Source organism: Lepidochelys kempii, chromosome 1 (genome assembly GCF_965140265.1).
Source record: "Lepidochelys kempii isolate rLepKem1 chromosome 1, rLepKem1.hap2, whole genome shotgun sequence".
Classification (NCBI taxonomy): Eukaryota; Metazoa; Chordata; order Testudines; family Cheloniidae; genus Lepidochelys; species Lepidochelys kempii.
In genome coordinates, this window is record NC_133256.1 from 109,590,726 (window position 1) to 110,167,441 (window position 576,716).

The 576,716-nt window shown below is 42.2% G+C and overlaps 9 protein-coding genes, 1 long non-coding RNA gene and 1 pseudogene across 36 annotated transcripts in view; 8 read left to right on the forward strand and 3 right to left on the reverse strand.

The window, feature by feature from the left end:
• The first annotated feature begins 23,448 nt into the window (after positions 1-23,448).
• On the forward strand, positions 23,449-290,087 carry MCF2L (MCF.2 cell line derived transforming sequence like). 15 transcript variants are annotated; one of them, XM_073350166.1, is made up of 33 exons: positions 36,274-36,472; positions 168,718-168,801; positions 181,292-181,406; positions 233,550-233,640; positions 245,517-245,636; positions 245,966-246,082; positions 246,608-246,757; positions 248,195-248,319; positions 253,720-253,834; positions 254,489-254,608; positions 255,387-255,578; positions 255,850-256,041; positions 262,026-262,185; positions 262,331-262,407; positions 262,903-262,979; positions 266,237-266,303; positions 267,137-267,252; positions 269,232-269,301; positions 272,227-272,319; positions 272,434-272,526; positions 274,196-274,321; positions 276,206-276,427; positions 277,181-277,273; positions 278,603-278,681; positions 278,859-278,925; positions 281,054-281,166; positions 281,652-281,744; positions 282,628-282,687; positions 283,042-283,116; positions 286,514-286,641; positions 287,347-287,459; positions 287,606-287,709; positions 287,830-290,087. In XM_073350166.1, the coding sequence occupies exons 1-33, from the start codon at positions 36,295-36,297 to the stop codon at positions 287,907-287,909; spliced, it is 3,705 nt and encodes a 1,234-aa protein (XP_073206267.1). In that variant the 5' UTR covers positions 36,274-36,294; the 3' UTR covers positions 287,910-290,087. The 15 variants fall into 15 exon arrangements, with proteins under 15 accessions (XP_073206380.1, XP_073206391.1, XP_073206267.1 ...); XM_073350176.1 differs by having other exon boundaries at positions 245,517-245,630; XM_073350250.1 differs by lacking the exon at positions 36,274-36,472 and adding an exon at positions 57,225-57,319.
• Positions 290,088-296,180: 6,093 nt separating this feature from the next.
• Positions 296,181-298,093, forward strand: LOC140904946 (uncharacterized). Its single transcript, XM_073327337.1, has 2 exons — positions 296,181-296,979; positions 297,566-298,093. The coding sequence occupies exons 1-2, from the start codon at positions 296,397-296,399 to the stop codon at positions 297,994-297,996; spliced, it is 1,014 nt and encodes a 337-aa protein (XP_073183438.1). The 5' UTR covers positions 296,181-296,396; the 3' UTR covers positions 297,997-298,093.
• Positions 298,094-301,889: 3,796 nt separating this feature from the next.
• On the forward strand, positions 301,890-304,053 carry LOC140896136 (E3 SUMO-protein ligase KIAA1586-like; annotated as a pseudogene).
• Positions 304,054-319,262: 15,209 nt separating this feature from the next.
• F7 (coagulation factor VII) lies at positions 319,263-332,369 on the forward strand. The gene is made up of 8 exons (XM_073327347.1): positions 319,263-319,365; positions 322,034-322,194; positions 322,569-322,593; positions 322,684-322,797; positions 325,394-325,534; positions 329,274-329,380; positions 330,504-330,624; positions 331,828-332,369. The coding sequence occupies exons 1-8, from the start codon at positions 319,263-319,265 to the stop codon at positions 332,367-332,369; spliced, it is 1,314 nt and encodes a 437-aa protein (XP_073183448.1).
• Positions 332,370-335,538: 3,169 nt separating this feature from the next.
• Positions 335,539-356,622, forward strand: F10 (coagulation factor X). 2 transcript variants are annotated; one of them, XM_073350307.1, is made up of 8 exons: positions 335,539-335,730; positions 339,176-339,336; positions 341,663-341,687; positions 345,807-345,920; positions 348,037-348,168; positions 350,065-350,360; positions 351,633-351,750; positions 355,189-356,622. In XM_073350307.1, the coding sequence occupies exons 1-8, from the start codon at positions 335,652-335,654 to the stop codon at positions 355,734-355,736; spliced, it is 1,473 nt and encodes a 490-aa protein (XP_073206408.1). In that variant the 5' UTR covers positions 335,539-335,651; the 3' UTR covers positions 355,737-356,622. The 2 variants fall into 2 exon arrangements, with proteins under 2 accessions (XP_073206408.1, XP_073206413.1); XM_073350312.1 differs by lacking the exon at positions 335,539-335,730 and having other exon boundaries at positions 339,261-339,373.
• Positions 356,623-381,571: 24,949 nt separating this feature from the next.
• Positions 381,572-394,103, forward strand: PROZ (protein Z, vitamin K dependent plasma glycoprotein). The gene is made up of 8 exons (XM_073308981.1): positions 381,572-381,641; positions 383,567-383,730; positions 385,506-385,530; positions 386,412-386,525; positions 389,558-389,689; positions 392,415-392,503; positions 393,235-393,358; positions 393,865-394,103. The coding sequence occupies exons 1-8, from the start codon at positions 381,572-381,574 to the stop codon at positions 394,101-394,103; spliced, it is 957 nt and encodes a 318-aa protein (XP_073165082.1).
• Positions 394,104-396,418: 2,315 nt separating this feature from the next.
• PCID2 (PCI domain containing 2) lies at positions 396,419-429,023 on the reverse strand. Of its 2 annotated transcripts, none has more exons than XM_073350435.1 (16): positions 428,201-429,023; positions 421,735-422,263; positions 421,414-421,500; positions 418,772-418,861; positions 415,827-415,900; positions 414,866-414,933; positions 414,269-414,308; positions 413,613-413,667; positions 410,313-410,416; positions 403,070-403,145; positions 402,813-402,954; positions 400,820-400,920; positions 399,045-399,118; positions 398,768-398,893; positions 398,420-398,543; positions 396,419-397,367 (listed from the first exon to the last, which is right to left on the reverse strand). In XM_073350435.1, the coding sequence occupies exons 3-16, from the start codon at positions 421,447-421,449 to the stop codon at positions 397,278-397,280; spliced, it is 1,200 nt and encodes a 399-aa protein (XP_073206536.1). In that variant the 5' UTR covers positions 421,450-421,500; positions 421,735-422,263; positions 428,201-429,023; the 3' UTR covers positions 396,419-397,277. The 2 variants fall into 2 exon arrangements, with proteins under 2 accessions (XP_073206536.1, XP_073206527.1); XM_073350426.1 differs by having other exon boundaries at positions 428,099-429,023.
• Positions 428,071-512,448, forward strand: CUL4A (cullin 4A). 3 transcript variants are annotated; one of them, XM_073350371.1, is made up of 20 exons: positions 428,071-428,846; positions 431,225-431,340; positions 445,089-445,192; positions 451,918-451,987; positions 453,875-453,948; positions 454,206-454,368; positions 458,927-459,016; positions 459,892-459,974; positions 461,465-461,532; positions 480,459-480,577; positions 482,912-483,104; positions 484,616-484,720; positions 488,747-488,857; positions 489,564-489,649; positions 490,663-490,770; positions 496,565-496,678; positions 498,196-498,301; positions 505,470-505,642; positions 506,489-506,641; positions 511,303-512,448. In XM_073350371.1, exons 1-20 carry the CDS (start codon positions 428,690-428,692, stop codon positions 511,396-511,398), a joined length of 2,289 nt encoding a protein of 762 aa, XP_073206472.1. In that variant the 5' UTR covers positions 428,071-428,689; the 3' UTR covers positions 511,399-512,448. The 3 variants fall into 3 exon arrangements, with proteins under 3 accessions (XP_073206472.1, XP_073206482.1, XP_073206491.1); XM_073350381.1 differs by lacking the exons at positions 445,089-445,192; positions 451,918-451,987; XM_073350390.1 differs by lacking the exons at positions 428,071-428,846; positions 431,225-431,340; positions 445,089-445,192; positions 451,918-451,987 and adding an exon at positions 445,906-446,786.
• On the reverse strand, positions 504,707-521,037 carry LOC140913668 (uncharacterized). Of its 2 annotated transcripts, none has more exons than XR_012159637.1 (3): positions 520,731-521,037; positions 507,648-507,923; positions 504,707-506,952 (listed from the first exon to the last, which is right to left on the reverse strand). It is a non-coding gene; the product is annotated as an uncharacterized lncRNA (long non-coding RNA). The 2 variants fall into 2 exon arrangements; XR_012159638.1 differs by lacking the exon at positions 520,731-521,037 and adding an exon at positions 508,522-509,641.
• Positions 521,038-521,169: 132 nt separating this feature from the next.
• Positions 521,170-554,128, forward strand: LAMP1 (lysosomal associated membrane protein 1). 2 transcript variants are annotated; one of them, XM_073350402.1, is made up of 9 exons: positions 521,171-521,323; positions 539,031-539,149; positions 542,674-542,893; positions 543,019-543,177; positions 546,841-547,133; positions 549,407-549,529; positions 551,907-551,976; positions 552,175-552,345; positions 553,167-554,128. In XM_073350402.1, the coding sequence occupies exons 1-9, from the start codon at positions 521,278-521,280 to the stop codon at positions 553,304-553,306; spliced, it is 1,341 nt and encodes a 446-aa protein (XP_073206503.1). In that variant the 5' UTR covers positions 521,171-521,277; the 3' UTR covers positions 553,307-554,128. The 2 variants fall into 2 exon arrangements, with proteins under 2 accessions (XP_073206513.1, XP_073206503.1); XM_073350412.1 differs by lacking the exon at positions 543,019-543,177 and having other exon boundaries at positions 521,170-521,323.
• GRTP1 (growth hormone regulated TBC protein 1) overlaps positions 524,981-576,716 on the reverse strand; it is a 99,845-nt gene continuing 48,109 nt past the window's right edge. For 4 of the 7 annotated variants that reach the window (XM_073350358.1, XM_073350353.1, XM_073350347.1 and 1 more), the window contains 3 exons: positions 567,376-567,548; positions 566,412-566,597; positions 562,498-562,977 (listed from right to left, as the gene is read on the reverse strand). In XM_073350358.1, the coding sequence (XP_073206459.1) occupies positions 562,873-562,977; positions 566,412-566,597; positions 567,376-567,548 (464 nt within the window). In that variant the 3' untranslated portion in view covers positions 562,498-562,872. Of the gene's footprint in view, positions 527,312-537,563; positions 540,906-562,497; positions 562,978-566,411; positions 566,598-567,375; positions 567,549-576,716 lie in introns of those variants that run through there. The other 3 variants (XR_012159630.1, XR_012159631.1, XM_073350334.1) reach the window with 3 other exon arrangements.

A 576,716-nucleotide genomic window follows, 5' to 3' on the forward strand; every position in this document is an offset into this window, starting at 1 on the left:
TAGTCTAAAAAATTTAATCTAGCAAGATATAGCCTTTATACAAGATGATTTATCTCAGTCAGTCATTTTTCTTCCCAGCCATGACTGACTTTGCATCAGTCTGGACCTTCTACAGAATTACAAAATGCTGGTTTCCCTTTTCATACTAGGTGAAAAATCTTTTCCTAAGCAGAGTTCTGACCTATATTCAGTTTCCAGAGACTTCAATCCCTCCTTGGTTGAAGGGACCATCTTTCTCACCTTGTCTAGTAATGGATGCCAAAGATGGCTTCTGTTTTTGCTCATACCTTCTGAAGTTCAATCACTTTATTTCAAGAGGCAGGATGATCTCATGTTGTTCTTACCTTCCTGTGGACTTCCCATCCCTTTGCTGATTTCTATGTAAATGGGGTTTCCATTGTTTTAAGTTTACATCTTGCTTAATCTCACAGGAGACCGGTAGATAGTTACCTTCTCTCCTGGCTGGTAGGGAACCTGTTTGGCCATAGACTTTAAAACATAATATCATCAAGTATCCATATTTCATCATATAGTGTGCATACAAACATTTCACAATATTAACCACCAGTATGGCATTAACTTTCAGAAAAGACTACACTCTATACACTTTTATAAACACAATAATATTGTATAAAATCAGTTGGTTCAATTGCTTATAACTTGAGGTTCAGCCTCCTTGTCTTTTATAGAGCAATAAACCTTTGCAATATATTCTTTGAAAAGTAAAACCTAGACCAAGCTTCTCTCTTCTGCAGGGGTGTAGACGCCATGCTGTCTTCTCCCTCACTGGTTGGCTTGATAGCTTTGTTTACCTATTATGTAAAAATGGACCTTCATTGTCTTTGCCTGGAGACCAGGGTAGTCAGAGAAAGAAATACACATTCTTCTTGGAGTGCTTGCCCACGTCGAATCCATTCTAGGTGTGCGTGTGCCCATGTGTGTGGTCGTCAGAGTTTTTTGCCTTAGCAGTATCTGTAGGGTCAGCAGTGGTGCCCCCTTGAGTGCCACGCTCATGCGCCAGTGTATCAGGCGCCACTGACCCTACGTCCTCTCAGTTCCTTCTTACCGTCCATGGTAGTTTGTCGGAGTGCCTTCCCTTGCATTGCAAGGACTAGCAGTTTTCGTCTGTTGTCTTTGAGCCTTAGGGCCTTGTAAATAGTTTTGTTCAGAGTAGTTAAGTGTAGTTAGTAGTTAGCAGGGTCCCAGTGGGGACTTTGCCCCGGGCGGGGCATGCCCCGGTTTCCTGGGTTTAAAACCTGCATGGACTGCAACAGGCCGATGCCTGTAAGTGACCCCCATAGCAGCTGTCTCAAGTGCTTGGGGGAATTGCACGTTAGAGATAAGTGCTGAATTTTCAAGAACTTCTGCTCCTGCACACAAAAGGAGTGGGATATTTGGCTTCGGGTTCTCCTCATGGAGTCTGCCCTGAGCCCGGCCTCCAGGCAGCCCCACCAGGACTCACCGAGTGCCTCAGTCTCATTGCACAGTATGCCTCCAGCACCGGGCTCCACATGGCACTGTTCCCAGTTGCTGGTGCCCAAAAAGACTAAAACCCCGGCACCAAGCAAACAGGGCCATGGGCCATTGCACAAAGGACCCGCTTTGGGCCGCCAGGCCACTCTGGAGCCATGCGCTCACACGCCTCCAGCTGGGGCTTTTAGTCCCATGAAAGGTCCACCGCCGACTTCCAGGAGCGGCAGAGGGCCCAAAACCCTGGCGGCGCCGACCCCTTCACAGGCTCCCCCGGAACCAAGAGCACAGGCCTCCACCCATGCTGCCGATCCAGCATGTGCCCCAGGAACTGGCAAAGGCTCTCCATGAGGACAAGCCAGCCCCTAAGACTCCTCAGGGGACAGTGGGGCGCTGCCGATCCCCCGAGACAAAGCAGTGCTCTCCACCTCTGCATTGCAGGTCACTGAAGCCGCAGCCCAGATGCTCTGAGACTCGTCCTCGGTCACTGGCGCCACATTCCCAGTCGCCGCCATCTCAACATGGATCACGTAAAGCAAGACATTAGTCTCCGTACTACCCACACCATTCACCCTCCCGCAGATCGTCTTCTAGGCGCAGGTCACGGTCACCCATATCAGGGAAACACTCCCCGTCGCATCTCTGGTCCCCCCAGCACCAATTCCCTCGATACGAGCACCCGTCACCTCGCTCCAGCAAGTGGACCCAGGCATTGGCGGCCACCGAAAAGAGTCCTCCAGCATGGAAGCCCAGTTCAGCCCCTCACCTAATCTGCACCAGTGCGAATGGGCACCTGAAGCTGCGTCGACATCAGTGCCAACTTGGCAGCATGCCCAGTGGCCAATCTGGTAGCCTTATTGGGATGCGTGGGGAATGCCACTTGTGGCGATGCCCCCTTCTCACCATTCATTGACTGTCACCTCAGAGCAGCAACTGGCAGCACTGATGGCACCGGGCTCTGTGCCCGAGGCATGCCCAGTGGTCAAAGCAGAGGGAACGGTGCCCACCCCTAAGCCTCCCCCTGCTCGCAGGGGAAGATGCCTCAGAACCTCCCCCGGCAGTACAATCATCCTTTTTCCCAGATTAGGAGGTTGCAAGACCCTCAAGGGCAAGCCCGCAGGACTTTTAAAGGAACATCAGGCCCTGCTGAGTTGGGTAGCCAAGAATGTGGCTCTGGAGGCGGAGGAAATGGCTGAGCAGACAGACGCCTTTTTAACATCCCATTAACCTCCACCCCGACCCGTGTCACACTACCGGTGTCCTTAAGATTGCCAAGGGTCTCTGGCAAAACTCAGTCCTCCATCCCTCCCACCTCAAAGAGGGCTGAAAAGAAGTACTTTGTTCCAGCCAAGGGGTTTGAGTACCTCTATATCCCCCTGCCCCGGGTTTGCTGGTGGTCTCTGTGGCCAATGAAAGAGAAAAAGGGGCATACCAGTTTGACTCCAAATGGAGCCAAATGGTTGGATCTGTTTGGGAATAAGATTTATTTGATGTGCAGTTCCAGGTGGCAAACCATCAGGCCCTGGTTGGGCTGGTACAACTTTAATTTATGGGACTTCCTCCATAAGTTCAAGGAGTCCCTTCCACAGGGGTTGGCCCAAGAATTTGGCACCGTGGTGGAGGAGGGCACTGTGGCTGCCAGGTGCTCCCTCCAGATGGCGTGGGACATGGTAGACTCGGCAGCCCAGATGGTCACGGCGGTGATGAGGCACAGCTCCTGGCTTCAGACTGCAGGTCTCTCCCAGGAAATGCAGACCTCTATCCAAGACCTCCCATTCAATGGTAACAGTCTTTTTTCAGAGCAGACTGATGCAATGCTGCATTGGCTGAAAGACACCAGGGCCATCCTTCGCTCACTGGGAATGCATGTGCCACAGCCTGCAAGGAAGCAGTTCTGGCTGCCCCCTCTGCCTAAGCCTTGGCAGTCTCGCTTGGGACCTGCAAGAAGAGACAAAGATGCTAATTTCAGCTGCCATTGCCTTTCTTCCTCCTGCTCACCCAAGCAGCCCAGTCTGGCAAACATTCTGGGGGCCAGAAATGCTTGTTTTGAGAGTGTGGTTGAGAGCGACACCCCAGTCACTGTCCAGGATCCACCCCACTCTTTCCTCAACCATCTGCATCCCTTTCGTTCAGCCTGGTCCAAAGTCACTTTGGACTGTTGGGTGCTGGACATAGTGTCTCACGGTTACACCCTTCAATTTTTGGCTGCCCCTCCCTCCCAGACCCCATCCTTCCCATACCTCTTCAGGGACTCTTCTCATGAGTAACTCCTCGTTCAAGAGATCAAGAACCTCCTGCACATGAGGGCGATGGAACAGGTCCTGCGGAACATGAGGGGAAAGGGGTTCTACTCCCACTACTTCCTAATCCCAAAGGCAAAAGGGGGCCTCAGACCAATTCTGGACCTGCAACACCTCAACAAGTCTCTCAAAAAGTTGAAGTTTTGCATGGTCTCCCTGGCCTCCATTATCCCCTGCCTGGATTTGGGAGACTGGTATGCCGCCCTCGACTTGAAGGATGCCTATTTTCACATCTTAATATTCCAAAGTTACAGGCATTTCCTCCAGTTTATAGTGGGTGAATACCATTTCCAATTCACAGCACACCCCTTTGGCCTCTCATTGGCTCCAAGGGTTTTTACCAAATATACGGTGCAGGTGGCCACTTACTTCAGACTTTGCGGGGTCCAGGTCTTCCCATATCTCGATGACTGGCTCATCTGGGGTAGGTCCTGGAACCAAGTGCAGAGAAGCCTCGATCTGGTGTGCTCCACCTGCCATGACCTGGGGCTGTTGATAAACGAGAAAAAAATCCTCCTTAAGGCCGGTTCAGTGCATAGAGTTCATAGGAGTGGTTCTTGACTCCATGTGAGCCAGAGTCTTCCTCCTGGAGGTGCATTTTCAGACCATGTGAGGAGCTGCCCTCCCATGTGAGGAGCTCCCCGCTCACCACAGTTCACACCTGCCTGCGATTGTTCTGCCACATGGCTGCCTGTACATATGTCGTCAGGGATGCCCAGCTCCACCTCCGGCCTCTGCAAGCATGGCTGGCGTCAGTCTACACCCCCAAACAGATATGTTCTAGACTGGGTGGTCAGGGTGCCAGATCACAACCTGTCATCCCTGGATTGATGGTTGGACGCTGAGTCAGTATTGTCGGGAGTCCCCTTCACAAACTGTCCCCATCATTGACCCTGGTCTCCAATGCTTTATACCTGGGCTGGGAAGCCCACCTGGGCAAGCTGAGCACCCAGGGCCGATGGGTGCGGGATGATCTGGCCCTCCACATCAACATCAGGGAGTTCAGAGTGGTTTGCATGGCTTGCCAGGCCTTCTTGCCCCACCTGAGGGGCAAGGTGGTGCAGGTCCTCACAGACAATACCACCGCAATGTATTACATCAGACAGGGCAGAGCCAGGTTGCCAGCCCTCTCCAAGAAGCTCTCAACCTTTCACATTTCTGTGTGCAGCATGCCATTCAGCTGGTAGCCGTGCACCTGCCCGGCACCAAAAATGCGCTAGCAGATCCCCTCAGTAGAGCTTTCTCGTCTCACCACAAGTGGTCGCTCCATCCAGAGGTGGCCAGTATGATGCCCCAGAAGTGGGGGACTCCCCAGGTTCATGTCCCACCAGAACAGGGAATGCCACGTGTTCTGTTTGTTTCAGAGGATGGACAGAGGTTACTGTCAGATGCTTTCCTACTTCCGCGGTCAGGGGCCCTGATGTATGCCTTCCCACCTGTGCTGTTGATCCACAGAGTCCTAGTGAAAAATCAAGCGGGACAGGGTGAGGGTTATCCTGATAATCCCTGAGTGGCTCGCCAGCACTGGTTTGGCATGCTGCTGGATCTTCCGCCTGCAGAGTTTCTGAGCTCAGGCACTTACATCAGAACCACCCTTTACACAGTGTTCTACAAGGACAAGCTCTTGTTGCGGCTACACTCGGTGTTCCTGCCCATGGTAGTTTCCCAGTTCCATGCCAGCCAGGACATTCTCTTACCGGTCTTCTTTCCGAAGCCACATAATTCCGATGAGGAGTGCAGGTTACACGCTGTGGATGTCTGGAGGGCGCTGCCCTTCTATATCAACAGGGCACAGCTGTTCCATAAGTCATCGCAACTGTTCGTTGCTGTGGCAGACAGGATGAAAGGTCACCCAGTGTCTGTTCAAAGGATTTCATCCTCGATCACAGCCTGCATCCGATCCTGCTAGGAGCTCGTGTGCGTGCCTCCACCAATGATAGTCAAAGCACACTCACCTAGAGCACAAGCATTGTAAGTGGCCTTCTTGGCTCAGGTGCCAAGCCAAAAGCTCTGTAGAGCTTCTACCTGGTCGTCTGTTCACATGTTTACATCACATTACACATTGACTCAGCAGGCCTCTGACAATGCTGGCTTCGGCAGAGCAGTGCTGCAAGCTGCAAACCTGTGAACTCTGAGCCCACCTCCATTGGCATTGCTTGTGAGTCACCTAGAATGGAATGGACGTGAGCAAGCACTCGAAGAAGAAAAAAGAGTTACCTACCTTTCATAACTGCTGTTCTTTGAGATGTGTTGCTCATGTCCATCCCATTACCTGCCTTCCTGCCACTCTGTCGGTGTTGCCAACAAGAAGGAACTGAGAGGGCGTAGGGTCAGCGGCACCTGATAAACCAGCGCATGAACGCAGCACTCTAGGGGGCACCACTGCCGACCATACAGATACTGCTAAGACAAAAATATCTGACAACTGTGCACGTGGGCGCGCGCACACCGAGAATGGAATGGACGTGAACCACACATCTTGAAGAACAACAGTTATGAAAGATAGGTAACCATACATTTTAAGAATATAAGTCTTCCATATATTCATAACTTTTTGTACACACCCTGTGCATACATCTTGCAAGAATATTAATCTGTTAGTTACTAGTTTTCCAATCATATTTTACATGACACCTTTTAGATGCAGTTTATAACCATAGTGAGTTGGGGTACAATGTGTTGGTCAGGCTAGCTGAAACTCATTACTTGATAACGGTGAGCCCCTTACCCTCTAGCACTGGGATGCTCTTAGTCACACACACCCCTGTTGACAACAGGGGGCACTACTATCTCTGAAATATATCTTTACTGGCTCCTTGTGAAGCAGATCACTGTCATACCAGTAAAAAGGGTCCACAGTAATTATTTGCAATATACAGCAGTTTATCGAGAAGGAATTACGCAAGCGGTAAAGGGTTTTGGCTACTCTGTCTAGCAGCGTTGCTTCAAGTGTCCATTAAGGAATCCCAGATCACAGTAATTTACTTTGCTTGATTCTTATACTCTTTTTCCTCAAAGGAGTCATATGACTTAAAAGCATGCCCAGTGGGCGTGTGGTTACTAATTTTTACCTAATTAGTGTTTTAGAAGAGGGGCTGAGGGTGGTGGTACCGAACGAAGATCACCCCACGTTTACTCACTCATCAGTCACTCCCTCTGGCTCTCTGCTCGGTGTCCTTGCTGTAAGGTCGCTACAATCAGGTGGACCCGTGCTCCATGCTGGAACTTTATGCATGTGATATTTATTTTTGCATGGGCCCGTATTTGCCGACCAATAGGTTCAATATCGATCCTACGCGCAAATTGGCCAGTTCTTTAATCAAATTTGCTTCTGCTTAAAGGGAACCTGCTCCCAGGATCCCCTGCTGCCATTCAGCCACGTTTAAGTCATGTCAAGTTATGTTCACACCCTTCATTCAGTATGGCCACACCATACTGGCACCATCCCAACACCCCCTTACAAAACTGCAGGAAGGTTAGCCATTGGCTGACCCAGAGACAGTAGGTCAGAGCCCTCTTTCCTGGATAGGGCATCAACTTTGTCTATTAAATCTCCATGGTACATCTGAGGTAATCCATAATTTGACCTACTGAGGAGGAGTTGTTGTTTCACAGTGATATTAAGGACAAGGGTATTCTTAATTTCAAACAATATATTTCGTCACCTTTTAAATACATATCATGACACCAGTGTGATGTGCAGTGAAGATGTCAGGCCTGACAAGTTGCTGAGACAGAGTTGTGAACCACAAATGGACTTCTGTGTTGCCTGTGCACAAGTGGCTTCCCCAAAGACCTTACAGGATTAGGAAAAAGGCGATAGCATTTTTTTGGCTGCTCCTGGCTGTCCCACCATGCAGGATCGGAACACACATGACAAGGGAATAGTTTTCTGTATAAAACATCAGACTAGATCTAATTCTTTGCATCCCTAAACTGGTGTTGATTTGGGTAGAATACAAATTCACCATGATTTTGGAAGAGTTTGGGTTTCTAACCTGTTTTTACCTCAATATGGATGTCAGTCTTGCTCCTTCTGTACAGTCTCCAATGCCTTGACTGAACCCACTAGTGCTATAATCCCCTCCTTTTTTGTTGCTGCTCTCCCCAGTAGATTCCAATATGTAGTTCCAACCAATGTTTTCCTATCTTTTCTGCTATAGCAGGTTTCCCTCCTTTTTTGGCGACTTCTCTTACAATAGTGGAGAGTCTCTTTACATCACTCCACTGACTTTTTCATAGGATCATAGAAGGGAGCAATGAAAAAGACTGACTTGATCCCTGAGTTTATCCCCATAAATCCAGGATACAGTCCTCCTAATAATGGCATCATGCGTCACTCATGCTGCACTTCATCACAGTCAAAAGGCCAATATAGTGGTAGCAAACTATTGCTCGAGGCCAATATTTTCAAACCTGAGTGCCTAAAGTTAGGTTCCTGAATACAAGACTTCACTTTCAGAAATGCTGAGCACCCCAAGTTCCATTTAACTCAGTAGGAGTTGCAAGTGATCAATATTTTAAAGTCAGGCCATGTGTATACACACACACACACACACACACACACACACAGCTGTATCGATCAACATGCATACACATGTATTAGGGCTGTCGATTAATCAGTTAACTCACGCGATTAACTCAAAAAATTAACTGATTTTTTTAAAATCGCAATTAATTGCACTGTTAAACAATACCAACTGAAGTTTAATATTTTTGGATGTTTTTCTACATTTTCAAATATATTGATTTATATTACAAAATAGAATACAAAGTGTACAGTACTCACTTTGTATTAGTTTATTACAAATATTTGCATTGTAAAATAACAAAAGAAATAGTATTTTTCAATTCATCTCATACAAGTACTGTAGTGCAATCTCTATTGTGAAAGTGTAACTTAAAAAAAAAATCTACATTTGTTTGTGTTACATTTTTGGTTTTGAGTGCAGTTATGTAAAACTTCAGCATCTACAAATCCACTCAGGCCTACTTCTTGTTCAGCCAAATCTCAAAAGACAAACAAGTTTCTTTAGATTTTCGGGAGATAACGTTGCCTGCTTCTTATTTACAATGTCACCTGAAAGTGAGAAGAGGCATTTACATGGCACTTTTGTAGCCATCGTTGCAAGGTATTTAAGTGCCAGATATGCTAAACATTCGTATGTCCCTTCATGTGTCAGCCACCATTCTGGAGGACATGCTTCCATATTGGTGGTGATAGTTTAAAATAAAATAATGAGTTACTTAAATTTGTGACTGAACTACTTGGGGGAGAAATGTATGTTTTCTGCTCTGTTTTACCCACATTCTGCCATATATTTCATGTTATAACAGTCTCAGATGATGACCCAGCACATGTTCATTTTACGAACACTCACTGCAGATTTGACAAAACACAAAGAAGGTACCAATGTGAGATTTCTAAAAATAGCTTCAGCAGTCCACCCGAGATTTAAGAATCTGAAGTGCCTTCCAAAATTTGAGAGGGACGAGGTGTGGAGCATGCTTTCAGAAGTCTTAAAAAAGCAACACTCCGATTCAGAAACTACAGAACCTGAACCACGAAAAGAGAAAATCAACCGTCTGTTGTTGGCATCTGACTCAGATGATGAAAATGAACATGCATCGGTCCACTCTGTTTTGGATCATGATTGAGCAGAACCCGTCATCGGCATGGATGCACGTCCTCTGGAATGGTGGTTGAAGCATGAAGGGACATAGGAATCTTTAGCACATCTGGCACGTAAATATCTTGCAATGCTGGCTACAACAGTGCCATGAGAACACCTGTTCTCACTTTCAGGTGATATTGTAAACAAGAAGTAGGCAGCATTATCTCCTGCAAATGTAAACAAACTTATTTGTCTGAGTGATTGGCTGAACAAGAAGTAGGACTGATTTGACTTGCAGATTCTAAAATTTTAGATTGCATTCAAAAACAAAAGATTTTTTTTTTTTACATAGTTCTACATTTGTAAGTTCAACTTTTATGATAAAGTGATTACACTACAGTACTTGTATTAGGTGAATTGAAATATACTATTTTGTTTTTTTACAGTGCAAATACTTATAATCAAAAATATATATAAAGTGAGCACTGTATACTTTGTATTCTGTGTTGTAACTGACAATATATTTGAAAATGTAGAAAACATCCAAAAAATTTAAATAAATGGTATTCTATTGTTTAATAGTGCAGTTAATCATGATTAATTTTTTTAATCGCTTGACAGCCCCAATTTTTTTTAATTTATATATATATATATACACACACACACACACACATACACACACGTGTGTGTATATAATATATGCAACAGCACATATGCAGTAGTAGTAGCAGGCTGGCTGCAGCTTTCCATCTCCCAGAATAAAGCAAATAACCTCTCCACTTTCAGTTTCTGAAAGTTACAATCCAAACAAAGATTTGGAATGAAGTGAGAGCTATTGGGCCATGCAACTAAACTGCTGTTTTACTGCATATCTGTTTTTAAAATTCATGAATGTATATTGCTTTTTGTTAGTGAAATGGGGTCAGGAAAGGTATTTAATGGCAGTTTTCACCACTAGGTTTTGTTCTTGAAACTCATCAATTTATAGTAACCCACTGATACATTTGAGTGAATTGTTCATTTGATTCCTCCACCCACCAGTGCACTTCAATACAATCCGAGGTAACGTCTCTTGTTTCATTAAGGACTTGCATGGGCACCAAAGCAGTCTGGTGAAACACCAGGGTCGTCCATCTATAACAAGTTAAATCTTCAACAGCACCTTCTTGATGGAAACTAATTTACTGTAGGCTAGAATGTTTATAGGCTATTATAGTTTCTCTGATTCATTCACCCTTGAATTACTCAGCTTTAGAGTAACCCTGAAATCAAGAGCCTCCATTATTAATGGAGAAACTGCAGGTATTTCCAGTGAATTCTCAGGATTCACATTCTGTTTTTTTATAGCACCCAGCACAGAAGCTCAAAGGCTAATATTTTCACCTCCCGGAAGGAAGGGGTTCTAGTGCCTTCTAACCCTGAGTGTCATGTTTGTACAGCACTCTAGTACATTGTTGAATAAAAAGGCAGACTAGTGTCATGATGAAAATAAATGTTGTGCACAGCTTGCTTAAACATAGAACATTATCGCCTGAGATCCCTATGAGCAGGATTGTCTGTGAGGTCACTTGTTTTTCCTCTCATTTTGCTGCCTTGCAGCGATTATAGCTGCTAATGCATCTTTTGTCTAGTGCTGCATTATCCAGGGTTCTTTTGCGTTTATTTTGTTACTTTCAGCTTTTATTGTTTAATCAAAAATAATTTGACACAACTTAATCATTTCTTATCATATCACTACTCCAGATCAATTCACAACTTAATGAAAAAGAAATTGACAGTATTTTAAACTACAAACATAGAATCGTAGTAGTGGAAGAGACCTTGAGAGGTCTTCTAGTCCAGTCTCCTGCACTCAAGGCAGGACTAAGTAGTATCTAGACCATCCCTAACAAGTGGTTGTCTAACCTGCTCTTAAAAATCGCCCATGACAGAGATCACAGCATCCATAGGCAATTTATTCCAGTGCTTAACCCCCTTGATATAAAGTTTTTTTTGAATGTCTAACCTTAACTGCCCCTTGTTTCTTGTCCTATCCTCAGAGGTTAAAGAACAACTTTAATATATTTGAAAACTTATGTCTTCTTCTCCAGACTAAACAAATCCAGTTTTTTCCCCCAATCTTCCCTCATAGATCATGTTTTCTAGACCTTTAATCATTTTTATTGATCTTCTCTGAACTTTCTCCAATCTGTCCACATCTTTCCTGAAATGTGGCACCCAGAACTGGACAGAGTACTCCAGTTGAGGCCTAATCAGTGCAGAGTAGAGCTGAAGAATTACTTCTTGTCTTGCTTACAAACACTCCTGCCAGTACATCACTGTGGACGGTCATTAACATTGACCCTCACATCCCTAAGTGTTTCATCAAAACAAAATCTTTCCCATGAACCTTTTGTCCCTGGACTTTATTGCTACCACCACTCCAAGCGTCTAACAAATATAACTGGGAAAGAGCCCACTTGGCAACGTCTTTCCTCCCAAAATTCCCCCAAGCCCTACACCCCGTTTCCTGGGGAAGGCTTGATAAAAACCCTCACCAATTTGCATAGGTGAATACAGACCCAAACCCTTGGATCTTAAGAACAATCAGGTTCTTAAAAGAAGAATTTTAATTACAGAGAAAGTAAAGAATCAGCTCTGTAGAATCAGGATGGTAAATACCTTACAAGGTAATCAGATTCAAAACAGAGAATCCCTCTAGGCTAAACCTTAAGTTACAAAAAGACACAAAAACAGGAATATACATGCCATTCAGCACAACCTATTTTATCAGCCATTTAAACAAAACAGAATCTAATGCATATCTAACTAATTGCTTATTAACCCTTTACAGGAGTTCTGACCAGCATTCCTGCTCTGGTCCCGGCAAAATAACAACACAGTCAGAGAGAACCCTTGGTTCCCCCCCCCCCTTCCAACTTTTGAAAGTATCTTGTCTCCTCATTGGTCTTTTTGGTCAGGTGCCAGGGAGGTTATCCTAGCTTCTTAACCCTTTACAGGTGAAAGGGTTTTTCCTCTGGCCAGGAGGGATTTAAAGGTGGTTAGCTTTCCCTTTATGACAGACTTACAACAAGACTTAACAGACACAGATCACACTAACAGAACTTTTCTTAGTTGTATAAGCACCTTATTAATATTACTAATTCCAGCATGCCTTTAAAATGTATGCTTTTGGAATTTTACCACCTGGACTGCCAAAAACATAAATATACTTTTAAAATGCATTATAAACATCATAGACTATACTTCTAGAATATTATTTCTTACTCCTTACCTGTGTAACTAAGCCTTATTTTTACATTTTTCTTCAGATGGAGGCATTCTCCAAACTTCTAATACATTTAATTGCTCTTTTCCATTTCCACAACGTCCTTTTTGTGAAAAAAAAGCACAAGATCAAATCCGCACAGACACATCCCTGGAACCCCGACCTGGGATATTCTGTCTACTACCCAAGATCCATAAACCTGGAAATCCTGGGCACCCCATCATCTCAGGCATTGGCACCTTGACAGCAGGATTGTCTGGCTATGTAGACTCCCTCCTCAGGCCCTACGCTACCAGCACTCCCCGCTACCTTTGAGACACCACTGACTTCCTGAGGAAACTACAATCCATCAGTGATCTTCCTGATAACACCATCCTGGCCACTATGGATGTAGAAGCCCTCTACACCAACATTCCACACAAAGATGGACTACAAGCCGTCAGGAACACTATCCCCGATAATGTCACGGCTAACCTGGTGGCTGAACTTTGTGACTTTGTCCTTACCCATAACTATTTTAGATTTGGGGACAATGTATAGCTTCAGATCAGTGGCACTGTTATGGGTACCTGCATGGCCCCAAAGTATGCCAACATTTTTATGGCTGATTTAGAACAATGCTTCCTCAGCTCTCGTCCCCTAACGCCCCTACTCTACTTGCGCTATATTGATGACATCTTTATCATCTGGACCCATGGAAAAGAAGCCCTTGAGGAATTCCACCATGACTTCAACAATTTCCATCCCACCATCAACCTCAGCCTGGTCCAGTCCACACAAGAGATCCACTTCCTGGACACTACAGTGCTAATAAACGATGGTCACATAAACACCACCCTATACCGGAAACCTACTGACCGCTATTCCTACATGCCTCCAGCTTTCACCCTGACCACACCACACGATCCATCGTCTACAGCCAAGCTCTGCGATACAACCGCATTTGCTCCAACCCCTCAGACAGAGACAAACACCTACAAGATCTCTATCAAGCATTCTTACAACTACAATACCCACCTACTGAAGTGAAGAAACAGATTGACAGAGCCAGAAGAGTTCCCAGATGTCACCTACTACAGGACAGGCCTAACAAAGAAAATAACAGAACGCCACTAGCCATCACCTTCAGCCCCCAAATAAAACCCCTCCAATGCATTATTAAGGATCTACAACCTATCCTGAAGGATGACCCAACACTCTCACAAATCTTGGGAGACAGGCCAGTCCTTGCCTACAGACAGCCCTCCAACCTGAAGCAAATACTTACCAGCAACCACATACCACACAACAGAACCACTAACCCAGGAACCTATCCTTGCAACAAAGCCCATTGCCAACTGTGCCCACATATCTATTCAGGGGCCACATCACAGGGCCTAATAACATCAGCCACACTATCAGAGGCTCGTTCACCTGCACATCCACCAATGTGATACATGCCATCATGTGCCAGCAATGTCCCTCTGCCATGTACATTGGTCAAACTGGACAGTCTCTACGTAAAAGTGTAAATGGCCACAAATCAGATGTCAAGAATTATAACATTCATAAACCAGTCGGAGAACACTTCAATCTCTCTGGTCACACGATTACAGACATGAACAACAACATTACAACAAAAAACTTCAAATCCAGACTCCAGCGAGAAACTGCTGAACTGGAATTCATTTGCAAATTGGATACAATTAACTTAGGCTGCCTTGCATAATGACTAAGCTACTCCCAGTCTCTATTCAAGCCTATTTCCCCTTGTTTTTTCCTACCCCCCCCCCCGCCACCGACGTTCTTGTTAAAGCCTGGATTTGTGCTGGAAATGGCCCACCTTGATTATCATACACATTGTAAGGAGAGTGATCACTTTAGATAAGCTATTACCAGCAGGAGAGTGGGGTGGGAGGAGGTATTTTTTCATGCTTTGTGTGTATATAATAAGATCGTCTACACTTCCCACAGCATGTGTCCGATGAAGTGAGCTGTAGCTCACGAAAGCTTATGCTCAAATAAATTGGTTAGTCTCTATGGTGCCACAAGTACTCCTCCACTTAAGGAAAGCTATTCCCAGCGGGGGGGGGGGGGGGACCTTTTGTCGTGATCATCAAGGTAGGCCATTTCCAGCAGTTGACAAGAACGTCTGAGGAACAGTGGGGGGTGGGGGAAAAAACATGGGGAAATAGTTTTACTTTGTGTAATGACCCATCCACTCCCAGTCTCTATTCAAGCCTAAGTTAAATTGTATCCAGTTTGCAAATTAATTCCAATTCAGCAGTCTCTCATTGGAGTCTGGTTTTGAAAGTTTTTTTTGTTGAAGAATTGCCACTTTTAGGTCTGTAATCAAGTGACCAGAGAGACTGAAGTGTTCTCTGACTGGTTTTTGAATGTTATTCTTGCTGTCTGATTTGTGTCCATTTCTTCTTTTACGTAGAGACAGTCCAGTTTGACCAATGTACATGGCAGAGGGGCATTGCTGGCACATGATGGCATATATCACATTGGTAGATGTGCAGGTGAATGAGCCTCTGATAGTGTGACTGATGTGATTAGCCCCTATGATGGTGTCCCCTGAATCGATATGTGGACACAGTTGGCAACGGGCTTCGTTGCAAGGATAGGTTCCTGGGTTAGTGGTTCTGTTGTGTGGTTGCTGGTGAGTATTTGCTTCAGGGTGGGGGGCTGTCTGTAAGCAAGGACTGGCCTGTCTCCCAAGATCTGTGAGAGTAATGGGTCGTCCTTCAGGATAGATTGTAGATCCTTGATAATGCGCTGGATGGGTTTTAGTTGGGGGCTGAAGGTGACGGCTAGTGGCGTTCTGTTATTTTCTTTGTTGGGCCTGTCCTGTAGTAGGTGACTTCTGGGTACTCTTCTGGCTCTGTCAATCTGTTTCTTCACTTCAGCAGGTGGGTATTGTAGTTGTAAGAATGCTTGACAGAGATGTTGAAGGTGTTTGTCTCTGTCTGAGGGGTTGGAGCAAATGCGGTTGTAGCATAGAGCTTGGCTGTAGACAATGGATCATACGGTGTGGCCTGGATGAAAGCTGGAGGCGTGTAGGTGGTCTAAGGTCCCACAAGTGCTCCTTTTCTTTTTGCGAATACAGACTAACACGGCTGCTACTCTGAAACCTGTCATTTTGTGATAATGTAATACATACTTTGTTAGGTGATGAAGATCCTGTCCCTTTTAAAGTCTACAGAATTGTTGCCATTGACTTCAGTGGTGTCTGGTTTACTCCATCCTCTTCTTATTGCAGCTTAACAGAGATTTTGGTGAGATTTTGACTTCTGTTTCACATGCTGCAGACATCTGCATTGAGATATCGGGCATATCTACAGTGACTTTGTCTGTTCACCTGAGAGATCACAGTTAATGCAGAAACCTCCTTGTACAGTTATTTTAAATTGCTTCTTCCTACATGATTTACCTTGCACTCTTCTCTGTCAAATTTCATCTGCTGTCTTGTTGCCTAATTTTTATTATTTATAGAGAGATTTATGATGTAGCATTGGCACATAAGGTCTCTGGATACATTTATAATATAAAACAATACTTTCTCCCAAAGGCAGGTGCAATCATCAGCCACCTGCTGATTAGCCACTCTCCAGGCTTGAAAACATGGCACTCTAATCCAAACTCATGAAAATGCATGGGTAAACAGGCCAGCTTTGCATCAGGCTTTGGTGGATTAACAGAGGAAGTTAGTTCTAGATCTGAGGCCTCCCCACTGGAAAGACTGCTGCCTGTCCCCTATACCTCAAAGCTAAGGCCTGGCAGCAAGAGTACATCAGCTGCTATCAAACAGTTGGATGGCAGATTGCATGCTCATAAACAGCCAAACAGGCTGCAGGTCACACCCCGAGTGTCTGTGTACAGCTGCAGGACTGGTCCAGCAACTCTGCTGTTGTTGACCAGTGAGTTATAAGTTTTCAAATGATACCTCACAAGCCATATTTTGTACATAGATTAATACAATAGTGCATAAGGTATGAATACAGACATGCATTTGGTCAAAATTGGGGAAAAATCATCTCCATAACGATAGAAGACTAAGAAAAAAGGCATTTATCATTAAATAAGCCCCTTTTACAAATATTGCCACTAATGCTAGTTATTCCATCTGTTCTTTCAAGTAAAGTTTTCAGTAGAAGTCCTGCTGAATCAAATAGTTTTCAGTCTTTGTATTGCTTTGTTGTTTATTACTTGTATTAGGGTAGTGCATAGAGGTTCCCGTCAGGGCCTAAAGCCCCATTGTATCAGGCACTTTACTTGCATATAACAACGGACAATGCCTGCTGCAAAGAAGTGAAATAGCAAATATCTTATTAAAGTCCCTCTCACACTGCAAAACCTTTTTTGATATCTGTCTTCTCTGCTATTTCATATCTTCTTTAACTGACCATCATTGGGGTAATAGAAGATCCACTTGCTTACTCATGAGGTTTTTGTGCTATACTGAAATATTTCTAATGATTTGTTGACATCCTCGTTTCTTTTTGTTCGTTGATTCTGTTATTCTTATGCATCATCCATATCCAGTCTATGGATTTTAATTTCTTTTCCACTCAACTGGTTTCAAATTAATTGCTTCATTTTCAAAAATCCCTCATCTTGTACTTGTCATAGTGCTACCCTTTCCTATAGGATAGCATAAGATGATAGCAGGTGTGAATTTATATTATGATTACCAATGCACAGTGACTCAATCACTCACTCCTGTCCCAGCTCCAGTTCAAGAGCTTTTGTCTCCCAGAACAAGCTTTTTCAAGAAGAAATAATTTGATAGTGAGAGATTGTCTGTAAACTATTCCCTGATAGCACATTGAGTCATTTCAGAGTAGGAGAGTGTATGGACAATTATGAAAACATCTGTAAATTCCATATCTGTGCCACTCAAATACTAAAATTGGTCCCTGGTGCCTCCTGCAACTAAGCAGTGGAGGGTGCAAAGAATGCCTGTGTAGCTGCTTACTAGCCAGAGGAGCAGCTTGAGTGAACACATGCTGTCCAGTCATAGGGGTTATATTTTTTAGGCTCTAGAGACCTTAGTACATTCTGGAATGCTGTTAACACGAGGTTGGAAATTTTCAACATGAACATGTGATCCAGTAATCAGACATTTAAAATAACACTACTGGGGAAGGGGGTAGGGAATAAGAAGCCTGAAACACAGGCTGTTGGGCAGGAAGACTGGTTTGAGAAGTATGCACTTTCTGAGCTACCCAGACATGCTCAGGGCCCTTCTCCTGACACATTCAGTATGTAGTTTTCAAATATTTATAAACCAATATGTTCAAGCTTATGAAAGCATGTACTCTTTAATGAAGACTTTCACTTACATTCAGCAGAGTTGGGACCTTTAGAGCTACAGCATCGCCCTCTATCAGTTGAGCTAACAGAGTAACTGGTAGTAGTAGAAGGGTATCCTCTCTGTAGACCTGTCACTAGGGGGAATGCAGTCACACATTTTCCAGCAGGTTTCATAGATATTTGCGAGACAGCAAGTGAATGGCGAGTCTCAATGTCTTAACGCTCCCCTCCAGAATCTGGAATTTATCTAGTGGTTACAGACCCTTCTGCTCCTATCCCTCTAGCCTCTCCTGCTCCTATCCGCAGGTCTTGCCCTGTCCCCTGCCACCTTCAGATACCCCCCTTGGCTCCTGCCTATTCCCTTCTCCTACTCCTGTCCCATCCTCTGCCCTGCCCTGCCCCGCCCCTATTCCCCACTGTTACCTGACTCCTGTCCATATTCCCCTCCTTTGCAGCTATCATCACCAATCCCTAGCTCCTTACCGCAATTTCGTTTCTGCTCCCCTCATCTCCTCAGAATTCCATTTGTCATGGCCGGCATCTCTCCCTCCTCTCCATCTGAGATCTTAAATCTCTGCAGGTCTATCACTCCTCAGTGCCTGGGCACTAGCAGGAGGCACTGAGAGCAAAGCTGAAAATCTCCCTGTTCTCAGTTCTGGTGCCCAGTGCCATAGCAGCCCCAGTTGCCAGGTGAAGCAATTACAAGGAATTTCAGCCATATGTCCAGGATTGGACTATGGTCAGTAGCTGTGAGAGGATGCCTTTTGGTTGCATGAAGGAGCTGTGAGGGGGTAGAGCATGCTCAGTGCAGGTGGGACCTTCAGGGAATTTAGCTGGCAAACTCTAAGAATCCTCTGCTGAACTTGTGCAAACAGATTTTTTGGAGGCTTGTAACTTTCCCAAATGTAGTGAATTTTCATGTGAAGGGCAAAAGGCTGACACTTGGATAAATATCAAATTTCAAGTCCCTGCTCTAAAGCTGGGAGGCACTAGACTTCAATAAAAGTCATGGGCAGTAACATGGACAAAAAGATATTTTTCCCTAATCTCACTCCTGGAAAGGGCTAAACTATTTTAGCTGAAAGATTCTTAAAATATTCAGCCTGAGGCAAACATCTGGTATGGAAAATATCAACCTGCACAGTTTAAGTTTGGCAAAGTTACAAGCAAGTGTAAGAAAGATAGGGTACAATAAACCTCCGTTAAACAGATTACTCATACCACCTTTCTTAGGGTTCTTTGGATACCAATTGCTTAACCAAAGAAAAGACACTACAATTAGATTTGATTTTACAGAGTTTTATCATCTGCCCTTAACAATAATAATCAATAGTATAGGATAAAAGAAAGCAAAATAGCATTGATTATTGGACTAATATATACTAGAAAAATTGGTAAACATGATAACCATCCAACTTTTAAGAATCACATAACACAGCCATAAAAGAATACAACATTACCATTCAACAATTATCCTGAGAAAGTGACTTGTTTGGAATTTTGAGTGAGTGCCTCAGAACAGATCCTCACTTGTGCCAATTAGTTATAAACTCCAGTTATTTAACACAGCACAGGAAAACACCTAAAGCTAACGCACAAGTCAGTGTGGTCAATTACTCACATGCCACTTCACCTAGATTGCCTACCCAATGGATCTATAGTCAACCCTTTTAACCTATACCCACCCGTATCACATTAGCCCCAGGATATGGTTAACACTCTTAAATATCTAACACTAACACCTATATTTTATTCACAGATTCTATAGACAGAGTACAATTCATGAGATTTTCCACACTTAATCTTATTTTGTATCCATATATACTGTGACAAAGCTCTGTCCTTGTCTCCGTGGGTCCTACATTTCCTGGCAGATTTTACTAGCCTCAGAGGCTCACTGTATCTCTCAACATAGCCCTTCTCTCTCTAGGGACAAGGGTCATTCTACTGAGCCATTTGCATCCTAAGCCAGTGAGGGAGATGAGGAGAAGCTATCCTCCCTTGCACAGTCTCGGTTGTCTCCCAGTCTCAGTGATTAATTGCGGGGGGAGACAAAGGGGGGAGCCCAGGCCTGCCCTCTACTCCAGGCTCTAGCCCAGGGACCCTAATAGTATCAGCTATGATAGCTGACCTTTTAGAAACATGACACATACACTTCCCTGGGCTACTTCCCCACAGCAGCCCTCCACTTTCTCAAGCTCTACTTCATCCTTACCTCAGGGCCTCCTTCCTTGTGCCTGATATAGTGTGTACTGCTCAGTCTCTCCAACATATAGAATCATAGAATATCAGGGTTGGAAGGGACCTCAGGAGGTCATCTAGTCCCACCCCCCTGCTCAAAGCAGGACCAATCCCCAATTAAATCATCCCAGCCAGGGCTTTGTCAAGCCTGACCTTAAAAACTTCTAAGGAAGGAGATTCTACCACCTCCCTAGGTAACACATTCCAGTGTTTCACCACCCTCCTAATATCCAACCTAAACCTCCCCCACTGCAACTTGAGACCATTACTCCTTGTCCTGTCCTCTTCTACCACTGAGAATAGTCTAGAACCACCCTCTCTGGAACCACCTCTCAGGTAGTTGAAAGCAGCCATCAAATCCCCCCTCATTCTTCTCTTCTGCAGACTAAACAATCCCAGTTCCCTGAGCCTCTCCTCATAAGTTATGTGTTCCAGACCCCTAATCATTTTTGTTGCCCTTCGCTGGACTCTCTCCAACTTATCCACATCCTTCTTGTAGTGCGGGTCCCAAAACTGGACACAGTACTCCAGATGAGGCCTCACCAATGTCGAATAGAGGGGAACGATCACGTCCCTCGATCTGCTCGCTATGCCCCTACTTATACATCCCAAAATACCATTGGCCTTCTTGGCAACAAGGGCACACTGCTGACTCATATCCAGCTTCTCGTCCACTGTCACCCCTAGGTCCTTTTCCGCAGAACTGCTGCCTAGCCATTCGGTTCCTAGTCTGTAGCTGTGCATTGGGTTCTTCCGTCCTAAGTGCAGGACCCTGCACTTATCCTTATTGAACCTCATCAGATTTCTTTTGGCCTAATCCTCCAATTTGTCTAGGTCCCTCTGTATCCTATCCCTGCCCTCCAGCGTATCTACCACTCCTCCCAGTTTAGTATCATCTGCAAATTTGCTGAGAGTGCAAGCTACTCCATCCTCCAGATCATTTATGAAGATATTGAACAAAACCGGCCCCAGGACCGACCCCTGGGGCACTCCACTCGACACCGGCTGCCAACTAGACATGGAGCCATTGATCACTACCCGTTGAGCCCGACAATCTAGCCAACTTTCTACCCACCTTATAGTGCATTCATCCAGCCCATACTTCTTTAACTTGCTGACAAGAATACTGTGGGAGACCGTGTCAAAAGCTTTGCTAAAGTCAAGAAACAATACATCCACTGCTTTCCCTTCATCCACAGAACCAGTAATCTCATCATACATAGCACAACTTCCTCCCACAACTCCTGATATCCACCCCCACCTGACTAACTGGGAGGCTTTTAACTAGTTTCAGCCAGTCCCTGTTTGGCTTCAGGAGTCCCAATCAATCTAGCATTCTCCCTGCCTTCTGGAAAGTTCTTAATTGGCACCAGGTGTCTTAATTGACCTGGAGCAGCTGCCATTTAACTTATCCTGGTACTAAGGATTTGTTTAGCCTGGAGCTAATATATCTATCTCCCACTACTTTTCTATAACCATCTGGCCTTGCCCTAGAATACCTAGAACTCAAAATGCAGTATCTAACCATTAATTTATAATTGACACATGGACAGTGTGTCGCAATCCTAGTTAACAATAGTAACTGATTCAGTTTTAAACTTCCTCTATAACAATCTTGATTGGAACTTGTTACCAAACAAGAACAACACTGACAATCCTTAAAGCACCTTCACAAACATGTACACTTCTCTACTAATTAGGCACCTGATTTCAGGCAGTGCTCAATTGACTGATCTGGGTTGCCACCCAAGAGAAAGTCTGCATCAACCAAACTTTGATCAGCCATTCAGCTGAGAGAGATACTATTCACCAGGAGTTAATCCTGCAAACACACACTTGCAAACTACCTAAACTGCTGGGAAAAAAAGACAGTTAACGTTACCTATTCAAGATAGGTACTCGGTAACACCAGGAGGACTTCCAGATAGCCCAGGACCTCAGTCTTCTCCCTTTGCTTTCTGAAAGTAGAGGACCCAATGTGCTGAATGAAACAGGTCATTTTATCCTGTTCTGTTGGGCAGCATAACTTCTTCCTAGAGAAGCTGGTGTATCTCAGGGTGACCCATACTCTAATGTAGACTTGAAATGTCCAACCCAAATGAGTGTTGTTTCCCACCATCCAGCCAGAGAATGAGGCATCATTTTTGAGTTCTTACAACTGGTTTTTGAAAATTCCAGTCTTTCTGTGTAAAAGACCTTCTGTCATACCAGTTTGTGGAACAGGCCTGAGAGCAGCTCTGATCGTGGGAAGTATTAGGCAATCGTAGCTACAGGTAGTGCTCCCTATAATTAATAACAGAAAACTTCAGCCCCAAAGCACACTCTTCAGAAAAGTTATGAGTGGCTGAGTGTGGGTTAGAACGGAAAACAAAAACTTATCACCATGTGTCCATTTGTTCAGCTACATAGAGATAAATTTAAAAAATCCAGAAGCCTTTCAACAATTTTAAGTTTTGGCCAGACTTTGAGTCAAAAAACCCCATGATTGTCTTCTCCCACTGAACATACTAGGTGAGTCCTGCTGGTTCAGTGGTTTCTCTGGAGCATTAAAGTGGCTTGTAACACAGCAGGTGCGGTCACAGGCCCAGCAGCAAAGCAAGGGGAAAGGAAGTTTGCACGGAACTAAGATCTTCTGTGTAACGAAGGAGAAACTACAGCGATTGTCAGCTCAGTGCAGCGTGGGTGGATGAAGTGGACAGCCGCCTATTGCAAACAGGGCGGGGGAGCAGGGCTGCGAACAAGAGACTGGGACTTGTTCCCCGCGTGCTCGGTCGGGGCTGGCTGCGTGATCTCCAGCAAGTGGCCGAGCTCTCCCGCGCCCCAGCCGCCGCCGCCGCCGCCTGCCTGCCTGCCTGCGGGTCCCGCCCCCACGGCGGCGCGGGAAGGCAGCTTATGTTCCTGCCCATTGTTCTTATTCGTGTCACCGACGGAGCCCCCCACCCCCGCGACTGGAGGCGGCTGCATTGAAGGGCTGACCCAGGTACGCCAGCTGCCACGCCTCGCCGCAGAAGAAAGCCGCGACCCCCGGCAAGTGCCTGAGCAACCGGCCGGCTGGAGAGCGCCCCGGCAGCGGCTGCTCGGCTGCGGCTGCTCCCGCCCGCCGGCGAGGGGCTGTACGGGGCGGAGTTGCTGCGCTCGGCCGGGCGCCTCCTGGTGCTCCCCCCCCAGCCACCACAGCCCCGCCTGTGCTGGGAGGGGGCGGGAGCGGCGCTCATCTCTCCTCCCCCCGCCGCTTGCAAAGGCCAATCGTTGGCAGCGAGGCGTGGGCCGGCTTTGTGCGCGGCGCTCAGCCCTAGCAGCGCTCCCAGGTGAGTGTGCCCGGGGCGCGCCCCCTGCTCGTGCGCCGGGCTTGTGGCTGCTCCCCTGGGGAGCAAACAGCGGCGCACCCCCCCCCTCCCGCGGTCTGCTTGTGGCTGCATAGGGCAGCCCGGGGGAGTTGAAGCCCCTCTCCTGGCTCTTCTCCGTGGGGCAGGATCAGCCGCTGCAGGGGGTCAGCGGGCCGGTCCCAGCTCCCGGCAGGCGCGCAGTGTGCGAGGCGCGGGCGAGCAGACGCACGCCGAGGTCTCTTGCCTGAGTCCGGCCCATTCATTCCCTTGGCAGCGCGGCAGAAGCCTGCAAGTGCCCCAGCCCGGGCCGCGCTGCCCCTTTCGGGGCTAGGGGCGCTCCGCCTTCAGCTGGGGCTGCCCGGGCTGAGCTGTAGCTTGGGACCAGGGCTGGGGCTGGCGCCACATCTCCGGTTGTGGTGTGGGTTAAAGCAGAGCTGTGGGGATAGTTCCGGGCTGCTGGGAAAAATCCGCTACGCGATTGTCAAACTCCGGGTAAATCTGGTAGCTGTTGCAGGGTGTCGTCTCTTCAGGCTGCATTAGAAATGAGTGAGAGTGCTCGGGAAAAAAACAAACCTTGTATTGCTTTTTCCGTAGTTGAAAAGAACAAAGAATTTTTCACATCAGGAGGCACTTAAATTAACATTTATATTTAAAAACCTCTCATTCGTTGTGTGGCTAATAGTACGTGGTATTATTAAATGTGAAATAGTCTTTTTTTAAATTACTTCTTGTGCTGTTTACATTTTATATTTCACTCAGTTTGTTTGGTTTCAGAGTAACAGCCGTGTTAGTCTGTATCCGCAAAAAGAAAAGGAGGACTTGTGGCACCTTAGAGACTAACCAATTTATTTGAGCATGTATCTCAAAATAGATTAGCTGTCCTTTTATTTGTAGTCCTTTTCCAATGAGTAGTTCATTCTGGTTTCCATTTGGGAAAAGGGTTATTTACAATCCAAAGATTACAAGGAAAGATGTGTTTAAAAACATCTTTTACTGACATTTTTAAAAATAATGGAAACATTTCTTCTGTTAGGTTTTGTAAAAGATTTGCAAGCCCTACACTTTGGGGCCTATATAGGTCTAACAGTGTCTCTTTTTAAGGGCCCAATCCTGCAAGTAATATGTAACTGAACGAAAGTTCTGTAGTGCCAGTGAGTTCAGTGGAATCAGCATTGCTAGCTCTTGCAACGTTTGGCTTGTGTCATAAAGCCCCAGTCCCTGAATTCATTAATTTCATAAGGTTATGTAATAATCTCAGCTTTTATTTATTTTTAAGTAAATTTCTAGCCCATATTATTGCAAAGGAAAGGTTGAAAATGTGAACCATGAAGGCAAATAAATAGAACCCAAAGTTTACTATTTAAACACAATCTCATGGTTTTTAAGATAATCTCATGAGGTTTTTGAATGGTTGGGGCTGACTACTGGAAGTACTTGAATACATAAGATTAATCACATGGCTGTTTGCAGAGTCAGAGTATGTGTTAGTACTGACTAAGCTTTTTTGATTACAAGTACAATGTGACTATTAAACAACAAGGAACAACTGTCATGACAGACTAAATATATTGCTAATGTCAAATACTGTATTAAAAGACAAAACCAACTACTATTGATTTAGTTCACAACACAGGAACACACTTGAGCACCGTCTTAAATATTGTTTATTTCAATGGGATTTAACCTCATGTTTAACTTTAAGAATATGCTTGTGTTCTTCCTGAACTGGCATGCTTTGCTGACTCAAGAATCTACTGTACAAGAACAATTGAGCATTCATAGAAACTCTTTTTTTTATTGACTTCTGTATCTGTGGTGGAAGAAGGGCCCACCTATGCAACACTGAAGAAAGTTGCATGTGTGAGTAGTTGAGGGAGGAAAGGGACGCACATGAGATACTAGGGCGGGCACGGCCAAACTGTGGCTTGTGAGCCGCATGCATCTTTTACAGTTAAAGTGCGGTTTGCGGTGCTCTCTTCTCCTCTCCCCCTGGCCCCAACCTCCTTTCTCCTCCCAGCAGACTGAGAGGGATTGGGCAGCAGGGCTTGTGGCTTCTGCCTTGTGGGGAGTATGGTCTTGAGGCTTTAGCCCTGAAGGGGGGTATCAGGGCAGAAGTCCCATGCCCCTGGCAGGTGCCACCCAGCAGCTCTCAAACTTCTGAAGCTTGTATGCAGCTCGGAGGGCCAGTAAGTTTGGCCACCCTGTACTATGCTGTAATACTGTAAACTTATTAATGTGAAATGTTAATTTTCCTAAACGCTTTTAAGTAATTTCTGTAGTTCTGTTTTAATGCTGAAAAAATTATGTCCATTACCATCTGTTACAAGGTAATAGAACCTGCCTATTAAATCTATACAAATTTCGTAAACAAAGCGTTCAACATCCCATTACTTTATTGAATTGAAAAAACAAACAGATCAGAAGTCCGTTAACTGATTTCTTCCTACAGGGGCAGAGTGCATGTTTTCCTCTGATCCTGCTACAGCAGTCGGATGCTGTCAAATGAACTTTATGCAGGGGAGGGTCCCTGACATTCAAACTTACTTTTTCAAGATGATAAATTCTGATATCTCTGCAATAAGTAAAACACCAGTAATAAATCACGCAATATATATATTAACACTAAGGAAAGCAGAATACATTCTACATCAGGGGTATTGGATAGGCAGACCACAGGCCAAATCCAGATTGCCAGATGGTTTTGAATGGATCGCGAAATCCTTTTATTTACTTATTGTTATCGTTGCTGCTGGTGTTCTGTTGTTCTCTCTGGACTTGACCTTGACCAAGAAATTTGGACTTTGACGAAAAATAATTGATTACCCCTGTTCTACATTCTAAATTGAAAGAAATCTAGTCTGTTTTTTAGGATTCACATACTTAGCCATTGGTGAGCCTGTGTTAAACAAATCTGGTGTAGAATATTGGCAGCATCCTATTTGGGTATTTTTGTCATATCTTTCATATAAGAATAATGCGCTATTGGTCAAGGTGTTCTCATGGCAAATTATCATATCAGGAGACTTATCAGTGTTTCAAACAAGAGTCTCAAACATCCAACCCACTTGATTTACTTAATTGATCTACATAGCATATTCAAATTCTGCAGTATTAACGTTTACTATTTAAAATAAGAAGTAAATTTCTAAGCCTCCTGGTTGTCAAGATAATGTCCAAAATGTGAACTAAGTGTAATCTGATAGTGTTTATCTTCCTGAGTCTACAGACAGTCTTAAAGCAAGACTTGGAGAGGTTTAAACCAGTGGTGGGCCTGTGGGCCGCACGTGGCCTGTCAGGGTAATCCGCTGGCTGGCTGCGAGATGGTTTGTTTACATTGACTGTCCGCTAGCACGGCTGCCCACAGCTTCCATTTGCTGGGAACGGCGAGCCACAGTCACTGGGATCGTGTAGACAAACTGTCTAATGGCCCGCCAGCGGATTACCCTGACAGGACATGTGCGGCCTGCAGGTTGTCCACCACTGATTTAAACTGTGTCTTTCTCTTTAATCTCGTTGGGGTGTAGACTCTGAAATCTAATGATGTTATGTAAATGTCAGTGCAAACTATTTCATTGCTAATAGATTCCGTGGGTGAAAGGAGGTAGGAGTGAAGTCTATGTGAGGTGGGAATTGGGCATAGTTGCAGAGAATAAAATACAGAGGGAAGAAAGGAGACAAAAATGGGAAGGGAGCAAAAAGGTGGATGGGGAATAAAGAGGAAACAGTGGGGTAAAAAAAGCAGCCCTCCTAAAGGGGAAAACCTCATTTTTCCAATGAGTGAGAATGTTGTGATGCTTTGGGGGTTAAACCAGATCAGTAAGGGATTATGTCCCCACCTGCCAGGTAACCCTGGCTTCTTCTGTGCTGTGCAGTTTTGGCTCAGAGCCCTATCACCAATAGCAAGCTCATGGCACAATGGCCTCATCCTGGTTTCCACAGCCTGGTTACTCCTTGCCACGTGGCCCCAACAGCCCTTCCAGACCCAAGTTTCCCCCAAACTGTTTTCCCTGCACTGTTCAGTCCCTCTCACTGGACTCATAGAAGTTATTCAATTTGCTGTCTCCAAAGAGAGACAGAGGCAGGAAGGCTTCAGAGGGAAGGGACTGAACAGAGCATTGAGTGATCATCCACTCCCAGCTTCTGGCAGTCAGAGTTTTGGGGACACCTGACACAGAGCATGCATTTGTGTCCCTGACCATCTTGGCTAATAGTTGTTGACGGACCTATCCTCCATGAACTTATCTAGTTCTTTTTTTTTTTAACCCTGTTATACATTTGACCTTCAGAACATCCCTGGCTAGGAGTTCCATAAGTTGACTGTGTGTTGTATGAAGTACTTCCTTATGTTTGTGTTAAAGCTGCTAATTATTAATTTCATCGGGTGACCCCTGGCTCATGTGTTTATGTGAAAGGGTTAATTGTACTTCCCTATTCGCTTTCTCCACATAATTCATGGGTTTTTTTAGACCTCTATCATATACCCCTTAGTTGTTTCCTCTTTTCTAAACTGAACAGCCCTGGTGTTTTTAATCTCTCCTCATATGGAAGCTGTTCCATACCCTTAACAGGGTCAAATTCATGTAAGGCTGCTTGGGAAGTGGGCAACTCCTTTACATATATTCACTGTCACCTATGCAGGTAGGAGATGCAGAACTGCTTGACAATGCTGATCCCTTTTGTGTTCCCTTTGCTTTGTGCTCCAGGTGGACTGTCCTTAGTCAACACTGTGTGTAGTCAGTTTGTGACTATGTAAAATGGGTGCATGATTTGATGTCGTATTTTCAGTTGTATACAAGCAAATTATTTTCCTAGCATACACACTATACAAATGGGTTCCCCAAGTTCAGAGCATGCACATCCATGCTCTTGTGTTGTGGATGCTGCATTAAAAAAAATTCTTCTCTCGAGTTTTGTAATACTTTGTCAGATGTCTTAAACTATGTCATATTTTGGATTAATTTGCAAAACATGTAATTCACTTGTGGAGCTGTCCTCACTGGGTAGGAGGAGAGACTGAGAGAAACCACTTTAATGTATAAATATTGTCGATCTTCATACTAAGAAGAGGGAAGGCTACCTGAAAGATGAAAAGATTAACATGAGAGAGAGAAGCTTTTTATTACACACAATTGCACTTGGTTATCTTAATCCCCTTTAAAGACTTGTGAGGTCTCAGTTTTACTCACACCGTAGCTGCAACTGCTCTGAGATTAACTTTCCCTTATTTAAATCATAATGGGAGGTTGATAATCCTCTACAGGGGACTTTTTTTATAGAAAAAGTTTATCTTGGAGGAATAGGAATCTCTGGTAGTTTAGATTAAAGTGATGATCACAGTACGCTTCTGAAGTAGAAAAAGAGCTCTTCAATCTTTAAAGTATCCTACACCTTTTAAAATCAATTTAAATATACCTTGGAGATAAAATATGCTTTTTTTCTCTCTCTTTTCCCTGCTTAGAGCAAAAAGTAATAGGGATGTGGGGGGTGGGAGACAGCATATTTATGAATTCAAATGTGAATATCCTTAGGAAGAAGGTTGTCTTGGTAGAACTTAAGAAATAAGGCTTGCCAGTAGTTTAATTGACATTGTTTTGCTAATAGCTTTAAAATGCATTGTATTCCTTATTAGAATTTCATGGAAAACAGTCCGTCATCTGTCTGTAGTATGTCATACTGCATTTAGGCAGATAGTTCCTATATTGTTTTGTGTACAGTGCAACCTTCCTAATTGAGAATCATGATTTGTAGACCATTGCAAGGAAGGAAACAAATATGAATCGTGAAGAATATTGCATCGTGTTCATTCACTTATTTTGACAAGTGTACTTCAGTTTTATTTATAATACTGCATAGTTTTAAATAACAGTGAATGTACTGGAATATATAATTTAAAATAATGAAATGGTAGTACTATGAAACCATGTTCCAGCAATGTGCTATTAAATCTTTGCCGAAAATTGGGTACAAACTCAAAATTATTTGAGAGAATTACTGGGTTTGCAGATTATCACTTCATCAGTGAGGTTCCACTATATTTCCCTTAGTATGGATATACTGAGCATGGTGAATTATTATATAATCTCTAAGTATGGGGTTAGGTCAGGGATCGGCAACCTTTGGCGGTAAGCCCCTGGTGTGCTGGGCTGGTTTGTTTACCTGCTGCATCCGCAGGTTCAGCTAATCGCAGCTCCCACTGGCTGCGGTTCGCCGTTCCATGCTAATTGGGGCTGTGGGAAGTGCCGCGGGCCGAGGTATATGCTGGCCGCCGCTTCCTGCAGCCACCATTGGCCTGGAGCATCGAACCGCAGCCAGTGGGAGCTGCGATTGGCTGAACCTGTGGATGCGGCAGGTAAACAAACTGGCCTGGCCGGCCAGGGGCCTTACCCTGGCGCGCCACGTGCCAAAGGTTGCCGATCCCTGAATTAAGTAATACATTATCCGATTTCTTCTTAAAGCGTTGGAATGAAAGTTGCATGTTTTCTATGTGGAAACTGAGGTACGGAGTGTTGAAGGGCTCTACACTGGGACCAGCACTATTGGTTTTTATGCTTTTTTAATGATTTAGACAAAGTTACTGTATAATATGTAAGATGATACTAAAATAGGTCAAGTGGTTAAAACCCAGAGTGGTGTTATTTACCTAGTAATCAGGATAGATCAGGCAAATGGGCACAGAGGAGAATTAGACACATTAATACTTTTTAGGTATAAAGTGTTGCACTTTCTTAGAAATAATGCACAAAATTAAATGGTGATCAGTGAAATAGCTCATGCAATATAGATCAGTTCAACATGAAACAGAAAAGAAATCCAATAGTACCTTGGCTTGTAATAGGAGGGATGTTATGGAGCATATACTTCCCTCCATAGCTTAGGCCTAATCCTTTGAACTTGTGTTTTCAGGAAGTGCTCCTATAGACAAGATTTTGCAGGATCTAGATCTAAGGTCGCAAGATACGTTCGAATCTAAGCTCCCCTCTCCCCGTTCCCCCATGTTTTTGGACAGATAATCCATCCAGCATGAGCCACCACTTAGCTTTCAAGGAAATAAATCTTCAAACAACTTTGTTTTGGAGTGACATTTCCCTTCCTTAGGCCTGAGGACTGTTTTGGGTAGAGAAGGTTGAAGTAAATCCAATAAATATTTGAGTTATTGACTGTAAAATATGATTTTCACTCTTATAAATTGTTCTTGGGTGGGTTTTTTATCACTTTGAATTTCAGGAAGAGTTTGTTCTGGAAAACTACAAATGGTCTTAAGTCTTAAAGTTAAAATTCCAGCTGTTCAGTGAGTTAAGAGAGCTCATAGCCAACATATTGTGTGTGACACTTTCAATAGACATCAGAATAGCTTGGGTAGGTATTTATGGATAATCTAAGCACTATACCCAGATGTACACACATTCTTTTCTTAACCTGTGTACTATATGTTTTTTTACCATTTACCTTAATAAAGTCACAGCCAAGGAAAGGTTGGTGACAATAGAACAGTGAGCTATGTTAACATGCTGAAAGACCATACAGATTTCATGTATTGTCTGGGTAAAACAGACTGGACCAGCTTTACCTCTTTGAGAATAATGAATTCTCATGTGTCCTGTCCACAGTGTGCAAGTCTTTGAGCACAATCTTCATAACCCAAGGTGTGCACACCCACATTTTCTCTCCTCAAACCATACTGCATATAACTTCCAAATGTCATATACTTCCTGCAATAAACATCTGTTACATATGCCACCAAAATACTTGCATTCATTGCACACCTTGCTGTACATCCATTATAAATGCTGCAGGCTAGCTTTATAGACAGTGAGCTTGATTCACACATTTCCTGACACGGAGATGGAGGTGCAGTTAGCAGCTCTGCCTTCAGGGATGGATTCATCCCCTCAGGTTTGCACTAGGTATGTAAAAGGTTAAACGGTTAACTGGTTAACCGGTAAGCATTAGGCTTACTGTTAATTGGACCTAACTGTTAGCACGGGCAGGCGGCTGCACGGGCCCCAGCTCCAGCACCCGAGCTGGGCGGGACCCTGGCCAGAGCCGCCCCCGTTAAATGATATAATTTTAATCATTTAACCAGTAAACGTTTTTAACCAATATTTATATCCCTAGTTTGCACCGTTCTCCTGGGGGTCTGCCAGGGCAAAGCAGCCTTAACTTATGGTTAGGGCTCTATAGGAGCCCTACGAGCTGTGGTGGTGCACTGAGTCATTGCGTCTTCTGGAAGCCCTGGCTATGTCTCTTTCCCAGCCAACAGAATCCACTTACAATCTCTAGGCAACCTTTTCAGAAGTCATTTATATTCTGATTGTGTTGCTTCGTTGACACATTGACAGATGGTTCCGAATTCCTCCCTGACTTCTCCCCTTTGCAACAACACTGAAGTCAATTGTTGTGTTACATGTTGTAATTTCATGTATATAGTTATGAGTCTGAAAATGTGTCCTCACGGCTTAAAGCAAGCCCAGGCAAAAACTCTCAAGAGCAGAGGGGCAGTTCACACCTCATCAGGGCATGTATGGGACAAGCGCAGCCCAGCCTCACAGGCACAAAGGACACTGGCCTAGGCAGCAACACAGGATCTGTTGGACTCTTGAGTGAGTCACCCCACATTCCTTTGGTCGGTTTGGGACTGCGATGAGGTAATGCTCACCTGATTCTAAAGGGTTGAGGTGAGGGGGCAAAGCCAAGAGGGAAGAAAGAACATAATAAAAGGGAGAGACATTTGCCATGCTCTTCCACCTCCATCTGCAGACATCACCACCAAGTGACTGAAGTGCTGATCAAAGGGGAGAGCCTGGCTAAAGGGCAACCAGCCAGCCTGTGGTGAGAAGAATCTAAGTTTGTAAGGGCACTGAAAGTGTTATGATCATCTTAGAATGCATTTTGCTTTTGTTTCATTTGACCAAATCTGACTTGTGCTTTGACGTAGATTAAGTGATTATATCTCTGTAATTAGTAAGTTTGTTCTGCCTGAAGCAGTGCATTTGGTTTGAAGCATGTCAGAGACTCCCCTTGGGATAACAAGCCTGGTACTTATCAATTTCTTTGTTAAATTGATGAACTTCTATAAGCTTGCAGTGCCCAGTGGGCATAACTGGACAATGCAAGACGGTGGTTCCTATGGTTGTGTCTGGGACTGGAGATATTGGCTGGTGTCATTCGGTTGCACAATCCAAGGAGCAGCTTACATGCCAGAGGCTGTGTGAGAATAGCCCAGGAGTGGGGGGTTCTCACAGCAGAGCGGGGTAAGGCTGGCTCCCAGAGTCCAGGATTGGAGTGACCTAGCAGCTCACTGGTCTAGATAACACCAGAGGGGAGCGTCACGGTAACCCTACTGCATTTCACTTCACTCTTGAGAAGGAAAAATTACTCTGATGGTCTATGATGGTGTCCTCCTCAAGGGATATTTTTCTTTTTTTTTTTCTTTTTTAAATTTCTCTTGATTAGAAAATTCCAAACATTAGCCAAGAAACTAGGGAGAAATATTGCCTTAAATATACCATGTGAGATAATCCAGAGAAACAATGAATAGTGCCGTATCAACAAATAAAATATAAAATGCTGTTACACTTTGTAGTATTTATCTTCTGCTGAAATTCCAGTATCACATAGTTATCTCTGCATGTGTAGTCTCTTGTTTTCATTGTTGCCTGTGATGTGTTTAACCCTCTTCAGGTGTTCAAACCAAATTTAATTTATCATAATAGTTATTCATTTTTGTGAATCTCACTCTTGTAATGCTGCACACACTCCAATAGAGGTCTCCTAGAGAGTAAGTTTGTTTACTTGTATTCTTTTACCACTGGGAATGGCTTATTGCTTTAAAAAAAATATTTATTGCCCTAGGGGTACAAAGCATATGCAGCTTCCATTAAATCAGTGGGTGCTCTGGATGCTCAGCACCTTAGAAAATCAGGTACTCCTGCTTTTTATTTTAAAAGTAGATTTAAAAGTACAGCAAAGCCTACAATATTTGGAAAGTTTGTCATGAGGCAGAGGCAGGAGAAGAGGGAAGTTGTCAGCAACATGTTAGCTGCGAGTAAAACAAGTTATTTTTATACACTGAGAAAATATAGCTTATAACAGTGTTTAGAGCAGAAGGGCTTTGGTAGGAATGATGTGTAGTGTGTGTGGGAAGTATAGTAGTTAACTCTAATTAGATAATACTTAATCCTTCTCAGACCATTCCTGAGGGATTCATGGTTAAAACATTGCTAGTCTCATTCTTTATTTACAAACAGTCATTTTATTTCAAGCTAAATTGGCTGAGTTAGTTTTCTTTTAAATCATAAGATTATCTGCATTATACTTGAAGGTGACAATCCTGAAGTATATCAGTATTACCATCTATACTCTTGGATAATATTTTTATTCTGAGGCAGTCAAAGTCAGCATCTGGAAATATGGAGAAGGTTAAAGGAAAAGAATCAACTAATATTTTCTTGCTATTGTAATAAGTGGAGATACAGTAATCCTAGGTCACATCCTTGTCCAGTGCATGCTAAATGTGAGTTTAGGAGATATCACATGTCCCTTCTTCCCTCTTGTTTACTTACCCAGAGTGACTTAGCAAAGCTATTTTGGTCTCCAGCAGCTTTGTTCTCTGCTTTTCCTTTGCAGAGTTAAGTCAAAAGATGGCCAAAGGTGTTTACTAGACTGCTAGGAAAAGTCAGGGTGCTTCGCTGATGTAATGTGATGGATGTTGACAACAGGGGGCACCACTACCCCTGAAATGGATCTTGACTGGCTCCTGGTGGATTACTGTCTATACCTGTGAAAAAGGCCCACAGTAATTCTCTGCAGCGCACAGCAGTTTATTAAGAAGGAATTACACAAGCAGTAAAGTATTATATTAAGCATCTATCTCCTATGTTAGACATTAAGAGCTATACATTCCTCTTAATGAGTGTCTTTCACAAACAGGCCCTGCACTAGCCTCATGCAGTTCCTGCTTGGCAAACAAAGAAGGTGGTCACCAATTTTATAGATAGCTTCTTTCCTCCTGGTCTGTCTCGGGTTCCTCCTGAATCAAGCCTTGGTTGCCTTGAGACCCCTCTGGTTCACAGTCCTACTCTAGCTCACAGAGCAGAGTTTTGGCTACTGTGTCTAGCAGTGTTGCTTCTTCAAGGGTCAGTTAAGGAATCCCAACCAAGAGTAATTTACTTTGCTTGATTCTTACACTTTTTTTCCCCCTCAAAGGAGTCACATGTCTTACAAGTATGCTCAGTAGCCGTGTGGCTACTAATTTTTACCTAACTAGTGTTTTAGAAGGGGGGTTGGGGGGAGTGCTACCAAACGCAGATCCCACATTTACTCACTCAGTCATTCACTCTGGCTCTCTGCATGGTGTCCTTGCTGTAAGGTAACTACAACCAGGTTGACCTGTGCTCCATGCTCGAACTTTATGCATGTGATATTTACTTTTGCATGGGCCCATATTTGCTGACCAATAGGTTCAGTATCGATCATACATGCAGACTTTGCCAGTTCTCTATCAAATTTGCTTCTGCTTAAAGGAAATCTGCTCCCAGGATCCTCTGCAGCCATTCAGCCATGTTTAAGTCATGTCAAGTTATGCTCGCACCATTCACTCAGTATGGCCACACCAATTTGGCACCATCCCAACAATGGAGGGGAAACTTCCTCTTGCTAGAGCCTTGTTGCTTTCTAGACTTTTTCTCAATGAAGAGCTCTGTGGAGCTTGAGAACTAGTCTTTTTCACTAACGGAATTTGATCCAATAAAAGATATTAACTCACCCACCATGTCTCTCTCATATCCGGGGACCAACACTGCTACAACACTATAAACAAGTATAACTTGGCAATTGTAAGTATCAAGAACGAAGATGTCTCCCACAATGTGAAAAATAATATAGCTTTATTCCCTGGTTAATGATGATTTATCTTTGATTTCAAGAACAGGTGACTTTGAGGTCAAGGTACATTATTTCCACCCATCTATTTCTGTAAATGCACAAACCTGCAGGTGTCTCTCCCATCCATAAACAGTTAAATCTCTTACCTTTTGTCTAGACAACTAACTTTTACATCTCCCCCTTCCCTCCAGTTCTTCCCTTCCAGGAATAGGGCAGCCTCAAGAGGCTCAGACCCCGTGTTAAAAGCCAAAACAAGTTAGTAATATAATGCATTTCTTCTTCCCTGACTGGTCTTCCTCCCACCACCAAAATGCCCTCTGAGTTAATTTGTTTCCTAACATGTACCTTTCAAATCTGTAACAGTCATTTTACCTCTTTTCATGTTTCAGGAAATAATTTAATATTTAAACATTTATATTTTGCTTTTTGCAAATCTTGTATTCCTGGGACATTTTCTCTTTTATCCAAGCAACCTTGTTCGAGAGATTTGTTTTGTATAAGCATTGGTGTCTCACATTGAAAGTATATAGAAGTATCTTTGGCTTCCATGCACTTGTTTTTAAGGTTGTATGTTGTTTTCCATTAGGAAGTTAAAGTTTGTAGTTAAATTGACTGAATCTGTGTCAAGGCCTCTGGTTCAAGACTAGGTGAAGAAAGGGCCTTTTTATACAAGGAAACCTGATGTTTGTTTTGGATGAAAGCTAGTTCTACTCATCTGATATCCTGGATATACACCTGTCATCTTAAATAAGTATAAAGTAGCTTTATTCTATTCCAAAAATCAAAGGTTCTGGTAATGTGTGTAGCGATCACTGTTTTTAAACTTACCTTGAATAATGCTAAATGGTTTTAATTTGTCTCACTTTTGGCAGAAGTCAACATAAGATACTTTAATGTCTGTCTCTTGGCACTGGAGGGTGATCCTATGTAAGGAAACTGGCAGCTGCAGTTGTTTCGTAACAGACAGCCAGTCTAATGAGAGGAAAGAAGAAGATATTGAGCCACAAATTGTGGTATCTGACATCATCCAGCTTGTGCAAGAGAAGCAGCAGGTGCCAGCAATGCAAGCAGGTGAGAAAAATCTACTAAATGTTGTGAACGTTTCTTGCTGGTGCCAAGCTATAGAAAACCTTCATAACATAATATCCAAGTGTTGGCTGGTGGGATGGTTTTAATAAACTACTATTAATTTAAAATGTTTAAACTTCAATTTCTAGTAATTTAAGCAAGATTCTTATGCTAGGCTTACACAGAATACTTTTGCTTTAAATATCTTGTTGTTAATTTCCTAAATTGAAACACTTCAGTGGCTTCAGGAATGGTGGGTTGGTTTTTGGCTTTTAAACAAGACTTCAGCGATTCCTAATAGTTCCTTATCCTTTGGACATTGTGGATATCCACAATTGCGTATACCTATATCTGGATATCTCTGCTTGGGGTGTACTTAAGTCAGTAAGGAAAACTAATGTACTGTGCATTCAAGACTCTGGTAATTTCAATTGTTAACTTTGGTTCCAGTGCTGCTCTTAAGAATTTTGCATTAAACTTCACTACAGACTTCAGTGAAAGCAGGACTGGGCCATTCTTCATCAATATTGTCAGTTCAGTACATAGCAGATTCTTCACCTGAGGACTACATCCATCCCAAGTTTGACACTTGTGTTCCAAACCATTAATCACAGTGCAAAAAAAGCACCTTAAAATTCATAATTGCTACAAAAATTGTTTTCATTCTAAAAAGTCAAAAGATATAGGAATATATTTTCTTGAAACTAGATGGCGGGCACAGCTGCTGAGAGCAAGCATAAGACATTTCAGCCATGAATGTGATTTTTTTGGGGGGTGGAAGTTATAAGACTATAAAACTAAGAGCTCAGCATGAAAGCTCCTTCTCCATCATCGCTAACAGTGTTGCTGGCAACACTAATCAGACTAAAAGAAATTGAATCATGTTTGTGGTCATTCTTAACGAAGTTTTGATTTTAATAAATTAGCCTCATTGACAATACAGAGTTCTATGACTGTCAAAGGTTGCTTAAAAATCAATTCTAGAAATAATTACAATTACAAAATATTTTACATATTTAAAACTAACAGTTTATATAGTGGGTTGCGTAGGAGGTGGATGATGGATTAACAGTTTCAATGCTTGTTCAAATGATTTCTTCAAGACAAATGAACCTCACCCCTTTGAGTTCTGATTTAAGAAAACCCGTGTGAGCATAGCCATTGAAGCTGAACACTCTTTTTGTGGGGGAATACTGCTATTAAAATATTGCTATGGGGAATAAATTACAGAACTTGTAATGGAGTATTCTCTTTTCAGTGGCCATTTTTTGGCTCACAACACGTATTGGGTTTTTAAATCTCTCATGCAGCCTAGTAATCTGTGATAGATCGTATTAGAGAGCATTCTCACTGCCTTTATTTGTTTAACCATCTGCTGTTAGTGTTTTAACCTCTTGCCTCGTTTTCAAAAGTCAACCTCCCTATTGTATTAAGCATTATTTATATTGGAATATCTCCCAGGAGACCCAGGCAGGATTGGGGCCCCATTGTTCTAGACACCGCATAAATGTAGAGCAGGGGACAATTTCTGCCTCAAAGGGTTTGGAGTCTAGATTAAGATGTGACGTGGGGAAACAAACAGTGGAAAGAATAGAGGGCAAGGGTAACAAGGACAGAAGCGTGATGTTGCATAGACAGGTTGTGTGCACAATTACTGTGAAGTTGCATCTATAATACTCTTTCCTCGGTTGCCTGTAGAGCTGGTTTGGGGGAAAAAAAGTTCATGATTGTTTTGTCCCTGTGTGGTGGGGTTGTTTTTTTTGTTTTGTTTTTGTGTTCTTTTTTTTTTTTAAGTGGAAGAATTTCAAAAGCTTTCAACCGATTCTAGTCAACCTGCCTTCTTTCCCTTAGGGCACAATGTCTTTGAGGTGGCACTGCCTCCTCTCAGTGCAGCTCCACCTGAGTCAAGCTCCTTGAGTACTGTGCTTGCAGGCCAATGTCAAATGCTGCCACCTCCTGCAAATTGTGTTTCAGGGTATGCTCATGTAGCAATGGTGTCTTCTGACCAGTGGGCTGACCCAGCTCACTTCCACGCCCACAGGCTTTCTGGAGCCTGATCTTCTTGCAGTTTTTTGTTCCACTCTCCTCCCATGGCTTAGAGTGAAGTCAGGGTGGCTCTAGAATTTGTGGAAAGGTAAATAGTGCTAGTATGGCATACTGGTGAAAACCATTGTAAAAACAGCAAGTAGGATTGCTGTGACAAACCGCTCCCAAACGAGGGTGCTACAGACAAAGCTTTTACCAACGTTAAGACCTAAGCACAGCTCAGTTCGGGGTTTAAAGACTCAAAACAAGTAAAGATCTGGAACAGAAAATAAAGCATGAAAAATCACTCTGGTGCAAAATTATGCAATAACAACATATATTTACCGAATAGAAAATACTTTTTAAAATGTAGAACTGAATAAAATGGGCTCCTTTTCTGTTTAGTTTTTATGTGGAAAAATTACAGGAGAACTGAAAAAGCAGCTGAAGGCACATGTGCATCAGCAATTCATATAGAAGCACAAAAACTTGTTACAAGAATAATTAAAAACCAATTTAACCATTGTAAAGCTGTAATTCACAGACTCTTGAAATGCTTAGCTGTTACGTTCATAAACTCTTTGAAGAATGTTCTTGGCCTCAACTAAAAATGTTAAATTACATAGCTTTCTGCAAAAAGAAAAGGAGTACTTGTGGCACCTTAGAGACTAACCAATTTATTTGAGCATGAGCTTTCGTGAGCTACAGCTCACTTCATTGGCATCTGATGAAGTGAGCTGTAGCTCACGAAAGCTTATGCTCAAATTTTAGTCTCTAGGGTGCCACAAGTACTCCTTTTCTTTTTGCGGATACAGACTAACACCGTTGCTATTCTGAAACATAGCTTTCTGTGTACAGCAACCAATACATTTTCAGCCTTAGATTGCTGAGATTGCTTGTTTTGAGATGTTCTAGCAGGTCTAGTTCAATAAATCGGAAACAGATTTTCAGCTAACATTGTATTACCAAGCCACTGGTATGTACTCCTTTTGATAACAGCCTAATGGAAGTACCAGCCAAAAAAGAAATAACCTATTAAGCCTTTATAAATTCTGCTAAATCCACTGATGCATTGCACTCAAGTGATTCACCCCCAGGAGCAAATCAGGATAAATGCAAGAAGTGGTAATGTTTGTTGTTGCTCACTAAATAGTGATATACAACTGTTTTACCATATATTATCCCAGAATTGACTGCCCTCTCAAAAAGGGATGGGAAATAATGCATTTGGATTAAATCCATTCTACTTTTGAATGTCCTGAATGTAACTAATTTCCCCCACCACTTAAAAAAAAAATTTTGGAATGCTGAGAGTGCAGGAAAGATAAATTAGCCAGTCTAGCTAATCCTTTACTTGCACTTTATTGGAGAAAATCTCCTAAGAAACTTCCGTGGAACAGGTGCTATTCCCCAAGAAGCTTTACCCTACTTGATATTTCATTGGAATTAACCTTGGTTTTATTTGGAAGGCTGCAAGGGACAATCTGGAGAAATTTTTTTTCAAAGGGTTTATCACAAGAAATACAACTGGCATGTGTACAGAGAAAATATTGATTAAAAACAATAACCAGAATGGATGACCAGGTTGCTTGATTATAGAAAGAACTGTAAAATTTGTATATTGTCCTCAACAGTTCTGAGTCCTATCTTGGCTTTGTTTTATATTAGAAATCACTATGTGATATGGCATAGCAGCAAAAGGATTGTTTTAACTCTGATGAGCAGAAAACTGAGCGAGTACCAATATATAGGGCTTTAATTTGGCCTTTCGCACTCATTTAAGAATGTTGGCATATCTTTTATATAACAAAACAGGTTCGTGTGTATGGAGTTGTGCATATGAGAGCTTGTAAACCTAGGTCCAGTAGATGGAAAATATCCCATTCATGTGTTTTTTTTTTCTTTTTTTAAAGACTAGAGATGTGTGCAAATATCTGTGGGTGAAAATCTCTTTCCTCTCCCCCACTCCACCTGTGTGCCAGTGATCTATCCTTAACCTAGAGGTGGCTGAATTTCATTGGTGAAACTATATGTATGTACATTGAAAAGTGTGTTAATTTGCATTAATGACTGGAAGACCTACTGTGGATAGCTGAATCTGGTAAGTGAACAGTTTTTTTTGTAGATTTGGGACAATGGTGATTGACTAATCTGACCACTGGCATAACACAGGGCATAGGATTTCCCTGTGTTTCTTCCTGCAGGTCCAATAGCTGTGTTTGAACAAGAACATACCCCTGTGGTATGGTTTGTGGGGGTTTTTTTTGGTGTGTGTGTGTTTTTCTTTTTTTTTTTTTTTTTTTTTAAGAAAATGCCATCTTGATTTAAAAATGTCCCTGTGATGGAAAATGCACCATATCCCTTAGTCAGCTGTGTTGGGGGGGGGGAGGGAACCCCCCCATTTTTTTGTCCAGTCTGAATTTGTCTAGCTTCAACTTCCAGTCACTTACTCCTGAAGGAATTCTGCACCAAATAATTCTGTGCACAATATTTTAAAATTCTGCAAATTTTATTTGTTAAATAAATGTGGAGGCTCTGGCATGGCAGTGGGGAGCACAGCCCATTAGCTGCATGCAGGTGGGCAATCACCCTGCAGCCTCCACCTTGGGACACAGATTCAAAAGTGAGACTGTGCCTGACACAACGCAAGGGCTGGGCCTGCCCTAGAAACACCCCGGGGCCCTCCCCCTCTGCGCCAGACATACTAGGTTTGGGCAGGCAGATTCAGTCTGACAGAATCCAAGTGTAGAGGGGTTTAGTGTGTGGGGGATCCAGGTAACAAGTGATAGGGTTCTGTGTGTGGAAATCTAGGTCCAGGTGCCTGTGGGGGCAGGAATCTGGATGCACAGGGGCTCGTTTGGGGGGGGGGGGGATTCTGGTTGCAGGAACAATGAGAAGCTGCAGGAGGGTCCAGCTAAAGGTGATTAGGGATTAGTGGGGGGGGGGGTCTGGGTGTGGGAGGGTTAGCAGGATGGGGGGTCCGGGTGCTGGGGGAATGGGGTGGGGGTTTGGGTGCAACTGGCTGCAGCTCAGTGGGGTGGCAGTCTGGGTGCAGAGGGCTGGTTGGGGTGGTGCTCATCGGGATGGGGATTTGAATGTTGGGGTTCTGAATGCAGGGGGTGAAGCTCAGCAGGGGACTCTGGGAAGGGGGTGTCTGAATACACAGGGGTTGGGCAGACGGGAGCAGCTCCCTCACAGTGACCCCCTACAGCTGAGGAGCAATGGGGGGCAGGAAGTGCCCTGCCTGTTCCATGCAAAGGAAGTGCGCTCCCCCCTCAGCCCAGCCAGGAGTAGCAGCTGAGTCTGGCGCAGGGTAGGAGTCACTGGGTAAGACTGGGGAGAGCCAGGTGCATGGGGGTGAGGCTTGGTGGGGGTAGGGGGGCACTCTGGGTATGGATACATGAAAATTGAGTCTGACCCAGCACAGTGGGGAATCCCCAGCCTTCCCCCTCCCCTCCCTGGTAGTGATTTACCTCTCTTCCAGCTGCTCTGGGTGTCTGCAACAATGTGCCTGTGCTGCTGGGGAGAGGTGCATGGCCTCCCTTGTGGCTTCCCTTTGTTTCCCTGTCAGTCTTTTTTTTCTTTTTTCTGCAGGGAAGCAAAGAAATCTGTGGTGGACATTAATTCTGCACATATGCATTGGCTCAGAATTCCCCCACGAGTAAGTCATTGGATCTTGTAACATCTTTCTCTGTTTAGATTATAAAATTTCCGTTTCCTGTGTAGGTGTTTCTAGACTGCAGTCCACTCATTCCTGAACCTTCTCTTTGATAATCTAAATGGATAGACTCAAGGAGCACAGTTGCTATAAGGCATGTTTTCCAATCCTTTAATCATTCTTGAATTGTGGGTATCAAAACTGCACACCGTTTTCCAGTAGAGGTTGCACCATTAGGAGAAAAAAGGCAATGGAACTGCAATGGGGTGCACAAACCCCACACAGACTGGGAAAGGGTAATTGAACTGCTGTGGACTCAGTAAGCCCTGTCCTGCTACACCTGCAGTAAGTGTCAGGCTTGGAGGGAGGAGTTAAAGGGGGGGCTGGCTAGGCGGGAGAGTAGACTTCAACCTCTCTCTCCGTAAGAGGGAGCCTAGCAGGGGCCAGGAACTAACTACAGACTGCTGCCTTCTAGAGCATTCATGAGGAAAGGTAGGCTTGACATGGGACTATTGTTTTGAATTTGCTACCAGCAACTTGTCTTGTGTTTGTGTTGCTGAGTATGAGTGCTGTAGGTGCTGCCCTGCCTGAAGGGGGCGACACCTGAATAAACAGCTTGTCCTTTTGCACCTGACTGGGAATCCAGCCGTGGTTTGTTGCAAACTCAGGACCAACCTTGTAACAATAACCTCTCTATTTCTACTCTCTATTTCCCTGTTTTATGCATCCAAGAATCACATGAGCTCTTTTGGCCACAATGTTGCACTCAGAGCTCGTGTTCAGCTGATTATCCACTATGGACTCCAAATCCTTTTTAGTGTCACTGCTTCTCAGGATAGAGTCCCCTATCCTGTAAGCATGGCCTGTTCCTAAATGTATGACCTTCCGTGTGGCAGGCAGTCCTCAACTTGATGATGTTCAACTTATGATGAACGGCTCTTACAATGCTTCTGAATTGATACCCTGATTTGACTTAGGACAATTGGTTTAGACTTCACAATGCTCGGTCCCGCAACGGAGAGGATTGTGGTTCTGAGTTACGACGTTTCGACTTAGGATGCAATTTTTAGGAATCAAGTGTGTTGTAAGTCCGAGGACTGCCTGTATTGAAATGCATGGTAAGCTGGGCACAAGCAAACAAAGTGATCCAGCTTACTCTGTATCACTGTTCTATCCTCTTCATTATTTACTAGTGCCCCAATCTTTGCGTCATCTGCAAACTTCTAGTAGCAATGATTGTTGCCCCTGTCCCGTTCCCCTTCCCCCCCCGCCCGGAGTAATTGATAAAATTACTAAACAGTGGCAGAGGCAAGAACCGACCCCTGATGGATCCCACTAGAAACACAGCTGCTCAGCAGCGATTCACTGTTAAATTATCTCAGTGTAATTATAATTTTACTTGTTTTAATCCATTTAATGTGAGCCGTTTGATTTTTGTATCATTCTCATTTATTAATCAAGATATATTTCATTTGATACTGTAAGACGTTACAGAAATCTATTCCATCAACACTATTACCTTTACAAACCAAACGTAACTTTTTTTTTAAATACCTTAATTTGACAAGACCTATTTTCCATAAACACACATTGATTGGCGTTAATTATATTATCCTCCTTTAATTCTTTGAGTCCCATATCAGCAGTGCTCTGTGTGGCATGTGCACATGTAAGATCAGATATACAATCTATATATACACACAATGTACAGGTGGAGTTGGTGGCTTTCTAGAATACTATGAAATATCACATACAGTAGTGTGATATATTTATAGTAGAGTGATGAACTCTTAGTAGTATGAAATTCATTCTTGTCCTCTGCTAAATATTAACTGTGAAGTTGTGTGATAATGTTGGGTTTTTCTTGAATTTTAGCAGGTTTGCAGACTAGTAAAATGACGCCTGGCAGGTCACTTCTGAGTACCGTATATACTTGATCATTAGCCGGTTTGTTTATAAGCCAACACCCCCCCTTCCCCCCAAGATGGATAAGTAAAAATGGAAAAAAATTATGACCCATTCATAAGCCGACCCCATAATTCAGGGGTCAGCAAACTTTGGCTCCCGGGCCATAAGGATAAGCTGCTGGCGGGTCGAGATGGTTTGTTTACCTTGAGCGTCCTCAGGCATGGAGGTAAACAAAGTGTCCCAGCTCACCAGCTGCTTACTCTGAGGGGCCAGGACAGCAACTGGTGGGGAAATTTTTTTGTGGAGGAGAAGCTGGGGGCCAGGGGAGTAACCCCTGTGATCACCCCCCACATGACCCCACACTCTCCCCATCCCTTCTCACCTTTAGGATCCTTTGGGCATGAGAGATGCAATTTTTAACTTTGTTACGCTCGTATAGCAAATAGTTATAATTATGTCCTGAATAATTACTAACACATTCAGTTTAAAGTAAGGAATATAATATTTCCTTAATAGGATGCAGGCATTTTCTTTACTAAGGTATTCTCATGAAGATGGTGAAAAGAAGTGCCAGTTGGCTAATTGTTTCTTTCAATATGTCTATAAAAGCTCTTCAAGTTGGATTGGAAGCATTCTTATTTGTCACTATTTATCTTGAGGAAGGTAGCAACACTTTCCTTTGAAAGGAGATCTCATGACACCGTGAAGAATTCTAAACTCTGCCACTAAGAGTGGTTTTGTACTGACATGTTTGCAGAGATGCATAAGCGTGGTAGCCAAGTATTATGTTTTTAAGATTTAAAGTGGCTTAAGAATTGAATTTGGAAACTCGTTACTATTTAAAAAGCTGTTTGTTCAAGTAGGACTACAAATGTCCTTTGTGCATCAGCCAGGGATGTGTCGCTCCCCACAAAACCCTGTCTTCACAAGATTAAAAATACATTATTACTTTATTGAATTGTGTAATTTGACAAATGATAAACTTTTATCTGGTAAAAGCTTTGTTCTACCACATAGATGTATAGTAGAAGCTTATATCTTCAGTTAGAGAGATTGTTACATTATATTAATAATGTATTTTTAAGCCATGAGTTGATTGTGGCTGAGATCTAAGAATTATACATAATTGTTTTTAATGTATTTTTGTCACACTGTTCAACATTATTCATATTTTTTCCTCTCGTATCTTTAGAGCTTGTGTTTTTGTTTTGTTTTTCCCTCCTGCATGGGTATTCTCCATCACAGAGATGGTAAGGTTTAAAAACAAAAATAATACTTGCTATACATGCTTAATTCTTGCTGAATAAAAATAGCCTCTTAACTAGCCTGTTCCTTTTTTGGTATCGATTTAGGGTGAAATTCACCCTGGTGAAGAGGGCCTCTTACAAGATCCTCCACAGTTCATACCACTCAGTCCCTCAAAGTGTGTTTCTGCAGATGGGTCAGCTATGCATATATCTGGCTTAAATGTAGGTAAAGTGAATTTCACCCTTAGGAAGATGCACATATCACCTTTCGTAGTGGAGTACGTGTGATACCAACTCCACTTTCTAATGAACTTCACCTTATCTGTTGGAAGTAAATGGAAGAAATATTGTTTTTTTTAAATTTCCATTCCTAGCTGTCCATTTCAAGGCAACTGCACCTGTATACCTCTTCCATGGTCCACTAAGGATACCCACTTCCAGATTTCTGGCTCCTTTGCTGTCACTCTCTCTTGGGCAGAGACTCGCATCTCTCTCCCTCCTGACGGGGTTGTTAAGGCTGCATAGCTCCTTGATCATGCTGTAATATTCGTAGCAAGCTAGTTTACCTAAACAGGCCAGTATCTGCACTTTGCTTTCTCACCAGAGGTTATGAATAGTATAATTGCGGGCAGTTATGAGTTTCCACACCAGTCTTTCTAAGCAAGCCCATTTGTTCTTAAGGTGAAAACATTACAGAGAACTGTTGAAAACAATAAAAGAATCTACACATGTTAAAAAGCTTACCAAAGGTCGCTCCAGCCTTGGAATCATACAGGTGTCAGTCCTTCAAATCTACAGCTCTGTTTTCCCCATGGTTACAAGTTCATGACTGTCTTCAGAACCAGAACCCAGACTGAGCAGATCAGCCTGTTTCTTTATATAGTTTAGGCCTTTGAACTCTAACCTCTGGGAACAGGTAGTTGGCAGACAGTCCCCCTCATCTCAGGACGTAGCTTCAAAAGGCTTGGTTTTTGCATAACTGGAGAGGGGGAATTTGTATTAACCTCCCCCTAGGTATTCCCCAGGAAAAACACTTTTTATTCTTATTATTCCAAAAGCATATTCTTGTCTGGCACAATGTCAGTGTAGTCTTTTGAACTCCCAGGTTCACATCACATTTTCCCCCTAGAGGTTACATACAATCCCAGCCCACAATAATACATAAACTTTGCATTTAACAGTCACATACCAGGATGCTATCCAGACCAGCGGAGGGCTGTGTCACCCCTGCCTTGCAACCTTGTGTGCCTTACACTGCCTTGCTGAAGTAGCTCACACCTGGCTGCTTACAAACAGCCTTCTGGCATGCAAGCTACACCCTGCGTGTCTGGGTAACTGCAGCCTGCCAGCCACACTTGGATTACACTCTGGCTTTTACCAGCCTGGGTTATACTGCAGGGTGACACCAATGCACTCAGTCCCAGGTTGTCCCCCTTCCCCCCCCCAACCCCCGCCAGAAATGTAAATCTTGCACTGCACAGCCCTCTCCTGGATGGTCCAAATATAAGTCCACTGTTCCTGTAAGGAATAATACACAATGGTTTGTTACCCAGACACTTCAATTTGAACACACCGGATTAAATAAAACAATAAAAAAAGTTTCTTAACTACAAAGAGAAATTTTAAGAGAATACAAGTAATGATCCATAAAAGACACGGTTACAAGAAAAATAAAGAGAAAACACTTTCTAGTGCCTAACTTTTAACAAACTATGTTAGATTAAAGCAGTTTCTCAACACATGCTTGTAGTAGCATTATTAACCCAACTCTTCAGGTCAGGACCCTTCCCCCAGAGTCCAATGGCTGTTTCCTTTGTCTTCTCAGGTACAGAGCATGAGATGGGTAGGGCGAGAGAAATGGTTGTCTTGGGGTGTTTCCCCCTCTTTTTTTTATAGTTTTTATTTTTTAAGTTCCTCTTTGTAAAGCATTTCCAGTTGAGAACCAGGAGACAGGCAGTCTGCCGGAAGGAGGAGATACCATGCTGTTTCTTTGCCAAGATGCAGATCTCTTTGCCCTGTCCCCACTTCTTTGCCAATGAGTGGCCACTTCGTAGGTAATGGCGCATTAGCTTTGTTGACACTTAGCTGTTGTCAGCTTGCCTTTTGTCTTTGGAAAACTGGTTTAACCACTCCCCAGACTTATTTGTGAAACATGCTTTAGTCATGATTTCAGCTTGCGTTCATAACATTACATCTAATGTTGCTATATGCATTTTACCATAATATTACTGATAAGCAAGTTGTGAATTTTCAAATGATACCTCACATGGCATACTTTGTACAAAGATTATTACAAAAGTGTGTAGAGTGTGAACATGGATGTATTCTGTCACAATAATACAATAAGGTTTTTCGAGGATATTGCAGGAAATTGCCATAGCACACTAGGTACTCCTCTGAAGGACCAGGGCTCCATTGTACTTGGCATTGTACAAAGAAGAAAGTCCCTGAATTACAGAGCTTGTAATCAGTGTCTGTGTATGGGGCATGCTCTCTCGTATATTCATCATAGATATGCTGACAGTCCTTAATTCTAGGTACGACTGATACTATTATAAAAAGATTATACAGTCAGTAGTAAAGGGACAGACTTCATAGATTTTTCACAAGTCTGTTCCTTTACTGACTCTAGAACTTTCCTGTAATGGTGTCAGTAGTGCCCAGTTAAGGAGTTAAGGAGACTGTCAACTGTCAGTTAAGGAGTTAAGGAGGACAGTTAAGGAGTCTGTCAACATGTCTATAATGAGCCAATCTTTTCAGAAATTTATCAGCTGACGTTTTTCTGCTGTTTAGTATAAAATAGTTGTAAGTTTTTGGCACGTTTAGAACTCTGTATCCTCAGGGTGAGACATACTTAATGGCTAACTGGAGCTATGCATTTAATCACATGGAAATAGACCCACCGTACGGCTAGTCTGTATTGTCTCATTGCTTCAAATAATAATAATAAAAAGGGTTGAAATCCTGAAGTCTGTGGAACTTTTTTGCCAGGACTTCATCCAGGATGTTCAAGTTGTGCAGGTTAAATCACACCTTAAACCAGTGGTTTTCAAACTTTTTTTTTTTTTCTGGCAACCCAGTTAAAGAAAATTGTTGGTGCCCATGACCCAACGGAGCTGGGGATGAGGGGCTTGGGTGCGGCAGTGAGGGCTGTGGGGCCGGGAATGAGGGATTCGGGGTGTCGGAGGGGGCTCTGGGCTGGGGCAGGAGGTTGGGGTGCGGGGGGGGGCAGTGCAGGTTTTGGGCGGGGCAGGGATGAGGGGTTTGGAGGAAACTCAGGGCCGGGGCAGGGGGTTTAGGTGTGGGAGGGGGTCAGGGCTCTGGGCTGGGGATGAGGGGTTTGGGTGCAGGAAGGGACTCTGGGTTTGGGGGCTCAGGGCTGGGGCAGGGGATTAGGGGTGCAGGTTTGGGGCACAGGCTGACCTCCAGCGGCTCCCAGTCAGTGGCACAGTGGGGGTGCTAAGGCAGGCTTCCTGCCTGACCTGGCTCCACGGACTCACTGTGCACTGGAAGTGGCCGGCAGCAGGTACAGCTGCTAGTTGGAGGCATGCGGCTTTTGCCTGCGGGCACTGCCCGCGCCTCCCATGGGCCGGTTCCTGGCCAATGGGAATGTAGTGTCAGTGCTGGAGGTGGGGCCAGCATGCAGAGCCCTGTGGACCCCCTGCCTAGGAGCTGGACCTGCTGCTGGCCGCGTCCGGGGTGCAGTGCAGTATTGGAACAACTAGCGACTAGCCTGCCTTAGCCGGGCAGCACCGCCGACGGGTTTTTCAATGGTCCAGTCGGCGGTGCTGACCAGAACTGCCGCAACCTATTGCCTTGCATTCTGCGACCCCGTACTGGGTCGTGACCCACAGTTTGAAAAACCACTGCCTTAAACTAATAAAACAGTCCATAGTTAATACTGAAACATCTTTCTTGAATCCCCTGTTTGGCTAGGTATTACAGCATGTATGGTATGTAAAATCAAATCTTATTTGGGTAGGAATATTAAAGTCCAGACTTTAATAAATAAAAAAAAAAAAAAAAGCGTAGCAAAAACTCAAGTCTTATTAGCTGAAAAGGGAAATCAAAATCTACCAGGAAAAAAAAATCACACTTCAGGTAAAATTTCAAGCTATTTTTTTTATTCTAGTAAACATGTAGATTCATAGATTCATAGATTCATAGATATTTAGGTCAGAAGGGACCATTATGATCATCTAGTCTGACCTCCTGCACAATGCAGGCCACAGAACTTCACCCACCACTCCTAAAAAAGACCTCACACCTATATCTGTGCTATTGAAGTCCTCAAATTGTAGTTTGAAGACCTCAAGGAGCAGAGAATCCTCCAGCAAGTGACCCATGCCCCATGCTACAGAGGAAGGCGAAAAACCTCCAGGGCCTTCCAATCTGCCCTGGAGGAAAATTCCTTCCCGACCCCAAATATGGCGATCAGCTAAACCCTGAGCATATGGGCAAGATTCATCAGCCAGATACTACAGAAAATTCTTTCCCGGGTAACTTGGATCTTACCCCATCTAAAAACCCATCACAGGCCATTGGGCCTATTTACCATGAATATTTAATTACCAAAACCAAAAACATGTATGTTGAGTAGAACTGTATCTGAAAAGCCACCTCATTTGTCCTCTTTCAAGTCCCACTACCATGATGCCTACATAAACACAGACAATGATTAAGCAACTTTACTGCTGTGACCACTGTCTTACATGCTGATCATTATGGTCTCATTTTTTCCGTGTGCTCCCTCTGTTTATAGTCATATACACTGACCCAAAGTTCATCAGACTATACTTACTACCATCTGTAGTTGCAAGGGCTGTATTTTTGTTGTTTCTCATCTGGTTCAGTGGACTGGAAGTTAGATTTAAGGCAAAGTTTCAAGTATTGCATGCTGCAGAAAATAGTTCTAATTGCACACTTGACACAACTTAAGTGTGAGATGTATCTGAAGTACTGCTGCAGTACTCTTTCTTGGACTATTCACATATATTGTTAAAAGGCAAAGAAAAATCTTTTTCAAGAAGGGTTTGCCTGCATCTTGTGGGGGAAAAGTTTTTTTTTTATTCTTATAATAAATAACACATCAAAAGCAATGGGTTTTCACATTTGTTCCTTTCCTTCAAAAGTTTCCTGCAGAAACTATTTGCTCACCAAAACTAATATTAATGGGATGGCTTAAAACCTCCAAGATAACTTAGCAGTTATAGTTCAAATCCTGTGTTTTGACTCACCTGGTTTTGCTACTTAAGACCACACATTCCTCTGAGAGAGGAGCTCACAGAGTGGCAGGGGGTTATATAGAGTTATAAGCCTTCGCTCAAAACTTCCTTGCTTTTTGCACGCTTAAAGGGAAGCTGCACCCATTTTGATCAGGATGGACTTCAGAGACTTCTCTTGGTAAAAGAAGCATAGTTACCAAATATAAATATAAATTGAAATTTTTAGAATATTTTTGAGGCCTCTACAGAAGGCAGCTGAATTGCTGAAAATCCTGTATTTTACACAGGACCAATAAAAGCAATAAATAAAAAATGAAGGCCTTTAGGGTTCTATCCAGTGTATCAGATGCTCTTAAATGTCATCTGAGCAATTTCTTGTCACTTTTTTCTTGAGTGGTAGATTAGCATTTGTAGAAGAGGCTAATGAGGGGGAAGGTCCCCCATTATATCTACTTGCTCATTTCAAAGCCAATAGTTTAAAATGCTCTGTCATCACTGATTCAGAGAGGGGGTTAAACATTTCTGGTTTGCTTCAAAGTTGGCCTAGGAGAGAATTGATTGAAGGTTATCTGTCTACTGTTTGAAATGAGTTCCTTGTCTCAAACCACTTCCTCATCACATAAAAACCATCAGCACAATTGGAGTCCTTGTTAGAAGCATCAGTAGAAAGACACATACTGAATTGCCTCACTCCTACGGGGAAATTGGGAAGGTCACTGCCTTGGGTGTGGCCAGAGACCTCTGAGCTGTTAGAGCTATTAATCCAGCCACTGTCGCATGTGCTAAAATATTAAGAAATGCTAGTTTATTTTTAAAAAATCCTGTTATTTTATACCAATGTGTTAGACATAAAATTTTCTTTTTTAATCAAATTAGGTATAGCTTTCTTTAAGTTTCTTCATGTTAGAGAAGTGGGTGATTCTTTTGTTACGTACTGTATAAAAGATCTCTTTTTAAATGTGGAAGGGGGGAAAAAACAAGTAATTTTCTTATGTAAACTGATGTAGCTTTCATGGTAGCAAAAGCTTCTATAATTAAGATTGCAATGCAATTTCTGTTATAAACCTTCACTTTAATTCACTCATCAGTTCCTCAGATATTCACCTTATGTGCAGAAACTTTTGATGCTTGTTCAGAGCTGAAATAGGAATATTTCTGGAAGCTTTACCAAATCCATTTAGTCAGTTGGCCAGATTTTCAAAGGCATTTAGGTGCCTAGTGGAATTGATAAAAGGGCCTAAGCAGGTTAGGTGCCTTACTCCCATTGATTTTCAAATCTGTAAATCTGGCCCACTGTCTACTTTAGAAGGCAGAGGAACCCATTATTTCTTATTTCTAAAATTTTATTTTTGTGAATGGATAACATCTAGAACTTTTTTAAAACTTTATACCTCAGATGTGACTCATCTATAACGACAAGTAAGTACATGGTAAGTTTAGGATTGTTGTAATTTATTAAAATGAAGTGATTAAAAGTGGCTTCTTTGTATAGATAGTAAAAATCTTGTATTAGATTTTGAGTTTTATTATTGCTCATGGCACTTAGGAGTTGACACAGTATGTGTTTTGTAATTTTTTTTTAAAAACTCAGTGAAATAATACATATATAAAATCTGTAATACTAAAGTTATGAACTTGGGCCCCAATCCTGTATCTATTTGCTGGAGTGGACCTGTGCAGCATTCCACTAACTGACATGAGTCAAACTATCACCACCTAAGGAGAGAGAATTCATAACAAAAATTGTGTGTACACACACAAGCTGTACTGTAAAGTTGTAATCTTGCATCTTAGTATGGCTAGAAACAAGTGTCTCCTCCCAATGGAAAGAGTTGTGCGGAAAAACTATATTTTTATAGGTGAAGATTGATGGTTCCTTTTATTTTTCATCCTGTTGGACAAACTCCAGACAAAATGCTTATCATTATTGAGTTTTGTCTCTTTAAAAAACCTATAGTTTGTATTTTTTGAATTGCTTATAGTTTTAAAAATGGTGATATGTCAAATATACTTTTTGCTTGAGGAAAAGGTTTGTGTTTTTTGTTTTAATAGCTAGAGTTTAAAAGCAGGATATTTAATCTGCAGAGTCACTTAATGAATTGTATTTTCTCAGATCAGTTTATCAGATTGGTTTGAACATATTTGATTATAAGGTACATTAGAAAAATTGTGATTCTTTGAAATTAGTTTAAATTGTTCATAATTAAATTACTGTCTAATTTCTTAAAATGCAGGCTAAGCTAACCAGTGAACAAGTTATTCTTCAAAACTGATAAGTTTAGCAATTGCACATGGAAATATATTTCTTGTGTAGGAGATCCTGCTCATGTTACATCTGTTGTTTTGTTAAGTTTAATCCTGTCAAAAGTGTATGACCTGTTTTTGAAGAAGCTCACCTGGTGAGAAGTACTCTCACAAATTACTAAATGTATTGGAAGAAAAAATAACCATTGTAACAACCCTCTTGTGTGTGACTTTCAGTCAGGAAGCACCTCAGGGTAGAGTTGTTCCTAGCTATTACCATGGAGATGGTGATTGATTTCTGCTTCCTCTTGAGACCCTGCACTAACGGAAGGTTTGTCCGTGCTGAACTGCTGCTGGATGATCCCTAACTCCAGTAATCCAGAGGGGATTGCTGGTGGTGAAGGCAGGCTAGGGTGGTGAAGGCACTCCTTCAGTGCTGCCAATGAGGTCTGTGGGAGGTGGAATGTTGATCCCTAAAAGACTGGGAAGTTGTGCTGATAGAGGCTTCCCCAGTCGTGCCTCCACAACTGATATATGATTGGGCTGTGTGTGGAGGTTGTTTGGCTACCTTTGACAGATCCCAGTTTTGACATCTGAAGGATCCAGAGGCAGACTGACCCATCTAACATAAGAACAGCCACTCTGGGTGAGACCAATGGCCCATCTCGCCCACTATCCTGTCTTCTGACAGTGGCCAATGCCAGGTGCTTCGGAGGGAATGAACAGGTGGTAATCAAGTGATCCATCTTGTCGTCCTTCTGGCAGCCAGAGGCTAGGGACACTCAGAACATGGGGTTGCATCCCCGACCTGGCTAATAGCCATTGATGGACTTAACCTCTGTGAACTTATGTCATTTTTCTTTGAACTCCATGATATTTTTGGCCTTCACTCCTGCAAGTGAGTTCCACAGGTTGTGTGAAGAAATACTTCCTTTTGTTTGTTTTAAATCTATTGCCTATTAATTTCATTGGGTGACCCGATTCTTATTATGCAGTGGAATAAATAACACATTCTTTTTCACCTTCTCACCATTCATGATTTTATAGACCTCTGTCATATCCCCTCTTAGTCATCTCTTTCTCCAAGCCAAAAAGTTCCAGTCTTTTTTAATCTCTCTTTATATGGAAGTAGTTCTACACCCCTAACAGTTTTTGTTGCTCTTCTCTGTACCTTTTCCAATTCTAATATATCTTTTGAAATTGAGTGATGAAAACTGCATGCAGATATACCATGGATTTATACAGTGGCAATAAGACAGAAAATATATTTATCCCTTTCCTAATGGTTCGTAAGATTGTTAACTTTTTTTGACTGCTGCTTCACATTGAACAAATGTTTTTTAGAGAACTATTCACAATGACTCCAAGATCTTTCTTAGGTGGTAACCACTAATTTAGATTCCATCATTTAGAAAGTTTTTTGTCTTTAGTCATCCTTATAAAGTGCCAGGGGTGACGGATTCTTCCTAAAAGTGGGGGGCCTTGCCCCCTCTGTTGCCACGCCTTTGCCCTTCCTCTTCACCCCCTCCGACCCCCTCCTCGAGGTCCTGGCCAAACTGGAAGCTGGGGTCAAGCTGGGAAACTTGCCCCCTCCCCCCCACCCTGGGCAGGTGGAGGGTCCGCTGCTCTGCACAGATTCCTGCATGGCTCTACCCTGACCTGGCTCCGGCCTCCGGCCTGGCCTGGGGCGGGGTCTCGGGGGTTGAAGAGCTGCAGCCTGGCCATGGGCCGCCCCACCCTGGGCAGATGGAGGGTCTGTGGCTTCTCACAGGTGGCTGGGCCTGGGACAGGTTCCAGCTTCTGGTCTGACCAGGGGGTGGGGCCTCAGGGAAGAGGAGGGGCAGGGGGCGGGGCCTGTGGCGAAAAGTGAACAGGCTAGGCCTGTCTACTTGCAAAAGAATTATGAAAGTGAGGTTATAGAAAGCAGCATTTACACTAAATGAATGTATCCCACAGCTTTTAAATGTCATCATACATGAATATTTTTCTGTCCCTTATTTGGGGGCTTTTTTCACACAGTATGGCCCATATTTGAGCCTTGGCATATGACATATGTTTGTCAGTTCACTTTCTACCCTCTTTAAGCAGTTAGCCCTTAATGGACCTGCACATAGTCAACTTCCTCTGAGATGTTTAAGAGAACCTTTTCTTGATATGATAGCCTGTAGTTGAGGCTGTGCTTTTTGTATCACCCATTTAATTAGCCTAACTATGGGGAAGTTGAACTAGAAAAGTTAAAGTAAAGCTCTTCATTGCATACACTGGAGGCTGTTCAAATTTTTCTATTTGTGCAAAGTTCACAGGTCCCGCTTAAGGACAATATTAAGGACCAATGGGGATAATCCATTGCACTCTTTGCATCTGGATATGGAGGGTCTGGCGCCTTAACCATAATTCCTTCCCATTTCTCTGAATGCAAATCTCATAGCCCTGCAAATCTATCTTCCTAAAAGGTCTGCACTGACCTTGAATCCTACTTCTGCTCAGCCAGCAGGTGCTGCTGTTGAATCAATAGGACTGAGGCAGTGTAAGGGTGAGAGCTTTTGAAATATTCTGGGGACTTGGATTTAACACAAGGGGAGAGAGAGAGACAAGGCATTACTATAAAACAGCAAAAATAGTGTACATAATGGTTTCCAGTAAGGTATGAAAATATTGCAGATTGGGAATCTGTTATTTAAGAGATCTGCAAGTATATTTATAGAAATTAATTTATTGAGGTTATGAGTTGAATGCCCCAACAGTAAGATATGGGGTGAGGGGGAGAGAAGGAACTTTAAATTTGCCTTTTTACTGTATAATACAGTTTTGCCAAATTTGTAAAATTATTTTTACTTGCATCCTAAGAGATAAAAATGTTTCATCACTGATGATGACTGTAACCTATGAAACAACACAACTTTGCAGAAACAGTCCAGGGAGATCACTGATTAACCTAGGAAGCTGAGTAGCACATACTCCCTCAGCCGCCCCAGAACCTGCATGGCACATAATAATAAGTAAAAACTTTCCCGTGCAAACCCTGAAACTGGCATCTGATGTCAGCAGCTGTGCCAGGGGAGGCTTAGCCTGCCCTGGCCTATTATACCTGCTGTCCATGGAGCTGAAGTTTTCAGAGAGCTATCCACATGGACTTCAAGATCTTTCCTGAGTGGTAATGAATCCATCATTATATATGTGTAGTTGGGATTATTTTTCCAGTGTACATTACTTTGCATTTATCAATGTGGAATTTCATCTGCCATTTTGTCATATAGTTACCCAGTTTTGTGATAGCCCTTCGTAACTCTTTTAAAGTCAGGTTTGGATGTAACTATCCTGAATAATTTTGTATCCTCGGCAATCTTTGCCACTTCATTGCTATATTTCCTTTCCAAATCAGTAATGAATATATTGAACCACACAGGTCCCAATACAGATCCTTGCGGGACTCCATTGTTCACATCTCTCCATTATGCAAACTGACTCTTTATTCCTACCTTTTGCTTCCTATTTCTTGGCCAGTTACTGATCCATGGGAGGACCTTCTCTCTTAACCCACAAGAGCACAGGAGCCACTACTGCTGTAGGTAGCAATGAACAGACACCAGTGTCTGTAAATATTGTTTACAAATTAGTGTAGACCCCGAATGAAGAATTGTGATAGAACATGCATGTTGATTAATTCAGATTAGACATTTATTTTTTAATTCCCCCCCAAAATTCACTTCTATCAACTTTTACCTAAAATAAGAGAATAAGTTTTCTAAAAATACTATCCATCACACTGAAAATCACCAAGTTGCCATTCTGTATCATAGCCTTTCTTTTTCTTGGCACAATTCAGGTCAAAAGAAACAAAGTATACTGCTCCTAATTATAAGGTATAAAAGTGAAGTTATGAATTTGGTGCTCGCAGCAATAAAAGGCATGTCTGTGATGTTTTATGTGCATGATGAGATTTGGTGCTGTGTCTTTAAGGGAGCTTAGCTTGGGGAGAGTGGGAGCTAAGGTGGCTTTATGGCTGGACAGTCCTGGGGGATGTACGGGTTTGTTTATGCTGCAATAATAAACCCGCGGCATGAAGCCCCAGAGCTTGGGCTAATTGATTTGAGCTCAAGAAACTCAGGCTGCCTGGCAAAAAATAGCAGTGTAGATGTTTGGACTCAGGCTGGATCCCAAGATCTGAGACCCCTCCCCTCCTTGTGGGGTCTCAAAGCCTGGGCTCCAGCCTGAGTCCGAATGTCTACATTACAATTTTATAGTCCCATGAGTCTGAGCCCCATGAGCCTGAATGAGCTGACCTGGGTCAGCAGCCACGGCTGTGCTGCAGGTCTTTTATTACAGTGTAGCCGTACTGTAAGGTATATCAGCCTCTTTAGGCTGTTCTATGTCTGCAGCACTGCCTGCAATCTGCAGCTCTGCCCCTTTCAGGACCCATGTTTCAGGGTTTGTGAGGGGATCCTTCCAATGCCAGATGGAGTGGCATAAAGGGGCACCGCATGCCTTTTACCCAGAGTAAAGAAGTCGGAGCGAGGATGAAGATCTTCCCTCAAGGATTTGGGTAAATGGTGTTTGCAAAAAAAAGAAAAAAAAATGTTGCGGAATTCTGTTTTGCAAGTCAGCAAGGCTCTCACTGCAGAAATGTCTTTCCCTATTGAATGGTAAAGCATCTGCAGCCATTGGTTTCCGTGGAAACCAATTTTGCTGGGAACACACTGCACTAAACTGAATATCTCAATTTTTCTGAACTTGAGATTTATGTTATCTCTGGAGTTTAACACTTGTGCGTGGAGTGTTTTATTTCATTTGGCTCTCAAATGCTGTGTACTGTACCCTTTTTTCAAATTTACAAAGTAAATGGTCAAAGGAAGAGATTAGCTACACGCTTGGAATTTGTGACAAAGCAACAAGAAAGGTTGGTATTTATGAAGCTAAAAGTTAGGGGTGTCTTGTTTTTGAGTGACTTGCAGAAAAATATTTTTGACTTAACTGCCAAGTCAAAAGTTGCTTCTGTGTTACAACATAAGTTATTTTTTTCTTTTTAGCAATATTAGTTTAATGTTGCCATTTGTACATAGCTACAGCTGCTTTGCGGAGTCTGGTATTGGAGAGCTGGTGGAAGAGTTACTAATGTGTTTGTTTCCTAATAAGATTTTGGCAGGAAGTTGGTCTTATTTGTAGTTTGTTCAGATTCATTCAGCGTGAACTGCATGACGTGCTCTGACAGAATGGTATTTTGGTGTTGGTTGTAAGGTAAGTTTGATTTCACATTTCAAATAATGCTTGTTGCAAAGACTTATTTTGGCTTGGAAATTTGAGACTGGTAATTTATAAACATTAAAATATGCTAAATGAATTAGTGTGGTGTATTTTGCTTGACACAATATCTCTGGCAGAAGCTAACAAAATGAATAAAAATTGTTTAACTGAGAAGAGCTTGAAGAGTGAGTAATTGTATTTATGTATGTATATTCATGTTTTGACTAGAACATTTAATGTAGCTTCATGTGAATTACTGAGTCACGGATATGTGAGGTAGAAGTCAGTTTTGCTAACAGGAGGACAGACACAAATCTGTTTCCCATATGTAATTGGAAAATAATGCACAGTACTGAGAAAAGTGTCCTCTCTGTAGAAACACTTTTATAGGTATGTTGACAAAACATTGGTTACAGCTTGGCAAATATTATGGAGGCACTGGTCATGATTTAATAGCTGGGGTCGCATTCTAAAGTAGGCTTAAAATGGGGCTTACATTTCTGTTTTTCTCTTAAAGGAGGCAATCAGTCAGTGTGAAATTTCACAGAGGTTTTTGTGGTTTTAGGTTTTTGTGCCCTTTATGAAGGGGAAAAAACAAAAACGTTCAGACTTTTAATAGGAAGCCTTTGAACTTTGGGCTCAGGCTGAAAATTCCCCTGACCATCCCCCCCTTTCATTGTTGATGATTATCTCTCTTGAAGTGTTGTCTGTCTACGAAGGACTTGATAGAGAAGTTGAACTATTGCAATGGGGACGTGGTGTTTTTTGTTCGTTTTTTTTTTTTAATGTTTGGATTTAAGATTTTAGCAGTTAGTCATGTTGCAGCTAAAAGGTTGTGCTTTTGTGGTTGTGTGGGTGACGGTAGTGGGGAGGGTACACCTGAAATCTTTTCCATAAGGAGCTAGACTTCTGTCACTTGTTCTTATGACAGAGAAGGATTCATGGACAGCTGCTGACGCATTTAAAAAACAAAAATTCTCCCACTGCTTTTCTACCCCAGTACTAGTCTGTCCCCAGCTCATCCAATGCCCGCTATCAATTAAACATTTAAAAAAAAACCCTCAAAAATGTCATCGCGAAGCAAATAGTGTTGCTACACACACACCATTACTGACACACATCCACAAAAGTAATGAAAGGCCAGATTAGCAGTATATATCTTCTACCCTTCCATCCACAAGGGCACACCTTACAATTACCATAGCTATCATATACTATAGACCCTAGGCCTCAACCATAGCTGTCCCCCAGCCTTATAACAGCCTTCAGTCACCTCCTTTAACTGCCCTTCTGCATACAACCATTTGCCAGTCTACAGTACTTTGTCCCAGCACAGCTAACTGCTATACCAGACACCCACAACTGCTAGTGTGAGTGAGGGCAAATATTCTGGTGTACAGAGGGTGCAAACTGGGTGGAGTTCCTATGAGGAACAAACTATTGGACAAAGCTTTGGAATGGATATCAAAGCATCTGATCTCAGCTTTTAAAACTTTTAAGATCTTCCTTTCTAGGTTATTTACCTTTCTTTCCTTTCTAAAGTTTCTCTTTATGACAGATTTAGAAGCAGTTAAGTGGTTTCTGAGGCAGATGTTAATGTAGATCTGTACCTAGAGACAAAGCAGGTGACTGTCCTCTTAAATGATTTTATTGCCTCAGTACAAATTCTGTGCATTTGGGATCCTGAGTTGTGCTTCCCAGTGCATTACAGTGCATCATCAAGCCCATCGCTGAATGTTTTGCCTTGACGATCACAACTTTTTGAATAGATTTCACATGTTTGGAATCTCTTGACAATAAAATATTTGTCCATGTTGTATTGTACACATTAACAATATCCAGTTCTGAAAATGCTCTTCCTCTTCCAAACCTGCAGCAGATTCATAGAGGAGCATACCCTGTGTCTTGTGTTCTGGTGCAGTAGGCAGGAAGCACCCCAGGGAGAATGCCTGACCAGATAGAAGCTGACATGTGTCAAGTTTATCATAGCTCTACAATAGTGGCACTTATTATGGATGAGGATGAGCAAAAGGGAGTCTGGGGGCATGCCCTCTGCTGGCCTCCTCCCACTAGTTCTTTTCTCTTTCTGCACACACTGTGGCCCACTCCTTGTACTATCACCTGATCTTCATTTTAAAGGATAGCCTGTATTTCATGACTAATGTAAAGTCAATGTAAGAGACATTTTTGCATGACTGTTGCCATCAATCAAATGCATGGTTTGTACCATGCAACATCATATGTTTCATTTTGTCCTGTATTTTTCATACAGTTCTCCTTCATTTCCTTGGAATGTAGATGTCTTCTGTATATTCTAGTATATCGTACTTGAGAAAAGGAGCAAAATGAGCACTATAAATATGCTATTTGGGCATGACATAGATCCAGTGTCCTGTTGGAAGGAAATCTTGGTGCAGCAGTAAAGTATGACATTTCATTCCTTAATCTGGTGAATTGCACAGAAGAAATATGACAGGACTATGAACTGTACTCAAAACTCTGGGGTAAATAGTTTAAAAATTAACAAAAATAGGTGTCGTTTCAGCCTGTTTAAAACTGGGCACCGTGGGGAAAAAACTGTGGTAGCAAACCTTACAAAAAGAACAGACAGAGTTTAAATATCTATTTAAATAGAAAAAGAAGCTCCAGGATTGTGCTCTGGAAATGAAAACTTCATTGACTTACATTGATGGATAAAGTCTTGGTGGAAACACACTGCCAAACTTTGATCACAGTTGGACAACTAAGTTCAAAGGAGATTCTTCTACAGATATAGATATTATCATGTTTACAACAATATGATCTGAGACTGGAATATAGCCCAGGCAACATGTTGTTCATGGCAGCTAGCCTATCACAGAAATTGCTCTCTAACACAGGATCAAGGCAAAGAAAGGGAAAACAAAACAGTTCAATTAAGTCTAATTGACAGTGTGTGTTATGTGATGAAAGAAAATATGCACCACAAAGATGAATTTGTTGGTGAAAGGAATTGAACCGTAATTCCATCTTTCTTAAGATAGGTTTTGCAGCATGGACAAGGACATAACAGTATAGGGAAAACTGAAAAGCATGTGTATCAACCTAGCTTAAACAAGAAGATACAGTAATACTACAAGAATAATTCAAAATATTGGGGGGGGAGGGAGCAAAATTCACTGCTCTTCCAACAGAGTTGTGGTAGCATGGGGAAATTTGGAGACCTGCATGCTTGTTAATTATGGGGTGGTTTTTGAATTTTCTTGAAGTAGCAACGTTACCAGATACAAGCACAAAAACTCATTTTATAACCCATGTTTGCAAGACATGGTATATCATAGTAATTGCTGATAATGGACCACTATTTGAAGATTCATAAGGAGTAGCTGACAAATGAGAATTCCAGCAGCTCATTTCAAATTAAAGCTGTCAGCAATCAAATGGATTGACAGTGTATGGAATTAAAATAGTAAAACATCTCCTCAGAAAGTCTCTAGGTAGGTGGGGGAAGATCCATACCTATGTTAAAGATTCAAAGCAACACTTTTTGAAAAACAGTAAACCTTCAGAGCTGCTATTCTGAAAGAACTTTATAACAGTGAAGCCTGTTAAAACTCTCTGGGAGCAACAATCTGATGTTTCTATTCAAAATACAAAGCACAAAGTAGTGGCCTTATACCAGGGGTAATCAATTCCCCCCCCACCCCCCCGGTCCAAATTTCTTGGTCAAGGTATAGTCAAGGTCCAGAGTCCTGAGAGAAATTTTTCACACCGCAATAACTATAAAAAGTTTTCGTGGTCCATTCAAAAGCATCTGGTGGTACGGATTTGGCCTGCAATCCGCCTATTGACTACCGCTGCCTTATACTGTAAAAGAGGAACAAAGAAATTTTCCTGACAGATCTACAGTTATAAAAATAGAAACTGTAATGTGATGAGCAATTTCTGTCAGGGGCATTTAGTATACGCTAATTCCTAGGAAAGGTCTAGGTTTTTTTTGAATAGTTGAAAACTGACACTTTTTTTTTTTCCTCACAAAAAGTATCCAGTGAAACAAATTTCATTTCACATGAAAACTTTTACATTCTGATTTTTTTTAAAATCAGTTAAAATGAATTTTAATTCTGAATTGAACACCTTAATTTTGTTTTGACAAAAGATGGAAAAATTGGAATTTTCTTCAAAAACCATCATTCCCTTAAAGTGATTTTTTTAACCAAAAACCAAACAAACAAAACTTCTCCCTTCCTTCCCACTACCACAACCATACCTGTTTGGACCACATGTCATCTAAGTTTTCTCTCATAAATAGCAACCAACTATAACCCACCTGGGAATTAATGTTCCTTTATTTAATGAAAGTGTTGTACAAGAAAATAAATGGATGGAAACTCCATATAACAGATAAATGTCAAACATTTTGTTATCAAAAACACAGAAAATGAAAGAGCAGTTGATGGTATAACCATTATTGTGGTCATGCTGTTGGCCATCTTTGAAGAGAGAACATCGTGAAGTGATTCTTGTAATGCTGAGTGTTAATTTAATTAATATACTGCAGTAGGACTGAGACCTTGATCAGGATCTGAACCCCATTATGCAAGAGGCTGTACAAGCACTAAAACATGGACCAGTTACTGACAAAGGGGTGTGTGTTTTCAGTTTCTTCTGGTCAAACAAATAGGAAGCACTCTAAAGAATGGCCACAACCAGTGAGAGGTTGTGTTTAAACCAGCTGATCCAGTGGTAGCAGTCAGAGACCAACTACATACACCTCCGTGGTGGTGGTCTGGGTGCTGCTTGATTAAAATGTTCTGTTTGTAAACATTAGCAAAGCGCACACTTTCAGAAAGGAAGAAGCTGTCATCTCATTAAACTGTGAAGGACCCTGATTTTTCAGACAATACTCAACAAGCCACCCTCAAAAAATCAGCTCTTGTTTTGAGGCATCCAGAATTGGTAGAAAATTTTGGATATTAAATCAAAATGTTTCCAGACCATCTTGTGTAGACTTCAAGTAAAGCAAATATTTTTGTTGTTAGGCATCCTTTTTATGTTAAAAGGAGTGAGGATCAGTGTCCCCTCTGTGTTGCATGTAATTTATCTAGTTGATTGATTCTCTCTTCAGTTAAGGGTCTTTGCCTATTTGCTGTTTGCTTGTGTAGAATTATTTAATTATAGCAAATTATTTTAGCCAAAAGGTCTGGATTTTGTAACACTCATCACCTAAATAACTTATTTGCCATGCTTGTTCAATTATAATATGTCTTGATTTTATGACTACTTGACCCAGAAGTCCTACTGAAATATATTTTGACTGTTTCTATGAAGCCGTACTTGTAATGACCCCAATGTATAACCATTCAGAACTCTGAAATATAAATAAAATAAAAGCCATGGTTTTGCTAGTTTTCCTCATGTACGTTACATCAATCATAATTAAGAAAATAATAAAATAGATGCTAACTTCAATATTTAAGGCCAAAGAAGCAGGCTGGGGAGCTGAGATCTATTTATCCAATTACTTCCACTTTCCTACACTTCAGCTTACTCTTCTGCTGAAGCACAAGACCTTTCAGGACAAAGATTTAGCATTATACAGGATTACACTTCTGAGAGAGTGATATACAATTTTTCTCTTCTCTTTTTTTCTCTTTTCTGTTTATTAAATTTAGAAAATCTACAAACAATATTTACATTGGTTGTGAATATGTCTCACAAAGAACTCTGATGTGGTAGCCCTTTGGTGTTTCTCATCCAAATTTCCACGCTTGATGCTATTACAAAATATTGAAGAAATATGTACCTTGTACCCACTTATACATATGCTTCCCTCTAACTTTCTCCTGGGGGAGAGTCCTCAGCCCTTCTTGCAAGGTGTGAAATTTAAAATGTGTATACGTCCTTTCAGTTTTTTACAGGTGGAGTGGGTGGTAGTTCCTTGTTGTCTTCTAACTCCACAGCGTCCCTTCAGCAGCAGTCTTAAACTCTCATAACCATTGGTGACTCTGTGTCTCCTCTGGCTCCTAGTAAGATAGGAAGAACACCATCTGGACCCAGATGGATGGGCACAGTTCTTTGAGACCCTGACCTTGCAGGGGACGCTTCAGTCTTATTTCTGCGTGGTTCAGCTGCTGAGTTACACCAGGCTGTCTCCAGCTTCCCCTATTTATAGCCTCTTCCTCACTGAGCTCCAGTTGTCTCAGTTTCAGATGGTAATTAGGAGTGTCCCCTGCCTGTCTGTTTGTTTGCCCACAATGAAAGCTTCCTTGATCGTTTCATTGTTTGGTGGTTGCCATCCTTGTGGATGTTTCTGCCTCCTTTTGACAGTCACTTTGCCCAGTTCTAGCAAGTCTGTACCAGGTATGTCTACGCTATAGCTGGGCCTGTACCTCCAAGCCTGGGTAGACACACACACTAGCTGTGCTTGAGCTAGCATGCTGAAAATAGCAGTGTGGATGTTGCAACTGAGGCAGCAGCAAGGGCTAGCTGCCCAAGTACAAGCCTGCCCCAGCCCCTGGTTCCACACTCAGGTGGCTAGCCTGAGATGCCATCCATACAACAATGTGCACACTGCAATTTTTAGCATGTGTCTGTCGACCCTGGCTGGGAGGCACATTCCCAGCTGCAGTGCAAACATACTCCTAGAGACCCCAAAACAAAAACTCTATAATCTACCCACTGTTTCTTCCCTTATTTACACCACTAATGCAATGCAAGCATGTAGGTTACACAACACTGACTACTGTAATTTTCTTGTTGGCTGACCTATTTTTCTTTTACTTTAAAATACCGATGTATTGACTTACAGACTTTGAAGAAAACCAAACGAACTGAAAGACGTATACTAGAAAAGAAAGTTTAAAATTAAGTGACATTTTGTGTGAGTGGAAGAAGAAGAAAAAAATCTTTTTTTTTTCCTATGGCATATAGTCAAGTTGTCTGCTGTGCAGTCAAATTGATGTGGTACCAGTAGTGTCCTCTTCTTCTCTTAGAAATTCTTTTAAAATGACTGTTGTATGTAAAATCAACTGTAAGTTAATTAAGTCTCTCACATTTCATTAAAGGGTCATTTGTCAAGCTCGTTATAGAATTAGCCTGGCTCTTTAATATGCAGATCACTAGATTAGTGAATGGGCAGTATTAAAGCAAATAGTGTTCTTGAACTAGTATGTTTTACCATGAGATGTGCAGTAAAATAGACACTTTTCTCCTTCCATCCAAATTTAACTCCCCAGAAAAGACCGGTTTTAAAGTCCAGTATTTCTTAGGAATCCTTGAAAGGTTTGGCTTAAAAAAACCCCCAAAACAAACAACTTTCAAGGTTGGTTAATTTAAATGCCTAATAACCTTGACTGTCTTCATTTAAAAATAAAACTATTATCAGTAAGGGCAAATGGCATGTTTTTTGGCTTAATTTAGTTATTTTAACTATAAAATGCTAAGTCAAGGGAGAATGGATGGAAAGCTTGAACAAATAATCACTGTTTTTTGAGGTTATTGCTCAAAAGATCTTTCAGCACATTTTATTAATGGAGACTATTCTTTTACACAAGAAGTTCTGTCTCCTGAAACTCTGTTACTTAAATCGTGGAGGAAGCAAGCATTATTTAGTGATTAGAGCACAATTTCCCTCCAGCACCCATTCCCCCAAGAACATTTCACCTTGTGAAGTTTTCGGGGGGGGGGGGGGGAAATCAGCGTGATGGCAGTTGATCTTCCATATTCTTCTGGGTATAGCTAGTCTCTTCCCCTGCCACACATGTGCTCCCCATCTTTGGGTTTCAAGGGAGGTATTGTTTTCCTAATATATATAAAGGCATTTTCAAGGAAGGAAGCACAGCTCCCACCCTAGTAAGTTCATGGTTTGCTATTAATTGAGCTAAGGGGCAGCATTCAAGCATTTTAAAAGCCTGTTCCTGTGACATTCTGTCCGCAGAAGATGAGGTGGGTGCCCAAAGTTACTTGTGCGTTTATGGTTGGGCTCGCTGGAGAAATCCTTCCCATTGATTGTGGGACTGCAGGCAAAGCTTCCTACCACTCCTCTCTCCACGATGAGAGGGAAGAGAAAGGTACAGTACTCTCATCACAAACCATCTCCAAAGACACAGGGGAATTATTGCAGTATTCTTGGAGAAAAGCATGTGTGTGGAACAGAAACTGAGCCTACTGTGACATGGAGTGGTGTTTGTCTTCACAATCTGTGCCCGAGAGTTGCATACCGTTGTGGGTGTGAGAAAAAGATTGGGGGGGGTTCTCTCTCTGTGACCTAAGAACCTCTTAATGCCAACTATTAAGGAGACGTAAAGAGGTTACAGGAATGTCCTGATTCTGGTGTGTACATTCTGGTTCTCCAAAGAATGTCATGTGGTCTCTCATGAAAGCCAGAGTCACACTGGTCATCAATGTAACTGTGAAATGTATGCACAGCTACGATATAAAAAGGGGTGTGTGTGTGTGTGTGTGTTGAAAACCTATTCCTAAAATCTGTATCAAGTTATTAGTCACCAGCAAAGGTGAAAAACAGGTTTTCTATCAGATAACTGACAGATGAATAATCAAATCTTCACATATAAACTGAGTGTTGTCCCATTCGCAATGGGACACCTCTCACCACTCACTCACCGCAAAAGGAGGTTTGTGAGGACTTCAGAGAAAAAAATTGAACAGGAAGAGAGAAAAGCAGAGGGGGAACCCTATCTGGTGGCTGCGCTTCAAAGATTTGCTCTGCTATATTTGGGAGATTAAGTGAAAGGTGGTAGGGAGTTTTCTTTGAGATAAAAGGACAGAGCTTTTGCTTCATGGACAAAGGTGCCTCAACCAGGCTTGGTTGAAGAGGACTTTGGGTGATAAACTTTAGACAAGTGAACAATTTGTTTAGTCTCTTGTTTCTAGAGTAATTTTAGTCTCTAGAAACTGACTTATGATTTCATTTTATATGTAAACATTTGTTTCCAATATTCTTACTCATTATCACTTGATTCTTTAATCTTTGATAAATTTTATTCTTGTTTTCACTATAAATATAATTAAGAACAGTGGTGTTCAGCAAAGTGCTCGTCCTGAGTTGTATCTGACAAGCTGGTATGTTCTGTTCCTTTGAGAATATCAGGCCTGGTAGTTCTGTGAGCATTCAGTGGATAAGGGACTGGACATTGCAGGGAACACTCCAAGGGGTTGAGGGGTGCCATGTGCCTATTGCCGCCACCTGGGGAGAGAGCGCGAGGCCTGAGAGGGCCTGGAAGGTAGAGCTTCTGCTGTCCAGAGGCTGTTGGTTTCAGGGAACTGATCCATCACAGACGGAGACAAGACTCGTTCATGATAAGGGCTGTTGGCTATCCTAGAATATCAGGGTTGGAAGGGACCTCAGGAGGTCATCTAGTCCAACCCCCTGCTCAAAGCAGGACCAATCCCAAACTAAATCATCCCAGCCAGGGCTTTGTCAAGCCTGAGCTTAAACTTCTAAGGAAGGAGATTCCACCACCTCCCTAGGTAACGCATTCCAGCGTTTCACCACCCTCTTAGTGGAAAAAGGTTTTCCTAATATCCAACCTAAACCTCCCCCCATTACTCCTCGTTCTGTCATCTGCTACCACTGAGAACAGTCTAGATCCATCCTCTTTGGAACCCCCTTTCAGGTAGTTGAAAGCAGCTATCAAATCCCCCCTCACTCTTCTCTTCCACAGACTAAACAATCCCAGTTCCCTCAGCCTCTCCTCATAAGTCATGTGTTCCAGTCCCCTAATCATTTTTGTTGCCCTCCGCTGGACGTTTTCCAATTTTTCCACATCCTCCTTGTAGTGTGGGGCTCAAAACTGGACACAGTACTCCAGATGAGGCCTCACCAATGTCGAATAGAGGGGAACGATCACATCCTCGATCTGCTGGCAATGCCCCTACTTATACATCCCAAAATGCCATTGGCCTTCTTGGCAACAAGAGCACACTGTTGACTCATATCCACCTTCTTGTCCACTGTAACCCCCAGGTCCTTTTCTGCAGGACTGCTGCCTAGCCATTCGGTCCCTAGTCTGTAGCGGTGCATGGGATTCTTCAGTCCTAAGTGCAGGACTCTGCACTTTGTCCTTGTTGAACCTCATCAGATTTCTTTTGGCCCAATCCTCTAATTTGTCTAGATATCCTGGGGGAGCGTCACACTCTTCCACTTGTGGTGTACAGCTCCTCTCCTGGGACATCATATGTGTTGAAGGAGATCTCAGGAGCAATGGTGATAGCATCTGTTTGTACTGAGTCAGATGGGAATTTCATGGGAGTACTCTTAGATTCCTATTTCCCTTTGAAATTGGTAGGGTGATAGTTACACGTTGAGGCCTCATTCCCTTTCCTCCTACCCCCCCAATGACCAAGTTAATGGGTCCCCAGGCAGAGATCTCACTGTCCCAGTCTGGGTGTTGCATGGGATTTTGCTTCTTTTCCCCAGGGCTCTGGTTACCTGCCTGGAGTTCCTGCCTCTTCCTCCCATTGCTCATGGGGAAGAGAGTGAAGTGAGAGACTCCTCTGTGCGTGCTTGCAGGAGAGAGGCCTCAGATGACATCAGAGGGGAAGCAGGCCTGCTGGGACCATCCTTGAAAATGCAGCTAGTAGGTGGATGGGCACATTTTCATAGTGGGCACTAGGAATTAATAAGTGTATGGTTTGTGGGTATTTTCTATTGCACATATAAAATACTGTGATAAAAGTTAAAATACAACAGTGTAGTAAATGTTGGGTTTGTATTATTTGGGCAAATCTGGAGTCTTGTTTACTCTGTGCTCCTGTATTAATTTTGCTAATGCAGTGGTCTGCTGTTTGGTGTTTGAAATGCAGAGCTGGGGGTTTTTTAATATCTTTTAATTTATTTCCTCTTAGTCCTAGAAGCAGGATAGCAACTTGTAAAATGTAAAAATCTCCCTATTCATCTAAGCTGTGGATCCAGGGACATCTTTGTCCTTGTAAAGAGCTGGGGTATTGCCAAAACTAGACTATTACCATCTCTGTTTATGATCCTTGTTTCAAAATAGCACCCCAGATTCTTTGCATAATAAAGACAAACTGGGCTCAATGCCGAGAGAATTTAGTCATTCAGAAAAATCAAGGGGAAAAACCAGTTCCAGAAAGGAAGAGCTGGTGCCTAAAGAAGGATAAAATGGTTAGAAATGTACCAAACCATATTATACCACAAATGTAGTTTTAAAATATCTGGAAGCTTGTATCTTTCACGGTGTGATCTTTTCCCACCCTAGGGTTAGGGACAAATATTGATGTTGACTAAGACGTGCTGGAGCTTGTGTTGTAAAACATGCTATAGGAAGAGCAAGGATAGTCCAGTGGTTTAGGCTCTAACATGGGACTCGCGAGACCCAGGTGCCATGGGACCACAGACTCCCATGTTACCATAGGCAAGTCAGTTGGTCAATTTGTGCCTCAGTTTCCCATCAGTAAAATGGGGGTGGCAGTACTACTTTGTTCTCATGCAGGTGTTTTGAGGATAAATATGTTAAAGATTGTGAAGCATTCAGATACCGTGTTAATGGGAACCATGTAAGTACCTATGACAGGGCTGCTCAAAGTAAATTTCAATCTAGGCTTGAGCCTTTTATTTCTTTGAAAGCAGCTTATGCCTTATGTCTTATGTTTCTTATATAATTTCATAGATTTTTTTTAAGGCCAGATTGAACCACTAAGTTCATCTACTCCTAACCTCCTGCGTAACAAAGAGAAAAGAACCTTGTCCAGTAATTTCTGCATCAAGCCTGTAATTTCTGTTTAATATCATAGAATATATGTTTTTAAATCAAGACAGGATCTCCTTTAAAGACTACAAGTGATGGAGAATCCACTAAGTCCCTAGATAGGTTATTCCATTGGATAGTTAATGTCTCTGTTTACAAAATTGTACCTTATTTTAATTTATATGTTAAGACAAATGTAAATAATATTTTATATTAATCATAGCTTTGTCCATTGCTGCTGCTACTACTGGCAGCTAATATAGGTTTGCCATTACATACTGCACCTTGATAAGTAGATCTGAGGGTCTCTTGTTCATTTTGCAGCAGGATGGATTCCTGACACTTCGCAGTTTATTACATGTGTACAGAGCCTATTGTCACAGTTCAGGGTAACTGCACCTGTATTCCCCCTCTATCTGGTCCACTATGGCCATTCACTCTCAGGTTTCTGGCTCTCCAGCCATCACCTCTCTTGGCGGATGCATGTTTCTCCCCCTCCTGAGCAGGGCATTTCCAGGCTTCATAGTTGTTGTCTGTGTTGCTGATTCCCCAGCAAATCAGACTGTCTCAGCAAGCCTGGTTTGCCTTCCTTTTTCAAAGGCTATAAACAACCTAAGTGCCTAAAGTTATAAGTTGCTACACAGCTTTTTCTAAGCAGGCACAGTTAGTCTTAAGGTAAAAGTATTACAGAGAGAACCTACTAAAAACCATAAAAGAACCTACAGACAAACTAATAAACTTACCAGAGATCACCCCAACTCCAAAAAGGACTCTAGCAGGTGTAGGTTCTTCAAACACCAGCAAGGGTTTTTTTCCCTGTGGTCATAAATGTATAGCTCAGAACAAGCACCCCTATGAGTCTAATATTCTCCTTCATACCGTTTGGGTCCTTGATTCTTAGAGACCGCGGGTTTCTCTTCAAGGTGTAGCTTCAAAATCTTGTGTCCAAGGTGAGGCATCTGCATTCCCTTCTCCAGGTATTTCCTAGGAAATCCACTTTACTTGAAAAGTTGACATTGTTTCAAAGAGTTCTTTGAAGCTCCTAACACTTCCCAAGGTTTAGATTAGTCAGGTCTCCTCCCTGGAGAATTTGCATACAATCCCACAATAATACATCAACATTTGCATTTTAATGCAATGAATTCCTAAAATATTTAATTCAATAAGTTTTGTCCAAGATATTGCAGGAAAATGCCATATCTGTCACACCTATCAGTGGGGCTATCAACTCTGACAGTTGCTTTTAGGTGTTACTGCAATTTATATACTGAATAACAATAATACCTAAACCCTAATTTCTGATTTGAATCCTTTTCATGAAGTCTGATGCAACTTAGTATTTACTGGAGAAAACATTATCACTTCTAAAGATAGGCATAAACTGGAGCACTTGAGTCCAGGCTACCTTGAACTCTGGGGAAATTAGGTTCTGGACTTGGGCTCTAGTTAGAACATCTTTGTTGTGACTTTTTTGAAGCTGAATACTTGGTTTAAGTGTGGGGAATACTTGATATTCTCTCTTGGAAGTAGATAGAAGCCTGTAAAGAGGACCTACGTGCTGCTACTGCTGACAGATAATGGAGGTGGTTCCTCAGTTCAAGTGGTAGCAGTACAACTGTTGCATTTACATTTGAGGGTCAGCAAATGTAGGTCCTGCAAGGATATTGCCCCTACTTGGTCAGTGGCTTTTAAATAACGATTCATTTGTATATATCCGCATTTCTACCTTTGCATATTTGAAGTTCCTGTAATTTAGGTGCTGTACAAAGATCATGTATAAAAACAAAACAAAGGAGATCTGTCCTTTTGATTTTAATTTCTTTTGCGCTGATTCTCTGGGGAATGCTGTGATGAAACAATGAGTCTGACAGCATGATATTAAGATAGTGAAGGGCTCTTTCTGATTTCCTTGGGAAAGTGTTCTAGAACCTTGGGCCTGTTGTTGATGGCTTCCTGGAGTCTACACCTGAGCTCTTTCAAACACAGTGTGCTGGGTAATTGCAGCTGCCATGGTGGCCCTGGAACAAGAGGTTGTCACTGAGATAATGTGGGGATATCAAGGTAAGGGCTTGGCATATCCATATCAGAACTTAGAATTGGATCTGGTAATGCACTGGCTCTCCATACAAGTTGTGACTGCCAATGAAATATACTCTCTTCAGCTCGCTCCGTTTAGAGGATGGACTGCTGTGTTGTGTACCAGCTGCAGTGTCCTTGTCTAGGCTGAGGAAGAGTGAGTTACAGACAGTCCAGCCTGGAGGAGATTAAAGCGTGAATTACTATGGCTAGGCTATGATACAAGTGGAAGTGGTGGAATTGTCTTGCTAACCATAGATGAAATCAGAGCTTTATGATGCAGGATCACTGAGTCCAGCAAAACCTGTGGAGAGCAGATGCCACCCAGTTGAGGATAAGGTGTTGGCTCTTGTTGATTCCTCAAGTCAGTGTGAAGAGAGAAGCAAAACCTTGTATAAAAACACAGAACTTATCCATCCCATTGCTTAGCTGCTAGTGCTGTAGGGCATGCAACTGTTCCTATTCTTTATTCTCTTATCTTTTTGTCAGTGAGAAATCTTGGTGTTCTGAATGCAGAGCAAAAAAAATTGGTATTTCCTACGTTTCCTCAGACAATCCAAATATAAGGATGGGAACATGGGATTGTAGCTAAAAATCTTAATTATGATTTAGGAAATCTGGTTTCTGTTCCCTGCTCTGCCATATTCTTCCTGCGTGACCTGGGGCAAGCCACCTACACTCTGTACCTCTATTCACCATCTGCAAAATGAGGATGATAGTACTTCTCTACCTCACAGAGATTTTGCTGCCTGTTTAAATGAATGCTTGTGAAGAATCAAGATACTGTTGTGATAGGGGTCATATAAGTACCGAGATACGGTCAGATGTGAGAGAGCTTACCTACAGAGCAGATGGAGGGTGAAATCCTGTCCTTATTAGAGTTAGGGCAAAACTCCTATTGACTTCATTGGCACCAGGATTTTACCTAAGTCTTTAGATATATTGTGGTTATGATTTTATTCCTATTCAAAGCTCTTTATTCATGAACAGCTGGGTTCACAGTCATAGTACCTTGTGTGACCCGAGGTGCCTAGGGTAGCCCACGCTAAAAATGCCAAGGTCAGCGAAGGCTGCAAAAAGGAGAGCCGGTTTCCCCCAAATACTGGTGGTTAACACTGTAGTTTAATTCACCAACCAGACACAAACTGTACTCCTGATCCCTCACGTTTGTTATCTAGAAGCTAAATTTAAAAAAGAAGAGAAAAGAAATCTCACAGCCCCCTTATTGCATTCCAATCTCAGGCTCCCAATCAGCAAATAGGTCCAATAAAATTAGAAGTTACTTAAAGCTCTATTCATTGGACAAAATGTTCTTCTGAACCCCAAAAGGCCAGCACCATTACCAGGTCAATACTAGTTTGGATTTTACCCGAAATACCACCCTGCCAGCCAATCCTTTAGTATCTAAAACCAAAGGTTTATAAGAAAAGAATGAGAATTGTTACATGGTCAAAACAATCCTGATATGTAACTTCAGAATACATATATCAGGTTATTAACAGCATTGGTGAGTTTGCTGGCTTGTAAAAATCCCTCTGGAACACATCCATAGCTTTAATGAGTCATTAGGCCCTTTGTTTAAAGCTTCAGTTTGTAGAGAAGTTGCTCCAGAGGTGAGAAGCAGGACTGAAGACAAAATGGAGGTGATGCCGCTGCCTTTCTATATTCAGTCATGTGGCTTGTACATCCTTTGTGCCAAACACAAGCTCACAGCACATGCACATGGAAAATTATTTGGAGTCCCCTGTCCATAGGCATGTCACTACATTGTCCTGCTGACTCGGGGGTAGCCCCTGGCTTCTCTCAAAGGGTTAATTATACAACTGATGGTCTTTGATGGGCCATCAAGCAGGCTGGATAGTGCTAATGCCAATATGCCTGGGGGTGTTATCGAGATGTACAGCACAAGTTTGAGATCAATATAACATATATGTATAACTCATGATACAAAGATAATAGATACATATACACAAGCTTATCATATTTAGCCAATCATAACTTTTCCACTGATACCTTACATGATGTATCTTGTATAAGATTCATTGTAATTTTGTAATATTGGTATTGATAATATAAATGGTCGCTCATACTCTATACAGTGTCACTCCTTTCCTCCCACCAAGGAAGCATGGCTGTACAGTCTTTCTGAAACTGTTGATGCCATGCTGTGAATTATTTGGTAGGGGCCACTAAAAGATCAGTGTGTCTAGCACCATCAACATGGATGCCAAGGACATCTGCTACAGTGTATTCCAGGTTCATCAGCCCAAAGTGCTGGAATAGATTGTTTATTCTTCAGTGGTCTCCCAAAAAAACCAGTATCTGCTAAGTGACCAAGCTGATGTGCTTTTAAAGATAATGATTGAAGTGTAAAACCTTTGAGGGATCCATATAATACAGCTATAGATGTTCTGATGTACATAATGGTGGCCAAACATTTTACAGGTTTTCCATGTTCTACCTGAATTCAGGTGAAGGCTTCTTACTAGTAGAAAACTTCAGGTATTCCTGATTGTGCAAGAGTCTTTGAAACAGATGTCACTCATTGCCTGGAACCATGTGAAAATTAGGAAGAGGTAACTGTCATAAAAATAAAGGGAAGGGTAACCACCTTTCTGTATACAGTGCTATAAAATCCCTCCTGGCCAGAGACAAAACCCTTTCACCTGTGAAGGGTTAAGAAGCTAAGATAACCTCGCTGGCACCTGACCAAAATGACCAATCAGGAGACAAGATACTTTCAAAGCTGGAAGGGGGGAAACAGAGGGTCTGTCTGTCTGTGTGATGCTTTTGCTGGGAACAAATCAGGAATGCAGTCTCAAACTCTGTTAAGTTAGTAAGTAATCTAGCTAGAAAATGCGTTCGATTTCCTTTTGTTTAATGGCTGGTAAAATACGCCGTGCTGAATGGAATGTATATTCATTTTTTTGTCTTTTTGTAACATAAGGTTTTGCCTAGAGGGATTCTCTGTTTTGAATCTGATTACCCTGTAAGGTATTTACCATCCTGATTTTACAGAGGGGATTCTTTTACCTTTTCTTTAATTAAAATTCTTCTTTTAAGAGCCAGATTGACTTTTCATTGTTCTTAAGATCCAAGGGTTTGGGTCTGTGTTCACCTGTACCAATTGGTGAGGATTTTTATCAAGCCTTCCCCAGGAAAGGGGGTGTATAGGGGTTGGGGGGATATTTTGGCGGGAAGACATCTCCAAGTGGGCTCTTTCTCTGTTCTTTGTTTAACACGCTTGGTGGTGGCAGCATAGGGTTCCAGGACAAGGCAAAGTTTGTACGTTGGGGAAGTTTTTAACCTAAGCTGGTAAGAATAAGCTTAGGGGGTCTTTCATGTAGGTCCCCACATCTGTACCCTAGAGTTCAGAGTGGGGAAGGAACCTTGATAGTAACATGCCTGCATTTGCACATGATCTACAGACACGTAAGCAAAGCTATAATTACAAATTGAATTAAATAGTGTATGGGTGTAATAGGAAAGAACAGTAGTAAAGAAAAGTTTATAAGACTAATCTATCGCTGACGGGGCTCTTGAAAATGTACCAATACTACTAAATTTCTATAAATTATGCGAGCTACTGTGCTGCTTCTTGAGTAAGCCAGTGCAAAGCCAGATGGAAAACTAGTTAACCAAACTGAATTGTTTGTTTCCCCTCAGCCCATTTTCAGCTCTAAGGAGTAAAACTGCATTATAATGGATGCCGAATCCTGTTTTTATGAACAAAATGTGAACCAAAATACAAAGTAGGTGGTGTTAGGAAAAACGAATTCTCTTGCTGCTTTGAAGCTCAACATAGCTTTAAGAAAAGTCAGTGCAGACCTGCAGAAATTGGGTCAGGTGTTGCATTCATGTAGCCCTCTAAGATGACTGATCTCATTAAGATCAGCAATATTTTTTTTATTCCTTGCTTATTTTGTTGTTTTCCCTGAGCATGTAGGAAATGGGAATGTAGACTAGATAACAATGTTTTCTATCCACGCTTACCAGCTAACAGCGAATGAAGGGCATATACTGCAGTGCACTTCATGTAACTGGCATTTTCTTGTGTAGCACGGCAGTTTGAGCTCAATCTCCCTGCTGTAATATAGTCTTGCATAGGAATTGTTGAACCTTTCTCACTAGTGATGATGTATAGGCTGGAAAGGATCCCGCTAAGCTCTCATAGCCTGGGCCGAGTTTGCAAAGCTGTCTGTTTTTTAAAACAATAATTTTAAACTTGAAAACAGTACATTTGATCTGAAATCATTGAGAACGTGGAATCCCCCAGTGCCACTTTTCAAAGTAGAACTGCTCATTAAGCTTTCCTACACAGACCCCCAAATTTTGATTTAAAATGAGACCCGCTGAAGAATGCGAGTAAAAAATGCTAATGAATCAATATTCTCTACTACTCATTTTGCACAAGTGGAAACAATTTCACAGGATGCATGGCAGCAGTGGAGCATCAGGCCCATTATATTTACTGACTCCGTAGAGAGTTAAAAAATAACTTGTAAGCTGAGGGCAGACAACATAAGCGAGAGCCACTGCTGAAACAGCACACTCAGCGCCTCTAAATGGTTGTGAAATCGTGTGTGTATCTTGCATTTCTTGCTGCCCAGGAAATGGTGTAATCTCTGGGTGGCCTTCACTGTTCAGTACAAACTATGATTTCCTATTCCTTTTTGTATTTTACTAGCAGGAGTCAACAAGTCCATCTGATCTCCTGAAATCTGGAAATCCTCACAGAGGATTTCTTGGACATGGTGTTCCATGGCACATCCTGTTTCAAAACAAACTTCAGATGTTAACAGACAAGCTGCGGGTGTGTTGTGCTCTAAGTCATTACCCAATAAACTCAGAAATAGAACTGTTATAGAATCATCCTCTTACTATGGATCTTCTTTCCCTTGCCAGGGTACGTTCTTAAATGGATGTCAGATATATGAAATATTTATCATACGACAAGCTTTATACACACAGTATTTATCATATAAAATCTTGCTACAAAAACTCGATAAAGGGAATAAAGTTAATCTGTTTGAATAAATAAACCCAAAGAATACAAAACAAATTGAGATGTTGTAGGCCTATTTAAACTTGGAATTACTATATGCTGTTAAACTTTGCAGAAATTAATATCTAAATAAGGAAAAATCCATATGACTGCAGAGAAAGACCTGATACATTGAGGAGTATCTCTTTTCAATTCATTTTATTACTCCGTGCCCTACTCACCTTTGTACTGATTAGTCACCACAGGGATCCATGTCTTTTTCTAGAAAGGACCATTTTCTTTTAGCCAGCTGCATGGTGGTGTTGAAATTAAGTTTATTTAGCACTTTGCTTGTGCTAAATAAAACAGTCCTTTACAAAAATGAATGTTTGTTCTTTACTTATTATTTTAGAAGCAGAAATTTGAGAGAAAACAAATCATTAAAAAAAGTAGTTAAAATTACATGAAGGTTTTGAGATACAGCAAAAAGCTGGACATTTGCACTCTTGTGAGAATAAGGTCACTGTTTGTTCTACTTCTTACGGTTTATAGAGGATCACATGAATGGCAATATCTAGGCAGTCGGTTGAGTTCAAGGAGGATGCATTAACAGCTTTAATTCTGGATGTCCTTGCTGTATGTATATTTAAGCCAGATCTTTACCACTTTAATTATTGAAAGCCTTATATTTAATATTTCATGTTTTTACATATGCAGATATTAGGATCTAATAATATTGTGCTCTTGCATAGCACTTTTGATCCATACATCTCAGACTTTATAAAAAGAAGGTATTATTGTTTCCTTTTCCTAGGTGGGTAAACTAAGGCACAGGGCGGTGAAGTAACTCCCCCTAAGGTGTCCCGTGTCAAAGTATGCCTAGGAACTAGACTAGTACAATGGGGCTGATCCTGGCCCAATGAAAAGCAAAGCTCCCTTTGACATCAATAAAAGCAGGATTGGTTTCAGTGAAAAAAAATAATATGGAAATGATATTCTATTTTTTTTCTTTATATAAATCCATCCTAAAAAGTGGATATCCAGCTGAGAGTGCATTAAGCATGATGTATTAGTTCAAAAATCTGGTATGACAGTCACCTGCTTTTTCTTCAAGAACCAATACAGTTATACAGACTTTCTTTAAACTGCAGGCATGTGTGAATGTGAAAGAAGCAACATAGCTCTGGTAAAGCACGTCCTATTATTACAAAGCAAACTTCCATTGAAATGTATCAGAAAAATTGGGAGAAGTGCTAGTAGGTAATCTAGCATTTCTCATTGTCAATGCAGAATTGCTCACTTCAGGATATTCTCCAGCACTTTTGCCCCAGTTTTAAAAAGTTCAGGTGATCAGGCATCTCTCGCTTCCCTTGGGAGACCATTTCAGTTTAGTAGATTTCACCATAAGGACACCTAAAATAGGTGTTTGTAGACTGAAAAACTTGCTGTGCAATATAAATTGTAATGTTGACTTGACGCACGCTAAGGGCCTTATTTTGCATTCCTTCTGCAACCCAGACTCCTATTAGCTTAAGAGGAAAGCTGCCAGAAGCTGAGAGCAGACAACTGGGGATGGATCCCTCGCCTGTTCTGTTCATTCCTTCTGAAGCACCTGGCATTGGCCTCTGTCAGAAGACCGAATACTGGGCTGGATGGACCATTGGTCTGACCCAGTATGGCCATTCTTATGTTCTTAGGAGTCGGTGCTCTAAGAATGTGCTGTCTCATCCTTACGTTTTATAAAGTAAAATAGTGGCTGCATATGTTCAATTGGTTTTTTTGTTTTCTCAATAGTAGATTGAATCCCATTATACACAATCTAGTCTTTTTACAGTTAAGGTTGAAATCCTGTTATATTATAAGCATTAGTTTTAGCTATTCCGTACCCAGCCAAATTACCTCGGTTAGCAATATTGTTTTCGACTGAAAAATGCCAGATTTGCTCAACTGCTAAAGAGAAATCTCTGCACAATTTAAAAAAAAAAATCAAATTTTGGGTGTCTTCTGGGTAAGTAGACCTGACCTTCCCATACTATAAAGCTGTCCTCGCACCTTTGAATAGCATCAGGGTATGCTCTGGGCAAAATTTCAGAGGAGAAAGATGCCCCTTGGTGGCATATTGGGGTTTAGAAGAAACAGGCTAATTTCATGATCAGAATTGGGGACGGTTTCTTACAGATCTACCTATCATTTCTAGAATAGATCAAAGATAAGAAAGACCAGGGTAATACAGAAGTTTTATTGTAAAACCAGTACAGTATATTGTAACTTGAAATGAAATGGAATATCTTTTCTCTGTCAGGAAAATATAAGTCTATAAACACAATTTTGAGATATGTCATGATTGTAGTCTTATTGTCTGTAGCTCAAAAGTTGCTTATTACTATTTCTTCAAATTTTCCACACAGCTACATCTCCTTTTATAATTATTGTAGCTGCTTGTAGTTAATCTTTTTAAAAAGCTTATTTTCCAAGTATCTAAAGTTTTAGGTCCACCTACCCTTTAAAGAAATAAGCTTGATTGTAAAACTTCAAACTTTACATATTTTAAATAACATTAAAATCTAGGACATAAGTTTATTGTTTTTAAAATACTTATTTACAAAATTTGGTTATAATTTGGCACACTGACATATCTTAAGTATCCTTAGGGCTTTATATGCAGGGCAAGAAGAAGTGGAGGAGAAATGTTTCTACTGCAACCTTTATGCAAGTCTATCTTTATCCGGCTAGCTGGAAGAAAAGGGGCATTGCCCCTTTAAGTGCTCCCTGACAGCTGGTAGGAGAAAATGCAAAGTTTATGGGGATGGACAGGAAGGGAGGAAGAACTTGGAGCCAGGTCAGGACAGGGTCACTGCATTGCCCTTCCTGTTGACCAGAAGAGTGGAGAGGTATTTATACCCTATGCAGCCACAAAGAGTCTCTCTTGAGCAGGATCAGGATTTGGCACACTGACAGGTATCTTACAACACCCGAGGGCTTTATAATGCTTATGCAGGGCAAGGAGAAATGGGAGCCTTGCAAACAATTCCGATGTGTCACAGAGCAGTGACAAGGCAATAGGAACTGGAGGTCCCAGGACTAGAGAGAAAGATCAAGCCAGGAACTCCCTGGAGATCTTAAGTTCTACATTGGGCCAGTAGTTTTAATAATAATTTATAAAAGGCAATAGACTGAAAAATATGAGTAAAAGTTAAGGTTGCTACAGTGTGTGTGCATATGCTGAGGAATGTACAATTTGGGAGTGGAAACAGCAGTTGGTTGGAAATGAACAGTTAAGAAAAGGCTGATAAATATTCAAATGCACCATTAGATCAGCAATCTCTTTAAGAAATGTACATATGTGAAATACTGTGCTGCACATTCCAAAAGCAACCTTGCTCTAGCCCTTTATAGCTACCCATTATCCGTTTATTAAGTTCAGTTACATCATAACTGAACACATGTTGACTCCTTTCATCTTCCTGTGGTAAATAAGTAACTTGATTAGACAAGCACCAAAGAAAAGCATCAAATACTTGGGATGGCACAAGGCAGTATAACTGCAATTAATAGGATGAAAGTAAGGAGCCAGTTTAGCTGAATATCAGCAAAAGCAAGCATCCTGACAGTGAGATTTATTAGACTGTGGAATAGTCTCCCAAGGGAAGTAGTGGAAGTCATTGCTTATGACTTTAAAAAGAAGATTGGATACAAGCACTGAAAATTAACTTCAGGGAACAACCATATGGAGATAGTGTAATGGACTAGGTGACTTAGATCTTGTCCATATCTAATGTCTATGAATCCAGTGCCATAAAGTCAGACATTTTGGATTCTTGAAAACAGAGATGTAGAGGATAAATGGGCTGTTATTGGACAGGATTTTAACAGCTAAGCTCCTCCAAACTATCTTGAAAATGGTTCTGATATCATTGGGGATTTTTTTTAAAGCAAACACTGAGGATATCGGGCACAAACGCAAAAAGTAATGTGTTAAATATAACTAGAAGAATGTAAATCTATTGTGGAGGATAGTAAAATTGTATTGCCCCTCTGTCTGCAATGAGTGAATTTTCCTATATAGCAGTTGAATTGGCAAGAGGGTAAAATAAAGACTAATGCTCTCCTAAGAAAGAGGATACTGCTTTGTTCAGGTTTGCTGAATTGCTTAAGCTCGTACGGCTTGCTGTTACCAAAATATGCTGTTGCTTCAGTGCAGCTCTCCCCAGTGCTTGCTTCAGTCTGATATAGAGATTTGTGCTACTGTCTCATCAGTGCTTCATATTAATTTTGACATGTAATAGTGATGCTGCAGACAAACCAGTGCACAGAGGAGAGAAGTTTGTGATCCTGAGGTAATTAACATTCATGACTCCGGCTTGGAGCAGCATCCGCCAAGCCTATGCATTGCAGGGGGGGAATGTGCACTCACACCTCCTTTTGTGCTGATAGGGGATCTGTGTGGAGTAATTGAAATGCAGGGCTGTGAAGCACTGCTGTAGTTTTTTTATTTCTGGAGCAGAGGGAAACATGTTTGCTGTGGATCTTTTTTGTTTTACCAGAGAATATGTTTGCTGAGAATTGAAGAAATGGCCCTAGAAGAATTGGTGCAGAGATTAAATGCGGTTTTCCAGTGCACTGGTAGGAGGAGCTGCTGGTCTGAAATAATGTTTTGTTGATGCTGTCAATGAATTTATAGGTGTGGGGTTTTTTTGTGTGTGTGGGTTTTTTTTAGTAAATCCCTGTGACTTGAATAGCTTTCTTTATGTTCAGCTGTGTTAGAGAGAGAAAATCTTTTGTTATTCACATAAGAGTATCTCGCGTTTACGTTGACACTCACTATTTTTAGTAACATTTCATTATGTTTAGAAAGGTTTTAGTTATTGGAAATTAATGAAGCCAGGTTTAGAAAGATCCTTTTGAATTGATTCTTAAATAACTTATTTAAGTTATTCTTAAATAACTGCTAGCACAGTCAATTAGTATAAACCAGTCTGGAGTCTTTTGCGGTTCAGACCCAGCTGCAGCTACAGAGTGGGCAGGGGAGCTGTAAAGCAGGCTTTAAAAAAGCAGATATGTGAATTAATGAAAATCTAAGGCACAGCAACCTCTATTTTAGGTAGTTCTAAGTTGCACTTCCAGGAGGATGAAGTCATGACTCCACTAGTCATAGGAAATTCAGTGGTGCATCTAAATAGGAATAAAACCTGCAGCAAATATCTGTAAATGGTTTTAGGATTATAAAAAGATTAGTATGATTTCTGACAATTGCTTAGTATTTAAAGGTTTCTGAAAATTTAAATATTTTAGAACTGAGTAGCAGCATATAATGTTTTTATCTGTGGTTGGATTGAGGTCCGGGAGAACTTTCATGGGCAATTGCAGAAATGTGAACACATTATAGAATCTACAGCATACACCTTTGCATAATGGATCTAATGCTTATCTTGACAGTGCAGGGAAATATTTTTTACATCCTTTGAAAATATTTTCTTTTGCTAGTTATTCTTAGGCAGATTTTGCAAGTTTTGCATCTCCTTGTCGTCCAAAGCGTACTGGTGGGTTCTTAGTACAGAAATTTCAAAGTATCATTCCTTGCAGATATTGAAATTTGGAGGATTTATTTTCTTGGGATGAACAACACTCTCATTCCCAAAGCATGAATATAGTATTTTTCATTCTTGCATACTGTCCTTTTCATTTTTAATCTGATAGTAGGAGATAATTTTCAAGATGGCTGATGCCATTTTCCAATGAAGAGATTAAATACCAAATTTGAAACATACAGATGAGCTGCATCAATGTTGTTGACTAGAGGGAGTGCTCGTTTAATAAAAGGTATTTTAAGGGAAAAAGAGTTTAAGATGAGCACAAAACATTACATTATAAGAAAAGGTCATTGTACTCGTTGTTTTCTACTTACATTGCTTCTCACATGCCTGTTTCCACCAGATATCTTTATCCTTTCTCTGTTCAGAAACATTGGGGTCTCTCTCAAATTCACAGGTATTTCTTTTTTTAATGCCTCTCTTAATTTAGTGTGGTTTTTTATAAAACACAAAGCCGGTGACCTTATTTTTGTGTACTAGTCATCTAATCGCATAAGATGCTATGCAGTAACCAAACTGTTAGCTTAAATAATTCCTATATTAAAAATGTTTCTTTCCCTCTCAGTTGTGGCTATACTTTTGTCTCGGGTATGACCAGCTATAAAGCACACCTTAGATCAGTGATGCCCAATGTATATCAATATAGGTAATAGACTTGTGACTTGTATGGGAGGTTTTTCTTCCTGAACTTTATTATGAGTCTGCAGGCTGGGTGCTGGGCAGCCTGGGCACATCTCCGAACCATCCAGCTGTGTGCATCCTAACCTACAAGAGTGCAAACAGCTCCCAGCCCTAATTTCTCCCACTGGGGCAGGCACTGACTTGTATTGCTAATAATTTATGCAAATGTATATCTATCTCAAAATGGGGTGATACTTTAAATAGAGTGACATCTGCATGGTTATATGATTTAGCTGTACTTGTGTGCGCTGTCTGTGTCTGTCTGTCTTCTCTCTCTCTCCATTTCTAAAGTGCCAATCACTAGTATCTAGGAACAGTCTTAGCAAAAAATACCCCTGCATCCTCTTTTCTGCCTTCCATGAGATTGCATTTATAGGTAACCTTACTTCAGTTGTAGTACTATTTAAACTGAGCTTTAATTTTTTTTCCCATCCCCTTTTTATTTTTTTCCTTAAGACTGATTTATTGTAGTCTTCTCAAAGGGCTCTGTTGGCCACCTCCTATTTTCACATTGTGCTCCTTGAGTAAAGCCGTCTACTCACATGACTTCCACTACCACCTCTCTTCACTGACCAAAAAAAACTTCATTACTGCAGAGTTAAGGTTGCACAGTAGTGTCTCACACCCTTTCAGGAAGTCAAGTTCAGCAAAACTCAAACTTCTGTAAACCAGGAAATCTAAAGTTATGGTGCATACCCACGTAACTGTAACTCTGCCCCCCTGGAGCTGGAAGTAGTCACTGGGAATTTGTGTGTCCACTCCAGCTGCGTTCACCATGATAAGTGCAAGTGTATTGAACAGTGGAGGGATTAGCTGGAGCAGCTTGGAAGAGCTGTAACTGTGATATGAAGCAATCGGCGGGGGGAATGTAAGGCCCTCTGTCTGACCCCCTATGTGTGTGATCAAAAGAAAGAGATGGAAGTGTATCTTGAGAGATCCAGTATGCCTTATTTCAGCACTGTGTTGTGTAGGTTGTGTCAGTAGCAGGGCACAGGGGTCTTCTTTCCCTGGGGATTGTCAGCAGTGAGGTGGGAGATGAATGTAATCTGTGGGTTTAATGAAGGGCAAGTGAAAGTATCGTGTTAGATGGCATCATGTCCCAAAGGGTGAGGGAGTTGTGAAATTTTGCAGATATGGGGTGGTCTTTTTGTGGTGTAAGGTAAGGGAACATCTACACTTCAAGCTGGAGGTGTAATTTCGAGCATGGGGAGACATACGATGCTAGCTTTGGTTGAGGTAAAATGCTAAAATTACTAGTGTTGCTGCAGTAGTGCAGGTGGTAGGATTGGCTAGCCACCCCGAGTACAGTCCTGCCCAGGACCCTAGGTACTCACTCAGGTGGCTACCCCAGCCAGCTGCCTGCACCCGCAACAGCTACACTTTTAGCAAGTTAGCTCTATCAAACCCAGTGCACATACATTTATCCAAGCTGAAATTTATACCTCCAGCTCACAGTGTTAAACATACCTTAAGAATTGCTTGCACTTGTGGGGGTACCCTGCCAGGCATCCTGACCCTGGAGACTTCCACAGAGGCCAGGTCTGACTTGCTGGGAATGCGGCCTGCATATCCCTGTCAATGAAAGCTAGGCAGGGGAAACCACCGGGTGTGAGAAGTGCCTGGTTGGTGGAAGCAGGCAAGAGAGCTGCAGGAAGAGCTGGCTCATCTATGTGGCATCTGGGAGCCCGAGGACTTCATAAACAGGACACACATGGAGACATGTGGGATGGAGAGTACTAGCTGACTATGGATAACTACAGCAGCACCAGAGGAGGAAGGAGAACTGTCTGCTTTGCGAGGAGGAAATCAGCTGCGGTTCACCTCAAGCAATAGACAGTTCTCCACCCCCACTCAGGTCCCCTCTCCATCAAGGTGAAGAACCGTATGCCATACTGGCAACAGGAGGTGAGGAGCAGACCCAGTAGCTGAGGAGGAGGAGCCATTTGCCCCCATAACTGAGAGGCTGATGGCAGCTGCACCCAAGGGGAGGAGACAGAGTGCTGGTGATTGGTGACTCCTTCTGAGGAGAATGGAGGCATCCATCTGCCAGCCTGATGTGATGTCCCAGGAAGTGCGCTGCATGCCTGGAGCCTGCATCCAAGACATTACAGAAAGGTTGCCATGGCTCATCCATCCTTATGATCACTACCCCATGCTGCTCACTCATGTGGGCACTAATGCCAGGTCTGACCCTGAGCAGATCAGCAGTAACTACTGGCTTCTGAGTGCAAGGGTGAAGGGGTCGGAGTGCAATTTGTGTTCTCATCCAGGCCCCCGGCAGAGAGTCAGGGCCCAGGCAGGGATGTGCTCATCCTGGAGATGAATGCATGGCTGCACGGATGGTGTCTATGGGAGGGTTTCAGCTTCCTCAACCATGGGATGCTATTCCAGGAAGAAGGTCTGCTGAGAAGAAATGGGGTCACAAGACCAAGAGGGAAAAGAGCATCTTCATGCACAGACTTGCCAACCTAGCGAAGAGGGCTTTAAACCCTCTTTTAGCCCTTCAGATTGGGCAGGTGACAAAAGTCCACTGGTAGATATATAAAAAAGGCTACCTTAAGAGCGGAATCTGATGATAAAGAGAATATGCATATCAGATAACAGAGAATATCTGTAGGAAAGCGTAATCTTCAAGCCCTGGGCAAAAAGTGTAAGTTACACTAGCAACATTCTCTTAAAGGCGTCATTAGCTTAAACTGACAAGCCAAAGAGAGCTAAAGGTAGGAATAGTTCAGAATGGGACATGTGACATAGTGCGATGGAATAGACACATACAATTTTGTTGTTGCTGAATCAGACTGAAGACTTTTCTATACAAGATTTTCAGGTATCTGAAACCAGACATTTTAATGGGAGATTTGAGCCTGCTTCATAGAATCTGTCTGGCAAGTGTGTTTTTTATTTGTTTTTAGTTCATGATTTCTTTTGTCTCATCCTATTGTGCCAGTAAAATCTGCTTTTAAGACAACTTGGATGCTGTTAAGTGGATCCGTCATTGGTGGGTCTTGTGGAAAGTGACTGAATTTAGACTTTGGGAAAGACGGAATCAGGAATGAGTTTTGGCCTGAGTACAAAGTCAGGAACAAGGGTTTTGTGATATCCAACATCAACTGTGTTATTGTATATGGAGGCTGGCACTAGCCAGTGTGAGTATGGAGAGATCCGAATAATCCAAATAACCTAGGCCAGACAGTAATATTTCTAAGGTGCAGGGAGAGATTGATAGACCGCTTCCTAGCAGAATGTCTTCCTCAAATAATTACATGATAACATTTAATGTAAGAGTACACACTTTTGAGGATCACAGTCTAACTCTTTTTTCTGTCAGTAGCCTGATTTCTTATTTAAATGTTGTACCTGGAGTAAAATAAGATTTGAAGAGTACGAAAGTAAAACATGCTAAGATGATTGGTGTCACTGAACAGCGTTGTTACCATAGAGCACCTAAACACAATCACCTTTTAGTTTTGGGGCTTTCACTGTGCTCCATTCTTGTTGCAGTCACTGTATTACAGCACTTCTTGTAGTGAGCCTTGCTTCCACACCTATGACTGACAGTGCAAGTTGGTGTCTTTTTATTCCTCACCCACCTCTCATCAGCAATTTTTCTCTCCCTCCACCCAACAACTGTTCATATCCCGATTAATTTAAAGGGAGGATTATTTACAGTAGAAATTAGAGAGAATCAAACTAAACTGAAATGAAGCAGAGTAATAAACTTGTCTGATTCTAGAAATAACACTCACCAAGCTAAATTCTTTACGTTTAAAAACATTAAATTACTGTAAACAGCCCTGTCTGACTTCCGGAGTGGGCGAAGTCCCTTATTTTGATTAGTATCATATCCCAGCCAGTGTCATGTCTTCTCCATGTAGTACAATCCTTTAACCCATGCCACACTCTCTCTCGCTGGCTGCTTTTCAAATCCAATTTCAAACTATATTCTGGGCAGTGTAACACTCTTGCAAAACCTGTTTGGTAGGTAACTCCTCTCTCTCTCTCTTCTTGGTACTTCTACTGTACTCAGCACTATAGTGCCTGAGCGCCCTGCTGCTATGGCGGGAAACGTGTGCCAAACATAAGGCTCTTGTGTCTTGTCAGGAAGACAACAAGTTTTAGTGACCCTTCTTAGCGTTTACATGAGGGAGTTCCATAGCCAAGCAGAGACTGCTTCCATTAATCTTGTTGGTGTCATAGTCCTTTCTCTCCTTAACTCTCAACGCTTGTGCATCAGCAACCTGGCCAACCATTTTCTGTTAATGTCAGTGTTGAGATTAGCAAGATAGAAAGGTATTTATGCTACTTAAAATCCATTGACAATGTTTTTCCATTTTCCTTTGGAAGAATTATGGGTTTCCGTTATTTCAGTCTGCTCAATCACAGGTTTTAAATAAAAAAAAAAAAAAAAAAAAAAAGTAAACCAACACATAATGATTCCTAAGAGCTTAATATCTGGGCCCATTGAATTAAATGTTCAGTGTTAAGCTTCAACTCTAGAATCTCCCTGTCCTTCCCCCCCCCCCAAATTATACAGTGCTTGATTTCCACTTTGATCTAAAAGATAATCCTATCTATTTCTCTGCTTCAGTAACATCGTTTTCTCTTAAATCAGTTTATTTGAAAACACTAGACTTTGAGCTGCTCTGAGAACAGACAAGACAGGAAGCAAGATGGTTATTTTTAAGAATAGTTCCTATCGTGTGCTGCTGGGAGGGTGGGGGGGAGAAAGGAAGAGTTGTCTCAATGTGATGGTTGAAGGTCTTTAAATATAGACTGATTTTTTTTTTAATTTTATTGAGCGATATGACAGGAAAGTAAGAAGGTTGTGTAAGGAATGCAGCTCAAAGGAGAGCACCATTATTTAAACATTAGGGGAGTGGAAACGTTTACCAATTTCTATGTTGTTAATTTTGCACAGTGTGCTTTGCACAGTTCCAATTTATTGTATCAGTGAGAGATCCCTTCCTGTTCTTAAGAACTGACTGGACAGGGAACAAACGTTTCCACATCCTCCACCTCTGATCTAGTATTTGGACACAAGAATGATTACTTTAGGTTTAGATTGACATATTTAACTTCCTCCTTTATTTTTCTTTTAGTTAGCCATTATAAGGTGCTGATCTAGTGCTGAATTAAATACACACTCCAGCTGTCATGTGTGGATTTCTTTTATTTTTTAATTTTTTTTTTTTTAGGCCCTGAAAAATTGTTGCTGGGGGCTTATGTAAGCTCTGTGTTGTAGAACAGAATTCATTTAATCATAACTGCTAAGTTTTATGCAACTTCATGTGTCACGTATTATGCAAGTTACTTAATTAGCTAATTTGCACACTTAGTCAAATTTGACTATGACCACAAACATCAGTGTTGAAAACACAGTGGATTTAGTGGTGGTGAGAGGGTGTTCAAGACTACGGTTCCCTTACAGGGTTTCTCCCAAGTGATAGAAGCCGGTGTGGGGAGGCAGAACCTTTATTCGTTGCCTTCCTATGTTCGGGCAAGGATTTGTGGAGATCCAGAAGCACTTTGCATAATGAATCCAAAGCTCGCTGTGCTACTGATATATATTGGAGTATGCGTTAGTAAGGAAAAAGTTATTAAAAGGATCAAGGTTTGTTCTCTGACACCATTACTGCCAAAACAGAAGGCTGTGAACACTATCATTAAATCTATGGCTTCCTAATTGAAACACCTTAGTTTTAACCCTAGGCATTAGTTTAAAAAAAAAAAAGATAGTGATTAAAGGATGTTCTCAGGATAACATCCTATTTTAAAAAATATGAATGTGTCACAAATAACATTAAGTGAATTTTTAAAAAAATCTTAATTTGCTTTTCACTCTTTGCTTGCTGTTAGTTTGCATTTTGTATTTTGTGCAGACTGTAAACGGGGCAGACCTATTTCTAATTATTTTTGCTTTGATTCTGTCAGTGCTAGAGAATATGGGCATTGCCAGCATCGTTGCAACTGCCTAGCTTGCTGTTAACGTACCGTCTGTCCACATGCTGGTGTGTGCATTTGACTGAAGTGGAAGGAAGTGGTAGGGAGCAAATGATTGAATTCACGGAAGTAGTAATAATAAAAGATAATTGTTCTAAAATTAAATGTGCATATGATACGTAAGAGTGCTGGGACTAGAGCTTCCTGAGGCACAAGCTCTTTTTCTATCCCTCTCCCCTCAAAGAGGGTACATGGGAGGTGTGGGGCCATAGCTCTCCATCTCTCACACCAGCCAGTGGAGTTAATTACCATGGAGAGGACTGCTCACTGCATCCTTCTTTAAAGGTTGCACAGCAGGCATGAATTTCGTGCTGGGGAGATTTGCAAGACATTTTGACTAGAGCTGGTCAAAAAATGGAAAAACTTCACACACAAATGTTTTCCTTTTCATTTTTATTGTCAAAAAAATTCCAAATTAACTTATTTTATTTTGGACCAGCTGTAATTGTGATCTAAATGCAGATCAGAGCATACGTGGCACAATCCAGCTTGTAAATAAATCTTTAGTATAGGAAATGCTTGACTAACTTACTGAACATATGATATACTACCTGTCTTCCGCAATTTGTTAACTTTTCTCTACCATGACTGTCCATTATGACCTGGGCGCCTCAAGATAGATGTCCCTGTTAGGTTAACAATTTAAATAACCAGGATTTTCAGGCAAAGTGAGAGACAAATAAAAAATAATGGTGTTATCATTCCATGTGGGGCAGGACTTCCATAATCACTCACTTGTGACATAACTCTGGTCCCACAGAAGTTACTGGGAGTTTCATCATTGAGCTCATTGAGAACAGAGTTACACAAAACTGGAGCACTTTGAAAATCTCATGCATTGTGTAATAGTATGTTGTACATCATTTGTGTAATATTTACTCAGAAAACTTATCACTGCTGAGTGCAATCATCCACAGCACTATGATTGAGTATGGGGACTGTGTTTTTATATATAATATATAAAATAAACACACACACACACACAGAGCCAGAAATGTGCATGGTACTTTGTAGATGAGCCATACTTGACAGGAAGGAAATTGAAATCTAAATTAGACTCAACAAAAGATGAAAACGTCAGACAAGGATGTACAGTCTGGAAACGTACGATAGTCATCACATAAAATAAGGTCACAGGCATTTGATTTTACATAATGTGCACTGTGATTTTGGTTTTAGTGTTTTATTTTTGTGAGGGTTGGAGATGGAAGGCTTCCTGAGTGAAGTTGGTTTCAAATAGGTATTTGAAAGACAAAAGAGAAACCAAGTGACACATGGGATTAGGGAGGTCTACAAATTGCAGTGGGCCACAGGGGATTAAATATAGCAGTACCTGAGGAAGGAGGACCCAAACGGACCATGAAAGAAAGGAGGCATGGTGAATGTGTGTGTCAAAAGATGGGAGGGGAAGGAGTTAAGGTAGCCCCACTTGACATATTGGAATTTTGTTCCAATATTGCTACACTAGCCACCTTTGTGACACCTTTTTTATTAAACTGAATGGAAAATGGCATAAAATAACACCTTTGAAATTGCTCATTGTGATTTTAGTACAATGTAGAACTGCAGGGTACAACATGCTTCTGAAAATCTGGCCACTTCATTTAGGTTTGTAAATATGAACTGTGCTTTTTTGAAAGTCTGGGCCTTGTAATCTACTTGCGATAGTGTGCTTATGTGATGTACTGAATTTTCTTTATCTAGCAATTAGTAAACCTAGAGAACTTTGAGGGTGGTGGGGAAGAAACTTGTATTGCATTCAGTCTCCATGGTCTATAATGTTGCCTCTATAATCATAGAATCATAAAAATGTAGTCAGCCTCCTGCTGTGAGACCGGGCCAAGTGAACCTAGACTGTCCCTGACAAGTGTTTGTCTGTGTTCTTAATAACCTCCAATCATGGGGATTTCCCAGCCTCCCTTGGAAGCCTGTTCTTGTACTTAACTATCCTTATAGTTAGGAAGTTTTTTCTAATATCTAAGCTAAATCTCTTTTGCTGTAGATTAAGCCTATTACTACTTGTTCTACCTTTAGAGAACATGGAGAACAATTGATCACCATTCTCTTTAGAACAGCATTTAAGATACTTGTATACTATTATCAGGTCCATCCTCAGACATCTTTTCTCAAGACTAATCATGTCCACTTTTTTTTTAACTTTTCCTCATAGGCCAGGTTTCCTAAACATTATCACTTTTGTTGCTCTCTCCAATTTGTCCATGTCTTTCCTAAAGTGTGGAGCCCAAAACTGGACACACAATCCAACAGAGCCTCACTAGTATCAGGTAGAGTGGGACAGTTATCTCCTGTATCTTACCTTCAACACTCCTGTTAATTCACCCTAGAATTATATTACCCTTGTTTAGCAAGTGCATCACATTGTTGACTTATAATCAATTTGTGATGCACTATAATCCCTTCCCACCCCCATCCTTTTCTGGAGTATTACTGGTTGTCCAGTTGTTCCCCATTTTGTAGCTGGGCATTTGATTTTTATTTTCTTCTAAAGTGTAGTACTTTGAACTTGTCTTTATTGAATTTCATCTTGGTCTACCTGGGACTGAGATTGCATGAAAGACTCTTATGTCAAAAGATGTACAATTAAAAGAAAAGACAATGTAGATGGTTCATTTTCTTAAGCACTTGGAGAGAAAGGTGATCAGGAACAGTAAACATGGATTCACCAAGGGAAAGTCATGCCTGACCAACCTGATAGCCTTCTATGATGAGATAACTGGCTCTGTGGACACAGGCACCAACTTCTTCTGGTGCCAGTGGGTGCTTGACCCCTCTCTGCCCCTGGCCCCACCCCGATTCCACCCCTGCCCCGTCCCTTCCCGCCCCCATTCGACTTCTCCAAATCCTTGCCCCATCCCTGCCTCTTCCCTGCCTCCTCCCCTGAGCACGCCACATTCCTGCTCCTCCCCCCTCCCTCCTAGCACTTCCTACAGCTGTTTGGCAGCATCAAGAGCTGAGAGGGAGGGAGGAGCAGAGATGTGGTGTGCTGGGAGGAGGGGGCGGGGCGGGAAGCTTGGCTGCCAGTAGGTGCAGAGCACCCACGAACTTTTCTCCGTGGGTGCTCCAGCCCCGAAGCACCCACGGAGTTGGCACCTATGTCTGTGGACATGGGGAAAGTGGTGGACATGATATATCTTAACTTCAGCAAAGCTTTTGATACAGTCTCCAACAGTGTTCTTGCCAGCAAGTTTAAAGTATGAATTGGATGAATGGACTATAAGGTGGATAGAGAGCTGGCTAGAATGTCAGGCTCAACGGGTAGTGATCAACGGCTCTGTCTAGTTGGCAGCTGGTATCAAACGGAGTACCCCGGGGTCAGTCCTGGGGCTGTTTTTGTTCAACATCTTTATTAATGATCTGGATGATGGGATGAATTGCACCATCAGCAAGTTTGCAGATGACACTAAACTAGGGGGAGAGGTAGATATGCTGGAGGGTAGCGATAGGGTCCAGAGTGACCTAGACAAATTGGAGGATTGGACCAGAAGACATGTGATGAGGTTCAACAAGGACAAGTGCAGAGTTCTGCACTTAAGAAGGAAGAATCCCATGCACTGCTACAGGCTGGGGACCAACTGGCTAAGCAGCAGTTCTGCAGAAAAGGGCCTGGGGATTACAGTGGATGAGAAGCTGGATAAGAGTCAGCAGTGTGCCCTAGTTGCCAAGAAGGTTAATGGCATATTGGGCTGCATTAGTAGGAGCATTGCCAGTGGATGGAGGAAAGTGATTATTCCCTTCTACTTGGCACTGGTGAGGGCACACCTGGAGTACTGCATCTAGTTTTGGGCCCTGCACTGCAGAAAGAATGTGGACAAATTGGAAAAAGTCCAGCGGAGGGCAACGAAAATGATCCGGGGACTGGGGCACGAGACTTACAAGGAGAGGCTGAGGGAACTGGGATTATTTAGTCTGCAGAAGAGAAGAGTGAGGGGGGATTTGATAGCAGCCTTCAGCTACCTGAAGGGGGGTTCCAAAGAGGATGGAGCTCGGTGTCAGATGAGAGAACAAGGAGCAATTGTCACAAGTTGCAGTGGGGGTGGTTTAGGTTGGATATTAGGAAAATTATTTCACTAGGAGGGTGGTGAAGCACTGGAATGGGTTACCTAGGGAGGTGGTGGAATCTCCATTCTTAAGAGATTTTAAGGCCTGGTTTGACAAAGCCCTGGATGGGATGATTTAGTTGGGGTTCGTCCTGACTTGAGCAGGGGGTTGGACTAGATGACCTCCTGAGGTCTCTTCCAACCCTAATCTTCTATGATTCTATGAACCCTTCCCGTATTTAATTGGCAGGCTGAGTTGTTTGTATGGTTAACTGGATTTTTGTATGGCTTGTAATATAGTTTTTATTTTCTTGGAAGCTGTTCAACTCTGGCTGTTTCAGAAGAGGCTTTTTTTTCCTTGGTTTACATTAAAACCTACACATCGTTGTGTGATGGTTTTTTTGTTTTTTTTAGAGCCTATCTCATTTTCTTATTGCATTTAATATAGTGATTTTAGACCCCAGTACTGCAACAGGCTCCGTGCAAATGGACTCCTGTGCCCACATGAAGCCAGTTATGAGATCAGGGCCTTAGGCTTCTTTACAGTGCCAATCACTGGAAGGGTCCAATTCAACTCTCATTGAGTGTCTGATCAACTTTGTGGGGAATTGGATCAGGTCCTAAGTGCTTCCCTGGAAAATAGTTCTGCAATATGTGGAGTTTGTGTTGTCTTGTTCTCTGCCTAACCTTTACAATTGAAGGAGAATTTAATTTTATAAGAAAAAAGATGTCATTTATAAAATATAAAATCACAGTGCAAATCATTTTAAACCAGATTTAATTTTAGTGTTACTGTATAAATTAATAGCTTGTATTTTGTATAGTACCATTTATCCAGCATCTTCCCAAAGTTCTTTACATACCTTATACAAATATACAAGGTCAGTGCACCATTTAACATCTCTGGCAACACTCTAAAGCTGGCAGTGAAGGTGAGTAACTTAATTCAGTGAAATTACAGGGAGAATTTAAATAGAATGTGGTTATCCAATTTGGAATTTGTTTATTTCCAGTTTTGTACTCTGTGTGAGTAAATAGTGTGTGGGTGTAACGAGCAAGCTGCCTAGTCTGGGTATTGTTCTTTAGCATCAGTATTCTGACAATCACAGAGAATCTTAAATGACCTTCGATAAGGCACATATAAAATCTTGTCTGAAGGAATAAGTCTGTGACAAGATGGTGATCCATGAAGACATGGCTGAAAGCTTATGTACAGTAAATGCTTTATTTTAGTAAGCATTTATTTATTTATTTTTGTTCCGAGCCAGTAAGTTTTGCTCTCATTCTCATGCAGGAGTGATATGGTATACGTCAACGATGGTTGTACAGATAGTTACATTAATCCAAAACACAGATATTAAATGGGAGAGAGAAAGCATTAATGCCTAAAGAAACAGAGGTATAATTTAGAGTGGACATTAAAGTGTTTAAATATTAATTAGATATAACTTGGAAATTTGTTTGTGGAGCGGGGCAGTTACCCCACTTCTGGGATAGAAGGAGTGAGAGCAGCTGAGAGAGGCTGGGTGGGGAGCTGGCCCTGATAAGAGGGCTGTGAGTAAGAAGCCGGGAGAGTTTCACTTCAGCCCTGGAATGAGAAGGACCTAGCCACCTGGGAGAGTCAGGGTACCTTCGACAGAGCAGTGCTGGGGAAGGGGCAGGCTGAGCTGGGGAGCTCAGGCCTGGCTACCTCCCAGGCTGAGGCCTGGCAGGAAGGCCTAAAGAGGTAATGGGGCTGCAGGAAGACAGCTGGGGCTAGAAAGGCAGCAGGTCCAACCCCCTTGCCAATGATGAGTGACCATTACAGACTGCAGTTTGCCCCAGAGAAAGGGGGCTAGATGACGACTGGCAGTAGCCACAGAGGCAAGGTGGGCATAACGGGAGGGGGTTCCCCTGGGAGGGGAGACCCAGAGTGTGGGGGTGCTGATGTGGGGCAGCACCCCAAGATAAGGGGCACCAGGATCCAGGAGGGACACAGAGCCTGAAGTACAGTGGTGGAGATGAGGAAGCAGGTACTGGTAAGGAGATACCAGCCAGCAGGAGGTGCTCCGAGGCAGGACTGAGCTAATTCCCAGAGTGACCAGCAGGAGGTGCTGCGGTGGTGAGTGTGCGCGATGCTACAGTTTCAGCAAAAATGAACATTGTGGTTTGAGGTAAAATGAAGAGATATGTTATGGAGCAAGGTGGTGGTAGTTCTTGTTTCTATATGACTCTGGTGCAGTCACACCTGCCATCGCAATTCCAAAATGCACTGCTGTTCTGTCTGTCTCCGACATGGGTGCAGAGAAAAGGCTTTCTGCGCCTTCTCTTGATTCCAACACCCTTGCACATCGGTGTCCAAGCAGCCACAATATAGCTCTAGTTATCTTCTGTTTTACTTTGATAATTTGCTAACTATTTATATAGTTCCTTATAAAGGTAGTTCCAATAACTGTTCTTTACGTGCAATATATGCAGTTTTCTGAGGCGTGCAAAATATTTTATTGCATTTTACTGGTGAGGGACCCTATTTTAGGTTTGAGCCATACATTGGCACCTATAGATATCCTAGTTATAGGTTTACCATCTGTCCTGGTAGGACCAAGACCATCCTGATTATGTCGTGGTTGCATTAGAGTCCATCAGACACATGCTGTGCTTTTTTTTTTATTACCCTGCATAAAAAGCCATGGAGTTGGGGACAATTTTTTGAACTGTGAAATATTCTACACACACGGATTTGATTACTAATTGTCTTTTGGAACTGTAGTACACCTCTACGCTGATATAACGCAGTCCACGGGAGACAAAAAATCTCACTGGGTTATAGGTGATACTGCATTATATCGAACTTGCTTTGGCCCCCGTGTTCCTTGTTCCCTGACCGCCCCCTCCAGAGACCCCTGTCCCTAATCACCCCCAGGACCCCACCCTCTTCCCAATCCCCTTGCTCCCTGTCCTCTGACTGCTCCAACCCTTATCTGCACCCCCTCCCCCTGACAGGCACTCACTGGCAGTGGAGGGAAGAAGAGCAACACGGCCCCAGCCCGCTCCACTCCGCCACCTCCCAGCCATGGTGCTCTGCTTCCTGTTGCTGGTGAGTGCGGGGAGGTTGGGAAAAGGACGCCCCCTGTACTCACCGGCGGCTGGAAGCGTAGCACCGTGGCTGGGAGTAGAGGGTGGAGTAGAGCGGGCTGGGGCTGGGCTGCTCCGCTTCCACTGCTGCTGGTGAGTGCAGGGGGGATCGCTTCCCCCAAGCCCCCTCCCCCAAGCGACACAGCTGGGGCTAGGGAAGTGGAGCGGGTTGGTCCTGGCCCCGCGCTAATCCCCCGGGCCACTCTGGGACTGCGGAGCCCCCAAAAGTGCCCACTCCCCAGCTTCTGCTTCCCAGACCCTGGAGGTGGGGAAGCCCCTGACCGCCCCCAAGACCCTCTGCCCTTATCCAACGCCCCGGCCTGACCCAGCACCCTTAACACGCTGCTCAGAGCAGCGTGTTGGAGCTTTGCTGCGTTGTATGCGAACCCACATTATACTGGGTCGCGTTATATCGGGGTAGAGGTAACATGCACGGTTATTTCAATTTAAAAATTCTAAATCACATTATACTATGATTGGTCTACTGTTGATACCAAAATCCGTATAAGATCCAAGAATATATTGTTTTGTATTTACTTCACAAATAACTTCTTGCTGTACAGTCATTGATATGCAGAATCTGTGTTTGGTCTGAAATACTAAACTCTTAGGATAGACTGTAGCTTCAGCAAGAAGTATTTTAAAGGAAAGCAGTCATGTGTGTTAAACATAACATGTGACTTGTGTTAAGTTTACAGTTTGTTAGAAACCATTTTGGATTATCATCCTGATTCTACCCCCTCTCTGCCCCCTTTGTTTACAAAAATAAATCAATACATCTCCAACAGATTGAGGAGAAAACGCTCAGACCTTGCTCTCGCTGCAAGGTTTTGAATCTGGATTCCAAAAGACATTTTTCAACATTTTGGGATGTTCAGGTCCAGAGTTCTACTTTGGGTCAGCCTTTTTAATTTTTTTTTTTAAATCTTCAAAAAGAACATTAAAAAATTCTTCAATTTTGCAGAGCATCTTCCGTCTGATTACTTTATAGCACTTCTAACCATTAATGAATTAATGCTACAGTAATTCACACCTTATGTATGCTTGGTTGGACATTAGCATGGTTGTGCAATATTTTGGAGTTGTGCTGTTGAGTAATATATAAATTACTTTTATTAAAATATTTAATAATCTGACAAACAGTTTTATGGCATTTCTGACAGTACCGTTGTTTGCATTTCACTCAGATAGAAACTGCACAGATATTTTTATTAAATTGTGTCCTTAAATATTTTTTTTAAAGGTAAGACAGCACTGTTGCAGGTAAAACTCTGTCAAAGCTGTACTAAAATATATGCTTTAGTTCAACCAGAAGTTATGGCCTCAATATAGGAATTACTGGGTGAAATTATTTGACCCGTGTTATGCAGGAGGTCAGACTAGATGATCATAATGGCCCCTTCTGGCCTTAGCATTTATGAAAAGCCTTGATTGTTTATGACGGCCAGGGAATAGCTAAGAGCTAACATCATGTACATCAGACATGTGGATGTTTGACAGCAAGACATGGAAATTAAAGGGGTTTTGTATCTTTACAGGTTTAATAGATTTTGCCACTGAGTTTCTAAGAATGAACGCTACTCTGATGCACTCTGCTACAGAGGGGTTCACTTTAGAAGAGAAAGTGGAGCTTGTTCAGATGACCCTTTAATGGAAATGGGGGTGGAGGTACTAGATAGCCAATGGATTGTTCACAGAAAGGCCTTTGTGTAGAGATTACAACAGTATATATTCTGAAGATGAACAGACACTGAGGAAGAAACCTTTCTTTAAAGAAATTTTTAAGAAAATTTCAAGTTATAAACCAGCAAATTTATGTTAAGGTTTATCTTGTTCTACACCAGAGTTATTTTATGTTTTCGAATAAGAATTCTTTACTGTTTCAGATCTGTTCCTGGTTCTTAACCTTATTTTTGGTTTAATTATATATGAGAAAAAGCTTGTTGAACTGCGTGAATAAAAAAAGATTAGCTTCATAAAGCATTATAAGGGGCTGGATATTGAGGAAGTCTGTTCCCAGCACTTGTTTGCATCATTTGTAGAGGTTCTTTGACTTTGTATAGAAGTTCAACAATTGCCTATTTCCTAAACTTTTGTTTCCAGAAAACTGAAAGAATACATAATCTGATGTTCAAGCAAGCTGAATGGAGTTGGTAAATTTGAGAGTGAGAGCGGACTTCACATCTGTTCAGTATTTTATAGCATTATCCATCCATTACAAATGAACTTAGTATTTACTCCATTTGTCTTTGATGACCTAATCAGCTGCTTGTGTTTGATAGTACTGAGCACCAGTGACTTGTTCAATTATGTTCCATGAAGATACTGGATAGAATCTTAATTGACTATAGTAGAAAATTCTTCCAATAGAATTGCAAAATCCCATTACTTTACTTCCAGCCAGAAGTGTATTTATAGACTAGTACTGTTGAAGTTGGCTGTATAGGTACACTATGCTAAATGTATTTTTCCAGCTCTTGCTAGTACAAATAATAAGCTAATACAAATCTGAAGACCGATTTTGTGTCTTTTGAAGAAGGAGTTTGGCTGCCATGCTTAGAAATTGCTTGTGACCAGCGGGTAAATATTTCATGATATTTCTACAGTGTATGTAAATAATTTAAATATTTTTCTCTATTCTTTCCCATCACATCACTCTCAAGTAAACAAGATATAATTTTATTAAATTGTTCAGGGAGAAACTGAAACAGCCAAATAGCTAAGGGCCAAAAGTTGCTCTCATCCTTCTCTGTGGATGCACAAAGCCCTGAATTCCGCTGGACCATAGTGGTACTTCTACATATGTGAGGCAGACTGCACACATGGACTCTACATCTTCTATCAGCTTAGGGTGTAGCGATCCACAGCAACTTTTTCCAAGGCAGTCTGATGGGGAAGCGGGTGTGACCAGTGGGCTGACCATTACACAGATCCACTGCCTGAAACCCCCATGCTGGGAAATTACAATAGCTTTTCATAGGTGTATGCTCTTCTAAAGTCAGCAGAAAGTGGCAGAGCTAGTGCTCTGAATTCCAGGGTGGATTGATTGAAATCACCAAACCTCAATTTAAATAATCAGTTTTAATCAACTTTTCCATTTTTACTTTATTTTCTAAAGAAAGATGCATTCTCATCGGCTGATCTAACCATTAGAACATGTTGATTTACAAATAAATAGAACTTTGCATTAGATTTAGTACATCTTACTGATACCTTGAAGGGTAAAACACTATATATACATTTATTAAATAAAGAATCTGAAAATATTAAGCAATATAATTGCTTAATGGTACATTTTTGAATATGTTAGAAAATGGTGAATTACATATTGCTTATTTACTAGATAATTTAACTTTTTGCTCATGATTTGTATCAAGCTGCATTAGGATGGTAACTGGAATTTTAAAACAAAACAATATATCAAATCTATTTTTCTTAAACAAAACAAGCCCTTAATACAGTACATAACTATTGTGCCATATTTATAACTAGGGCCCTACCAAATTTATGGTCATGAAAAAAGCTTCATGGACCGTGAAATCTGGTCTTCTGTGTTCTTTTACCCTACTATACAGATTTCTTGGGGGAGCCAGCATTTCTCAAACTGATAGTCTTGACCCAAAAGAGGGTCTCAGTGGGGGAGGTCACAAGGCTATTGTAGGTGGGTTGCAGTATTGCCACCCTTACTTCTGCACTGCCTTCAGAGCTAGGTGCCCAGAGACCAAGGGCTGCTGGCCAGGTGCCCAGCTCTGAAGGCAGCGCCCTGCCAGCAGCAGCACAGACATAAAGGTGGCAATACCATACCATGCCACCCTTACTTCTCTGCTGCTGCTGCTGGCGGCGCAGAAGTAAGGGTGTTAATACTGCAATCCCTCTACCATAACCTTGTGACCCACCCACCCACCCCCTTTTGGGTCAGGACCCCTACAGTTACAACACTGTGAAATTTCAGATTTAAATATCTGAAATCATGAAATATATATATATATATTTTATATCCTAAAACTGTTAAATTGACCAAAATGAACCATGAATTTGGTAGGGCCCTATTTATAAATCATGACCTCAGAAGTTAGATATTCCCCCCCATCCCCCAATTCTTTCTTTATATAGAAAGCAGCCTTTAACTCAGTGTGTGATAGAGGCTCATGGATTCTGTGTGTGTAGGATACATACTTATAATCTCTTAAAACATTTAAATTTTATATATATAATATATAATTGTTTTAAGAGATTATAATCTTAGTATTTGGTATTAAATTCAGATTTCATTTTAAACAAGTTTTATTGTATTTTATTTTTTTAAACTTGTTATTTAAATAAAATCTGATTTAAATAATCAATTTTTATTCACTCTGCTGAATTCTGGAGAAGGATTTTGTTCCTCTCCCTAGTGATGACCTTACCGATCTTCTAATCAAAGCACCTTTACACTGCCTTTATTCAAGGTTCCAGGACTTTGACTGTTTACAAAATAAGTTGATCTTTTCTTTTTGTTGCAGTCAGTTGTTTTCTTTTTTTGTTTTGTTTTATGTGGGTTTTTTAAAGCAGCGATTGTTTCTGCAGTGTCCAAGTATTATGGATTTTAGCAATTTTCATCATCCTAGTTCAAGTGTTTGAAGAAGGGAAAAGACATAATTTGATTGTGGTAGAAGTTGCTACTATAAATCTTTAGAAATGTCCAGTTCAGCAGCAGTGTCTGTGTAAACTGATAGTTAGAGCTAAAATGGGCCTGAACTGAACCCCCATTTCTTTGTACCTGGATTTTGGAAAAGTTTTTATCTAGATCTGCATTCTGCAGGCAAATTATCAATAAATCAGCATTCTGTGATTTTTCTCTGATTGTGTATTAGCCCCAAAACTTTTCCCAGAATTATTTTTGTTTGATTGGGTTCACTATACTGTATGTTCAAAACATACTCTGTGTGTGTGTGTGTATGTGCATGCGTGCATGTGCGCTTATGATGATTGGGTATCTGTCATGGGAATTGCAGTTTCTATGACTTTCCCATTTCATTTCCCTTCCCTGCTTGAATACATCCCTCAGGATGCATCAGGAAATCCAATCTAATTTTGTAATAGGGGCAGGTCAATAGGTGTAGTGCTCTCCACTTCTATTTTCCCTCTCTCTCGGGTATAGAGCAGAGTTATTCAATGCAGTAATGCTCAGAGCTAACGGAGGATCCCCATGGTCACCGTCTCCATTTGTTACAAATAGGAGCAGAGACAGCTGATATGGCCAAGTCTGACTTGGGCTTTCTGATTGCACAATGCAGAGGAGCACTATATTGGCCATCTCTACTTCTCACATGATGTTTACAGCACAGCAGGGATGGCTGACACGGATGTAACTTTGACTTGCAAATGGGAAGCACCAGTTATAATATTGGAAAAACAGTCTGGACACAGCAAATGTGGCAACTCCCTTATAAGGCCTGATTTTTGCGGTCAGGGAGATATTCATTGGGATGGACCCTTAGTTTATGGAGATCTTGGGCATGGAGGTTCCCAATTTCCATACCATTTGTTTGAAGGCATTACTCTAATGTAAGATCTTTCATGTGAGTGTAGAATATCTTAGATGTAGGATAAGTGGTGTGGTTTGTTTTTTTTTGTAGGGATTCATTTGTTGTGCCCTTTCTTTATTGTTGCTCCCATCTTGTCTGCAAGGCTTCTTCCATAGTGAGGTCATGTCATTTCATATCTGTGCGTTGAGTGTGTGTAGTTTATTGGTGTTTTTCAACATCCTTTGACTGGCCTTTGACTGACTGAGTAGTACAGCAAATCACTTAAGTGCTCTGTACATTTGGGTTCTGGAAATGCCCTGGCACAGTCATAGATAGTGCTTAAACCTGATTCAGTAAATCTCTGAAGAAGTCTCTCTCTAAAAAGAGTCAAAAATCCAAAAGCAAGAAGAATTACTGAATACAAGAAAAAATTATATATTCAGCTGTGGGAAATCAATAGGTCTCCTTTTGTATCAAAAAGCTTGGCATGTAACACATTTCAGTCAGCTTCAGTGTCATGTTTGCTTACTGAATTAAAAACAGCACATTCAGGCAAATCCACTAAGGATAGAATGAGCTGCTCACTTTCTCTAAGAATTGTAACCATGGTAACTGCATCATCATATCACATTTGTGCCAGGCTTTGAGAGATAGAAAGATGGCTATTGATTCCCAACTGTCAGAGAGGTTTTCCTTTTTACACCTTGACTCTTCTTAGTGACAATTCCAGATGACCTAAAAAGGCCTAGTCTCTTACTCTGTTCATTACCTGTGGTTTTTAAGAAGTGACTGGGATAGTTCTCTAACTGATAAGCAGGCTGGAAAAAGAATTCTGATCAGGCAGTTTAGAATTAAAGTTTGCGTTTCTGTTTTGGAAACTGGCAGACCTCACACTGACAACTCCCTCCTTTCCAGTTTAATGTTTCTCACAATTTTGTTTAATTATATATATTAATTTGCGTAAAGAACCTGTTGGAGGCTCACTTGGGTGATGTTTAAAATAAGCAGTTCAAAATGAGTTCTGTGTGTTCATTATATTATGAAAATCTCAGCCTTTATTCAATGTTTTACATAGCCCTTTATCTGATTTGTCAATCTTGCATCCCTATGGGCTTTGTTCAATGGAAGGAAAACACACTGCTGCATTATAGCAATGATCTAAGAAAAATTCTTTTGCCTTCTGTCAGTTCAGGGATTTTCTTAGTATTTCTTAAAGATCGCTAAAAGATATTATTTATAACATGCCATCTTTATAAGATATTAGAAGTAATACTATTTCTGTGAAAATGAAATATAGCTAATATTACACATTTACAATTAATGTAATACTACAAAAATATGAAGAATTTCTAAACATATACTTTAATCTAAAACAGTCGTACCTAACAATATGCCAGATAAAACAAGAAAAAAAGAGGATTATTAAAAGCAGGAAAAGGATTAGGACAAATAGTGGAAGAGGTATGAATGGAATTCAGGCTCACTTGACTCCTAGGTCAGTGTATATTGTCCTACCCGTAACCAGGGGGAACATTTTTTTTTCTGAGGAAAGCAGTGGTAGCAGCAGAAGCATCCTTTTTAATACTCCCTGCATTTAGCTGTGAGTCCTGGCCTGATTGGAGTAATACAGCTGACTGAGAGGGAGAAACTAAATAGTCTATGTACGTAGCCACAAAGCAGCCATCCTCCATGGCACGCTTTATTTGTGTAGATTTATATAAACAAAACCTATCCCCAGTAGGGTTGCCAGGCACCTGGTTTTCGACTGGAATGCCTGGTCGAAAAGGGACCCTGGTGGCTCCAGTCAGCACTGCTGACCGGGCGGTTAAACGTCCAATTGGCCGTGTGGTGGGGCTAAGTCAGGCTCCCTGCAATTGCTGTAAGCAGCAGCATGTCCCCACTCTGCCTCCTAGGTCTAGGGGCAGCCAGGTGGCTCTGTGTGCTGCCACTGTCCCAAGCTCCCACTCCGCAGCTTCCATTGGCCAGGAACCGCGGCCAGTGGGAGCTGCAGGGGCAGCGCCTGTGGATGGGGTAGTGTGCAGATCCACTTGGCCGCACCTCCGCCTAAGAGCCAGAGTGGGGGACATGCTGCTGCTTCTGGGAGCCGCCTGAGGTAAGCAGCACCTGGAGCCTGCTCCCCTCCTGCGCCCCAGCCCTGATCCCCCTCCCGCCCTCGAACCCCTCTGTCCCAGCCCAGAGTGCCCTCCTACACCCCAAACCCATCATCCCCAGCTCCACCCCAGAGTCTGCACCCCCAGCTGGACCCCCCCCCCCACTCCCCAGCCTCCTGCCTCAGCCCAGAGTCCTCTCCAGTACTCAAACCCCTCATTTCTGGCCCCACGCCAGAGCCCATACCCCCTCCCACACCCCAGCCCCCTGCCTCAGCCTGGAGTCCCTTCCCATACTCCAAACCCCTCAGCTCTACCCCCCAGCTCAGAGCCCTCGCCTGCACCCCCAGCCAGAGCCCTCACCCACTGCCTCAGCCCCTTCCTGCTCCCTGAACTCCTTATTTCTGGCCCCACCCCAGAGCCTGCACCCCATCCTGGACCCCAACGTGCTGAGTCAGCCCAATAAAAATGAGCGAATGAATGAGGGTGGGGAAGAACAAGCGAGCGGAGGGGGAGTGGGGGGATGGAATAAGTGGGGGCAGGGCAAGGGTGTTCGGTTTTGTGTGAGTAGAAAGTTGGTAACCCTAATCCCAGGCTCTAGGAGCCCCTGCCAACTATTTAAAAGTACTGATCCAACAGCAATCTGCAGCATATACAGCAATAACTTGCTAAACCTTACAGCAAAATAATTCTCTCCCTTCATAGTTTTTACTCTCAAGCAGCATCCCTCTCCTGAAACCCCTCATATAATGATGGGCTTTGCAGTGTCCTTGAAGCCCATGAAGTTTAGGCCTTTTAGAATAACTGGGAAATGAATTCTAAACTTGCCCTCATGGAGAATGCTTCGCCTCTTTTTAAATGAAAGAAGTGCCAGCTTGACTTCCCTCACTAATCTCAGTTGTGACAGAACAGCATGAGGAGAGAGGCTTATCAGGTTTTAGGAGCTTAGCAACAAAACTCGCTAAAGGTGTACTGTGCACCTGTTAAAAGCTTATAACTGGAACCTGTTTACTTCAGAACACTCAAAGCCCCTTCTCTCCTGCTGTTTGTGTCAAAATTTGGCTTTTTGCACCCATCTTGTCCTGCATAGTGCTGTTTTGGGTGGGAATGGGGAGGGTCAGAGAGAGTTGTTAAACAATCTTCTCTAGAGTGGCTTGTGACCAGTGCCCCCATTATAGTTTGTGTAATAAATAATCCCCCTTCAGCCCATCTCATTACCTGTGTGACCAGTACAAACTGCTACCCATATGCCATCTCCAATCATAGCATTAGCACACAGGTCATAACTTTCTTTTTTTAATCCAATACAATGCTAGAACTGGAAGTTCAGACCTACAATATGGGACAACGTCCAAAAAAGGCAAACTTTAGGCTTGACAGCCTTTGCCTTTTAGGTATTATTTCAAGAAATATAAATATTGCCAAGTTTCTCTAGGATACTGGAATCCTTTTATGGATAGAAGGGAAGATACATGATGGAATTTCTTAAGTTGTGAAATGTTTTGCTTCGGTTTTAAACTGAAGTCATTAAACTAATCTTTACTGTTTAGCCATGCCCTAAAAATCACTATTGTGGTTAAAAAATAGTTAGGTTTTTTGAGAGAGGTAACTATTTAAATGCCTGAGAGTGAGGGATTGGCAGCTGTGCTATAGTGACACAATATGCATATGTAAATAGACAAGTGTAGAAGTTGTCAAGTTACCTCAGTCCTGAACAGCTTATATTCACCTGCTATTACGGTCGTAGTCCACCTTTGGAGATAGGCTATCAGGACTAAGATTGGACAACTAACCTAATTTTCACATGCAAGCTAATTCAGGGTTTTTGTCTGGATTTCTAATGAAGTCAGGTAGTGCTTTAATAATATATTTGCTAACCTCCAATATTTACTGGCAGTGTATTGGGGATTTGTGATACATGAAGGGATGGGGGGTAGCTCCCTTTTATGCAGCCAGCCAGCCAGTTAGCTATAAAATCCCTCTTAGTAGTTTTCTCTACTTGCTCTACCTGTAAAGGGTTAAAATGTCTCCCTGCATAGGTAAAAGGAAGGGAGTGGGCACCTGACCAAAAGAGCCAATGGGAAGGCTAGAGCTTCTTAAAATTGGGGAAAAACTTCCCCCTTTGTCTGTGTTGTTCTCCAGGAAAGAAGGGCCAGAGTAGCTATGCTGTAAGTTTGGGCCAGGTATGAAAAATCGTATCTAGAAACTACTCATTTTAAAACCCCACATAGGTAAGTAGATCAGGAAACGTCTAGGAAAACGCGATTAGGTTTATCTCTGTTTATTTCTTTATGGCTTGTGGACTTCTCTGTGCTAACCCCAAATGCTTTCGTTTTGCTTGTAACCTTTAAGCTAGACCTCAAGGTTATTCTTGATACTTAATTCTTGTAAGTGGTTTTTTTTAAATCTAGCAATAGCCTAAGTTTTCAAATGTATTTTCTTTCTTTTTGTTGTTAATAAAATTTACCTTTTTTAAGAACAAGATTGGATTTTGTGTCCGAAGAGGTTTGTGTGTGTGGTGTTTACTTAGCTGGTGGCAACAGCTGATTTCCTTTGTTTTCTTTCTCAGCTCTTCCTTGGGGGGGGTGGGGGAGGTGAAAGGGCTTGAGGGTACCCCACAGGAAGGAATTGCCAAGTGTGCCTTTCTGGGTTCTCAAAGGGGTTTTTGCACTTGAGTGATGGCAGCATCTACGTTCAGAGAAAGTTCAAGTTCAGAGAAAAGCTGCAACCTTGGAAGGCCTCACTCTCTCAGCTAATGCAAAGCCAATCTCTTTTGCCTAGGGTATGTGTTCATCTTGTGAGTTTATTTAAAATATATATATATGTATGTACAATCACATCATCCTTTGAAAGAGCTATCACGCGTGTTTATAAAACAAATACAGTACAGTGCAAGATAATATACAGGTTCTATAGTTAGCATACCTCTGTTCAGATACCTGAAACAAGTAAAAATACAAAATAGGAATCACTTTATGCTAAACTTCTTATCTACATGTAATGGAACCAGTTTATTGGACAATATAATATAATTCCAGTTGAGATGATTTTGTTTGTATGTCAGTTTTTCAGCAAGATCAATCATCATTCGTGTGCTGTGAGCTAATTAACAGCTTGAGCTTTTTTTTAATAAATATCTCTGTTGTGCTTTCTCCTCCGGTTCACTGGATTCTTGATCTCATTGAGCATGTGCTGCTGTTGAAGGACACACACAGCACCTTAACATTTTTTTCCCCCCCAAATATACAAAATGTAAACTGGCGTACACTCTTTGATTTAGAGTGATTGCAAAGCTGTGCTTGCAGCTCTGTCTGCAGAAGCAGCTGTAGGTTTAAGGTATCCCTCCTGCAGGATGAGTGGGCGAGAAGATGGACTCCTCCACAGAGCAGCGGATCCTTCAGCCCACCCCACCACCTGTGTGCTGGGAGCTGGAGGGCATATAGGGTATGTTTGCCTCCTGCGTGCCTTGCATCCTCTTGTGCACCAGAACTGCACTGGTGCTGATACCAGAACCTTTTGCACTCATGGAAGAGGGTCATTTTGTGCTACATCTGAACTTTTCAGAGCTATATGGTTAATACAAGGTTGTAGGAAATAACTTACTCATCAGTGTTGGGAAAATGACATCAGGGATTTCAAGATCTTCAGCAAAGATAAGACACCTGTGTACACACAGGTGAAAGAAATAACAAGAGTGTCAAACAGCAAATTAATTTCATTAGCTCAAAGAAAAACCAAAATCATTTTACTGTGTGTGGCGGGGGGCGGGGGAATGTTTGGACAGTCATAAATTCTCAAAAGAAGAGTCAATGATAACTTATAAAATGCAAGTTAATGGAATGATATTCTTGTGTGCAGCTGAAATTAGAAATTATTCAAATAAGTAAGTGGAAAAATTAAACCTGCTCCATTCCATGATTTTTCTGATTCCACCACTCTGTTCATAGTCATTAACTGTAGTCACAGCGGTGTTCCCCTGTGCGTATTACTGTTTACAAAGCAGAAAGAGGGGATCAGGTGCAGTTTAGTTAGTAGTTCCAATTAATGTTCAAAGAATATAGCTATCTTTTCAAAACTGCTAATTAGCCTGTTGATGCAGTATAGAGCACAGAAGAAATCCTGTCCATGTACTTTTTTGTTAAAGTAACCAAACAGCAAGGAAAATACTCAGATTATTTTTCTGGTGATATGAGAACGGCTGCTGTTTGGGAAATGCTGCATCACACCATCTGTTTCCTTCTGATTGTGCATTGCCCTGGCCATTGTTGTGATTAATTTCTTTGCTGCGAAGAACAAATTTTGAATGCATGAACGAAAATTTAAAAGCTACTTGTAGCAACGTGATTGTGGCTTAATGCCCTGAATTGATTGGGATTTTGTGTCCTTGGTACTTTTGCAGTGTGAGTCATAAACCTTTAATCTTCAACAAGAAGGGGTACAATCCATCCTTTGTGGCACAGGGTACATAGGAGGTAGGTGGAGAGAGCATAGAGAAATTTTGCTCCCGCTTAAGCGTAATGATTCCCCACATGGGTCCTCAGCAGAATTTGAACCAAGAGTCCCACAGCACAATCCAGCACCCTTTGAACTAAGAGTAATTTATTACTTGGTAGCAGTAGACAGCTGTTGGTCTCCAGGGAGTCAGATGCTATGGGGGAACATTGACACACATGATTTGGCAGTATTCCACATAAGCATCCGGCAGCTCAGGAGAATGCTCAGCTAGCACGCACCAGCAAGCACACAGCCCAAAAACGAGCAGTGGACTGCCAGCTATGGGGAATGTCAAGTTGGCTGGCATATACTGTCTGCAGCAAGTGCTAGCTGATCATGCATAGTGCTTCTACTCAGAAGCTGAGTAGCAAGCTGTGAGGTGCACTTGCTCTCCCTAAGCCACCCTGCTGTGTAACTGCATGTGACCAGCAACATCTTACTGCCCCTTCTAAGTCATTTACACAAGAAAAGGTGGAACTTTGATCAAAGTGTTTTGTTTTTTATCTGTCACAAAAGTTAAATTCCATTCTCACGCTTTCTGATATTGCTTAGGCATTGAACAGCTAATACAATGAACATGATCAGTTTAAACATGTACAATTGTTTTGTACATGTTTAAACTGATTTTCCCCTCGCCCCATTTTCTGTTTGTGTGTAATGAGTCTTTGGTTGAGGGTGATCAATCTAGCCCCACCAGTTTTGTACTGGTCCAAGTATTGTAGCAAATTAATAATCAACATGGAAAGGAATGAAATTTGCATAAAGTAAATCAGTGTGTTAGTATTTCTGTGTCTCTTCTTAATTACCGGATTTTGCAATTGTCATATTTGTCATTGGTTTTTTTAGTGAAAGTTTAGCATTCGACAGGCCGCAACTGTAACAATTCATCTTTCTCAACGAGGCAGATTCAGCCTGTCCTTTCTTTTGTGCAGCAAAGATGCAATAAAAAGTTTATGCACAGCACTTCATCTGTGGGGCTCCTGATTTCCCTGTGCAAGTGTGGGTTTGTCAGCACAAGTAATTTGATATGAATCCTTCTTGCTCTATTTCTTGCCACCCAGCCTTCAGCAGCTCTCAGGGCTCAAACTGCGACTACAGGTGAAAAGGATGTAACCATTAAGAATGCCCTTTTCAGCCACCCCTAAGAGTTCCATTGTGTCATAAATTGCATTTAAAGTAAGGATTGCAGAGGGGTTTTTATCACTAGTGAACAAGATTTTACTGTTTGTGACAGGGTTGGGCCAGATGGCTACAGGAGAGTGATGGAAGGCAGATATATTAGCCCCAGGTTAAGTAGGTCCCTTTTCCCTGGGTAAGGTAACAGGGAAGGTTCCAGAACAATCAGGAACTTTCTGGAAACAATTAAGTTAGGCTGATTAGAACACCTGCAGCCAATCAAGAAGCTGCTAAAATCAATTAAGACAGGCAGGCTAATCAGGGCACCTGGGTTTAAAAAGGAGCTCACTTCAGTTTGTGTTGTGTGTGTGTGAGGAGCTGGGAGCAAGAGGAGCAAGAAGCTGAGAGTGAGAAGGCGTACTACTGGAAGACTGAAGTACAAGCATTATCAGACATCAGGAGGAAGGCCCTGTGGTGAGAATAAAGGTGGTGTTGGGAGGAGGCCATGGGGAAGTAGCCCAGGGAGTTCTAGCTGTTACAGGAGCCCCTGTAGACAGTTGTAATCCGCAGGGCCCTGGGCTGGAACCCAGAGTAGAGGGTGGGCCCGGGTTCCCTCCATCCCCCCCAACTCCCTACTTGATATCGGAGGAGTTGACCTGCACTGTGGGTTCCACCAGAGGGGAAGGTCTCTGTCCTGTTCCCTGATCCACTAGGTGGATCAGCAGAGACTGTGGGGATTGTTCTTCTTCCTTTTCCCCATGCTGGCCAGTGATGAGGCTAACTGAGTGAACGGCAGATTTGAGCCACGAAAGTGGCCAAACTGAGGGCTGCCGTGAACCTCGGAGGTGAGCAAATCCGCCAATAAGCGCAGGACCCACCAAGGCAGAGGAGGAACTTTGTCACATGGTCTATTAGTATATATGATAGAATTAAAATAATCCCCACCAAGAGCAGAAACAGGTTTGCTGAGAGGCTGCCGTTGGAGTGGAATACACTTTCCAACAGAAATTGGTTTTAAAATAAAAATGCCTCACCTGCCTTGTATCTCTACAAATATTCTAGGAAGTTAGTGATATTCAGTATAATGGGACTTGAAACAAGGATTCAACCTTCAGTTCACTTACAAAATTTCATAGAGGGATTCCTTTTAAAAAGAGAGAGCTAGCTGATATGCTGTATCTCAGAATATTTTTTCTGATATATATATATATAAAATGGGATTGTGTTAAATCTGTTACCACACAAGGTATAGTTAAACATAAGTCAGTGGAAAGAATTGACTGCCAAGTAAAGCAGTGTTATCAATTTCCTTTCTCCCACACTGAAAGAGACACAGGAGTGGACAGTGCAGAATTTCCTGGTATGTTTTAAGAAAGCAGCGATCCATTTCCCCCTTCCTTCCTTCCCATTGTTAGCTGTTCATTAAAGTCGCAGGAAGATTCAAGTTTCTTTTTTAAGCCTTTCAGCTTGCTTAGTATGAAAACTCACTTTGACTTTGAAAGGCTCAGGTGCGTTCTATGCAGATTTTCTGTGTTTTAGGGGGGATGGAAATCCCAGTCAGACTAAATTGGTGAAAAAATACACCATTTCTAGCGTACAGCATTGTATTGTCATCAATATTTTCTTCTGATTTGCTGATATCAGCACAGTGCTGGCCTCAGGGGCATACAGGCTGGTGCAGACGCAGGCACAGAAAGTGTAGTGAGTGTCAGCGTTAGATTTCTGCCTGGCTGAATGCTGATTTGTGAATGCATAAAAAGGACCTCCAAGTGCCCTTCTTCACTGAAAACCTAAGATGTCACTTTGCAACAGTGGAACATTCCTGCACTTCAGCGAAAAGGATGCGAACATAGAGGCGGTGTTACTTGGAAATGGAAGAACAACTCTTTGATACTGTGGGACAGTGCATGCTGCGGTAAAGAATTATCTAACTGGATGTGTCTCTTGATTTAATCAAAAACAGCATGAAATTGTTTTAAAAAGTTGCAGCTCAGTATCTCATTGAAAAATAGGTATTGTTGAACACTTTTTTTTCTGTTTGTTTTTCTGCTAGTCTCACCTGCATAAGTGAGAAACTTTTTTTTTATCTGCTCCCACTGAAGATGAGAAAGCTGTGAATGTATTATGGATTTATTCTCTATCAAGATATCATATGTTCAGTATTAAGGTGTTAAACACACTTGAAATTGAAAGAATCTTGTAGCTTCATCTAGAAATTATCTTGGCATTTTCTGTTAGTGAGAAACAACTGCAGTAGTTTATTATACTCTATTTGGTAAGGAACATGCTTTGTTTTCTGAGGAACAGCATGAACAGTACAAATTAACCTGCACCTATTTCTAGTTCTTAACCTCTGTCACTTTTTCACACACACCCCTTTCTATAGCATTTGAATGCCTCCCCCTCCCCCCCCCCACATACACTGGGATTACTGGAGGAGAAATTTTTGGTGGTGCCACTGGCATAAACTTCTTTTGGATGTGTCATCAGAACACAGGTCTGAAGAGTTAACTTTTTCCCCTTGTTGAATAACTTTGTAAAAATAGAAGAATACATCCATGTCTCTACACGGGTTTTTAAGGGAAGGACGAGAAGGTCATTACAGATTACTAACAAGAGTCAGCCAAACCCTTCGCAATGTCTCATCCACAGTACTTCGTTCCCTTCCAAAGAGACACTCGCGAAATAACGCACGTCGAGCATGGTCTGGTGAGATGTTTTCATGTTTGGGGGGTTTTTTTAGTTACAATATTGTATCTCTTATGTCATTGAATATTGAATTCTAAACTCCTAGTCCTAAATTATGGTGACAAGTTACTAGGTTTTGCATTTTTCTTTTTCTTAAATATTTTTTAAAAATGCATTAAAAGTTGGAAGTCAGAATGAAGAAAAACATGTTTCTCTTCAGTCTGGAAGGACTGTCAAAATAAAGTTGCATTGAGACATCGCAAGTCATACACTTGTTTAATTGTATTGATAATACAAGAACCACCTTGTGAAAGAAAAGAGGGAAATTATTTTATTTTTATATTATGCCTATGCCAGTTAAGAAGTATGAAGTGACAAATGCAGCTGGATTTCATGTGGGTTATTTTGCTTTTTGTTTTGTTTTTAAGATCAGTAAGTGGTATGATACAGTATTTTGGTTACGGTTTTCATAGCTACCATGATTCCTCCATTACTGATGTTTTTTCTTAAATATCAGAATATTGAGGAACAGGTATTTTCTAAATTCAGAATATATACATCTGTTAGAATCCAACAGCTGTTCAGAAATTTGGGATTTCTTGTGTATTATTATTATACTATTTATTGAACAGTGTTTTGCCTCCTCTCTCCCCACTTCCCTTTTTTTTTTTCTTTCACTTTTTAGTATTTACTGGGATTAGTCCATCTCTTCGGAGACATACAGGAACAAACACACTGGAACATACCTCTGATTTTGTTTTTCCTTATAGTCCTGGGTGTATTATACAATTGATATCCAGATAACACGGCTTCTTAATAGGGCTGCTGATTAATCGCAGTTAACTCACGCGATTAACTCAAAAAAACTAATCACAATTAAAAAAATTAATCATGATTAATTGAATTTTAATTGCATTGTTAAATAATAGAATACCGATTGAAATTTATTAAATATTTTGGTTGTTTTTCTACGTTTTGAAATATATTTATTTCAATTACAACACAGAATACAAAGTGTACGCTACTCACTTTATCATTTTTACAGTGCAAATATTTGTAATAAAAATAATATAAACAAAAGAAACAATGTTTTTCAATTCACCTCCTACAAGTACTGTAGTGCAATCTCTTTATGGTGAAAGTACAACTTACAAATGTAGAGTTTTGTTTTGTTACAGAGCTGCACTCAAAAACAAAACACAAAATTTTAGAGCCTACGAATCCACTCAGTCCTACTTCTCATTCAGCCAATCCTAAAACAAACAAGTTTGTTTACATTTACAGGAGATAATGCTGCCCACTTCTTATTTACAATGTCATCAGAAAGTGAAAACCGGTGTTAGCATGGGACTCTTGTAGCCAGCATTACAAGGTATTTACATGCCAGATATGCTAAACATGCATATGCCCCTTCATGCTTCGGCCACCATTCCAGAGGACATGCTTCTACGCTGATGACACTCATTTAAAAAAAAATGTGTTGATTAAATTTGCGACTGAACTCCTTGGGAGAGAATTATATGTCCCTAGCTCTATTTTATGCACATTCTGCCATATATTTCATGTTATAGTAGTCTCAGATGATGTCTCAGCACGTTGTTCATTTTAAGAACACTTTTTCACAACAGATTTAACAAAATGCAAAGACGTTACAATGTGAGATTTCTAAAGCTAGCTACAGCACTTGATCCAAGGTTTAAGAATCTGAAGTGCCTTCCAAAATCTGAGAGGGATGAGGTGTGGAGCATGCTTTCAGAAGTCTTAAAAGAGCAACACTCCAATGTGGAAACTACAGAACCCGCACCACCAAAAAAGAAAATACCTGCTGCTGGTGGCATGAGACTCAGATGGTGAAAATGAACATGCATCAGTCTGCCCTGCTTTGGATTGTCATCAGCATGGACGCACGTTCTCTGGAATGTTGGCTGCAGCATGAAGGGACATATGAATCTTTAGCGCACCTGGCATATAAATATCTTGCAACACCGGCTACAACAGTACCATGAGAATACCTGTTCTCACTTTCAGGTGACACTGTGTACAAGAAGCAGGCAGCATTATCTCCTGCAAATGTAAACAAATTTGTTTGAGCAATGGGCTGAACAAGAAGTAGGACTGAATGGACTTATAGGCTCTAAAGTTTTACATTGTTTTGTTTTTTAATTAGTTATATTTTTGGTACATAATTCTACATTTGTAAGTTCAACTTCCATGATAAAGAGATTGCACTACAGCATTAGGTGAATTGAAAAATACTATTTCTTTTGTTTTTTACAGTGTTAACATTTGTTATATAAATAAATCTGAAGTGAGCACTTTACATTTTGTATTCTGTTATAATTGTAATCCTGAGCCCTGAGGTAAGTGGGGAAGCGGGATACCGGGAGGAAGCACGAGCAGGAGCATATGAGAGGGGAGGGCTCCTGCCTCATACTGAGAATGAGGGCGATCAGCGGGTCATCTCAAGTACCTATATACAAATGCACAAAGCCTGGGAAACAAGCAGGGAGAACTGGAGGTCCTGGCAAAGTCAGGGAATTATGATGTGATTGGAATAACAGAGACTTGGTGGGATAACTCACATGACTGGAGTACTGTCATGGATGGGTATAAACTGTTCAGGAAGGACAGGGAGGCCAGAAAAGGTGGGGGAGTAGCACTGTATGTAAGGGAGCAGATGACTGCTCAGAGCTCAAGTATGAAACTGCAGAAAAACCTGAGTCTCTGGATTAAGTTTAGAAGCGTGAGCAACAAGGGTGATGTCGTGGTGGGAGTCTGCTATAGACCACTGGACCAGGGGATGAGGTGGACGAGGCTTTCTTCCGGCAAGTTGCAGAAGCTACTAGATCGCACACCCTGGTTCTCATGAGCGACTTGAATCATCCTGATATCCCTAGTGTTGCCTTAGATAGTACTCCTCTCTGTAATTCTGATTATGGGTGGGTGATGGCAGCTGTCAAAGTGAGGGTTCTGGAGGACTCCAGCCATGGAGATGTGTGGCCTAAAGCAACTCTCCACAGGTCTGTGGCTCTCCCATCTCTATGGCAAGCGTCCCCTGCACACTGACCTGCCTCTACCCTGATATGGGTGACTTCCTCAAGTGGTGCCAGGGGTAGATCAGTCTCCATGGCCCATGCAGTGTTCTCTGAGCCTGGCAATAATGGAAAGCATGGTAGCAAGTTTGTGATGGGGGAGCTGAATGGAGAAACTCAAAACCTCTCTCATATAGGGGCCCACAAACATCCATTGGATGGGAACAACTATCAGTTCCTAAGGAATTTTACATATATTCAAGCTGAAAGACCATAGCTAATTAGCAATATTAACACTGCCTCCAAGCCACTTATTTATTAGTTTATTGATGATGATTGATACAGTGGTGGTGCTTAGAGGCACCTATTGTGCAATGCAGTGAAGGCAGTCCATGCCCTGACAAGCTTACAGTGAAAGTAAATGAGTGCTAACTTAAGTTATAAATAAGCACTATTGTAATACAGATATTTATTAACAATAGTAATATACCTATATTAAAATAACACTAAATTTGCAAATACAACCACTTAAAAATTAGGAAAGGCCAGAATTAAGGTTGCCCTTTCTGTCTATGTGCACATGCATTATACTAGTATTTAGTTACATGATTCCTTTTTCTTTCCATCCCTCTGTGGATTGTAAACAGGATTTGAACTCAAGACCTTCAGGCCCACAATACAGACCTCTGCAACTTGAGCTCAAGGAGTATAACTGACAGCAACAGAAAGCTGTTATAGCCTCTATTTAAACTGGCCACTAGATGGCGGTGTGACACATGCTTTGCCAGCAGGTTACACAGCTATTTGCTAGACAGCAGTAGAATGTTGGGAATGGACTGTGGCCTATTGTTTGGAAACGGAATAGCCAAATACTTAGATTTGGCAGCGTGCTTGAGATTGGGGTCTGCCAGATTAGAGATTTGGGTGCTATTACCAGCTCTGCTAGAAGTGCCATAACTGTTAACTTAAATGTAAAATAGTGGGAAAGTATAGAAAACCTTGCTCAGTAACGGTTATGAAGTGTACAAGAAACATTAACAGCTGTCAATGGACAAAAAGAGACCTGAAGAAGAGCTTGGTGTTGCTTGCAATCTTGTCTCTTTCGCAAACAGGTTGGTCTAATAAAAGAGATTACCTCGTCCACCTTGTCACTTGAACTCATGGTCCTCTGACTTCAATGCATCTTCTGCAAGAGTACAAAGTGTTTTGTGGGTCTCACTTGCAGACTACCAGCATCTGCTCAGTCCTGTCAATGCTTAAAATAGTAAACAAAACCCAAACCCAAAATATTTTCCTGAAACAAGTACTAAGACTTCAAGGCTTAAGTCTATTGCCAACATGTCAGATGTTGTGTATATCTACAGTATATCTAAATATCCGGGGTGGAGGCAGAGAATATTGTGATTTAAAGAGATAATTACAAGAAGCAGTGGAATTACTGCAGGAAAACGTATGATAAAGTCGTCTTGTCCCTCCTCTTGCATTTAAGGAACAAAGTTCAGTCGATAAGGAAACTGTATGCACAGCAGGATAGTGTGATAGGAGCCCAAGCAGGGTAAAGTGGAGGTTTATTCCCTTTATGATTTTGCATCATCCTAGAGATGAACGATCTAAGAATTTCTGTCTCTGAAATGAAGAGCTATTATTTTTTCTCCGAGTGGTGTTCTTTGTTGGGTGCTCTGGTTCAGGGTAAGTCATAATAACTTTAAAATAAGTCCCTGATCTTGTAACAGTAAAAGTACAATCTGTTTAGTAGGGCTGTGGGACGTATGTGTCGTGTGTGTGCAGGAAGAATTTTGAGGTAAACAGCCTGGTTTATATAAGCCATAAAAATACATGTTTAAATAATCCTTCCTATAGATTTTTCTAGTTCATTCTTTGAATCTTGAAAACACATCTCTTCATAGAATGCGTTGTTTGAGGAATCTAGACAGCTTATGGTATTGATCAGAGCTTTAAAAATCCACTCCTCTAGGAAGAGTAGCGACTCTTCCTGGGCAAGTACCATCAAATTCTGCAGGATCTAAACTTTCGTTTAAAAAAACCAAACCGAAAAAAAAACAAACCCACAAGTTTCTAACACTTGTATTTGGAAAAGACTGGCTAGGTTTCGCTGTTGCTATTTAGATTCTTGTGGGCAGCAGTAAACCTAACAAGAATCACAACTTGAGAAAGCTATGAACAACTGCAGAGGTAGGAGGAATTGGAACTAATCACTGACGAAGGGGACCAAAAATAAAGGCTGCAGGAGAGGTGGAGTATCAGAGACCCCTGGCCCCACCCACCCATCTCTGTGGTAGGAGTGTGGGGCACACCCAGAGCTCCTTCTCCCGGTGATTGTAAAAGTCTTCACGTTTATCAGACCTGTTAGCCAGAGGCTTCTGCAAAATATGAACCCCCCCGGACCGGACCAGGGGGATGAGGTGGATGAGGCTTTCTTCCGGCAGCTCACGGAAGCTACTAGATCGCATGCCCTGATTCTCATGGGTGACTTTAATTTTCCTGATATCTGCTGGGAGAGCAATACAGCGGTGGATAGACAATCCAGGAAGTTTTTGGAAAGCGTAGGGGACAATTTCCTGGTGCAAGTGCTAGAGGAGCCAACTAGGGGGGGCGCTTTTCTTGACCTGCTGCTCACAAACCGTGTAGAATTAGTGGGGGAAGCAAAAGTAGATGGGAATCTGGGAGGCAGTGACCATGAGTTGGTTGAGTTCAGGATCCTGACGCAGGGAAGAAAGGTAAGCAGCAGGATACGGACCCTGGACTTCAGGAAAGCAGACTTCGACTTCCTCAGGGAACGGATGGCCAGGATCCCCTGGGGGACTAACTTGAAGGGGAAAGGAGTCCAGGAGAGCTGGCTGTATTTCAAGGAATCCCTGTTGAGGTTACAGGGACAAACCATCCCGATGAGTCGAAAGAATAGTAAATATGGCAGGCGACCAGCTTGGCTTAATGGTGAAATCCTAGCGGATCCTAAATATAAAAAAGAAGCTTATAAGAAGTGGAAGGTTGGACATATGACCAGGGAAGAGTATAAAAATATTGCTCGGGCATGTAGGAATGTTATCAGGAGGGCCAAATCGCACCTGGAGCTGCAGCTAGCCAGAGATGTCAAGAGTAACAAGAAGGGTTTCTTCAGGTATGTTGGCAACAAGAAGAAAGCCAAGGAATGTGTGGGCCCCTTACTGAATGAGGGAGGCAACCTAGTGACAGAGGATGTGGAAAAAGCTAATGTACTCAATGCTTTTTTTGCCTCTGTTTTCACTAACAAGGTCAGCTCCCAGACTGCTGCGCTGGGCATCACAAAATGCGGAAGAGATGGCCAGCCCTCTGTGGAGATAGAGGCGGTTAGGAACTATTTAGAAAAGCTGGACGTGCACAAGTCCATGGGGCTGGACGAGTTGCATCCGAGAGTGCTGAAGGAATTGGCGGCTGTGATTGCAGAGCCACTGGCCATTATCTTTGAAAACTCGTGGCGAACCGGGGAAGTCCCGGATGACTGGAAAAAGGCTAATGTAGTGCCAATCTTTAAAAAAGGGAAGAAAGAAGATCCTGGGAACTACAGGCCAGTCAGCCTCACCTCAGTCCCTGGAAAAATCATGGAGCAGGTCCTCAAAGAATCAATCCTGAAGCACTTGCATGAGAGGAAAGTGATCAGGAACAGCCAGCATGGATTCACCAAGGGAAGGTCATGCCTGACTAATCTAATCGCCTTTTATGATGAGATTACTGGTTCTGTGGATGAAGGGAAAGCAGTGGATGTATTGTTTCTTGACTTTAGCAAAGCTTTTGACATGGTCTCCCACAGTATTCTTGTCAGCAAGTTAAGGAAGTATGGGCTGGATGAATGCACTATAAGGTGGGTAGAAAGCTGGCTAGATTGTCGGGCTCAACGGGTAGTGATCAATGGCTCCATGTCTAGTTGGCAGCCGGTATCAAGTGGAGTGCCCCAAGGGTCGGTCCTGGGGCCGGTTTTATTCAATATCTTCATAAATGATCTGGAGGATGGTGTGGATTGCACTCTCAGCAAATTTGCGGATGATACTAAACTGGGAGGAGTGGTAGATACGCTGGAGGGGAGGGATAGGATACAGAAGGACCTAGACCAATTGGAAGATTGGGCCAAAAGGAATCTGATGAGGTTCAATAAGGATAAGTGCAGGGTCCTGCACTTAGGACGGAAGAACCCAATGCACAGCTACAGACTAGGGACCGAATGGCTAGGCAGCAGTTCTGCGGAAAAGGACCTAGGGGTGACAGTGGACGAGAAGCTGGATATGAGTCAGCAGTGTGCCCTTGTTGCCAAGAAGGCCAATGGCATTTTGGGATGTATAAGTAGGGGCATAGCGAGCAGATCGAGGGACGTGATCGTTCCCCTCTATTCGACATTGGTGAGGCCTCATCTGGAGTACTGTGTCCAGTTTTGGGCCCCACACTTCAAGAAGGATGTGGATAAATTGGAGAGAGTCCAGCGAAGGGCAACAAAAATGATTAAGGGACTGGAACACATGAGTTATGAGGAGAGGCTGAGGGAGCTGGGATTGTTTAGCCTGCAGAAGAGAAGAATGAGGGGGGATTTGATAGCTGCTTTCAACTACCTGAAAGGGGGTTCCAAAGAGGATGGCTCTAGACTGTTCTCAATGGTAGCAGATGACAGAACGAGGAGTAATGGTCTCAAGTTGCAGTGGGGGAGGTTTAGATTGGATATTAGGAAAAACTTTTTCACTAAGAGGGTGGTGAAACACTGGAATGCGTTACCTAGGGAGGTGGTAGAATCTCCTTCCTTAGAGGTTTTTAAGGTCAGGCTTGACAAAGCCCTGGCTGGGATGATTTAACTGGGAATTGGTCCTGCTTTGAGCAGGGGGTTGGACTAGATGACCTTCTGGGGTCCCTTCCAACCCTGATATTCTATGATTCTATGATTCTAAGGTCCAGGGACAGCACCCTGATAGAATCCCTCCCTTTCTGAACAGCTGTGAGAGGAGCTCGTGCATTCTTACCTGAGCATTGCTCTTGGACAGTGGAAGATACCTGGACTGGAGGATGTCTTCCCTGTCAATGTGAGTTTATTAGTGTTTGGTAAAATGTCCAGGCTCTGAATGGATGCGTGAATTAGTGTGAGGGTAAGCATGTGATGGGAAGGGAGATACTGATGGGGTCAATTATTAAAGAGAAGCATAGCGAGAGATGTGAGGACACCAAAATGCTGTCATTTCCTGACTTCTGAGTGCTGGACTTTGTAACTCTTAACATTCTTTTAACGTAGATTTGTATATATAACTAAATTGAGAATTGATCAATAATATGCTTCAGTTAAACACAGTGTACAGTTAACTATTTTACTCATTTTTAATAGATGAGGCATGACTTTGGGGAGGCATGGGCTGCTGATGGAGGTACAGAACTTTCCTCATCTCTAGGTCACTAGAAGTGAGAAAAAAGTTGTTAGCGTTTTGGTAACTGAGTGTTTATGTGAAATGATGCATCGGTCTCAGTCAAGTTCTTCGTCAGAAAGCGGATACATAAAACCAGCACCACAACTGGCATCCTTCTGGCAGTCAGCAAAGAGGCTAAGGGCCATGGATACTGATCTGTTCTCTCACCCAAAGTCAGCATTTAAGCATATTGACAGAATATTTTCCGGCAGTTTAGCTTGCTGCAATCTGTTTAGTCCTTGTTATGTGATAAACTGGCACCTTCACTCTCCAGAGCTGCCAATCCAGCAACTAACATGGGCAGCACCAACTCTGCATTAGATCTTTCCTTGTAAGTCTATACTGACTGACTTTGCAGTATTGGAGGGATCAGACTTTAAAAAAAAATTTTTTTTTCCAGGCTTTGTTGTAGATTTCACTTTTTTAAACATAAAAAAGGATATAAAGATTTTGAATGAGAAAAACACGTGATTTGGAGTTTTATGATACTTGAAAGACAATCTTAGGCTCATACTGTGATAGAAAATAGAAATATCTGGAATGGGTGAAGTAAACCATAGGTGGGTTTTGGGGTGGTTTTATTTTTCCCCTGACTGGCCTTGCATATAATGAACAAACCTCTGACATTGCCTTTAATAAAATATAGGGGGCACCTAAAATGCATAAAATAGAAATTGTAATCTATGAAAGCATTTTGCATTGCTTTAGTAAATGTCTACCTTGAAAAGGTGGTGATGTAATTTTATTTGCGCTTGCAGACTAATTCTAGATATGCACATTTTCAGTTGTGGGTCAAAAGATACGTGGTAAAATCCTGGCCCCTTGGAGGTCAGTGGCAGTTTTGCCATTTACTTATTGAGGCCAGAATTTTACCCTAGATCTTTGAAAACTAATTTTTATATGATGAGAAATTGGAAGTATGATGGCTTTAGTGGTTGGCAGCTTGGAGGGCTACCCAGAGTACTGAAAATTTAGGGGCTGGAATCTGAGTGATTGAGTATTTATGTCCAATTGCTCACATTTTGTCTTGCCAAGCCACTTCTTGACAAATAACCAGCCTTGATTGGACATTTTTTCCACTGCTGACAATTCTGTTAAAATTATATGATTCATATAGTCCTGTAATCTCCTTTTCTTAAACAACTAGTAAATTCCAGTTTGAATGGAGAGTTTATAAACTATTTCAGAAAAGTTAAAAGATCTCTAGATAAACTATGCAAAAGAGATGTCATACAATATCTGGTAAGTGACTGGGATTGATTTAACACATTATCAGTAGAAACAAGAACCGAACCCTACTTATTCGGGACTGAAGAACTTTAAGAGGTTTGCTGCGTATATATGAACAGTTATCATGTGAAACTTAATTTCAGTTCACAATTAAAATGTTCTTTTACCATAACAGTTATGATGTTTCATTAATTATTCAGTGTGCTTTAAATATTCCAAGAGTTTGTAAAATGGTTTGATATTGTCTTTTAAATGATAGAAATACAGCTTTTAGTGCTATAGCATTGTGTGTGATGTCTAAGTAATTGTAACTGTGTTTTGCAAAGCATGTATGGTATTTGTTTTGTAATTAAGTGTAACCATTGAGATACTAACCTATGAGGCTACCATTTTTATCCAGTCTGATGATTATCCATCCAAGAAAACTGATGGATTCAGTGGAGTGCTAGATCTGATACTGCTTGTTCACTGAAATTTCTTTATAGTGATGGCTTAATGGGCTATTCTAAGAAGCTGTCATCTAAATGTTTTACTGTAGGAAACTGAAATCAGTTGCCATTTCCTGAAAGTTTTCTCTACAGTGTAATGTTGAAATCTGAGGAAGCGGAAATCCATTGACTGTATCTGCATTCTGTGTATCAGGGCTTTCTTTATAGTTAAAAAAACCCCTAAACAACAACAACAAAACACCACCACAACAAAACACTTTTTAAAACACCTTATTTAAAATTAACATTTAACTTAAAATATTTATTTGCTTTTACTACAAACATTTTGAAAAATGTTTTGTTGTACACTTTTCAAATGCATCGTTGGTAAACAAAATCACACTGTACTTGTATCTGGGTTTGTCCTGAAACTCTTGAAATTGAAAATAGAGACATCCTGTTTGATGAATCTGGATTACTGCACTTTTAAACTCTCATCCTAATGAATGGCAATAATGTACAGTGTCTAGCTAATTTAAGTAATAGGAAATTTGTTCTTGTACATTTAGTTACTGAAAAAATTGAGCTTGTATGAAGAAGGGAAATGGAATTGTAGAAAATGACACTTTTATTCAATTACAAGAGAGATGTTTTATTTCTTTAGAATGTAGAGCAAAAGTGACTTTCCGATAATCTTTGGAAAGATTTTTTTTTTCTGTTCGCCAACAAGCAAAATCACTATTTACAGTGTGGGCAGGGCTATTCCCAGACCTGGAGTATAATTTTACTGGTACTCTTTATCTCTTGTTATTTTTACATGTTTACAATCTTTTATGCTTGTTGCAAGCTGTTTAAGTTACTCTCCCTATCCTAAAGCAATGGTTTGCGTGGTGGCTGTACCTACTTCCTCCTACTATATATATACTTGTTATGTGTAACAAAACCCCATGTGTTCATGAAATACGTTGCACAGATCTCAAAAGGTTCTCAGGTTCAGTACACCCACATCACCTTGTTTAGGGAAAGTGGGCTGGAAACTAATCTTTTTGGTGAGATTCCTAACGTTTTGACTGGCCAAATTACCACAAGAACAGCCTGTCTTCTATTTTAGTATTTCTACCTCGGTTCCAAGCCAAAATCAGGAAGTACAAAGCCACACAACTTTCATCAGTTTGTTTGGTTTTTATTAAGTGGCATTTGTAAAATCCCTAAAAATATTATGCTTCGGATAGTTTTGTGTATATATTATACATGACTTAAATTTCTTGCAGTCTGGTTTTTGAATTGGCTATGGCATGGAGGCTCCATTAGTCTTCTAGGCTGGCTAATATTTTTTCTGAAAGCAATAGACAAAGGTCTATTGTCCATGGGGGATGTGGGGGGGAGGGGTGGTTTTGTGTAGTTCTTTTTTTTAACATCTGTTACCAGTCGGGTTGCCAACTTTCTAATGGCACAAAACTGAACACCCTTGCCCCACCCCTTCTCCGAGGCCCTGCCCCCACTCCATTCTCCCTCCCTCTGTTGCTCGCTCTCCACCAACCTACTCTCATGCTTATTTTCACGCGGCTGGGGCAGGGGTTGGGGGTAGGAGGGGGTGAGGGCTCCAGAGTGGGGCCAGAAATTAGAGGTTCAGGGTACAGGAGGGGCTCCCAGCTGGGGCAGGGTGTTGGAGCATCCCTGGCCAGTCCTACATCAACAAGACGAGGGATGTATCGCCGCTTCTGGGGAGCCACGCAGAGCCAGGTAGCGATCCTGCCAGCCATGCACCAGCCAGACTTTAAACAGCCTGGTCAGCGGTGCTGACCAGAACTGCTAGGGTCCCTTTTCAACTGAGTGTTCCGGCTGAAAACCAGATGTGATGGGTTGGACCCCCTGTCGGGTATTCCATCTGATATTCTGGGGTCACACTGAGACCACCCGTTCCACTAGCCTGTGCCAGACCCTCAAGCCTTCTCTAGCACACACACAGATAAAGCCATACCCAGCTCCAGACACAGACTGAAATCAGTTCTGTGTGGGAGGATTCAGATCAGGGATTTACCCAGCACTCACGTGCACACCTCCTTTGGGGTGTAAACTCAAAATTATATTGTCTTGCGCTGTTTAGAGAGATCTGTACAGCGCAAGCTCATAAAAATTGCCCCTTCCCTCAATATGGAGGGAGATATGCACAGTTTTTTGACCCCCTCCCCCAGATATGAATTGTACAGACTGGTTTATAGAAAACAAATTGAAGTTTATTAAGTACAAAAGACAGATTCTAAGTGATTATAAGGGATAGCAAACCGATCAAAGCAGATTACCAAATAAATAAAACAAAACACGCAAACTAGGTTTAATACATTAAAGAAATTGGTTACAAATAGTAAGTTCTCACCCTAAATGTTGTTTTATGCAGGTTACAGAGTTTCTTGAAAGTAAACACTGCTTGCAGCTTAAATCTTCAGGTATACCCTTCACAGGCTGACCTTTCTCAACCTGGGTCCCAGTCCTTCTCCCCAGATCAGTCTTAGGTATTTCCAGCAGTCATTCTGAGCAGGGGTTCAGTGAAGTACCAGTGACCGTGATTAACACACTGTCCAGCCTTAAATAGAATTTACATATGGCGGGAATCTTTTGTTTCGCAGTCTGACTCCGAACCCCCTCTTAATTGAAAAACACTGAAAGCCCAAGATGGGGGTCTAGTTCCAGGTGACATGATCATCTGAGCCTGTAGTGTTAAAGCAGCAACCCAGGAAGCTTCTCAGGTAGGCGGGAGATTAGTATCTTCGAAGTCTAATTGTTCTTCCTAACCCATTCAGGCTGATTGCCTACTGTCTGGTGGGCATTTCCCAGATGCGAACACTTTTGCACTTGATACAGAGCTTATCTTCCTAACTTCAGATACAGCAATGATACATGCATATAAATAGGATTATCATATTCTGTAAATCATAACCTTTCCAATGATATGTCACGCGACTCATCTTGCATCAAATACAACTTAATTATGACCTATTTATATCATAAAAATATTTCCATGAAGAATATGGGCATGATGTGATACTGGACACCTCGCAACACTCATTATCAACCTTTGATCTCATTGACCACAAGGTTTTATTAACTTGCCTGCAGTCCTTAACTGGGTGAATGCTGTTGCTTTTGTGTGTTTCAGCTCTTCCTTCTAAAGGGTGATTTTAGGCCGGTGATTACCTGCCTCTAGGAATCTATTATATGGAGTTCTACAAAGTTTTTATTCTCCTCCTCCTTCTTTACATGTGAGTGTGAGATTTTGTTTGTTTTGATCTGAGGTGTCGTCAGCATGAAGTGACACTCATCTGTCTAACTTTTAAAATCGGATGCGGATTTGTCTGTGGTTTCCTAGTGTTTGGCTGAGATTAGGATTTGAAGGAAGGTAAAATGACTGAGCCTGAGTCCAGAGAGGATGGAAGTGATGCTAGGAAGGCAATGTCTACATGGGACACCTTACAATGGCGCAGCTGTGCTGCTGCAGCCATACCATTGTAAGTTGTGTTGTGTGGCCTCTTTTTATCACTGGGAGAGAGCTCTCCTGGCGACAAAATAAAACCATCTGCAATGAGGGGCGGTAGCTTTGTCACCGGGAAAGCATCTTCCACTGACAAAGCGCTGTCCGCACCGGTTCTTTTGGGCGCTAAAACTTTTGTCTCTCAGCGGGGTGTTATTTCACACCTCTGAGCAACAAAAGTGACAGTGTCAACAGCCTAAGTTAGGAAAGGAGTCTGGAGGATATAGTGTGAGTAATTATAATTTTCTGTTGAATAATCTTGTACACCCTTTCTCTGAGATGTTCAGAATTTGCCATTGCTTTTTAGATTCCCAAATGTCCTTATGAGGCCAAAATCACATTTAAAAAAAATAAAAACAAAAAACTGTGACTGGTAAGAGGATTGTGAGGATTTCTCTCCGAATTGGCCCTTGTCACAATAAGTGTTCCCTGTGGTACTTGTAGATCACATTGCAATATTTTAAGCTACACTTGAAGGGTATTCAGAAGCTTCAGCTGGTATGTAAAATTGGTGTCATCCAGCTTACTGGTGTTAGTCCCAAAGAATTCTCTAACAATTGCTCTAGCTTCAGATTTAATTCTGGCTATGTATAGTTAGGATTAGGAATTTCCCTACACCATCCCTGAACTCCCCCATCCTTCCATAGTAGTCAATTAGTTACATGAAGTGTTGCCAATTTAGTCATTTTTCAACCATCCCTATAAATTTGACCACCCCCTCTAATTTCAGTTTCCGGGAAAGACTCTGATTATGGCTGCCTGAGAAATCACCCCCTGAAGTCTCCGCAACAGTTGAGACACACACCATGGAAATAAATATTAGAGGACTTGTTGAAGGGCTTGTGCTCTGAAATGTGCATCAGATGTTGGTCCATTACAGTCTGACTGTTGCCCCTTTTTGACCCAAGCAGCTAGCAAACTTTGGGACCCAGGAGATATTCCAGATGGAAGCAGAAATTAATGGATTATGGTATTTAATTTGAGGCAATCTTGTTTGTTTACAAGAAATGTACATAATTTTGCTTCTCCGAACACAGGAGGAACCAAGAACAAAAGAAGCAGTTTCTCAGCTTACAGCCCCTTGTCTCTTTAGCCAAAACCAGACTCAAAAGCGCTCTCTTTCTAGCTTTTTCTGTGGTCACACCATATTCACAAGCTGCTGCTTGGCTGTTTTGCTCCCACCTCCTTTTGTTCTTCTCTGTTCTTGGTTTCTGTGTGTTCCCCCACCCCCCACCCCCTCCCAGACACACACAGTGGAGTAACAAGAACATTACTCTGGTAATAAAAATGTTATATATTAACATTTCCATTATCACAAATTTTATTTATACCACATTTGTTATATCTAATAATTCTTCTTTGCCCTTTTTGGTCCCCTACCTTTTTTTATTCTTTGAAGTACATTGCTTATTTTGGAAACAATGACATTTGTATTTTAGCCTCCCCTCAGAAGAGGATTGACATCCAGTAATACGGGGTTTAAAGAGAAGTTTTAGCTTTTTTGCAATTCCAGCAATTCATAAGCACATTTGGTACAGGGATTGGTACTTTTGAGCAAGCATCTGACATTAAAATAAAATTGTAACAATAGTATGTTTTGGAGACTCTTCTATTAAATATACTTTGAAAATCTCTTTTTCACATGATGAAAAAACACACTGCAAAGCTTTTTAATGCTTTGTGTATGTTTAGAATAGATCGTTATTTCAAGATTGGAAAGTAAAATCCTATAACATTATGTAAGCAAAATCTTAAACTGTGTTTTTCCCTTCAGAAATATAAAGTGATTTCTTTCCTAAATCAGACTGGACAAAAGAAGCACTTCAGATGCATGGACTGAATAATGATAAAGGACATTGTTCTATTATTTCATGCAAATGTAGTCAGTTCAACTAGATGAAATATGTGTGTCTTTTTAATGAAATCTTGTCATGCTTCAGATTAGACGATTTGTAGGTACAACAGAATGCCTTGTGGCAGAAAAACAGTCAGTTGGAAGAGAACTTAGATCTAGTCATCTTCGTTTAACTCAACCAGTGAGACAGCACATTTTATCTTACAAATAGCCTAAGGGGTTGTGCCCCCCCGCCCCCCACGATTTCAATCATAAGGGTGACATTGTCATGCTGAAAACAGTGTCTTATTGCCATCAGAAAGGAGCTGGACTGGTTTGGTCAACATACCCAATGCCTTAGTCGTACAGTACTGTAAGTCACTAATTTACTACCTGAACTACTGGAATTTGTCTAGGGTATTGGGATTAAAACTCCATCTCCTGTGAATAGAGCCATGGAATTTTTAATACTCACAAGAGGTCAGGATCTTGGTTTTATATCTTCTCCATCAGAAGCACCTCTGATAACCCAGCACCTATTCATGGCATTCTGGACAATTGTGATGTAGGACTGACTCAGATAAAACAAGGACATTATCTGAATCACCAGTACTACTTCTACAGCATCCAGTGATATGTTTGGGGGTTTAGGATTTATTTTATTTATTTTTTGGAAAGCAGTGGAGTCATGGAGGAGGCATTCTTGTTAAAATTCTGCCACCAAATGGAAGGCAGGGTTGGAGTGATTTCCTTGCCTAAAGTTCATCTGGTCTTTCTATATAACACTAAAACATCCCTGCTGAAAATTACTTATCTTGGGGACATAAAAATGATTCTGAAAAGCAATAGTGTTGCCTTCTGGAATTCCAGAATGCATTAACTGGCAGATAACTTTTTGAAAATATTTCCCTGGGGAGGATACTCCTGAAATCCCCAACATGGTTTTCAATTATCTGCCCCCAGTTTCCAATTTCACAGGTTGAACCCTGTGTTTTACTATTAATATATTCAGCATATTTTTCAGGAGGCAAGAGCTATAAACATTTCCACTACAGTGAATGCAATATAAACTTTGTTGTTTTTCCTTGCCTCCCTCCTTGGTTATATGTGTGTGTGTATGCATTTTTTCGCTATTTAAACAATCAGATTCCCCAGTCCACCCCTCCCCATGTGAGCATACTCGGACTTTATGAACAGTATTTATCACAAGCTAATGCAGTGAAGTTGATAGTACCTTACTGCTTTGAAGTGTCCCATACAAAAAGTGGCCATGCCCAATCCTGGTTAGTTTGAGGGTTTTTTTGGCACAGTTCCCCTCCACGCTCCCCAAAATTGTATAGTTGTTACATGTTCTAAAAAAAGTAGTAGTATTTGCTAGATTCAAATGGTTACTTATACCTAGGCTCCGTAGAACAAGAACTTTAAATACAGGCAGATGCACTTTATAATATTTTGGTATTGCCACCAGCTAAACAATTGGAGTAAAGACTTGTGATGGCAAATGAAGTAAAATGACTAAAACAAGAACAAAGCATACCTGAATTACAGTTTGCCAGGTTTTGGAGTACACCAGGAGTATATTGACTAGGTTCTGTTCTTGGTTACTGGTGCAAATTTAGGATAATTCCATTGAAGGCCAGGACTTCAGTGGAGTTGTCCTGGATTTGACCTTGTTTAACTTAGATCAGAATCTCTGTTCCTTGGTGTTTTTAAGGTTCCAGTAGAAATCTCAGCAGTTGGTTTTACATTCTTTGGGGAATCTGCCTGAAGATCAGGGTTCTGCTGTAGAAGAGAATGCTGATATCCCTCATTACCTGCTAAATGATTATTCCTGCACCTTTGCCTCTTTAAATTAGTCACAGCTGGGCTGTCTGAAGCCTAAAGATAGTCAGTTGTCAGGAAGTAGATGACCGATTCAGACTTCTCTCTGGACAAGCTGAAGAGGGAACTACTACTGGGTTTTTTTTCCTCACTGCCTCCCCCTCAGGGATGGTAAGAGCTTCTACCTTCATGAGCTGAGGAAGCACAAGAGACGCAAGCTAAATTAACAAAGGCTTTCTCTACAGGAAAGGAGGTGTGCGTAGACCCAGGGCTGCAGGAGAACATCTTCAGAATCTTAAGAGGGGAAAGAGTGGAATCCTCTTGGGCCCCTCCTGCATCCTTTTCCCCCAATGCATGTTAGGAGCTCTGTTCTAGGGATTTCTTCATGAGAAACCCTGCAACTTGCCATGCAGTTCCTTGAGAAATCACCTTCCCTGGGCTCCAAATTAGTCAAAAGCAGAAAAAACACTCTTGAGGAGACTGCTTTGCCACCTTTTTCCTTTCCCAATGTTTCTCTGCTCTACTCTCTCTGTCACACATTTTGGATCTTGGTTATGCTTTACAAATTAGATACATGCAGCAGCAAGGACATACAGTGAGCTCAAGAGTGATGGTGGTAGTCAGGTGAACCAGACACTACTGAACACTTTGGAAGATGGATTTTAGTCAATGATACTATACACCGTCTCTTGGATTTTCACTGTCTGTGAAGAAGAGACAGGACTTTAGTTATCAAGGTCATGTCTGAGTGATCCAGGCACAGAACTGGAAGGAGTTCAGTTTTACTTATCTTCGTTGAATTAAAAGCTTCCATATTGGAAGGAGGTATGCTAGTACGAACGCTGCCATATTTTGAACCCGTAGTTTCAAGGATTCTTTCATAGATGGCAAATCCATCCCTTTTTGTCTTCAATATAAATGTATTCAACCAAAGTGAACAAGCCTCAGCACCCTGATGACCATCACCACTGATGAATAGATGACTTATTTTCTATCTAACTAGGTTCTTTCTTTGGATCCATCACCGAAGTAAAGGAGAACCTTAACATTTTTTTTCAGTTCTAAAGCAAGACTATAACTATGCCACTATTCCCGTACCCCATCCCCGATTGGCTTACCCAGTCTGTCTTACTGCAGATGCAGGAGTAGAAAGTGATTTAAATACACTGGTCAGTGATGCACCCTATAAGTAAGTTTACATCTCTGTGAGGAGAGTTGTAGAAAACAGATTTTGCTGGTGGTGGGTGGAGTCTGTGGGACTGAGAAACTTCTGTAAATGGCTGGTGGTTCAAATGCAAATTCTGGTATAGGAAAGAAGTTGCAGTATCAGAGGATTGTTTCTTTTACTTTTCTGCTAGCACACACTCTAAAGAAATAAAAATTCACCATAACTAGCAAAATAACTCTTCATAGAATTTAATTTTCCATTTTAATTTTCATTTGAACTTGAAAAAATATTTAGGCACATGTGTCTGTTATCTTTCTGAGAGTCTGAAGCCCTGTGATAATGATCATGACACAAATAAAATGGAAGAAAAATGTGGTAGTGGTGGGAAACAGAGGATAGAAATAAAATATCCCCCCCTTTACTAGAACCAATAAAGCATGTTAGGTTTTTCAGTTTGTTTTAAAAAAAAAAGTGGAAGGGGAGCCAGAAACCGGAAAAGATGGGTGCAAATGCTTAGAATCTTTGCAGAGTAAACAACAACAAGAAGAAGAAAAAGTGTGGGGGAGAGAGATTTGAGGGCTGTCATATTAGTCACGTGTATTGGCTCAACTGATGAGCATGTGTCAGAGCTCCTAGAATTCATTTTGGAATCTTCAACTCATCCTGATTGTGGCAGTCAAACATTTTTTGTTTTCCATTCTAGAGAAACACAGCAGCACAAAACCAATTCAGTGGACTTTTTGGTGGTGGGGAAGGAGTATTCAAAGTCTGAAAGGGGCAAACTGCCAGTTTTGCTTTATGTACAAAAAGTTTATTACAAATCTATGATTATTAGGTTAGGGGATTTTATGGTAGTTTGCAAAATCTTATTTCCTTCCTCCACCATCCCAACAGATTTGCACTTTGATTTTTTTTCCCTATTGGTAGTATGTTATACTAATTACTGCTTAGCTGGACAAGCTGAACTATAAGGATTTTGATGCATATGCTGGAATGTAGGGTTGTGAAATTAAAGCTTTTGACTAACTAGACTGCTCCTCAGCTGAGGTGGTTCTGCTGCCTGAATCAGAGCAAGAGTCCCACCCATTCTGTCACACCTAGTGTAAAAGTAAACAGTGTAACCGTGCAAATAGCAGTTCTTAAAGTGGTAAGTGATAGCTTGTGCTTCTGTGGAGAAAGCCTTTAGTCTCCATGCTTTTACCTTGGACTGGCCAGGAAACACCACAGGAAAAGAAAGAAAAATGACCATTGTTTTAGGGTAATTACATTTCGTGGACTGGCTGCTTTTTCAATCAGGTAAAGGTATATGCTTCCTGTTTGCTTCACGGAGAATAGGCATGGGACACAGTGACAGCTGCTGTGTGTCTTTGTTATAATGTCCATAAACAATCCAAACTCTCTGTAGGTTTTTTATTTTTTTAAATTGTATGCAGCAACCTATACTTGCAGGATTTTATAGCTTATTAAAGTGGTTCTTTACAAAGACGGTGTCTATAAAGAAGAAGAGGGGTAAGTATTGTAGCTGATATTTTAGCTGCCATAAGCAGCATCAGTTTGGTTTCTCCTTATACTAAATACATGTAATAACTGAGATGCGAATTGTGTTTCAAAAGCAGAAAAAAACATTTGGGACTAGGATTTTAATTAATTTGTTATACTGGGATTTTTCTTCAAGGAAGAAACCTGAGCTTTGGCCTCAGAATCTGAAGAGAGTCGTCCTAAAATCTTCTGGAGGACAGAATTATCTGTGCTCATTTGCCACTTCCTCCTCCACTTCCTGCTCCCTGGCAATACTGCTCCAAATGAGCCCTCCACTGGCCTTTCGCTGATTCTGGACTCCCTCTCCCTCGTTTGGGGACTGTGGAACCTACTGAAGCCCTGGAGAGGGAGGGCAGGTCAATGAGAGGAATTCAGACCTGGCTTTTGAAAAGGTTAGCTGGTGCATGGTGAGTTTTGGGGGCTACGTGGGGCTTGTGATGCCCTTTTCAGCCTTGTCTACTGCTGGACTGGTTAGGTGTGTGGTTCTGCCAGCCTCTAAGGTTCCAAAGCGTGAGTCAGGCCCTAACGTTATGGCGATTGGCTTAGGAGAAAGAAATGTGGGGTTCTTTTTATTTGCCTGCTGGTTTTTGAGCCTTTATTGCTCATGTTTTTTTCAAGCTTTTCTACGCAACTGAGAGCTAGAAACATAATCTTTTTTTTAATTTCTGAGATTCAGCAAGAGATGGAGCATTTAAGAAAAACTCCAGATATCATGAGTTTTGTGATTAATGTTGACAACATAGCAGTGACTGTGGTGGGGAATCTTGGACTCTGGGTGCAGGGGTGAGTGGCCTCAGAGCAGCTCCACAGCTGAAAGGAAGTTCCCTGTTCTGGATGTGACTAGCATATCATGGACAGGGAGCCTAGTAAGGCTGGAGAGCTCTGGCGGCACCCACTACCCACTAACAGACTCAGAATTTGGCCCATGATCCCCATCTTACAGATGGCCAGGTAACTGAGGCAGAGAAGTTAATGGGCTGATTTTTCAGGTCCTTTTACCCCCTGACTACATAGTTATTCTGTAAACACTGTGAAGGGTGTAATCTTGCATCCCAAGGAAGGCTCCATTAGTCAAAGGTTTGTTTCTGATTGATTTGATTCATTGAAGTGTGGGGGAGGGTGGGTAGAGAGAGAGGACCTGCACTTCCTCTATTTTAACAGGTCTGTGTTTTTTACTGTTGTACATGTCAAATACGTACATAAATATTTTTGAAATCAACACTTTAATCAACAAGGCTTTATTAACCCTCTTACAAAAACAAAACATGTCAACTGTTCTTTCAGTCTTAGGTTCCCTCCTGTTACCGTTCTGACCTAAGACCTTTCTCTCTCCCATTTCAGTTTCCATTCAACTTTCTTTCTACTGCAGATCCATATCAAAGCCAAATCTTTTTCTGGTCCCTTTCAGTGGCTCCCAGCCTTTTGCCACTGTAATAAACGATCCCATCTATCTCCACTTTATTTGAACTTCTGGCTCCCACCTAAGACATTTGGTGACCCTGCTGCCATCCAGACTGCCTCCCTCTCATGAAAGTATCCAGTTCCTGCTATCACTTCTTCTCCTGCTCCTTCATGTTAAATGACCTATATAACCCTGCAAGACTGGCATCCTTTATCCTTGGGCGAGAGATGCATGCCAGAAGGATGTTGAGTGTACAAGTGGGGGAAGAATATTCGCTTAATGATGATCTCAAAGGAGTTTGGGCTTGAATCAAAATATTCAAAGATAAGTGAAGATTCAGATAACCAACTCAACTTTTGTATGCTTAATCATACTGAACCTGTGAACCTATTAAGCTTCACACATCACTACTGATAATTTCAGCATAGCCCTAGGAGTCTTCTCATGTGATTTCTTCCAGTGGAGTTTCAATGGCCAACTTTGGTAGTAAACATTTCCTTATGCTGTTATTCGTAACCATGAAACATAATTCCAAGTAGTACAATATATGGACCAAATTAAGTTAGAAGTGATAAAGGCAGGTTATCAATTTGGCTGCTGGGATGAAATAACTGTGACCAAATGTCACCTGATAACATGTCATATGACCAAATGTTGCATGATAAATTTGGAATGAAGAAATATCCCATTCTGAGAGCTCTTTGTGGAAAAACCCACAGTGAAAATCCTGCAGCAAACAGAGGTAGGTCTAGGCCTAATTATATATAGTTCTAGGCTTAAATACTTAACCTGTTCAGTGGGGGACATAAACAGGATCCTTTGACTCTCTCTTGCTTTTAATTTTAAGCATTTCTTATCTAAAAACTAGAACTGGATTTGGAAATGTACTTAATGAATCTTGAACCAACTATACCTTTTATATCATATAAGCTAGAGACTGCTTGTGCTTTATTTTGTGGGGGAGAGGAAGTGGTGCAGTGTAATCCCTGAGGGTGGCTTTCTTCTTCTGTGAACCTGGAACAGGGAAGTCCAGTCCCTAAAATAGTGTCTTGCCTCATTCTTTACTTATCTGCTAGCAATGATAGAGTTTGTGCCTTTTCTTGAGAAACACCTTTTTTGCTGCTATAATCATTTGCAAGGACTTCTTGTTTTTATCCAGCAAACTATCAATTAACAGTCAAAATGTGATTGCTTAGTAGCTTCCTCTGCAATGGTAGCCTGTCTCATTAGTGGGGTCTAGATTATTTCAGGATTCACCGTACTATTTTAACAGTGATCTTCATATTTTGAAGTGGTGAAATAAGTATTGATAATATCAGCACCATCGTTCAATCTTCATGTGATAACGCTACTCTTTTGAGGTTTTTCCCCCTCATAGTTTTATCAAAATTTCTGACTGAATTAAAACTAGGTACAACAATCAACACTTTCAAACGTCAGTGCAGTGAAGGACTTTATTTAGATGTTTAGCTTTAAACAGCCCAGTTTGAAAATTGCTATTGCTGTGTCAAGGTCTGGCAAACAGCTGATACAGGTTGGCAAATAATTATTTGGACAGTGGACTTGTATTAAAAGGAACATGAAAGTAAAAACTGATTTTCTTAAAGTGCTTTGGGATCCCTTGTAAACCATATAAAATAAATGCAAATTATTGTTTGGTGGTATGAAAAAGAATAAATACCTTTTTCTAGTTTTCATTCTTTTAAATACCATCACAGAAGGTTTCAAATGTTTTAAAACCCCTATTAATTTTGTCTTTTTAAATCAACCATTGCATTCAATTACAGTTTGCAAGAGGTGACACACTAAATCTTTTAGTCACTTTAAGAATCAACCCTATTATATCTCCTCCTGAGACATTCATTGTCAGGGAGGTGTGCCGGAATGTATTTTGCTGATTTTTATACAGTCTGCCAAGAATACAGTATACTTCCTCCAATGTGTTCTATAAATGACTCTGTGGAGAGATGATGTGTCATGTCAAATCAGGAAATTAAACTGGTGATTATTATTATTTTATTCTTTAGGTTAATTGCTCTTTTAACAGACGCTTTCTTCTGTGTACCCATTGTGGGAGGAAACACATCTTTAATTGTAACATTTTAATGTTAAAGTTTCATTAATATTAAGGCCCTCATTTTGCAAACAAACATGCTTAACTTTACTCACATGAATAGTCTCGTTGTCTTCAATGAGACCACTCACCTGAATGCTGTTAAGCAAGTCATTTTTTGTAGGATCGGGCATAAATTAGTATTTTCATGGCTGACCTTGACCCCTGGGGTTGGTTACCTCTGTCAAGCGCTCCTTCAGTGTGTCAAGAGCATGAGTACCGATCTCAGCGCACATGGTTATAGAGCAGGGCAGAAACCCGAAATTGGCTGATAGTTCTATACTTAAATTTCACCAACCTAGTATCAAGAGTAAATTCTTCAGGCACTGTAGCAGCCTAACCATAGAGTCACAGACTGTCCCCTTGGGCACTCTGATCTGTCTTGTCACCTAGGCAAGCTTACGTTTGTGATTGATGGTCCTTTACACCAAAAAACAGGATATTCAGGTTACTCCCAGTCCCCAAAAAACAGTTACTTACCCCAGGTCAATTGCATCTCAGATCTCACACCAAAGACAATGCTTGCAGCCAATCCTGTAATAATCTAAAGATTTATTAACTAACACAAGGAACTAAGAGTTATTTACAAGGTAAAATCAGGTAAACGTACATATACCGGTATGAGTTAGTATTAAGTTTCAAAAGGTAATAGAAGCTTTTATACTAAGCAAGCTTTATGCATCCTTTAGGGCTCACCCAGGGCAAGCAGTGGGGATCTTTTGCTTATGCTTAGTAATCCTTGTCTCTCAGAGCCCAAGAAGCAAAAAAGATACAGTTCCTCCTTGTTAGGGCTTTTTATTCCTTTCTCCCTCCTGCTTCCAGTTATGAATTCAGTTGCAAGTCTCTTCATGGTGGGAGGAAGGGGAGAGGGAAGAAATCCACAAAGTCTTTTTTGTCTTCTGATGTTCCACAATGGTTCATCTGGTATTGATGTAGCTGTAGATGTCTGTCTTTTGTTAGGCAAGAGATGATATCTCCTGTTGGAAAACGCTTCTCTCCTGTCTGATTTACAGTTACAGAGCAAACATTCACATATTTCCTTATAACATGGAGGTAATATAAGTGAGGTTAATGCATGCAGCAACTTACAAGCATTTCATCAAGTCTAAACATGAAACTGATTTTTGTATTTAATACCTATTTTAACAACATTAATATTACAAGTGAGTCTGACTAGTTCCAGCTATGTGTTTGTCAGTGTTCAGTTGAGACCTCGGGGCCTTGGCATAAACTAGCACCTGGTCTGCCAGCATCACAACTTGTTTGGGCTTCTTGTTGGACTACTTTAAAAATAACAAAACCGCAAAACCTTCTCCCTCCCTTGACAGTCGACACATCTTTATTAAACCCCTTTTCCCTTTCTTCAGTAGAGTGACTGTGATGAACTTTGAACCCTTCACTTTCAGGACATGCCGAGGTGTAAGGGTGAGCTTTATCTGGGTTTTGCATCAATCTGCATTAGGTTTTGTTTCAGAGTAGCAGCCGTGTTGGCCTGTATCCGCAAAAAGAAAGAGTACTTGTGGCACCTTAGAGACTAACAAATTTATTTGAGCATAAAATTTGTTAGTCTCTAAGGTGCCACAAGTCCTCCTTTTCTTACTAGGTTTTGTATCAATCTGATCTTTTTTTTTTTTCCCCCTGAAGCACACAATAGGAAGCCAAGTCAAAAATAACATTTTCAAAGGTAACTGCTTCTCTTAGTGCCCCCTTATCTCTTGCTCTTGGCTGTCTCCCTCCCACAACAATTTTACATGTAACTGAAGAGTTCTACAGAACTAAAGATTCTGAAATTTACAAGGAACCTAATTACCATCATACTGATATTCTGCTTTCATCCGAGATATTGGTTAGCTCTACAACCTCCTCTGCATGGGAATCCCTGTGCTCTGAAATCCTTGTCTGTGATGAGGTTTGTGTCTGCCTTTCTCACAGTCTGAAAGGATTCATAAAAAAGCAGTTTTAATCTACACAAACGTTTACACTTCATCTTTGCTTTTAGTTTTACGGTCAAGTTAATCAACACCATGCAAGTTGGTTTTTAAAAAAAAAAGAGACCCAGAGAGAGACAGATGCACATTCAACTATGCCAAAGTGTCAGGTTATTGTGTATTTATAAATGTTTGTTTGTTGACAAGATACATATTTCTGGTTTTGTGACAGTGGTTTAGCCCCCTCTTTCACTTTACTTCTGCTGTTTTTCCACAGATGCCATTAAAGGCAGTCCGTGTCTTTCCTCCACGTAATCTAAAAGGAATGTCATCACTTCTGTGTAGTTAAATATATTTTATGAGGACTCAATTTTCAGCATGCTGTGCAGCAGGTTAGACCAGTGGTCCCCAAACTTTTCACATTGCGCCCCCCCTTACTTCCGTCTGTTTGTGCCCACCCATGGGAGATGGGGCCAGGAGTAGGACCATGGCTCTGCGTGGGGAGTGTGTGGACAGGGTAAAGAGACGAAGGCTGGGGCTGCAGCTGGGTGGGGTAGGCCTGGGACCAGGAGTGGAGCAGCTGCCGGGGGCCAAATCTGGGAGCAGGGCTGGGAACAGAGCTGAGGCAGGGGGCAGGGCTGGAGTGGGGCCCCCGGCTGGGAGCCAGAAATTTTCTGTTGTGGATGGATCCACTGACTTCCTTGTTGAAAGATCCAGTGTGGATAGCTTTGAGAAGGTCTCGGATGAAGTGAAAGCTGTTAAGAAAGTTAAACAGTCCTATAACCAAGTGGCTGTGTTTGGCCAGCTTGTTGAGGAGACAAGGTTATTGAGAAAGGACTATCTCCGTGCTAGTTCTATAAGTGAACATTATGTGGCCCAGGTCAAGATGGGGGCTCTTAGCCAAGAGAGCCCCAATTGAGCGCTGGGAGAAGACCCGATCCCAGTTTGACCCCCGGGGCTTTTGGGGTGGCAAAAGGGCACGGGCTGCATAAACATACCCATATGCAGCAAGTAAGTGCCATCGACCACCCCCGACCTAAGGGAGGGTGTGAAACTGGAAGGGCCTGGTGTAACTCCCACCAAGGAACGGGAGAGATGCTGGGGCATCCATGGGACGCTGGTGGCTTTGAACTTCCCCAGGTCACTGGCTAAAGTGACCCGTCTCAGTTCGGTCTCGAAGGGGGGAGAGATGTGACGAAGCAGGACTGTTCTTAATGTTTCCTCTGAATATTGTGGGGGTGCCTCAGTTTCCCCTATGCAGTTCTTAAGTATCTAGGTGGTGGGATAAGGGTATATGATTGTTGCAGAGCCATAGAGGGCAAGTGTGTGCAGGGGTCTGGACACAGAGAATGGCCAACACCCTGTTTCCTGGCAACTGATGGTCTGGGCCCTTTTTCCCTCCCCGCAAGGTGAGAGCTAAAGGGTTGGAGAACCAAGGAATCAGGTGACCTCCTGGCCCAGAGGAGGAGGGGCGGAAGAGAGTTTCAGTTTGGGACTGGCTGGGGACGAGGAGTGAAGTGCAGACGTGGTTGTCTGGCTCACTGCCCCCCCCCCCCCGAATGGACTCTGCTGAGGGGTCCTGTTCTCTGCACCAGCAAACTCTGTTTTAGACCATGTTCCTGTCGTCTAATAAACCTTTGTTTTACTGGTTGGCTGAGAGTCACATCTGACTGCAGAGTTGGGGTGCAGGACCTTCTGGCTTCCCCAGGACCCCGCCTGGGCAGACTCACTGTGGGAAGCACACAGAGGGGCAGAGGATGCTGAATGCTCCGAGGTCAGACCCAGGAAGGTGGAAGTTGTGTGAGCTGTGTGTCCTGAAGACAGTCTGCTCACAGAAAGGAGACTTCCCCAGAGTCCTGACTGGTTTCGTAGGGAGCAGTTCCAGAGCATCACCCAGGGACTCAGTGACAACTGGTGGCAGAGGTGGGATGTACTGCACCCCGTGGATGGCACTTCCTGCAGTAAGTGACGGGGGAGCAGTAAAACCAAGGGGGATTGACGAGGACCAGGCGTGCTGAAGGCTCAGAGAGGAGTGGTTTCGGGGGGTGGTTAACCCCTGGGAGAGTGTGACCAGTGAGAAGGACTGTGCAGTAGTGGGGTCCCCCTAGGGACTGCGGTGAGCAGTCTCGGGGCGGAGGAGCCTGCGACTTGGCCCTTGGAGAGAGAAGGACTTTTGCAGTAACAGGGTTCTCCTGGGGATTGCAGCGAGCGGTCTTGGGGTGGAAAAGTCTGCAGCTCGACCCTGGCAAAGAGGTGGTGACCTCGGGAAGGCTGGCACACTAGGGGTTCTCCCTGGAGACCGTGGGGAGCTGAGAGCACACAGGCCTGAGAGTCCACAACAACTTGGGAACGGCGGAGTGATGGCCTATCACCATCTCCTTAAGAAGGACATTGTAACACTGTGCAAAAAGAGAGGGTTGAGCATTGGAAAGTTCACCAAAGCACAGTTAACCGTGCAGCTGGAGGAGGATGACTGCTCTCAGGAGCAGATTCCTGACCCCAATGGGGCTATAGCACCACCCTTTGTGAGGGCTGGCCCAGGCCCTGCCATGCCCTCCTGAACATTCCCTTGTGCCTCCTTAGGGGGTGCGTACCCCACAGTTTGGGGATCACTAGGTTAGACTGTTGACTCTCATAGCTGTTAGTAATTGTCTAATCAGCCAAATATAGTGCTGAGTTCACACTAGCTGTTGCATCTGAGTGACTTTGTGCTGCTAAAAAAGAAAGAAACAGCAGCATGCGCCCATGCATATATTTTAAGAGTAATAGAATTTCTGATTTACAAAATACTGTGTTGATAATGCTCTAATAGGGAAGAGGAGTAGCTCTGCCTGGGACCATTTTGTACTGCAAAAACTATAAATAAGGTAATTTTAATTACAACTGCTGTCTGAGGATTGGAATTCAAGGTCTTGATCCAATGTACAGACTCCTCTCTACATGCCTTCCAGGTGGCATCAGGTGATAATCTGTGTGCCAATCTGTTAAACTTCAAGAGGGAATGGGTATGGGCGGCGCATAAACCGTTGGCTGGGGGAGGCTAGCCCCCCAGCCCCACCCCTTCTGTGCCCCCTGCTGGAGCTCAGAGCCCCCCCCACCATGGCCACCAGCCCCCACCCCAGGCTAGAAGCTGGAGCGCTGGGAGGGAGGGCAGCATGGCCCCAGTCCCCTCAGCCCCAGAGTGCCTTGGGGGGAGGGGCACGGCATGGCTTGAGCCTGAGCCGGGGCCCCTGTACAGGAGGAGACACAGGGCAGGAAGCTGGGAGGGTCTGGGGGAGGAGAGTGGCTGGGACCATGCCTGGCTGTTAGGGGAGACTGTCCCGCCCCAAGCCTCTGATACTCACCGACCATGGGAGTAGGGTCTTAGGGTTGAGGCAGAGGACTGAGAGTCAAGAGATCTGGGTTCTGTTCCTGACTTTGTTGTAGATGTATTGTGTGACATAGAACAACTCACTTCAATCTCATTGGTTCAGCTTCCACATTTGTAAAATTGAGGTAGTATTTAACGATTTCACAGGTGTGATGTAAAAATTAATTCACTAATGTTTGTAAGTCGCTGTCCTGGGGATTGTAGTGAGCGGTCGAGTCTGCAGCTCGACCCTGGCAAAGAGGGGGTGACCTCGAGAAGGCTGGCACACTAGGGAAACTGTGGGGAGCTGAGAGCACACAGGTCTGTGAGTCCACAACAACTTGGGAACAGTGGAGTGATGGCCTATCACCATCTCCTTAAGAAGTACATGGTAACCCTGTGCAAAAAAGAGAGGGTTGCGCATTGGAACGTTCACCAAGGCACAGGTAATCATGCAGCTGGAGGAGGATGATCTCTCTAAGGAGCAGATTCCTGACACAAATGAGGTTACAAGAGGATCTGGGAGCAGCTGGAGTGGTAGCCAGGCGTCCCCAAGATTCCTGTCCCCAACCAGACAGGGGTCTTCACGATCGGGTTCCCCATCAGGGGATCAGAGATGGACGGGATTGGAGCTGAGTCCAAGTGAGCAAGAGGGCTGTGAGAGACAGCGAGAGTCCAAGAAAGAGCTGCAGAAGCAGCAGCAGCATGAACTGGCGATGGTGGAGCAGAGAGGCATAGGGGACCTCCCAGAGGTGAGTGGAGATAGACCCCGGGGTGCCAGTTCCGCAGGGAACCTCGATACTAAATTGCTGCCCCTGGTTAAGGAGGAGGGGGATGTGGATACCCACCTCACTGCCTTTGAGCAGGCTGGAGATTTGAATGAGAGGGATCCTGCAGAAAAGCCCCAGTGTCTACCTCCCTTGCTGGGTCCCAAGGCCATAGACTCAGTCAGCCAGATGGGTGGGATGGTGGACAGGCTCCCACTCCTGACCCCAACCTATATGTCTGTGTGGAGTTTCCTGGGGTCAGGCCCCTCGGACCCCCAGTGGGAGTGGAAGGTGATGGTCAATGGGGAGACATTCCTGGGGTGGCGAGATCCTGGGACAGAGAAAACTGTTGTCAGGACCTGGATGGTGTAGCCCCACCAGATGCTGAAGGGCTGTGTGACCTGCGTGAAGGTCCCAGGGATGAAGCCCATCGCCCTGCCTATGGCCCAGATCCCTGTGCAGACACAGGAGGTGTCGGGCTGGCTGGTTGTTGGGGTTCTCCAGAATATCAGCTGTGAAGTCCTGTTGGGGGGTGATGGTGTCTCTTTGTGACAGGATCCAGGCCCTGCTCCTCTAATGGCTGAGGATTTGAACTTGAAGCCAGGGAACCAATCGGCAGAGAGGGAAATGGTCAGTGAAAATGCAGATGACCTGGCTGGCAGGGGGGAGGAGCTGCTAGGCTTAGGCTACCTGCCTGTCTGTAACCAGACCCCTGGGGCTGGGTGGGACAAAGAGAAGTTCCCTGCCCCCCTGCACACCAGAAAGGGGGCTCACGCTGGCTCTGATGCTATAAGGAGAGCAAAGAGCTCGTTGCCTGCCCCCACTGGAACAGCAAGGGCAGCGCTGAGCAAGGAGGGAGATAAGACCCCAGCTGAATGGGAGGGACCCACAGGCAGGGCAGGATGGCTGCCAACCAGGTTTGCCTTGTCCAGAGGTGCTGCTGGGAAGTGAGTCCACGGCAAGGATGGAGCTACCAGGGACAGGGCTCAGTGGGGCTGTGACCCCAGGCCCAGCCAGCGAGAGGGAAGACTGGGTAGCTGAGCCTGCAGAGCAGAACAGCTGGGTAGTTAATCTCTTGAGAACGCAGGGGATGGCAGGTCTACTCTCATCTCTAGACGCTTTGGGTAGGACTTGTAGTCTCTCAGGAATTTAACATCTCATTCCTTGTGGAAGTAGAGGTTGGTAAGGGAAAGACAACAGAACTTTGAGAGTACAGCTTGTAAAAATGAACCTGAGAAGGGTAGTTAACCTCCTGCAGGGAAATTCACAAGTCTTCACGGACCTGAAGTTGTTTTTTTAGCTAAGAGCAACTAGAGGGGTTTTCTGTCTATTTGCCTGGAGACAAAGGTGTTAGTTTTTTGTTTGTTTTTTTTTTAAGGATTTTTCTGTAGGCTGACAATCACTATCAGAGAACATAGGTATCCGATTACAGCACAACCTATATATATATTTGACAAGCCAAGTTTTTTTGTTTTGTTTTTATTTCTAACTCTCAGGTGTAAAGTTAGTTAAAAACAGAGGTTAACATGACAGAAACCCAGGCACAACACAAATTGGAGTTAACCAGACTGGAGGCAGTGAAAGAGGCAGAAAAAGCCCTAGAGGCTGCCCACAGGAGAGCTATGGAGGCAAAAAGTATAAAAGAATCACCTTTGTAAACTCAGGATGGTAAATACCTTACAGGGTTATCAGATTCAAAACATAGAGAATCCCTCTAGGCAAAACTTTAAGTTACAAAAAGACACACAAACAGGAATATACATTCCATTCAGCACAACTTATTTTATCAGCCATTTAAACAAAACAGAATCTAACGCATATCTAACTAGGTTGCTTATTAGCCCTTTACAGGAGTTCTGACCTGCATTCCTGCTCTGGTCCTGGCAAAAGCATCACACAGACCGAGAGAACCTTTGTTTCTTCCCCCTTCCCCCCCAGCCTTCAAAGTATCTTGTCTCCTCATTGGTCATTTTGAGTCAGGTGCCAGCGAGGTTATCCTAGCTTCTTAACCCTTTACAGGTGAAAGGGTTTTTCCTCTGGCCAGGAGGGATTTAAAGGTGTTTACCCTTCCCTTTATATTTATGACAGATGCTTTGAGTTTTTCAGATGGAAGGCACTATGGAAGTTCAAAGAGTTATATGTAAGATCTGGAGCAGTTAAAATATTTTCTATAGGCTGGCTGGTTTTTTAGTCCAACTCTAATTTTTCAAAGAATTCTTTAGGATCCAGCCACATTTGTGATTCCTTACAGATCCTGGAAGCATAATAGTGAATGCTAAGAATGAAATAGCTGAATTTCTTTAGTTGTGGTTTAGTTGCACTCTCAAGCTGTATTTTAATGCAGTGTACTGTAGCAGCTTGTTTGATATTTATATTTAAGGCCAATGGCATTTTGGGCTGTATAAGTAGGGGCATTGCCAACAGATCGAGGAAAGTGCACTTAATCTTGTACTTAGGACGGAAGAATCCCATGCACTGCTACAGACTAGGAACCAGGTGGTTAGGCAGCAGTTCTGCAGAAAATGACCTGGGGTTACAGTGGATGAGAAGCTGGATATGAGTCAACAGTGTGCCCTTGTTGCCAAGAAGGCTAATGTCATTTCGGGCTGTATAAGTAGAAGCATTGCTAGTAGATTGAGGGACGTGATCATTCCCCTCTATTCGGCATTGGTGAGGCCTCATCTGGAGGAGTGTGTCCAGTTTTGGGCCCCACACTACAAGAAGGATGTGGAAAAATTGGAAAGAGTCCAACAGAGGGCAACAAAAATTATTAGGGGGCTGGAGCACATGATTTATGAGGAGAGGCTGAGGGAATTGGGATTATTTAGTCTACAGAAGAGAAGAGTGAGGGGGATTTGATAGCTGCTTTCAACTACCTGAAAGGGGTTCCAAAGAGGATGGATCTAGATTGTTCTCAGTGGTAGCAGATGACAGAACAAGGAGTAATGGTCTCAAGTTGCAGTGGGGGAGGTTTAGGTTGGATATTAGGAAAAACTTTTTCACTAGGAGGGTGGTGAAGCACTGGAATGGGTTACCTAGGGAGGTGGTGGAATCTCCTTCCTTTGAGGTTTTTAAGGTCAGGCTTGACAAAATGTTAAGTGGGTTTGAGATTATAGGCATTTCTGCCTCACTGAGGATGGATGTGTGGAAGGCAGACTAGTAAAACTTTTGCAGGTAAGCAGTTAAAATATTCCATGCACTCCATTGGTCACTTGTTTTCCGCTGGTTCTGCGTGTATAAAATTGGTTGATAGCCTGGATTGCTGAATATAGAACTGAACTTTTTCCCCATGTAAATGGATTGTTGTGAACAGATATAAGCATCAATCAAATCTCTTTATTGCTGCTGTTCTATTTTCTTGGCCTCTCTTGTTGGAAAAGAGCTCTTATAACAACTAAGGGGGAGGGAACCCAGGAATTTTCATAGAGGACATCTAATTGCTGCTGCTGCCATTCTCATTTATCTTCATATTAGTGAGTCTGGATTGCTGCTAAATAATCTTGAGACCATTAATTAACAGATAATCTATCCTTCAGCAATTACTTTAAAGGATCAAGTAAAGCAAGACTGCTAAATATTAGTGTGTGAAAGGTCGTACAAAAATAGTTGGTCATAATGGATTTTCTAAAGATTGCCTTTTTTTTTTGAAAGCCTGATGTAGGTTTTCACCAATGTGACTTTGTAAGTAAAATAGGGTTCTTTTTTAGAGAAGGGAGCTGTCTGTAGCACATTTGGTGGATTTATACATCTTCATAAGGAACAGATGCTTTATGGATTTTCTACGAGGCAAAATATTCTGATCTATTTCGGTCGAAGATGCAAGGGTGAGATTTCCCTACTAAATATGAAATGCCCAGTTAAATTCCAAGGGATTTGCTAATCAGAATGGTCTTTGGGGAAGACAGCTGTCTGTTGGACAATATATTTCATTGTGTTGGGAGGAAAAAAAGATAGTTTTACTTGAGAGGTTACCATTTGTTAAATGTAGGGCTCCTAAAGGAAGGTTTGTGACATGCAACATTGAGAGCTTTAATTAATTTTTTAACACATTCTTGTTCTGACAGTATTTGAACAGTGAATGTGTTCACACTCTAAGTAAATAAACTGAGTGTAATACATGCCAGTTCTTTATACAATAAGACTGAAACTGATAAATATTCAGTAAACAGCTAACCCTTTGCCAGACCTCTGATCATGTTGAAAGGCACACTTGCTTTGCATGTAATTTGAGGAAAGGTATTGTATCCTGCAGAGCTTGGCTTTGACTGAAAGATGGAATTTTCTGCTTGCTTTGTGTTCTGAAGGCAGGCTTACAGATAAATAGGTCACTGTCTATGGAACTGCTTTTCACTAAATTGATTTGTGGCAATATGACCTTAAGTCTGATCTCTTTGCTGTACAAGGATATTGCAGAACTGTGGCTCCTTCTGAAGAAAAGCACAGGTGTGTCCAGCTTTATATTTGTTTTCCGCTTTTTCCTAGTGACTTAATTGCACTGAAATTGCATGTTACCTGGTAACTCTGGCAAATAACACTATCCTATTGAGGAACATGTGAGGTGGGGTAAAGTAAGGGCACAAGAAATTGAACTCTTATGTTTTCAGCATTTGCAATATTATATATACTGTCAGGGGTGGGGAGGGGGTTATGTATATGTAAATCTGCAATGTATCCTTCTATTCTTAGATGTATTACACAGTATATCACACTTATCAACTATATTGCTTTGCAGTTGTTGCAAGAAACCAGTTTTGTTAGAGGTACTGTACATTAGTAAATCATTATAAAAATTAGATCCACTGTTACAGCTAGTGGAAAGAGGGTGCTATCGTGGAGAACTACTCTGCTCTACTTAGACTACACTGCTTGAGCTGTAATTCTCACTCTGACAAATATTTATTTTTGTACTGACCTCCGTGAGAAGCCCTGTGCAAGAAGAGGAGCATGGGGAAGACCATTGCTTTTTCAGGGCGAATTTGTCATTCTAACACTGTTAGCATTGGAGGCACAAACAAAAGTAAATTATTTTTTAAATTCCTTAATTAAAGATTTCCACAGAAATCTTGTTTCACTTGGGAGGGAAATGAAACATTGAGATATTACTTCCTATAAATAGTGCAGCTGCAGTCCATTCAAAACTGAAAAGCATGTTTTGTGGCAATAGTGACATTCAAAAATTACTTCCTTATTCTCCTTCCTCAATTCACATTTCCAGTTCTGTTTTCTATTATTTGGTATGCATGATTGTTGGTGAGGAATACCAGAGGAAGGACTGTAACTTGCTGGGATGGCATTTTACATTCCAATGTTGCTGCTTTTCAAACGTCATATTTAAATGAAACTGGTATGCGTAAGGAGTGGCTTTTCTGTTTAGAATAATTAATTAAATTATCTGTGTGTGAGCCTTTACTGCACTCTGTGTTCATCAGTAGCCGTTCCTATTACTGCACTTGGTATGGAGGAGCATGCTACAAGGCATGCTGCATATGAATGAAGAAAGGAATAATTAAAGGTAAGGCTAGAAAGATTAGAAGGCTGGGAGGGTTAATCATTAGATGAAACTTTTAGTGTTTGTGTGTGTTGGGGGGAGGTGTCTATATTTAAGAACATGCTGTATATTTAGAATATATTTTATCTTGTAGGATCAGTGAATATTCTAGGTAGAATAAGATCATTTTATGAACTGTAGCTATCCAGCCTAGCAGTGACAGTGGTGTAGAATTTAAATGTATAGGTCTGAGTTAAGTGCTAAACAATGGTGAGAGTTTCTGCATATCATCACTGAGCTCCCTCTTTCAGTAAGGTTTGATTAAAGTTGGACAACATGTAAACACATTAGGAGGCAGCTTTGACTAGCAACTTCCAGGGCTCAGTTCTGATCTCAGATGTGTAGCTACATATTGTGATCCTGTTCATTGTGGCCCAGATCATCCCTCCCTGGGATGCATGTATGATAGGGGTCATTCCAGAGACAGATGGAAGGGTCAGCTGTCTTCATGGCACTGTTACCCCCCTCCTCCAGACCCCATGAGAGGAGCTATAGGGTCCATGAAAGGGAGAGAATGAAGACTAGCAGGCTGGGGCAGGACTGGGGAAAGGAGCGGAGAGAGACACTGTCCTCTTTCACCTTATGAGGATTCTCCGGAAAGTAAAATACAGAGGTGGGGCCATGTTATTTTCCCTGCTGAGCTTCCCTAGTGGGGGCAGCCCTGGTACCAAGGCTCCAGTGGAGCAGGCAGAATGATCGGGGCAAACAGAGAAGGATTGTCTGGAGGATAGGGCACTATTGCTGGGACTCAGGAAAGTGGGGTGTAATTCTCTGCAGCTTTCTTGTGTGGCTTTGGGTAAGTCTCTGTTCCTCAGTCCCCACTCTGTAAAATAGAGCAAAGTAATAGTTCAGTATTTCAGGGGGGATGTTGTGAGGACAACAGTAAAGATTGTGAAGTGCTCAGATACTGCAATAATGGGGGCCATTATCAGCCCCTTCGATAGGACCAAGGGGCAGGCTGCCTGGGATTACAGTTGGTGCCTCCTGCATCTCCCAGGGGAGCCAGGCAGATAACTGGCTATGGAGGAGCGCCCCCTAATGGGACCATGTGAAGGGATCATTCTGCAGGTTTTCTCCCCAATGGTGGGGATCTAGGCCAGGAGAGAGGCTACATTCCTGAGTATTTGAAATCAGTATAAAGCCCTACAAACTGTAGGTAAGGGCAAAGCCAATGGCAAGGGCTAATTTGGAATAAAAATAGGTATGTTCCAGTTACTGATACATGCCACAGAACACAGGAAGGTCACATGTTTGGGAGCAGAGTGGAGGCTGAATCATCCACTTCTGCTATAGCTCAGCATTTAGAGTGAACTAAGGCCCCTCTCGTAAAGGAAGAAGACAAAACGGAGCCATTTCTCTGTCTTAGAGGGAGAGATTCAGTGGAGTGTGGGGTGGCCTGGCCATGGTCAGAGCCCTCCTCCTGTAGCTATGTGGGATCTGCCATCCCTCCGGGAGGGGCTGCATCCTGCTAAGCCATGAGTTCTTAATGTGAGGACACAACCCCAGAGAGTCATGAACAGGCTTCAGAAAGCAATCTGTTTACAAGCTTTCTTTCAGAAATACTTTCCGAAGTTACCTGATTGTGGCATTTGAATATTTTTCTCTTTCCTTGCTTTTTGGAAATATCAAATCTTCATTTGTTTTGTCTTTTTATCCCAGACCTATACCAGACCCTTCAGTTTTTGTTGCAGTTGTCATATGGATTTTGTTAATCTTTAAGGTAATTAAGGCAGATGGACCTAGATAACTGAATTTTCTGTATCCTATTTTGAATGGATTTTTACATTATTTTTACAGTTTTGCAGGCCAAACACCTGTAGTTTAGGTTGCACATGTTTCATGTCAGTTGCTTGGTATTTATCATAACACTGCTTTTGCATGTTTTTTCTCAACCCAAGAACATGAGTGGTGGTGTGTTTGTTTTAATGAGTTAAAATGGTTTAACCATTTTAGTAAGGAAAGAGAATAGAAAACAAATACGTCTGCTGTCATAAATAAATGTTTATGTCCTTTTTTGAATCTCTTGTACCTGAGCTGGGAGGCCATTGGAGCTTGACATCTGGCAGGGAACTAGTCCCTAGGGAGCAAATATGCCTTTTGATGATCCAGTGAGTCTAATAATCATATTTAATTACAAATATAGCTCAGACAAAATCCCAAATCTGAACACCCCTTAACAACTGAGGAAGTTCAAATCTAAAGTTTGCTGTTACACCTCTTTACTGCATTTGATCTATTAAAGGTTCTGCCTCTCGTCATGTAATCTTATCTGGAAAGAAGGGGACTCCTGGATAATGTCTCTTTTTAAATGAGTTTTTCAGGGAGCTCTGAGATGGGCCTTTGGGATGTTGAAGTTGTCATCTTTTGCTCTCTGACACTTTTTAAAATTTGAACTGGCTTGAGCAACCTACATGATCTTCTGGGAGCATTTCCTCTTCAAAGCACGGTCCCAGTGCAGTGTCTTGGGTGTTCTGTTCTGTGCAGAGAGCCAGGAGCCTTTGAAACTTAGGGTATGTCTCCACAGCAGCTAGACACCTACAGCTGGAATAATAATAATAATATAATAATCTGCTATTGGTTTGTTTTCAAGCTTTGCTCTTTAGGTTTCTCTCACACACACATGCTTAGAATAATCAAATGTAATTTCAACTTTCTTCCTATTACATGTGGAAGGAAAACTTTGCATCTTTCCGATCCTGGGTGAAGAGAAGAGTCAGAGAGAACTGAGAAAAAATTTTCCCCGTTAATTTGCTTTTCACAGTCAGCCTTCAACAAAAGTAACTTGGAATCCTTGCTCAGAAGTGTGGAGTTTATGGCTGAATTCCATACAATACAGTGTACCTTCCATAGAATTTTTTTTTTAAAGTTTCATAAAAGGCCATATGCCAGATCAGATCAGACACTGAGCAGGTGCTCATCTTGGAACTCAAGGGAAGGGGGAGAAAAGATAAATCCTGCCGTGCCTAATGTGCCAGCCCATCTCCAACATGCCATCTGTGCTGAAGAACAGGAAAAACTTGGAGTATGTGAGATAGAGCCAGCGTGGTTGGTTACTTCAGCCCCTGGGAATTCTCTTACATCGGGAATCCTTAAGTGCTTCATTAGAGAAGCTAGACTAGGGATCCTGTATCTGCCTCTATTTCTTTAACCTATAACTGTTAAACATGGGCAGTACTTTACAAATACATTCAGATGGGTCAGGTAGAGCTCATGTATTTATATTTTACTTGGATTTTCACAGGCTCAGAAATGCCAGAAAAGCTTGTCATACTAACTATAGCAAGTAAATGCTAAGGAATGACTAAGTTACTTAGTAACTGCTTAGTAAATGTTTATCTCTTCTTTCACACATCCACGCTGCTCTTTATAAATGAATCGGCTATTCAGCTGGACAGTTTATAGTGGTGTTTTTGTAGATAGGCGCACTCTGAAGCGCAAGTACCACAAAATATATTGATCAGCAGTGTTGTTTTCATCCATTGATTGAAACTGCTAAGCTTGTGAGTGTACAGGAACATATCCTGTGATCAACTTTCAGTGAGGTAAATACCTCACATCTGCTTCCCCAAATGGAATACAGCACAAGTTCATACTGGGGCAGTGTATGAAAATTAGCTCAAATTGTAGTGAAAAAAATATAGCAATTTTGCACTTTGGCTCAATGTGTTTTTGTAATCACGTAAGATTAAAAGTTTAAGGCAGACTGCCAGGTGGAGAACTAGGTGGCTGTGGTGCTAGGGCTCCCAGGCTGCAGGGGAGCCTGAAAGTACTGGAAACCCCCCAACTCTGACACAGTCCTCCTGGTGGACTGTCTGGGAACCAGCAAGCCTGTAAGCCTGGGCTCCCCAGCAGCCTGTCAGATGGCCTGCCAAAGAGCAGGGGATCCCCAGAGCTGGGAATGATTTTCCAAATAAACATCACAATTTTCAAGTAAAACTGAAATTTTCCTCCAGAAAGTGCATTTTCTATCCAGAAATCATTCCAACAGAAAATTGGAACTGATCAGGAATTATCTATGCTGTCACTGATGTACAGTGTTTTGTTCAGCTTCTGTGGCCACCTTGATGGTACATGATACATTGCAGCTGAGATCCTCTTAGGCACCCAACCCAGCCGTTTCCTTGAGGAAACTGGAGAAGGAATTTTGGAACTTGCTCCCCCAGCTGGTCCCGCAAAGCCTGATGCTGTCTCTCAGGGTATGCTGCAAGGAATGTGCTTTCCCATTGTTTTGAGGATTGTTGATGGAGGATGGATTTAATGGGGAAATAGTGTTAGGGTATTAGGCTGGAAAAGACCATTTTGAACATATTTTAATGTAATTGTGCAATTGCCTCAAGTTTTAAAGGAAGATGTATTTTTTTAAAAATCCTGGTAAAAACAACCCCCTATCATTTTGATAGGGCTCTTATCACTTTTTCTTAATACAGTAGGTCTCTCCAAAATCGGTAGCTGAGGTACTAAGAATTTTCTTTCCTCTTAATTCTCATTTTAGACTTTAATATTCAGAAAACTGTATTAACTTTGAGTCTTAAATCTGACTACAGTCAGTCAGTTAGAAAAGTGTAATATTCCATTCAATCCACAGAGGCCTGTTTGATAAAGTACTAAATTAGACACATTTGGGTCGAGTTCCATTTTTGTTCCATTAGCAAGTGCTTAAATGAGAATCTTATGTTCAGTCTATCATGCTTTTTTTGTGAACGTGTTTTCTCTTGCTTCTTCAGAAATATATCTGTCATATGTGATTATAAAGACACTCGTATTTAGAATAAGCTGAAATAGCTAAAATTAAAAAATGAACATTCCAGAAATGATTTTATTATACACTGTGTGCGCACATATACACAATAGTAATTGTTTAAAATATTGTCTATTTCAGAAATGTTCCAGCTTTTATTAAATTTAATTTTGTGGTGGAGGTCCTGAGGAATCTGAAGTTGTAGTACTGATGTAGATAACTGACTTTGAGATAGACACAATCAGTGCTCCCTCTTCTCCAACTGCTCAAGGAGAATGAATTATTTCTGAATTATTTCTAATCTCTTGATATGCAGTTTCTTTTTGCTTCAAACCTGGGTCTTCCATGCATCAGCCTCACTATGCTGGGTCATTCTGAAGGTCTTGAGCACAGGTCTGTCTGCTGCTGACGACATACTGTAGCTACCATACACGATAATGTATATGTGACTTAGTTCATGATAGTCTATGAAGTAATCAAGAATTCCTGCTGTCACCTCACATTGGCAGTAACTACCATTACTTGGAACAGCACAGGGCATCTAAAAGTGCCATCAAGACAGTGTTGGGACACTTGAGAGCAGGATAAAAACCAAAGAGCATTGAAGCACATTATGATCCAAACCAAGATGATTAGACTCTGTATATATGAAAACTGGAAATCTTGAGGTGGTTCTGACACATCTGCAATTCTGTGAAAAGAATTCCCTTTTTTCCCCTCATTTTCTATCTTTTTTTTTTCCCTTTTATCTTAACACAAAACAAAAAAGTATGTTAAAAGTGTTTGGGATAGTAGAAGCCATGCTGAATTTCCTCAGTACAGGGAAAAACAATAAAGGAGTTTTTGTTTCTGATCTCTAAATTGATGTGTACTTATTTCTTCGAGACTTTCCTTAAACTAGAGATGATTAGTGTTTGGACATGTCCACTTGAATGACCCCATTTTAAGTTTGTTCTGAATTACTCAAGAGCTTCAGCTTGTTCTGCTGGGTGGACATGGGTGAAGTAGTAGAACTGACATGGTTTCTTCTGCCAGGATGTGTGGTGTGCTGTTACACGCAGAGTATCTTGCAAGTGCAGTTAAGCTAGACTGTAGATCCTAAGGAAAGGAGCAACCCTGAATCAAGAAGTGCCTCAAAGATGCAAAGCCCACATCTGCCTGGAGATGGAAGTACTTAGACAAGGTGAAGCTAAGGCACCAGTATCTGGGGCTCGGTATTGCAAAGAAAAATAGTAAAACATAGACAAGCATTTCTAAAATGATTTTAATACTGATTTTAGGTGTTTGGATTAGAGGTCCTTAGAGAAGCATTTGGAAGAATCCAAAAACCGAGTTGGCTACTGACACTATCAAAACATACATGTAAGTGACTATTTCATCACCGGAAATACCGGAACAGTGAGTGTCTCACGTTCTGCGTTGGGTCTTGCTGTGCTTGTGCACCGCTATCAATAGGCACTTCAGCAAATTGTTTGCAAGAATGATCAGTGAGTAATCTCCGTGTACGAAAGGTGACCGTGATCATGCTGTGAATGATTCCTTGCCGAAGCCTCAATTTACGATTTTAATGAAGAACCAGATGGAGACTTTTTTTAAAAAATGCCTTGTGCTCATGGTAATAGGAAGCCCTAGTTCGTGTGAGCAGAGCAGGTGGTAATCTGCATCTGTGCACTGTCTTTTTTTTTTTTTTTTTTTTTCATCACATGCATTGCAAGTGCCTGCCCTGGAATGTATTTTTATTACTGGTACAGTTGTCTCTAGGAATTAAGCTATGTGTTTAACATATAGTCTCAACAAGTTCTCCTGCTCTTCTCTCAGTGAGAACAAATTAACAAGAATTTAAAACTCGCATTGATGGGGATTGTTTAAATGATAGCACTGAAGCTTAGTGTCTCCACATTGGCTGCTGAGTCTGTAATGGAAGGGTAACTGTCTGGTTCATTTTAGTTTCTATTCACTTATAGCATTAACATTTACCTTTTAATCTTCATATCCTCCTTGCTTGAGTGGTGTGCTGAAGTTACTGCTGGTGCTGCTCAGCATAACTGCTGACAGTGCTTTCAAAATGAGCCTTCAGCAGGTGTTCCATGATCAGAATCCTCAGTTAGCAAAAATATCCCTCTTGTTATAGTTGAGCCCACTACAAGGTTCTTCACCATGCTTGCCATTAATCTCTTTCCACTATTTAACCACACCAAAAATACTCTGTTTTTAATAGAACACTGGTGTCAAGCAACGCAAAATACATTTTTACTGTGTAATTGTTCATGTGTGCTCTTTGAACATTCAAAGTGCTGTGTAAGTGCTAAGTGTGAGTGAGGAAAAAAGTGGTGGGGTTCTACTCATGACACCACATGCTTTCCCCACTCCCCAGATGACTGCTCCCTTTTTCCTTCTTGGGTCAGCTGCGCTCTTTCGCAGATGGTTGCTATTTACTTCCCCTTTCACCATTAGCTGCTGACTCTCTTCCACACTACCCCCCAGGCTCCAGCCTACCACCTTCTCTTCCCTAAGGACTCTCTTCCTGCCCTCAAACACTGGGGACCTCCATAGCTAAAAACATGAACTGCTACATCTTTAGCTAAAGAGCTGAGCTCCATTTAAAAAAAACAAAAATTAGAAGTACATGTAAGGGAAGGGAATCTCACAGGTGCAGCCCCTATGCTGATCTGCAGGGGATATGATCCTGTTGAAGCCTCATTTATAAACTATATCAAAACAAACATGAATAAATTATAACTTTATTAATATTGATCTTATATGGATTCAAAATGATCTTGAATACTATAAATAACATACATGTATCATTATTTAAAAAATCTCACTAATCCTTTCACCACCCTCATTGAAATGCAGACATCTCTAAAGGGAAGACTAATAGCAACAGTATGTCGCAGTTTCAGAAATGAAGATAAGGGGAATTCCATATCCCGTTGACAATGGGAACTCAGAACTTAAGAGGCCAGAAGGTAGTTGTCCAAATTAGAACTCCTCCAAGATGCAAAGACTAGCACCTCTCTTCTTGAGAAGTGTCATGGAACCTTTTAATGACCAAAAGTGGTCCTGTAAAACCTGTTCAAGCAATAAAGTGCCTCATATCAGCATGCTCTGGCTTATAAGGGAAGGAATGCCACTTACTGAATTCCCAGGACCACTTCCTCTAGCAACCTGGGTTTACTTTCTTTCCGAGTATTGACAAGGCAAGACCTTGATTAGCTTGTACAATTTTACATTACTACCCCAGGTAGCATGGCAGCAGGCTGTTTCAGCCCTTCAGAAAGTACATCCTTCCCTCCTGTGATGAGGCCCTTAACTGTATACTTCCCAACACTTCAAGTGGCTAAAGCAGGGGTAGGACCTGCTGCTGGGGGTTGGGAGGTCTGTGAGCTCATCCTGTAGTGGCGGCTCCTGTCCCAGAAGGCTGGCTGGGCTTGGCTTCCTGCTCTGGGTGTTGCAACCTGACCTCTAGCACACAGTTGCAGCACTGCTCAAGTTTGAATGAGTGCTGCTGTGACCCTGTGCATCAGGTTGCACTCCCTTGTATTTGGCTCTGCCTCCCTGCATCAGGAGCCAAGTTGTAACGCCCAAAGCAGGGAGCCGAGCCCAGCCAGCTCGGTGGGACATGATCTGCTTCAACCACGATGGGATTTGGGGGGTCAAAGCAGGACAGTCCTGTGAACCGTAGGCTGTTGGGAGGTATGAAATCGCGATGTTTCTTAATGTGAAGTAAATTAGAAACTATGTATCAAATAAACTGATATTGGTAGGATTAATACCATGGAAGTGGAGTTTCTGTAGAACATCATTCTATTTAAAAAACTCGGAATGTGAAGTTCTGTTTTATTCATCGTGGCTCTAAAGAGGAACCTGTCTCTCCTGAATGGGTGGAGAAATATGAGCTGTCTCCTAACTGTAAGCGTCAATCAATTGTCTAGTTTTAAAAATAAGACTTTAAATATTTAAATGATTCAGCTATGCATCAGACACCTAATGCTGAATCTGAACTGACAGTGCTATTTGTTTTCCTTAGTAGCTGGAGTTTAAAGATACTTCTTTTCAGGTATATAACCTTGCTAATTTGTTGGAATGTTGAGGAAGATGAAGCTTTAGTGTTTTTAAGTTTACATGCCCTAGCCTGACTTCAGTGTAGCAGAAACAAGCTATTTCTGGTGGAGCTGTTTTATATAACTTACAGCTTTCCTTCTCGTGGCACTTCATAAATTATTTTAAATGGAAAGAGTCCTATTGTGTGTAAAAATCTTGGGGGATTGGTCACTTAGTTTCTGATCCAATAATAGAAATTTAGGTTGCAGAGGAGCTAGAGTTGGGTGAATAATTGATTTGTTGGTTCGGTGGCAGTTCTGAAAAATTGGGTGGGGGAAGTGGTTTGTGTTGAACCCAATCCAAAATATTTAGCAGTTTTTGTTGAATCAGAAAAGTTAATTTTGGGTCTCTTCCAGAGCGGGGGTTTGAACATGGGTCTCCCATATCCTCAATGTGTGCCCTAACCACTGGGCTAAATGTTATAAGGGGTTTGGGAAGTGGCAGTCACCACTCCTCCTCTGGCCATTTGGGAATGACCAAAACTATTTATGTCAAATGCAAAATTATCTTTGGGTCAACCAAAATGGCATTTTTCATCAGATAAAATATTCATCCTAAAAGTTTTGCCCAGCTCTAACTGTAGCTGAACGTTAATTCTAGAAAAGTTCATTTCCATTGAATAAATTGTGGACTGCCGGTCAGGCTAATACTTAACTGTGAAACAATTCAACATGGTTACAAACAGCACACAAATCAACCAGGATAATGCACTACACGGTCAGGGATTGAAGCGAGAAACTCCTGTTGCATACTGGCCTAATGGTTCAAAACAACTTCTTAACTTGCTTTATTTGTGGAGCTAACAAATATCAAGACCGCTACAAGCAGCATTTCTAAAAAGAGCTACAGTCCCTGTTTAAGTAAACAAGAGCTTTTAGGAGAGAGTTCCCTCAGTGTCGTAACTGGTTAATTGGACCCAGTCCCCCACTTTCAGGGCTACACAAAGAAATTGACTGTTGGTGATGGGAGAGGCGGAGATGAAGAAAGAATGGAAAATGAAAGCTTTGCCACCGGGCTTATTTTCCCACCTGACAGAGTTGAAGGGAATGCTCTGCAAGTCATTCTGTTGAATATATAATCACAAGACTGGATGGTGCTTTAATGAAGATTTTCTGTTGTAGAGTTTCCTAGTACAGTACTGTTTGTGTAACTTGGTCCAGAGGGGACACAACAAAAGTGTCCTTTTCCTGACCACATTGGTCCAATTTTGTGTTCTGAAAAAAAAAAAATTTTTTTTGTTTAATTTTCTAGTCAGACCATCAAAAGTATCTTACGGGCTAAGCAGCAAAGTTTTGGAGCTTTTATTAAAGAGACAAAACAATCAACCCAAAACTATTTACAGTTTGTTTTCAATCATGTTGGACTTGGTTCAGAAGGACCATAATAGTTTCCAAGAGTTGTACAAAAGAACCTGCCTTGAAAGCCAACCTGTTTCTCCCTTTATTTTTATTTAAAGTCTGTGTAAAGTAAAATACCACTGCATATTGCAACTGACTCCAAAAAGCCTGATCCAATTCCCATTGATTAAATTGGAATAGGATTATAAAATAGGATTATCTACAGATCCACCTAAATATTATTTTCAGCCTCTCCTCCTTGTTCAGCTGTGTTGTAAGAAAAGATTTTGCTTTCTCATATTAGAAAGCTGAACTTCCTCTTACCTGCAAAGAATTTGAGCTTGAGGTGAAAAAGCACAGAGAGGCCTTTGTACCAATAGATATAAATTCTAATGTAAGCACCTTCAATCCTTTCTTCAAATTTTTGTTGTTCTAGCTAAAGGTTTTGGCCTTCACAACATCCCCTGGCAATGAGTTCCACAGGTTGACTGTGCATTGTTGAAGTACTTCCTTTTGTCTGTGTTTTGTCACAGCTGCACCACTCGGGTGTGGATTTTTCACACTCTGAGCAATGTAGTTAAGCCAATTAGATTTCCTAGTGTAGACCTGGCTTTAGGCTCCAAGCCCCAGATCCTACAGACTTCTGCATAGGGCCTCTGTTCTGGTGCAGGGATCTGCACTATTATGTCTTCTGGCAGGACTGGTGCTCAAGGCACTCTCTGCATATATGCAGCATGGTTTATTTCACCTGAAATAGAATATTACTGATTTTAAGAAGAGTTCACACTGTTTGTGAGAGGACTTTTGGCACTGTTAGGTAATTTGATTCACCCTTTAAGATGACATCAGATAAAGATGAAGAGCTTTCCAGATGGCAAGCAGCTGTAAATTGCTAGCCATTAATGGGACCCATGGTCAGGACAAACTGAACAAAAGAACCATGCTGATGGAGTTGAAAAAAAAAGTGTGAAGAGAGATACCTTCCCTTGGCAGAGCTTTATCTCCCCAGTCTTTTTCAGTGTACTTGGCCTCTCCACAGAGGGTTGAGATTTGCTTCTTTTCTTTTTTCCTCTTTTTCTTATACTGTGGCATGAGAAATAAAAGAAAAAAAAACATAAATTGATTAGTGGGTGGTCCCTTATCTCCTGGAGATATATCTTGACCTTTCCAGGTCTCTAACTGATCTGAGGGAAGAGAATTATTTATATATCCAGCTACAATCCCAGAAGGCCCTGCCAGAAACCCAGATTATAGTCCTAGCTGCCCTGGAGACAACTCCTGTCCTACCTTGCTGTTCTGGTCCTCTGTGTGAGGGAGGCAGCTGGAAGAGACATTTTGATCCACCCCATTGTGGGGGAGGGAGTCTTCAACTCCCCCCCACACACACTTTTGGAATGTTGGTCCCCAGCCCTAAACCAGAGTCAGCAGTAGGATCACTCTCCTTACAATGTATATTTTTTTCATGGTCTGTGTGTATGTATAAAATCTGCTCCCTGTACTTTCCACTTTATGCATCCTATGAAGTGAGCTGTAGCTCATGAAAACTTATGCTCAAATAAATTGGTTAGTCTCTAAGGTGCCACAAGTACTCCTTTTCTTTTTACACACTGTAAACTGAGACTACAGCATCCTTCCCCTCAGTGACTGCATCTTCTGTCCCAAAGGCATTGTTATTAGAATGGCTTGGGAGGGAGTGGCCTAGAAGTCCCCTCTCAAACCTTCAAAGGCCAACACACCCCAAGACAGGACTTCTGGCAGTTACTGTAGACCCCCTACTTTGTGGTAACCAAATGAGGATTCCCAGACTCTGAGGGAGACACCTGTCTCTAGAATTTCTGGAGTAAAGCCTATAGTAAAAGGGGGCTGGGGGAGGGGGGTTTATAGCATTACATTCCCTCTCTAGCACATATAGTCTAACTTGGCGACCTGTGACAAATAAATGCTTGCTTCTCAGTTGGCTTCAGAATTTTTTCTTTGTGTCGACATACTGTAAGTTTCATTGAAAGATTCCTAAGTTTCTTGCGTACTTTTGAGAAGTTTTGAGAAGTTTTTTAAACATCTTTTAACTTTCTTGCTTTACCTTAAGTCAGAACTTGAACATATTGATCACCGATTGTTTTAATGTCCTCTTTTTAATGACAGGCCTATACACGTAGGGCCAGATTTCCAAATGTGTGCTTAGCAGCTGAAGTGGGGGCTTGATTTTTTTCAAGAGGTCAGATCTTGCTTAGGCATCTACTTGAAGTGGTCAGACTTTCAAATGAGCTCCGCACACAAGAAGTCCCATTGTACTCAACGTCTGAGTGCCATGGGATCTGTTGGTTGCTTCGCTTATTTGAAACTCTGGTCTCTACCTCGCTACCCCTACCTACCTTTTTCTCAGTGTGGGAAAGACAGGCTGGCCAGAAATCCCTCCTGTGATGTAATTCCCCACTTCCTGCTCCCGTTGCTAAATTTATGTTTATCTAAAGTTAAGCTTTGTGGGGCATTATGGTTTTGAAAATCAGTGGCCACTATTAGAAAGGGCCGTGCTATGACCGAGGCGAGTTCAGTCAGCACTTTAATTCTGTTCAGTCACTGAGTCCCTTATGTATTTATTACATTTAGTACCTTTTCAAATATAGGGTTAGCAGATAAATATCTAGAACTGGGAATCTGATCTACAGCCCAAGGCTACTCTAAAGCTGATTTGTTTTTGGCAATCTCCATCATTTTTGTTTCGAAAATTGAACTTTCTTCTAGCTACAATAACTGCATCCCGGAGAGTCCTCCCTGATTTCTGTAAAAATCTGTTAGCTGAACCACAGGATTTGTTTTTACATCCCATCCCATTTTAATTGATTATAAAAATAAGACAAAAGACCTGGGACTTCCCTTTCAGGGCTAGGGTTGATGCTGTATTTGTGGAGGAAAGTACCTGGCCATTTGGATGAGATCTGCCTCTCCTAAGGTGGAATCCTGAACCCATTGATATCTGTGGGAGTTCCCAATGACTTCTGTACATCCAGGTTTTTACCCCAAGCATTTTGTCATTTTTATTGTGTTTGGTCTCCTGCTGGACTACATTACAGAGCTGAGATTTTGTGCTGCTGGGTGAAAAAAATGGATGTTACTGAACAGTACCATAATCTGATTCCTACTCTAATATAGCACAGACTTGATTGTGTTGCTGTACCGAAAACCTGAGGCAGCTTGTGGAGGTAGGATTCTGGCATGTGATGATGTTAGTTATTTTATTTTGCACTGCTGAATGTCCTCACTTCAGTTATCGTGTTAATACAGCCAGAGGAGCGTCTGCTTTTTTTTTGTGGGAAGAAAGTGCTGCAGCATCGTTTATTTGGTGTGCTTCTTTTGTGAACTGAGCCGGTTAGACTGAGATTTTCAGGTTGTTTTGTCCTCTGGTACTTTTTAAAAGTAATTTTACCGCTGTTTGATTCTGACTCTGGACTGAAGAACTGTGCAACAGGACTATACTTTCAGATGGCAAATAGAAATCACAGCTCTTTCTATATTTGTTTGCTTTTCCAATGTCACAAATGACACTTTCTATTTTTTTACTCATAATTTTTGTATAATATCTTCTCTGGTGGTCCTCTGATCGATAAGATACTTTGAACCATTCAGCATAGGTTTCTGTCGAGCTTTGCCTTTGCTTTTTACTGCTTTTTGGCCTTTGTTCTGGTGGTTCATTGCAGCATTTTCATGGGAGGGTATGAACACATCAGGAAAATCTGACATAAAACATTTAAAATAACTTCTGTTTACCCATTCAAACAATTGTCTAAACCAGTGGCTGTCAGCTTTTTCCATATTAGGATACCTGTTCCATCCATCAATATGGAATGGACAGTTTGGTCATAACCCCACGTGTCAAACTTAAAAAAAAAAATTCTGGTTTTAGAAATTTTCTGTCTTTTTGACAACTAATTAGGCTTATGATGGTAATTCAGAGAACTGTACTCTAGCACATTTGTACAACACTTGATCGATTTTTTTTAGCCTTATATTTCATTCCATTTGAAGATCTCAATGTGCTTTACAAACATTAATTCCTCTGCATAACATCCATAAGAAGTACAATAGGCAAGTATTATAATCATTTAACAGATGAGGATACTGCGATACAAAGATGTGTGACCTTGGGAAATTCACAGCACTTATGTAGCAGAGGCAAGAATAGAAACCGAACATGCTCATGCAGTCCTATGATTTAACCACAAGACCATCCTTCCTCATATGTCATGGTGGTTCTTGATTCTAAATTGATTGTTTATGATGATCCCTGTTCCTCTTTATTCTGTATTTGGGCATCTGTATTTGTTTCTTACATTTCTTTCTTAAGATGGTCTTCTATTTTAAAGGGACTTTTTTCTTCTTGCTTAATTCGTTTGTCACTGAGAATGGCTTCAATATCCACTGTGAGGCTTCTAAATATTGACTTAGGTGAGTTACTAAAAATTGTCTCCATTTATTAACTTTGTTACTAATGAAATAACTTTTTAACCATTTCATCCTTGCCTTACAAATACTGGTCCCAATCCAGCAACCTCTTTCCTGCCTATAGTCCTATTGATGTCAATAGGGCTACTGGCATGAGGATGAACAGAGATGAAGGATTATGCCTACAGTGGCTATTCTATCTATCCTGTATGCTGTGTAACTTGACAGCATCTTTCTAGTGCAGGAGAACGAGAAAAGGAAACTGACTAGACACAAAACTGAACTTGATTAAAACAAAAACGATAGTATTTTATCTTACTGTCTGACTTCAGTGAAATTCAAAGCTTAGCGTATATTAAATATAAAAAAAAATCTTTCGAATAGTCATAGGTTCAGATTCTGCAAGCCACTTCATGCAGCTGGGCCACTCCACCCTCGCTGACATCCTTGCCAGATTGGGGTCGAAGATGTTGTTAGTTACCCTCTAAACAACGTGTTTTTAAATTAAATAATCTTGATAGTGTCCCTGTTACTTGATAGTGTCCCATCATTTTAAGCCATATATTCACCACAGTCAATCTTTGATCTGCTTGCTTTCTTTGTCAACTCTTTCATTCTCATTTACTAACTGCAGTTCACATGTCATATTTTGATGTATTGGACCATTCATTCAATCACATCTTAAGCACTCTGGAAGTGAGAACTCCCTCGTGCTTCCCTGGTATACAAGACAAAGATGAGGTGACTTTGGATATGTCTACACTGGAGCTGGAAGTGTAATTTCAAGCTTGAATAGACGTACCTGCACTAGCTCTGATTGAGCAAGCATCTTAAAAATAGAAGGTCGGCTGTGGCGGTGTGAGCAGTGGGACGGTCTAGCCGCTCCGAGTACAATCCCATCTGAAATCCAAGGCACATACTCAGTTGAGGCCAGTTAGGCTGCCTGTGCATCATTAGAAGCATAAACCCCACATATTCCAGAGATGAGTTGAGCAAAGAGGTACTTCTCCCTCCCCCAGCATTTCTCATTTAATTCCTCTACAAACAGAATTCCCCCTCAGATCTGTTCGGAAGTACTGAATAATTTACATTCAATGTCATAAATCTATAATGTGATGTCATGAGTTTCGTTGTTACTGCAGATAAAATTAGTCTGAGGCAATTTTGATGACCAGTGATTTGCCTTTGCAGTTTTGATGTTCCCATCTTTGTTTTCTCCTAGCAACCTTATAAAGAGTGATATTTTATTACATTCTGAAGTATATTCACACGATAAAGTGCATGCAGGAAATCATTTTGTAAACCAGGTAGTTATACAAATTATGCATTACTTAAAATATGCTATTGTGCACTGAGTATGTTACTTTAGACCATACTTTTTGAAATTCAGGAACAATAGTAAGAAAAAGAGAGACATATAGGAAGAAGAGGAGGAGGAGGGAGAAGGAAGAACTATCAGAGTCCAAACTAACATACCTGAGAGAGAGCTAACGTATATACAGGTCAGATTGTTCTAAGCAGAGCTGGCTGAAACTTATGTCCATGCTGTGGAAAATTCCAATATTTCACAGCAGTTTTTTGTTCTGATTTGGAATGAGAACTCGAAATTTCCCACAGAAAGAACATTCAAAAATTCTGGAATTTGGAAAAATCTAATAGTTTTGGGTTGTATTCTTCCCCCACTCCCCCAAAAAAGGAAATGGAACAGCTGGCTGCCCTAAGTCCAGGGGAATCCTCAAGCTGCCCCTGAATCCATGGGGGTCAGAGGAGTGCCCTGCCATGGAGCAGAAAGTCTAGAAGCCCTGAAAGCCCCATCTTGAGCTTGTGCTTCCAGGGTGGCCAGGTTCCTGGCTGTGAGAGTCCTACTTCGAGCCTCTGCTTTTATGGTAGGGAGCCTGGAAGCCTTGGGGTCCCCAATCCTGGGGCAGTCAGCATGGCGGGTCTACTCCAGAGCCACAGATCCTGCATATGTTTCCATAAAATGTTTTGGGTTGTTTGAATCTGCATTTTCTGACACAAATTCCCAACCAGCTTCAGTTATAAGTCTTGTGGTATGCATGACTTAAATGATTAATATATCAATTTGATGATGAAACTGGCCAATCTCATGGTTGTAGGCAGTGGTGTTGTAGTCATGTCAGTTCTGGGATATTAGAGAGACCAGATGGGTAATGTAATGGCTTTTATTGGACCACACCTGAGGAAGAGCTCAGTGTAGCTCAAAAGATTCTCTCAACAACAGAAGTTGGTCCAATAAAAATTCTTTCCTACTGCACCTTGTCTCTCCAATTTTACAATGTAATCTGTTGATCTGTCTGTCTGTTGTCTCTAGGTATGTGTGTTTGCATGTATACATATACATGCGCGCACACAACAGGTGACATGACAAAGCAGAGAACAAGATTTGTCGCTCCTAAATATTTGCCTGGACACCAGGATTTACAGGGCTGATGGTCAGAAGAGCAGGCAATAGGAGAAAGCCATGGAGTGATTTATTTCCGCAATGTTCCTATGGAAAGGCTTTTCTGAAAAGATATGCAAAATAGTTTTAGAAGACCTTCATATATCCTCATCCTCACCCTGTGTGTTTGGGGTTGTGGGAGGAGAAGGAGGAACAAGCAAGGAAAGAAGGGCTTCATCTGCTGGTTAAGTAGGATGCAATGGGAAACTGTTCTGAATTTTTTTGGAATATGTAATTTGGTGGTATTGGTTTAACCAACTAAGGCTCTAATTCAGTGATGGGATTCAACATAGGCACTGATGTTTTGGTCTTGGCATCAGTGAAATTAGGCTGTCTTCTATTTTTTCTTAGGCTTCAAAGGCTGTTGTTTGGATGAAATTAAGAACGAGCAATCAAACTCCTTTATCTAATGCAAACAAGGGCACTAACAGGATTGTTCACATGTGGTGATCAATGTGCAATTGGGGGCATGAAAACGTTTCCCTGAATTTTATGAAAAATGATATCTTGGATGCTCAGTTGCATGCCTGACTGCTCAATTTGTCAAAAATTGGGCATGCAGAATCTTATTTTCAGTTTTACTAGGAGCTTAAATTTCTGTTATGAAAATATTTGTTTGTTCCTGCAGATGTTGGATACCTTACTGTGTTTGTGTATATTTTTGGAAAATGTAGGCTTTGAACCTGTAATTAGATCTGTATGGGCAAATTGGTTCACCTGTGCACATCTGTTTGCAGGGCCAGAATCCTAGGTTTTAAAGTACGTGTAACACTGTGGATGGAATCTTCATTATGTTTCTGTTGTCCAACAGTAAACTTGCCCTGCTTTTGTTAGACTGGATTTTTCTTCTCTGTGGGAGAGCTGATCATCCCAGACAGATCTTTCAAAAGAAATTAAAGAACTTAATTCAGTTATCTCCTGTACATATCAGATACTTGCATAACAGGAGGCCCCATAGTTAAATCATAGTTAACTGTTAAACATATTTTTCTTGTGGATTTGAAAGTAAAATATGCAGAGGTCTTTTGGCCAACTAGAGGTTCACCAGTTACAGAAAGATTGTTTCAATCGCTGTGTGACCTTGAACGAAGTTATCAGCGCTGCTTCTGCCAAGCTGCCAGAAAGAGAACAGTAAAGTTCTGTTTAATAAAATAAATTGCTACTTATCAGGAAGAAATTAAACTGATAATTCTTTGGCTACTCTTAAAAATAGCACTTCTCAGAATTCTGCTCGAGTGAGGTTCACTGAATTAAAAAATATTGCGTGCATGCGCTCACTTGCACGTGCTCTCTCTCTCTCTCTCTCTGTTTTAGTCTTCTGCGGATTTCAGTCAGTATGTTGTTGCTGTTTTGCCACTTTACTAGTCTTTAGGTCCACTTCTTAAGCATTTTTCTTTGGTGGCTGAGATAATTTTAATTTTCTACTCCACACTGTGCATGATCCAATTGTAAGAAGTAAATTCCAAGTATCTATACAGGGTTTACTCTTCTGAAGAGAAATGACAAATATCTCAAACGCTTACAGATTTAACCAAAGGGAAATGCCAAGTTAGAACTGAAACTCCATCCTTACTTTGATTGATTAATCTAAGTATTAGGTATAATTAGAAACATGTGCTTTAATAAGGCACAAAAGTGCATTTTTGATTAAGTTCTTTAACTTTTTATTATTTCTGTAGGTTTCAAATCTGCAAAAAGCATAGAAATTAATTGAAGGTTTTATGTTTTTGATCCCTTGGAATGATATTTTTAAATGTTCTCTTATGTTGGCATCAGTGCTATTTGAGCTCCAAAAACATCCAGGTGGTTAGCACTCTGTTAATTATGAACAGACAGATGACAATGAGCCATAGCTTTAAAATTTTAATGCAAAATTCCAAGTGTTTTTTGACTGGGATTTTGGTTTGAACCATTTATGTAACGATAAGGGTTAGCTGTGAATTTTGATGCAGCTCAAGACTTGATAAAGGTTGCAGATTCTTCAGATTTGGGGTGTTGGTACAGACCCATTTCTCAATTCAGATCATAAATCAAAAGAAAGTTTAGAAAATTGGATCACTAATTTACATAAGCGGTTATCTCTAAAGTTACACTTAAATACCATCCAATCCACAACAGATGACAGAATAGATGCATACTCAACATGTCTTTTAATTACCAGACTACTTGCAGTATATATAGCTCTTGTGAAAAATACTTCTCATTGTCCTGTAGTTTTACAGTGGTAGACTATGCGCCTTTCTCCATTAATGTTAGCTAAATACACCTCTACCCTAGTATAACGCAACCCGATATAACACAAATTCGGATATAATGCGGTAAAGCAGCGCTCTGGGGGGTGGGGCTTCGCGCTCCAGCGGATCAGCATGTCTGGCTCCGACATACTGCTCTGAGCGGCGTGTTAAGGGTGCCGGGCTGGGGCCGAGGGGTTGGATAAGGGGGGTCTTGGTGGGCAGTCAGGGGACAGGGAGCAGGGGGGGTTGGATGGTTCAGAGGTTCTGGGGACAGGGCAGTCGGGATGGGAAATGGGGGGCATTGGATAGGGCGTGGGAGTCCCGAGGGTCCTGTCAGGGGGCGGGGGTGTGGATAGGGGTCGGGGCAGTCAGGGGACAGGGAGCAGGGGGGTTGGGTAGGAGGTGGGGTCCTGGGGAGGGGATTGGATGGGTCAGGAGTTCTGAGGGGTCAGTCAGGGGGCGGGAAGTAGGTGGGGGTCAGATGGGGGAGGGCCAGGCTGTTTGGGGAGGCACAGCCTTCCCTACCCAGCAAGTTCAATATAAAGTGGTTTCACCTATAACATGGTAAGATTTTTTGGCTCCCGAGGACCGTGTTCTATCGGGGTAGAGGTGTATGCCCAAATGTTATTTACGTAGCAAAAGCATACTCCAGGACTGGAAGCAGAAACAACAGGACAGTCTGAGTATAACTGTTTTTATCCCCGTTCAACTCTTCTCTCCTGGCTTAGACATATCAGGAACCAAACATATTTGTGGACCCTGTCACAGTGAGCGTTCAATAACTGCAGGTAGTACTAGACTGGCACTATTCTATTTGATCAGATCTACATTTTAAAATGGATATTATCTATAATATTATTTAGGGATTTTAATTGACAATTCACTGTCACACATTCTCAGTTCTGTCTGTCAGACTCAATCATGTGCTGGCACTAGTATTTCAATGCATATTAATGTGAGGGCAAAATGAAATATAAAAGACCAAGTGGGTGTCAGACACATTTAAAAACAGGTGGATGAAAATGAGGAACGGTGGCATGATGGTCCACAACAAAACAAGAACAATGCAGAGAAATACTTTCATACAATCACAGGAGCAACAATATTTAATTTTTAGATTACCTGAGAGAATGAGACCACAGCAGGAAGAAAGAAACCACAAATCTAAAACTGGGACAACCATGCTTCCTTGTCTGACAATCATATTTGAAGTTTTAGCTGTGGCAGGAAATTAAAGAATTGGTAAAGCTTGGTTATATTTGTCATTAAGCAAGCTAAAATAGTAGGTATTAAAATCCCATGCTTCCAGGAATAATTTGGTCACTGAAGGTATCAGGAAATATATTCTTCCATGTTTATTATAGCTCAGTTAACCCAGGTGCATTACCTGTGGGGAAGGCTCCTTCCTCTGAAGTGTGTCTTACCCATCCGATATAAGTGCCAATCATTGCCCTGCTATTTAGACACCGGACACCAGGCTAGATGGACCAATGGTCTGATTTGGTATAGTAAATTTTATGTTCCTATCATAAAGAATATACATTGTAAAACCTTTTATTATTCTTAAAAATATTCATTCAACTACATTTGGATTTAATGGCTAGTGTAGTGAGTGCAATTCTGAATGTACATGTTGCTTCTTCATGAAAACTTTTAGACATATTGAGAAGTCTGGAGATGCCTACATAATTTTATCCAACATTCTGACAAGGTTACTCTGTGTACATTACAGCAGGGTCTCAGGGAGAGTTGACTACATATGAATAGCACCATTTTCTACTTTTTAAAAAAAATATCTGAGCAGGTTGTAATGAAATTTGAGTTTGAACTTCAAGTGCAAAATCAGATTTACCTCTATCACATAGTATAATCACATCAAAAAATATTGGACTCAACAGCCATCCTATCCTCCTTACTATCAGCAAAGCTGTGTTACTTGTAATTATTTGTGAATGTATCAGTCCTGCTCCACATGGAAAACCAAATGAATTGCTCTTGCCAGAAGACTGAATGATTTTCTTCAAACACGTGACAAGTGTTTCAAAATTTGAATAGCTCTGTCACTGCTCTAGAACTGAGAGTTTGTGTGGACCGTGATTCTCTGTAAAATGACATAGCATTGTTTTTTGTTTCAGAAGAAATCATGCATCAGGATATCATTCCCCTCTGTGCTGCAGATATTGAAGACCAGTTAAAGAAGCAATTTGCCTATCTGTCAGGTAAAGACTGGAAAGTTCCTACTGTATCGATTGTTCAAATGTGCGGTTTCAGCTGTTGGTTTCTATCCATACTTTCACATAGTCACTGAACACTATTATCAGGGCATCCATCATTTTGCGATCTGTATTTAGAATTATTCATAAAGAGATGCAGTTCTGGAATTTATAAAAAAAAAATTAAATATGATTGACACTTGAATTATTTATATCATCTCTAGTAGTGCTAGCTGGTTGGCTTAGTGGGCAACACCACAATGCTCTATAGATCTGTAGATAAGGAGACCCAGGTCTGAGGCTAACCTCAGATAATCACACATGGGTCAGCAGGAGATGATAAAGTTGTAAAAAACTGAAGGAGGACATCAGGATTTAGCCTACTGTATAGAGAACTTTGTGAACTGAGACTTGAAAAACTCTGTGTTTGATTAGTCTTAACCCAGTTACTAAAAGGAGCTTTTTTTAAAAAAAAGAAACAAAACCCTAAATATATATTAGATTATGTTGCAAACTTACTCACTTATCGTGGGTCAAGAAACAAGAAAAAATTAGATTTCTTACCCTTTGACATGCAGAGAATGTAATCGTAAGTATACATGTCCCCAACGGATTACACGGAAAAAAATGCCCCATTAGTTTCTCCTTGCCCCACACAGCTGCTCCCCCAACAGAACTAGACTTCTTCCGCCTTTCTACCCATCTCTCAAACCACCCACACAATGTTGAAAACTAGTCATTCCTTTCCCTCAAAAAAGGCCAATTCATTCCTAATCCCATCCTGTCCCCAAATCTCCCACCTTGTTATTAGCCAGCCATATGATTCTGCTTTCTCTGTGTCCATGAGGGTTCATTCCTAGACACTGCCTTCCCATCCTCCAACTATAAGAACATAAGAATGGCCATACTGGGTCAAACCAGTGGTTCATCTAGCCCAGTATCCTGTCTTCCGGCAGTGGCCACTGCCAGGTGCTTAAGAGGGAATGAACAGAACATGTTTTGCTGAAGCCACGCCATATCAAGTAAGCCTGACCCCTTACTGAAACCACTGAGCAGGTCTCTACACAGAACTGAAATACAAAAGAGCGTTGACAATAGTCAGGACTCTGTTTCTGAGAAACTACTGACAATGCAGTAAAATCATACCATAAATGTGCCATAATGCTTATTGAAAAACATAATTTCAACTACACATACAAAATGATGGGTCTAAATTAGCTGTTACCACTCAAGAAATAGATCTGGGAGTCGTCATCAGACAGTTCTGTGAAAATATCCACTCTGTGTGCAACGGCAGTCAAAAAAGCTAACACTGTTAGGAAACATTAGGAAAGGGATAAGATAACAAGACAGTAAATATAATGCCACTATATAAATCCATGGTATACCCATACCTTTAATACTGTGTGCAGTTCTGGTCACCCTATCTCAAAAAAAGATACGTTAGAAACCAAAAAGGTACAGAGAAGGGCAGCAAAAATGATTATGGGTATGGAACAGCTTCCACATGAAAGATTAAAAAGACTGGGATTTTTCAGCAGAGAAGAGACGACTAGAAGGGGATATGATAGAGGTCTACAAAATCATGAATGGTGTGGAGAAAGTGAATAAGAAAATGTTGTTTACTCCTTCTCATAACACAAGAACCAGGGTGTCACTCAATGAAATTACAAGGCAGCAGGTTTAAAACAAACAAATAGAAGTACTTCTTCACACAACACACAGTCAATGGAACTTGTTGCCAGGGGATGTTGTGAAGGCCACAACTATAGCAGGATTCAAAAAAGAATTAGGTAAGTTCAGGGAGGATAGGTCTGTCAATGGCTATTATCCAGGATGGTCAGGAACGCTCCGCCTACCCCATGCTCTGGGTAGCCCTAGCCTCTGATTGCCAGAAGCTGGGAGTGGATGACAGGGGTGGTTCACTATCTGATTGCCTGTTCTGTTCATTCCCTCTGGGGCACCTGGCATTGGCCACTGTTGAAAGACAGGGTACTGAGCTAGATGGACCATTGGTCTGACCCAATATGACCATTCTTACGTTCTTATGCCTATCCCAGTCTCTGTGGGAGTGATGTTAGATAGACCCTGAGGCCCTTGGAAGGGGAGGTGCAGGCTCAACTGCTCCAGACCCTTCCCCCACTAGCCCAGAGCACATGGAGTTTTTGCCGAGGTGGAAAGGGGGACAAGAGAGGCGAGATTTCTCCATCAGTGCCTGCTTCCCAATGGCCAGATTGTGGGGGAAAGGACAGCCGATTGGCTCCCCGAGTTTCCCCCATCCCCTTTCTGTACGTAAAGCCTTTGTTGGTGTGCAGCAGCCATCTTGCTGGAGTTGCTGCCCTGCCCAATAATGGAGGTATAGTTTGAACTGCAATTAGCACCTCCTCTCCATTAAAATGAATAAAGTTGTGGCCTTTCTGTGCAGAAACAGAGATGGATATGTTTCATTCTCCTGTGTGTCCTGATCAATGCAGTGCATTGCTCAGTACAGGTGCATTAAATCTCATTGTGTTCATTGTTGTTCATTAGTTATAATGACTGTTTCCTTTCTATTGTATGGGCTGAACTTGAGGTTTATTTCTTCTGTGATGCTGATCATTTTTTTTAGGCTTTGTCTACACTGCGCACCTTTTAGCAACCTGGCTGTGTCGCTACAGCCATGCCACTAAAAGTTGTGCAGTGTAGCCGCTGTTTGTGGGCAGGAGAGAGCTCTCCCACTGACCAAAAAACTTCCATCCCCAACGAGCGGCGGTAGCTTTGTTGGCAGGAAAGTGATCCTGCCAACAAAGCGCTGTTCACACCGGCGCTTTTCGTCACCAAAACTTTTGTCTTTCGGGGGGGGGTGGTGGTGTTGTGTTGTTGTTGTTTTTTTAACACCTCTGAATGACATAAGTTTTGTCGTTCATTTGCCAGCGTAGAGAGAGCCTTAATGTCTGGGGAAAAATAAGCGGAGGTATTTTGTCTTAAAGTAAAGACATACTCGATATTGGAGGGGCCGGTTGGAAGTGAAGGACCCTCTGGTATTTAATGTAAAATTCTCTTGTCATGTGTGAGGTCTGTGATGCTCCAAGGGCTTGTCCTACACTTAAAACTAAACTACAGTGTCTCCTGTAGCACTTCAGCATAGACCATACCTACGCTGGTGGGAGAGGGTCTCCCATTGCTGTAGTTAGTCCAACTCCCCGAGAGGCAGTAGCTCAGACTATAGACAAATTCTTCCATCAGCTTAGTGCTGTCTGTGCTGGGACTTAGGTCTTCTTAATAACACTACTCCAGGTGTGGATTTTTCATGCCCCTTAGCAGCATAGTTAGGGCCCTACCAAATTCATGGTCCATTTTGGTCAATTTCACGGACATAAGATTTTAAAAATCAATAATTTCATGATTTCAGCTATTTAAATCTGGAATTTCATGGTGGTGTAATTGTAGGGGTTATGACCCATAAAGGAGTTGTGGGGGGGGGGCCACAAGTTTATTGTGGGGGTAGGTGTGGTTCTGCCACCCTTAACACTTTGCTGCTGCTGGAGGCGGTACTGCCTTCAGAGCTGGGATCTCTGCTCTGAAGGCAGCCCCACCAGCAGCAACTCCCAAGTAAGGGTGGCACGGGATGGTATTGCCACCCTTATTTCTTCACTGCTGCTGGTAGGGCTCTACCTTCAGATCCGGGTGCCCGGCCATCAGCCACTGCTCTCCAGCCACCCAGCTCTGAAGGCAGCACAGAAGTAAGGGTGACAATACCACAACTCCCCTAAAATAACCTTGTGCCCCCCACAACTCCCTTTTGGGTCAGGACCCCCAATTTGAGAAATGCTGGTCTCCCCTGTGAAATCTGTACAGCATTGGGTAAAAGCACACACAAGACCAGATTTCACAGGGGGAGACCAGATTTCACTGTCTGTGACACGTTCTTCATGGCCGTGAATTTGGTAGGGCCCTAAACATATTTATGCCGACCTAATTTTCGAGTGTAGACCCAGCCTAAGTTTCTGTTTCCTAACTAGGGGCAAAAAAAAATGCTCGTGATCATGTTATGTAAGAAACAGTCTTACTAGATAACTGCAAGAAGGATTTACTACTTTTTTCCAACTGCCATGAGTTAAACCTATTATGAATAGAATAGATGCAATCCAATTGAATGCAATTTAAGATTCCTTAGCGCCTTCCCTCCCCCCAAGATTACTTTTCACACAGCCACAAGCATCTTCAGCACTCATTGTCCACAGTGCAGTGGAGCTGAATAAGAGCAGCCATTTCTCATTCCAGTTTATTGAATTTGTACTTAACCGCTCGATCTGTTATGAGTAGATGTTTTTGTTTTAAAAGCTAGTGCAGCTGTTTAATGATGGGTTGTGAGCATTATTTACCTTTTTTGTTGCAGTTTATCGTTCTAGTGCAATTTGACTTTTTAATGCATTGTGTCTATTTTTGCACTCCATATTTATCCTAGTGTTCATATTAGTGTGCTAATAGTTAACTTTCAGTGCTTTCCGATACAGTGTTGCTATGGGTTCTGGGAACACAAGAGCAGTGTTTAATATTCTGTCACTGAAGTTATGTAACAGCTTACTCACACTTGCATTGTGACTTTGCTGCTGTGCTGTGTAGGATATTTATTTTTGTCTTGGGAGTGCTGGGATTTTTTTTAATACTTGTTTGATCTTGTAATGTAAAATAAATTACAATTGAGGAAAGTATATAGATTTAAGAATATTTTTATTAAATAATTTCCCTTTAAGAGCTTTTAGGCTTGGTGTATTATTTATTGTCTTAGGTAGATACACTTAAAATGTAGCAAAAAAAGCAGTGCTGCATATAGTTGAATATGCAGTATTTTCTCTAATAAAATATATTATTTATTTAGCTCGAATGTAGGACTGTAACAGGAAGTCACTGAACCTCAGCACAAAGTCCTATCACCCCTTATGAGTAGAGACCACGGCCTTTTCCAAACCTCTTTTTGTGATCGTGGATACCTCTGGATCAGTTAACTCTGTTGCCTCTTTTTCCCTTAAGGGTAACAATTCTTTCATTTCCTGGGGTTGGCAGACAGCATTTTTCTCCCTATGTCAATAGCCCCAGCCAAGTTATACTTGAAATTAAACAAAATACTTTGTATTTAAGAAATAGAGAAATGAAATAGTAAAACTAAAAAAAGCTTTTAAACGTAACCCTGTTTAGTGACAAGCTTCGAAAAATCATACTAGTACAGACTGAGTTTAAAGACTGTAGCTGTTGCTCTTAGTATGCAGACATTCGTTCCACCTAATCTATGGGTAGCAGTCCGTCCAAACTCCAGTTTAGCTCCAGACGGGTCCAAGTGATCCATTTATGTAGTAAGTTCATGCCCACACCCTCCTTCCCCACAATTAAAATGTTGTTCCTTGACATGTCCCTTTATTTTTCCGTTTACTCATTGTTCTCTCTACAGAAGAACTTTTCTTGTTTTGGAAAACAAGTAACATTTTCATTAGAATGTTCAGACATTCGACCAGCTGTTCCTCTCAGACATCAGTTTGAATAACTCACTCCCTATAGCGGTATTTTTCTTTTACTTCACTGTCTCTTCTATTTTACTTGGTATTTTACTCTATTTTTTTATCTTTGTTACTCTTTGATACACAATCTTCTAATTTCCTTCTGTGCTTCAAAGAGTTCTCTCAAGCCTTTGTTACCTTTTCCAAGGACATTCTCTCCCTCTGTGGGTGATAAACACCTTGCTAGGGCTTTGTTCATTAGCACTTCATGTTATTTTCTCACTCAGATACTTGCTCAGATTTTTTTTTCTCCCCTGAGTGAGAAGTTGCCATATTTCCTTTATATTCACACTTAAACTTCCTGCAGTTGTTTACGCACAGGTACGTTATAATACAATATAGATGAGTAAGAATAGACAGACAAGTGTATCTTATCAAAATATTATCTGCACAAATTAATTGTCACAAGCACCTTGAACATCATAAAACATGATAAAATACAAATGACTTCTGGCCACCACAAATAGTGAACCACTCATTCCAGCTGCCTTTTCTATGTCTCGTTCTCTGGTACAACATATAATGTCAAACAAAATGTAGATTAGATAATAATGGTAAGAGATTCACTATCTCCTTTAACATAACTGTTCTATAATACACATTTACACCTTTGTTTGTAATTCCCGTATTACCTGTCTTTTCTGATAATTATGAATACTTTTTGCAATTACAACTTGAAAATTCACCAGCAGAAATTGTAATAAAATATATTACTTCCCCACCTTGTCCCGCTAATATCCTGGGACCAACACAGCTACAACAACACTAAACAGATCTCCCCAGTTGGGGATTCCCTTACCATGGTGGAGTCCTGAGCAGATGTACATCTATGCCACCCCCATTGCAGCCCCAGGATAAGGAGGGGGTGTAAAGCTCTGCTGTGCTCTGGCAGTTCTTGGCTGGTGGACAGTCCCTCGTGGGGCCCTATCCAGCCAGCATAAATTAGTACTCATAGAACTGGCCACCAGATCAGCAACTGGCTCCTTTGCCCCAACTAGCGGCAGACAGAAGGTGCACTGTAGAGAACCTGTGCCCTTATTTTCATGTTCTTTGTAGTCTCTTATGACTCCCCTGAACAGAAGGAAAAGGTGCTTTACAAATTAAAGGAAATGACCGCAAACTACTTATTAAGCCTCTATCTGGTGGGAGGCATAACTGATTTATAGCTGTAGGGTTCTCTACATTTGATTCTCTTTGATTTTGTTCTTCTTTTGTCTGTTAAAGTAGACAAAACCCCCATTGAACGTGTAGCCATGTTGAACCTGTTTTATAGTATATGCTTTCAAGAAAATAAAAAAAAATATAGTATGTTAAACCCTCAGCAAAAGAAAGACTGGAAACTACATGTGTGCAGACTAGCCAGAGCAACCTTAAATTTTGGAATTTTGTGCTTTGATTTAACAGTTTTAATATTGTATTCATGCTAGTGCTTTGTATTAAATTAATCTTGTTTTCAAGGGGGCAATAGAATGAATCTAAAGTTTAGAGGTCATCTTGGATATCTTACAGCTTCTGGTGGTTTTCAGAAACCAGACAGGTGGTATAAGTTAAGATGAAATTTTGATGAGCAAAGTCAGGAATTAAACAAATCTATCTATAGATAGATATAATATACCAGGTTCTCAGGTGGCGTAAATTGGTATAATTCCTTTGACCAAAATGGAGCTGAAATGCCCAAACTGAGGATCTTAATCAATACATTGTGGGGCGGGAGAAGGGGGAGGTTAAATCCACATTGTCAGTGGGACAGCTGTTACCACTTTCCTTGCATTGTTCCAGAGTTTTAAAATTTTAAAATAAAAAGTTGAAGTACTAAACTTACTTTTGGTGCCATACCCAATTTTTTTAAATGGATTATTTGGCCAAAAAGCATTAGATTTCAAATACATTCGCACATTTGGCTAAATTGTAATCCAGTGTAGTTTGTAACTACAGATACTTTTGAATCCCTCTGGATTAAATGCAACCTAAGAAGAAACACAATATGTGTAAAACTTCTTTCTTGTTCCAAAACAAATGTTTCAACACATTTTTCTTCTCTGATCTTTTTGCTGTCTAAGGAAAGCAATATAATGAATAAGAATAATGAAGATTTTAATCAACTCATACAGTTAAAATTGTTCACGAGTATGTTGAGTACTTCTGTTAATAAGTCAATTTTTTCATTATAGAAAATGGAAATTCCAAATCAGGAGGAAGCTTATTTCCAAACACTGGGTCTTCAGGCTTGCATTGACTTAGAAGTTAATAATATGAGTCCCAAGTGCTTGATTCTTCCATTCCTCTGTATGGAGTGATGCCAATACAGCCAAATTAGGGCTTTTAAACTACTGGTCTAGATTTGGGCCACTTAAGCATGCTAATATTTTTGGGTTTTGTCTACTTATATCAATCAATGGAGGGACACCATCCATTTTTTGAAAACCTGAATCAGTTACAACTTCCCACCATGGATTTAGGTCTGTGGATCCCTGTCCTTACTCTTTTTAACTAATATCATTTGCTTTCTAATTACCCCCTTGCCATATCATGTCCATTACCCTTCCTGACCAAAAGGACTGGAAAAAGTGCTTTTGAGAATCCATTAGTACCATCCCTTACTCAAGTGGAATGGTCACTACTGAACGTTGCACAGCTGCCCTCCATCTTTCTCCTACCATTTCACCAAAAAATCTGAGAAACCTTCTTCACTATTCCCAAACCCTTCTAGCCCTAAGAAGAAGAATCTGTGTGCAGCTTATCTGTTTGGGGGCTTTTTTCTTTCTGTAAAATGATTTTTGATGCTAGCCTATGCTGCTCTTCTGCTATGACTGAATCGACAAGTGTATTAATCAACGATTTAAGCAGAGAATTCTTCTTTACTTGAAGTCTTTTATTCATTTTACTGGAGTGCAAGTAATTCCGTCACTTTGTGATTTCACGTTAGCACCATACTGAGATGAAAACGTTATTAATCATTTCTTGTTTGAGATTGTACATCAGATAATTGATGGCAACATGCTTGGATACCATTGTATAAGAACCTGAATAGAGCAGAGCATCATGAAGTCTTAGTTTGCTATGTCTATATCCACCCTACAAGTCCTTCTGTAATCACGCTTCTTCCATGACATTTGCAAACCCTCATCCTCCTTTCATGAAGTGTTACATTACAGAAAATAAAATAAAAGTAGAACTTCAGTATGTGTAGAAAACACCACCACTTTGTCACCCATATGTTGTCTGTTTGGATTTTAAGTTTTTCAAGGAAAGGACCTTGTCTTTACACTTATCTGAAAGGTGCTCTGCATGGTTTTCGGTAGTATATCAACAATGAGAGAGACTGGGATTTTCAAATGAGTCCAAAGGAATTAGGCACCAAACTCCCATTGGATTTGGGTGTCTAGCTCTTATGGTCTCTGTTAAAATTCCCAGCCCTGGTGTACCGTAGTTCTCTAGTGAAACAGTTATCTATTTATTTTTATTTAAATAATTAAAACATGCCTATACAAAGCTCATGGTGCTTTTGTGCATAATTAATATTAAAACTTAAGCCCCCAGTATTATTAAAATGGTCAAACAGGAACTCTGCCTGCCAGCCACCTACAAAAAAAAAATCCTTTCTACCCCTTTGTTGTTGCAGGAAATATAAGCTCAATTTTCTCTAAAAAACCTATCAGATAGATGTTGTATGCAGCCGGCCTAGAAGATTATCAAATTCAAGCCACTTCAGACTGAGGAGGAAGAGCAGAGTCCCGAGTCCCAGAGCCCTCGCAGAGAACACTCTACTGGCAGACCCCTCTCTTTTAAAACAAGAGGGATCCGACTCAAGCACCGCAGCTGGCTGCAGCTGGGTCAGTGTGTCACAAAGAGAGAGGCTGTCCCTCAGATAGGCAGGTCCAGGCAGGCTCGATTAGTAATTGAGGAATTGGTTCCCATTAAAAATTGTTAATAGTTGAAAGAACAGGAGTACTTGTGGCACCTTAGAGACTAACAAATTTATTTGAGCATAAGCTTTCGTGAGCTACAGCTCACTTCATCGGATGCATAGCTCATGAAAGCTTATGCTCAAATAAATTTGTTAATCTCTAAGGTGCCACAAGTCCTCCTTTTTCTTTTTGCGGATACAGACTAACACGGCTGCTACTCTGAAACCTGTTGAGAAATCTAGGACTTTCAGGCTTATAAATGGAAGGGGGACAAATGTATTCTTATCTTTTTGACATTTTGCTTTTATCCTTCATATACATCAGAAATGAAAAAAATCTCACAAGTCAGCTGCTTGAAAATGTGAGGCTACTTCTACAGAATATTCCTCCGTTGTTTTTTCCCAGTCTGTTAATCCCTTGGGAAACTGTTGTAACATCTCATAGATTTTAGGGAGTTACACTGGCATAAAACTGGAGTTATGCAGCAGTGAATCAGGCCCCAAAGATCTAAATTGTAACTAGCTTCAATAGAATGGGCTGTTTTTATGAATCAAGATTGTTCATGAGAGTAATAACTCCTGCAGATTCAAATCCCAGGGTTGGGAGTTACCTGTAGGTAAATTGAAAAGATCCGGGAAATGTTATCTGCCTTTCCTTCATATACATAGGATCATGATGTTCTGTACTCACCTAACCTAAATAGGAGCTGGTTCATGAGGATGCTTTCAGGCACGTGCAATTAACAAAATATTCATAAACACAAGTTAAGACTTATTAAAAGGTAGATGAATTTATGCCTCATTCATAAGCAGCTTCACTCAAAGAATCAAGATCTATGGAACATCAACATTTAAAAAAAAAACAGATTACCCCAGAAAAATATATGGCATACAAATAATAATTAGAAAAGGAGTACTTGTGGCACCTTAGAGACTAACCAATTTATTTGAGCATAAGCTTTCGTGAGCTACAGCTCACTTCATCGGATGCATACTGTAGCTCACGAAAGCTTATGCTCAAATAAATTGGTTAGTCTCTAAGGTGCCACAAGTACTCCTTTTCTTTTTGTGAACACAGACTAACACAGCTGTTACTCTGAAACCTGTCAAATAATAATTAGTACTTCAAGTCAAATGACTCCAAAATTTGTTTCCTGCAGGAGGGCCCTGAAGTAGAATATCATTTAATCACATGCCTAGCTTTAAGCATGTGGTGATGTGTTGCTAGATAAATATTAGTGTTACAGTAAACTGATAGTTTTAAACTTTAAAACATATATTGCAACCACATTACTCTTTTTTTGTTTGCTTGTTTCTGGCTTTCTGATTTGTAGAAATTAATTGAGGCAAAGCAAACAGCCAAGAGGAATACCACAGGCTATTTATAGTGGATATCTGTTTAAAACTGCTACATTTCAGACTTTGGAAAGAAGTCCCTCCTATAGTGAAAAAATATATTCTAGAGAAACCCAAACACTTACAGAGTTTAGGATTCTTTGAGATGTAGAAATAAAAATTATTTTGAATAGGAAGAATATTTTTACTAAAACTAATAGAGGAAAATATTTGCTCACTGGGAAGGGAAAAAGGAAAAGAGATTAAGATCATCAAAACTGACCTTGACTTATGTTTGTTTTTGAATATTTATATGGTTAAAATTAACTTTCATATGCTAATGCTTGGCTCAGTCATAAAGGGTATGCTGCGAAGCCATGCTATTTGCACAGTAGTTATCATTTTTCCTCTTGGAATGCATCCTGGATGATTCATTTTTAATACAGTTTACATTCAGGAGTTTTACAGAGATATCACGGTGTTGCATGAAAGTAAGCTGACCATAGTAACACAAAGTAATCAGAGTAACACAGAGTAGCAATATATACGCTTTTCTGATTACGGATGTTTTGGAGCGAAAAGCTTATTTTTATCAAAATAACTCTATGAATGTAGATATTTCTTTCTGAGTTAATGTCAGGTGCACATAAATTGTTTCTTATATAATCCTAAATTTACAGCAACGTTATAATTGTTGTTGTTATTGTTTATATTAATAATGTTTAGAAATAATATTATAGCTAATTTATTCACAGTTGTCAGCTGTGAGGTTGAGACAGAATTTCCCCAGGATTTTGGCAGGGACCTTATTGATTGTTTTGTTCTCTACTCCTTTTGTAGCATTGAGCAGGGATAATCTTTTAGGATTAGGTGGGTCTGTCCCACACTATTAACTTTGTGCAGTTGCAGGGGGTTAAAGAACCTTGGCCCTTCTTTTATATATTAATTAATCATATTTGTAACTGCATATAGTGACATATATAAAAATACTTAGCTATAAAACCTGTGGGAAATACATTTTAAACTATTTCACTTCCCCTTTTCTTAATTTAGATTCTTTGTAGTGGTGGACAAATCACAAAAGGTTCAAATAAACACTCAGAAGCTCAGTTGTTTAATTATGCTTTATCTCTTCCACTTCGGTCTGCAGAATTGGACAGGAAATCTCACCAGAAACAGACTCTTGTTGTTCTGCCACTTCTTCCAGACAAGAGTGGAAACTGGAAGTGTAGAAGCCTTGCAAAAATAAAACGCGGCAGGGGGAATTACATGAGCATTTTCAACCCTGTGAAAGGTTTGGCTCAGCTCTGAGTGAAGGTTCCAACTGACTTTAGTTTGGGTGGTTTTGTTTTGAATTGATAGGTTTTATTTTAAATAATTTGTCCATTTCTCATTTTATGTGGAGTATCTTTGCAGTCAGGTAAAGTAAATTGTATGCAAGGCGCAGAGCTATCTGGTGTTAAAACTAGTTCACAAAGGGAACAAAGACACTTTACCCTTTTATTTAAAAAAAAAAAAAAAAAAGTTGGAAGTACTGGATATGGTGGATTATATTTCCTAAATTGTACTTGAAAACTAGATTACTCAGAGTAAATATTCCCATTTCTGAGGACTACATAACAATTATTTTAAAAAAATTAATCAATAATTGGTTTGCCAGGAAATATTAACTACATAAGGTGATTAATTACATATCAATACTTTTGCTTATGCTTTTTAGGTGGTAGAGGGGAAGATGGTTGCCCTGTTATCACATTCCCAGACTACCCAGCTTTCAGCGAGATCCCAGAGAAAGAGTTTCAGAATGTCCTGACATATCTAACTAGCATTCCAAGGTAGGTGCTTGTTGTGCCAGAGAAAACAGCAATGGTTATCAAATATGTTTACGTTCAATCACCTGTGTCATACAGGTTGCAAAGTTCAGACTCTGTGACCAATTATATGGAGAAAAGAAACAATACAATTTGTCTCATGATGAATTATAGTCATTAAGAGTTTTTATTGGTAATATAGCTCGATATGAGAGTTAAGAGGTCGTATTTATGCTTCACCGGCACGTCAGAGAAAATAATTCTCTGCTGCAAGCAAATGCAGTTTTTGAGCTATGCCCCTCTATTCTGTGAAAAGAATTGGCTGGGTCCTGTTGTTTCACTGCATTCTCAATTTCATTAAAAATGTACACATGCTTGGGGCAACATCTCATTCTTGTTAACAAAACCAAACCTGGAAAAGCCCGCATTATTCTGTGGGATCATCTGTCTCCCTTCTGGACTTTTGAGGATTCCCTGTTGCACCAGTCACTATTTTACACCCTGTTACCTTGTTGAGGCCCCACAATGGAACAGCAGCCTTCCAGGCAAGGAAACTCTGGGCAGGATACCCCTCAGAGCATGAGAATACTACTTAGTTATTCCCAACTTCTTCTACTGATCAATGTGCATATTCTCTTTTTTTCCCCCAGCAGCTGAGCACACTATCTTTGCAGAACTTTCATCTCCTTCTGGTTGTGGTGCACAAAAACTGGCCAAGCAATTTACCATGGTTCTTTTACATAGCAGTGTGGTTCCTTTTATTAAGCCAGTGGGCCAGCCCACAGAAACCATGTTTTACTGTAAGCTTATTGTGGAATCAAGATTATTCCAATTTTTCTGACCTCCAGAATGAGAGAAAGGCATTTTATTTTATTATTCTTTTAAGTTCTAAAATCATCTTTGTTGCCAAATATATCCCCCTATTCTCAACCATTGGTTTTGCAAGGGTCAGATGTAGGAATTGACTCTTTACTTGATCAACCTGAGGTCTCTTAATAATGGGTAGGTTCCTTGTGTGCAGAGACTACTGCCTATCATGTTGACCAACATTGTCTTATTGTTGACTTGTACGCCTCCATCTGTCTATGTCCATCTTTCATCTTTTTTCCTATACTTAAATGGCCCTTGCCTGAAGGGGCTTACGATCTTTTTGCTCTGTTTGCAAAGCACATAACACAATGGGGTCATGGTCTATGACCACGTCCCTAGGCACTACAATAATACAAATTATAAATAACAATAAATCAATAATAGGGTAGAATGCATTTGTCATAAATATAAAGGGAAGGGTAAACACCTTTAAAATCCCTCCTGGCCAGAGGAAAAACTCTTCATCTGTAAAGGGTTAAGAAGCTAGGATAACCTCGCTGGCACCTGACCAAAATGACCAATGGGGAGACAAGATACTTTCAAAACCTGGGGGGAGGGAGAAACAAAGCCTCTCTCTCTCCGTCTGTGTGATGCTTTTGCCGGGAACAGAACAGGAATGGAGTCTTTGAACTTAGTAAGTAATCTAGCTAGATATGCGTTAGATTCTGTTTTCTTTAAATGGCTGAGAAAATAAGCTGTGCTGAATGGAATGTAGATTCCTGTTTTTGTGTCTTTTTGTAACTTAAGGTTTTGCCTAGGGGGACTCTCCATGTTTTGAATCTAATTACCTTGTAAGGTATTTACCATCCTGATTTTACAGAGGTGATTCTTTTACTTTTTCTTCAATTAGAATTCTTCTTTTAAGAATCTGATTGCTTTTTCATTGTTCTTAAGATCCAAGGGTTTGGGTCTGTGTTCACCTGTACCAATTGGTGAGGATTCTTGTCAAGCCTTCCCCAGGAAAGGGCGTGGAGGGCTTGGGAAGATTTTTTGGGGGAAAGACATTTCCAAATGGGCTCTTTCCCAGTTATATAGCTGTTAGACATTTGGTGGTGGCAGCGATAAAGTCCAAGGGCAAAAGGTAAAATAGTTTGTACCTTGGGGAAGTTTTAACCTAAGCTGGTAAAAAATAAGCTTAGGGGGTTTTCATGCAGGTCCCCACATCTGTACCCTAGAGTTCAGAGTGGGAAAGGAACCTTGACGGCATTACAAATATTTGGTCAACATACTGTACTACCCCAAGGTGTGTTGTTTTGTTGCATTATTTCAACAATGTAAGAGAAATGTAATTATACTATACATAGCTTTCTGAGTTAGAAACAGCTCACTTATAAAAACATGATTATCTAGCACTGTCCCTTGAGCAGTGTTCTTTCCTCTGTGCATCACAATAATAGCAGTATTTGAGCAGGGGAGACCAAAGTAAATTGTGTATCTGCAGCTACTAGACTATTTTTGAAATAACTGTTGGTGGTAAGTGGCCTCTGTATAAACTGTTTTATTTACCCTGTACTCTTTTTAAGAGAAACATTTGTTTTTGCATATTGTTTAACTTTAGTCTCACCTTTTTTCATACCTTGCTTGCTACTCTGTAAAGAGACACCATAACTGTTATACACACCACAGAGTTACTGGCAGTGGTCTGAGCTGTACTTGGTGACTCTGCAGTGTACCAAACCGTGGATAGGCCAAGTAAGTTGCCGGAATTGAGAAATCAGTCTGACCAAGTGTGTCTGTAGGGCGCTGGTGCTGTGGAGAGAGAAGAAAATACTAAACAGGATGGAGATGTAAGGAACAGAGCAGGGAGTTGAGGAGGACTCACAGGGAAACACAGGAAGAAGGCTTTTTGGAGGAGTGGGAAGCTTTGGGGAAGAGACAAGCATGAGAGGGGAATAGTTGGGCATACTTTCATAGTGGGAAGGGACCTGACTGAGCTGTGGGATCAACCAAGGTTAAAGCAAGCTGACCTGGAGAGAGAGAGAGAGAGGGGCACTTCCTGGTTCAAAAGACAAACCATGTGCTGCAGGAGAATAATCCTGGATGTCCTTGTAGGACCCTGGCCTCATCCCAAAGAGTGCTCCATAGTGGTGAGGAAATGGAGGCAGGGAAATGCACGTGTAGGGTTTACTATTCTGTGCATATCTTGTGTTAGTAAGTAAAGAGCAATGGCGTGTTAGTGTCCTATGCAAAGTGCATGTGTGCGTGCGCATGGGAGACCAACCGCATACCCCCCCAGGAGGTAAACTCTAAAGCCAGAGTGCCCACACAACTGGAGTTCTGACAGAGGGTGTAATTAAGCTACTGGAAGTCTAATGAGTGGGAGGGCAGCACTACTTCTAGGGGCCAGACTGTCGGACCATGGGTCCCAGCTCTTAGGCGGGGGGTGCTAGACAGAGGGTCTGCACCCTGAGCATGTACCGAGAGACTCCAAGCTTTGGGCAGTGCCTGAATTCTGTTCAGACTCTGAAGGCTTAAGGCCCGCTGGATCTGGAGAGAGCCCAGCTAGAAGGAGCTTTACCAGGGCTGTGTGCATGACAGTCCTCTTCATCACAACCCACAAGTCCTGCCTGCCCAAATAGTGGATACAAACCTGGGCCTCCAAGGGAATGGTGAAGATGAGTGAGCTGGCATGATGCTGTGTGTGTAGGTTTATATGTATAGATATTGCAAGCTAACAAAGGAAATGGGTTGGGGGGAGGTCCTCAATCCCTTAGCAGTTTGAAATATTATCTTAATTTTCTACATTGAGTATTTTATTTAATGCAGTGCAACTCCCTCAAGCGGATATGGCTGGAATTACATATTTTATAGATACAAGGATGTAATACAGTGAACAAAATCCTCTTGAGAGCATCATCTAATGTGCTTTGTAATCTTTGTAAATATTAAATACAAAGCGCTTTTGTGACCAAATTTATCAACCGTATACGTTTAAGTCGTCCTGCTATAGCAGTGCAACTCATGGATTAAGGATGAGTGCTGTAGATCAGTGGTTTTCAACCAGGGGTACGTTACCCCTGGGGGGTACACAGAGCTTTTCCAGGAGGTACATCAGTTCATCTAGATATTTGCCTAGTTTTGCAACAGGCTACATAAAAAGCACTAGCAAAGTCAGTACAAACGAAAATTTCATACGCACAAAATGAGAACGTAAGCAATTTGTCAGTAATAGTGTGGCTGTGACGCTTTTGTATTTTTATGTCTGATTTTGTAAGCAAGTAGTTTTTAAGTGAGGTGAAACTTGGGAGTATGCAAGACAAATCAGATTTCTGAAATGGGTACAGCAGTTTGGAAAGGCTGAGAACCACTGCTGTAGAGTGTAGACTGTGAAGGATTGGTAGCTAATCCCTTTACTGCTCCTGTTTTGATAATGAGATGTGGTGTGGGTGCGTATCTGTGTTTTAAGTTTGTCTGTTTAAAGAAGACCTTTAAAACCATTGTCTTCATCGTAGCTACTGATATTTTTGATAGATGATACTGAATAAAGTAGGGTTTTATCTTATGTAAAGGGTGGAGTTTCATGTTTCTGTTTTGCTTTGCTTTTCTTGTAAAAAAACTAAATTTAATCAAGCCACATCAAGTTGCTTTTTAAAAGTTTTTACAGTAGTGTAATCCCTCAGCAACAACAATTCAAGCAACAATGCATGGCAGTATGTAACTTACTAGGGAGATGCGTCCTAACAAAAATATTTAAAAACTAAGGGCTCGACACTGCAAACATTTATACAGATGAATAACTTTAGTCACAGGAGTTAGTGCCATTTGAAATTAATGGCACTGTCATTTTAATAAAGTTATGCACATGCTTATGTTTTTGCAGGAGTTCGGTTTGATGTTAATAAAGTTACCTTACTGAGATATTAATAAAGTACTAGGAACCAGTACAGAGCAATGACCCTACAGGCTTGTCTTCACAAACAGCACTACAGCAGTGCTGTTACACTGATACAGTTGCGTCACTGTAGCACTTTAGTGAAGATGCTCCTCTACCGACGGAAGAGCTTCTGCCATCAGCATAGTAAATCCACCTCCCCGAGAGGCGGTAGCTATGTTGACGGGAGACTCCCTCCCATCAGCATAGCACTGTCAACAAAGGGGGTTAGGTCAGTATAGCTACATAGCTCAGGAGTGTGGATTTTTTTTCACACCCCTGAGTGACATAGTTATACAGACATAAGACTGTAGTGTAAACCTGACCTTAATCTTATAGCAGTTAGAAATATTCTTGGGTCTTAAAAAGAACTCCCTCCAGGGCTAATCTCCTCGTCTGGTGGAGAAAGCAGAGGAGACTGTGTTTCTTGCTGTCTCACGTCTTTACAGGGTGGGTACTGTGATCATAGCTGCTGCTAAGCTGTAGAGAGGAAGATGAGGTAGTACAGCACAGTGATAGTTCATAATTAATAAGTGGGTGAATGCCAGAGGACCCCAATTTACATTGTCCAATGTCAAGTATCAGTACCCTGAAGTGGTACAGGCACCCTTGGGATGTACTCTTAGGATATGTCTATGTTAGGGAAAAAGGGTTCCCCTCCCGTCTAGGGTTAGGAGGGTAGCCTTCCCTGGACTTCTGTATTAGCCAAACAAAACACAGAGTCTTGGCTCTTTGATAAAGTGAGGCACTTTATTGCTAGCAAATACGACAGCTGAAGGGCTCACCAATTCCTTTTCAGAGGAAAATGGTGAAGCCCCGAACAAAGAACAGGGATGAGCTTTTATAGCTTGGTTCAACATACATTGTGATATCTCTTCCAGTTCGAACCGGTTAACCCAGTCTGTTTGAAGTTCTGGGGTAGGTAAGAGCATGGAGGCTTATCTGTATAAGGAATTCTCTCCCCAAAAGCAGGGAGTGCAGGTTACACACAGTTCATATTCTTTCTATCCATAAACAAAGTAAAAAGGACAGATAAGCATAGAAAAAAGACAGCAGCGTAGCTTTACATGATTATAGGGTCGCTTTCTGGGTTTTTTTCCCTATCAGTTCCCCCCTTTGAGCCTGAAGATAATTATCTTACATGGCTCATTATTCATTGTTTAACATGTTCATATGTTTCTCATCTTGGTTAACACCACCTTTCTTTACATATAGTATCTTTGCTGGACTCATGGTTTTGGTACATACCCGGTGGAAGAGGGCACAACAACTGGACGCACAGCAGAACAGCAGACCCACAATCATAAGGAATCCCACTTCATACACAAACAAGGTTTTTAGCCATCCAAAGTTAGGCAACCAGCTGGTGAGCCAGCCCCACAAGTCAAAGCCCACACTGGGAGAAATAGAGGCCTGCTTATGAAAGAAGGCTGACACGTTTGCAATTATGTTAGTATCTGTGACTATGCATCCGCTTTGATTTACATAAAGGCAGCATGTGGCATTGAGAAATGTGCACACCCCTCCCTGTGCACTTAAAAGCTGATCCAGGGCCAACCTGTTTTGCATACTGTAGCGAGCTAGTGAGCTTATTTCTTCTTGCAAAGCTTGGATTGCATCTTGAGTGGCGTTAGTAAATATTTCCATTTCGGCTGACATATTTTTTAGCGCGTATTTAAGTTGGCCCACCCCCACCCATGGAAAAAGAATACGGAAGGCGCGCATACCTGTACTGCCTTCCTTGACAATAGGATTATAACTGGTATCTCGACGGGTTTGTCGGGTTGTGTCTCTGATTTCTATTAAGTCTCTACGATGCATCCCTCCTGGCCAGGCAAAGGCCACCGTGCATCTTCCCAACCACTTTGGGGGCAAGGTCTTTCCTGCCCAAGTGCCACATACCCACCATAAGTGATGATCTCCTAATACTATGCTATAGTTGCCTTTATTGCCCCCTGAGTTCTGAGATACTTTCTGCAATCGTCCCACCAGGGATGCAGCATCATCAGGATTGGGTCCTATTCCCCCCCATTTCCATAATGTAAGGCCGGCAAATTGAGTCGCATTTTCTCTGAGAATGTACCCCACATAGCCTCCAGCACGGGCATAGTTGGCTACCTCAGTACCATTGGGATACAGCAAAAGAGTAGTACTTGCATTGTTTTCCAAAATTAGAATTTTCTCACAGTGGGTTTTCGGGTATTTTCCCAGAGTAGTTTTGCCTCGGGTGCGTAGCGACCTTTTTTCTATGCACAAGGGGGCCTTAACGAGCAAGTCTGGGCGATGGTTCGGGATCCAGGTCCTAAAATCTATGGGTCCCCTTCCCCTTTTTCCCTTTTGGCCGTACCACGCCAAACCATTTTGCCAAGAATTGAGGAGCGCTGGAACCGGCAAAATGGGGAACCCTTGCAGTGAATGGGAAGAGAAGTGGGAACACACCCAACAGTCACTAACATTCCATGCGTTGGTTAAATTTTGGGCTAATTGTAGAAACGTATTTTTATCCCAACCCCCCAGGGCAGAGGTCCAGGTTAACGCCCATAGCCATACATACATTATAAACACTACCAGCTACTAACAACTCTAAAAAAATAATATTAATACAATATTTGTAACAGTATACTAATACTCCAGAGTTCTGTAACTGCTTCTGATTCCGCTGATTGACCGGTACCCAGTTCATGTAGAAGCGGCGGTCATGATGGGAGTCGTTGGGGATGTTGGAGCAGGAACCTTTTTACAGTGGCTGCAGTGCACCCATCTATCGATGCCCTCGACCTTCACTGCAGTTGGAGTAGTCAGAAGGACTTGGGCCGGGGCCGACCACCTTGGTTCCAGGCAATGCTTCCTTCGATGGATTTTAACACAGACAAAGTCTCCTGGAAAAAGAGAGTGCGCACAAGTATCAAGCGGTAAAGGTTGGGCATCTTTTACTCTGGCCCATGCATCACTCAAGGCATCTTGCAACATGCGACAATAACCCGCCAACTTATCTTGCCCAGCCATTAATGAAGTTTTTGCTGGGGCAAACCCGTCTACACTGGTTAGAGGAATCGGCAAGGGTCGGCCAAATAGAATTTCGAACGGTGTCAACGAATGCTTCCTATGGGGTGTATTACGAAGATTGGTTAACACTATGGGTAACACTTCAGGCCACTTTAATTCAGTCTGCTCGCATAGCTTTGCCAATTGGGTTTTTATCAGCCCATTCACCCTTTCTATTTTTCCTGAACTTTGTGGATGATAGGGGGTATGCAAGGCTTGTTTTATGCCGAGGGCCTTTGCTAAGTGTTGAATAATTTGGGAAGTGAAATGGGGGCCTTGGTCACTTTCCAAACGAGTCATTATCCCGAAGCGGGGCACTATCTCCTTGAGGAGACACTTCGCTACGGATACTGCATCTGCCCTTCGAGTGGGGAAAGCCTCAACCCACCCTGAAAAAAGATCAACCAGGACAAGCAAGTGTTTTAGTCCTGTCACTGGTGGTAAGTCCATGAAGTCCATCTGGACCACAGCAAATGGGTACTCAGGCAGTTTGCAATGTCCCATAGCTTGTGGTTTGACTGCTCCTTGGTGATTGTACCGTTGACACAATTCACACTGTGCAGTGACGGTCTTCGCAGCTGCATGGACCCCCGGAGCAAAAAACAACTTCTCCATTTGAGCCACTAATCCCCCCTTTCCCAGGTGCGAGGCCAGGTGGAGTGCCTGGGAAACCTGAGGGAGGAGTTGTCTTGGGAGAACCGGACAACCGTCCGGGCTGACGTAGAGGTTGTCCTTATTTAGGTGGCATCCAATGGATTTCCAACGGCTAACTTCGGCCGGGGGCGTCGTCTGCTGGGCAGAGAGCAAAACGGCTAGCGTCACTGGTTGCAGTAGCAGGGGTGCCAAAAAAGGAAAAGGGGCTGGAGCCCCACAGAGGGCAGCATGACGGGCCGCCGAATCGGCTGCAGCATTTCCCTTGGAAACCTCGTCCGAGGCGCGGGAGTGGCCCTTACAGTGTGAAACCGAAACAGCTGCAGGAAGTTGAATAGCCTCTAACAAGGCAGAAATCAAGGCAACATGGGAGATCTGAGAGCCACTGGAGGTAAGGAACCCACGATACTTCCAAAGTTGTTCAGTAGAGTGGCATACCGAAAAGGCATATTTGGAGTCAGTATAGATGGCCACAGTTTTGTTTTCAGCTAATTGACAGGCCCTAACAAGCGCCACGAGTTCTGCTGCTTGCGCTGACTTTTGTGTAGGTAAGGCATGCGCTTCAAGCGTTGCCATCAGGGTAACAATTGCATAGCCAACTCGTAAGGCCCCAAACTCGTCCCGACAGGCGGAACCATCACAAAATAATTGGAGGTCAGGATTCTGCAATGGAATATCAGAGAGGTCAGGACGAGGCGTGGAGATCAAATCCACCACGTGGAGGCAATTATGAGGTTCCCCATCCTCAGGCAGAGGCAAAAGGGTTGCAGGATTCAGGACTTCGCAGCAGCGTAGGGTAACAGCCTGATTGGCGAGCAAGGCCAATTTGTACCTGGTCAGTCTGGCTGCTGTGAGGTGCTGCGTGGATCCACGATTAAGAAGTGCTGCAACGGCATGAGGCACTTGAACTAGAAGAGGGTGGCCCAAGGTAAGCCCCGAAGCTTTCTCGACCAACACAGCGGCAGCCGCAACAGCGCGGAGACAGGGCGGAAGACCCTGAGCCACTGGGTCAAGAAGGACCGAAAAATAAGCCACCGGTCGCTGGCCAGGCCCAAAGGGCTGAGTTAGCACACCAGACGCCGTGCCAGATTGTTCATGGCAAAATAAGGTGAAAGGCTTTGCGTAATCCGGTCTGCCCAGGGCTGGTGCAGAAGTTAATGCTTGTTTGAGGGCGGTAAGGGCGTTGTTGTGTAGAGTCGTCCATGGTAAGGGTTCGGGAACGGAATCCAGCAGCAAATCGGTGAGGGGGTGCACTAACTCCACATAAGCCGGAATCCAGGCTCTACAATAGCCACTTGCTCCCAGTAACTGGCGGAGTTGCTTTTTAGTGGTAGGCCTTGGCATACTCAGAACGCTTTCAATCCTGTCCTGAGTAAGTGCAGTAGAAGCATATGAAATACGATGCCCCAAATATTCCACCTCGGGTTGGGCAAACTGTAGCTTGGAGAGTGCCACCTTGTGACCTTTTTCGGCCAATGCAAAAAGAAGGATTCGAGTGTCCTGTACACAGGCAGCCTTGGCTGTAGAGCACAATAACAGATCATCAACGTATTGAATCAAAGTAGAACCCATAGTCAACGAAATAGAGTCCAGATCTCGCTTTAAATACTGGCTGAAGATGGTAGGGCTCTCCCTGTAGCCCTGAGGGAGGCGGGTCCATACGTATTGACATCCGTCAAAGGTAAAGGCAAATAGGAACTGTGAGTCTGGGTGCACAGGGATGCTGAAAAATGCTGAAGACAGATCAATCACAGTAAAATAAGTAGCCCCTGGGGGAATAGCAGTTAAAATAGTTGCTGGATTGGGAACAACCGGAGCTCTCGGGATCACAATAGCATTAATCAGTCGGAGGTCATGCACGAAACGGTAAACCGGTTTGCCATCGGGGCCAGGCTTGGGTTTCTTAACAGGAAGAATAGTTGTACTGCAAGGGCTGGTAGCCTCCTTAATGATTCCTTGAGTTAAAAGCTGTTGTAGGACTGGCCGAATGCCCTCTATGGCCTCTTTAGGCAATGGATATTGCATTTTTCGGGGCAGAGGGATATCTGTACGGTAATTGATATACACCGGTTCTGCTGACTTTAAAAGTCCAGTTTCAGTGGACGCCGAGGCCCACAATGCTTCAGGAATATCAGATAACTCAGCAGGGACAAAGGGGGCGGTGGGTGTAGTGGCTAACAATGCCATTACCGTAGCTTCAGGGACCGAAGTAGGGACTGAGAGATATAGCCCCTCCGGGCTGCAAGTTATAGTTGCTCGTAGTTTACATAACAGATCTTTACCTAATAAATTTGCAGGACAGGAAGTTGCAATTAAAAAGCTATGATCCTCTGATAACGGGCCAAGCTGGACCGTTTGCTCCGCAGTTAGAGGAAGGGCGCACACGGTGCCACCAACGCCTATAGCTTTTACGGTTGCAGAAGTGGTAGGAAGGGTGGGGTCCTGTAGAGTACTTCTATCTGCCCCGGTGTCAATTAACATTGAATAAGTTTTTCCTCCCACCACAACTGGAAGCTCCGGGTGGTTTGCATCCAACAGCACTGTCCAAGAAGCGGAGGGGGTTCCTGGCGAGGGGGACAAAGCATTGTGGGCAGCTAGCTTTCAATCAGTACTTCCTTTTTCTCCCCCCCTTTCCTGTACCCTCTGGTAGGCTTGCATAAGAGGGTCAGCTGGCTGGAGGGGGTAATTTGGGCACTGGGCAGCCCAGTGTCCTTTTTGTCGGCACCGCCAGCACTCATCTGGCCCTGCCCTCCCGGGCCGTGGCTGGAAGTTCTGACCTTGTGGTCCCCATCCCTGGGTAGAGCTGCCTCCTCTTCCGCCTCGTCCCCGAAAGCCTCCCCTCCTGCGGCTTGCATCCCGTCCCCGAGAGCCGTCTTGGAAACCTTGCAACTGCAGATTAAGGAGCTTTTCGGACCTCCTAGTGTCTAATTCCTTCCTATTCCTCCAGGCATGGGCTGCTAACCCCACCACCTCCTCCAGCGTTTTGTTTTCATAAGCTGGTTGACTACACACATACTTCCGAGCGAATGGTAATAAATTTTTTACATACTGGCCGATCACTTGTGTTTTCGCTACAGGGGAGGTTGGATCTAAGCCGCCGTGGTTTTTCAAAACCTTACAAAGGCGGTGGAAGAATTCCTCTGGGTGCTCATCGTGCTTTTGAACACATGCATCTACCTTTCCCCAATCATACACAGGCTTAGACATATCCTCTAATGCTTCTAAGATTCGCTTTCTTATTTTATCCCACTCTTGAACGGTCTCTGGAACATCCCAATCCATTTCAGGTTTCTCTTGCGGATAAGCCGCCCTGCCTTGCACCGTCTCTTTAGCTTTCTTATACACAGTTTCCTTCTCACCCTCGCTTAGCACTTGATTTAAAATCATTTCCACATCGTTATAATTACAATTATACATTGTGAAAATACCCTTTAACTTTTTAATAAATTCTTCCAGACACTGTCAAAATGAGGGAAAAGTAGATGACCAATTCATTAGATCCGTGCTGGTAAAAGGGACATACACCATCTGTGTCCCCCCCCTACCGCTCGGCAGTTGTCGCATAGGCATTTGGACTGCACTAGCTATTGCAGCTCCAAAAACTTTTGCCTTAGGGGTGCCTAGAGAACCATGAGACCGGGTCTTTGCAGGGGTTGCATCACTGGGGTGTCGCAGATCAGGACGTGTCAACCCCCTGGTAGAGGTGCCAGCCTCCGGATCGCCCCCCCGCTCTGCGTTAATTGTGGGGGTATCGGTAGCTAGTGGGAGAGTGGGACCGCTCCTTTCCCCGGTTGGGGGCGTGGGTGCATCAGGGTCAGGCTGCGGTACCCCACCCCATAGCCAGCTACATTCTTCCAATGGTATAGGATCCCCCGCTTCTTTCAATGGGAGTTGGGGATAAATAGACTTTGACGTTTTTAGCTTCTGGTCAGCATGACTAGATTCTGGATTGTATGGTGGGGGCCGCATGGCTTTAAGTTTTTCTACCTCAGCACGTAAACTAGTAGTTACACTGGCACTTTTGCGCCGTTCGGCCTTCCTTATCCATACATCAGAATACTTAAGTTGCCGCGGTTGTAAATCATACAATACTTTTCGTAATTGAACAATGTTATGTAACTCAAATGTTCCTTTCCCCGGCCAGCGATTTCCTGGTTCCGGGTCGTCTTGCGTCATTCCCACCCAGGGACCTTGACACAAAAATATAAACTTATACAAAGCTTTGTTGCCATCCGATTGTAAGGCCTTGATATCCCTATCATAATGTTTTAACATATAGCCTAGAGGCGTAGAAGGATCAACAGTTCTACTGGACCCCCCCCCATCTTTTCCCAAAGACGGGACCCCCGGCTGTTGTCTAGACAATCACAAAGGAAAAATTCAGACCTCACCAAGTTCCCACCGGCCGGTGTTCACCAATAGGTCCGGACCCTAGTGCCTTCGGGATGCCTTATTTCGCCGAAGCGGCGGGTGGAAGCGAGACGGGAAGCCTTCAGGGTTAAAGCAACCCGGGTGCCGGCAAGAAGGATTCAGAGTCCCGACCGTCCACCGGTCCGGAGAAGAGGCGATCCCGGACGAGCCCCCAAATTGTTAGGGAAAAAGGGTTCCCCTCCCGTCTAGGGTTAGGAGGGTAGCCTTCCCTGGACTTCTGTATTAGCCAAACAAAACACAGAGCCTTGGCTCTTTGATAAAGTGAGGCACTTTATTGCTAGCAAATACGACAGCTGAAGGGCTCACCAATTCCTTTTCAGAGGAAAATGGTGAAGCCCCGAACAAAGAACAGGGATGAGCTTTTATAGCTTGGTTCAACATACATTGTGATATCTCTTCCAGTTCGAACCGGTTAACCCAGTCTGTTTGAAGTTCTGGGGTAGGTAAGAGCATGGAGGCTTATCTGTATAAGGAATTCTCTCCCCAAAAGCAGGGAGTGCAGGTTACACACAGTTCATATTCTTTCTATCCATAAACAAAGTAAAAAGGACAGATAAGCATAGAAAAAAGACAGCAGCGTAGCTTTACATGATTATAGAGTCGCTTTCTGGGTTTTTTTCCCTATCATCTACACTGCAAGTAAAAACCCACAGCTGGCCTGTGCCAGCTGGCTCGGGCTCATGGGGCTGGGCTTAGGAGCTGTTCCATTGCCGTGTAGACCTTTGGGTTTGAGCTGCAGTCTGAGCTCTGGGACCCTCCTACTTTGCAGGGTCCTACAGCACGAGCCCAAACATCTACACCGCAATTAACTGCCCCTTAGCCCAACTCCCAGGAGCACAAGTCAGCTGGCACAGGCCAGCCCTAGGTTTTTAATTGCAGTGTAGACAAACCCTTCATAAGTTTCATCAAGGTGGGGCAGAGTACAAAGAAAGAGGCTTCAAAACACTCAAGGAAGTAATTTCAGAAGGACATACATTGTTCTCTCCTCTTTCACTCTCTCTCTCTTTTCAAAACATTTTTTTTCTTTACTGTAAAATGTGCTCTTTTATCTCAGTAAGTTGACTTTTAAGGTGTGGGATACACCCAGAGGCAAATGCTATGTGTATTTATTCTGATCCAACACAGCTGTCATTTAAACATATGTTTTGTTAAATTATTAATGTGGACACATTCTCGGAATATACATTTTAAAAAGATACGGTGTAGCACAAGTCCTTAGTCCAAAGATTATGAATAAATTACCCGTTGTATAGAAATAACCGGAGGTCTCAAACATATGGTTTTGCTTCTGGGTCCTTAGCAGTTTCTACTGCAGCCAGACTATTAACAATGATCAGTATATTCTGTGAGAGAAAAAGTGTACTTTTTTGTTGCTATTTTATGTTCACCTCTTTTTTAACAAATAAATAAAGCTAAAATTTCTATTGATCCAAGAAACTTTGAGATTAAAACCCTAAATACCTAAGGTGGATCCTCCTGGAAACAGGCAATTTCAAAGTTTGTATTATTCAAGAGAAATGGAAAAACTACAGTACAAAAAAATCTACCAAATATGGGAGCCCACCCTGACCTCTACACTAACTATAAATACAATACACAAGATTTTTTTATCTGCACGCAGAAGAAATGATCTTGCACAGCATCTTACTTTTCATAATTAACTTGCTTAGCCATGCACAGGGGTTAGTCCCATTTTTCTTTTCCTTTTCTGTCCTTTTAATTTTTATTTCATTGAGATAGATAACAAAATAATAAGCAATGAATAAGTTTCAGTTGACTCTACTTTTTCATATGCAGTAGCTACAGCACAGAGAGAGTCGCTGACTTTTCTGGGGGACCCTATGGCCTAGGAGCTTAGGCATTGGCTTCTAGTGTTAAGTCTGATGCTTAACTAGATATAATTTCTTCTTTGAGGGCTTGCTCATGTCCATTCTTCTTAGGTGAGTGCACGCTGTGTGCAGCATTATCAGAGATTATTCCCCCAGTGGTATCCAGAGGGCTGGCTCTAGCAACCTCTGAAGCCACTCACTTATGCACTGGCCTTGCATAAGTTCCTTCTTACAGCCCGTGATGGTTGCTGGAAGGACCCTTCTTGCGGTGGCAAGACTTCTTCCCAGAGGTTTTTGGACTCCCTCCTTCATTCGTAGTTATCCTAGTTTAGTGTATATAGTTATTACAAGTAGTTTTAGTGTATATAGTTAGTGTAAATACATAGTTCCTATTGTTGAGGGACTTCTTTGCCCCACGGGCCAGGCATGCCCTAGTCCCTGGGCTTCAAGCCTTACACCTCCTGTGGCAAACCTGTGTGTGACCCGAACTCCAGTTGCTTAAAGTGCCTGGGGGAAACCCAGGTGAGGCACAAGTGCCAGATCTGTTGGGACTTCAGACCCCACACTGAAAAGGTCAGGGACATGAGGCTGAAGGCTATTCTCATGGAAGCTGCACTCAGACCAATTTCAGAACCGAGCTGCTCGACTTCGGCGCCAAGTCCTTCAGCATCGGTGCTAAGTGCTCTCCTGGCACCAAGCTCTTCCTGGCACTGTTCACCATCTCCGGTGCTGAGGAAGAAGCAGCGAACCAACAGAGGGCGCTTGCCAACACAGAAGAGAGACAAGTGCGGGGAAGGCAGCATAGTGAGATCCATGTGGGCCACTCTTCTGCTGCTGGACCTGTGTCGGCACCGTTGATGCCTGGGGCATTGAGTCTGGTGTGGGACCCTCTGCATTGGTGGTGGGTGAACCCCCTCTTTGGGAATGCTAGCCCACCAGCCCTGCCCCTTCTGCTCAAGACCCCCCTGTTCCCCGGCCAAAGGAGTCCCGGCCCTCGGGTGCAGGCTGGTCCAGCCCCAGTGCCGCGCTTGGCTGCCAGTGGGCCCGAGCTCCAGGCTACCAGCTGGAGCTGAGCTCCTATCAGCTTCAGAGTAGAGGGGGAGTGAGAGTGAGAGCGAGGCCTCTGAGCAGAACATGGGGCGGCGGGGAGCCAGTGTCCAGAAGCAAGAGGGAACACAGAGCGTTGGGTGCCTTCCCAGCACCGGGCCCCTCGGCACCTTCTAGAGGTAAACCTTCCCTGCTCCCAGTGTCCCGCTCTCTGATGCGTTGCTGGTCTCCAGAAACCCACTGAATGGAGGCAGAAGCGGGTACCACTCCACCATGCTCGCTGACAAAATACTTTTCTTTTGAGTCTGAAGGGGAACCTTATCTGCTACTGAAAGCCCACCACCCGTACCCAGTGTATGCACCACTGGACTTCAGTGCCAGTCCCCCGACTGGCACCTGGTCAACAGGTCACTGGTGGATGCAATGGCCTTTATTGGAACTCCTGGGGTTTTCTCCCAGTACAGGGTCCTCCCTCGCAGTGCTCCAACTCACTGGTTACAGAGAGATGGGCTACTGCTCCTGCCTGCTTGGGACCTGACCCTGGCTCTGGTACTGACCTCAGTACCAATGTCCACTGGAGCCGTCTCCAGGATGTAGTTGAGGAAGACAAAGGAGCCCCTCCTCTGGTGGAAGCCGCCTCCTCCTCCTCCCTAGATGAGGCCATCATGGGTCTGAGTAGCTTGCTTCCACAGGATGATTTCAGGGCCTGTCAGGACCTTTTGAAGCAGGTTGCTGCAAACGTCGGCCTGGAAATTCAGGAGCTCAAAGTGACATTGCACAGCCTTGTTGATATCCTGGCTGCAGCAGCTCCATCCAAGATGGCCCTGCCCATCGATGAGAAGGTGATGGGACCAGTCAAGGCCCTGTGGCAAACTCCTTCTCTGCCCTATTTGAGATGGGAGGTAGAGAAGAAGTATTATGTGCTGGCAAGCGGTTTTGAATACCTGTACTTGCATCCCCTCAGGTCTCTGGTGGTATCTGCAGCTAATGAAAGGGGCAGGCAGGGCCAGTCGAGCACTACCCCAAAACAGAAAGATGTGGAGAGATTAGACCTTTTCAGAAGAAAGGTTTATTTGATGGGTAGCCTCCAACTACATACCTCCAATCAGCAAGCTTTGCTGGTAACATAAGATTTTAATTTATGGGACTCCTTGACTAAATTCAGAGACTCCCTGCCCCAGGAGTCAAGGAGATGGATCACTTGATGATTATCTGTTCTGTTCATTCCCTCTGAGGCACCTGGCATTGGCCACTGTCAGAAGACAGGATATTGGGCTAGATGGACATTTGGTCTGACCCAGTATGGCCGTTCTTATGTTCTTAGGAGTTTGTGACCCTTTTGGAAGAGCCTAAGAACATAGCCAGGACCTCTCTCCAGGTGGTTCTGGATACTGCCAACTTGGCAGCCAGGATTATGTCCTCTGCGGTCACCATGAGGGGCAGTTCTTGGATCCAGTCCCCTCCAGATGTGGCTAGTGTCAGTTTAGTCACTGAGCAGACACCACTTGGACACAGTGCTCACATTTCCTTCTCTGGTCCTCGCCCCACTGGGCTGGTCGAAAGGCCCGAGATTGGTGATGAGGGCATGCCCATTGGTAACCTTAATCTCAGACATGTCTGACCTAGGGTAGAATGCCCACCTCAACAGTCTCAGTACTTGGGACCTCTGGTCCAAGAACTCTCCGTGAACATAAATGTCAGGGAACTCAGGGCGGTACGCTTAGCATGCCAAGTGTTCCTCCCCCAGATCTAAGGCAAGGTGGTGCAAGTCCTGACAGACAAAACTATGGCTGTGTTTTACATCAACAAGTAGGGAGGGCTCAATCTTCAGCCTTGTGTCAGGAGGCCATCCGTCTGTGGGACTTCTGCATGAAGTACACCATTCATCTTGAGGTGTCACTTCTCCTGGGAGCCTGGAATGGAGGATCACCTCAGCAGATCCTTCTCCTCTTACCACGAGTGGTCGCTTCTTCGAGAGTCACCAGATTAATCTTCCAAAGATGGGGGGCCTCCACAGGTGGACCTGTTCACCACCAGGCAGAACAGAAAATGCCATCGGTTTTGTTCTCTGCCCAGACACAGCCTGGGCTCCCTTTCTGACATCATCTTGCTCTCATGGAGAGACCACCTACTTTATGCCTTTACCCCAATCCCCTTGGTTCACAAGATCCTCCTAAAAATCAAATGGGACAAGGCAAGAGTTATTCTGACAGCACCAGTGTGGCCACACCAGCATTGGTTTGGCACACTCCTGGATTTCTCGGTGTCAGCTCCCACTCTGGCTCCTGCTCCCGCTCTGCCTCCCTCTTCGTTCAGACCTGATTTCACAAGACCATGGCCAATTACTTCACCCGAACCTTGCCTCCCTGAACCTAACCACATGGATGCTGCATGGGTGAACCCTGAAGAACAAGCCTGCTCAGAACAAGTTCGGCAGATCTTGTTAGGCAGTAGAAAGCCTTCCACCAGGGCTATCTACTTGGCCAAGTGGAAGTGTCTCTCTTGTTCCGCTTCTGAATGTGCTCTCTTTCCATCTCAATCTTCCTTTCAGTCTCTCTTCAACTATTTGCTCCACCTAAAACAGCAGTGCCTGGTCCTCTCGTCCATTAAAGTATGTTTGGCAGCAATCTCAGCCTTCCGCCTTCCAGTTAACAGCAAGTCAGTGTTCTCCCACAAGATGATGGTTTGGTTTCTCAAGGGGTTGGAAAGACTCTACCCTCAGGTCCACAAGCCGACTCCTCCCATGGGACTTGAACCTGGTTCTGTCGAAGCTTACAGGCTCCCCCTTAGAGCTGTTAACATCATGCTCCCTGACACGTCTGTCCTGGAAGGTCGCCTTCCTGGTGGCGATCACCTTGTCCAGAAGGGTCCCTGAGATCAAGGCCCTTATGTCAGAGACATCCCACATGCTGTTCTTCCAGGATTTGGTCCAACTGCCAAAGGTGGTGTCACAATTCCATAACAACCAGGTCATTTTATTATCCGTCGTCTTCCCAAAACCTCACAAAAACGTCAAAGAACAATGGCTTCACTCGTTAGACAGGCCCTTGCCTCTTATATTGAGAGGATTAAATGCTGCCACAAATCCACACAATTCTTCGTAGCAATAGCAGAAAGGATGAGAGGGCTACCTGTGTCAACCCAAAATATCTTGTCCTGGATAACTGCCTGTATTTGAGCTTGCTGCGAGCAGGTGAATGTCCTGTTTCCACCCATCTTAACCTCTGCATTCCACAAGAGCCCAGGCTTCGTAAGCAGCGTTCCTTGTGCAGGTCCCAATGCAGGACCCCTGCAGAGCTGCGACCTGGTTATCAGTGCATACCTTTGCATCCCACTACGCCATCACCCAACAGGCCTGAGATGACTCCCGTTTCTTTGGCAGTCAGCATGTCCATGAACTTAAGCCCACCTACTGAGGTACTGCTTTTGAGTCACCTAATGGGGAATGAACATAAGCAAGCACTTGAAGAAAAAACGGTTAAAATCTAGCTATGTATCTACTTACGTGGACCTTATCCCCATAGTTTCTGAGCACCTAATGTGTAAATAAATATATCTTAATTTACCTATGCATGGAAATGATAGCTGTTTTAAAAAAAAAAATCCAACTACCAAACTTAGTTTCAAAAGCTAGTTAAGGTTGTTAAGTAACAACTTGTTCTTCATTTCTATTTCACTTGTATAAACTTCTATGTTAACTTGGTATGTTCTGCTCTTGCCCCTCTTGTAGACCATCCCTTTTGGTCTCCAATTTGGGAGAATGTCATTGTCCCTGGGTCCCAATTGCTTTAACTCTAGAATGCCACTCTTTATTTCAAGAAGCTCTCTTGAGTTCCAGGAACCTCCATTGTCTGTGACATTTTTAAACCAGATATTAGGGAACAATCCTGCACTGGATCTTTTGCATTTCATAGGTTCTGAGGTTCTGTTACTTCAGTTCTCCCAAACTTCAGGGAAACCCTGCTTTATTATTTATTATCTTTTTATATAGCACCACAGATGTACATTACTGTATGGTGAGTCAATGGCACCAAAAAGCGCACAGACTAACAGCTCAAGTTGATGCAATATGCAACAATTTTGCAGCTTCAGTGTCCACTTCCTTCTGCTATATTTTGGCTGCACTCACTTCTCTCCGTCAGTTTACAACCCAAGGTAAAGATGCAGAACCAGCATCGTTCTGTTACACTCACAATCCCTTTCCCAGAGTCATTGGCTAGTGTCCCAGGTCTTCCAGTTAAATCTATTGTGCTTTGTATCCTATTCCTTTCACATGGCACAGCTGCTGAGCTGTTGGAAATATCATATGTTCCATATGAAAGAGAAAATAATCAAATTTGAAATTTATGTTTCAAATGATTGCATTCAATCATAAAGCTGAATAGAATTCAAAAGTTTTTTGTACCATTCATGTGCCAGTTGTTCAGATGTGATGACATTTTGACAAACATTATTCAGAGCAGTGGCTCTCAACTTTTCCAGACGACTATACCCCTTTCAGGAGTCTGATTTGTCTTGCGTACCCCCAAGTTTCACCTCACTTAAAAACTACTTGCTTACAAAATAAGACACAAAAAAATACAGAAGGTGTTGCAGCCACACTATTACTGAAAAAATTGCTGACTTTCTCATTTTTACCATATAATTATAAAATAAATCAATTGCAATGTTAACATTGTACTTACATTTCAGTGTATAGAGCAGTATAAATAAGTCGTCATACATATGAAATTTTAGTTTGTACTGACTTCACTAGTACTTTTTATGTAGCCTGTTATAAAACTAGGCAAATATCTAGATGAGTTGATGTCCCCCTGGAAGACCTCTGTTTACCCCCAAGGTTGAGAACCACTGACTTAGAGAATGTCTCAGTTTAACTAGGTTTGGAATTGTTTTGAGCTTGGTTCGAGTGGGTGAAATTCACTTCTGTGTAGACAAAACCTATGTATCGATTAAATCCCACTTTTATATCTTCAGGGTTCAAGAGGGATTTAAGCGGTAAATGGCTTTTATAAAGGCCCATTGCCCACAGGTAAATTTTTTTCTCTCATTGAAAACAAAGGGCAAAGTGAGCATTGTAAAATGATGAAAGTTAATTATTAAAAATATCAGACATGGTACAGGAACTCTGTCAACCACCATTGTTTCTCTTGTTTGAATCACTCAAGAATTTAACAAATGTTTATTTCCCTTCTTCTTCTTGTCCTTTTCCATTTGACACATGGTGACTGGCTATTTTTCCTCCTCTGTTTCTAATGAAACTTTAACGTAACTTTGTCTTTTGGACTGGCAACACTTATTATTGGATAGATGTAAATATTTCTCGGGTTTTTTGTTTCATTTGTTTGATGTGGGTGCCACACAAGTCACATTCCAAGATTTGTGGATTTTTTTGAATTACAAAACCAGGAATTTAAAATCTGAATGCAAAATAGGGATTTAGAATCTGGTTGCTATTACTTGCTTATGACTTTTTTTAAGAATTGTCACATTTTGAACCTAAAGTATTAGTTAGTGTCTCCATAAACAAACATTTTTGTTTGTGTAAAACATTCACAATAAGACGTTTGTTTTTAATTCCCTTTGGTTTCTAGGCTTTTTAAGCAAAGATAAGTATAGAAATTCTCCCTAAAACTCCTGGCTGTACATTTCAGTAGGAAGAGTACTTGATCCCTGAGTAGTTGCTGTTATGATTGTTTATTTTGCCATACCTAGGAGTAATCTCAAGGAATTCCCTAACATATCCTGTATGTTCAGCTGGAAGATCCTGTGCTTACAGCTTTATTGTTTTGATACACTCTTTACTATGTAAAGACAGCTGGATGTCAAAGCCAACTCCTTGCCTTTAGTAAACATTCTGTATTGTAAATCAGACTTTGTAAGGGGTGTGGTGCACCAATGAAGCAGCCCCATGCTGAGCCTAACCCCATAAATGCAGGCATTTCTTAAAATCCAGAAACATAAGAGAAAAAAGCAAAGGGAGTTCCTCACAGCTTTGGAACTATAATAAATGCTACAACCTGAGCAGATCCAGCAGAAGATGAAGAGAAGCGGAATAGGACTACTCATTACTAGTGTAAGGGGATGTTGGCCTGTTACTAAAACTCAATGGGTGTGTTTTGGTTGGCTAGCTCCCAGTAGCAAGAGGAAGGGGAAGGGTCAATGGGAAATCAGGACCCTGACAGTACCCAGGAGCAATGGGGAGAGACCAATGCTCCAGGTCAGCGTGATTGTCAGGGCGGGCAGGCCTAATGAGGGAGTCAGGAGGCCCGGAAGGTCTACTCCTCCGTGTGAGCTGGAATTGCCTGGAACAGAGTAGGGCCAAGCTAAGGAGAGAGCAGAAGCCCAAGCTGAGCTGGGGAGCCGAGCCACGGTGGCCAGAGAAAACGCAAGAAGCAGCCCAGGAAGCAACTCCACGCTGGGAGCAGGGCCACAGCAACAAAAGCCAGAGAAGCCCACGGAGCGGGTCAGTTCTGGGAGCAGAGTCACAGAAGCAACTCACAGAGCAGACCTGTGCTGGGAGGAGAGCTGTAGCAACCAGAGCCAGAGAGGCCAGAAAAGCAGCCCAAGGAGTTGTACTGGAGGCAGAGCAGCAGCAGTGCTGAGGCAGAGTGGAACTGGGGCTGGAGGAGTCCAGAGCCAGGTGCAGTGAGCAGCTGGGAAGAGCGAGGGGGGACCGTGGGCAGCGGACCCAGCGCAGAGAGACACCCCTGTCCAAGAGGCATTGCAGGCCAGACTTGAAGGGGGATCATAACCCCAGTGGGTGGAGGGGTGGGGGCAGCTGATGCTGGGAAGAAGGGTCCTGTCACCAAGAGCCTGAGAGCATGTGGCCACCACTAGAACAAGTGTCTGACCCGCAGCATCCCTGCAGCACAGCCAGGGCCTGAGAAGGAGGCCTGGGACATGTGAGGAACAGACTGTGAACTGCCCTGATGTTCCAGACGCTGGTCGTGATGTCCCTGTGCCACAGAGCGGGGTTATGTGTTTTCCTTTAACCTTTCCCATTTTTCCTTATTTTTTTTTTAATTGGTTGGTGTATTTACCTGAAGTACATGCAATGATCAGTGGGTTACAGCAGTGTCCAGTGCAGAGAGAGCACCCTGGAGTGGGACACCCTAGCCCAGGGGTGGCCAACCTCTGGCTCCGGAGCCACATGCAGCTCTTCAGAAGTTAATATGCGGCTCCTTGTTTAGGCACCAACTCCGGGGCTGGAGCTACAGGAGCCAACTTTCCAGTGTACCGGGGGGTGCTCACTGCTCAACCCCTGGTTCTGCCACAGGCCCTGCCCCGACTCCACCCCTTCCCACACCCTCCCCTGAGCCTGCTGTGCCTTCGCTCCTCCTGCTTTCCCCCCCCCCCCCAGAGCTTCCTGCACGCCAGGAAATAGCTGATTGGGAGGTGCAGAGAGGGAGGGGGAGGTGCTGATTGGCGGGGCTGCCGGTGGGCAGGAGGCGCTGGGAGCAGGGGGGCAGGGAGAGCTGATTCAGGGGCTGCTGGTGTATTACTGTGGCTCTTTGGCAATGTACATTGGTAAATTCTGGCTCCTGCTCAGGTCAGCCACCCCTGCCCTAGCCCCTGTCCTAAGTGACCACAACAGGGTTGGGGATCAAGCCCCCCAGGAATCCTGGGCCCAGCCTTGTTGGGGTTACCAGGACTCTGCCACACAGGAGAGTGGAAGGGGAGCCCTTGAGGTCAGGCAGGCCTCTGGGTAAAGGAAGTGGGAGAGAGGACTCGGATCCTTTTACTAGCCCATTTCACCAGGTCATATATAAGCCAGAAAAGTTCCCCAAAATAGCAGGACCATTCCCCCACTCACACTAAGAAGCTTCACTGCTCCCTTTGACAGGGTTAACGATGGTTTTTTCCCCCCTCTGCACATTTCTTTTCATGGTATGCCAATCTTAATCCTAAACAGGTTAGTCCCAGAAAATCACATAACTTTCCAGCTGAATTAGAGCCCTTTAATATCCAAGGTGTACTCCATTTGGGGGCAGAAAAAATATTGCTAAAGAAGTTTAAAGTATCATTGTTTTTATGGATATACTTTTGAAGACTATCAGTCATATTTACAGTAGTGTTTAAGAGGTGCGACAGCTTTGAAGCTGCTCTCTAATTCATGAATTCTGTGTGCTGGCCTACTTATTGGGATGTTTGATTGTTCTCTCCTCTCCACAGAAGAGTTGATAATTCGGTACAGGAGAATAATACCAGTTGGTGTAGGGTAAGAAAATTAACACCGGTCAAATATCATGAAGTCTGGGGGAGGGGGCACAAAACCCACAACAATCACCGCAACCACCTTGGTCAAAGTGTTACCTGAGAAAGTGCTGCAAAGCACTACAACCCATACGGCATAGAAGTTCTTTCCTTTTTTTTTTTTTTTTTTTTTTTTCCGCAAATACTGTGGCAAAACAAGGCAAGGTCTGGAAACCCCTAAATGTGTACTGCTGTTTCTACTTGGGGAACACACTTACATGTGCAGGTGTAACATCTTACAGGCAGAGTTGCCAGCATGTGGGTTCACTGTGGGGGGAACAGTCTCTAAATTGCACAGTTCTGTTGCGATGCTGGGACACTGGTAAAATAAAAACAGTCTCTGGCGGTGACAAGTATGAGGTGGTAGCTGAAGAGGACCACTCCTGGCATGGACCGAGGGAGTGTTATTTTGATTAGCCTATGTTCTGTTAACCTAAATTTCCTGTGGCAATAAATACTTTACATTTTGTACAAGTTATTTTTAATGATGTAATTAAAATAAAAGCAAAGTTAAAATTAGAGAAGGATGCTTTAAAGGCAGAGCCATCTTATACTGTAGAATTATACCCTGGTAGATTGTACCATAGAGGGTGAGCTTGTACCCCCAGTTCATACTTTAAGCCTAGTATTAATGGTGGTTCAAATAATTACAACTACTACAGTCTTGGAAATGTGTTGCTGTGTAATGAACTTAAAAAAATACACAAAAAGACAGAAATATAATGCAAATAAACACATGCGAATGTAGAAAAGAAAAACAAAAGCAGTGGCATGCAGGCCTGGCTTGGCATGAGTAATTGGACATGGGTGAGGCCTCATTTCTTGGGAGACAGAATTAAGAAGGAAAATAAGTCTGCAGGCTGGAGACAGAATGTCTGTAATAGCTAAGATAAGCGGGAACACCTGGGGAATCATTTGCAATGGACAAGATAAGCTGGGAACATAAAGATGAGGTAAAGAGTAAGTCGTACATGGGCAGTGTGTGGGCAGAGCATGCTGTACAGGGATTGGTTCATACAGAATAACCAAGCCAATCCCAAAATGAGTAATGCAATGTATAGTAAGTGCAATATAACTAATAAATGTATATAAAGGAAGAGGTTTGGTTTGTAACTTTTGGTACATCCTATACCCACTCCCTACGCTTGAGTCTGATCAACTCAATGTAGCTTTGCTGTATGCCAAATAAAGGAACCTAAGTGATGAGACGAGTTGAACTGAGTTCTTTGGGAACTGAGCGGAAGAGGTCTCGGGGGAATCCCAACACTGTATTGATTTGACATAAGAGTTTGTCTGGGTAGACAAGCAGGAAGGAAAAGAATGACTCTAGATAGCCCCATCTTGCAAATACTGATTGTTAAGGGACAATGCCAGAACCATTGGCACTAAGGACTCGGCTCAGACTCCTGTTTTGATCAGAAGGGTCAAAGCCTGGGAACACTGAAGAACAAAACTGTAGCAGTGTTGGAAAGGGGCAGCAGCTGTTTGTGGGAACCAGACTGAGACAGGACCCTCTGGGGTGGATTGAAGAAGTTAGGTCTGCCTAAGTTACCATTCAGGGATGGTAAAACTTTCGGTAGGATAGACGTGTGTAGACTGGTTTTAAAAATCCTTTTTCTAATGTTTATTACAACTGATAAAATAAACTTTGGTGGTAAGAAGGCTGTCTGATCACTGTATACTGCTGGTCACGGTCTTCTGAAGAACAGAAGTGTTGGTGCTGGAACTCAAGCTGAATCTGCAGCTTAGGAGTGGTTGATGTGCGGAGTAGCCCGAGGCCCAGTCTAACAGTGGGAGAATTTCTACATTCCACCCCAGGATCGGTGAAGGCACCAGACTTGACATCTTGGGACAGAAGTGCAGCTAGCTCTGGAACCATGACATGGTGTGTCAACTTAAAGGATCACCCTTACACCTGACAATTGTGTGCCTATTATTGTTAAACTAACACCTAAGATCATTATAATTGAAAGATGAGAAAAGAAACATCTATAGATATATTTTCGGTTGGCTTGCTCTTTACATTTTGACAGTAGTTTATGCACAATCAATTTCACTGTTTCCATGTATTAGTCAGTAATCTCTTTCTTTGTGTACTTTTTACGTATCTACAAGGGACATATCTCTCCTATCGGTCGGGATATCTTTCCTATCTGTCGCTAGAAAAATCTTTGCTCATGTCCTCCTGAACCAACTGATTTCATCTGTCTCAGAAGCTAATCTGCCTGAGACTCAGTGCGGACTAAGACCTGGAAGTAGCACCATAGACATGATTTTCAGTTTTGACCAAAATATGAATCTTCAGTTTTCATTGATCTGACAAAAGCATTTGATATCGTCATTAGAGAAGGATTAAGGATGATCCTCAGCAAACTTGGTTGCCCAAAACTGGTAAAGATCATTCATTTATTTCCTGAGGGGATGCAAGGTCAGGGACTTTTTAATGGAGATCTCACTGACTCCTTTCCCATTTCAAATGGAGTCAAACAAGGCTGTGTCCCTGCCCCGTACTGTTCAACCTCTTCTTCGCCCAAGTTCTCAACCATGCTACAGATGGGCTTAACAGAGGCATATACATCAGATGCAGACACGACAGCTCAGTCTTCAATCTTACAAGGCTTAAAGCAAAAACAAAAGTAACAGAACTACTAATAAAAGCAGCACTCTTTGCGGATGATTGTGCCCACCTAGCACACACGCAGGGAGATCTCCTGTGCATCATAGATCACTTCGCTCAAGCATCAAAATTGTTTGGACTTACAATCAGCCTGGAAAAAACTCTGGTATTGCATCAATCATCTTCATCGCTCTGTGCGATATCCCCTAGCATATCCATTAGTGAAAGCCAAGTAAAGCAAGTTGACAGTTTTACCTATCTCAGCAGCAACATCTCCAGTGATGGATCTCTTGACAGAGATCATGAACACGATACAGAAAATTTCTCCGTCATTAGGAAAGCTGAAATTCCACAACATAACCCTCTCAACAAAAATAAAACTTTACAATGCTTTTGTACTCACATCTCTCCTCTACAGCTGTGCAACATGGACACAATACAAATGGCATATCAAACAGAGGCCTTCCATATGCAGTCTCTGAGCTCCATTATGGGGATCCGCTGGCAGGACAAAATTACCAACCTGGAGGTTCTCCAAAAGTCAAATGCCACAAGCATCGAGGCCACGGTGATAAAAGGCCAACTACACTGGGTTGGACACATCATTAGGATGCCTGAATATCGACTCCCCAGAAAAATTTTCCATGGAGAATTGGCACAAGGACATCGGAATCAAGGCCACCCCAGAAAGCGCTATAAGGACAGCATCAAGAACAGCATACACTTTGGTGCAATAGAACCAGATTATCTCAAGACGGCTGTATTAAATAGATCAGCATGGCAACACACAACACTCAGAGCTTTCCAAGCCTTTGAAGAGGACAGATATAATGTTAGTTGCAAGGGAAAAGCATCATACTACTGCTATAGCTACCAAGATGCTCACCAATGACTTTGTCTGCCTGATCTGTTCGCAAGTCATGCTTTGGACTTCAGAGTCACTCCAGAATCCACAAAAAGAGCATGAAAACGTCGTCATTGAGCCGATGGACTAAACACAGAAGGAAAGATTTTTTTAAAAAAAAGATAATGTAATTCTAAAAGCACAAAAATGGCAGGGAGGCTATAGGACATTTGTAGTACTTGAAACAACTTGTAATTTTTTTTTAAATGGATTAAATTTCAGACTGATCTTGACTAACAAAAATGTGGTAAACTTTTCAAGTTTGACATATTTGAATAATTATAAAAATGAAGTCTGTGAGTTAACCGCTCTAAACGAAGTGTTGCTTCAGCTCTCTGCAGCTCCTGTTTACATTAGCCAAAAGTGCTCCATGTTGGTTAAGCTTTAGTGACCTATATATTTGTAGTTCTCCAGAAAAAAGCCCCTCAGGGATAGTATGTCCTGCTTCAACCATCTGTACGTGAGACAAGTCTGTTTCTACTCTTCAAAAACACTGCAGTTCTTGGAATAGTTCTAATAAAGACAGGTTAATTTATGATCTGAAGAATTTATCAATTTTTCATGTACAATATGGAAACATTTTTAATTCCTTTCTTTTAAAGGATTCAGTCCACCAAAAACCAGCCACAGTTTAAGTATGTAATCTTTTTAAAAGATGCAAGGTCTGTTAAGCATGAGCTCTTTTAATAGCTATTTGTTTGTGCGAACACCTGCTTAAATTTAGGCATGTAAGAAATCCTATTGAAAACAATTAAACTATTCACTCGTGTACATGTTTGCAAGCTTGCAAGTTTGCAAGCTGTCTAAAAGGACAGAACTAGATAGTGTGGGAAGAAAATCAATATGCACAATACAAGCGGAATGGTGAGGGGAATGCCTGGTTATGTTTGTTCTTTTTTTATTTATAATGTTAGCTTTATATGCTCCACTTCATGGCACCACTGTAAGCTTTTGAGAATGGAAACCATCCCTACATATATGATGGGAAAGCATCTAGTGCTACTGTATTATAACTAATCAATAATAACGAAGTGAATATTTAGGAGGGATTTGAAAGTGGTTTGGCGAACAACTTGATAAAGGGTGTTCCAAGAATAAAGAGCAACGTGGAAGATGTCAGAGACCAGTGAAAGAAAGACGTACAGGATGCTGATACTATTGGTGTAGCAGAGGGAGCAAGGGGAACAAGCAAAAGAGAAGGTCAGGTCAGAGGTATAGGCAGAGGCTGTGCACTGTTTTGTGTTGCTGATGAATGATATAAGGGATTTATCAGTTAGATTTGAGATAAGGGAAGGCAGTATGTGGTGTGGAATAAGGTTCAGGTATGAGGGCATGGGGAGAGGATGACATGGATTAAGGTTCTTGTTCAAACTTATCCCTAAGACAAAAATCTTTCAATGCCAGGTACTTAAATCATTTAAAAAGAATGTAAAACTACTTATCAAACCTAAAATAAATGCCATGTTAAGTAGTTACAGGCATTTAGGAATAAAGTTTCAAAGCAGCTTGCAAAAATATTAACCATGTGACACCTAGTACAGTCCATGGAAACCATATGCCTAAAATGCTGCCTAGCTATTTTGAAAATGTATCCCTTAAATGTTGTTGCCATCAATATGAGTACGTTGCTTTATTCAGTTGGATAATATTTAATCAATGAGAAACTTTTTCTCGATCTAGAGCAATGTTACTCCTTTGGCTAATTAAGCCAGGTGGTTGGGTGGAAGTGCATCACACAGTGATGTTGTCAAAATCAGTCAATACCAATTTGTGTTGTGGAGCAGTTCGGAGGAGCCTATTTCCCAGCTTAATAAAGAATTTGATCTCTACAGGGATTAAGAATAGCCATCCTCCTTCTCAGGTGTCCTTGCCTTCTGATCTGCAAAATATTGATGATAACCTGTCCTTAGTTGTATGTTGTTGCTGGGGTGGCAAATACAATAAGCTGTTACTGCTATTGTGGCTGGTACAATAATTAGATGGGGTTCAAAAAGCAAAAAAGGTGGAGACAAATGAACGAACCTTAGGTATGTCTAGGGATGGAATACTGATGGACAAATTTCAAGAGTCTGAAAGATCTGGATACGTCCCTACAAAGTTTTGCTTTAATTTTTCTTCGCCTCTGCCATATCTGACCTCTAAATTGTCCTGCCACAACACAATCCCAGACTTAGCTAGCCTATCTATAGCCGTCCCATGATCACCTTTCCAAGAACAGTTCTGCCACATTGTTCTTCTTTTCTTCCCATGTCATCACAGCTGTGTGACCTCCCTATTCCTACTTCCCACTGAGGCAAATTACAGCCTCATCCTTTTCTATGCTACACACAATGCAATATTGATGAAAATTCCTCTGTTCTTGTATGCTACTCACACCTATGCTTTGAATGCCTGAACTATAACCGTACACATCCTAATTCAAAGAGATCCTGGAATACTTTGTGTGACTCTGAAAAGTACTCATGCAGCATGAGATCACAATGCAGGAGACCAATAGCAACCACAACAGCAAATGGAGCAGATGACAGTTTTCATCAATGGTGCAATCAGGATAGAATCTAGGAATGGGAGAAGGGGCAGGGAGAAGGAGGAAGGAAATAGTGTTTTAAAGTGTATATGTAACTTCTTATCTGAATCAATGAGAACCTTAAAACAGGTTCCTTTTCCTTTAGATAAACAGGAAGGCCAAGATTAGGGCTGGTTCAGATTTTTTCTGTGCTGCTTCATCCATGACTAGTAAGGGAAAGGAGTAGCTACCAAAAACAAAGCAAAGATAAGGCCCCGCAAGGCGCATATTTTTAATGCACATTTCTAAAAAATACTGATACTTACATGTACAGGATTCTAGTGTAGCATGAAAACAGGAAATTATAGCATGCACACTGCTGTCATAATACTATTCACTCAGACTGATTTTTCTCCAATAGACTACTTTTATAATTTTGATTTTTAATATGACTGGTTCTGAGTTATGTGGATATTATGCTTTCTCTGTTGGCTGCTAGTTCATTAGTTGTTATGGACGAAGTTTAGCATTTATTGCCGGGAGTAGTCACAGAATTTTTTTTACTCTGTATTCAGTTTTTAGCACAAACCACTAGAGGCCGCTATTGGACATACAATGCCCTGAATGATATGGTTTTAAATTTCTTTAACAAACTGGAATCTTTTCTCCCCTTTTTCTCTCTCTCCTGTATATTCATTCTAATGGGAGTTCCTCCTTTATTAAGGAGCGCAGATCTCCAGAACTGTTATGTGACCATCATAAATATGCTTTTAGCACAAGTTCATTGTAAATCATTTTTCAGATGGAACATTGCATGCACATGATTTGGCAACTTTAGGCTCGAATAATACTCTAGCTGTGGTTGTAGGTACGTCTACACCTCAAGCTGGGCGTATAATTCCCAGCTCGAGGAGACATAATTGCTCTAGCTCTGATTGAGCTTGCGTGCTAGAAAGAGTATAGCAGAGGCAACAGCAGGGGTTAGCTGCCCTGAGTATGGTCCCGTCTGAGATGCTATGCATGTAGGAGGGGCAGCTGGACGCTCGCACCATTTTGCTGCTGTGGCTACACTCTCTATCTCTTCAAGCTGGGAATCATACACCCAGCTCATTGTAGACATACTCTGTGCAATGTGAGCTAATTTTTTCTTCTTCCCCCTTCCTTTGATGTTCTAGAAGTGCTGCAGAAAGTTCTGAGATGACAATGAGAGAGAATTCAAATGATCTAAGATCCAATAAGTGATTGATTATCATTAACTCACATTTGTATAGTGGTCTACTTGTTCAAAACACTCTATAGGCACTAACTAGTTAAACCTTACAACATACCTATGAGAAAGGTGGATAAGTATTTGTCACAGATTGTCACAGTTCAGGGGTGCAAATCCAGACCATTAAGGGGTTGTCATCTCAATTCCTGCAACCCTGGGTGCCTCACAATGCTTTGCTGCTGTAGCTCCCAACCTTGGCTGCTCACAGACAGCCTACCAGCATGCAGGCCACATCCTGAGTGTCTGTGTGCTGCTCTGGGCCAACTGCTGTGACCCCAGCAGCCTGGCTGCAGCCCCACTGCCCCACTCTGGCTTCTGCAAGCCTTGGTTACAACCAGCAGGGTAACCCGAACACACACCGCAGTTCCAAATTTCTCCAGAACTATGTGCCCTGAAGTGTCCAGCCCTCTCCTGGACAGCTCAGAGATATAAGGTTTGTTTGTTGTTCTAAAGGTGCAAAAGTACATCACAGGTAAACCTAACTGGGGTGAATACATCCTTCCCTTTAAACGCAGCACTGAGTTGGTTTATAGTAAAATAAAACAAATGTATTAACAGTAGGACCTAGGTTAAGTGATGCCAGGTAAAAGGAATAAAGTTAAAAGGGTTTACAAACAAATAAAAGTGAAAACTTGCATCTAAAAGTCAAAACCTTAATTTAGCAAGGTACTGGCTTTGTTCAGGATGGTTTCTCTCACCAGTTGTTGTTCCCAGCCATGGCTGACTTTCCCTCAGTCAGGACCTTCCACAAAAGTACAAGACACTGGCTTCCCTTGTCATCTTAGGTGAAGATCTTTACCTAAGCAGGTTTTTCACCTATATTCAGTTCCAGGGACTTCAACCCCCTGTCCTGGGTTGTCTGCCTAGTACTGGATGTCAAAGGGGGCTTTTGTCCTTGCTTATATCTCCCAGAGTTCAATGACTTTGTTTCAAGAGGTAGGATGATCTTATTCTGTTCTTCTGTTCCTGTGGGCTTTGCATCCCCTACATGATTTCTTTGTAAATGGGGCTTGCATTGTTTCTGATTCCACCATGCTTAATTTACATAGGAGACAGGTAGATAGCTGTGGCATTCTCTCTTGCCTGGGCAGACTGTAAAGCCTAATATCAATGAGTATGCATCATTCCTCATGTGTTTAATACATACATACATTTCACAATGATATTAATCACCAGCATGTCATTAGCTTTCAGGAAAGACCTCACTCCATACACTTTTATAATCTAGTAATGTAGTATACAGTCGATGCAGATGCTTAACACTGGAGGTTCATTTCCCCGCCCCCCTTCTCCCCCCCCCCTTTTTATAGACCAATAAACCTTTGAAATGGATTCTTCTGAACAGTAAAACCCAGACCAAGCTTCTCGTGCTGGGTGTAGACTCCATGCTGTCTTCTCCCCCACTCGTTACTGTGGTGGGCCTTTGTTTACGATAGACCCACCCCTTTAACATCTCCCCCTGACACACCTGGGCTGAACACATTTTAGTTATCATTCCAGCATATCTCTATAACTCTTAATACCCATCATGACACGTAAATACATGATGCAAGAATATTAATGATCAGTAAGTTATTCGTTTTCAAATGATATCTCATAAGCATGGCCCTACCAAATTCACAGCTCATTTTAGTAAATTTCACAGTCATGACATTTTTAAAAACTTGAATTACACGGTTTCAGATATTTAAATCTTAAATTGCATGGTATTGTAACAATTCATGAATATGTATTTTAAGATGGCAAAATATAAACAAGTAAAGCCATCAGGTTAACAAAAGCAGGTGGGGAGAAAAAGTGCTTGTTTCAAGTGTCATTATTTGAATGTGAGCATGGAACATCCTGAAACTGTTTTTCTTCATTCCCTGTCTCTGCACTGAAAACACCTATCCGTGTTTAGGCATAGCTCTCTCTGCATCCATGAGTTTGTTGGAATTGTCAGACAGCGCCGAGCTATCCTTGCAAGATGGGAGATACTGCTTCCACTGAGTTCCAAAACTGCAGCACAGACGAAGTACAGTCCACTTCCTTCATGATATTTTTGTAAGCAGGAATCTCCAGCCTACAATTCTCCCCAAAGCCAGGAATTGCATGAAGCGAAGTTAAACTGCAAGCCTCAGGCAGGCAGCCTTGATGTGCAAGAGAGGAGACAGGAGACTGCTCCCAGCTTGTGCCCCTGAGGCAGGGAGTCAGAATTTTGTTTATAAACAGTGATTAACAGGTGATTAAGATAAGAAAGGTCTGTTAGAATGTTTCCTAAAGCTTATGCTCAAATAAATTGGCTAGTCTCTAAGGTGCCACAAGTACTCCTTTTCTTTTTCCTAAAGTTAAATCATCTGTTCCAAGCTTGGTGAACTGCAAAAAGTAAGTAGCCTAAATGATCTAAAGTAATTGTAGATTTTTCTACAGTTGTTTCAATTGTTGTATTCAAGAGGTAGAAACAAAAAATTACTCAGGGATCCTCAGGGATCAGTCTTGGGACCAATCTTATTTAACATTTTTATTACCGATCTTGGCACCAAAAGTGGACATCTGCTAATCAAATTTGCAGATGACACAAAGTTGGAAGATATTCCCAACACGGAGGAAAACTGGAATACCATACAAGAAGATCTAGATTACCTTGTAAACTGGAGTAATAGAAATGGGATGACATTTAATAGTGCAAAGTGCAAGGTCCATGCATTTAGGGACTAACAACCAAGAATTTTTCCTGTAAACTGGGGACTTATCAATTGGAAGTGACGGAGGAGGAGAAAGACCTGGGTGTATCGGTTGATCACAGGATGATTGAGCCCTCAATGTGATGCATACATGAAAAAGGCTAAAATGGTCCTGGAATGCATCAGGTGAAGTATTTGCCTTAGAGACAGGGAAGCGATAGTACCATTATACAAGGCACTGGCGAAACCTCATCTACAGCACTGTGTGCAATTTTGGTCTCCCATGTTTAAGAAAGATGAATTCAAACTGGAACAGGTGCAGAGAAGGGCTACTAGGATGATCTGAGGAATGGAAAACCTACCTTATGAGAGGAGACTCAAAGAGCTTGGCTTGTTCAGCCTAACCAAAAGAAGGCTGAGGGGAGATATGGTTGCTCTCTATAAATACATCAGAGGGATAAATAGGAGAGGGAGAGGAGATATTAAAGTTAAGCACCAATGTGGACCCCAGAACAAATGGCTATAAACTGGCCATCAACGAGTTTAGATTTGAAATTAAGCGAAGGTGTCTAACCATCAGAGGAGTGAAGTTCTGGAGTAGCCTCCCAAGAGACGCAGTGGGGGCAAAACACCTAACTGGCTTCAGAACACCACTTGATAAGTTCATCAAGGAGATGGTATGATAGGACTGCCTACAGTGGTGTATGGCCCATCGCTGTTTGCCTGTAGCAAAAAATCCCCAACAGCAGGAGACAGGACACTAGATGGGGCGATCTCTGAGTTACTACAGAGAATTCTTTCCCAGGTATCTTCCTGGTGGGTCTTGTTCACTTGCTCAGGGTCTAACTGATCACCACATTTGGGGTCAAGAAGAAGTTTTCCCTCAGGTCAGATTGGCAGGGACCCTAGGGGTTTTGCCTTCCTCTGCAGCATGGGGCACAGGTCACTTGCAGGTTTAAACTAATGTAAATGATGAATTTGCTGTAACTTGCAGACTTTAAACCATGATTTGAGGACTTCAGTAACTCAGACAGAGCATAGGGGTCTTTACAGGAGTGAATGGGTGAGATTCTGTGGCCTGCAAGGTGCCGAAGATCAGACTAAATTATCATGATGGTCACTTATGACTTCAGTAATAAGTATCTGAGTAAGAATATATATTACAATTTTAAACCTAACCAGTGTCCCTTAAATAACTTGCCACAAGATGTCAGAACATGTTAGTATTACAGCTGAGTTGTTTAATATTGAATTTTCTTTCTTGATATAGGAATTAGATACAGTGCTCCTGTCAGATAATTTCTAAATTATTATCTGCAAAACAAACCATAGAGTTTTCAGTTGCCTAAATATCCCCTGGAATCATGGTTAAAGTGTCCCCTTCCCTCCCCTGCCCACAAAAATCTGAAATGGCGCACTGGGCAGGCATGGAATTTTGCGCGCACACACGTGGCTCCGTTGGCCTGACTGAAGCCTCCCTCTTCCACCCCCCTCCCCCCTGAATATAGAAGTCAAACTACACCTATGGTTAAATCCACCATCAACAGGTGCATTTGTGCAGGATCAAAAATATACACAGCTTTTAGGATCCCTGCTGCAGGTTGTTGAAACTTTTGAGACATTTTTTCTACATCACTTGACTCTTCCCCATAGCAGTAATATTGTCTGAGCTTCTTTGCCATGAAAGAAAACATCTGCTGAGCACTACATTTAACTCAGCAATGTCAGTGATTTTTTGCTTAACTGCACTTCAGCCCAGAATAGTATGTCCATTTCTTTGTTGTAAGCTTGGTGGATTGTGACATGTTGAGATTTGAACCAAGTGATTAAGTCCACTAGTCCTGTGGCATTCTTGGCAACAAACTGAACTTCCTCATTCAGCTGAGCATCGTTTAGAAGGATTGAAAGTTCTTTTAAAACCTGCATCTTCAGTGTCAGTTCTTCTGAGATGAACTCTGAGTAGTTCTTCAGGTGAGTTGCATGGTATTGTACAGCCTGAAACCAGGAATTCCAACAAGTAATTACTAGCTTTGGGGGAAGTGCAATGTTTTGTTCCCCGATTTGTTATGTTTGCAATGTACTGCCTGGATTGAAGATTGTGGCTAGGGCGGTATTTAAATATCTTTTTTTAATGTAGCTGACCAGTTTATCAGGTTTACCAAAGAGACCTACAAAAAGCAGAAACTATGTCAAATGACAAAGGATGAATATAAACAACTAACTCAAGTATGTGGGCACAAAATTAGAAAGGCCAAGGCACAAAACGAGATCAAACTAGCTCAAGACATAAAGGGTAAAAAGAAAACATTCTACAAATACATTAGAAACAAAAGGAAGACCAAGGACAGGGTAGACCTGTTACTCAATGAGGGGGGGAAATAATAGAAAATGTGGAAATGGCAGAGGTGCGTAATTACTTTTGTTTCGGTTTTCACCAAGGAGGTTGGTGGTGATTGGATGTCTAATGTAGTGAATGCCTGTGAAAATGAGGTAGGATCAGAAGAGGCTAAAATAGGGAAAGAACAAGTTAAAAATTACTTGGACAAATTTGATGTCTTCAAGTCACCAGGGCCTGATGAAATGCATCCCAGAATACTCAAGGAGCTGACTCAGGAGATATCTGAGTCATTAGCGATTATCTTTGAGAAGTCATGGAACACGGGAGAGATTCCGGAAGACTGGAAAAGGGCAAATATAGTGCCAATATATAAAAAGAGAAATAAGGACAATCCCAGGGAATTACAGACCAGTCATCTTAACTTCGGTATAATGGAGCAAATAATTAAGCAATCAGTTTGCAAACATCTATAAGATAATAAGGTAATAAGTAACAATCAGCATGGATTTGTTAAAAACAAACTATGTCAAACCTTGTGGATAGGTAGACATGGTATACCTTGACTTTAGTAAAGCTTTTGATACTGTCTCGCATGACCTTCTCATAAACAAAATAGGGAAATGCAATCTAGTCTGACCTCCTGCACAAGGCAGGCCACAGAATCTCACCCACCCACTCCTGTGAAAAACCTCTCACCTATGTCTGAGCTATTGAAGTCCTCAAATCGTGGTTTAAAGACTTCAAGGAGCAGAGAATCCTCCAGCAAGTGACCCGTGCCCCATGCTACAGAGAAAGGCGAGAAACCTCCAGGGCCTCTTCCAATCTGCCCTGGAGGAAAATTCCTTCTTGACCCCAAATATGGCAATCAGCTAAACCCTGAGCATATGGGCAAGAGTCACTGTATTAGACAACTAAGTCTAATACATTGAGCGATTTACTGAAAACCTGATTCACCATATATAAGGTTCACCAATCCCAAAGGACCAGACGCTTGTGCCCAAGTCCATATGAATCTCAGATCTTACCCAAATATCACACTGTCAGCCAATCCTTAACTACAGTAGAACCTCAGAGTTACAAACACCTTGGGAATGGAGGTTATTCATAACTCTAAAATGTTTGTAAATCTGAACAAAATGTTATGGTTCTTTCAAAAGTTTACAACTGAACATTGACTTAATACAGCTTTGAAATTTTACTGTACAGAAGAAAAATGCTGCTTTCCCTTTATTTTTTTAGGAGTTTGTTTAGCACAGTACTGTACTGTATTTGCTTTTTTTATATTTTGGTCTCTGCTGCTCCTTAATTGCGTAATTCCAGTTCCAGATGAGGTGTGTGGTTGACTGGTCGTTTCATAACTCTGAGGTTCTACTGTAAATCTAAGATTTATTAATAAAAGGAAGAAAGAAGAGAGTTATAAATAGTTAAGAGATCAATGGACATACAAGCGTATGTAAAGTTCTTAGGTCAGTTTACTAGAAAAGATAGTGAGGCTGCTGATTTGTAAAAGTTTTTCTGGAATCAATTCAAAGGGTTATAGTCCAATAGATAGTTCATGTGTAGAGTCTGTTAGTTTTCCCATGAGAATTCCAGGGTAATCCAGGTATCTACCTGGAACCCTCGGTCGTATAGTTTAGACCTTTCCTGTTAAAGTTTAAGCAGGCCTGATATGAAAGGATCAGGCCTGAGGTTTGTCTTTTATAGCTCTTCTAGCAAGCTGACAAGCCTCCTCACAGAAATAGTCACAGCAGGGCTTTCCCCAGAGGAAGAATAGGCCATGCAGATAGTTTATGGACCATTTCTTTGAAGTTAATCTTCTATTTCCTATGCATATACAGGTAAACTAGTTATATTTATTTACATAAGGTAATTAACCGGTCCTCCATTATAACAGAGATAGTTAAGCTGAAGGCCATGTAGTTGGATATTATTAATTTCCTGCAGTATCTCACATCTTTGATTTTAAGGTTAACTGGACATAGATACATATATAATATAAGGCAATTAAGACACAAAAGGGAATTAGCATCTAAAAGCTAATTGGGTTAGATTGGTAAAATTCTAACAAGATACAGGTAAACACAGACCAATACATGTAGCAACTATTCTTTGCCATGGTCTACACTACGTGGGGGGAGTCAATGTAAGGTACGCAACTACAGCTACGAGAATAGCGTAGCTGAAGTCGATGTACCTAGATCGACTTACCGCGGTGTCTTCATGGTGATGAGTTGACTCCCACCGCTCCCCCGTTGACTCTGCTTGCGCCTCTCGTGGAGCTGGAGTTCCAGAGTTGATGGGAGCATGCTTGGGGGTCGATTTATCGCATCTAGACTAGATGTGATAAATCGACCTCTGATATATCGATCGCTACCCGCCGATCCGGCCGGTATTGTAGACCTACCCTTTGATTCTCATCAATACAAAGTGAATGAGTTGGGGATTACTAGCCTAATTAATGTTTCTTTGATACCCATACATAAGTGGATTGTCTTGATTACAGGTGCAAAGCCTCTTGTTAAGTTGTTGTGGGTCACATTCTGGTTGGCTGGTCTGCCAATGTCACAAATGCGCTATCTGCAGCCCTTCCTGCTTCGATGACTTTCCAAGTCTAAGTGGCGCTGAGCTGTTGGCTGCCCTGTGTGATCCTACAAAACAATTTGTCACCATTGACATACAGAAAATTTGGCTTCCAAATTCTTTCACGTGATTTGCTGTAGTAATGATAGTAGGGTTTTTTTATTTACTTTGGACACTCATTTTACAATAATTTCACTTGTCTCATGGTAGGCTACCAATTGAGACCGGTATGCTGCAAAACCGCCCCAGATGCCCATATCTACCAATCAGTGAGTTGAATCCTAAGTGGTGTTTGCTGCCTTAAAGTATCAGTCAATAAATCCTGACAAGTTTATGACCTTTCTTTTTTTATATTGAAATAAGATAGTAATTGTACCTGTAACGGTACGTATAACTGCACTGGATTTTACTATAGGGTAAAAGTACACAAAAGACCAGATCTCATAGTTTGCGATGTGTTTTTCACGACCATGAATTTGGTAGGGCCCTATTCATAAGGCATAGTTTGTACAAAGGTTATTAAAATAGTGTGTGAGGTGTGAATACAGGGATGCTTAGTGTCAAAGTATTATTCCCATTTTATAGATGGGGAAGCTGGCAGAAAGGTGAGATGACCTGCCTGTTACTAGAAACAGCAAGCCAGTGGCAGATAAAGATTAGACTTTAGCAAGACATGAATCCTATATTGCACTTGCCCCTTCACATCACATTCTCTTCTTTTGATGGCTTTCTAGCCTCCAACCAGAGCAGGTACAACTGAGCAAGACCTGGATATGCCAATTCCCATAATTTTGTGCAACATCATCCTTGAACGTATCAAGAAACAAACAGTCCTTCTACTTAGAGAAGAACAAGTAGGTTTTAGACCAGTGAGCTCATGTGCAGACCATATTATTGTTCGCAGACATATTATAGAACAAAGTGAGGAGTGGTAAGCACCTCTTGTGATAGATTGACTCTTCTGTCTACATGAACATATTGCTGAATGGATGCAAGGTACAGTTATTAAATAAAAATCTATTTTATTTTCACCTAAAACAGATTATTATTTATCAGTCATTTTTCAGGCAAAATTTGACTTGTATGTGCAACATGTGCCAGAACCTAAAATTAAAATGGAGTTGGCTGTCCTTGTACCTTGTTTCAAGATAACAAACATCCAGAATAGAGATCTGAGAATACTGAAAGTCTCGTGAAATTGTAATTTAGGAATCCTTCATTTGCCGGCTGGTAGTGAGAGCAGGCCTCCAAAAGTTAATGTTCAAGATTATTTAAATCACTTAATGTGAAATTAGATCTGAAACTAGACATTGCTATCAAAAGGATTTTCCATGTTTCTCTGTAGTGGCATCCTTCAATCTTCCCTGTGAAAGAGTTTTTCTCAAATTTGGGATCATAATCTTTTTAAAATACCCTATTGTTCTTCACTCGGGTTTTTGCTTTGCAGTGAGGGGCAGGGTGGAGGGACTTAAACATCTTGCAAGTTGAAAGAATTAACACAAAACTTTTAAAGAAATATTTCTGTTTTTGGGCTTCTCACGTTCTCCATACATTTGCCATATTCAGTATGAAATTATGATGGATTATATACAGTTAAATTCGGGATGGTTCACCAAAAGATTAAATTTCTGTTCAAAGATCAGGATGCTGCTATACATTTTTTTGGAGTGTAGAGTTTGAGGTGACGGGTCACCAACACGAATCAGATTTGAAATGTGAGGATATAGTTTGCTTAAGGAGACAGCTATGCACATAGCTCTGTGGACCTGCCAGATATTTAAAGAATTTATCTGGATCTTTTAATTTTATGCTGCAGTGACTTCTTCTTATTATTATTATTATTTATTATTAGAAACAGTTTTGCCCTCAGATGTGTGACCTCGCTGAGAGTCTCATACACGCATCCATGGAAAGAATTTGGCCCTAAGTTATTTTCTGTCTAACCAGTTAAGTGTCATGATGGTATCATTCGGTTGTATTTATAGCTATCACTGGGGAAATGGTTTCATTAGATTTGCTTTCTACCTATATTATTTCTTTGCTACAAATATTCTGAGATGTATACCAACCTAAAATTCTTGTGTGCCATAAAAACAGTAATACTGGGGTGGGGAGAGGAATTAAAAAGAGAGGTAAATGTTTAAAATGGGTTCAGTAGTATGTCAACATTACAGAGTTTTGGAGGCCAGCAGCAAAATTACCTGTCCAAAAGGATGGATAACTTTCTGCTTTTGTTCTGAGGGTTAAGATAGTGTACCACCCTGAATATATAATACCCGCCCCCAAAAAAAAGGAGTGCTAGAAAATATAAGAGTCTATATTGATGGAAAATGTCCAGAGGCTGAAGATGCTAGCCAAAGAAGTGACCTTATAACCTTGTACAAGACAATCAAACAGCTCACGGGAAACTTTAGCTGTACTAGAGGCCCTGTTAAGGATGCAAATGGAAAGATTCTTAGTACAGAAGAATAGCAAAGGAAAAGATGGGCAGAACATTTTCTGGCTATTTTAAATAGACTAAGCCCAAGCAAACTATTAGAAATATGTGATGAAGACCTACCACTCTAGACCTTGATACGTATTGGGAGATATTACAATGGAAGAAGTTAGAAAAGCCATCAGTAAGCTCAAAAATGGGGAAGCAGCTAAAGAGGATAACATTACTGCAGAGATGCTCAAAGCAAGTGATGAAACAGCCCCCCTGTCTCTTTGGGTAGAATGTGGAATGAAGAAAAGAACCTAACCTAGTGGAAGAGACCTTTATAGTAAAATTGCCAAAGAAGGGTGACCTTACCACCTGCAGTCACTGGAAATGAATCACATTACTGTTAGTCCTTCTTAGAGAAGAACAATTAGGTTTTAGACCAGTGAGCTCATGTTCAGACCATATTATTGTTCTCAGATATATTATAGAACAAAGTGAGGAGTGGTAAGCACCTCTTGTGATAAATTTTATAGATTTCCATAAGGCTTGTGACAGTGTACACAGAGACAGTCTTTGGAAAATTAAGGCATACTATGGAATATCAGCAACAATAATTAGAATAATCAAGGATCTATATGATAATGCCAAATGTGCAGTCAGAGATGGTGACCATATCAACCAATGGTTTTCAGTGACATCTGCAGTATGGCAAGGGTGTATTATGTCCCCATTATTGTTTGCACCGGTCATTGACTATTCTTGAGGAAAGTAACCATAGAAATCAACCAAGAAATTGTATGGACAAATGATAAAGCAGAATTGGATGACCTCCTTTTTGCTGATGGCATTGTCCTGCTTAGTTCAGCACATCACTTAATGGAAGAAAAGACCCACCTTCTGGCTGATACAGCAGAACAAGTTGGTGTGTTCATCAACAACAGAAAGACAAGATATATGGCTATCAAAGATTTGGAAAAGTAGTATGATTGGCACCTCTGTATGACACAAAATTACGGATTTTTAACATCAGCATTGTCTGCCCTCCTTTATAGAGCAGAGTCATGGAAATCTATTAACAAATTCATTTCAAACTAAATGCCTGTGGAAGAACTTCACAGTCCATTAGAACTTTTAGAACATTAGAACAAAGTTGCTTCTAACATCAGACATTCTGAGTAGACCAAACTAATCTAAAGCATCAAATATGGTAAGACAACAGACATATTTAGGACATGGTTTAAGGATCCCACCAATTTGACTTCCATGGCAAGTGAAAAGGTGGACACTACCTAGAAAGAGAAGCTACAGTTTCCAGAGAGATATTATGCAGAACAATAGGCAAAGAAGCCAAATCCATCAATATGGTACTTGGAAGCCTGAGAAAACCAGCACAAGACTGAAATATACGGAAGAAACTATTGGATGTCCTATGCACCTGAGTGTGTGCGAGGATAAAGAAAGAATACTGTGTTTTGCTTTTAAATAATTTCATCATTTAGGTATTATTAAAAATTGAGATGGGATTTCTTTTGTATACTTCTGACATAAAGAAATGTTAATGTAGTTATCGAAACTATTCTAATATTTTGTCTCACAGCCTATTCCTTAAGAAAACTGCTTAAAAACGTTCAATTAATACGGTTTTTACAAGGTAAAGTGTCTAAAATATGTGTATAGCATTACAAAGTTCAGTGCTCAATTTAGACTTCATGTTTTAAAACATGCATAACATATCATCTTAGTAACTGTTGACTCTAGAAAGTTTATGCCTTACCCAGGTGAAAGACCAAACAACATACATCTTCACCGAATAACATTACTTCTTAGTGCTTATTATTTCTAAATTGAACCTAACTATATGGTTTCCACAGTGAAGCCAGAACTAGTATTATGAGTTATAGAACTACTTCCAAAGTCTAAGTCCTGAAGCATTCAAAGTAGAGCTTTATGGAGAATGGAGAATTATTCCATCATTTACAGAAGAAGGTGCAAGACAATTTCACTCTTTTGCAGCAATAATTTCCCAAGTTAACTGCCCTTGACCTTTGCCTGTTTTAGATGGTTAGCAATCCTCCTTCATTGGATCAAAACATAAAAAACTCCCAACAGAATGGGGAGGTAAAGAGCTAGATATAAGACATCTTATGGAGTTCACGTCAGGAAATTTTTTAGGCACTCAAATACCACAGTGGTGGATGCAGTATAAGAACCTAAAAACAGATTTTTAAAAAGCCAATTCTGAAGTGGTGGTAATCTTTGATGGAGAACAAATTAATAGTGAGACCTCTTCAGATACAGTTGTTCAGTGTCTAGCTAGTGGTCTTGATCTTGCAATTTGGGTTGTATAGTGTATTACCTTAAGCTATGAATTTCTTCTAATATTTTTAGTATGCTACATAGCACCCTAATATTTCAAGTAAGTTACATAATACCCTAATGTTTTGCATCTGAAGTTGCTGTAGAGGAGAGTTCTATTTTACCTAATTTACACCATAGTCATCTCCATGTTTTCGAGTGCTTTACAAAGCTTACATAGAGTGGATGAGTAGATTCTTGCTTCTCTTCTAGTTATTACTAGGACATATTAAAGGATTTATTTTAGTGTTGTGGAGCAGCTGTGACAAAAATATGGGGTTTACGTTTTGTCCTGGAAGTAGCCATTCTCGTCAGCAGTAAAAGGAGAGTTCTAGAGTCACAAGCTGACTGGTGAGAGAAGGTTTTTCCACTGCTCCCAGGAGTCTCACACTTGTAGCCAATGTTTCCATTGTCTGAGGAATGCAGACATTTTAGCAGATCTTTGAGGTAGCTCAGGTCCTGCCCATTGAACTTTTAAAGATCAGGACTCTTCATTCCCCCTGGAAACAAATCTTGCCAGTTGTTATCTGGTTTCTAAACGCCCATTCCTAAACAAGGTAACTGAGATTGATGATGTTGGTTACCATTCCCAGTCTTCTAATAAGGAAATGAAGAATCATCTCTGACTTCAGGTGGCCACATCTGCTGGAAATGCCTTTTACCATCAAAGGTGCCAGGAGACTCTCTCGTGTCTCTCGACACATGAAGATCTGCCTTGGCAATCTGTTTATCGGTTACCTCCAGGCTTGACCTCTGCAGGGCATTCTGTCTGGGAATGAAACCAGGGGTCCTGAGAGAGCTCCAGCTGGCTCAGAATACAACTACTCACCTGCTTAGGAACACAGATTGCTGTAAACATGTCACCCTGGTGCTCTGGTCACGGTGCTGGTCTCTCACTGAATACCGCTATTATTTATTATTTGTATAACTGTTGCTCCTAGGCACCTATTCAATGACTAGGACCCCATTGTGCTAGGTGCTGGTGAAGCACCTAGCACAATGGATGCTAGGACAAAAGGACAAAAGGATGGTCCTCGCTCATTTAAGTCTTACTGCCAAAATATTTGTTCAGCTGTTGAAAGTTTTAAATACCTAGCCCATTAGTATAACCAGGCAGAGACTGTAAGGGCAGAGAACAACTGACATGGATTGTCAATTAACTTCCATTTGTTCTTAATTAAAAAAAAATAAGCAACTTGTTAATACTGAAATACACTTTATTAAATCCACATCATTTAGTTAGTTATTTAGGTCAAAAATGATGTAATCCTGTCCTCTGTTTGAAATGTCTGATCTCTGCTTTAGTGAGTTACTGTAGCAAGGCAATCTCTGTGTTGTTGTCAGTGTGGAGAGTAATATATGTAAGCAGTATTCATACAACAGTATAAAAGCAGCGGAAACTTTTGACATCTTATATATGTACCAGTTATTACCACCCATACCTTGGAGAAATGTAAGGATCTTTCAAATGATGAATACAGAATTGCTTCCACACGCCATCTGGGAAAGTTGCTTTCTGAAAGAGCATGTGCTATAAGCTCTCCCACCCTTTCCCCTGGTACATGAGATCATAAATCTTACAACAGAAGACAAAGGCGGGAGATGTCCCCATAGCATAAAGCAGAAGGTTCACTGAATGAAAACTTCATCCATTGCTCTACACTGTCTGAGATATGTGCTTGCAGGGAAGGGAGTAAGGGGTTGTTTCAGTACCCCTCAGCCATCTGGCACTGCATTATGGGATACTGGCCTTGGAAAGGTGAGACCCAGCCTACGGTATATTTTTTTTTTGTCCCATTTACTTTCTTCTCCCTCTCTTCACTCTTCCTTCCGCCCTTTCCTGCCTGTAGTCTGGGAGCACTACTAATGTAGCTGATTCAGTGCCTTTTTAGCTACTCTTTTTTTTTTTTCTTGGTCCTGTTCTGTTTTGTCTGCTTACAGTTGTGCAGAGGATAGAGAATGACGCTCACCCGTGGTGTGTTCTTCTTTATTTTGGGAAGGGTGGGAGATGGAGGCAGCACATTGTCTGCTCGGTGGTTTTTGTTGAGTTTTACACATTTATAAATTGCCTTTCAGAGTACAAATAAAGTACATAAAAGAAACATGTATAAACAAATATCAGGGTATATGTGTATTCACTGAAAACAGGGTCTGACCTGCTCTGCTGCTATTAAGGTTGCCCATAACTTCCTATTCTAATACCAATTTCCAGTAGCTTATAATTTTCACACATGTTAGTTATTTTGGCTGAAATTTCCCATGCTTGCTGTCCAGTCTGTTTGGAAAATTTCAACCCAAATGGATCTGCAGTTTGAGACCTAGATGAGGGGAAAATCAGTTGTTCGATCAACCTTTTATTTGAAAACTCTAGCACCCCCAAGGTTCGGAGCAGTGACTTGGAATCTGGCAGATGGGTGGCCTTTGCCATCCCTGTGAAAATCCATTCAAATCTGGCCACGTTATTAGCTTTTAAAAAATTGCAGTTCATATCTGCTCAGCGTAGATTTGCTACAGCTTCTCAGCCAATAACTCTGAATATTCTCTGCACTGAGCATTCTCCAGGCTAGGGCTGATTAATTTGTAGGTCTGGTCTGCTACGGGCTGGGGCCAGGCACCAGAAATGAGAGCAAGACTTGTCTCTCCTGTGCTATCAGTGCCTCTCCAGCTTCCTCCTCCAGCCAGTGAGGAGGAAGTGGCCCGATTCAAATGCATAAGGGACAAGATCCAAATGGGGGGACAGGAGTAGAAGACTGGGACACAGAGTTGTGTGGGGAGACTGGGACTGGAGACTGACAGGTGGGGGGAAGAGAGGAATTGGGATGAGGGGAGCCTGGGGTTAGCTGGCCTACGAGACTGGGAGCCAAAGGGGGTGGGGACTGGCTGGGGAAGAAGATGGGACTGCATAGGTGAAGAGAATGGGACTGGGATGATGGGGGAAGAGACAGGACTGGTACAAGGACAAGATGGTGGGGACAGGATAGAAGGGATCAAGTCTGTGCCCACTGGAACACTCTCCTCTCCTGAGCCTGGAATGGAACCCAACATTCCAGTGTCTCACCATTCCTCTGAGGTTAGCAAATACAGGCAAGCTCATGAAGAAATTAATAATTCTGTATTCAGAGCAGGGATTGAATAGTATGCAGCAAATAAATCCTGGTCCACACATTGAGCAATGAGAAGGAAACAACATATTGAATAGCTGCTCCTTAATTGATCACCATCCACCCTGTGCACTGAATGAGGCAGGGATGTTGTGGAAAAAATAGCATATGATCATGTAATTAGACTGTAGCATAATGCATATGTATAGGGAGGTGAACAGGAAAAGGTGTGTAGGAAAAGACAGTGCAGCAGAGATTGCTAGCCCCCTCTCCACAATTTGCTGAGTCTCTCTCTCTCTCTCCAGATGGGTATTTGAGGGAACAATTAAAATCTTAAGAGCAGATCTGCACACAATAGGGCCTTAACAGTATGTTCCCAGTATTACTTGGTAATGAGACTTGAATTTTGACAGCAATTCTCCCTTAACTTTCACTTTTTTTTTTGCACTCTAGCTAACCACACAGCACTAACTTTGTTATCCAGATAGGCATTGTGTGTATTAGCTCAAGTATTTTTCCTGAGGTTTGCCATTTACTTCATTATTATTTTTTATTAATTATATGTATTATTGTAGTGCGTAGGACCCCTGGGTCACAGACCAGGACTCCTTTTTACTAGGTGCTGTGCAAACCCAGAACAAAACAGTGGTCCCTGTCCCAAGAATTAAATCACTGGAGTAGCATACAAAACCATATAGAGAGGCAAGGATAGCAGCAAAAAGAAAAGGAGTACTTGTGTTAGTAAAGTAAATTTGTTAGTCTCTAAGGTGCCACAAGTACTCCTTTTCTTTTTGCGGATACAGACTAACACGGCTACTACTCTGAAAAGGATAGTGGCAGAGTACTTTAGATTTGTTGTTAATAAGTACTTTATAGATAAGTTGCATCAAAAAACTATATTAAGAGAATGTTAAAGTTGCAAAGCTAAGTGCTCAAAATTAAGAAACCCCTGAATTAAAGTTCCCCTTGCAGCAACTACTAGTCCAGTGCATATTTTGCCAGGAACTTACGTAAATATTTTCTGGACAGCCAAGGAATGTTGGAAATAGAGCATCCTGTATTCCGATTTTGACAGTGCAAAGGTGTAGACAACAGAGCCAAGCACATAGATTTGTCCATTCATTCTGAAAGGCGAATTGGCTAAGTATACTTGGGTGTTCTATGTTAACAGACCTGCTTTCTATTTTCAGCTCTGCAAGATGTGGCTGTGTGAAACTTTTCCACTACCCTATCTGAGAAATGGGGGAAGGATATTTGCCTCCTTCCTGAGATAGGGTTATGAGGTCTTGCTCAGTCATAAGAGCTGTGAAATGCACAGAAGTATTAACACACGTCTGTGAAAGAGCTGGAACTAGAACTCCTCCTGGCTCCCAGCCTACCTCCTCTTCCCCTCAAGATGGGGCTATGCTGGCATCATGTCAGATGCTCTAGTTCTGTGTCTGTGTTGCTGGAAGCTATGCAGAGCCTGGGAGCATGTTAAGTGAAGATGGCACATGGGGAGCTCTGTGTGGGACTTGGCACCATGCTTAATGCAAATGGAATGTTCAGAAATTTTAGAAGCAAGTTTCTGATAAACTCTACTGAACCTGTGGAAACGGCAATTTTCAGAGGTTTAAAACTTTGTCAAATCTGAATGATTTTTCCTGGGGACAGCAAAGGGGACACCTCACTCCAGGAACATCCCCATTCCAAATTACAAGTCTTTGGAGGCACCCACGCTCTTCAAAGAATCAGTAAAAAGGCATTTCAACATGGTCAAAAACTACTTATTTTCCTATATACCCCCCCCCCTTTTCTTTTTTCTGAAACATTCAAATAAATTTCAACATGAGGAAGGGAGCAAGCATGGAAAATTTCAGCCCGAATGCTTTGTGTGGCAAAATTACAATCAACTGAAACAGGGAATTCTGAGTGGAAGGTGTTATACAACCTTAACCATAAGGTTCACTACCAGTTTCACCTATAATAAAATCCATGTGGTGGTAGTATTTATTTTATTTGTACTGCTGTCATGCCTAGCAGCCTTAGTCCTGGATCAGGACTCCACTGTGCAAACACAGAACAAAAAAAACTGTCCCTGGCCCAAAGTGTTTATAATCGAAGTACAATACAAATGACAACAGATGGAGTACTACAACGAAACAGTATTGATCAGTATGAGGGGTTGTGGTCTTAGCACACCAGTGAAACTTGACAGCGGTTGGACCACTAGTGTGCTAAGACCACAGTGAACGAGAGTTTGAAGGCAGATTTTGAAGGAGTATAATCAGGTGGCTTTGGAGTTGTTTACGGGGAGCTCCTCCCAAGCATGAGAGGAAGCACACAGGCTGCTGCTTGTTTTGAAAACTTAACAAGTAGGTGATGGAGGCTGGCATGATTGGCTGATAGGAGGCAGAAATTGACTTCCTGATAGTGAATGAGAGATGCTAGGCTGGATAGGAACGGGTCCTGTAGTCATGTGGTAATGCATAGAACTAGATGAAAACTTGTGTTATCATGTACTTTTGACCATCTTACCTGCCCTCTGCCTATTGATCCATCTTTCACTGGACTTAGTCTAACTTCCAAACCTCTGAGCCATTTCAAACAGCTGCCATTTTTAAAATAAAATTGCTTAAGAAATGTATGTATTTTTCCAGACTATGTGGAATTTCCTCTTCAAAATCACACTGGTAGTATTGAGTCTTGGACCAGTGACATGTGTAAGGTCTGATATCTTGAAAATCTTCAGAGCCATTAGGAGGAACATGGTTATGATTATTAGTAGTATTTCCAATTATTGTTTGTTTTTGTTTTAGTGCCCACATATGCTTTCCAAGAAAAAATGGTAAATTTTACACAGCCCTAGCTACTATAGTAATAGACAGTTAATGAAAACTCTCTTATAGTTCAAGTATTAAACCCCGCTACAGTGTTTTGTATCTGAAAGTCTACAGCTGAATCTTCAGCAAAAATAGATGCCCGGCATGGTGTATTGTGGGTAGAATTTTAAGACAAGAAGTTTGATTTCAATAGAAATGTTATTGCTTTGAAAAGCAGGGAAAGTGGGTTTCCTCCAAAATAGAAAAAGAAACAAACTCCAACTGTTACAATACAAAATTGTAAACTGATAGTGGTTTGGAGCCATACTGTTGAGATGGCCAATCTGAAAGCTATGTGTGAATGGTCCCTGTGGCTCCATGCAGGCACATGGATTTGCCTGTGCAGAACAGCTTGCAGGATCAGGGCCTTAGAATGGATGCAGGAGCAACCCTGAGGTTCCTTAACTCTGAGCTACTGGCACGCGTTGTGGAGATGACTCCCTTGATCTGCAGCAGTGGAGTGCATCCTGTCATTAGAACACAATCAGGGATCAGTGTGCGAGTTAGCCATGTGTGGGGTCTAGTGAACCACATGGCCTCAGGCATTAACGTTTCCTTATCCATTTAATAATTAAATGATTTAACAATTCGAATCTGACCTAATCGGATATCAGCATTCCCTAGGTGGAGCATATAGGTTAAAAAAGTAAGAAAACTGATCAAAAATATAAAGACGTAAAGCATCATGAATACCAAAATAAGCTATAGCTCACTATTTGAATATTTGCATATTTTGCATAGGTTCATGTACTGGTAAATTTACAGGGCTAGAATCCACCCCAGATGGAGTGGATTGGTCAAGCTTATGAGTTAAATGCTCAGAAGCTGTATGTATCAATGATACAGACGCTCCCCAGGTTACGCGAGACCTGACTCTTATGCAAATTCGCACTTACGGAAAAAGTTCCATAAGCCAGAAATAGGATTTTTGAGTTTTGGAAATCTTTGTGTAACGTTTCCAACTTGCACAAAATTTGAGTTACGCAGGACTTTCTAAAATGGAACGATTGCGTAAGTCAGGGGGCGTCTGTACAGTTATCCTAAACCAGAGATATGAGTTAAAGGCTGCATGTCTTGGTTCTGAGAAGCTCAGGGGAAGCTGAAGCCTTTCTGTGGTAAAAGAAAATAAATGTTCTGTTGATACATATGTTGTGTAGATTTTTTTTTTATTGTTAGTATTGTTTCTTTCCTTTCTCATTACTTTTGGAAGCCTAGTTTCACTTTTTTGTTCCAATAAATATTTAGCCCATGCTTTTGGCCAGTTTGCAGTGAGGAAAAAAAGGAGGCGGGTACTAAGACCTATAATAGTAAATATTAATTCAGGAGACCACAGTTGGATGCCTGGAATTTTCATCCACCATAACACACAATAGTTATCTCTACTGAATGTAGCTAACAATATGTAACTCATTTATGATAAACCATCAGTGCTAAATAAGCAAGAAATATTTCCATACCATTTTACAAACCTGGAATAAAAAAGCACCATCATTACAATGACAATAAACAAACCACGATCATATGTAATATTTACAAGCACAGCATACAGAGCTCCCTACAAACTATATAGTTCTGCATCAATTTATATTGGATTTTTTTAAATTAATGATTGCTGTGTTCAGCTACAGTGTATATTCTAGCATATACAAGTTGCCAAATATACCAAAAAATTAGCAATTCAAGTCAGTCTGTCTTGTACTTGCCTGCCATTTTTCATTTCTGTTGTGATTGGCTGGCAGTCAAGTGCTGGCTTTACACAATTGGTTTTGATAGGAAATTACAAAAAACGGAGCCGATCTCTTTATTTGTACTCCGTGACTGTAGCACATGAAGCTGAACAGAGCAGAGAAACAAAGCTTATCTTTACACAAGGATTCAAGTGTGATCTTTCTCACAGATGTTTCCATTTCAAAGAAGTGCATCTTATCTTACCTTTCTAGTGTGTGACTTTGAACTCTTAGATGCCTTTGGGATTTTTTGTCTTGGTGAATATAACAATTGCCCTAAGAGAAGATTTCTAACATGGACGACTATGAGAATTTCAGATGGAAGGACTAATGTAATGCATGGATCACAAAAGCTTGAGTTTTTGAAGGGATTAAGAAACGAGTAAAATAAGAAGCCAGTCCAAAAAAGGAATAAGAAAACAGATGGAAAAAGAAAATGATTTTGTTTTTATCCAGGAATAGTGATACAGAAAACTATATGAAAGATGGATTATACTGGCAACAAAAATCCTGAATAATCAAAGGGGTTTATATTCCACTGAAATAATAATTGTTCAGGGTATGTGAAACCTTGCCTCCTGTGGGTAAGCGCAATTTATGGCTTAACTGACTGACAAGCTGCACAGAATTCTTTTGGGAGTGCTGCATACTCCTAATGGCATATCAGAGATATTCATGTGTATATTTTAAATAAATAACTTGAGGCTCAGCACAAGAAAGGTTAACCTACTATTTTTTTAACTGTGAAATATTACTAGAGAATATCAGACCGTTTCATCTGTATGTTTAACTACAGGTTTTTTTGCTCCCCCAAACTTAGTTTACAAGATGCTGGAATTGGATTTATCCTTGTCATAGATCGAAGGCAAGACAAATGGACCTCTGTGAAAGCCTCCATACTGCGAATAGCGGTGAGTTCTTTTTTCAGTTAAGGCCTTTATGGCAGGTCCTTCCAGGTTGAACCTATCTCATATATAAAATGCAGTAAACATTTTTTCTTTTACCAAAGTGTTACAATATAATTTTTTTTAGAGATACATTCGAACTGTTCTTACTTCTGTTCTGATTTAACCCATCAACACCCAGTGGTATGGCATACAGTATGCTCGTAATGTGGTCTGCAAAGTAGCTTCACCCCTACCTAGGTTCAAATGGAAAATAGCTTTTGCATTGGTAACCCAAAGCTAATAGAGCTGAGCCATGATCATTTCACTGATCAAACAAGCTTTGCTGATTTTGTGAGGAGGAGGATTTTTTTTAAAATGCCAGTTTTGGTTTAAATTGAAACCGCCTCAGTATTTGTTTAAATATATGAAACTCCATTTACAAAAGTACATTTATAGGAGTAGTTCTGTGATTTAATATTTCAAAAGGTAAATGCTACGTACATTTAAAATCTGCTAATTCTGGTAACAGTTTTTAAACAGGTTTCAAAGAAAACTCAATAGCAGGTGTTTTAGGTTGTTTCAGCATGCATTTCATACCTTTTAAAAAAAAGTTACCAGAGTTTAACTAACATACCGTTCAGTTATTAATTTTTAAAAATTAAATATAAACAGAATTGTTAAACAATGCAAGTTTGTATTACATAAGCTGTAAACGAGAGGCATATCTAATAATAAAAAATGAATATTCACTTGTATACTGGTCGGGTACTAATCATAACCCTTTCTTATATTTTTTGCCTCTTTCAATCTTGTCATGCTGGCATTAATTACCAGTATTTCAGAATGTTTACCAGTAAGTGCAAAAGCATAGAGCTGTAACCAGTTTCTGTGTAAGGGGTTCTCCTCGTGGGAGGTAAAAGCAAGTCAGAATCAAAGCTGCAAATTATTTGTCATCTTAGTATTGCTTCCTTGTTCTTGTGGCACTGCCAGAAGGCTTCTTGTCTACTGCAGCTTTGCAATTTGTTTAAATAGGCTTGACAATATGATATTCCCATAATAGGGCTTGGAATTTTCTGGATGTTAAAATATGTTTAATAAATCATCAAAAAATGCTGCAAAAATGAATCCTGATAGTACTTCATGAAAGTTTGAGATCCAGCATTGAGAAGATTCCAGTACTGAGACGTGAAAAGAGTTGAGATCGGAGTGGTTGGGGTGATTAAAGAAATGGGATTCACTCTCACAAAAATCCAGCTTTTCTGCTTGATGTTATAAAATCACAGTTGGTTGCAAAATTGCCTTTGATGTTGGTTTTTTTAGCAGCCATGATAAAGTTTAGAGCTTACACTAAGCTCTAATGTTGTGGTTTTAAGCACCAAGTACATATACAGTGCTCCATGTGTTGAAGAAATGGGAGATTTTTGTCTTTCACAGAACATAGAACCTGAATACCTACTCACTACGATACATATGAGACCTGTGATTGCAATGGTCGCTGGAGTCTTTGCTTGAAGAAGGAAGTTAAGTTTTAAAGGCAGAACCTGGCAAATATGTGTAGGCTGTTGCAATGGAATCATAAATGTTTCCTTCTCTCGTTCTGTACTGTTCTGTGTGCTACTTTAAAAAATAATTTTAAAAAAATCAATGATTCCTTAGCTGAAGTTGCACACGTGCTCAGCTTTGGCCTAATGCTGCTTCCATTGATGTCCGTGACAAAACTCTCATTGTCTTCAATACTGAGCCCTTTTGAAAATTCCATTCTACAATCCCAAATAGAAATGTCATCGCTGGATAGCGATGACATTGTGACTAGACTGGATGTGTATCATGGGAGACATTTATGAACGTTTTAGCAACTGCTAACTAGAAATTCACTTTGCTAACAAGAAATGCACTCACTTATATTTGTTTGTTGGGACTGCTCCTGTATACAAGTTTTGTCTGCGGCCCATAGATTCATTTAATCATGAAACAAAAGTAACTCAATGACACATTGAAATTTTGTTTCAGGTGCAGAGATTCTGCATTAGCAGTGGCAAACGAAGAGCTAATGCCCCTTATAACAGGGCACACTCCCCGCTAGGGTGTCCTTTCATGGCTGCGTATGGGGATTAGTTCTGCCCAGTGTGATGCCCCCTTCCTTCTCTCAGCTCATGATGTAGCCCCTCATGCTCTCTAGAAGTTGCAGTGTTTCCTCTTCATGGCTGGGCCCTCTGACCAGGCCACTTTACAGTTTTCCCCTTCCAGAGTAACAAAGTCTCACCAGACCAGCTGTCCCGTGCCATTCCAGATAGTGTTCTGATTCAAGACTGTGCCACTTTCCTAATAGCTGGTAGGAGAATTTGAGTCCACTTGCTACTCTGGGTTCCAACCCAGGGACCCTACTATAAGTAGCCAAGGTCTGTACCATCTCAACTTTTGCTGCCATTTCCCTGGGCCTCTTCCTACTCTGCCCTCCACAGGCTTTCTTCTACACCACCCCTCTAGGTAAACCCTTCCCTCAAGGTCAGGATGCCAAGGCTTCTGGTGCACCTCTGGGTTTCCTCCTTTTCTCCTCACTAGGCCCAGAGAGTGACTGCAGACCTCCCCACTACAGCCCCCTTCTGCTCTCACTTCCTGGCTTTATACAAGCCCTCTCCTACTTCTGTCCAAATGGCCTCCATCTCCAGTTAGGGCTTGTCAGTCAAGCCTAAATCTCTCCCCAGGTGAAATTAGCAACTCTGGTTAATTAGCAACTCTGAGCCACCTTAACTCCTTCAGGGTAGTGTGGGGTGAACACCCCCATCACAGCCCTGTTTAACTGTACTGCTTTCACAACCTGAGAAGGTGGATAGGATTGTGAAAACGAGGCAAGACTTCTGTCTGAGGATTCAATTAGGAGCAAAATATTTCAGCTGTGGAGTTTTATGTAACACCCCTTGATGGTCAGTGTTGAGAGACGAGATTATCAATGAATCTCAGAAAAGAGAGGCCCTCACACCAGAGTTGAAAAGTGGATCTTTCTTTTCCTATCATATTTTAGAGTTTTATACTGCCATCCATAAGCAGCGTATCAGAGGTGTCTTCCTCCAAAAGTCTGTTAGCAGTGGTGAAGTCCCTGATGGACTTTTCAGTGCCTCTGGCTCTCTTTCAGTTTATAAGGATATAACTTGGGGTAGATTTTTTTAAAATTTTTGTTGTTTAATGGGTTGGAGGGAGTGACTGATGATGTGTGTGCCCTCTGTTTATGATAGAAAAGCTTTATCAAATAGTAAAGCTTTGCAGCATTTCCTAAAGGTGACCAGACTCTTGATTCATCTAATCTGCTCTGGAAGTTTGCTCCATGGCTGGTTCCCCTTGACTAAGAATGCTTTGTCCCTACTTCTTATGCCCTTCATATCAGGGTTTGTGAGCTGCATTGTCCTGTAGGAGTGCAGCTCCGTTAGTGGTTCATGGCTCAGTCTCTCGTGTAACTGGGGCTTGATCTATTAATTGCTTTGAGGACTAGGACCCAGGCCTTGAACTGGCAGCAGAAGTGGACTGGTGACCAGTGGAGGGACTAGAGCATGGATCCAATGTGCTGACCACAGCCTAAAAAACCCATTGACAAGCCAGGCAGTCACATTTTGTACTATCTAGAACCTTTGCGGTTTTTTTTTACAGTCGGCTTCAGATACAGTGAATTAGGTAATCTAGACACTGATCTCTGTGGCCAAGGCCTGGGAGTGAAATTTCCTAGTGAGCTGGAGATAAAAGAATATGTTATTAGTAACCGATGTTACAGTCATACAGGTTTAGTGACGAGTCAAACAAGACTCGTCCTGTTGAATCATTTTGATGAGTGGGGGTTGTATGACTTCATGGGACTGGGAGTTGGGGGGAAGTGTTCCAGCTAGTTCTTCACAGCATGCCCCCAATCAACCACCATCACTTTGGGCTTGCATGGATTGAGTTTATACAAGCTGCTCTTCATTCAGAAGCTGATATTTTGTAGGCATTGTGGTATCTTAGGAGTGGTAGTGATTGCGTCAGCAAAGAAGAATACGATGGTTAATTTTCTATCTGTATATTTTGTTTCTGATTGTATAAAACTTAGGTTTTTTAAAAGATAAAGCTGTTTTATTACACTTGTTTCAATTTAACTATTATTTCCTTGTTTTGTTTGTTTACATTGTGTATTTAATAGCACTTTGTGTATAGACCTTTTCACTATTTCCCTGATATAGTCAGTCAGTTTTCCCTTTTATTACATGGGTTTTTAACACACAAAAAGAGGAGAGAAAAATACATTTTAAATGGGGTTGTAAAGCCACAAGCATTTACCAGGGAAACTTGAGAACAGACCTAGTGCATAGAACTGCTTTTAATTATGTTTTTTAAGCTGACTAGAATTTCAAATTAAAGATATCCCTCTAAGCTCATCTAATTGAAGCTTCCGGACAATAAGCCCATATAAGAGAGCTCATCTTGTGCAGGATTCTGCCATTAAACCATGTTGGGTGATTCTGGCAGTTTACACTGTTAATGTAGTTTCAACAGATATACCTGCTTGCTGCTTTATATACAGGAATTCTGACATACAGTGTCTTCTGACTTGCTGTATACAAGTGAGTGTAGAAGGAATAAAATTGCATAACATTTTCTATTATTACAGGGAAATGTAGATATATTGAGTACTGTACATAAAATGAGATTTCACGACTACTCGTTGTAGTCCAAGTACTGTAAATAACTAAAATATGGATCTGACCTTGTCACGTGAAATGCGTGATACTAGTCCGTTTCTAGCCTTCTCTGTCATTTGGTTCACATATTTGTCATGTATCATCTCTGAATGCAGTTATTTATTCAGCTGAAAAGTAGGAAGTCTTAAAAACTGTCTTTTTGGATTAGCCAATTGTCAGTCAGAATAGAACAAAGTCTCACGGTGCCACTGCTTTTCTTTCTGACCTTGGGCAGAAGATCGAGTTGTACTGTAGTTCCTTGGGGAAAACATGGATTAATGAACTGTGAACTGTCATCTATAGAAAGTGGAAATTCTGCTCTTCCCAGGTGATGTTTACTCTATGTTTTTACCCATGTGTTTACCCATTCTACAGTTGCTTATCATCTTAGTATCCAGCATAGTAATGAAGCATGGAATGCTTCTTTATCAATCCTCCGCAACAGCTTCTTAATCCTAGGGTGAGTTTTGGTGCCATAGGAAGCTTGCATTTCAATAACCTTCCAAGCTATCATTAAGATAATATATAAATTTATCCACTTTAAACTCTGCTTTAAACATAGCTGGATTTTGTTTTTGTAGGTACTTTCGCTTTCCACAAATTGGAGCATAGTGGGAAGCTTCCCGTCACTTCAGAGGAAGGGAGCAGCTCAAAGGCTGCTTCCTCAAGTCTGGCCGGCTGGAGAGGAGCAGCCTACTTCCCAGCACTTAACAGAAGCCTTGGGGAAGCCAGTAGGTGGGCTGCTCCTCTTTCATTCAGCCAGCTGGCAGCTCTGTTGTGCTCCAGGTTTGGGACACCCAGAGGACAATACAAAGCACAGTACAATTCCTGGGGATGTAACTGATCTTCATTTACTGGAAAGCTCCGACTTAGTGAATGCACTGTATGTAAAGAAATTTCCACAAATCTGAAAGGCCATGCTGTTCTCCACTGGACTGGACATGGATGGTGTCAAAGCCAGGAATCTGTATGTGTTTAAATGAACAAATGGAATAGATTACCCACTGGGACTAAGAACAGTGTTAAGGGCTGTGCTGACCCCTGAATCCCTCGGCCAGTTTGAGTGGTTTTGCAATATTTTTTTCCCTCTCCCATGCGGTATGAAAAGCTCATACAAACACAAGCTGAAAATGACTAAAGCTCCAATGCTCCATGTGGATGACCCCACCATTGAAGCCAATGGGCTCCATAAGGGCCCACCGCAGTCACCTGCATGGAATCTGCTTGCAAGATTGGGACCCACCTAACTGGCTCTGTACAAAGTGCAGTCAAACAACAGTAGAGAAAGTATTTTTTTTCTCTGCTCTCTTTCCATTTTAATCATCTTAGAGGTTATTTCTGACAATAATAGATGAACATTTCAGCTGGAAGTATGATTTTTTTTTAAAGGATTTTACATAATCTGAAAAACTTATGACCATTGAGGTTATCCAAAGGTGACGTGTGGGCCTTATGAGACCTCTCTATAAATGAGCTTTAACTTGCGTGCACTTATGTTTACATTCTGCGGTGTCTCTAACTTGTTTATATGGATTCAGTGATCAAATTGCCACTTTTTTAACAGCTTCATAACTGTGGCAGGATCTACGAACATTGACTCAGGCATACAAGAGGAGATTCCTTTCATTTTTTACTTATCAAGAAAATTGGCATCCTTTTCCGTATGAATTCCTTTCAAAACCTTCTTTTTGGCTTCACTGTGCATTGTGACAAAGTTCCTGCTCTACCTTGGTGGGTCTCACGCTAATTGGTGGATTTGCTCGTCTTGGAGCTTCACGGCAGCCCTCAGCTTGGCCATTTTTCTGAATTCACAGTCCAGGTCGACTCCTCCTGTGTCTGACCAGGAGTTGGGAGGATTTGGGGGGAACCCGGGCCCGCCCTCTACTCCAGGTTCCAGCCCAGGGCCCTGTGGAATGCAGCTGTCTAGAGTGTCTCCTGGAACAGCTGTGCGACAGCTACAACTCCCTGGGCTACTTCCCCATGGCCTCCTCCCAACACCTTCTTTATCCTCACCATAGGACCTTCCTCCTGGTGTCCGATAATGCTTGTACACCTCAGTCCTCCAACAGTCCGCGTTCTCACCCTCAGCTCCTGCTCCCAGCTCCTCACACGCACACCACAAACGGAAGTGAGCTCCTTTTTAAAACCCAGGTGCCCTGATTAGCCTTCCTTAATTGATTCTAGCAGCTTCTTGATTGGGTCCAGGTGTTCTAATCAGCCTGTCTTAATTGTCTCTAGAAGGTTCCTGATTGTTCTGGAACTTTCCCTGTTACTTTGCCCAAGGAAAAGGGACCTACTTAGCCTGGGGCTAATATATCTGCCTTCTATTACTCTCCTATAGCCATCTTGCCCGACCCTGTCACAGCATATAAATACTACAGGGAGTGGGCTGGTCCAGCGGTGTAGCAGCTATTTACTGTGGTAATAGAGAATATAAGTCATGGAATGGATTCAGGATTCTCCTAGGCCACTATAAGCTGCTTTATTGTAGCCTGTAGGGGTATATCTATACTACAGCTGGGAGTGAGCCTTCCTGCTCTGTTAGACAGACCCACGCTAGTGGGGCTCGAGCTAGCATGCTAAGAATAATAGTATGGATGTTGCAGCTTGGACTGGAGCCCACCTGACCCCCTAAGCTTGAAAGCACAAGCCCCAACATCTACACTGCTATTTTTAGCATGCTAGCTCAAGCCCTGCTAGCACAAATGTGTCTGCCTTGGCTGGGAGGCTTGGTTCTAGCTGCCGTGTAGGCAGACATACCCAAGATAAGATCCACTCAGAAACTTCATTGTTAGCCTACACAATGTAAAGCACAAACATGGATTTTGGAGAAGGAGTCTTAAACAGCATTGCCTTCCTAGACAGAAGTGAGGCACCACTGTGTAAAGATGGTGAATGTTAAACATGAGAGATTAAAGAGATTCTGTCATGATTTAGTCATAGAGCAAGGTAATATCTTTTATTGGACCAGCTTCTGTTGGCGAGAGAGACAAGCCTTCAAGCTACACAGAGCTCTTCCTCATAGGTATTTTATAATGTTAACTTTATACAGAACAGATTATTAAAGAGAAATAATTTAAAATAGGTATCTTTCTTTTCATGTTAGGTTATTTGTTTAAGTATTTCACTCTGCTTGGACAATAAAATTAGTCTGGTCATTACCACTCATGTTTGTAGGTACTTTCAACTTTTGGTTCGCCTATTCGAGCATAATGTTTCACAACAGTGCAGGGAATGTTTTTAAATTTTAAAAACAAAAACTGTTTTTACTCTGAATTATTTTTAATTTAATGAAATAAAATCAATTATTTGGTTCTGTAATGCACTTCAGAAATTACAAATGCTGAATTTTGATTCTAAACTGCATTGTGTCCCTCTAAAAGGGCTGTGGGGTATACTTCCTGAAATAACATTTTAGGGGAAAATGTTAAACAGGTTAATTCAAGATTTTAGACTTGGAAGATACTGTTTGTGGAAATTATTCCTGGTTATTTAGGGTTTCTTTTTATTTTTCTTATTGATATCTGTGGTAATAGGTGTGAGAATACCTTACAAGAAATTGCAAATTCCCATGGACACTGAAACTGTACTACCTTCAAGAAACAGAACTCGGATCAATAAAACGATCTAATAAAAAAGCCCTGTTGCTATGAAAAGGCCATTGTAGTGTGGGTTAAGCAAAGAGACTATTAGTAATAGTATACATTAGTTACAGAACATTAAGCATCTAATTCAACTGTTTGAAATACTATTCAGTGCATCCTCATTTCGTGGTTTGTAGCATCCTGCTTGAGCGCCACAGAAATGGATATCATAGAGTCGGAATACCGTATTGCCTTCTGTGATGTTGAGAAGCTCATACAGTAAATTCTTGGACATTCTGTATATTAACTTGTTTTTACTGCTGCAGAGGTTTGCTTAGTGGTTAGGCATCAGGAGTCAATCCTGCTTCCACTGAAGTCAGTAGTAAAACTCCAGTTGACTTTCAGTCTGATTCTGCTCTCACTGACCTCCAAGGGAGCTTTGCCATTGACCTGAATGGAAACACAATGGGATGGGGTCAGGACCTAGGTTTGGGATACCTATGCTCGCTGGAATTGCTAGTTAAATTCTTAGCAGGTCGAGTCAGCTTTTCAGACATACAAGACAGATAAACTGGGTACCATGCATTTTACTGTGTTTCAAATGAGACCTTGAAAGCAGCGTTCCTGTCCATTTTGTGCAGGCACTAAATATCCCATGGCACTGTTTGTAAGAGTAGAGGTTTGCTCTATTGTCACGTGCCAAAATGTCCTCTCCTATTATTGATGTGCAAAGTTGTATGCCCTGAACAAATCTGTAAGGTCACTACGCTCTCTTCATTCAAATCCCTCCATCAGACCCGCTTCTGTTGTAATATCCACAACATATCAGTGATGACTAGGTTGTTCAGCAGGTAATAGCTGATTTTATTTTTATTTATAACTATGGGTAGAAGATACGTTAGGTGTTGCTCTGTTTGAACTCTGTGTAGCCACATAATCTTATGTTCATTGCCTTTGTCATCCTTCCTTCCGTAGTTTATAAGACTTCTTGGTTTCATATTATTTCATATTAGATTGTACATTTTCAGGGCAGGACCTACATCTTCCTATGTATTTGTACAGCACCCCACATAATGGGCCTCCAATTCTTATTGGGGCCTTTGAGCTGTACCATAATTTAAATAATAAGAATAGCTGGCTGCTATCTTCCACTCCACAGGTGGCTACATTTCAGATGATGTATATGGTTTGGGAAGCATGGTAGTAGATGCACTATATACATTATTATTACTATTACACAAATATTTCTTAACACCATTGTAAATAGTGTGTATGCATAAAAGATGGTTTCAATCACCTGCTCATCGAAGGGGTTCTGGTCATGGAATATACTGTGTGTGGAGGAAGGGTTACATCAGTTGTACATGGATGTGAATATTTAGGTCCTCTGGTGAGGTCAAAAGTTTATATGTTGTGAATGCTGACTTTTTTGGCAATGTTTACCTTCCATTAGTGCTCTGATATTGACAGCACATCTTGGCTGCAGTAATTTCACTGCATCAATTGCCAAAAAGAGACGTGGTGCCAGGAAATAATGTATCTTCCTAAATGACAGAACTGATGGAAATGTTGAACTGGTGAAGTTTCAGGAACCTTCTTTTGACACTTAGTGATGGACAGCAGAGGAAGATACGAGATCTTTCTTTCACACGCCTGGCTATCCTACAAATATCCAACCTGTCTATGGGAGGGTAACACTATTCCTGGAATGACTCACTTCATGGATCAGTACTGCCTGTAAGGATGTTAATACGTGATGCTGCTGTTTACTGGTATTGCAGCGAATTGATTGATATGTCTGTGTACCATTGCCATCTACTGGGTGGCATTTGAAATGTTCCACTGTGTCAGTTCCTTTACTGCTCACAACTAATGGCGATTCAGTCGATAGTGAGGTGTGCTTTTAGAGTCAGGTGCTCCAAAGTCTGTCCATGGTGCTGATGTGACGTTCCAAATGGCCACAGCGTGCACCATAGTGATAACAGTGAAGTCCTAGACTGTGAGCTGTTTGGGACACAGACTCTGTCTTAATGTGTGTGGAGAGGACGTACCATGTTGCGGGTACTATCACAACACGAATAATAATAGCTTGGGTGACCAAGGATTTGTTAGTGTTGTATGAAAAAGAACGTACAGTAATTTTTTTTCCTGCATATTGTAGGAATCTTTCTACCAATTTTCTCATTTCCTGACCTGGAAATCCATAGCAGTGTCCTCTGAGTATAAAATGTTAACTTTTTAAGTAAAATTGTTCTATATTTTTGCTTCCCTCTCTCTTACATTGTGAAGAATTTGACACTTATACAATAAATGAACATTAACCCATAAAAGTATGACATTAGTAACCACACATTAAATTAATCCATGGTTTATCTTTGTTCTTAATAAGTTGGCATGGAGCACTATTAAGAAAGCACTGCGTGGTTTGTCTGCTTACTACACATTGGGCTTCATAACATATATGTTGCTGGATTAGAGTGACATGGGTTTTTTTCTGTCCTTTCGTCTTTGCTCGTTCTAAAGTTGGCTAGTTCACAAAGTTAAAATGTGTTCTAGGAATGTCTCTTATGTCATGTCCTTGTCTCTGCAATTCTCCAGGACTTTCTGAAAAAGGCATAAAAAGAATGCAGTTATCTAGATAGTGATGATATGAGCTCAGATAAAGAGGAACAGCAGGCACCTGCCCAACACGGTTTACAGTAGCAGTTCTCCAATGTTACCACTTCACATAGAAAGCTTTACATATTCCTTCAACTACTACCTCTTGACTGATGCCCTCCCTGCTACGCAGAGTGTCAGTTACAGGTGGGAAAGGGAGTGTGCAGATAGGAGAAATGGAGGCAAGTGGAGATGAGAGCAAATATGTAGGCAAAAGTAGAGTTGTACAGAGCTTGCACTTAATGCAGAAGGAGAGGGGAAACTACTGGACAGTTTTGAGTGTGGAGTGACTTAGTCTAAGCAGCAGGAGACAAAAATGATCTTGGTAGCATTGTTTCAGATAGACCGGCTGGGGTGTAGAATAAGTTTATACATCTTTCCTGTATTTCCCTTGGATCAATAATGATAAAAAAAATAAAAAAAACCCTCACTTGATTCAGATTAATGACTACTTAGTTTGACATTTTAAGCTAATGCCTGAGAGAGAGTCAATTATGGTGGTAATAGTTCACATGGCTAGTGATAGGCAAGGTGTGCAAACGGACCAGAAAAGATAATCACAATGCGTTCAAATGGCAATGGGAAAAGATAACTGTAAAAGAACTACAGCTGTAAGTTTTAATGAGCCTCCTTTTTAATCAATCTACTGTCCTTGAACTAGAACATTTATTTCAACTACACAGCAGTAATAATTGCTCTGGATGGTATAATTCATCATTCAAACGCTTCACAGTCCAGGGTGGAAAATAGTTAAATCCTAATTCCCATAGATGAGTGGGTTTTCAAATGTTCTGATTACAGGCCTTGTTGAGTTTTTATTCAGTGAAGCATTTACATAGGCCTTCGGTACACTCAGGACGTGGTTTAGCATGGGTTTCATATAGTCTAAAGATACATTTATAGACCCCAGTGATACAGAAACTAATGGCACAAACCTGTTTAATGATACTTACAGGCATCTTTCCCAGGAAACCTGCAGCTGGTCCTTGTTCTGCGTCCAACAGGATTTATCCACCGAACTCTCTCAGACCTCGCTTTCAAATTCAACAGAGATGAATTTAAAATGAAGGTACCTGTAAGTATTTCTTTGCCTCAACTATACTAGCAGTGAACTGTTAAAGTACTTAATCTGGACAATGTGCACATCAGCAAATGAAAAAAAAATGCTTACATGTTACTTTAACAATTTGTCTATGTTGTTCCATGTTACATTTGTAACATCTTCCAGCATAAACTACTATTGAGTTGATGTGATGTTGTATACACGAAGGGAATAAATCCACCCTATGCTTCTTCCCTTGATTTCAATCTCCTGAGTAAAGACTGCAGGATTTGCCCCAAAATTCCTAATATGAGTCTTGTCATTTATTTGGTCATATTAATTCTACTCCTTTATGGTTGCAGATCATAATGCTGGGCTCGGTAACAGAATTGCATGCTTATATTGACAAAACACAGCTAACAGAAGACCTTGGTGGCACTCTGGATTATTGCCATAACAGATGGCTCTCTCACCGCACTGTAAGTCTTAGTTGTTTTTGTTTTTCGCAGTTTAATGGGCCCTTCTGTGTTATACTCTGTCATTTATAAAACACATTCTAATTAATGCAAGCTGACATCAACTGAGTGAGGAGATGATCTCAGTGGAACTTAATCATTTTAGAGAAATAACATAAGTAGTAACTTTGGGAGTGGTTTTCTTAAGGTTTTGGAGCAAAGGAATATTGTTGTTTGGGAACTGGGAGGCAGGGCCTGGGTGGGTGGTGGTGTTACAAGAGCGGGGGAAAAGCTCAAGTTAAAAAATGATTCCAGATTATAAAAATGTTCGGAGAATGCATCCGATGTAAGCATAGAGAAAATATGCAGTTAAGAAGCTAATGGTGAAGGTGTTTTATTTACAACTTTTGCTAGCAAAATAGTCTTTAAAACAAACTTTTAAGCCAAACTTTTTAGTTGTAATCTAAAGTTTGCATTTTACTGTGGGAGGGCGGGATGTGTGTGTGTATTCAGAGCATCAAATGTCTTTAATGGTTTTATATTCCAAAGGCCATAGAAAGTTTTGCCCTAATGGTTAAGCAAACAGCTCAAATGCTTCAGTCCTTTGGGACCGAATTGGCTGAAACAGAACTACCAAATGATGTGCAATCAACCAGCTCCCTTCTTGCAGCACATAGTGAAAAGAAGGACAAAATGAAGGTAGGTATGTCATAGGAAAATACCCTGCTTTTAGTTAGCACATTATTTTAATTATAACTAGCAATAAAAATACAATTGAAAAATTGGAGAGCTTTTGAAAATATTTGGATAATATTAAGAATGTGAGACCTTTGAAATCTTCTTAAAGCTGTCTGGCTATATTTGAAGTTTAAAGCTGTCTGGCTATATTTGAAGTTTAATAAGGATCTTTATTCCTTGCAAAAATAATCCTGGAGGCTAAGATACAGCACGTACAAATTATGATGTTATGTTTCTGTAATGGAAATTGTTGTACAACCAAAGATGTAGTAATGGGGATGTTCATTTTTTTTTATTTGTAGTAATGTGTGTGCATATATATGAAATTCTGATTAGGAATGGACAAACCAGTTCAGATAACATTTTTTTTAAACATTAATAATTTGAACCAAAACTAGTTTGCCAGCAGTTTCAGAATACAGCAGCAAAAATTCTCTAGGTAGTTGTGACACAACCAGAAGCACTGGAAATCTTGAGAAAGTGTCTGTCTGTTATCATGAAACTTCCAAAACAGATTTGAGAGGTTGGAACAAGCTTGAAAAATGTTGAGGTTTAACCTTCGGTACCTTTAATTCATTACTTTTAATCATAGAAGATTAGGGTTGGAAGAGACCTCAGGAGGTCATCTAGTCCAACCCCCTGCTCAAAGCAGGACCAACCCCAACTAAATCATCCCAGCCAGGGCTTTATCAAGCTGGGCCTTAAAAACCCCTAAAGATGGAGATTCCACCACCTCCCTAGGTAACCCATTCCAGTGCTTCACCACCCTCCTAGTGAAATAGTGTTTCCTAATATCCAACCTAGACCTCCCCCACTGCAACTTGAGAGCATTGCTCCTTGTTCTGTCATCTGCCACCACTGAGAACAGCCTAGCTCCATCCTCTTTGGAACCCCCCTTCAGGTAGTTGAAGGCTGCTGTCAAGTCCCCCCTCACTCTTCTCTTCTGCAGATCAAACAATCCCAGTTCCCTCATCCTCTCCTCGTAAGTCATGAGCCCCAGCCCCCTAATCATTTTCGTTGCCCTCCGCTGGACTCTCTCCAGTTTGTCCACATCCTTTCTGTAGTGGGGGTCCCAAAACTGGACGCAATACTCCAGATGTGGCCTCACCAGTGCCAAATAGAGGGGAATAATCACTTCCCTCGATCTGCTGGCAATGCTCATACTAATGCAGCCCAATATGCTGTTGGCCTTCTTAGCAACAAGTGCACACTGCTGACTCATATCCAGCTTCTCATCCACTGTAATCCCCAGACCCTTTTCTGCAGAACTGCTGCTTAGCCAAATTACTTTATTAAATTGTTCTTGCTATTCTTCCTATAAAGAACACTTTATCTATGGTACTTTGCAAGATTTCTTTAGAAACACCACTAAAATGTGTTATTTTTTGTTTTCTGCAGGAGGATTTGAGGTTAGCATTAAAACAGGGACGTGATATCCTTGAAAGTAATAGAAAGCCAGTTACTGAGAACCCAGAGTACAAACTCAACCAAGATCAGCTTGACAATCAAACCACTGTGGAAAGGTGAGTTGAATGAAATATGGAGCGTACATTCGTTTTTATTTTACACATTTTTAATTTTATTATCTAGTATTTAATTTTTATGCATGTAATTAGCTAATCGGCAAAGTGATTTAAGGTGGTAAATATTTAGAAGGTGTTACTGGGCAGTACCTCGTCTGCTCCAAATCCTCTGTTGAGCAAAGTGCTGCAGGGTTCTATTTTGTCGTCTTTGCGGCTCAGTCTGCATGTGAGGGAGATAAGGCTTCAGTTTGGGTTTCAGTACCATCAGTATACTGATGACACTTTGCTCTCCATTCCATCTGGCTCAGATGATGCAGTTGATCAGCTGTCCCACTGTCTGGAGAAGATTGCTACTTGTATGAGAGATGGCTGACTGAAACTCAATCCAGATAAGATGGGTGATATTGTTTTGGGGGAAGCAGTAAGAGGGAGATAGCAGAAGTGATATCTTCTTTTGGGTGTGTTTGTCCACCTTTTATGACTAAGAACCTAGGAGTTGTGTTAGGTCACCAGCTGTTTCTGCATGTCCGTATAGCAACTGTAGCAGTGTGTGCTTTTCTTCCATTATCATCTGGTAGAAGGTTGTAGTCTTTCAGATACAGACTTCATCAGACAGATTCATGTCCTTGGTACCTCTAAATCAGTGGTTCTCAACCAAGGGTACGTGTGCCCCTGGGGGTACGCAGAGGTCTTCCAGGGCACATCAACTCATCCAGACATTTCCCTAGTTATGCAACAGGCTACATAAAAAGCAGTAGTCAGTACAAACTAAAATTTCATCCTGATAATGACTTGTTTATACTGCTCTATATACTATACACTGAAATGTAAGTACAATATTTATATTCCAATTGATTGATTGATTTTATAATTATATAGTAAAAATGAGAGAGTCAGAAATTTGTCAGTAATAGTGTGGCTGTGACACTCTCTTGTATTTTTATGTCTGATTTTGTAAGGAAGTACTTTTTAAGTGAGGTGAAACCTGGGGGTACGCAAGACAAATCAGACTCCTGAAAGGGGTACAGTAGACTGGAAAGTTTGAGAGCCATTGCTCCAGACTGAGTAGTGCAATGTGGTCTGCTTGGGATAAGTTAAAAGGCCACCCAGAAACTTCAGCTAAAGCAGAACAGAATGTGGTTGTTCCTTGCTTAATAATGTGTGATGCAGGGCACATAACGTTGTTCTATAGTCTACTGTGACTGGCAATGCAGTGTGTAGGTTTTGACCATTAAGCCCTTTATTATTTGATTCCTGGCTAGTTTAGAGACTTCCTCAGACTCATACCAGACAGTTGAGATTGGCTGGGACTATCCAGCTGACAACTGGCAGAGGCAAGAGGGTCTCAGTGAAGGGCTCTTGACTCTGGAACTCTCACCCTTTGGGCTTAAGAGACCCACTTAGCTGACCTTGGAGACGTAGAGAGAGCGCTATATATTTACTCAGACCTTGCCTGAGAAGGTGATTGAAATGGAGAGAGTTCTTTTCCCTTAATTACTCCTGGGGGAATTCTGCGCCACTGCGCAATGCAGAATTTTGCAGAATTTAATGTTGCGTGTGCAGAATTTCCTTTCTCCCACAAAAATTGACTGCAGTGCTTCTGGCCGCCAGTGGGGGCCACTGGATCCGGCAGAGCCCAGCTTGCACACAGAAGACACTACTGGGGGGAGAGCGAGCTAGAGGGTTCCTGTCAGCTGTGGTTCCCCACACACCGTGAGGGAAGGAGACAGCAGTGTGCAGGAAACTCCACAAAGTCCGGGTCCCAGCATCAGGCTGTTTTTCCCTGAGCTCTGAGGTGTAGAGGGTGTCTAGCTGGGGCAGGAGGCACCGCTGGGCTCTGGGGGTAGGAGGGTGGGTATGTGGGCTGGGCTTTGGTGGGGAGGGGGTGTGGGTATCTGGGAAAGGGGGGGCGGTGGCTGGGCTCTAGGGGGAGGCTGGGTATCTGTGCTAGGCGTTCCCTGCAGCTGGGGTCTGGGGAAGAGGGGGTGCGGGTATCTGGGCTGGGGAGGCCCCATGGCTGGGCTCTGAGTGCTGGGGGCGTATCTGTACTCTGGGGGGAGGGGGAGGAGTCCTGGTGTCTGACGTCCTGGCTGGGCTCTGGAGAGGGAGGGGTAGAGGAACAGAAACTGGGTTGTCATAGGGGGTTCTTTAGCTCTCTACATCTGGGGGAATTTTTTTTGTGCATATATATATTGTTACAGACATACTTGCTGACAGGTATTTTGAAATAAATTACCAAAATAATTAGGGCTCTCGATTAATCACAGTTAACTCTCGTGATTAACTCAAAAACATTAATCGTGATTTAAAAAATTAATCTCGATTAATGGCAGTTTTAATCGCACTGTTAAACAATAGAATACCAATTGAAATGTATTAAATATTTTGGATGTTTTTCTACATTTTCATATATATTATGTTCTGTGTTGTAACTGAAATCAAAGTGTGTATTTTTATTACAAATATTTGCACTGTAAAAATGATAAAGAAATAGCATTTTTCAATTCACCTCATACAAGTATTGTAGTGCAATCTCTTTGTCGTGAGAGTGCAACTTTCAAATGCAGATTTTTTTTGGTTACATAATTGCACTCAGAAACAAAACAATGTAAAACTACAGCGCCTGCAAGTCCACTCAGGCCTACTTCTTGTTCAGCCAATCGCTAAGACAAACAAGTTTGTTTACATTTACAGGAGATAATGCTGCCCTCTTCTTACTTAGTGTCACCAGAAAGTGAGAACAGGCATTTGCATGGCACTTTTGTAGCTAGCATTGCAAGGTATTTACATGCCAGATATGCTAAACATTCGTATGCCCCTCCATGGTTCGACCACCATTCCAGAGGACATGCTTCCATGCTGATGATGCTTGTTAAAAAAATGTGTTGATTAAATTTCTGACTGAACTACTTGGGCGAGAAATGCATGTCCCCTGCTCTGTTTTACCCACATTCTGCCATATATTTCATGTTATAATAGTCTCGGATGATGACCCAGAACATGTTGTTCATTTTAAGAACACTTTCACTGCAGACTTGACAAAACGCAAACAAGGTACCAATGTGAGATTTCTAAAAATAGCTACAGCATTTGACCCAAGGTTTAAGAATCTGAAGTGCCTTCCAAAATCTGGAGGTGTGAAGCATGCTTTCAGATGTCTTAAAAAAGCAGCAGTCTGATGCAGAAACTACAGAATCCAAACTACCAAAAAAGAAAATCAACCTTCTGCTGGTGGTATCTGACTCAGAAAATGAAAATGAACATGCATTGGTCTGCGCTGCTTCGGATGGTTATCGAGCAGAACCCATCATCAGCATGGACACATGTCCACTGGAATGGTGGTTGAAGCATGAAGGGACATATGAATCTTTAGTGCGTCTGGCATGTAAATATCTTGCGATGCCGGCTACAGCAGTGCCATGAGAATGCTTGTTCTCACTTTCAGGTGGCATTGTAAACAAGAAGCATTATTTCCTGTAAATGTAAACAATTTGTTTGTCTGAGCAATTGGCTGAACAAGAAGTAGGATTGAGTGGACTTCCAGGCTCTAAAAATTTACATTGTTTTATTTTTCAATGCCTTTTTTTTGTACATAATTCTACATTTGTAAGTTCAACTTTCATGATAAAGAGATTGCACTAAAAAAAGAAAAGGAGTACTTGTGGCACCTTAGAGACTAACAAATTTATTTGAGCTGTAGCTCACGAAAGCTTATGCTCAAATAAATTTGTTAGTCTCTAAGGTGCCACAGGTACTCCTTTTCTTTTTGCAGATACAGACTAACACGGCTGCTACTCTGAAAGATTGCACTACGGTACTTGTATTAGGTGAATTGAAAAATACTATTTCTTTTGGGGGGTTTTTACAGTGCAAATACTTGTGATCAAAAATAAATATAAAGTGAGCCCTGGAAATTTCGTATTCTGTGTTGTAATTGAAATCCATATATTTGAAAGTTGTAGTAAACATCCAAAAATATTTAAATAAATGGTATTCTATTTTTGTTTAACAATGCAATTAATTGCGATTTTTTTAATCGCTTGACAACCCTAAAAATTATTGAAACTGGCGTGATCATGTAGTGTTATTTTGACAAATAAAATTTGCAGAATTTTAAAATATAGTGCACAGAATTTTTAATTTTTTGGCAGAGAATGTTTGATTTTTTGATGCAGCATTCCACCAGGAGTACCTTATGCATGGGTGAGGGCAGATCTTTTGGTGTATCGCTGGCCTTTTTACATAGGCTTAAGCTTTTTTTAAAAACAATTGCTAGGTGCCTGATTTAAAAAAAAAATAGAATCAAGCCTATAGAATTAAGTGTTAGATATTAAGGCTTTTCCTCTGTGTTTTGTCTTAATTTACTGCCAAATTTTAAGCCCTTATATGACCATAACACAGAGATACAAATTTGCACAGTATTATCAAAACATAGAAAATTTCCACAAGATGGTATTTTAAGTTGTTTCTGTGTGTCATTTTGTGTTTCTATATATTTGCTTTGGTTCCAACATTTTCCATGCAGTTTCATTTTGAAGAGCTTGGCATTCCAACTAACAGTTTGGCAGAAGCAACTTCATTTCTCCCATCACTGCAATTAGTTATCTACAAGCCATCTGTTCATTGTTTTGAGTAGTTTGTCCAAAATGTCCCGTGTAGCTGTGATATCAGAGGAAAGCTGGAGTGAACTACAGAATCCATATAAACTCCTCTTCTGAATTAATTTTAATTCAACTCCTAAATGCATTAAAATCTTTTTCAGAATTCTGGTGAATTTTTGTGATGCTGTAAGCGAGGCAAAATACACCTCAGACCTGATCTGCAGCCATCCTGTTATACCCTAATTACAGTAATGTACATTGTGAGGATAAGCACTCAGATACCATAGTGCTAAGTGCAATATTCATGTCTGTATACATAGGTAGACTGAACAGTAAAACAGGCATAAAACACTTGGGTTCAAACCTATCTTAAATTACAAGTGAAACAAGTTCTTATTTATGACAGCCACCACTACACACCTTGTATATGGCATAAAACTGCAGATTGATCATCTCTGCTCAGGAGAGAGAAGTATAAAGGGTATCACAAACCGGAACTTAGACGTGGGTATGTGCTGCATCTAGATCTAGACGTTGCTATCGGTTTTCCATAAATGCTAACATTCATGGTGGATTTCTGTTTTACGTCAATATTATTCAAGAAACCACTTACATGCAATATCAAAAATGAGGAAAAGCTACCTAGTAGTATAGGAACACCTGGCTGCTGTACTGCTAACATTAGTCCATCTGATTGCTTAGAAAAAGATTACTTAAAGGAAGGCTTTGAGTTTTCCACTAAAAGATGCTATTGTCTCTTAGACTGTAACCATCACTTTGATCCTGAACTTTCTTTTAGGCTTCTGGCTCAATTAGATGAAACAGAGATTGCCTTTGATGAATTTTGGGCTAAACATCAACAAAAGCTTGAGCAGTGTATACAGCTTCGGAATTTTGAACAAACTTTTAGAGAGGTAAGGGTTTCTTGATGGTGTGTTAATATTTTACATTTATGTCACCTCCTTCATTCCCAAAGGATCCAAAAACCCAGATTATTTACATTCAACACTCTCTCTAATCCTTAAGGCAATGTATTTTTTCCTTACCTATTTATGCATCTCTCACATGCAATTGAAAGTTTTCTTCCAAACTTTTCTCTTATACTTGCCTTGGTCTTACATTCCACTATCACAGTATGTACCCTCTGGGCAGTCAATTACTGTCAGTGATACTTCAGGGATTACCATTAGGGTACGATGTTTGCAGTGTTGTTGCAGCCATGTTGGTCCCAGGGTTTGAGAGAGGCAAGGTGGGTGCGGTAGTACCTTTTATTGGACCAATGTCTGTTGGTGAAAGAAACAAGCTTTTGAGATGCACAGAGCTCTTCTTCAGGTCACTAGGGAATGATATAAGTAGGAGCCTCCTTGGCTTGAATGCTTCTGTCTAAAGATAAAATGTATTCTCCTTGCAGTGTTCTGATCTCCACTGACCAATGGGCACAGGTGTTCAGTGGTTCCTTCCAAACCAGTTCTCATGTAGCAGCATATTATGCTGGCTGTCTAGCACTGGTCTTATTACTGAGGCAGGTGAAATCACCTTCTTGGATATATGGTTGTCTCTCATTTCAGGTCAAAGCAGCTTTAAGTCTTGTGTCCGAGAGGTTATCTGCTTTCACTGATGTGGGAAACAGCTGTTCACATGTGGAGCACATTCTGAAGGATCTTGCCAACTTTGAAGAAAAATCATGTGTAAGTTCTTGTAATTTCTCCATATTTCTTAGTCTACAATATATTTTCGCTTTTTGGAGAGAAAAAAGAAAAAGCAGGAATTAGTTACTGAATATGTTTTATGACCCAGAGCCAAAACTCAGAATTGGGTAGAATGAGTGTCTTTTCCTCCCAATGATTAAAACAACCAATGTCATTAAAATTTGGAACTGATAATACTATCAGAAAAATTAAAAATGTGACTGGCAAACATTTCTAGTGTGGACACACAAACGGAGAACATTTTTTTTCAGTTTTCCTATGTATATTTTGTGGTGGAATAGTTATAGAGTTATGTCCATATAGATAACCATTGTAAGGTCTTGTGGTTAAGGCACTGGTCTGGGATTCAGGAGATGTGGGTTTAATTCCTGGCTGTTCCACAGCTTTCATGTGTGACTTTGAACAAGTCATTTCATCTATCTGTGCCTCAGCTCCCCATCTGTAAAATAATAATGATGGTACTTCCCACTGCACAGGTGTTGTGAGATTAAATCCATTAGTGTTTGTGAATCGCACAGATACTACATTGAAGAGGAGCACGGAAGTATTTGGATATCTGGAAAGACAGGAAAACACCTTTTATTTATTGGACGATGCAACAGTTAGCAATTTAACAAATGAAATTATTTGCATAGCAAATAAATGCACTTTTCCATAACAGAATACATGTTTGAGCTTTATTTTGGGAGCTTTTTAAAGAATGTTAACCCAACATTCTAACTAAATCTAGTATTTTTAAAATGTTTTTCTTTCTTAGGAATCCTTAGAAAAAGCTAGGGTGCTAGCTTCTCAAGGTGACCAGCTTGTTCAAAACAACCACTATGCTGTGGACTCCATTCTTCCAAAGTGCGATGAGCTCCATCATCTCTGTGATGCATTTGCTACAGAGACGGAAAAGAGGAGAGGTCTTCTTAACAAATCTCTGGAACTGCACAGTCTATTGGAGAAGGTAAATTTTATATGAAATAGTTCTGCTTCCCATCTCATTTGCTAATAATATTGCAAACGTGATGACCCCATGTGTTTGAGAAGTAAATAATGACCAGTAGAGGAAGAATGTTTCCAGTGTAAAATGGGCATTTGCTAATAGGGAGAAAAAAAATCAGAAATCTGACTTTCCCCCTCACCTAGCTGAACATTTTGTAAATTATATTCTGCAAACCATTCAGTTAAGTGTTTCCACTGATGTGTGTTCTTTCCTGTTTTTGTTGTGTTTCCAGTCCATGAGGTGGTGTGATGAAGGCATTTACCTGCTAGCATCACAGCCTGTAGACAAATGCCAGTCCCAGGATGGAGCAGAATCAGCTTTACAGGAGATTGAGAAATTCCTGGACATGGGGGGAAACAATAAAATCAAGGAACCGAATAAAGTTTACCAACTATATGAACCCATTCTCAACCAGGACCTAATGGTACCCTTAGGATTTATGCATGTGCACATACATTTACAGTCGCTGTTCATTTGAGATTTGGTTTCTTGCAGGGCTGATGTTAATGGTAAGCCACATAGCTGGCCTCCGAGGGCACTGAATTTTTATTGGCACTTTGAGCCTGGTTGCTCATTCTACTCACCAACTCCACCTGCAGTAGCCAGCAGCAGCACTGGGGGCCCGCTGGGAACTGCAGCACCAGTCTTGCTCTAGCCCAGCCCTACTTTTGTGTGGACCCAGGACTGCTTTTATTTTTTGGGATATGGAGGAGGAAGGGATGTTCTTCCCCTTTACAGACTTCCCCTGCAGCAGCCAAGACCACCCACTGGGACAGCTTTAATGTAGAATAGTTAGCAGTCCTACCTCTTCCAAGGCACCGTGCACCAGTGGATGTGACTGAGAGTCACAAAACAAACATGCCTCCAGCTTGATTGTGTCTCTCCCCCAACTCCTGCCTCTGGTCTGCTGCCAAAGATATCAGGATATGTAGCATTGCCCTAGTTTCTTGGATAGTAGTGTTCAAAAGATATTCTATCAAATGAGTTCTTGTAGTGTGTTACATGTTAGCAAATACTGATTCTAAGAAATGTGTACTCTCTTTAGAAAAATGAATTGTTCTAAATGCCATGTCACTTTCATGTGTGACTCTTACCATGCTTAGCTATTCTATTATGTAATGTAATTAAGTTGTCCTAAATCCTTAAGTGACATAGGAGTTTAGGTCCCATTTTCAAAAGTGGCTCTGGCACTTAAGTCAGTGGAACTTAGACTTTTTCAATGATGATTAGGCTCCTAAGTGCTGAAGTCAGTTTTAAAAATAAGAACTTAGACTCATATGTCACTTACGTACTTTTGAAACATTTACCCTTAATGTGGAAGTTTGAATCAATCATTATTTATTTCATTTCCCTAAATTTACAATGTGGTCAGCAGTGAAATGTTTTGATGGTGATATACACTAATGTAATTGGAACTGGTCTACACTACGATTTTATGTCGGATTTAGCAGCGTTACATTGAATTAACCCTGCTCCCATCACCACAAAGAAGCCATTTTTTCGACATAAAGGGCTCTTAAAACCGATTTCTGTACTCCTCCCCAATGAGGGGATTAGCGCTGAAATTGACATCGCCGTTTAGACTTAGGGTGCTATCCCACAGTGCACCATTGTGACCACTCTGGACAGCACTCTGAACTCGGATGCACTGGCCAGGTGTACAGGAAAAGCCCCGGGGAACTTTTGAATCTCATTTCCTATTTGGCCAGGCAAACTCATCAGCACAGGTGACCATGCAGTCCCAGAATCGAAAAAGAGCTCCAGCATGGACCGAACGGGAGGTACTGGATCTGATAGCTGTATGGGGAGAGGAATCCGTGCTATCGGAACTACGTTCCAAAAGACGAAATGCCAAAACATTTCAAAAAAATCTCTGAGGCCATGAGGGACAGAGGCTACAGTAGGGATGCAACACAGTGCCGCGTGAAACTTAAGGAGCTCAGACAAGCGTACCAGAAAACCAAAGAATCAAACGGACGTTCTGGGACAGAGACCCAAACATTCTGCTTCTACGCTGAGCAGCATGCAATTCTAGGGGGGGCCGCCACCACTACCCCACCCCTGTCCGTGGACTCCGATGATGGGATACTCTCCACCATGCCTGAGGATTTTGCGGATGGGGAAGATGAGGAGGAGGACAAGCTTTAGGAGAGCACACAGCACACCATTCTTCCCAACAGCCAGGATCTTTTTCTCACCCTGACTGAAATACCCTCCCAACCGAATGAAGCCGGAAAAGGGACCTCTGGTGAGTGTACCTTTGTAAATATAATACACATTATAAAAGCAAGTGTTTTTTAATGATTAAGTAGCCCTGAGGACTTGGGATGCATTCGTGGCCAGTACAGCTACTGGAAAAGTCTGTTAACTTTTCTGGGGATGGAGCAGAAATCCTCCAGGGACATCTCAGTGAAGCTCTCCTGGAGGTACTCTAAAAGCCTTTGCAGAAGGTTTCTGGGAGAGCAGCCTTATTCCGTCCTGCATGGTAGGACACTTTACCACACCATGCTAGTAGTAAGTAATCTGGTATCATTGCATGACAAAGCCTGGCAGCGTATGGTCCCGGTGTTTGCTGGCATTCAAGCAACATCCCTTCTTTATCTCTCTGGGTTATCCTCTGGAGAGTGATATCGTTCATGGTAACCTGGTTGAAATAGGGGAATTTAATTAAGGGGACATTCAAAGATGGCTGTTCCTACTGGGCTGTTTGCCTGTGCCTGAAAAGAAATCCTCCCTGCAGTTAGCCACGTGGTGGTGGGGGGGATTGGCGCTGAGCTGTTAGTGTTTGGCTAGCAGGGATCTTCCCTGATACCAGCCAGCGGTGGGGGGAGGGATAAAGCGATCATCCCAGAGAATTGGATGCAGGGCAGGGTTAGTTTGATTTCTGCTGCTGCAGTTTAACAGGAAAACCACAGCACTAAATGGCCAACTCAACGTGCTTTGCTTGGTAGGGGAAAGGAGGGGGCTGCTGTTACGCAGTTTGCAGAAGCCGAAAGACCTATGGCTTACCATGGCCACCTGCAAGCCGAATTCTGTTGCTCGGCACTGCATGTGTGATCTCTAACACCAAAGCCGCAGGCACTCAATATAAGATGCAAAATGCAACCTTGTACCAAAATCACATGTGCTATGTAATGTGAATAGTGTTGTTCACCGTGAAAGAGTATAGCCATTGTTCTGTAAAATGTATCTTTTAAAATACTTCACTCCCTTTTTTCCATCCAGCAGCTGCAAATGTTTCAAGTCTCCCTCCTCCGTCCCAAAGGCTATCTCAGATAAGGCGGCAAAAAAAACGCACGCGCGATGAAATCTTATCTGAGCTCATGCAGTCATCCGGCACTGACAAAGCTCAGCAGAATGTGTGGAGGGACACAATAATGGAGTATAGGAAAGTGGCCGATGAACGTGAGGAGAGGTGGCGGCAGGAAGATCAGAGGAGGCATGAGGCAACGCTGGGGCTACTGCGGGCTCAAATGAACATGCTCCGGCGTCTGGTGGAGGTTCATGAACGGCAGCAGGATCACAGACTGCCGCTGCAGCCCCTGTTTAACCGCCCTCCCTCCTCCCCAAGTTCCATAGCCTCGTCACCCAGACGCCCAAGAACGCAGGGCAGGAGGCTCCGAGCACCCAACCACTCCACCCCAGTGGACAGCCCAAGCAACAGAAGGCTGTCATTCAAGAAGTTCTAAAGTGGCCTTTTCCTTCCCTCCTACCCTCCTCCCGCACCCCAGCCGGGCTACCTTGTGAGTTTTCTCCGTATTTTTATAATTAATTAATAAAGAATACTTGTTTTTAAAATGATAGTGACTTTATTTCCTTTGCAAGCAAGCTGTGATCAAAAGGGGGAGGGCGGGTGGCTTACAGGGAATTTAGAGGCAACCAAGGGGGCGGGTTTTTATCAAGAAGAAACAAACAGAAGTATCACACAGTACCCTGGCCAGTCATGAAACTGGTTTTCAAAGCTTCTCTGATGTGCAGCGCTTCCTGCTGTGCTCTTCTAACTGCCCTGGTGTCTGGCTACGTGTATTCAGTGGCCAGGTGATTTGCCTCCCACCCCACCGTAAACATCTCCCCCTTACTCTCACAGAGATTGTGGAGCACAGAACAAGCAGCAGTAACAATGGGAATATTGGTTACGCTGATGTCTGACCGAGTCAGTAAACTGCACCAGCGACCCTTTAAACATCCAAATGCACATTCTACCACCATTCTGCACTTGCTCAGCTGATAGTTGAACAGCTCCTGACTACTGTCTGGGGTGCCTGTGTACAGCTTCATGAGCCAGGGCATTAAGGGGTAGGCTGGGTCCCCAAGGATAACTATAGGCATTTCAACATCCCCAATGGTTATTTTCTGGTCTGGGAAATAAATCCCTTCCTGCAGCCATTTAAACAGACCAGAGTTCCTGAAGACGTGAACGTCATGAACCTTTCCCGGCCATCCCATGTTGATGAAACGTCCCTTGTGATCCACCAGTGCTTGCAGCACCATTGAAAAGTACCCCTTGCGGTTTATGTACTGGCTGCCCAGGTGGTCCGGTCCCAAGATAGGGATATGCATTCCATCTGTAGTCCCACCACAGTTAGGGAATCCCATTGCAGCAAAGCCGTCTAGTATGACCTGCACATTTCCCAGAGTCGCTACCTTTGATAGCAGCAGCTCAATGATTGTTTTGGCTCCTTGCATCACAGCAAACCCCACAGTAGATTTGCCCACTCCAAATTGATTCCTGACTTACCAGTAGCTGTCTGGCATTGCAAGCTTCCACAGGGCTATTGCTACTCGCTTGTGAACTGTGGGGTCTGCTCTCATCTTGGTATTCTTGCACTTCAGAGCAGGGGAAAGCAAGTCACAAAGTTCCATAAAAGTGCCTTTACGCATGCAAAAGTTTCAGAGCCACTGGGAATCCTCCCAAACCCGCAACACTATGCGGTCCCAGCACTCTGTGCTTGTTTCCCGGGCCCAAAGTTGGCGTTCCATGGCATGAGCCTGCCCCATTAACACCATGATCTCCAAATTGCTGGGGACCATGGTTTTAGAGAAATCTGCGTTCATATCCTCATCACCGCACTGCCATCGTCTCCTCGCCTGGTTTCTCAGGTGCTGGTTCTGCATAAACTGCACTATAATGCACGAGGTGTTTACAATGGTCATAACTGCTGCGGTGAGTTGAACGGGCTCCGTGCTTGCTGTGCTATGGCATCTGCTCAGGCAATCCAGGGAAAAGGGCGCAAAACGATTGTCTTCTGTTGCTCTGACGGAGGGAGGGGCAACTGACCACATGGCTTACAGGGAATTAAAATCAACAAAGGGGGTGGTTTTGCATCAAGGAGAAACAGAATGGCCCCCTCAAGGATAGAACTCAAAATGCTTGGTTTATCAGGCCGTTGATTTCACAGAGGGAGGGAAGAGAAAATGAATACAAAATAAATCTGGTCTATTTCTTGTTTTGATCCACTTCATCTATCTTTATACATCTTGCTGGGAGCAGACTGTGCAGTACGACTGCTGGCCATCGTCATCTCCTGGCTGCTCATTAAAAGATGGTGTAGTAGGACTATCAGCAGGACTGAATTGCCATGAGACAAAACTTAAAAGGGTAATGACCTGGCTGAGTCACTCCCATGTTTGCCCAGGCGCCCCTGACCTCACTGAGGTCAGTTAAAAGAGCACCCTGGAGTACGTTGACGATAGCTACCAGTCATACTGCACTGTCTGCTGCCAAAAGACAATGAGGAGCTGCTGTGCAGCAATGCAGTACCGCATCTGCCAACACCCAGGAGACATATGACGGTGAGCTGAGCGGCTTCATGCTTGCCATGGTATGGCGTCTGCTCGGGTAACTCGGGGAAAAAAGGCACAAAACAATTGTCAGCTGTTGCTTTCACGGAGGGAGGGAGGGAAGGAAGGGGGGCCTGATTATATGTACCCAGAACCACCCGCAACAATGTTTTAGCCCCATCAGGCATTGGGATTTCTACCCAGAATTCAAATGGGCAGCAGAGACTGCGGGAACTGTGGGATAGCTACCCACAGTGCAAAGCTCCGGAAATCGACGGTTGCCTCAGTACTGTGGATGCACTCCGCTGACTAAATGCACTTAGAGCATTTGTGTGGGGGGACACACAATTGACTGTATAAAAACGCTTTCTACAAAACTGAATTCTATAAATTCGACCTAATTTCGTAGTGTAGACATGGCCTAAATGTCTCAGTCTGGCATTATAAATTATATTTTAGTTAGAATGAAGGAAGAATTTTTCTTTTTAAAGTTTAGAACATTATTTCTACATGCTCCTTTTTATATGCTGTATAAAAGCTTCACATATTGGAGGTTATTGTACCATAAATGACAGCATGACTTGTAGGTTTATTCAGAATTGTGATAATTTTATGCTATTTCTACAGGAACACGTGCAAAAAGTTTTTCAAAAGCAGGAAAGCATGGAAGAAATGTTTCAAAAGAGACAAGTGAGCCTTAAAAAACTGGCAGCTAAGCAGACGCGTCCAGTTCAGCCAGTGGCACCAAGACCTGAAGTCTTTGTAAAATCTCCTTCTGTGTCTCCAGGTAAATTGCTGCAAAAAGCTATTAAATCAGGTTCCTGCACTATGCCGATGAACTTGAAGAGAATTTAAGCTGTTGTCTGTGGTTATACAAATGACCTGTGTCAAACCTGTTCTAGATTAACAGCTGCTGTTTGATTCTAAACCAGGTCTTCGAAGAGGCTCGAACTATGTGTCCAACACAGAAGATAACATGCTCCGGAGAATGAACTACAGAAGACTAAAAGTAATTCTGAATTTGTTGTTTCATCTTGATCATTCTCTCCAGCATACGTGCATGCACACACACAGAGAGCTAGAGAAAGTCGTAATGCTTTGTGAAGTCACAGAACTCAAAGAAATACAGAGAGCCCCAGACAAGAGCTCTGGTAACAAGTTTTTGTTAAAACAGAGTTCCATTTTGTCCTCTCGGGTTGTACAATTGCCCCGAGATCCTTTTTGCTGGAAAGAAAAGCAAAAGCAGAACCTTTCTAAGCTGGTGGGCTGGCTTCCTCTTTTGTGGGACACCCCATTTATCCAAATGTTCTGATGTTCCCCAAGATCATCTGATGAACTTTCATTCTTTTGCCCTTGAATTTGCCTCATAGGTTACTTCATTGTTAATAGTTGCAGCCTTTCTTGTAGATAAAGGGACAGTCTGTATGTCAATGGTATTGCAAATAGACTGGGAAGTACATTTTCCTATTTTCCTTCTGACATACTTTTTCATATTGTGTTCCAGAGTGAAATGAGTGAAATCCGTCAAAGCAGAGGTGGATCTGTGATGGATGATGAAGAAAACCTAGCTGTGTTACGAAGGTGGGTACAGCTTCGTATACAACAGCCAGCATGTTATTCTGATTGGACTGATCAAGGTCTACCATTACCATTTGGTTCAGCAGATTCATGTGGCTATGATGTAGCCATGATGGTGCGTAAAATGGACTTCCATCTTGCATCGTCCCTTACAAATCATCTTCCTTCAGTAAGAGTGATATGGGGGGATTTAGGTTTCTTAAACTCCTCAAAATTGCATCTTCCAGCCTCATTCGTGGTTGGTTTTGTCCTCTGCTTCCTTCAACCAGCTTTATAAACCTTCTGTAAAAGCATACCTTCTACTGCACATGGAGCATGATCCCACCATTGTAGTTGTCATCTTCTCCACTGGCACAAGACTGCAACTTGCTGGGATTTTCTAAGTATCCCCTTGTTTGTGACCAGATTAAATCCGCAGATATTAAGACGAAGCTGTAACTTTTGAAAAGTGAATCTTAAGAAAACTGTTTAGTTTTACATTTGGTTACAGTTCAGAGAAGGGTCTGAGCTTTCATATGTTTCTCTGAATCAAGCCTCCAAACTTTGAGGTGTACTTATCATGGAAGCTACTCTAAACTAGTGGAAATGAATCACTTGTGCTCTGTGGTATACATTGAACGATATTTTCCCATTTTTAGTCTACAGATTGTATTCTGTTTGGACCATGTACCTAATTTCACATCCTCCAGGCCAACTTTCCATGATAAATGCATTAGTGAAAGGGGATTTTAAGGATTCAGTTCAGATAGGTATTAGAGGTTTGAATAGTTATCCGGCCTTAAATAAACTACCAAAGGTTTTGGTCACCATACTTCAAAATTGTTTAGATCATTTTACCTGAAATTTGTGTGGTTGGTTGATCTGTGTTTAAGCTGAAGGACAATGTTGGCAAAAGGGAAAATGCATATAAACTGGCCATCAATACATTTAGGCTGGAAATTAGAAGAAGGTTTCTAAGCATGAGGAGTGTTTCTGAACAGCCTCCTGATAGGAGTTGTGGGCAGCAAACAACTTAATCAGTTTTAGGAGTGAGATTGACAAATTTATGAGTGGGACTGTGTGATGGGGTTGCTAGTGGCACTAGAGGTCAGGGTTCAGCAGACCTGGGGGTCACTTCCAATTCATGTTGTTTGTTGCTAAAATCTAATTCTTCAAGATTTCAGCTAGTCTCCTGCAGGGGTCAGGAAAGGTTCCCCTTGCCCCAGTGTATCCTGGTTGGGGTTTTTTCTCCTTCCTCTGAAGCATTAGAGGTGGCCACTGCTGGAGATGGGACACTGGATTGGGTGGGCCGGTGCTTTGAGGTGGTACTGAGAATTCTCTCAGGGGCTTACTAGCTAGTCCTTGCTCACATGCTGAGCATATGTGGGATCACGAAATAATTTCTTCACATTTTCTGCCTGTAGGACCTAATGGTTTGGTCTCCTACGGGCTGTGGTGCTTTGTTCTAGTTTTGGTTGTTGGGTGTGATGTTAGTGGCCCGTGATATACAGAAGGTCGGACTATACGATCTGTTAGTCCCTTCTGGCCTTAAACTCTGTTAGGGAAATCTCAAGGAAGTCCCTAGTATTCCTTTGTCCGCATCACAGAACCACCATATGAATTCCAAAATTAGTAATCTTGGTCCAGTACAGATCTGGGATTGGCATAGCAGGGTTTGCAGACTGAAGTATATTGGCTCACCTATCTGAAAAACCCTTCACTGTCGCTGACTGTAACCATCACTCTTACTTTCACGTGTTCGTGAGCATGTGAAACTTCCCCCACCCAAAAGCGTAGTGAGGAAAAAAAATCCATGTGAACTGTGGAAAACAATGTGACAGACATATGGCAGGACATTTCTTCATTATATGCTGTCATAAATATCAAGGGAAGGGTAATCACCTTTCTGTATACAGTGCTATAAAATCCCTCCTGGCCAGAGGCAAAACCCTTTCACCTGTAAAGGCTTAAGAAGCTGAGGTAACCTCGCTGGCACCTGACCCAAAATGACCAATGAGGGGACAGGATACTTTCAAATCTGGAGGGGGGGAACAAATGGTTGGTCTGTCTGTGTGATGCTTTTGCCGGGAACAGATCAGAAATGCAAGCCTTCCAACTCCTGTTAAGTGAGTAAGTAATCTAGCTAGAAAATGCGTTAGATTTTCTTTTGTTTAATGGCTGGTAAAATACGCTGTGCTGGAGGGAATGTATATTCCCGTTTTTGTGTCTTTTTGTAACTTAAGGTTTTGCCTAGAGGGATTCTCTATGTTTTGAATCTGATTACCCTGTAAGGTATTTACCATCCTGATTTTACAGAGGTGATTCTTTTACCTTTTCTTTAATTAAAATTCTTCTTTTAAGAACCTGATTGATTTTTCATTGTTCTTAAAATCCAAGGGTTTGGGTCTGTGTTGACCTGTACCAATTGGTGAGGATTCTTATCAAGCCTTCCCCAGGAAAGGGGGTGTATAGGGGTTGGGGGGATATTTTGGCGGGAAGACATCTCCAAGTGATCTCTTTCCCTGTTCTTTATTTAAACACTTGGTGGTGGCAGCATACTGTTCAAGGACAAGGCAAAGTTTGTACGTTGGGGAAGTTTTTAACCTAAGCTGATAAGAATAAGCTTAGGGGGTCTTTCATGCGGGTCCCCACATCTGTACCCTAGAGTTCAGAGTGGGGAAGGAACCTTGACATATGCCATAAATACTGATGCATAAAATGGCTCGAATATCAAATGACCAACTGAATTTAAAATGTAAAAATCTATCTTCAGTAACATATTGCAGCTCTAACCTCCAGCTCCTGCAGCACTTGCAAATGAAGTAGAACCCAGGCTTAGAGCATTTGATGTCACAATCTGCTGCATCAGTATATAATCTTCTGATTTAAACGGCATCCACCACCCCTCTATTTTTAGGAAAGACAGTTTGACATAAAATATGGATATGCAAATATGCGTATTATATTCAGCATTAATTATTTTTCAGAGTAACAGCCGTGTTAGTCTGTATTCGCAAAAAGAAAAGGAGTACTTGTGGCACCTTAGAGACTAACCAATTTATTTGAGCATGAGCTTTTGTGAGCTACAGCTCACTTCAAGTGAGCTGTAGCTCACGAAAGCTCATGCTCAAATAAATTGGTTAGTCTCTAAGGTGCCACAAGTACTCCTTTTCTTTTTATTAATTATTTTTGTGTATGTAAAATAGGCTAATAAATTTTAAATGGAGATTCATTAGTCTGGGAAATTAACAGGCCTTTCTTAATTATCTCTCTGTTAACAGCCATGTAATTAATGAACTTATTGAAACTGAACGAGCATATGTGGAAGAACTTCTGTGTGTTCTTGAGGTAAGTCTATTTATCCATATATCTGCTGGTGGAGCTACTCATCTGAGGAGCTGACACCTGCAGTAGTTTATCCTTAAATTAATAAATTCTAGCAAATGTACAATACAAAAAAAAATTGTTTGCCCTATGTATTATCTATCTGGAAATCACTTTGGGGCAGACTGCCCCAGTATCCCCAGGGCTTAAGGAATAGCAGTGATGGTCTAAAGCCATGTTTGCATTCTCCCCTCCTGACCTATGCTAGGTGATCAGACCAGAGAATCTGGCTCATCAGGCCCAGTGGATAATGTCTACATTTGAAAGTCAGACTTAAAACAACTTTGCATGCATTTCTTGATGTGTTAAAATGCTAACAGACAGGATCTGCAATGATTTTTGTTACCTGGGGTAGCATTATAAATGTGGATGAGTAAGAACAGTAATCTGAAATATCGGTGTTTAAGATTGTATAGACACTATCGCTAGCTTTGAAACTATCAGTTGAAATGTATAAAGACTTACCAAAAACTCTTGCAAATTACATAGGAATAAATTATGTGGAAATATGCTAGCTTTGCCTTGAATGCGGTGATTGTGTAAACTTCACTGCATTCTTATTTAACAAGAACATTCAGTAATTCTTCAAATTAACTCTTTAGAGATTTATGAATGTATGTGTACAATCCTTCTGAGCATTCATTTTGATGGCAGCAAGAGAAGAGCAATGTTGCAAGTGTTAACATTGCATACTTGAAGCAGAAATCTTCTGTGCTGTTTATCAGCTGCTAGTAGACTTATTTGTGGAAGGGAGACAGGTGTTGGAACTAATTAATCTGCCTCTCTCCATGTCACAGGGTTATGCGGCAGAGATGGAGAACCCTTTAATGATGCATCTCGTTTCACCAGGGCTCCTAAATAAGAAGGATATTTTGTTTGGGAATATGGAAGAAATTTATCATTTTCATAACAGGTTAGTGTTTGTGTTCAATCAAAAAAGCCTTGAGTGGATGGGTAAAGGGTAAGAGAATGAATGTTTTCAGTTGTATGTTATACCATTTTACATAGTACTGCTTGGGGGAGGGAGGGGTCTCGTAGTTTTTTTTAATCATATTAAAGGACCCTGATGATCCTTCCTCAGTATCTGATGGATTTAAATCCATATTGCATAGGAGAAAGAAGGCAAAGTACCTAAGGGAGACAAGGAAACTTGCATAGAGTTGTGTGAAGCTATCTAATATCTGCAAAAAGCATAAAACAACCAATGTTTTTCTGTGTGCAGTCTGTCCTTTCACTCACTCAATTAATGGAGGAAGTTAAACAGTTTCAAATACAAAAAGAAAAGGAGTACTTGTGGCACCTTAAAGACTAACCAGTTTATTTGATCATAAGCTTTCGTGAGCTACAGCCGATGAAGTGAGCTGTAGCTCACGAAAGCTTATGCTCAAATAAATTGGTTAGTCTCTAAGGTGCCACAAGTACTCCTTTTCTTTTTGCGAATACAGACTAACACGGCTGCTACTCCTGAAAAGTTTCAAATACAGTATTATAGAAACTGTCTTACAACCATTACAAAGTTACTGTCGTCACTCCATAATAACATGACCGATCCCTGAATATGGGGCGGGGAGTTTCCTGCCACTAAGTATTAACTTCTTGCGTCAGCCACTAACCATTTTGTCCCACCCTTGTTACTCTTCTGTCTGGTGATGGCTGCTGAATTTACAAACTGTTATGTAAGTTGACCTTTCACAGGAGTTTGAATTAATGGTTACTGTTTAGCAGATCTTCCTCCCCTTGGGCAGAATTGGAATGGATAGGAAAGATAAAAGTATAATTTCAAAAAGTTAAGTATAAAAGACAATTGTTACATTCCTTATACCATCATGTAGGATTTGGGGAACAATTTTTAAGGGAAAATTGCCAACGTGTGATGCAGTTAGATTTTTTTTAAGTTAAAAGTAGTTTTACATACTGTACTTGCCCGTGGGCCAGTGTATGTGGTTTTACAGTCACATTTTTCTATTTCTTTAAATGTTTTTCTCACTCTTTTTGGGTGAAAAGCCCACACAAATAAAATGTGAAACTATCTAGAGGAAATAGCGCAAAATACTTCCAGATGCACGAAGTAAACAAACAGGAAAACATTTTTCTCCAATCCTGTTCAGTTATAGTAATCTTCTGCACCATTTCTAACAAGAAGAGGTTAAACAAAAGATTCAGAAATGTAATTTTTTAATTGGTGTCCCTTTCAAATAATGATTTCGGTGGGTGTGTTTAGTTTTTTAGTACAGGTTGAACCTCTCTAGTTTGGCACCCTGGCACCTGACTGGTACTGAACCAGAGAATTTGCTGAACCACGGGAGGTCAAGGCAGAGTGCCAGCAGGTCTCTATAGGTGGGAGAAGTAGGACTGTGGGGGTGCTGCAGCACCCCCAGGCTTTGTGCCCAGCATGGCCCCCTGCCTGATGGCCCCGCTGCCACCTAGGGTCCTGGATGCCAGCCCCCTGCCTGGGGGCTCAAATGGCTGTCCCAGCCACTGGCCCCAGGTTCTCCCCCTCCCTCCTGGAGCTTGAACGCTGTGAATCAGCTGTTCGCAGTGCTCCGGAAGTGCTGGGAGGGAGGAAGAGGAGATGGAAAGCGCAGCACGGGGGGAGGGAAACAGAAGGGGTGCTTTTCGCCAGTGGATGCTCCACACACACTAATTTTTCCCTGGGGGGTGCTCCAGCCCCAGAGCTCCCACGGAGTTGGCACCTATGCTGGACCCGGATGTTGCCAGACCAGGGAGTGCTGGAATAGAGAGGTTAAACCTGTACAATGTTACAGCTCTGATGTTTCTTAAAGTTTAGAAAATGAATTCTATGGAAAAAGTCTAAGGAAGTCTAAGTTATTACAACTGTTTTTTATTTAGGATATTTTGTCATATGACCTAACAAAGTTATCTTCTTTGTAGAATATTCTTGAAAGAACTAGAAAATTACATAGAATACCCAGAGCTGGTGGGAAGGTGTTTTCTGGAAAGGGTATGTATCATATACAGTGTATTTTACTGCATGTTCTTGTCTCACCCAGTGCTGATGACTGCTTGAATTAGAAGCCCAACATACTAGTTATAGACCAATGTATTACTACAAAAGATGTGGGAGATTTTCACATGGCCATTGTTATTAAATCCTTTTCATTTTAATTTGAGTGAGTAGCAGAGGAACCAAAAGGGTAGACATTAATTTGATTTATTTTATTTTCAGATGGGGGTGGGGGGTGGGTAGGAGGAATTGTTTACTCTTGAATCAGTTCCCTTTTTTTCCATCAGCTCCTAATGAACCACAGGTATGGTGAAAAGTAAAGTAGAGTTTTATTAAGCTCATGGTTAAAAAAAACACATTGAAGATGAGTTCAGGATCAAGTCAGTAAAAATGACTGACTTGTTAGATCAGGTCTCTTCTGTGTAGAAAAATTAGCTTTTTTCAGTTTCCTAAGGAACACATCTCAACATAATACATTGTAACCTTCAGTCATTGCACTAAATTAATACTTTGTACTTAAACTAATTAGTTTGAGATTAAATACAAATGAACCCCATATTATTGTACTTGAAGCATTCCTTTATGGCATCTAGATACAACAGTGAAGCGTGCATTAAAAGTATTGAAATAGATATAAATCTCTTGATACTCATCTCCACTGAAGTTTTGGAAATTCCTAGGAAGAAACCTCACTCCTTTAAGGGTCACGTCACACAAGCATGGTGTACCTAGATGGTCACAGGAACAATGTATCTGTTACCCTTACTGATTTTTCCCTCTGATAAATCAACACAGTCACGCCAGTAGTTGCACCCTAACCTAAACTTCCCTCTACTTACTACAGATTACCGCACAGGTGGAGGTGATGTTTAGTTACCTAGCGCATTATCTAAAGGAATAGGAAAATGTAAAGGTGACTAATTTAGCTTTCACTGTTGGAATCAATAACAGAAGTTTGGATGAAATGAAAAGGAATTCCTTGTGGTCTTTTAATTCCATTTATCATTCTGGAACTGAGACTGTGATGATACTCCCTCGGAGGGAAGTCATAGGGCCAAATTCAGGCCTTGTAAATGTAACCCTCTGAGGTCTGGCTGCAGCCTTCTCCATTTTCTGTTCAGCGTTCTTGGTTCACCTATAAGGGCACCACTCAAGGAAACCCCTCATAGTAAAGAGAACATAAATGGGCTTCAGATGCAGTAGTCAATGAGCCAGTCCGCTAGAGGCCCATTGCGGTATTTCATGAGCATTCCCCTCTAAAGGGGGACATAAAAATAGGTGCAATGCCATTGTAATTTACTGAGTGTACCTGTTCATGCCAAGACTAAAATTGGGCCATTGTTTGCTGCAGCCATTAATACTTTATAATGCATTTGTGAGGGTTTTTTACAATACTGTTTTTCTTTGTAAATAAGGACAAATATCCATTTTTAAAATCGATGCAAATTCTTCAATTCAGAGGTTAGAATTGAATGACCCATTAACTGTTCCGCTGAATGAGCCAACATACCCTTTAAAGCATTCAAATGTTAGCTAACCGAGTGAACCATGTGGATGAATATTTTCAACACTATTATAGTTTATAAATGTGACTTGAAGCAGTTGTTTAACACCAGCGTTGGCTCCTAAAATCGTGGGCTAGACTCCATAAGTGTTGCTTTAAAAAAAAATGAATAGGTTTGCTTGATTTAAAAACTAGCTTCTTCCCAAAGTTAAACTCAAACATGATATTCAAGATGCTTGCCACAAAGAAACTGGGCTTGGGATGAACTCAGCAAGGAAATTGAGCTATCTTCACAGAGGAAATAGAAAAGAAACAGAAAATAGAGTAGAGCTGGATAAATACTACTACTATAAAAAAAAAACCCTAATCGCAAATATTCATTAAAATAAAAACTTGCATTTGCTTTCCTAATATTCACAATCTGTAGCACTTTTGGTCAGAAAATGAAACTCACTACTCTGCAGAGGGCCAGCATAAAGCCTATGTAACATGTAAGCCCCATTTAAACTCCTGTGTAGAGGGCTGAAGAAGAACTTATGTATTGCATAAGCTTTGTCTTGGCCCTCTGTACAGGGGCAAATTTGATCCAGAAGACGATAGGTTTATAAATACCTATGTGAATATAGCACAAATGTTTCTCTACTTTAAAAAGTTTGAGTCATACAGTCAGGGAGCAGAAATAATACCACATGGCTTACATGATAACAAAAAGTAAAACCCTTGAAGACATTGAATAATGCACAACCAGATGGGTGATATGTTAGTGCAAAGTGTTTGAACACTTTGCAATAATGAACAAATTCATCAAATTCAAATCTGTACACAGATAGCTCACAAACAGAAAAACTGCAAAAGTATTTGAATAAATTATGTGCTACAGAGACTTTGCCCCACTCCACAAGAGAATACCACATGATTCTATTGATGGTAGTAGCACTTACCATTTCTGAATAGATAGCAAAGGTTTGTTATGGATTAGCCATCAGCAACATTTACCACCTGGATGCAGCTGGTGACATAGCAACCTACCACTAAAGAGCACCTCTCTTTATTTTATTACTGTTCACTTAGAGTTACGGTTACTATTATAATGCTATATAGACTTATTTCTTTTTCAGATATTAGTTTAAATAAGGGATTTATATATATGGCTTGTATTTATTTAACAGACATTTAATGTTAAACTGAAGCAAGAATTAACAAGAAAATGTTCTCTTGAAATTCTGCAATACAATGTGCAAATTAATATCCTTTAAAATGATAGTGAATATTTTAACAATATTTTTTGCCAATAAGGTTCCAGGGAATTATACTGTTGTTTGTCCTGGTTTTTCTTAGTCTCATAAGCAGGCATTCCTAAGAATTTTAAGTAAAAGTTCAGTACTCGAATTCACAACAACCTTTTCCCCCAAATTCAGATGGAAGATTTCCAGATTTATGAAAAATACTGTCAAAATAAGCCCCGATCTGAAAGCTTATGGAGGCAGTTTTCAGACTCTGCATTTTTTCAGGTATACTTATTTGTCTCTTCAAAATATTTGTATTTGTAAATTGATATATTTTCTCAATGTTTCTAAGGCTGAAAGAAGAAAGACTTTATTAATGAAGTGCTAAATTCATTTTAGGAATGTCAGAGGAAACTTGATCACAAGCTGAGTTTGGATTCCTACTTACTGAAACCTGTTCAGAGAATAACCAAATATCAGTTACTGCTGAAGGTAGGGGATACAGAGTGGTATTCATGCTTATGCTTTTGAAAGTTTCACATTTTTTAAAATTACATTATTTTGTAATTGTGTGTCACTACTTGTCTCATGCTACCCAGAGAAAAGCCTAAAAGACATTAGAAATAAGAACATACTTGCACTTTCAAGTCATGAAGGCTGATGGACAGATCCCAGTCTGCCATCTTCTTGTTCCCTTCTCTCGTTTTTCTGATTCTAAAAGCAGGAAGTGGGCAAACTAGTGTTTCTGTCTATAGGCTTTGCTTAACAGTTGTTTTTGCCTTTATTCTCCCTCTGGGTAGACAGGAGGAGGACTAGGACAAATAAACTTGTAAGGAATACTTCCCATTTGCTTAAAACTTGTGACCATTGGAGGAATTTGCACCATGGCCTCCAAAATGTGCTCAGAAAAATGCCTCTGTAGTTAAATGGAAACTCTGCAAGATAATGCAGAGGGATACATTTCAGGTATCAAATACTTTTTAATTGACACCCACTGTATGTTTTTAGAAAATACATGATAATGTTGAATTTTATGGTTTTATATTAGAAGCCTGAAATTTTTGAAAATGCTACACCAAATTTCCAAACATTTAAGACATGTCTGATTTTTCCATCATAAATTATTTAATGGACATTCAAAACATAACCTTTTCCATGCATGTAGATTACTTGTTTTAACAAATACTTCGCACACAAGCAAGTTAAGATTCCAAAATTAGCTTTTAAAATTATAGTACACTAATTTATTTTAAAATAACATTGGATCAAATTTGCCCTGGTCACAAATCCATTGAAGTTTATCGAGCTATAACAGGGATGAATTTTGCTGACTATGTTTAAATATGAAGAGTGGAATAATCGAGTGATTTCAGAAGTCCCTCTTAAAATATTCTTAGTTCCTGCAATTTGACCTGCCTGAGTGAACCCTAATTCCTTTGTGATCTCCACCTGAAGTTAGTGGAGCTCCCCATTGGCTACATGGATCAAACTGCAGGACTGGTGCCATAGAACTGAAAAGAGCATCTTCACTTCGATTGAAAAGTCTTTGGTGAAGGACTGCCTCTTTGTTATGTTTTTGGGCAGTGCCTAGCACAATGGGGCTTCAATCCGTGACCAGGACTCCAGGCCGCAATATAAATAATAACAGCAGCTTAAAATGAGCATGACCTATACTTCAGTTTTAGAGCTAGGTAACAACAGATAGATTTTCCACAAAAATTTATACCAATTTTTCCACCATTTTAATAGTAACTGTTTGCAAGATTGGGCTGCATAAGCCTTATTTACAGATATTTACCCAATTTATAATTTACTAATGTTTGTAAAGTGCTCTGTGTGTGAATTGTTAAGTCCTGTTAGTGGTAGAGGTGAGAAGTAGAATTTAGAACCTTCTGACTCCCAGACTTATATTTAATCCACTGGTTTTTAGAGATTCCCACCTTCTTCTCCTCGGGCTTTTTTCAAATGTGGCAAGTGGGAATTTTTGGTTGAAAATGTCACAAAGGACCAGATTTTTGGTTTTTGTTTTTTTACACAAAATTTAATCAGATAATTTTGAAAATTTGTCTGAAATTCAGTGTTGAAAGTACACTCATCTTGAGTATTAATAGTTATCTATTTACAAAACTGAATGAGCATCACGTCATTGTTTTTTCCACAGGAAATGCTGAAATACAGTAAAAACTGTGAAGGAGCTGAAGATCTGCAGGAGGCATTAACTTCTATACTCGGTATTCTCAAAGCAGTCAATGATTCCATGCACCAGATTGCTATTACCGGCTATGATGTAAGTGACAGCATTTTTTAATTATTTTTATACAGATACAAAAAGAAATGAGGTGTGTGTATAATAATGCAAATAGGATTGTGCAACTGTTTCCTTTTAACTAATATCTGAACTGTGTTGTCAAAAATATGGGAAAATGAATTTCTTACATATTTCTCACCAATCTCATTATTAATACATACTTTTAACATGTTTTATTACAAGTCCAAATCCCACTTTGCAGATCCCAATTTTCCTCTTTAAATTTTCCTCTTCAAATACATACGAAGTGAGGTATAAAGTCTGTTTTATTCAGCAGTGTACCTCAGAAAGAAGAGAATAAGAATTGTCATGTCAGTTGTCCATTTCTAGTGTTGCACACTGCCTGACACTAGACAGTGCCACATGTTTCAGAAGAAGACATTGTTAACCCATGTGTAATACTTCATCCTTGGAGGGAAATTTCCTCTAGAGATGAACTGATGGGGAAGTTGTGTTGTAAAACCAACCCCAGTAATGATAGCATCCTGTATCTTGGAAAGCAGTGACTCGGGAAAAGATTTGGGGGTCATGGTGGATAATCATGAACATGAGCTCCCCAGGTGACTCTGTGGCCAAAACAGCTAATGCGATCCTAGGCTGCATAAACAGGGGAATCTTGAGTAGGAGTAGAGAGATTATTTCACCTCTGTACTTGGCACTGGTGTGACCACTCTGAAATACTGTGTCCAGTTCTGGTGTCCACTATTCAAGGAGGATGTTGATAAATTGGAGATGGTTCAGAGAAGAGCCATGAGAATGATTAAAGGATTAGAAGACATGCCTTATAGTAATAGACTCAAAGAGCTCAATCTATTTGTTTTAATAAAGAGAAGGTTAAAGAGTGAACTGGTTACAGTCCATAAGTACCTATTTGGGGAACATATATTTAATAATTGGCTCTTCAGTCTATCAGAGAGAGGTATAATACAATCCAATAGCTGGTATTTGAAGCTAGGCAAATTAAGACTGGAAAACAGGTGTAAATTTTTAACAGTGAGGATACTGAAACATTGGAACAATTTACCAAGTGTCATGGTGGGTTCTCCATCACGGACAAGTTTTAAATCAAGATTGGATGTTTTTCTAAAAGATTTGCTCTAGGAATTATTTGGGGGAAGTTCTGTGGCCTGCATTATACAAGAGGTCAGACTAGATGATCACAATGGTTCCTTCTTGCCTTAGAATCTATGATTCTGGAGGGTTCCCATTGATTTCAATAGGGTCAGGATTTCACCCCCAAGTTCCATTTTGTCTGAACCATCAAAATAAAAAGGTTCAGATAAGACTTTTTTTGTCTTTGGCTAATCTCACATCATTCTCTATCATATTTCTCTTCGGTATTTGATGTGTTGTTGGATATGTATAATGTTATGTGTGATTTGTTGATATGAATGTACACGTAATGGTGGATTCCTCATCCTTTCTTTGCTGAGAATGGTTAAACTCTAAATAAGAAACAGCATTGCTGCTCTGGTATGCTGCTTTTGTTCTCTTTAGGCTAATTTGGACCACCTTGCATCACATAACTTTGTGTAAATTCTTCCACTTTCAAGATTAATAAACAAACAAATTATGTATAAAGGATCAATGTCAACCATTTTTATTATTTAAAAAAAACATTTAGATAACCTTTTTTCAAATATATATATTTTATTTCACACACACACACACACACACTACAAGGGATTTTCTGCTCTCCTATCTAACGCTATCAGACATTCTTGGGTCCACCCTCCCTTACTGATCGTGGGAGTTTCTGGCAACAACAACAGTATTGCCAGAACAACGTTTTTGGATGGAAATGTGTTTTCAAGTTGATAGTGTCTCTTCAAAATGTAAACAATTTCACTGTTCTTGTTTCAGGGAAACCTGAATGAACTAGGCAAGCTTTTAATGCAAGGATCCTTCAGTGTATGGACTGATCATAAAAAGGGCCACTCAAAAGTGAAGGATTTGGCACGTTTCAAGCCAATGCAAAGGCACCTGTTCCTCCATGAGAAGGCAGTGTTGTTCTGTAAAAAGAGAGAAGAAAATGGAGAGGGATATGAAAAAGCACCTTCCTACAGTTATAAGCATTCCTTAAACGTAAGATATTTAGCAATCATATTAAGAATAAGACAAAAGTAGTACCTTAGTCTTTGAGCTGCTTTAATACAGTATATTACATTCACCCACTGAAGACATTTTATACCTATAACTTTATTTGTAAACACACTATGTGCCCAATATAGTTTATCTTAAACTCCTTAACAATTTTTTGCAGTATGGAATTTGCACTTTGAAGCAAGTCTGGCCAATATTATTATCATTTCTGCCTTTTATGCTATTTACCGTGTCTTTCCTGTCATCCCCATCTCTCCATAGCTTCCCTTTTTTAACTCCAATATCTTCTGTTTTGAGATTACAAAACCATATTAGCCTAATGTAGTCCAGATTGTGATCCCCTTACCCATATTAAATTGGTAATTGGGACTGCTGGGGGAATAAGGTCATCCAAAATGTAAGGGTGTCCAAATCTGGCCCTTAAATATGAGATAAATTATGGGTCTGCCGTGATTAATTTACAGAAACCCCCCTTTCATCCTGGCACATCGGTGACAGCTGAGAGTAAAGCCCTAAATCTCTCCTGCTTCAGCTGCATAATGCCCGGGTTGTACATGATCAATATATTCTTTTGTCTTGAGTGCAAAACCTCAGATCAGTGCTGAAAAGATTACTCTGCTGAATAAGTTTAAACGGTTCAGTGTATTGGGATAAAAGGAGATGACTAATGGGCTTCTGTTACCATTATTTTAATTGATATTAAGCATGTCAACTTCAGTTTGTTGTGTTTGCCAGATGACAGCTGTTGGAATAACAGAGAACGCTAAAGGTGACTCAAAGAAATTTGAAATCTGGTATAATGCGAGGGAAGAAGTTTACATCATTCAGGTAATGGTGCTTCTCTTCAGTTTAAATGAACTCATTGGCTTTTATTTCTGTTTTATGTACGAATCATTTTTAATTTCTGAGCCATGCACTTACACAGAATAAATGGTGAGGTGCTTTCTATACCTACTGTATGTTTGGAAGTATTGCTCCTATTCACAGAAATTATTATTTCAGTCTTAGAAATGTCACTTGGACAAGGAGCCTAAGTAGAGACTTGCAGCAAGTCTTGTGTAGCCTGAAGAGGATTAAAACCTGTGAGACTCTTTTCTGGTTTGGGTATGAACCAGTAATGCTTTCCAACGTCCAATAAGAGAAGTAAATGGAGCCTATATACATCACTATACAATCCAGATTCACAAAAAAAGTGCCTGGTGAAGCATTTTTCATGTTCATGCATAAAGGTCTGTGAATGTGTGTAAGGTTCATGAAACCAGATCCTCAATATGTGCAAATCACTACTTAGTTGAAGTCAATGGAGCTACAATAGTTTACACCAGCTGAGGGTTTGGCCCACTGACCGTAATAGGAGCCATTCAGCAGAAAGACAGGAAAGAGAAAGACAGAAAAATATAATTCTTAGTTTCTCTCTTCTTCTGTTAAATTATGGAAGTAAATCAACACTATAAAGCTTTTTGGGACACAATATGTAAGATGTTACAAGGTGTAATGGGTTTTTACTGTATTACTGTGTACTGGTATAATGAGAGGAGACTAGAACCCACACACACAGGTGAATGCAGAATGTACTTTAAACAGAAGAGGCACTCCTTCTTTTAAAAAAAAAAAAAAAAAGAGAGAGAGAGAAAATAAGCGTTGTCTCATTTGATAACCTACTAATCTACAGCTTGCAACTCAATCGTTTTGTGACACAGTTCCGATGTCATTGACCGAAAAGTGGAGTAAAACTGTGTGAATTTATTCCCTGATCCTGCAAGAACTTACAAATGTGCTTAACTTTACACACCTGAGCTACCCATTGACTTCAGTGACACTGCTCAGGCATGTAAAAGTCAGCATGTGTGTGTGTGCAAAATCCAGGCCTTTATGATGAAAAATATAAGATTCCCAACATTTCACAAAAACAATTAGCATTAAAAAAAAAAAGTCTTGTTAATTTTCTCATTAGAGAAATGAAGTTTCTATGACCGTGACAAAAGCTCCAGTCCCCGCCCCCCAGCTAAAAACTTAAAATAACTCCCCTTCCCCCAAGACCCTGAGAGAAAGTTCTGTTTATCTTTTCTTTAGGGCTCTTCCTAGGTGTGTTTTTGCATGCACTGTTTAGTGAAACTAACTTTCAATATTTGATCACTGGTTTCTTTTTTGTGATAGGCACCAACCCCTGAAATTAAAGCTACCTGGGTAAATGAAATTAGAAAAGTGTTAACTAGCCAACTGCAGGCATGCAGAGGTAAAACATTCTCTTTATCTTTTTCCTTCTCCATTCTACACAGTGCAGTTTTGTACTGGAAACCCCATTCTATACATCTGGTTTGTAAGAAAATTCTGAATAGAAAGGCTCCAAGTTCAAATAGAAAGGCTCCAAGTTCAAATAAGTTATTTTGATAGGTATTTTTCTTCCTTGCAGAAGCTAGTCAGCACAGAACACTAGAACAGACACACAGTTTACCTGTACCTGCCTCAACTTGTACAAGGTAAGTAAATACGTCGTCGAATCAATTTGGTGGCCTAAGACCTAGCAGATAGTTACAAAATACATTAGGCTTACCGGTGAGGTTCATCTGTAGTTCTTTTGTCCACTTGGCCTCCTACTATACATTTTACTTCTTAATTTTTCTTTGGTGCTGCTGCTTTTCTACCACTGTAGAAGTACAGACATGGGGTTTAAATAGCTTTTGAACTTTTACATATTGTTTTAAATGAAGAGCTAATAGCAGTGGCATGAACTAGAAAATAGCTCAGTCTAGTACACCTATACGTGCCAAAGCAGACCAGGTTGCGTGCGCCCAGAATATAGCATTATTTATTATATATTATTGTAAAAATTTGTATATTAAACTCCAAGAAACAAAGAAAAAAGTGCTATTCATCTTTGATTTGGACACAGCAGTGAAATGACAACTAACATGTGGATTTTAAACAGCAGGCCACAACTTTTATTACACTGACACAGAGGGGGGGCACTACCCACCCATCACCCACGCTATCATTCACGAGGCATTTAATTGGTTTTAGTGCAGGGTTTACGGGCTCTACCATATAACCCATAACTCAGTCTTGGGATGCATCAGGAGAGGTATTCCCAGTATGGATAAGGAGGTTTTAGTACCGTTATACAAGGCACTGGTGAGACCTCATCTGGAATACTGTGTGCAGTTCTAGTCTCCCATGTTTAAGAAGGATGAATTCAAACTGGAACAGGTACAGAGAAGGGCTACTAGTATGATCCGAGGAATGGAAAACTTGTCTTATGAAAGGAGACTCAAGGAGCTTGGCTTGTTTAGCCTAACTAAAAGAAGGCTGAGGGGAGATATGATTCCTCTCTATAAATATATCAGAGGGATAAAGACTGGAGAGGGAGAGGAATTATTTAAGCTCAGTACCAACGTGGACACAAGAACAAATGGATATAAACTGGCCACCAGGAAGTTCAGACTTGAAATTAGAAGAAGGTTTCTAACCATCAGAGGAGTGAAGTTTTGGAATAGCCTTCCAAGGGAAGCAGTGGGGGCAACAGATCTATCTGGCTTTAAGATTAAACTCGATAAGTTTATGGAGGAGATGGTATGATGGAATAACATGGTTTTGGTAGTTAAATATTCATGGTAAATACGCCCAATGGCCTGTGATGCGATATTAGATGGGGTGGGATCCGAGTTACACAGGAAAGAATTTTCTGTAGTATCTGGTGAATCTTGCCCATATGCTCAGGGTTTAGCTGATCGCCATATTTGGGGTCGGGAAGGAATTTTCCTCCAGGGCAGATTGGAAGAGGCCCTGGAGGTTTTTCGCCTTCCTCTGTAGCATGGGGCACGGGTCACTTGCTGGAGGATTCTCTGCTCCTTAAAATCTTTAAACCACAATTTGAGGACTTCAATAGCTCAGACATAAGTGAGAGGTTTTTCACAGGAGTGGTGGGTGAAATTCTGTGGCCTGCGTTGTGCAGGAGGTCAGACTAGATGATCATAATGGTCCCTTCTGACCAAAATATCTATGAATTAGTGACAGGCTCTCTTCAGCCTACTCCCCAGGACTCAGCTCGCTCTGAGTCCTACCCCTTTCCCCTCTGCAAGTGGAACAGAGGGGGCAGAAAGATGGGGACCTTGGCCCACAAGGAAAATGTGCCAGATATACAGGGTTCTAGAGACAGCCCTCTCCTCCCCACTCTGGAATCTAACATTGAGATGGGAACCCCTTCTGGCTCCACAACTCCATTTGTGTTTCCTCCTTCATCACTTGCCTGTCTGCCCAGTGGAGTCAGCTAGCAAGCTGACTCCTCTCCATCATTCTTAGCAGACGGGATGTTCAGGGCTCTGCTAAGGCAGAGATCACCAGATTAGGGGCATGTGGGGGAGGAGTCCTGAATCCTTTCTCAGCCACAGCAGCAACCGTAACACACACGGCTGCAATTATTGGGTGACAGTCCCCATCCTAGCTTTCCAGGGAGCAGAAGCTGTGGTCCATGCACAGTCTTCAGCATGCATGTCTGCAGGAAGGAGTAAAAGCAGCCTTGTGGCCTGCAGAAGGGACAGATATCTGCCATCCCTGTTCAGACTTAGAACTACAGGAGGTTTATTGTCTTAATTTTCTTCTGATAAACAGTCCTTCAAGGAATCAGGGAAGAACGGTCAAACTAGAAGAGAGAAAAACTGATCCCACAAGTCCAGAAGGTTGTGTCACCTCAGTAGCACCAAAGTACCCTGAGAAAGGCAAAGGTGAGTCTCAGTTACAGTTAAATTATCCATGGACGTATAGTACCTTACCAAGGGGGAATGGAGAGTGTCCAATGTAAAGCGAGAGCTAGGAGTATGCTTTTGGGGGTTTTTTGTTGCAGGGCCAGCATTGTAGATAGACCCTGCAGATTTGATTTGTTTCCCAGATTTCTCTTTTACAGGACAAATGTCTTGATACTACCTCAAAACTCTCTTAAAACCCTGCCGAGAGTGTTCTGATGAAGAGCCCTTTATTCCTCTGTGATTTGGTTCCCATCACTGAGTTCAGCTGCTAGACCACTTTTAAATGTAAAGGTCTGCACAGAGGTGATAAACTGTTGCTTGGATTCTTTTGCAATGCATGAACTTCCTGTCTTTTATTTCTCCCTCAAAATGCTAGTTCCCTGGCATAGTGTTGGATGATTTTGCCTTGACCTTTTCATGTGTCTCTCCCCTTTCTTTCTTTCCATCTCTTTCTTCATTTGTAGATGATACAGTAATTAGTTCTACCTCAGAATGCTCTGCACTTTCAAAAAAGCGCTTTACACTTCAGGGCTTTACTAACCTGAAAAGTCAGAAAGGTAATTTTTTAACAAGCTAGATCCTGTTTTCCAAGCAAGGCTGTAGTTGGTCTATCGTGGGTGTGTTTCTGTGTGAATATATACACACAGATAGGGATATATTGCTTAGTTCCTCTCCTAAGTTTAAGTTGTTTTTTGCTATCATAGACCCTGGCCAAAGGGCCCTGAGGTAGAAAGTCCACTGTGGGAGGTAGACCGTACCAAGAGCCTATAATCTACATTGCACTTGGTGATGGGGTGTTTTAGGGCATGGTGCTAGCCAGGACGGTGGAGTGGTCAGAGTGACATGGGGGGAGTGCTGAATCCAGTTTATGTACACATCAGTTCCCTCCATGGAGTCCCCAGAAAGAGTTTAAGCTGCTCATCTCCAGTGGGAACACTGAAGGAGGGTAGCAGTGGAAACCTCCTTTGCCTACCCTCAGAGTGAATGAGCAGCACCATGCTCCACCTTCAGTGAATCTGATCTGGTTGTTATAACCAGTAGGGAACCAATGTTTTGTTAGAAGCGTTTTCTTCTTAACTTCTTATTAATCAAATTTGCTGTACTTAATGCAAGGCTGTGCAAAGGGTGTTGCTATTTTCAAGGATATAAGGAAATAAGAATTCAGTTCTTTTCAAAAGAGGTCTTCAGTTTTTGCTTCCTGCTGCCAAATAAATGCATTTGTAGAATTGTAAAGTCCTTCTTGCTTTGATTGACTCCCTTTAAATAGTCTGCATTGCACTAATATGACGACAAATAGTAGAACACATGATTTTCAAGCACCCTCTTAACATGTCTTTTTAAACCCTGATTACCTTTGAGTTCTTTCTGGAGACTGTATCAGCATAGTATGTCTAAAGCACATATAAGGTAAGCACTAATATTCCATGCTTGCCTTGACAGAAACTCCATCTCCTACTGCTAAAAACCAGACATTGCCAATGATCCTTCTGACAGGACCAGGTACTGATGTAGAATTAGTTTTGCCAAAATAAAATGATCATGTTCATATAATGTTTGCACCTAAAATGCAGATTAACTGTATTCTGTTGATTTACAGTTTTTAGAAAAAAAATCATATATTTGTATCCTTAATTGTAAAAATGTCTTGCCAATTTAGCACATAATGGATGTAAAAAATTAATTCCTTTTGTTATAATCAATCAATGGCAACTAAAATAAATTAGATTAATCAGGAACCATTTACTATATTCCAGTGTAAACTCAAAGGTACTTAGCATGCAATCTACCTATTCTGTTTTTTCCGGTTCTTCAATATCTCTCTTCTGTGTTTTTTGCCTATTCATCCTACTGCAGCTTCTCCTACCAGCCCTGACAAAAAAGCTAAACGACATGAAGTAAAGAGTGATCCAACTCCTTTTGGTTTAAGAGGTAGAGTGATGATATCACCTTTTGTACTCCACAATAAGCCATAGATGTCTAATGTAATATTAATATCAAATAAGTGTGGGTGTGCATACGACAGTGTGTGCACAACAGTATTGTCATGATACTGGTTCCACACCCTTCTTGTACTCTCAGGCAATATTTCCCCTACAGCCACACTCTTCTTCCAAACCCCACTTTCCAAGGTTTCTTCAACCTTTGTCTTTAACCATGCCGCCTGTGAAAGCCCAGCTGGTGTTGCAGGCTTTTGGGTGTGGCATTATCCAACAGCATTCACTTTGCCTATACTGTGGGGTGTTCAATGCACTCTGACTGTGTACGCCACCTCTATGCATGTGGAATCTGAAGGTCTGTGACATCTGAGCTCTGTAGGAAACCAGCCAAACCTGCTAGACTTCCCAGCTAATATGAAAGGTCTGGACTTCGAGGATATTACAAAGAAGAAAAGTTTTGCTCAGGAGTCTTTGCAAGGAAATGGGAACTCTAAGAGGGGGGTTCCCTGAGAAGATGCAGGGAGAGGTGCAGACAATCCTGTGGGAGTCTGTTGCAGAGTCAGAAGGGAAAATGGATGTCCAGTCCAGTACCTTATGCTCTGTAGAACTCTATCTGGGTTTGGAGAGAAAATGATTTTGTCCTGGTGGCTCAGATAATCCAAACCCAGTTCACGTGACAGCTTCTGCTTTTTGATGAAAAAGAAACGTTTAATTCATATATTTGGGTGTGAGTTAGATCCTACAGCCATGTTTTTAGAAAGCATGTACCTTAGAAAACACTCAGACAATGATACTGTTATATCATTGAGATTCTCTGTCCTATGAAGAAATTAAGTTTGTTCATTTCCATTTGTACCATTATAATACAAGCTGCATACCCTGAGCTCCCAACAAAGATTTCATATACAATCCTTGAATAGACTGTTGATTTGAGAAAGAAAATAACCAAGAAACTAAATTAAATTTAAAACGTCCTGCCATCCCCCCCTGTCGCGCACCTCTGTCCCCATTTTTTCCTTTCCACCACTTCGCCTTCCCTCTTCCCACCAAAGCCTTGGGAGGATAGATGGGCTGTGCCACTCAGTTGAAATGACTGGTGTAAAACTGGTGCAAGTTCAATAAAAATCAGGCCCTGTAACTGAATTATATCCTCCTCCTGATTTCCTTGCTAGCAATCTCTTTTCTCATAGGTTCTCTGCCTTTTTCTTTTGCTTCCTTTCTAAGGTTCCTCAGGTAGAAAGTTCTTCGGGGGGAAAAGGGCATTTTTTTTCTCGTTTGGTGTTTTGTCAGCATTGGGCTAGTGCTGCCTGAAAGTAATAGGAAATCACTCTTGGAAATTCTGTGAGCTTTTGTGTTTTTCCCCAACATGGATGCAGAATCACTTTCGACTGTTTCTTATTTTTTAAATTGAATGCTACCCTTCATGAATGGTAATGCTACAGTTATCTGAATTCCCGCAGTGTCTAGCACCCCAGCCAAGATTTGGGGCCCAGTAGCGCTGGGCACTGTATGAACACATGATGAGAAGTAGTCCATGCCCCGCAAAGAATTTAGCATCTAAAACAGACAGGATAGAGTGGGAGAAACAGGATGCAACATATGAGCAGTGATAATTGGCAAACACCAAGTTTAGTCCCCTGTTTTTTTGTGTGTATTTTTTTTTGTTCTGTTTTTATAAATGATAGCCTGGCAGAATTGAGGACCAGGGACAGACAGCAAAATTACTTTCCTCTATTATATTGTGGGTTCTTTTTTTATTTAAAAAGAATGAAAAGGGTTCTAGTTGCATCTCCACAAGCCCAGCAATAAAGGTAACTTTTAAGCTAAAAATGAAATTTGAGTGGAATGAAGCAGGAACTTATTACTCAGTTCTTTCACAGATGCAAGTTCAGTATTAGCATTGGACAGGGCCAAATGGGTCAGTACTTCTAATCTTCTACCAGCAGCCCAGCGCAGGCAAGGTAAAGTATCAGTTCTGGGCCACATGAACCTATGTTTTTGGTGTGCTGTGGATTAGAGATTGGTCTGGCTTTTACTCTGCTAGTACTAGAAGACGTTTTGTAACATGTATCGTCCAGTGGTGCAGGAAATAGAAACTGCCTCACAGATTCCATGGAAAGCAAAAATTCTGGGTTCCCCCCCCCCAAGTATAAGTGATTATTATCGTGCTTTTATATTTAGAGTTGGCTTGGGGAGTGTTCCTCCTGTCATTCTTTTCACTGGGTATTAATGATATAACTGTTTGTCCTGAACAGAAATTTATCATAAAAGACGAATTCTGAAACTTTCCTAATCTGTTTTATCATGATTTGCTTTTATGATTGAGAACCACATGCATATGTTTGTGGTTACTTTGGGTTTTTTTAAGGACCTGCTGACCTCAGTGAAAAGCAACCTTAGTTTGATTTTTATTTGGAACGGCGAGTTGTGCACCCTGGATGTGATTCAGCATTGTAAATAAGTGAAATGGGTTAGCCTGAATTACTCGTCATGGGAAAAATAGTAACACTTTACAATGTGATAAATACGTCTTTGTTCCTGGGGTGGTCACTGCAACAGTTTTAATCATGATGAATTCTCTTAGTATTACTGTGCAGTTTGTCACCCCAGTTTGGCTTTGAACAATAGCAACCTGACCTGATGACAGGTTTCAGAGTAGCAGCCACGTTAGTCTGTATCCACAAAAAGAAAAGGAGGACTTGTGGCACCTTAGAGACTAACCAATTTATTTGAGCATAAGCTTTCGTGAGCTACAGCTCAATTCATCGGATGTGATGCGAGCTGTAGCTCACGAAAGCTTATGCTCAAATAAATTTGTTAGTCTCTAAGGTGCCACAAGTACTCCTCATCAGATCAGCAAAAAGAAAAGGTGCTGAACTCAGTGACTTCAATGGGAATGGCAGGTGCTCAGCAATTTGGAAAATCAGACCACTATTGCCATCTTCTAATTATCCAGTTAAGCTTCTTTGATGATGTCACACCTACCCACCAGCCCTCAGCAACACATGAATTGGAAGTAATTTCTGTTTCTACTGCCTCCCAAGAAAAACAGCCATATACCTATTGTGTGTGTGTGTGTGTATGTAAAAAACAGAGGGACTTTTTCTTTTCTGCTTATTTTCTTTTTAAAAACATTAAGGCCCAAATTCACCACTGCCATAAAATAGCACAACTTCACAGGAATTGTGCCAGCTTATGCCAGCAATGAATTTGGCCCCAAGGGTATAAATATTTCCCCACCTAACATTTTCCTCCTATTTCTACTTGATATGTAAGTAACTATTACAGACTTTGGGTGCTATCCTGGTCTCATTGAAGTCAGTGGGAGTTTTTCTTGTTTCTGGGATATTTTCACAAAGTTGATAACTATAGGCTATTTGTTTCCCCAGGTTGGGCTAAAACATCTCATTCACTTGATGCCTCTGAAGAAAATGATGGTTGGTCTAGTGCTGAGGACCCACTTAATTCATCAGATGCAGAGGAAGAAGAAGGAGAAGGGGGAGGAGAGATGAAGCTGGTAACCAGAAATATTTTCCGACCAATTTAGTGAAATTTGTATCTCTAATTAATATAGTAAAAGTATCTAGTACATGGGAATTTTGCTGGAACTTGCAGCAAAATAAATAAATAAATAAATAACCCCAGGCTTGAAGTCCTTAATCAGGCAAAATTTCAATTTAAGGTTGCACTTGCATAAGTACCTTGTGAAAGTTTTTTGTCATTTGGACTCATAGCATCTGCAGTTGTTTATATTACATACCAAAGAACTGTGAAAAGTAACACAGGTGTCTATTGTTTACTGCCTTAATGAATAATAGTGAGTTAGAAAGCAATATTATCCAATGAAATCACATATATAAATCTCTGGTTCACTGACTGGTTCACCTAAGCTTTTTCTGGACTTTAAATTTAATCTCCTGTTTAGAACCTGAATGAGGGTTGAGGGCGTTTTTTTGGTTTTTTTTAATTCATTGACATAATGAGAGAGGTACAGATGTTTCTCAGGAAGCCATTCAGGCTGTTTATGAGAATACATATATTGACTTCACATTTTGGGTGAATAGCAAGGTTTATTGTCCCTCAAAGTAAATATTCACCTCGGCTTCACTGTAGTTTTAAAAAAAAACAAATTACCCCAGCAGTACAAAAGTCAATATCTGCTTAATATCTATTATTTTTACTGTACAGTTTAATTTGTTTGTTTTTCCTTCTGTGCATTTAGACTCCTGGTAAATACACTGTTGTGACTGATTATGACAAAGGAGGTTCTGAAGATCTTGCAGTGAAAAGTGGAGACCTTGTTCAGCTGATCCGTGAAGGGGAGGACAGACTTTGGTATGGAAAATTGCACGTAGCTGCTTGAAAATGCACACAAGTACCTCATCAATTTTGATGTCATATACTCTGAAGAATTTCTGTGTGTGTATAAAGAGCATATTTTAAAAAATGTAAACAGTTTGACAGTAAAATTCTTTTCTTAGGTATGTGAAGAATCTGAGCACCGGGAAAGAAGGTTTGGTGCCAGCCAACAATTTATTGATGCTCATTGGCAACTCAAAATCAGCTCAGTCTTTAAGCAGCTCTGGTAAGAGAGTAACTGTAAATGTGGCAATGGTCAGTTTAGCTAAACATTTATATAGTGAGCATTTTGAAAGAACAAATGACATAGCATGTTTCTTGTGATTTGTTTTCCCTCCTACTCCAGAATCAGGCACTGGGTGCAGTACTTTGAGTTCATCATCAAGTTACAATGAAAGTTGCAATGCTGGCAGCACCAGCTTCTGAGACATCAAGGGCTAATGCTAATGTTTCCCCAAGTCACCTGTGAACTTCCAGCATCTTGTGCAGACTTTTGAACGTTGGACTGAAATGGAGATCCAGCATGTGTGTGTTGCCTGTCTCATGTTTTAAATGGTGATTTACAGAGCCAACCCTAGGAAGAGGTCAGTGAAAAGTATGTGGAGTCTGAGATTATAAAGAAAAGTAAATTATCTGAAATGGGATCTTCTAGAAGCTTCTGATCTGAAGTCTGAATCTCAACATAAGTTTTCCCAGGGGTATTGCCATCAAATTTCTACAGACACACCATTTAATCACAACCAGAAGAAGAACAGGACGAGACAGGAATGTGTTCCTCTGTGGTAAATCCTATTGTAAAATAATGAAATAAAAAAAATGTATAATATAGAAATAAGGATAAGAAATCTGAGTTTACAGTTCACTCTTCCAAAAACCTTCCTGTAAGGATACTTCTGGGTTAATGCAGTATATGGAGTCTCTTTTACAATAACCGGGAATTAATTGTAGGTCCAGCCATTATCTTGTCTTGAATTTTTAGCACGGTGCTTTCTGCAGTAAAATGCATCTTCACAGGCTGTGGTGCAAAAGAAATGGACAATTCACTGACCACAATAGCATCAAAAGAAAAGACTCTTTTATCTTTTCCAGCATTTTTTACTGTGTGCCCAATGGCCATTTTTGAGGTATTTTGGCCTCTGAACCAAGTCCTTTACCAAGAATCACTGTGTTTACATAACACTGGCAATTTAATAGCATCTTTGATACAAAATTATTTTTCATTACTAAGGTACACATTGAAACACAAAATGTTTGTATTACTTAAGTGATTTCTTAATGATTTGTAATACAATGTGGTTATCTTCAGCTCTAACAGTTAGAAGATGGTTACAGGCAAATGAAACTATGCCAGCTACACTATATAGCTCAAGAGCTTTCCTAATGCTGAAGATTTATTGTGAGGATTAGAAACCTGAACCTTTTAGCTAAGGATGTATGTTTGTAGATTTACTCAAAAGGATGGAAAAATCTAAACAATTGTATATTTTTTCTATAAAATAGGAGGGTGAGGGCAATTACTTTATTTTAAAAAGATCTGGACTACGTTGCGGACAAATATTTTAAATCCTTTTTTTAAAGGGAGGGAAATCATAAACATACAGTTTTTCAGGGTATAATGTAAATGCTGTAAATTATCACCTCCTCAGATATTCTTTGCAGTTCAGCCTTACCAATGCAAACAGTGCATCAATTTTGATTTTTTTTTTTTTTTTTTTTTGCTTATACTGGAATATCATTTTTTCCTGGTCTGTGTACTGTATTACTTAAAATAATCTGGAGTGTTGAGGGCTTAATTTTCAGAAGCACTGAGCGCAGTGAGCTGCTATTGCAGTCAATGGGAGCTGCTGGTGCTCCGCACCTAGAAGTCTAACTGAATATAAGAAATCTTGATTTTACTCTCTATCATGCGAACAGCTAAAAGAGAAATGCCTCAAAAGAATTATCTTACTTTTCTAGTTTCCAGAAGTGATTTCTGTCCCAGTTACAATCAAAATACAGCTGGCTGTGGCCAGTGCATAAATGTATATATAAATATGTATGTGTCTGTGTGTGTGTGTGTATATATATATATATAATATCAGTGTAAAAGATGTATTTATAGTCTTCATGCTGCTGAAAATGTGTCACTTTACAATTCATAAATACTTCGGTTTCTTGCAATAGTGCAGTATGAAGGCTGGTCAGGGTTTTTACTTTATGCATCCTTTCCAAAAAAGGATTCATCTGTTCCTTCTTAAATATCCTATACTAAACTGTGCTGGCCAGGACCGTTTAGCCTGATATGTGATAATGAAATAGCAATGTGCAGAGATATTGGTTTGCCTTCTTATTTGTAAGTTATTTTGTAAATGATCTGTAACATAATTTACTTAAATATATTGCTCTCAAACAGTCCTATAATGAGACTGTGTTCTTTCAGCTGTCTCATTGCAGCATCCTTTCCATTATTTTTGTGATCTTCTATACACCATTGCACTTTAATACAGCACATTTCAGTTTCCTTTTCTACAGCTGTTGTAAATTATACGTACAAAATCAGAGGTCTTTATTGGATGTATGAAAGTTTGATGAATAAATTTCAGCATTTCTTGCTAGATGTCCTCAATATGGAGGTGCTGTTTGCTTTATTGTCTCAAGGTGCTCAGACACTATTGTGCTGTGCGTCATATAAGAGCATAAATACCTCAGTAGGACCCAACAGGGCTGTAATGGCTGGCTCCAAAAGCCAAGTTAACACCTTCTTGAGTAGCCCTCACAATTCCACAGAATGAGGCTTTTGAAAGATCACCTTTGTTTGTCCAAACCTTTTGCTCCCTTCTTTTAATCCACCTTTCAGAATTCCATTCCTACTTCTCCCCTGGTTTGCTCTTCCAACTGTCCGTCGCTTCCACAGGGCTGGGGAGATGGGACCAGCCTGATGATTGGATAATAAATTTAAGATGCTGCCAGATTGGCTTGACAGCAGCCAGATTTCTTGGCTGCTTGTTGCAAATGTTTGGTTTGGTTTAATTTTGGGGAGTGGAAGGGGTGTCTTTCACAGATCTGTTTGAGTTCCCCCTGCTGGACACTCACCAGACTGGTATGACTGGCAGGGGGGACAGTGAAGCCCAGTTGCCTAGTTCCTGGAAGCAGTGTCATCTTCCCCTAGCTTCCCCCGCATCCAGTGCGTACTCCCCAGGATCCCACCAAAGGTGTGAGCTTTCGGGTTTACAGTTTACCTCTTCAGGGATACACAGTAGTGAAAACCTACAGACAGACTTTGCACAGTCTCTATTACTCTTTACTTAGTAGCATGAGAAATACACAGAGCTATACAAAATAACAAATATACCTCAGTGCATTTCCCTGGCTCAGATTCTTCACCACTCTGCAGAGTTCTTTGAACTTGGGCAGAGTCCTCTTCTTCACATAGACAGAGCCAGATTCCCTCTCCTGCACATGGCTTCTCTTCATAATCTTGCCACCCCTCTGTCTCCTGTAGCTAGCTCTTTCTGATCTTGGCTCATCCTGTGGTTAATCCAGACCGCCCCGTTGCTATGAAAGCCTGCTTATCTCTTGTCCGAATGCTTCCTGTGTCTCCAAAAGTCTTTTTCCTTTCTTCTTCCCATGGGTCCTTTTTAAAGCCCTGCTTTGTCATCTTTGTACTGTTTGGGAATTTTCCACTCTGTCCACTTCCCCTCCCTGCAGACTAGTTGCAAAAACTAGCTTCAGCCAATCTCCTTAGCACACCCATTGTTCGGTCAGCACACAGTTGTTAATGATTCTACATTGTCCCTGTTCTGGGAGGTACTGTACTGCAACCCATGTCAGCAAATGTTTAATTCCACATCCACACAGAGACATTCCCAGATACAATAAATTCATAACAACCAGAATTCATAAGTTGTACATAGACAAATTCCCGAAATCGTCATGGAGGGTCACCATTGAGAAGTGTATCTTGAGGAAGGTGGAGGTCCCATGCCGCCACCTCCTTATACCTGTCATGATAGCTGCCTGATAGGTAGGAGAGATTGGGTGCTAAACTCTAATTTACAGCATCTGAAGAGGAGTATACTTTAGTGCTCTAAGAGTTAATGATATCTTCAGGGCACCCCACTGTGTCTAGGTATTGGAAGGCAGGATGTGATTTTACACTAAAATGAGGTATTCTGGGCTAGACCTGTGGCCAACCGCTGCCATGTGACAAAGCCAGGTTTAATTTCATGCCCTCTTTCTCCCGCATCCACACTGGATGTGCTGCCAAGGCAACACTTCGATCCATTGGATCAAAGAGCGTATCTTGTGTACTCAATAGTGGCCTCTGTGTAACCAATTAGAGAGCCCCAGTAATGGGCTCCAAGAGAGTCCAATGCTCCTGAGCTACAGAATGGCAGCCACAACATGGATTCTACGGCATTAAAGAAACATGTTCCTAGGCCAGTTTTAGTCCAGTGGAATGTGGAAAAAATCATGTTTTTATACAGAACTTTAAATAATGACAGAGACAACTATTTAACTCATTTCCCACTGTAAACACCGTCATTTCTTTTCATGTTTCCTGTATTCTAGATAACTGGCTCAAAGTAGAAGCATTCTCCTCTAGTGGGTACAAAGCTGGGATCCCAGGGAAGACTTCAGGATGAGTTTATTGTACTGTGTAGAACTATATTCACTGAATTAAACTAACCTTTCAGATAATCAATCTCCAATTCTTCAAAGACTACACTGGCTTTCAACCTTCTTCTAGGTGCTATCTAAGGGGTTTATTTTGAAGTATGGTGTAAAGTCCTATCTGATATGCATCAGGGCTACCTGAGAACACTACCTCCCTCCATAAATGTAGACACAAAAATTAAGATTAGATTTGTGTAGATGAGGCCAAGTGCTTTCAGATCTGGAATTTGCTTCTCCCATTCACTGTAACAAAGCGGAGTTTGTTGACCTTCAAGACTTTGGTGTCAGTCCCATCTAGAGACTGTACTACCTAAATGCAATCGATGGGTGCACTAGAAATACCTAAGATGTTGAAATAGCTCCATTTGTTCAGGCTTTCATCTGTGGGAGACAGGTGGGGTGGAAGGTTGGATACAGCTCAAACTAAGGTGGGAATCCATTTATGTTGACTATAGTCAATATGTTTATTATTTAGCATGTGATGATTGTGTCAATATTGTGCATAGAGAAAAAGGCCTTTTCTGTCAGGATAAGGAGACCAAGATGCTCTCTTGGGGATCCATAAACAAGGAATAGAAAGGCCATGTTATGGCTTCCAATGGAGAAGCAATTTTCAGAGCTGTTATAGTAGAGTGCTTGGTAAGTGATCTCTGCCCTTCACAAACAGCTTGAAAGGATAAGGGACAGCTGCTGCATGAGACTAACCTAAGGTCTTTTGCCAGAGATATTAACTTCGCTCTATTTGTTTTGTTCTAGGGAACTTTCAGAAACCTGCTTTTAATTCAATTTTTATCTAATTATTTTTAGAATTTATCACTGACCAGTCAATTTCAGAAAAAAAGTTAGGACCTTTCAGACCTTTTAAAAGCATCTTATTGCAATATTATGTGTAAAATTACATTCAGTTAGAAACAGGGCCCGAGATATGCTGTTCACTTTATTCGGCAGCGTTGTGTTTGACTTTTTTTAAATGGCATCAAAATCTCTCAATCATTTCTCACATGACTTTGATTGGCAGTAGTTGGAAATCTGGTCAAATTGTTCTCTCAAGATTTCCACCATCCTAAGAATTTGGCCTGATCCAAGCCAGAAGCAAATGCATACATATGCCTAGAAGTTTAGGGTCTTTTCCAGAAAAAAAACTAACAAGGTGGATTCAGAACAGAGCTTTGAATATGTAAAATTGAAACTCAAGGATTGGCCAAAATTTTTATTAATGTGTAGATCACATCTGAGATGGGCTCAAACCAAATCCCAGATTTGAACACCCCCTCTCCCCCTCAGGCCCCCAATTTTGGAGTGTTCATAGTCCAGATCTGTATTTTTCAGCTTGAGCCCACTTCTTATACAAATACTAGACCAGTTAAGTACTAACAGTACAAGGGCGGGGGGTAAAAGGGAGAGAACCAGTACATGTAAGAAATTCTGGTACCTCTCACTAATACCCCTTTCATCAGGAGAGTCCTAACGTTATCTGTAAAATGTCTCTGAAAGGGCTGCCATTGAGTTAATTTAGCAACAAAAGCATTACAGTGAGAGAAGCTCAAGGATTAACAGGACATGACAGCTGCAAGGGGAAGTAGATTGTGTTTTAAAACAGTTTAACAGCAAATGTTTTTTGGCAACAAAAAGCTTTATTAAGATCAAGTTTTGTGGAGTTGTGACATTATCCAGGACTATGATGTATCTCAGAAGGCAGCAGTGCTCCGGTGATACAGCTCAACCCACTGTTTGTATATGTTTGAATATGTCTGCCCTAAAATCTCTAAACATACAGTGTCTATTTGCAAAATTAATGTAACATATATTGGCTCTCTGCTCTATATGGTTGTCATAAATATAAAGGGAAGGCTAACCACATTTAAATCCCTTCTGGCCGAAGGAAAAACCCTTTCACCTGTAAAGGGTTAAGAAGCTAAGATAACCTCGCTGGCACCTGACCAAAATGACCAATGAGGAGAAAAGATACTTTCAAAGCTGGAGGGATGGTGGGGAACAAAGGGTCTTCTCTGTGTAATGCTTTTGCCAGGACCAGAGCAGGAATGCAGGTCAGAACTCCTGTAAAGAGTTAGTAAGCAATCTAGTTAGGTATGTGTTAGATTCTGTTTTGTTTAAATGGCTGATAAAATAAGTTGTGCTGAATGGAATGTATATTCCTGTTTTTGAGTCTTTTTTGTAACTTAAGGTTTTGCCTAGAGGAATGCTCTATGTTTTGAATCTAATTACCTTGTAAGGTATTTACCATCCTGATTTTACAGAGGTGATTCTTTTACTTTTTCTTTAATTAAAATTCTTCTTTTAAGAACCTAATTGCTTTTTCATTGTTCTTAAGATCCAAGGATTTGGGTCTGTATTCACCTATGCAAATTGGTGAGGATTTTTATAAAGCCTTCCCCGGGAAAGGGCGTGTAGTGCTTGGGGGGATATTTTCAGGGGGAGACGTTTCCAAGTGGGCACTTCTCCTGTTATTTTTGTTAGACACTTTGGTGTTGGCAGCATAAGGTCCAGGGACAAAAGGTAAAATAGTTTGTACTTGGGGAAGTTTTAACCTAAGCTGGTAACAATAAGCTTAGAGGGTCTTCCATGTAGGTCCCCACATCTGTACCCTAGAGTTCAGAGTGGGGAAGGAACCTTGACAGTGATTCTTTAAAAACAAGTTGCTAGCAGCTCCTTTGCCCTCTTAACAAGATGGGGAGCATACCCATGAGGGGGAAAAACTGAACACAAAATAACAGATTTCAGTTCCAAGAAGCCAGAGTGAGTTGTTTTTTTTTAAGTGTTTAGTAAAACAATGTCATTTTAATGGAACTGGAGCTAGATGCCAGTCTCTTTAGGCCACACTTCAGACTAACAAAAATCCACTGGGGGAATCCAGTAGCACTGTGAGCCAAGACCTGTTTGACTTCTGGCCAGTCCCTACAGTCCAGGGTGGGCGAGGCTGATACAGAGGAAGGAACCTCTGGCAAGTATGCAGTTTGCTTTGATATTGCAGGGACACATCTGTTCATTTACTCTTTTATAATCATGCCAGAAGCAGTAGTGAAATAACCAAGAGAGGAAGAGTTACTATCTGCTTCTCATTCCCCTGGCTGTACAGTTAGGCAGAGGGGGCCATGCAGAACAGTTTATGTGCACTCGCATGTCCTGTGAATCCTCCGAAGAGATCTCGAGGAAACTTTCCTGGAGGTAAGTCTGCAATCTTCCTCCAAAGATTTCCGGGGAGGGCTGCCTTATTTCTTCTGCCATGGTAGGACACTTTTCCCACGCCAGTCAGCAATTACTTCAGCAGGCCCCAATGCAGCACACAGGCTAGCAGCATACGGACCCAGTCTGCAGCTGGATGCTTGCACGAGCTGTTACCCTCAGGAGTGAGATATCAGCTAACATCACCACTGCCTGTGGAAAACTGTTTTCCAGTATTCAGTTCAATTGTCCTATCCACATGTACTCTTGCCCGTGAGGTATCACCCCACCTTATTGTCCCCACTCACCCACTTCCCCTAGGCCGTACTCACCATAGCTGGGACTGCCACCATGCTCTATGAATCCCAAGGAGAAATGCGAATGTAGTGCTTTGAACTTGCGTGCTGAACTCAAGGGGAGTGAGTTCAGGATAGCAAGTTTCCATTTATCTTGTGAATGCACTCACAAGAGGACGTCTGTGCATCTTTGCAGCTGGAAATGTGGCCTTGAGGGTCTCTCCATCTACACCAGTGGAGCAGCTCAGCCAGATGAGGAGGAGGAGAAGTAGAGGAGGCAGGATGACTTGTTCCACGAGATCCTGCAAGCCTCTGGTGCTTCAGATGCCAAACACGGGGCTTGTAGGATCACCCAGTGGTGAGCTGGAGCTGGTATGCAGTGGTTCCTGGGAACCGGTTGCTAAATTTTGAAGCAGTTTTAGCCCTGGTCTACACTAGGACTTTAGGTCGAATTTAGCAGCGTTAAATCAATGTAAACCTGCACCCGTCCACACAATGAAGCCCTTTATTTCAACTTAAAGGGCTCTTAAAATCGATTTCCTTATTCCACCCCTGACAAGTGGATTAGCGCTTAAATCGACCTTGCCTGGCTCGAATTTGGGGTACTGTGGACACAATTCGATGGTATTGGCCTCCGGGAGCTATCCCAGAGTGCTCCATTGTGACCGCTCTGGACAGCACTCTCAACTCAGATGCACTGGCCAGGTAGACAGGAAAAGAACCGCGAACTTTTAAATCTCATTTCCTGTTTGGCCAGCGTGGCAAGCCGCAGGTGACCATGCAGAGCTCATCAGCACAGGTGACCATGATGGAGTCCCAGAATCGCAAAAGAGCTCCAGCATGGACCGAACGGGAGCTCCGGGATCTGATCGCTGTTTGGGGAGAGGAATCCGTGCTATCAGAACTCCGTTCCAGTTTTCGAAATGCCAAAACCTTTGTCAAAATCTCCCAGGGCATGAAGGACAGAGGCCGTAACAGGGACCCGAAGCAGTGCCGCGTGAAACTGAAGGAGCTGAGGCAAGCCTACCAGAAAACCAGAGAGGCGAACGGCCGCTCCGGGTCAGAGCCCCAAATATGCCGCTTCTATGATGAGCTGCATGCCATTTTAGGGGGTTCAGCCACCACTACCCCAGCCGTGTTGTTTGACTCCTTCAATGGAGATGGAGGCAATACGGAAGCAGGTTTTGGGGACGAAGATGATGATGATGATGATGAGGTTGTAGATAGCTCACAGCAAGCAAGCAGAGAAACTGGTTTTCCCGACAGCCAGGAACTGTTTCTCACCCTGGACCTGGAGCCAGTACCCCCCGAACCCACCCAAGGCTGCCTCCTGGACCCAGCAGGCGGAGAAGGGACCTCTGGTGAGTGTACCTTTTAAAATACTATACATGGTTTAAAAGCAAGCATGTGAAAGGATTACTTTGCCCTGGCATTCGCGGTTCTCCTAGATGTACTCCTAAAGCCTTTGCAAAAGGTTTCTGGGGAGGGCAGCCTTATTGCATCCTTCATGGTAGGACACTTTACCACTCCAGGCCAGTAACACGTACTCGGGAATCATTGTAGAACAAAGCATTGCAGTGTATGTTTGCTGGCATTCAAACAACATCTGTTCTTTATCTCTCTGTGTTATCCTCAGGAGAGTGAGATATAATTCATGGTCACCTGGTTGAAATAGAGTGCTTTTCTTCAGGGGACACTCAGAGGAGCCCATTCCTGCTGGGCTGTTTGCCTGTGGCTAAACAGAAATGTTCCCCGCTGTTAGCCACAGGGAGGGGGGAAGGTTGAGGGGGTAGCCACGTGGTGGGGGGAGGCAAAATGCGACCTTGTAACGAAAGCACATGTGCTATGTATGTAATGTTAACAGCAAGGTTTACCCTGAAAGAGTGTAGCCACTGTTTTATAAAATGTCTTTTTAAATACCGCTGTCCCTTTTTTTTTCTTCAACAGCTGCATGTGTTTCAATGATCACAGGATCTTCTCCTTCCCAGAGGCTAGTGAAGCTTAGAAAGAAAAAAAAACGCACTCGCGATGAGATGTTCTCCGAGCTCATGCTATCCTCCCACACTGACAGAGCACAGACGAATGCATGGAGGCAAATAATGTCAGAGTGCAGGAAAGCACAAAATGACCGGGAGGAGAGGTGGCGGGCTGAAGAGAGTAAGTGGCGGGCTGAAGCTCAAATGTGGCGGCAGCATGATGAGAGGAGGCAGGATTCTATGCTGAGGCTGCTGGAGGACCAAACCAGTATGCTCCAGTGTATGGTTGAGCTGCAGCAAAGGCAGCTGGAGCACAGACTGCCACTGCAGCCCCTCTGTAACCAACCGCCCTCCTCCCCAAGTTCCATAGCCTCCACACCCAGACGCCCAAGAACGCGGTAGGGGGGCCTCCGGCCAACCAGCCACTCCACCACAGAGGATTGCCCCAAAAAAAGAAGGCTGTCATTCAATAAATTTTAAAGTTGTAAACTTTTAAAGTGCTGTGTGGCATTTTCCTTCCCTCCACCACCACCCCTCCTGGGCTACCTTGGTAGTCATCCCCCTATTTGTGTGATGAATGAATAAAGAATGCATGAATGTGAAGCAACAATGACTTTATTGCCTCTGCAAGCGGTGATTGAAGGGAGGAGGGGCGGGTGGTTAGCTTACAGAAAAGTAGAGTGAACCAAGGGGCGGGGGGTTTCATCAAGGAGAAACAAACAGAACTTTCACACCGTAGCCTGGCCAGTCATGAAACTGGTTTTCAAAGCTTCTCTGATGCATACCGTGCCCTCCTGTGCTCTTCTAACCACCCTGGTGTCTGGCTGCGCGTAACCAGCAGCCAGGCGATTTGCCTCAACCTCCCACCCTGCCATAAACGTCTCCCTCTTACTCTCACAGATATTGTGGAGCACACAGCAAGCAGTAATAACAGTGGGAATATTGGTTTCGCTGAGGTCTAAGCGAGTCAGTAAACTGCGCCAGCGTGCCTTTAAACGTCCAAATGCACATTCTACCACCATTCTGCACTTGCTCAGCCTGTAGTTGAACAGCTCCTGACTACTGTCCAGGCTGCCTGTGTACGGCTTCATGAGCCATGGCATTAAGGGGTAGGCTGGGTCCCCAAGGATACATATATTTGCATTTCAACATCCCCAACAGTTATTTTCTGGTCTGGGAATAAAGTCCCTTCCTGCAGCTTTTGAAACAGACCAGAGTTCCTGAAGATGCGAGCATCATGCACCTTTCCCGGCCATCCCACGTTGATGTTGGTGAAACGTCCCTTGTGATCCACCAGAGCTTGCAGCACTATCGAAAAGTACCCCTTGCGGTTTATGTACTTGGCGGCTTGGTGCTCCAGTGCCAAGATACGGATATGGGTTCCGTCTATGGCCCCACCACAGTTAGGGAATCCCATTGCAGCAAAGCCATCCACTATGACCTGCACATTTCCCAGGGTCACTACCCTTGATATCAGCAGATCTTTGGTTGCGTGGGCTACTTGCATCACAGCAGCCCCCACAGTAGATTTGCCCACTCCAAATTGATTCCCAACTGACCAGTAGCTGTCTGGCGTTGCAAGCTTCCACAGGGCTATTGCCACTCGCTTCTCAACTGTGAGGGCTGCTCTCATCTTGGTATTCATGCGCCTCAGGGCAGGGGAAAGCAAGTCACAAAGTTCCATGAAAGTGCCCTTACGCATGCAAAAGTTTCGCAGCCACTGGGAATCGTCCCAGACCTGCAACACTATGCGGTCCCACCAGTCTGTGCTTGTTTCCCGAGCCCAGAATCGGCGTTCCACAGCATGAACCTGCCCCATTAGCACCATGATGCATGCATTGGCAGGGCCCATGCTTTCAGAGAAATCTGTGTCCATGTCCTGATCACTCACGTGACCGCACTGACGTCGCCTCCTCGCCCGGTATCGCTTTGCCAGGTTCCGGTGCTGCATATACTGCTGGATAATGCGTGTGGTGTTTAATGTGCTCCTAATTGCCAAAGTGAGCTGAGCAGCCTCCATGCTTGCCTTGGTATGGCGTCCGCACAGAAAAAAGGCGCGGAACGATTGTCTGCCGTTGCTCTGATGGAGGGAGGGGCGACTGATGACACGGCTTACAGGGTTTGCTTCAGGGAGCTAAAATCAACAAAGGGGGTGTCTTTACATCAAGGAGTATTTCAGGCAGGACTTCACGGAGGGTTCCAATAAGAAATGGTGCACCTAAGTTATTGTTCTTATTGGAACAAGGAGGTTAGCCTGGCCTCTGATTGATACATGGCTAGATTTACCTCGCTGCACCTTCTCTGTGAGTGACTGCAGTGTGACCTAGAGGAATGAGTCCCCTAGACAGGGGAGGAGGCAAATGAGTACAAAACAAATCTGGTCTATTTCTTGTTTTGATCCACTCCATCTATCTTTTACATCTTTGGCTGGCAGCAGATGGTGCAGAAGGACTGCATGCCATCCACATCTCATGGCTGCCCGGCAGAAGATGGTACAGTACAACTGCTAGCAATCCGTATCGCCTACCTGCTCACCATAAGACGGTTCAATAGGACTGACTGCAGGACTAAAGAGAATGACCTGGTCAAGTCACTCTAAATTAAGTCCCTGCGCCCATGTCTGTCCAGGCACTCCCAGCCGATGTGGCCAGGAGCACCTCGGACATGACGATGATGGCTACCAGTCGTGCTGTACCGTCTGCTGCCACAAGGCAAGGGGTTGCTGCTACTGTGTAGCAAAGCCGTACCGCACCCAGGAGACATAGGGTGACGGTTACCTGAGCGGGCTCCATGCTTGGCATGGTATGGCATCTGCGCAGGTAACTCAGGAAAAAAGGCACGAAATGATTGTCTGCCCTTGCTTTCATGGTGGGAGGGAGGGAATGGGGGCCTGACGATATATACCCAGAACCACCCGTGACAATGTTTTAGCCCCATCAGGCATTGGGATCTCAACCCAGAATTCCAATGGGCAGCGGAGACTGCGGGAACTGTGGGATAGCTATCCACAGTGCAACGCTCCGGAAGTCGACTCTAGCCTCGGTACTGTGGAAGCACTCCGCCGAGTTAATGCACTTAATGCACTTAGAGCATTTTCTGTGGGGACACACACACTTGAATATATAAAACCGATTTCTAAAAAACCGACTTCTATAAATTCGACCTTATTCCATAGTGTAGACATACCCTTAGAACCGGATGCTAAAAATTGTTAGGAAAACAAATGTTATAAAACGAATAATCTTAATCTTATAGAATAGTGTAGAAAATAATAGGGGAGGGGTTGGCAACCAGTGGCACACCTGCCAAAGGTGACAGGCGAGCCGATTTTTACCAGCAAGCTGCTGCCAGCCGGGGTCCGCTGGCCCCACTCAGCCCACTGCCTTCTTGGATGAACGGAACTGAGCGGGGCCGCTGGCTGGGACCCTGGCTGGCAGGAGCCAGCGGCCGGAACCCCATACCGGCGGCGGGTGAGCCGGTGCTGGTCTGGGGTTCTGTCCACCACCCCACTCAGCCCACTGCTGGACTGAATTTCCGGCCACCGGGCCCTTGCCAGCTGGGGTCCCAGCCATCGGCCCTGCTTAGCCCGCTGTCATTCTGGGGTTCCGTGGGGGGCTCATGTAAATGTAAAATTTATAACTGGCATGGGAAACCTTAAATTAATGAAGACTTGTAATATGGTGTACAAAATAAACTTCAAATGCAGAGGGACGTGGAATTCTAGCAGTTAAAGAGCCGTTTCTACAACAGATAGGTCAAGATTTATGTTGCTACGCGCGTGTGCATGTAACGTCATTGCAGGCTGCGACTCGGTTGCATCCAAGTTCGTCCTGATGAGAGACAAACGTCTTGTTTATTATGTTATTAACAGGGGTTGCACTTGCCTCGTTCGTGCACTTGCTCGACTGTTTTCTATACAATTCAACACGACCAGTGAGTCATAGTCGGTCTGTTTCATAGAATCATAGAATATCAGGGTTGGAAGGGACCTCAGTAGGTCATCTAGTCCAACCCCCTGCTCAAAAGCAGGACCCATCCCCAATTAAATCATCCCAGCCAGGGCTTTGTCAAGCCTGACCTTAAAAACTTCTAAGGAAGGAGATTCCACCACCTCCCTAGGCAACGCATTCCAGTGTTTCACTACCCTCCTAGTTTGTTTCTAGTAAATTGTGTGTGATATTTCAGTGTGTAATACTAACTGGACTGTTATTCGAAGACTAAAGTTTTCTATTCAATATTATTTACCCTTCATAATAAAACACCAGAAAAGCATTAGTGACTGGTTTTCCACTAAAATGACAGAATCATCGGTCAGTAGTTCTAGTAGTGAAAATAATAATTTAAATACTGAAAACGCCAATGACAATAATTTTGGTGATGAAAATATTTTAAATGTTGAATCATCTGAAAATGTGTCCGCAATGGAAGAGGATTTACATGACTGTGCAAATGTAGTACCCGATTGTTGGACTTCCGAGCAGGCACAATATTTTTTTAAAGAAATATAATGGCTTGATCATTGAAGGCAAAAACCTTGGCTGTTTCCACTGTTCAAATATGTCATGTTTGGGGGTCCTTGGAGGAAAATCTTGACACATTTCTTCGGAATGGCAAAAGTGTACTATTAAAGCCTCTGGAACTGATAAAAATGTTCAGCAAGCTTCATGAAGAAAAAAAATGAAGGAACATTTCGAATCAAGCTCTCATTTGAGAGTTATAAATATTTTAAATGAATCTAAAGATTCACTACAGTGATTGATAAAGTTACTGAAAAAAATAGCAATAACCAGCAAAATTTTCAACATAGTTTACAACTTAGTAAAAAGAAACCAACCAATGGCAGATATGGAGGATGAAGTAGAGCTACAAATTAAGAATGAAACCGATTTAGGGAACTGCCTACATTCTCGATTTTCGGCCATCAGAATCATAGAGCATATTGCTGAATCAATAAGAAAACAAATTTTTAGCAAAATCATTTAAAACAATTCAAAGATTTGTATTATTATTGATAAAGCTTCTACAATTTCAAGTAAAACTGTGCTTGTAATTCTCATAAAATGTGAATTACAAGATTCTTCACCAACAATTTTTCTCTATTTAGTGGAATTAGAATCAACAAAAGCAGAAAATATTTATAATGCTTTGAGAAATACATTAACCGATACAGGATTTGACACAGAATATTTAAAGAAAAATTTAATCGGATTTTGTTCTGATGGCTCGAGCACCATGCTTGGACATAAATCTGGAGTTGCTACAAGACTCATTCAAGGTTTTCCAAACATTATAATTTGGCATTGTTTGAATCATCAGCTACAACTGGCTTTAGATGATGCTATAAATGATATCAATGAAATAAGCCATTTCAAGATTTTTTGGACAAGATTTATGCAATTTTTCATCAGTCAAATAAAAGTCAGTTTTAACTTAAACAAGTTTCTGAAGAACTATATATTGAAATCATCAAAATAGGCTGTGTCTTTGGTCCACGATGGGCTTCTTGTAGCCTTAGAGCTGTCAAAACGGTCTGGAGAGCTTATCCAGCTCTTTATATTTATTTTTCCAAAAATAAGAAATTTTCTGGCATGGAAAAAAGATTGAAAAACAAAGAATTTTTAAAAGACTTGGCTTTAATGATTGATATTTTGGATGAACTTGCATTATTATCAAATTCACTGCAAGCGAGACAATTGAGTTTAACAAAGGCAGATAAGCTAATCAAATGAATGATTGATTTTTTTCATACAATTAAAAGATAGTTTTGGTACACATGAAAATAAAATTAATGAAATGATAGAAAGTGATGCTTTCAAATGCATAGAGTTTGAAGATAATGTAAGGTTTAAATCACAGCCACGAGACAAAGTAATAGAATGTATTATTGAAAAAATGAAGGCAAGATTATTAAACAAAAATCACATTAAATATAAAGAAGATAATTTAGGTCATTCTAGTAATACACCTAAAATAGTTGAATTATTCAATGTTATGGATCCCACTTCCTGGAATATTGAAGAAGTCAGGTTACCTTGGAAATCAGGAGAAGAAAAAGTGCATGAATTAAACAAATTCATAAAATTTGTAGTTGACTTAAATGATTTTCATGACTATGTAGAGAATAACATTCAATCAAAACATCTTCCTGATCCGGAAACAATAAGGAAAACAAAGCAAATTACGAACATAATTGCAATTAGTTCTGCAGAAGCAGAAAGAACTTTTTCGTTGACGAATATCATTTGTAGTGATAAAAGGGCGAATATAACAATTACACATATCTCAAGCTTTATGACCATCAATTTGTTGGGAAAACCACTAAGTTCCTGGAACCCAATACCATATGTTAAAGCATGGATGAGAAGTCATCGATCCGCATTAGATACCAGAGTTCGTATATCCAACACCAAAGATTATGGAGAAGATGATGAAGCCATTTGGAAATTACTACCTATTTAGTAATAAATAATGTACTTAAATATTCTTTAAAATATTGCTTGTTGCATTGTATACTTCAACATGAATATATTACACTTTTTATTTTTAATAACTTAAGTAGTTCACATGTAATATTTTAAAATACAAGAATAATAGGCATTTCATTCTTAACTATTAGCCTATGCTTACTCATACATCTTCTTTATATTTTCTTTTCAAATGTATTTTAAATTCATTTAAAAAAGCAATACAATACTTTGTTTCTATTGTAATAAACATGTAAAAATGTTTGTTTTTTATTGTTAAGTATGACTCCCAGTGACGCAATGCAGTGCCGCTTCTTATGGAAAAAGGTACAAAAAATACAGACTGTGGCACATCCCTTAAATCAGAACTTTTGATAGTGAACCGGTTGTTAAAATTTTGGCAGCTTATCACTGGGATCACCCTCACAGACGGCATGGGCGGGGATTGAGCAGAGAGGAGAAAGACACAGGAAAAGGAGAGAGATGTGCAGCAGGAGATGCTAGCGCTTCTCAAATGTCAGACAGAAATGCTGGAGACTCTTGTTGACCTTCAGATTCAACAGTCCCATGCTCGTCTCCCTCTGCAACCCATCAAGAACTGCATGCTGGGACCTCCCTACACACCCCTGCCACACATTCTACCTGCTGTCCGGGGCTGCTGCACAATCCCTATCACTCCATCCCAGGGGAGAGGACAGGCAATCACAGCCACACATACACTGACCTGTGAGAGACAAGGCTGATGTATGTGTTTGTGAAATGGATATGACTGTTCTTTCCCTTTCAAAGGTTCTTTTCCCTGTATTTATGAAGTTTCATTCAGTTATAAATATGTCTGTTTGCCTGGGTTTGGAATAAAACTTATGGAAGCTTAAGTAATCTATATTAGTTCACAATATATGCTGGCTTGGGCTGAAATAATTCAGATAGTAGCAATAGGGGCATTTGCAATGTTATATTACTACACACAGAGCACTCATTACAACAGGAATGGGCAAACTTTTTGGCCCAAGGGCCACGTCTGGGAATAGAAATTGTATGGCGGGCCATGAATGCTCACAAAATTGGGTTTGGGGGGGGTGAGGGCTCTGGGGTGGGGCCAGAAATGAGGAGGTCAGGGTGCAGGAGGGGGCTCCGGGCTGGGGCAGGGGGGTGGGGTGGGGTGGGGAGAAAGGCTCTGACTAGGGGTGCAGGCTCTGGGGTGGGGCTGGGAATGAGCAGTTTGGGGTGTAGGAAGATGCTCTGGGCTGGGACCAAGGGGTTCGGAGGGCAGGAGGAGGATCAGGGTTGGGGCAGGGGGTTGGGAAGGGGTGCAGGCTCTGGGGTGGGGTTGGGAATGAGGGGCTTGGAGTGTAGGAGGGTGCTCTGGGCTGGGATCAAGGGGTTCAGAGGACAGGAGGGGGTTCAGGGCTGGGGCAGGGGGTGGGGACGTGGCTCAGGGGTGCAGGGTCCGGGCGGCGCTTATCTCAAGCGGCTCCTGGAAGCAGTGGCCATGTCCCCTCTCTGGCTCTGACACAAAGACATGCCCAGGCGGCTCTGTGCACTGCCCCGTCTGCAGCTCCCACCCCTGCAGCTCCCATTGGCCACAGTTCCTGGCCAATGGGAGCTGCGGGAGCATCGTGCAGAGCAGAGCCCCCGGCTGCCCCTACGCATAGGAGCTGGAGCGGGACCATGCTGCTGCTTCCGGGAGCCGCAAGGAGCAGCCCCGACCCTGCTCTCCAGCTAGAGTACTGGAGTCGGGCAAGCCCCAGACCCCACTCCCCAGCAGGAGCTCAAGGGCTGGATTAAAATGGCTGGTGGGCTGGATCTGGCCCGTGGGCCATAGTTTGCCCACCCCTGCATTACAAAGTACATACTGGGGTGCAAAAAAAAAATTCCAGGTAGAATACACTACAGCAAAATAAATACTGTGGCTCACTATTAAAATGGTCTTTCAAAGCCTCCCTGAGCTGTATAGCAATAAAAATATTGCTCAAGCATGCAGGGGTGTAATCAGGAAGGCCAAAGCACAATTGGACTTGCAGCTAGCAAGGGATGTGAAGGGTACCAAGAGGGGGTTCTTCTGGTATGCTAGCAACAAGAAGGAGGTCAGGAAAGTGTGGGACCCTTACTGATCAGGGGAAGCAACCCAGTGACAGATGATCTGGAAAAAGTTGAAGTACTCAATGCTTTTTTCCTCGGTCTTCACAGACAAGGTCAGCTCCCAGACTGCTGCACTGGGCAGCACAGTATGGGGAGGAGGTGAGCACCCCACAGTGGTGAGAGAACAGGTTAAGGACTATTTAGAAAAGCTGGACATGCACAAGACCCTGGGGCTGGATGCACTGCATTTGAGGGTGCTGAGGGAGTTGGCTGTTGTGATTGCAGAGCCATTGGCCATTATCTTTGAAAACTCGTGACAATTGGGGGAGGTCCCAGACAATTGGAAAAAGGCAAATATAGTGCCCATCTTTAAAAAAGGGAAGAAGGAGAATCTGGGGAACTTCAGACCGGTCAGCCTCACCTCAGTCCCCAAAAAAATCATGGAGCAGGTCCTCAAGGAATCCATTTTGAAGCACTTGGAGGAGAGGAAGGTGATCAGGAACAGTTAACATAAATTCACCAAGGGCAAGCCATGCCTGACCAACCTGATTGCCTTCTATGGTGAGATAACTGTCACTGTGCATATGGGGAAAGTGGTGGATGTGATATACCTTGACTTTAGCAAAGCTTTTGATACGGTCTCCCACAGTATTCTTGCCAGCAAGTTAAAGTAGTATGGATTGGACTCCTGGACTATAAGGTGGATAGAAAACTGGCAAGATTGTCAGGCTCAATGGATAGTGAAAAATGGTGCGATGTCTAGTTGGCAGCTGGTATCAAGCAGAGTGCCCCAGGGATTGGTCCTGGGGCCAATTTTGTTCAACATCTTCATTAATTATCTGGATGATGGGATAGATTGCACCCTCAGCAAGTTTGCAGGTGACACTAGACTGGGGGGAGAGGTAGATATGCTGGAGGGAGGGATAGGGTCCAGAGTGACCTAGACAAACTGGAGGATTGTGCCAAAAGAAATCTGATGAGGTTCAACAAGGACAAGTGCAGAGTCCTGCACTTAGGATGGAAGAATCCCATGCACCGCTACAGGCTGGGGATCAACTGGCTAAGCAGCAGTTCTACAGCAAAGGACCTGGGGTTTACAGTGGATGAGAAGCTGGATCTGAGTCAACAGTGTGCCCTTGTTACCAAGAAGTTGGTGCTGGTCCTGCTTTGAGCAGGGGGTTGGTCTAGATGATCTGCTGAGGTCTCTTCCAACCCTAATCTTCTATGATTCTATGTCCTGCCCACTGCCCAGAGTCACAGTCCTTCATAGCAAGACATGATTAATGGCCCTTCACACTTGCATCACAGCAACCCCCATTGTGGATTTCCCAGCTCCAAACTGATTTGTGACTGATCAATAGCAATCTGGCATTGCATGTTTCCATACAGCAATTGCTACTCACTCCTCCACTGTCAGTGTAGATCTCATTTTGGTGTTGCTACACTGGAGGGCTGGGACGAGCTCCATACGCACATCCAGTAATGTGGACTTACGCATCTGAAAGTTCTGCAGCCACTGCTCCTCATCCCATACCTGCATAATGATGTGATCCCACCATCAGTACTTGTTTCTTGGGCCCAGAACTGGTGCTCCAGCATCTGCAGCTGCTCTCTGAATGACGCCAACAACAACTCAAACCCTAACTCTGGTGAACGACCCTCCTCTATAGTAGCCTGAGTTTCCCCCAGAACATCAGTGTGTGAAATTGGTCCAACTTCTCCAGATTGTGGCATTGTCCCCTCCAGCCATGGAAGTTGCCAAGCCAAGCTGTTTGCTCTGTGAGAAATTTGAAAAATTCAGCATGGTGAGAAATATTTTACTCTGCCTCTGGGCAATGGCAGCCTGGCTTCACCAAGCCGTTCCACGATAGTTCAGCTAGAGCAGCTTTGGCAGGTGCTGTCGGAAAGGCAAAAAACCCTTTTTGCTTCTGCGAGAACATAGGATTTTAAAAGCTGTCTTGTAGTCTGACTTAGAAGGTGGCAACTGCTGTCGGTGCTCTAACCTCTGTCTTGTCTAGTTAAATGGTCACAGGTCAACTGCATACCACAGTGACCTATAAGAATGGCTGGGAGATCTCAGTGGTCATGGGAAAGAAATGCTCATGATAATCCACTGGGCAGTCAATGGAATGGTCCATTGAGCTGTGCAGTGGGACTAGTGTAATAAGTGTTTATGTGAAAAGCTATGTGATACCTTGCTTTGACTGTTCTGAGCCATAGAATAGCCCTGCCTGTCTCAGTCTCCATGGCATTCTCAGACTTTGGTCCATAGATACGTCCCTAGGCTGGGCGCTGGCTAGCCATGACATTAGCTCACCCTACCTAATTCTGTCTACTGAACTGCAATATCCCCCTATATCTCCCCAGTCTGAAGTAAATCAAAAGCTATTCACTCTCCTCAGATCCACTCTGGCTCAAGCGCTGACTTATCTTGCAGCACTAATTCCTCCCCATCTGTCTTGGGCTTCCATCTGGATCATTCATCTGCTGTTTCCAAACCTGATGATGGGCTCTGCCAACAGTTGCCCTTCCTCAAGGGCTTTGAAAAAATCAGGGGGAGGGCTTTCTGTTTCAAAGCTGGCACAGCTCAGAAATGGGTTTCAGAAATACCATTTTGCTGAGCTGTCTTAAAGCAGAATTGAAGGTAAAACCATTTATTTAATAGGAATGCTGACCGGTGCTCCTATAGTTTGTCAGATGGATACAAATACGATCATCAGGAATGTTCTAAAATATTCGTTTCCTTACATGTATTTTAAGTTATCTGACATGTTTACAAGGAACAATTTTTGACTAGCCTTCAGTTGAAGGTATGGGCTACGTTTAAGTGGATTGTTCTAATGGGTGCTAATAGCTAGCTAAATTCTGCCCTTAAATAGGTGGATGTTTTTAAAGAATTTATTTTACAGCTCTAGTATGAAGAGGTGCCCTGCATCTCTCTCCGTTTTCCTTGGTTGTCCTGTGCTGCTCTATTAGAGTACTGCTCCAGTAGTAGCCTGCTGGGCGTCATTAGCCTGGTCTGGTATGCCCCTCTTCTGTTGTCACTGATTCCATGCTTGTTGATAACTTCCTCTGCAGTCTCGTTGGTTGTTTCTCTTAGAGTGTAGTTCTACTGTAAAAAGCATGGCTCTCTAAAACGGCAGGTAGGGTTCCATGCTGTTTCGGTCTCAATGATTCAAGATCAAATGTTCTATCTGCCTGGCCTGACAGTGCACCCAGGGCTCTGAAAGTCAAGCTGGGTTTTCTGGTGTGTGCATCACCACCAATAATGGCTTGTACTCTGCTGAGCTGGTGGGGGCTGGCGTGTGGCGGGGGGAGGAATAGGCAATGGAAGAGAGTCTCAGATTTTATTTAAAATAAATAAAGCAAAGTTGCCATTTTCAAACCTGGGTGCCCAAAGTGAGGTGTCTAAATCCATATTTAGGCAGCTAAATAGAACTGGCCTTATTTTCAAACCTGATCAGTTCTCAGTCAATTTCTCATTGATTTCAATGGGAGCTGGGTTTGCTCTGTGCCTTTGAATACCAGGCCCACTTACATTTAGGTATCAAATACTGATTTAGGCACCTAGCCAAAGGAGACTTACTCACTTCAGGAAGCTGGGGAGACTCCTTCACAAACTAGCCATCTAGCCCATGACCAGAGAAGAGCTGCTTCCACCAATACCCTCCTGCCCCCAGCCAGCCACCCTTGAGCCAACTCTCCCTGTCACCACTTCTTTATTGTGAGGAGCAGATGCCAGATAGAGGAGCCACCTCGTGGTACACCCAGGAGTTACTGGGGTAAGGAAACATGGTGGGTCTAAAGGTGTGGGGCCCAAGATTGGGAGGTGGAAGAATTGATGTAGTTGGGAAGGACATTATGGAATTAAGGGATATTTCTCGAGGGGAGAATGTTAAATTGATGAATTGGGGTGGGGTGAGGGGAGGCACCAAAGTTTTTTACCCAGAAAATGTCTTGTACCGTTGATTGAGATGGGAAGATTTTAGAGGGAGCCCATTGTTTACATTTTTGTAGCACATTACTGTCCTTTTAGTAATAAAAAGAACATCTGCAAGCCAAATCCTAGCCTCAATCACACCTGTGCAAACCCAGTGGGGAGGGAACCAAGGGCAGAATCTGGTCCTGCGGTTGGAACAACAGGCAGGTTGACCCATGAGCCAGAACAGAATCCAGCTCACTCTTCTACAACTGAAATATCACTAAAGTCAGTGGATCATACTCAGATTGTGCACAGTGAGACTAATAACTCGTTTATAATTAAGTAATAAGGTGCCTTTTTTACAGACATGCTTCGCTTGGTCGTTCAGTAAGGTTTGTACTATTGTTTACCTGTACATTTATTCACCTGCCCATTCACGCCTGCCAGCGCACAATCAGCTGAAAATGCTTGGTCACGTCATGGCTACCTTTACGTGAAACAAAAAACTCTGCATGAACTAGCGATGGACTCAGACTGGCGTGACAGCAGAAACAAACCTTTGTCCTTAACTTCAGGAATTATTTTCTTCCAAAGGCTACACATATTTAAATGAATGTTGATATACATAAATGTACTAAAAGCTTTGTGTGTAAAAGACCCACTCTCAGCAAAAAAGAAGAGTGATTTCTGCAAAGAGCAGGGTAAAAAATGGAGAGTGAAAAACAGCTTCTTGTTCTTTCTCTTATACCTCTGTACAAACAAAATTAAATCAACAGAAATCAATGGCATTATTATGGATTTAATTCAGTGTAACTGGAACCAAAATCTGATCTTGATTGTCTGCTCTTTAAGAATGATTTATATAACAGAGTTAGAACCTTGAAACCATTTCAGAAGCAGGAACTTCTTTATCCACAATGTAGTGCAGCTGAATGATCAGACCTCTGGAGTCTTAAAGTGATGGGATGGAGTCACGTATAGAAAACAGACTACACTTTGCTGGATAGAAACATAGGTGTCAAGGTTCCTCTCCCACTCTGAACTCTAGGGTACAGATGTGGGGACCTGCATGAAAACCTCCTAAGCTTATCTTTACCAGCTTAGGTCAAAACTTCCCCAAGGTACAAAATATTCCACCCTTTGTCCTTGGATTGGCCGCTACCACCACCAAACTAATACTGGTTACTGGGGAAGAGCTGTTTGGACGCGTCCTTCCCCCCAAAATACTTCCCAAAACCTTGCACCCCACTTCCTGGACAAGGTTTGGTAAAAAGCCTCACCAATTTGCCTAGGTGACTACAGACCCAGACCCTTGGATCTTAAGAACAATGCACAATCCTCCCAACACTTGCACCCCCCCTTTCCTGGGAAATGTTGGATAAAAAGCCTCACCAATTTGCATAGGTGACCACAGACCCAAACCCTTGGATCTGAGAACAATGAAAAATCATTCAGTTTCTTACAAGAAGACTTTTAATAAAAATAGAAGTAAATAGAAATAAAGAAATCCCCCCTGTAAAATCAGGATGGTAGCTACCTTACAGGGTAATTAGATTCAAAACATAGAGAACCCCTCTAGCAAAACCTTAAGTTACAAAAAGGATACACAGACAGAAATAGTTATTCTATTCAGCACAGTTCTTTTCTCAGCCATTTAAAGAAATCATAATTTAACACGTACCTAGCTAGATTACTTACTAAAAGTTCTAAGACTCCATTCCTGGTCTATACCCGACAAAGGCAGACTATAGACAGACCCACAGACCCTTTGTTTCTCTCCCTCCGCCCAGCTTTTGAAAGTATCTTGTCTCCTCATTGGTCATTTTGGTCAGGTGCCAGCGAGGTTACCTTTAGCTTCTTAACCCTTTACAGGTGAGAGGAGCTTTCCCCTGGCCAGGAGGGATTTCAAAGGGGTTTACCCTTCCCTTTATATTTATGACAATAGGACTGGAAAGGACCTACTGGATCATCAAGGCCACTTCTCAGGCAACCCTGTCAAGTAATCCCTATGTGTGGATGTGGGACCAAAAAGAGGACATGAGGAGAATGCCAAACTCTTCGATTTCCTTAGCTTGTAGTCTGCAGGAAGACAGACCATTGTCCACACCCTACATGAAGTCCCTAGTATAACAAGAGGCATGTGTAGCTCTTCTGTCAGTTGCTGCAGGCAGCAACAAGGGGCAGGTTCCATATCCAGGGGTTCCACTTAACATTACCAAACAGAACCATCTTGAGCCCCCCCACCCACCCAGAAATCTGGAAAAATGAAACCTCACCCCGGCTGCATCTGCGAGGCAGTGCTCAACCCCCTATGCAAGCGCCATGTCCGTGTATAACCAAAGAAAACGTTTATGAAAAAGGAGAAGGAACACAGCATTAATTTGGAAAAACTCTGCAACAGTGATTCAAAAGTAGATAAACACCTTCCCCACAGTATCTTGGGGCAGCAGTCCTGTGCCTCAGTTTCGCACCTTGCTCTGTGAAAGTCTCTGATGGACGAATGTCCCTTTAACATGCCACGCTCCTTTGCCCTCCGCTGCACCCCACTCAGAGTTGGTTGTCTGAGGTCAGTGAAGTCCCAGAATCCAGGGGAGTGTTCGAGTGGGATCATCATCTGCCTTGGGGCAGCAATCAAGCGATGTCTCCACAGCTGCTTGCTGCTGCTACCTCCTGCCACTGCCCACCCGTGTCACTTCCACCACTTCTTAGTGAGTTCAGCTCTTCGTGATGTCACTGGCTAGTAGGGAACCTCACAACTGCTGCATCTTCTTCATTGCTTTTCTCTGTAATGCCATCCCCTGCAGTCAATTCCACCAGCCTCCAGGTGTTGCTAGAGCATCGGGAACATTCATGATAATTTTGAAGGGTTTAACTAGTCGAGGCAGTAGCTAGTTTGACGTTGATTATAGATTTGAACCAATTGACTGCTTGTCAGCTGTCCCTGTTTGTCCCTCATGTTCATCTTATCTTTCCTTTTTATGCAGAATTTGATTGGATAGTGGGGACCCCAGTAGACTTTAAAAGAACACTTCTTTACTTTTTTTCACGTCTGTTTTTTCTGTTTTTCCCGTGCTGCTTGTTTCCTACATGAACTGTGTACCTTAAAAAGCAAAACAAAACATCTACACTCAGGTTTAAAAAAAAAATCAATAACTCAGATTTAGAGCTGGTCAAAAAATTTTGCACAGAACATTTCTTTGTGTAAAAACAATAACTTGAATGGGAATACAGACTGTGAGGTTTTTTTAAGAAATATATTTTAAGTAGGTTTCATCTTGGTAGGCTTTAAAGTAACTTTTTCTCTTTCAGGCTGAAGATTCCAGAAGACAGGCTGTTTGAGCTATACCTAGCTCCAGAAAGCTCATTTGTCTGTTTTTAGATTAGCGGAGAAGAAACTAGAAATGATTAAATTGATCATAAAAGTATGAACTTAGTTTTAATTTTGTTGATGAAAGAATGTTCAGTGACTGCTAGGGTTCTTTTTAAGCAACCAATCAGCTTTTATAGTCAGTGTGACAAAGTTCCTCCTCTACCTTGGTGGGTCTTGCGCTTATTGGCAGATTTCCTCACCTTGGAGCTTCATGGCAGCCCTCAGTTTGGCCGTTTTCATGAACCCACAGCCCAGGTCAACTCCTCCTGTGTCTGACCAGGAGTTGGGAGGTTTGGGGGGAACCCGGGCCCGCCCTCTACCCCGGGTTCCAGCCCAGGGCCCTGTGGAATGTAGCTGTCTAGAGTGCCTCCTGGAACAGCTGTGCAACAGCAACTCCTCCCTGGGCTACTTCCCCATGGCCTCCTCCCAACATCTCCTTTATCCTCACCATAGGACCTTCCTCCTGGTGCCTGATCACGCTTGTACTCCTCAGTCCTCCAGCAGCACGTCCTCTCACTCCCAGCTCCTTACACGCCTCTCCCTAACTGAAGTGAGGTCCTTTTTTAAACCCAAAGGTGCCCTGATTAGCCTGCCTTAATTGATTCTAGCAGCTTCTTGACTAGAATACCTGCAGCAAATCAGCCTGTCTGTCTTAATTGTCTCCAGAAGGTTCCTGATTGTTCTGGAACCTTCCCTGTTACTTTAACCAGGAAAAAGGGACCTACTTAGCCTGGGGCTAATATATCTGCTTTCTATTACTCTCATATAGCCATCTGGCCCGACCCTGTCACAGTAGACAGACAGAGTTCTGTAAACTGATGATATAATGTCACCGCAAGACCTTTTCAGCCAGATATGACCATCGATGAACAATGTTACAAGGAGGATAGCACTAATTTGAAAGTGAGAAAGGATGGTGATGTTGCATTGGCTCTTAGTAATATTTCTAAAGCACAAGAAAGACAACAAATACATTATGCTAGAAGAAAGGCTAGTAAATATGGGAAAACAACATTCAAGGCTGGGGACTGTGTCACATAAAGGGTGGAATCTCTGTAACTTGAAGTCTTTAAACCATGATTTGAGAAGTTCAATAACTCAGCCAGGGGTTAGGGGTCTATTACAGGAGTGGGTGGGTGAGGCTCTGTGGGCTGCAATGTGCAGGAGGTCAGCCTAGATGATCATGATGGTCCTTGGAAGTCTGAGTCTATGCCAGCTTCCTCAGAAGTGGTCTTGTGTCTGGATTTTTAATTTGCAGGATGGGCATCTGTGATCACAGACGTAAAGTCTGTGGTATGTAAAACACTGAATATTTTTCAAGTATTGATTTAAGCTGGACTTTTCCAGCTAATGCTTGCAAGTGAGGACTTAAGTCAGACTTGATTGGATTGAGCTGTGTGGCTCCAAGGCAGGCCTTACACCTGATTTGTCTGAAGACCTTGGAGGGAAGTGCTGCAGGGCTGAACAAGTGAAGGTCTCAAACTATAAGAGTCAAGGGTAAGGCTGCAAAGTCTTGATTTTCATGGTAACGAGCCCCTGGAGGGAAGACTGCCATTCCAGAAGCCCCAGAAATGATCGCCTTGATCAGAGGAAGTCACATCATCCACAAACACGCCACCCCAGCCTTTGACCAGTCTCTCCCAGTGCCCAAAATAGGCCCACGAGTGAGAAGCACTGTGCCTGCAGAATATCATTGTCTGGCTCCTTGACTGCAGGTCCAACTCCTATTCCTCAATAGACTAGAAAACTGGGAGAGCTGAAGTGTTTTCAAACCTTGTTATCTTAAGTGTCTTTTCCCCCTTTTTCTATTTTTGTCATTTATTTTTATTAGCTGGGCAACATCCCAGCTGTAGTTTCAGGCCATGAAACTGAGACTGTGTGAGAGAGAACCCAGGTAGCCCACATGAGGAAGGCACCACAAAGAAAATTCCTCCGCTTTAAACAACCCTAAGTATTGTCTCATAAAGCTATTCCTTGATATGTGTTTCTTTGGTTTGTATTCAAAAGTCCTAAGAGAACTGCCATGGTCATCCATAATTTCTGAGACAAGGTGGGTGAGGTAATATCTTTTATTGGACCGACTTCTGCTGGTGAGAAAGACAAGCTTTTGAGCCATACAAAGCTCTTCTTCAGGTCACATCTATAATTTCTGGTAGATAAGAGTTGTCAAACTTTTGATTATCAAAAGTGTTTTGTTCTATCATCTCAAAATGGGAGTGGGATGGGCAGCCACCACACAAGAAATGAAATCCAAGGAGGAAGCTCTGTAAGTGGGTCTGAGGTCATGGTTCAGACATTAAGTAATTTGGTTTTAATATTTATTAAAAGCGGCACTTTTACAGATCCAGACTAACATGGCTACCCCTCTAATATTTATTAAGACATCTAACCAGCTCCAAGTTATAGATTTGATTGACTTTGGTAAAATTCCTTTGTTGGAATTCATAATCACATGAACAGCCGCTTCTTTAGAATGCTCTTTAAAATTTGTAAGGATTGGTTATTTTTTGCATTCTTTTGGCGGTTTTACTCCAATCCAATATTGAGATGAGCTTGTTGATTTGATTTAGTTTTGATATTGATTTATTACTTGTATTGTTTCATTCTTAGTGTGACTTTGGTGATACATTTTCTTGATCTTATTTTTGTTTGTCTTTTAATGAAACTTATTAAAAGATATACTGAGTCACATTTCTTTCAATAAGCAAAGAGGGTCCAGAACAGTTGAGGTTCTGAGTGGATTCCAGTTAGTCAACCTAAAAGCCTGACTAGCTCCCCATAATTAGTTTTTGGTTCTCTGACCTGGGAAAATGTGGCGGTGAAATGTCAATGTCGGCTAAAGTTTTTTATTTTTCTGACTGGGAGAATTGAAACAAAAACATTTTTTGTTTTAAAATGTTGATTGGAAAGGAAAATACAATTTCAACAGGTTGAATCATTTTGTTTCAATAAAAAATGTCAAAATTTTCCAATTCAGCATTTCCAATTTGAATCTTTTGGAATTTCTTTTTTATGAATGGTTTCAGAGTGGTTGCCGTGTTAGTCTGTATCAGCAAAAACAACAAGGAGTACTTGTAGCAGCTTAAAGACTAACCAATTTATTTGGGCATAAGCTTTTGTGGGCTAAAACCCACTTCATCAGATGCATGCAGTTGAAAATACAGTAGGAAGAGATATATATATATACACACACATACACACAGAGAGAACATGAAAAAATGAGGGTTGCCGTACCAACTCTAACAAGACTAATCAATTTAGGTGGGTTAGAGTTGGTATGGCAACCCCCATTTTTTCATGTTCTGTGTGTGTGTGTATATATATATATATATATCTTCCTACTGTATTTTCCACTGCATGCATCTGATGAAGTGGGTTTTAGCCCACAAAAGCTTATGCCCAAATAAATTGGTTAGTCTCTAAGGTGCTACAAGTACTCCTTGTTCTTTTTGCTGATACAGACTAACACGGCGACCACTCTGAAACCATTCATCAAAAAGAAATTCCAAAAATATTCAAATTGGAAATGCTGAATTGGAAAATTTTGATCTTTTTGGAATTTCTGTTTTGTGAATCTATAAATCTAATTTAGAAGCAAGTCAAATAAAGTAGATGAGAATCCATATAGTCTTAGTACACAGAAGTACATAGAAATGCTGGTTTGTGAAGCCAGCTTCTTTTTTTACGTAAAAGTGTTGAGGGAGCTATGTATCCAAACGTCTATCTTTTCTTCCAACTGGCCCATTACGGAGGGTTAGTAACAAGACAAAAGGTGGCACCAAGCAAGTGCTCCAGCTAATACCTGCTAATAAATTCCTACCCTATGGCTTTTTTGTGTAAGTACCACCATTTTTACAGGGTTAGTCAAAGCAGGCAAAAACAAATGCCATTGCACATGGTGCTAGATCTAGAAATGTCAGATACGCAGCCCTACACTCTCACTTGCATGACAGGAAGAGAATTGCTCAGACAGGACAAATGGCTTTTCTGCTCTAAGAAGATAAGATAAAGGAAATTGCAAAGTGGCTCTGGCAAACTTATTCTTATCTTAATTCTTGGAAAACTGAGGCTAAGAATACGGTCTTGCTGCTCCACACGGAGAGCTGCAAGCAAGTAAACACAGCTTCAGTCTCTCCTCCTATCCCCTGCCCCACCCTCAGTGGAGACAGATTTCCTTCCCAGTTTGTCCTCCTTTTTCTGTCCCCTCCTCTCTTTCCCTGAACACAAGGCCCCTCCCACCTTGTCTACCCACCTCATGAGCCCCCAGTAAGTAGCAGACCCTCCCCCCCTCCAGCTCACCTCATCTCTTACTCTCACCTGCCTTGCTTCTGCCAGCAGCCCCAATTCCCTGCTGATCAGCACTTCTCCAGGTGGTTTTACCTCTGAATGCCTATCATGATTTTCTCCCCCTCTCCAGCTAGTGCCAGTCCAAAGGAGAGATTGGGAACTGGAAGGACAGGGAGGGGATTATATTCAGGGCAGGGAGGCTGGGGAATGATGGGGATTTCCAATAGTGGAGAGGTGGAGTATTTTGGGACTCATTCTATGTTATAACTTCTCATGTCTTCCAGCAGTCAAACTCCCTCCCCCTTCCCTGGAACAGCACCCACCATTAGCCTCCCCGAAAATCCCAGGAAATGAGCTTTCCGGGAATTAGCCAGATTCCAATAAACAAAAGATGCCCTAAAAGGCCAGTTTTTTCTATGTTGTAAACCAGATGTCCAAAAGGGATGTACCTCACTGTACATAAAGGCTAAGTTACAGGCACAGTATAAATAATATGCAAGTAGATGGGCTGGGATCTTAGACTTCTCAGTTGAGCGAGATTTCTTCTTTGCTAATCAGGGAGATGATGATGAGAGCTGGCAATAGTGTAAAAACTGCCCTTCCCTTCATTGCTCTGATGGCACAGAGGAGCTGCTTTCCTTTATCTTAATAAAGTGAAGGATCGACTGGAAAATACACCAGGCCCTATGAAATGCTCCAATCCTCACTGACAAACATGCTCCTAACCTTGCTGATATCTTAGTCAAATCTTTACTTAAGAATTTTGTAAACTCTGTGTTCTGATACCATTAGTCCTTGATATACATGTATTCATAGGAATGCTTATTTTTCCAGATACAACTTTATCTGTTGATTCAGTCAAACTGCTACAATTATTAATGAAATGGAATTCTGCTCCTCTCCTCTTCTTTTCTTTCCAATATAACTTAAGTCCTTTGTGTAGTAGTACCTGTGATAAGGTACATAGCTCCTTCACTGAAACAAAAAGAGAGCAAAGCAGAACTTGGTATTTCTTGTTAGTTGATTAGTGTCACAATATAAAGTCAGTCAGCAGTTCAGGGTTTTCACTGGGAACCAAGAAGAAAAAGAACATGGTACATTTTAAAGCATCAACAATGTGACCACATTCAAAGAGACTGCAAATCTTTACCTTCCCCAATCAGCCTACTCTTGGCTTTCTGATTCACCTGCAAACTTCTCGGATGGCTATATACAAAATGTAATGTTGTGCTATTCAGGCTGAGGCCTGTAATTTGGCACTTATGTTTCACATTTAATAGCATTCTGGATTGTTAATAAGAACATACTGCAACATTCACAATAATCAGCATGGCCTTTGCACACTGTGAATGGGAATTCTTCTCAACCAAGATCTTTGCCTATTTTTAAAGAGAATGTATTAAGGGATTTTGTTTGTTAGTTTCTTCATGAATAGAATTATTTGCACGAGTTTCAGCTCTCTCTGTTTAATGACTCCCCTCCTCCAGGTCAAAGCCTTTGAAACAGAGATCTTTCACCATGCAGTTCTTGCTGAAATGTCAACATGATATTGGGACACTGGCATTTCAGTGTCATCATGGTTTCCAACCACTACTTGGTTTTGCTTTTCTGCTTTTTGCTGCTGCTTCCTCTTTCGCCAGCTGCAGGTATGTCCCAGAAACTGTTGTAATGATTATTATTATATTGTTAGCCAAATGATTTTCTTGTGAAGAGTGTTGGATCATCCACAGCAATGGCAGTACATAAAGATTACTAATGAATGTGTCCAAGTCTGCACAGTGGTCTAATGTGCTCATAGTTTTGGGTGGCGATTGTGTTCACGCACTTATTGTGTCAACTGGGAAAAATTATTTCTAGGCTCATATGTGTAAGTTATCTCACCATACAGAAAGCTACAAACCATCAACTACCTGTGTACTAGATGAAACCAGCAGGAATTCAAGCCTATATGTGGTATTTTAAAAGCAGAGAATCAATTATCAGTCCTTCTCATTCAATCCACAAGAATTTACAAAAGGGATATTACAAAAAATGTAGTGTAATATGAGGGTGAACCACGACAACTGAAAGTCGGGTGCCTGGTGTTTAATGTGTGCCTCAAAATCAGCTCCCAGGGAACCAAAGGGCACTAGTGATCACAGAGCTCAGGCTATCCACAGACTAACACTCTTCAGCAATGGTGGTCAAACATTTTAGAAAAAATACAAAAAAGAAAATTCTCAGATGATTCCAATACATCTCCATCGTATACAGAAGTGCGTGTGTGAGAGTGTGGGCACCCACAGATAGATAGGTATTCCTTTACTTTAATAATTTAACAAGGACAAATGCAGTAAGAAAACAATTGCAAATAATTAAAAATAACAATACTCAACATACTGCAAGGATAAAACCTGACATGAACGTAAGCAAAAGACATTGTGCTATGTGTAGTGCAGCAAATGCTATACAGCCGGTAATTATTGTTTTAGGGGGATCTATAGTAATCACGTCTGTATTTTTAAATGAATATATATTTTAGTGATGTTAATGCTGATGTGGAGGCTGGTAGACCAGGAGACTGAAGTCCTCTATTATAAGTATCATGATCAGTGCAAACTTCCCCACCCCTATCCCATCAGTGTGGCTTGGCACCGCCCTACAGAGATACCTCCAAGTGCAAGACAGTTCATTCTCTTTAGGAATTATCTTGGAGAGGGAATGGATTGGAAGTACTCTGCTCAAGCTCCATCCTCTATCTCCAACTTTGCCCACCATCCCAGAGTAGTTGCATGTTTCTGCCAAAATCCTCAGGAGAGGAATAGTGAGCAATATTGTCATTTAAATTGTCATCACTAGGCTTCAGAATTAACGTTTAATATGTGGTAGAACACTGTATACCTCACAGACTGATAGTTTTTACAGTCTACTGTGTAGAGATTCAGAAATACACTGAGTCACATTATTTATTATCAGTTATTATATATCAATTTAGCATTTGTTTAACAATAGCACCTAAAGACACCAGTCAGGACTGGGTCTCCACTACAGCACAACCATAACTCTTTTTTTAAAAGAAAGTTCACATTATTCACAAACTGGTGTAGACAAGAGATGTGCCGTCTTGCATACCACTCCAGTCTGACTTCTGCTCTCCTTGCCCATTAACCCTGACTCAGACTGCCAGGAAGAGTGCCACATGGTACCAGTTTGCTGAGTTTAGAAGTCACATACAAGCTCCTCTAGCTGGTGCAAAGGCATGGTGATGACTGGCTCAGAATGGAAACTCATCCTGCTCTCCTTTGCCAGCAAAGGTATTGCCATGGCCCAGAGTCTTTTCAGAAGAAAAGTAAGTGGGAATAAATTAGAGCAGTTGTTCTCAAGCTTTGCTTTATGGACCATTAGTGGCCTATGGACTCCATCCTGCTGGTCCAAAGAAGGTAAGAGTAGATGAAAGAAGTGGGGGAAATGGAGTGTGTGAGTGGAGGGGATTGGGAGTCTGGAAAAGTTGTGATCCATCCAAAGATCTTTATCTTACCAAGTGAGTTTATATGGAAAATATAGTAAAACACAAGGGTCGGCAGATAAATTGGGTAAATATGAGAGGCTACGTGCCACTTGTCTAATTGTTGTTTGGCTGCCAGAACTAAAGGAAATCCTGTCCTACTTTTTGGAAACCTACCACATGGTGCATGGTAAGTCTTCATGAATTATTTGGTTGCAGAACTGCTATATAATTCTAGAATTACTACCATTTTCTCTAAAGCTTTGGCCTACATAAAAATCTAGCATCTGTCACTTTACCTCATGTGCGGAAGGGTAGGTAAATAATGTCTCTACAAGATTGTGCAATGTTGCACAATGGGAATGTGCTTGGCGTGGCCTGGCCTGCTTTAAACATTGTTGCAAACAGCCCAGATTTAAAAAGTAAAGGAAGCTGAAATCTCATTGGCTTACAGAACTTCAGCGTTACAAACACCTCAGGAATGGAGGTTGTTCGTAATTCTGAACAAAACGTTATCGTGGTTCTTTCAAACGTTTACAACTGAACATTGACTTACAACAGCTTTGAAACTCTACTATGCAGAAGAAAAATGTTTTCCCTTTATTTTTTGAGTAGCTTACATTTAACACAGTGCTGTACTGTATTTGCTTTTTTTTGTTTTGTTTTGTTCTCTGCTGCTGCCTGATTGCGTACTGTCGGCTCCAAACAAGGTGTGTGTGGCTGACTGGTCAGTTCGTAACTCTGGTGTTCGTAACTCTGAGGTTCTACTGTACTTTGTTTCTGGAGAGAGAAAATGTGTCTGCAGAGTTCCAATTATTTCAATTTTTCAGTCTTCTTAAAGCAGGAGCAGGCAAACAGCTTGTTGAAAAGACAAAGAAGAGCGAATAGCTTCTTTGAAGAGTTAAAACTTGGGTCGCTACAACGGGAGTGCTTTGAGGAAATGTGTTCATATGAGGAAGCCAGAGAAATCTTTCAAGATGATAAAAGGACAGTAAGTAAGGGGTGGGGGAGGTTCGGGGGTCTTCTGTTGGCCTGATTTTTATCTTGCATCTTCCCATCTTATTAATAGAAACATAAATGGATTTTGACCCTTAAACCCTGGAAGCTGAAAAGTGTCTAATATAGTACTTTTGTCTTATATTGCCTGTGTCTTAAAATATACAGAGAGCTGCAAATTAATATTGTGTTAACTTTTAGGCATGTTCTCTAAGTAGGCACAACTTTATTCACCCTTCAACTACCATGTGCTATACCTCTATAATTTGTTTGTTATGGTATTAGACAACATACTTATCCTTTGTACATGAAATGATGCATAATATTGTCTGGATAATTCCTTATGCCCTTTTTTCCTCTTTGTTCCAGATGGAATTCTGGCAGAATTATGTTGGTATGAGAATTTCATGTGTTCTAATAATTACTGAAATTGCACCATTGTAATCCTTCTTGTGAGTCTTACTGATACTGTGTGTTTTTACAGATGCCAACCAGTGTGACTCTGACCCCTGTCAGAATGGTGGGACATGTGTTGACCAACTTCAGGCTTACGTTTGCCTTTGCCCTGAGGAGTATAAGGGCAAAAACTGTGAAAAAGGTCAGGTATTAAATTTTTAAAAAACAAAACACTATGCAAATGCAAGCTGCTCTGATAAATACATTGTTATTTTTAAAAAGGACTGGTAGCAAACATTATTATTATTGGGTATCATTCTAGCAGAGAAGAGATTGTTGCCACAGTTAACATTGCTATGTTTGATAAAGCATTCAGTAAACGGGTATTGCAGTCACTCTACATAGCAGCCACATAAGTGTTACACAGTGTAGATCTTCTAAATTTACCTTCTCAACCACCTGAGGGAAAAGGGGCATTTTTCTAACTGGATTATGGTAACCCTTTGGTTTAGAAATGGAAATATTGTATGGTGTGCGTGACATGCCCCCGGGTGCAATCTGGACTGCGTAATCACTGTGCCCACTTTAACTCTTCTCCCCAGACTGTCTCCTACACTGCTATGCGAGTGTACAGCAAACCCCTCAGGCTCTGTTCACTTAGCCATCAGTGTGAAGAGGCACACCCAGCAAAGTTACATGAATGCTCTCCCAAGCCACTCATGAACTGCACACAGGAAGACCCCAGCGAATTTCCCCAGCCTTGCACCCCAGAAATGTCGTCTTATACTGCTCAAGGCCTTCTTGATTAATGCAAGCTCACCGGTTAGTTCCCCACTCCCTCAAAGGACAGTGCACATACTCCAGCCTCTGTAATCTGAGCACTTGAGACAAACTCATTGGTTTAGATTAAACATCAAAATAATTTTACTAACAAAAGAAAAGTAGATTTTCAGTGATTATACGTGGTAGGCATAAAGGTCAGACTTGGTTACATAAGAAACAAAAACTAAACACACATTCTAAATCCTACATTTTATCAGGCTGAGCAAGATTTGAATCCAACAGTTTTTCTTGGCCTACTGGACATTGCAGGCAGTTTTCAGTTCACGGTTTATACTAACTAGTTAAAATCACCCCTTCCTCCCAGTTCAAGGAGACGTCTCTTTGTCTTCCAAATGATCTTGCTTCCAGGTGTTGAGATGGGGAGGAGAGAGAGACCCTGTAGTGATGCCACTGTCCCTCATTTATACTTTTCCCCACGTGCTGGAAAAATCCATGCTGTGTCATGGGATTAGGTAGCCCTCATGGTGTACGTGTGCTGCTGACTATCCTTCATTATGAATTGCAAATTTTTCTTTGCATCTTTTGGCTACCTGAGGTTTGGCATGTAAGACCTCTGTGTTTGCAGTTTCTTTGTCCTCTCTGAGGGGCTAGTCTGTGGACATTTCCCAGACTCTCAACATGTTTCAGTAGCAAATATGTAGCAAAATCTCATAACATCATGTACAATGATGATGCATACAGTTCAACAGGACAGTAATGGTCAGCAGATTATGACTTTCCAGTGGTACCTCACAAGGCATACTTTGCACAAGATTTATCATAATTGTAAAAGGGGTGAACATATTATAGATTGTCACAGTGTATAAATACATGCACATGAAAAAGGTCCTTGCCTACACTTTCATTAAAAGAACAATGGGCCAGATCCAATGCCCAGTGACATCAGTGGGAGTCTTTTAATTGATTTCAATGAGCATTGGATCTAGCTCTATATACTGACTATTAAATTTAGTACATAAGTACAGTGTAGACCCAAAGGAGCTTGTCCGATCTAAATGCGTTGCCTAACTAGTGGCTTTAACTACTGTTAAGCATCTGTAATAAAGCATCCATGATCCCAGTCCAGCCTATATTACTCTCACCTCCTATAACCCTTCCCATTTCCTGCTCATGCTTCTCTCCTGACCGCTAGCTCTGTCTTCTTTGCCCAGTCCTAACTTTTTTTGTCACCTTTTCATGCTGTCCCACACTAGAACAGCCTTAGTCAATATCTGCAAGGTTCCTTCTCCCCCCCTTTAAAAAAAACTTGTGAAAACCAACCTATTTGCTCGTGTTTCCCATCTGGATTATTACACGACCTCCATACTTACTTATTCTGTTTGTTTGTCCCACATGGTAGCAGCTTGTGTCTCTGGGGCAGGTACTGGATAAATTATTATTATTATTACTATTACTATTATTTATTATTTATTATTATTATTATAAAGCACCCATAAATGTTCAGCCATTCAGATGGCTTGAATTACTGACCATTCAGACATATCTTTTCTCCAGAAGAGAGGTCTTCTGCTGCAGTGGATTATCCTGTAGCCTTCCCAGTGCACTGCTGTGGGTGAAAGGAATACAGTGGTTCCAATTTTTAAATAGACATATTTGATAACAGTTACCATACAGTGACAACAGTGATATCCTATTCTAATTATTGTGAGGATTGCTGTATCTCAGATACCATACTGTGGTAACTGATGACAAATGCTAATTATTTTGAATAGCAATCACTGTATGATTTTTGGTGCATTTTCTGATCTCTTTAATTTGTGCTGGAGTACAAATTAGTTCCCAGTTCTGTACAGCTCTGTCATTAATGTTTGCCTACCAGAAGCAGCTTTCTCTATCAATATATCAACATTAGTGAGTTGCAGGTCACTCTTGGTCAAAATTTACAAACATAATTGACTCGAGTTAAACATAAGACACCACATTCAGGAACTAATATGTTCTTTTCACGTATTTAGGTCTGAATGACACACTGAAGTGCATTCATGAAAATGGTCACTGTGAACATTATTGCATTGACAGTCCAACCACGATACGACAATGCTTTTGCTCAGATGGCTACATGCTAGCAAATGATGAAGTGTCCTGTACTCCCCAAGGTAAGGTTATGCAAACCAAGTCACTACAGCAACATATTTTATGGGTAACTTCTTTTTACAGTTGTCTCCAGGAGATATCAATTCTTATCCAATGAATAGATGCTTCATAACTGTATTTATTTCAACATACGAGTCAAGACCGGAATAACCCTAATAAAACCAGTGAGAAATCAGTGTTCTTTTTTACTGCTGAATAAGACCAACAAACTCAGATACTCTTCTCTAGGGAATAGCAAGATGATATTCTCGCTCATCTGAAGAGATAACAAACTACAGCTGGGTTTTTAAAGGAGGGGAATTAACGGGTGCCAAGCTCCCTTGTAAAATCCCTACTAAATTATTTTCCACTGAATGTATCCGATGAAGTGAGCTGTAGGTCACGAAAGCTTATCCTCAAATAAATTGGTTAGTCTCTAAGGTGCCACTAGTACTCCTGTTCTTTTTGCGAATACAGACTAACATGGCTGCTACTTTGAAACCTACCTAAATTATTTCATTAGTGGAGCAAGGGATTAAATGCCTCAGATTGCCCCTTCAAGCACAGGCCTGGGTACTATGTGATTATGTGGCCACATAAATAACTGCATCTATGTTCTTTTTTTTTTTTTCAAGTTGCGATATAATTATGCTCCAAAACATCAGCTTTTATTTTCAAAATATTAAGGAGGAGATTTTCAAAGCTGAAATGGGAGCCAGGCACCTAACTCCCATTTACTTTCACAAGGAGTTGGGTGTCTAGCTGCCCTTTATGCATGGGTAAATTTCCCCCTGTAGCTCTTTTGACTGCAATTAAAACCTTTAGAGTGTGAACTGAGTGTAAACTGCTGCAGTGGTGCACGACTGAGTTTGCAGAATGCCTGGACCAGTGGTTCTGAGCGGAGGTACTTGCTCCCATTCATCTCACCGGGGTATTGACATTGAAGACTAATGGTAACAGTTGAACAATTGGGGTGTCAACACTGGAAATGATTTCACTGAGGAACATCAATCCAATAACGTGTTTCTCCATTCTTGGCGGTTGCAGCAGATATTGGAGTGGGGCAGTTGGTTTCTGGTTAGGGTTGTTAGGATGAGGACCAAGAAATTCCAGACTCACCACAAACCTCTGACCCTGCCAAAATGGGGAAGAAAATAAGATGTTTCCCTTCTTCAGTGCCCAAATCATCAGTTGTCTCCTTGATTCCAAAAAATCAACACCGTCTTCCATGCCTTCCCATATAGCAAGTGTTCCTACCCAGCTGTCAGACCCTCCAACTCACTCTGACAACTTCTACAATGCCATTATGCATTTTCAATACCAAAATCCACATCACATTTTATTGTTTATAAACTTCATATGCCCCTCAGTATATCTGAGGGTATGTCTATATTGCAATTAAACAACTGCGGCTGGTCTGGATCAGCTGACTCGGGTGGGGCTCTGGCTCCATGGTGTAGCCATTCAGGGTAGGGCTGGAGTCCCAGAGCCTCATCTGCAGCCCAAGCCCGAACAACTTCACAGCAATTTTATAGCCCAGCAGCCTGATCCCGGGTGAGTCTGAGTCAGCTGACCCAGACCAGCCCCAGGTGTTTAATTGCTGTGTAAATGAGCCCTGGGTGACATCACCCTGCCTGAATGATTAGAGTTAGATGAAAAGGGGTTGTTAAAGGAAGTAGGCTGGAAAGGTAAAAGGTAAAACAATGGCCTAAAAGATGCACCCCAGTAAACGCTCAAATACAAGAGCCAGGTTTATGGCCTATCCCGGCTACAGAGATGTTTTACAAAGGCTAAGAATCTGGAGATCAAAAGACACCAATCTGTTAACAGATCTACCCTACAGAAAGGGATGGGGAGAAAGGGTTGTCAGCTGCTGCAGGAAGACACAGGCAGACTGAGAGCCAGGGATCTGCAGCAGGCATGCTTTAACAGCCCCCAGATACAATGGGGAGCACCATGGCTGACTCGTGTACTCACGGCCTTGAGAGGAAGGCCAAGTATAGGTGAAGCAGTTGGGGTGCAGGCCTCCGTTGTTGTAAATCCATTTTTCTGAGTACTGTGCACCTATGGGCAAAATAAATGGTACTTCTTTTGGGGAAGCTGCTTCTGTGGCCCTACTTACAGGTGCCCAAAGGGAAACTCATGCAGATGCCAAGCCCATTGGATGTGCTAGGTGTCATGGTTGGCAACCAGAGGGATGCCACCTAGAGACCCAGTCTGGGAGTGATTGGATCACAGTACAGGCCTGTCACTTAAAAGGGGAAGTGATGAAGCTACTAGTTGGGGGACAGGGGGACATCTCTCCTTCCACCCCCAACTGCCTTTAGGTGTGTGTAAGTGTGGTGCCTTTTCAAGCTTATTATGCAATTGGCAAAAAGAAGTGTATGACCCAAATTTTCATATGGGGCTGGGGAATGAGCCGACCTCCTGCTCACCTGTCAGAGGCAGCTCCTGTGCTGCAAGGCTGGGCCTGGCTCCCTGCTCCAGTCATTGCAACATGGCACAAAGGGTTACATAGTGTGGTGACCCCATACACCATGTTACAACACCACTCACTCAAATTTGTCTTGGCTGCTCCTCCAGCATGATGGAGGGGTGGCTGGGCCAAACCTGAATGGCGCTGTGACCCTGTACGCCAGGTTGCAACTCCCATAGTGAGGAGCTGGGCCCTGCCCTGTGGGCCAGGACCCATCACTGCAGGGTGAGTGCAGTGCGGGCTTGCTCTCCAGCTTCCTCCCCACACTGTCCCCTGTGGCCTTCCTTCTGCTCCAAGCCGGGTTTAGGGTTGCAGTGCGGGGGCAGAGAGTGCAGCAGGCATGACAATGTGTGAAATTAGCAAGCCACTGGGTATACCTGAAGGTGGTAACACCAATGACCCGTCACATACGCCCCACCCTAGCTGCAAAACCTGGCTTTGCCAATGGAAAGGGGTAGACCGGGGGGACTGGAAAAGGTCTCAGCTGGGTCACCCTACCCAGGGACTGTGACAACACTCAACACTGATCATGTGGGGGCAGCACAAATTATGTTGAATTTAATGTCCAAATAAATCAATGAGATACTAATTGTGTTATTTATATTCCCATTTAATTCACTAACAACCTAATTTACCTGAGTCTGTAGTGGAATTTCCTGTCTGCTGCTTCAGGGGCCAGAATTGACTTCAGTAGGATCAGGATTTCATCCTCAGAGTGCTGCAGAATCCTGCAGATTTTAGCTGCCGCTTGTCATAGAGGACATGGGGTCTTGCTTCCTAAGTGGGTAGGAGACGGGACCTCTCCACGTGCACCTCAGGAGGTCAGCAGTTTTTTTGTTTTGTGGGGGGGAATGACAGGAAGTCTAGTAGCAGGAGATCAGGTGTGACGGAGGATTCAAAGGGACCCAGTTGTCCTGCCCGCTTTAAAAGATCATCATGAAAACCCTGGAGGAATTCAAGAGGCACTAAACACACTATATCAAAGCCTTTTTCGGAGCCTCCTGTGGTACCTGAGTGCAACTTCTTAACCAAAGGGTCTATATTGTAAAGTAACACCACTTGTGGGCAGTGTCCAGCCAGAAAAAAAACATTTACTCACTGGGCGATTTAAAATACTCGGTGATTAGCAACACCATTAGACTACTGGCTGAATTCTCTGCTGGCATGACTCATGGAGGGAATTTTCTGGAGTAACCCTAGCAGAGAATTTGGCCCTCTGTGTTTTCCAGTGGATTCGTTGTATTTAATCACACTTAGTACTGTGATTTATTTCTTATTTTTCACAGTGGATTACCCATGTGGAAAAATACCTGTTTTGGCAAAGCAACGTGCAAGTCAGCAGGGGAGAATAGTAGGTGGTTCTGTCTGTCCTCCAGGCGAGTGTCCGTGGCAGGTGAGTCTTCTATTTCATTTTCTGTCATCAACTGAGACCTTGAGAAAGGAGTTGGATGCACAGTGCTGGATAACAGACACCTCTCTGCAGCCACAGAATAGCTAGGGCACATCTAAAGGTAATACAAGCTCCCCACCCACCGCCACTGCCTCCCTGATAATATACCTTATCCCTCTGCTGGAGTGACTGCTTTTCCAGGCACGAAATGGCAATTCAGCCTCCTCCATGCTCTGCCCATCCAGTCTTTGGCCTTATTGGTGAGATTGCCCACAAGCGTGTCAGCTGTAGTTACTGGGATGTGAACTCTTGGGCAAAATAGGCAGAATCAATAACATATGCTAGCAAAATTATCCAAGGGAAGATTTTTTTCCCCTCCCATTTACCATGCAATTGGTGTGAATGGTGGGTTCAAGCATGAGGGAATAAAAAAAGAGAGAGAGTAGCAATGCAAAACTCTTCCCTAAATTCTGTGTGTAGAGTAGCCAAGTTGTCAATTGTCTACTTTGGGGCCAGGCACGAAGTTTCTCTTTGAGCAAATAGGAAAATAAAACCCTTTATTTCAGGACTAATAATTTTAGTAATTTAGATCCAAACACATTCCTGTGTAAGATTTAAATTCTGAAAAGGCAAAGCACAAGACATAGAAACATTGCCAAGATCTCAAATGCTGATACCTTTACTCTCACTGTGTACCTTCTTCCATGAGTAGTCCTAACATGATACCTTTGCTTGTAGATTAAGGAGCTTCTCAGCATGAGCATTTACAGCCTACTTATAAATGTGTTTGCATCTGAGGCTGGGATTTTCAAAGAGCCCAAGGGAGTTAAGTGCTCAACTCCTATTGACTTTCAACGGAAGTTGGATGCCTAGTTCCAATAAAACCCTGAATTACTTTAAGCCTGAGTTACTAACATGATTCGTCTAAAAACCTAGGTCCACCTGGGCTATGCACCATAGTCCCTTCCTTGAAGATCTAATGGTACCTTCACCAATCAGCAGTTAGGAAAATGATGACTACACATGGTCCTTGCAGGCTAAATAAGATTAATGTTCTCTGTAAATTCTATAGAATTTCAGGTCAAACAAATTGGTATAATGTAAAAGTTTCTTTTGCATATTTCAGGCTCTGCTAATAGAGAATGGGAAACAAAAGTGTGGGGGTTCCCTGCTGGCGCCGAGCTGGGTGGTTACTGCCGCTCACTGCTTAGAGAACACACATCCCAAACAGCTCCGAGTAAAACTGGGTAAGTCTTTCGCTTGCCTCACTTTTTCAAACTTTGTGGCCCAAAATTTGTTGTCAGCTTCGCTTGTGTAAATCCACAGTGATTCCTCCCAAGTCAGTGGAGTTATGCCACTTTTACACGGTGTGACTCTGCAAACATTTGGAAGGGTTAAATACAACCAATATCTGTCAAAAACTGATTACAAACACAATGGCCATCTGTTTGCTTATGACAGAAGCAGTTAGCGATTCCTAAATGACCTCTCGGCCATAATGTAAGTCTCAAAAAACAGAAGTCTTACAAAATGACAATTCCACGGCTGGGATCAAAATGGCTCTAAACTTGCTGAACTACCCCCATTGTAATGGGGATGGGTGAACAGATTAATTACAGTGCAGAGTGCAAAGGTGTGAATGGCGTCTGCCTCTGCACCATGGAACCCAGCCTTGAGAAGGGTTTGGGGCCGCGGCAGTCAGGGCCAGTTAGCAGCATGGTTCCAGGAGGAACTCTGCTGTCACGGAGTGGCAGAGGAAAAGTTTTCCCCATGGACAATCAGGGAGAGCCCGGTCAACCCCTCAGTCCCTCCTGTTCTTGGCCCACTCCCTGATTGGCTCATGGATCCTTCAGAGTGTGGGGGCAAGTGGGGTACATGCTGTGGATGTGATACTCTGATTTCTTCTCCCCAACTGCTGGGAAATGCAGATGCCAGTGGAGTTACACTCAGGATGAATTTGGCTCCTAGTGTCTGGTACTTAGGGGTGTGTGTGTGTGTATATGTGTATATGTATATGTATATGTATATATATATATATATATATATATATATATATATATATATATATATATATATATAAAAACCTTGTCATGGAACCTAGTCTAGTCTTTTCTGTGCTAGAATTTAGTCCTGGAATAGCCAAGCTGGGTAGTTCTAATGCAGTAATAGGCCCTCTTGAAGCTGCACCCTTACTTTGCTTGTTTCTGCTGTAATTCTGTCACTGAACCCTATTCCACGTCTTCTGTCAAGGGAAAAAGCTGGAATGAAGGAAGAGGTACGGTCTCTGCTGAACCAAAGAAAAGAATGAATAATGCAGGATTCAGTAGTGGCCATGGAAATGTAGTAAGAAGAGAAGAAATGTCAGCTTAGTGATCTCTTTCCATAAGAGCTGTGTGGAGTTAAGGAGCTTACTATTTATGTGAACCTGATGGGTTTAATTGCTTTTCTAGGTGAACACCGAATAGATCACAAGGATGAAGGGGAGCAAGAAAGGAAGGTTTCTGAAATCATAATGCATGAAAAATACATTCCAGGCACAACTAACCATGACATTGCCCTGCTGCACCTGGAGGCACCTGTTAACTTCAGTGACTATGTGGTACCGATATGTTTGCCTGAGAAACAGTTCGCAACATCTGAGCTGTCCGCCATTAGATTCTCCACAGTGAGTGGATGGGGGCGTCTAATAGAAGGAGGTGCTACCGCTGCTGTTCTGATGAGAATTGATCTGCCACGTGTAAAGACACAAGAGTGTATGCAGGAGACCCACTTAAATATTACAAAGAACATGTTCTGTGCAGGAGACCTCAGTGGGACTAAAGATGCCTGCAAGGGGGACAGCGGCGGACCTCATGCCACAAAGTACAAAAACACCTGGTTTCTGACAGGGATTGTCAGCTGGGGGAAGGGCTGTGCTACCGAAGGCACTTACGGGGTTTACACAAGGGTGTCTAAATATCTCGAATGGTTAAACAATCACATGGATTCATAAGCTGCCAGGCTTCCTCTAGTCAGAATGTTTCCAAACTGCAGAGTTGTCTTTGAGTCCCACCTGGGACACTTCCTTGTTTGGCATTCTTCCAGGATCTTAAATAAATTACCCACACACTGAAATAATGATTTGAAACCAATCTCTTTCCCGTTCAGTCACAGTAAACTCATTCACCTAGCTGCATTGTTTGTACATTATGTTAAAAGAGAAATTACTCTGCAGCAACCTTATTGAAGGTTGTAACATTTGTAAATGATATTTCCACAACCTTACCTTACATCACACCTGCAAATGCAAAAGGCAAACCTTCATATGAGTGATCTGTCCTAAGATCTGTCCAAAACGAAAGAAGTAGGAAAAGACTCTTTCAAGGTTTCTAAGTCTTTACTGAGGGCTTTGTTTCATTTTTCTTAAATCAAATAATAATATAATATTGGTAACAATTATAATATTGACCCATATTTGTGACTGATACATCTGACTTCAAGGTAACTTTGCTCTGGTATAACATTATTACATTATGAGAACAAAGGGAATTTGAATGCTTATTATGCAGCCCTGTACAGCAACAGTGTTCAAACTGTGGCTTTTGTCATTTCTGTGTGTAGAATGATACATTTTAAGGCCAGAACCATTATGTTCTGACCTCCTGCATAGCACAGGCTATTGCTGGTTGCACATGCCAATAATTGTTTTCACACGCAATTGATAGTATGTGAAAAAGTGGGAATGCACAATGAGAGGCTGCACTGTGGTCTCTCTGAAAATGTGTCTCCAAATGACAATATGAAGGCAACATAATATATTAAGGGAGAAAGGTAGATATAATAGATCTGAATTTTAGAAAATCATTTACTCTCCAAATTAATTCAAATCAGTCTGAGTAGCAGCACTGTCACAAGGACTGGCTGAAGAACAGTTAACTAATGATACATGGCAATTCACTGAGATGGGACGATATTTAGGGGGGTTCTGCAGAGATCCATGTTGGTTAACATCTTCATTAATGATACAACGGTGGCAGTATAAGAATCATATTCAAAGCTGCAGATGCCATTGAATTGGGAAGAGCAACAAATTCCAGTGAAGACAACGAGATAATGCAAAGGGACCTAGAAAGATTTTTAAAAATGGAAGAAAATAATGAAGGAAGATCCAGCTTGGAAAAATGAAAACTAATACATCTGGGGGAAAAGATAATCCAGATCACAGATATTTAATGTTGGGTGAGAAATCTGGTAAGTAATAGTGCAGAACAGGCCTATAGGTTATAGTGACCAGCAAATAAAGCATAACCTTTCAATGAGGCAATTAAAAAAACAATCCAGTTCATTTTGAGATTCTTGAGGCAGGACATCTTGGAGCAGAGAGTTAATAGTTCCTCTATGTAGGGCTCCATTGTGTATGTTATATAACTTCTGGTCCACTCATTTATAGAAAGATACTGACAAACTGGAGGGTATTCAGAAAAAAACAAGAAAAATGATGAGGTGGCTAGATGGACTGCTTTACAGAGGACGTTTTAACTACAATTTTAATATGTGTATCTTGGCTAAAAAATGATTGAGGCAGAGCGTGAAAGTGAGCTCCTAAGGTATCAAAGGTGTGAACTCAAAGGAAGCAATTGTTTAATGGGGTGAATGGGGCGCTACCTAGGTGCAATGGGGTGAAAATATAAAAAGGAAGATTGAGGCAAAATATCCTGACAAATTTCCTGACAACAGGATTTGTTCAATTGAGAAATAGTCCCCAAAATATGTAGTGGAAACCCCATCCCTTGTGATATTTTAAGCTTGACTGGACAAAAGTCTACAAAATAAGTGAGGAAGCATAAGAAACAATCCTGCCACAGCCAAGAGTAGGGACTTCCTTGAGGACCAACACACTCTGGGGGATCTATAGCACTTCCACTCCTGATGCTGGAAAACAGAAGAAAGGGTTCAGCTTTAAAAGATCCTTCCTGGCCTGGGGGGTGGGGCAACAGGTCTACCTGCCACTCCCCTGGCCCCAAATACTGAAGTTGTTGAAAATGGGTCAGCTGGGTCCAGTCCTTCACCCTGAAGATGCTGGAAGAGAAGGGTGTAGAAAGCAACTGAAAACTACTAAAGGTAACTGGGTGGATACCTCGGGGGTCTGATTCAGGAGCAGGTCAATTCCTAGACTCCACAGGAGTCAGGGAATTACTGAGCTCTTCAACCTTCCTCCCCACTGGACCAAGAGAAGGGAGAGGGCACTCTTATCACCTGCCAAATGGTCCAGGCAGTGGGAGCGTTGAACCCAATGTAGACAACCCTAGCTCTGAGCACCTCTTGCAGCTAGCATGGATGACAACAGTGGCCTATTAAACAAAACCATCTAATCATGAATATTAGCTGTAAATTTCCATCTTATTTAGACAGCCAAATATGGCCTATTTTGTTGCCATCCCGGTCATTTTTATTCAGTTTGCTTATTAATATATCCTTTCCATCTCTAGGCTATTTATAGCCTATCTATAAAAGCTTTGTCGTCTTATACTGAAAAATCACAGAGCAACCAATTAGATTTCTTTCAAAAATATTTAGCTTTTATTACGCATAGAAAAAGTTTCCAAGAAGTTTTCTGACTAAAATAGCCAGCTTCCAAAAACTCACCTACTCCAGCATCCCCAGCTCTTCTTCTGCACAACTCTGTCCGGAGCATATAATTAAGCAGACGTGCAGATTAGAGAATTAGTTGCAACAGCATTTCCTCTTCAATCTGTACTCAGACCCCATCTAACCAATAGAAATGCAACAACTCACATGGATCCTAGGCTTTTGTACACGTACTTTGGAATAATTAGCACCCTGCAACACACACTGCTAAGACCCTGCAGGACATGTTTTCAATTTAGATTCAAAATGCAACATTTCCTAGAAATGTACTTCAGAAAAGGACTTCCTTCCCTTTAGTGTTCCTTGCATGGAAATCTATAGGTGATTAGTCCCATAAATACAGATCAGCTTTCCCGCTTCCTGTATGTCAGGGCCAGAGGTAAGTAGAAGAACATTTCATTTTTCCTGGGGTTAGGACTCCAGATTTCTTTAATTCAGTTCTGGCTATGACATCGCCAAGAAAGGCCCAGCCATCCAATCAGCATGTTAAGTTGGACAATCCACGTCCAAACATGCATAAATACTATTTGTTGTGATAAGAAGTACAGCACAGCAAAGCACATAACAGGAAGTCTGGTACTGATTAAACCTTGGTCAGTGACAGCCCTGCAGTGTGGGAAGAGAGAGAGAAAACTGTTTTCTACAGATGAGTGTCATGGCTGGCCAGTTGCTCCTCATACTGCTTTCCACTTCCATAGCAGGTCTCCTGCAAGCTGAAGGAAATGGTAAGAGAATCTTGACTTTTTGCCTCTGAGGCTGGTTTGGGGTTCTACGTGAGGAATGAGCTCTTATGTGGCAGGACAGGAGCAGAGTAAGCCCAGGGAAGTCCCCCCCCCCATGCTTGAGTGTCTCAGACATCTTACATGTTGGCGTTTCATACCTGCAGCGTGTGTGTGATCAGTTTCAGCACCAGGTACTGTCGCTATGAACTGGTTTGCCTAGAGTTTTAATGTCATGGCCACACTTTCAGTTTTCCCAGTCAAGGTGTGGGGCAGATAAGCGTGGGGCAGAGGCAGTACCTGGAGATAAAACCCTGTCTGTGGCAAAGAGGAAAAAAGAGAGGAAATGTTTCTTCCCACAGAGATGAGGTAGGCAGAAAACAACACCTCCCACCTTGGAGAAAAACTACCCTTCAACCCAGAAGCTAGTGAGAGGGAGGGTAGTCCCTTTCCACCCAGCAGACTGGAGGAGGGGGAATGGAGACATAAAAGGGAAGGGGGAAATGCATGGGAGAGTGGAGAAGAGAAACCAACAATTAGAAGAAATGAGATGTGGCTCCAGACAGTAGGAAGGGAAGTCTCTGCCTCTGTGCCTCCCCCGACTTCTTCAAAGCATGTGAAAAGGAGTCTGAGGAGAGGCAGATAAGCTTGTGAGAGAACACTACAGGGAAAGGAGAGACAAAAACCAAAATGGGGGAGGGGGAAGGAAAAGGAATAAAGATCTGTATAAGAGAGGGGAGAGCAAGAAGACAGGCATTTTAGGGTTTAGTGTTTGCTGTTGTTTATATTTTAATTTAAAAAGGGCTAATGTCAAACTGCGTACGCCCCCAAAGCTACAATACCATCTTGTAAGGAATGTACATCCTCTGCAGCTTCCTGGGAATGAGTTGCCAGGTTGGTGGATAATTTCCTAAATCAAATGAGACCAGAGGGAGCTAGCGCGGGACTCCAGAAGCCAGGGGTTCAATTCCCTGCTCCGTCACAGACTCCCTGTGTGACCTTTTGTCAGTCACTCTGTGCCATAGTTCCCCATCTGTAAAATGGGCAAAAGAGCACTGCCCTACCGCAGAGGGCACTTGTGAGGATAAATACATTAAAGACTTTGAGGTGCTCAGATCCTATGGAAAGGGGGCCATCCTGGGGACCTTAAATAGACCAGAAGATTTGCTTTTCCTTTATCCATTCTTTAAGTCCTCAGTGCTATTGTGCTGCAGTTGCCAACAAGCCAAACACTGCTTAAAACAAACAACTACCCAATAGTTCCTAAGTACAAAATCAGCCTCCAAGGATTCTGCCCTGGGCGATTTCTTTGCCAGCCTGTTTAGATTCCAAAAAGACTCTCTTTGCATGTTTCTCAACTGTTTTGCTTTACCAGGCAAACAGCCTACTATGTTTTGAGGCAGGAATATTTAGGGATGCAAGAGATCAGCCTCACAGACAGAACAGACTGGGTCATAAATACACCATTCCTAGCTGTAATAATCGGCAGTGGCGGCAACATTTAGCGATTAAAACCACACTAGTACATAGCTGCCTCCTGTCACTTCCTCACAACTACAGAGCAGGAAAACTAATTTAAGGATAAGCAAGATAATGAGTGAACTATGGGCTGTAAATCATTTAGCCAGACACCAACAGCTACACTGACAAAGAGTTAGACCACATCCTGGCTGTAGTTCTACTGAAATCAATGGGAATCCGTGAGGCAGTAAGGTACTACCCAATGTGGGTAACGCTGGCAAAATCTGGCCTGCTGAGGCTGATCCAGCCATTCCCCCTGAAAACAAAACACCAACTGTCTCAAATCTAATTAATAGAATCATAGGCCTGGATGGACCCTTGAGAGGTCATCTAGTCCAGTCTCCTGCACTCATGGCAGGACTAAGTACTATCTAAACCATCCCTGACAAGTGTTTATCTAACCTGCTCTTAAAAATCTCCAGTGATAGAGATTCTATAACCTCCCTGGACAATTTATTCCAGTGCTTAACCACCCTGACAGGAAGTTTTTCCTAATGTCCAACCTAAACGGCCCTTGCTGCAATTTAAGCCCATCGCTTCTTGTCCTATCCTGAGAGGTTAAGGAGAACAATTTTTCTCTCTCCTTGTAACAACCCTTTATTTCCCTTAGTGATCATTAAAGTGCATAGTTAATAAAAATAATCAATTAATAATAATCAGGTGTACAACAAAACAGTCCAGGAACTGCATGTTCTATGCCAAGGGAGGCCGCATGATCCACTGGATAGGGCATGAGGCCATAAGACTTGCATTCTAGCCCCAACTCTGCCACTGACCTGCGGTGTGAAAAACACTCTTTCTGAGTTCAGTATGTTTATCAAAACCCACCAGCATGTCAGCGTTTACAGCACAGTAACTGATGATGATTAGTACACTCAATAGTTGACTCTGGTAATAATATAATGATTTACGTGCATGTATTCCTGCCCCCTTCTGGAAGTAACAGCACTGTTCATGCATTCAAGTGGCTGAGATGGACCTGTGGGAACTGCTTCTCCAATTTAATAAAATAGCAGCTGCCCTTTTAACCTCTGGGGCAGCCATTCTCAAATATTTACCATTATGCTCTGCTCTTATTAAAACAAATGAGCTCAGACCCCACCTGCGCTAGACACAATGTTCATATGTAGCCACTGTTAGTTAAATACCAGAATGCAATTATAATCACCTTACCCTGACATTTCAATTAGATGGGGATATTATTGAGGGCAACCTGGGGTGTTATTGGGTCTGAAAGGAGAGCCTGGGACAGCACAGGAGCATTTGGGAAGATGCGGGCGGAGAAAGCCTGGAGTCTTGGGGATTGTGTTGGCTGGGGCAGGGCTCCTGGAACAGTCTCACCCGTGAGCTCCTTGAATCCCTGTCTTACCATTTCATTCCTCTTGGAGTCTCTGTCCCATCCACCTCCTGGCCAATGAGCCCCTGAAGCAGCCACTGTTGCTGCTCGCTCACCAGCTTTCAGAACAAAGCAGGCGGACATGGTCTTCCCGTCTGTCAGTGCCACAGCAGCCCCCGGCAGCCAGGAGGAATTGCTGTGTGGGAAACCTGGCTTGGGCTGTGCAGCCCTGGTGGGTGTGTGAGAGACTTTATTTGGTGCTAGAGCAGGGAATCAAAAAGCAAAACGTAAGCAGCAATTTGCATTTTCTTATTTTCAAGATTAAGTGAAGTAAGACAGAATTTCAGGGTCCATCCACACCCTGTCAAGGGGCAACTGTTTGAACAGGCTTTTCGGAGGGATACTGGGATATACCTTGCTGGCATAAGGAGTTGATACATATGGGTCAGAATCTTTTATTCTGCTTTGGGTAATGGTGCCTAGAAAGAGATTCGGGTTTGTTATGTGTTTTTTTACTCAACTTATTGACTCCTTTCTAATGGAGTTCTTTGGCATCAGTTTTAAAATGATACATGTCATTTCCTTTCCATTTAGTGTTTTTACAGGAAGAAAATGCAAACAAGTTTTTGGGAAGAACAAAGCGTGCTAATTCCTTTTTCGAGGAGCTGAAGAAAGGGAACATTGAAAGAGAATGTTATGAGGAACGCTGCTCAAAAGAAGAAGCCAGAGAAGCCTTCGAAGACACAGAGAAAACTGTAAGGACAAATCAACATGAAACAAGTAGGCCTTCAGGTGAAAGGCCCCTAATATCACTAGTTACTTATAGCATTAAACCCACAGAGTGATTTAGAGCTCTTTCTGTTTTAAATATTAGAAGTGGGCTGAATGGCAAAGTTTAGTTTTATAATATCAGAGGAGCAGAGTGAAACGTACAACATCTGAAAAGGCATCCAGTCCTAGTTCAGGTCTTGCCAGATCAGATCATGTTAAAGCCACCTGTTCACTTTTACCTGGTTCTGATCTGTTTAGTTTAGACAGTGACCTACTTAGAGCATCTCTAACACTGTTAGAATAAAATATTGAAAGGATGGATTCTCAACCCCTCCTGAGCTCTGCGTGTGTTCAGTGGAGCCCCTTTCTGCATTAAGAAATACAGGCCAGGCAGAACAGATGTCTTCAGATGAGATTTGAAATGAGATGGAAAGAGTACAAGAAGGCTGATTGAGATGGCAACCACTGCCGAGGAGAAAGTTCTCGTAAGATATTAACCAAGCTTATCTCAAATGCCTGGTACTTCTCAGACATTTAAGGGCTGGATTCGCTATTCCACATAGAACTTGTCTCTGTGGTGTAAGATAAAGCTGCTGCTGTGCAGCTGTAATTTACGCTGAGGCTCATCAGCTGAGGATCAGGGACCTTGTAGCAGGCTGGACTCGATGATCTGATGTCTTTTCATGGGCTCAAACTGAGGTCGACTGTGCTACTGGCCGTTCTTGTCAGCCTGGCTTACTGACTATACTGGATGATGACCTCCTTTCAGTGTCCTCATGTGATAATCTGACTCTCCAGCTGGCTTTCTGCCTGTGCAAAACCAAAGCGTCCCCTTAGGTCTTGGAGAGGGAGAGTGACTCCTTTGGGCAGCAGGAAGGTTATCTATTAGGCTGGCCTTGAAGAGTCCATGTCCCCTTCCTCACCAGAGAGGAAGCTTATCCCAATGCTAGTTTTAGAGCCTATGTTCTGAGTCCCAGCCTTGCCCTGACTCTTGGCAGCAGGAAGAAGGCTGAGCCAGCCAGAGAAGAAATAGGAGGCCACAAGTAGGGAAACCAGGAATGAGAAAGGCAAAGGAGCAGGAAAGAGATGTGGGAGTTAAGGAGAGGGACGGAGAGATGGGGACCAGAGAGACTTCAGGGGATTGGGGTGACTAGAGAAGGGAACACAAAATGTTTGGAAGGCAAAGAGTGAAATTTGGTGAGGAGACGTATTTCAAAAGGTGGGTGAGGCATTGGGGGAAGAGCACAAAGAAACTAGGGGGAGGGTAGAGGCAAGATGGAACAGAAAGTGAGAGAAAAATCAAGAAAGCAGAGCCACATAGCCTGAAGGTTAGTAACTTGGATGTAACATTTATATTCCCGCATTTTCGATGAAGTGAGCTGTAGCTCACGAAAGCTTATGCTCAAATAAATTTGTTAGTCTCTAAGGTGCCACAAGTACTCCTTTTCTTTTTTCCACATTTTATACTGTATCCCTGGCAGAAAATAGGGAGTCTGCTCTGAGCCATAGGGCATAGGAGGATTTTAAGGGAAGATTGTGGTTCGGGTTATGGATTGTAAATGGAGTGTAGGGGAGGATCTTCAGGCTGACTGTGACCTGAACATGGGTTGTTGTCACTTTTCTCTTTATAATTGAGCATTATGGCCCTATTCTTCCACCACAGGATTCAAATAACTTCCATGAAGTCAAACAAGTTCACTTCTTACAACTATTCTTCTCCTAAGGCAACAAGGTCTGTTAAAGCATTGTTTGGGTTGCACTATGAAATTCACAAAATATTAGGAAGTGGACTAATTAAGAAATGTTAGCTCAGCTGTGGCAAACATCTACAAGAAGCAATATATGATGATAAGCTATATATTTAACCAGGAAAACTGAAAGAAAAGAGGCCATGAGAGAGAGAGGAAAAAAATAGCACTTTGCCTTCTTTCAGTGTTAACTTTATATAGGATCATAGCTAATTGAGATACAAAACATCACCAGGGCCATATTCTCCCACCATAGATTGCAGTGTTGCCAATTCTCCCTGTATCTGGTGGGTTTTTTTTCTTAAAACCCCCTCTGGGATCAGGTTATTAGATGAGTAGCTCAACTTTCACTGATACAAAAATGTCTAGACTTCATGGTTTTGTTTAAAGACTCAGTTAAAGTAGAACACTGCACTGCAAGGGCCTGTATTTACATCCAACTTAAGAAGTTCCACTTTAACTGTGTCTTTAAACAAAACTATTTTTAGTATATTTGTATGAAAGCTTCTGTGTTAGAGTCTGATTCACTAATCTCTGCCTATCTGTTGTTTTTCCCCATTAGGATGAGTTCTGGAATAAATATATAGGTAAGGAATACTTTAATTGTACTTTGTTCTTAAACCTTAGAGAATATATATTACAACATTTTGGACACTGAGGCCTTGTCTACACTACAGGGAAAAGTCCATCTAAGCTATGCAATTTGAGTTATGTGAATAGCATAACTCAAGACAACATAGCTTAGATCTACTTACTGCCGGGTCCACACTATGCAACGTCAACAGGAGATGCTCTCCCGTCGACTCCCCCTACTCTTCTCGGTCAGATGGAGTACAGGAGTTAACAAGCGAGCGATCTGCGGTCGATTTAGTGGGTCTTCATTAGCCCGCTAAATTGACCGCTGATGCATCAATCGCCACAGTGCCAGTCCTCTGGTAAGTGTAGACAAGCCCTGAGAGAAACACACTTTATAAAAAAAAAAGAAAAGAAAAAGAAAAGATTTGTTGACTGATAAGTAAACAACGCAGCTGTGTGACCCCTAGAAGCTTCAGTTTGCAATGGTGTTTGCATGGTGACCATTACTGATTTAGTAATTTATTAAACCGGGACTGTGGAGTCCAGTACACAGGGATTTCACAGCAAATCAGCCCTTTCGCTTAGGTCTGGACTTTCAAGTTCCCCAGACTCAAACCTAAAGGACACATCTCACACGCACACCACTCCCAAGCCCTGGGACACCACTACTTACCATTTTCTGATTTTAAAAGGAGCCCATTGGCTTCCTGTACCCGTACCCCATCGCGCCTCTCCTTTGTTCACTAAGTCAAATCTTCCCCTACCCAATTCCAAGGGTCTTCTTCATGATGGCAAAGAAGCACCTGGCCTTCCTCATCACTCCTAACTAGGGTTACCACCTGGCCAGTATTTGACCGGCCTGGCCAGGTTTTATTTAATGGATTTGCCAGTTGCCAGAAAAATAATTTAATCTGCTGGGGTTTTTTTTTTACATGGGTCTAAAGATTTACATTATTATCATAATACACTGGGATATCTAATGTTAAAGGCTTCTGTGTCCAGCTAAAGAAGCTGCAGTGTTCCCACTTGCGCAGTTTAAGCAATAACAGATCAAAACAGTTGGAAAATATGGCAGCTGTCTGGCCACCAACACGCAAGCGCACCGCACGTGTGTGAGAGAGGGTATGAGTCATGTGAGAGCAAGGAGATGTGCAATATGATCAATCTTATCTATGTGTATTATCTCTCTAGATACTGTAATTGACTATAGAAGCGGGGGTTGTGGAGTTGCCTTTTGTTTGAGGCGGACTTGCCTTGGAGGGGGGTTGCCTTTTTTTGCATTTCAAAGGTAGTAACCCTACCTCCAACACACACAGGACAGCACATATGTCTTCACTGCAGAGTTAGCGCAAGCTAGCCTAGCCCAGGTAGAGCATCCCCAGTGCAAAGCACCAACTGTGCCAGACCCATGTGCTGGGATGGGTTTCTGGTGGGATATTCCATGGTTCTTAGCAGTGCATTAATCTGAGCTGCTCTATGAATTCATTCACAGGGTGAGCATGCTCTCTCTCTGCCCCTGGCATAGAGCTGCTGTCTGGCAGTGACATGAGAACAATACTGTATGCAAATGACTTCCAATCAGAGCTATTCATTAATACAGACAGTTCTGAAAGGGAAATCAAACAGCATGTGGCAGCAGGCACTTTTAACAAGAATGTCATTACGGAATTCACTCTGCAAACCACAACGTGATTTGTAGTATACCAGGCTGACTTCTCTGCTCCTCTGGTTCTTTCCTGTCCACTAGACATAAAAGTGTCATTTGGGGTACATTTCCCCAAAGGATGGGTCTTACTGTTATCACATCTTTACCAGAAGGCCAGTGTCCGCTTCTGGCCAACTGGCAGCGCAGGAAGAGGATTTCTTGAACTGCATCTCAGTTCAAACGCAGTGGAAATTCAGCAAAAATGGAGCAGACTAATGTAGGGTTAATACGCTGAGCCAGTGTAGGTGATTTACAGCGCAGAAAGAGCGGGGAGGTAGAAGAGAAAGTACAGTCCAGGTAGAATTGTGGATAAACTTAGAGGTCCAGCAGCACCTGGGTTTGATAAGCCTGCATTCTCACTGCAAAGTAGGTTGGTTGCCAGCCCAGGCTGAAGCAAAACCCAAGCTCAAGCCTATATTCTCAATCATGCCTGCTAGCACAGGCCTAAAGCACCTTCAGGACCAAGTTAGAGGTTTTTCTGTGTAGACAGAACAGGGGTTGGGGCAACACCCAAGCTATAGCCCAGGCTAACTCTTCAGTGAAGATATACCCTAAGAATGGGAAACGAGTTAACTGTGGTTATGACCCTGTGGCAGATAAGCCGGAAAGTCACTTGGTTTCCTGATTATCCTGTAAAGAGGCAGCCCAAGGAGAGGAAGACAGGGGATAATGGTGGCAGCCCAAGTTCAAAGAGGCACAGAGGGGAGGTAATTTAGTAATAAAGCACTGCAGGTATACCACTCTACTCCCATGTTCGTGGTTGTCTTTGCGTCCCTGCTGCAGGGGTGTCAACTGTCACAATATTTGGTGTTTTTCTTAAAACCCCAGATTAGGTAAGAATCTCAGTTATCATTTTAAAAAAAACATCGTGGCCGTGGAGAAGAGTTTGAAAATGTGACCCCTAAAGGCTCAATGGCTGCAAGACAAATCATAGGAACACCAAATTTATTAATTTTTTTTTAAATCTCATGAATTTTCAGCCAATCACATGATTTTGTAGGGGCCTGACTCACGATTTTGATTGCTTGGGGACTGCAATACCACGGCTAGATAATACAAGGAAAAATACCAGCAGAATAGGGGACACTCCTGAGCCATCTCTCCTGTTATCTGAAGATTTTGGGTGTCCCCTAAGATCTTTGGGGTTATCTGGCCTTCACAACCCTCAGCACAAATGTTGCACTCTCTGACAATGAAGTAGTATCGAAGCCTTTTCTGTAGGAGGCAGAGTTATGCTTTACAATACATGAGTAGAGTTGGTCAGGAGTTTCTAGCAGCCTTTTGTCAGAAAATACCAATTCTTGGAACCCAAAATGTTTTGCGGAAACTTATCAGGTTTGATGAACTTTCAGTGAACCACTTGTTTGAACCACAGCTCACCTGGGGGCTGCTGGGGAGCCCAGGGTTTTCAGGCTCCTTGCCATGAAATGTAAGCCTGGGAGCACCTGCTGTAAACTGGCTCGGCTCCCAGCTCTGCATCAGGGAGCCTGGAAGCTCTGAGAGGCTTGGCTTGAGCCAGGGTTCTCAGGGACTCCAGGCTTTCTGCTGGGGAGCATGGAAACCCTAAGAGTCCAGGCTCTAGCCAGGGGATCTCAATCTAGGTTCCTGAGTCTAAGTAGGGATCTTGGAATGCCTGGGAGCTCCATCTCAAGATGGGGTTCTCAAGGCTTCCAGACTCCATGCTGCAGAGCTAAGAGCCTGAAAATCCTGGGACATGTTTCAGGAGCTGCACCTCTGGGGCAGCCCTGGCATGTGGTTTATCCCTGGGCTGGGGGCCCCAGTGCTTCCAAACTTCCCGGCCAGCCAGCTCGCTGGACTGCCCAACTCCCACAACCTAGTGATACAGCTGTCCTGACAGCTGGGCTGCCCAGGGAGCCAGCTGGCCTGAGACCCTGGAAGTCCTGGGGTGCCCAGCCTGGGGCAATCTGTGTGGTGGGCTTGCATAGGAATTCTGTCACTTTCGCAACCGCTGTTCAGTGCTAGGCATCTGTGAAACTGGCAATTATCATGTAAATTTCAGTCAGGGGCTGCCAGGGTCCGCAGAGCATATTTCATTTCGATACACCATGTGGTGGTGGTTCCAAAATGAAAATTTTCGGGAATTTCCAGTTTATGGGAAGTTTTGAACATTTTGTTTCTGTTCGGAACATGATCCATTACATACAAATGTCAAAGCAGCACAAAATGTACATGCATGATAAGGCTAGTGCATGATATTAAACTGTATTCCAGGTGTCATTGTTTACTGTTGCTCTAGGACCCTTTGGGAAATGCAGTTTTAAATCTCATAGGGTTATCTTGAGATAACATTTTAAATACAAATAACAAAAAGGACAGTAACAAAGTTCATCATCCAGGAATACTTCAAATCTTAATAAAAATGTTTATGCTGTATCTTAAAAGCTTCTGTGGCCTCTTTTTGTAGATGGGGACCAGTGCAAACTCAATCCTTGTCAGTATGGTGCAACGTGTAAAGATGGAATTGGCACATACACTTGTACATGCTTGGATGGATATCAGGGCAAAAACTGTGAATCTGGTAGGTTTTTGTTTTTACTGTAGGATGGTGATGAAATATTCAAAGAACCAATGGGTAGACAATATTTCTCATTTCCTTAGAGTTAAGGAATAAATGATAGAATATGGGTTGGAAAGTTTTGACAGGTCTGAAACCAACAATACCTGTTGTAATAGACCCAGGCCAGCTGGGTACAGCAGACTAGCCTTATTGGGATCCAGGAAGTGGGCGGGCGAAGCCTACAGCAGAGTAGCAGAAGGCAGATATACTGGCCACTGGATTAACAGTTTTCTGTTCCCTGACTGACCAGAGCAGGGGCTGTTCCAGGCTAATAAGAACACCTGACTCCAATTAACCTGCAAAGAGTCAGGTGAGGCCATTAAGCTAATGTGACCACCTGATTCTAATTAAGGCCCCTCTGATAATATAAAAGGGCTCACTCCAGTCAGGCAGGGAGGAGCCAGGGGAGAGGAAGTGTGATTGAAGGGCTGGTTAATGAAGACACCCTCAAGTCATTGGTAAGGGAGCCCTAAGGTAAGGGTAAAGAAAGAAGAAGCAGGAGAGCTGTGGGGAAGTGGCCCAGGGAAATATAGCAACTCTGGCAGTAAAAGGTTGGCTGCCAACAGCTGCTATCATTAGGGTCCCTGGGCCGGAACCTGGAGTAGAGGGCAGGCCCAGGTTCGCGCCCCCCCCTCAACCCGCCACTACAGAAACACTTCCTGGGAGGGGAAAACAGGTCCCTGTCAGGACAGGAGGCTAAACTGTTTTGGCATGAGGCCATAGTAGCAACAGAGACTGTGGGAATTTTCTCACCAACCTCCATTGCTGGCTTATGATGAAAAAGGCTCAGTAGACTGTATCCCTGGTCCTAGAGAGAAAAGGGCTACGTGGAAGGTTGCAGTGAGCCTCTGAAGCTAGCATAAACCGCCTGGAAGCGCGGGACCCACGGGGACAAGGTCAGAGCTCTGCCACACTGGCTTAGGACCTACGCCAGTGCAGTAAGCCATTAAACTACCATGTCTTTGCAAATAGATATGGTTAAAAAATGCTCAAAAACTTCTGTTAATGTTGCAAAGCAGGTGCCCAGTCCTACAACCCTTATTGATGTGGGTAATACTTACCTCACAATCAGGCTGAATTCAGTAAGAATGCTCGGATGAGTAAGGATTGCAGGACCTAACTAATATAAAAGCACTTTATTTGCGCTCCCAGATACAATTCATCTGGTATTACACTACTTATTGTCTAGCAAGAGGAGGAAGAGGCAAATCAGGGGAGACTGATTTACAGAAGATAATGCAGTGACTCTCTATCCTGGGCACCCCATTCTCCTTGAGGTTCCCTCTCTTCATCTAAATCCTTCCTGAATACTCACTTCTACTGGGACAGCTACAGGAAACTAACGATATCTCTATATGTACAGTGCTTCACAGCGCAGCTGTACCGATACAGCTGAACTGCTGCAGCATATCTGGTAAAGACACTCTCCCCTTGGCATAAAAAAAACCATCTTCACCAGTGGCATAAGCTATGTCAGCAGGAGAATTTCTGCTGTGCACACAAATGCTTCTGTCGGTGTAACTTATGTCACTCAAGGGGGTGGAATATTCACACCTCTGAGCGACATAAGTTTTGTCAACATAGGCTGTAGTGTAGACATAACCAAATGGAAAAAGTCATCCACTTATTTATTTATCTTGTGAGTGAATGGGTAATGTTTCTCAAATGCTGGGAGAGAAGGGTGAAGGTTATCGGAATTGAGGCCTGGAATTGGTTTGGGGAGAACAATGAGGGATATGAAGTATAAGGGGAGGGAGGAATAACATGCCTACCAGCACCCTGATCTCTTTGCTTGTATGTTATACTCCTTTCCCCCACCACTTGTTTGTCTTTGCCTTTTTAAACTATCCATTCTTTGGGGCAGAGACTGTGTCTTCATCTGTGGTTTGAAAATGTCTAGCACGTTTTGGGCACTATTGCAACATGAGGAATAATGCATCTGCCAGAGGCATGTTTGAAACATTGCAAAGAAAAAGACAAAGGCTCTGGCCCAAATTTACAAGAATTATCAACTGCATATGCCTTTATAAAGTCACCATTTCTTTGTCATTTTCACACACATGTGTCTTTTATGTAGTTATACCAAAATACTGCAAGCTGAACAATGGCGATTGTGGCCACTTCTGCAGACCTGAAAGAAACGGTGTTGTATGCTTCTGTGCCACTGGCTATATTCTGGGACCAGATGAAAAATCTTGTATTCCGACAGGTATGAAGTAATGCATTGATGATGATGGATACTCACTTTGCTTTGATGGATGAGAGTTCAGCTAGTATTGACTTGAGTTCTGGGTTGGTTTGGTTTTTATTGCTTCTCACATGGGAAACAAGTCCAATCGGGGAGTTGCAAATGTGGTTGCATGTCTTGCAAGGGTAGTCGCCACTGGGGGGAGGGTTTGAGGTGCTGGCTTTACGACATGCTCTTGTCTTCTGCAGAGACCTCACACGCCACTCCTCAAAAGTGGATGTGGCCTCATGGCACAGACCCTTCCATCAGGGTCTGCCCAGTGCAAAGAGTTCCCAGGTTTTAATGTCTATCTTGCACACTATGAAATTGGCCCTCAAGATGTCTTTATACCTGAGGATGGGTTGACCCTTAGAGCAGGTTCCCGTGCTCAGTTGGCAGAAGAGTGCCGCTCTCAGTATAAGGGAAACCTCCATGTGGACCATGTGTCTGACCCAGCAAAGTTGAGCTCTGATGAGCATGCTTTCGATCCCAGGGATTTGGCACTTTGCAAGGACTTCAGTGTTGGGGATCCTGTCCTGCCACTTGATGTTGCAGATGGTGATGAGATTTCTAGTATATTGAAAACCAGCCTTTTGGTGGTCTAGGATACTTTGGTGGCATGAACAATTTGGATTTGGCACTGGTGATGCCTAGTTCGCATTTTTAAGGCCTCCTGCCTGTGATCCTTGGAAGGGGCTGAGCACCTTCAAATCCAACTGAATGGGAGTCAAAGACACTCATCCTTCTGCAAGATATGGCCCATAGTGATTATCTGAATGCACAGAGAGCACAGGTGACAGAAAACTATACTTGCAATTGTTTCTCATTTAAACAGTTTTCCCTCAAGTAGAGCTTGGTCCATTTAAAAAAAAAAAAAAAAGTGAACACAAAATACTACATTTATAAACTGCTTGGGTCATACTAATATAGATTAACCTTATAAATTAATATACACTTACATTATTTATAAAACAACCAAGCTCTACTTACATAACAATGATGGTATTCAGTTCCTCAGATATTATTAATCTTAAATTAAAAAATAATTTATTTAATCAGAATAAATGATGGAGTTTATGACATCCTTTATAAGTTTTAAAAAAAAACACCTATGTTTAAAGGAGTCATATGAGTCCTAAAATATAGCACTTTGCCCAAATACTCATTTTTTGTAAGAGTGGATGCATAATCATAACAATTTGAATAATTGAGAACATTTCATTTTAAAGATTTTGAAAGCATACTTTCAGTGAAATTGTTTGCTCACCATTGTCTCTATAGAAATTGAGCACTGTGCATAAAACTTAGCACTGTGGACATGCCTTAGAACAACAGAAATGCGATTGGTTTTGGTCCAATCTGGTCTTAGGCTCTGTGCTGTCTGCCAAGCCCCTGCTGGTGTCTTGAAAAATTTCATGGAATCTGCTGTTCTAAAGATAACCTGGTAAATGATTCAGCTTTTAAAGGACATGGTTACACTATTTTTTTTTGTCATTTATAGAGTATGTTTTCTCTTCTTTCTATTATTTATACAAACATTTGAAACCCTGAAAGTGATACCTATTTACATACAAATCATTTTCCTCCCTCCTAGGCACACATTTGTTTACTGTAGGACTTCTTATGAATGCTGAGCTTCTGGAAGTTTAAAAAAAAGTGCACTGAAATCGTTTGTTCAGGATAAAAAACAAACATCAATAAATGTACTTGGACATTACAAATGAATAGAAGAACAAGAAAGGTCACATATTGAGCTTTCTAACCATGAAACTCTCCACTCAACTTAGCTGTCCTGAAGGGACTAGTGTACATTTAAATGTCTAAAGTTACCGTATTGTTAGGACATCAAATCCTAACTTTTCATCGTTGTCCTTACAGAGCCTTTCCCATGTGGGAAAGTTTATGTGAAGAGAAAAAAGAGGTCAGTGATTTCATTTGGTAACAGTAGCAGTGTTACCAGTGAACAAGATGGCAACCCCAATGAACTGTATAGCAACAATGGGACAAGCCACAGAAACATCACCAGTATCGCAGACAGTCCAGATCTTCTTCTTCAGAATGAAACAAAAGCTCCCAATAGAACAGAGAATGATCCTAAAACTAACGTGTCTCCAAACCTTCATACGAGGATAGTAGGTGGTAATGACTGCTTGCCTGGTGAATGTCCATGGCAGGTAAATATATATGTTTTATATCTTACACATAGAGAGATACACAGTAATGTTGTAGCTGTGTTGGTCCCAGGATATTAGAAAGACAAAGTGTGGGAGGTATTATCCTTTATTGCATCAATTTCTGTTGGTGAGAGACAAGCTTTCAAACGTACGCAGAGCTCTTCCTCAGGTCTGGGAAATGTACTCAGATGAACAAATTGTTTAGTATAAGTAGTTAACACACATTGCGAGGGACCATTCATGGTGAGGTGGCCTGTTACCAGCTCTCCAGTCATGGGGCAGGGGGGGAGAAGGAACAAAAAATGCTGGGCTGAAGGCAGGAGGGGTGGGGAGAGAGACTGTGGGTTAATGGGTTACAAATTGTTACAGCGAGCCATAAATCTAGTGTCTCTGTTCAGTCCATGATTTTTAGTCTCTAGGATAGTTATGAATTTAAGTCCTCAGGCTCGTCTTTTGAAGGTATTGTGCACGTTTCCTTTGAGCATGAGGACTGATAGGTCAGATATAGAGTGATCCCTTTGTGAAAAGTGTTCACCCTCAGCTGATGTGGTATTTTTGTCTTTTATCATTTTTCTGTGTGTTAATTCGAAGAGTAGTGACTGTCGGATTTCACCCACATAGTTGTTGGGGCATTTAGTGCGCTGGATGAGGTACACCACGTGTTGTAATAGGCACGTGTCGGACCCACGGATCTTGAAAGGTGTGTTGTGGGAGATAGTGATCATTGTAGCAGTGGGGATACATCTGCAGGTTTTGCATCATCTGTTCTGGCAGGCTCTGATGCCAGTTTGAGTTGGTGTGTCCTGGCCTGTAGGGAGCTTGCTTCTGATGATGGCTTGGAGAAGTTGGGGGGTTGTTTGAACGACAGCAGGGGTGTATATATACTGTTGCTGGGCAGATACAAATACACGCAGTCCTTGACTTTATGATGTTCGAGTTATGACGGAACAGCACTTACGACGTTTGTAAATTGACATCCCGTTCCAACTGTACAATGTCGGTTCCGACTTTGATGCTCGATCCCACAGTGTTCCTATGGGATTTGAGTTGCAATGTTTTCAACTTACGATGCGATTCTCAGGAACCAATTTGTCATAAGTCCAAGGACTGCCTGTATATACACACACCGGGTGTATGTATTGTAGTTGTATGTATGTACAGTATGTAAAAACCTGTTACCTATGAAGGAACGGTTGCTTTAATTTTAACCAGCTATTTATGAATTCTTATGTTTTTCTATCCTCTGGAGTCATCCATTTTATCTCCTTGCAGGCTCTTCTAATAAATGAAGACAAGGAAGGGTTTTGTGGAGGGACAATTCTGAACCAGTTCTATATACTTACTGCAGCTCACTGCATAAACCAATCTAAAATCATTAAAGTTGTTGTCGGTAAGTGACTGTTATTATTTTATTCCTTTAGTACAAGAACAGGTATTAATGACTAACAATCTGTCCTCTAATCTCCATATGCAGGATGCTTTCTACTTCTTTCCTCATAGATTTTCATTTTGTCTTGTCAGCTATCATGATTGCCTCAATTTGTCCCTGGACTGGTACGGAAATGAGTGATTCACTTTGTAGCTGGCATCAGTGGAAATTCTTTTTCCTCTTGGTGAACTATGTGGACATGATAAAGAACAATAGTTCTAGCAATTTTACCCCTCCTTTCTCTCCTCAAGATACTAAGAATATGCCTTTTCCAAAATCTCACCCTCTTTACCAGCCAGAAACTCTGAAATCTCAGGCTTTAGCTACACTAGGACACTCGGGAAAGTTAAGATGAATTAACTGAAACAGGTTTAAGCTAAAGGAAACTTAAGCTATGGCTACACTAGAGAGCTTACAATGGCACATCTGCGCCGCTGTATGGTCTCCCATGTAGCCGCTCTAAGCCGATGGGAGAGTTCTGAAACTGCACTGGTGAGACTGACAGGGGATCTCCTGGTGGTGATGGACAGAGGTTAAATTACTCTGATGATAGAATAATATCTGCCATTTTTGGCACCATGAACCATTGGGCACTGCTGCTGTGACCATGAATTCTGGCAGAAATCAATGCAATCACACTGAAGATGTACTCAAGAGAGTACCACTTCAGCAACTATCCTGGTGCATTTCAAAAAGCCAGCATAGCAGTATCTAATCTCTAGTTCACATACAAAATCACCTCCAAGACCTTGGAACACTCTCCAAAAGAATGCAAGAAAGAGCCCTTGCCTCACCATCTTTAGATCACACTCTAAAACCTCGTATTGATTCTTCAATACGAAAGTCTTCAAAGGAGCAAAGAAAAAGAAGCAGCCCATTCCAAAACAATAGCTACAAATTAAACCAAAGCCAGAATGGAGGAGTTGTCTGTCCCATCTGAACAGACCCCATTTTTCCTGCAAGCCATATATAGTACATAGGTGATAGTGATAAGCCAGTGGTCTGCTCCAACCCAGCTCCTTCAGAGATTACCTCATCCCTTATGGACTTCTGCAGCAGCTGCAATCAGTAGAGGTGTGTTGACCCAAAGCTCCCTGGTAACAGAGAATATGCCTACATAGCAACTGAGAGGTGTGACTCCCAGGTCAGGTAGACGTATATGCACTAGCTCTGCTCAAGCTAGGGCAACCAGATGTCCCAATATTAGGGGCTTTGTCTTATATAGACAAGTATTACTCCTCCCTTCCAAAAAGAAACCAGTGTCCTGATTTTTTACACTTGCTGTCTGGTCACCCTAAAGCTAGCACAGTAAAAATAGCAGTGGAGCCGTGGTAGCACGAGCGATGGCTTGAGTACATACCCAAGGGGTCAGGCAGGATTGCAGTCAAGCAGCTAGCTAACTCATGCTGCCACAGCTATCATACTACTTCTAATACGCTAACTTAAGCAGAGTTAGTATGTCTGTCTCTATCCAAGCCAGGAATCACACCTCCCTCCCAGCTGCTGTGTAGACATGTTCTGAGAGTGATAGGGGCTAGGCAGTCTCAATAGAGACCTCAGCTATGAAATTCACTCCTGACCGAGATAAGCCAGGGTCCAAGTGCCATCGTCTTCAGGTTGTGATGGACGACACACAATGCTCTTTTTGTAAGCTTGCTCCACCCTGTAAGTATTGGTTACCCTCTGGTGACTGACTCCTGTTTGGTCTACCATACCCTCCCACCCTGCCCTTAGGGATGGGCCCTGTGCAGTTCGTAGATTTGGAGGAAGCTGGGGAGAAGGGTATTCCAAAATCTGAGAAATATTGATTTCTGTTAAATAAATGATAAGAGCCCACAAATACTACGGCAAAAGGTGCTTTGGAAATACACACAAAAACGTGAAAAGTACAAAGGTGGTCAGTTCAGAATTAGGTTATTTGCATTGTTATCAATCTTTGGTTTTGGTTTTTATGGGGGCTTTTTTCTGTTTGGGTCTTTAATTTTTTTCACAGGATCTTTATTATATATAAACAATGGATCATATCTGTTTATCTATAAATTATTAAAATCATATTTCAGGTTCCCATAGCATTACATAAATATCAGCTCTCCATCTGCTTCTGCCTCAAACTCAGAATCCTAATGCCAATCTACAAAACCCTCAACAGAGTAGGAGTTGATTATCTTGGAGAATTTTTGCAGCCAGCTAAGACGGTCATATTTCCCAGGAATGCTGCAGCTGGGGAAGCCCAGACCAGACTTACAGACAGTGGGCCAGAGGGTCTTGGCAGAAAGACCAAAAGCTGTAGAACCCCTTCCTATAGTACTTCATATGGATTCAAGGTCTGACAGATATACCTTCTTAGATGTAGAAGTGGCGGCTTGACTGTGGATGAACCCCTCTCTCTGGGAAGTTGCCTACATACAAAGGTACACCGAAAGGTGTGATGTTAAACCAGTTTGCCTAAACTAATACAACTTTGCGTGTGGACAATATTACATTGGTTTAGACTTAACTTAAACTAGTTTAGTTTACACCCGATATAAATTACGTTTAAACCTGAGCATACATGCATAAAGATGCACTAGTTTAGCTAAATCAGTTTAATATCACACCTTTACTTCAACTGATGTGACTTTGTGTGTAGACCAAACCTTGGAGAATTCATCAAATAGCATCAAGGTGGTAATAATATATGTATTTGACAACATTTAGATATTGATCTGAAATATGCTGCAAATTTGGAAAGGCCTAAAAATGACCTGTTCAATAGTTGTTGTTGTTTTAATTTATCAAAAAGAACTCATCGCAAGCTTTAGGCTCCCAAAAATATAGTTCGTAGTTATACAACAAAAGCAAATAATGCCCTTTGTACAACAGCAAGCCAGAAAATTTACAAACATTATCAAACCCAAAGTCCCAACCCATCCAGTTCCCAAAGAAACCCCATGCAACAACATTAAAATATGTGGGACACTGTTATTTTTTGCTGATAGCGAGAATGTTAAAGAATTTTGAAACACAAAGAAGCTGTGTTTCCAAATTATTTTGTATGTTGCCATATAAAGGGCCAAATCCCATTTACACTTGTGAGAATGCCTATCCTATATGGCCCAAGTGGTAGGCAATGGCGAACAAAACATTGTATTACATTCCTAAATAAAATCAACATTTTAACGCTAAGGTCCTAACTCGCCACTTGTTTAGCACTTTCTGTAGTCATCTATTCCTGTGCAAAGTGCAAGTAAAATGCTCCCAAATCAGGTTGGAAGGATTGTCCATCTGATTTGCCCATAGAAAAGACTACAAAAAGTGCAAGGCCATGGAGTATTGGTCCCTTAGTTTTTCTAGGAAGTGTTTTCTTTCATTTGTTGTACTGTGTCTCATAATAATTATATTTTTAATGATTTCACACAGGGGAAGTGGACAGAGATAAGGAAGAAAACACGGAAATGATGATCTCTGTGGAAAAAATATTTGTACATGGTAAATTTGTTTTGGCAACTTATGATTATGACATAGCCCTTATAAAATTAAAGGAACCTATAAAGTTTTCTCGGTATGTTATCCCGGCATGCCTTCCTGATGTGGAATTTGCTAACGAAATTCTGATGAATCAAAAATCTGGAACTGTTAGTGGTTTTGGACGTCTTTTTGAACATGGACGGGTATCCAACAAACTTAAAGTGCTTGAAGTCCCCTATATTGATAGAAATTCATGCAAGCAAACTACTAACTTTGCGATCACAGAAAACATGTTCTGTGCTGGCTATGACAATGTAACTAAAGATGCATGTCAGGGAGACAGTGGGGGTCCACATGTTACTAAATACAAGGACACCTATTTTGTTACTGGTATAGTCAGCTGGGGAGAAGGATGTGCAAGGAAAGGCAAATATGGAGTGTATACAAAAGTGTCAAAGTTCCAAGGCTGGCTAAGAAGGACATTAAGACATAACCCTTAATTATATGAAATTAATTTAGCATTATGTTTCGGACACTCAGCTGATCCATAAATAAGAGTTCAGTTTTTTTTAGCACTTCTGCTGAAATTCTTTCCAGACAGCTTCCTATTTCCTTTAGAGAGTTACAACACTGTTTCTTCATGAGTTAACACATGGTTTTCAGCATGCGTACTTGCACTTAAAACAATGCTCTGTTTGATTTAAGGACTTTCATGAAACAAGATTGTGGTTTTTTTTTTTTTTTTTTTTTTTAGATTCCACTTCGGGTTCCTGATTTACAGTTTTCCAAATTGATCTGTAGGAAACGTAGGGTTGTTGTGGGTTTGTTCGTTTGTTTGGATGAACATACTCTAGTTATAATGAGTGGGAGAGACAAGACAAATGTACAAATAGCATTTATCTAAAAATAGGTGTGGGTCATTGCTGAAATTAGACAGAGCATTTCCAAAGCCTTATGGCCTCAGGGCAAACGGTCTAATCTTCCAAATGACACTTACACACATACATACACACACATTAAAAAGCTAAAGAAGGCAGAGAGGTTACTCATTGCTAAAACTGTGCAGCAAATAAATCTTAGACAATTGATACTAAATAACTGGGTATTTCATAGAAACAAAATGTCTATGTTTCAATTAAACATAGAGTACAGTCAATAGAAAAAAAACTTGATTCTTATCCAGAAATCATATATATTCATCATATATCTGTTTGTTTCTCTTTTTAAAATACTTTATCACTCTTGTTTCTTTTGTGGACAATTAATTAATTAATTTAGTATTAATGTGGATGTTGTAGGTGAAATGCATGTTCTATAGAAATGCAATATTGTTGTATATCTGCATTTACCAACAAAATAAAGTGTTATCTATATTTATTTAGTAAATAGGCGTTTGCAAATATATATATGAACAAAATCTCTTTGAAGACTAGAAAAAGCCTGTGTCCTCCCAAACAGCTGAGTCTGACACACTGCATCTGCTTTATGTCAAGTTGGAGAATAAATATGGGCCTCTTCCCACAGCTTAAAAATAAGTCATTACATAACAAGATGACGGGCTCCTTATAAAGAAGTGAAACTCTGTTATGGCCTTTGATTAATTTGTAATCAAATTACATAGTTCTGGGGGTTCAATACTTTTTTCATTCCCTCTCTTCAAAATGTCAAATTTTCTAGCATTTTGTCCAGCAAACATTTTGAGCTGTAAGTTGCTCCATTTGAGATAAAACCTGCAGCAGAGGCCATCATGGAGTTCCCACCAAATTGTTCCACCTGAGGTAGGGTTTGACCCACACACATAATGCGCCATGGGATCCAACCCCTACTTGACAAATGCTAGGGGATCCCCGGGAGCATTAGGGTCTCTGCACCAGCTCCTTCAAATCCCCCCCCCCCCACGCACACATTGGCCTGCTCTCTGCTTCCTGCCATTATGGCTCTTAAGGATGACCCCTGGTTGGCTGCCCTGAGGATCTCACTTAAAAGGACCTACACAGAGGCCTTCATGGGAAAGGTAATACTCTAGGTAAATCCCTAAACTGTATAAACTTATTGCTGTAACTTCAGTGGGGATGATGTGCAGGCAATGCTGTTCCCACCCAGCCCTGTCCCTACTCAATGTGGGGTGCTGGTCATACAGTCCCCACCCTAGGCACCGACTCTGTGGGTGTTCTGGGGCTCAAGCACCCACTGAAAAAAATAGGGGGTGCTCAGCACCCTCAGGGCTGAATTAATCTTTTGTGGGCCCCAGCACCTGGCCCGAGGCCGCACACACTGCTCCACCCCAAGGTCCTGCTTCTCAGCCTCTTCTCCTCCAAGGCCCTGCCCACCACTTTGCCACAAGGCCCTGCCCCTGGTCAGCCTCTTCCCCACCCCCACCCCAACACCCTGCCCAACGCTCTCATGGGAGGGGAGGGGGCGGTGAAGAGCATCCACCAGCAAAAACGAAAGTCAGCGCCTGTGGTCCCCACCACTTCTGCATAGATCCCAGCCCTGAAGAGAGCCCTCTCTGCTGCGTCCAGAGAAGGTGGTGGAGTGGGAAGAGTTCTGCAGAGTGCTGATCCCTAGTCTCCAGGCAGGAAGGGTGAGACTCAGCAGCATCTAGCTCTGAGTCACGGGGCTGACTGGCAAATGAATTCAAACCTAGTCCACGTTAAGGGGTTTTTATTTTCAATATAGAAATGGATTGCTTCATAGCGATGGAGTTCAAATTAGACTTTTGAATGATTTGCCCAGCTGTGGTACCAACAATAATCAAACTGAATGTGGACCATGGGAACTGGGCTGATCGCTAGAGATTCATTTTAACATGCACAACACCACCTCCTCTCTCCCATCTGTAGCCTCTTTAAAAAGTGTGAACCAAAACCTCTTTTTCCCTGTTAGGCCCATGTTGAGTTTGTGCAGAGCCATATTCAAAAAAAGAAAACCCTCCTTCTGAAGCCACGAGACCTTTGTGGTGGGGTCAGTTAGAAAATAAAATGAGCCCGGTTCTTTGTTGAAGACATGATCATAAAAGGGTCTCAAGCTATCAGAAGATGGGAGATTATGTGAGAGTTGCAGGTGATTGGGGGATCAGAGAGAGTTCAGATAAATAGGGGAAAAATAATAAAATGGATCCATTATAGTGACAGTCACAGAGATGCAAAGAGAGAATACCAAAAGAACATGTAAGTGCACAAAATTAATGTGCTTGGAACGGAAATGTCAGCCTTCTATGGATGTGTTTAAGTGAATTTATCATCTCTTGTGTTCAGAGATAGATTATCTTTAAAAATCCAAACATAGTTCTCAGGGTCAGCTTTCATCCCGCTCAGCGGAGTCAAAATAGTTTCTTGTCTCAAGCAGTTTCCCCACCCCGCAGCAGCTACACACTGCAGCTGTGCAGCCCCACCACTGCAAAAGTACTAAATTACTTGTATAAGTCTGCCTCCCACCCATCTTATTTCATATAATATCCTGCAAAACCTACAACCAGCTCTAGTGCTACAAGGATAACAGAAACGAGGAAAGAGTTACAATAAAAACACATGTTTACGTAAGTTAATGTTTTGTACAATCTCGTTTAGCAAAGTTTAAGCAGTTCAAGACCAAAGCCAATCAATAAGCACATGCTAGCTATGTAAGCTAGCAGATTTTAAAATACTGACAATGATCAAGGTGAACAAATGTACGTGGTCTGAGAACTAACATTAAGCAAACACTGGATGGACTTAAAGCTCAATCCCTAGGTGGATTTAGAACCCACAGAAGCTAATAAGAAAACTCCTCTGACTTTAATGGGTGCAGGATTTTTTTTAACGTTGTTTTTAAAATGTAGACTCCAGAACTGGATGCAGTATTCCAATATCTGTCTCACCAATGCCATATACAGAGGTATAATCACCATCCTACTCACTACTCTACCTTTTATACAGCCAAAGATCACACTGATCTTTTTTCCATAGCATCATCCTCAGAGTTCATGGGTCACTTGTTTGTCCACTACCACCCCTATATCCTTTTCAGAATGACCGCTTTTCAGGACGTGATCCCCCGCATTCTGTAGGTCTGACCTGAATTCTTTGGTCCTAGATGTATAATTTTCCATTTGGCTGTTTGAATGGACCCAGTTTACCAAGACATCCAGGTCACGCTCTTTGACTGCCTTGTCTTCACTCTGCCAATCTTTGTGTCATCTGCAAATATTAACAGCAGTCAATTAACATTTACTTCCAGATCATTGATGAAAATATTGAATAACGTTAGGCCTAGTACCAATCCCTGCAGAATCCCACTAGAAATACCCCCAATGATGATTCCTCAATGACAACTTTTTTTTTAAGATCTGTCAGCGAGCCAGTTTTTACTCCGCTTAAAATGTGCTCGATTGATACTGTATAGTGCTAATTTTTAACAGTACAGCACAACATTCTAAGTCAAACACCTTACAAAAGCCTAGGTATATTACATCTATGCAGTTACCTTTATCTCGTTATTTTTAAAATGTGAGGGGTTTTAATTTTTAATGGCAAATCCTACACTAAGGTGTAGTCAAAGGTGGACCCTGGGCTAAATCTGGACCTCCAGATGCTTTTGAATGGATTCTGAAATCTTTTTATTTACTTATTATCATCATTACTGTGACTTATTTATTATTTTCTCTGGAGTCCAGACCTTGACTACACCTTGACCAAGAAATTTGGACCTTGACAAAAAGTAATTGACGACCCCGTCCTACACCTACCCAACCCTGCCACTTTTGTGGCCACAGTGTGGTTTCACTGTGTAGGAGGAGGAAGGGTTTGGGGAACTTGTGCACAGAGTTTGCAATCAGCCAGAGAGCCCAGCTTTCATGGAAAACCAAGTTTTGGATGGGCAGGATGGGTTGAGCTGGGAGATGAACTGGCTTTGGGGTAAGTAAATCTACTGCTCTAGAGCTCTGCAGACCATTTCCCCCTGCAAAGCACAGCTGCTGAAGTGACAGGGTGTATTACATTCACAAGGCTTCACTGCTGCTCTGTTTTCTGTGGTGGATTCCTTCCATCCAAGCCTGGTGCCAAGGCTTGCTGATCAGTTCTTGGTGCGCAGGGGAGGGGAAACTGTTCCAGGTGTATGGACTAGCATGGGAAAATACACTGTCATGAATGCAAGGATCCAAAGAGAATGGTAAGGTGAGAGAAGAGGACAGAGCAAAGGGTACAAGATGCGGAATAGGTGGATCAAGAATTAAGATGTAAACAAGACAGAACTGTGAAGACCCTTGAGGCTGATGGCAAACAATTTAAACTCCATTGTAAACTATTGCTTCTTGTTGCAAAAATTGTTGACAGAACTTCAAAACTTTATGATAAATATTTTTAGAACCTTTAAGTGGCTTTGGTAAAATAATAAGCTGACCATCAAAATAAAACCCCACTAGTATCCAGTATTTGGGTTTTAGATCGTGGCAATCTTTTTAGGCTCAGACCACTAGCAGACTTAAATGCAGCTTTAACATTTTATTAAAAGTAAAGACCTAGCAGCTGATTACTTCCAGCACCACTAGTAGTCTACCCCAAATTCACCAAATGGTCAGCATCTACTGCTTCTCATGAAAAACCTGGGATAGGTTATTTGAGGGTGTCTCTACATAATTTCGTCCAAAGTTCAGGCCAGGAACACAGAGAAGACTTTTTCCAGAGCATTGCACAACCCTAGATCAAACAGACTTAGCCAGCAAACAGAATTTTTTGGGCTTGAAGCAATGACCTTTGCTTATGCACACAGACTGATGCACACCTGTGTTGAAATTTACCACTGTGCACAAGGCCTGCACAAGACCCTATGCACTACTTAACCCTCATGTTAATGGTTTCAAAGGTACATAATTCCTTGTGCAGGCTTGATTTAATCAGGTGAATATTGCCCATAAGGCCCAATCTTCTGAAGTTGTTTTGAAGTTGCTCAGCACTTCATTGGACCAGACCCAGCAAAAGGGATTAGATACAAATGTTCTTAAGTAAGGATAAGCTTATTCAGTGGAATTACGGGTCTATGTGCTTTTCCAAACTTTTCTGAAATTTTTTCAGACTTACCCAACACATTTGAGTTTTGTGAATCCTTTTGTCCCCAAAAAGGAAATCCATGTTGTTGTCAACAGCGAATCAATTAAAAAACACATTTTTTTAAATCAAGGAATGGTATGTAAAACATGTATATAATCATGAAAGATAATTGTATGCTACTGTATTTCTCTACAGGCCTGACTAGCCACCAGGCGTTCTACAGATGAGATAATGTAATGGTTTGCACTGGAAATCAATTTGCCATACAAAGAATGTGAAATATATAAATAAAAGGCTGGCAAGAGGGCTATTATCTTGTTGTCTGCACCAGTCATTGCCTTGCTGGTATATGACACTTAAAGAATATTTCTGCCCCAAAGCTTCTCTGTGTGCTATATGATTAAATAGATATATATACCTTCTGATAGGCACCAAGAAATTTCCATTGCTCCTAAGCAGTAGTCTGTAAATGATATTTTCTTCCCTGATGTGGAAAAACTAGAATCCTTTCCTTTGTTTCTGACTTTCTTGCTTCCATTTTCATTTCATCTGCACAAACAATGGCAGGCAACTACACAGCAAAATGCTTCTATAGATTCACTGACAAAAAACTTAATTAATGCAGAGTTAAGGTTGCCCTGTGTTATCTCATGCCCTTCCAGAACACTGAGTTCAGCAAAACTCAAATAGCCGACAACCAGGCCGTAAAGAATGAAGGTTAGTAAACTTAAACTTCTAAAAAACACAAAATACAGAGTTGAGGTACACACCCACTGTGACATTATGAGTATAATATAATATCTCATTGAGAGGTGACAGGGCCAGCAAGAGTTAATTAACTCAGACTGACCTGACCCATGGCCGAACTTTAGGGTATGTCTACACTACGAAATTAGGTTGAATTTATAGAAGTTGATTTTTTAGAAATTGTTTTTATATAGTTGATTGTGTATGTCCCCACACAAAATGCTCTAAGTGCATTAACTCGGTGGAGTGCTTCCACAGTACCGAGGCTAGTGTCGACTTCCAGAGCGCTGCACTGTGGGTAGCTTTCCCACAGTGTCTGCCGCCCATTGGAATTCTGGGTTGAGATCCCAATGCCTAATGGGGCAAAAACATTGTCGCGGGTGGTTCTGGGTGCATGTCGTCAGGCCCTCCTTCCCTCCCTCCCTCCCTCCGTGAAAGCAACAGCAGACAATCGTTTCACACCTTTTCTCCGGGGTTACCTGTGCAGACACCATACCATGGCAAGCATGGAGCCCGCTCAGCTCACTGTCACCGTACATCTCCTGGGTGCTGGCAGAAACGGTACTGCATTGCTACACAGCAGCAGTTCATTGCCTTGTGGCAGCAGACAGTGCAATAGGCCTGATAACCATCGTCATCAAGTCCTAGCTGCTCTTGGCCGCTTCGGTAAGGTTGGTCAGGAGTGCCTGGACAGACATAGGCGCAGGGACTGAAATTGGAGTGACTCGACCAGGTCATTTTCTTTAGTCTTGCCGGCAGTCATATTGCACTGTCTTCTGGCGAGCAGCCAGGAGATGAGGATGGCTAGTAGTCCTACTGCACCATCTGCTGCCAGCCGAAGATGTAAAAGATAGATGGAGTGGATCAAAACAAGAAATAGACCAGATTTGTTTTGTATTCATTTGCTCCCCCATCCCTCCCTCCGTGAAATCAATGGCCGACAATTGTTTTGGTGGGGTCTGTCAGGGGAACCTTGAAAAGTTTAATGGAGATTCAGTACTGCCTGGAATACTGGGGGGAGGGATAGCTCAGTGGGTTGAGCATTGGCCTGCTAAACCCAGGGTTTTGAGCCCAATCCTTGAGGGGGCCATTCTGTGTGACAGTTGTTTTTGTTTTTCCTTGATGTAAAGCCATCGCCTTTGTTGATTTTAATTCCCTGTAAGCCAACCCTGTAAGCCATGTCGTCAGTCGCCCCTCCCTCCTTCAGAACAACAGCAGATAATTGTTCCATGCCTTTTTTCTGTGCAGACACCATACCACAGCAAGCATGGAGCCCGCTTAGATCACTTTGGCAATTAGGAGCACATTAAACACCACACGCATTATCCAGCAGTATATGGAGCACCAGAACCTGACAAAGCAAAACTGGGCTAGTTGGTGACATCAGCGCAGTGACGACAGTGATGAGGACATGGACACAGACTTCTCTCAAAGCACGGGCCCTGGCAATGTGGGCATCATGGTGCTAATGGGGCAGGTTCATGCGGTGGAAAACCAATTCTGGGCCCGGGAGACAAGGACAGACTGGTGGGACTGCATAGTGTTGCAGATCTGGGACAATTCCCAGTGGCTGCAAAACGTTCACATGCATAAGGGCACTTTCATGGAACTTTGTGACTCACTTTCCCCTGCCCTGAAGCACCAGAATACCAAGATGAGAGCAGCCCTCACAGTTCACAAGCGAGTGGCAATAGCCCTGTGGAAGCTTGCAATGCCAGACAGCTACCGGTCAGTCGGGATTCAATTTGGAGGGGGCAAATCTACTGTGTGGGCTGCTGTGATGCAAGTAGCCAACGCAATCAAAGATCTGCTGATATCAAGGGTAGTGAGTCTGGGAAACGTGCAGGTCATAGTGGATGGCTTTGCTGCAATGGGATTCCCTAACTGTGATGGGGCCATAGACAGAACCCATATCCCTATCTTGGGACTGGAGCACCAAGCCAGAGAGTACATAAACCGCAAGGGGTACTTTTCAATAGTGCTGCAAGCTCTGGTGGATCACAAGGGACGTTTCACCAACATCAACGTGGGTTGGCCGGGAAAGGTACATGGCGCTCGCATCTTCAGGAACTCTGGTCTGTTTCAAAAGCTGCAGGAAGGGACTTTCTTCCCAGACCAGAAAATAACTGTTGGGGATGTTGAAATGCCTATAGTTATCCTTGGGGACCCAGCCTACCCCTTAATGCCATGGTTCATGAAGCCATACACAGGCAGCCTGGACAGTAGTCAGGAGCTGTTCAACTACAGGCTGAGCAAGTGCAGAATGGTGGTAGAATGTGCATTTGGACGTTTAAAGGCACGCTGGCGCAGTTTACTGACTTGCTTAGACCTCAGCGAAACCAATATTCCCACTGTTATTACTGCTTGCTGTGCACTCCACGATATCTGTGAGAGTAAGGGGGAGACGTTTATGGCGGGGTGGGAGGTTGAGGCAAATCGCCTGGCCACTGGTTATGCGCAGCAAGACACCAGGGCGGTTAGAAGAGCACAGGAGGGCGCGGTACACATCAGAGAAGCTTCAAAAACCAGTTTCATGACTGGCTAGGCTCTGGTGTGAAAGTTCTGTTTGTTTCTCCTTGATGAAACCCACTCTACTTCCCTGTAAGCTAACCACTGTCCCCTCCCCCGTCGATCACTGCTTGCAGAGGCAATAAAATCATTGTTGCTTCACATTCATGCATTCTTTATTAATTCATCAAACGAATAGGGGGATAACTGACAAGGTAGCCCGGGAGGCGTGGTGGAGGAGGGAAGCACTGGGTGGGGTGGTGGAGGAGGGAAGGACAAGGCCACACAGAACTTTAAAACTTTAAAACTTATTGAATGCCAGCCTTCTGTTGCTTGGGCAATCCTCTGGGGTGGAGTGGCTGGGTGGCTGGAGGCCCCCGCACCGCGTTCTTGGGCGTCTGGGTGAGGAGGCTATGGAACTTGGGGAGGAGGGCGGTTGGTTACATGGGGCTGTAGCAGCAGTCTGTGCTCCAGCTGCCTTTCCTGCAGCTCAACCATACACTGGAGCATATTAGTTTGATCCTCCAGCAGCCTCAGCATTGAATCCTGCCTCCTCTCATCACGCTGCCACCGCCTATCATCTTCAGCCCGCCACTTCTCCTTGCATTCATTTAGTGCTTTCCTGCACTCTGCCATTGTCTACCTCCATGCATTTGTCTGTGCTCTGTCAGTGTGGGAAGACAGCATGAGGTCAGAGAACATTTCATCACAAGTGTGGTTTTTTTCGCCTTCTAATCTTCGCTAGCCTCTGGGAAGGAGAAGATCCTGTGATCCTTGAAACACATGCAGCTGGTGGAGAGAAAAAAAGGGACAGTGGTATTTAAAAAGACACATTTTATAGAACAATGGGTACTCTCTTTCACAGTAAACCTTGCTGTTAACATTACATACACAGCACATGTGCTTTCGTTACAAGGTAGGATTTTGCCTCCCCCCACCATGTGGCTAACCCCTCCACCCTTCCCCCACCGTATGGCTAACAGCGAGGAACATTTCTGTTCAGCCACAGGCAAACATCCCAGCAGGAACGGGCACCTCTGAATATCCCCTTAAGAAAAGCACCCTATTTCAACCAGGTGACCATGAATGATATCATTCTCCTGAGGATAACACAGAGAGATAAAGAACGGATGTTGTTTGAACGCCAGCAAACATACACTGCAATGCTTTGTTCTACAATGATTCCTGACTACGTGCTACTGGCCTGGCGTGGTAAACTGTCCTACCATGGTGGAGGGAATAAGGCTGCCCTCCCCAGAAACCTTTTGCAAAGGCTTTGGGAGTACATCCAGGAGAGCTTTATGGACATGTCCCTGGAGGATTTCCGCTCCATCCCCAGACACGTTAACAGACTTTTCCAGTAGCTGTACTGGCCGCGAATGCCAGGGCAAATTAATCATTAAACATGCTTGCTTTTAAACCATGTACACTATTTAAAAAGGTACACTCACCAGAGGTCCCTTCTACCACCTGGAGGGTCTGGGAGGCAGCCTTGGGTGGGTTTGGGGGGTACTGGCTCTCCAGGTCCAGGGTGAGAAACCGTTCCTGGCTGTTGGGAAAACCGGTTTCTCCGCTTGCTTGCTGTGAGCTATTTACAACCTCTTCCTCATCATCTTCCTGGTCCTCAAAACCTGCTTCTGTGTTGCCTCCTTCTCCATTGATGGAGTCAAAGCACACGGTTGGGGTAGTGGTGGCTGAACCCCCTAAGATGACATGCAGCTCATCATAGAAGTGGCATGTTTGGGGCTCTGACCTGGAGCAGCCGTTTGCCTCTCTGGTAGGCTTGCCTCAGCTTCTTAAGTTTCACGTGGCACTGCTTCGGGTCCCTGTTATGACCTCTGTCCTTCATGCCCTGGGAGATTTTGACAAATGTTTTGGCATTTCAAAAACTGGAACGGAGTTCTGATAGCACGGATTCCTCTCCCCATACAGCGATCAGATCCCGTACCTCCTGTTTGGTCCATGCTGGAGCTCTTTTGCGATTCTGGGACTCCATCATGGTCACCTCTGCTGATGAGCTCTGCACTCTCCTGCAGCTTGCCACGCTGGCCAAACAGGAAATGAAATTCAAAAGTTTGCGGGCCTTTTCCTGTCTACCTGGCCAGTGCATCTGAGTTGAGAGTGCTGTCCAAAGCGGTCACAATGGAGCACTCTGGGATAGCTCCTGGAGGCCAATACCATCGAATTGCGTCCACAGTACCCCAAATTCAACCAGGCAAGGCCAATTTCAGTGCTAATCCCGTTGTCGGGGGTGGAGTAAATAAATCGATTTTAAGACCCTTTAAGTAAAAAAAAAGGGCTTCGTTGTGTGGACGGGTGCAGGGTTAAATCGATTTAATGCTGCTAAATTCGACCTCTACTCCTAGTGTAGACCAGGGTTTAGAGACTGGTGAGGAAGCGATGTAAATGAATAGAGCTTTGAAATACAAGTCTGCACTGTGAGAGATAGAAGAGTAGATGTTTGTTCAGGTCTTGTGATGTAAGCAAACAAGTCTTGTCTATTTCTATAGCTTTGATTCAAAGATGAAAAAAAGGAATATTAACATTTAGGAAGACACTTGAGTGAAACAGTATGATTGTCTATATGTCTCTTTGAAGGTTGTGGTAACCTGTATCTGAACTGTTTAATGGATAAATTACCTTGTGCTAATTGACATGATGTTTGGGAGAAGGAAAGATAAGCCTATTGTTTTCTCAGGCCAAAAGGCTGCTGGAAATGTATAAAAACCTTGGGACACGATCCTTCTTCATCTCAGATCTGCTTTGGGTTTCAAGAAGGGGAAACCTTGAGCCATAACGATTGAGATCCCCAGTCACTGACTGGAGTCACCCTGAACATGGACATTTGACTTTCACCCATGGACTATTTCTAAAAGACGTTTGGCAACTACAAACTCATCTCTGCTGTGTATCTGAACCTCAAGAATTGAACTCGTCTGTATGCATATTGATCTTTTAACCAACACACTCTCTCTTTTCTTTTTTAATAAATTTTAGTTTGGTTAATAAGAATTGACTATAAGTGTGTATTTTGGGTAAGATCTGAGTTATCATTTGGCCTGGGTCTGGGGCTTGGTCCTTTGGAATCAGGAGAACCTTTTCTTTTATATGATGAAATAAGATTTTCAGAATTTGTCGTCATATGTTTGATGTGTGTCTGGATGGAGGCCTGAGGCTGGGTACTTTAAGGGAACTGCATTATTTGGACTTCTGAGTAACCAGTGAGGTACTATAGAAGCTGTTTTGTGCTGGCTTGATAAATCTAAGTATTGGAATATCCACCAGTGTTTGGGGTTTGTTTGCCCCATTCTGTTTGCAGTTCACCCTGGGTGAGTGACCTCTGCTGACTCCCACAGGCAGCACCATCACACCCACACAACCTTAACTCTGCCGCTGGAATAGCCACTCTGAATTAGCTGCATGTGTTTCAACTGCGTACACTGTGTTGTGCGTTGCTGTACAGAATGGTGGAGGGATTTAGTTGGAGTGGTTTGGAAAAGCTGTGATTGTGATATTAAGTGATCTGGGAGGCCCTACCTTTCTGGGTCCTGTTCCCTGTCTCTTCTCTCCTTCCCTTTCCCCTCCACCATATGTGTGATCAAAGGAAAGAGGTGCATGTTTACCTTGAGGGATCCAGTGTGTCTCATATTGCTGCTGAGTTAGGTATGTAGATTGTGTCAGTAGTAACATACAAGGATCTTCTTGCCATGGGGATTGTCAGCAGTGAGGTGGGAGATAAGAGTGGTCTGTGCATCAAATGAGGGGGAAGTGAAAGTATACAATTAGATGAAATTGTGTGTGTAAGGTTGAGGGGGCTGTGAAATGTAGCAGGTGTGGGGTTATTGCTGTGGAGTAGGCTAAATGTTTGAGTGTAGGGCAGATGTAGGTATCTCCTGTTCAGTCCAGCTCACCTAAACACAAGTTTTGTGAGCAATGATAAGGCATTAGACTCTGTCCTACAGCAGTCACATGACCTATCCCATGAATGTTCTGGCCTATCTGTAAAGACAGTGTGTGAATATGTGTGCTATGGGCATATTGGGTCATTGCTGAAAGAGGGCAAAGTTAAGCTTGCATCGTTGTACCTTAATTCTGTATTTCTTGCTTTTCAAAGGTTTGAGTTTTGCTGAACTCTACATTCTAGAATGGCATGGGATCCTACCAGGCAATCTTAACTCTGCATTTACTATGGTTTTGGTCAGTGAATTTCCTTGTTGTCTGAACAGAAAGAGAAATGTTTTTTATAGGCATTAGTGGTCATTTAGGCAGTTGTAGTTATCACATAAGTTTGCAGTGGAGGCACTATTGTGGCCAGCTAAATGTAAAGGATACCATGTGATTGCTAAGTGCTCCTCCCACCTCCTGTGCCGTTTGTAATAATAGAATGGGGATAATGTTTGTGCTTTGTAATCTTTAGAGGGTGGAACTGCCCAGTACCAGGTTTACCATGGAGCCAGTGGCGCCATGGCTTCGGGCCCAGAGTCAGAAGAGGCCCCAGCCAGCTGAGCTGGCCAGGAAAACTGCCCCAGCCCCTGCTCCGCCCCTGCCCTGCCTCTTCCTGCCTCAGCTCTGCCCCAGTCCAGCCCCCACTCCACCCCTTCCCCTGAGGACTGTAGCAGGGGTAGGGCCTGCCCTGAACTCACTGGGCGGCTGTAAGTGCAGCGACCCAGACCCAGCCTGCTCTGCTGGCTCCCAGCCGCACCACCGGTGAGTGCTGGTGGGGCGGTTCCCCTCTGCCCCCCAAGTTCCAAGGCTGGGAGCAGAGTGGAGTGGGCTGGGGCTGGGTCACTCCACTTCCCACCGCCCTGTGAGTGCGGGGTCAGGCCCAACCTGCAAACACCGGGCGGCAGGAAGTGGAGCAATCCGGCCCCAACCCGCTCCGCTCTGCCGGCTCATGCTGGGGGGTGAGGAAGCCTGGAGAGGAGATGGAGCAGTGGGGAAGGGGCATGGGATGGGGAAGAGAAGGGGCAGGGGAAGCGGGGGCTGGGGGAAAGAGGCAGTGGGGACAAAGGGGGTGGCATGGGAAGGAGATGGGGCAGTGCGGAAGGGGCATGGGATGGGGAAGAGAGGGAGATGGGCAAAGCGGGGGCAGGGGGGAAGCTGGAGCCCAGCATGCGGCCTCCCCTTGGCAGAAGCTGGGGCTCCCCTGTTAAGCAGGTCCATCGAACTCTCACCCTGACAAGCTCCACCTCCCCTGCATCTGTCCCACCCTGATGAGCCCCCCCAAACACCCTCCCCACTGAGCCCCAACCACCTGCACCTGGACCCCCACCTCCCCTGCACCTAGACCCCCCCGTTGAGCCCCAAACACCTTTACCTGGATCCCCTGAAGAGTCCCATTGCCCCTGCACCTGGAACCCCCCCAATGAGCTTCTGTGCATCCAGATCCCCCACTGAGCCGCCCATACCAGATTGCCCCACAGAGAACTCTCTTACCCCCACCTGGATCCCCCCACACTAAGTCCCTCTGCACTTGGATCCTGCTGCCGGGCTGAGCCTTCTCATCCACACTTGGTGCACCTGGCACAGGGGGGGCAGGGCCCCAGGATGTTTCTGGGGCAGGCCTGGCCCTTGCACTGTGTCAGGGTCAGGTGCAGCCACACTGCCGAGTCGCTGTCCCGGGGTGGGGTGGTGGGATGCTGTAGGGTAATCTCCCACCTCCATGCAACCAGTGACCTGTGCTCCCCTCTGCCATGTTGGAGCCTCCACATTTATTTATTGACAAATAAAATTTGCAGAATTTTAAAATATTGTGTGCAAAATTTTTAATTTTTTGGTGCAGAATCCCCTCAGGAATATGGGGTGTTGTGCAGCTGTGATGGTGGCACTGTGAGGAAGGTGGTGGGCAGTGGGGAGGTCTATGGGCGGGGGGTGCTGGGCAAGCAGTGTGGTGTGCAGGGTGCTGTGCAGTTGTGGTGGGAGGCCAGTAGGGGAGGTCTCTGGGAGGGGTGGGGGCTGGCCATAGAGATCTGTGGTGGAGGACTCTGGATGAGGGGGCACTGGGCGTAAGGGTGGGGCCCTGGGAAGGGGGGCAGTGTGGTGTGGTCCCACCCTCTAGGGGAAGGGCCATGCTGGCAGCACAGGACTGAGCAGGCCAGTGTGCGTCTGGCAGCTGCAGGTTCGTAAACAGTGGCCACCTGCTGGGCTGCGCAAAGCGGGGCAGCTCCCACCACACTGTGCCTCATTGCCCCCTGCCCTCCCTTCACTCTGGAGACTGACCATCCTGACCCCCTGCTCCTTGCCCCATGGTGGCCCACAGATATGTTTGGCATCGGGCCCACAAAAAGTTAATCCGGCCCTGCTTCTCCCGCCCCATAGAGAGGCAAACCTTAGCATAGGACTCACTGGTTAAGGAGTTGATACAGGAACAATGCCGAGACTAGCATGGAGTCAGTGGAGACATATTTTTAAGGGGAGTGGGAGAGAAGGTAGCCAGCCAGTCAGGCAGCGGCATAGACAGCTGCAGCGGCACAGGAGCCAGCAAACAGAGCTGTAAATGGGAGTTTGAGTGGGAGCGGGAGTTTGCAAGGGGAGTTTCAGGGGAAGACTAAGAGACACAGGCAGAGGAACAGACAGGCTCGTGAAGGGAGTGTGTGGTGGTCTGGCAGTGTTGTGGTGCTCGTTGGAGGTTTGTTTTGGTTTGGTTTGTGTTTCCCAGACTAACAGGATTTAGGTAGGAAGGCTATGACTGACACAGAGGCAGCAGTGGTAGTTACCCAAGTAGTGGAAGACACTATGAAGACGACTGGATGTGGAAGCTGCGGCATGTACATGATCCTGGAGGGGGTACCTGAAAAGAGTTTCATCTGCATGAAGTGCCACCTGATAGAGCTGATGGAAGAAAAGATCTGAGGATTGGAGATGCAGGTGGAAACTCTGGTGGAGGTTTAGAAGGGGGTTCGAGCGGATGATGGAGCAAAGACGTGAGGAGGCTGAAGGGAAAAGCTCAGACTTGCAGATGGAAGCAGGACCAAAGAATTCTGAGGGGAGACTGCTGGGTGAGGACAGTGGAAGCATGTGACTAAGAGAACCAGGCAGAGGAAAAGACGGGCTAGTGAAGGAGAAACAGAACTCAGGAACAGGTTTGCAGAGTTGGAAAATGAAGAAGGGGCAGAGCAGGTGGTCACTGAAGGTGAGAGGGCAAGGAAGAAAAGAGCAGCTAGCCCTATAGGAAGAAGGGAAGAGTCAATGGAGATAACACCAAATATGAGCCCGAGGAGGGTACAGGATGGATTGCAGAGGATTGCAAGGGAGAATAGGAATCGAGAGGACTTGCAACCAGAGGGAACAGGGGATAAATTCGGAGAATCGCACCATCACCAGGAAAAGGCAGGTCTACATGATTGGGGACTCCTTACTGAGAACAGACAGGCCTGTAACCAGAGCTGATCCAAAGAACAGAAGGGTGTGCTGTCTGCCAGGTGCTAAGATATGGGATGTGGACCTGAGGCTGAAGAGGATCCTAATGGGAGCCGGAAAGAATCCACTGATTGCCCTTCATGTGGGAACAAATGATATGGCTAGATTCTTGCTGGAACGTATCATGGGAAACCATGCCAGACTGGGAAAGACACTTAAGGAAATTGAGGCTCAGGTGATCTTCAGTGGGATTCTGCCTGTTCCTAGAGAAGGCCAACAAAGGTGTGACAAGATTATGATGATCAAACAGATGGCTCAGGCAGGGGTGCTACAAGGAAGGCTTTGGGATGTACAGCCACTGGGAAGCATTCATGGACAGAGGACTGTTCTCTCGGGATGGACTTCACCTGAGTAGGTAGGGAAATAGACTTCTAGGATGGAGGCCGGCACAACTGATTAAGAGAGCTTTTAACTAGGAATTTGGGGGAAATGGTTGGGAGATGTCCCGGTAATCTCCATGCCGGATTTTAACATTGAGAAGGAAGAAAACGAAGTAAAAAAGGATACAGTCGTCGGTAGGAGAATGGACGTAAGGAGGAAGGGTAGTGTAGATACCACTCTAATAGGTGATACTGGCGGCAGAAAGTCTGTGCCTAATCGGGTAAAGAATGTGAGAGAAGCCAAACAGCAACAATTAAGATGTTTGTACATTAATGCGAGGAGCCTAGGTAACAAAATGGAGGCACTAGAGCTATGGGTGCAGGAAGTGAAACCAGCCGTTATAGGGATAACAGAAACATGGTGGAATAGTCGTCATGACTGGACTACAGGTACTGAAGGGTATGTGCTGTTTAGGAAAGACAGAAATAAAGGCAAAGGTGGTGGAGTAGCATTGTACATCAATGATGAGGTAGACTAAAGAAATAAGAAGTGATGGAATGGATAAGACAGAGTCTGTCTGAGCAAAAATCACATTGGGGAAGAAAGCTACTAAAGCCTCCCCTGGGATAGTGCTTGGGGTGTGCTATAGACCACCGGGATCCGATCTGGATATAGATAGAGACCTCTTTAATGTTTTTAATGAAGTAAATACTAATGGGAATTGTGTGATCATGGGAGACTTTAACTTCCCAGATATAGACTGAGGAAAGTGCTAGTAATAATAATAGGGCTCAGATTTTTCTGGATACAATGGCTGATGGATTCCTTCACCAAATAGTTCACCAACAAGAGGGGATGCCATTTTAGATTTGGTTTTGGTGAGTAGTGAGGACCTCATAGAAGAAATGGTTGTAGGGGACAACCTTGTTTCGAGTGATCATGAGCTAATCCAATTCAAACTAAATGGAAGGATAAACAAAAATAGATCTGTGACTAGGGTTTTTGATTTCAAAAGGGCTAACTTTAAAAAATTAAGGAAATTAGTTAGGGAAGTGGATTGGACTGAAGAATATGTGGATCTAAAGGCAGAGGAGGCCTGGAATTACTTCAAGTCAACATTGCAGAAACTATCAGAAGCCTGCATCCCAAATAAGGGGAAAAAACTCATAGGCAGGAGTTGTAGACCAAGCTGGATGAGCAAGCATCTCAGAGAGGTGATTAAGAAAAAGCAGAAATCCTACAAGGAGTGGAAGATGAGAGGGATCAGCAAGGAAAGTTACCTTATTGAGGTCAGAACATGTAGGGATAAAGTGAGAAAGGCCAAAAGCCATATAGAGTTGGACCTTGTGAAGGGAATTAAACCCAATAGTAAAAGTTCCATAGCCATATAAATAAGAAGAAAACAAAGAAAGAAGTGGAACCGCTAAACACTGAGGTTGGTGTGGAGGTTAAGGATAATCTAGACATGGCCCAATATCTAAACAAATACTTTGCCTCAGTCTTTAATGAGGAGCTGTCAAGGTTCCTTCCCCACTCTGAACTCTAGGGTACAGATGTGGGGACCTGCATGAAAAACCCCCTAAGCTTATTTTTACCAGCTTAGGTTAAAACTTCCCCAAGTACAAACTATTTTACCTTTTCCCCTTGGACTTTATTGCTGCCACCAACAAGCGTCTAACAAATATATAACAGGGAAAGAGCCCTCTTGGAAATGTCTTTCCCCCCAAAATCCTCCCAAACGCTACACCCCCTTACCTGGGAAAGGCTTGATAAAAATCCTCACCAATTTGCATAGGTGAACACAGACCCAAACCCTTGGATCTTAAGAACAATGAAAAAGCAATCAGGTTCTTAAAAGAAGAATTTTAATTGAAGAAAAAGTAAAAGAATCACCTCTGTAAAATCAGGATGGTAAATACCTTACAGGGTAATCAGATTCAAAACATAAAGAAGCCCTCTAGGCAAAACCTTAAGTTACAAAAAGACACAAAAACAGGAATATACATTCCATTCAGCACAACTTATTTTATCAGCCATTTAAACAAAACAGAATCTAACACATATCTAACTAGATTGCTTATTAGCCCTTCACAGGAGTTCTGACCTGCATTCCTGCTCTGGTCCCAGCAAAAGCAACACACAGACCGAGAGAACCTTTGTTTCTTCCCCCCCCCTCCAGCTTTGAAAGTATCTTGTCTCCTCATTGGTCATTTTGGTCAGGTGCCAGCGAGGTTATCCTAGCTTCTTAACCCTTTACAAGTGAAAGGGTTTTTCCTCTGGCCAGGAGGGATTTTAAAGGTGTTTACCCTTCCCTTTATATTTATGACAGGAGCTTAGGGTTAATGGTAGGATGACAAATGGGAATGAGGTATGGAGGTAGATATTACCACATCCGAGGTAGAAGCCAAACTCAAACAGCTTAATGGGACTAAATCAGGGGGCCCAGGTAATCTTCATCCAAGAATATTAAAGGAACTGGCACATGAAATTGCAAGCCCATTAGCAAAAATTTTTAATGAATTTATAAACTCAGGGGTTGTACCATATGACTGGAGAATTGCTAACACAGTTCCTATTTTTAAGAAAGGGAAAATAAAATGATCCTGGTAACTACAGGCCTGTTAGTTTGACATCTGTAGTATGCAAGGTCTTGGAAAAAATTTTGAAGGAGAAAGTAGTTAAGGACATTGAGGTTAATGGTAATTGGGACAAAATACAACATGGTTTTACAAAAGGTAGATCATGTCAAACCAACCTGATCTCCTTCTTTTAGAAAGTAACAGATTTTTTAGACAAAGGAAATGGAGTGGATCTAATTTACCTTGATTTCAGTAAGGCATTTTATACAGTTCCACATGAGGAATTATTAGCTAAATTGGAAAAGATGGGGATCAATATGAAAACTGAAAGGTGGATAAAGAACAGATTAAAGGGGAGACTACAACAGGTCATACTGAAAGGTGAACTGTCAGGCTGGAAGGAGGTTACTAGTGGAGTTCCTCAGGGATTGGTTTTGGGACCAATCTTATTTAATCTTTTTATTACTGACCTTGGCACAGAAAGTGGGAATGTGCTAATAAAGTTTGCAGATGACATGAAGCTGGGAGGTATTACCAATACAGAAAGTGACCGGGATATCCTACAGGAAGATCTGGATGACCTTGTAAACTGGAGTAATAGTAATAGGATGAAATTTAATAGTGAAAAGTGCAAGGTCATGCATTTAGGGATTAATAACAAGAATTTTTGTTATAAACTGGGGATGCATCACTTGGAAGTAACAGAGGAGGAAAAGGACCTCGGAGTATTGGTTGATCACAGGATGACAATGAGCTGCCAATGTGATATGGCTGTGAAAAAAGCTAATGCGGTCTTGGGATGCAACAGGCGAGGTATTTCCAGTAGCGATAAGGAGGTGTTAATACCGTTATACAAGGCACTGGTGAGACCTCATCTGGAATACTGTGTGCAGTTCTGGTCTCCCATGTTTAAGAAGGATTAAGTCAAATTGGAACAGGTACAGAAAAGGGCTACTAGGATGATCCAAGGAATGGAAAACCTGTCTTATGAAAGGAGACTCAAAGAGCTTGGCTTGTTTAGCCTAACCAAAAGAAGGCTGAGAGGAGATATGATTGATCTCTATAAATATATCAGAGGGTTAAATACCAGGGAGGGAGAAGAATTATTTAAGCTCAGTACCAATGTGGACACAAGAACAAATGGATATAAACTGGCCACCAGGAAGTTTAGACTTGACATTAGACAAAGGTTTCTAACAATCAGAGGAGTGAAGTTCTCGAATAGCCTTCCAAGGGGAACAGTGGGGGCAAAAGACATATCTGGCTTCAAGACTAAGCTTGATAAGTTTATGGTATGATGGGATTGCCTAATTTTGGCAATTAATTGATCTTTGACTATTAGCGGTAAATACGCCCAATGGCCTGTGATGGGATATTAGATGGGGGTGGGATCTGAGTTACTACAGAGAATTCTTTCCTGGGTGTCTGGCTGGTGAGTCTTGCCCACATGCTCAGGGTTTAGCTGATTGCCATATTTGGGGTCGGAGAGGAATTTCCCCCCAGGGCAGATTGGAAGAGGCCCTGGGGGTTTTTCGCCTTCCTCTGCAGCGTGGGGCACGGGTCACTTGTTGGAGGATTCTTTGCACCTCAAAGTCTTTAAACCACGAATTGAGGACTTCAATAGCTCAGACATAGGTTAGAGGTTTGTTACAGGAGTGGGTAGGTGAGATTCTGTGGCCTGCGTCGTGCAGGAGGTCTGACTAGATGATCATAATGGTCCCTTCTGACGTTAAAGTCTATGAGTCTATGATGGCAGAGCACAGGGCACGAGAGGAAAGCTGGTCCAGTGGTTAGAACCTGGAACTTGGGAGGCATGGGCTGAATTTAATTCTCTGCTTCATGACAGACCTCCTGTGTGACCTCAGTCTCTCTGTGCCTTAGTTCCCCATCTGTAAAACAGGGATAATAGCACTGCCCTGTCACACAGGGGGGTTGTGTGAATAAATACATTAAAGACTGAGGGGTTCAGATATTATAGAGATTGCATCCCTATAAGTACCTTTGATTGACTGATTGATTGATGTATATGGGGACTTGGGGGGCACAGAGCTGAAGCTTCCCCCAACATTCCTCACTGCGCAACCCTGACCCCTCCTTTCCACCTCATTCTTCCCTGCACCAACACTCCTCTCACTGCTCTGACCCACATATTCACCCACAACTGCTCAGACTCACATACCACTGCTCCATCTCCTCCAAAGTTCCCTCAATTGTGCCCATTGCTTCAAGACTCTCCCACACCCACCCACACCAGCCCCTCCTCCCCCCGCCACTTCATACCCTTGGTAAGCTCAGAGGGCCATGGGGAGGTGGGAACATACTGGGGCTGTGAGGACTGCACATACTAGCTGGAGGCAGGAAGGAGCAGGAAAGTAGAGGTGCAAAGTCCTAACCCCAGATCTGGGCCTTGTTTGTGAAGAAGGGATATTATACATCCATGTGTAGCACAAGGGGCTCAGACAGCAGTGCAGTGGCTCAGTTATCTCAATGAAATGTTTTCAGCTGAATGAGAACAACTCGTGGATGTGAATACAACCTGAAATAATAGCTCTGAAATGTGTGAACTGCTCCATTCATGTCAGTGGGTTGTCCCCTCCCCAGTGGAGTACTTGTGAGCCTGTGACATGCACCAAGCATGCTTGTTCTCACCTCCTCACCATTGTCACAGCAACCTGTTTCTGGTGCCTACTTCAAGTGTTTCTGTACTCAGCTTCCCCAGATGTGAGTTCACATGGGGGACAGGGAGAGAGGCTCAGAGGGATCCAGAGAAGCAGGCCCTCCCAGACCCTGGCTTGTGGGGGAGGGAGGGAGGGAAGAGAGGGGCTTAGATGTACTCCAGAAGGGCAAGAAGCCCCTAGATCTGGGCTTACATGGAGGGATACAGAGAGAGAGCTCCCACATGGGAGGGGAGAAGGTGGGGCTGACAGTTCCTCAGCTCCTAATCCCCCTGATTCCCCCTGCCACCCATCACCATGTTCCTCCTCCCAGTGTCCTGTCCCCTCCATTCCCCGCCCCACTCTCCTCAAGCCCCATCCATATTTATCCCCTCTCCTTCCGAAAATTCCCCCTTCCTCTCAGTCCCAAACCCCGTTCCTCCAGTTGCTTTTCACTCCTCTGTCCCCTTCTCCCCCATCCCTCTCAAACACACCCACTCTCCCCCCCTCCCCCATCAACTGCTCTGCCCTCTACTCCTATTTCTTTAGCTTTAAGGCTATGTCTACACTAGCACTTTTGTTGATCAGGCTGTGAAAAAAACCACACACCCTGACCAGCATAAGTTACACCAACAGAAGTGCCAATGAAGACAGTGCTATGTTGGCAGGAGACGCTCTCCTGCCGACACAGCTACCACCACTTGTTGGGAGTGGTTTAATTATGCCGACAGGAGAGCTCTGTCCCATCAACATAGAGTGGCTACAGGGGAGACCTTGCAGTGGTGCAACTGGATCGGTACAGTTGTGCTGCTGTAGATCTCTAGTGTAGACATGGCCTAAACATCTAAACCGTTTATGAGCACATCATGTTACTGGGCTAGTTAGGATAAACCCCTGGACCTTAAGCACACTAAGGTCTGTTATTGAGGAAACATGATTACATTAGCCATACTGTCTTTCCTCTTCCCTCTAGTTAATCAATGCTAATTGATTAATTAAGGCTGGCGCTCTGCTATACTAATCCCCCAGGTGGAAAATTAGCACCATGCCCAGCAATCCTTCTCACATATCTGCATAAAATGTGTGTAATACATTATCGTTCAGAAAACAGTTAGTGCCCCTTCTAAATTAGCTGTGCAAATAAGTAGGGCACATTTCCCAAAAGGAAACAAAAACTCTTAACAGAGGCAGATGGTAGCAACATGCCTGTAGATCATTTCTGCCAATGGTAGGCTTTGAATTTACTGTGCATGGGTCTAGCTCAAGTTCAATGACCATAGCATGTCCCTTGGAGCCATCCAGTTACTGTAACAATGGACTGTCTGCAAACCCTCTGGCCTAGGCTTGCTGCACGTTCACATTTCAATCTCTTTGACTTGTGAATGTTTGGCACGTACCATACTAGCAAGCCAAACCTTTTCAGGGACAGTGGGTGCCATGCACTAGCTGAGATAAATATCAAGTGACTGAGATCAGTGGGAGAATGGGGGAAAGGTGAGCATTTGTTTGGGGGATTGGATTGGGAGGGGGGTTGTATCTTGAGCTATTCCTTGCTCAAATGACCCCAAATTTGGATCACTAACATCACCCAGCATCCTCACAAGACACAACGGATTTCAAGATGATCTGAGAAAGCCTGTGGATTTTAGAGCACATAGAAGAGTCCTTCTAAAGAGAAAACACTTCTTATCCTTCACAACAGCAGAGCTGGTACTCTGCCCTAATGAAAAAGGGAAATAACCTTTGGAAGGGGGGGGGTTATCAATAATGGGGTCTCTAGGTCCACATTAATGTGCCATCTCTCTGAGTGCTCACAGTGTTATTTACAAAAAAGAAATCCAAGTGAACAAGAATAAAGAAGGCTGCTACTCTGAAACCTGTCAAGAATAAAGAAGTGCCATATGGGGAGACACTAGAAGAGTGACTTTTTTAAAAGCTTTCTTGAATTTTCTATAATAATATGAAAATACAAAGTACAGATTGCTGCCTTGATATTACTGCAAAGGCAATGCTATATGTGAGTGGATCCATTTTGATTTATGTCCAGTGAAATAAAGGTATAGGACAACTACTCAGTAGATTGAGTTTTCTTTAAAAAAAACAAACCCAAAACATAAGGAAACATAAGGAAATAACATAAGGAATAACATAAGGAAAGCCCAACATGCAACCAAAACTGCAAATAATGTAGCTTCTGACACACTGTTTTGTTATTAACTGGATTGGACTAATTATCTTTGTATCCAGAGTAGATTCTTCATTGACCTTAATGTGCAGAAAGAATCAACTTGTACAAAAACATATTTACAATTTCTCTTTAGTTTCACCGGTGAGTCCTGTGACTATGGTGACATCAAGTGGTGACATGTTTTTAAGCTAACTCCATTAAGCAAAAAGAACAGGAGTACTTGTGGCACCTTAGAGACTAACCAATTTATTTGAGCATAAGCTTTCGTGAGCTACAGCTCAAGTACTTGTGGCACCTTAGAGACTAATCAATTTATTTGAGCATAAGCTTTCGTGAGCTACAGCTCACTTCATCACTTCAGCTTCAAGTGAGCTTCACTGTAGCTCACGAAAGCTTATGCTCAAATAAATTGGTTAGTCTCTAAGGTGCCACAAATACTCCTTTTCTTTTTGTGAATACAGACTAACACGGCTGTTACTCTGAAACCCATCCATTAAGCAAGCCAAACTTGCTGCGCTGTATTACTAATTACACACACCACACCCAGTACTGTGAGAGAGCAAAGAGGAACAAAGCAAACCCTGAAGACTCTGAGCATTTTTATTTGTCATAAAGTCAAATATTGTGTGGGTTTTTAACCATGAAAATTTACACCAGTTTAGCTCAGTTTAGATGAATCAGAAAAAAGTCTGTCAAATGATAGTAATTGGGAATGCAGTACACCACAGAACTATGAAATGTTGTAGGACTCTAACCAGACAAAAGCCTAATGGTTTCCCTTTTTTATGCTGACTATGCACATGCTTTTGTTAGTCTCTAAGGTGCCACAAGTCCTCCTTTTCTTTTTAAGGTGTCTGTGTAGTCTGGGAGCCAACCTTTCTCAGACTATCAGCCAATCCTCAGATGAACTGAGCTCAATGGGCACAGGTGGGTGGGAGTCAAAGGCCCTAAACTACCTTTGATCCTTCCCTTGATCCTTCACCAGGCAGGGACCAGACTTGTCCATGGTACATGTAAGAGTAGCCACAGGGATGCTCTAACTTGTGCCAACTAATTGTTTACGGTTCTAGTGTTTGTACAGATATGTACATGTGTTTGGTATGTCTGAGAGCAATTGGAGAAGCTACTGTAGATTATACACAGATATCCCATGGCCCAGTTCCCACTCTGCATGAAACAGAAAGTGGAGAGCTGTTAAAGTGGGTTCTTCCTTCATCTCGTCTGAGGGCGTAGTACTGCCGCTGGCAGCCAAAAGCGAGAGGGGAGGTGTCGTGAAAATATAGCCTTACAGAACAAATTCTGCTCCTGGTTATTCAATGTAACCCCAATAGTCAATGGAGTTTTACTGGGGTACAATGGAGTTGAGAACATTTTCAGAGATTCGGAAAGGCAATGTAAGGAATTTCCTTAACCTGTTATTGCCCTGGTAAACAGTTTATGGGAACAGTCTTTTTGCTAAATCCTAAACCAGTCTTACTGTGTACTCTTCTCCGACCAGTTATCCTCCAACTTGTACCTGTATTGCACTGATGTATGGTACTAGCGGTCAGCTTTTTAGCAGCTCTCCCCTTTTCGTGTCAGGCGAAGTGGGGACTGGGTTATGGGATGGATGTTCAAAATGTGGTGCTGCCCAGCAGTTTTCAGGGTAGCTGGCAAATCTGCTCCACCCTATCTGTCCAAAAGATAAGGGGTTGCCTCTTTCCTCGAATGGGAGCATTGTTGTACCACTAAAAAAATAATTTTTTTTTTAAGTTGTCATTTGTTGACACTGAACCCAGGCATTGCCCTTAGAGTTACTGAACTTTAAACTTGAACATTTCTCGTTTAGTGACTTCCCTGAAAGCTCTGCAGGAATGCAGGCAAGCTACAGTTAACTATTACAGTGGATCAAAAATGGCAACTCACCTTTGGACAATATGCTTTCTTATTTTTGTCCTCCTTTTCCTTCAGACAGAACAGACAGGTATGGCATTTGCTTTGTTGTTGTTTTAATTTGGCTTTGTGGTGATCTTCCTAAAACACAAAAATATTATTTGCCTGGTTTTGTTTTAACTTTGTAGTACAGGCTGTCATTGAAGCTGGCAGTTCCTCATTTTCACCCACATTTCTCTTGCTTTTCTGATGCACTTTGGCAAAAACTACAATACAGTTACTGATGCAAAAACCTTGCTTTATTTCACAGTATGTCATTCTATTAACATCAGCAGAATGCTTTTTCTGTACTCCGTACTTATCATCCATAAAGAGTGCCCATATGTGCAATAAAGTGCCTTCTCACTTGGTCTTCCTAATCATCATTCTGATGAAAATCGAGTTTATGTAGAAGGCCAAAAGACATTGCTTTTACGTGATTTGCATAGATGCACTTTTCTGCATTAATGCTCTAGAGTATCTCAGATGGATGGGAGAAGGAGAAAGACGCTCTGCATTTATGCATTACGCTCACAGTGATAATAGTAATGATTTTCTTTGAATTTCTTCAATCATGTACCACAATATGATTTTTAAAAGATATTTTAAATGCACCAGAAATCAAACTAGTGACAAAAATGCATGATCAATCATGCAACAAAAATGAGAGAGACACATTTTTTAAAAAATATATTGTGGCACTAGATAGCTTTTTTTTTTTTTAATCATGGAACTGATTTTTTTAAAACAGCGTAAACAGTGCTAGAATTAGTCTGGTCACTTGTTTTTTTTTAAAGGTTTAACTAAGAAATTACATACAATTTCACAATATTGTTCCGTTACTAAGTATCATGGCCCCCAATTCCTTGATCCCTCATCAGATCCAAATGGTTCTAGCCTCCACCACCCAAGGAACTGGTCTTTTTTTCTGGCCATTGTACATTATATTTGCTTTCCCTAAACATGTAAATTAAAAACCAAATTTGGCTATCTTTATTCAGCCAAGACTGTTGGTGGAGTCAGTCTGAGTAAGGAGTGGAGGATTGGGCCCTTAAATAACAACTGAGGCACAAATCGTTCCCTCCATCTTTGCAGAAGGATTTAAAAACCCCATATATCCTCTCCCAATGGCTATAAAGTGGGGAGTGTTGCCTTTATGGTAACATTTCTCCTCCCTTCCTTGCCCTGTAGAAGCCCCTTCCACACGTTTTGTGAATTTGTTTTGGAGGGGTGGCATGAAGCCAGGGTGAGAGAAGAGGTTGTTAGATGGATTTGCCTAATTCTCCCTCCAAGAAGAATTCTGCCGGCAATTAAATATGGAGTCAGCACTCACTTTACCATGCAACCCGTCTGTACTGCAGAACTCCAGTTGAAGAAGAGGGTTCTGGATAAGTGTGCTTGTTACAGAGACCCTGGTATCATGACTCCATCTGAACCAGATTGTCATGGAGTCCAGGACAGAGCCAGGGGCAATGGAGGCAGGGTAGGAATACAGGACTGCCATGTGGATGGCCCTGCCTCTGGTGGACTCCCTGAGATCTGGGGATTGGCAAGGTTGAACTAACTTCCTATTCTACAGAGTTCAAATCCTGCACTTCCCAATGGAAAATAAAGACAAAACTTAATTTGTGTCAGAGCTTTCCAAGGCTGAGCCCTGGCACCTCTAGGCTTGGCAGTTCAGAGCCCTGGCACCTCTGGGCTTGCTGCATCAGTTACGAAAGTAAAAAAATTGCACCTCTTTCATTACAAATTAAGCACTGGGACAAAATTCCATGATTTCCCAGCCCAATCTGGGCTAAGAAAGGAGTGCTGGTGCAGTATATGCACTTATGCAACTTCAACGTTGATGCAATTCCTTCATATTTCTCTTCATATTAAAAACTGCCTGCTTCCTGACCTATTTTAAGAAGAGACAGAAGTAGATAACAAAAACGTCCATATATTTACATTAGTGCCTCTTGTTATCCAACTTTTCAGTCTTTCTATCAGCCAACAATGCGAATCAAGTTATCTCAAGACATAAGCGTGGGTCTTTCCTAATTATTGAGGAGTTCTTTCAAGGCAATTTGGAAAGAGAGTGCCTAGAAGAAAGATGCACATATGAAGAGGCACGAGAAGTATTTGAAGACAATGAAGAGACTGTAGGTATTTTTTTATTGTTTGTTTTTCTAAGAATTGCAACACTTGCTGCTTCTTCGCCGATCAGAACCTGTCTACGCTGCAGCAATGTTTGATTCTTTGCGACCTAACAGTATTGCCTAGATTTCTCTGCAATGTGAAATCAATCTTCCATTGCCCCGCAACACTTTGTTTGCTACAGTGTTCCAATAAGGGATTGATGATGGGAGAAGGGGCCAAGAAAGAGGCGGTGACTCCCTGGTAGGGCCAATCAGCAGCAGCTACGAGGGGAGGCCCCCTGTCCTGACCAGCGGGCAGATGCCTCCGAGTACAGCATTGTGTAGCGCGCTACCTCCCTGCAGTGCATGGGGTGCATTTTAAGGGAACCTTGCCAGGGGCCCTATCTGCAGTGAGAGTGAGGGAAGCAGCTGGGGGAGGGGGGGTGCCAAGGCCAGCAATATGGGTAGTGGGGCTTCAGGGGGAGTTTGGGAGGGGTTGGTGATGTTGAGAGGCTGGTGCCGCTGGCGTGTGTGTTGGGGGGTGAATCCAAGAGCAGTGTTACACACACACACACACCCCTCTGCTCCCAGCTGCATCTTTCTTGGCTGGGATCCAGCAGGGGAAGCAGCAGGAAAGAGGCTTGCTCAGCAGGCGCCACAGCGCACACCAGTGGCCAGGAAAAGTCCGCTGCCTGCTGCGAGATTCCAGTGGGACCAAGGGACCAGATGCAGGCCTGAGTGACCGGATGGTGTGAGACGTGTGACCAGGGGGCAGGAACAATGCATGTGGTGGGGGGGGTGCTGAGAGCCAGTGAACCAAACTGTAAACCCTGTATAGAATGGAAGCCACTTCAAGCCAGGGGGGTGCATTCGCACCCCCAGTGCCTCTCGTTCCAACACCTATGGGTGTGACACTTGGCATCCTTGTATTTTAATGCTTGCTCCAACTCCGTTAACGTTAAGGGAAGTGGTCCAAAGCCACTAGTCGTCACTAGACTAGAGTCCTAGTCGTCTCGCCAATTAACCAGCACGATCAGTATTGCCAGTTCTGGGAGAGCAAACATCATGAGAGGGACCAAATAAATCAATCATGAAATTGGCATAAATATCATGAGATGTTTTTTAAATTATATTTCTTTTTCATCTGTTCTGATGCTTGAAATGTTAGGATGGTTTATGCCTGCACTTCAGGAAACTCAGCCTGAAATGTACAAAAATACACACACACCCTGGAGGAACTCCGCTCTTTCACACATCCTTTAAAACAGATTTTATATTTAAAAAAATTAACATCTGTCACTGATGGTACAATATACAACAAATCACACACTTCTCAACTTTCTGCCATTTGGGGCCCAGGTGACAGAGCTTGGGGCTCCCTTCCTAAGCTGATGGTGTTGGTGGGGGAGGATTTCAAGTGGTGATCACTGCCAGACTTGGGGACAATGGGGTTAGGTATTATAATTGATACATTGTCACATCATTGTCCAGATGTTTCTTACATGCCACACGTATTTCTTCTTCCCTCACTAACATTTTTTCATAAGAAATAATTATTTTGAAATAAAGCAATAGGTTCTGATCCTGTACTCCTGACTCAAGGAAAAGTCTGATTGCGTTCAGTGGGAAGTTTGCCTGAGTAAAGAGGGTAGGACCAGGACCAAAGTTTGTATGACTGTTTAACTTTTAAGCATAGACTATAAGATTTGTTCTCTTGCACATTTTTTGTTGTGACAAAGTATTTGTGGGAAAAGGTATTAGCCAAGAGATGTAACAAGATTTCTTTTTAATTTTTTCAGAACAAGTTTTGGGCTCGCTATTTCGGTAAGTTGACTGTTCAATCTCTTTTTCTAAAATGATTTTATGAAGTGATCATTACAGTTAGGATTATGGAATTTAAAAGACTCTCAAGTAGTTTATTCAATTTGCACTTTATTTTAAGTATCCTACTACTGTTTATCAAGCATCTGGTGAAGTGAGGGGAGAAGAAATACACAAAAAAAAGAGCAGGAGTGGAGTCATTAAAAGCAAGCCATCTGAGAAATAGTTAACAGTCAAGGCTGTAAATCAAAAAAATAGTGTTAGAATATTTGGCTAGATGCAACGACATTAAATAGGCTGTTTCTTTTATTGTTTTCCCTATGCAAGCTGGACTAAGTTAAACTGGGGCTCTGGGCACTCCACAACATGGAGCCTGGTGTGGCTCCACTCACCCAGCACCATCCTATACCATTACCTTGTTCCTTGCCTTGGAATGGCAGTGGTAAGGGGCCTCTTCTTTCCCCCAGGAGCAACAGCAAGAGCCCTTTTTCTCTCTAGAAGAGCCAGGGTTGTAGTAGGGGTCCACCTCCCCCCACTTCCCAAGATGTAGGGATGGCAGCAAGAGGGTGCAGGCAGTACTCAGCACAGCACCCAGGATATATCTGCATGGGTGGGTAGTTGGGCCAGCCCTGCATGCACCCTCCTCACCCGCTTCAGACACACACAGGCAGGGCATTCCCAGAGCAAGGGTCTTAGACCAGATCTACACTACAAACTTTTGCTGGCATTCCTGGGTTGGTCAGAGGTGTGAGGAAATGTGATTTGTGACCTACCAACAGCTGTGCTGGTAAAAGATTCCATGCTGGGAAGAAAGCTCTGTCATTAATAGGCGTGTGTCCCTGTTGGTGACTCTGATTGCTCTTACTGATGCGACGTTCATTCAGGTGGCAGACAGTGCTCCTCAAACCCATGCCAGCACAATGGTGTGTGTCAGGACAGCATTCGCAACTACACCTGCACCTGCACAGATGCCTATGAAGGACAGAACTGTAATTTTGGTAAGGCAACATTTCCCCTAGAGGCTACAGTGGAAACTATATGGACCTCATGCAGACAGTCTATATTGTTTATTTTATGTTAAAACATGTGATTCCTAGCGGAGGATGCATGACAGTGACACATGGAAAGAGGGGATATGAATTGTTCATCTCAACAACCTGGGGTAAATCCATTAAAATGTTAATGCCGCATGCGGCTGCATTAACTTTGCTGTGCCCTGTCACCTTCCTTCTATCCTGGAGAGATTGAGGAGGCGGCAAAGGGCACGAGAAACCCTGGCAGCATGACACCAGTGAAGCCACAATGGAGGCAGGATTGAGAGCCTGGAGCCAGGGCAGAGGGCCTCTGTGTGGATGGCCCTCTGCTCATCATCCAAAGGTTCTCAAAGCGTGGTCTGCAGATCGCTTGTTAGCTGGTCACATGATTCTCTCTCTACTCCTTGTTTCCAGATGCTATTGAATTGAATAATCTAAAACTACCTTAAATATGTTCCTAATATTACTTCTCCAGGTTATTTTGGCTGTAGTTGCCAAAGGGAAACTGTATGATTGTAGGTTTCAGAGTAACAGCCGTGTTAGTCTGTATTCGCAAAAAGAAAAGGAGGACTTGTGGCACCTTAGAGACTAACCAATTTATTAGAGCATAAGCTTTCGTGAGCTACAGCTCACTTCTTCAGATGTAAATAGCGGGGAAGATTGTCCCCACCATCATGAATGAGAGGTCAGCAGGTGCCCCCACAGGACAATCCAACTTCTGAAAATGTTTGGCAACCCTGCTGTAGTGGATCCCTCTCAAGGGACCCAGGGAGCGTGTATGGGAGCTAAACTACTGCCCATCTGATCAAATGGTCTGGGGGAAACTCAATGGGGGAACTTTGTGGAGGTTTCCTCCGTGGTTCCCAGGATGCTTTTTCTTTGGGTTTTTTTGTTAGAGGGGGAAATCCACCTCAGTTTTACTCTGTCCTGACTCAGGCAAATATCCACTGACTTCAGTGGGAGTTTGCCACAGTAAGAACTGAGTAAGGACAAAGGAGGACTATCCTAAAAAGTGAATTTCTCCATGTCGATGTTATCCTTTAGAAAAGACTGAAAGATTCAAAGCTGAAAATTTCTGGGAGCCAGAATTAGGAGTCCCAGCAAGGCCTCTTCCAATGTGAACAGGCTAATTAGTCACGAAGATCTGACTCTTTAGAAAGTATTTTGTTGGGATTCAGACTCACGGACCCCCATTTTCCACATCAGATATGCAGCTTTTTGATTAATAAAGATAACGTAAATAATACTTGTGCTCTTCTTAGGTCTACTCTGCATTTTACAAGTGCTTTTGAGCAATTTGCTCAGAACTTGAGCGCATCCTTTATAATTAATCAATTGTTAATATTTACTGTTTTATTTACATGATAAATTGGAGGACAGAGGCAGTCTCATTCACATGGAGCTGACTACTTTTTTTATAATTCTCTGTTATAGAAAGTCCTTTACACCGATAAACTGACTGATGACAAAGCTTAACTGTTTTTCTGGTCCACTTAAGAATGTGAATGGATATAAATCTAACTAGACAAGGACAGAAAAAGTAATGGTACTTAAAAACACGTTGGGCCAGGTTCTTGAATCCGCTGCTTAGTGCTACTTCACCAGCCTTAAAACCAGTGGAACTGGTTATTTGGAGGTTTGCCCTGGTATGGAGGAATCCCTGGGTGCTGTGGGCCAGTGTAGCCCCTCTGGCATAGGTGGTGTAGCTGGAAAAAGGGGCAATAGCAGGGTGATGGGTCTCATCCGCTGGGGGAGGTTGTGCGTCCACAAACAGCCTGGTGTGGCCCCACCATGCTCCGCCCCTAGGAGGCCCCCTCCTGCAGTGCCTGGTGCTCTGCCTTGGCCCAGGATGACAGGGGCTGAGGCTGGGCAGCCTACCATGGGGACTCGGGGCGGCTGGGGCTGCGCTGCCTGCTGGGTGCTTGGACCGTGCTGCCCGGCACTCCGGGGCTGAGGGTGCTGTTGCCACACCGCGAGGTGCTCCGGGGCTGAGGGTGCTGCTGCTGTGCCACCCAGCACTGGGGCCGGGGGCCACAGTGGGGGGTGCTCTGCGCTCCTGTGGGGGAAGGGGGCACAAGGGGAGGGGAAGGGGCAGAGCCTCAGGCAGAAGGGGAGGGGCTGGGGGCTAGCCTCCCGCAATGGCCAGGTCACCGGCCGCTCATTGGCAATGTCCACAGTCATCTTTAGCTCTGGCAGTCCCCAACCATGGAACGTCTCCTTGGGGACCATTGCCACTGGCACAACTTAGCTCAGCCCTTGCAGCTGGACCTGCACAGCCCCAAGCCTCACAGAGCCAAAAAAACCGGCTTAAAGGCAGCTTTGGTGCTTCCTCATCCCTGAGCTGTGCCAGGTACCAAATGTCCAGTCCTGGGGATCTTCCCATTATTTTTAATATTGTTTAGTGCCAAAGCAACTCTCAAGAGTTTGCCCAGCTATGGGAAGCTGAAGAGACTGGCACTGTTTCAGAGGCAATACGTGCTTCTTTTATTTTCCATTCTCTTTTACATTGGTTGCTATTAAGTTTAAATTTTCTTGGCATGAGCATAAGAAGAGCCAAAAAAGAACAGCTTAAGTCCTTTATCTTTTAAGCAACTCCTGCTTCCATAAAAAGTACAATCATTCTCTTTTTTCAAAGACACCTGGCACTCAGTGCCAATACATACAAATATATGTCATGGCATTTTCCATGTGGAGAAGAGCCAGTGTTACTTTAGCTAGTATAACCTACAAATGCAATCCTGAAATACATCCAGCCTGATGTGGCATAAGGAGCAATTCACTTTACAATGACTTCATGGGAGTTGCCGGGGCTCAGTACCTCTCCAAGAAGTTAAAAAGAGGGAGTAGCAAGAATTACTTAAATGATGAGCTCAGAAGAGCATGAAAAGTGAGCAAACGTTATTGCTTAGCAAAATAGGGCCCATGATGTGCAAGAAAATCCCAGTTTATTGCTCAATTATTGTTTCTTCGTGCTTTGCTTTTGTTATTCTCTTTAGCTAAAAATGAGTGTCAACACAAAACTAGAGAGGGATGTCAACACTTCTGCTATCCAGGATCTGAGTCCTACCGCTGCTCATGTGCAAAAGGCTATGAACTTGGGGAAGATAAAAAATCATGCATTCCAAGAGGTAAGTATAAAAAGAAGACAGAAGAGAGCATGCTTAGTCCCAGGGTAGGCAGGCTGGAGGAACAGCATCAATAGGAGCTATTATTACTGCACTGAGACCATTAGAGTGAACCAAAAGGAGGTGTCCTGAGGGTTCCAGTAATGACGACTTTCCAGAGGAAAAATAAATACAAGGTTGATCAAACACAGCTTCAGAGCAAAGCAAATCCTAAAATTCATTCACTGGCCCAGATTTTCCAAACACTTCCAGTGTAAAGAGCGTCTCCTCTGAAGTCAATTGAGTTACGTCTTTAAAACAGGTTTCAGAGTAACAGCCGTGTAGTCTGTATTCACAAAAAGAAAAGGAGTACTTGTGGCACCTTAGAGACTAACCAATTTGTTTGAGCATGAGCTTTCATGAGCTACAGCTCACTTCATCGGATGCATACTGTGGAAAGTACAGAAAATCTTTTTATACACACAAACCATGAAAAAATGGGTGTTTAAAACTACAAAAGGTTTTCTCTCCCTCCACCCCACTCTCATTATGCAAGGTAACCTATTTCCCCTTGTTTTTTCCTACTCTCCCCCCCACCTTGATTATCATACACATTGTAAGGAGAGTGATCACTTTAGATAAGCTATTACCAGCAGGAGAGTGGGGTGGGGAGAGAGAAAACCTTTTGTAGTGGTAAACACCCATTTTTTCATGGTTTGTGTGTATAAAAAGATCTTCTGTACTTTCCACAGTATGCATCCGATGAAGTGAGCTGTAGCTCACGAAAGCTTATGCTCAAATAAATTGGTTAGTCTTTAAAACAGGAGTGAGAGGAGAATCAGGCCCATTGTTTTTATTTTGCCTGTGTCTTTTTTTATGGTTGCTGCCATGAGATCAACTCTTCCTGCTGCAGTCAGGATAGCACATGCCTACGCAGTGAATAGCTGTGAGAGCAGCACTGATCCTCCTACATCAGTGGGGCAGTGCTCTGACCTCTGTGTACAGGCTGGCATGAGACTATCCACTCTCAGAGTGGGAAGCCCAGTATCAAGCGGGACAGTCCTACCTCTCTGTTCCCAACTACCATGAGGAGAATACCCTAGCCTATGCAAAGAGGGCTTTGCTGGGTCCAGCTGAGGGAAGGAACAGTGTCTCAAAGGCAGCTGAGCTCCCTTCCAGGTGTGGAGGCCCCTCTACACATGTATGAATGGGATTATGGTCTGGCACCAAGGTTTTAGCTCCTTGGCAGCTAGGCCACTTTTTTTCTCCCTTCCACCAGCTGACACACCCACACTGCTCAGTATCAAATAGCCCTCTGATTTAGGGTGACCATATGTCCTGTTTTGGCTGGGACAATTCCATTTTAAAGCCCTGTCTCAGATATCTTGATTTTTTGGGGGGGCAAAACTGGGTATTTGTCCCAGTTGCTCTTGCCAACTGATCATCACGTGGCAAAAGCAAATGGGACAAGTGCTCAGTTTTGCCAAGAAAGTGGGGCGTGCCCCACGAGTGAGGTGCAGAGGAATGTTGGGCGGTGGTGGGGGGGGAAAGGGCAACGCCAGCCGTGCACGACCGCAGTGATGCCAGGTGGCTTGAGCCAGCCCCACACGGGGGATGGCTCAGGCAAGCCCCATGCGGTCTGCCATTTTCCCTTTGGGAAATATGGTCACTCTGTTCCTACTTCCATCCCTCTCCTCTCCCCAATGGTAATTCGTCACACACAGTAGCCTCTAGACATGTCTGTCTGACGGCTGTTGAATCACAGCATAGCTCCAAACTGACATTTATAGCCATACCACAGAAACAACACACTTAGGCACAACTGGCAAATTATCTCATAGGCAGACAAGCTGGGAAAGCAAGAAAGACACTTCTGTGGTGATATAGCAGCGCTACTTTGTGGGGGTGGAGGAACAGGGAGGATGGGGCCTACGCAGCACCTGCTTGCTCTTTGGAAGCCATGAATAATTTGACTCAGTGGTTGGAAAGGGTGGGGTCCTTTTAGGCCATGTCATCATTTTTCCAACTGGAGAAGGGCTCATGTTGGGCCTCCCTATATAGGCTAGAAGAGCAGGGCCACATTGCTTATGAAAGGGACTTTTGCTCCCCCAATCCAGAAGATGGCTGGAGTCCCTTTGGAAGTGAGGTGGATGTTTCACTAATTCAGTATATATATAAGCTCAATCCCTGCCTCCTATTAGGCAGTTAAATATTTGACAGGGTAAGGGAAGCACCTGGTGTAACGTATTGCAAATGTTCACTAGTTGGAAGTGATGTTACTGGTTTAAATCTTGTAGTAGAGGAGCGACATTTTCTCCAAAACTGTACCTCCCAGCAGCACATGGTAGTATATTCATAATTAGTGTTTTGAATTGCTTTGACCATAGCAATAAGAGAGAATATTATTTTGTCCAGCCAAATAGTGAAACAAGGTCCCTATCCCCAAGAGCTCACAAACTGAAAAGGTAAGTTTCAAAGGGTTGGATTTTGTTTGATATAAATATTAAGCACTTGTTGCAATGGGAAATTATGAAAGAAGCAAACAATAAACCATTGATCTTCCAAAGTCATTAGCAAGTTACTAGAAACTGAGGATCTGGCCCCCTATTTTGGGGGGTTGGCAGGGGAGGGGAAGAACCAGTGATCTTAAAGCGTTAATGTGGGAACACCACAATATGTTCAGGGTAATGGTTATCTTCAAACATTGCCACAAAAATTTTGCATGTCTTTTTCTTTTAACCATTCCTAGATCAGTGTGCATGTGGCAGACTTGATGATGCTAAAATAATGAGGCTGAAGGAAATTAAGACGACTTGCCACAGAGGATTCCCTTGGCAGGTATTTATAGAGATCTTTGGAAGTACTGTTATTGTAGAAACGTCTATAGTAAAGCTGTGTTCTCAGATGCAACACACCTTATCTTTGAGTACTTAAAATGTTTTTTTTTTTAAAGTTTTAACTAAACAAGAGGTCAGATAAATAGAAGCAAAAGGTGATAAAAGACAGCAAGACCCCTTATTACAAACTTTTGTAGTCAACCTCCTTGCAAAATAAAAAATTTACTGTATTTAAATGTCACAATTTATAAATTACTCTTGGCAGCATATCATTCCTTGCACTTATCTTTGCCCTACTAGAAAACTTACTAGTGCATCAAGTATCAATATAGCAGGATTCTACCATTTTTCAATATAATTTGGAAGTCCTATGACTCCGTACTTATGTAAGGGGAGCCCCTTCTGAACTGTCAGTTTCATAATACATGGTATATTATTTGATATTTAGTGCTAGGTTCTTCTCCCTTCACTACTACAACCCTATTTGATTTCTTTGCAACTGCAGCTGTTGATAGGTCCTATCCAACTCCCATTTAAATCAGTGGGAGGTTTTCTGCAGCCTTAAATAGGAATAGGATCCCTGGGGCTAACAGGGCAGATTATGGACATTTCATTTTAAAGATAATTAAATTACAAATCTTAGCTGTTTATAATAATTCAATATTTTGCTCTTATCCCATAATACTACAAAGTTAAAGACAACAGCAGAATTTACTGTTTTTTGTTTTATAGGTCATGTTGCTAAATTTGGAAGGAAAAGGATTCTGTGGAGGTGTTCTTTTGAAGAGCAACTTCGTGTTGACTACAGCTGAGTGTGCCCTTCTGCACAATCATTCTGGTATCAGGGTTAGGACTGGTAGGTGATCACGCTTCTTTTCCTCCTGATTGTCAATCTACGTTTTTGTGTTGTCAAAGCATACTTTCAAAGAGTTTACATATAAAAATTGCCATTTCAGAACATTTGGTCTATCCTAGGAAACAAACTGTCTGCATTTAAAAATATTTTGCTTATAGGGAACAATTAGCAATGTTAATTCATCATCATTCATCCCCATTTTTGTTGTATATTTTACTTTGTCATCCTGAAATTATAGTTTCTTCCTATTCACTCTCACCTATATGCTCCTGAAGAGTTAAAAAGCATCTTCAAAATTTGTATAACCAGGATCTGATATGCTTAACTGCTGTAAAATCAACTCCTACTACTAGCCTCTGTCTTTACTGCAAAATAAGGGTATAATCATGGTAGTAGCTATGTTGGCAGAATAACTCCCTTAACTATTAGCAATTAATCTGTGTTCAACTTTGGTGACAGATGCTAAAACTATTTCTAAGAGCAGTGACCATGTCATAACTTCACAGGGAATAAGAGCATACATGGAGTTGGACAGGTAATAGATGTGACTGAGAAACACATACATATGCGGTACGACGAAGCTACTGGTGAGAATAACCTTGCATTGCTACAACTTCGAGAGCACATTGAGTGCAACAACTATCAGCATTTTATATGTCTTCCTGACAAAGACTTTGCAGAACATGTTTTGATTCCACAGCTGACAGGCACTGTCAGTGGCTGGAAACAGAAGAAAGTGAGGTGAGAGGTTCACTAGTTGAGTTGCAGGTCTCCTACCTTCCTGAAAGGGAATGTGAACAAATACTCAATACAAGTCTTACGAACAGACAGTATTGCGGACATCACCCAGAGCCTGTGGATGGGCAGCTGGCAGGAGGAAACTTTATCGCCCATGACTACAAAGGCACTTGGTTCTGACAGGTATTTTTGGAGCTTGGCCAACTAATGTAAGTAACTGGAACCATTTATTTTCACAAAGACTTCAAGATATATGATGTGGTTCAAACAAAAAACAGAATAAAAGAAAAAAGTCCTGACAGCACCAAATCCATAACTGCAATTACAAAGACCACGTGGATGCAGCAACTTGTTTCAGCAAGGTCAACCTGCATTGTGTTGTAATGGTAATACTGTAAATATTTACTGTAGTTCATCCCTCAAAACAAATCTATTGTCCCATCTGTCTTTTCTCTCCCTTTCCAAAGACAGGATTGAGGACTGTTGTGGTAGACATGGCTACTTCACTTTGAAAATAATTAGGAGTTTGAATTGTACAGCACTGTTCATCTACGCTGATCCTAAGAGCCCTTAACTGACTGTGTATTACAAATACAATGAATCACTTTCCCCTCTCACTGAAGTGTCCCCATGCTAGGGGGAAATGCAGCTACTGTTTCAGAGACCAGTGGTATATGGTCAAATCCTGCACAACTTTATTCATGTAAGTACTTGCAAAGCATCCCCTGACTTTCTTAGGATTACTTGAGTAAAGTTTTGCTGAATCAAACCCTAGAATAGGAATAGTCTAAATCAGACATAGGTGAAGTGATTCCTTAAGTCACAATCACCCAGGTAGGCTGCTCCAGGGGCAGCAACAAACTGGCCCTTGCTCTGGCCTCGATTGCCACTTGATAACCTTGCCCCATTTGAGCAAAATAAAAAGTGAATGCATCACTACCCTGTGCTTTGTTCATCTGACAAGCATAATTTAGTTTTAATTATTGCTGATGCTTCATTGTATATTTTGTAAAAGTAATGAAATCTCTGTAAGAGAAGAACTCACTGCAGTGCTCTGCATCTACATTCTTGCTACTGAGTAGGGACAGTCAAGTCAGAACAAGATAGTTGAAACAAAGTACTCCATTTTGATGCAAATCCTTCTGCCCCAGAGAACTGACATGCTAAAGACAAGACAAACAGGTAAATGAGACAAGTGGGCTGAGGTGGAGGCCAGGGGAGATGGAGTTACAGAAAGAATAGGCTGTATGCTACTCTTAGCCAATCAGGAGCAGTGATCACAACCCAGTCCCTGCCTCAGTTTTCTTTGTGCCCTACAGAAGAGGGGCATTTTGAATAGAGCACATCTATTTTCCTCACGGATCTTGCAGCACTGATGTCAATGGGAATGGGATTCAAAAATAAAGAGGCTTGGATCCTTTTTCCAGTACTGCATGTTTTAATTATCCACTCTCAAACACTCATTAAATATATACTCTTCATACTAGTACAACCTGCATGTGACACTTTCCCAACACTCTTAACAGGACACTTTCAGAAGTTAGATCTATGAATCCACACTACTATAAGAATGACTTAGGGCAGGTCTACACTTAGAGTGACGTGTAGTGGACAGATACTCTACACGGCCAGCTAGCTCTGGTATAAATAGCAATGTAGCTGGTGAGGCATGGCTTAGGCAAATAGAGAAGAGGCAAGCCAGAACCCAAGGTTATGTATCTACATGCCTCTCTACACACCCAAACAGTGCCTCCCTGTCTACACTGCTACTTTTAGCAGTGTAAGGTCCCCTGTTCTGGAGCCTTTCTCTGCTAAAGACTCTTGCAGCAGAGAAAGGGACTTCATATTTGAACTGATAATGAAATATCTCTCACCACTAGAGTCATGTTATTGTTGAAGTATGCAAAATCATTTTCAGCAGAAACAAAATAAAGCAAATGACTTTCTCACATGTCAAAACTAAGTCACTTGAACACCATTAGAAGCAAATTGCACAGAAATCAGAAGCACTGTTCTGTTTTCAAGTGCTACTGAAGTATATTTGTTGTATGCAGGTGGCAAAACAACCTGGGTTTGTAACTTTTAGTTCTTGTACTGTACAGAATAAGTTAGAACTTAACAGAACAATGAAAGCAGCCTGAATATCCCATTAAAATAATGTCAATCTAGGAAACTACTTACCTCACAAGTGCGTTAGTTTTTTTTTTTAAACCTATAATAATTTTATTGAAACTTTCATTATAAAGACTGTTAAATATCTTAGATGGTGTGTGCTGGTGCTAAAACAGTCTGGAATAAAATCATCACTGTCACCACCAAGAGAAAAATATCACATTTGTTTTATTATTTTTACAAAACCATCAGCATGAACAACAGGTATGCCGTGCAAAAATAAAGAACACTTAAAAGAATGGACCTACTGGCAGAAATATTCCACAAAATCAGAATTAAAATGGAGTTGGACTAGATTACCTAAATAAAGTCTTATGCCTCAAGGGGAAACTCAAACAAGTGTTAAGTACAGTTACTAAAGGCCAGTTTTGAGCAGCAATAGGTAACTACACCTCACACCCTGCTGTACACTCAAAAATCCTATTGAAATTGAAGTGGAGTTCCAGGGGTTCAGCACCAATCAGGCACGGGTCCTTAATGTTTCGAGAGGCTTTGAAGAATGTCATATCCAACCAAGATTACTAAAAAAAACCAAAGTCTCTCATAACTGGGAGTTAGGTCAAGGACAGGTGAAATAAAAATCATTCTTTGTAGGCAGAAACAATGCTAAGTGCCACCGATGGACACTTCCTTTTGACAGATAAGGACAAATAGTTACGGGAACATAAAGGGGTGTCAGTACACATGACATCTGAGATAGTTGAGGCAGGCTTTTTAAAGATTGTTGCTGAAGTTTTGCAAATGTTTCAACATGAATTGGGAATGTTCTTGTTTCTTTTCCAGCCACAATACTTCAGGGTTTGTAGAAACTAACTTTAAAAAGGGAGCATTTTGTTCTCTGTGCTCGCAGGCCCTGTCCCACTGGGAAAGGAGTCATGAACAGTTTTTTTTGTATTCCAGTACTGAACATAACCAGGTCATTAACAGTTTTCACTGAACGATTTAAGAAACAGTTCCATTGACAAGTAGAGTCTTTTATAAATACTCCTCCATCTAAGGTGCAGTAAACTCAACACACTGTAGAAAGTGGAGGGAATGGGTTCTGCTTACTGACCACAAGCTTCTGATGTTGATGAGATATATATCCTTTAATATGACCCTGACAGAATTAAAAAGAAAGAAGTTTTAGTACTGGAAATTGGCAAGAAGTTTTTTTGCTACCTTCAGTCTTGATCCAGTAAAACGTGTGCGCATGCACTTAACTTTAAATTCGTGAGTAGTCCCATTGACTTCAAATAATATAAATAAAAGATAACTTAAGTGTGTGATTGACTTAATAAAAGTACTTTGCTACATAGGGACCTTAAACATGCCCATGAACTTTGAATTTGCTGTTTCTGAGTAGCAGCCGTGTTAGTCTGTATTCGCAAAAAGAAAAGGAGTACTTGTGGCACCTTGGAGACTAACAAATTTATTTGAGCATAAGCTTTCATGAGCTACAGCTCACTTATGCTCAAATAAATTTGTTAGTCTCTGAAGTGCCACAAGTACTCCTTTTCTTTTTGTTTCTGACAAGCCTTCCTTGTAGTTCCCAATTTACATTTTGAGCTCTCACTACAAGAAAAGGACTATAAATTTCAAATCTATTCCTGGATTAAGATTTTAAGACCAAAGTTTTAATAACCTTTACACATAGAGCTTAACTAACTCATCTTTGTTCATGTGCACTAGACCCTTACAAGAGTCCAGTAAAATAATTTGTGTCTCTCCTTTTTACATCTTTTCCCTATAATTCAGCTTGTGAACTCTTATGCGTGCCTCTATTTTTAGGATGTCAAATCAGGAATCCCATGTCCAACTGAACTCAAATTTAGTATAAATATACTACCTGAGCCCTAGTCATAATTTACCAATTTTGTAACTGTGTTTGTGCATTTTAGCAAAAGGGCAAAGATTGGCTTTATAGTGGAAACTCAATTGTAATCCTTACTGTTTTGCATATAAAAGGCAAGAATTAGAGCATAAGAACCTTCACTGTAGTAAGATACATGAGAGGCACAAATGAGTACAACGCACAAGCAACTCCACAAAAACCTAAACCCAGTACACTTCCTATTATTATTGCCCTTCTGTAATTAACCTTCCTGCTGTGTGTAGTCATTTCTAACAACTATAGTTTCCAAGGCAAGCTAATGAACGATGAACACATACCATGTATATAAGATTAGCCAAAATACACTGGACTTCATCAATATCAACATCTTCCACCTGCATGAATTTCAGGGCAACCAGAAAGGCATCTAGAGATAGCTGATGGGTTTTAAGTAGCAAATATCTGAAAGATGCAAACAGAAATACATTTCAGTTATTTCAGCACAATTACCTCAAAATTCTGCTTCTCTGAGCAAAAGGGCCCGTCTACCATAATTCGCTTTGCTTAAGCTCTGGTCTCTAAGGGACAAATAGGGAACTAGGGACCCTGGATGTTTTAAACTGAATTCTGTGGTGAAACCAAATGAAGATTTCCCTTCCACAAAATAGGATTTCTACTTTGCTTACACTTTCTTAAACAGGTTCCTGTAGGTGATGATTTTCAGCTTCTCAAGGATCAGGAAGATACCACAACGAATGAAGAAGGTCTCGTGTTTTGTCAGGGCATCATTCAATAGCAGAAGATTTCCTTCACTAAAATGACAGAAAATATGCAAGTACCATGAGAAGGTATGACTCTGGGAAGATGAAATATATAATTCAATGGGTATTTTCCACATACTATAAAAACCTTTCACTTAATATTATTTTAACAAAAATACGTGATCCAATAAATACACTGTACCTCACAGCCTTAGTTACTTCAGCAAACTGCATAAGCTCATATTTTTTCAAAAGCTGAATTGTTGGCATATGGCCCTGAAAAGCAAGCACAGTTAAAATTTTTCAGGATAAATTTAAATACATTTCCAAATCAATCATCTATAAAAACAAAAATCGAAATACAAATATTTATCTACTTTACTTTTACAGAAAAAAATAAAGGAGGTGAATGAGGTATTTTTAGGCCCCCAATACACTACATCACTAATCATGCCAACAAACGTTTGTCTGGCATAGTTACAGGAGTGTGGGTTTTAAAAGCTTTAAAAATATGGTAGTGTGATAAATTACAAAACTTGTATTACAGAGTAGGTCATGCTTCACATGATCTAGACTGTTACAAATTTTATACTTGTGTTGCACTCCACTCTGCAAACAGAAAACTGTTTTAGAACACACCACTAATCATGACAGGTGTGTGTCAGCACAGTTAAGATTATTGATTGTCTAACCAGACATATTTTCCTTAATTTCTCTTTGTGGATTTTTAATGTCCTTTTATTTAAAAAAAAAAAAAAAAAGTTAGTTTGAAGAGAGAAAACTCATTCTCATTGTATCAGGTCTGATGAGACTTTGAACCACAGACAGTACCAAAAAGGAACTCCTTTTTAATTTACACGGCAGAGATTAGATTGCACACCAACCCAGTCAGCACTGAAACATAGCTACTTGGCTACTATGCCAGTGGTAGCCCCTTTACTGGTTGAAGAATCAGATGAGATGTGCAACAGAACTCTACGTTGCATGTTTCTAGCTAACTCTCAGTGAACAAAGAGCCACTTGTGCTATTTTAGTACATTTTTAAATAAGTGTAAAGTTTGGAAGCTGATAATGATCTTGCCAAGTGGGGCTTTCTTTATGGCAAAACTGCTCTAGAAGAGAGAAGACAGTAATTTAAGGTACTAAATGATTTGGTTATCAGAAGCCTTGCATTGCTGTTTCAGGCCACTAATAATGGGTTTAGCATTCTCATCCTAGTCCCCATTTCACAAGACTGCCTCATTTAATGTAATTAGTCATAACTGCTCAAAAGAGCTCCAAGACTGGGGAAAAAAAAGGAAGGAATGAATTTATCAAACATCAGAATTGAAGTTCTCTAACTGGAAATTCCTCTAGCACCTTCAGAGGGTATATACACACCAGGTAAGGGAGGGGCATGATGGAAGGAATCTTCCTCTTCAGGCTGTGGACCTGCTCAGGTAGACTATGCAGGCCTTTACATACACACTCTCTCTTGTGGGGTGAGAAAATGGAAGGATCTGCTGTGATGGACCTGCGCGTGCACGCAGACACAGTCCACACTTACACAGGGGACTCCTAGGGAGCTATAATCCTGCACTCCTCTTACACACCGAAATGGCATCATTTACACTGCTATGGGTGCCTTTGTTGCTATGAAGCTAGGAGCAGAATTTGGAATTAAGAGGTGTGTGGAGAATCATGCTTATTAATTATTTAAGGGGGTAATTTACAAGTTCAAATTTTTTTAGGGTTGTAATTTTATTCCCCCTTTTCTGCCATTACAAAAATTACAATTCAACAGTTTCAAGTAAGTGCTTGACAAACCGTATTCCTCGGCCTTGACCATACAAGGTCTGCATGAGCTGACTCCTGCATCTGGATGGGGCTCCAGACAGCTTCTGAATAAAAATCAGGGGAAGTCATGCCATAGTGTGCGTCAGCTTGGTCATTTGTCCCACAGTGACTGATTTGGAAGTAAAGAGCTAAACCACTCACCAATAACATTTTTACTGGCAAAAGGTAAATCAAAATCATCCTTTTGTTTTTCTGACTTGAACGGTGACAATGCTCAAAGGCGAATGACAGATACTCTTCAGCTGTAGACACAGAAAGAGGATCAGCACTGCTGTTGGTAACAGAGACCAACAGCAAAAATGGGCTAAACATACAAATAGTCAAACAATAATATGTTTAACTGAGCCTGTCAGAATATTTTCTCCCATATTTAGAATAACCTAGAAGTATTCACACAAGAACTATGTCAATCTAAATTGCACACTAACTAAAAGGGTAATATAAACATAAATGCCTTAAGAATTGTTAGATTCACTGAAAATGGGACATTATCATAAAAACTATTTCCTTTTTAAAAGATATGCTGACACTCTACATTTCGGATGGAGCAGTTGCACAATCAAACTACATTATGAAAACAATTCCCGCTCAATATAGCAAGGTTATTGTGTTACTGTTACAGGAGAGGGAGAATTTCAGGATATTTACGTTTCTACATGCTATGACATTTTCCAAAATGATGTGTTAGGACTCTTCTTCAGGGGAGTTAGATGGCATATAATGTGTAAACGTATGCCCAAGTTGTGCAAGTGACTATAAAAGACTGACGAGCAAAGGATTAGAAATGTTCTTACCTGCAAAGGGCTATATTGTGCAACCTTACTCATGGAGCACTCAAGCAAGTAGCCCCAGCACTCACCAACATGAGTGAAGGCTGCACAGTCTAGCCCTAAAGCAGTGGTTCTCAACCAGGGATGCGTGTCCCCCTTGGGGTACTCAGAGGTCTTCCAGAGGGTACATCAACTCATCTAGATATTTGCCTAGTTTTACAACAGGCTACATAAAAAGCACTAGCAAAGTCATAGAATCATAGAATATCAGGGTTGGAAGGGACCTCAGGAGGTCATCTAGTCCAACCCCCTGCTCAAAGCAGGACCAATCCCCAATTAAATCAACCCAACCAGGGCTTTGTCAAGCCTGACCTTAAAAACTTCTAAGGAAGGAGATTCTACCACCTCCCTAGGCAACGCATTCCAGTGTTTCACCACCCTCCTAGTGAAAAAGTTTTTCCTAATATCCAACCTAAACCTCCCCCACTGCAACTTGAGACCATTACTCCTTGTCCTGTCCTCTTCTACCACTGAGGACAGGACAAACTAAAGGTCATTACAAACTGACCACTGAGGTCAGTACAAACTAAAATTTCATACTACTTGTTTTTACTGCTCTATATACTATACGCTGAAATTTAAGTACAATATTTATATTCCAATTGATTTGTTTTATAAGAATATGGTAAAAATGAGAAAGTAAGCAATTTTTCAGTAATAGTGTGCTGTGACATTTTTGTGTCTGATTTTGTAAGCAAGTAGTTTTTAAGTGAGGTGAAACTTGGGGTAAGCAAGACAAATCAGACTCCTGAAAGAGGGACAGTAGTCTGGAAAGTTTGAGAGCCACAGCCCTAAAGTATCATATAATGTTATTACTGAGAAAGGTTAAATAAAGCTACAATGTGCCTTCAAAATCAGTGCACCAAGAAGCTAAATTGTATGGCAAAGTTTGTTGAAAGTCTGCTGAACAAGCGACATCCGAAAGGGCAAGAAAGCTGTAAAGTTCTACAAACATCTCTTATATACATAAATCACAAGGTATCTTGCTGGACACTCACCCAGAAAACACATTTTAGTAACTTGTGTACTAAATGTATAAAGTGTACGCTAAAGAAGAGTTTGGAGAAGTAAATAGTTCAAGACTGAGTGTATGTTGAAATGAGAATTGTAATGTAATCCATACTCTAATCTGGTTGAGCCTGCAGCAAATCCCTTTGGATCTTGTCTTTGCACTGACGGAACGAAAGTCACGCTTCACAACAACTGTGCTTTCCACAACAGGTTTTGAGTCACACATAGAACACGTCAGCTGGAGGTCACTCCCAGCAGTGAGAATATAAATCTGTTCTACTGGCATATAGTACCTTGCTTAAAATCACTGTCAAACATGGCCTTGCGTCCAACGTAGTATTTGTATGTAACTCTCTGTGCCATGCTGTAGTCATCTTTCAAATTTGAGCTGTCAATAGCTCTAATTAATGGTTTACACAGATGAAGTTTGTTAATCTGAGAAGAAAGTCACATGATTGAAAGGTATATCAATGTAGCACTATGTGAGGAACAGGACTTGATTTAGAACATGAAATACAAAGAAAACAAGCTTAGTAGACTTGGATCATACCTTAAAATAGATTTTGAACAGCTGATTCACCAGAAACAACATGCCCCACTTTTTGGAGTCATCAATGCCAGCTCGACTGTAACAAAAGATAAAACATTAGAAATGAATGTTTTAGGAAAATACATATTTTGCTTTTAGAATGAAATCCCCTCACACGCCTTTGATCCATATTTTTTAAAACAAGTGGTCTTACATTACTACCAAACAAAAACAAGCCAAAAATTCCTTGTAAATTTTAGACCATGCAATCTTCATCAAAATAGAGCGCCCAATCCCATTTCTGTCCTATAATCCTCGTTAATTTTAAGATTGCTCAACTGTGTTCCCCCATCAATGCAATCACTTCAAATCAAGAAAGTCATCTAGGAAGACAAGGGTATCCACCCCAATCTCAAGTCACCTGTCTTACCATTCACACACTTCCAAAATAAGCCATCAACAATGTATACGTCCACCTCCTCAGAATTTCACTCAATGCACAACCTTAACTCCAATCACAGCAAGATGAAGGATCTTACAGAGAGACATGATTTTACTCTGAAATTCTACATAGTGTTTATTTCTTCTTAAATATTCAGACTGGAGTTAAGTTTGTATACTTGGCCCTGGTCTACACTAGGAGTTGAGGTCGAATTTAGCAGCATTAAATCGATTTAACCCTGTACCCGTCCACACAATGAAGCCCTTTTTTTTTTTTTTTTTTTTTTGACTTAAAGGGCTCTTAAAATCAATTTCCTTACTCCACCCCCGACAAGGGGATTAGCGCTTAAATTGGCGTTGCTGGGTCGAATTTGGGATACTGTGGACGCAATTAGACGGTATTGGCCTCTGGGAGATATCCCAGAGTGCTCTATTGTGACCGCTCTGGACAGCACTCTCAACTCAGATGCACTGGCCAGGTAGACAGGAAAAGGCCCGCAAACTTTTGAATTTCAATTTCCTGTTTGCATGGTCACATGCAGCTTGCCACGCTGGCCAAAGCTCGTCAGCAGAGGTGACCATGCAGAGCTCATCAGCACAGGTGACCATGATGGAGTCCCAGAATCGCAAAAGAGCTCCAGCATGGACCGAACGGGAGCTCCGGGATCTGATCGCTGTATGGGGAGAGGAATCCGTGCTATCAGAACTCCGTTCCAGTTTTTGAAATGCCAAAACATTTGTCAAAATCCCCCAGGGCATGAAGGACAGAGGCCATAACAGGGACCCGAAGCAATGCCGCGTGAAACATAAGGAGCTGAGGCAAGCCTACCAGAAAACCAGAGAGGCAAACGGCCGCTCCGGGTCAGAGCCCCAAACATGCCGCTTCTATGATGAGCTGCATGCCATTTTAGGGGGTTCAGCCACCACTACCCCAGCCGTTGTTTGACCCCTTCAATGGAGATGGAGGCACCACAGAAGCAGGTTTTGGGGACTAGGAAGATGATGATGATGAAGTTGTAGATAGCTCACAGCAAGCAAGCAAGCGGAGAAACCGGTTTTCTCGACAGCCAGGAACTGTTTCTCACCCTGGACCTGGAGCCACTACCCCCTGAACCCACCCAAGGCTGCCTCCCAGACCCACCAGGCGGAGAAGGGACCTCTGGTGAGTGTACCTTTTAAAATACTATACATGGTTTAAAAGCAAGCATGTTTAATGACTAATTTGCCCTGGCATTTGCAGCTCTCCTGGATGTACTCCCAAAGCCTTTGCAAAAGGTTTCTGGGGAGGGCAGCCTTATTCCGTCCACCATGGTAGGACACTTTACCACACCAGGCCAGTAGCACGTACTCGGGAATCATTGTAGAACAAAGCATTGCAGCGTATGTTTGCTGGCATTCAAACAACATCTGTTCTTTATCTCTCTGTGTTATCCTCAGGAGAGTGATATCATTCATGGTCACCTCGTTGAAATAGGGTGCTTTTCTTAAGGGAACATTCAGAGGTGCCCGTTCCAGCTGGGCTGTTTGCCTGTGGCTGAACAAAAATGTTCCCTGCTGTTAGCCACGGGGAGGGGGGAGGGGCTAGCCACATGGTGGGGGGAAGCAAAATGCGACCTTGTAACGAAAGCACATGTGCTGTGTATGTAATGTTAACAGCAAGGTTTACCGTGAAAGAGTGTACCCATTGTTCTATAAAATGTGTCTTTTTAAATACCACTGTCCCCCTTTTTTTCTCCACCAGCTGCATGTGTTTCAAGGATCACAGAATCTTCTCCTTCCCAGAGGCTAGTGAAAATTAGAAGGCGAAAAAAACACACATGTGATGAAATGTTCTCTGAGCTTATGCTGTCCTCCCACACTGACAGAGCACAGATGAATGCGTGGAGGCAGACAATATCAGAGTGCAGGAAAGCACAAATTGACCAGGAGGAGAGGTGGCAGGCTGAAGAGAGTAAGTGGTAGGCTGAAGAGAGGGCTGAAGCTAAAAGGTGGCGGCAGTGTGATGAGAGGAGGCAGGATTCAATGCTGAGGCTGCTGCAGGATCAAACCAATATGCTCCAGCGTATGGTTGAGCTGCAGGAAAGGCAGCAGGAGCACAGACCGCTGCTACAGCCCCTGTGTAACCAACCACCCTCCTCCCCAAGTTCCATAGCCTCCTCACCCAGACGCCCAAGAACACGGTGCAGGAGCCTCCGGCCACTCCACCCAGAGGATTGCCCAAGCAACAGAAGGCTGGCATTCAATAAGTTTTAAACTTTTAAAGTGCTGAGAGCCTTGTCCTTCCCTCCTCCACCACCCCTCCTGGTGCTACCTTGGTAGTTATCCCCCTATTTGTGTGATAAATGAATAAAGAATGCGTGAATGTGGAGCAACAATGACTTTATTGCCTCTGCAAGCAGTGATCGAAGGGAGGAGAGGAGGGTGGTTAGCTTACAGGGAAGTAGAGTGAACCAAGGGGCAGGGGATTTCACCAAGGAGAAACAAACAGAACTTTCACACTGTAGCCTGTCCAGTCATGAAACTGGTTTTCAAAGCTTCTCTGATGCACACCGCGCCCTCCTGTGCTCTTCTAACCGCCCTGGTGTCTGGCTGTGCGTAACCAGCAGCCAGGCGATTTGCCTCAACCTCCCACCCCGCCCTAAACGTCTCCCCCTTACTCTCACAGATATTGTGAAGCGCACAGCAAGCAGTAATAACAGTGGGAATATTGGTTTCGCTGAGGTCTAACTGAGTCAGTAAACTGCGCCAGCGCACTTTTAAACGTCCAAATGCACATTCTACCACCATTCTGCACTTTCTGTAGTTGAACAGCTCCTGACTATTGTCCAGGCTGCCTGTGTATGGCTTCATGAGCCATGGCATTAACGGGTAGGCTGGGTCCCCAAGGATAACTATAGACATTTCAACATCCCCAACGGTTATTTTCTGGTCTGGGAAGAAAGTCCCTTCCTGCAGCTTTTGAAACAGACCAGAGTTCCTGAAGATGTGAGCGTCATGTACCTTTCCCGGCCATCCGACGTTGATGTTGGTGAAACGTCCCTTGTGATCCACCAGTGCTTGCAGCACTACTGAAAAGTACCCCTTGCGGTTTATGTACTCGCTGGCTTGGTGCTCCGGTCCCATGATAGGGATTTGGGTTCCATCTATGGCCCCACCACAGTTAGGGAATCCCATTGCAGCAAAGCCATCCACTATGACTTGCAATTTCCCAGGGTCACTACCCTTGATATCAGCAGATCTTTGATTGCGTTGGCTACTTGCATCACAGCAGCCCCCACAGTAGATCTGCCCACTCCAAATTGATTCCCAACTGACCGGTAGCTGTCTGGCTTTGCAAGCTTCCACAGGGCTATTGCCACTTGCTTCTCAACTGTGAGGGCTGCTCTCATCTTGGTATTCTTGCGCCTCAGGGCAGGAGAAAGCAAGTCACAAAGTTCCATGAAAGTGCCCTTACACATGCAAAAGTTTCACAACCACTGGGAATCGTCCCAGACCTGCAACACTATGCGGTCCCACCAGTCTGTGCTTGTTTCCCGAGCCCAGAATTGGCGTTCCACCGCATGAACCTGCCCCATTAGCACCATGATGCCCACATTGCCAGGGCCCGTGCTTTGAGAGAAGTCTGTGTCCATGTCCTCATCACTCACGTCACCGCGCTGATGTCACCTACTCGCCTGGTATCGCTTTGTCAGGTTCTGGTGCTGCATATACTGTTGGATAATGCGTGTGGTGTTTAATGTGCTGCTAATTGCCTAAGTGATCTGAGCAGGCTCCATGCTTGCCATGGTATGGTGTCTGCACAGAAAAAAGGCGCGGAACGATTGTCTGCCGTTGCCCTGACGGAGGGAGGGGCGACTGACGACATGGTTTACGGGGTTGGCTTACAGGGAATTAAAATCAACAAAGGGGGTGGCTTTGTGAGAAACTGAATGGCCCCCTCAAGGATAGAACTCAAAACCTCAAGGACAGAACTCAAATCTGGGTTTAGCAGGCCGTTGATTTCACAGAGGGCTGGGAGAAAATGAATACAAAACAAATCTGGTCTATTTCTTGTTTTGAGCCACTTCATCTATCTTTATACATCTTGCTGGCAGCAGACTGTGCAGTACGACCGCTAGCCATCGTCATCTCCTGGGTGCTCGGCAGAAGACGGTGCAGTATGATGACTGCCCATCATCTTCTGCTAGCTGCAGGTTAAAAGACAGTGCACTGCCGGTAGGACTCAATCGCCACGAGACGAAACAAGGGAAATGACCTGGCTGAGTCACTCCCATGTTTGTCCAGGCGCCCGGCTAAAAGAGCACCCAGGACTATGTTGACGATGGCTACCAGTCATACTGTACTGTCCGCTGCCAAAAGGCAATAAACTGCTGCTGTGTACCAATGCAGTACCACGTCTGCCAGCACCCAGGAGACATATGGTGACGGTTAGCTGAGCGGGCTCCATGCCTGCCATGGTATGGCGTCTGCACAGGTAACTCAAGAAAAAAGACGAAAAACGATTGTCTGCCCTTGCTTTCACGGAGGGAGGGAGGGAACGGGGGCCTGATGATATGTACCCAGAACCACCCGCGACAATGTTTTAGCCCCATCAGGCACTGGGATTTCTACCCAGAATTCAGATGGGCGGTGGAGACTGCGGGAACTGTGGGATAGCCACCCACCATGCAACGCTCCGGAAGTCGATGGTTGCCTTGGTACTGTGGACACACTCCGCCGACTACATGCACTTAGAGCATTTGTGTGGGGACACACACAAACAACCGTATAAAAACGCTTTCTACAAAACTGACTTCTATAAATTCGACCTAATTTCTTAGTGTAGACATACCCTGGGATGAGATTTTGAAGAACATGATGTGTGCATCTGAAAGGGAGATTGTTGTAGAGGAGAGAAATCTAAGTGTACTTTGGTATTATGGTATCTGGGAGGTATGAAGAGTAACTTTAGACTTTTGTGGATGCTAATACTACTTAGCTGGAGATTTCCTGGGTTTCTAGTGATTGTGTTGATAGGAAATATTTGAGTGATCTTAAGTGTTTTTTTTTGTTTTTTAAAAGGAGTTTCCCTGGATTTTAAGCTAATAACAGAAGTTTAAATAACTTTGGTGCATAAAGTCTGGAGGAGGACAGCCTTGTTATGATAGAGGCTACAAGATCATCCAGACCACATCACACAATCCATTGTCTACAGCCAAGCTCTAAGATACAACCACATTTGCTCTGATCCCTCAGACAGACACAAACACCTACAGGATGTCTATCGAGCATTCTTAAAACTACAATACCCACCTGGTGAAGTGAAGAAACAGATTGAGCACCTGAGATCACCTACTACAAGACAGGCCCTACAAAGAAAGTAACAGAATGCCACTAGGTGTCACCTACAGCCCCCAACTAATACCTCTCCAGTGCATCATCAAGGATCTACAACCTATCCTGAATGATGATCCCTCACTCTCACAGACCTTGGGGGACAGGCCAGTCCTCTCTTACAGACAGCCCCCAAACCTGAAGCAAATACTCACCAGCAACTACACACCACACAACAAAAACACCAACCCAGGAATCAAACCCTGCAACAAACCCCGGTGCCAACTCTGTCTGCATATCTAGTCAAGGGACACCATCATAGGACCTAACCACATTAGCCACACCATCAGGGGCTCATTCACCTGGACATCTACCAATGTGATATATGCCATCATGTGCCAGCAATGCCCCTCTGCCATGTATATTGACCCAACTGGACAGTCTCTACGCAAAAGAATAAATGGACACAAATCTGACATCAGGAATCCTAACATTCAAAAACCAGTCGGAGAACACTTCAATCTCCCTGGTCACTCAATAACAGACCTAAAAGTGGCAATTCTTCAACAAAAAAACTTCAAAAACAGACTCCAATGTGAAACTGCGGAACTGGAATTAATTTGCAAACTGGACACCATCAGATTAGGCCTCAATAAAGACTGGGAGTGGCTGGGTCGTTATAAAACCTAAACCTAGTTTCCCTGTACTGTTACTCACACCTTCTTATCAACTGTCTGAAATGGGCCACTCATTACCACTTCAAAAGTTATTTTTCCACCCTTGCTATCCTGCTGTCAATTGAATTGTCTCATTAGACTAACCTCACACCTGGTAAGGCAATTCACATCTTTTCATGTATTTATACCTGCTCCTGTATTTTCCACTCCATGCATCCGATGAAGTGGATTCTAGCCCACGAAAGCTTATGCCCAAATAAATTTGTTAGTCTATAAAGTGCCACAAGGACTCCTTGTTATTTTTACAAGATATACTGTAATAGAGAGAGACTGGGGTTCCCTACAGTGGAATTCCCCTTCTATGGCCTTCTGCACACCTGTATGTAGCATGCGCCTGAGAATTACAGCTGTTTGCAATACTGGAAGGGGAGAAAGAGTGAAGAAGCCTTTTCTCCATGTTGAGAACATTAAACCTGTTAAGAATGGAAGATTGAAGTAAAACTCCCTCTCTCCCAGTCCCACTGTGATGGCATGTACAAACTCCACACTGGAACAGGACAGAAAGAATTAATTGTTTGCCTTGAGAGACCAGGATGTAAATTAGTCTCTTCTGCAACACCTGCTAAGACTATCAAGCCTAAAGAGAAGCCTCTCCAGCTGTAGTGATACTCAGGAGAGAACAAGAGAAGGAGGCAGGCAACAAAAGTGACTACCTTGACCCAGATATGGTCTTGGCTAGTGCAGAGAATTAGTTCTTATGCTTTATAAATGGGTAAAGTTATTTACATTTCTTAATGATTCAACACAAGATCTAGAAAGGATCTTTCACTTACGTGTCACTGGCACAGACACGAAAACAGCTCATCAGCAATTCTGCTGCTTTTTCCAACATATCACCAACTTTGCTTTTCCCTTTCTTCACCAGCTGTTGATCGGCCTAGCATGCAAGGTGAGAGACACAGCATGTATTCCTATGTCCAGGCTCATCTTTTAAAAGCAATAAGTAGACTAGTTCTGTAAATACAGTATCTTGTAAAGTAAAGTAAGAGGTAAGTTCCTTACACCTGTCACCCCAACATATTGTACGTATTAAAATATCTCTTTGGAGGTTCTGAACACCCCCCGCTCATTAACTTCAGGCTGAGCCCACATGAACAGGAGGCAGGGAGGGCTCAGGCTGGCACAAGTGTGGGGAGGCGAGGGTGGCCACCGGCAGCCCGGCACATGGGGATGCTGGGGGACCTCAGAAGGCCTTGGGCCAGCCCCGTGCTGGGGCGGAGGGGCTCGGGCTGGCCCACGGGTGTCCTGTTTTCCCGTTGGGAAAATATGGTCACCCTAGGTATTGCCAACCACAAGCCTTCAAAAAAATCATGATTTAGGCCACCTCCAAAAAAGTTATTTAAAAATAAATTTGGGTTCTTTTAAGTTGCCTTCTGGTGTATGAGCCTTCAGGGTTCGCTTTTTCAACCTCTCTCTGCAACTATGAAGGCCAGCAATTTTTCTTGGGAATGAAAGCTGAGATTCTCAGGCATTCACAGGACTCCAGGTGCTGGAACTTGAAGAAAAACACCAAATATTGCTAAGCTCATGATAAATCATGATCTGGCAACATAACATGTAAAACTGGAGAGATCTGAAAGGTGGATTAACTAATGTACAACTTTATCTCCGAGTAAGGATAACAAAAGACAAACCAATGGCCTTAACATGCACTGGAATTTGCCTCGTGAATTAAGTGTTGTTTTAATTTTGACTTTTGTTTACATTCTCCCCCACTTTTAACTACCCTGAAAACAAATGCAAACAGGCCAAAAAAAAAGAAAAAGAAACGGAGACTCATCCTTGTTATTGAAGACATATCTATTAAAATGCCCCATCAGCTCTCATACAGTGCCAATCTAGTTAGTATACAAACTTCTCCAAACCGATAAACCAAAAACTCCATGCAGACCCTCCGATTCAGGTTTCTCACAGGTAATATATGCGCCCAAATACATAAATGGCCTTATCAACATTGGATCCTCAGGCTGGATGTGGTCATAAATGTAGAATCTACTTACTACTCTGTTCAGACCATTTCCTACTCCAGGCAGAAATAAAGTTTTTCCCCATTGCAACACAAACTACCACCATGGTCCATCACAGAGAATTTTTAAACCCTATCTAATTCAAAAAAAGTTTCTTGGAGAAAATTCTACCCAATCATGAAGCCAGGGAGTAAAAGCATTACTGATGCAATTAAGGCATGCCCCACAGAGCCTTTCTGAACCATAAATAACTTCAGAAACCCAGACTGACATCAGTGAGACTTGCAAGTTCTCAGCACCTCCTAGGATAAGGGCCAAAAATAACAGGTAGGTAGAACAAGCAACTTATATTATTGCAAGTATAAAATGAACTTAGCAGTGGGTGAAACTCTGAGTATATATCATTTTTAGGGCTGTTGATTAATTGCAGTTAACTCATGCTATTAACTCAAAAAATTAATCGTGATTAATCGCAGTTTTAATCGCACTGTTAATAGAATACCAATTGAAATTAAATATTTTTAAATGTTTTTCTATATTTTCAAATATATTGATTTCAACTACAACACAGAATACAAAGTGTACCGTGCTCACTTTATATTTTGTATTACAAATATTTGCACTGTAAAAATGACAAACAAAAGAAATAGTATTTTTCAATAAATCTCATACAAGTACTATAGTGCAATCTGTATGGTGAAAGTGCAATTTACAAATGTAGATTTTTTTTTTTTGTTACATAACTGCACTCAAAACCAAAACAATGTAAAAAAAACTTTGGCTGAACAAGTACCCTTGTAGGCTCTAATCATTAAGACAAACATCCTCTTAAAAGATGGCTGAAGCATGAAAGGGACATATGATTCTTTAGCGCATCTGGCACATAAATATCTTGAGATGCCAGCTACAACAGTGCCATGTGAACACCTGTTCTCACTTTCAGATGACATTGTAAAGAAGAAGCAGGCAGCATTATCTCCTGCAAATGTAAACAAACTTGTATGTCTGAGAAATTGGCTGAACAAGGAATAGGACTGAGTGGACATGTAGGCTCTACATGTGGAGTTCTGCACCACTGTGCAATGCAGAATTTTGCAGAAATTAGTGTTGTGCATGCAGAATTTCCTTCCCCCACCCCCTGAAATGGGCTGCAGAGATGTTGGCTGCCACTAGGGGTGGCTGGACCCAGCAGAGCCCAGCTTGCAAACAGAAAATAATACCAGGGGACGGGAACTGGAGGGTTCCCAGCAGTTGCAGTTCCCAGCATACCCTTTAGGAAGGAGGCGGCGGCGCACAGGAAACTCCGTGCAAGCCCAGGACCCAGCATCAGGCTATTTTTGCCTCTGTATCCCTGGACTCTAGGAGGATAGGGGATGTGAGCGTCTCAGCCAGGGAGGGCCCCGCAGCTGGGCTCTTAGAGGCAAGAGTGGGTGTGAGAGTCTGGCCCCCCCGGCTGGGCTCGATAAACAGGAACGGGGTCGTCATAGGGGTTTCTTTAATTCTCTACTCCTGGGGGAAATTTTTATATGTCTGTATTGTTACATACTTGCTGACAGGTATTTTGAAATAAATTATCAAAATAATTGAAGCTGGTGTGATTATATAGTGTTATTTTGACAAAAAAAATTTGCAGAATATTAAAATATTGTGCACATAATTTTTAATTTTTTGGGGCAGAATCTCCCCCGGAGTAACATGTGCAAGTTCAGCTTTTATGATAAAAAGATTGCACTACATTACTTGTATTAGGTGAACTGAAAAATACTATTTATTTTCTTTTTTACAGTGCAAATATTTGTAATCAGAAATAAAGTGAACAGCGTACACTTGGTATTCTGTGTTGTAATTGAAATCAATATATTTGAAAATGTAGAAAACATCTACAAATATTTAAAGAAATGGTATTCTATTATTGTTTAACAGCACAATTAATCAAAATTAATTTTTTAATCACTTGACAACCCTAATTATTTTGTAACACGTCCTTACATAAAAGGGAGAAGATTAAGCGAAGGATGAAAGTTTAAGATACTTCAGTCAAATAAATTCCTTATTGACAGATAGAATACATGAAATTGTTAAACTGCAAGTTTCCTGTCTACTCACATTATTAGCAAAAATTCGAAGGTCAAGTGCTACAGCATACATAATAGGCAAAGCCCTACAGAAACAAACAAAAAAAATCAATAAATTTATTATGCATGAGTAACTAACCCCATATTGCAGGTTAAGCCACACAAGTTACTTTTTAGTCCATATGGACGTAAGTGTTGCTGGTGGCTATACAATTCCCTATATATCCAGTTTTCCTTTCCTTAAACCTTACCAAAAAAAAATCACATTTTATAGGAAAATGTCTTTAAAAGGTCAGTGTTTCACACATCATTACTTGCAGTAAATGAATAATGCAGTTAATTAATCTCCAGGTGACAAACTGTCAAGCAGAATATCATTCTGCAATCAATGCTTTACTTAAAGGGAAACAAAGTACGTTTGCTAAACAATTTGAATCGACAAATGAACAGATTTTGGGCTTGAGTCCCTTATAGAAATTCGAAAGAGCAGAGTGACATAACAGTTTTAATTAGTAAATACCTGGTGTACACAACTGAAACAAATCATTATAGATAATGAAAGTTATTTTTATGGTGGTATCTTAATTGAACTATGGTCGCATTTTGGGATGAAAGGTAGCAGTAACAATCATCTAGATCTGTTCACCTGCCTAGTTACTAACATAACGACATTTATAAAGTACTTACCAGTTTTCTTCTTTATGTGCTTGAAATGCTCGCAGGAATGATGTGTTATATTTAGGAGAACATAGCACACAATTTACAAAGTGACCCAGGAAGTAAAATGGGATAGGTGTAAGAGGCTGTATAGTATGCCCTATTTCTGAGTGTAGAAGACTGCAAAAAAAGGCAACAGATCAGGAATCGGAGTGTAGGGGCACATAAGGGAGGAGTCCAGCTCTACTGCATGCTACCTCTTTTACCCTGACTGAGGGAGCACAGTGCCCCGCACATGGGAGTGGGAGAGGCCCAAGGAAGGGAACGGGATAGTGGCTCTTTGCAATATCATCATCCTCTCTACATTATGTGGGGGACTGCAGAAGACTAATTCTCTGGCTTGGGGGCAAGTGTACTTTTCTTTGACCCCAAAGAGAAGGGGGAAATTTTATTTGGATTTCATTGGTTACAAGTCTAAATAGCTAAAATTTTAGACACACACATACACCAAACCACATTTATATTTCGTAATCCCATCACATTTGAAAGCATTTCGCCCTCCTCAAACATGAAGTTATCCCAGATACACACATTTATGAGCTCTCAAATGAACTGATGGAAAAGGATATTGTACTATAACGGTCTGGCATTTGTAAGCTTCAATAAAGTCATGGTTTCCAACAGCGTAAGTACATCTGTCAAAAAAAAAAGCAGTAAGGAGGAAACTGAAAAGTGTTTTATATTTAAAGAGTAGCTTAATATATTAGTCTCTCTTTCTCTCTAGCTAAATTAAAGCTTTGCAGTTTATTTTAGTAACAGGCTTATTAGAAGTATTCTTAAACAGCAATAAATATGGGAATTGAATACTGAGTGACAATGTAAATAAACTGGCAATTTCACACAATACATTATGCAGCAAAAGATCTGAACGCATCAGTTTTAAATGACCTCTCTACAATTGTCATTCAACATAACCTAGATAGATAAATTTTCAAGATTCTTGAAATGAGAGAAAATTAAAAAAAGACATCAACTTGACCTCTATTTAACTGTAAAAAATATTAAATAATATTTAATAATATTAAAGAATATTAATTAATTAAAATAATAAGTAAAGAAATATTTTGCATACTAAAGATGCATGAGAGAGCTCTGCCAGTTTTCATAGGTCTAGAATCACTTTTTCCTATTTAAGAAATGTCTCTTTCCCCTGTTGTTGTTTGTTCACTTTTGTGTCTGTTATTGCTATTAAAAGCAATAGCACTTTTGCAACGCCTGGAAAAGGGCATTCATCATCAACAAGGTGGTGACATGGACTATACATAAAGTGCTATCAAAATCCACATAGTAAACTCAAAAAAAAAAAAAAAAAAAAGCAATCAGTAAATGTTTTCTGTATCATTTATTTATAGCAATTTTAGGGATTATTTATAACAGTAGCAGGTACACAATTTTCAGATGAAGGTGTGATCCCCCCCCCCCAATTTGACAGTGACCTTTCAAATAAATCAGATCAATTCATGGAGTCCCTTCCTCTTTCTACCTGGATACATCAAAATTCAAACTCTCATTCTTAATCCATCTTTACCTTAAGTGAGCAGCAAACATTTCATCATATGGTGGCTCCAGAACTTGTTGACATTTGTCTTCTGGAGATGGAAGCTAATCATAGAACAAATCAATGGAACATAAATGTATAAAATTGCACAAAAAACATATGCGTTTTTTAATCAAGCTAGTATTTTTATACATACACGCCTTCGCTATATATTAGAACATTAACAGTCACTCATTGTAGAGGAAAAATGGAAAATTAAGGAGAATCAATGTTAAGGATGGGGGAGGGGAGGGAAAGAGCATACCATGGAGCGAGATCAAGAGATAAACAAGGGAAAGAGAGAGAAACCAAACCAGAAAGGTGTGCTGCTCTGGCCTATTAAACAATTTTTTCAATAAAAGAGCCATATGACAGAGCAAAAAGAAACAGTACACACAAAAAGGGAAGGGGAAAGAACAAGTGACAGATTAGTGACAATGACAGAGTTTACTTCTCAAATACTACAGTGAAGTATAAAAACCTGAACAGAATAGAATTTCCATGTTTCACTGTATTTCTCTGGACAGCATCCTACAATTGTGTTAAGTTGTATTGTGGAGGGAAAGAGGAGAGATGGATGCTAATAGCAATAGTCACTAATGGAATAACATTATATTGCTGCTTCAGTTGACCCTGGGTTAAGTCCAGTTTTTTAAAACTGCATACAACACCATTAAGTCTTATAGAATTTTAAAAGACATTTTAAACCAACCAAAGGAATTTTATAATAAGGATGTCATTCTCTGTTGAGGTCTATAGCTAGTATAAACACTCTATAGATAAAATATAACTTGATTAAACTCTAATATTTTGAAGAGTTATTTTCTATAGAACTGCTGCTCACTTTTATATTTTGTAAGATTTTGTTTTTCTCTGTAAGAGCAGTGGCAGAAAATTGTTTTTCCCTAACTAGGCTCCCCTTTCTGCAGCAAGAGAGTTTGGGTTTGTTTTGTGGGGGATTTTTTGCTTACATGTTTGTTATGCACACTATTCCTTTCTGTGTTAATTTCTTCAGAACTACCTGAATATTTCCATCTAAGCTCCCAGAAATTTCATGCAAATGAGCAAATTCCTGGACCTTTCAGAGACTCTTTGAAGTTAATAGAGGTCTGCCTGTGCACCTCACCTTGCAGCATAGATGCTGACTTTTGGTTTTGCTGGTGGATACCCCATCCTGGCCCCGCCCCCTTCCCCACGCCCACGCCCCTTAGATCCCCTCCCCTGAGCGCCTCCCACTCACTCTTTTCTGCCCCCTCCTGCCGTAAGGGCGAGGTATGCATGTTTGGGGGGTGCCCAGCCTCCCCCCCCACCCCAAAACTGGCAATTTTCAGCATATTTATACACTTCTTTCATATTCTAGTCATTGAATGTGTGTCTATCGTTGGTATCTCTATGTAATCATTATTAAAATAGTAATGAACTACATAATTACATCATCATAAATTACAGTATAATTAAAATCATTACACTCAGCTACAAGCTGTCTTCACTAACATCCCAGTGTAAAGACATTACATTGGCTCTGTGCTTCACACCTACTTAGGGCCAATTTGGGATCTGAGGGCCACTGATGGCTGTGGGAAGGAGGCAGATGGGAGGGACAAGCAGTAGGGAGTCTCTCCCCTCTTCCTTCCTGTCAATCTCTCTCCCTCTCCTTTCTTCTCTAAGTCCTTGTCCCCTTCCTGATGTTCCCCCTTCTTGCTTCCCACCCCATGTCCCTTTTCCCATCTCTCTCTCTCTCTGTTCCCCACCTCCTGGTGGCTCTGTCTAGTGCCTGCCCCACCCACACACTGAAAGCAGCAGAGGCGGCTCCCCCTCCTTGGGGTAGGAAGGGTTGCCTTGTGGTTAAAGCACACGTCTGGGGCTCAGGTGTTCTGGGTTTGGTTCTCTGCTCTGCCACAGACTCCTTGCTTAGCCTTGGGAAAGCCACTTCACCTCTTTGTGCCCTAATCCCACCTGCCAAATGGGGTTAATACTGACCCTGCCTCCTAGGGTAAATCCATTCATGGCTCTGTGATGACGGGGGAAATGGAGATACCAAGGTGGGTAGATCTGGGCTGAATTTCTCCACAACCTCAGAGTGAGAGCCAGCTCCTCGCAGGGCGGATGGGAGAGAGAGGGGCTCAGGCCACCTCTGCACAGAGGCGGGTCGGGGCTTTAGCCCTGAAGCTTCTCTCACTAAGGTAGCTGGGGCTCCCAAGCTGGGGTCTTCAGCACCACATCTTCTGCTAGGATCTGGGGCTTCTCCCAGCTCCACCCAATGCAGCTCCTGCTGGGGTCAGGGGGGCGCTTCTACTCCCCCCACCCAGAGCAGCTCCTGACGGGGTCTGAGCTTTTCCTCCCCTGTCTCCCTCAGTGCAGCTCCTGCTGGGGTCCAGGGCTTTTCCTCCCCTTAATCCGCCGCTGCACCCATCAGCCCTAACCTAGCTGGGCTCCCTTGGGTCACCTAATGCCTGCTGTGGCCAGAGTTGAGCCTGGCAGGGAGGGAGAAACCATACTGGTGGACACCATGGCCACCAGCCCAAGAGGTGTGTGCGGCGTGGCCCCAGATGAGCAGGGGCTGGCTGCACCGCTGCTGATAGCCCGGCACTCCCACCCACCCCTAACCCTTAGGCTTTTTTTTTTTTTGGGGGGGGGGGGGGGTTGAGGCTCACTCAGCCCCTGCTGGAGCAGGGAGGTGCGAAACAGCTGATCTGAGCCTGCCTGCCAAACAGCTGACTGCAGCTGTGCCCAGGCAACCCATACCAAACAGCACATCTGCAGAGGCACCCGCTCAACAGCTGCTACCTGGCTGCCTACAACTGGTCATCCTGGTGGGTGGTGAGCACGCCCTATTTTTTTTTAATGGGTGCTCCAGCCAAGGAGCACCCACAGAGTTGGCGCCTATGCCTTGCAGGATTGGGGCCTTGGTTTGTTAGTGTAACTGATTCTTGTACCTGAAGCCTGGGATTTGCAACATGAGGATGCTTAAATGACACCAATTCTGCACAAAACAATCCATCTCTGGAATCAATGGCTTCTAGAACCTATCGAAGAAAAAATTACACACCTTAAGGAACAAGATCTAGCCTTAGCTATGTAACACACATTGCCACATAACTATTAAAAATCATCCTCTTGTGATGACATTTGCATTCTTGTCAATGACTCTGTGAATATTTTTCAGAGTAACAGCCGTGTTAGTCTGTATTCGCAAAAAGAAAAGGAGTACTTGTGGCACCTTAGAGACTAACCAATTTATTTGAGCATAAGCTTTTGTGAGCTACAGCTCACTTCATCGGATGCATACTGTGGAAAGTGTAGAAGATCTTTTTATATACACACAAAGCAAGATCTTCTACACTTTCCACAGTATGCATCCGATGAAGTGACCTGTAGCTCACGAAAGCTTATACTCAAATAAATTGGTTAGTCTCTAAGGTGCCACAAGTACTCCTTTTCTTTCTGTGAATATTAATTTCTCATATGTTATTCCCAAGACGTTTTAGTTTGGAAGATACATTAAAATTCTTGAACAGGAAAAAGCCATACACATTTATTTTTCCTTAGTTGTACAAAGTGGCTCAGATCAGTGACCTCACAGGGTCATTGGGGGGAGGGATAGCTCAGTGGTTTGAGCACTAGCCTGCTAAACCCAGGGTTGTGAGTTCAATCCTTGAGGGGGCCATTTAGGGATCTGGGCCAAAAATTGGGGATTGGTCCTGCTTTGAGCAGGGGGTTGGACTAGATGACCTCCTGAGGTCCCTTCCAACCCTGATATTCTATGAACTCTATGAACAAGGCAATTATATGGGTCTACTGTCTTTCACTGGCAGTAGTTAGACAGAATTAGAAACTTTGTTTAACAACTATAGACAGACTTTAATGAATAAAAAGTATACTTGCAGCCATAAATCAAGTTTTAAATATTTTACACTGGAATTGCTGAAAGGAAGGATAGTTTGGATTTCATTAATAAGGACCCTTAAATGTATTTCACATACATATTAGTATTTAATAACACAACCTAATCATAAAAAGATTAATCCTGCCTTCCCTACTAAGAAAAACTTCCCCTTTAATTAAAGGGGAAGATTTTCTTAAGTAGGAATTACAGGACTGGACCCAGAGCATCTTTGCGAACTCCCTTAAATTGGAGTTTTGGGTATGGATGGGATACAGGATTGGGCACATGGCATTATTCTTGTCTACACTATTCAGGAAAAGGTATTCCCACTTCTAAATCAGCAGCAGAAACCAAATTAGTACTAAGGTCAGCTAAGAATTTCAGTGAAGAAATAAAGCATTATTAAACAGTTCAGTATAGTCCATATACAATCAATTAGTTTAGTTCCATGTTGACTTTATCTTCAGAGTTTACTTTGTAAAAAAACCAACAAAAAACCCACGTTTGATGCAAAATTCTCAAGAATTAGAAAAATCTAAAAATATGAACATGTGGTCAATAATCTGAAAAAATTTGGACAATAAAATAGCTTATCTTTGTTATTTCAGTTAAAAAGCCTGATGACAGACCTAGAAATTTAAGTTTCAATAATGTCCTATCATGATCAAATATACTGCAATGCAAGGATTATTTAAAGGGACATGATCAATTCAAAAATCACAATGTTTTGCCTCATATTTCCATGAATGACATTTTAAACAACAACAGATTAAAAAAAGGAAGTATTTACAGTTTTACTTCTTACATTTGACAACATGTTGTAAACTGTCATTTCACAGATTCATTTATTATATTAAATTTCCTATGGTTTTGTGGGTCTGTCACTTAGCAACAGATCGGGGAAAAACCTTTTCTAAAGATATAAAAACATGACTGATAAACCACAGAAATTGGGAAAGGGGCTTAGGCAGCTAATATTTAACTTTTGGCTCCTTTTGCGGAACTGACCAAGTTTGACATGTCTCATTAAGGTGCTTAAATAAGAGTGTGTATTACATTTGACAAAGAAGGAACCTTTATAGCAAGTATATTTGGGCCTTGATCCTACAGTTGCGTCTATTAATGCAGACCCCAGTATCTGTGCAAAGCCTCACTGGGTATGTTTACACTGCAGCTGGGCGCAAACCTCCCAGCTGGAGTAGACAGACTCATGCTAGCAGAGCTTGAGGTAACATACTAAAAAGAGCAGTATGAAAGTTGTGGGTCCAGCGGAGACTTGGGCTAGCCCCCAGTCTCAGAAGCAGGGAGGCGGGTGGGCTTGAGAGCCTGAGCTACCCTCTGTGCTGGACCATCCACGCTGGTGTTTTTAACGTGCTAGCTTGAGCTGAGCTAGTGTGTCTGTCTACTGGGGCTGGGAGGCTTGCTCTCAGCTGCAGTACAGACATGCCCACTTCCTAAAGATGCCAGAGCCCACACTAACAGATCCTATCACACGATTGGGGGCTACATATTTATATAGGCCCCGCATTTTTTAAGCGCCATACGAATGTTACTTTGTTTTCATAACAGCCTTAGGAGACGCTTCCCTAATTATCACTTCCCATACTCTCGGTTGCCTTTTCTTGAACAGGGTAACTTATCTGGAGCGTGGAGAAAAACAGGGAATGGTGCCGGCAAATAAAACCCACTTACCTGCTGCAAATACTGGTTGATGGTGATGTGCGCCATGGACGGACCAGCGGGCCAGGCAAGTGCTGGAGATCAAGCGCGGGGCGTGTCCTGTGCGGCCAAGGAAACAGAAGTGTCACCGCGAAACGGAGTTAGCACGACTGTCCCCCACCTCCCCGCGGGGCCAGCGTGGGGTTTCCACCAACTCACTCAGCCCGGAGCAGCCCCCGCAGCCCCACCCCCCAGGAGCGGAGCCAGGCACAGGGCACAGCAACGGGGCGGGGGGGGGGGTTTCCCAGGGCGCGCGTCACTCCCCTCCCCCGGGGCTCCCCCGCACCCACTGACCAGGCTCGCAGCGCCGCGCCCGCCTCACTCCATCACACCACGTGGGTGGGGCAACCGCCCGGCGCTTCCGTCTCCCGCCCGGCGCGCCAGCCCGGCGCGAGTCACGTGACGCGGGCCGGGCAAGCCGCTCACGTGATGACCCGTCCTAGCGCCCCGCCCCGCGCGCCCGACTTGAGTTAAAGCGGAGTTGTTGTCACTCTTCGTCCTGTAGAGTGGGGGCGGGGCTTGATTCTTCTCGCGCGCAGCCGGCGGGGCTGGGAGACGAGCGTCGCGCGCTGCAGCTGAGCGCAGCGTTCCGCCTGCTGCGGGGTGGCCGGGCTGAGAGCCCCCTTGGGAGCCTAGTGACTGCTGTGCGTGCTGGTGCTTCTGCCCGGGCGCTGCTCCCGCACGCGTCCGTCCCTGGGGTGCCTCTGGCTGCGGCGAGCTGGGAGGGCAGCTGGCTCCGGGTGCTGGCTGTCCTCTCCCTCTGTTATATGGAGTTTGGGAGCGTGGGCCCAAAGCCTTGCCTTGTCGTGAGCTAGTGACACTTCTGTTTTAAACACAAAATGCATAGTGTTGTTTTGTAGACCATCTCACTGTGCATGCGTGGCAAAAAGAAAAAAGCATTGTAATACATTTTAATCCGCTGTGACACGCTCTTAATGGTTGTATGCAGTCGGGGGGCTGGAACTGGGGGTATAGGAGTACCCTGTCTTGAAGTAGTAATAACCAAATACCTGGTTTCCATCCTAGGGTTCACAGGTTTGTACAATGGCTTGCAGCACCCATGCTATAATAGCTGTTCTAACATCCCTGCAGGCAGGGTTGTAGCCATATTGGTCCCAGGGCATTAACAAGAGAAGGTGAGTTAAGACAGTGGCTATCAACCTTTCCAACTATTGTACCCCTTTCAGGAGTCTGATTTGTCTTACGTACTCCCAAGTTTCACCGTGCTTAAAAACTACTTGCTTACAAAATCAGACATAGAAATACAAAAGTTTCATGATGCACTATTACTGAAAAATGGCTTACTGTCTCATTTTTACCATATAATTACAAAATAAATCAATTGGAATATAAATATTGTACTTAGTGTATAATCTATAGTGTAGTATAAACAAATAATCGTATGAAATTTAGTTTGTACTGATGTCACTTGTACTTTTTATATAGCCTGTTGTAAAACTAAGTAAATAGCTAGATGAGTTGATGTACCCTCTGGAAGACCACTGTGTACCCCACAGGGGTACATTTACCCCTGGTTGAGAACCACTGGGTTAAGTAATAGCTCTTTTTGGTGAGAGAGACAAGCTTTTCAGCTGCACAGAGCACTTCTTCGGGTCTGGGAAATGTACTCTGTCCCAGCTATATACAAGGTGGAACAGATTATATAGCATAAATTGTTAGTACATATTTCAAGGGACCATGCAAGGTGAAATGGCCTATTAACACCCTTCCAGTACTAGGGAGGAAAGTTGGGGGAAGGGAGTGGCAGCTGGGGTGCATTAGTGGGTTACAGATTGTTGTAATAAGTAGGGTTGTTGATTAATTGCAGTTAACGCACACAACTCAAAAAAATTAATCACGATTAATCACAGTTTTAATCGTACTGTTAAACAATAGAATACCAATTGAAGTTTATTAAATATTCTGCATGTTTTTTACATTTACAAATATTTGCACTGTAAAAATGATATAGTATTTTTCAATTCACCTCATACAAATACTGTAGTGCAATCTCTTTGTCATGAAAGTGCAACTTACAAATGTAGATTTTTTGTTACATAACTGCACTCAAAAACAAAACAATGTAAAACTTCAGAGCCTACAAGTCCACTCAGTCTTACTTCTTGTTTAGCCAATAGCTAAGACAAACAAGTTTGTTTACATTTACAGGAGATAATGCTGCCCTCTTCATATTTACAATGTCACCAGAAAGTGAGAACAGGCATTTGCATGGCACTTTTGTAGCTGGCATTGCAAGGTATTTACGTGCCAGATATGCTAAACATTTGTATGTCCCTTCATGCTTCGGCCACCGTTCCAGAGGACGTGCTTCCCTCCTGATGATGCTCGTTAAAAAAATGCATTAATTAAATTTGTGACTGAACTCCTTGGGGGAGACTTGTATGTCCCCTGCTCTGTTTTACTCACATTCTGCCACATATTTCATGTTAGAAGAGTCTCGGACGATGACCCAGCACATGTTTGTTTTAAGAACACATTCACTGCAGATCTGACAAAATGCAAAGAAGGTACCAATGTGAGATTTCTAAAGATAGCTACAGCACTCGTCCCAAGATTTAAGAATCTGAAGTGCCTTCCAAAATCTGAGAGGGATGAGTGTGGCGCATGATTTCAGAAGTCTTAAAAGAGCAACACTTCAATGCAGAAACTACAGAATCCAAACCACCAAAAAAGAAAAATCAACCTTCTGCTGGTGGTATCTGACTCAGATAATGAAAATGAACATACGTCAGTCCACACTACTGTGAATTTTTATTGAGTAGAATCAATCATCAGTATGGAAGCATGTCCTCTGGAATGGTGTTTGCAGCATGATGGGACATATGAATCTTTAGAGCAGCTGGCACATAAATATCTTGCGATGCTGGCCACAACAGTGCCATGAGAACGCCTGTTCTCACTTTCAGGTAACATTGAAACAAGAAGTGGGCAGCATTATCTCCTGCAAATGTAAACAAACTTGTTTGTCTGAGCGATTGGCTGAACAAGAAGTAGGACTGAGTGGACTTGCAGGCTCTAAAATTTTACATTTTATTTTTGACTGCAATTTTTTGTACATAATTCTACATTTGTACATTCAACTTCCATGATAAAGTGATTGCATTACAGTACTTGTATTAGGTGAATTGAAAAATACTATTTCTTTTGTTTTTTACAGTGCAAATACTTGTAATGAAAAATAAAAAGTGAGCACTGTACACTTTGTATTCAGTGTTGTAACTGAAATCAATATATTTGAAAATGTAGAAAACACCCAAAAATATTTAAATAAATGGTATTCTGTTATTGTTTAACAGTGTGATTAATCGTGATTGATTTCTTTTTAATCACACAATTAATCACGATTCTTTTTTTAATCGCTTGACAGCCCTAGTAATAAGCCATAAATGTAGTGTCTCCATGAGGATGGATTTGATTTAAATCACTAGTCAGAAAGACTCAATTTAATCATGGATTTCTACATAAAAGTGTATTCTTGTTGGTTGTAATAATCTTAATACATATTCTTCACAACTCAGAGATAGATGTAGGTTTCATTTTTAGAAGATACACATTATACATTTTTAAAGTGATTTATTTTGAAAACTTTTCAGATTAGTTTTACAGCTAAATGAGAAAATGAATGATTGTTTGGTTATTTCATTTACCAAAGGTAATTGAAGCAGATATTTATGAAGTCATTGGGAGGTAAACTATCTCCAGTTCAACAGGTTAATCATTAATATTTGGAGGATTTTCTTGCCATGCTGTTTCTGGAGGAGAACATCCCCAGACAGACATTTAAATTGTTTTATTGAAGCAAAACAACAAAGTTATGTATTCTGTATTTTTTCTTCAACAGCAAACATATAATATTTTAACAATGCAAGCACATGAATTTTTGAATTTAGTTAAACATCCAATTTTTTTAAAATCAGGTTTGTTTTTGTTAAAATTGTTTTTAACTAAAATAGTTAAATGAAATATTAAAAAAAACCCAAAAATTAAATCTACTACATCAGCCAGGTCAACATGAGAAATTTAAAATATTGGCTTCTGCAGCTAACTCAGTCGTCTTCACCTTCATTTTCCTGTTTGTTCATAATCTGGAAAAGAAAAACAAGCTTTCCTGCTTTTTCAGGTCCTAAATGATTTATCAATTTGGAATGAATGAGTCCAAAGGAAGAAAATATTCCTTCTATATGGGCAGAAGAAGCTAGTGCTGTTAAAAGTGAGATTATCACTTCAACAGTCTCTGAATCCAAGTGCTTAAGTGACTTCCACCAGTTCACTATTGTGACTTTCTTTAAAACATCATCAGCAAACATGTATTTCTTGAATGGTTCTTTTTCCCCAAACGGGCCATTATAGGTTTTCCTTTCTAGTGAGCGAATGGTATAGTAGATCTCAAAGCAATGAAGGATACACTCAGAAAGACCTCAAGCCTTCTGGAATATGCTGCTCAAATAGTTTCACTTATGTTTTGACTGCCTGTACCTCCCTTCTCACATTTATCTCCAGACTTCTTCTCCTTGTCCAGATCTATTCTGCCCCCAACAATCTTCTTCTATTCACTGAACTTTTTGAAACTTTGCACTTTTAGAGAGAGGTAAGGGATTGACTTTGTGTACACAAATTTGCAGAGGGACAATAGGGTTGAGTTCTGTTATTTCTCACCTCTATATATTATTTATTTAACAACATTTTTGCTGTTAACAAGCATGTTATCTCTGGAGACACAAATCCACAATCTGAGAACTGCAAAACTAAGGATCTCTGATGGTGTCTTCTAGACTTAGCACTGAGTCCCATTGGATAGATAGAAAGATTAACCTAAATAATCTATACAGAAGCCCCGTAGCCCCGTAAAATTGGTCCCTAATCCATGAACTATAGGAACTCATTTACAAAACTTTTCTTAAACATTACAGGAATATACTGTCTCATACTATAGAATTAGAATTTATAATCCCTATTCCATGATATCTTTGAGATACATTATATCTTAATTAAAACTATTGTTAGATAGTTTTTTCCCTCAAAAAGCATTTTATCAAAAAAATCTGATTTAAATAAAAAAATCTGATTAATTTTTTTTTAAAAAAACCATTGATTTTTATCCACCCTGGTCACCATTCAGTCCAAGATTTTTAGTCTCTAGCATAATTATGAATTTAAGCTCCCGGGCTCGTTTTTTGAAAGTGTTGTACAGGTTTCCTTTGAGGGTGAGGACTGATAGGTCAGACATAGAGTGATTGCCTTGTGAAAAGAGTTCACCCACAGCTGATGTGATGTTTATGTCTGTCTTTTATCATTTTCCTGTGTGAGTTCATTTGAGATCTTAGCAATTGTCTGGTTTCACCCACATAGTTGCTATTGGGCAACTTATCTCTCACAAACAGAAGCTGGGCCAATACGAGATATTACCTAATCATCCACCTTTTCTCCCTCTAAGTTCTTAATGACACATTTGAGTCAAAAATTTCACAAGTGATCATTAACATGAAAAAAGACTTATGTCCAATTCTCTACTGGGTTGTTACTACTTGTACAGTGTCTTCTATGGTAGGACTACTGAGCTGTAGCTCATGAAAACTTCTGCTCAAATAAATTTGTTAGTCTCTAAGGTGCCACAGGTACTCCTTTTCTTTTTGCGGATACAGACTAACACGGCCGCTACTCTGAAACCTGATTTTAAACAGTGTGCTGTCTAGACCTGCTCTGAGTAGATGTAGAATTTTTAGATGACATGATGGTTAAAACACGGGCTGGTCTACACCTGTGCTCCTATGACATTTACCATTTTTGGAGCTGCTGCAACAGTAGCAAGAGTGGGAAGTTAAGAAAAACAGCTAGTGAAGCCCTCAGCCCTTCTTGTCAGAGGCACCATTTAATTAAGTGGTTAATGTCCATCTCTCTGAAAATAAGGAAGCGTTTTGGGCTGGGAAGAGGAAACTAGGAAAACCAGAAAATGTTGGGCTTTGTGTTTAGAAGGGTGAAAGGTATAAACTTTTACTGTCTTGGCCTGTTTTCTTCCTAAGAAGATGTGTGATGTTACCTAGTTACCGAGATATCTATCTTGACGTAAAAGCTGAGTAGAAACAAGCCACTGGTAGATTCCACCTTGATTGTAGCTCTTCAAGGGCAGCACTATCCCCCCTGGGGTTGACCTCAGCTACAGACAGTGGCAGTTTAGTCACTGGGCCAATGGAGTCTGTGTCCAGGGGCCCCAGCCGGTGCTCCTGCCAGGGAGCAGGGTTGGGATACTGGGGCTTGCCCTGCTCTGCCCGGTGCTCCTGGCCCCATGCCCTGACCCTGCTCCCCAGCAGGAGCACCGGGGTGGTGCGGGGGAGGCTAGTGGGAGGACAGCAGGCGGAGGGGCCCCCACTTGCTCTGGCCCAGGGCTCCAGAAAACTGTAATCCATCTCCGGCTACAGAGAGGTACAAAATTAGTGTTTGGTCTCCACTCGAATTTTGTACCTAGGTGGCTGCCTATCTCAGTGAGAAAACTACAGACTTTTGCCGAGAAGACAAAGCCTTGATGGACAAAAGTTGGGATTTCCAGTGGCGTTAGTGTAAACAGAATAGCAAAATAATTGGATCGGCTGAAACACGTGGTCGGCTACGGCCATGGAGCTCCTCAGTAAGGTGACGTTACCGTGACTGAACTAGCGCGGCTGGAGAGCAGCCCCGCTTCGGCCCGGGGAGAAGGGCCGGAGGGAGACGCGCCGCTCACGGGGGATCCGCCGCTGCTCCTCACCCGCTGCGTCTCGGGACCCTGGCCCGGGCTGAGGCCGCTTCGCTTTCTTGCGCGGCCTCTGGGGGAGCCGGGCGGCGCCTCCTGCCGGCTGCGCCCGCGGGCCGACGAGCGGAGCCGTCGCTCTCCCCACGCCAGGGAGGGGCCCGAGTCCGGCCGGGGGCGCCTCGCGGGCGCTTTAACCCCCTGCGTCCGGCGCGAGGGCGGCAGCGGCAGCGGCCGCCTCAGGCCTGGTCTCGGGAGCCATCTTGTGAGCGAGGCCGCGCTGCCTACGCGGCGGAGCCGGCGGCAGCCTTGGCCGGCCTGCCCCCCGCCCCCTCTCCGCGGGGCGGGGTTGATGGGGCCCCCGGAGCCGGGGCGACGCGGGGGGAGGCCGGGCTGGCGGTGACTCTCCGCCCGCCGGACAGAGCAGCAGCAGCCGCAGCCGGCGCTTCCAGCCGGCGGCCGGGCCCGGGGGGGCGGGAGCCGCGCTCCGGCACGAAGGGGGCGGCCATGGCCGGCGAGCCGCAGAAGAAGCCGCACCTGTCGGCCCTGGTGGGACACACCAACGGGCTCACCAAGCCCGCCTCGCTGGCGGCGGCCGCGGGAGCCCGGGCCGGGGGCGGCGCCGCCGCCGCCTCCAAGAAGCTCGTGATCAAGAACTTCAGAGGTGGGCCGGGGGCCGAGGGTTTGGGGGTCGGGAGCGGGCGAGTCCCCAGGGCCTGGCGGCGGCTCGAAGCATCCCAAGTTTCTCCCGCACGGCCGGGCTCGGCCGCAGCCACTGGACCCCGCGGCCCTGTCCTGACCTGAGTTTACTCTACTCCTGGCCCTGCTGCCCCCGCCCCTTCCCCAGAGAGGGAGGCGGCTGGGAGGGGCCCTGACTGCGGGCTGCTGCGAACAGTGACAGGCAGGGCAGGGTCAAGAGCGGCCGCCTGAGGACCCTGCCCTGTGGTGCGGGGGGGGGCGGTGTGTGTAGCCTCCGGACCGCTCTCCAGCCCGAGCTCCAGGGGCCTGTGGTGCACCCTGCGCCCCATGGAGGGCAGCAGCCGCCGCCAGCGCCGCTCCTCTGGTCATGTGCTGTGGGGTCTGCTCCAGCTCCTTCCTCACCAACAGATAGGTGCCAGGCTGGGTTTGCTCTGGAAACTGACTGCGAAAAGGTCTTAACTTGGCTAACTTGCGCTCGGTGCCTCCCTCCACAGGTACAAGGGCCCTTAGTCAGCCAGCCTGTTCACTGTGTCTAGGCAATCACTTTTTTGGCAAACAAGGGCCTGATCCTCAAGGAAGTTAGGTTTCAGAGTAGGAGCCCCGTTAGTCTGTATTCGCAAAAAGAAAAGGAGTACTAGTGGCACCCTCTCTAAGGTGCCACTAGTACTCCTTTTCTTTTCTCAAGGAAGTTAATTCAGCTTACTTACATATATGAAATTCTGAGCACAGGGGCCCTAGTGTAGCTCTCATCTTTAGGTCTCAAAGACAGGTCAATATTACTGGGGTACTGGAACAGTTTTTCTACTGGGGGTGCTGATGATGGAAACCATGTATTTGGTTTCAGAGTAACAGCCGTGTTAGTCTGTAGTCACAAAAAGAAAAGGAGGACTTGTGGCACCTTAGAGACTAACCAATTTATTTGAGCATGAGCTTTCGTGAGCTACAGCTCACTTCATCGGATGCATATCGTGGAAACTGCAGCAGACATTATATACACACAGAGATCATGAAACAATACCTCCTCTCACCCCACTGTCCTGCTGGTAATAGCTTATCTAAAGTGATCATCAAGTTGGGCCATTTCCAGCACAAATCCAGGTTTTCTCACCCTCCACCCCCCCACACACAAACTCACTCTCCTGCTGGTAATAGCCCATCCAAAGTGACAACTCTCTTCACAATATGCATGATAATCAAGGTGGGCCATTTCCTGCACAAATCCAGGTTCTCTCACCCCCTCACCCCCCTCCAAAAACCACACACACATTACTTCAAGCGAGGGGGTGCAGCGGCACCCCCAGCACCTTAAGTTCCAGTACCACTGAATATTACCATCACTGTTTTACAGAGAGGGGAAATGAGGCATAAAAAAGTGAAGTGATTTGTCCATAATCACACAGCACATCAGTGGTGTAGTTGGCAGCAGAACCCAACCTCCCCTGTCTAACCAGTCCTGTGTCTGGCATCTGTACTGCCTTAGTATTCCCTTTCCTCATCTCAACTAAGTGATGCAGCTTTATATATAGACAACAGTTTTAGTTGCAGTCTTTTCCACTGAATGCATCTGATGAAGTCAGCTGTAGCTCACGAAAGCTTATGCTTATGCTCAAATAAATTTGTTAGTCTCTAAGGTGCCACAAGTCCTCCTTTTCTTTTTGCGGATACAGACTAACACGGCTGCTACTCTGAAACCAGTCTTTCTGATGTTTCAGTTAACATATATTTTATTACAGAACATGCTGTTATGTGTAGAAAGTTCTATTACCCACAGTGTAGTTAGAGATTATGTATATCGATGGTTTGGTGGTCAGTTACTCTTTAAAGAATATATAGAAAATAAATTTAGATAGTGTTGAAACTAGAGTGGTGTCAAAGATGTTGCAGTAGAACACATTAGTTTGCTAGTGTTTGGAATGTAAGTTTAAGCTTTATTAAATAAAAAACCTTAAATTGCAACACTTACTTCTTGTGTGCATTCTGAGGTACTATCCTTGGATGTTTTACAAATTTTGTCCAGAATCATGCAAGCCGCTCTAGCTGGGCAGATATATTTTAGTAGGGACCTGTGCATGTGAAGAGGGGCAGCCCCCGTGAAGCTTCTTACAGGAGCAGGGCCTTTGTATGCCACCATTCAGAGATAAAAATGGCACTTAGTGGCTTTTGCCGTATTATATGTTATTACAAATATTCCTTTATTTTAAAAAAATATTTCAAGCTTAAAGTGTGAAGTGAAATCCAATACGTCTTTCACTTTATTAAATTATTCCAAAAGTATTTTAAAAGATATAGCTTTAAGCAAGCTTGTATTGTGGGTTCAGTTTCTGCTTGTATCTGGTTTTACAGAAAGACCTAAATTGCCTGATAATTATACACAGGACACATGGCAGAAGCTTGATGAAGCAGTGAGAGCAATACAAAGTAGCACCTCCATTAAATACAACCTTGAAGAGCTCTACCAGGTAAGAGTCAAGGTTTTGTGGGGTTTTATTTTTGTTTTGAACTAGGAAAGTGTTAGAGCATAATACTGATTGCTTTGGAATTTTTATTGTCATAAACATTTAAATATAAATGGGATTTTTGTGTTTGCAATGTATATCATCAGGCTACTGATAAAGTCAGTATTCTGCTCCTAACGTATGTTTGCCATTTTCTAGATCAGTGTCTCCCCAAATGTTGTCCTTGGAACTTTCTGGTGGTCCATGGAGAGCCAGCAGGATTGGGGCCTGTGATAAATTAAAGTTGGGGGAGGGGGGCAGGGAGAAGCTTCGTTTTATGGACACCCAGCCAGCCAGTTAGCTATAAAATCCCTCTTAGTAGCTGTTCTCTACTTGCCTTACATGTAAAGGGTTAAAAAGTCTCTCTGGGTTACATAGGTAAAACGAAGGGAATGGGCACTTGACCAAAAGAGCCAATGGAAAGACTAGAACTTTTTAAAATTGGGAAAAAAACTTCCCCTTGGTCTGTCTGCTGTTGTTCTCTGGAGAGAGGGAACAGAGCAACTATGCTGTAAGAAGCTTTGGGCCAGGTATGAAAAATCACCCGAATCATATCTAGAAACTACTCACTTGAAACCCCCAGATACGTAAGTAGGTCAGGAAATGTTTAGGAAGACGCGATTAGATTTATCTCTTTTTATTTCTTTATGGCTTGTGAACTCCTCTGTGCTAACCACAAATGCTTTTGTTTTGCTTGTAACCTTTAAGCTGGACCTCAAGGTTATTCTTGATGCTTAATTCTTGGTTTTTTTAACTCTAGCAATAGCCTAAGTTTCCAAATGTATTTTCTTTCTTTTTGTTTTTAATAAATTTTATCTTTTTAAAAAACAGGATTGGATTTTGTCCTGAGAGGTTTGTGCACATGTTATTTAATTAGTTGGTGACAACAGCTGATTTCCTTTGTTTTCTTTCTCAGCTCTTCCCCGGATTTTGTTTGTGTGTGTGTGTGTGTGAAAGGGCTTGAGGATACCCTACAGGAAGGAATTCCTGGGTTCTCAGAGGGGTTTTGCACTTGGGTGGTGGCAGCATCTACCATCCAAGGTCAGAGAAAAGCTGTAACCTTGGAAGTTTAATATAAGCCTGGAGTGGCAAGAATTAATTTTTAGAGTCCTTGTTGGCCCCCACCTTCTGCGCTCAAAGTGCCAGAGTGGAGAATCAGCCGTGCTGGGGTCCATCTAACTAGCTAGTCATATTGAGGGCTGTGGAAGGATACATTTTGGCAGGGGTCAGAATGGGGAAAAGAGAGGGGAATAAGTGGTCATACTCTCCCAAACTCTGCTGGTTCTGGATGTTGAAATGAGATGTTACTCTCACTAGATTATGTAGATACCCATAGTAATAATTGGTTCTCTACCTTGCATGCTTTGGTCTGCAGTGAAATAGTTAACAATGTTACAATATTCATTATCACAATTAAGCTTCAGAGTCAACACCCCTGGTTCAGACCTGGCTGGGCAACAACACATTTTGACTATTATATTTACATGACAATTAGAGACTTTAAAACTCTTGTTTAAAATAATGAAACAATATTGCATGAAGGGGTAAATGACATATCCATTACTTGTTTCCTTCTTTACTCCCTTTCTGTTTTGTTTTTAAATATGATCAGTTTTCAGTTGTTTTCCTCAATATTCTTTTTTACAGCTTGTGTATTTTATGGCACATAAAATAAGAATATTTATAAATTTCAGTAACTCCGGCATTGCAGAACCAAGGCCCTCGTCCTGCAAGATGCACCACCTCTTTGTGCAACTGAAATGAGTGAGTTTCTACATGGGCATGCATGGAACTCATTGCTAGAGCCCTGTGGGGATACAAAACTTGTATCCAAATCCAATTTACAAACATGATCTGCAGATATCTGCATCCATATGTGTTGATATAAAGCAGATATCCTCATTTTTGCAGGGCTCTACTCATTGCAGTATTGCGGCCTAAGAAATTGTATATCACCAGAAGTGGTCTACAGGTTTCATTGGAGTTCTGTGGTGGTTTTGGGGTCATTAGCAGAAAGCATGCTGGGAGCTAGCAGTCTGCATTGGGTGTGAATGTTAAAGACCTAGAAATAATAATTATTGGTAAAGGCTTGATTGCCCTTTCCTCCCTGATCCTGTGGGGGCATTTAACATATAGTTCTAAAAATACTTTCTTTTTTTATTCAGTACTACCTTTAGAATAAATGGATGTAAATTGTTCTTTTAAATAGACAACTTGACTTGTAGTATTTACATTCTGGACATTGTAAGACAGCAACATTTCAATTGAATAACATTGATCCGTATTTAAGGGTTTTAAGCTCAAGGCTGAAAAATCGTAACTGTTTTTTGTGCGTTCTTATTTGAAAAAAGTCCAGATGTTTGTCATTTCGTTTGAATTGCTTTCAAAAGCTGAGAGGAGATTATAGTAGCATGGGCATGAAATCATCAAGGCCTGGACAAGAATTTTGGTGGGTGGGAAGGAAGGGAAGGGATGGGCTGGATTTTTGGATATGTCATAAAAGAAAAAGCAAGGAGATTGCTGTTTTACCTGTTTGTACGCTAATTTGCAAAACTTAATTCATAATGGCAAATCATTAATTCATAACGGATCTTCCGGTCATGAGTGCTAATTAACAAGGTTCCACTGTGTGTTTCTGTGCACGCTTCTTCATTCACCTAGAGAAGGAGAGAGAAGATAATTCAGACTTGACTAGAAATGTGATTACAGATCATTTTAAGTGTCTGATGTTGGATATGAAATCATGCACAGGGAGGAATTTGTGCGTATAGGTTCTCTTTATCCTCTGATCTTTGTGGTCTTTACTCATCATTATGAAAGGAGACCAGCATGCCTGCAGAAACCCATGTGTTAAGCAGGTTGGTCTGCCACATAAACAAAAGCTATAATCATCTGTCATTTCCCATGTTGTTGTTGATTACTGCAAATAATTACTGGTGAGTAAAGTCTAATTAAAATCAGTCACTGAGTTTTGAAATTTGGGAAGAATTTGCAATAATGATGCCTAAGCCTACAGTGCTTGCTAAAATATTTAGCTTGGAGATATTTGGAAAAAGTAGTGATTTTGTACAAATAATAGTTGTGCCATATCTGAAGTCTCACTCTTCTTCACCGATCTGAGCCTTCAGCTAAGCTAAAAGTAAAATAAACAGAGCAATGCTTTTCAAATGTTTTGTAATCCCTTTACTCCGGGGTTGGTGATTTCCTAATATAGAATCATAGATATGTAGGGCTGGAGGGAACTTGAGTCATCTAGTCCATTTCCTCCTCTCCTCTCTTCCCCCTACCTCCGCCCCATGCTGAGGCAGGGTCAAGTATACCTATACCATCCCTGACAGGTGTTTTTCTAACGTGTTCTTAAAAACCCATCATTAGTTCGGTCTATGGGGGTTTGAATAGCAGTGCTCACCAAAGTGCTGTGCTGTAAATCCCGTGTGGATGCCGTGGGCACAAACTAAAAGGTCCCTAGTTCGTATTAACCTAGTCCAAATTGCATGGTAATGTAGACAAGTACTATAATTCTATAATAGAAAATCACCAGTCCTAGGGTGATGGCGTTACAAAGCATTTGATAAAACATAGCTTTGTTTGTTTTTATATATGGTGCACTAGAGAGGAAATGCACTGCTGCTTCCACTGGTGATGATTTATCTTCTGGCTCCAGTGGATTAATTGTATTCCCTTTTCCCTTTGTGACATACTCAGGGTACAATCTAGACTAATGAGTAGCTGTGTCACTCCTGTCTTCTTACCTGGGGTGCCCTTTACACTGCATTGCTATTGTAGCCTACAGTCTGGACTGTTCACAGCCTCCAGCATGTAAGTTACTCCAAGCTGTGTGTGAGCTGTAGCTAGACAGACACACTGTGGCTCTGACCACCAGGGTGACCTCAACTCACTCGCAGTCTTAGACTTTCCCTCAGAAATATATGTCCTGTACTGTCCAGCCCTCTCTGGGACAATACAAGTAAGTAGAAGTCCATTATTTCTTTAAGATAGAAAAGGGCCAGCTTATTATTTCAAATAGTTCTTCAGACACTGCAATTTAAACACTGGATTAGATAAAACAGTAAAACAAATTTATTAACTACAAAGAGAGATTTTAAGTGAGTACAAGTAATGAGGCATAATAGTCAGAAATGGTTACAAGAAAATTAAAGATAAAACACAACTAATGCCTAACTTAACAAATTGTTAAATTCAAAGCAAAGTTTTTCTCCCCACATGTTTTCAATAGTCTTACTGGTCAAACTTCTTAGGCCAGGACCCCTTTTTCTGCTTAGTGGCTGCTTTCTTTGTCCTTTTTTTGTGCGGTACATCAATGGACAGAGAGAGAGAGAGCAAGAGGGAGGAGTGGGTGCCTTGGGCGTTTATTCCCTCTTTTTATATTGTCAATCTCCCTCTTGGAAAACATTTCCATCTGTGAGTCAGGAGAAAGAGTGTCTATATGTAAGGATATTCCCTACTGTTTTTAACACCTGTTTGAACTCCCTTTGTCTCCCTTCCTGCTTGATGACTCTGTTCACTGCTTAAATGCAAATTAAGCAGAGCACAGATTCCTTTGTTTGAGATAGACCTGTTTGCCCACCTTAGTTTGGAACATGTGTTAGTAACATCATATGGAGAAATCTTATAACTTCATGTACAATATTGCCACACATTTTATCAGGACAATATTGACCAGCAAATTGAGTCTTCAAATTATACCTTACAAGACATACCTTATTACAATAGTGATAGGGTGTGGCCACAGGGGTTCATTCTGTTATACGTACCCAGGGTACAATCTGGGCTAATGAGTGGTTGTGTCATCCTGCCCTCTAACCTGGAGTGCCCTTTACACTGCTTTGCTGCTGTAGCCTCCAGTCTAGATTTCTCACAAACGGCTTCCAGCATGCAAGTCACTCCCAGGTAGAGGTGTGTGCGTGCGTGCTGTCGCCCACCCACCCTCCAGCCAGCCAGCCACAACTTGGCTCTCTCCAGCCCCGGTTATATTTCATGGTGACCCCAACACACCCCCAATCTTAGACTTTCCCCCAGAAATGTATGTCTTGTACTGTCCAGCCCTCTCCTGGATCTCTCCTGAGGCCACTAGATGGTGCTGCAGCATCGCATTTTCCCATTCTCCAAGCTATCTGGGGTTTTGATTATCTGATCTGGTCCCGGTCTCAATTAAACTGGATAAACAGGGGTCTGCTGTATATATGTGAGGCAACTTGGATTGCAGTACCTTTATTGTGCAACTGACACCCAATTATATATCTCTTTTCCATCATTTCTAGAGGATAACTAAGCAGCATTCTGTCTATAGAATGTCTAATGCAGAAAACATGTTTGTTGGAGGAAATAAAAGTAATTCTTTTTCCTCTTGATGGAAATAATTAGTGTGCCATTTGTCACTCATGCTTGTTACTTGGTGCTCTTGTCAGACCCGTGGTTGCTTCTGAATGTTCACGTATCAGCTGTCGTCCAACATATTTTTCCTTGAAACCATGCTTGGCAAGGAGATTGTGATCATTCTTGAATATGACGCTCCCTTTGGTTATCCACCACAATGTCACCTCCAGATTGCAGAGAACTCTACTTGTGTCTAAACAAGCCTGTTCAGAATATGGCTGCTGAGGTGGCGTGCTTCATTTGGGGAGCATAATGCACTTGTGCTTCACATACTGCACTGGCTACCAGTTTATTTGAGTGAAACTCTAAGGCTAGTTTTGCTGAGTTCCCAAACAGTATAGCAAACGGTTAAGGTTGACAAGTAGTACTCCAAACAAAACTTACTATTATAGCCTCATTATTAAAAACTATGGTTATGTTCAGTTAAGTGCATAATTCTGCAGCAAGGTTCATACCACTCATTAACATACACACAGAATTTCTGTCTGAGTAACGACAACACTAATTCTTCCTCTTAAAGACACCACCCTCCAGTCTTTACTTTTTTTTGCCTGACCCTGAGAACCCTTAATTGTGTGAGGAACTCTCTCTCTAAAGGCTTTAGGAAAGTCTCTCTAGATGGTTGTAGGCATATGAAATTTTAAAATAGTACCAGTATAGCTACTGTATCAGCGTAATTCTATTTTTCCTTCATTGTACTTGTCATAAGGGGTTTACATAGTCTGTAGTGTCTGTAAGATGAAACCTTAAACTTCAAGAGTGATCTAGACCTAGGAGGCATACACGTTTGGATACACTAGATTTTTATTTAATGATGCTTGCATGCTTGTTATATCACTTGGTAACAGAGTAAATAACAGTGTGCTTTTTGTGTCTAGGTATGTTGAGGTTATAATAGTATTAAAGAATGGAAAATAATGGCTTTCTCTGTGCTGTTGGTCCAATTAGAAATTTATAAAATATACTTTTTTTTTCCAGAGGACTCTGTGTGGAAGTAAAGTAGTTGCTGGGCAGCAATGGGACAATCAGTTACTTCAGAGGGAATTCTGCTCCAAAAAATTAAAAATTCTGCGCACAGTATTTTAAAATTCTGCATATTTTAATTGTCAAAATAACACAATATAATCACACCACTTTCAATTATTTGCTGACAAGTATTTTGAAATAAATTACAAACATAATTGAAAGTGGTGTGATTATATTGTGTTATTTTGACAATTAAAATATGCAGAATTTTAATTTTTTTTTTTTTTTGGTGCAGAGTTCCCTCGAGTACCAGGGTTCTGTGTGGTACAATCTGAGTGCAGGCAGCTCAGTGTGGGGGTCTGGATGCGGGGGGAAAATCTGGATGCACAGGGGCTGGATGCAGGGTTCTGGGTGGAAGGGGAATGGGGAAGGGGAGTCCAGGTGAAGGTGGTAAGGGCTCAGTGGGGGAGGGGTGAGGGGGTCAGGGTGCAGCTGACTGGGGTTCAGTGTGGTAGTGGTCTGGGTGTGGGGGGCTCCTGATGCAGGGGGTGAGGCTCAGTTGGGTGGGAGTTCTTGGTGCAGGAGGATCCTGATGCAGGTGGAGGTTGACTGGGGGGGCGGTTCCGGGTGTGGGGAGCTCCCGATGCAGGGGGTGAGGCTTGGTTTGGGTGCAGGGGGGGCTCAGTGGGGAGTTCTGGGTGCGGGGAAGTCTGGATGTGGGGGGTTCCTGATGCAGGGGGTGAGGCTTGGCAGGGTAGGAGTTCGGGGGGCTTAGTGAGGGGGTTCTGGGTTCAGAAAGCTCCTGATGTGGGGGGGGTGGTGTTTGGTGAGGGATGGTTTTTTGCTGAGGGAGGGGTCACTGTACGGGGAGTTGCTGCCCTTGTCCGCCAAGCTCCGTAACTTCCCCCCACAGTGCAGAGCTTCCTGCAGTCAGCAAAAATTTCTGGGGGTTGATCTGACCCAGCCCTGGGTGCTCTGTGCAGGGAAGGGGCAGCTCCATCTCCATCTTCCTCCCCCCCCCCCCCCCCCCCGGGACTAATATCCCTGGGTGGCCGAGATATCCCCAGCGCCCCCCGCCCACAGTGATCTACCTCTCCTAGGATGCCCAAACAGATATGTTTGAGTTGCTGGAGAGGGATGAGTGAACATTGGTGCAGCTTCTTTTTTCTGTCCCACTATCACTGTGTCTCTGTGGGTCACACCTGAGAATACCAAATTCAGGACAGACTGCTGAGAAATAGGGCAGACACATCCCAAAACTGGAGGTTATTCTCCCAAAAGATACACCAAACCAGCAACAAAAATAAACTTCTGTTTCACCACACTGGCTAACAAGAAGTCAAAAAAGCAGTCTACTTAGGCATTCCAGTCCTGGATTCAATACCCAGACACTAGACTTAAAGATGAGTGGTTCTTTTAAATCATAGAATCATAGAATATCAGGGCTTGAAGGGACCTCAGGAGGTCATCTAGTCCAACCCCCAGCTCAAAGCAGGACCAATCCCCAATTAAATCATCCCAGCCAGGGCTTTGTCAAGCCTGACCTTAAAAACTTCTAAGGAAGGAGATTCTACCACCTCCCTAGGTAACGCATTCCAGTGTTTCACCACCCTCCTAGTGAAAAAGTTTTTCCTACTATCCAACCTAAACCTCCCCCACTGCAACTTGAGACCATTACTCCTTGTCCTGTCCTCTTCTACCATTGAGAATAGTCTCGAACCATCCTCTCTGGAACCACCTCTCAGGTAGTTGAAAGCAACTATCAAATCCCCCCTCATTCTTCTCTTCCGCAGACTAAACAATCCCAGTTCCCTCAGCCTCTCCTCATAAGTCATGTGTTCCAGACCCCTTATCATTTTTGTTGCCCTTCGCTGGACTCTCTCCAATTTATCCACATCCTTCTTGTAGTGTGGGGCCCAAAACTGGACACAGTACTCCAGATGAGGCCTCACCAATGTCGAATAGAGGGGGACGATCACGTCCCTCGATCTGCTGGCAATGCCCCTACTATACATCCCAAAATGCCATTGGCCTTCTTGGCAACAAGGGCACACTGCTGACTCATATCCAGCTTCTCGTCCACTGTCACCCCTAGGTCCTTTTCCGCAGAACTGCTGCCTAGCCATGATTTGCAGCAGGTTATGAAAGACGACTTGATTACTGCAATAATTTTTTACAGACTGAATTACAAAGGATTCTAGTTTGTATCATTGTTGACATTTAAATTGTTTTAAAAGTCTGAATAAAAATGTTTTTTCAAAATTACAGTATGCACTTTTTTATTTAGTTAAAAATTAATTTGACTCTGAGCGAGGAGCGGAGCTGGAGTAGTCACTATTGGCGCTGGAGCAGAGCAATTCAAAAATTTGATTGCTCCAAATCCCTGATAGAACCAATACTCATAACTTCAAATACAAAAATGATACCTACATGCAAATAGCAAAATCATATTCAGCAAATCATAACCTTTGCATAGACACCTTGCTTGATATAAGTTGTACAAGTTTTGTTGTAATTATATAACCGTGGTAACAACGTTGATCTACATGGTCAGTTTTAATCAGAGGAATTTCTGTAGGTGTGACATTTTCTGCTGTGCAGCGGTGGCATAGAATTTCCTTAGGAGTAATCAGTGTTGCTGCTCTTCATATACCCCTAACTTATTCTCCTCCCATTCTTCCATATCCTTCCTACCCTGTCCTTTAGTTTTCAACGTTTATCAGTTAAATATATGAAAGCAGATGCTTGATCTCCATATTTCATTTCTGTTGATCTCAGCTACCCATGCATCTGTATCTGAAATACTGTGATCTTCAGCACTAATGTGTTTTCCATTGAAATCACATTTTAAAACTTACTTTCATCCTTGTTTTGTTCTTGGTTTCATTTTCACCTGTCCTTTCTTTCACTTCATACATTTTGACTTTGTATTATTGTAGGAAATCTTTTAAACGTATTTTTTCCCTCTCGGTATTCCACACTGTCATTTATAACTTTTTACAGATTTTTCTGTTCTTAGTCTCAATTTTCTAACCTTAGTTTTTTCCTTTTCTTTTACTTCCCGCCATATTTTCCATTTTAATATCTTTGTTTTAGTTCTATTAGTTTCTACTTAATTTTTCACTTCTTGTTAAACTCTCTACTCCTCATCTTCCCTCTTCACTTTTACCACTGTCTTCCCTTTCCTACCCTTGTGTTCCTCTCTCTACTACTCACCTTCTCTCCCTCATTTTGCTCCACGTTCTTGTTGGGTATTTCCCAGGATAATAAAACTGGTTTATCTAGCATGACCCCTTTCTAGTCTCCATTACTATAGTCCAAAAGAGTTATAAATCATTCTCCTTCAAAAATTTTTCCTTTCATATACACCTATAATTTTGTATAAGTGAATTTAAAAAATCTAAATAACTTACTTAAAATTGTCAAAACTAATTTAGAGAGAGAAGGTGGGTGAGGTAATTTCTTTTATTGGACCAAGTTCAGTTGATGGTGAGAGAGACAAGCTTCCAAACTTACACAGAGTTTGAAAGCTTGTGTCTCTCACCAACAGATGTTGGTCCAATAAAAGATACTTCTCAACTACTTCATTACATGAATTTTATATTATATCTAAATTTCTTTCTATTCCACAGAAACATTGTGTTGTCTCCCTGTTTAATAAAACTGTCACGTATTTTGAAACTGAGGTTAATGAAACACTGTATACTTGTTAAAGAACCCCACATCATTTCAAGCTTCTGCTACTATTTTCTTTTTATCTTGTATTGGGTCTTTATTACACATTTTGGGTTATGTTGTAGGGAAGAGGAGCTGAGAAGCATGATCTGAAGACTCCAAATATACAGTATGTGTTGCTAATTAAGGGGTGATTTTATGCCACCAAACCTTCATGAAAATGACATATGATAGAAAACTGAGTGAGTTTGTGATGTGATCTTTTAATTATGCCATTAGTTGAGATTGTTTACATTTATTTTACACATTCCAATTGTCCGTCAATGCATGTAATACTGTTCTGATAACTAATCATGCTCTGCCCCTTGTCATTTTTATCAATATCATTCCAAGAATTTTCTACTAGTAAATACTTAAGAGAAAATCTAGAACCATTTTTGCCCTATGTCCTTTCGTAGTCTGTTTAATCTAACATCTTGTTACATTCAGAATTATTTCTGGCAGTCCTGTTTCATGAGGGTCAATATGATTTTTAAATATATTAAAGGCACTATATGAACCTTAGTCTTTTTCCTCACGAAAAAGTGCAGCAAAAATTTCATCATATGTTCATACTTATGTTAACTAGCAATCTAACTCACTACTTTTGTGTCTTCAGTTAGGCCCATTACTCTTAATCTTAAATATTTTAGGAGCATAATAACCTTCCATGCATTTTATGAATAAATTGGAAAGTATTTCATACACAGTTTGTGTGGACTTCTAATTATATACACGTATGTGAGACAGCACTGTGATCGCTACTTAGAGATTGTTGAACCTACACAGGTTGTCAAAGCATACAGAGGAGCTGATGTCTGTGGTGGCCACAATTTGTGTGTGTAAAGACCAGTGATCCACTCAAGAAAAACAAACCACGCAAAAGCATTAAGAAAATTGACAGTAAAAAGCTAATAGACAACATATTGCAGCAACAATTTCAAACTGAACTGAAGAACCGATTTCAGGTGCTACAAGAGTTAGATACCATAAGAAGTCAACATCCATCTGTCAAGATGGCAGCTGTTTAAAAATAACGCCACAACAACTGCAGCTGGTTTCCAGACAAAGTAACCTAAAATCTGGATAAGTAAAGATATGTGGAACTGTGTGAAAGAAAGGAAACAAGTCAAAGCAAACATAAACAACTCCAGAAAAAGGAGCAGCAAAAAAAATTTTTTTTTAAAAAGGACGGAGCAGTGAAAAGCAGTGTGTGAGGAACAAGAGGAAGTCCATGACTAATGTTACCAGTTACTGCTGAAAGAGGTGATTATAAAAACACTTTTTCATTGGCTCAACAAGTTCCTAACTGGCAAATTTACACCATCAGGAGGGCCTGTCAAGGATAAACCAGGAAAGAATAACATAAAAAGAACAAAAAAAGCAAGTGGCAGATCACTTTCCAGGGATGCTAAACAGATCAAGGGTACAAAAAACTATTGGACTTTGACAAAGAAAAAATACCCAGAACTAGACATTGTAACATCTCACATTTCAAAGTGAAAGACATAATAAAGAAAGATAGGCAAGGTGAGTGGGGGAATATCTTTTGTTGGATCAGTTTTTGTTGATGAAAGAGACAAGCATACACAGCTTCATTTTCACCAACAGAAGTTGGTCCTATAAAAGATATTACCTCCCCTAATTTATGTCTCTAATATCTTGGGACCAACGTGGCTACAGCACTGCAAACAACAATAAAAAAGGTTAAAGCTTGGGATAGAGGCATGTGAAGACCAAGACACCAGGGAAATGTTGAAAGCTTGAGGTGAGTCCACTGATAAAATCAACAAATTTGTCCCCAAAGTATGGGACCAGGAAAAGCCTCCAGAACAGTGGGAAATGGCATTATAATCAGATTACCACGGAAAGGTGACCTAAGCAATTGGTAAGGTGTTACATTCCTTTCTTGGTAAAGTCTTCTACAGTATTGCCTTAAGGAGCATAAAGAAAGTGACTGAGGGTAAGTTAAGGGAGGAGCAGGCTGGTTTTTGACCCAGAAGATTGTCAACCAGATTTTCACCTTAAGAATAATCATTGAAGAGAGCATCAAATGGTTTAAACCACTCAGAATTCATAGATTTCAAGGAAGTATTTGACAGCTTCCATCACTATTCACTTTGGAACATCTCGTGGTATTATGGCATGCCAATAAAAATGATCATCCTCAAGGCTTTCTATCGTGGTCCAGTGTGCACAATTTAAATAAATGCAGGCTTGAGCGAATAGTTCAGCATAGACATAGGTGTCAAACTATCTCTTCTAAATGGCAGCTCAGCCAACATGCATATGAAGACCAAAAGACTGTCCAGCATTTCAAAAACTTTCCAGTTATGAAAAAATAAATTTAATGAGAACCCTAGCAACACCCAACTCAAGCATTAGACGGCAAAGGAATGCAAGAAGTGAGTCAAAATACAGAAGAACCTCAGAGTTACGCACTAACCAGACAACCACACACCTTGTTCAGAACTGGAAATATGCAATCAGGTAGCATCAGAGACCACCTTCTCCCCCCCCCCCCCACCCCCCTGTCGGGGAAAAAAAAGCAAATATTGTACAGTACTTTGTTAAACCTAAACTACTAAAAAAATTTGATAAGGTAAGGAAACTTTCTGTGCTTGTTTCATTTAAATTAAGATTTAAAAACTGCATTTTTTTTCTGCATAGCAAAGCTTCAAAGCTGTATTAAGTCAGGGTTCACTTGTAAACTTTTGAAAACAACCATAGCGTTTTGTTCAGAGTTGCAAACATTTCAAAGTTACGAACAACCTCCATTCCTGAGGTGTTCGTAACTTTGAGGTTCTACTGTACAAACCTTCACAGTAATGTGCAAGCCAGTGGGGATATCCAGGAGGAGTTAATGTCACAAAGTGGCAATGTGGTAGATGCATTCACCAGCTTAAACCATATTTGGTCACTGCCAATGTACAACTTAAAGACCAAACTAAGAATCTTCAACTCCAAATATTAGTTCTGTCAACATATGGATATGAAAGCCAGAAATCCACCAGTTACACACATGTTTTTATGCTTTTGAAAGCAAATGCCTCAGAATTACCTAATACTAGGTATTAAATTGAATTAATTTATAACAAATGCTGAGATTTTTTTCAGAGTTGAAAAAACCCTTATCTTTAACGTTATCCAGAAGAGGAGATGGAAATATTTGGAACATGTTAAGAATGAAAACATAGCATCGGCCATGGCAGGCATGCCGTTGGGCAGCTGGAGGAAAGCAAACAAGAGGCTGACAGAATCTCTCTGAATGCTCCTCAGCAAGGGAAAACTTATGGAACTCAACAATATTGAGGATGTTCACAGTGTGGCTCGGGATAGATGGGTGTCAGAATCTAGTTTGTGCCCTAAGTGACGTGATGGTGTGAGAAGGATTCAGATTTAGAAATGAAAAATTCCATGAAATGTTGATTTCTCCCCCTTCCCTCGTAATTTGATTATAAACACATTTTAACAATAGTTCTTTTTTAGTTTAGATGGATAAATTTGATTTTTTTCTTTCATCTGTGATGTTTTTTCCTTTAGCATCCTTCATTATGTTAATTATGCTGGAACATGCATTCTGTACAGGATATCATTTGCTTGCTTGTTTATTTGTAACTTCCTTTGTTTTTTAGGCTGTTGAAAACCTCTGTTCTTATAAAGTGTCCCCTACACTGTACAAACAGCTCCGGCAAGTCTGTGAAGATCATGTGAAAGCACAAATTCTTCAGTTCAGAGAATATCCTTTTCTTGTACACAGTACAGTCCCATAATGCTCTTAAAATAATTTTATATGGTAACACAACAGCAATTAATAATACAAATGTAAATAAAAGTGTAGATGTTATATAAGCATTCAATATAGATCTTTAAATCAGTCTCACAAAATGCTAGTTACCTGCTTGTCTTAGTTGAATAATTTCTGTGGACCAATAAAATATGAATAGCATTTTCATTGTCATGGTAAAAGTGACTGTCAGCAATGCTTTGTTAACCTCTTTTTAAACAGCCCTTACAGAAGGCGGAGAGTGGTTGCAGGGAGAAAGTTGTACAGCAGTCCAGCTCCCTGGCTTTGAGATAGGGTGTCGGGTATTTTTACCTTTCAAACTCTCTACATGCCACTTAATCCTGGTTTACACTACAGAGTTAGGTTGATGTAAGCCATCTTGCGTCGTCCTTTATGTGCATGTATCTACACTTAAATTTGTCTTCCACTGAGGTAAGTGATGTAGTAACACCACCTCCCCAGGTGGTGTTGAGCCATGGTCAATGTTCTGAGGTCAGCGCAGCATGAGTGTAAGCACTGAGGGCTTGTCTTCATTACTGGGATAAATTGACCTAAATTATGCTACTCCAGCTACTTAGCTTAGGTCGACTTTACCCTGGTGTCCTCACTGCGCTGCGTCAATAGGAGATGCTCTCCAGTCGACTTATCTTTCTCTTCTCAGAGAGCTGGAGAACCAGCGTTGACCAGAGAGCACTCTGCCGTCGATTTAGCAGGTCTTCACTAGACCTGCTAAATTGACACACACTGCATTGATTGCAGCAGCATCGGTCTTCCTGGTAGTGAAGACAAGCCCTGAATTACCTATGTCAGCCCTAATAGTCCTACAGCAGCTGTGTCCCATAATGTCCAACACTGACTGCTCTGGTCACAGTTGTGAACCCCACTGCCTAGGGATTACAGAGACTGGAATGCCCCCCTTTCCCTCTTTAAAGCCCTGTACATTTTTGAAATGCCTGCTCCTGATTATCCAGCTTGGCAAGCACATCCAGCAGCTCTTCTTTGTTGTGTGCAACTGTCCAGCTGACCGTGCCAGCTACATGCTCCAGATGCACTCCAGCTTGGAGTAGACAGGAGGTATAGGATTTCCTGGGCCTGTGAGGAGAAGAGGCTGTGCAGGTACAGTTGTGGACCAGCTGTGGAAATGTGGACATCTATGAGCAGATTGCCTGGAGGATGCAGGAGAGAGGGCCATGATACAGATCACCAGCAGTGCTGGGTGAAAGTGAAGGAACTGCGGCAGGCATATCAGAAGATTAGGAGGCCAACAGTCGATCCAGTTTAGAGTGTGCAGACCTGCCATTTTTACAAAGAGCTGCATGCCATACTCGATGGAGACCCCACTGCCACCCTGCACATCATTGTGGATACCTATGAGGAACCTGAGTCACAGACCCCTGCTGTGAACAGTGAGGGCGAGAAGGAGGGACATGCAATTGGCGGGGGTCCACCTGTGTCACAAGCCAGTACCTGTTTGAGAATCTACCACAGTCCAGTCAGGCCCAGCAGTTGAGCATGGGAAAGCCTGATACAGGGGAAGAAACTTCATGTAAGTGTGTAATTGTATTTCACATTCAATGATGTACTGATAAGCTGGGGGTACTATAGACCTTTCATTAATTTACTCCTACTAGAAGAGGTAGGGTTACAACAGAGAGAGAGCTGTCCCTTCTACAATTAGGTGTGGGGACGGACACGCAGAGCAGTTTATGTTCAGAGGGATGTCTCTTCAATCCTCCTGCAAGATCTCAGTGAAACTTCCATGGAGGTACTCTGCAATCCTCTCTCGAAGGTTTTTAGGGATCACAGACTTATTTCTTTCTGTGCAATAGGACGGTTTCCCATGTCTGTTGGCAATATCTTTGGCAGGCATCATTTCTGTAAACTGGGTAGCAGCATGTGGGCCTTCGTGGCTTCAGGACGCCAGTGCTCTCTGTGCCTTTGTCACCCTCGAGCAAGATATCAGCTAAAATCACCACTGCCAATGGAAAAAATGGTGCCAGCATTTAGTGCCATTGCTCTATATGCATAATTTCATGCAACCGAACAATTCCCTCACCTCTGGTGGGTCATACTCATCACAGCTGGTGCTCTGAGTGGTGCTGTGCACAAGCACTCTGAAGAAGAAGTGTCAATAAGTGTGTGTTTAAAACTTTAGGGGAGCAAGGAAAGGGAGTTCTGAATCTTAATTTTCACTTACCATTATGACTGTTCTGGCAATGGTACCTCTGTGTATTTTATTTGTAGTTGCTGCCATTGCAGCCTTAAGGGGTTCCCCCTCTGCACTTGCAGGATGTTTGAGCCAGATCAGGAAGAAAAAAAGAGGACCCGGGAGGACATGTTCAATGAGGTCCTGCAAGCCAGTGCTACATCAGACCATGAGCAAAGGGCCTGGAGGGTGAATAATGCAGACAGCCTGGAGAAAGAAAGAGAATGGATAGGGGAAAGACCTAGGAGTCCTAGCAGGAAAAGAAGAGGGAGATACACCAGGACATAATGGGGCTTCTCTGGCAGCAAATACCCATGTTGCAGACCCTTATGGACCTAGAGGTTCAATAATCATGGGCTCACTTCCCTATGCAGTCCCTGGAGAACTTCATTACAGCAACTTCCTACATCTTCCTTCAACATTTTTCATGACATCAGACGCTGCATCCCTTCCCCTACCACTCTATCCCATGGGACATTAAGAACAACCACAGCTTCACATACACTGACTGTGAAAGCCACAGTTGGTATGTGTTTAGCTAAAATGGACATAAATGTTATTTCTGTTCCATAACTTAACTATTTAACATATTTGCTTTTAAATAGCAGAAATCTTTCTTTGCACTGGTTTTGTTACTGAATAAAATTCTAATCTTTTGGCAAATATTTCATCTTTATTAGTTCACATCATATGCTGCAGAGTGCCTAGCAGTACTAAAAGCACCCACTTGTTATTGCACAGTGTGACACAACTCATAGGATCAGTGACACAGTATAATAATCATAAATGTACAGCAAACACCACAAAATTACACCAAGCACCACACAATTCCTAACAGGTCCCAAAAAGAACAAGGCCAGGTGGAGCACAGTACACCCCAAAGCACTAGTGTGGCTCACTCTTACAATATTCTTTCAAAGCCTCCCTGAGCCATATAGCTCCATGTTGAGCTCTTCTCGTAGCACTTGTGTCTGGCTGTTCAAACTCAGCAGACAGACACTCCACCTCTGCCTTCCACCCTGTCAGCATCTTTTCCCCCCTTTGCTTCACAGATATTACATAGGACAGAGCAGGCAGCTATAACTATTGGGATATTTTTTTCACTGAGATCCAATCTGATGCTGGTGTCCCTTCAGTCTACCAAAAGCACATTCAACTGTCATTCAGCACCTGAACCGGTAGTTGAATCTTACCTTGGTGCTGTCAAGGTGGCCAGTGTACAGCTTCGTGAGCAAGGATTAAACTGTGTCCCCCAGAATCACTATGGTATTTCAACATTGCCAATGGTAATCTGCCAGTTGGGAAAGATAGTCCCTGCTTATAGCTTTCTGAACAGTCCTGTGATCCATGCACCTTCCCTGACCAGCCAACACTGATGGCTTAGGGAGACGTGAGTTGCTATTGTATTTGAAGGGAAGAGTAGCCACATTTGGATTTCTTCATAAATGGTTTAATGGAACTCCAGAAAGCTTGAATCACCACTAGAGTCTGCTGTTGTGTGAAGTAGCCTCCACAGTAAATTCATGAAGATCTGGGATTTTAGGTGAATCCTGTGTGGGTTTAGTGAGGATTATGTAAGCCCTTGAAAGATTTTTAAAAGAATATAGCTGTTTGAACTATGTCTGATGTAAACCAGTTTAATGGACAGAATTGATTTTTAGACACTTCCTCTCACCTTTTCTCAATGGGAAGGAGAGTTGTGTTTGATATAAGGGGGACTCCTCCTTTAACCTGTCAAAGTTATGTAGTGCAGATGGAAGCTCAGGAGAGCAACGTGAGGTATTCACTCAAAAACTGAGTCATGCCTTTGGAAGAGTTCCCAGCCCTCTGGTGGTCCAGCACTTTTTAGCAGCTGAACTCTGATCTCTAACTTCCAGCACAATTTCATTTGTGTCCAGAGAGCATCTTTACTGAATAACTTGCTGTACAAAAATGTACTGAATAAAGATAAAAAGAAAAGGAATACTTGTGGCACCTTAGAGACTAACCAATTTATTTGAGCATAAGCTTTCGTGAGTTACAGCTCACTTCATCGGATACATGCTGTGGAAAGTGTAGAAGATCTTATTATATACACACAAAAAGCATGAAAAAATACCTCTTCCCACCCCACTCTCCTGCTGGTAATAGCTTATCCAAAGTGACCACTCTCCTTATATTGTGTATGATAATCAAGATGGGCCATTTCCAGCACAAATCCAGGGTTTAACAAGAACGTCTCGGGGGGGTGGGGTAGGAAAAAACAAGGGGAAATAGGCTACCTTGCATAATGACTAAGCCACTCCCAGTCTCTATTCAAGCCTAAGTTAATTGTATCCAATTTGCAAATGAATTCCAATTCAGCAGTTTCTCGCTAGAGTCTGGATTTGAAGTTTTTTTGTTGTAAAATAGCGACTTTCATGTCTGTAATTGCGTGACCAGAGAGATTGAAGTGTTCTCCAACTGGTTCATGAATGTTATAATTCTTGACATCTGATTTGTGTCCATTTATTCTTTTACGTAGAGACTGTCCACTTTGGCCAGAGTACATGGCAGAGGGGCATTGCTGGCATATATCACATTGGTGGATGTGCAGGTGAACGAGCCTCTGATAGCGTGGCTGATGTTATTAGGCCCTGTGATGTGTCCCCTGAATAGATATGTGGGCACAGTTGGCAACGGGCTTTGTTGCAAGGATAGGTTCCTGGGTTAGTGGTTCTGTTGTGTGGTATGTGGTTGCTGGTGAGTATTTGCTTCAGGTTGGGGGGCTGTCTGTAGGCAAGGCCTGGCCTGTCTCCCACGATTTGTGAGAGTGTTGGGTCATCCTTCAGCTCTCGTCCCCTAACGCCCCTACTCGCACTATATTGATGACATCTTCATCATCTGGACCCATGGAAAAGAAGCCCTTGAGGAATTCCACCATGACTTCAACAATTTCCATCCCACCATCAACCTCAGCCTGGTCCAGTCCACACAAGAGATCCACTTCCTGGACACTACAGTGCTAATAAACGATGGTCACATAAACACCACCCTATACCGGAAACCTACTGACCGCTATTCCTACCTCCATGCCTCCAGCTTTCACCCTGACCACACCACACAATCCATCGTCTACAGCCAAGCTCTGCGATACAACCGCATTTGCTCCAACCCCTCAGACAGAGACAAACACCTACAAGATCTCTATCAAGCATTCTTACAACTACAATACCCACCTGCAGAAGTGAAGAAACTGATTGATAGAGCAGAAGAGTTCCCAGAAGTCACCTACTACAGGACAGGCCTAACAAAGAAAATAACAGAATGCCACTAGCCGTCACCTTCAGCCCCCAACTAAAACCCCTCCAACGCATTATTAAGGATCTACAACCTATCCTGAAGGATGACCCAACACTCTCACAAATCTTGGGAGACAGGCCAGTCCTTGCCTACAGACAGCCCCCCAACCTGAAGCAAATACTCACCAGCAACCACACAACAGAACCACTAACCCAGGAACCTATCCTTGCAACAAAGCCCGTTGCCAACTGTGCCCACATATCTGTTCAGGGGACACCATCACAGGGCCTAATCACATCAGCCACGCTATCAGAGGCTCGTTCACCTGCACATCCACCAATGTGATATATGCCATCATGTGCCAGCAGTGCCCCTCTGCCATGTATCCAATGTATCCAACTGGCCAAACTGGACAGTCTCTACGTAAAAGAGTAAATGGACACAAATCAGATGTCAAGAATTATAACATTCATAAACCAGTCAGAGAACACTTCAATCTCTCTGGTCACGCGATTACAGACATGAAAGTCGCTATTTTACAACAAAAAAACTTCAAATCTAGACTCCAGCGAGAAACTGCTGAATTGGAATTCATTTGCAAATTGGATACAATTAACTTAGGCTTGAATAGAGACTGGGAGTGGCTTAGTCATTATGCAAGGTAGCCTATTTCCCCTTGTTTTTTCCTACCCCCCACCCCCCCGAGACGTTCTTGTTAAACCCTGGATTTGTGCTGGAAATGGCCCATCTTGATTATCATACACAATATAAGGAGAGTGGTCACTTTGGATAAGCTATTACCAGCAGGAGAGTGAGTTTGTGTGTGGGGGGGGGGTGGTGAGAAAACCTGGATTTGTGCTGGAAATGGCCCAACTTGATTATCATACACATTGTAAGGAGAGTGATCACTTTAGATAAGCTATTACCAGCAGGAGAGTGGGGTGGGAGGAGGTATTTTTTCATGCTTTTTGTGTGTATATAATAAGATCTTCTACACTTTCCACAGCATGTATCCGATAAAGTGAGCTGTAGTTCACGAAAGCTTGTGCTCAAATAAATTGGTTAGTCTCTAAGGTGCCACAAGTACTCCTTTTCTTTTTGCGAATACAGACTAACATGGCTGTTACTCTGAAACCTGAATAAAGATAATCACTAGTATCTGGACTCAAAAAGGTGTTGATGAACTAGTTTTCCTTAGCAGGTGTTGCACAGATTCTCTGGACAGTCTTTTATTTTTAAAGAAGGTAAATAAATGCTGGCAAGATCACTGCAGACAAATGGTAAGTTGACTATTTGCTCAAAATGCAAGTCCCTGAGACATCAAAGAAATCTGGTAAATTCTGGGGACACTGTAAAAAATCAGAAGTGAAGAGGGAGTTCAAACAGTCCTTCAGCCTTGACTGAAAGGGAATTTTCTTAAAAAAATCTAACCCCCCTCCCCACAATTTTTTATTTATTCATTTCACTCCAAACAGTAAGGGGGTCTGCACTTATCCTCCACTTGCAGTTTTTTTTCTGGGTACTTCCTGGTTGCTTATAAGCAGCATTCAGCAGCTCTTGGGTGCTTCCCCAACCTATAAAATTAGAATGGTTCAAAGTTAACATTGAAAGAACAGACAAAACATTAAACTCACAAACACATGGATAATTTCCCTCAAATTGGTTTTGATATCTTCACAGGCAGAAATGTGATATAGGACATTGGGGCATGAATCACTAATAAAATAGTCTTAATTCTCCATATCACTCGTAATGTTTAAATGATAAGATAACGGCACTTTGCAGGGATGGCAGACGGGCAGTTACGAAAATGAAGGAACAAACTGGTTGGCAACGCCAATCTCTGCACTCCTGCCACCCCAAATTAAAAATGCTGCAGGAAAAATTACCGTTCAAAGGTTTTCATGGGAATTTTCTAAACAAAACAAAAGTATTTAATTTAGTTTTCACATAGTATTCTGAAAAGAAAATTTTATTTCCTCTTAAAATGATATTTTGCTTTGGTTTATGAAAACTAAAAATGTTTGGATTTTCATTTTTTAATTTTTTTTTCGTTTGGAGGTTTTATTCTCCTTTCTCTTTTACTTTCCCCTGTTTTCCACTGGTTTAGAAAAAGAAAAGGTAGGAGGGGAAGACCTCCAACTTATTTACTGCTTTCCTCTGAGAAAACGTTAAGAAAATGTTTCTTTTCAACAGAACTTAAAAAAAAAAAAATCCAGTCAGAAAATTGAAAAATTTTGTTGAAATTGGAGCTTTCCTGTGAACAGATATTTAGACTAAACCACATTTTTCCAGTGGGAAGATTTTTCAGTCAAAACATATTAACTACACATATCAGAAAGTGAAGAGAAGAGAAGGTGGCAGTATTAAACTTCTATCTCTTCCCTTCCCCCTCCACCCCCAAGAGTGCCAAGTTTCAGTGTGTGGCTTCTTTAGCCACTTCTAATGTAGGTTCTAGCATGAAATCTAAGCTGGGAAGAGGTCAGCTTTCCATATTTAATTTTTTTATAAAAGTTAAAATTGGTTGTTGGATGTGAAACTGTTGCTCAGCTAATGGGGGGTGAGGGGAGAGGTGGAAGGGGTCTTAAATAACCTACAGAATCTCTTGCTTAAAAAGAGAAGAGAGATATGGAAAAATTAAGACAACAGATATATTCATATTGATAATGAGAAGTATTTATAACCTTCCCCTATCTTCTCATCACTTTACTGGGAACTGATTTTCATAGGCAAAGGATATGTTGCATAACCCACTTTCTTCCCATCATAAAACTGCTTTTTAAAAATACATTTTTAATGTCCAATTAATAGCAGTACACCACTGCATAGTGTGCATTGGAAGTGTATTGGTGCACTTCTTGGGTGGTTGAAGAGTAGAAATAATGCAAAATATTATACCATCTTAATAGCTCTTAAAACTGACTACAGGGTTTGGAATTATTTGTGATACATCTTACAATACAGTTTGTGCTTAGGTAGTATTGGTATCAAGGTCTACAATTTTAAAAAACATACCTTTTACAAATCTGATTTAATACATGTAAAAATTACAATGTGTAATTAAGATGTCTTACAAGTCAATTAACTAACACGGATTCTAATATAAAATACAATCCTGTGTGCTTGTAAACAGGCAAATTGATTCAATCAGTGTTTTACATTTGCAGATCATGATTAGAAGCATTTTCTTATTTTTGGATCGTACATACGTGCTTCAGAATTCATTGCTTCCTTCTATATGGTAGGTATCTGTGTAAGTACACTGCTAACATAATTGTTGAACGTGAATTTATTGTTTTTGTAAAGATTAAACTTTACTTTTCCCCCCACGATTATTTTGTTTTGTATATGTAACGCATGTAATATCTTTCATTTCTGTAAAATTCCCTGTAAATGTATGGAGTTAAATCATGTGTGAGATCAGTTTTTGTCTGGGAATGTTATATAAATCAAGTTATATTTCTGATTTTTTTTTATTAATTTTTAATATTTATACAGGGATCTGGGGCTAGAGCTTTTTAGAAAGCACATTATTAGTGATAAACTAGTTCAAAACAAGACCATTGATGGAATCCTCCTCCTGATTGAACGGGAACGGAATGGTGAAACTGTGGACAGAAGCCTGTTACGAAGTCTGTTAAGCATGCTGTCTGATCTACAGGTCAGTATAGCAAACCTTACTAATAGCTGCCATGCTTAAAGGCAGACACAAACTGTGGACCTTTCTAATTCTTCTGGTCCTACAGGAATAACTTTTTTCTAATTAACATGTGCTTTGGAATTAAAACCATATTTACCATGTTTTTAGGATTATGATTAAGTTTAGTATCTATACATATAACTGTTCAGTGTCTGTCTATAGCTTAATTAATTTTCCACTAAAAATCTATTGTAGGTAAATTATTCAGTAAAATAAAACTGAACATGTCATTTATTCTTGAATACCAGTGGCTAGATTGAAGTTTTAGTTTAGTGAGATTTTTTCCAAAGAAAGTTAATTCCATCCTGTAGTAAGTCTCTAATAATACACTTAAAAATACTGTATCTGCATTAATGTGTCTGGTTTCAGAGTAACAGCCGTGTTAGTCTGTATTCGCAAAAAGAAAAGGAGTACTTGTGGCATCTTAGAGACTAACCAATTTATTTGAGCATAAGCTTTCATGAGCTACAGCTCACTTCATCGGATGCATACTGTGGAAACTGCAGAAGACATTATATACACAGAGACCATGAAACAATACCTCCTCCCACCCCACTCTCCTGCTGGTAATAGCTTATCTAAAGTGATCACTCTCCTTACAATGTGTATGATAATCAAGTTGGGCCATTTCCAGCATAAATCCAGGTTTTCTCACCCTCTTCCCCCCCCCCCCCCCCAAAGTCACTCTCCTGCTGGTTAGTGAGTTTCGGGGGTGTGTGTGTGCGGAGGGTGCGAAAACCTGGATTTGTGCTGGAAATGGCCCAACTTGATTATCATACACATTGTAAGGAGAGTGATCACTTTAGATAAGCTATTACCAGCAGGAGAGTGGGGTGGGAGGAGGTATTGTTTCATGGTCTCTGTGTATATAATGTCTTCTGCAGTTTCCACAGTATGCATCGGATGAAGTGAGCTGTAGCTCACGAAAACTTATGCTCAAATAAATTGGTTAGTCTCTAAGGTGCCACAAGTACTCCTTTTCTTTTTATTAATGTGTCTGTATCTTTGTATGAACTAATTTGGGTGGCTTGACACACATTTATAAAAGAAGCTTAAATAGGGATGCTCCTTTGGGTGGTACAAGTAAGTGGCCGTATTAGTTGTAACACCTATGCCTGTTGCTCCCCTCCAACCAAAAAAATCTGGGAAACCTCATTTTAATCCATATTAAAATGATTAAAGAATAGAAGTCTAGTACTGATTTCCTTTCAAAAAAATGAGTTGCATTGTATTGAAATGCTCCTTTTTGTTTTTCAGTGTGTCAACAGCAAATCTAAACTTGTCAGTTGAAAGTATTTGAGAACTCATTATTACGATAGACAAAAAGTTATCTCCTTGAGACACATGTGACTGTGTCCTGCTTATCGCTTACTCTGTCATTCTCTTCTCCTTTTGTCCTCTAAATGAGGCAATTTTGCTTTCCCTTTTCTCCCAGCTATAGGCAATGACTAACATAGGTCAGCAGAGCTTTGATATCTTAATTCTTAAATCATGGGTATGCAGCTCCCAAACAATATATGTCCACTGTAAATTGCTATAAATGAGACCAAATCCTTCTCATGAAGCATGTACCCAAAGGCAAGTCTCAGTCCTGGTGGTGAGAAAATTGACTTTGCTTCCAGACTTGAGTTTCTAGCATGAGTCAACGTTGCAATGTTCTCAAGCTACTGGATTGACTTCAGAGTTGTATTTTTAAACAGTGTAATTCTGTATTAAAATATGTGGCCTTTAATTGATTCAAAAGTCTTTTTTTTCCATTTAATCTTGACACAGATTAAATGTAATAACAAAAATATATACCACTGGCATATGTAAAATAATTTGGGCTTAGTCCAGATCCCAGTGGAAAAAGGTTTTGTGATGTAGACCCATCACCGCATTCTGGCCTCTCTAAGAGATAACCAAAAAAGATTGGGCATGAAGTCCAAGCATTCTATATGTGGACGCAGTCAAGATGTAATTTCATGGATTTTCATTTAGATTATACTTGAACAGGCGTGAGTGACCAAGTGGGCTAATAATTTTTGCACCTTTTATTCAGGTAAACTAGAGCCTCCTGTCAGCATTCCAGTCATGCTGTCCATTCTGTGTTTGGTACAACCAAGATCATGAGCCTCCTTTCATCCTTCCAGGAAATTCTTTAGCTTGGATCTCCTTAGTTTAGTTAGGTATTCCCTGTTCACAGGGTGTTTAAATATGTCTGAGATATTAGGGGAAGGGGAAGAGAAAAACCAATAACTATTCCATTTTCTGATAAGGCACTGCAAAGCCAATCTGGCTCAGTTTCTGCCTTTCATGCTAAGCCTCCTAACTGTCATCCATAACGGGCTCTGGTATATCTGGAAAATAAATGCGTAATAGTCCTTCTTTGAGTTAGTTACAATGGGTGAAGATAAGCTTCTGTCAGTCATTGACTTTAGACCATGTAATGCTCCATGAATGTCCATGCTGGAAGATGTGGAGCTGGCTTGTGTTCTCTTTTGCCAGAGCTTTCCCCTTTATTAGCCCAGGTATTCATAGCTGCATCACCTTTTTCATGTCTGTCAGATTTTTAAGAGGCTAGGGTTTAGTAGTAATTTTTTGATCTCTACTAAAGGTAAATATACCCCCTTTCTTGGTTCCTTCCGATCATGTGTGCATTTAGATACGATTTTCTCCTTTGAATTATTTCAGACTGATACTTTTAGTTCTACTCTAGATAGCCTCTAATCTAGGTATTTTTACCATGGCTGCTGCTATAGTAGGTGAAATCCTTTATAGATTCTCCAGTAAATAAACATGGATGGCTGTTTCTCCCTCCACATCCCCACAGAAAGAGGTTGGTTATTAAGTGAAGGCCAAGTTAATGAAATGAGTTGTACAATTGGTTTGAAAGCTGTGAGGCTGCTATTCAGTCTAATTTCCTTAGATATCAGTTCTGTAGTTGAAGGCCAGCTGCTGAGAAGGTTCTGTCTTCTGCTCACATGGCTCTCATTCTTTTGGCTGACTGTTCCAAGGCAGTGTGACTGCATGAGGTCATAATCCCAGAAAGTGGGGGTGTCCCTTCAGATATTTTGGGCCAGTTCCCATGGAGGGTCTTGAACATAAGGAATGAAACCTAGAATGTGAGTCGCTCTTCAACACAAAGCCAGCGTAAAGAACCAGGGCTGGGATGATGAATTGGTGGACTGCTGTACTCTCAAATGTTTGTAAGTAGTCATTTTGCAGTAGTCAAACTTAAAGCTTACAAAAGAATGGATTCCTGTGACCAAGTCTGAATTTGATCAGAGTGGGCTTCAATCTGTCTGGTTATCTGTAGATATAAAGAGTGTTTTTCACAGCTGTGGCTACTTCAGCATACATAATAGAGGAGTCTGACAGTCCGAGGGCAGATGCCCTCCATGGTGGGTTGATGTTACAGTAGCAGCAAATTTTCAAAGTGCTTTTCTCTCCCAACTGACATTGCCCTGTCTTGCCTGGGCCTAGTTTCAGCCAGTGGCTCTTCATCCATGTGCTGATATCTCCCAGGCATTACGATTACTAAACTCTGAAGCATAACATTTAATTTCACTTCAACAAAATATATCATTAATTATCATAACTAGATATTTTTGATATCCATACAAATCTTGTTAAGCTTCAGCAACTTCATGTGGCAGTGAGTTCCATGGTTTAATTGCACATTATATGAAAAAAATATTTCCTTCCATTGGTTTTGAATTTCTCACCTTTTTTAATTCCAGTGAATGCCCCCTGGTCTTGTTATGAGACAGGGAGAACAGAAGCTCCTGGTCTGCCTTGTCCAGGCCATGAATAATTGTGTATACTTTTATCCTGTTCTCTCTACTAGTCTCCTTTCTAAAGTAAACAATCCCGGTCTTTTCAACTGTGTTTAATATGATAGTGTTTCATTGCCCTTGATCATTCCTGTTACTCTTCTTTGAATCCCCTCTAGTTCAGCAGTAGACATTGAAGAGGGAAAGGATAGTCCAGTTCGTCTGCACCTCACTTATCTCAGTGAGCTAGAGCAAGATGACAGACCCCAGATTTCTTGGATGAAGATTATTTTGGAGACGGTGTTCCTAATTAGTCCAAGCATTTCACCGAAAAGGAGTCACCGGTTCTGTGCTGTGATTTCACTAATTTGGAGCTATTGTATTTAGTGCAGGAATGCTGGCAGGAGGATCAAACTCAGCTGGACTAAGGTCCCATAATTGTGTTATGTTGGTTACTGGTGTCTGTGTGATTTAAACAGAAGCCCATTGATTTAGACAAATAAGACACTGAATCCCTGATTGAAGCACGCTTACGATATATATGGTGTGGGAAAGCTCCCATTGCATTTGGTCATTCTGCACCTATTCTACAAATAAACCAAGAACTTCATTATCCAGTAGTGTCACTGGCACTTTTCTTGAGGACAGATAATTTTGTGTCGTGGGATATTTTGTTTCTTTCATCTTGACAACTAAAAATGAAAAAGCCAGCCTTAAGCATGAGGTTAATAAGTAACTAAATTAATAATTTCATTTTTACCTAGGTTTACAAAGAATCATTTGAACAAAAGTTTTTGGAGGAGACAAATTGTTTATACGCGGCAGAGGGCCAAAGGTTAATGCAAGAAAGAGAGGTAACTACAGTGTGAATGAGCACTAGGAATTAATTAAAAGACAGTGGGGCCCAGTTCTGTACTGAGGTTACACATGTACGCCTCCATGTACTTCAGTGTGAACTGCATTGGTGTGTGTGAGAGAGAGAGAGAGAATTGAATCTAGTGTGTTGAAGTATCTTTATGTCAGTGGTTTAAGTCAGTGGTCCACGGATGCCTAAGATTTCCAAAAGGGTCCATACCTCTATTTGAAATTTTTTAGGGGTCTGCAAATGAAAAAAGGTTGAAAACCACTGCATTAAGTGCATGACTAGAAGTGAGATAACCCAGTGAAATTTGATCTCCCTAAATCATGATGTTGGAGAGCACAATAGTAAGAGCTATGGACGGTATTGTCAACATTACTTCACCCAAGAAATTGTAGTGTGCTTCTACTGTCATTCCAGTCTTTCTTTGATTAATACCTAATTAAGCAGTTGAGTTTTAAAAAAGGCTTATTTACTCAATAGACTATGACAGTTTTGTTTTCTGTTCTTTCGGGTTAAAGCGATACTGTCCTGTGGACAGGCCACAAATTTAGACACTTCTCAAAATGTAAAACAAATAAGTGTCCCCTAGTTAATATAAATGTATTGGCTCTCCCAGACAAGGGCTGTGAAAGTTAACTAACTCACCACAAATATTCTGAAAGCAAGTGTCTACATGACACTGATGTAAATTGCCATGTCATACCTGTGTCTCTTAGCGTTAGAGAATAAATTAAGGATGGAATAATCCTATCTTGTCAGTACTCTGCTAATGTATAGTTAAGATAATTGTTATGATAAAAAGGTTATGCATATGTCATATTCCTTTGTGTTCAATAATTAAATCATTGCATTCTTTTCTTTTGCTAGGTCCCAGAATATCTTCACCACGTTAACAAACGTTTAGAAGAAGAAGGAGACCGAGTAATAACATATTTAGACCATAGCACACAGTGAGTACAATTTTTCTTCCATTTTCAGTATAGGCCAAACCTGCTTGCTATCCATTCATAAAGTAATGAGATTATCCTTCGTTCAAAAGAAGGCAGGATTATTTCAATAGTATCTAAAAGGGTAATAATATTGAGCTTACCTATAACAAACTTTGTTTTACGAAGACTATGTATCTTGATTAAAATTAAAATACACAATAAAAAGAAAAAATGGGAGAGAAACTCATCTGGAAAGATCTAGCAATATGAGTTTCAGGTTTTTGAAATCTTTGGGTTATTATATAATGTATCATTTGGACTTTCAAAATAGTAGTTCGGTTAACCATTCATGCTCTCATCATGACATTTAGCTCAAACTGCCTGAGGGAAGGGAATGTGCTTTTTGCCTAATGCAACTGTTAGGTATCATCACTCATGAGCTCTATTTAAAATGGCAGTCCACTTTAATAAAAGTGTTCTAGGCTATATTTGGCATTTGATCGTGTTACAATGCTGACTTTATTAAAGTATATCTGTTATTTCTCATTACTTGAAATTGAGAAATTGAAATCAGAAATAATGGAGGACAAGATAGGTGAAGTGCTGATAGAGTACTCTCTTAATATCCTGGGACCAGCATGACTATAACAACGCTGCATATCAAGAATAATGTCAGGTTAATTTAAACCCTTAAATTAGGTTTTGTAAAAAACATATTTTCTAAAATTTAAGACCAATACAGTTGTTCTCTGATTTGTTGGCTTACAATCTATTAGTGTAAAGCCAGGATTTGGGTGTTTTGTTTTGCTTTAGGGTGCTTTTTTGTTGAAAAATTGCTGAATATTGCTCTGCAGTATTTTCAACCTAAGCATTGCAGCACTTTACTAGTACATAAAAGACAGAAAAGGAAACTGACCAGTCTTAGTCAAATGCAGTAAGTAAGTAATCTGCATTATAGGTGGAAAGTAGAGATGAGCCTACATTGCAAACTTCAGAACCAAGTTTAATATCTTCTCCCAGAGTTTGGTGGTTTGATATGGGGTTCTAATTCAGTTCACAAGTGTGCTTCTTTAACCATGAAACCTTAGTTCAGAATTTGGGTTTGAATTTTGAACCACACTAATCTGGGTTGTTCAGTTTTGAGGTTCCAGTTTAGAACCATCTCTTTTTCTATAAAAAGTAGTAGTAAATAAGAATCTTTAAAACTGTTCTAATTTTTAGTATCTAATTTTAAGGTGTTACAAATAATAGCAAGAGCTTGTTTTTTAAAATAACATTTTAATTAGAATCTCCATTTCTTAATTGCATATATTTTTGCAGTATTTTATCTTGTTTATCCCTGTTAGAATTTTTTTGTATATGTAAAATACAGACTGCAAAATTAGAATAAACTGAAAATTTTCAATGTTTTGTCATGTAATAGTGGGAGTTATTCACAAAGCATCCTGATAAGAGAGTAATCGCCCTCAACTGTGCAGTATTTCTTATGTGCTTTTTCTTGCCTTACACAGGAAACTACTAATTGCTTGTGTGGAGAAGCAACTACTAGGAGAACACTTAACAGCTATTTTACAAAAAGGTATATCTTTCTTAGTTCTTGTAACCTGCACTGAAGGGCAGATTCTCATACTCTGCAAATTATGGTAGATTGTACAACTATTACGTTAGTAAAGAATGTGGGCCGTAGCAGCGACTTCCATGCATACTGAAAGTCAACGCCGAATAAAGTTATGTCAGCCACCAGTGCAAGAAGATTGTGTGTGTGAGAATATAAGAAGATTCTGATCAGTTTTGTAAAACTGTTTAAAGGTGGTTAAACCCTTCACCCTTACTTAGAGTGCCACTAGTCATTTCCAAAATAAAAAGTGCTAATGGCACAGGATTATATAAACTTCCAAAACAAGCACTTAAATTACTGCAGTAATTCTGTGTAAATTACACAGCACAGGTGGAATTAACTTCGTTTGATTGTCACTATATAATTTAAAGGATCTTTGTACAGTCAAATACAGCCGAGTCCCAGTGAGGAAACCTGTTAAGCCAGTGCAATATATATTCTCTCTTTGCATCCTTTGGTGCATCTCTGGAAATCTCAGATTTGTCCAACAGTCTTCTTCAGAAGTACTTGTTAAGTGATCAGTGCCTCTGATATCCATGTGGTTTTTTTTAAAAATTAACAGGAACAATCATGTCAGTCTTCTTCTTTCACTGGATTTTTAGGCTTGATTGATGTTTCCTGATCTAGTATACGTTTTGATCTAAAATATCTTCTCTGTTCTTAGCTCTGGGTGATCTTTAGGTTCTGGGTCTTCTGGCAACTTAGCCTCACCCCTCTTTGTTTCCTTCATGTTTCAATAAATGTTCCTCCCCTTTTCCCCCACTTATTCTTCCTTTGTTTTCCATAAAATACTTGGGATACTTTTCTCAGAACTTCTGACATTGACTTCTTTTAGTTCTCTGCCTAATCAGATGAAAAATTATCTGCTTTGGTCTACTTTACCAGTCTGCCCCTTTCGCTAACTGTCTCACATGTCAGTAACTTACCCTCAGAACCCATGAGTATTGCTGACTAGATGTGAGTGAATAATTGATTTTTATTTTTTTTTTTTGGTTTGAGGATGAATCAAAATATTCAGGGGGAAAAAATTCAGTTTGGTTTGAAGCAACACTATTTTTTTCTTTTTTTTTCTTTGCTGAAACAAAAAAAGAAAAATATTTGATTTTGGGTCAAACAAAATTATATGTTCAATCCAAAACACTTTTCACCCGGTATTTTATTTCAGGTGTTTTTCACCCATATTTTTGTGTGTTTTTTTTTTAAATACAAAATTTCCAAATGAAATGCTATTTTGAAATGAAAAGTCAAAATATTTAATTTCAAAATAGGAAAAACAAACTGTTTTTTGACATTTTTCCATTCTGTGGACCAAAATTCAACCTGAATTCATAAATAGTTTCAGTAACCCCAAAAAAGTCAATGTATAGCCCAGCTCTGTTACTTGCTGTCAAGCTATCTGTAACTGACTAGCTGCCATCCTCTTCCAGAACCTACTTCTTACTGTATCTATCTTGCTCTCTGTCAGAGGGCTTCTAGCACCAGACTTCTATTATTTTTTTTTAAAGCCCTAAACTGTTTTCTAACCTCCATCAGTGTGTGAGTCTATCAAGGTGGTTTGTATAATTGACCTTTCTCATTTGCTGTGCAACAACCAAACCATTATAATGTTTATATGCTGAATTAGACATCTTACTACTTCTCTTCCTCTTTCTTTGTCCCTATTTTAATGATATAAATATACTTGTTCAATCTTCGGCCTTCGCTGAAGTGCTTCATTTTATTTTAACTGTTTTATTCCATCTTAAACTTATTTTGAAATACAGGGGTTTAGATAGTTAGTTCTCTTGTTGATATAGGAATTGATGTCATTTGTCAAAGTGTTACTTTAAAAGGTTTTCACAGTGACTTTTTTATGTAGCAGACATCTGAGTAAGAAATGGTATGCAGTCATGTTTTAATTCTGAACTCTTTCCTAGTTTATAATATATATTAATTGTCCCTATCTATGTGGAGATATATGTGCAATTTTCAGAATAGAATTGGTTTTTATATTTACATTTTGAGATTGTGATATTTGTAGATTTAAATTAGTTCAGCTTTCACATTCTGTATCTGCACTTAGACTTACCCAAATTTAAATTTTTTAACACCCATTGACTTACATGACTTTTTGCATTCATTTGATCTAGCAGCACATTATAATCTCCTTAACATCCAAGCATGCAAATAGAAGAAGACACTATCTTTTGTAGGTTTTGTTCCTTAGGAGAAGGCATGTGGTGTAGTCAGCCTGATACAGGAAAAGAAAAGCTTAAAAATGCTTAAGAAACTTTTCTTGTATTAGTACAGCTGCCACTGACCAGATGTTGGGTTTTTGTCTTGTGAGCGTAATAAGACATTCCAAGGCTATAGCAGTACTTTCAAGAAGTTGGGTGCCGCCTTCCTGTTAGAGTAATTTCACATATATTTTCCTTGCCTATCAAATGTGTGATATAACACAAGTTGTGTGATATGGTCCAAGCACATGAGATGGAAAGAAAAAGGGAAGTATTACTATATTGGCTTGAGGGAGCAGGGGAGGTTGTCACCATATTTGACTTTCCTTTTAACTGACAAATATTGAAAAAGAGAGCACTATGAGATGAAATCGGTTGTTCATGTGCTGAACAAAACTAATAGATGGGTGTGAGACTTCCCTGTACTGTTTAGTTGCTGCTATCTCTGACTTAGGAGGAGGCTACCCTCTGATGCGGTGGAGTATAATTTTCTTCATTGCCCGCTACTCACCAAAGAAAACCTACCATATATTTTCAAGACATTGTAATCTATCTATTTTAGGTGTTTTTATGGTTTATATTGCTGCAATAACTAAAGACTAAGCAAGCTAGTTTTATTTGCATTTTCTTATCCAGCATCATCCTTGAATTGCTTCTCGTTTATTTATAAAAGTAGAATAAGTTCCTGGCCTTTGTAAAAGTAGACTAAGTTACAGCACAAAATGACAGTGCTAGTAAGAATTGGATGATTCAGGTTTTCAGGAATTGATCTGAACATGAGATAATTCAGCAGTATTTGGAATCAATTCCAATTTGGAGTCATTACCAGACATCCAATTAAATTTCAAAATTCATAAATAGAAGTGTATGTGTAATATGTTAGAACATGACACAAAACCTGAGTGTAACATCAGCTTAATTGGTGAAATGAATTCTGTTCTAATTTGGGAGGGGATGCATTAGTAAAGGCAAAAGTTGAGCCTTGAAAGAATTTGTGGTAATTTGTGTAGATACTTGTCAGGGTTCCTTCCCCACTCTGGGGTACAGATGTGGGGACCTGCATGAAAGACCTCCTAAGTTTATTTTTACCAGCTTAGGTTAAAAACTTTCCCAAGGCAAAAATTCTGCCTTGTCCTTGAATAGTATGCTGCCGCCACCAAGTGATTTAGACAAAGAGCCAAGGAAAGGACCACTTGGAGTCCTATTCACCCAAAATATTCCCCCAAGCCCTACATCCCCTTTCCTGGGGAAGGCTTGAGAATAATATCCTCACCAATTGGTACAGGTGAACCCAAACCCTTGGATCTTAAGAACAATGAAAAATCAATTTGCACTATAAGGTGGGTAGAAAGCTGGCTAAATTGTCGGGCTCAACGGGTAGTGATCAATGGCTCCATGTCTAGTTGGCAGCCGGTATCAAGTGGAGTGCCCCAAGGGTCGGTCCTGGGGCCGGTTTTATTCAATATCTTCATAAATGATCTGGAGGATGGTGTGGATTGCACTCTCAGCAAATTTGCGGATGATACTAAACTGGGAGGAGTGGTAGATACGCTGGAGGGGAGGGATAGGATACAGAAGGACCTAGACCAATTGGAAGATTGGGCCAAAAGGAATCTGATGAGGTTCAATAAGGATAAGTGCAGGGTCCTGCACTTAGGACGGAAGAACCCAATGCACAGCTACAGACTAGGGACCGAATGGCTAGGCAGCGGTTCTGCAGAAAAGGACCTAGGGGTGACAGTGGACGAGAAGCTGGATATGAGTCAGCAGTGTGCCCTTGTTGCCAAGAAGGCCAATGGCATTTTGGGATGTATAAGTAGGGGCATAGCGAGCAGATCGAGGGACGTGATCGTTCCCCTCTATTCGACATTGGTGAGGCCTCATCTGGAGTACTGTGTCCAGTTTTGGGCCCCACACTTCAAGAAGGATGTGGATAAATTGGAGAGAGTCCAGCGAAGGGCAACAAAAATGATTAGGGGACTGGAACACATGAGTTATGAGGAGAGGCTGAGGGAGCTGGGATTGTTTAGCCTGCAGAAGAGAAGAATGAGGGGGGATTTGATAGCTGCTTTCAACTACCTGAAAGGGGGTTCCAAAGAGGATGGCTCTAGACTGTTCTCAATGGTAGCAGATGACAGAACGAGGAGTAATGGTCTCAAGTTGCAGTGGGGGAGGTTTAGATTGGATATTAGGAAAAACTTTTTCACTAAGAGGGTGGTGAAACACTGGAATGCGTTACCTAGGGAGGTGGTAGAATCTCCTTCCTTAGAGGTTTTTAAGGTCAGGCTTGACAAAGCCCTGGCTGGGATGATTTAACTGGGAATTGGTCCTGCTTTGAGCAGGGGGTTGGACTAGATGACCTTCTGGGGTCCCTTCCAACCCTGATATTCTATGATTCTATGATTCTATGAATTAGGTTCTTAAAAGAAGAATTTTATTTAAAGAAAAGGTAAAAGCATCACCTCTGTAAAATCAGGATGGTAAATACTTTACAGGGTTATCAGATTCAAAACACAGGATTCCCCTCTAGGCAAAACCTTACAGTTACAAAAAACTGGGATAAACCTCCCTCTAGCAAAGGGAAAATTCACAAGTTGAAAACAAAAGATAATCTAACGCGCCTTGCCTTATTTACTTACTCGTTTTGTAATATCAGAGACTTGTACAGGATGGTTTATAGGAGAAGGAGTTTTTTGACCTGATGCGTCTCTGCTTTCCCCAGAGAACACACCAACAAAGCCTTTCCCACCCCCCCAAGATTTGAAAGTATCTTTTTGTCCCCATTGGTTCCTTTGGTCAGGTGCCAACCAGATTATTTGAGCTTCTTAACCCTTACAGGTAAGGAGGAATTTTAGGCTACCGTTATGGTTATGACAATACTATTTTAACAGAGTTTATGCTAATACTTAACACAGGAAACATAATCACCACAGCACCCCGAAAAGAAACTCTCACAGGATATATATTTTTACTGCTCTAGAGGTGGGGCAGTTTTTTTAGTTTACTTACTGATCTTCTGTTTAGTTGTGTTAGATCTCCCGATGAAAAGTGCTGTATAAAAGCTAGGTATTATTATTTTACAGCAAGCTCTCAGTAGGCAGCAGCTGGTAGGAAAATGTAAATACTTTAATTCAAATCAGTTGTTTCTTTCAAAAATATTTTACCACAAACTGCTTAAGCCTGTATAAATACAGACCTAGATCCATAAAGGGGACTTAGGCTCAGCTTTGGAATGCCTGACTTGAGGCTGTTGGTTCCCCCAAGTGGCAGGGCACGTAAAGTTAGGTACCTAGGCTCCCTATACAGTGCACAGGGAGAATTAGTTACCTAAGGATGGAGTTCCCAAAAGCCAGGATTCTTATCAAGGAGCCACCGCAGCTAGTCAAGAACAGAGCGGTAGCTTAAGCCCCAATCCAGAGAGACTTAGGCATCTCTCTCTACTTGGAATTCACAGACATGTACCCTCTCCTGGAGTTAGAGCTGATCTTTCTTGCAAAAAAAGAGGTGGTAGGGTGCCCTCTTTAGGCCCTATAATGTACTGATTAGAGCACTCACCTAGGATGTGAGAGACCTGGGTTCAAACCCACACTCTGCCTGATTTGGAATAGGGATTTGAACCCAGGTCTCCCATATCCCAGGGGAATACCCTAACCATTGGGCTTTGGAGGATTCTGTGGTGGGCTCAGCCCAGTCTTTCCTGTTGAAGCTGTTCCACTTCGTATAAAATAATTAAATGTTTTTCGAGGAGTGTCCCTGCGCATGTAATGGGAGATTTGTAGTAGCAGTGCCTGGTTGGGTCGCATATGCGTAGTCCCCATCTTGCGCCATCTTAGGTAGTAACATAGTGCCATACGACCAACACCCCCTCAGTCTCTTCTCTACCACCCTCAGTTTCAGACAAGGCCTCTGTACTTTAGCTTCTTTAGTCTAACTTAGATTTCTAGTTGTTTAGTTAATAGTTAGTTATTAGCTCATTTAATACTTCCCTTTCACAGTTTATTTTTTCTTTCTATAAAAAACTAACTTTCTTCTCTTATATTAGGAAATTAAATTTCAGTTGTTAGATACCCCTTAGAATAGCATTGTTACCCTCCCTTATGGGAGAAAACCCTTCTCTGAGGGTTATGCCCAGCTCCCCAGGTTTTAAATGCTTCCTTACGTGCAGACTCTCTGTACTGGTCCCTGATGGGCATTCACAGTGTGTTCGCTGCCTTGGCGATACACACATCTTGCAGGAGTGCTCACGTTGCCACAACTTGAAAGCTCAGGCTAGGAGGGTGAGAAACCTGCATTTGAAGCGCCTCATGATAGAGAATTCTCTGCACCCGGCTTCTGAGCCCAGATCAAAGATCATCTCATCTACCCCCTCCCTCCTTCCCCCCCTCCCCCCCGGGGTGGACACTGGTCTTCTGACAGAGGTTCCCCATCACCCACTCAGGCAAAAAAGTACTCCGCCAGGAAGACGACTAAAAAGTGGGCTCCGAACTCTCCTCCTCAGCCAAGAAGTGTTATTCTCCAACTCGACAGACCCCATCAGTACCAACTGCACCAGGACCTTCCACCTCCAAGGGACATAAGAACAGCCACACTGGGTCAGACCAAAGGTCCATCTAGCCCCCCAGTATCCTGTCTTCCGACAGTGACCAGTGAAGGAGTAAATAACACTTCCTTATTTACTTTCTCCACACCAGTCATGATTTTATAGACCTCTATCATATGCCCCTTTAGTCATCTCTTTTCCAAGCTGAAAAGTCCCAGTCTTATTAATTGCTCCTCATATAAAAGCCGTTCTATATCCCTAATCATTTTTGTTACCCTTTTTCTGAACCTTTTCCAATTCCAATATATCTTTTTTGAGATGGGGCGACCACAACTGCACACAGTATTCAAGGTGTGGGCATATCATAGATTTATATAGAGGCAATATGATATTTTCTGTCTTATTATCTATCCCTTTCTTAATGATTTCCAACATTCTGTTCACTTTTTTGACTGCCATTGCACATTGATTGGATGTTTTCAGAGAACTATCTACAATGACTCAAAGATCTCTTTCTTGAGTGGACACAGCTAATTTAGACTCCATCATTTTATATGTATAGTTGGGATTATGTTTTCCAATGTGCATTACTTTGCATTTATCAGCATTGAATTTCATCTGCCATTCTGTTTCCCAGTCACCCAGTTTTGTGAGATCCTTTTGTAGCTCTTCGCAATCTGCTTGGGACTTAACTATCTTGAGTAGTTTTGTATCATCTGCAAATTTTCCCATCTGTTTACCGGATAATTTATGAATATGTTGACTAGGACTGGTCCCAGTATAGACCCCTGGGGGACACTACTATTTATCTCTGTCCATTCTGAAAACTGACCATTTATTCCTCCCCTTTGTTTCCTATCTTTTAACCAATTCCCAATCCATGAGAGGACCTTCCCTCTTGTCCCATGACAGCTTACTTTGCTTAAGAGCCTTTGGTGAGGGACCTTGTCAAAGGCTTTCTGAAAATCTAAGTACACTATATCCACTGGCTCCCCCTTGTCCACATGCTTGTTGACCCTCTCAAAGAATTCTAGTAGATTGGTGAGGCATGATTTCACTTTTCAAAAACCATGTTGACCCTTCCCCCCAAAATTATGTTCATCTATGTGTCTGACAATGTTGTTCTTTACTGTAGTTTCAACCAGTTTGTCTGGTATTCAAGTCAGGCCTGTAATTGCCGGGATCGCCTCTGGAACCCTTTTTAAAAATTGGCATCATATTAGCTACCCTCCAGTCATTTGGTACAGAAGCTGATTTAAATGATAGGTTACAAACAACAAAAAAACTTCAAAAATAGACTCCAACGAGAGACTGCTGAATTGGAATTAATTTGCAAACTGGACACCACTACATTAGGCTTGAATAAAGACTGGGAGTGGATCTGTCATTACACAAAGTAAAACTATTTCCCCATGTTTATTCTCCCCCCTCCCTCCTCCCATTCCTCACATGTTCTTGTAAACTGCTGGAAATGGCCCATGTTGATTATCACTACAAAAGGTTTTTTTTTTTTTTTCTCTCTCTCTCTCTCCTGCTGGTAATAGCTCACCTTACCATATACACTGTAACGAGAGTTACCAGGTAACACGCATTGTTTCATGTTCTCTGTGTATATAAAATCTCCCTACTCTATTTTCCACTGCATGCATCCAGTGAAGTGAGCTGTAGCTCACGAAAGCTTATGCTCAAATAAATTTGTTAGTCTCTAAGGTGCCACAAGTCCTCCTGTTCTTTTTGCAAACTACAGTTAGTAGTTCTGCAGTTTCACATTTGAGTTCCTTCAGAACTCTCGGGTGAATGCCATCTGATCCTGGTGACTTACTGTTGTTTAGTTTATCAGTTTCTTCCAAAACCTCCTCTAATGACACCTCAATCTGGGACAGTTCCTCAGATTTTTCACCTAAAAAGAATGGCTCAGTTTGGGAATCTCCCTCACATCCTCAGCTGTTAAGACTGATGCAAAGAATTCATTTAGTTTCTCCACAATGGCCTTACCGTCCTTATGTGCTCTAGCATCTCAATTGTCCAGTGGCCCCACTGGTTGTTTAGCTTCCTGCTTCTGATGTACTTAAAAAAATGTTTGCTATTACTTTTTGAGTCTTTGGCTAACTTTTCTTCAAATTCTTTTTTGGCCTTCCTAATTATATTTTTACACTTCATTTGCCAGAATTTATGCTCTTTTCTATTTTCCATTTAACTTCCACTTTTTAAAGGATCCTTTTTGTCTCACTGCTTTTTTTACTTTGTTTAGTCACAGTGGCACTTTTTGGGTTCTCTTACTATGCTGTTTAATTTGGGGTATACATTTAAGTTGAGCCTCTACTATGGTGTCTTTAAAAAGTTTCCATGCATCTTGCAGGTATTTCACTTTTGGCACTGTACCCTTTAATTTCTGTTTAACTAACCTCCTCATTTTTGTGTAGTTCCCCTTTCTGAAATTAAATGCTACAGTGTTGGACTGCTGTGTGTTTTCCCTGCCACAGGGATGTTAAATTTAATTATATTATGGTCACTGTTACCACGTGATCCAGCTATTCACCTCTTGGACCAGATCCTATCCCGCAAGGTAGCGGGACCATCTGGTACCGTGGGTACCGCACGAGCAAAAGACCTTAAGCTGGCTAGCTCGGACAAGGCAGCAAAGAGAAACCATAACCCCTGCCTCGATACCATCGGAGCCGATAAGGCATATGGCGCTGAGTAGCTTGGCACAACTACAAGCTGTGGCGCTACCTTCTGCCTTTACAACGCACAGTGCACCATACTCAGCACTGACAACCACAGCACATACATCCGTACTGTCGATAACACCTTCTTCTTTCCCGATGCTCTTGGTACCGCAACGGTTCCTCCACTACAAGGATCTTCTGGTCTCCTCAGGCGCCAGAATCTTCTTGGTACCGACCTCAGTCCAGCACACCCAGTACCGAGCTAACTCACCACACCGCCCAGCTCAGATCCTCCCCTGTTGAGCGATGAGGATGAAGGGGAAATCTACTCCTCCCATCACTCCTTCCCTGTTTATGTATCTACTAGACCAGGTCCACTGCATCAGTGGGATTATCGCCCAGGACCTGAAACTCAGCGCTGGTACAGACACTCAGAAGCTGGTACAGGCCATTTCCACCACAGTGGCCTTAATGGGACCCAGGCGCAGTGTACCGCCCACTATACTACAAGCCTCCCAATTCACCTAGAGTGAGGCCAAGGCATTCTCCTTCATCCTTTGTACCGGGACTCTCTGAAGCCCCAGGAGAGGCAGTTGAAGAACTAGAGGATACTTCAGACCAGGAAGCTGCACCAACAGTCATCATTCATCCCCCTCTCCGGATGAAGCCATCATATCCCCATCCCCCACCACAAGGGATGATTTCAAACAGTTCCAGGAACTCTCTAAGAGGATGGCAGATTCCCTGGACATACCATTAGAAGTAGTGGCTAAATCCCAGCATATGTTTCTGGACATCCTGCAGACTTCAACTTCTTCCAAAATTGCCCTACCAATTAATGGCGCTGTCATGGACCAGGCCAAAATCATCTGGCAGACGCCAGCAACGGTCCCACCCACCTGCAAAAGGACGGATACAAATATTATGGTTCTTCTAAGGGAATGCAATTTTTGTTTTTGCATCCCACACCTCACTCCCTTGTGGTGAAGGCCATGAATGAAAGGGGCAGACAGCATCATTCTAGTACTACCCCATACAATAGAGACGGGAAGAAACTAGATCGTTTTGGCAGTAAGACCTACTCGTTGGTGACCCTACAATTTAGGATTGCCAACTACGAGGCGCTAATGACCAAATATAATTATACAAAGTATTCAAAATTATTCAAGTTTGTTTATTTTCTGAGGAAGCGATGATCACTACTTCCCACTGGCTCAGAATGAGGCTCAACTTCAATGAAAAGGTGGAGAAGAAAATGTTACAAATGGCAAATCAGAGACAGCAGCTGAAAATATTTGACGAGGCAATCCTGAAAGCGAACATTTCCAAGGAAGACTGGAGTCTCATAGACAACTGTGACTAGGACAATAAAAACTTTGCTGATGAGCTGAAGCAATGTGTGAAATTAGGCGAGAAAGAGAGACTGAAAAGAGCAAAGGGAAGAATCTTGGAGGAAATGAGGAACATGCTAGAGAAGCGGAGGAACATGAAGTGAAATGATAGTGACAAACTCGAGTATTCCCTCCTCTGCAAGCTGATAAGACTAAAGGACTTTACATACCGAAATGAAAGGCTCTTAAATATGGCTGAAGATTGCAGAAGCCTAGAAAAATGCAAACGGAAACTGACGCTGGCTGTACGGGTCGACGACGATGCTGAAGAACAAGGACCGCAAAGCAGTAATTGACAGAATAGGGATGGAAATGGTCTGAAAAGATTTCTACACCAAACTGTTCATGTCTCAAATAAATGTCCCACTGCCAGTAATTCAACAGACCAATGAGTATGCTGATGAGGACTGGGGGTACAAAGTTCAACATGCAGCTTACCAAATGAAGGACAGAAAAGCTCCAGGAAAAGTCAGATTGATAACCGAAATAAGAGCTGGAGACCAAGGTCTCTGGGAAACCCTTGCTCAGAAGTTTAGTCATTATTTGGAAATGCAGAAGATACCACCTAGCTGGAAGGAATCCAACACCATTTTTCTGTACAAGAAGGGCGATTGTGAAGATCTAAAGAACTATTGTCAAATATGACTGAGGTCACATGTCGACAAGCCAATCACCAAAATAATAACAAACCTACTCTGAGTCTGGATGCGCAGCAGCCGAGAGATCAGGCAGGTTTTTGAAGGAATTTCAGCACAGTGGACCCATCTTCACTATAAACCAGCTATTGGAGCACTCAAGGGAATACTTCGTCGACTATAAAAAAGCATTCAGCGGCGTAAGAGATCAGTGCTGTGATGAAAGCTCTTGCAGAGCAGGGCATCAACACAAACTACATCAAACTACTAAAGGAAGCAAACTCTGACTGCACTGAAGACATAACTGTTCGACACTGCCTTTTGCATCCCAGTCAAAACAGATGTGAAGCAAGGAGACGTGTGATGGGTTGGACACCCCTTTCATGGTGCCACCTGATGTGCTGGGGTCCCACTGGTTCCGCCTTTTTCATTAGCCAGGGTTTCCTCACCCAGTCCTAGCTGTGCCAGGCCCTCAAGCCTTCTCTAGCACACACAGACGTAAGGCCACACTCAGCTGCAGACACAGACTGAAATCAGCTCTGTGTGGGAAGATTCAGCTCGGAGATTTACTCAGCAGTCACGTGCACATCTCCTTTGGAGTGTAAACCCAAATTAATATTGTTTTCGCTGTATAGCGAGATCTGCACAGAGCAAGCTCATAAAAATTCATCCTCTCCCTCAATGTGGAGAGAGAGATGCACAGCTTTTTGCCTCGCTCTCCCGGGTATGAATTGTACAAACTGGGATTTGTAATAAACAAAAAGAAATTTATTAACTACAAAAGGTAAATTTTAAGTAATTAAAGGAATAGTAAACAGAACAAAGCCGATTACTGAACAAATAAAACAAAACACACAAACTAAACTTAATACACTCAAACAGGTTACAAAATGTAATTTCTCACCCTAAATGTTGTTTTAGGCAGGTTGCAGAGTTTCTGTAGCTTAGAGTTCCAGTTATTTATCTTTACAGATTGGACCTCTGCCTCAGTCTGGACTCAGCCCCTGCCTTTCCCTTCAGGTCTTTCTAGCAATCTTCCTTCTTGGGGAGGCAATGGAGAAGAGTTTTGATTCCCGCATTATGTAAATTCTATTTAAGGCTGGGAAGTAAGGCAATCTTTTATTTCCCAATCTGACACCCCCCCGCTACCTCTGGCTCCTCTTAATGGTAAAACACTGAAAGCCCAAGTTGGGGGCGGGGGTCTAGTAGCAAGTGACACCATCACCTGACCCTGTAGTGTCAAAGGAGCAACGCTGAGAGCTTCTCAGGAAGGCGGGAGATGAGTATCTTTCAAGTCTTATTGTTCTTCCTAATGTTTACCTACTGTCTGGTGGATGTTCTCCCAAATAGACACACACTTGTAATTGTTACATAGTCAATATTCCTAACTTCAGATACAGAAATGATACATGTATACAAATTGGATAATCACATTCAGTAAATCATAAACTTTCCAGTGATACCTTACATGTCCCATCTTGCATAAAACATACCTTAGTTATACCATATTCATATCACAACAATATTTCTATGAAGAATATCATAGAATCATAGAAGGTTAGGGTTGGAAGGGACCTCGGGAGTCTCATCTAGTCCAACCCCCAACCTGCTCAAAGCAGGACAAATCCCCAATTTTTGGCCTAGATCCTTAAATGGTCCCCTCAAGGATTGAACTCAAAACCCTGGGTCTAGCAGGCCAAGGCTCAAACCACTGAGCTATCCCTCCCCCCTATGGGGTGTAATGTAATATGGGGTGTAATGTCACACACAGTTTCACCAAAACTCTTCACATCCTGCCTCGAAATGGTAAGATGGTGGATGAACTGGAAGGGTGGAATCAGTGTCAACAGAGAGCAGTTAAACCACCTCAGATTTGTGGATGATATTGTGTTGATTGCCAAAAACACTATCAAACTACAGAAAATGCTACGAGAAGTCAACACAAAAAGCAGCCAAGTTGAACTGAAAATGAACCGCTCTAAAACAAAATTTATGCAGTCTGATGCCTTGCCAAAAGCTCAAATAATAGTCAAGGGAGAACAAATAGAAGAAGTTGAGTAATACATCTGTTTGGGGTCAAGAAATTAACATGCGCCACGATCAGGAAGCCGAACTCTCACAAAGAAAGAAAGCTGATTTGGCATTCATTCAGTTCTGTCAAGGATGTCCTCCAAGGAAATATCAATAAGGCAACACACGCCAACCTCTTCAACTCAACAATACTGCTGGCAGTGTTGTACGGCAGTAAAACATGGGCTCTGACAAAGATAGAGGAGCAACAACTGGCTGTCACAGAGAGGGTGATGGAAAGAAGGATTCTGGGGATTTCAATCCACGACAGAGTCCTCAATGAAGTGATCAGACAGCAGAGTGGGGTGCAAGACGTTACTGTTGAAAGCAAGTGCGGTAAAATGAAATGGGCTGGGCATATAGCTAAGTTCACTGACAATCAGTGGACTGTAGCAGTCCCATGGGAACTGAAACCACGACTCGGCCGACCTCCAAAGAGGTGGGAAGATTTTATTGTGAAAAGGCATGGCTGCACATAGAGAAGAAAGACCAGGATAAAAGAAGAATGGAAGACGTGTAGTGATCAGTGCAATCTATATGAGGACTGAAGGACCAATTCGTCAAGGTGATTTTGAACAGCCTTGCTACCCTGATAGTTATTTACAACTTTTTATTAATTCTAATCTCCACGACACTAACCAGTCCCCAGACATTGGCCAGGACTTGCCTCCAACTGTTAGGCCACATGTTCGCAACAATGTTTATCATCAAATATACCAGGCTGCACATGCGATGCCTGCAAGGCTGACGCCGAACTGTGTGTGTTCCACACAAACACAGTATAAACATTTGTCTTGTGATGCCAACCAAAGTAAAAAAAACAAAAAAAACCACCTCTCTACATTGGTGGACACAACCAAACAATGTTTGCGCAGGAGTCCCCTTTGTACAGAACCTTCCAGCAATGATAATCACAACGGATGCTTCCCTGCTAGTTTGGGGGCACACCTGCGCAATCACAGGGTCCAAGGCTGCTGGTCCCCATTGGAATCCACTCTACACATAAACCTACTGGAACTACGGGCAGTTCACAGTGTATGCTCTCACTTCCTACCCATGATCAAGGACAGAGCCATAAAGATTCTCTCAGAAATATTGCTTGCATATTTTATATAAACCGACAAGAGGGGGCACGGTCATACTCCCTATGCACAGAAGCCATAGAAGTATGGAATTGGTGCATTAGCCACATCATCATTATCTCTGCCTCCTACCTACCAGGATGCCAAAACACCATTGTAGATGCACTAAGCAGAAAATTTTCCCAGAACCATGAGTAAGAAATGAATGCTGGAGTACTACAGAGCATGTTCAAACAATGGGGGTTCCCAACTATAGACCTTTTTGCGACAACCGAAAATGCCAAGTGCCTACACTACTACTCCAGAGCGAGATTGGGACCCTCTTCTCTGGGTGATGCTTTTCTCCTCAAATGGGATGCACCTCTATTGTACATCTTTTCTCTGACCCTTCTTCTATCCTGGGTCATACACGAGATCAGGACAGACAACTCCAGAGTTGTCTTCATAGCCCCCATGTGGCCCAGACAAATGTGGTTTCCTTACCTTCTAAAGATGGCTGTGTGCCCACCACGCACTCTTCCTTTTCTGCCACATCTCCTTTCTCAGGATGCAGTTCAGGTCCACTGCCCAAACCTGGCAAGACTTCACCTCAAGGTGTGGCTACTCCATGGCTCTGAGAAACCAAAGTGACCTGTTCAGATGAAAGAAAAGGAGGACTTGTGGCACCTTAGAGACTAACAAATTTATTTGAGCATAAGCTTTCATGAGCTACAGCTCACTTCATTGGATGCATTCAGTGCAATCACAGCATTTCACCACAAGGTGGATGAGTTCTCGATCTTCGCTCACCCGACCACCATGCATTTTTCTCAAGGACCTTTGTAAACTTTTTTCTACTGAATGCATCCGATGATGTGAGCTGTAGTTCACGAAAGCTTATGCTTAAATAAATTTGTTAGTCTCTAAGGTGCCACAAGTCCTCCTCTTCTTTTTGCGGATACAGACTAACATGGCTGCTACTCTGAAACCTGTTCAGGTGAAGTAAGTTAAACAGTTATAGACCAACTACACGACATATATACCTGCACAAATGGAGGCAATTCAATACATGGGGCCAAAATAGACAAGTCATGGCAGTTTCCTATTGTCTACCACTGGTACTGGACTGGGTATTGGAACTTAAGAAATCAGGTCTTTCCATGAGCTCAGTCAGAGTACACCTCGCAGCAATCACAGCATTTCACTACAAGGTGGATGAGTTCTTGATCTTCGCTCACCTGACCACCATGCATTTTCTCAAGGGCCTTTGTAAACTTTACCCCGAAATATGAGCCTCTACTCCCATCATAGGACCACAATCTGATATTACGAACCCTTGCTGGGACCCCCTTTGAACCACTAGCGACATGTTCACTTCTCTGCTTCTTGATGAAGGTGGCCTTCCTCGTCGCTGTCACATCTGCCAGAAAAGTGGGGAAGCAGGGGGCTCTCATGGCATACCCTGCCCCACACAACATTTTTCAAAAACAAATTTACTTTAAGACCACATCCCAAGTTCTTACTAAAAGTTGCATCCTCATTCAATCTGAATCAGCCCATTCATCTCCCATCGTTCTTTCCAAAACCCCAGGAGAATAAATGAGAAGCAGTGCTCCCCACTCTGAATGTCCAAAGGGTACTAGCTTTTTATATTGAAAGAACCAAGGCTTTCAGAAAATCACCAAAATTATTTCTTTCCATCACAGAACAATATAAGGGAGACGCCATATCTAAACAGAGACTGTCTATGTGGATCTCCAGCTGCACTGACTTTTGTCCTCAACAGCAGCTGCAACCCCCACAGGGGACCCGTACACATTTGACTAGAGCACCATCTGCCTCGATAGCCCTCTTCAACAATGTCCACATTATGGACATCTGCAAAGCAGCAACCTGTATATGGCACCTGCCCATATATTCACACAACATTATGCCATAGAACAGCATTCATCATTAGATTGCTTTATTCGGACTTAATTTTATCATCTGCCATGACTACAACTCCGAAGGCCCTCCATTCCACTGAGAGGCACTGCTCTACAGTCCCCTAAAGTGGAGTACCCATGGGGACACTCGTTATGCCATAGAACAGCATTCATCATTAGACGCTTCGAAGAAGAAGAGGTTACTCACTCTTTTCAATAACTGAGGTTCTTCAAGATGGTTGTCCCTGTGGGTGCTCCACTACCCTCCCTCCTCCCTTCTACTTTGGAGTTTTTTCACACCAGAGACTCTGTGGTAGAGAGGGAACTGAGGAGGGTTGATCGCACGGTGCTATGTAACCACCTGAGGTGGCACTGCTATTACAAATCCCCGATTTTACAAGTGCAGGTGCGTGCAGTCACCTAAAGTGGAGCACCCACAGGGACAACCATCTTCAAGAACCTCAGTTAGTGCACAGGATGAGTAACCTTCTCTTCACTGAAGCAGGGATTGGAACCTGAATTTCCCATATCCCAGGACAGTGCCCTCCCCACTAGGCTACAGAGCCAGTCTCTCTCTCTCACCTAATGAATATTTAATTATATGAAGTAGAACAGCTTCAACAGGAGAGATAGACCTTGTAGCCTAATCTATATGTTATGCATTAATTATATGGATTGCTTAAGAACTCCCAGTTATCACTTTGAGGGTTGACAGGTTCTTATCTAAAGATCAGGCCCAGTATTATTCAAATTATTATATAGTTGGCAACCCCGATGTGTACAGTTGGAACACTCTCACTATAGGAACTTTTCTGTATTTTTACAAATGGTTTATTAATACATTTAGCACAGTCACAAACACTGCAGCTCAGTAAGGTAGATGAGACACTATAGAATGTACATCTGCACATCCATATACTCACACCATCCCTTGCAGAACAATCTGAAATGTTAGCCATCATCTTCCTCATCACGGTCACCTTCCCCCTCATCACCAGTGGCCAGCATTCTGGCACATCCCAAAGGCTACAGCTTTCTCCTACTACCCATAGGCTGGGATGCAACTTTTGTAATATGTTACGCTGATGCCACTGTCTGATGCATATTTAGTAGGGGTTTCTCCCCTGTTCCTTTTTTGTATTTCCTTACCTTACTAATGTTGGATTGTCCTTCTCCTACATGTTAGTATATTAATGATCTCAACTTACTATCATATATGTCAATTCGTTGCCATGGGCCTCTTGTGGTTAGGTATCTGCAGATGTAGCTCATTTGCTGCTGCTGCTGCTATGTACATCAATTTGTCTCTTTGACATTCTTGTGGTTGGACCCATGTTCCTGTGGTTGGACATTCCCCTTAAACACTATATTTTCAGCTTCCCTATATTCGGGGTTTTGCATTGGGCCTTTTATCTATGCCAAAGTTCATAGGCCTCAAGCCTTATTTATGCTAACTATGCTCACTGCTGTGTCTTACAGGATACAGGCCTGTGGGCAAAAGTTCTGGAACTACGGGTACTGGGAGGGCTGCCATACCCCCTGGCTTGAAGTGGTTTCCATTATATACAGGGTTTACAGTTTGGTTCAATAACTCTCAGCACCCCCACTATACAAATTGTTCCAGCACCCCTGCCTGTTAGGTTCCTTGCATTACTGCTGAATCGAATAAAGGCAGACTATAATGAAGGCAAGACAGTGATTTATAATAAATTCAAGCTAGCCCTATGGGCTACCATCCCCACCCACCCAATACTCCTTAGCTCAGTGATCAGGACACTCACCTGGGAAGTGGGTGACCATCATTCAAATCCCTGCTCCAAATCAGACAAAGTGGGGTTTTGAATCCTGGTGTCCCACATCCTGGCTGAGTGCTTTACCCACTGGGCTACAGGGCATAAGGGGCGCACCAACACCTCTCCCTCTCTTCCCCTGCAGTGTTGGACCTCACAGGTGAGATAGGCAGGGGAATGCCTATATTATTAATCCTGCTGGGACTTAGGTGTGAGCTAGTTTTGGGCATCAGGACTTAGCTCTATTGATGTCCATCTGCAGAAATTTAGGCCCTATGGGGACTTTATCAGTGGAAACATAGGCACCTAGGGCATTTAGATGTGCGCAGAGTTAGGTGTCAACTGAATGGAGTGTTCTGAGAATCTAGATTTTGGACTTTGCTGCCTAAAGTGGCAGGTGCCTAAATCCCTTTCTGGATCTAGTCCATAGACACTTGTCAGTACTGAGCATAATTCTTCTTTACAAAAGAAATTGTAGCTGCCATAATGTTATAATTGTATTGATTATTTCATAGAGCCCCACATACCCTCTATTCTGTCTTTAACTGCATATATATCACTACATTAAAGTTGGTTTATTCTTATTTTAGGACTTGATAATCTGCTTGATGAAAACAGAATATCAGATCTCACCCAGACATACCAGCTCTTCAGCCGGGTAAAAGGTGGGCAGCAGATCCTGTTGCAAAACTGGAGTGAATACATCAAGGTATTTCAAACTTTATTGCATCTTACTGTCCTCATATTTATGCTGTTCACAGTGGAGTGACTGCTTGGCTTTTAAAAACAAGTAATGAGAAGCAATAAAACACTCAACTGATTCATGAAAATTATAGTTTAAGCAGGTATGTGGGTTTTTTATTTGTTTTGTTACGGCACCCATTTTGTTCAGCAATATTCTGAAAGCTCATGTGATGAGAAACCACAGTGAATACACATTTCGATTTAAAATCATATTTAGGAACTGTTTACTTTACAGGACTGAACAGTGCAAACAGGTTTTTTAAAATCAGAACTGCATATGATTTGAGAAGATGTTGGGCAGGAAAGTTGGCTACGTTTGGTTCAAAATAAATAGTTCTCATTTCCTCCTGGCACTCCAGTCACACTCCTTTGAAACTACTGGAACATCAGATCTCGGCTGATACTTCCAGCAGCACTGCAGATTTGTTATGCTATAAATAACTGCTGCTTGTTATAACAGTTAACCGGCTAAAGGTTTTTTTTTTAAATTATTATTTTGAAAGTGAGAAGAATTCTCTCTCAAAAATCTATTCTGGTGGCACTTAGAGGTCTCATCTCCATTGCGCTAGACATTGTACAAACATACAACAGTTTACTCATCCTGAAGAACTTGCAGTCTAGCACACATGGAGATGCTTTCAAATTGTAACCTTAAGCGGGGGCTGACTGTATGATGAGAAAACATTGCAGTGAAACTCCTGGAATCATGTGTCTTATGTTGTGAGGTAGTATTACGGGAGGCACATCAGAAACATTATACGCTTGGTTTCCCAAATGCTAGTCATATCATTGGTTGTAACCACTCAACTACTGCTTCCAAGATAAAAGAGAGACTGATGGGCATTTGAGACTGTGTAGTCCAAGATATAGTGAGAGAAAATCCTATGTAAATAGGATGACCTGATGCCCCTGAAAAGTTGATACATCCCAGATTTTAGGACTAGACTCCCTTTTCTGGTCAAGTTTTAATTAACTTGTACATTTCCCAGTTTTGAGGACTCCTGGAGGTGGAGTTCAGGGAGCCACGAACACCAGGAGGAAACTGGTCAGAAGCGCTGGTGAATAGGTGGGGGAGGGGTCAGGTCACTGGGAAGGTTTGACAACTTTGGAGAGGGTGAGTCCTTGGGGTATGAGAGCATATAGGGCAAATTAAGGCACCTGGGATCAAATCCCTGCTCTGCCATAGACCCTCTCTGACCTTGGGCAAGTTACTTAGCCTCTCTGTGTCTCAGATCCCCATCTATAAAATGGGGATGGTACTTCTCTGCCACTTTGGGTGTTGTGCGGATAAGTACATTAAGGATTGTAAATTGCTCAGATACTATAGTAATGGGGGCCATATGAGTATGTAGACATTAGGAGCCAGGGGTTGGATTCAGGCAGGATCCAGGCAGTGCATCAAGTATCATATCTATGAATTATTGCTCTGGCTAGTTAAATGTTAAGAGGGAAGTCTGAATTGTCTTGCCTTCTTTGGTTTTTCAGCTGTTACAGTGGCTAAGATAGAAGCGAATGGAAAAATATGCTGCCTCTGTGCGGTTGTCCCAGTTTTTCCACTATGGAAATCTGGTCACTCTCCTTGTAACAAATATCGGATACTAATATTCTTAAGCCATCTTAAATAGCAGGTCAATCAAACACTGTTGTGTAGACTGTCTGATTCAGTAGACAAATAGTGTTACAATTCCATTGGAGAGCTGGGCATAAGTAGAAACAAGATAAGATTAAAAGATGATAAAGCAAGAATTTTGTCTTTACAAGTCAATAGCTTCCCCCCCACAACCAAACCTTGTGATGGCTGTTTTTCCACTTTTGTAGCCCTTGTTGACATTAGAATCCTGGAGTGACCAGAAGCAGCTAAATCATATCCAGTTATTTCTGCAAATAAACAGTTCAGTGGGTTTAAAAAAAAGAGTCATACAAAGTTTTTCATTATGCTGAACATTCTTACTACACTTTTTTCCACGTACTCTTTTATATAAATCATGTATTTAACTGTAAACTTGTGTGTGTACAACCATGTCTAATACTTAATTTTTGTTTAGCTTCTGTTTTAAATGTAAGTGATCTCTCAAACATTGCTGTTTGAAATCCATTAATGTGTGTTCGGATTTTTTTGGTTTTGTGTTTAAATTTCAATGCATCTCATCATTTTTGAACAGCTTTAAGATTTCAATTATTGTTAAGCACCTCTATGATAAATTTTTCCAATTGCTAAATTTCATAAGGGTGTATGTGTCTGTGGGGGGAGATAGGTAGCAATGAAGTATTTGATTATCAAAAGTGTTTGTTTTTACAGAACTTTGGGACAACTATAGTGGTTAATCCTGAAAAGGACAAGGATATGGTGCAAGAGCTACTAGATTTTAAGGATAAAGTGGACCATATCATAGAAGCGTGCTTTCAGAAAAATGAGAAATTTATAAACTTGATGAAGGAATCCTTTGAAACATTTATCAACAAGAGACCAAATAAGCCTGCAGAATTGATAGGTACAAAATACTTTTCTGTAAAATATTTTTAAAACCTCTAGAAAGCATAATAATATAAAGCATACTGAGTATGCTAGTATAATTGCAATGCAATGCATAGCCCACTGGAAGAATTGCTTTTGGGATACCAGGCAAAAATTAGTCTGGATATGTCATGGGATCCAGGTAAAAGTCTGGATGTGTTTGTCAGGTGTATGCTCAGTCACGTGAAGGAGCATGTTAATTCCTGCTATTGCTGCACCCCTATTTGCTTACACGGTGACTGATGAGGACAGTTGCTTAAAAACCCATATGGCTAACTTCCTAAAGCAGAGTAAGTTGCTAAGGGGGAAGAGTAGCTATTAGAAAAAGAAATTTAACTATTTCTTCAGAATAGAATAGTGGGTATGTCTTATGGATGAGGCTTATACTGGTGTTAAAACCTCAGTTTTCCATACAGTCTGACGGTCAATGCTAAGAAAAACATGCCTAAGAAGGAAGAAGTAGTGGGGTGTTTTGGTTGGCTGGTTGTTTTTCCCCTAAACTAAACTCAGGAGAACACCCCATTTTAATAACATTCAGTTAAAGGAAGACTGAATTATAAAGAAGAAAATTGTTCAGGACCTCAGAAGTCAGGAAAGGAAAGCTTAATCATTTAGTGTACATTACACAAAGAATATTTAAAATGTTTCAGAATAAGTAATATGGGGACAGATCCACAGGTGGTGTAAATTATCATAGCTCGGAGTTTGAAGTCAGTGGAGCTACTACAATTTACATTAGCTGAGGATCTGCCTCTTAGTTTCTGTCCTTATCATATTCTTTTGCTTTTGGCTGCTAACTTGAAAAATGGCTTTCTAAAAAATACCCTTTTGTAGGAAAGGTGACTGAATACTATTTGACATGTGCAAAGCAGTGATATGGGCTTATTGCCACTTGTGGGTACTGTATCCTCAGCTGTTACAATGGCTTCCTTCTCATCCCACTGACACGTAACCTAGTAAGACCCAGAGTAGGGATATTCATACGGCTTTCTATCCCTTTAATTAAAATTCATGGCATAATTGTATTTTTTTCTACCATTATCAAGCTACTAACTTGAAAGCATCGCTTCTGTTTAAGTTTTGGTGAGAGCCAGAGGGCATGGTAAAGGTCTACAAAAATAGTCATCTGTGTGTTTATTTTTGTTTTTCATATAATACATTCATATGCATTGCATAATTCCAAAACATTGTCTATCAACAAGTAATATTCTTGTAGTGAACGTAACATGAAGATTCTAGTGTTTTAGTACATTAATTTTAAAGCTTATTTGTTGTATTAATCTTTATCTTGGTCAGTTCCTTTTCCACTAATAACGTAATACTTGAGTATAATTCCACTGACTTTGGAGGAGGGAAAACTGATTACAAAACAGAACGTTTTGAATTTCACCAATGTTTTAATATCTAGTAATATTAGAAATGGAAACATTGCAGTAATTTTAGAGGGATTTTTATTTTAAGTGCCTCAATTTTTTTATTTATTTGTAGCAAAACATGTGGATTCAAAGTTAAGAGCTGGAAATAAAGAAGCAACAGATGAAGAGCTGGAAAGAATCCTTGACAAAATCATGATAATATTCAGATTCATTCATGGTAAGAAATGTTTAAGGTGTAAGAAGGGTTTAAAATTGATGTGATTTAAAATATGATCTTCAGTGCTACTGCTAGAATTGCTAATTGATTTAATACAGCAGTGACAAACTTGTTACATGTTTGAATCTATAAACTGGGACTACAAAAGTAGAGACTGATGTCAGTGGGAGTTCTGCACAAAGACCAAAGGATAAATGTGGCCTCTGACCAGGAAGCTGGGAGGGTCACTCATAGGATTTTTCTCTCCTTGTGGTTTTCCTCCTGGATAGAGTATGTGGGAGCCCAGCGAATAGTGGCTAATCCTTTTCCTTTTCCTCAATCCCTGAGTGACCCTCCAGTCGTTGGGGGTTTACACCCCAGTAACAAAGAGGAAACCATTTAAACCTCAGTCATACTACAGGACCTCTTAGCAGATGTCTCAGGATACTTCCAAAGGAAGTGTGATGGTGCAAGGCCAGATGGCTATAGAAAAGTAGTGGGAGACAGATATATTAGTCCCAGGCTAAACAAATCCCTGTTACCAGGATAAGTAAACGGCAGCTGCGCCAGGTCAATTCAGACACCTGGGGCCAATTAAGATTTCTCCAGAAGGCAGGGAGAATGCTAGGTTGATTGGGACACCTGAAGCCAATTAGGGGCTGGCTGAAACTAGTTAAAAGCCTCCCAGTTAGTCAGTTGGGTGCATGTGTCAGAAGCTGTAGGAGGAAGCCACGCTGTTGGAGAAACTAAGCAGTACAAACTCTATCAGGTGCAAGGAAGGAAGCCCTGAGGTAACGGTGAAGGGGCTATTGAGTGGGGGCTGCTGTGGGGAGGTGGCCCAGGGAATTGTACACATTCTATTTCCAAAAAGTCAGCTACCATAGCTGCTACTATTAGGGTCCCTGGGTAGAAGCCCGGAGTAGAGGGTGGGCCCAGGCTCCCCCCTCTCCTCCCCTCCCCAATTAATCACTGAGGCTGGGAGACCACAAAGACGGTGCAAGGGGGGGTGGCTTCTCCGCACCTCCCTTGCTGGCCTATGATGAAAATGGCTCAGTAGGCTGTGACCCTTGCCTCTAGAGAGAGAAGGGCTACGTGGAGGGTCACAGTGAGCCTCTGAGGCTAGCGAAATCTGCCAGGAAGTGCGGGACCCACTGAGACAAGGGCAGAGCTTTGTCACAGAAGGTTTAAACCTCCTAGAAATGTCATCAGTTGCATTCATCAATGATAGGCCTTTCTCACCAGACCACTGCAGCTTTGAAGCAGTTGTTTTGACTACTCCATTGAGGACGGTACACCGACTATATCTCTCCTCCCTCCCTTTGGATACCAGCGCGCGCGCTCTCTCTCTCTCTCTCTCTCTCTCTCTCACAGTGCTTGGAAGCAGATCACATCATACAAGTGGGTGTACAGCTGTAAAAGAGGAATACTTCACCCAGTTCAGCTCCTTCCTCTTCCCTAGTCCACCTTCCCTGTTTTTTAAGGACCCATTTCACAAGACTCTATTGATTCCGGAAGTGCAGTCTTTTTGGAGCTGGGAGCAGAGAGGAAGTTCCTTACCAGTATAAGGTTTCTATTTCCAGTACTTCCCGATTCCCCCCAAATCTTGTGGTCTTTGTCCCATTCTAGACCTCAGAAAACTAAACCGCTTCATCAGTAAGATCAAGTTCAGGATGGTCACCCTTGCTTCTGTTATCCCTTCCCTAGAGATTGGTATACTGCCCTTGATTTGCATGATGCTTACTTTCATGTGGCAATACATCCTGGCCACAAAAAGATTCTTCGGTTCATAGCAAGCAACAACAACTGCCTTTACACGTCGCTTCCCTTTGTGTTATCTTCGACCCCAAGAATCTTTGCCAAGTGCATGATAGCGGTGGTAGCCCCCCTGCACTGCGTAGATGTTCAGATATTTCCTTACCTGGACAATTGGCTAGTTCGGGGAAGATCAAGTACCCATGTCCAACGCAGTATCTTTGTCATCAGACCACTGCTCTCTGGTCCAGGCCTGAAATTTAATATAGACAAATTGAAGTTATAACCACACAGTGAATAACTTTTCATAGGGGCAGTACTTGACGCCATAACCACTGTGGGTTACCTTCCTGAGGACAGGATTCAGTCCATAGTTTTTTGGTCCTAAAATCTCACATCCAACTCAAAGACAAGTTTATTTCTGCTTACAACTATTGGGGTATGTGGCCTCATGCACATATGTGATTCTGCATTGCCAGATCTCACCTCCACTGTCTGCAAGCCTGGCTTTCCTCAGCATACTGACTGAGTGGCATTCACTTGTTGATTTGCGTACCTGCATAAGAGCTTCAGTCCCTGGACTACTGGATGGACCCTCTGAACGTCTTAAATGGGGTTCTCTTTTTGCCACCAGAACAGACTATGACTCTGGTAACAGATGCATCCACCAAAGGCTGGGAGGGTCATCTCGGTCAACTCCAGGCACAAGTTCTTTGGTAACCTCAGGAGGTCTCACTCCACATAAAAGTGTTAGCTCTGTGCTATTCATCAAGCCTGCAAGACGTTTGTATCCACCATCAGGAACCAGTTGGTTTAAGTTCTGATGGACAATACCACTACTATGTTTTATCTGAACAAGCAAGGGGCTGCAGGGTTATCTCAGTTGCTCTAACAAGCAAATTGCCTGTGGAATCTCTGTATAAGAAACACGGTCTTGCTAAATGCTTTACATTCCAGAGGTGAGGAACACTATTGTGGATTCCTTCAGTAGGAACTTGAGCAACACAAGTGGTCAGTCAGGAAGGATGTTCTTCTGCAGATCTTCCAATAGTGTGGGTACCTAGTAATAAACTTATTTGTGACCAACCTCAACAACAGATGCAGGGGATTTTGCTTCAGAGTGGGCTGCAGCCCAAGTTCCTTGCTGGATGCTTTTCTTCTTCCCTGGTTCAGTCATCTGCTCTATGCATTCCCCTCAGTTCCTCACATTCCAAGAGTACTCCAGGAAGATGAAAAGAGACCAGGCAACATAAATCCTTGTGGCACCAGCTTGGCTGTGACCATATTGGTTCATGGACCTACATCAGCTATCTATCAGGCCACTGATAATTTTACCCTGGTCCAGGATCTCCTATGTCAAAACTTGGACAGGTCTCTGAATCCTAACCGTAAATCTCTCTACCTGACTGCATGGATAATTTCTGGTTGAATATGTGTGAGAGATTATGGTCCTGAGAAGTCCAAGCCATCTTGGTGAGTAGCAGAAAGGACTCCACCAGGGCCACATATGCCGCAAAATGGAAGAAGTTTTTCATCTGGGTGCCATCCCACCATTATTTCCTCATTAAATAAAGATTACATTCATACTGGACTACCTACTGCATTTGAAATAATCTGGCCTTTCAGTTAGTTCAGTAAGAATCCACTTCACTTCTTCTCAGCAATACAGAATGACTTTTCTATCTTCTTACCTTTTGATTACCTTCCTGAGCAATATTCCTAGACATCTGCAAGGCAGCAATGTGGTCACCTTTACATACCTTCTCCACGTACGACTCTCTTTCTCAAGCTTTGTGAGATTACGCCAACTTTGGTAAATCAGTGTTGTGATCTCTTGTTCAGATAATCCAAAGTGGAATGGATATGCACACAATCACTCGAAGGAGAGAAAGTGTGTACTTTACCTGTATGGTAATTGTTATTCTTTGAGATGTGCTGTGCACATATACCTTCCATAATCTCTCCTACTTTCCCCACTGCTTCGGATGTTAGACTGTGGTATGCAGGAACAGAGAGGGAGATGGCAATAACCCTTGGCTAGGTGCATGAGGAGAGCAGGGGGCATATGAGCAGCCTAGTGCAGGCAAAAATCTACAACTCAAGTGCATTGGGAGCACTGACAACTCTAGTGAAACATATATGTGCACAGCACATCTTGAACAGTTACTGTACAGATATGTAACTGTGTTCCACTTTTCAGCAAGTCAAGAGAAAGGACACTTCTGTATAATTGAAGATAAGTAGTAAAGGTGTAATGTTTGATTTCTCAGGTTTTTTTGTTTTCTCTCCATACAGGTAAAGATGTGTTTGAGGCATTTTATAAAAAAGATTTGGCCAAAAGACTGCTGGTTGGAAAAAGTGCATCCGTAGATGCTGAGAAGTCAATGCTGTCAAAGCTTAAACATGGTGAGCAGCTGCAAATGTTGAATTTTTTGCTTCTTTTAGTTTTTAAACCTGAACCTTTATTTTTATTTGTTAAAGTGACTGGGCCAGATTTTCAAAAGAGCTGAGCACCCTACAGCTCCCACTGTTCAGAGTAGGAACTGCTGATTGCTATGTACTCGAGGAAATGTGCAAGTTTAATTTAGGTGTATAAATGGGAGTGGAGTTCTTTTTGGAAATCTGTGACATTAAGCTGTGCTGTGCTTTTGGGACTTTAGAGAACAGATTAACCTTATAATTTCTCTGATCTGTCCAGGAGCGGGCTGGACATTACAGAGCACATAGTTTGGGGAAAATTTGGGACTGGCAGTGTGTTGGGGTGAACCCTGTCACACTGGTATAGTTATGCTGGTTTTGCACACAGCTTGCTATTTTAACTGAGGTTTACACTTCAAGCACTGGTAAAATAGTTTGACGTGATTTTCAAGTGAAAAGGCTGCGAACAATTAAAGAAAGTTCACAATTTTATTATTTTCTGTTTGTTTCGGGTAAAGGAAGTGGAACAAAGGAAAGTGTAAAGATGAATAAGAAGCTGAAAAGGCAGGAGCCTCGGCTTATCTGGATTTGCATCCCAAGGACCGTCACACTAGCCCAACATTAGGCTTAAGCTTTTATTACTTGTTTTATGTTTATTGCAATCATGGAAACTTTGCTTTAATTTATGTGACAGAATGTGGTGCTGCTTTCACCAGTAAACTGGAGGGAATGTTCAAGGATATGGAACTTTCAAAAGATGTCATGATTCAGTTTAAGCAGGTAAATTTAACTTCTTATACTTATGCATGGTATATTTACACTAGCTAGGATGATGTCACATAATTGTATTAAATTAAACCGTGACAAAACAGATTTTCCACAGATTATTTATAGTTCAGCGAATCTGCTGGGACGTTATTTGACCCTATAGTTTCATTTGATTTTCTTTTTGACTCTTAATAATAAAGCCTGAATGTAGTGTTGCCACTAAATTTATTATTAGACCCATCTCTAAAATTGATTTTAAGACTCCATTTTATCATGTGAGAATTATTGCCAGGCTGTGACTAGTTCAGAATGAATGATCTGGTGATGAATGTTCTTGTGCCATACAGACTGGATTGTCGCTGTTATGTTCTCTGGATGCCCAGCCCAAGTGCTGTCTAGACTGCATTTCTTTCAAAATGTACCACCGTGTATCTTCTTAACATCCCTTAAATGTTTTTTATGGAATCTTTAAAATTCTTTTGACTTTGAAGTCCTTTAGAAGAACAGATCTAATAGACCTAATTGATAATCATCTTGTCTGTTTTGTTCCCAACCATTCACTATGTTCCGAATTGCCTAGGTATGTAGTGTGCCTTTGCACGACTTTTAGACAGTGGGAGCCAAGAGCATTTTCCAACTGTGGACATCACCTCTAGAAAACTTCCTGACTCTGTCCATAATTTCCAACTGGAATCAGTATTTTAAAAAAATTAAGAGCGCCTATATTAGCTGTAGGAGTTAATTGTTTTTGATCACAGATTTTTATATTGCGCAGTGCTCCAATGAGAAATGCTTTATAAATTCAACTTTGGTTTATAGTCAGCTCTTCGGGTGTTTTAATAAATTGCCGGAATTCATTGTGCCAAAACTAATTCACTGTTTGTTTGCTTTTTTAAAAAAACAGTATTCCAGATAGTAATTAGCAGAAGCCATTTATTGATATACTTTTCTACGTTTATTTTTAATTTATTGTGTTAGCAGGGTTTTTAACAGGTTTGGGTTTTTTTAATTTAATTTAATTTTAGTATATGCAGAACCAAAGTGATCCAGGCAATATAGACCTGACGGTAAATATACTTACTATGGGATATTGGCCAACGTACACACCCGTGGAAGTCCACTTAACTCCAGAGGTGAGTCTTTTAGAACTAGAATTTGCAGTCTATCATGGTGGAGGGGTAGGAATCTCAATATTTAGGTTGCCTAACGCATCCAATTTTAACTGTTTTCAATTACTTATAATTAGACTAGTACTCCTGAGAGAATTCTGCACAAAAAATTTAAAAATTCTGCACCAAAAAAAAAAAAAATCTGCATACAGTATTTTAAAATTCTGCAAATTTTGTCAATAAATAAATGTGGAGGCTCCAGCATGGCGATGGGGAGTACAGGCCACAGACTGCACGGCTTCCCTTTGCTTCCCTGTCAGAAAGTAATTTTTCTGCAGGGAAGCAAATAATTCTGCGCATATGCAGTGGCGCAGAATTCCCCCAGGAGTAAACTAGAATAGGTCAAAACTTCTCAAATTACAAAGGTAGGTGGGGGAGAGGAAGTGATTGAAAATTCACAAAATGGTTAACCAGTCAGCCTTCAGAACATAAAATATTGTGAAAAAAACATTTTGAAAACAATAAAACAGCTTATAGACATGCCTGTTTTACAATATAATCAAGTAATCAGAAGTTAGACAATGCCAACATTATGGTTGCATGTGCAATCATAATTCTGCCACATGGTGCGTTTTGATATAATCTCTAAGGCCACGTCTACACTACCCGCTGGATCGGCGGGTAGTGATCGATCTATCAGGGATCGATTTATTGCGTCTAGTGTAAATCGATCCCTGATTGCTCCGCTGTTGATTCCGGAACTCCACCATGGCGAGAGGTGGCAATGCAGTTGACAGGGGAGCGGCGGCCATTGATCCCGCGCTGTGAGGACACGAAGTAAGTGATTCTAAGTTGATCTAAGATAAGTGAACTTTGGCTACGCTTTTCTCGTAGCTGAAGTTGCATATCTTAATCGATTCCCCCCTTCCCCCCCCCACCAGTGTAGACCAGGCCTAATAGGGTGACCAGATGTCCCGATTTTATCTTGTATATGTGCCTGTTACTCCCAACCCTGGTCCTGATTTTTCACACTGGCTATCTGGTCACCTTAGTCTTTAATTCCACAAGACCCTTCTTCTTTCAAAAAAGCAACCACTTTATTTACTTGAAATGATCCTGAAAACAAATATTCTTCAAGTGATTGCTCATGTGCATTCCAATAGGTGTGTGCGTGCGCTGCATGCACGATCGTCGGAGGGTTTTTGCCGTAGTGGTACCCTTTGGTCGGCTGTGGAGACCCCTGGAGTGGTGCCCCATTGCAGTGTATATAGGTCCCTGCCAACCTGCCGCCTGCTCAGTTCCTTCTTACCTCCAGTGATGGTCATTGGAGCAGCTGTCTCTTGCATTCTCAAGTGCCTGCCTAGTGGTTCCCTTTTCTAAGTTGTACATAGTTGTGAGTTTGTTAGATAGTAGTTTGTAGTTAGTTGGACTTACTTCAGAGGGCTTCCCCCTGCCCTAGTTTCCCCAGGCATGGGGGCATGCCTCGGTTGCAGGAGTTTAAGGTGTGCGAGAAGTGTGCAAAACCTATGCCCACAGGCGATCTGCACGCTTCCTGTCTCAAGTGTTTAGGAGAGGGCCATCAGACAGAGAAGTGCCCAATTTGCAGGAACTTTAGACCTAGGATTAAGAGAGCGGGACTATCATTTGAAGCTCCTCCTGATGGAGTCGGCCCTCCACCCACAGCTGGCACTGGAAGAGACACCGGCATCTTTGGTGTACAGCGCCCCGGCCTCAGTGTGGGATGTCCCAGCACCGAGGAAGGACTCCTCTAAGGAGTACCGGCACTGCTTCCCAACTCATAAGGCCAGTGCCACCAGGCAGCACTGCTTGCAGTCCCTGGTGCCGCATAAGAAAAAGAAAGCGGACAGAGGTCATTCATGGCAGAAAGACCCGTCAAGAAGCCATGAGGGGACTCCAGTGGGGTGCGTCCTCCGGCAGGACACCCATGGGCCTCAAGACCCGGCACCATTGACTCTGGCCCCAACAGGATGCCCGTCGAGTCTGGTGCTGGTGGACTCCCTGACTCGTGAGGATTTGGAGGAAGAGCTCGATCTTTCTGCCATGACGGTGCAGTCCCTGGTATTGCAAGCCCAGGCGCCGGCGGTAGCACCAGCTGCAGCATCTATCCCTACATCTCATGTGGCTCCGGCACCCTTTGCAGCACCGATGGCGGCACCGCCTCTGGTTCATCATTGTGGCAAACCTATCATGTTACAGCGCTGCTCACCATCTCCCCGTGATCCCCCCCATAGCCACGTTGCTGGCTCGCCACACCCACAGGGCTCTGGAAGATCCCATATGAGACAGGGACTCTGGCCCTGAACTCCTGAGGCGTGGAAACTCCATGGCTGAATCCACTTAAGCTTCAGTGTTCAGACCCAGTGAGGGAGGTCTTGCTGGGGAGTGGGAAACCCTCCACTCGTGCCACATACCTGGCAAAGTGGAAGAGTTTTTCCATTTGGGCTCGGCAAAGGGGAACCAAACTGCAGCTAGCGCCAATTTCCCTTATTTTGGACTACCTGTTATACCTTAAGCAGCAGGGATTAGCAATATCATCTCTCCGGGTACACCTTGCTGCCATTTCGGCCTTTCACCTGGGGGCAGCGCATGGGTCAGTTTTCAGTAATCCCATGGGGGCAGGTTTCTCGAAGGCTTAAACAGACTTTATCCCCAGGTACGATGGCCCATTCCCCAGTGGGACCTCAACCTGGTCCTGTCTGCGCTCATGGGGTCTCCTTTCAAGCCCATGGCAACCTGTCCTCTGTCCTACCTTTCCTGGAATGTGGCTTTTCTGGTGGCCATGACATCAGCCAGAAGGGTATCTGAGCTCAGAGTCCTGACTTCCGAACCCCTCTATACGGTATTTTATAAAGACATGGTGCAGCTACGCCCTCACCCTGCATTTCTGCCAAAGGTAGTCTCCCAGTTTCATGTGAAACAAGACATATTTTTACCTGTGTTCTTCCCTAAGCTGCATGCCAGTAACAGAGAGCGCATGTTCCATTCCCTGGACGTTAGACTTGCCCTAGCATTCTACATGGAGCACACAAAGCCATTCCGTAAGTCACCACAGCTCTTTATAGCAATCACAGAAAGGATGAGGGGGCTCCTGATCTCATCCCAGCGCATTTCATTATGGATCACATCCTGTATCAGGACTTGCTATGACCTAGCTAAAATTCCAGCCCCTCCACTTATGCCGCACTCCACGAGAGCGCAGGCATCGTCCGCAGCATTCCTGGTGCAGGTCCCTATCCAGGACACATGCAAGGCAGCAACTTGGTCTTCTATCCACACCTTCACGTCATACTATGCCATTACCCAACAGGTAAGGGACGATGCAGCCTTTGGCAGGGCAGTCTTGCACTCAGCAACCAGGTGAACTCTGACCCCTCCCCCAGGGAAACTGCTTGGACGTCACCTATTGGAATGAACATGAGCAATCACTCGAAGAAGAAAAAACGGTTACCTACCTTTCGTAACTGTTGTTCTGCAAGATGTGTTGCTCATGTCCATTCCAAATCCCGCCCGATTCCCCTCTGTCAGAGTATTCCGGCAAGAAGGAACTGAGCAGGTGGCCAGTCGGAAGGGATCTATATACACCACCATAAAGGCGCCACTCCAGGGGACTCCACAGCCAACTCGACGGTTCCACTAGGGGAAAAACCTTCCGATGATTGTGGACGCGGCGCACGCACACACCTATTAGAATGGACATGAGCGACGCATCTCGAAGAACCACAGTTACGAGAGGTAGGTATCCGTTTTATTTATGTTACCAGATATTGCAAAGCCTATTTTGAAAGTGATTAACATAATTAGGTTGTAATGTCAAATATATACACAAACACCTTTTTTTTCTTTTTTTTTTTTTTTTTTTAACCCCTCACTTTCACTGAAGGGAGGCAGGCTGAGTGTTGGGACCCAACAGTGGTTGTAGCTGTGACACTGGATTTACAGGCAGGGGAAGCTTTTGCCCTTTCACTCCCCTAGCATCTTCGCTAGAGGAGCGGGCTACTCTGCAAGGGTTCAGCCATGGCAGACAGTTGATGGAGATGGGAGGCCTTAAACTCTCCACTGACTGCTCCTAATGGGGGTGGAACAGGATAGTGGGGGAATGGGACATAAAGTACTGACAACAGCCTTGGCTGCAGTTAGGACGAACCAAAGGCAGGAGTTGCAGAGAATTCTTTCCCAGGTGTCTGGCTGGTGGGTTTTGCCAACGTGCTCCGGGTTCAACAGATCATCATATTTGGGATTGAGAAGGAATTTCCCCCAAAGTGAGATTGGCAGAGACCCTGGGAGGTTTTTATCTTACTCTGCAGCATGGGGCCTGGGTCACTTGGTGGTTTAAACAAGTAAATGGTGGATTCTCTGTAACTGAAGTCCTCAAATTATGATTTAAAGACTTCAAGTAATTCAGCCAGTGGTTATAGGTCTGTTATGAGAAGGGGTAGGTGAGGTTCTGTGGCCTGCAATGTGCAGGAATTCAGACTAGGTCCAGGGTGGGCAAACTTTTTGCCCCGAGGGTCACATCTGGGAATAGAAATTGTATGGTGAGCCGTGAATGCTCACAAAATTGGGGTTAGGGTGTGGGACGGGGTGAGGGCTCTGGTTGGGGGTGCAGGCTCCAGGGTGTTGCCAGAAATGAGTTCAGGGTGCAAGAGGGAGCTCCAGACTGAGGTGGGGGAGTAGGGTGTGAGGTGGGGTGAGGGCTCTGGGCTGGGGCTGGAGATGAGGAGTTTGGGGTGTAAGAGAATGAGCCGGGCTGGGACCGAGGGGTTCAGCAGGTAGGAGGGAGATCAGGGGTGGGCAGAGGGTTGGGGTGTGGGAAGGGATGCAGGTTCCAGCTGGGGGTGTGGGCTCTGGGATGGGGCTGAGGATGAGAGGTTTGAGGTGCAGGAGGGTGCTCCGGGCTGGGATCGAGGGGTTCAGAGGGTGGGAGGGGGATCAGGGTTGGGGTGTGGGGAGAGGCTCAGGGGTGCAGGCTCCGGGCAGCGCTTACCTTCAGCGGCTCCCAGAAGCAGCGGCTATGTCACGGCTCCGGCCAGGCAGCTCTGCGCACCGCCCTGTCCGCAGGCGCGCTGCCCCTGCAGCTCCCATTGACTGCAGTAACCGGCCAATGGGAGCTGCGGGGGCAGCAAGCGGAGTGGAGGCCCCTAGCTGCCCCTTCATGTAGGAACCGGAGTGGGGCCATGCCGCTGCTTCCAGGAGCGCTGTGGCACAGCCCTTGACCCTGCTCCTTGGCTGGAGCAGTGGAGCGGGGCAAATGCCAGACCATGCTCCCCAATGGGAGCTTGAGGGTCACTTTAAAACGGCTGGCGGGCCAGATTTGGCCTGCGGGCCATAGTTTGCCCACCACTGGACTAAATGATCACTATGATCCCTTCTGGTCTTCAAGTCTGTGAGGACTTGGCAGCAGAGTGCAAAATGGGAGTGGGGCTTTTCAGAACCTTCTCTCCTCCTCCTCCTCTAACTACATCACATGTGGGGAACAGATGTTGGTAGGCCCAGGATGAAATCACCACTTTGGTATATGTTCTTATTCTTTTAATGGGAATTTGGTTTTATCTTAACTAAAATTTATTTTGTTTCAAGAAAATTATATTATATGAATGTCTGGCATCAATTTTTGCTCTGTTTAAGCTGGAACCAATGTAAATGAGGGCAGATTTGGCCCTTGAACTTTACTTTTGTGTAAACTTTGATTTAAAATGCTAAGATGAGCCTAACACACTACTGTGAAAATCAGTCTGTTTGGTTACATTTGGTACAAGATAAGTAACTTTTTTCCCTCTTTTTTCTTCTTTGTTTACAGATGGTTAAGCTTCAAGAGGTATTTAAGACCTTTTATCTTGGAAAACACAGTGGTCGAAAGCTTCAATGGCAGACCACTTTAGGGCATGCTGTCTTGAAAGCAGAATTTAAGGAAGTATGTTTGCTTATTTAATGCTTAATCATCTGCTTTTAAATAAAATAACTTATTTGGCATCTCTTTCCTTTTTAAGCAGTACATTAATAAAACAATTTTTTGCAGAGAAGAATCTAACAATATTCTATATTAACTATTTAGAAAAGTGTTTTCTTTGCCATTTATTTAGAATGTGGTATTTTAGTTAAACGTGTCAAAACTCCAGTGTGAAACATCTTTCAGCATTGACTGTTGTGGGTCAATAAGTCTCATTCATTGATGAAAAGAAGCCTGTAGCAGGCAGGAAACTAAAAGAATGGGGTGGACATTTTTTTAAATAGTATTTTGAAGGAACCTAGTGATTTGAATATTAGTCCTAGCTATTACAAAGCCATGCTGAAAAGTATCAGTGGTATAATTTAATGAATGTGGTTAAATTTAAATGCTTGTTGAATTATTAAACAATTGAAATGTTTCTTAACATAGCTTTTGTTCTGTCTGATGAGATATCTTCATCAGTAACGCAACCTCATTGTACCAGAGCACAGATAAAAATTTTACTCTGATGTTAATGATGACTAGTTATAAATACAAAATTTAGAGCCCTGGGATCATGTGAAGTTAAGATGACTGACAAGTTTGTAATAGACTTAAAATGTTGTTTGTGCATGGAGATCCTGAGTTATTAATCTCCTTCCCATTGCCTAATTTTACAAATGCCACACTTCTGTTAAGGCTATTGCTGCAGAATTGCATGAATTAGAGAATTTGTGTTCCGTCAAGTTTTATCTGACACTGATATCTTTCATGTTAGTTTGCTTATCTCTATTAAATAACTCATTGGGTGAAATTCTAGCTTCATTTAAGTCAATGAGAGTTTTGCTATTGACTTCATTGAAGTCAGGATTTCACCCATTGTATGTACCTAGAAGAAAATGCTGTTAAATGAATACTGGGCTATTCAGGTAATCTGTTAGTGTGCTACACTACCAATATAATGTCCAGGGTTGTTGGGTTTTGGTTGGTTGGGTTGGTTTTTTCTTTTTTTGTTTTTGTTTTTTTGTAATTTGTCTTGCTATTGTTACATTTCCTTGGCACCACATACTAGGATACATAATCAGGCTGCAGAATCCTTTTAAATACACATTTCTTTTCATCTAGAACGGGGGTTCTCAAACTGGGGGTCAGGACCCCTCGGGGTCACGAGGTTATTACCTGGGAGTCGTGAGCTGTCAGCCTCCACCCTAAACCCTGCTTTGTATCCAGCATTTATAATGGTGTTAAATATATAAAAGTGTTTTTAATTTACTGGGGGGTCACACTCAGAGGCTTGCTATGTGAAAGGGGTCACCAGTACAAAACTTTGAGAACCACTGATCTAGAAGCTATTTATTAAATAATCTATAGATTGTACAACTTGTCATCAGAGTTGTTTTTGAAGTTTTCCACTGTATAGAATACAGTTGATACTCTAAATGTTGTACACAGCTCTAGAAATCATTTATAGTTACTTGTGGGTTTTTTTGTTTCCTTTGTAGGGAAAGAAAGAGTTTCATGTGTCACTCTTCCAGACATTAGTGCTGCTTATGTTTAATGAAGGAGATGAATTTATTTTTGAAGAAATTAAAATGGCTACTGGCATAGGTATGAAAAATTACTTCATACATTCATTATTTTCTTTCATTTGAATAGCTTCTAAATAGTACTTTGGATGTAAAAGTCTAATTTTAAGTACAGCAGAATGTTGCTAATTTCAGTGACTTGCAATGGCTATTTTTGTGAATCAGCGAGTACGTAAATACCAAAAAGATAAGCCAAATATACTTCTACTACTTTGTGGATAACATTGATACTTCATAAATTTATTAGTAAATGATCTGTAGTATATTTTGTAAAAACTGATGCATTCTTATTAACAAGACCTCACTACAGCTTTTTTTTAGTTCTTTGAGAAGTCGAGAGACTCCATTTTTTTCTGTGCAGATTATAAAATGTGCAGATTATTAAGGTTCTATTGTAGTTTCAATTATCATACTTTAAAATGACCTTTTTAGAACAATTGCATTAGTTTTGGATTGGAGAGGGGGTTTTGAATTAATAATGTCTTTGCGTGATTGTCCATGTGTATTCTGCTTCTGGTGCACATGCACCCCATGGGCACAAGATCAAATTTTTTTTTTTTTAATACTAGTGCCTGTTGAGACTGTGCCTGTGGCCCACATGCCTTCTGGCACTCCACAGCTGAGGGCATAAAGGGCGGAGCAGCTGTAACCCACTTCCAGTTACTTTTTACTACCCAAGGCAGCAAGATGGAACCTCTACACTGTCGACATCTCTGCACACTGTGCACTTGTTTTCTCTAGTTTTTAGTTAGTGTTCCTTAATATATTTCTCTTATAGTTAAGCCTGTTGGCATTTTTGTTTTAAAAGGAGGGAAAAAATGAGAAGACAAGTTCTTCAACTTCCCAGATATTCCCAGTACCAGATCCCCTGGATATGGTGCCGTTGAAATCCCAAGGATTCAAATCCTATCCCTCTTGTGTGGTAGCCATTCCTATCAATCCTGACACTCCATGTGCTGCTTCTGCCTCTGTGAAGCATATACACAAGATAAAATGCTTGATATGTTTCTCTTTTTCAAAGAGGACACACAAAGAAAGGGAATCCTGCCAAAACTTTTTCTCTTGGAGAGATCTGTAAGGGCATTATCTGAGCCCGAGGAGAAGACAACAGCCAAACTAGACCAGTCTCTGTGAGTGCTCCAGTAAGTCCCAGGTCTACCTTGAACTTCAGGGCTCACTTGTTGACTAGACAGAGCTTCTAACTCAGCCTCAGTTCAATCTTCTGAGGAGAGAGGGAGGAAAGAATACTGGTCTCATTGGAGACACCGATTTTCCTCATCAGCACTGAGTAAGTCCAAACCAGGGGGCAGTTTAAGGCTCAGATTTAGTACTGCTGATGTCTCTGCACCATTTTGTCACCAGATAACCTCAGCACTGCTTTTGGAGTCTGTTCCTGACTCTACCAATACTGATCAATTGGCCACAAAACATCCAGCATTGATACACCTGGCACTGGCATCCAAACACCTTGCCTTGGCACTAGAGTGCTCCATACCATAGCACCCACCATGCTACCAGCTGATCTGGAGGACAAGCTGTCAGTCCTGATGAGATTCGCAGTACTGATTGACTTGACAGTAGCCAACCCGCTGGAGTCACCATTGCGGACAACTACTAGGAAGCTCCTAGCCCTGGTGCCATCTGGATCCACCATCTCAATTCCTGCACAGGATACCCTTGGGCCTTGTAGAACTTCTGAGAAAATTGTTCAACTTATGGAGAAGATATGCTCCTTCTCCACATCTGAGCGAAGTGAAGATATGTCACCCACCTACTTGCCATGCTCGCCTCTCTATGGGTATGTCTACACTACCCGCCGGCTCCGCAGACAGCGATCGATCCAGCGGGGATTGATTTATCGCATCTAGTCTAGATGCGATAAATCGACCCTCGAGCGCTCTCCCATAGACTCCTGTACTTCGCCGCCGTGAGAGGTGCAGACAGAGTTGATGGGGGAGCAGCAACAGTTGACTCACCGTAGTGAAGACACCGCGATGAGTAGATCTAAATACGTCGACTTCAGCTACAATATTCACGTAGCTGAAGTTGCGTTACTTAGATCAATTTCCCCCCTTCCCACCCCTACCTCACAGTGTAGACCAGGGCTATGATGACCCAAGCTATTCCAACGGGGAGTCCAGAGGACATCCCAGTACCCATTGTGATATCTTCCTTCTCTCCAAACCCCTAGTTTAAGCAATAATGGCCATGCTGAGCCTGTTTGGGGATGCCACCCAGTAGAAAGACTTCATTGGTTCTCCTGCCTCCAAAGCCAGGTCTGTGTTCCCTCTTAATCCATTTCAGGAAAGTCAGCTGGTCCACTGTACATCTCAACATCAGTACCAGGACACAGAGCAGGATGATCTACAAGAGACAGATGTCTAGCCTATCTCAATAGTGATATTATCATCTTCGCCTGATGAGTCTGTCCCCCTTACGTCTGGCAGTGCTGAAACAAACTATCTGATCTTCCAGGAGCTTCTCCAGCAAATGTCAGTTACCCTGGAAATTGTAGTAGAGAGAATGCAGGAAAAGTCTCACTAACTTCTGCATCCTGTGCTCCTTGGGCTCTGGTAGATTGGCAATGCCAATAAATGAAGGCTTGTTGGAACCAGCAAGAGACCTATGATAGACCCCAACTTCAGTGGAACCCACTTCAAATAAGGCAGATAGGTGCTACCAAGTCCCCTCAAAGTAGTTTGAGTACTTTTATAATGACCATACACCTGGGTCCTTGGTGGTTGCAGCCATCCATGAGAGGTCCAAACAGCAGGGACCACCCAAAATGACACCATGGCACAAGGACCCCAGCAGACACCTAATAGATATGATGGTCATGGTCTCACAAGAAGCCCTCTCCTTGTTAGATTAGTGGAAGGATCCTCTATATGTGCACAGCAGAGTGCCATTCTTACTGCCTCTATCCACTAAACAGCTGGTGACTAGACGCGTCCACTCTTGGATGGGGAGCTCATCTGGACCATTTTAAGATGCAGGGACTATGATCTGTCCCCCACAAGGAGTAAATCTCCACATAATATCCTAGGGCTAAGAGCTGTTAGCCAAGTCTGCATGGCATTCCTACCCACCGTATTCTGAGGAACCACAATCCAAGTACTGAAGGACAATACTACAGCAATGTACTACATCGGTAAGCAGGGAGGGGCACACTCATTACCTCTCTGCCAGGAAGCAATCCATCTCTGAGACTGGTGTATCAGCCTCCAAGTAACACTTTTGGCCCTACATCTTTCATGCTTGCAGAACACCGTAGCAGATCAATTCTGCACACAATACACAAGCGTTCAGTCAAGAACACATTTCTGCAAGACATCTACATCTACAAATGGGGATGCCCAAGGATAGATCTGTTTGCCATAGACTAGAACAAGCAATGCCAAGTATTTTGCTCTAGAGGAGGATCTGGCCTTCTGCATCCCCTGGATTTTGGGACTCGTGTTTACCCACTCATTCCACTGATACAGAGGATCCTGGAAAAGCTCAAACAGAGTGATAATGACAACACCAGCATGGCCCAGACAGTTCTGGTAGTCTGAGCTGATGAGCCTGTCAACACAGCCCCCAATCACACTTATGGTTCAGCCAGATGTAATCATACAAACTGAGGGCCAGATCCTACACCCAAACCCAGCATCGCTGCACCTTGCAGGCTGATGCTGGCTGGCTAACAGCCACAGACAGAATCTGCTCCATGGAAGTCCAGAATGTTCTGGCTTGTAGCAGAAATGATTCCATTCGAGTAACTTATTCAGCTAAATTGAAGAGGTTCTTTTTTGGGCAATGTAGAAGCACCTACTCCCACTAGAAAACCCAGTAGCAACTATTACTTACTGGCCCTAATGCATTTGGGACTCTCAATTACTTCTATGGAAGTCCATCTAATGGCAGTTTCTGCTCATCTTCCAACTGAAGATCTGTCTTCACACCAAACAGTTGCTAGGTTCCTCAAGAGCTTCAGGTCTTTCCTCTAGTCCGAGAAATCCTGTCCCTCTGGAACCTCACTGTTGTATTATCAGGGTTAATGAGGCCTCCCCCTGAAACTTTTATTTACTTGCTCTTTATATTACCTGTCTATGAAGACCATCTTCTTAGTGGTTAAAACTTCATCCAGAAAAATAGGACAGATCCAAGTCCTCATAGCAGGACCCCTGTATACAGTATTCCATAAGGGCAAAGTGACATTAGGACCTCACCCAAAGTTCTTTCCTAAAGTTGTCTCAGATTTTCACCTGAATCAGGTGATTCACCTGTCAATTTTCTTTCCCAATCCTTGTGCTAATCCAGGGGAAGTTAAATTTCACGTTAGATGTTGTTGGGACTCTCTTATTTGGACAGAATAAGACCATTCGGGAGCTTGCCTAGACTGTTTCTGGCCTTTGCTGAGGGGATGAAAAGTCAGCCTATATCCACCTAAAGACTATCTAAATGAAACTCAGACTGTCTTGCTCTATGAGTGTGTGTTTGGACCCACCTATGCAGATAGGAACCATTCCACCAGAGCTCCAGCAACCTCTGACGCACACTTTGACAGAGCTGTCTTACAGACATCCTTTCAGTAGACTGTGATCACCCACTTTCAGAATGTGATATCACTGCTTGTGAGTCACCAGAAGTAGACATATGGACATCACTTGAAGAAGAGTAGAGTGGTTACTTATGGTGTAGTAACTGGTTCTTCAAGGTATGTTGTCCACATGTATGCCATGATCCGCATGCCTTATCTGCTAGTTTGCAGCCCTAGATCAGGTGGATTCTGTTTTAGTGAAGAGTGGTTGCTGCCACTCCCCCTTTTCATCCTCTTCTATGCAGCACCAGAGAGGCTATGTCTAGACAGCAATGTAAACCTAAGGTTAGTGGGACTCAAGTCAGCTGATGTGTGTCAGAGAACCCTGGGCTTTAACATCTATCCTGCATTTTAACCCTAGATTAAGAATTTTCTGACCCGTGCTCAAACCTAGGGCTTTGAAGTCCACACTGTAGAGCACAAACCCAAGTCAAAGTAACCCTATCCCCAGTAACCCTATACCTAGCATCCTCAACCCCCATGTCGACACTCTAGCCCTTCAAATGCGTAGCACTGTGGACAAACTCTCTTGCCCACCCTGTTTCCTAACTGCAGTGGTGCTATTAATGGGACTCGGGTGCCCATAAGGAACACATGAATACATAAACGGCATAAGTAGCTCCTTTGGTGGCTGTCTCAGTAGAACGACTGCAGTTTGAGAAGGCTTGCTAGTCAACTACCAACTAATGTGAGAATTGGGCTCTCCAGCTCTAAGCTGAGTCATATTGGCAGGAAAATGCCCATGTGCATCTATTCTGAGGATAATTAGAACATCAATCTGTCCAGGACTGTCAAATTATTAAATGAAATGTTGCCATTCTTAATTTTTAAAGTGGGAAGTTCAAAGAAGGTGTCTGTCTGTTTTGAAATTTGACATAAAATGAAGGTATCAGAGGAAAACACACACACACCAGTCTGGCTGCTGCCGGCTGCAGAGTGATGAAGTGCATGCCCGAGGCTTGGGGTGCAATGTGCTCCAGCACCGCCTGAGGATCCCCTATCCCTGCTCCTGCTGCACCCTGGGAGGCAGGGATAATGGATCTTCAGGAGGCTGCGGGGAAGTTTTGGGGTTGGCTCCCACTTATCACCCTCACAGTGCGCACTGCCTGGCCGTTCCTGTCCCACAGCCGCAGATAGGGCAGGGTGGACCCAGGAGCAAGAGCCACTGCGCTGGCTGCCTGCAGCACTGCTCCTCTGCTGCCAGGAACTTCGGGATATATCTGGAGGACATCTAGGACCTAAGTCAAGTTGGGACCACATACCCACAGGAAACCAATAGGGCTCGGACCCTAGGTCCCAGAGGCTTGGAGCCTCTAGCCTGGCAGGTCCTGGGACCTTGGGTCTGAGCCCTAGATTAGCACAATTGCAGTATAGACACAAGGGGTGTTTGGCTTGAGCCTGGGTTCAGACCTGGGCTTAAATTGCTGTATAGACATACCCGCAGTTTACAGGGCACAGTTGTGGCCTCAACTGCTATTCAAAAACAATCCAATTTTCTGTGCTTGGGATGCATGCACACCAGAAGTGGAATGTGGACAATATATCTTGAAGAACCACAGTTAATGGAGAGTAACCATTCTTTATAGTGCTTCAGATATAGTGCTTCAAAAACATAAAGCATATAGGTGATTGTTTAATTATTGCAATCTAATATTTTTGTAAATTTAATATCTTTATAAATAATTGTCCGTCCACTCCCTTACATCAAAAGAAGGAATAAAAAGGGTTTTCTTAATGGTGGTGTTGCAGGAATGTGAAAGCTAAACTATTCTCTAACTAAAAGGGCTAATTTTAAACCTAATGATGTTATCATTTTACTCAACTCTTCCAATGCACTTCAGCTCTAGCTTGCAAAATCTTTGCTATTTCAGTTCACAGGTCTACACACAGTGCTATCCTAACTCATTTTATTATGGTTTTTATATTGCAGGCAATGGTATTCAAGAGACTAGGCAGAGAACAACAAAATGCATATTCACTTAGAAATTTTCAGGGCTTTAACAAAAGTCTTCATGAAGTTTAATGTTTAGTGTATTCATGTTTGTTTTGCCTAACACCAAAGTTGCTTTTGACTTTGCGTTTTACATATTAAGATTTATTATGTCATTCCTTGGTTTCTAGTTCTTCCGTATCGTATTATTTTTAGTGCATAAATGTTTTCCTGGTAGCATGAACAGTTGTCCACTTGTTTCTGTTAGCATAATATTCATGTTAGAACATACTCATATCACAGTACCCACTGATGAAGCTCAGGGTAACACAATTTACCCCCTTTTTTTCTTTTTTTAAAATCTCTAAGTCTCCTAGTACATTCTTGTCTGATCTTTGGTTTTTTTGGATTGTAAACTCCTTGAGGCTGGGGCCACGTCTTTGTTCATGTCTTGTACAATGTTGAAATACTGTTAGTTCTTAGGTATAAGTAAGATCTGCAGGATTGGGCCTTTAAAGTTGTGAATTACATTGCATAATTAGGAATGAGTTAGAAGAAATTATTAGCAATATACGTCAGAAAAGGAGGAATGTTTTAACTTGTATTTTATAAATTAACAATTTAATATTTCAAAGTTACAGTCAGCTTTTTATTGTATTTTTAACCTGTTTACAGAGGACAGTGAATTGCGAAGAACCTTGCAGAGTTTGGCCTGTGGGAAAGCACGGGTATTGATTAAAAATCCAAAAGGCAAGGATGTAGAAGATGGAGACAAATTCATCTTTAATGGTGAATTCAAGCATAAATTGTTTAGAATAAAGATCAACCAAATACAGATGAAAGAAACAGTATGTATTAAAATACTCTTACTCTTTGCATTTATTTTGATTAAACTGATATTGTACCTTGCTTACCTATATGTCCTGGCTGAGTTGACACAGTCTCTGCATTTCCAGCAATATTTTTCTCATCCTGGGAGGGGAGAAATATTTCTAGTCTCATTGGTAGTCCGTTTGTGTCCTAAATTGGTATGAGCTCACATTCCTTTCAATATATCTTAATTGTTTGGACAATGTAGTTGAAGTATTGACATCACATTGATTGAACAGAACAGAAGTAATGCTGTTAACACATCAACGGTTTTTATTTGGAGATAAGAGAGTTATTGAAATAATTATCATCCCCTCTGTTGCTGTGAATGACTTTGGGAATGGATCCCAATTCCTGGGGTCAGCATGATTGACGTGTTTAATTAGCATGTCCAGTTGTTTTCTTTGTCTTTAGCATACAGAACTCCTTGAAGCGTACAGTCCTGGAATTATTCTCTATTTCAGAAGGCTCATATACATTAAGGTTTAGTAGAAACCTCATCTGTATTGATGTATTTCTTAATTAAATAAATACTGTTGTTTTTTTAATTGTAGTTTGGTTTATCAAGTTTACTCTTTATAAGAACTATGTGAATTTTCTTTGCATATGCTTCATTTGTATCCTTAGTTTCCTTTAACAGCATCAGAACATCCGAGAGCCCAGGTTTTAGGTGTGTGTGCTTGTCTGTCAGAAAGAGAAGAATAAATGAATGTTGTTTCCTTCCACTTATTAATTGTATATTTCCCTAAAGCTTAAACAAACATTCAGAGACAGGAAAATTGGCAATTGAAAGACTGCTTGATGCATGTTGTCTTGTCCTTTAGGTTGAAGAACAGGTTAGCACAACTGAAAGAGTGTTTCAAGATAGACAATATCAGATTGATGCTGCTATTGTACGAATAATGAAGATGAGAAAGACACTCTGCCATAACCTTCTTGTTTCTGAATTGTATAATCAGCTGAAATTTCCAGTAAAGGTAAGTGAACTCAATTTCCTTTCAATCCATACTAGAATTTTTTTTAAATGTCTGGTTCGAGTGCTCACTCATGTCCATTCCATATTAGGTGTGTGTGCTCGCCACATGCACTGGTACTGGCATTTTTTCCCTCAGTGGTATCCGTAGGGGAACGGCTCTGGCGCCCCCTGGAGTGGCGCACACATGCTGCGGTATAAGGGGCGCTGCCGGCTCCCCCATCTCCAGTTCCTTCTTGCCGCCAGTGACAGTGCTGGAACATCTGCTGCTTCGGCTATCATTTTGTTTCATTCAGTGTTTCTTCCAAACGTTTCCTGTAAAGTAGTTGTAAAATAGTTAATAGTTCCCTTAGTGCTAATGCTAGCCTGGTCCCCAGGCTTTAAGCCCTGCGATTATTGTAAGTGGCCTATGCATATCAGCGACCCGCACGCTAATTGTTTGAGGTGTCTAGGCAAAGGACACACAAGCGCCAAGTGTCGCATCTGTAAATCCTTCAAACCCAAACAAAAAAAGGACAGACACATCTGTCTGAGGGCGCTCCTGATGGAGTCAGACCTGGAGTCGCTCCTGCTGGAGTCCCTGACCCCAGCATCCAGGTCCAACTTGGCCTCAAGCACTACAGCGTCCGTGCAGAGCACCCCGCCAGCACCGTCTTTGAGCCAGCACCGATCCCCCCTCCCCGGCTCCGGTCAAGAAGCCAAAGAGAACCACAAGGGGAAGATCCCCCATTTCCCATAAGGGAAAGGACAGGCCCAGAGGAGAATAAAGACCCGTGGCGAGTGGCTTGATGCCTCCATCAGGGAGTCGGGCCCCAGCTCAAGTTCAGTGGTCCAGCCCACTGGGCACTATGCCTGCCACCTGAGACAGTGACGAGGACCTCCGTCATCTAGATGTCCCGTCGACACCAGAGACCCTGCAGGCAGTGTAGGAGATCCTGTCGTTACCGATGCCGCCCACACCGGCTTTGGCGGTAGCCCAGTCCAAGGGTAAACCTGCTTGGGGACCTTACCGTGTGTCTGCATCTCAGTGACACCGCTCCCCATCATGGAGTCCCACCAGCGCTCGCCTGCTCTGAGCTGTCATGCCTCGGAGGCAGGCTCAACGAAGTGGCCAGTATGCCAGAGAGTATGCCAGCTCTCTGGGCAGCTCTCTCAAATGTGGCTGACTCTGCGGCTTGTGCTATGGCCTTGGCCATCTCCATGCAGTGGGCATCCTGGCTGCTCCTCTTGGGTCTGTCAACAGAGGCTCAGCAGTCAATGCAGGACCTTCCCTTCCACAGCCAGGCCTGTTTGCAGAAAAGACATCTTAAGGCCATTGAGCTTACTGACTCCCGCACTACCCTGAAAACTCTAGGGCTGTACATCCCCGGTCCAGTCTGTAAGCAGTTGAAACCACAGCCAAGGGAGCTGCCCCACAAAAAGAGCAGGGGCTACAAACTCCGCGCAAGCCACCCACCCGCTCCCTCCACCCAATCAGGCTCGACCCGCAATAAGCAGGGGAGCAAGCAGGCATTTTTAGGGTGCACTCAGACCTACCAGACTATACCCCAGATCTATCTATCCCGCCTTTTTCCAACAGCCTTTCTTTTTTCCTCCTGGCATGGACCACCATAACCTCAGACCGTTGGGTCCTCAGTACAGTGGCGCAGGGTTATATCCTACAGTTTCTGTCTACCCCCCACCCTGCTTCACCATCCCTCTTCAGGGATCCCCTCTCACGAGAGTCTCCTCGCACAGAAGGTAGAAGGATTGATGCAGCTGGGTGCGGTGGAATAGGTTCCCCGTGAGTACAGGAACAAGGGGGTCTATTCCCAGTACTACTTAATCCCAAAAGCCAAGGGTGATCTACGGCCCATCCTGGACCTACGAGATCTCAACAAATACCTAAAGAAGTTGAGGTTCCGCATGGTCTCTGTCATCCCCTCCCTGGATCCAGGAGACTGGTATGCCACCCTTAACTTGAAGTACTTTCATATAGCGTTCTTCCAAGGACACAGGCGCTTCCTATGCTTCATGATGAGATCAGACCACTACCAGTTTGTGGTCCTCCCTTTCAGCTTTGCGACAGCACCAAGGGTGTTTATCAAGTGCACGTCAGTGGTAGCAGCTTAACTCAGGCATCAGGGTATCCAGATCTACCCGTACTTTGACGACTGGCTGATCAAAGGTCAGTCCAGGTCCCAAGTCAAAAGGGATGTTGGCCACGTGCAGATCCTGGGCTTGCTGGTAAACGACAAAAGTCGACGTTGGTTCCAGTGCAGAGGATAGAGTTCATCTGAGCGGTGCTCGACTCCACCTGCACCAGAGTGTTGCTGCTGCAGGAGAGGTTCCAAGCATTGATGGACCTCTGCATGGTAGTCTCCATGTTCCCCCTAGCCAGGGCCAGGGTTTGTCTGCCCTTGCTGGGACACATGGCAGCATGTACATATGTCGTCTGCCATGTCAGGCTCTGGATGCGACCCTTACAGCAGTGGCTCGTGACTGTCTATTCCCAGTCCAGAGATCACCTGGAAAAGGGCCTCCCAGTGTCCTCGCAGAGGGTTTCCAACTGGATCACCTCCTGCATCTGGATCTGTTATGAACTGGCACAAGTTCCGCTGCCACTGATTGTGAGTGCCCACTCAACCAGAGTTCAGGTGTCTTCGGCAGCCTTCCTGGCGCACATCCCTATTCAGAACATTTGCAGAGCCCAGTTCACACGTTCACAGCGCACTACGCCATCATTCAGCAGGCCAGAGATGATGCTGAGTTCGGCAGAGCTGTGTTGCAATCTACGCGTTGGTGAACTCCTACCTGCCTCCATTCGCACTGCGTGGGAGTCACCTAATATGGAACGTACATGAGCAAGCACTTGAAGAAGAAAAGAATGTTACCTTTTCCGTAACTGGTGTTCTTTAAGATGTGTTGCTCATGTCCATTCTACAACCCGTCCTCCTTCCCCACTGTCAGAGTTTCTAGCAAGAAGGAACTGAGGGTGGGAGGAGCTGGCAGCGCCCCTTATAGCGCATGTGTGCGCCACTCCAGGGGGCACCATAGAATCATAGAATATCAGGGTTGGAAGGGACCCCAGAAGGTCATCTAGTCCAACTCCCTGCTCGAAGCAGGACCAATTCCCAGTTAAATCATCCCAGCCAGGGCTTTGTCAAGCCTGATCTTAAAAACCTCTAAGGAAGGAGATTCTACCACCTCCCTAGGTAACGCATTCCAGTGTTTCACCACCCTCTTAGTGAAAAAGTTTTTCCTAATATCCAATCTAAACCTCCACCACTGCAACTTGAGACCATTACTCCTCGTTCTGTCATCTGCTACCATTGAGAACAGTCTAGAGCCATCCTCTTTGGAACCCCCTTTCAGGTAGTTGAAAGCAGCTATCAAATCCCCCCTCATTCTTTTCTTCTGCAGGCTAAACAATCCCAGCTCCCTCAGCCTCTCCTCATAAGTCGTGTTCTAGACCCCTAATAATTTTTGTTGCCCTTCGCTGGACTCTCTCCAATTTATCCACATCCTTCTTGTAGTGTGGGGCCCAAAACTGGACACACTACTCCAGATGAGGCCTCACCAATGTCGAATAGAGGGGAACGATCACGTCCCTCGATCTGCTCGCTATGCCCCTACTTATAAATCCCAAAATGCCATTGGCCTTCTTGGCAACAAGGGCACACTGCTGACTCTCATCCAGCTTCTCGTCCACTGTCACCCCTAGGTCCTTTTCCGCAGAACTGCTGCCTAGCCATTCGGTCCCTAGTCTGTAGCGGTGCATGGGATTCTTCCGTCCTAAGTGCAGGACTCTGCACTTATCCTTATTGAACCTCATCAGATTTCTTTTGGCCCAATCCTCCAATTTGTCTAGGTCCTTCTGTATCCTATCCCTCCCCTCCAGCGTATCTACCACTCCTCCCAGTTTAGTATCATCCGCAAAATACAAAAAACCGGCCCCAGGACCGACCCTTGGGGCACTCCACTTGATACTGGCTGCCAACTAGACATGGAGCCATTGATCACTACCCGCTGAGCCCGACAATCTCGCCAGCTTTCTACCCACCTTATAGTGCATTCATCCAGCCCATACTTCCTTAACTTGCTGACAAGAATACTGTGGGAGACGGTGTAAAAAGCTTTGCTAAAGTCAAGAAACAATACATCCACTGCTTTCCCTTCATCCACTGAACCAGTAATCTCATCATAAAAGGCGATTAGATTAGACCAGAGCCAGTCCTCTACAGATACCACTGAGGGAAAACCTTCCCACAAGCACACACACCTAATATGGCATGGACATGAGCAACACATCTCAAAGAACACCAGTTACGGGAAAGGTAACTGTCTTTTTTATTATTTTTTTTCTATTCTTTTCTATCCTTCTAAAAGATGAAAAAATAAGTAGTGTAGAATTTAATGGTTGACTCAAAATCAAAGATTCAAATGTTAAAATGTTTTCTTTAACAATGAGAGGGGGAAGTCAGCAGGTTTTACCAGGAGTTTATATATTTTTATATTTAGAAATGCATTTTTAATTTGATGTATTTTGTTATACAATTTATAGAGCCAATTTTTAAAATAAAGATTACCGCCCTCATTTTACTATAGTGGGATTGAAAATAAAAAATTCTTTTTATATTTCATTTATATTACTAAACAGAATACCAATTTGATCTTTTCTTACAGCCTGGAGACTTGAAAAAAAGAATTGAATCTCTCATAGATAGAGACTACATGGAGAGAGACAAAGACAACCCCAATCAATACCACTACGTTGCATAACGGAGAGAACTTTTTTTTCTAAAAAACACCAGAATAATGTATTCAGGACATTGAATACCTATGCTATTTCCAGACTTTACTTTTAGCAGATCTCAAGTTGATGTATACTATTCAACCAGCTGCATGCACTGGTGTGGATGAGAAGCAAAGGAAAGGTTTCTTGGATCATCCTTGTCAAGACTCCTTAGTGATTTTTAAATGGCACATCTTTTATTTTTTAGTTCTTCCATTTGTTCTTTTGAATACTTCAAAATATGTTTGTTCTCCTTTGTTTAAAATTAACTTTTTGAAGTTGGAAGGGAAGGTAAAAAAATATTCTCTTTTTCTGTGACAGAGATGCAAGTCTGGCTTATTTATGTATGTGTTCATGACAGCACATCCATAAAGACCCTTAATGCTGCATTCTTTAGCTACAAAAATCACTCGGGTATCTTTTAAAATCCCTTTTAATTGATTAACCCTTTATGTACCAACACTCAGTGAATTTTTGAAATTATGCACCTTGATACTGTTTTCATGTTTGTTTAATTTTCTTTCAAAATAGTTCTAAACTTCAGTCTGGTTTGGATAAATCAGGTTTTGAAGTGAAATCTTCAAAGTGCCAAGAGGACAACTGTGTTAAAATGTCTGTAGTGAGCTGTCTGATTACTTAGCTAAGGTATTCATTTGTGGAATTTTTTGCTCTAAGGCAAGTGATTTGCATTACTGTTTATGTAAAACTTCAGTAAAATTTAGTGTTGCCTTTAGAGACAAATATAAGATAATTACTGTACAGTGTACTCAACACAGGAAGAGAAGATTTCAAAGGCTTTACAGTTTTGATGTGAAGTAATAGATTTTTGTCTTGAGAGACTAAGGATTTTGTGAGTTCCCTGTTACATATTGTATATATGTAAGTTGATTTGAAATAAAGAATGAAGAACATGTAGATCTGTTAGATAATTATAACTCTAAGGAAGATACTTTCTTGTGGTAATATTTACAAGCCTCTGTTTTATTTTACAGGATTTGCATAATGGTGTTTCATTCTGATTAAAAGCTACCAAAGGAGTTTTGATCATGGTCTAATGAGAATTTAACTAAGCAATATTTTCTTGGAAAAAAAATTACTAAATTTATATAATATGATTTTTGTGCATAAATTATAAGTCCACGACCCTTTCTTAAGTATCCATTGCTAAAAGCTGACATCTTGTGGGTTTCTATATTAAAGTCCTCATTCTGTCATCTGGTCTCATTAATTGTATTGCATTCTTTGAATTATTTTTATTCCCTTTCCTCTGTGTTAGAAATCAAACTCCCTATCATATGTTTAGTACAATAAAAGTATTTAAAAGCTATTTAATATTGTAATTTAATGTAGATTTATATTTTAACTTGCTTTAATATTTAAATCTTTAGTTAATTCAAATAAAATCTCATTGATATATATTAAATATTAATTTCTTAGCCACCATGTGAATTTGACACTTTATCTCAATCTGTCATTGAATATTAATTAACAGACCCTAACTTTTAACTAATTTATTTATTCCCTATTCACATCACAATCTGCCAAAGTCAGTTTGCTAAAACATACTGCTGTTTTTGGTGATTTAAAATAAAAAGCTTTATGTAATAAACACACAAATGTAACGTGGCAGAGGTTTCATCAGACTACAGACTTGTGAGTGATGGGCAGTAATCCAGTAACCTATGCTATTTGAACAATGCTCTCTACCTCAGGGGTTCTTAATCTTTTTCTTTCTGAGCCCCCTCCGCCCCCAACATGCTATAAAAATTCCACTGCCCACCTTGTCACAACAACTGTTTTTCTTCATACAAAAGCCAGGGCCGGCAGTGGGGGTACCAAACAGGGCAACTGCCCATGGCCCCAAGCCACAGGGAGCCCCCCGCAAAGCTACATTGCTCAGACTTTGGTGTCCGCCCTGGGTGTCAGGGCTCAGGGACCCAGGCTTCAGCCCCATGCGGTGGGGCTTTGGCTTTCTGCCCTGGGACCTAGCAAGTCTAATGCTGACCCTGCTTGGTGGCCCCCCCAGGCGGCCCCGGACTCCTGATTGAGAACCACTGCTCTACCTTATCTTTCCTGCCCTCCACCCAAAAAATAAACTCTTAACTTTCTGACTAGTGTTTGATTAAAAACAAATTGTTAAAAAAAATTGATGCTATTAACGATAAGATATATTTTCATCAACAAGTGAAATGGCTCTCCCTGTGGAAGCAAGGTAATTGACAGACAAGAATTCTGAGCTATGTAATAAAAAAAAACATACCTAGAGAGTGGTATTTGTTAGCCAAATTACTCTCACTCGTATAGCAATAAGATTTTTTAGAATCTTTTTTTGTTAGAATTTTTGCAGCCCAAACAAATGAGTAACCATTTTAAAACTAATACATTTGCATCCAAGTCACTAGTGACCGGATGTTTATTGGCTTATGTGAAATGAGTTGATCTTAGTACAGTTCCTTGTGTTTATATCACAATGAGGACTTTTGTTGCAGTGACTGAGACTGAAGGTTGTACAGTCTCTGTGCCACTATAATGAAAATGGCATATGGTAATAATATTGTAAAATAATACTGTAATTGTCTGATTATGGTACCAGATATACACATCTCTAGTATTAGAGGCCAAACATTCTTTATTCACCCCTGATATGGCAGTAGTATATCGTGTAAATTAAAGCCAACCTATTATCTAAATTGTCCCTAAATTAGCACAAACAGTAATTGCCACTCAAGCCCCAATTTCTCCGCTGCTGATTCATATTCAGACACTAATGAAAGTGTTCATTAGATGCTTGTTTAAAAAATTGGTGAATTCTGTGGTACAGATGTGGGGACCCGCATGAAAGATCCCCATAGCTTATATTTTACCAGCTTAGGTTAAAAACTTCCTTAAGGCACAAATTCTTTTCTTTGTCCTTGGATGGTATTGCTGCCACCACCAAGTGATTCACACAAAAATTCAGGAAAGGGTCACCTGGAGTCCCTATTCTCCCAAAATATCCCCCTAAGCCCCTTCACCCCCTTTCCTGGGGAGGCTTGAAAACAATATATTAACCAATTGGTTACAATGTGAGCACAGACCAAACCCTTTGGGTTTTAGGTCACTGAAAATCAAGCAGGTTCTTAAAAGAATAATTTTATTTATTAAAAAAAAAAGAATCATACTTGCAAAATCAGGATGGAAGGTAACTTTACAGTTATATAAATAAAAAGACTTAAAATACAGAGGATTCCCCTCTGACTCTGCTTCCCAGTTACAAAACAGGAATGAAACTACCTCTTAGCATAAGGTGCCTCTTGAGGACTCCAACAGTTAAATACCATATCTGGGCTCTGGGTTTTTTTTGGAGAGGGAGAGTTTTGGGGGGTTGTGCCTTTTTTTTTGTGGGGAGAGGAGGAAAAAGAGGTGTAACTATTTTTTCGTGTACTAGGAAGAGGTTATGTTGAAGCATGCTGCCTGTAGCCTATCTCATAGGCCTCAAGTAAGACTATAGAAAAGTAGCTCAGGACATAAAGGTTTCTCTCCCAGGATTGATTAACATGATGAGGAGAGTAACCAAGTGATTTACCTTCCTGATGAAGAGCTGACCCTCCTTCATTCTCTGCACCATGAAACTTACTAGAAACAGAATTTCAGGGGTAAGACAAATAGTTCTAAAGCATGAGAGAGAGGATATCCTTTAACCAAGCTGGGCAAGCGAAATAATCATATTACAATATCCTGTGCTCCATATCTTCTTTTCCACTACAGCATCTAACCATCTTTATGACAACACATTTTTATGGACTAAAAGGTATAGCCAATTAATTGATTATACTTGCCATTTGATATTAAGAATATTCAAGAGACTACATAACCAAGCTCAGCCAAATTTATTATCTAAAGATAAAACACACTACGGTACATGAAAAAGTTAATACATCACCAATCCTGCCCAGGAACTAAAGTCTTGCAGTGTGTTCAGTTCATCTTGTACAGAGAATGTGCTTCCTAAGTGCCCCCTTAAACTGGCCATCTTTTATAGCATAGCTGTTTACAAGTAACAGAGCACTTAAAGTTTAACAAGCCAGCTTTGTCTTTGGTGCCTCCTTGTACTTCCCCATCTTTCGTTTGAATATTAAATACCAAATGTTAAGGGGCATGAAGATACTCCCTAATACAAAGCATTCATACATCTTTCATTATTTCCTTGTACTACATTCTACCTTTGTTTCATAATGCTCGTACATCTAGTTTTTGACAGTTTTTGTATTTGCTTAAGCCAAGTGCTGAGCTATACGTCTCCCAGGGCATCATGGGATATATGCCGAAGCATAAATGAGTAAAAATAAGTAGTGTACAACTTAGCATAATTACCCAGCACACACACATGTATATGGTATTTATATAATAAATAGCTATTCATGTCGTGTATGTAAACATAACCTAAATGCACTGGCTAACACTACCTTGCTGCTTTTTTGCACTGGGTTAGCCAAAGAAGTCTTAATAGAATTTTCTAGTTTTTTTCAAAACACATGAATTTTAGAAAAATCTATAAATCCTAAACTATGATTCTACTTTACAACACCTTCTCCCCCCTTTTTTTTTTTTTAAAGTATGCAAAAGTGCAGTTAACTTCACACAAACAGCCTCAACTAGGATCCCTTAACCTAGAACTATGAAGCATATCTATCCATTATATGGTCATCTTCAGTGTCTACTGAAACTTTCAATACCTTTTAATCATACAGTGATTGTGTAGACTTGACCTTCCTTAGGATTATCTTTTAACAATTTCTGATTTGGCAAAAGCAGACTGAGGCATTTCCCATAGTTCCAGATGGAGGAGGTAATCTCTTTTATTGAACCAACATCTGTTGGTGACAGAGACAAGCTTTTGAGCTTTCACTAAGGTTGGTCCAATAAAATGTATTACCTCACCCACCTTCTCTGTAATATCCTGGGACCAACATGGCTATAACAACACTGCATACAAAGATTCCATGGGTCGTACAAAGAGTTACTGCAGTGGTCCCCACATAAATGTCCCATGGTGCCCGCCAGGGCATTTACGCACGCCCGCCTAGTGCCTAGCAGGGAAGAGAAGCCACGGCCTGGTGCCTGCTGGGGACAGAGAACTCTGGGGCTGCAGGCTGCGGTCACCGGTGTTCTCTGTCCCTGTCAGTTGCAGGGCCGCAGCTTCTCTCTGGTTTCTCTCCACGCTGCCCAAAACTGCCCCCACCAAAAAAAAACCCTGCTCGGACTCTGCTGCCCCAAGAATGGACGGAATGCCACCCTGTCGCATGTGCTGCCCCAGGCACATGCTTGCTCTGCCGGTACCTGGAGCTGGCCATGTATGTGAATATTCTTCCACTGCACTGATACTTCTGTTTTCTTGTGCTTTGCGATTTATTATTTTTTGAACATTTTGCCCCAAAATGAGTGGTTCAAATAAAAGACAAAGTAGGAATTATTTCACCACAGAGTGGGAAGAATCCTATTGTTTTATTGAAAATAAAGGAAAATGTGTTTGCTTATTGTGCAGTGGTACTGTTGCAGTGCTGAAAAAACTTAATGTCGAACGCCATTTCCAAACTAATCATGGCTCTTTTGACTTTAGCCATCCACTTAAATCTGAGTTGAGAGAGAAGAAAATTAATCAACTCTAATCAAACCTATCTGCTCAGCAATCTGTTTTCACTAGACAAGTGGTAAAGTCTAAAAGTGCTACTATTGCTTCCTTTAAAATTGCGCATCTGCTCGCAAAGAAGAAAAAAACATTTCAAGATATTGAATTGTTGAAGGAAGCATTTTTGACTGGTGCTGATAGCCTGTTTCAAGGATTTCCTAACAAGCATGAGATTTTGTCGGCAATACAAGACTTGCAGTTATCAAGCACAGTTACGAGGAGGATACATGCAATTTCAAGCGACATGCAAACTCAGCTAAAGGATGACTTGGAAATATGTGACTGGTTTTCACTGCAGTTTGATGAGTCGACAGATATATTGGATACAGCGCAGTTGGCAGTTATGGTGAGGATGGTATTTAGTGACTTCACAGTAAAAGAAGAGTTACTAAAAGTATTGCCTATGAAGGGGTGAACAAAGGGTGAGGACATCTATCATTTATTCAAATCATACACAATGTCAATTAGAATGCCACTACACAAGCTGTCTGCGATCACCACAGATGGGGCACCAGCAATGATGGGCAGCGCCAATGGATTCATTGCACTCTGCAAAAAGAATAAATCCTTTCTGAACTTTGTCTTATCATTGCATTATCCACCAAGAAGCTTTGTGCGTCAAAGTTCTTTCTTTTCAACACGTCATGAATGCCGTTATTAAAATAATTAACTCTATTCGAGCGAAACGTTTGCAACACCGACTTTTTAAGGCCCCGTTCGAAGATGTTGATGATAAACAATCTGATCTTATCTTGCACACAGAAGTATGATGGCTGAGCAAAGGTAAAGTTTTTGCACGTTTTGTAAGCCTAACTGAAGAGATCTGAAGTCCACAAAACAGAACTTCAAGCAACTAGAAGACTCCAGCCGGTTAATGGACTGGGCTTTTCTTGCCGACATCACTGACAAATTGAACATTTTTAAATCTTGAGCTCCAGGGACAAGACAAACATGTGGCTCAAATGATAGGTTCTGTAAAACCATTCAAAGCAAAACTGATCCTGTGGATGTCACATATGAAGCCTAAGTCTCGCTACATTTCCCAAGTATGAAGAAAATGGTATGTGACAGTGATTTTAACCCATTACCATTTGTTATCCACATTCAAACACTTTGGAACAATTTGAAAAGAGATTTCAACAGTTCACCATCACTGAGCCTGTAGTTTCCTTTCTTGTGAATCCTTTTACTTGCCAAATAGAGGTAACAGAAATGGCTACATCAATTGTGAGTCTCATTCAAGTAAGAACTGAAGATGTGGAACTGGAGATTTTGGACCTTCAAAATGATACTGTTCTAAAATTCTGCGCAACCGATGAAAACTTTTGGAATCTGGTTGACAGAAAAAAGTTTCCTGCCTTAAAAAATGTAGCATACTATAATATAAAGGGAAGGGTAAACCCCTTTAAAATCCCTCCTGGCCAGAGGAAAAATCCTCTCACCTGTAAAGGGTTAAGAAGCTAAAGGTAACCTTGCTGGCACCTGACCAAAATGACCAATGAGGAGACAAGATACTTTCAAAAGCTGGGAGGAGGGAGAGAAACAAAGGGTCTGTGTCTGTCTGTATGCTGCTTTTGCCGGGGATAGAACAGGAATGGAGTCTTAGAACTTTTAGTAAGTAATCTAGCTAGGTATGTGTTAGATTATGATTTCTTTAAATGGCTGAGAAAGGAACTGTGCCGAATAGAATGACTATTCCTGTCTGTGTATCTTTTTTGTAACTTAAGGTTTTGCCTAGAGGGATTCTCTATGTTTTGAATCTAATTACCCTGTAAGGTATCTACCATCCTGATTTTACAGAGGTGATTCCTTTACTTATATTTACTTCTATTTCTATGAAAAGTCTTCTTGTAAGAAAACTGAATGCTTTTTCATTGTTCTCAGATCCAAGGGTTTGGGTCTGTGGTCACCTATGCAAATTGGTGAGGATTTTTACCAAACCTTTCCCAGGAAGTGGGGTGCGAGGGTTGGGAGGATTTTGGGGGGAAAGATGTGTCCAAACTACATTTCCCAGTAAACCCAGTTAGAGTTTGGTGGTGGCAGTGGATATTCCAAGGGCAAAGGATTAAATTAATTTGTACCTTGGAGAAGTTTTAACCTAAGATGGTAAAAGTAAGCTTAGGAGGTTTTCATGCAGGTCCCCACATCTGTACCCTAGAGTTCAGAGTGGGCGAGGAATCTTGACACATACAAAATAAAATCTTATTTCGGTTCCACTTATCTATGCAAAGTTCTGTTTTCAACAATGAACATCATAAAATCAAAATACAGATCTCCGCTTACAGATGCCCATCTTGACAATTGCTTATGAACGGAAATATCATCCTACTCTCCTAACTACGAAAAATTGGCTGTAGAAATGCAGTGCCAAAAATCACACAGACTTTATTAGAAAAAACACGTGAATTAATTATACCTATTTTCCATTAAGTGCTGATGAGCGTGTATGATTAACTTGTGTTTAACTTTTTTCATATTTGTTTGTTACTTGTAAACAATACAAAGAATATTTTTTAATTAACCATTACCGGCTATCTATGTTAAAGTAAGAATAATAAATGCTGAACTGCTGGTCCAAATGTAATGTTTTACTTTTTAAAAATAAATAAAATGAAAACTGTTTGTTTATTTTGTAAAAACGCCTTAATTTTTCTTACAGGTAGATTAAAAAAGAGCAAATTCACATGGTAAGGTGAAAGAGTAATTGCAGAATAATTTAATTAATACCTTTTCCATGTAAAATTACCTTTTCTATCATGGATTCATATATTACATAATATTAAATATTATTTTTGTACTATTTAATGTACAATTACAAAATAAGCTTAGAAAAGTTGTTGGCCCCCGTCACACCCTTCTGAAAACATGAATGTGCTATTGGCCACAAAAGGGTTGGGGACCACTGAGTTAGTATATCTCTATATCCAAACAGCTGGGTCATGTAAAATTAAATTATGGTAGTATATGGAAAGTTCAAAAGTTATGTTGATGGAATATTGAGATATCAGAAATGTATGAAACGAACTACAGTATGAATGCTCTGTAGCTCACATTTCTAATATGCTACCTGTGACTATAAGTATTGTGTCTTTAAAAAATGTAAAGCTAGAAGGGAAAATGAAAGGCTGACAGAACTAAGCGGGCTCAGTTAAAAATTGTGATTTTTCCATAGTTTCCAATCTGTGGTGGTTTTGTTTTTATAAAGCAGAATCAATTTTTAAAATAAACCTTGACTTTCTCCTGACTTTTGGGAGCTGGGGCAAACCTTCTCTTAAAGGAGCTTTCTGGCTGAGGATGTGGCAGATAAGTTTCAGCTTTAACTTCAGGTTAAATATTAGTTTTTCCCTTCTTAGCCCTAGGGTTAGTCAATAATCAGGTCCTTGCAGGTTGTTTCCCATAAGAAGAGACACCTTTGAAGTCCACTACTCTTGTGATAGCACCTGGTTTACCTACAAGGAATGTACCTAAGAGCCTGTCTCCCCAGGCCCCAAACAGGAGCCTACGGTCCTCGCGCCAAATGCCCCAGGCGCCCCTCCAGCCTCGCCTCGCGGTCGCTCAGCCTCGCGCACGCGGTTTTCTAACCGACGTCTTCGCCCCCCGCTGCTCCGAGGCAGGTATAACCCGCCCCGCCCCCCCGGAGGGCACCCTCACCGCGCAGGCGCGGGCCAGCCCGGCCGGGGCCCCCTATTGTTTCCACGGCCTGACTCCACCAAGGAGCTGAACTGCTCCCTGAGGGCGCCCCCGGCCTCACTCCCGGCCCCGAGAAGCCGGCTGGGCTGGGTTATGGTCTAGCCACCTGCGACCGGAGCTACGAGCCCGGGGCGGTTTTAGTCCGGCCGCGGCAAGGGCTGCAGGGGCCCGGGCGGAACTCAGCTGGCGGGCGGGGGACGCCGGATGTGTCGGTCCCACCCTTCCAGCAACGCCCGCCCCGCCTCTGCGGAGGTCCCTGGCCAGCCTAGGAAGCCGGCCAAGACCGAAGGGGGGGGGGGGGAGGAGGGCCTCTTCCCCGCCATCTCGTATCCTCTCGCGATAGTCTCCCCGCCCCCTCTCTTTGGCGGCCGAATCACGTGACGCCATGAGCGGTTGCGTCAGCAGTCATATGACCGGGCGAAGTTCGGCGGGGGGAGGGGGTGTCTCTCGTGTCCGGCAGCAGGGGTAGCTGTAGTGCGGAGTCTCTCCTGCCCGACGCGGCTCCCTTATGGCGCGGATCGGCTGCGGGCTGCCCCTGGCCGCTGTGCTGCTCGGTAAGAGGCGTCGGGCCCGGCCGCGCCGCTTCACCCCCGGGAGGGGCCCCGATCTTCGGTCCGTGGCGGAGGCGGTCGCGGTTCGCCGGCGGGGCCTTGCCCCGCCTTTCCCGGCTGCGCAGCCCGGCGCGGGCAGCTGGTGGCTAGGCAGGGGCTCCGGGCCCGCCCCGCGCTGGGGCCGCGGCCTGGGGCTGGCCTGTGACAGGTGGACGCGTCGGGCCGCGGCGCTGTGTCCTCGCCAGCGGCTGCCCAGAGCGGGGCCGGGCTGTGGCAAGCGGCGGCGCAGGCAGCGAGTAGCGCAGCCTGCCTCGGAGTGGGGTGGGGGGGCGGTCAGCGCCTTGTCCAAACCCGTCCCGTTTCCTTCAGCCCCCGTGGAGCCCTGAGCGAGCAAATCCGCCCTCCGGCGCTGCCGTGGGGGCTGGAGAGGGGCTTGTGGCGTCAGGCCAGAGGAGTTTGGGCTGGATGCGGGGCTCTCTTCCTGCTCCGCACTGAAAATCTCTCTTGCTCTGATCTTGCTTCCCTCTGCTGTGTTCTATTTTAATGTTGTAACTTTAAACTTGTTCGGGTTCAGGTTTCTTGGAAAGATGCTCAACCTTGTGTGGTGTTCTTGGATTTGCCAGATAAACGTACACTACAGTTTAAGGGCAAGCTTCTTTCCTAAGGCTGAGTGGAGGGTGAGTCCTCAATGGACCCTGTCCCTGGAGGCTAGGCATACCAGGTGGAACCCCTGATACCCTCTCCCATCTCCTTTGTGTTCCCGGGGCCAGGAAATGAGAGGCCGAGGCACAAACTTGGAAGCGATGTAGCAATACCCAGCAGACCTCCCCTGCATGAGAGAAATTCTTTGGTCATACACAGTCAGATTACAGCCTTCTATGTTGTTTGGCCCTTAGATGTCTTAAAATCAAATATCTAGAGAACTTGACTGCACTACAAAGTTCTACTGCCTGAATATGGCTGTGAACCATTAAGTTAAATGACATGGTGTTGACAACTTTAATGGTCAGTGTAGATAGGACACATATAGTCAATGTTGTGTTTGTAACACATTCAGAGCATCACCAATGCATTGATATCTGGCTGATTCTGCAGACTGATGAAACAGTAGCTCTCAGGTGTAGTGAACTTTCCCATTCATTTTAGGGGCTTGTTGTCTAATGTGACTATTTTAAATGACAACATTAGCTCCCTGCTGAGTATGTTCAGCAGAAATAGGGGAGGGTGCAGTGGGAATAGAACTAAACTTCCATCCCTCAAATGTAGTTGCTACTGCTGAAATGTGGAGGGAAAACTTGCAGGGAGAGTAAAACTGAAATCAGTATCACTAAGTAAAGGATCCTCTATTGGATTTGGGGAAGCAGTGAAAGGAATGGGTTTGTGAGGGCAATGTAGCCTAATTTTGGCTTTCCTGATGCATGTTGTAAGTGCTCCTTTCACCTAATTCCAGTCTAAGGTGCAACTTTGAACCTTGCCAGTGATGTATTGGCTCTCAGTTCTTGCATTGGATGTACTGATTAAACATGGTAATCTACCAGTTACTTGCTGGAAAGCACTAACTCACGAGGGCAATTGAGGAGATGTGCATAATCCAGTTTAAAAGGCCAGTAAATACTTTTCAGACACAATAGATGCAAGAACAATGTCATTAATCTATTTGTTTTTCTTTATAATGTGCATTGGTCATACTGGGGGACAAGACAGGGATTCAGAGTGGTAATCGTGTTAGTCTGAATCAGGAAAAATAACAAGGAGTCCTTGTGGCACCTTAGAGACTAATAAATTTATTTGGGCATAAGTTTTCATGGGTTAGAACCCACTTCATCAGATGCATGGAGTGAAAATACAGGAGCAGGTATAAATACATGAAAGGATGGGGGTTGCTTTACCAAGTGTGAGATCAGTCTAACGAGAAATCAATTAACAGCAGGACACCAAGGGAGGAAAAATAACTTTTGAGGTGTTAAGAGAGTGGCCCATTACAGACAGTTGACAAGAAGGTGTGAGTAACAGTAGGGAAGAGTTAGTATTGGGGAAATTAAGTTTAGGTTTTGTAATGACCCAACCACTCCCAGTCTCTATTCAGGCCTAATCTGATGGTATCCAGTTTGTTAGGCTAGAAAGCTATTATCATAGGTTCATAACTGTACAGAGGGGCTGGATACCAACACTGTAGAAGTCTGGTGTTTGAAAACCCATATCTGAATCTTGCAGCTTTGGGTTTTTTTGAAAACTTAAGTTGCGGGGAGCTTGTATGTGAATGTTTCAGATCAACTTTGTACTGTTGCTAATCTTATCTTCACTGGTGGCTTGTTGAAGCATGCTGTTCTTGACATACAGATCCTGTATAGTTTACAATGTCCCCTAATATATCAAATCTTGATGAGCCATTCAGAGTGGACTTCTGTAGTTTTTCTGGGCTTCTGAAGAAACAGGGTTCTGGGACAATGCACAGTGAAAACTCTTGAAGGTGTAATAAAGTGCAAATGCTAAGTGGATCCTGTAATCCTCCTCGTCCAACTGAGATGTGCTTCCTAGATTTCTGTTCAAAGCCATGTGAGTTGTGGAGTTAAGGGTTTGGCCTTTGACCAAATGGCCTTACTAAATTTTCATGGGATGCATGGCATTGGTTACAAGTAGCACTACATGGTCTGCTCGTGAGCTAACTTGGTAAAAACTGTTTTGATTGAGATGCTAATGCCAGGAGCTGAAACTAAACCACTGAGGGCATGTCTACCTGGCATGTTGGAGTAAGCCATCCAACCCAGGTCAACAGACCAGTGTTAATGGGGCTTGCTCTAGAGCTTTACACTACGACTCTTGCTCTGAAGCTTAGGGGTAGGGTTGGGCTTAAGAGCCTCAGCCCCAGCCCAAGCTGCAACTTGAAAGTACTGTCTATGTGGCTGGTTTTAGAGCACTAGCCTGATCTCTCAACCCAGGTATGACCCGAGATGCCTCAGGTAGCCCACAATGAAAATGCCAAGGTCAGGGCATGCTGCTAAAAGGAGAGCAGATTCTGCCAAAACTGGTGGTTAACACTGTAGCTAGTCACCAACCAGCCACAAATTGCTCCTGACCCCCCACGCTGTATTATCAAGAAACAAAGCAAAATAAATCACACAGCCCCCTTTATTGCATTCCAGTTATCTGGCTCCCAATCAGCAAGTAACACCAAAGACTGGCTGTACAGGGTCAGACCAGAGGTCCATCTAGCTCAATATCCAGTCTTCCAACAGTGGCCAATGCCAGGTGCCCCAGAGGGAATGAACAGAACAGGTAATCATCAAATGATCCATCCCCTGTCACCTATTCCCAGCTTCTGGCAAACAGAGGCTAGGGACACATCCCTTCCCATCCTGGCTAATAGCCATTGATGGACCTATCCTCCATGAATTTATCTAGTTCTTTTTTGAACCCTGTTATAGTCTTGGCCTTCACAACATCATAATAGATGTCCAGTAAGGTGAGGAGTTATTTAAAACTCTACTTACTACACAAAATGTTCTTCTTATCCCCAAAGGGCCATCCACATTACCAGATCAGTACTAATCTGGATCTTACCCAAAATATGCTGCCAGCCAATCCTTTGGTATCTAAAATTAAAGGTTTTATTATAAAACAAAGAGAAGAGTTGTTAAATAGTCAAAACAACAGGGTGGATTTGATTTAAATCACTAGTCAGGAAGACTCGATTTAATCATGGATTTCTACATAAAAGTGCATTCTTGTTGGTTGTTATAACCTTAATACACGTTCTTCACAACTCAGATATAGGTCTAATTTTTAGAAGGTATACACACTATAAATTTTTTAAGTGATTTATTTTGACAACTTTTTAGATGAGTTTTACAGCTATATCAGAAAATGAATGATTGGTTATTTCATTTATCAGAGGTAATTGGAGCAGATATTTATGAAGTCATTGGGAGGTGAACTATCTCCAATTCAACAGGTTAATCATTAATATTTGGAGGATTTTCTTGCCATCCTATATGAGGAGGAGAACATCATCAGACAGACATTTAAATTTTTATTTAACTAAAACAACGTTATGTATTGTGGATTTTTTTCTTCAACAGCAAACATATAATTTAATAAAGCAAGCATATGAATTTTTGAATTTAGTTAAACATTCAGGTTTTTTAAAATCAGGTTTGTTTTTGTAAAAATTGTTTTAACTAAAAAAAATGAAATATTAACACGCCCCCCCCCCCCAATTAACTCGACTATGTCAGCCACATCAACACGAGAAACTTAAAATATTGGCTTCTGCAGCTAACTCAGTCGTCTTCACCTTCATTTTCTTGTTTGTTCATAATTTGGAAAAGAAAAGCAAGCTTTCCTGCTTTTTCAGATCCCACATGATTTCTCAATTTGGAATGAATTAGTCCAAAGGAAGAAAATATTCTTTCTACACCGGCAGAAAAAGCTACTGCAGTTAAGAATGAGATTATCACTTCAACAGTCTCTAAATCCAAGTGCTTAAGTAACTTCCACCAGTTCACTGGTGTTGCCTTTCTTTAAAACATCATCAGCAAACATATATTTCTTGAATGGTTCTTATTCCCAAACTGGGTCTCTTTTACAGCCTGCTGCCATTATAGGTTTTCCCTTCTAGCGAACGAATCGTATGGTAGATCTCAAATCAATAAAGGCTACACTCAGACCTCAGGACTTCTGGAAAATGCTGCTCAAACAGTTTCACTTCTGTTTCTACTGCCTGTCCTTCCCTTCTCACATTTATCGCCAGACTACTTCTCCTTGTCCAGATCTATTTCACCCCCAACAATCTTCTGTTCATTGAACTTTTGGAAACTTTGCACTTTTAGAGAGAGATAAGGGATTGACTCTGTGTACACAAATTTGCAGAGGACAATAGGGTATGGTCTCTTATTTCTCACCTCTATATATTTATTTTAAAAACATTTTTGATGTTATCTATGATATCTGAAGACACAAATCCACAGTTTGAGAACTGCAAAACCAAGCACCTCTGATGGTATCTTCTAGACTGAGCACTGAGTCCCATTTGGTAGATAGATTAACCTAAATCTATACAGAAGCCCCTGGAATCCCATAAGATTTGGATACCTAATTCATGAACTATTAGGTTTTGTAAATGTGTTCTTTCTTAAACATTACATAAATATATTCTCTCTTACTATAGAATTAGAATTTATAATCCCTATTTCACGATGAGATTTCTTTGAGCTATAATGTATCTTAATTAAAACTATCTTTTGATCAGTTTTTTCCTCAAAGCATTTTATCTAAAAAAATCCAATTTACATTTTTATTTTTTTTAAATCATTGATTTTTATCCACCCTGCAAAGCAGTCAGATACGTACATATGACATCAGAGTTCGTAGCAGCACTGGTGAGTTTGCTGGCTCTTTGAAACACATCCACATGGATGGGTCTGTCAGTCCTTTGTTAAAGCTTCAGTTTGTAGAGAAGTTACTCCAGAGGTGAGAAGCAGGATAGAACACACAATGGAGAAGATGGCAGCTGCTTGTTTTTTATATCCTTGCCATGTGGCTTATACATTGTCCCAAACACAAGCTCACATGGGCATGGAAAAGCATTTGGAGTCCATGTCTACAGACATGTTCCTACATGTTGTCCAGCTGATGCATAGGTGTAACCCCTGCCTTTTTTCAATGAGCTCATTGTACAGCTGATTGTCCTTCATGGGCCATTAAGCAGGCTAGATACTGCTGATGTCAATCTGTCTGGGAGCGTCCCCCAGAAACACAGCACAAGTTTGATATACAAATATACCACACATAATCAGGTTTATATGTATTGAGTTATGAATATCCTATTTAGCCAATCATAACTTTTCCAGTGATGCCTTACATGGCATATCTTGTATGATTCATTGCAATTTTGTAATACTGATAGCAATAATATTATAAATGGTCACCTATATTCCATACAGTGTCACACTGGGCTTGGAGGCTTGCTGTAAAATGCTGCATAGATGTACCCTGAAAAGACACAATGCATAAAATTGTAGAAAAGTTACCTTGCTAGAGAGGCAACTAGCATTTTTTTCAGCTAAGCTATATGCCCATATTTTGATGGGATTATGGCTGTTTCTGGTACTAAAGATGCACACTTTTCCAGTAGCTATTTTCATTTTAACTACTGTCAGCTGTATTTTTTCCTACCAGGTCACATATAATTATTTTTAAATGATCAGTAGATTCAGAGATGGGTGTCGTGACCAATTCTGCTTAAGCATGTAAAAGAGTCCACTGCCAACCATAAAACCACAAAGCTTAGTACCACTTTTAAAACCTATCTGAATGCTTCATTGCACTATCTTTATACTGATTTGTACGTGTATTTCAAACTACTCTTTTATTCATTTGGTTAGACTTTGGTATGCCAAACATGATATTTATACCATACATTTTTTGTGCTTTTGCTTAGTACCTTGGAGGCATGTCTGTAGTTGAAATAGCCTTGGTTGTGGTGTGGATCACAAGCTGAGCATAATTGTATTTTTATTTTTTTTCTCCTTTGCTCAGCTTTTCTACCCTTCATTGGCAATGAATAATGTAGTACCAGGTAGTATGGACAGCCTAATTTTTAATGAAAATTTAACAAGTGTAGTAGCACTCCTTCCCTTTGGTCCTAGAACATATATCATATTTGCAGCTGAAACATTCCACAATCTGTTTCAGAGTAGCAGCCTGGACAAGAGTATCCGCAAAAAGAAAAGGAGGACTTGTGGCACCTTAAAGACTAACAAATTTATTTGTGCCACAAGTCCTCCTTTTCTTATTCCACAATCGGTAATGCATAAGAAACAGACAATCTTTGGCATTCAGGCTTGGGCGTGGCAATCTGCATTTTCATCAAGTGGAAGAAAAATAATTAAGGGTATTAAAATTCAGTTCATTTCTAGGTTGGTCAGATGGCCCTTTCTAAACAGCCATCTTGAAAAGAGCACTTACACAGGAAGTGAACTGCAAATATGTTCTGTGTGGGAAGGCATGCACAATTTCTGTATGAAGGCTGAAGGTGCACCAGATTGTTTTGTTTAGATTAGAATGTGAAGATGGTTCACTGAACCAGTTTGCTCTGCACCTCTTCTGTTATCTGTTTTTTTCTGAGGAGACGTTTCTGTTGAGTTCACTATCAGCCCTGAGTCTGAGGGTATTCCCCCACCCCATCCCAAAGAAACAATGTTATTGTGGGCTATCAACCGGACAAACATTTTTCATTATTTTTCTGCTCTTTTAGAGAGAGAACCCTGGTTTAAACTCTTGAGTCGAAACTTTTTAAGTTTCTGATACCAAATGGAACTTGATGTAACTTCACAATGACTTGTCAAACCACACAGGCAGCTGCTAAATGGCCTTTTTCTTGTTTTATTTAAGCTGGAAATGTTGAGTGAGACATTGTAGGAGACTTTGACCTTGTCTTTATAGTGAACTTGAGAGCTAAGAATCTACGTAAATATTTTCCCCCATAACTGATCTGAAACATTTATTACACTAACATGCTTGAAAATCACGAGTCAAAATTAAAAATGGAATCCTTTGTAAAACTTGCACTGCATGTTGCTATTCCGCATGAATTCTGCCCTGCCTCTGTGGCGAGACTACATTTCTTTAGCTCTATATGGAATATGATGTAGCCCTTTCTGCTTTTTTACCTTTTGGCTAATAGTTTGGTTACCTTAGGGTAAAACACTTTTTTGGAGAGTATTTATGCTAGCCTTTACAAACCTGTTAACTACCGAGAGCAAATTGGCTATCAGTTAACTCATGGTGGAAGTCTAATATAGACTGCTAATTATTGGTATCTTTATCTAACACAACTGTGAAAAGTATAGCATAAAAAAACCCTACATTCAATATTCTGTTCACATTTAATATATGCTGTATCACTTCCAATTGAGTTTGGAAGACCAAATACCTATTCGCATCAGTATACCACTTAGGATTTCACAGTTACTCATCCTTCCTCAGGAGGGAAGCCTGACCAGGCTGGGTGCTGCAGCAAATTCTCTTGTCCTCCTGGAATAAGGGGAATCTTTCAGAGTGGGGTTTTTTCAAACTTCCTCTGACTCTTTAGGTTCATCTACAGCAGAGAGGAAAAAATGTTGCCGCAGCTGCAATGACTGCAAACTACTTCTGTGTCTGAACAAAGCTTGCACCTGCACTGGCCCTCTGCATTCTCTGTAACGCCAGTGAACGGGTAGTGATCAATGGCTCCATGTCTAGTTGGCAGCCGGTATCAAGTGGAGTGCCCCAAGGGTTGGTCCTGGGGCCGGTTCAATATCTTCATAAATGATCTGGAGGATGGTGTAGATTGCACTCTCAGCAAATTTGCGGATTATACTAAACTGGGAGGAGTGGTAGATACGCTGGAGGGGAGGGATAGGATACAGAAGGACCTAGACAAATTGGAGGATTGGGCCAAAAGAAATGTGATGAGGTTCAATAAGGATAAGTGCAGGGTCCTGCACTTAGGATGGAAGAATCCAATGCACCGCTACAGACTAGGGACCGAATGGCTAGGCAGCAGTTCTGCAGAAAAGGACCTAGGGGTGACAGTGGACGAGAAGCTGGATATGAGTCAGCAGTGTGCCCTTGTTGCCAAGAAGGCCAATGGCATTTTGGGATGTATAAGTAGGGGCATAGCGAGCAGATCGAGGGACGTGATCGTTCCCCTCTATTCGACATTGGTGAGGCCTCATCTGGAGTAGTGTGTCCAGTTTTGGGCCCCACACTACAAGAAGGATGTGGATAAATTGGAGAGGGTCCAGTGGAGGGCAACAAAAATGATTAGGGGTCTGGAACACATGACTTATGAGGAGAGGCTGAGGGAGCTGGGATTGTTTAGCCTGCAGAAGAGAAGAATGAGGGGGGATTTGATAGCTGCTTTCAACTACCTGAAAGGGGGTTCCAAAGAGGATGGCTCTAGACTGTTCTCAATGGTAGCAGATGACAGAACGAGGAGTAATGGTCTCAAGTTGCAGTGGGGGAGATTTAGATTGGATATTAGGAAAAACTTTTTCACTAAGAGGGTGGTGAAACACTGGAATGCGTTACCTAGGGAGGTGGTAGAATCTCCTTCCTTAGAGGTTTTTAAGGTCAGGCTTGACAAAGCCCTGGCTGGGATGATTTAACTGGGAATTGGTCCTGCTTCGAGCAGGGGGTTGGACTAGATGACCTTCAGGGGTCCCTTCCAACCCTGATATTCTATGATTCTATGACTGGAAGAGGTGTTGCAGCTGCACTGGTGCAGCTGGTCTCTCCCTCCCACTCCCGGTTCTAATTGGGTCCGAAGGCAGTCGACGTTAGTCTACTCTTGGCTCTACCGTTGCTGTTCCCTGCTGTCCTTCTTGTGTTCTCCCCCCCCACCCCCCAAAAAAAGGTGGGGAGAGTTAGACTCATAACTTCATGTATGCTTGTATTGATTCTAACTTACATGTCAGAAAACATCAAACCTAACCGGGAACTGTGCTGTTCTCATCTCCTGAGAAACAGGAGAGTTAACAAATGCACATTAAACACCTGCTTAAAATAAACCTTGCTGTTTGATGTCCCATGATCCAGGTACTGCTGTTCTCTCGCATAGCTCTCTTCTCTCTCCTCAGTCCTCTAACAAAGGGCTTGTACTGGATGTGCCCCTGGGATGCTATTACGGGGGGAGGGATTTGGAGGACCTGGAATGAATTCCTCTATGGGGAGCTCTTCTCTCAACTCTGGTCTGGACCACTCCCCTGTCTGGATGTAGGAGGAAACGTTAAAGAAGCTGTTAATTCAGCTGTAAAACAGGGCCTTAGGCTGCAGGCTCTAGTCAGCCATTGAAGTGACTGTGGGTTGCAGGCTCTAACCCACAACCAGAAGTACAATAAGACAGACAAACACCTGAAATATTTAGACAAAAATCAAACCAAATTCCTTATCTCCTTGGAGCACTGTTCTACCAATAAGCACCACACCACTTGGGGATATGCCGATGGACCACAGTCTGTCTGACAGAAGGTGCAGGGTACTTCCTGCTATGCTCAAGCCATAGTATCTGCATACACAGCTCTTTCACGGTGGAAAACAAATGTTAACAGATCCAAATAACATACTGCCAATTATCCACCAACTCCAGAGAGCTGTACAGAAGTTATAGGACAGGCACCAACTTGCACAGGTTGTGTTGTGGCAAGTATTGTGTGTGCAGTGCCTTCATTTGCACACAGACGGGGTTTATGGTTATGGCATGCTGAACCATTGCAAGGTCATAGTATTCTGGCAATGTTTAGCTACGCTACTCTGAAATAGTGCCTTTTCCATAGCATAAAGACCTTAAGTGACACCTGTAACAGGACTTTCATACTGTAGTGAAACAGATTACAATGTGAGTTTTGAGTTGAGGTGGATTCTGGTGGCTAATCCCCTTCCTCCCCCACCAAAAGCATAAAACTACTAGGGGGAAACCCCAGCTGCGCAGACTATGTGAATTCAAGATAAACAAAACTACATATCCTGAACTCTAGTTCTTTTTTTAAAAACTAATCTGCTGGCTTGAGATCTCTAGAATCATGGAACAACCTTAATAATGAAACTGCAGCAGCAGAGTAAATCATTAACTCCTGCAGGCAGCAATCTGGACAGTTTTCTTTGGGCACAGATACACGATCCAGACATCAAGATACTTTTGAACTGACCCTGGAATCTTTTTATTTAATTATTTTCTCCGGAGTCCGATCCTTGACCATCTGGAGTCCGGACCATGACAAAAAATAATTGACTACCTATGGCATACACTGTAAACAACTGAAAACATGTTTCAACAAACATTTCAGTTTCCGTAAGCGCTAAACACTAGTTTTTTTTTCTCACTTAAAAAACCTGTTCTCTGTCAGAGGCAGGATATTGAATTTAGTGCACCCAATCTGGAAGGGTAAATCCTATGTTACTTACATCTATAAAAGGTTGTAATATTTGAAGCTTTCTCTGAGGGTGGAGAAAAGGGCAATCCTGACATTCTGTTTTAGCATCAAGGGAAAGATACTTAGCAGTGAGAAGTTACACAACTAATATTGTTTCTCCTAGTGAATTGCCTGGTGGTCTGTGTGTCTTCACATGATTATTTTGTATTTAACAGGGAACTGAAATGGTAACTAGTAACATAATACTCCACCATTGTGTTAACTTGGAGTCATAGCATAACAAAGGCAGTTCTGAAAATAAAGGCTCCTTTAGTAGGAGATTCAACATACACATGGAAACAAAGACTTCAGGTAGAAATATAAGTTGTACTGCTTTATTCAGATAGGCAACTGGTCAACCGGTAAAGATTCACAGCTGGGCCTTCAGAAAATCATTCATATTTATCACTCGCATGTTTACCTGCATTAAGTTACAATTTCTTGAGTATTGTATTTATCTAGCTGTGGTGTAAATCAGTCTTTAAAATTACAGTGTCTTTGAATTCATTTTACATTTCTCAAAGCTGTTATCCACTTTGCTCTGTACAGTAGTAGCGGTGCAATGAAAAATATTTCCCATGGAAATCATTGGCTTCTCTTTGCTTTCTGTGATAGTGATAAGGTTTCTCTTAAGCACTAGTCTCTAGAGCTATTTAATTATATACCCTGAAAGTAACCACCAACTTTATGGAACCAATGCTCTATTAGTTACAAATTGCAGCAGTCTTATTTGGAGGTGTCCGCTATTGAACTGACAGAAGGTCACATCACCAATTGCTTAAAGTAAACAGGAAAAAATAAAGGTCTGCTGAATTAGCCTGTACTACAGTAAGCACAAGCAGTGTTGTAATTGTATAGTATTCCTTAATGAGATACGTTAAGTAAGGCTCAGTTCTATAATAGAACTTCTTCCTAGCACTGACTCATTGTAGTACGTGGATGTGGATGTACGGTCCCTTCTTTGGCATTCTGACAGTTTATAAATTCTCTTACATCTTGTAGATGGGCTGAGACTGTCTCATGTTCGAAGCTGTTACAATCTGTACTGAAACTGTCCCCACAAAATCCACAAACAGCTTCTTCCTTGCAGACTCAAGGGGCTTGAGGCTGCCTTATTTTGGTTTCCTTGACTGTTTTTTTCCTAACTCCCCTCCTTTCTGACTTGTCCTTTTGGCATGTTTTGTGTTCCCCTGCCACTGATAATCTTATACATCACTCTGCCCCTTCAATGACCTAATCAGCTCCCATAGTCTTGAGCTTACACTGTCTACCCTCAACCTACTTCTTACTTCTTCCCCATGTCTATGCTTGCATATCCTTCTGGATGTCCTGTTAATTTCCTAAATTAAACCCAACAAAAGCTGAACTGTACTTTCCCTCCTAAATTAGCTTGACTCCTCACTTCGTCCATAACTCCACTGTCTTCTGTCAGTCTCGTAATGCTGTAGTTACTCTTTCCCTCTCAGTAAATCTAGTCACTTCCTAACACTTCCCGTGGGTTCTCACTGGTTAAAATGCTGATTCATGCCATGGCATGAACTCTTACAGGGGCTACAGTAAACTGCTCTTCTCCTGCAACTTTCTCCTCCTACCTTGACATCACCTAGCAACTAAAATAATCCTCTTGCCACTTTTTAGCAGTTGAGCCTCCTCCTTTTGGCCTCTCATTCCTCTTTGCTTAAAGATCAGTATCCTCATCTTTGCTAAGGTTCCACTCCTGTCTCATCTTCCACTCTTGGTTTTGAACTTTCACCTTTTGGGGCTCTCTCCTTTCATTGTTGCTTCCTTCATCTCCAATTCTGACATTCATGCCTCTCTTCACATTGCTCTCCTTTGGCCTGGAGTGACATCCTTCCAGTGTGCCAAGCCTTCTCTCTCCCTGCAATCTCATATCAAACCCCATTGCTTTCCACTGCTGGCTTCTGTTTCTGTGCCACCTGATCTTAATTCTAATAGCATCATGTTTGTTTAAAGGCTAGAATTCCAGCAGTCTGACTGCATCTCAGTGGCACCTAAATATACTGTAGATTGTCAACCCATAATTCTTCACTCTTTTCATTTGTAGCTCTCAAAGCCCTTTCCAAGTATGGGCAAACCCCAGTATCCCTGTTTTACAGATGGGCAACCTGAGGCATAATTTAAATATAGTGCTGGATCCTCGGCTAATGTAAACCTGAGCTGTTTCAGAGCGTTTAATGGAGCCACATAGAATTGGTCAACTTTTTCCCCAAAAATGCAGCTTTTTGACTAAAACTTTCATGGAAAAGCCTCCAATTTGGTCAAATCTTCCTGATTTTATTGAAAAACTGAATGTTCATTGGTTTAAAAACTCCTAGTTTTTGGGAGCCAAAAAAAATGTTTATGAAAATCAAGTAGTCCCTGGTTATGGCTTTCATTGGAAAAATGTTTCTCCCCCAAAGTTCCCTGTAAAGACACACACAATCCTATGGAAAAATTGGCACTTCTCAACCAGCTGCAGAACTGCCCTGAATTCTACCAGCTAAGGATCTGGCTTTTAATATGATAAAACCCTGGGTACTCTCTAGCAAGCTGGACCTAAATCCTGTGGCAAGACTCCTTGCTCTCTTTTAGCACTCCCATGTAGAAAACTGAAATATCTGACAGATTCCAATTTTTTTTTTAATGGAAGCTTTTTAATTCAAGTGTGGAAACAATCCAGTATTCCTGGTTTTTAGTCAGCTTATTTGAAGCAGCCCCCAGCTTTTCAACACGTTTAACTATGAGGAGAAAAAAATCTGGTGCACAAACCTGCATCCTGGCTATTAGGGAAAGCTGGATTTGGATAGCTGGCTCTTTTGGTATTTAGGAAAGTGGGGAAGCAGTTTAGTTTTTTGGTACCCAGGAAGCTTTTGATACTGGGGGAGGCAATGGATTCCGTGTTGACTGGGTCAGAAGTGACTAAAACTCTGAAGCTGGAATTTATATGCCTCACTCTGACTTCTTTCATAGAAACATCTGGCCACACCCCAAAATTATGAACAAGCCCACTAGCTGGATGTTTCTGCTACAGTCAGCAGTTGACTAGTTAATTGGTCGTCTGGCTTCAGTGTTAAGGGCTGCATCCATTTCAGAATATCCACAATGTTGGGGAGATAATGTTGCAAATGTTACTCCTGAGGAAATTCTGTGCCACTGTGTATACAGAATTTGTGCAGAAATTAATATTGTGGATGCAGAATTTCCTTTTTCTCCCACCGAGAAGGGCTACAGAGCTGCTGGCTGCCACTAGGGGCTGCTGGACCCAGCTCGCAAATAGAAGACACAGCTGGAGGGTTCCTGGGAGCTGTAGTTCCTTGCCTGCCCTGAAGGAAGGAGGCAGCATGCAGGAAACTTAGTACAAACCCAGGACACAGCATCAGGCTGTTTCTCCCTGTGGATCCCTGGGGGTTAGGAGGTGTGGGTGACTGGGCTGAGGGAGGCCCCGTGGATGGGCTCTGGGGGATATGGGGTGCAGGTTTCTGGGCAGGGGTAGGCCTGGTGGCAGTGCTTTGGGGGAGGAAGGGGCATGGGGGGGTAATCCCCACAGTTGGGCTGTGGTGGGGAGGAGGTGTGGGTGTCTAGGCTCTGGGGGGTACAGGGTGTGAGTGTCTAGACTGTGGTGGGCCCTGCAGCTGGGCTCTGGGGTAGGAGGAGGTACAAGTGTCTGGGCTGGGGGTTAGGGCGTACAGGTATGTGCCTGCCCCCCCCCCATGGGGCTCTGAGGGGGAGGATGCAGAGAAACAGATTTCTTTAATGCTCTACTCCTGGAGGAATTTTTTTGTCTGTATTGTTAGACATAGTTGCTGACAGATATTTTGAAATAAGTTATGTAATCGTGCCAGTTTCAATTATTTTGGTAGTGTTTTGACAAAATATGCAGAATTTTAAAACACGCACAGAATTTTTAAATTTTTTAGGTTCCGAATTCCCCCAGGAGTAAAATGTGAGCCCAGTGCAGTGCTACTGTCAAAATCACAAAGGTTTAGGTACTACCTCAAAGTGTGTGTTTTGTGATGAACCCTGATTGTGGAATCATGGAATAATGGAGATCCTGAAATATAAACACAGCTTACAAAATTCTACAAAAACTATCAATATTGGTGTGATCAAAAGGCAACTAAACAGTGTCCTTCACCCTGCTAATCCTGACTGTGTGCCAAGTCATGTTGATGACACTTGCAAAATAGTCATACTGGTGAGATGGAATCAGATTGCTGCTTGGCTGTGTGTAGGTGCCTGGCTTTATCCCCACAACTCTTTCCCATCATGTATGGGGAAGGGAAGGAGAGTGACAGATGGTTTTTTGTCAAGGGCTGCTGGGTTGGGAAATTGAGAATGAGAGGATTCTTCATCAGTAGTGTGAGGGAAGGCAGGTGTCATTCCTATCCTCCTGCCCTTTTACTAACTAACCAACAACTCTTACCCATTTTAGCACTGACTTTTGTGTGTGTCAGCTGCTCCAGTTCTCCAGGTGAGGGCCAGACTGACATGTATTGGGAAAAATATTTGTTTCCACTACTAAAGGCAGTGGAATGGGAAACTGACCATTGGTAGCTTAAAAAGGCATTCTGTACTAAGATAATGGGAGAGATGGCTTCCACATGGAAGATTTAAAGTAGGGCTGTCAAGTGATTAAAAAAATTAATCGTCATTAATTATGCAATTAATCGCACAGTTAAACAATAGAATACCATTTATTTAAAGAAATGTATGTTTTCTACATTTTCAAATATATTGATTTCAGTTACAACACAGAATACCAAGTATACAGTGCTCACTTTATATTATTGATTATAAGTATTAGCACTGTAAAACAGCAAAATAAATATTATTTTTCAATTCACCTAATACAAGTACTGTAGTGTAATCTCTTTATCATGAAAGTTGAACTTACAAATGTAGAATTGTATAAAACAAAACACTGTTTTATTTTTGAATTCAATATAAAACTTTAGAGCCTGCAAGTCCGCCCAGTCCTATTTCTTGTTCAGCCAATCGCTCAGACAAATAATTTGTTTTGCATTTGCAGGAGATAATGCTGCTGAAAGTGAAAACAGGCATTTGTATGACATTGTTGTAGCCTGTATTGCAAGATGTTTACATGCCAGATGCGCTAAAGATTCATATGTCCCTTCATGCTTCAACCACCATTCCAGAGGATATGCATCCATGCTGATGACAGGTTCTGCTGAACAACGATCCAAAGCAGAGTGGACGGATGCATGTTCATTTTCATCATTTGAGTCAGATGCCACCAGCAGATGGTTGATTTTCTTTTTTGGTGGTTCGGGTTCTGTAGTTTCCGCATCAGAGTGTTGCTCTTTTAAGACTTCTGAATGCTCCACACTCATCCCTCTCAGATTTTGGAGGGCACTTCAGATTCTTAAACCTTGGGTTGAGTGCTGTAGCCAGCTTTAGAAATCTGATATTCAAGCTGCCTTTGTGTGTTGTCAAATCTGCTGTGAAAGTGTTCTTAAATCAAACGTGCTGGGTCCTCATCCTAGACTACCATAACACACACTACACGGCAGAATGCAGGTAAAACCATAGAGCAGGAGACGTGCAATTCTCCAAGGAGCTGAGTCACAAATTTAATTAACGCATGTTTTTAAACAAGCATCATCAGCATGGAAGCATGTCCTCTGGAATGGTGGTTGAAGCTGCATATGAATGTTTAGCGGCATAGCGTATCTGGCACGTAAATACCTTGCAATGCTGGCTACAGAAGTGCCATGTGAATACCTGTTCTCACTTTCAGGTGACGTAAATAAGAAGAGGGCAGCATTATTTCCCATAAATGTAAAGAAACTTGTTAAGCCATTTGCTAAGAAAAACAAGAAGTAGGACTGTGTGGACTTGTAGTCTCTAAAGTTTTACTTTGTTTTGTTGTTGATTGCAGTTATGTAACAAAAATCTACATTTGTAGGTTGGACTTTCACGATAAAGAGATTGCACTACAGTATTTGTATGAGGTTAATTGAAAAATACTATTTCTTTTGTCATTTTTACAATGCAAATATTTGTAATCAAAAGCAATATAAAGTGAGCACTGTATACTTTGTATTCTGTGTTGTAATTGAAATCAATATATTTCAAAATGTAGAAAAACATCCAAAAACATTTAATTTCAATTGGTATTCTATTAACAGCACAATTAAAATTGCGATTTATCATGATTAATTTTTTTGAGTTAATCGCATGAGTTAACTGCGATTAATCAACGGCCCTAATTTAAAGTATTTTCTTCCCCTGAAAGTACAGAAGTACTAACTAGTGTCCTCAGGACACACCCACAGATCTCTCTGCAGATAGACATTAAACTGTTTTCATCATAGACTCTCCGGACCGTACCTTGTCACTTCAAGACTTTTATCTAAAGCTTTTCTTGCACCAGCTGGAGATTGTATGTGCTGGCCCTTCTCTTGGGGTCTAAAGTGAGCACTGTATGGGTATGTCTATACATACAGTGCTGCAGTCGCGCAGCCAATACAGCTGTGCTGTTGAAGCATGTGGTGAAGGTGCTCTATGCTGACGGGCCCGTCAGCCTAAAACTACCACCTCCACAAGCAGCAGGAGCCGTGTCTGTGGGAGGAGCTCTCCCACTGATGTAGCGATGTGCACATGAGCGACATTGTTCCACTCCCGAGCGCTTATGTTGGTGTAACTTTCAAAACCTTGAGTGACACAAGTTTTGTTGACATAGCCTATTGTTTCTTCAAGTAGCACTTGGTTTGAAACTAACTTGCCACTCTTAACAGTGTTTTTACAGATGTCGTCTTCAGCATTTGAAGTGAAAGATCAGAGTGGTAAAGTCTGCATAATAGCTAATCTGTCAGTGTCCTTCTCAGTGGAATACACCACCAAGAGCAGTCAACAGGTAGGAGCAGTAGCTCAATGTTTACTTCTAATTTGCATTTTAAACAGGCAGACTGATGTTAGGAGTTAGATCAGACATTAAGCCAGAAAAGCTGCTTGCGCAAACAATGCTCTTTAAATCTTTTATTTCTCCTGGCTTCTGGAATAATGGCTCTCTGACACTTTATTTCCTGAGTAGACTTTGGGAAGAACTAATAGTACGAAGACTGCCAGATGCTGCATGAACTTGGGTGATTTAATTTGTCAATTTGGGGTCCTAACATCGATACTAGAAATTGTTGTATTTTGCTGCTGCTGAAGGGTGCATTTAATACTTCAGATTACATCATACACTAGACCAGTGGTCCCCAAACTGTGGGGCGTGCCCCTCTAGGGGTGTGGAGGAATGTTCAGGGGAGGGGGGGAATGCAGCAGGGCCCAGGCTAGACCCCACCGGCACTGCCCAGTTCTGGTCCCAGACCTGGCTTCTGGGCGGGGGCATGGACAGGGATAAGGGCGGGGTGGGGGTGCAGTTGGGGGACCACTGCACTAACCATGAGCAGCAACGCTTAGTTTGCCTTACCTCTGTGTAGACAGTCTCTCAAATCCTGCAGATATTGCTGCTGGCTCCTTTCTTAAATTGTGACCTTCAGTTCAGTGGACAGCATGCCCTTCATACTGTGATTCTCCTGCTTTGTGTATGCACTTAATCCACTGTTATGCCAAGAAAAATTTTAGATCCTATGGACCACTTCAGGAGAATTCTCTAGATGTCTGTCTGCCAGTTGTATAGCTGGACTCTACTTGAGTCTGTTTCTTTTTTTTTATGAGAGCTCCAGTGTATTGGGGCAATTGCTGAAGCTGTTAGGTTTGCCTATCCAGTTTGTAGCTCAGTTATTAGGTCAACAAATGATATGTGCTCATTAAATACCCATTTGAATATTTTAATTTCTACTGCTTTTAGTGTTCAGATGTGGTGGTGGTCTTCCTTTGGAGACAGCATGATACAGCTAGAGTTACCACCTAGCCAGGTTTTCCCAGCATTGTCCCTTTTTTGGTATCCGTCCCAGGAAATCTGTAAAGATGCTTAGTGTAACTGCAAGCTGTCTAGTCTTAGGGGCTCAGGATCATCCCAGATGTCTGTTTTTTGTATCTCAGAGGTGACAGCCCTAGGTCCAGTGGACAGGGCACTGGGTGGGGAGTTCAGACCTGGGTTCTATTGGCTCTGCTCTGCTACTGATCTGCTGTGGCCTTCAAATAATTTTTGCCTCTGTGCCTTAGTGTCCTCATCCGTAAAATGGGGATGATACCTACTTTAGCCCTTATATCTTAGGAGCTCTCAAAGCATTTTACAGAGGAAAGGAACTATTGCCCAAGCCAGTTTTTTCCATATATAAAGCAACATCTATAACACTGCATTGTCTGCATTATGCCAGTTTCAGTACAGTGCTGCCAATTGAATCTGCTTATTTCAGTTGAAATGAAGAGCTCTTCAGAAGCAGCTGCAAACTGTGTTTCTGTAAGATTGTTTTGCTTCCCTTCTTCTGAAACTTGGAACACTCACCTTCGAGCATACTATACCTTAGCTTAGTTCATATCTGTCTCATAAATATACCATCCCTAAAGCTGAGAGTAGGTAGCTTTAGCAATTTAAAACCTTTTTGCATGACTTCTACAAAAGTCTTCAGCAGTCTCAGTGAGGAGTTTGTTGGTTCAAAGTCTGTTGTCCACGTTCTTCATACATTCCAGTGTACTTTATTTGAAATGTTGCTTTAGTTCTAGAATTGAAAGATAGTTAACTTGTCTACAAATGAACTGCTGTTACTTTGTGCTTCACTTGACTTGATCCAGATTTTACACTAACAAAATAATTATTCCTAAGGTGCTGCAATGATCATGCCAGATAAAGTGATATATAGAAGTTCAGATCTTGAATTATTTAATTTTTATAGAGAAAACAGTCTAATAAAATCTCCATAGCAATAAATAGTCCATTAAATCCAAGTCCATTTTAAACACAACATCTTTTAAAACCACGGCAGTTAAAGTTGTAATCCTTGGTACTGCTGTTGCAAGTTGTAGAGGTGTATAATGGGTAAGATCTTGTCTGCCCTTCTCTACTTGCCTTCCAGGATATTGCCCCAAATTCACTGCATATCCTAAGGCTAGGAATCATGCTAAAAATCTTTCTCAATCATTCAATTGAATAAATTGCACCCGCCACAGGAGAGAGAAGAGAACTGAGAAGTGCTGTATACTTCAGCACTGAAAACTAAAAGGGAATCCTTATGCTGATTGGCAGGATGTCTATGTTTGGGCTGCCTGTTGGTTGCCACTTAATCAGTCTGGAAAAGAATTAAAAGGTGAGAGTAGATAAATCTCTAGGCATACACTTTGAGGAGGAATGCAAACTGACATCCCTAGTAAGGGAAGAGAGAACTGCACAATGGGCAGAAATTACTGGATTGTGCGATATGGTTGAAAGAAACAGAAGAGAGAATGAAAGTAAAACTGGAGATGACTTCCTGTTGTGTGAATGCTCTTCCTCAGTCTCTTACAAGTTTCATAATATTCTAGCGAAGTGGTGAGCACAGACAAGATGGAGCCAAATGTCTGCTTATACATGTGTATAAGTGCCCTTTTGAGCAGCTAGCTTCCCTATCAATCTGTAATCTCTCGAGCTTCATGCCTTATTAGTGGACAGTACTTTCGAATGTCAAGCTCTGGCCTAGCAAGATTCCCCTTTATGGCATGTATGAGGAGTGAGCTGTGGAGGGCCCTAACATTCTGAACTATTTCAAAATTGCACCCGGGTTAAGTTTGGCATACACTAACATTCAAAGGAAGCTGCTTTCTTAACTTAAGCCAACTGGTCCTTATAAAAGATCAACTACACGGTGTTTCTCAATGACTGGTCCATGGATTGGCACCAGGCCCTGAGATCTCCCTGACCGTTTAAGAAGGCAGCAAGCCGGCCCCTGGTATCAAAAAAGGTTGAGAAATATTAGTACAGCTTGTTAACTTCCCAGTGTTCGCTTTTGCCTTCAGTGCCGATGTAAAACCTTGTCATAGCTCCTCCTATTGCTCCTTTTCAGAAGTTAAGTAAAATAAAATTAGTAAGAATCATAGACCAGCAAGAGTTGTGCAGGCCGTACTGCTTAATTTAGTCCTTGTTACCCAGATGTCTTAAAACACCAGAGAACAAAGCTTAAATTCTCCAAACTTCCACTGAGTTCCTGTACCTCTGCTTCTTTAGTTCAGGAAGTTGGGTACAATCCGACTCATGGTGCTAGTGTGGAGGAGATTGGGGGCAAGGGAGGGTTGTTTCCTTAATTGTTCATGGAGCAAAATGCTATTCAAAAAATTTTAAACCTCAAACACTAAAGTATTTTTTGAGGGTTAAGTACTTGAATGCTGAGAATGTTCACCCTGTGGTAATGGACTCTGGCTGTGAGCGCTGGAGTAATTGCATAGGATAGCTGAAAAGTAACAGTAGGGAAGGCATTTACTAATCCCATTTAAAACTCTCGATTTTACCCACTTTAGTTGGCAGCAAATTTCACACTTACACAAAATGCTGAAGTACTGGCAAACAAAAGCAGTTGTGGTAAAGAGAATGTATCGGCTCCTGTACTGGCGATTGGATTTGGAGCGGGACATTTGTTACAAATGAATTTCACAAAGGCTTCAAAGCTGTACAGCGTTGACAAGCTAATGTTCCTTTACAATTTGTCCGATACAACGGTGTTCCCCAACTCAACTGGAGGTGAAGTAAAAAATTTTCTTGGCTTTCTGTTGTAATACATGTGGAATAGCACTTTTTTTATTTTTCTGTACCGTGTTGTCTGGAGACATACTAATCTTCGCACAACTGTAAATTTTTTGTTACAGAAACAAAGGAGGTTTCACAAAAACCTAATATTCGGGCAGACTTGGACACAAGATATAGATGTTTCAGTACCAACCAGATTAATATGTTGAATGTGACCATAACTCTTAGCAATGTTACGCTTCAAGCATATCTTGTGAATCATACCTTAAGCGGAAATGGTAAGTATCTCCTGGTTTATTGAGAGAATATACTGAGACAAGCAAACCTCCTTTGTTGTTTCCACTAGGTGTGTGGAGGCCTGCGTGAGTAGGTAATCAGAAATAGAAATATCCTTTCACCTCGAGATGACGTCTGTTCAGTGCCAGCATAGGCTGGACATGAAAGCCACCATCTGACAGCTGTACAGTGAACTCATGTGGCTTCAGTTCAGGCACACATTGGCAGCCTTGGTACAAGCCAAGGATTGTATCTGCCTGGACATCGTAAGTATTACAGAAGGGTCCCTGAAGCATATTAGTGGTGCGATATAGGAGGCAGTGACGGCGGCTGCTGCCTGTTCTGCACCTGATAAACAGGACCAGCCATCAAGAGGGTGAAATCCCACTCCCACGGATGTTGATAGCAAAACTCTCTCTCTTCAGTCGGGTCTGGATTTCACTCTAGCTGTCGAGTACGTTCCATGAACATTACATTTAAAAAGTTACTGTTGCTTTCAGTATGAATGCTCCCTATCCGGATATCCTCAGCTGGGTCCAGCATAGTCCATGGAAAACTGGGAAGGAATTTAGAGGGGAGATGACTGTACTTCCCCATACAGCAACATCTTTCTAGTGCAGGAGACTAGTCTGCAGTGACAGGGCTGGCGAATGTCTGTCTCCAAAGCCCTCTTTGGTCAATGGGAATTTCTGAACGGGTGCTGAATGAGGCTTGTCCTTGTGCAAATACAAGTGTAGACTGTTCTTCACTGGTTCAGCTACGCCTGTATTCATTCTTGTCAGTGTGCAATTCTGATCGTGTAGTCACAAGTTAGACCGGAGATTCTCACTGTGTTGGTCCCCTCCCAAGAGTGTCTTGGGATTTACTTAGTTATATATTCCTGGCTCTTCTTTCAGATGGGGAAGTGGGAGCTGCTGCTGCAGAAAGGGAGACCTGACTCCTACCTGCTGGTGGCAAATTGCCTACTTTCCTGAAGATAGATGTGCAGGAAGTTTACCTGTTCAATTTTTGCCTTGGCCTAAGATGATACTGAAGGATCCAAGCTCATATTCAATATTGGCCTCTGGTGACCAGACAACTTGGCATCCTTGCTTTAAAAAGGTGGCTAGTTGTTATGGGGAACCATCTTTTATAAATCGCTGAAAATAACACATCTGTACTGTATTTGGGACTTATTCCCACTTGCAGATGGGATCCTTCCTTCTACTGCGATACACAAGCTAATCAATTTCCCCAAACATACTAAAGGCCTCAATATATAGGGCTGTGTAGCTGCAGTAACTATAGGAAGATCTTCCGTGTGGCACCATGTAAACCCACTGAATAGCGCTCTGGCTTGTCCTTAAGCTCAGACGGGGGAATGATCTCATAGGCCAGGGTGTTAGCTCAGAGAGCAGAGCCAAACAGGGCTTCCATGCAGCATCAACACCAAGTCCACTGTGGACTGGAAAAGCAGGCTGGTCCGGGGGATGTAAGCTCCTTGGCACACCTTACCCTGAAATGGGCAGGAGATGCTAAAGAACATATGGGGCTCTGTGTTACTGTGTGTGCTTTGAGGGTTTAATTAGCTTGAAGTTTAAGTACAACCCTTCTTGACCTGCAGCCCACAATAAAACTTCTGGAGACCGGAATTGTGCAGCATGTTTGTTTAAAACCACTGCTAAGGAGTTAAGTAACCAAAAACTACATACATAGCATGGAGACTAAACTCTACGAGTGGTTCCTCAGACACAGCAGCCAGATCTGCACTACAGTGTTTGCTGCGTGGTCTCTTTTATCCACATTAAAGTGTCACATTTACTATTTTTAAGGGTAGTGTTCTTGGAGTGGGACATAATCATGGCTCAAAGCTTAGGGTCCTATACTACAGGGATTTCCTTTCCCTGACTTGTGTGGCTGGTTTAGAAAAGGAGCAGAATGCAAGGGCCTTGGGTGAAGAGTTGCTAAAACAAGTCAGGAACTTGTGTTAGGAGACCCCTGGCATCTCTTGGCAAACAATAGGGATGGGGAGTCTGCGGGGTCACTGCTCCCCTATGACAACTTTTCCTTCCCATTTACCACCTGGATCCTGGCTTTGAACTGGACAATAACAGAAGCGAGGCCGGCAAGCTGAAAGTGCATAAAACAAAAATTGTTCCCTTCAGAGAAGTGGCGGGGGGTGGCTACTAATGCAAGCAGGTCTGATTAGGAATTGACCGAGGGAATGAACCTCACAGGCTGTGCCTGTGCTAGGGGGCCATGGTGTATTTTGGACAACCATTAGAAGGAGCAATGCAGAGCAGCCTGTGAACAAGCTCCGTAAGAAGCTAGATCGGGGTGGGCAAACTTTTTGGCCCGAGGGCCACCTTGGGGAATAGAAATTGTATGGTGGATCATCAACGCTCACAAAATTGGGTTTGGGGTGCGGGCTCTGGGGTGGGGCTGGGGATGAGAGGTTTGGGGTGCAGGAGGGTGCTCCAGGCTGGGAGGGGGATCAGGGGTGCGGGAAGGTATGCAGGTTCTGGTTGGGGTTGCAGGCTCTGGGGTGGGACTGGGGATGAGAGGTTTGGGGTGGGGGAGGGTGCTCTGGGCTGGGATTGAGGGGTTTGGAGAGTGGGTGGGGGATCAAGGCTGGAGTAGGGGGTTGGGGTGTGGGGAGAGGCTCAGGGATGCAGGCTCTGAGCTACACTTACCTCAAGTGGCTCCTGGAAGCAGTGGTATGTCCCTTCTCTGGTTCCTATGTGGAGGTGCGGCCAGGCAGCTCTGCATGCTGCCCCATCCGCAGGCACAGCTCCTACAGCTCTCATTGGAGCTCCCAGGGGGCCACTGGTGCACATAGGAGCCGGAGCGGGGCCATGCTGTGGCTTCCAGGAGCCATGTGGAACAGCCCCTGACCCTGCGCCCAGGCTGGAGCGGGGCCGAGCCACATGGTGCGGCCCCCGACCCCTCTCCCTGGTGGGGGCTCACAAAGCAGCTCGTGGGATAGATGCAGGCCGTCGTTTGCCCACCTTTGAGCTAGATACTAGTAGTGATGCCATGGAAGTGCTCGGGAACGCCACTGGTGCTAAGCAAGTCCCCAGCTGCCAGCTATTCAGTAAGACCCTCAGTCCCAGAATTGTACTCTACTAGAAAATGGCTTTCAAGGAGAACACAAGGACCAGCTTCTGCTTTCCAGTGTGCTGGCAGCCAACAGACTAGGGCTGCAACATGAGCCTAGCTATGTATATGCCAGCAGAGGGAGCTAGCTGCATCATGATAAATCAGGGATACTTGTAAACTTGATTTGATGAAAATAAGTAAATGTCAAACTAATGGATGGATAGCTTCTATTTCACCATAAACTGCTGTTCTGCTAAAACTAATAGAGTAGGGATGTGTCATCTTGATACCTGAAATAGAATGGGTTTTGAGAAACCTCCTTTTGTGCTAGGCACAAGGCATTATGGAAGAAAGTGAAGCTGACCAGCTCTGTATTGAATCTACTATAGTAAAAAGTAAAAGATTCTTGAATTTTTCAGTTGGTGGTAATAGGTATTAAGACTAAAACTCCTTAAAATAAGGGGATGTTCATTCTCTCCTCTCCCTCAAAGATAAATTAGTCTTAAAATCTTTCTGTTGTGTGAATGACTTCCTTGTAATTTTGTGCAGTTGTAGTTGATTATCACCTTGTACTCTTTTCGTTCCAGAAACTCTGTGTGATGCAGATAAGACGCCCACTACTCCGGCAGTCACTACAACAACAAGCCAGGCACCTACAACAACAAGCCAGGCACCTACAACAACAAGCCAGGCACCTACAACAACAAGCCAGGCACCTACAACAACAAGCCAGGCACCTACAACAACAAGCCAGGCACCAACCTCACCTCCACAAAATCCAGGGACTGGGAAATATAATGTGACTGGTACAAATGGGACCTGTGTACTTGCTCGTATGGGGCTACAGCTTAATGTCACGTATCTAAGAAAAGATGGAAAGGTATATCTTGTTTGATTTGTACACTAAAACCTTACACAGCGAACTAGTGAAAATATTGCTTCCCTATGCTTCGTAGACTGGATTGAATGTTAATAGTACTCAATTATGGTTCTCCAGTTGAATTGTTTAACACTTTAACTTGATAGAGTGAATATTCAGACAATACAGAATTAGTGTAAACTTGCTATGAATAGTGTGTTCCTGATGTACTGGGAGCTGCCCTGAATAAGACACTTAAATATGTCTCCATTACATAGCAGTACTCTATAACCTGAATATTGAAATCCAACTAAAATATATTTGTTCAAGCCATAGAAACAGTTGAAAACATCAAAAGGAGAATCTGGAAAATGAAGATGTTACTTAAATGTGTTTGCCTCATTTAGACACACAAATTAGTGTTTGAAAATGAGGCATCTGAATCTGAACAAACTTTCAAATTCTGTGCAGACAATTGACAGTCCTTTGATACTATGCTCTTGCAATTTGCTGAGTTTCACAGTCTGTAATTTCCAGTTTCACACAGTTTCAGCCAGTGTCAAAGGCCAATACACGTGAATTTGGGGGCGCAGAACTGGTTCATAGACAAACTTAGTAGTCTTCCCTGTAACTGTATTTTTGCAACAGAATCTATTGGCTCTTTTCAGTCTGCCTCCTGCCTACTCTTGCTTCCTGGCTCCCTTGGCTCTATACTTTGGCTGCAAAGCTCAGCTCACCAGCTTTGGTGTCAAGTCTGTACCTTCCTACACACATACTTAGTTCATTAACAGGTCTGCTGGAGGGGAATAATTGGGAATCCCACTCTGGTAGATTGGGCTCTTCCCTGGCAAACCACAGTAAGACTTACTGGACAGACCAAAAGCTCCCATCCTTAGGGGACTTTGGTTGCAAGATCCCTTTTGCTGGTCCATGATTTGGATGCAAGTCAAAGGAGATGATTGCAGTCAAACTTTGGATACTGTGAGGTCCAAAAGGTAAGATGTGAACTGCTTTGTGGATGTTAACGTTGCTGGTGACTTGCTTGACCCCTAATGATTGTATTGATGGGAAATGCATTTCACAACCTTAGCTGTAAGTTACAGGTCACCTGTATGGAATCTAGTAAGCCATTTCCTGCAACATGAACTTCTAGCCCCACTGAAATGGTTCACTTGTCCCCTAATGCAGTGGCTCTCAACCATTCCAGACTACTGTACCCCGTTCAAGAGTCTTGCATACCCCCAAGTTACACCTCACTTAACTACTTGCTTACAAAATCAGACCTAAAAATACAAAAATGTCAGCACACTTACTGACAAATTGCTTGCGTTCTCATTTTTACCGTATAGTTATGAATCAATTGGAATATAAATGATGTACTTACATTTCAGTATGAAATTTTAGTTCGTACTGACTTCGCTAGTGCTTTTTATGTAACCTGTTGTAAGACTAGGCAAATATCTAGATGAGTTGATGTACCCACTGGGGTATGAATAACCCTGTTTGAGAATCATTGCCCTAAAGAATAGTAGGAGTTTATAAAAGGTCTCTTGTAGGGCCAGCCAACCAGTAAAATTCTACTCCCAAAACCTGGTTCTCAAGAGTTCTAAGTATTGCTGAGACAGTTTGGTGATTCCTCCTTACCCCTAGGTTGGGTATTTTGCCCTACATCAGTCAAGACACAGGTGTTCAATCTTGCCAAATTACTCTTGTAAGAATTGTTGTTTTATCAGAAAGCTTGTATGCGCACATTTCTGATTCAGTCCAACAGACTTAAAACCTTTACCTCCTAGCACTCTGCAAACAGGATTGTCTGAAATGCTGAGGTGTTACTGTTGTGTAATTAACCCTTTCAAACTGTCTTGCCTTTACATGAGTCAGTAATCAGCAAGATAATCCCTTATGGCCTTTGTCAGTTTTCCTTCATGTGGAAGCAGAAGAGCATTCATATGGTTGCTTTAATCTAATTTAATAAGCCTTAGTGCATTGGTGGTGATGGCTGATGTTTCCATCAGGCTCCTTCAATGCAGTACTAGCTTCCTTAGCCGCAACATGTTTTAGCTGGAAAATACTGTTTCAGACTGTAGCCAAGGGTCTGGGTCTTAAGGAGAGCACGGCGAGGCTTGAATAGTGGTGTAAGCACAAGGAACCTGTGGCCACATAACCAGCACTTTTACATACACATGCAATTTTTCATGCATCTGAGGGGAAGCCAGGTAGAAATGAGCTGAAAACTGAGGCAGGGTTCACCTCTTGCTGTAAAATGTAATAACAAGCCCTTCTCTCCTCCATAGACTGGATTGGATGTGCTGAATATTGTTCCAGTGAATACATCTTTCTCTGGGAGCTGTGACCATTCCTCTGCCTTTCTGAACCTGACTTTTGGGAAAACCAGACTTTTATTCCATTTTCTACTGGTAAGGGTGTTTAAATGTAATATTGTGCACAGCTCTGGCATGCTTTTTAGATGTGACTAAATTGTTCTGGACTCAAGATAGGTTTATTTTTGTTTTGTTTGTGACAGTCTTTTTTTATTCCAAAAAAGTTTTACATCCCCTACTGAATGTATAACCAAGGAGGAGGGGGAGGATTTTTTTAAGTAGAAGAAATGTTGGGAAATAAAGGAGTACTCTGATGGACAATTGCACAACATATTAGTAACAATGAGACTGTTGGTAGCTCTGTTACTTGAAAAAACCTTTAGGGGAACAGACTGCTGTAAATAGGTGTTTCATCTAATTATATATGACCAGCTTGCAGAAGGAATTGGATTCCAGGCCTCCTAGTTATACTGTTTACAACGCATGACCGGTGTACCTGCTGCTTCGCTGTCTTCTGCAGTGATTTGTTAGGTACAATGTTTCCTTTGTTGCATCAGCAGCACATGTGACAGAAGGGTTGATCGCTCTTCTATTTCCCAGGTGGGGGTGTTTGTATTTGCTCACTGACTTGAGCAAATACGATCAACCTGAAATTTCTAACTATCAGCCTTTAAAGGGACAAATTGACTTTGGCTTGAGTTAAAGCCATTCATGTAGGTCCTGGCTCTCTAGCCCACTGGTGGCCAACCTCTGGCTCCGGAGCCACATGCAGCTCTTCAGAAGTTAATATGCGGCTCCTTGCATAGGCACCGACTCCAGGGCTGGAGCTACAAGCGCCAACTTTCCAGTGTGCCGGGGGGTGCTCACTGCTCAACCCCTGGCTCTGCCACAGGCCTTGCCCCCACTCCACCCCTTCCCACACCCTCCCCTGAGCCTGTTGTGCCTTCGCTCCTCTCCCCCCAGAGCCTCCTGCATGCCACGAAACAGCTGACAATCTGTGATCGGCAGGGTGCTGAGAGGGAGCTGACGGGAGGCTGCTGACATTACTGTGGCTCTTTGGCAATGTACATTGGTAAATTCTGGCTCCTTCTCAGGCTCGGGTCAGCCTCCCCTGCTCTAAGGCCTTCCAGTGAGCACTTGTGCTGTGTCCTTGCCTGTATTTTAGAATAATTCCTCACTTAACGTTGTAGTTCTGTTCCTGAAAAATGCAACTTTACACAAAACGATGTTAAGCGAATTCAATTTCCGCATAAGAATTAATGTAAGGGGGGGGGGAGGTTAGGTTCCAGGGAGAGGGAGATTTTTTGTCTGGCAAAAAAAAAATCAGATAGAGATATTTTAAAAAATAACACACACAGTAAGTTTTAAACAAACAATACTGTACGCAGTGATGATGATTGACTCCACCACCTCAACCAAACTTCACAGAGGGTGGGATGTTTTCCAGGAAATGCCTTCCTGCTAAATGATTAACTAGCAATTGGCTGGCCCTCAAGGGTTAACTCATTGTTAATGTAGCCTCACACTCCACAAGGCACATGAATGGAGGGAGGGGAGACAACATGGCAGACAGATGCGCATTTCCCCTTTAAGTAGGCTGACACCACTCTTAAGTACACTACCTTGTTAAGTTAATCAGCAAGCTGAGAGCCAGCAGCTGCTGCCAGGAAGTTCCCTCTGTTCTCAGCCCTGTCATGTGTCCCCCCTGCTCTATGGAGATGGGGTAAGCAGGGTGCAGGAGCAGGGGGAAGGGGGACACCCTGACATTAGCTCTCCTCCCCAAGCAAGCAGGAGGCTCGGGGAGCAGCTCCAAGGCAGAGGGCAGGAGCAGCACATGGCAGTGAGGGGGGATAGCTGAACTGCCAGCAATTGATAGCTTGCTGAGCAGCTGCTGCACAGGGAACTTAGGGGAGTGGGGGGGCAGCAGCTGCTGGTCCACCCTGGTTCCAAGCCCCCACCAGCTAGCTGCAATGGGATGCTCTTACTGCAAGCAGTGGACAAAGCAGGCAGCTGCCCTATGATGTTAAAGAGAGCATTGCACAACTTTAAATGAGCATGTTCCCTAATAATCAGCAACATAACGTTAACTAGGATGACTTTAAGTGAGGAGTTACTGTACAGATTCCCATGCTGACCCAGGATGGTGGGTTGTGCTTTTGATGTGGTGTTGAGTGTCTGTCCTGTTTACCATGTTCAAATGCTAACTTGGTAGCTCTTCAAAAAGTCTCAGGGCATTTTCAGCCTGACCACTTTACCTAGCATATTCTTCCCTAAGTTGGATCCCTCTCCAGGGTTTTTGCTAAAACTGTAGTTGGTATCACATTCTAGAATGTCTTGGGTTTTTGTTTTGGTTTTTTTAGTGAACTCGGCAGTTCTAATGAGGGTGCATTAAACTCTTCAATCGCAGAACTACATTGTACTTTGACTGTTTAAAATGTTATGTATGGATGCCAACTTTTTTTTTTTTTTTTAGAATACGAGTACTGATAAGTTTTTCCTGCAAGGTGTCAGTGTCACCACAACTTTGCCTTCTGAAGCTAAAGGTAAAAGGATTTTTGTTAAATAAAGTCATAGACTAGCTCTATAAATATTAAGGGAGCCTCGATATGTGCACACAAATACTGAGGGCGAAGTGCGGGGGTAGGGGGAATGTGTGTGTTCTGGTTTAACAACTTGAATTTTCTTAAGCCTTTGCAGCTTCGGTTTTTCAGATGTATTTTATGCTGCTTTTTGTTGCACAGAACCAAAGTTTGAAGCTGTTAACAACAGCATGAGTGAGCTGAGAGCTACAGTGGGGAACTCCTATAAGTGTAATGCAGAGGAGAAACTTTGGGTCTCAGCCGGTGCCTTTGTCAACTTATTCGATGTTTGGGTCCAGGTTTTCAAGATAGAGGGAAACCAATTTGGAGCAGGTAAAAAACTGCATACATCTACACTTTAAAGTGTTGTTAAAGGTTTTACTGAACTTGCATGTTCTACTGATTTAAGCATATTTTTTCCAGAATCTAGTCTTTGGAGTTAGTAGCCAGTTGAGTAAATTCAGCTTGGTCTAAGCTCCTATTCACAGCATGCCTCCTTACAACTGTGATTCAGACCAACAAGTACAGCTAGCTGAGTGTCTGTCTGGATTAAGGCTAGTGCATTACGTGTAAATAAATGCAAATTTCTTGAAATAGTGCATATAAAGACAGAAGCGCACAATTGTGCACAGAAAAGTTTGTTTAGAAGATCTATAATTAGAACACACCAGTGTTCTCTTGGGCAATCGTACCAAAGGAACAAAGATCTGAAGCTGAGTTCCCAACTGGTTAAATCATCTCTATGGTTATAGTCACAAGGGAAGGTGTTAGGTGAGAGTTGTGTTTTGGGTAGCTAGGAAGGAGAGGCTACTTGTGGCCTTGTGTAGTATTGGCTGTATTAATTGTGGGAAACTTGTACATATAAATCCACTATTACACTATGTGTACAACGTGTGATTTACTGCACAATCAATACTGTTTATCAAAAGGGTACAACACAACAAGCTGTTCGTTACTGATCTTGAAAAGCAAGCTGACTTACAGTGGCTATGGTAAGGGAGCTCCTTCCATTGTTGCTGGCAGGCTAGAAGTTAACTGGCTCAAGTTTAGGATTTATCTATATGCTAGGAGTAGAATCTTCCAACATGAAATCAGAGTTTGGTACCTTTCCTGTCAATGGACCAGTGCCTAATGTGAATTTTTTTCATCTACAGTGGAAGAATGTCAACTGGATGAAAACAACATGGTGATCCCTATAATTGTTGGCGCAGCCCTTGCTGGACTTGTCCTGATTGTCTTGATTGCTTATTTGATTGGCAGAAAGAGAAGCCATGCTGGATATCAAACAATCTAATGACTTACACTTAAATGAATCCAGGGGTTGATAAAGAGCAGTTGCAAGAAGTGGATAAATTAATTTCCCCTAAACTGAGATTCCTTATTATAAGGGAGCACAGTCTTTTACAAAATGCTTCTTGTTAAATTCTGCTTCATTAAATGTGAATCCCATCTTGCAGCATTTAACTATGCATGAAGGAATAACCTCTCAAATTCTGGTGTTTAATTTTGCTAACTGGTTAAATATTTAACTCCCTAAGAGTGCTTTTCTGAATTGGCATGAATTTAATGTCAGTTAGAAATATTCCAGACTGGGGTGTAGCTAATTCATTCACTCAGATTTAAGTCTAACAAAGGGAAGTTTTCACTGTTGGTACTACTACCCTCCTGTGATGAAGTTAGTAATTCTGCTGATACCTTTTAAAGTAAGTAATGACTGACCAATCAAAATCTAAAAATTAATTCCCCTGCCCATGTCCCCTCATCTGTGTTTTACTAAGCTTTAGACACAGCATATGTGGCATCTGCAGGGTATGAACAATGCAATACTCAAATGTTCTAGGAACTCATATTTACAATTGGGCAATTCCATATTTGATGCTCTGCCAGCTTAAGAGCTGGCCCTTTTTAAAATATAAAATGGGTTTGGTTTTTTTTTTGTAAAGTGAATTTCAGTCTCTTCTGGTGGATGTTGCAGTGCAATCCTGTTACTGCAGATATGTACAAGATCAATTTAATCTGCTGACTCTCTTGCTTAAACTTGGCTGGGGTTGTACACTAAGGATTTGTTATGTATGCATTGCCTATAACAATGCTAATAAAGACACATTTTTCTGTAGAGTGTCCAGTACCTTTCTACATAACATTGCTCTTGCTTTTTTTAAAAAAATATTTGATCAAATAGTGAAGCTGCATATACTCCTTCCTCCTCACTTTAAAATAATCAGGGTAGGTGTACTCCTCCTTTTAATCAGAGCTGTACACCATTGGTTGGCATGGGCTTCTGCACAGGTTAGAGATGTTTGTACATATCCAAGGTCACTGCCAGGCTTGTGATGCTATATCTTCACTGACACTTCTAGCTGCACTAGCTAGAACAAAACTATGGCAGGTATACCTACTCATGCTGTAGTCCCACTTCTGTTTGCAGCGTACCCATCAGGTTTACATTAACTAAAGTGTTCTAAGTAACATTGAAATGACTGGATTACTATTTCAAGGAGTAGTATAGCATTATAGGGAGTCTGGGAATAGCTTGACTTTCTACATTTTTCTCTGGCAGGAAGATGGCCAGACCTCTTTAAGAGGAGATGCATCCACTGGGTGGGGGAATCCTTTGCCATTTTGGAAGGGCTGGTCATTTGTGGCAACTCACTACATTCAAGCAGATCAGAGCTAGTTTTATTACAGACCTGCCAAAACTTTCCATTTCTTCTCCTACTGAGGGGCATAAAATCCTCTAATTGTGCAGGCCCATCCCTCTTTCAGGGGAGTCTGACTCCTGCAGCAGTTGCTGAGGTCTTGCAACACAATTCTCCCTTGGTCCTTTTTTTTTTTAAATAGGAGTTGGAAGCTGTTTGTTCTTCCCCAGTTCAAGGGTGTGTTGGGACAAATTAGTAACACTTTTAAGTGTAAATGAAGTCTGAAAGATATGGTCTGGGCTACTGAGGTGGTGTGGCCATAGACTTCACAGTTCAGCAAAATAGTTGGAAGAAGCAGAAATCTGACAGTCTCTACTGCACCGGTGATGCATCTTGCAAAGGAAGCTAGGACTGTGGCTTGCTGAGCAAAGGGTCTGTTTCTCATGCACGACCAGGTTGATGACAAATGGTGGCAGGGTAAACTGCCCACCTGTATTAGGCTCTCAGAACCAGCACTCCACCCCACCAGTGTAAAGCTTCTGGTTTACAGTTTAATACGCTCAGGAAGCCCATTGTAGAATCCTGTGCAAAGCATCTCTGTTTATATGCAAAAAGAAAAGGAGGATTTGTGGCACCTTCGAGACTAACAAATTTATTTGAGCATAAGCTTTTGTAGGCTACAGCTCACTTCATCAGATGCATGCTGTGGAAAATACAATAGGGAGATTTTATATACACCAAGAACATGGAATGACAGGTGTTACCATACACACTGTAACAAGACTGATCAGGTAAGGTGAGCTATTACCAGCAGGAAAGCAGGGGGCAAGAAAGCCTTTTTTTGTTGAAAAATTGCCACTTTTAGGTCTAATCAATCCAGACCACACCATGTGATCCATTGTCTACAGCCAAGCTCTACCCCCTCAGACAGAGACAAACACCTACAAGATCTCTATCAAGCATTCTTACTACAATACACACCTGCTGAAGTGAAGAAACAGATTAACAGAGCCAGAAGAGTACCCAGAAGTTACCTACTACAGGACAGGCCCAACAGAACACCACTAGCCATCACCTTCAGCCCCCCAATTAAAACCTCTCCAGTAGATCAAGGACCTACAACCTATCCTGAAGGATGACCCATCACTCACAGATCTTGGGAGACAGGCTAGTCCTGGCTTACAGACATCCCCCCAACCTGAAGCAAATACTCACCTGTAACCACACCACACAACAAAAACACTAACCCAGGAACCTATCCTTGTAATAAAGCCCATTGCCAACTGTGTCCACGTATCTCTTCAGGGGACACCATCACAGGGCCTAATCACATCAGCCACACTATCAGAAGCTCATTCACCCGCACATCTACCAATGTGATATATACCATCATGTGCTAGCAATGCCCCTCTGCCAAACTGGACAGTCTACATAAAAGAATAAATGGACATAAATCAGATGTCAAGAATAACATTCAATCTCTTTGGTCACTTGATTACAGACCTAAAAGTGGCAATTCTTCAACAAAAAAACTTCCAAAACAGACTCCAGTGAGAGACTGCTGAATTGGAATTAATTTGCAAACTGGATACAATTAACTTAGGCTTGAAGAAAGACTGGGAATGGATGTGTCATTACACAAAGTAAAACTATTTCCCCATGTTTATTCCCCCTTCTCCTCCCCCCACCCCCATTCCTCACATGTTGTTAACTGCTGGAAATGGCCCACCTTGATTACCAGTACAAAAGGTTTTTTCCTGCCCCCTGCTGGTAATAGCTCACCTTACCTGATCAGTCTTGTTACAGTGTGTATGGTAACACCCATTGTTTCATGTTCTGTGCATATAAAATCTCCCCATTGTATTTTCCACTGCATGAGCCAGTGAAGTGAGCTGTCGCTCACAAAAGCTTACGCTCAAATACATTTGTTAGTCTCTAAGGTGCCAAGTACTCCTTTTCTTTTTGTGGATACAGATTAGCACAGCTGCTACTCTGAAGCCTGTGTTTATATGCTTTACCCACTAACATCATTGCTCTTATATTTAATAGGTAAAGCAGACTGATTGACTCCTCAAGCATTACCACTTAGTGTTCCCTAGGGCAGGGCCAAGGCAGAATACTGAAGACTCAAACCTGCCAGCATATGGTGGATAGAGGCTTTCCCTCATACAGCCATTTCATGGTCACTTCAGAATATATTTACTGTATACATTATCATGAACAGACAGAGCTAAAAGTCAAAGCAATACTGTAAGAGAAACAGGCAAAATAATTGGAGAACTCTGTTCCAAGTAAGCATTACAGTTAATGCAGTGGCAAATGAGAATCTGGAACAGACTCAGCCCAGAAAAACATCCTTCAGTTCAGAGCAGAGGGATCAATGAGTATCACTACTGACTAGGGGGGGGAGCAAGGACAAGCCTACACCTTCTTGAAAAGGGCATAAGTACTCCCAGGGAAGAAAAGGTAAGTAACATCAAAAGGAAAAGTATCAAGAAAATAAGATTTTTGCAGCTCTGGTATAGGTTCAAAAGCAGCAGTGAGGCCTGTTGCTTAGGAAATACACATTTAGCTCTAACCTGAGAAAGTACTGTCAATGCATCTAGGAAGGAAGGAAACTTGCTTTAGTACATCCTGTTAATTACTGGGTAGAACACAGTTAAAGCTTGAAGTCCACTGAGCCACCAATCACCTGCTGAGAATACAATGGGACCTGTATTGTTTTAGAAGAGTTAGCAAGGTGGGCAGGGAGACTCCTCTAAGTTGCCTACACTGCTCTGATGCCAAGCCTTACAAACAGCCCACAATAACAACCTCTCCTACTTTGCTCCCTAGCATCAGTCCATCCGAAACCTGAGATGTTTGAGCTCACACTAACCACATACAACTTTGAAGTACTTACACCTTATATATGGTAATGACGCTGCTGCTTCACACTTAATGAGCTGATCCATAATCTGTCAAATACAGTAAAAGGAAGTTCTTCAAGTGATGGTCCCTGTCACGGTTCCTCCCCCACTCTGAACTCTAGGGTACAGATGTGGGGACCTGCATGAAAACCCTCCTAAGCTTATCTTTACCAGCTTAGGTCAAAACTTCCCCAAGGTACAAAATATTACACCTTGGACTGGCCGCTACCACCACCAAACTAATACTGGTTACTGGGGAAGAGCTGTTTGGACGCGTCCTTCCCCCCAAAATACTTCCCAAAACCTTGCACCCCACTTCCTGGACAAGGTTTGGTAAAAAGCCTCACCAATTTGCCTAGGTGACTACAGACCCAGACCCTTGGATCTTAAGAATAATGAACAATCCTCCCAACACTTGCACCCCCCCTTTCCTGGGAAATGTTGGATAAAAAGCCTCACCAATTTGCATAGGTGACCACAGACCCAAACCCTTGGATCTGAGAACAATGAAAAAGCATTCAGTGTTTTACAAGAAGACTTTTAATAAAAAATAGAAGTAAATAGAAATAAAGAAATCCCCCCTGTAAAATCAGGATGGTAGATATCTTACAGGGTAATTAGATTCAAAAACAGAGAGAACCCCTCTAGGCAAAACCTTAAGTTACAAAAAAGATACACAGACAGAAATAGTTATTCTATTCAGCACAATTCTTTTCTCAGCCATTTAAAGAAATCATAATCTAACACATACCTAGCTAGATTACTTACTAAAAGTTCTAAGACTCCATTCCTGTTCTGTCCCTGGCCAAGACAACTACAGACAGACCCAGACCCTTTGTTTCTCTCCCTCCTCCCAGCTTTTGAAAGTATCTTGTCTCCTCATTGGTCATTTTGGTCAGGTGCCAGCGAGGTTACCTTTAGCTTCTTAACCCTTTACAGGTGAGAGGAGCTTTCCCCTGGCCAGGAGGGATTTCAAAGGGGTTTACCCTTCCCTTTATATTTATGACAGTCCCTCTATGTAATCCAATCACCAGTGCACCCTGGACCAGAGGTGGAAGGCTTTCCTAGCAGTGTCCATTGACCCAGCCATGCCTCTTCTGTTCCCTCTTACCACTGCAAGGCCTGAGTCAGAACCCCTGTGCCTTCATGCTCTTAGCCTTTTCACTAAGGGCATGTCTATGCTACAAGCTCAAGTCAATTATGTTAGGTCAACTTACAGCCACTGCAGTAATTACTGGGGTGGCATGTCCACACTAAGCTCCTGTCAGTGCTGTGCATCCTCACCAGTAGCACTTCCACTGACTTAAGAAGGGCAGCGTGTCAGAGGGGACTGAGGACCTGAGCTCGCTATCCCACGGGCTCCAAGCTTAGGAGTCAGCACAGCCAGGGTCCCAGTAGGAACCAGAGCCTGGGCAGCAGCCTGGCTCCAAGCAGAGCACCTGGGGGCAGTTGAGCTCTGGCTGGAACCTCCCACCTTCCCCAGGGTGACAGCTCAGCCTGTGAAATTGACAAGAATGACAATTGATGGAAGCCACCTTGAGCATCTACACGGACACTGCATCATCCTAACTACACCGCCATAAGCCCTATGCCTCTCCTGGACGTGGAGTTATTATGGCACTGTAATAGGGAACTTACATCCACAGGAGCAAGGCTTGAGATAAGCTGCCTTAGGTGGACTTGACTCAATAGCGTAGACCAGGCCTAAGAGAGTAATCTATTCCCTTGTGTCTAGTTTCTTGTTTGGGATTTTTTCAGCATAGTTAGTGTATATAGTACATGGAGTTAGTTGCTAATCAGCGATAGTTTGTCCCAATTGGGACTATGCCCCACATTCCAGGGTTTAAAACCTGTGTTTTGTGCCTGTGCTCATTCTCCATGAGCAATGCGCCCCAGAGCTGCCACTATTGCCTCAGGGAAGCTCATATCACCAATCACTGTGCAATATGTACATCTTTCCTGCCCCAGATGTGGGAGGCACAGGAACGTCATCTCAGGGTATCTCCTAGAGGAAGCCACAGGATCACATGCACACACTGACCTGGGACCATGAGAATCACCACTGCAGCATCCGTCACTGCCGGTAAGGTTCCTCCCACACCCTGGATTTGGCCCCACTGGCACCCCCAGACAAGCCTGCTTTGCAACAGAGCCACAGTGATGGACCTACGCCACAACCCTTGCAGTGCGATCTGCTGTTCTCTCCCTCCTCGGATGTATGGTGGCCTGCACCTACATGACACTGCACTGCCTCCAACCGTGGTTCCTCTCCCTTTACAGACACCACATGGACCATCTGCAAGCAAGTCATCACCCAAACAATTCTGGCTTCCCTCACATGGTGAACTGACCCCTCCAAAGTTATGGTCAGCACCCCATTCACCTCCCCCATCCTGCAAGGGAAGCGTCTGTTGTGATGGCCTGCAGGATGAGGGAGCTACCCAGACCATCACACAGCACAGGGCATCTGTACACTGCGAGAGGCTGAAATCCACATAAATGTCCTAGAAGTGTGGGCAGTTCATTTAGCATGCCAGGCTTTTCTTCCTCTGATCCAATCTCAGCACTGTCAGCTACTCTCAGACACTATCGCAGCGATCGTCCACACGAAGCCATCCTTTGAGACACTGGCAACATGCTCCCTCTCCCATCTAAAGGTAAAGTTCTTAGTAGCCATACCTCAGCTGGACAGGCCAGCCAACTAGCAGCCATGATGGTTGCCCCCCCCCCCCCCCCCCACACACACACCATATTCCACAAGGATAAAGTTTCTTTATGGCTTCACTCTAAGTTCCTCCCAAAGTTGGTGTCAGAGTTCCACCTCAGTCAGTCTGTTCACCTCCCTGTGTTCTATCCCAAACCGCACACCTCCCATGTGCACAGGAGCCTTCACTCCCTCACTGTCCATCATGCACTAGCATTCTACCTCCACAGGATGCGTGCCTTTCGAGCATCCATGAAACTCCTTGTAGCCATTGCCAACTGGTCCAAGGGCCAAGCCCTCTCTTCCCAATGAATCTCCAAATGGGTCTCCAGGTGCATCCAGGAATGCTACACGCTATCCAACATGTCACCGCCTGAGTTATAACACACACTACGCGATGGCAAGCAGCCCCATCTGCATGCCTAGCAGACATCTCATGGCAAAAGATCTGTCATGCAGCAACATGGAGCTCAGTTCACACCCTCACATCCCACTACACCATCACCCAGCGGGTGGCTGAGGACCCTACAGTGGGCCGTGCCGTACTGCATCTCCTCTTGCATCCTCACATCCACCTCCATGCTGATTACTGCTCACTACTCACCCATGATTGGAATACATATAGGGACCATCACTCAAAGAGGAGGAAATTACTTACCTTTAACTGAAAGTTCTTCAAGAGGTGTGGTCCCTATTTGTATGCCAATACCCACCCACCCTCCATCCCCTCTGCTGCGGACAGCACTACTCAGTGGTAAGAGGGTCACTGGAGAGGCATCGGCCTGCACGGCCTATTATAATCTCGTCTAGGAGCACAAGGCTATGCACGATGCATGTTCAGGTCAATGTTCAGGCACTGCTAGGAAAGGACACCTACGACTGGAATACAGACAGGGACCACACATCTCGAAGAACCTCCAGTTACAGGTAAGTAACCTCCTCTTCTATCCTGAGGGCAGAGGAGAGTAGGCTGAGCAGAGGCTGCAGCAGGAAAGCGGAGAGCCAGGCATATAGGACTGACCAGTCGCTGACAAGGAATCAGCAGTTACCACATCAGGAAGTGTGGGCTAACTGCACATGTGGAGGGCAGGATGAGACTGCAGATGGACTGGCAGGCTAGAGGACTGATGACTGGCAGGCACTAAGTCTGAGAAACCCCATGTGCTATGGTTACTTTTCTGCCCCTCTCCTGGACTGGCCCCAGGGGGTGGCTTAGGAACAGTCAGGCTCATCTTTTATAATAGTGTTTAAAGAAAGGTAAATGTAGCTTAATGGCAGCCCTGCTAAAACACTCCTGTTGCTTCCTCAGAGCATTGACAGATGCACCCAGGCCTAAAGTTGATTGCTTAAAACAGCTGCAGCATTTGTCTCCAAGCTTGTGGCGGACAGCACCATACCACACACTGAGGGGGTGACCACTGTAACAGCTCAGTTACAGTAGCACACGCATGACAATTCCTGATTTTACTGTGATTCATCCCCCTACCTTATCCCTCTCTAGCTTCAGAAAGGTGATATAACCTACCCCTACAAAGACCTAGAGGAAGGACAGCACCAGGGTTGAGTGCAGGCTGCTATTCCTTCCCTGTGTCTTATTCTTGAGTTCAGACGTTCAATCTCTATGCCTGCCTGTGTGCTCCTGTCCTTCACTCCCACACTTTCCTCTCTTATTTGTTCAGCCCCCTTACCCACTCTTCCACCCTTCACTCCCCTCCCACTTTGTCTCAACCATATAGAAACATCTTGTAACAAAAGAACATGCTGCAAACCACTAGTAACTCCACTGTTTTATAACTGCAACCCCCATTTCTCCTCCCTCCCTTTCCTTCCACTCTTCGGAGTAGAGGGCATGCCTATTTGTCTAAAGTACCTACGAAATTGCTGAGAGCTATATAAATAATGGTAACGTCTGGTGAAAATATCAGGCCACCACTCCATTGGTATGTATTGGTGCTAGACTATTTCAGTTTTTTAAATGCTTCTAGGAAGCAGCCACCACATTGCAGGCCAGCACCAGGGAAGAGTGAGAAAAGAGAAAGGAAGGTAGTCGAGAGGGAAGCAGAGAGCAGATCTGTAATGGCAAGTATAGGGAAGAGAAGCAGCTAAGAGCAGTTCATAGTTAGGGAAGATTGAGATAGTGGGGCTGTTCATTTTCTGAGAAGGTCTGTCACTGCCAGACCCTGGGAGTCAGATACCAAGGTACATATAGCAACACTGAACTCTGTAAAACAGATTTCGACAAATAAATATAATTTATTTTGTACAAATGGCTGTGGTTTCATGAATAATATACAGAATTGTACATACAGTCTATCCAGCTATTTACTCAGACATTACAAAATGCCCTGAAGAGAAACAAGAGTAGTGACTTTTTAAAGACGTCGCCCACATTGGTCACATTTTACTCAGATAATATTCTCAACCATTTGTAAAAGGTTCAAGTTACCAGATTACTGACAGCGTACAAAACGTTTACAACACTTACTTGAAAGGCAGGAAAAATTGGTCAAGTGTCAATTGACACTCATGGAAAGTTTAGAAATTGTGCTTCCGTCAGTGCAGTTAAAGTAGAGGAATGTGTCAATTTCTGTGGTAACTGACCATCTGTTTAAATATTGTTGGTTGATCCCTGAGCAACCAGCTTTGCTCTACAAGTCTCTCGAAGTTTGTTAACTGTTGCCATGGACAAGCTTCCAGGTTCTGTAAATATTTTCTAAAACAAAGAATTGTTAGTTAAAAACATGATCCCAGACAAAAATGTATGAAAGTCTTCCTAGATTTCACCTACAGATGAAAGGAGCACTAATGAAATGCTTAAGTCCCTACTGTAAATTTCAGCACATGGCACTGTTAAGACTCTTCAGCCACAGATCAGAGTGCTTTCATAAGGTGGGTAAGTATTATCAGCTGCAGTGTTGGGAACAGAACTTAAGTCTCCTGACTCCAAACCACGCAGTTATCCAGAGGATCTTAATTAGTGGCAATATTCAAGGTAAGTGTGAAAATAAAGTTCCAAACAATGTAGTGAATTCTGAGATATGTTCCATAGTAAGCCAATAAGCCAACTGAAACCATATTATGTTGTCCTTAATTTTACACACTGTAATTCTGCCATACGCTATAAAATTTCTCAATGGTTCTATGAGTAGCAGCTCAGTACTGAACATAGACATGTCTGGCTGGAAGGGACCTCAAGAGGTCCACAAGTTCCACCTCCTGCACTGAGGCTGAACCAAATAAACCTAGAGCACCCAGGACAGGTGTTTGTCCAACCTATTTTAAAAAACCTCCAGTGATGACAAATTTCTTGAAAGATTAATCCAGAGTTTAACTACCTTACAATTAGGAAAAACTTTCCAATATCTAACCTAGATCTCTCTTGCTGCAAATTAAGCCCATTACTTCTTGTCCTAACTTCAGTGGACATGGAGAGCAATTGATCAATGTCCTCTTTATAATAGCTCTTAACATATTTGAAGACTTATCAGGATCCCCTGCAGTCTTTTCTCAAGATTAAACATGCTCAGATTTTCTAAATCTTTTATTGTTTTTGTTGCTCTCCTCTGGACTATCTCCAATTTGTTCATTTCATGCTTTGTATGTATAAAAAGATCTTCTATACTTTCCACAGTATGCATCCGATGAAGTGAGCTGTAGCTCACGAAAGCTTAAGCTCAAATAAATTGGTTAGTCTCTAAGGTGCCACAAGTACTCCTCATCTTTCCTAAAGTGTGGCACCCAGAACAGGACACAGTACTCCAGCTGAGGCCTCATCAGGGCCAAGTAGAGTGGGACAATTACTTCCCATGTTTTACATACAACACTCATGAATGATATTAGCCTTTTTCACAACTGTAGCACATTGTTGCCTCATATCAGTTTGTGATCCACTATAATGCCCAGGTCCTTTTCAGCAGTATTACTGCCTAAGCAATTATTCCCCAATTGGTAGCTGTGCGTTTGATTTTTGAACACGTATCTAAATTCACCAAAGCCAAACTGTAAATAAAACCAATCCATTTTATGTGAAAAATAAACAGTAATCTGGGCTCCATGGTTCCATTTAGATCTTTTCACTATGTCGTTTCTACCCCATTTTTACTATAAAACACCTGTACATTTACTCCTCCCCTAAACTATACTTTTAGGGAAGTGTTATGCAAAGACAGTGTTACAGAAGGGACATAACATGATTTTAGACAGAAATATTTCAGATGCTAGCAAACATACACAATAGTTGTTGCTTCAACTGCATCGTGACCTCTGAAGACATAGTAGTCAAACATGAGATGGCTTAAACATAAATATCAAAAATTTTGTCTCATAGCCCACATCAGCCTTCTAATTGTTCAAACAGGTCATTTATAAGCGTGCCACAGATGAGACACTGTATTCCTTTAGGAACAGTTATCTGTTTTGAATAGGGAGAAGGAAAAATGAGATGCCCACAGAACTGAGCTATGAACTCTAAGTAAACTTTAAAAACCATGCTGCAAGTTTTGTTCAGCGCCATGGTGAGGAAGTTTGTATGGCATTATACCTCAAAATAAAAAAACAGTTACTCTTCTGCAGTAACTGTTGTTCTTTGAGATGTGTTCTGCGTGTATACGTTCCACTTTAGTTGTGAGCCCAATGCACACAAGTCAGAGACTTTTGCCAGCAGTACCACTAGGTGGCACATGCGCCCCGTTCTCCTCATGCACCCAGCCAAGAGCATAAAGGGGTGAGTTTGCCACCTCCCTCTTTGTTTCTTCCCACCACCTGTGAAATGCTGTCTGAAATAGTGGGAAAGGAGGGAGGGTTGTGGAAGGTGTATGTGCACAACACATCTCAAAGAACAACAGTTACTGTACAGGTAAGTAACCATTTTTGGTGTATTGTGCACATAGACATTCACTTTGGGAAGTTACGAAGTCACCTAAACAGCTGGTGGGATTTCAAATCATTGGAAGAGAGACTGCAGCACTAACTTGCCAAAGCTGGCACTGTCTCAGGAGGCTCAAATGATGGGATAACGTCTTGAAAAAGAGTCCAAAGACAACCATGTTGCTGATATGCAGATGCCTGTAATTACTATGTGAAGTGTACTCAGGAAGGCTGAAGAAGCAAACTGAGCTCTGGTAGAATAAGCCATTATTATTCTTCGAAGATTGCTCATATCGATTCCAATTAGGAGCGCACGTGCCACATTCACAGTCGTTGGAAAGTTTTCCGCCTAGCAGCACGCCTCGGGTCAGCTGTGGAGCCCCCTGGAATGGCGCCTCCATGGCGCTCAATATATGACCCTGCTGACCCGGCGCCTTTTCAGTTCTTTCTTACTGCCAGTGACGATCGTTGGAACTGCAGTGACTTGCATAGCAAGCTCTCCTTGTTTCTCTAGCCTTTCAGTTTAGAGTTATCCCCAGTCGCGTTAAGTTTAAGTAGTTTTCTGTTGTTACAACAGGTAGCTGTTGGAGTGGGGTTTTCCCCTCCACCCCAACCCACGGTCTCTCCTTGGGGACTTGGGGTATGCCTAAGTCCCAGGGGTTCAAACCCTGCAAGTCCTGGAACAAGCCCATGCCAACGGGGACCGCCACGACGCTTATATGAAGTGCCTGGGGGAAGCACACCAAGCGGACAAGTACAGGATTTGTAAAGGGTTCCCCCCAGAACAAAAAAGGAGTGAGACTTTCACCTCAAGCAGCTACTTATGGAGGCGGCACTTAGACTGCAACCCACACCGGCGCAGCAAGACCCGGCACCAAGCTCATCGGTGCGCAGTGCTCCGGCAGCAGAGATAGAAACAGCATCACGGAAGGACTGTGGGAGAGACCCGTGGGAACAGCCCAGCACCGGTCCCATTCCCTGGTGCAGAAGTGGCACCACAAGCAGGGAAGGAGCAGATCTCCGACTCCAAGACCCACCCCTTCGGAGCCAGCCAATGGGGTTCGTCCCAGGGAGGAGCACCCAGTGACGAGAACGTTGGTGCCAGCACCATCGACTTCAGCCCTGCAAGGGAGACAGTCAAGCCCGGTACCGTTGGACTCCCCAAACCAGGTGATTGAGGAGATGGAACTGCCGTTCGACCTAGACACCTTCCGGGCCCTTCAAAGTCTATTTGGTTTCATAGCTTTTACCTCTTCTGCACTGTAAACTGGAAACACTTACCTGCATAAAGCTGTGGCACTCTGTTACAAACGTCCCTCTGGTGATCTGCTTAAACTTATCACAAACGTCAGGGAGATTTGTGGCTTCCAAAATAAAAGCTTGGTGTTGCTTAATTAATGCTAAGGCCACACGAAAGATGATTTTTGATCCCTCATAGAACAAACAGTCCCAAATTCGGAGAACAGTCTGTAAAAGAAGAAAGCTGTTAGAAAGGACAATGATCTAACAAATCAGTTATCAGGCAAATCACACCTTAAACCCCTTTTTGTCCCTCCTCCAGTACACCCCTCAGGTCAGAGGACTGGCTTGCTGTATCTCACTCTGGGTGGAAACCCAGTCTAATCACTTCTAGACTGGATCTCTGAGCTGTAGCCCATTTCCCCACCTTATTAACCCAACAGGCCCAACTGGGTTTGGCACCTGTGATTCCTCCAGTAACCTGCAATAGGGATTGATTAGTGACACAAAACCAGCTTCTTCAAAACAAAGCATTATTTATTCATCCATCCAAAAGTACATAGTTCACAGAGCAAAGGGTCTATATGCATATATCCTCTTAACTAATCCTAAATCTTTCCTTGCCAGCTTTAGTAAGCTCCCCTCAGCTGGGGGAAGCAGACTGTCCTGTTCGCAGCATGCTCTGTCTGTCTGCGTCTCCCTGATGCTCCCTGGGTTTTTGGTCTGGGAAGAATAAACCTTGTCAGAGTAATGGAGCCATGCTAGGGGTATTCCCCTGATTAATGGTATCCCTATTGTTTTCTGGGGACTCTTGGTATACCTTATCATAACCCGCTATCTTTGCCATTATTTCATTTCCTGTTGGTTTCTCTCAGAGCTCTATGCATTCAGACAGGAGACCACTACACAGGTAACCTGAGGGGCATATGACATTTTTAAAAAATACTGCACAAAACTCCCCTGTTCTCCACTCATGTATATTAAAACATCTTCAAGTTATACTTACCTCTACTGGAAGAATGTCAATAAACAAGCATATAAACCAGCGTGACACTATCAGAGTCCACATGACACCATGTCGATCTATTAACTCTGCCACTGCTGGAACTTTCTTTCTCACAAGTTCTCCAAGGACTTCCTGATCGGTCTTCAACCCCATCATTTCTGGGCTATAATAATCTTTAGAGGAAGAAAACAAAAATTTGTCAGTAACCAGCGTGAAAACTCCATAACAGTAATTTGAGAATTTATTGTAAAGTTTAAAGAAAAGGAGTACTTGTGGCACCTTAGAGACTAACAAATTTATTTGAGCATAAGCTTTCGTGAGCTACAGCTCACTTCATCGGATGCATTCAGTGGAAAATACAGTGGGGAGATTTATATACACAGAGAACATGAAACAATGGGTGTTAACATACACACTGTAACCAGAGTGATCAGATAAGGTGAGCTATTACCAGCAGGAGAGCGGGGGGGGGGGGGGGGGGGGGGACCTTTTGTAGTGATAATCAAGGTGGGCCATTTCCAGCAGTTGACAAGAACGTCTGAGGAACAGTGGGCGGTGGAGGGGGGGAATAAACACGGGGAAATAGTAACTTAGGCTTGAATAGAGACTGGGAGTGGATGGGTCATTACACAAAGTAAAACTATTTCCCCCTGTTTATTCCCCCCCCTCCACCGCCCACTGTCCCTCAGACGTTCTTGTCAACTGCTGGAAATGGCCCACCTTGATTATCACTACAAAAAGGTCTCCCCCCCGCTTGCTGGTAATAGCTCACCATAAGCGATCACTCTCTTTACAGTGTGTATGGTAACACCCATTGTTCCATGTTCTCTATGTATATAAATCTCCCCACTGTATTTTCCACTGAATGCATCCGATGAAGTGAGATGTAGCTCAAAAAAGCTTATGCTCAAATAAATTGGTTAGTCTCTAAGGTGCCACTAGTACTCCTTTTCTTTTTGCGAATACAGACTAACACGGCTGCTACTCTGAAACTTGTAAAGTTTAAGGTACTGAAGTTATAAATCACTTTAACCATTTGAGCCCTGAGCACATAAGTAAATTACACTGAGGAACAAGGGTATTTGCACCCTCAGATCATCAACTGTGCCTCAGCAACCGCTGATCCCTCCACACAAAAAATTACTTCCTCCAAGTCTGGCACAACCACTCCCTATCCCAACTCCCAACAGTTCATTCCTCAGCTTTGCTAAATGTTTTTGTAATCCCAACCACAGCTGATCGCTCCCAATCCAAGCAGAAGGAGCAGTTAAAGCCAATTAGGGGTTGGTAGCTACCCCCATCTAAACAAGAAACCTAAAAAAGCCTGTGTGAACACATGCAGACACATACATGTGTGTGTATATTATATTTAAAAGAGTTAGTGTTCATAGGTGTGGGTCTGACAAGACCTCAGTTATTAGTATTATTTACTCATGGCGCAAAACAAGCACACCAACTGGTAATGCAAGCATCTCACTGTACCTTCACTTACAACCTCATGGGATAAGAGGATTAATAGTTAAGTCCTCATGTCATTTTTGTTGGTCTCTACCAAGACTCCCAAACACACAGGACAAGTACAGAGATGGTTTAAGTGAAAATGAAACAATACGGGGGAGAAAAACCCACTAGCCTTAAATAATTTTATAACCCTACCAACCCCTAAACAGTAGATTTCCAAGTATCCTTGAGAAGCCCAGAAACAGCAGACGGTATGAGAACACAACACAAATTTCCACCTGCAGAACTCTGAATTCAAGAATAGTAAATTATAATGGAAATTTTATTATTATTATTAAGTTTAAAATGTGTGCTAGGCACTTTACAAAGACCTACCCAAACAACCTCACCCTCCCTTGCTTACAACCCAATAATATTTATCTCTACATTTTTCATATCCAACTTCCAGAGCCACTCTCATGGCACAACAAAGCACAACACAACCTTTCGGACTCTTGCCCTTTATTTGTAATCTATAATTTCTTCCTTCCCACCCAAGATTCACCTGCTTCTGCAGAAAGCTTTATCCATGTGCATTATTGCTACTATATACATCCCTTCAGCCTCCACTCTAGGATCAGTCATAGGAAAGCTCTGAGTACTGAAACAAAACAGTCAGTAAGATGTATATGGACCCCTCTGAAAATTTTGGCTGCCAGAGTGGAGTGAAAATGCAGGGTGGATAAAAATCACAGTCAAATAGCCAATACAACAATTCTCTTCCTTCATGTTTTATGCTCCTCTGACTCACTTGCGACTTGGAACATAGGTAAAGAAAATAAATCAAAACGCTCAAATGTACAGAAGCATTAGTTTTCTGTAAACCAGGAATTTAAAAAATGCTACTTCAAAGAAAAGAATAAGCACTTTAGCAATGGGAGAAGGAAGCAGGAAAAACAAGCAACCCGCCCCAAGCAATTAAACACAAAGCAATTTTCTTTTTTGAGCATGTTTGAGATTCAGGAACATTAAATAGACTCTAACCACTGCAGAGTGTAGTGGTACTGAAGTTTCACATGCTCTCTGCTATGTATTGCTGTGATCATCTGATATGCTGAAATCAACAGCAGCTGCTCTTTTCAATCTTTATGGTACTGCAATAAAAGGAATGTCAGGATCTCAGTGAGTGTCAGGCCACCAACCCAACTTGTTAGAAATGCCAGAGTAAAGTTAGATAAGTCATTCCTCAGCTACTGGGTCTTCTGAATTAGAAACTGCTGATTAAACAGTCGCAGGGAAACCTCGTTTAGATTAAAAATATATTATAAACTATAAACTAAAATGTTACATAGTGCTACACAGCTGAGCAGTGTCTTCCTTTTCTAACTAGGGTACCCTGGTTGTTCCGAATGTAACAGTTTCCATGCTGGCCTTCATAAGCAGAAATTGAATATTAAATGTAAAATGAAGAGAGCGTTGCAAGACAAATGAAAAAAATAAAGATTTATCATTTTAAACAGATTTATATCACAGATTATCAAGCCTTTTCCAGGATATTATAGCCAATACAGAAAAGAAAAGCATATACTAGAAGTGTCAGGGCCTAAGGTATTTATTTTTTATACAGACGCTCCCTGGGTACGCAAGACCCGACTTACGCAAATTCGACCTTACGCAAAAAGTTCCATGAGGCATAAATAAAATGTTTGAGTTGCGGAAAATATTGCGTAGCATACAGAAACGCAAAGTACTGTAGTGCGGCGTGCGGAGGAATACAGCAGTAGCATCTCCTACAAAGGGAAGGCTTTGCACTCTCACATCTTCTCAGTCTCGTGTTATTTCAGTGATACTGTATTTCTGTTATTTCACCCTATTATTTCATTCAAATCATGCCTGGAAAGTGACCAAATGATAGCAAGAGTGCAGGAGCAGTTGGTCAGCGAAAGAAGATTGATTTAGAGCAGAAAATGAAAATAGTGAAAAAGTATGATGGCAGACAAAGCCTGTCGTCAATTGCTTGTGAACTCGATTTGGCTACCTCAACAGTGAAAAGTATTTTGAATGATAGTGCACGTATAAAAGAGTATGTGAAAGGCTCTGCTCCTTTAAAATCAATAGTCGTAATGAAGCAGCGTTCTGGTGCTATGAAGGAAATGGAAAAGCTATTACTGTGGATGGAAGATCAGATTCAAAAACTAATGATTATTCAAGCGAAGGCTAAAAGTATTTTTGAAGACGTAAAGGGAAAATACAGTGATCCTAACGCAAAGTTTGTGGCTAGTCATGGGTGGTTTAATAGATTTAAACAATGTGCAAATTTTCACAATGTAAAAGTGAATGGTGAGGCTGCTAGTGCTGATACAAAAGCAGCTGAAAAGTATCCTAAAGTGTTATGAAAACTTACAGAAGAAGGTGGTTATACAGCACAGCAAATCTTTAACGTCGACAAAACTGGATTGTTTTGGAAAAAAATGCCAGACAGAACATACATTTCAAACGAGGAAAAGATGATGCCAGGGTTTAAGGCTGCGAAAGACAGGCTAACACTTTTGCTTGGGGGTAATGCAGCTAGAGATTGCAAATTGAAATTGTTGCTTGTTTATCATTCAGAAAATCCCCGGGTGTTTAAAGGCATTAGCAAGGCTACCCTTCCAGTTCATTTCCGTTCAAATCGAAAGGCTAGGATCACAATGGCACTTTTCAAAGACTGGTTTATAAATTTATTTATCCCTGAAGTGGAGAAATTCTGCAGAGAAAACGACATCCCATACAAGACTATGCTTATCGTTGATAATACTCCTGGACATCCCACACATTTAGACGACTTTCACCCTAATGTAAAAGTCGTGTTTCTGCCTCCTAACATGACTTCGATCCTACAGCCCATGGATCAGGGGGTCATTGTTAATTTTAAAGCCTATTATCTACAAAGAACATTTGCACGAGCAGTAGAACCAACTGACAGAGAGACTGGCAAGACTTTACACGATTTTTGGAAATCATATAACATTTACCAAGCCATCATAAACATTGCTAAGGCCTGGGCAGAGGTTACCCAAGTTTGTTTGAATGTCGTATGGAAGAAAGCGTGCCCACAGTTCGTACACAGCTTTAAAGGTTTCGAAAGAGACAAAACATGTGAGGAGGTGACAGATGAAATTGTGAAGCTTGCCGAGAAGCTTGAGCTGGAGGTTGATGTTGGTGATGTGGATGAGCTTATCGAATCCCATGGAGCTGAATCATCAAATGAGGATCTCATGGAATCAGAAGCAGTAAAACAGCAGACTGAAGCAGAGAATGAAGTTGAAGAAGTAGAAGAGCCACGATACTTCAACACCAAGGAGATGGCACTTGCATTTCGTGAGATTGACTCTGCAATGGCAAGGTTTGAGAAGATGGACCCCATTTCCTCATGATTCTTGAAAGTGAACAGAGGCATTGACGAAACGCTGGCCTACTATAGACAGATATATGAAGAAAGGAAAAAGGCTACACTATCCAGTCATCTCTTGGTAAGTTTGTAAGGAAGGTTGAAAGACCCTGCAACGTCCACATCTCCACAGCCTTCCACCTCCAAAGCCCCCTCTGACGACCCTGATGATGTAATGCCTGTCTCCTCCTCTCTTTCCTCATCTACAAATTAAGCCCATTGTCATCCACCACCAAAATGCAGCCTTCAATGTGCCAAGATAACAATAGGATTAAGGTAAATGCAATATTTTTGTTGTAATTGTTTGCTTTTTATGCTTGCACAATATATGTTTCGAATTTACATAAAATTCAGGTTACACAAGGCTTTCCGGAATGGAACAATTGTATAAGTCAGGGAGAGCCTGTATATCAAAATTGGGAGCACGGTATTCAAGTACAACCCAGAAGTGTTCCTGAAAGTTCCTTATGTAAAAAACTACCTACAGATTTTCAGTCATTTACAGTGATTTTAATGACAAATGTAATACGTTGGTGAAAATATAGCTTTGATGCAGGGTGGATAAAAATCAATGATTTTTTTGATAAAATGCTTTTTGAGGAAAAAACCTAGCTAAAGATAAAGATATATCTTTGAGCTATAATGTCTCATCATGGAATAGGGGATTATAAACTCTAATTCTATAGTATGAAACAATATATTCATGTAATGTTTAAGAAAAGTTTTGTAAATGAGTTCCAATAGTTCATGGATTAGGAACCCAATCTTAAGGGTTCCAGGGGCTTCTGTACAGATTATTTAGGTTAATCTTTCTACCTACCCAATGGGACTCAGTGCTAAGTCTAGAAGATACCATCAGAGATGCTTAATTTTGCAGTTCTCAAACTGTGGATTTGTGTCTTCAGAGATAACATGCTTGTTAACAGCAAAAATGTTGAATAAATGAATAAATGAATGAAATAACAGACCTCAACCCTATTGTCCCTCTGCAAATTTGTGTACACAGGGTCAATCCCTTACCTCTCTCTAAAAGTGCAAAGTTTCAAAAAGTTCAATGAATAGAAGATTGTTGGGGGCGGAATAGATCTGGACAAGGAGAAGAAGTCTGGAGATAATTGTGAGAAGGGAGGGACAGGCAGTAGAAACAAAAGTGAAACTGTTTGAGCAGCATATTCCAGAAGTCTTGAGGTCTTTCTGAGTGTATCCTTCATTGATTTGAGATCTACCATACCATTCTCTCACTAGAAGGGAAAACCTATAATGGCAGCAGGCTGTAAAGGAGACCCAATTTGGGTCTCATCTATCTCGGAGTTGTGAAGAATATGTATTAAGGTTATAACAATCAACAAGAATGCACTTTTATGTAGAAATCCGTGATTAAATTGAGTCTTCCTGACTAGTGATTTAAATCAATTTGATTTAAATTAAATCCACCCTGCTTTGATGTTAACATTCTAATTCTAGAAAGATATGGCATTAAAAGAATTAAAAGAAAAGCAGTCTGTCACAGTAAAGCCTAAACTCTACAGGTGAACTTTAGTGACCACAGAATAGAGCAGGGGCGGGCAAACTTTTTGGCCTGAGGGCCACATCGGGTTCCCAAAATTGTATGGAGGGCCGGTTAGAGGAGGCTGTGCCTCCCCAGACAGCCAGGCGTGGCCCAGCCCCCAACCCCTATCCAACCCCCCTGCTTCTCACCCCCTGATGGGCCACCCAGGACTCCTGCCCCATCCACCACCCCCTTCTCCCTGTCCCCTGACCGCTCCCAGGCCCCCCGCCCCTGACTGCCCCCTGCCATCTCATCCAACCCCCCCCCCCTCCTTCCTGACTGCCCCCCCAGGACCCCTGCCCACTCCCTCAAACTCCCCTGCCCTCCATCCAACCTCCCCCCGCCCCCTGACCATGCTGCCTGAAGCACCGGTGTCTGGCGACGCTACAGCCGCGCTGCCCGGCAGGAGCCAGCCATGTCACCGCGCCGCACAGAGCACCGGGTCAGGGCGGGCTCTGCAGCTGCGCTGCCCCAGGAGCTCGCAGCCCCACCACCCAGAGCATTGGGCTGGTGGTGCAGTGAGCTGATGCTGCGGGGGAGGGGGAACAGCGGGGGAAGGGCCGGGGCTAGCCTCCCAGGCCAGGAGCTCAGGGGCCGGGCAGGAGGGTCCTGCAGGCCGCAGTTTGCCCACCTCTGGAATAGTGAGTGTCTCCATATACAGCCACCTGGACTATGCAGTCACAGATGCTCCATACAAAATGTCTTCGGTTTTCACAGAACCATTTGGGTCACAGAGGACCTCTAGCAGGTCCTCTGTGACCCAAATGACCTTTTGTAACACAGCAGGATGAATCTAATTGTCCATGCCACCTTTGACAGATGGGCATCTAGTCTCATCACAGTGAAGGTGATTTTCCAACCTCTCTGCAGCTTGTTTCAGGGCTTAATTGTTCTCATGGTTATAAAAATTTCAATATTTAATCTAAATTGCTCTCCTATTTTGGCATTGTTTACTAATGAGAATTGATCCCAGGCCTTTTCTGTAAACAACCCTTCACATGTTTTTTAATAGTTCTTTGCAGCCATGTCCACAACAGTTTTGAATTCATATCAAGTTACTTTTTGGAGTAGCATTTTTACTACTCTCTCTCTCACACACACAAAGTCAGTGGTTTAAGGATATAAAAGTGTTATATGTGGTGCTTTTTATTTTTGGATCTTATTCTTAATCTATTTGTAACTGAGAACAAGGCATTAGAGTCCTTACAATCTTTATCCTTATTTCCTGCAAATCTCATTACTGCTCTATAGCCCTAGCAGGCAATTCCATCTTCAGCAACTTTGTATTGGACACATTACTTGTAGGATTCAAGCAGACACAAATGATTATGATAGGGACAGATGAAATACAATTTAAAGCAGGTTTCCACTGTCTTATAAATTCTTAACTGGACTAGACCATTTTGCAATAAAAAAAAATTTATATATTTTTGATAGTTCACTAAGCCCCAGGATTAACAAGAAGAAAAGGAGTACTTGTGGCACCTTAGAGACTAACCAATTTATTTGAGCATAATATATGCTCAAATAAATGGGTTAGTCTCTAAGGTGCCACAAGTACTCCTTTTCTTTTTGAGAATACAGACTAACACGGCTGTTACTCTGAAACCAGGATTAACAAGACCACTTAAAAAAAAATAGCTTGGAACCATCCCTTGTCTAGTGATCTCCCTCTCAAATGTATGTCTAAATACACATACCAGCACCATATAGTAATGGTAAAATGTGTGGGAAGTTTGTGAAGATGGTTTCAACATTTTTTTTTTTTATTACTTATAAAAAAATCTTTATCCTGAGAAGTGATGAGCCCCACAACTCCCATTGACTCCAATGGTGCGATGGGAACTCAGCAGTTCTCAGGATCAGTACTTTATATCTTTGATTAACAGATGAAGTGGATGGCTCTGTGTTTGATCACTGTGAAGGAAGTGAACTTGGGTGCCATCTTGACAGCTGGGAGCATTATACTACATCATAACTTTAAGATTAGCAGCTTCTGATGGTGGCTGCAAGTCAAAAAGACAGTAAAAATTACCTAAATTAGTAATGAGATACCTGCAGTAAGTAATGGAAAGAGACGCTATTAGACAAAATGGGGGGAAGAGCTGGCTAAGAGCTGTTTAACCTGAGGTATTAAAATCAAATTGGTCTACTGGAGCTCACCCTAGAGTACTACAGGAACTACTAGTATTTGCAGTGTTGGAACCATGAACTCCTGGAGGGCAGGTGAGGTCCCAGAGGGCTGGAAAAAAGGGTAAACATCATGTTTGTATTTTAAGATGAGTTGGGAGAATGAATTGTAGGTCACTAAATTTAACTTCAAACCAAGTAAATTCCTCGAATTGTTAATAAAGTGATGAATCTGTCAGCACCTAAAGGGGAAATGTTGAAAAATAATAGGCAACATCATCTAATAAATTTTACCATGTAACTTGTTTTCTTTCACATGAAAATTTAGTGGATAAAGAACCCAGGTGGCCTAGTATGTCTTCGCCCTCTGAAGACATATCAAGATTCATTCTCCTAGTGAAATTACACCATATGCTAATAAAAAAAAAATCTAACACAGTATAATTAGTGCCTGTGTCAAATTGGGAGGAGATTTTGATTAAGGTCCATTCTGGTCATTTACTAATCAATATTTTTGTAAACTACTTGAGGACAAATAAGAGTGTATGTTAACGAAATTTAGAAGTATAAAGCAAGGAGGAATTTCAAATAATTTGGAGTACAATATTAACATATGGAAGGATAAACTTTAAAAAGAGTTTAACATAAATTACACTGGTTGGGGGTAAATATAAATGATTCTTACAGGAAGGATTAAGATAATATATAATGGGGTAATATGGGTAGTAATACACAGAAAGATTAAATATTTTAGTGATGTTTTATTATTAAGAATAGTAGTGGGGGTGTGTG

What these genes read in the sequence shown, in the direction of transcription:
- MCF2L (XM_073350166.1), top strand. Translation starts at nt 36,295, where the DNA reads ATGTCTGTCTCTTGGCACTGGAGGGTGATCCTATGTAAGGAAACTGGC. An exon ending in AATATCAGTTACTGCTGAAG is followed by an intron (nt 272,527 to 274,195) that starts GTAGGGGATACA and finishes TTTTTTCCACAG; the next exon opens with GAAATGCTGAAATACAGTAA. An exon ending in GTACCCTGAGAAAGGCAAAG is followed by an intron (nt 281,167 to 281,651) that starts GTGAGTCTCAGT and finishes CTTCATTTGTAG; the next exon opens with ATGATACAGTAATTAGTTCT.
- LOC140904946 (XM_073327337.1), top strand. Translation starts at nt 296,397, where the DNA reads ATGCAGAGCTCATCAGCACAGGTGACCATGATGGAGTCCCAGAATCGC. An exon ending in AGGCGGAGAAGGGACCTCTG is followed by an intron (nt 296,980 to 297,565) that starts GTGAGTGTACCT and finishes TTTCTTCAACAG; the next exon opens with CTGCATGTGTTTCAATGATC.
- F7 (XM_073327347.1), top strand. Translation starts at nt 319,263, where the DNA reads ATGATATTGGGACACTGGCATTTCAGTGTCATCATGGTTTCCAACCAC. An exon ending in ATTCTGGCAGAATTATGTTG is followed by an intron (nt 322,594 to 322,683) that starts GTATGAGAATTT and finishes GTGTTTTTACAG; the next exon opens with ATGCCAACCAGTGTGACTCT. An exon ending in GGGCAAAAACTGTGAAAAAG is followed by an intron (nt 322,798 to 325,393) that starts GTCAGGTATTAA and finishes TCACGTATTTAG; the next exon opens with GTCTGAATGACACACTGAAG.
- F10 (XM_073350307.1), top strand. Translation starts at nt 335,652, where the DNA reads ATGAGTGTCATGGCTGGCCAGTTGCTCCTCATACTGCTTTCCACTTCC. An exon ending in CCTGCAAGCTGAAGGAAATG is followed by an intron (nt 335,731 to 339,175) that starts GTAAGAGAATCT and finishes CTTTCCATTTAG; the next exon opens with TGTTTTTACAGGAAGAAAAT. An exon ending in TCGAAGACACAGAGAAAACT is followed by an intron (nt 339,337 to 341,662) that starts GTAAGGACAAAT and finishes TTTCCCCATTAG; the next exon opens with GATGAGTTCTGGAATAAATA.
- PROZ (XM_073308981.1), top strand. Translation starts at nt 381,572, where the DNA reads ATGGCAACTCACCTTTGGACAATATGCTTTCTTATTTTTGTCCTCCTT. An exon ending in TTGAAGACAATGAAGAGACT is followed by an intron (nt 383,731 to 385,505) that starts GTAGGTATTTTT and finishes TAATTTTTTCAG; the next exon opens with AACAAGTTTTGGGCTCGCTA. An exon ending in TGGTATCAGGGTTAGGACTG is followed by an intron (nt 393,359 to 393,864) that starts GTAGGTGATCAC and finishes ATAACTTCACAG; the next exon opens with GGAATAAGAGCATACATGGA.
- PCID2 (XM_073350435.1), bottom strand. Translation starts at nt 421,449, where the DNA reads ATGGCGCACATCACCATCAACCAGTATTTGCAGCAG. An exon ending in ATGTTTGCTGCTCACTTAAG is followed by an intron (nt 414,934 to 415,826) that starts GTAAAGATGGAT and finishes TTTTTTTGACAG; the next exon opens with ATGTACTTACGCTGTTGGAA. An exon ending in GAAGTAACTAAGGCTGTGAG is followed by an intron (nt 398,894 to 399,044) that starts GTACAGTGTATT and finishes CTGTCATTTTAG; the next exon opens with TGAAGGAAATCTTCTGCTAT.
- CUL4A (XM_073350371.1), top strand. Translation starts at nt 428,690, where the DNA reads ATGGCCGGCGAGCCGCAGAAGAAGCCGCACCTGTCGGCCCTGGTGGGA. An exon ending in TATTTAGACCATAGCACACA is followed by an intron (nt 459,975 to 461,464) that starts GTGAGTACAATT and finishes TGCCTTACACAG; the next exon opens with GAAACTACTAATTGCTTGTG. An exon ending in TAAAATGGCTACTGGCATAG is followed by an intron (nt 498,302 to 505,469) that starts GTATGAAAAATT and finishes ACCTGTTTACAG; the next exon opens with AGGACAGTGAATTGCGAAGA.
- LAMP1 (XM_073350402.1), top strand. Translation starts at nt 521,278, where the DNA reads ATGGCGCGGATCGGCTGCGGGCTGCCCCTGGCCGCTGTGCTGCTCG. An exon ending in CCACCAAGAGCAGTCAACAG is followed by an intron (nt 539,150 to 542,673) that starts GTAGGAGCAGTA and finishes TACCCACTTTAG; the next exon opens with TTGGCAGCAAATTTCACACT. An exon ending in ATCTAAGAAAAGATGGAAAG is followed by an intron (nt 547,134 to 549,406) that starts GTATATCTTGTT and finishes TCTCCTCCATAG; the next exon opens with ACTGGATTGGATGTGCTGAA.